The sequence below is a fragment of the Syngnathus typhle genome, linkage group LG17 (genome assembly GCF_033458585.1).
Source record: "Syngnathus typhle isolate RoL2023-S1 ecotype Sweden linkage group LG17, RoL_Styp_1.0, whole genome shotgun sequence".
Taxonomy (NCBI): Eukaryota; Metazoa; Chordata; class Actinopteri; order Syngnathiformes; family Syngnathidae; genus Syngnathus; species Syngnathus typhle.
In genome coordinates this window covers 3385524-3918508 of record NC_083754.1, presented here as the reverse complement: position 1 = coordinate 3918508, position 532985 = coordinate 3385524, and the positions used below count along the sequence as shown (strand labels likewise).

General features: G+C 42.4%; 84 protein-coding genes, 6 long non-coding RNA genes and 4 other non-coding genes across 156 annotated transcripts in view; 53 read left to right on the top strand and 41 right to left on the bottom strand.

The window, feature by feature from the left end:
• LOC133170993 (uncharacterized) overlaps positions 1–3708 on the top strand; it is a 4964-nt gene extending 1256 nt beyond the window's left edge. Inside the window, exons 2-3 of the long non-coding RNA XR_009718649.1 lie at positions 2820–2888; positions 3567–3708. This is a non-coding gene — a long non-coding RNA (uncharacterized LOC133170993). The remainder of the gene's footprint in view (positions 1–2819; positions 2889–3566) is intronic.
• Positions 3709–38302: 34594 nt separating this feature from the next.
• Positions 38303–40276, top strand: ppp1r27a (protein phosphatase 1, regulatory subunit 27a). The gene is made up of 3 exons (XM_061304162.1): positions 38303–38990; positions 39067–39217; positions 39523–40276. The coding sequence occupies exons 1-3, from the start codon at positions 38585–38587 to the stop codon at positions 39641–39643; spliced, it is 678 nt and encodes a 225-aa protein (XP_061160146.1). The 5' UTR covers positions 38303–38584; the 3' UTR covers positions 39644–40276.
• Positions 40277–40767: 491 nt separating this feature from the next.
• mcrip1 (MAPK regulated corepressor interacting protein 1) lies at positions 40768–43156 on the top strand. Of its 2 annotated transcripts, none has more exons than XM_061302816.1 (5): positions 40768–40907; positions 41452–41516; positions 41619–41737; positions 42050–42154; positions 42231–43156. In XM_061302816.1, the coding sequence occupies exons 2-5, from the start codon at positions 41509–41511 to the stop codon at positions 42293–42295; spliced, it is 297 nt and encodes a 98-aa protein (XP_061158800.1). In that variant the 5' UTR covers positions 40768–40907; positions 41452–41508; the 3' UTR covers positions 42296–43156. The 2 variants fall into 2 exon arrangements, with proteins under 2 accessions (XP_061158800.1, XP_061158801.1); XM_061302817.1 differs by having other exon boundaries at positions 40860–40907; positions 41430–41516.
• Positions 43157–43601: 445 nt separating this feature from the next.
• Positions 43602–46450, top strand: alyref (Aly/REF export factor). The gene is made up of 6 exons (XM_061302814.1): positions 43602–43977; positions 45292–45444; positions 45519–45666; positions 45756–45819; positions 45893–46073; positions 46161–46450. Exons 1-6 carry the CDS (start codon positions 43741–43743, stop codon positions 46173–46175), a joined length of 798 nt encoding a protein of 265 aa, XP_061158798.1. The 5' UTR covers positions 43602–43740; the 3' UTR covers positions 46176–46450.
• Positions 46451–46942: 492 nt separating this feature from the next.
• On the top strand, positions 46943–54366 carry arhgdia (Rho GDP dissociation inhibitor (GDI) alpha). Its single transcript, XM_061302815.1, has 6 exons — positions 46943–47101; positions 52291–52486; positions 52562–52645; positions 53004–53080; positions 53147–53210; positions 53280–54366. Exons 2-6 carry the CDS (start codon positions 52297–52299, stop codon positions 53480–53482), a joined length of 618 nt encoding a protein of 205 aa, XP_061158799.1. The 5' UTR covers positions 46943–47101; positions 52291–52296; the 3' UTR covers positions 53483–54366.
• On the bottom strand, positions 53722–58698 carry cdr2l (cerebellar degeneration-related protein 2-like). Its single transcript, XM_061302813.1, has 5 exons — positions 57893–58698; positions 56343–56455; positions 56113–56261; positions 55715–55879; positions 53722–55458 (listed from the first exon to the last, which is right to left on the bottom strand). The coding sequence occupies exons 1-5, from the start codon at positions 57969–57971 to the stop codon at positions 54582–54584; spliced, it is 1383 nt and encodes a 460-aa protein (XP_061158797.1). The 5' UTR covers positions 57972–58698; the 3' UTR covers positions 53722–54581.
• Positions 58699–60406: 1708 nt separating this feature from the next.
• On the top strand, positions 60407–60568 carry LOC133171031 (U1 spliceosomal RNA). Its single transcript, XR_009718657.1, has one exon. It is a non-coding gene; the product is annotated as a U1 spliceosomal RNA (small nuclear RNA).
• A 2491-nt stretch (positions 60569–63059) lies between these two features.
• Positions 63060–70792, bottom strand: recql5 (RecQ helicase-like 5). 2 transcript variants are annotated; one of them, XM_061303467.1, is made up of 19 exons: positions 70630–70792; positions 70353–70474; positions 70201–70267; positions 69749–70128; positions 69046–69142; positions 68866–68977; positions 68620–68782; positions 68427–68509; positions 66161–66373; positions 66001–66094; positions 65620–65656; positions 65487–65545; positions 65104–65174; positions 64943–65030; positions 64708–64854; positions 64083–64646; positions 63835–64020; positions 63670–63742; positions 63060–63546 (listed from the first exon to the last, which is right to left on the bottom strand). In XM_061303467.1, exons 1-19 carry the CDS (start codon positions 70739–70741, stop codon positions 63416–63418), a joined length of 2799 nt encoding a protein of 932 aa, XP_061159451.1. In that variant the 5' UTR covers positions 70742–70792; the 3' UTR covers positions 63060–63415. The 2 variants fall into 2 exon arrangements, with proteins under 2 accessions (XP_061159451.1, XP_061159450.1); XM_061303466.1 differs by having other exon boundaries at positions 69749–70267.
• Positions 66654–68571, top strand: LOC133170490 (uncharacterized). Its single transcript, XR_009718588.1, has 4 exons — positions 66654–67020; positions 67087–67197; positions 67408–67526; positions 67601–68571. It is a non-coding gene; the product is annotated as an uncharacterized LOC133170490 (long non-coding RNA).
• A 277-nt stretch (positions 70793–71069) lies between the features above and the next one.
• On the bottom strand, positions 71070–74513 carry si:ch211-120g10.1 (E3 ubiquitin-protein ligase TRIM21). The gene is made up of 10 exons (XM_061302888.1): positions 74364–74513; positions 73962–74073; positions 73211–73312; positions 72819–72920; positions 72593–72727; positions 72371–72508; positions 72257–72305; positions 72134–72160; positions 72012–72038; positions 71070–71920 (listed from the first exon to the last, which is right to left on the bottom strand). Exons 2-10 carry the CDS (start codon positions 74019–74021, stop codon positions 71361–71363), a joined length of 1200 nt encoding a protein of 399 aa, XP_061158872.1. The 5' UTR covers positions 74022–74073; positions 74364–74513; the 3' UTR covers positions 71070–71360.
• A 642-nt stretch (positions 74514–75155) lies between these two features.
• si:ch73-364h19.1 (uncharacterized) lies at positions 75156–81010 on the bottom strand. The gene is made up of 5 exons (XM_061302915.1): positions 80107–81010; positions 79454–79563; positions 77536–77631; positions 77091–77261; positions 75156–75664 (listed from the first exon to the last, which is right to left on the bottom strand). The coding sequence occupies exons 1-5, from the start codon at positions 80255–80257 to the stop codon at positions 75482–75484; spliced, it is 711 nt and encodes a 236-aa protein (XP_061158899.1). The 5' UTR covers positions 80258–81010; the 3' UTR covers positions 75156–75481.
• Positions 80972–88896, top strand: xylt2 (xylosyltransferase II). Of its 9 annotated transcripts, none has more exons than XR_009718520.1 (14): positions 80972–81129; positions 83128–83647; positions 83733–83908; positions 84579–84781; positions 85088–85168; positions 85398–85614; positions 85795–85971; positions 86051–86307; positions 86414–86609; positions 86692–87025; positions 87309–87798; positions 87912–87944; positions 88406–88472; positions 88786–88896. XR_009718520.1 is itself a non-coding variant. In XM_061302851.1 (13 exons), the coding sequence occupies exons 1-12, from the start codon at positions 80998–81000 to the stop codon at positions 88461–88463; spliced, it is 2505 nt and encodes an 834-aa protein (XP_061158835.1). In that variant the 5' UTR covers positions 80972–80997; the 3' UTR covers positions 88464–88472; positions 88786–88896. The 9 variants fall into 9 exon arrangements, 3 of the variants coding, with proteins under 3 accessions (XP_061158835.1, XP_061158834.1, XP_061158833.1); XR_009718519.1 differs by having other exon boundaries at positions 87909–87944; XR_009718518.1 differs by having other exon boundaries at positions 87309–87944.
• Positions 84329–84678, bottom strand: LOC133170208 (uncharacterized). The gene is made up of 2 exons (XR_009718524.1): positions 84539–84678; positions 84329–84456 (listed from the first exon to the last, which is right to left on the bottom strand). It is a non-coding gene; the product is annotated as an uncharacterized LOC133170208 (long non-coding RNA).
• Positions 88897–91639: 2743 nt separating the features above from the next.
• Positions 91640–99589, top strand: LOC133170189 (ras-related protein Rab-37-like). 3 transcript variants are annotated; one of them, XM_061302918.1, is made up of 9 exons: positions 91640–91680; positions 93563–93673; positions 96063–96104; positions 96731–96797; positions 96932–96984; positions 97257–97322; positions 97951–98007; positions 98399–98475; positions 98577–99589. In XM_061302918.1, exons 2-9 carry the CDS (start codon positions 93566–93568, stop codon positions 98680–98682), a joined length of 576 nt encoding a protein of 191 aa, XP_061158902.1. In that variant the 5' UTR covers positions 91640–91680; positions 93563–93565; the 3' UTR covers positions 98683–99589. The 3 variants fall into 3 exon arrangements, with proteins under 3 accessions (XP_061158902.1, XP_061158903.1, XP_061158901.1); XM_061302919.1 differs by lacking the exon at positions 91640–91680 and adding an exon at positions 92251–92404; XM_061302917.1 differs by lacking the exon at positions 91640–91680 and adding an exon at positions 92411–92869.
• A 247-nt stretch (positions 99590–99836) lies between these two features.
• Positions 99837–114166, top strand: nherf1b (NHERF family PDZ scaffold protein 1b). Its single transcript, XM_061302891.1, has 6 exons — positions 99837–101272; positions 109393–109563; positions 110220–110373; positions 111887–111930; positions 112978–113085; positions 113165–114166. Exons 1-6 carry the CDS (start codon positions 100724–100726, stop codon positions 113300–113302), a joined length of 1164 nt encoding a protein of 387 aa, XP_061158875.1. The 5' UTR covers positions 99837–100723; the 3' UTR covers positions 113303–114166.
• On the bottom strand, positions 100493–102951 carry LOC133170210 (uncharacterized). The gene is made up of 2 exons (XR_009718526.1): positions 101654–102951; positions 100493–101345 (listed from the first exon to the last, which is right to left on the bottom strand). It is a non-coding gene; the product is annotated as an uncharacterized LOC133170210 (long non-coding RNA).
• Positions 114167–116191: 2025 nt separating the features above from the next.
• Positions 116192–119602, top strand: LOC133170209 (uncharacterized). Its single transcript, XR_009718525.1, has 3 exons — positions 116192–116298; positions 117374–117523; positions 119312–119602. It is a non-coding gene; the product is annotated as an uncharacterized LOC133170209 (long non-coding RNA).
• Positions 119603–120215: 613 nt separating this feature from the next.
• atp2a1 (ATPase sarcoplasmic/endoplasmic reticulum Ca2+ transporting 1) lies at positions 120216–128167 on the top strand. Its single transcript, XM_061302848.1, has 25 exons — positions 120216–120377; positions 120466–120602; positions 120838–120855; positions 121110–121192; positions 122206–122310; positions 122870–123008; positions 123096–123176; positions 123241–123326; positions 123397–123552; positions 123629–123770; positions 123843–124009; positions 124093–124181; positions 124246–124348; positions 124414–124545; positions 124616–124741; positions 124819–125037; positions 125224–125335; positions 125414–125637; positions 125727–125947; positions 126016–126218; positions 126288–126373; positions 126487–126620; positions 126764–126881; positions 126962–127079; positions 127899–128167. Exons 2-25 carry the CDS (start codon positions 120485–120487, stop codon positions 127907–127909), a joined length of 2991 nt encoding a protein of 996 aa, XP_061158832.1. The 5' UTR covers positions 120216–120377; positions 120466–120484; the 3' UTR covers positions 127910–128167.
• A 65-nt stretch (positions 128168–128232) lies between these two features.
• On the bottom strand, positions 128233–132781 carry rabep2 (rabaptin, RAB GTPase binding effector protein 2). Of its 5 annotated transcripts, none has more exons than XM_061302875.1 (12): positions 132542–132781; positions 131672–131827; positions 131365–131435; positions 130961–131299; positions 130766–130861; positions 130597–130695; positions 130350–130457; positions 129794–129875; positions 129674–129685; positions 129412–129566; positions 129225–129341; positions 128233–129160 (listed from the first exon to the last, which is right to left on the bottom strand). In XM_061302875.1, the coding sequence occupies exons 1-12, from the start codon at positions 132585–132587 to the stop codon at positions 129056–129058; spliced, it is 1386 nt and encodes a 461-aa protein (XP_061158859.1). In that variant the 5' UTR covers positions 132588–132781; the 3' UTR covers positions 128233–129055. The 5 variants fall into 5 exon arrangements, with proteins under 5 accessions (XP_061158859.1, XP_061158860.1, XP_061158861.1 ...); XM_061302876.1 differs by having other exon boundaries at positions 129794–129872; XM_061302877.1 differs by having other exon boundaries at positions 130383–130457.
• A 372-nt stretch (positions 132782–133153) lies between these two features.
• si:ch211-11k18.4 (uncharacterized) lies at positions 133154–136612 on the bottom strand. Its single transcript, XM_061302880.1, has 12 exons — positions 136371–136612; positions 135779–135890; positions 135582–135675; positions 135451–135505; positions 135247–135387; positions 135017–135177; positions 134752–134850; positions 134522–134667; positions 134248–134419; positions 134045–134157; positions 133813–133897; positions 133154–133725 (listed from the first exon to the last, which is right to left on the bottom strand). Exons 1-12 carry the CDS (start codon positions 136486–136488, stop codon positions 133669–133671), a joined length of 1353 nt encoding a protein of 450 aa, XP_061158864.1. The 5' UTR covers positions 136489–136612; the 3' UTR covers positions 133154–133668.
• Positions 136613–136767: 155 nt separating this feature from the next.
• On the bottom strand, positions 136768–143471 carry nudt9 (nudix (nucleoside diphosphate linked moiety X)-type motif 9). Of its 3 annotated transcripts, none has more exons than XM_061302900.1 (8): positions 143338–143471; positions 138700–138978; positions 138516–138605; positions 138336–138422; positions 138123–138234; positions 137872–138018; positions 137615–137699; positions 136768–137496 (listed from the first exon to the last, which is right to left on the bottom strand). In XM_061302900.1, exons 1-8 carry the CDS (start codon positions 143355–143357, stop codon positions 137351–137353), a joined length of 966 nt encoding a protein of 321 aa, XP_061158884.1. In that variant the 5' UTR covers positions 143358–143471; the 3' UTR covers positions 136768–137350. The 3 variants fall into 3 exon arrangements, with proteins under 3 accessions (XP_061158884.1, XP_061158885.1, XP_061158883.1); XM_061302901.1 differs by lacking the exon at positions 143338–143471 and adding an exon at positions 140487–140632; XM_061302899.1 differs by lacking the exon at positions 143338–143471 and adding an exon at positions 139163–139391.
• On the top strand, positions 139744–146436 carry mapk3 (mitogen-activated protein kinase 3). Its single transcript, XM_061302890.1, has 9 exons — positions 139744–140205; positions 141605–141787; positions 141870–142059; positions 142389–142505; positions 142578–142692; positions 142767–142898; positions 143013–143122; positions 143373–143501; positions 143568–146436. The coding sequence occupies exons 1-8, from the start codon at positions 139988–139990 to the stop codon at positions 143490–143492; spliced, it is 1185 nt and encodes a 394-aa protein (XP_061158874.1). The 5' UTR covers positions 139744–139987; the 3' UTR covers positions 143493–143501; positions 143568–146436.
• A 554-nt stretch (positions 146437–146990) lies between these two features.
• On the top strand, positions 146991–151179 carry gdpd3a (glycerophosphodiester phosphodiesterase domain containing 3a). Of its 3 annotated transcripts, none has more exons than XM_061302907.1 (10): positions 146991–147755; positions 147938–147980; positions 148125–148260; positions 148407–148452; positions 148551–148669; positions 148932–149021; positions 149094–149227; positions 149312–149371; positions 149537–149588; positions 150056–151179. In XM_061302907.1, exons 1-10 carry the CDS (start codon positions 147617–147619, stop codon positions 150182–150184), a joined length of 948 nt encoding a protein of 315 aa, XP_061158891.1. In that variant the 5' UTR covers positions 146991–147616; the 3' UTR covers positions 150185–151179. The 3 variants fall into 3 exon arrangements, with proteins under 3 accessions (XP_061158891.1, XP_061158893.1, XP_061158892.1); XM_061302909.1 differs by having other exon boundaries at positions 147657–147755; positions 148130–148260; XM_061302908.1 differs by lacking the exon at positions 146991–147755 and having other exon boundaries at positions 147774–147980; positions 148130–148260.
• Positions 151180–151633: 454 nt separating this feature from the next.
• On the top strand, positions 151634–155013 carry ypel3 (yippee-like 3). Its single transcript, XM_061302936.1, has 5 exons — positions 151634–151964; positions 152674–152792; positions 153130–153173; positions 153640–153748; positions 153852–155013. Exons 2-5 carry the CDS (start codon positions 152676–152678, stop codon positions 153939–153941), a joined length of 360 nt encoding a protein of 119 aa, XP_061158920.1. The 5' UTR covers positions 151634–151964; positions 152674–152675; the 3' UTR covers positions 153942–155013.
• Positions 155014–155669: 656 nt separating this feature from the next.
• atp6v0ca (ATPase H+ transporting V0 subunit ca) lies at positions 155670–158452 on the top strand. Its single transcript, XM_061302932.1, has 3 exons — positions 155670–155910; positions 156937–157120; positions 157350–158452. The coding sequence occupies exons 1-3, from the start codon at positions 155835–155837 to the stop codon at positions 157552–157554; spliced, it is 465 nt and encodes a 154-aa protein (XP_061158916.1). The 5' UTR covers positions 155670–155834; the 3' UTR covers positions 157555–158452.
• A 360-nt stretch (positions 158453–158812) lies between these two features.
• spsb3a (splA/ryanodine receptor domain and SOCS box containing 3a) lies at positions 158813–162034 on the top strand. Its single transcript, XM_061302897.1, has 7 exons — positions 158813–158984; positions 159402–159596; positions 159705–159879; positions 159943–160130; positions 160218–160320; positions 160430–160555; positions 160639–162034. The coding sequence occupies exons 2-7, from the start codon at positions 159471–159473 to the stop codon at positions 161028–161030; spliced, it is 1110 nt and encodes a 369-aa protein (XP_061158881.1). The 5' UTR covers positions 158813–158984; positions 159402–159470; the 3' UTR covers positions 161031–162034.
• A 193-nt stretch (positions 162035–162227) lies between these two features.
• On the top strand, positions 162228–163634 carry mrps34 (mitochondrial ribosomal protein S34). The gene is made up of 4 exons (XM_061302921.1): positions 162228–162375; positions 162519–162847; positions 162956–162998; positions 163211–163634. Exons 2-4 carry the CDS (start codon positions 162530–162532, stop codon positions 163507–163509), a joined length of 660 nt encoding a protein of 219 aa, XP_061158905.1. The 5' UTR covers positions 162228–162375; positions 162519–162529; the 3' UTR covers positions 163510–163634.
• Positions 163635–166009: 2375 nt separating this feature from the next.
• nme3 (NME/NM23 nucleoside diphosphate kinase 3) lies at positions 166010–167610 on the top strand. The gene is made up of 5 exons (XM_061302927.1): positions 166010–166151; positions 166467–166597; positions 166670–166771; positions 166995–167107; positions 167183–167610. The coding sequence occupies exons 1-5, from the start codon at positions 166106–166108 to the stop codon at positions 167295–167297; spliced, it is 507 nt and encodes a 168-aa protein (XP_061158911.1). The 5' UTR covers positions 166010–166105; the 3' UTR covers positions 167298–167610.
• Positions 167611–167840: 230 nt separating this feature from the next.
• On the bottom strand, positions 167841–179832 carry mapk8ip3 (mitogen-activated protein kinase 8 interacting protein 3). Of its 4 annotated transcripts, XM_061302825.1 has the most exons (34): positions 179250–179832; positions 178794–179063; positions 178253–178373; positions 178046–178116; positions 177893–177975; positions 177483–177506; positions 177163–177310; positions 176131–176365; positions 175969–176068; positions 175770–175888; positions 175402–175413; positions 174621–174678; positions 174360–174512; positions 174197–174254; positions 173967–174118; positions 173669–173725; positions 173416–173586; positions 173038–173164; positions 172844–172894; positions 172611–172700; positions 172284–172439; positions 171962–172127; positions 171685–171882; positions 171398–171581; positions 171205–171324; positions 171051–171131; positions 170909–170976; positions 170683–170831; positions 170438–170609; positions 170253–170366; positions 169888–169926; positions 169187–169351; positions 168794–168940; positions 167841–168723 (listed from the first exon to the last, which is right to left on the bottom strand). In XM_061302825.1, exons 1-34 carry the CDS (start codon positions 179283–179285, stop codon positions 168599–168601), a joined length of 4020 nt encoding a protein of 1339 aa, XP_061158809.1. In that variant the 5' UTR covers positions 179286–179832; the 3' UTR covers positions 167841–168598. The 4 variants fall into 4 exon arrangements, with proteins under 4 accessions (XP_061158809.1, XP_061158808.1, XP_061158810.1 ...); XM_061302824.1 differs by lacking the exons at positions 175402–175413; positions 177483–177506 and adding an exon at positions 174956–174973 and having other exon boundaries at positions 173038–173197; XM_061302826.1 differs by lacking the exons at positions 175402–175413; positions 177483–177506 and adding an exon at positions 174956–174973 and having other exon boundaries at positions 167842–168723; positions 173038–173197; positions 177205–177310.
• A 1120-nt stretch (positions 179833–180952) lies between these two features.
• Positions 180953–184421, bottom strand: jpt2 (Jupiter microtubule associated homolog 2). The gene is made up of 5 exons (XM_061302916.1): positions 184240–184421; positions 183251–183402; positions 182652–182803; positions 182427–182463; positions 180953–182262 (listed from the first exon to the last, which is right to left on the bottom strand). Exons 1-5 carry the CDS (start codon positions 184293–184295, stop codon positions 181952–181954), a joined length of 708 nt encoding a protein of 235 aa, XP_061158900.1. The 5' UTR covers positions 184296–184421; the 3' UTR covers positions 180953–181951.
• A 527-nt stretch (positions 184422–184948) lies between these two features.
• Positions 184949–194887, top strand: cramp1 (cramped chromatin regulator homolog 1). 2 transcript variants are annotated; one of them, XM_061302830.1, is made up of 20 exons: positions 184949–185071; positions 186732–187081; positions 188297–188499; positions 188573–188726; positions 188953–189036; positions 189237–189285; positions 189349–189434; positions 189750–189873; positions 189977–190058; positions 190147–191058; positions 191140–191317; positions 191429–191607; positions 191678–191749; positions 191814–191895; positions 191993–192094; positions 192191–192333; positions 192463–192649; positions 192727–192894; positions 193034–193179; positions 193286–194887. In XM_061302830.1, exons 1-20 carry the CDS (start codon positions 185040–185042, stop codon positions 193397–193399), a joined length of 3447 nt encoding a protein of 1148 aa, XP_061158814.1. In that variant the 5' UTR covers positions 184949–185039; the 3' UTR covers positions 193400–194887. The 2 variants fall into 2 exon arrangements, with proteins under 2 accessions (XP_061158814.1, XP_061158813.1); XM_061302829.1 differs by lacking the exon at positions 184949–185071 and adding an exon at positions 186182–186351.
• Positions 194888–195144: 257 nt separating this feature from the next.
• Positions 195145–197511, bottom strand: dhrs7b (dehydrogenase/reductase (SDR family) member 7B). Its single transcript, XM_061302910.1, has 7 exons — positions 197415–197511; positions 196682–196841; positions 196458–196576; positions 196146–196356; positions 195928–196020; positions 195691–195843; positions 195145–195561 (listed from the first exon to the last, which is right to left on the bottom strand). The coding sequence occupies exons 2-7, from the start codon at positions 196836–196838 to the stop codon at positions 195356–195358; spliced, it is 939 nt and encodes a 312-aa protein (XP_061158894.1). The 5' UTR covers positions 196839–196841; positions 197415–197511; the 3' UTR covers positions 195145–195355.
• A 570-nt stretch (positions 197512–198081) lies between these two features.
• Positions 198082–200492, bottom strand: tmem11 (transmembrane protein 11). The gene is made up of 2 exons (XM_061302926.1): positions 200364–200492; positions 198082–199029 (listed from the first exon to the last, which is right to left on the bottom strand). Exons 1-2 carry the CDS (start codon positions 200408–200410, stop codon positions 198513–198515), a joined length of 564 nt encoding a protein of 187 aa, XP_061158910.1. The 5' UTR covers positions 200411–200492; the 3' UTR covers positions 198082–198512.
• A 226-nt stretch (positions 200493–200718) lies between these two features.
• natd1 (protein NATD1) lies at positions 200719–202768 on the bottom strand. The gene is made up of 3 exons (XM_061302933.1): positions 202567–202768; positions 202007–202125; positions 200719–201937 (listed from the first exon to the last, which is right to left on the bottom strand). Exons 1-3 carry the CDS (start codon positions 202664–202666, stop codon positions 201821–201823), a joined length of 336 nt encoding a protein of 111 aa, XP_061158917.1. The 5' UTR covers positions 202667–202768; the 3' UTR covers positions 200719–201820.
• A 2916-nt stretch (positions 202769–205684) lies between these two features.
• On the top strand, positions 205685–208158 carry LOC133170739 (protein Hook homolog 1). Its single transcript, XM_061303867.1, has 2 exons — positions 205685–207961; positions 208054–208158. The coding sequence occupies exons 1-2, from the start codon at positions 205685–205687 to the stop codon at positions 208156–208158; spliced, it is 2382 nt and encodes a 793-aa protein (XP_061159851.1).
• Positions 208159–210867: 2709 nt separating this feature from the next.
• kcnj12b (potassium inwardly rectifying channel subfamily J member 12b) lies at positions 210868–215591 on the top strand. The gene is made up of 2 exons (XM_061302884.1): positions 210868–211337; positions 213197–215591. Exon 2 carries the CDS (start codon positions 213285–213287, stop codon positions 214563–214565), a length of 1281 nt encoding a protein of 426 aa, XP_061158868.1. The 5' UTR covers positions 210868–211337; positions 213197–213284; the 3' UTR covers positions 214566–215591.
• A 2217-nt stretch (positions 215592–217808) lies between these two features.
• tufm (Tu translation elongation factor, mitochondrial) lies at positions 217809–220881 on the bottom strand. Its single transcript, XM_061302881.1, has 10 exons — positions 220772–220881; positions 220225–220271; positions 219972–220110; positions 219714–219880; positions 219334–219603; positions 219121–219253; positions 218837–218941; positions 218541–218692; positions 218300–218419; positions 217809–218227 (listed from the first exon to the last, which is right to left on the bottom strand). The coding sequence occupies exons 1-10, from the start codon at positions 220806–220808 to the stop codon at positions 218060–218062; spliced, it is 1338 nt and encodes a 445-aa protein (XP_061158865.1). The 5' UTR covers positions 220809–220881; the 3' UTR covers positions 217809–218059.
• Positions 220882–221294: 413 nt separating this feature from the next.
• hspbp1 (HSPA (heat shock 70kDa) binding protein, cytoplasmic cochaperone 1) lies at positions 221295–223553 on the top strand. The gene is made up of 8 exons (XM_061302904.1): positions 221295–221459; positions 221730–221853; positions 221954–222155; positions 222229–222453; positions 222524–222679; positions 222742–222838; positions 222931–223042; positions 223145–223553. Exons 2-8 carry the CDS (start codon positions 221734–221736, stop codon positions 223223–223225), a joined length of 993 nt encoding a protein of 330 aa, XP_061158888.1. The 5' UTR covers positions 221295–221459; positions 221730–221733; the 3' UTR covers positions 223226–223553.
• On the bottom strand, positions 223401–225816 carry tmem86b (transmembrane protein 86B). 2 transcript variants are annotated; one of them, XM_061302914.1, is made up of 6 exons: positions 225659–225816; positions 225501–225580; positions 225362–225413; positions 224411–224495; positions 224091–224334; positions 223401–223994 (listed from the first exon to the last, which is right to left on the bottom strand). In XM_061302914.1, exons 4-6 carry the CDS (start codon positions 224459–224461, stop codon positions 223543–223545), a joined length of 747 nt encoding a protein of 248 aa, XP_061158898.1. In that variant the 5' UTR covers positions 224462–224495; positions 225362–225413; positions 225501–225580; positions 225659–225816; the 3' UTR covers positions 223401–223542. The 2 variants fall into 2 exon arrangements, with proteins under 2 accessions (XP_061158898.1, XP_061158896.1); XM_061302912.1 differs by lacking the exon at positions 225659–225816 and having other exon boundaries at positions 225501–225643.
• Positions 225280–228521, top strand: aspdh (aspartate dehydrogenase domain containing). Its single transcript, XM_061302906.1, has 9 exons — positions 225280–225445; positions 225519–225614; positions 225720–225864; positions 225954–226038; positions 226112–226261; positions 226321–226544; positions 226615–226754; positions 226876–226979; positions 228380–228521. Exons 1-8 carry the CDS (start codon positions 225370–225372, stop codon positions 226911–226913), a joined length of 954 nt encoding a protein of 317 aa, XP_061158890.1. The 5' UTR covers positions 225280–225369; the 3' UTR covers positions 226914–226979; positions 228380–228521.
• Positions 226995–234626, bottom strand: gys1 (glycogen synthase 1 (muscle)). The gene is made up of 16 exons (XM_061302860.1): positions 234465–234626; positions 231396–231514; positions 231149–231330; positions 230447–230638; positions 230187–230372; positions 229935–230079; positions 229723–229840; positions 229516–229636; positions 229333–229439; positions 229160–229219; positions 228885–229077; positions 228680–228806; positions 228516–228611; positions 228292–228455; positions 228145–228225; positions 226995–228065 (listed from the first exon to the last, which is right to left on the bottom strand). The coding sequence occupies exons 2-16, from the start codon at positions 231511–231513 to the stop codon at positions 227817–227819; spliced, it is 2139 nt and encodes a 712-aa protein (XP_061158844.1). The 5' UTR covers position 231514; positions 234465–234626; the 3' UTR covers positions 226995–227816.
• Positions 234627–234915: 289 nt separating this feature from the next.
• znhit1 (zinc finger, HIT-type containing 1) lies at positions 234916–235911 on the bottom strand. The gene is made up of 2 exons (XM_061302930.1): positions 235813–235911; positions 234916–235730 (listed from the first exon to the last, which is right to left on the bottom strand). Exon 2 carries the CDS (start codon positions 235583–235585, stop codon positions 235115–235117), a length of 471 nt encoding a protein of 156 aa, XP_061158914.1. The 5' UTR covers positions 235586–235730; positions 235813–235911; the 3' UTR covers positions 234916–235114.
• Positions 235912–236025: 114 nt separating this feature from the next.
• On the top strand, positions 236026–243231 carry pold1 (polymerase (DNA directed), delta 1, catalytic subunit). Its single transcript, XM_061302836.1, has 27 exons — positions 236026–236438; positions 236598–236792; positions 236872–236985; positions 237050–237190; positions 237279–237404; positions 237508–237676; positions 237782–237896; positions 237954–238083; positions 238190–238356; positions 238436–238540; positions 238607–238747; positions 238832–238942; positions 239016–239207; positions 239274–239362; positions 239440–239556; positions 239638–239751; positions 239827–239974; positions 240315–240410; positions 240499–240636; positions 240767–240942; positions 241795–241947; positions 242164–242266; positions 242346–242478; positions 242564–242677; positions 242758–242810; positions 242875–242972; positions 243042–243231. The coding sequence occupies exons 1-27, from the start codon at positions 236417–236419 to the stop codon at positions 243127–243129; spliced, it is 3348 nt and encodes a 1115-aa protein (XP_061158820.1). The 5' UTR covers positions 236026–236416; the 3' UTR covers positions 243130–243231.
• Positions 243232–243358: 127 nt separating this feature from the next.
• ep300b (E1A binding protein p300 b) lies at positions 243359–262482 on the bottom strand. Of its 4 annotated transcripts, none has more exons than XM_061302818.1 (30): positions 260493–262482; positions 258233–258798; positions 257681–257860; positions 256955–257270; positions 256773–256886; positions 256434–256682; positions 256235–256334; positions 256013–256138; positions 255699–255816; positions 255410–255593; positions 255273–255350; positions 255070–255155; positions 254762–254914; positions 254187–254672; positions 253852–254103; positions 253589–253769; positions 253302–253453; positions 251694–251933; positions 251506–251594; positions 250464–250544; positions 250314–250370; positions 250096–250173; positions 249933–250000; positions 249717–249867; positions 249338–249598; positions 249106–249271; positions 248846–249013; positions 248608–248769; positions 248257–248538; positions 243359–248165 (listed from the first exon to the last, which is right to left on the bottom strand). In XM_061302818.1, the coding sequence occupies exons 1-30, from the start codon at positions 260584–260586 to the stop codon at positions 244773–244775; spliced, it is 8631 nt and encodes a 2876-aa protein (XP_061158802.1). In that variant the 5' UTR covers positions 260587–262482; the 3' UTR covers positions 243359–244772. The 4 variants fall into 4 exon arrangements, with proteins under 4 accessions (XP_061158802.1, XP_061158803.1, XP_061158804.1 ...); XM_061302819.1 differs by having other exon boundaries at positions 253852–254100; XM_061302820.1 differs by having other exon boundaries at positions 253335–253453; positions 260493–262481.
• A 97-nt stretch (positions 262483–262579) lies between these two features.
• Positions 262580–266764, bottom strand: xpnpep3 (X-prolyl aminopeptidase 3, mitochondrial). Of its 2 annotated transcripts, none has more exons than XM_061302869.1 (11): positions 266332–266762; positions 265694–265816; positions 265370–265557; positions 265056–265275; positions 264619–264803; positions 264439–264501; positions 264185–264298; positions 263715–263800; positions 263434–263620; positions 263245–263365; positions 262580–263109 (listed from the first exon to the last, which is right to left on the bottom strand). In XM_061302869.1, exons 1-11 carry the CDS (start codon positions 266402–266404, stop codon positions 262943–262945), a joined length of 1527 nt encoding a protein of 508 aa, XP_061158853.1. In that variant the 5' UTR covers positions 266405–266762; the 3' UTR covers positions 262580–262942. The 2 variants fall into 2 exon arrangements, with proteins under 2 accessions (XP_061158853.1, XP_061158854.1); XM_061302870.1 differs by having other exon boundaries at positions 262970–263109; positions 263468–263620; positions 266332–266764.
• A 28-nt stretch (positions 266765–266792) lies between these two features.
• On the top strand, positions 266793–271110 carry st13 (ST13 Hsp70 interacting protein). 2 transcript variants are annotated; one of them, XM_061302896.1, is made up of 13 exons: positions 266793–266945; positions 267321–267455; positions 268547–268595; positions 268821–268914; positions 268990–269063; positions 269139–269205; positions 269288–269372; positions 269446–269556; positions 269647–269749; positions 269833–269949; positions 270155–270206; positions 270367–270476; positions 270567–271110. In XM_061302896.1, the coding sequence occupies exons 2-13, from the start codon at positions 267346–267348 to the stop codon at positions 270702–270704; spliced, it is 1110 nt and encodes a 369-aa protein (XP_061158880.1). In that variant the 5' UTR covers positions 266793–266945; positions 267321–267345; the 3' UTR covers positions 270705–271110. The 2 variants fall into 2 exon arrangements, with proteins under 2 accessions (XP_061158880.1, XP_061158879.1); XM_061302895.1 differs by having other exon boundaries at positions 270364–270476.
• Positions 271111–271220: 110 nt separating this feature from the next.
• rbx1 (ring-box 1, E3 ubiquitin protein ligase) lies at positions 271221–272563 on the bottom strand. The gene is made up of 5 exons (XM_061302938.1): positions 272403–272563; positions 271880–271958; positions 271633–271703; positions 271431–271516; positions 271221–271348 (listed from the first exon to the last, which is right to left on the bottom strand). Exons 1-5 carry the CDS (start codon positions 272478–272480, stop codon positions 271336–271338), a joined length of 327 nt encoding a protein of 108 aa, XP_061158922.1. The 5' UTR covers positions 272481–272563; the 3' UTR covers positions 271221–271335.
• Positions 272564–272723: 160 nt separating this feature from the next.
• On the bottom strand, positions 272724–272795 carry trnaq-cug (transfer RNA glutamine (anticodon CUG)). Its single transcript has one exon. It is a non-coding gene; the product is annotated as a tRNA-Gln (tRNA).
• Positions 272796–272985: 190 nt separating this feature from the next.
• Positions 272986–276788, bottom strand: chadla (chondroadherin-like a). The gene is made up of 11 exons (XM_061302857.1): positions 276550–276788; positions 276125–276283; positions 275803–275997; positions 275576–275731; positions 275317–275462; positions 274935–275173; positions 274614–274876; positions 274174–274510; positions 273746–274098; positions 273513–273679; positions 272986–273414 (listed from the first exon to the last, which is right to left on the bottom strand). Exons 1-11 carry the CDS (start codon positions 276553–276555, stop codon positions 273114–273116), a joined length of 2322 nt encoding a protein of 773 aa, XP_061158841.1. The 5' UTR covers positions 276556–276788; the 3' UTR covers positions 272986–273113.
• A 123-nt stretch (positions 276789–276911) lies between these two features.
• On the bottom strand, positions 276912–281861 carry rangap1a (RAN GTPase activating protein 1a). Of its 3 annotated transcripts, none has more exons than XM_061302865.1 (16): positions 281725–281861; positions 280756–280875; positions 280523–280650; positions 280339–280398; positions 280078–280257; positions 279826–279960; positions 279579–279737; positions 279260–279373; positions 279054–279153; positions 278894–278978; positions 278653–278818; positions 278414–278530; positions 278149–278254; positions 277942–278024; positions 277731–277852; positions 276912–277435 (listed from the first exon to the last, which is right to left on the bottom strand). In XM_061302865.1, exons 2-16 carry the CDS (start codon positions 280865–280867, stop codon positions 277354–277356), a joined length of 1749 nt encoding a protein of 582 aa, XP_061158849.1. In that variant the 5' UTR covers positions 280868–280875; positions 281725–281861; the 3' UTR covers positions 276912–277353. The 3 variants fall into 3 exon arrangements, with proteins under 3 accessions (XP_061158849.1, XP_061158848.1, XP_061158850.1); XM_061302864.1 differs by lacking the exon at positions 281725–281861 and adding an exon at positions 281380–281533; XM_061302866.1 differs by lacking the exon at positions 281725–281861 and adding an exon at positions 281380–281532 and having other exon boundaries at positions 277688–277852.
• Positions 281608–287326, top strand: LOC133170149 (zinc finger CCCH domain-containing protein 7B-like). Of its 2 annotated transcripts, XM_061302852.1 has the most exons (19): positions 281608–281778; positions 281874–281949; positions 282083–282150; positions 282370–282406; positions 282577–282628; positions 282702–282871; positions 282968–283469; positions 283667–283747; positions 283812–283973; positions 284062–284279; positions 284343–284443; positions 284510–284691; positions 285038–285129; positions 285413–285576; positions 285923–286025; positions 286151–286259; positions 286329–286453; positions 286528–286697; positions 286781–287326. In XM_061302852.1, exons 3-19 carry the CDS (start codon positions 282092–282094, stop codon positions 286959–286961), a joined length of 2508 nt encoding a protein of 835 aa, XP_061158836.1. In that variant the 5' UTR covers positions 281608–281778; positions 281874–281949; positions 282083–282091; the 3' UTR covers positions 286962–287326. The 2 variants fall into 2 exon arrangements, with proteins under 2 accessions (XP_061158836.1, XP_061158837.1); XM_061302853.1 differs by lacking the exon at positions 281608–281778 and having other exon boundaries at positions 281808–281949; positions 285416–285576.
• Positions 287327–287620: 294 nt separating this feature from the next.
• tefb (TEF transcription factor, PAR bZIP family member b) lies at positions 287621–292152 on the top strand. Of its 2 annotated transcripts, none has more exons than XM_061302894.1 (4): positions 287621–287848; positions 290002–290553; positions 290726–290937; positions 291161–292152. In XM_061302894.1, exons 1-4 carry the CDS (start codon positions 287746–287748, stop codon positions 291374–291376), a joined length of 1083 nt encoding a protein of 360 aa, XP_061158878.1. In that variant the 5' UTR covers positions 287621–287745; the 3' UTR covers positions 291377–292152. The 2 variants fall into 2 exon arrangements, with proteins under 2 accessions (XP_061158878.1, XP_061158877.1); XM_061302893.1 differs by lacking the exon at positions 287621–287848 and adding an exon at positions 289332–289635.
• A 2836-nt stretch (positions 292153–294988) lies between these two features.
• Positions 294989–301184, bottom strand: LOC133170171 (protein Tob2). Its single transcript, XM_061302889.1, has 2 exons — positions 300790–301184; positions 294989–298849 (listed from the first exon to the last, which is right to left on the bottom strand). Exon 2 carries the CDS (start codon positions 298662–298664, stop codon positions 297471–297473), a length of 1194 nt encoding a protein of 397 aa, XP_061158873.1. The 5' UTR covers positions 298665–298849; positions 300790–301184; the 3' UTR covers positions 294989–297470.
• An 819-nt stretch (positions 301185–302003) lies between these two features.
• Positions 302004–308105, top strand: LOC133170150 (aconitate hydratase, mitochondrial-like). Its single transcript, XM_061302856.1, has 18 exons — positions 302004–302054; positions 302773–302915; positions 302986–303244; positions 303319–303411; positions 303527–303685; positions 303758–303908; positions 303973–304077; positions 304153–304244; positions 304356–304461; positions 304756–304913; positions 305005–305078; positions 305208–305319; positions 305467–305649; positions 305766–305861; positions 305953–306144; positions 306261–306393; positions 306516–306637; positions 306741–308105. Exons 1-18 carry the CDS (start codon positions 302019–302021, stop codon positions 306870–306872), a joined length of 2346 nt encoding a protein of 781 aa, XP_061158840.1. The 5' UTR covers positions 302004–302018; the 3' UTR covers positions 306873–308105.
• Positions 308106–308369: 264 nt separating this feature from the next.
• On the top strand, positions 308370–310118 carry polr3h (polymerase (RNA) III (DNA directed) polypeptide H). The gene is made up of 6 exons (XM_061302924.1): positions 308370–308645; positions 308721–308817; positions 308947–309033; positions 309124–309187; positions 309285–309513; positions 309654–310118. The coding sequence occupies exons 1-6, from the start codon at positions 308535–308537 to the stop codon at positions 309702–309704; spliced, it is 639 nt and encodes a 212-aa protein (XP_061158908.1). The 5' UTR covers positions 308370–308534; the 3' UTR covers positions 309705–310118.
• A 536-nt stretch (positions 310119–310654) lies between these two features.
• Positions 310655–313565, top strand: csdc2b (cold shock domain containing C2, RNA binding b). The gene is made up of 4 exons (XM_061302931.1): positions 310655–310839; positions 311519–311844; positions 312034–312156; positions 312381–313565. The coding sequence occupies exons 2-4, from the start codon at positions 311663–311665 to the stop codon at positions 312541–312543; spliced, it is 468 nt and encodes a 155-aa protein (XP_061158915.1). The 5' UTR covers positions 310655–310839; positions 311519–311662; the 3' UTR covers positions 312544–313565.
• On the bottom strand, positions 313504–317224 carry LOC133170185 (phosphomannomutase 1). The gene is made up of 8 exons (XM_061302911.1): positions 316825–317224; positions 316577–316694; positions 316336–316412; positions 316118–316209; positions 315933–316032; positions 315445–315520; positions 314475–314590; positions 313504–314117 (listed from the first exon to the last, which is right to left on the bottom strand). The coding sequence occupies exons 1-8, from the start codon at positions 316888–316890 to the stop codon at positions 313995–313997; spliced, it is 768 nt and encodes a 255-aa protein (XP_061158895.1). The 5' UTR covers positions 316891–317224; the 3' UTR covers positions 313504–313994.
• On the top strand, positions 315529–328471 carry gucy2ca (guanylate cyclase 2Ca). 6 transcript variants are annotated; one of them, XM_061302840.1, is made up of 29 exons: positions 315529–316235; positions 318866–318967; positions 319470–319518; positions 320502–320614; positions 320726–320793; positions 320871–321092; positions 321176–321294; positions 321463–321562; positions 321639–321750; positions 321813–321966; positions 322032–322117; positions 322189–322306; positions 323816–323897; positions 323974–324067; positions 324176–324238; positions 324312–324383; positions 324456–324560; positions 324765–324851; positions 324930–325062; positions 325127–325264; positions 325330–325418; positions 325505–325596; positions 325677–325835; positions 325906–326098; positions 326165–326339; positions 326584–326682; positions 326753–326847; positions 326934–327010; positions 327071–328471. In XM_061302840.1, exons 4-29 carry the CDS (start codon positions 320606–320608, stop codon positions 327270–327272), a joined length of 2943 nt encoding a protein of 980 aa, XP_061158824.1. In that variant the 5' UTR covers positions 315529–316235; positions 318866–318967; positions 319470–319518; positions 320502–320605; the 3' UTR covers positions 327273–328471. The 6 variants fall into 6 exon arrangements, 4 of the variants coding, with proteins under 4 accessions (XP_061158824.1, XP_061158822.1, XP_061158823.1 ...); XM_061302838.1 differs by lacking the exon at positions 315529–316235 and adding an exon at positions 317645–317931; XM_061302839.1 differs by lacking the exon at positions 315529–316235 and adding an exon at positions 317645–317931 and having other exon boundaries at positions 318765–318967.
• LOC133170194 (uncharacterized) lies at positions 327489–330286 on the bottom strand. Its single transcript, XM_061302925.1, has 3 exons — positions 330077–330286; positions 329766–329924; positions 327489–328440 (listed from the first exon to the last, which is right to left on the bottom strand). The coding sequence occupies exons 1-3, from the start codon at positions 330234–330236 to the stop codon at positions 328121–328123; spliced, it is 639 nt and encodes a 212-aa protein (XP_061158909.1). The 5' UTR covers positions 330237–330286; the 3' UTR covers positions 327489–328120.
• Positions 330287–330616: 330 nt separating this feature from the next.
• Positions 330617–334729, bottom strand: plbd1a (phospholipase B domain containing 1a). Its single transcript, XM_061302867.1, has 11 exons — positions 334552–334729; positions 334070–334292; positions 333816–333899; positions 333546–333687; positions 333195–333332; positions 332892–333036; positions 332587–332787; positions 332340–332480; positions 332077–332262; positions 331432–331538; positions 330617–331365 (listed from the first exon to the last, which is right to left on the bottom strand). The coding sequence occupies exons 1-11, from the start codon at positions 334619–334621 to the stop codon at positions 331189–331191; spliced, it is 1614 nt and encodes a 537-aa protein (XP_061158851.1). The 5' UTR covers positions 334622–334729; the 3' UTR covers positions 330617–331188.
• A 169-nt stretch (positions 334730–334898) lies between these two features.
• Positions 334899–334971, bottom strand: trnar-ccu (transfer RNA arginine (anticodon CCU)). Its single transcript has one exon. It is a non-coding gene; the product is annotated as a tRNA-Arg (tRNA).
• A 50-nt stretch (positions 334972–335021) lies between these two features.
• pick1 (protein interacting with prkca 1) lies at positions 335022–339069 on the bottom strand. 2 transcript variants are annotated; one of them, XM_061302887.1, is made up of 13 exons: positions 339039–339069; positions 338503–338571; positions 338215–338326; positions 337976–338104; positions 337425–337491; positions 337260–337349; positions 337125–337178; positions 336999–337061; positions 336791–336924; positions 336628–336720; positions 336514–336564; positions 336301–336445; positions 335022–335978 (listed from the first exon to the last, which is right to left on the bottom strand). In XM_061302887.1, exons 2-13 carry the CDS (start codon positions 338541–338543, stop codon positions 335728–335730), a joined length of 1230 nt encoding a protein of 409 aa, XP_061158871.1. In that variant the 5' UTR covers positions 338544–338571; positions 339039–339069; the 3' UTR covers positions 335022–335727. The 2 variants fall into 2 exon arrangements, with proteins under 2 accessions (XP_061158871.1, XP_061158870.1); XM_061302886.1 differs by having other exon boundaries at positions 338908–339048.
• Positions 337995–340536, top strand: LOC133170202 (galectin-1-like). The gene is made up of 5 exons (XM_061302934.1): positions 337995–338135; positions 339532–339587; positions 339673–339752; positions 339856–340027; positions 340134–340536. The coding sequence occupies exons 2-5, from the start codon at positions 339579–339581 to the stop codon at positions 340278–340280; spliced, it is 408 nt and encodes a 135-aa protein (XP_061158918.1). The 5' UTR covers positions 337995–338135; positions 339532–339578; the 3' UTR covers positions 340281–340536.
• A 251-nt stretch (positions 340537–340787) lies between these two features.
• Positions 340788–345294, bottom strand: cdc42ep1b (CDC42 effector protein (Rho GTPase binding) 1b). 2 transcript variants are annotated; one of them, XM_061302903.1, is made up of 5 exons: positions 345156–345267; positions 343494–343590; positions 342995–343178; positions 342333–342857; positions 340788–341706 (listed from the first exon to the last, which is right to left on the bottom strand). In XM_061302903.1, exons 4-5 carry the CDS (start codon positions 342775–342777, stop codon positions 341129–341131), a joined length of 1023 nt encoding a protein of 340 aa, XP_061158887.1. In that variant the 5' UTR covers positions 342778–342857; positions 342995–343178; positions 343494–343590; positions 345156–345267; the 3' UTR covers positions 340788–341128. The 2 variants fall into 2 exon arrangements, with proteins under 2 accessions (XP_061158887.1, XP_061158886.1); XM_061302902.1 differs by lacking the exon at positions 343494–343590 and having other exon boundaries at positions 345156–345294.
• On the top strand, positions 341460–348045 carry LOC133170207 (uncharacterized). Its single transcript, XR_009718523.1, has 4 exons — positions 341460–341579; positions 342265–342783; positions 346405–346514; positions 347053–348045. It is a non-coding gene; the product is annotated as an uncharacterized LOC133170207 (long non-coding RNA).
• Positions 348046–348117: 72 nt separating this feature from the next.
• On the top strand, positions 348118–356085 carry zmp:0000000896 (caspase recruitment domain-containing protein 11). 3 transcript variants are annotated; one of them, XM_061302845.1, is made up of 24 exons: positions 348123–348374; positions 349647–349889; positions 349970–350107; positions 350188–350374; positions 350454–350592; positions 350702–350914; positions 350988–351107; positions 351194–351319; positions 351391–351570; positions 351904–352008; positions 352424–352460; positions 352549–352586; positions 352667–352752; positions 352834–352880; positions 352958–353078; positions 353182–353359; positions 353555–353678; positions 353764–354004; positions 354097–354163; positions 354245–354347; positions 354423–354581; positions 354722–354834; positions 354988–355103; positions 355182–356085. In XM_061302845.1, the coding sequence occupies exons 1-24, from the start codon at positions 348368–348370 to the stop codon at positions 355387–355389; spliced, it is 3096 nt and encodes a 1031-aa protein (XP_061158829.1). In that variant the 5' UTR covers positions 348123–348367; the 3' UTR covers positions 355390–356085. The 3 variants fall into 3 exon arrangements, with proteins under 3 accessions (XP_061158831.1, XP_061158829.1, XP_061158830.1); XM_061302846.1 differs by having other exon boundaries at positions 348124–348374; positions 352840–352880; XM_061302847.1 differs by lacking the exons at positions 354722–354834; positions 354988–355103; positions 355182–356085 and having other exon boundaries at positions 348118–348374; positions 354245–354325; positions 354423–354575.
• Positions 356086–356260: 175 nt separating this feature from the next.
• LOC133170136 (trinucleotide repeat-containing gene 6B protein-like) lies at positions 356261–367121 on the top strand. Of its 2 annotated transcripts, none has more exons than XM_061302823.1 (21): positions 356261–356570; positions 357239–357326; positions 357397–357418; positions 357783–358217; positions 358328–360907; positions 360976–361122; positions 361216–361400; positions 361522–361584; positions 361699–361857; positions 362022–362159; positions 362267–362452; positions 362531–362647; positions 362733–362910; positions 363006–363161; positions 363408–363482; positions 363557–363703; positions 363947–364039; positions 364141–364359; positions 364449–364519; positions 364758–364897; positions 365144–367121. In XM_061302823.1, exons 2-21 carry the CDS (start codon positions 357270–357272, stop codon positions 365712–365714), a joined length of 5739 nt encoding a protein of 1912 aa, XP_061158807.1. In that variant the 5' UTR covers positions 356261–356570; positions 357239–357269; the 3' UTR covers positions 365715–367121. The 2 variants fall into 2 exon arrangements, with proteins under 2 accessions (XP_061158807.1, XP_061158806.1); XM_061302822.1 differs by having other exon boundaries at positions 362715–362910.
• Positions 367122–367415: 294 nt separating this feature from the next.
• Positions 367416–374222, top strand: LOC133170167 (casein kinase I). Its single transcript, XM_061302885.1, has 11 exons — positions 367416–367679; positions 369979–370069; positions 370200–370310; positions 370788–370936; positions 371033–371261; positions 371441–371611; positions 371708–371856; positions 371942–372137; positions 372211–372350; positions 372447–372515; positions 372595–374222. Exons 2-10 carry the CDS (start codon positions 369994–369996, stop codon positions 372477–372479), a joined length of 1254 nt encoding a protein of 417 aa, XP_061158869.1. The 5' UTR covers positions 367416–367679; positions 369979–369993; the 3' UTR covers positions 372480–372515; positions 372595–374222.
• A 136-nt stretch (positions 374223–374358) lies between these two features.
• LOC133170165 (transmembrane protein 184B-like) lies at positions 374359–379920 on the top strand. Of its 2 annotated transcripts, XM_061302882.1 has the most exons (10): positions 374359–374738; positions 375323–375556; positions 376034–376199; positions 376696–376786; positions 376867–376942; positions 377018–377109; positions 377209–377378; positions 377440–377634; positions 377778–377804; positions 378077–379920. In XM_061302882.1, exons 2-10 carry the CDS (start codon positions 375323–375325, stop codon positions 378304–378306), a joined length of 1281 nt encoding a protein of 426 aa, XP_061158866.1. In that variant the 5' UTR covers positions 374359–374738; the 3' UTR covers positions 378307–379920. The 2 variants fall into 2 exon arrangements, with proteins under 2 accessions (XP_061158866.1, XP_061158867.1); XM_061302883.1 differs by lacking the exon at positions 377778–377804.
• A 131-nt stretch (positions 379921–380051) lies between these two features.
• Positions 380052–385446, top strand: LOC133170155 (probable ATP-dependent RNA helicase DDX17). Of its 2 annotated transcripts, XM_061302863.1 has the most exons (14): positions 380052–380282; positions 380372–380432; positions 380591–380750; positions 380848–380944; positions 381011–381144; positions 381211–381276; positions 381403–381544; positions 381672–381832; positions 381911–382083; positions 382153–382263; positions 382336–382397; positions 382465–382524; positions 383950–384189; positions 384435–385446. In XM_061302863.1, exons 2-14 carry the CDS (start codon positions 380389–380391, stop codon positions 384944–384946), a joined length of 1962 nt encoding a protein of 653 aa, XP_061158847.1. In that variant the 5' UTR covers positions 380052–380282; positions 380372–380388; the 3' UTR covers positions 384947–385446. The 2 variants fall into 2 exon arrangements, with proteins under 2 accessions (XP_061158847.1, XP_061158846.1); XM_061302862.1 differs by having other exon boundaries at positions 380053–380432.
• An 867-nt stretch (positions 385447–386313) lies between these two features.
• On the top strand, positions 386314–387284 carry lect2.1 (leukocyte cell derived chemotaxin 2, tandem duplicate 1). The gene is made up of 4 exons (XM_061302928.1): positions 386314–386472; positions 386540–386651; positions 386727–386878; positions 386956–387284. The coding sequence occupies exons 1-4, from the start codon at positions 386430–386432 to the stop codon at positions 387120–387122; spliced, it is 474 nt and encodes a 157-aa protein (XP_061158912.1). The 5' UTR covers positions 386314–386429; the 3' UTR covers positions 387123–387284.
• Positions 387285–388421: 1137 nt separating this feature from the next.
• Positions 388422–394726, bottom strand: gga1 (golgi-associated, gamma adaptin ear containing, ARF binding protein 1). The gene is made up of 17 exons (XM_061302861.1): positions 394568–394726; positions 393493–393577; positions 393305–393380; positions 392788–392886; positions 392574–392697; positions 392272–392372; positions 392123–392203; positions 391887–392024; positions 391724–391805; positions 391051–391164; positions 390829–390978; positions 390675–390748; positions 390419–390606; positions 390050–390267; positions 389800–389969; positions 389619–389729; positions 388422–389407 (listed from the first exon to the last, which is right to left on the bottom strand). Exons 1-17 carry the CDS (start codon positions 394710–394712, stop codon positions 389297–389299), a joined length of 2067 nt encoding a protein of 688 aa, XP_061158845.1. The 5' UTR covers positions 394713–394726; the 3' UTR covers positions 388422–389296.
• A 503-nt stretch (positions 394727–395229) lies between these two features.
• Positions 395230–400037, top strand: LOC133170152 (MICAL-like protein 1). Of its 2 annotated transcripts, XM_061302859.1 has the most exons (16): positions 395230–395787; positions 396083–396131; positions 396273–396414; positions 396618–396667; positions 396742–396884; positions 396953–397055; positions 397161–397440; positions 397609–397771; positions 397849–398242; positions 398346–398468; positions 398560–398686; positions 398765–398855; positions 398956–399029; positions 399111–399225; positions 399296–399339; positions 399437–400037. In XM_061302859.1, exons 1-16 carry the CDS (start codon positions 395618–395620, stop codon positions 399556–399558), a joined length of 2190 nt encoding a protein of 729 aa, XP_061158843.1. In that variant the 5' UTR covers positions 395230–395617; the 3' UTR covers positions 399559–400037. The 2 variants fall into 2 exon arrangements, with proteins under 2 accessions (XP_061158843.1, XP_061158842.1); XM_061302858.1 differs by having other exon boundaries at positions 396953–397440.
• Positions 400038–400356: 319 nt separating this feature from the next.
• Positions 400357–401961, top strand: polr2f (RNA polymerase II, I and III subunit F). Its single transcript, XM_061302935.1, has 5 exons — positions 400357–400517; positions 400688–400757; positions 400876–401006; positions 401249–401320; positions 401571–401961. Exons 1-5 carry the CDS (start codon positions 400498–400500, stop codon positions 401659–401661), a joined length of 384 nt encoding a protein of 127 aa, XP_061158919.1. The 5' UTR covers positions 400357–400497; the 3' UTR covers positions 401662–401961.
• A 1929-nt stretch (positions 401962–403890) lies between these two features.
• On the bottom strand, positions 403891–408894 carry LOC133170160 (transcription factor Sox-10-like). Of its 4 annotated transcripts, XM_061302873.1 has the most exons (5): positions 408701–408894; positions 406580–407363; positions 406185–406486; positions 405900–406085; positions 403891–405812 (listed from the first exon to the last, which is right to left on the bottom strand). In XM_061302873.1, exons 2-5 carry the CDS (start codon positions 407002–407004, stop codon positions 405328–405330), a joined length of 1398 nt encoding a protein of 465 aa, XP_061158857.1. In that variant the 5' UTR covers positions 407005–407363; positions 408701–408894; the 3' UTR covers positions 403891–405327. The 4 variants fall into 4 exon arrangements, with proteins under 4 accessions (XP_061158857.1, XP_061158855.1, XP_061158856.1 ...); XM_061302871.1 differs by having other exon boundaries at positions 403891–406085; positions 408701–408893; XM_061302872.1 differs by having other exon boundaries at positions 403891–406085; positions 406218–406486; positions 408701–408893.
• A 4081-nt stretch (positions 408895–412975) lies between these two features.
• On the bottom strand, positions 412976–415004 carry LOC133170737 (ATP-sensitive inward rectifier potassium channel 12-like). Its single transcript, XM_061303865.1, has 2 exons — positions 414994–415004; positions 412976–414879 (listed from the first exon to the last, which is right to left on the bottom strand). The coding sequence occupies exons 1-2, from the start codon at positions 415002–415004 to the stop codon at positions 413286–413288; spliced, it is 1605 nt and encodes a 534-aa protein (XP_061159849.1). The 3' UTR covers positions 412976–413285.
• Positions 415005–418415: 3411 nt separating this feature from the next.
• kdelr3 (KDEL endoplasmic reticulum protein retention receptor 3) lies at positions 418416–421128 on the top strand. Its single transcript, XM_061302923.1, has 5 exons — positions 418416–418760; positions 419315–419415; positions 419506–419664; positions 419735–419987; positions 420361–421128. The coding sequence occupies exons 1-5, from the start codon at positions 418670–418672 to the stop codon at positions 420402–420404; spliced, it is 648 nt and encodes a 215-aa protein (XP_061158907.1). The 5' UTR covers positions 418416–418669; the 3' UTR covers positions 420405–421128.
• LOC133170177 (GTPase IMAP family member 7-like) lies at positions 420712–422775 on the bottom strand. The gene is made up of 2 exons (XM_061302898.1): positions 422556–422775; positions 420712–422257 (listed from the first exon to the last, which is right to left on the bottom strand). Exons 1-2 carry the CDS (start codon positions 422581–422583, stop codon positions 421236–421238), a joined length of 1050 nt encoding a protein of 349 aa, XP_061158882.1. The 5' UTR covers positions 422584–422775; the 3' UTR covers positions 420712–421235.
• A 222-nt stretch (positions 422776–422997) lies between these two features.
• On the bottom strand, positions 422998–432366 carry LOC133170144 (ankyrin repeat and fibronectin type-III domain-containing protein 1-like). 3 transcript variants are annotated; one of them, XM_061302842.1, is made up of 19 exons: positions 432054–432366; positions 430581–430725; positions 430210–430501; positions 429917–430117; positions 429298–429411; positions 429137–429234; positions 428981–429071; positions 428483–428590; positions 428311–428410; positions 427920–428049; positions 427187–427306; positions 426879–426985; positions 426577–426691; positions 425535–425701; positions 425125–425302; positions 424827–424989; positions 424576–424742; positions 424144–424348; positions 422998–424076 (listed from the first exon to the last, which is right to left on the bottom strand). In XM_061302842.1, exons 1-19 carry the CDS (start codon positions 432062–432064, stop codon positions 423403–423405), a joined length of 3186 nt encoding a protein of 1061 aa, XP_061158826.1. In that variant the 5' UTR covers positions 432065–432366; the 3' UTR covers positions 422998–423402. The 3 variants fall into 3 exon arrangements, with proteins under 3 accessions (XP_061158826.1, XP_061158825.1, XP_061158827.1); XM_061302841.1 differs by having other exon boundaries at positions 430581–430896; positions 432054–432364; XM_061302843.1 differs by lacking the exon at positions 427187–427306 and having other exon boundaries at positions 430581–430896; positions 432054–432365.
• On the top strand, positions 430383–448258 carry LOC133170138 (meiosis inhibitor protein 1). Of its 2 annotated transcripts, XM_061302828.1 has the most exons (33): positions 430383–430519; positions 432850–433010; positions 433244–433367; positions 433427–433477; positions 433754–433827; positions 434215–434320; positions 435512–435721; positions 436499–436662; positions 437117–437231; positions 437682–437801; positions 437935–438034; positions 438626–438760; positions 439055–439169; positions 439274–439389; positions 439491–439638; positions 439742–439853; positions 440072–440132; positions 440406–440503; positions 440958–441138; positions 441335–441485; positions 441618–441803; positions 441890–441973; positions 442222–442405; positions 442581–442691; positions 442825–442935; positions 443340–443512; positions 443753–443837; positions 444376–444560; positions 445030–445111; positions 445619–445725; positions 445830–445961; positions 447413–447528; positions 447986–448258. In XM_061302828.1, exons 2-33 carry the CDS (start codon positions 432867–432869, stop codon positions 448053–448055), a joined length of 3951 nt encoding a protein of 1316 aa, XP_061158812.1. In that variant the 5' UTR covers positions 430383–430519; positions 432850–432866; the 3' UTR covers positions 448056–448258. The 2 variants fall into 2 exon arrangements, 1 of the variants encoding a protein (XP_061158812.1); XR_009718512.1 differs by lacking the exons at positions 445830–445961; positions 447413–447528; positions 447986–448258 and having other exon boundaries at positions 444376–444602; positions 445619–445676.
• A 430-nt stretch (positions 448259–448688) lies between these two features.
• On the top strand, positions 448689–454136 carry LOC133170190 (coiled-coil domain-containing protein 134-like). Its single transcript, XM_061302920.1, has 8 exons — positions 448689–448983; positions 449610–449708; positions 451233–451359; positions 451450–451571; positions 451882–451966; positions 452289–452470; positions 452708–452779; positions 452974–454136. The coding sequence occupies exons 3-8, from the start codon at positions 451257–451259 to the stop codon at positions 453097–453099; spliced, it is 690 nt and encodes a 229-aa protein (XP_061158904.1). The 5' UTR covers positions 448689–448983; positions 449610–449708; positions 451233–451256; the 3' UTR covers positions 453100–454136.
• A 57-nt stretch (positions 454137–454193) lies between these two features.
• Positions 454194–464928, top strand: LOC133170736 (uncharacterized). The gene is made up of 5 exons (XM_061303864.1): positions 454194–454345; positions 454749–454821; positions 455080–456477; positions 458877–459956; positions 462676–464928. The coding sequence occupies exons 3-5, from the start codon at positions 455121–455123 to the stop codon at positions 464085–464087; spliced, it is 3849 nt and encodes a 1282-aa protein (XP_061159848.1). The 5' UTR covers positions 454194–454345; positions 454749–454821; positions 455080–455120; the 3' UTR covers positions 464088–464928.
• On the top strand, positions 461394–475936 carry srebf2 (sterol regulatory element binding transcription factor 2). Of its 5 annotated transcripts, none has more exons than XM_061302832.1 (20): positions 461394–461453; positions 467060–467162; positions 469095–469411; positions 469584–469737; positions 469850–469998; positions 470075–470194; positions 470329–470595; positions 470732–470846; positions 470914–471065; positions 471164–471362; positions 471447–471622; positions 471745–471994; positions 472077–472484; positions 472574–472691; positions 472785–472891; positions 473074–473206; positions 473350–473521; positions 473859–474035; positions 474127–474238; positions 474366–475936. In XM_061302832.1, exons 2-20 carry the CDS (start codon positions 467084–467086, stop codon positions 474566–474568), a joined length of 3408 nt encoding a protein of 1135 aa, XP_061158816.1. In that variant the 5' UTR covers positions 461394–461453; positions 467060–467083; the 3' UTR covers positions 474569–475936. The 5 variants fall into 5 exon arrangements, with proteins under 5 accessions (XP_061158816.1, XP_061158819.1, XP_061158818.1 ...); XM_061302835.1 differs by lacking the exon at positions 461394–461453 and having other exon boundaries at positions 466852–467162; positions 472077–472246; positions 472313–472484; positions 474369–475936; XM_061302834.1 differs by lacking the exon at positions 461394–461453 and having other exon boundaries at positions 466852–467162; positions 472077–472246; positions 472313–472484.
• A 416-nt stretch (positions 475937–476352) lies between these two features.
• Positions 476353–477880, top strand: nol12 (nucleolar protein 12). Its single transcript, XM_061302348.1, has 6 exons — positions 476353–476544; positions 476916–477021; positions 477095–477143; positions 477204–477349; positions 477428–477522; positions 477607–477880. The coding sequence occupies exons 1-6, from the start codon at positions 476435–476437 to the stop codon at positions 477800–477802; spliced, it is 702 nt and encodes a 233-aa protein (XP_061158332.1). The 5' UTR covers positions 476353–476434; the 3' UTR covers positions 477803–477880.
• Positions 477881–478740: 860 nt separating this feature from the next.
• On the top strand, positions 478741–489890 carry LOC133169860 (TRIO and F-actin-binding protein-like). 4 transcript variants are annotated; one of them, XM_061302341.1, is made up of 18 exons: positions 478741–478980; positions 479695–479840; positions 480226–480389; positions 480692–482660; positions 482787–482916; positions 483334–483405; positions 485917–485973; positions 486060–486128; positions 486227–486316; positions 486399–486508; positions 486607–487021; positions 487459–487696; positions 487901–488012; positions 488081–488240; positions 488311–488412; positions 488783–488869; positions 489095–489285; positions 489382–489890. In XM_061302341.1, exons 1-17 carry the CDS (start codon positions 478741–478743, stop codon positions 489254–489256), a joined length of 4323 nt encoding a protein of 1440 aa, XP_061158325.1. In that variant the 3' UTR covers positions 489257–489285; positions 489382–489890. The 4 variants fall into 4 exon arrangements, with proteins under 4 accessions (XP_061158325.1, XP_061158326.1, XP_061158324.1 ...); XM_061302342.1 differs by having other exon boundaries at positions 480223–480389; positions 482787–482904; XM_061302340.1 differs by having other exon boundaries at positions 480223–480389.
• Positions 489891–490231: 341 nt separating this feature from the next.
• Positions 490232–491163, top strand: ndufa6 (NADH:ubiquinone oxidoreductase subunit A6). The gene is made up of 3 exons (XM_061302350.1): positions 490232–490400; positions 490758–490873; positions 490957–491163. Exons 1-3 carry the CDS (start codon positions 490262–490264, stop codon positions 491086–491088), a joined length of 387 nt encoding a protein of 128 aa, XP_061158334.1. The 5' UTR covers positions 490232–490261; the 3' UTR covers positions 491089–491163.
• Positions 491164–492269: 1106 nt separating this feature from the next.
• fam234b (family with sequence similarity 234 member B) lies at positions 492270–497007 on the bottom strand. Its single transcript, XM_061302344.1, has 13 exons — positions 496956–497007; positions 495580–496089; positions 495392–495505; positions 495141–495308; positions 494891–495006; positions 494529–494679; positions 494301–494445; positions 493989–494183; positions 493836–493914; positions 493598–493765; positions 493304–493424; positions 492975–493201; positions 492270–492826 (listed from the first exon to the last, which is right to left on the bottom strand). Exons 1-12 carry the CDS (start codon positions 496990–496992, stop codon positions 492975–492977), a joined length of 2031 nt encoding a protein of 676 aa, XP_061158328.1. The 5' UTR covers positions 496993–497007; the 3' UTR covers positions 492270–492826.
• poldip3 (polymerase (DNA-directed), delta interacting protein 3) lies at positions 495910–501912 on the top strand. 3 transcript variants are annotated; one of them, XM_061302347.1, is made up of 13 exons: positions 495910–496049; positions 496963–497151; positions 497910–497954; positions 498160–498236; positions 498900–499000; positions 499181–499608; positions 499692–499736; positions 499825–499902; positions 499990–500208; positions 500321–500398; positions 500511–500640; positions 500798–500864; positions 500986–501912. In XM_061302347.1, the coding sequence occupies exons 4-13, from the start codon at positions 498169–498171 to the stop codon at positions 501197–501199; spliced, it is 1428 nt and encodes a 475-aa protein (XP_061158331.1). In that variant the 5' UTR covers positions 495910–496049; positions 496963–497151; positions 497910–497954; positions 498160–498168; the 3' UTR covers positions 501200–501912. The 3 variants fall into 3 exon arrangements, with proteins under 3 accessions (XP_061158331.1, XP_061158330.1, XP_061158329.1); XM_061302346.1 differs by having other exon boundaries at positions 497910–497958; XM_061302345.1 differs by having other exon boundaries at positions 496963–497958.
• LOC133171035 (U12 minor spliceosomal RNA) lies at positions 497519–497672 on the bottom strand. The gene has a single exon (XR_009718660.1). It is a non-coding gene; the product is annotated as a U12 minor spliceosomal RNA (small nuclear RNA).
• A 1720-nt stretch (positions 501913–503632) lies between the features above and the next one.
• rrp7a (ribosomal RNA processing 7 homolog A) lies at positions 503633–505346 on the top strand. The gene is made up of 7 exons (XM_061303485.1): positions 503633–503793; positions 504001–504143; positions 504261–504386; positions 504462–504585; positions 504672–504769; positions 504842–505049; positions 505132–505346. The coding sequence occupies exons 1-7, from the start codon at positions 503685–503687 to the stop codon at positions 505215–505217; spliced, it is 894 nt and encodes a 297-aa protein (XP_061159469.1). The 5' UTR covers positions 503633–503684; the 3' UTR covers positions 505218–505346.
• Positions 505341–508081, bottom strand: LOC133170504 (zona pellucida sperm-binding protein 4-like). Its single transcript, XM_061303482.1, has 12 exons — positions 507662–508081; positions 507463–507584; positions 507285–507405; positions 507088–507222; positions 506844–507016; positions 506675–506754; positions 506481–506614; positions 506235–506418; positions 506035–506173; positions 505892–505961; positions 505660–505794; positions 505341–505565 (listed from the first exon to the last, which is right to left on the bottom strand). The coding sequence occupies exons 1-12, from the start codon at positions 507852–507854 to the stop codon at positions 505408–505410; spliced, it is 1644 nt and encodes a 547-aa protein (XP_061159466.1). The 5' UTR covers positions 507855–508081; the 3' UTR covers positions 505341–505407.
• A 704-nt stretch (positions 508082–508785) lies between these two features.
• wbp2nl (WBP2 N-terminal like) lies at positions 508786–512454 on the top strand. The gene is made up of 8 exons (XM_061303484.1): positions 508786–508946; positions 509884–509992; positions 510106–510244; positions 510338–510430; positions 510518–510730; positions 510907–511020; positions 511303–511385; positions 511473–512454. Exons 1-8 carry the CDS (start codon positions 508816–508818, stop codon positions 511527–511529), a joined length of 939 nt encoding a protein of 312 aa, XP_061159468.1. The 5' UTR covers positions 508786–508815; the 3' UTR covers positions 511530–512454.
• Positions 512455–512535: 81 nt separating this feature from the next.
• LOC133170507 (heme-binding protein 1-like) lies at positions 512536–515553 on the bottom strand. Its single transcript, XM_061303486.1, has 4 exons — positions 515293–515553; positions 513667–513805; positions 513429–513609; positions 512536–513354 (listed from the first exon to the last, which is right to left on the bottom strand). Exons 1-4 carry the CDS (start codon positions 515368–515370, stop codon positions 513177–513179), a joined length of 576 nt encoding a protein of 191 aa, XP_061159470.1. The 5' UTR covers positions 515371–515553; the 3' UTR covers positions 512536–513176.
• Positions 515554–516302: 749 nt separating this feature from the next.
• On the bottom strand, positions 516303–517797 carry fmc1 (formation of mitochondrial complex V assembly factor 1 homolog). Its single transcript, XM_061304126.1, has 2 exons — positions 517606–517797; positions 516303–516747 (listed from the first exon to the last, which is right to left on the bottom strand). Exons 1-2 carry the CDS (start codon positions 517732–517734, stop codon positions 516544–516546), a joined length of 333 nt encoding a protein of 110 aa, XP_061160110.1. The 5' UTR covers positions 517735–517797; the 3' UTR covers positions 516303–516543.
• Positions 517798–532985: the final 15188 nt, after the last annotated feature.

The following is a 532985-nucleotide window of genomic DNA, read 5'->3' as shown; positions in this document are numbered from 1 at the left end:
CAATAATCAAACCTCAAACTGGCGTGCTATTAGCTGTGACCCCAATTTGAAAAATTAATAAATGAAATATCATGACATTCATTATCCAGGAAGCACACATTTGTGACTCTCCTTTGTCCATTCGGCACACATCATTCAACTCATGCCGAATCATAAAATCGGAACATTCAATTAGCAATGAAAATCTATTGGGTCGGTCGGATTAGAATGGATGTATTAGGAGAGGAGGAATAGGATGATTAACAAATGTGTTTGAGGGAGGGAGGTGCTTGGATGGAGTTTAATGTGTCATGGATGGCTTCCATCATTCACACATAAATGGGTCGTATATTGTAGCTGTCCATGTACATAATGACTTCATTGCAACGGGAGCATCTGTTAAGATGGGAGTCGAAGGCGTCGCTCTTTATATGGCAAATAACCGCCATCAATTTTCGATGTTTATTTCAGATGCCTTCAACCTAGACTGGTCATCATGGCATTTGATTTTTTTGTCAAACTGCATCTCCTCGATAAATACATTAGTTAGTGTCCTTTTAAAATGATGCTGAAGGTTGTTCAAAAGTTTTGAAAACTTGAGTACAACCTTAATTTGACAGCTCTCAAAATCAAATCATTGACTATATTGTAGCTTGACAATCTCACAAATTGACAATTTTCATCAAATAACCCCATAATTGTGATTTTTAAATCATTTGGTGATCTAAGGCCCCATTCCAACCCCTTACACTGAGTGCCCAGCAGGGAAGAAATGAGTCCCATTTTTATAGTCTTTGGTATGACCCGGTTTGAACCCACGACCTCCCAGTCTCAGGGGGGGGACGCTCAACCCCAAGACCACTGAGCTGGTCAATTTGGATGTGACAAAAACTGCTACAAGAGTTTTGCAGCACAGGGTCATTAGTATGCAAGTGGGAAACAACAACAATAAGTGCTTTTGAAACAAGCCATCTGCTAAATTATGCTCTTTCAATTCAAACTCTGAAACATAAGGTGTATGGTCCTGTAAAAGAAAAATCTTTGAAACCTCCAATTGTCCGCCAGCAGACGACACCTTTTTTTCTTTTTCTAAAACCCAAATCACTAACATATCCAAAATCTTCCTCATTGTAAAATCATTATTTAGTACCTCCCACACACTAACAAGTGTTCATGCCAGATGCTTTAAGTAGGCAGAACTTCATTTGCCTGGACAAACTGTTTGTGGTTTCCTTTTTTTTTTTTTTGGAGTAAATATTTTCTACTAACAGCTGCTGAACACACAGCCTAATGTTGTTCAACTCTATGTGCATGAATTAATAATGGACTTTGGAATAAGTTTTTATTTTACAGTGTAGGTGACAACAAAACAATATGTGACATAAGGCGATACTAATCTGGTACACACAGCTGTTTGTTGCACAATTATACACCCTGCATCGATTATTTTAATATGGTTTTGCAGCCAGGTCAGCGTCCACCTGTCTTCTCCATATGGATGGAAGAATTCCACAACACTGATAGGCTAATCAATAGTTGCACATGTTGAGTTCATTGCTCTGACTTGTGGCGCTGATGTGAGAATGTCATCAAGGGGGACAAACTGCCCACTACGCTAGTAGGAGTAAACATAGATGTTCCTCGCCAAAGATAAATCCTATTACTCCAAGTGAGTGGAGTGCAAGCGGACGTTATGAAGTTCTGCTACACAGTATTGGAAAAATCAATGGTGCTGTCTAGGGCTGTGCACCAATTGGTGGTGGATTAAAGTGAGCATGGAAATGTGAACTATGAATCAAAAATTAAAGATTTGGATCAGTTAGTAATTTTGTTGATGTGCTGCCACTTAGATAGATAGATAGATAGATAGATAGATAGATAGATAGATAGATAGATAGATAGATAGATAGATAGATAGATAGATAGATAGATAGATAGATAGATAGATAGATAGATAGATAGATAGATAGATAGATAGATAGATAGATAGATAGATAGATAGATAGATAGATAGATAGATAGATAGATAGATAGATAGATAGATAGATAGATAGATAGATAGATAGATAGATAGATAGATAGATAGATAGATAGATAGATAGATAGATAGATAGATAGATAGATAGATAGATAGATAGATAGATAGATAGATAGATAGATAGATAGATAGATAGATAGATAGATAGATAGATAGATAGATAGATAGATAGATAGATAGATAGATAGATAGATAGATAGATAGATAGATAGATAGATAGATAGATAGTAAACTGCCATTTTGTGGCACCTGGAACTATATGAAGTAGTTGCAATTAATGCCAATCAATTGTACACAAATATCTCAGAGAAGCTAAATTAGACGAAGAAACAGTGTGTTACAGCAGTATTTATTTTTATTTCTAATTTCCTTCATGGTGTAGTTTGAGGTTTAATTACTTTTTTCTTCTGCATGAGCCGCTATATCTTCGGAAATTGATGCAATGCATGGGGATCATCCTGCCTCATTAAGTGACTGTGTTCTCGTTCCAGAAGAAGAGCAACGACTGTTTACAAACAAGTGCATGGCAGACTTTCTCATGGCCAAGACTGTGAAGAATTCTAAATATATCCCCGTTGGGATTTTCCACGACTTGCTTATTCCTGATTTAATTCCTCACATTTAATCTGAAATGCATGCAAAGATTCAGGCACTGAAAATAGTCGTGGAGAGCCAATGCAGTATTTGTAATCTGCCAGGAAGTAATCTGCTTTCTGTAGTTTGTGCATGTTTGGTTTTATGCACTTGCCCTTTTCTGCTTCTATCTGTTTACACTGTCCATGTTGACTTTTTCCTTTGGCAGTTTGCAACCTTTTGAGGAAACGCTGAGGAGAAGGCGAAGAACCTCACACTGAAGATTGCATTCATTAATGTGAGATTTATCGCCATTTTATATATCAATGAAAAGAAGGCTTACATGTGCACATTTCTGATGTGATATACTCACCAAATTATTATTGTGGTTTTATGCGGCAAGCCTCTGGTAATAGCAGGACACTGATTTTGTGTCTTTTTTTGTTTTTTTAAAGTACTTACCGTATTTTCCGGACTATAAAGCGCACCGGACTATAAGGCGCACCTTCAATGCATCATGTCAGATTTTTAATCCAAATCAAATCATTCTCCATTTTAGCTTTTTTATTTCAATTTCAGATGCAACAAATTACTTTATAATCACAAAATAATGATTCATAGTCTTTTTGATTCATGATTCATAGTCTTCAGCGGGCCACTCATGATTGATTTCATGACACAATGCTTCGGGCCAGTTTAAATTTAGGAATTTGGTCCATATATAAGGCGCACCGGACTATAAGGCGCACTGTCGGCTTTTGAGAAAATTTTAGGTTTTTAGGTGCGCCTTATAGTCCGGAAAATACGGTATTTATAAAGGCCATGCTAAAGTCGAAGTTCTTTACACTTTGCACTATTCTAAACACAGCATTATTTTATTTATTTATTTATTTATAGGTTCATTCATTTATTTTGATTTATATATATTTTTAAATTTATTTAATGAACGGTTCGATGCTTTGTGTTTGTGCCACAGTTTCCATTGTAGCGTTCATTCGGTGAAGCATGCAGTGTGCTGTCAGAGAAGCTGTGGAAGCATGAACGGCTTGTCAAGGGTTGCAGTCTAATGAAGGCATGTGCTCTTGCTTAGCAACACAAAAGAAAAGTGAGTGACTTGCTCAAGGTTTCTGTCTGGCACCTTCTCTGCAGAAGAGAATCCAAACTGAAGTAATCACGCTGTGCTCGCGCTTGGCATGTTAGAAAAGTAGACAGGCGAGGGGGAGAAAAAAAAGTTACGCTTTGACCCAACTTATTAAGATTCAAACACTCCCACACAGTTAGTAGATGACAGATTCTAGCAAATTATATTCAATTAAAACTCAAGAGGAAAAGTGACTTGAAAAAGTGATTTGACTTTTTTTCATTTGCAGCTCATCCGTATTTGGGTTGCATGCAAAGTCTGAGATGGAACAGCTCAGTCAGGCCCATTTTATATACTTCACTTGTCAAAGATGGGCTTTATCCAAAGCTACCCGATCGTCTTTACGCACGTAGCTCGGGTCATATCCGGTCTCAGCTGCCTCTTCATCGACCCTTTATCCGAAAGTATTTTGAGCATTAACGTCATCACGTAAGTACATCAAGTCATACACTTTAGTTTTAGGATTTATATGGATGATGATGGATTATGTAAGCTTCGATATGATGAAAAGCGAATGTCTGGCAAACCTCTTTTAATTCTTCTGACCTCTTCAGACTTGCTGGAAAAATTATATTTTGCAGCTAAGAACTATTTTGGCCCAATGTTGTCTCGCTAATGCAACAAGAGCTCCTCGCAGAACACCACAAAGTTCTCCTCAGCTGTTCTCTCGGGCGAGAAACCAGAAAGACCCCCCCCCTCCCCTACTCACAGAGACACATCAATAATACAACGAAACCACGCCCCCCCCCCCAGCCACCTCCACTTGCGTCTAATAATAGACCTCCTTTTCTCTTCAATATTTCATTTGCACTTTCAATCCTTCTATCACTTTTGATGTTCTTTAAGATCTATGTTAAATTTAAGATGGCTTTTACCCTCGCCCACGTTTGGACAGTAAATCCAACATTGTCAGTGTAGGAAAATTGCATTCTGTTGGATGTAGACTAACATGTACAGTAATTGGAATAACTCAGCAATAATTGCATTCATACTGTGTGCTGCTTATAGAGGGAATGTGTAGTTTGCAAAAAACTTTTGTTGGCTGCATGGATTGGTATTAACTTGAGTCAAAATATTTTTGGGCATGTTTGATCCCACATTATTCCCGTAAGGAGCCATCCTGTAGCTTCCCCCCTTGTTGTCATGGTAACGAAAACTGTATTCATTATTGGTTCAGGTGTTGGGTGTGCAGTTTGGCTTATTTCAGCAATACTTTCAGCTACTGGTAGAGCTAGGATTGTTTTCGGTGGCCAAGGACTTCTCAAGCCCGTCCCAAAAAAAATATGAAAATATTAGAGAATAGCAAACGGCTCTATAATTCTTGATCCATGAGGTATTTTATTAAAAAGTATTATTTGGATATTTTTATTTGGACAAATTAGAAATGTTTTATTTAGTAGGGGTGGTGCATATGTAATTTAAATGAGTATTATATAACTAATTATCAGAATGAATTGAATCTGGCAATAGTGGCAATTTTTGTATGCGTTCCGGCCACCTCTTTATGAATTGTTCCCACTTTTTTATTTGCATAATTTGGAGTGATTTATTTCGGAGCAACTGCTACATGCAGCAAGCTCTTGATAAATTTACTCAGAGCCTTTCTTTGCTTGTTTCTTCCCAATTAATCCCAACTCCGATTTGTCTTAAGTAATGCACACTCAAGCAGAGAAGAAGCGCTTACTGCGAGCCCATTTGTTCACAGCATGATCAGTCGTGTGTCTCACCACCTCTGAGCAAATGTGATTTCTCTGGCGTTCGAGTACACCTCATACACTATGTGCCTTTCCCTCGATGGCTCTTCGTTAGACTTCTTTAGCTGATATTGCACAAAATGCTCTCCTGACCTTCCCGACTGACTGGAAGGAAGGAAGAAAGGAGAATATTCCGCAGAGAGCCACCTTGCTGTTTATTATATAATGTGTGCTTATGAGGTTGCTGATAATGCTCGCGTTGGTGTCGGCTTTGCTTCCTCTTATAGTTCATTCTGCTCACTGCTCACGCACAAGAGTTTTTTTTAACTTCGTTTTCAGATTAGGATCTCGCACCTGAATATAAATCGCACCAGGTAAAATTCAGGGAAAAACGGTATTTTTCATATATAAGCCGCAGGTGTTTTAATGTTTAATTTCCATATGTAAGAAGATATATAGATATAAATATCATCAAAATCATAAAATAATTATAGATAAAACGCACTGGACTAGAAGCTTGTGCAAAAAGTAGCATCTTATAGTCTGGAAAATACGGTAGTCATTGAAAGTCATTTTTGGAAAAAATTCAGCACTTTTTAATACGGCATTAAGTTCATCACATCTATCATGCCAATCCTAAAACTGGGCCCCGTGCAACTCTGAGCAGCATGAGGATTACATGAGCACAATCTGTGATATCGTCTATGAGCTCGCAAAAAAACGTCCAATATTTCAGAGCAAACGAGCATTCGACAAAGAAAAGTAATAGCTCACTTATCCTGAATGAGCCGCACGTTATGTTCTTTTATCGAGCGTGTCCAACCTTATCGGCTCACTGCAGTGTCCCAGTAGAGCTTAAGAATAAGTTATGGTGTAAAAGTACACAGCAGCCAATGGAGCAGATGTCAAAGCTGCAGTCTGTTTTTGTCCTTGGCAGATTTTGCCAGAAGTTAAATTACTCTTGAGTTTACTCGAAATAATGGTGGTGAAGCAAATTGGTAGAATTCTTTAGGGCAGTGTGTCTCTAACACCAACAATTCATCTTCTGCTAATTGTACTTTTAGTGATTGTTCTTACGAGGCAACTTTTCTATCATGCACCTTTTTGAGAATTCTATTAGTAAGTGGAAAGTTTGTGAAAAAAAAAAATCTGCAGTAACCCTGTTGTTGCAGATGGCGAAATGAAAAGGGGGGGGAAACCTGCATACGCTGTATTCCGTCCGGATCATGACAGCAGGGAAAACCCAATTATCCCATTACATGAGGAAATTCTCCATGTTTTGCTTCAATGGTTTATTGTAAGTCACTGATGAATACACCCAGGCATTTGCCGAGATGCTTTCTGGCTTGTGGGAAGAAAAGCCACCCAAGTGTCAGGCGAGTTTACTTATGTGCGGTTCATTGAATGGACTCATCGCTCTGTTAGGGCTGGATGGCAAATAATGGATGCAGCTAAAAGGATACATTCTGCAGATCATCTAAAATTTAGAAATAATAATAATACAATTTAGATTCTAAATTGTATTATTATTATTTTATTTTTTATTTTCAGAAATTAACGTCTGTCTCATTTGAAGTATTTCTGACTGTAGAACATTTTTATTAATATTTTCATTGTTGTTGAATTGTAGTAGCAGAATAATGGAAAGTACTGTTTCTAAGCGGTCAACTACTAAAAGCTTGTTTTGACTTTTCCCGTGCCATATTTACCAGCTGTACATCTTCACAACTGCCCTACGGGTACTTTGCATGCACATCACACTCTGCCTCTATATTTACTCTCTAAAAGCCTTGTTGCTTCCGTATTCAGATTGCTTCCGGAATATCTGAAGATGACTGAGTGGTGACTTTGTTTTAAAGGCATACCAAAAGGAGTTTGACGTTTGGATGTTCTTAATGGCCACTCACTAGACTGTACAGATATACCAATAGGTTTATATAATCCTAGCTCAGATAAGAATATATCTTCTTTTTTATTTTGCAAGCTCATCTCGGAAGCTAAGCAGGTTTTTGTTCGACTCATTGCTGAGCTCAAATCCAGATAAATAGGGAAGATTGATGTCAGGAAAGGCATCACACCTCAATTTCATCCAGAAATCAATATGAAAAAAAAGATGGGGAGAATACAATTCATTTGCGAGCTATCACACTGCTGCAATTTCACGCTTTTCACACAGAGGAAGGAGCTCTCACGATTGCATGTAAAAAAAAAAAAAAAAAATGCTTGATTAGAAAGATACCATTGGCAATTGTGTTGCTTTGTGGTTTGTAGCTATTTAACGAGAGTACAACAAAGTGCAGGGAGAGGTCTCTGAGGCTCAGCCACCTGCCTACACGCAGAAACACCTCAGAACTCAGCAACTGTCAATTGAAACTCAATGCGGCTCACAGGTGCCAGCTCTTCTTCGCTTCTTCTAAGCCTCTGTGCATCGATCAAGGCAGGCTTGCCTGGCAGGGATTCAAAGTGCTATACAGAATTTTTGCAAAGTCAAACTGACCACTCTCTCAACTTATTGAAGGTGCAATATCGTCAGTGGGGAGAAATGTGGCCAGGGAAACCCCGGCGGGGTGTGTGGGGATACAATAATGGAAGTTAAATGTGGTGCGGCTAAATTTGACATGATCACACCAAAAAAGGAAAATCTATGGTGCGAACAAACCTTGATATGGGCAACATGCATGAAAAAAAAAATGTCCAGGTTTGCCCCACCATGCCCACCTCATCAGTCCAAATCAGCCGAGTCGGCGGGTTGCTGTCATCCCCCGCCGTCAGCAGCTGCGAAGTAACTAAAAAGGCTCAATTTGATGTTATCTCAATAAATAGACCTTTGCCTTCAAGAAAAAAAAAAGATCTGTGGCCCTTTGAGATTCGTATATGAGTGTTCCGCTTTAGAGTATTGATGGAATGCATTGATTCTGTAAGTCACTAAGGAAGAGAGGATAAAGAGTGAAGAATCTGATGGCAGCGTTACAAAGAGGCATGTAGGAGCCAGAAAAAGAAAATAAAACATGAGTCACGGTGTGATATGCTGGAAGGCTCCGACTAACTAATATTCAAACAGTATCTACGGCCAATGACATTTTTAATATGACACGTTTAAAGTTCATTGAAGAATAGAACATGTGACATTCTTACCCTACTTGAGCTCCATTGATTTTGTTTCGATCAATGACGTGAGTTGGAGTAATCACACGTATTGATGATGATTGTCGATATAGTAGAAGTACAAACATACAAAAATCCAACACCGTATTTCGCTCCTTCAGGTTGACCTTGAGATTGATCTTCAATGTTGTGAAGTTTAATAAGTTTAATTAATAGAGTGCATTTTTGCATACGCTAAAAGCAGATTTATTTATTTATTTATTTATTTATTTATTTATATATTTTTTTTTTACTAAATGAGGCCTTGAATGCGTTTGCCCAAAATGTCATAGATGGCCATGTTTCATGATGTAAACCTAATATGTGTGACTTTTTATCTTTCCTTGTTAATTTAAAAGTATTTTTTTTTTTCTGATAGGGCATTTGTTTATTTTGGAGAGTGTATCTGTGACTTTTGCATCACGTGTAGAATTTTAGCTCATTGTGTAATGTCCTTAAAACCTGTTGATCTTTCTAATTAGAAGAAAAAGTTCTTGAAAGGCAGCTAAGTTATTTTGAATTCCAATTTATTTTGAATTCCAACATCCTTTACTTGGTTGTTAATGACAATTCTGGCCAACCAAGTCTCATTAGGGGTTTCCCCACGCTTATGTCGTTTGCCATTTTTTTCAGCCTCCTTTTCTTCTCTCTTCAATGCACAAAACTCAATCGCAACATTTCAGCTCGCCGTCGCCATGACAACAACCTGAGGAAGATTCACACTGATGATGCCGCAGCTCCGCGTGGCGAGCCCAAAAATCAGTCAGACTTGTATCGCACAGTGTGAACAATCAGGTAATTACTGATAAATCCATTTTTTGATTCTATGCTTTTATCTTAAGACTGCATACTATGTAGAACTGGGCTAAGACTCTTCATGGCTTCGCTGCACCTTTTTAGAATGACCCTTTATCATGAGTCAAGAGCCCGCAGCTCTCTACGTTGCGGCCTTTTAATAATCCCCCGCGGAGATTTCATTGTATCCATGTTCTATTTTTACAACGAATCATGATTTCCTTTTTCTGATCCGTGCTCTGTTAGTTTTTTTTCATCAGTGCCGTTTTATAGCAGTTTTAGCATCATCTGTCATTTTATTTGCGTCACAAAGCTAGTTCAAAGTCTTAATATTGGAGAAACTATTGGATCAAATGCCCAGGAAATGTTATTAGTGCTCTAACTTCTTTTTAAAGGGGCTTATTTTGTGACGCTGTGGTGTTCTGATGAGATCAAATAGACCATTGAAGGATTATTATGCAGTGGCTCCAAGTTTGGGTGAGTTCTGATGAGGACTTAAGAGTGCTTGTTTTGAGAGGTTGAGAATCTTCAGACTTTATAGGCTGCTCTCTAAAACCAATTAAACTGGCCTCTGCAAGACGGGATTTTCTATGCCTAGGTTGTAAATTCAACATTTTCTCACCCATACCTTCATCAACACCTTGAGCTGTCCAACACCAACGGCGGCATACCAAGAATGGAGTTCATGGAACTTAATATGTTTCTTTCTCAGGATCACCAACTGCTTTGTAGTGCACAGTTTCTATACTGAGCTATAGGTAGGATAGCCTTGAAGGTGCAATCCATCAATACAACCTCGAGAAAGCGGATCCAACATGACACCGCGCTCATGCTGAGCATAGTCTGATACAGTGAAATCCATTCAAAATTGACTCAACTTTATCATTAAACCCGCAGAGGATCCTGGCAGCAATCCTCCGATCAAATCTCCCACAGATTAAATCAATTGGTGGAGTTCATGAGCTGAAGTAAAAATAAATTAGGATGTCCAAGCCTGTGTCAGTTGGAAGGGCTAGTGTGGGTTGTTAGGGAAAAAAAAATGTCCTTCACGAGGAAAGCTATAATTGTGTTGTGTTACCATGACAACACGCCTGGAGACAATGAGCATCTGATAGTTCCTAGCTGAGGATAGCATCGACATGCTGGGGCAACCTCCCTTTTCACCTAATTTGGCTCTATTTTTTTCTTATTTTCCAAACATGAGGTCACAAGGGGGCAGTTTTGAAGAAATGGATAACATCAAGATGGCTGCCACAACAGAGATTCTGATAGAATCCTTCCAGGGGCGCATTAAGGCTGAGAAAGTGTGTTGCAATCCGGGGGGGATTACTTAGATGTGAAAACTTGTAGTTTGGATTCGTGACACTAGTCCTGGAACTTTTCTGACACACCTTAGATTCTCTTTGGTTGCTAAGTTGTACTTGGTTACAGCAGCTTAAGCATTTGTGCTCTTTGTCGTTAGGGAAAATCAAAGCCTGCAAAGACAAAAAATGAGCGCACAAATAATAAATGTTGAGTTCGGGTTACAGAGTTGAGGTCTGCCTTCAACCCCATTACCTGACAAAAGGTTTTTGACAAAATGTCATAATTAAGCCAATTACCAACCCCAATTAATTAGTGTATATGTTTAAGGTGAGAGTCAGATGCCACAAGGTCTTTGACTACAACATAACAGATGCTTGGGTCATTTGGCAGCGCCCAGCTGGCAGGATCAATGGCCGACAAAGCAGCTGGTCCGCTGCGGAGGCTCAGCAGCCTCTGTAATTAACCTGCAAATGTAGCTGGAATCAGCAGGGACCACGAGGATCAAAATGTTCTGTAGCTGTTCTTATTTTATTTGATGGTGATATTTTTATTTTCTTTTTTTTTTGTGAGCGACAGTGACAAAAAAGGATAGGGATTATTAGGTGCACAGTTCTATGTTACGCTATGTTACGCTATGTTACGCTATGTTACGTTATGTTACGCTATGTTACGCTATGTTACGCTATGTTACGCTATGTTACGCTATGTTACGCTATGTTACGCTATGTTACGCTATGTTACGCTATGTTGCGTTATGTTACGCTATGTTACGCTAGTTACGATTTCTTGAGAAAGTGGGTCTCTCGATTTGCAAACATCTCGTTCAGAAAGCTGCAGCTCGGGTTCTGACTAGTCCGAAAGGCTTTACTCCCAGTGAAGAAGGAGAGGAAAAGAAGTATATAAACATTCCACCCGTGTATTAACAGTATATGCAAGTCTTTCAATTCTCTCAGTCACAAGTTAGTTGCCATAACAACATAATCGAGCACAGGGAAAAAAATTGGACTTGCACTCTGGATGGATTGTAGGATAGCAAAGAAGGTAGCCCTACCAAGTGACATTTTATGCATGTCATGGATAGGTGACTTTTTCGCTTTACTAGTGCTGAAAAGCTATTTTGAAAATATAGATATAATCAAAACAAATTATTATTATTATTATCGGCCAGTGAAACGCCTCTGCCTTCAAACTGAGCGCATTTGACATTTTCTATCATCATACATTGTCATAAATCCCTCTGACTCAGCTGCAAACAACAGTTTACGTCAATGAATCACAATTGTTTTTTAAAAAGGTCAAAATAGGGGAAGAAGTATTTTGGAGGCAGCACAACTTTATATAATTCAAAAACCCGAACAAAGATTGCGAGCTCGGCTTGGGATACGTTTTACCGTATTGGTAGATGGTCTCTGAAACCTATTCTGAGTTTCAAAAGAGATGTCGATGTCTGCCATAGAGAGCAGGCGGCCCACAGCAGGTCTTCATGTTGAATATGTGGGTGTCGCAGTGTAATGCGCACACTCGCCTACCAACGATGAATCAACTTGACTCATTCGTCACACCGCCCTCTTCTCTTTCTGCATTGTTGAGCAAATGCTCTCTTGACTCTGTCTGACTCAGAAGATGAGTTTTATTCCTCAAGCCTCATCTCGTTGTGGTGTCTGCGTGTCTGCCATTAGAATTTCAATGATAGCCAACCTCGTGTGCCTGGGGGGGCTGCACCTGGGTCCGTTTGTAGAAGCGGCGTATGCAAAACTAATGTCGGCTCATTATCAGTCAATTAAAAAAAAAGTGTTTATTCTGAAGGAGTGTAAATTGGCACAAGAAAGTATAGAGTGATAATGGAGAGGGAGAGAAGAGGCACTCACTGGCGGAAAGGGTGGGGGGGAAAAAAGATTAAATAGAGGAATTGATGGGAGTGACGTCTGCTGTCTCACTTGGAGAGAAGGTCAAGAGGATGAAGGTCCGCTCCTCCACAAATTACCATTCAGATAGTCGTTGGCATTAGCCAATAATTTGCAGCCCAAGGAGAGAAGGAGATTGTTAGCGATGGTAGTGAGAGGGGGAAATATATTGCCGCCGGCGGCAAAGCTATTAAGAAAACGCTCATGGGAGAAAGGGCCAGGGTCAAAGTCATCATGTGACCGTGGTTGATAACTGAAACGACGGGTCACCTCACACATTGCGATGTTGTTATCGGCTAATGAGCAATGCTAGCCGTGATTGTTTCTGCCGTTCTGATATGCAGCAATGCGGGCATCTTGGTTGCAGTTCATCTCGGAGGTGATTGATGGAGGTTGGCATCAAGTTCATCCACACCGTACCCATCCAAGCACGCCTTCGACCTCGCTTTTGTGCATTGGGATTAGGAAATAAATTCCCAGATGTATTCAAAGTTGGAAGCCTGTAGTTGCACCCTGCTGATCTCCCAAGGTCAGCTGGGATAGGCGCCAACCCACCTGTGACCTTAATGAGGACAAGTGCCAAAAGATGGATGGATCAATGGGAACATTTCTTGGGGTTCGGCCCAATCCTTGGCGGATTTCTTCAATAAGAGATGCATTTGTGTTTTGCAATCTTCTAAAGATTGAAACATCACTGTAGAAAATGAAAGCCACTTACCAATTTAATTAAGTAATTCTGTGGTTTTAACATAATTATCCTGAGTAATTGAGCTCTGAGCCTTTTCAGAGATTCTTTTTTTTTTTAGAAGTGCTTAAATATGTAAATGGTAATTGGATAATTGGCTGCCTGTCAATCTAGCAATATCCACTACTATTGTTTTCCACCTAAAAAAAATAGCTTATGCAAAGGTTTTGTATATGTGCATTGATTCTTTGTTTTTCCACAAAAGTAAACTGTAGAGAAGTCATTTGAGTGTCATTGACAGGTAGGGTACAGGAAGATGGAGTGGCTATGTTCTGAACTCTATTGAACATACAAATCATTTTTCTACTGTCCACGTGCTGCTGGTTTGGAAAGGACACATGCCGACAGTCTACAAAAAAAAAAAAAAGACTTTGCGGTCATCTGCGAAGTCTTACCACTGGTGATGTACCGTATTTTCCGGACTATAAGGCGCACCTTTAATAAATGGCCCATTTTAAAACTTTGTCCTTATATAAGGCGCACCAGACTATAAGGCGCACCATCAATGCATCATGTCAGATTTTTAATCCAAATCAAATCATTCTCCATTTTATCTTTTATATTTCAACTTCAGATGCAACAAATTACAATTTCGTCACATGCCAAGACACACAAAGAAATCAAAATTACGTTCCCACTATCCCACGGTGACAAGATCAATCAAAATCAATCACTTGTGATTGATTTCATGACACAATGCTTCAGGCCAGTTTAAACTTAGGAATTTGGTCCATATATAAGGCGCACCGGACTATAAGTCTTTTGAGAAAATTTTAGGTTTTTAGGTGCGCCTTATAGTCCGGAAAATACGGTATCCTTTTTTTTTTTTTTCGGTCACATTCACTCCTATTGATTTCAATATCTTCCGTTAGCCTAGCAAGCATGTTTTGGGAATGTGAGCCGGATTAGCCTGTAAAATCAAAAATAAATTTGTAAGATTTTTAGATGCAGTCGCCTCACAGCCACAAAAACACATGCAGCACAAGCAAAGAAAAAAAATCATGTTGAGACCAGATATTGGTGGAGCTGACTTCAGCACGTTGCCACACATCGCTGCTTTCTCACGGGTCCTCTCATGCACTGTCATCATGGGCCTGACTCAGCCAGCCTTGGGCCCAGAATTCACTCTACCTCACCTGAACACAGCTCACAAGAGTATTGCAAGTTATCTCTCCGACATGAACGTTATTATTTTTGCCTTATTGAGTTACCCGCCGCTGGGAATTCATTTTACGTCGTGATTGCGGCTTTTGATGGATAGTTAGCACGCTGCAGCGTAGTTTGTTGCAATCTGTGAGGGTTAGGGTTTGTGTTTCTTGCAATGTTGTCTTGGCACACGCTTGTTGTGCTGCTCCCTTCATTGGCAGACTGAAATGCTCCGGAAGCAGATGGTGTTGACAGCGAGCACGAACAACTCCATCGCCCTTGGCGAGGAATACTTGTCACTTTATTCCCTCTTTTCTTTGGCTTACTTGTCATTTTTGTCAGTGAGACACTAAACGAAATTGAATGTCAACATTGTTCAAAAGTACATGTCAATGTATTTATTTATTTATTTTTTTTTTTTACTTTTTTTTTTTTTTTTTTTTTTTCTTTTTTTAAATCCTTGTTAGCATGCCATTTCCTTTATTTGGTCAGCATCCTGAAGCAACCCACCGGGAGAAGCTATAAGTTAAGCTTAAGCCTTAGTTAAGCCTGTCTTTTCCATCCAAGCCGATAATCACCGCTAGTATTTAACCCGCCGATGCACATGTGGCCCAACAACATCCAAATGTCTCCGAAGCCCTTTCCCTTAACTGACCTGCTTGTTCAGCCAACTTCCTTCTGTTTGTTTTACATGTCTGTGTGTGTGCATGTGTTTGTTTGTTAATCCCGTTTTGGTTGGGGACATCTTGCATTACAGGGACACAAAAAAAAATCAAGCCATTTTAAATTCAATATTCCGGACACACCAATAAAGTATCTTATCTTTTCTTATATATTCAAATATTACAATTGCAAACTTGAATGGGAGCAAAACTTACCAGGGTCACACAATCCTCCATAAACTGAGTGTTTTATTTGCCTGAATGTGTTTATAGATATGTGAGTAATCAGAGACACAAATAATCTTTGTGGAGCTATAAAGAAGATTAAAGAGCTACAGAAGGACAGAAATCAAGAGGGAAAGAAGTGATGCTCTTTGGGTATCATAAATTTCACAGAACAGCACTTCACTTGAGACTGATTAACTTTCCACAGCAATATTAATTTCTACCAATGAATCATCGTGCTTTACAGCACAGACACCCACTTATGGCAGGCGCTGCAATATGAAGTGCCAAAGTAAGTTATCATCGATGAGACACTTGCCATGGCCTCTGGAGCTGTCAAGGGTCAAAAAAGGAAAACAATCACCACCATGGCATTGGGTTCCTAGATACTCATGATAATGCATCATGGATGATTTTTTTTCAGCCAGCATGAAATAAAACCTAGAATTCTCAACTTTTACTTTTGGAGGATACTGCATGTCCATTTAATTGACTTTTATTTGACCCCCTCATTATTGCACTGCAATGCCATTTCTTCTACTATGCAGCAAGTTCAGCTCTGCACAAGCATGCTGTTCTGTTAGGCACCATAATGGACATTACTGCAGAGAACTACTTGCATCACACTATAGTGTTGCCATATAATACACTGCAGTATTGCTGTATTTTGCTGACTACTACAGTATCACACATCATATTCTGTACTTGCTGGACATCAATACCGTAATTTTCGGACTATAAGTCGCACCGGAGTATAAGTCGCACCAGCCATAAAATGCCCAAAAAAGTGAAAATAAACATATATATGTATACAAGTCGCTCCTGAGTATAAGTCGCCCCCCCACCTAAACTATGAAAAAAAAACGCGACTTATAGTCCTAAAATTACGGTATATATTTTGTATGAGGATGTCTATGGTGGTCTGTAAGTGATGTCACCACGTTTGCATGCTTGTGCAACTTTGGCACGTCCTGTTGTATGCAGCGTGCGCCGCCATGACAGCGGCCACGCCCACTTTGGTGATTTGTTTGGAGTGTTCAGCTCACTTTACATTTATTGTAGCATATTTGGGTCGTTACGTTCAGCCAATGTTGTGTGATGTCGATTATTTTAATTATCGTGCTGTATTGTTCCACCTCCATGCATTATTTGCCAGTTTGCACAAATGATAATCAGTGTTTGTTCCTTATTAGTGCCCGAAACTCATTCAAGCTGCAGATCCACATCTTCCATCTCCTGTATGGTACAGTAATGTTTTCTTATTTTACGATACTATGATGCAATATGCTATGACGTACAACATAAAAAGTGGACCAAACGAATCACGTGAATGACTCAAGCCAAAAGTTGCTCCAAGAATTTAATGTACTGAAATATAATGTTCTCCATCATCTACTGTATTGTAATGTGTTCGAAGAGAAGAGCGCATGAATTTTTGCTGACACAGGCATCATCATGAATACAAAATGCACGTCCTCCTGGTAAATAGTGTATGGACTTCGAGTGGCAAGGTTTCAGTGTGATTTATGCATTTTATTTAACGACCAGAGCGTGCGCCTTGAGCCATTCGTAGAGTGATCAAAAGAGTGGAGGGGTGCGATTCGACAGCAGGGTTCTGGCTTTTATCTTTAATTTTATGACTGCATGTGTCACATGGGAAATATTCTCACCTGTGTGATGTGGCACATTGTGAGATGGAGTCTAAGTACAAGTCTGCTTACACAACAAGCCAATTTCTCCACTGTGGGATCATTAAGGTCTTCTTCACAAGATGGCAATTTATTTATTTATGCTCCTGCTGTGTTCAATTTGTTGGCCAAAACTGTATTACAAGCCAGGGGGATTTTTTTGTGGATCACACCTTTGTAGTTAGGCAGCGGTGTACAGAAATGCAGGGGTGTCAAACTCGGTTTTATTGTGGACTTCTTTGTAGTTGTGGGTTACCCTTAGGACAGTGACACCAAATAAATGTTTAATCGTGTCGTATTAATTCAGATGCACGACTAATTACCGGTTTAGAAAGCAGACATATTATTTTATTCAAATATTGTTCAAATTACTGTAAAAAGAGTAACAGAATTTTTTTTTGCAAAAATTCTACATTATTTATTATACATGCAAATTGTAAATTTTGCAGATTTTGTTTTTTGCGGGCCATATAAAATGATTAAGTGGGCCAAATCTGGGCCCCGGGCCTTAAATTTGATACCAGTGCACTAAGTGGTGTATTTTTATTTAGCTTTTTTCAATTTTATTTAACACAGAAAATACAATACAATCTATTTTTCAAGAGCTGTCAAGTTACAATCTGTCATGTTCATCAAAAATTTACTAAAATTAGAAAGCGTCATTGTCAGTCACGAATTCTATTATTTTTTTTACTTTTCAATGAAGGAAGAATCTGCTTTTACATTTGTGATTTCAGATACAGTTATTTTGAAACGTTCTTGCCTGGGCCTGCAAGTTACATAAGCATCCTTGTGAATCAACACTCACAAAGTCAACCACGTCTCCTTAATGCCCAATCACATCAATGCACTTTGAAGATAATGACAGCTCACACAATTCACTGAATCTGAGCTCATCTCCCTTTTTTGTTTGGTAAGAAGATAAAACAGTGCGGATGCAAGCACGTTGGCATTTTTTTTTGATGCAGTAAACAGGGATAAAACTACGCACGAGTGTTTAGCGGGGAAAGGTCGACAGCTGCGGAGAACAAAGGAAGCTGAGGTCGAAACACAAAGTGCAAACTGAGGTTTTCTCCTACTTTCTTTTTTGTTTTTCTTTCGACCCAAAGGCATCACACTCTTAGATAAAAAAAAAAAAAAAGATTTATACAGGATAGACTTCACTGCAACAAATGCTTACATATTACAAAGACGGAGCAAGCGTAGGACATCAAGCGTGTCCAGTGATTCATTTGATCTACTTTTCATCCTCAACTCGTTTTCTGTACTTTTTGTCCGGTGAAGCACAGATTTATTACCTCTTTATCATTTTGGCTTTTTAAAGGAAAGATTTGACTATAAATAACCTTTTGCATGAAATAGAACTTGTCATCAGAAGTTGTAAAATGCCTGGACGGAAGTGAAAGACTACAAATTCTCTTTATAACAAAACGCCATCTCACAGATATTTAGTAAGTGTGCCGAAATGATTTCCTGTCTGTTCCAAAAATACACCTGAGATATCTCAATGTGTGCATGTGTGTGCTTGCGAGTACACACACACATTCATGACCATTGAATTAGTTTCGCTAAAACCTTGGATGAAGTCTTCGGAGTGCTGTTCTAGTATTTATTTGTTGGATGGAAAAAAAATAAAAATAAACGACTAATGGGTTCGATGTTACAGACAGAATAGTACCGCTTACCTTGAAGTAAGTGGCCTCTGATTCTTCAGGGACGTTTGTACGTTTGCACGTTGAACAGAAGCCCGCAGCTGCCTTCATGACGTCTTTTTTTTTATGCACTTATATAGCGATGGGTGGTTTTCGTCCTGAAAGCAAATTACATTGTGACTAAAAAAAAAAAATATTCTGAAGGTCATGTGGATATGGAAGCATTCAAGTTAAGTCACTTGATAGTGGTGCCAATTCTTTTGGCCCCCGTGACTGACAGGGGCTGAAGAAACCAGATTTTCAATTTGCAGAAATGACATAGAGGAGCTTGCAGTGGGAGATTTCTTTTTTTTTTTTGACAGGGTGGCAAACCCTGGACGTGTGTATGACGCAAGAAGTGTTTGTCCTAAACAAGTACAGTGATGTAATGTTTGGGAAGGTGTTTATCCAGATTTGTGGCAGTTGTAATCCTTCTTGTAAAGCTTGTGCACATCTACCGTGGTTTGTAAAATGAATAGAGTATCATTGTTTTGCGCTCACCATAAGATACTTTTTGAAATAGTCACTCTTAAAAATAAAAATATTTTCCTATATTTTTAAAATGTTTTGAAATAGTCATTTTTCGAAATAAGAATATTTTCCTTTTTTTTTAATGTCAATATTGTGCGATTTTTGTTTGCCAATGTTTTTGAACAAAATTAGCACTCCTTGCATCGCGTTCCTTAAACTGTTTTTTTTTTATGACTGTTTTGATAGAGGCATCAGTCATGATTTATCTAAAGAATGTCAAAAATCATTTGACACCCGATTTGTCGTCAAAGGCCAAATCTTTTTGATGGATTCACAGAACTGCAAAAGCTCTACCTCCTTCCGTCACATGTATTAGTCACTTTTTTTTGGAAGCGTTGCACAATTCTTAGCAGTTCTCTGGCAGTCAATTTGGAGCTTTACATAATCTTTGCTTCCTGAGCCATGTTGCCGCCGCGTCATCTGCCATGGCAACCTGACTGACCAGCTCCTGCTGGGCCTGCGAACAGTCCAAACCTCGACAGCATATGAAACGGGAAGACTAAATGCGGGTAGAGTTAGAGAGAAAAAGATCCTGGGTGATAAAGAGGTCGCATTCTGCAAAGATGATCAAAGATTACCTTGGAGCTTTAGACCAAAATAAAAACATGAAAAAGAACTGACAATATGCATGCATCTATTTTCTACACTTCTTTATTCTCTTTTAGTTCACTGGGGGCTTGGGATGTTTCCCAGAATCCCCCGAACTTTTTATAGATCAATGTAAATCAACATTTTAGCTCCCCAATTACCTTGGACTTGCTAGAAAACAAGAAAAACAATCAACTCTCCTCTGAAAACATTTGAAACAATTTGTCGAGCAGAATAAACACGATAATTGTAAGCGTTTCAACAAATGAATCGAAATCCTTTTGTCTATTTGCTACTGCTTATGTTTTTATATTAATATATTTTATATTCTGTTCGACTGCATGTCCTGTATTACTTATGCTAGTATTTCCCCCTGAGCTGACCTTAATGACCTCTGAGCTGGCTCATCTGTGTGATTACAAGAAAGCGTGTCGACTGATTAGATCGTTTCGTTGCACGCGTGTGTATATCGAAATGAAAATAAATACATAACATCTGTAGGAATTTTACAAATGCATCGGGGGACCGATGCTCACACACTCACACAGTTTGTGATGCTTCAGACTCAGCAGAGATAAACTGTGGATTAAAATAACATCAAAATGTAGCTGATGTTGGTAACAGACAGTTACGTAACACGGGCGAGAAAAGCTTATAGATTCAATTCCGTTCTATAGTCTATTCACTATTTACATTTTATAATGCACTATAAGTCGTCATTTTACCAAGTCCTGCTTTGTTTTAGAAAAAAATGGTGACTCAATCAAGGCCCAGCAAGAGTGGATTAGTCTTTGTAGCCTATTCAGGATAATCGAAATGACAATTGTTGGCGGTAGAGTGAAAGAAAGACGATGAAATGACTCACAGTGACGCGGGATGTGATTTATTTGACGATTAATTATTCAGTTTATGGATTTGATGTAAATATATTATTTAAGCTACATACTGACATATGTTCTCTCCTCGCTCGTAAATCTAACAGTCACGCAAACTCTTGCTATTTCAATCCGAGTCGAAGTGAGACAGCGACTCCACCGTCTTTTCTTTACAGTCAAAGGAATTCCTGAGCCGCACACATGCTCGACTCCATCTCGACACCCACGCGGACCTCTGCCTCCGAGTTCTTTGCCACTTTTGAAAATACTTTCCATCTATTTGTTTTGCAAAGACAAAATTGAGACACGAAAACAAGGAAGCAATCTAAACTCAAATCTAATGCTATCGAAACAGTTGAATCATATCAAGCGGAGACTAATTTGAAAAGTGCTCCCCTATGGAGACCTTATGAATTTAGAAGCGAATCCAAAGTAACTGAATAAAACAAATCTGAAAAAGCGCCCACCTGTGACACAAAATGAAGTTTCAAAACCACCAATTTACCAGAAATGTACTGAACTCGCAATCACGACTCGCATTGTTTACCCTCCATTTTGCATTACTAATTCATTTTCTCAAAATTGTCCACAATTCCATCTCCAGGGTTTGCGTGTCACCATCTGGAACAATGCAGATGCCTTGGCCCACTCTCTCCCCTGTCGGAGTTAATAATTAATCTGGAACATATGGGTGTTCCGGACCGTCAAGGAAACCTGGACTCCCAAATAGACTCTTGGCATCTGTAATATTCTGGAAACATGTCATCCTTATGTGCCAGAAATGATTACCTGCAAATATGGAACAAGGGGATTCCTACCACACAATCTGCCTGGTCAGTCTAAACATTATTGGAATCACAAACTCTATCTGTTCCAACATGTTGAGATTTCCACAAATGAGTCTAATTCCGGTGCTGGTATTTTTTTTATTAACTCCAAAACACAAATACTCAGTACTCTTAACAAACAAGTACTGCCTGATATAATATACCCGACAACAAACACGGAATATAGCAGTACAATAATAATGTGCATGGCAAATTGAGGAATCTTTTATTTCCCTCTAGATAAGCGTCTCATAAAAAAAAGAAGAAATGTATCATGGGAATGAAAACAATTCCATAAAAACAATCCTTAAAAAAATAATAGAGGTAGGATCTTCTTCTTGAGTCCCTCTGTTCCCGAGATACGTCAGCCTTGTCTGATGAAGGTGCAGTCTTTTTCTCTCGCATCACTGCCATAAAGATAATACATAACAAAATATGCTTTAACCCAATTCCCTTTTGGAAATCACAATTTGAAGTGTTTGTCGATGTAAACAAATCGAAAGTATGTTTCTTCTTTGACTCGTTTCCACAGTACATTTTAGCATGTGCTCATGTAGCACGTTCCCACCTGCATGCATAATCCACGATACTCATTGTCTGCTGACCTTGCCCTGATTTCACACAATGGCCTCACAGGCTCATCGACAAGCTGATCTTTAATCATGCATTATTAAGCAAGTCATTTTAATCCATTTTTTTTCGCGCTTTTATTGATGTCACCTACAGACCTACAACTTGAGCTATTTCGTTATATATTACATTTTAGAAGTATCAGAACCATATATCATCGGAAACGTCTCGTTTTGTCATCCAACTTAAACCGCTGTCACTTTTGATTTGTGTTTCTGTACTGAGGTTTTTTTCTTTTGCTTTCTTTATTTCCTTGACTATTAACTTTGGTTGAGTTTCTTGAGATTCCTGCAGCTGAGGGAAATTATTAGTCAAGTGATGAAGCACATAAAAAGACTGACAAGCAGCACGTAGGATACTGAGATTGTATTGATCGCACTCAGCGGCATGCACGGAGTAAACATTTTAATATACCCTGTGCTCGGTCGGTATGGTTTACGATAATGGCGGCCATCATGCAAGCGGTGTGAAGTCTCAGCAGATTTGCTTCATGGCAAGCACGGGTTTATTTTTGACAGTCCCGCATATTTGTTGTAGTCTCATAAAATTGTGTTTGCAAATAAAGCACTGTTGACATTGAACTAAATTTGCTTCTCAGATCTCAAGACACAATTCGTCAACAAATCAATAGGCAGAGCTGTTGAGGCGAATTAGTCGATTGATTAATAATAGCAGATTGTTGAATTGAGGAACACGACAAGCTGATAAGTAAATGTGGTTGTAAGATATAAAAAAAAAAAAAAAAAGTTGAGGAATGTAACCTTGAGAAAGTAAGGTTAAGCTCATTCCAAAGATTAGTTTTTGTGTTTTGAAAGAACTCTTGTCAAGGCTGACTCACATATTCAAGCGAGGGAAGCCGCACTCACACGTGAGAAAGCCTCAAAGCTCAGAGCTGTGTTGAACTGCAAAGAACCTTCAAATGCTGTATTTTCAAACCGTGTGCCTTGAATACGATGTTGGAGAGAGAGAAGAACTAGAAGTAAATACGCAAGCAGTCGACATGCTTTATATAATGTGACCATTAAGTAGCACATGAATTTTTAATATTAAGATAAATAATATTGTTGGCTTTGGAGAGGTGATTGTGTCTAATTTAGAAAAGGGCTTTTGTTGCTTTAGTAGGCTATTCAATAATTCAAGAGACATCATAAACCATATTATAAAAAGTTTGAGAAGACTAATACCTTCGAGTTAAACTGTGTTTCCATTACGTTTTCTCTACAGAGAGGTGCAAAGATAGACGTTGTAATATAAATATATTTTTTATATCATACATACAACCACACATATATTTCCAATATCTTGCAATTGCAAGCCAAATATGATATGGTTCTGATTTCAACAAGACAAGTGTGTAAAGTGTGTCATAATTTCACGAATGCAAGACAAATTCTTAAGAGAACTGTATTTAAAGGATCACCCTGCATGGACACTGCTAAGTGGGGACCTCAGCACTCGGAAGGCCAGCACCTAAATAAATGATATCAAACTCCCAAAACATTAACGAAGGTAGTGCTCTTAAAGTCCATTATCGTCCTACAAAAAGTATCTTCTAACATTTACGTAATAAATTAGAAGTTGGAGGATATTCTGACCACCATTTTGAACATGTTGCCAGCTACTATCAAATTAATTAATTTTGTCACTTTTAAGGAAATCTTAACGCACATTTTTCTCAGTCTTTGAATCTGTCATATGAACATTTACCCAAAGGGTACGCTTGACCCATAATCTATTTTAATTCCAAACCAGAACAAGCCGCTGCCAACTGCTGAACTCTGCAGTAGAAAAAAGGAAAACAGATTCCAACACTCCGCATGGATAACCTATTCAGAGATTAATCCCTGTTTCATAAAACCCCATTAATGTGTCACTAGTGGTCTAAATCGTTCTGGCTGTCTAGACTTTACATCATATTAACCCGACTTGTGCTTGTTTCCTACATTTACCTGTTCTCTCTCTCCGTGTAATTTAACTTATCTGATTAAAATATACCGCCGACATGTTTGTCACGTCCTCTTACCTTCCTAAACAAACGCACGTGCGTTTTCAATCCATTAATGCCACTGAAGCGGACAATTGTTGTGTGCCGTTTTCAGAAATAAAATGGAATTGGTATTCAGCTACACGATTATGTGATTAGATTTATTCGGGCGACAGCGGTTACGCTTGCTTATTGTTACTTCCTTCCTTTGAAGTTTAATTTATTCAACACTTTCCTCCTCAGAAAGTTTTTTTTTTAGGCTCCAACAGTTTTATTACTGTCAGTGGAGCGCATTAGTATCACAACATGGCCTACATTCCGTCTTCGGGCTTCATCGACCTCACAAATTATGAAGCAAAAGCAAAACGCCTGTTGGGTTTATTACCAAAATCTAATATGTTCTCGTATCCATCAACTCGCTAATAAGCCTCCAGAAATTATTTACATTTTGTACTTATTGAAGACATGCATCTGTCAACGTTCTCATTTGTTGTTCTGTTTGTTGAAACTAATTTCAACGCGGCGAAATGGGTTCGGTAGTCCTGCGGGAGGTCTCCGAGCGGCCGTTTTTCCTGATTGCACTCTGTAATAAGAAATTGATTTATAATTAAAGATTTGTGGCTGGTTGGCAACTCCAACTTGCCGTGATGAAAGGTTTGACAGTCTTGACTGGAAGGGATATTGTTTTCTCGCCGGCTGGAGACTTTCATCTGGTTCAATTTTGAGGGCATTCATCGAAAGACACAACTGAGACTTGTAAGGGAACAAGAGTAGTATATCCACGACAGTTTTATTTGCTCTTTTTCCAACTCAATTTTGATTGAGTGAAGGGGGGAACTGGTATAAATAATTGATACTGTCAAATTGCTTTTGTTTTTTTACATTAACTTCATTAGTCAACTTTTATGCCACAGATTCCGAAAACTAAAGATATCCCTCTAAATTTGAATTTATAATTTGTTATGATTTTTTATTAATTGATGTATACTGTACAGTGTAGTTTTATGAATATGGGAAGCAGTGGGAGATCAACATCTGGCAGCTGTTCCCAGCCAATAATATAATCCATTTTTAATGAGAGGGATCATTTCAAAGGAATGATTAAAAAGATAGAAAAAAAAATTATAAGCAGGCTAAAGCCGGAAAATGAGACAAGAGAGAGCACTTGGAATATTTATTTTAAAACGAAACTGTAACGTAAATTTGTCTTCTTCCCCTTCCTCAGCTTCCTATGAATCATAAATCAGTCAGACTCTTAACGATATATTCCTGTTTGCATGAGTGTTTATTATGCGCTGTCACATATCGGCGCCATCTATAATTAGTCAGTGCAATGCCATCTGGGTCCTAATTACAGGCGGGGTTCACCTCCATCTACCCGTCACATGTAAATCGAAGCAGGGGCACAGTCTTCATATTGTAGTGACACAGTTCAAATGTACGCTTTCGTCGAGTTGTACTGCAGATCGAAAATAACAACCAATTAAAAGTAAAGGCTGGCTGCGGAGATAAATAATAGATGATGACAAAATGAGCTTAACAAAAGATGTCAGATTATATTATGTGACTTTCACTGCCTTGTGTTTGGCTGTATTGCATTCAAGTGTTTTTTATTTGAATTGACAACTAAATGCGGTCATTACAATTTGTGTTGGTCAAAAGTGGGCCATTTTGATATTAACAATATGCCGCCAACTTAAATTATGCAACACGAAGCATTTTTTGGATAAGTTAGCGGGGTGATGTTTGGCCATAAAACAGCCTCGATGATGTCCTGCTGAGCATATAATCATCAGCTGGTCCCTGACTTTTATGGCTTGTCTAAACCCTTGGCGGTACCCTGAGTCATTGCTGTTTTATGGCGTCTCTTCCCACATACAAGGCGGGAGAAACATGGACGGGAGTGGAAGGAAGCAGTAGAGAGTCGTAAACTGCTTGGTTGTGCGTGGGAGAAAAAAAAATCACAACACTCTTCACTGGGAATATTATCACGGGAGGAAGGATGGGATTGTGTGCTTTCCGCAAACGTGCCGTGAATTACAAAAAAATGGGACCTTTTATTTGACTTGGGTATGAATCAAAAGCAAAATTATACTAGTAAAGACATTGCTTCTTATTGGGCAAAAAAAAAAACAGCTTTTCAAATTCTCAGTATTTTAAACGTATTGTTTGTTTATTCATTGCTGGAAATTCAGATAGTCTGACCCAGATAGAATGCAGACTGATTAAATATTTTTTTTCTCTGATCTAGGGCTATTTCTGGCGTTAATTCAGAGCAGTGCTTTCGCAATGATGCTTTTATAATTTCTTACACTCGCTACTGCGTATGGCCTGAAAACTTTTTTTTTTTTTAGGAGGGAAATGGTGCTGCATCATGTTCCCATTGGCAGGTTACGACTTGCGGGATTACAGGATCATCAGAAATTAGAACGCAGCAGCTGTCTGGATTTTTGAGTGCCATTAGATGGTAAATATTTGCTAAGTATGTCAGGTCAACATGGCCGCACGTCATTGTCATCATTAGGGAAATTCTCATTATATAATGTCACATCGAAGAAAATATGAATAATATCAAAACAATATCAGAAAAACTTTCATTCCCCCAACATTAAAGTCAATGTCAGAATCTGGTGCTATCCTCCCGTGTCAATTGAAGTCACGCAGAGTAATTTTGAGCTGTAACCTTTATCTGGGCTCTCTCCTAACCCCATCATAAATCACACATGACGCCTGTCACATGGCGTAGAGGGGATGCTGACAGGTCAGGTGACACCAGAGCATGGATTACTGCTGCAGCAGGTCCACTTCTCATCAAATAGCGTTCAGGATGATAATCCCATCAAGGGGAAAGAGGAATGTGTGCTCGGTGATTTGTGTGAGTGTGTGTGTCGCACTGGGTCATCATGTCATCTCTGTCTACAGAGCTCAATATATTGTAGATGTTGAGAAGTAAACTTTATTTATCCTTTGCTCAATGACCATAGACCCAATTTCAAAAGTGACTCTCTACTTTTTTAAGAACAGTTGTCATGTTTGGTTACCGTATTTTCCGCACTATAAGGCGCACCTAAAAACCTCCAATTTTCTCAAAAGCCGCCTTTTTATCAGGTTCGCCTTATATATGGACTGATATTGAGCCACTACAGCAGGCGTGTCCAAAATCCAGCCCGCGGGCCAAATGTATATATCTTATATATGGACAAAGTTTTAAAATGGGCCATTCATTGAAGGTGCGCCTTATAATCCAGTGCGCCTTATAAATGGACAAAGTTTTCAAATGGGCCATTCATTGAAGGTGCGCCTTATAATCCGATGCGCCTTATAGTGCGGAAAATACGGTATATTTATGTTGACCAAAACAAAAAGTCGAACCTCTGATTTGCTTCAACAGTGTGACCCAAGAGTTGCACGTGTGTAGCAGGATGACCATCTATAATCCATTGAGGAAAAAGGATCTCGGGATTGAAAAGGAACAAATCAGAGCAGGCAGAGGGGGAGCACGTGTGTCACGCAGCTGTGACTTTCTGACGCAACATCTGGATGGAACAGAGGACACGACTGCGTCATCCTTTCCGCCCCGCGCCGTGGCGCTCTGTTTCATGTGAATTATTTTAGACACAGCGTAGCCGTCCGTGCGTGTCGGACGTCACTAGAGCAGCTCACAGTATGAATTGGGATCAATTTGTCTGGAAAGGATGAATAGAACCTATTCAAAGTGTTTAATCACCACAATAAACTTACATGGTGTTTTTGTGACAGCTAAAATATTAGTGCAAGTCTTCAGCCTAAAACTTTATTTTGTTGAGCCTCTTGGCTATGCAGAAAGTTTTGCAAAGCGTGGAGAATATAAATACATGCTTGTATAACAGCTCAGTGGGTTCATTCCGACAGCACACAGATAATGCAAACATTTTTAGATACAGGCATTATGTTGCAACCTTCAGCCCTTGCATAGAGTTTACCAAGGTGCGCTGCTTTATATTGTGCTCCAACAGCAGAAAAAAAAATGGAATGCCAAAACTTCTATTTAGAAAACATTTAATAGCTCCCCGAGTGATTGTCAGGATGCACTGAAAATGTTTCCATTTTAAAATATGACTTTAAAAGTATCTAGAGATTTTTTATTTAAAATATAATATACATAATTATAGCAAATTGGCATTTTTTAATGGAAATGTGGCATGTGGAAATTAAAAAAAATAGTGCTTTTACCCAAAAAAAAAAAGGAATACTATATTTAGAAACTATAAATACAGTACAGTAATTAGAATATAACAAAGAAGCAGCTCAGATGCACTCCACCAAATTGTGGACAATCACCTTAGTAGCGTAAAGCCGCTCAACCTGCAGAAGACAACAGAAGGAACACACTTGCTTTGTCGTAGCGCTAGTAAATGTCAAGCCTTCCCAGAGAAGTGCTGAAGGGGCTGCCATGAACGTAGATCATTAGTGCCCATGTAGGTTGTCATTAAATGTGAACTGCATATATCACAATGGCCTTAATGAAGGTCGGGCAAAAAGTTTGTCATACGTGTAACCTGTCATCAATCCTGCTTCTCGTACTGCTAATTTGACACTCCCAAGACAAATGATAGACATGTTCTTTTTTTTTTTTTTTTTAAACTACCCATTACTTTTCATTAAGTGTCTGTCAGCCATCCATCCATCCATCCATTTTGTGGCTACCAAGAAAACCATTTATGGTCATGTTCGATCCAAGAGTAGCCTGATGCTCTTCGGGGAACCCTCGGCGTGAATATAACGAAAACCCTGAAGCTCAATCCTCACTGCTTTGAATTCATGAATAATCACAATTTGAAGGCTCTCCTGCAGACAAAATGCAATCTGATCATTGCTGGTATTCTTGACCTTCACCAGCATGTGAGAAGAAAGATGCAAAAGATATGGATGGATCGTACAATAGATGTATAGTGCGTCATTTTGAATGGAAAGAAATCCCAATGATATAAAATGAATTAAAATTGGCTTCTATCATGAAACCTTTAATAAATCTATAGGTGGCAATTAAAGAAATAGTTCAACATGCTATCTAAGTGTATGATAAGATGAATAAAATGTAAACAAAAGAAGACGACACCTGACAGACATTTCATGAGAATTTATGGAGAGTAGGAAAAAAAAAAATCATCTGTCTTGCAAGTGTCACATTTTTCAGTAAGCTAAAAAAAAAAAAAAAAGTAAGTTGATGACAGATGCCAGAGACAGATTGAGTTCGTTATTGTGTCAACACCCTGAGGTCACATATAGCAAAGGGAACTGAATTGTTGTTTTCCTTTGATGCCGTGACATGTTGTCATGTTAACGGGCAAAACATTCCTGCTTGCAATGTTTAAAGATATATTTGTAGTGTGAGCAAAAGAGGACAAAATATTTCACCTGAGGAATGTTCACGATTGAAAGGAGTTTTTAACCTGCTCAAGTTAATTACTTAAAAGAAATGATAATAAAACGCCACCAGAAAATCACTTCCATTATTTTATATTCATCAGCTGGATGGAATTTCATATTCGTCACATCGCATAATAAACTTCATAATTATACATCAAGGTTGACAACATGGCTGCCATTTGTGGTCTACCAAAACTAAAACGTGTAAAACAATATTGCAACATGGCAGGTAATTAATCTGAACATTGAATGTGGCTGCAGTGAGTCAGCCAAGAAGAAAAAAAAAACATCCTTGCATCCAAGGCTCAAAAAAAAAAAATTGAATCAATCTCTTTAATCAAAAAGGCGAGTCTTAATTGAGCACTAATCACTGCTTGCTGTAATATTGATTCTGGTCCAAGATGCTGAGAGCATGAGAAACAGAGTACTAAATTAAACCAACAAAAGAAGTCTTGGAAATAATGTGCTCACATTGATCAAATGAATCATCTTTGACGTCTATAACCGTCAATGGCACTGAATGAGTTAATTATTTTGGGCAGTTGATTGGGGAAAGGAATTAAAATTATCTGTAAAAAAAAATGACTGATAATAAATGCTGGGTGTATTCACCACCTTGTAAATCGGATCCTGTAATTGCCTCAGGAATCCATTGAGAGAATTCCGATTGGTACGTTGGAAGCTTCCTCTAGGTTCAAGGTCCAGGTCCACCCACTCACTTGCATTTTTTTCCTCATCGTTAGAATTCGCTGCTCCCCATCTATCAGACGCGAACATTCCGTTCAAGAGTTCTCGTGTTACGCCTCACATTTGACTGTGATGTCGCTTCTAAAGGTAATAAGAGAGAAACAGAAACTCTCGAGTTTCATCATTCCAGTCATTTGAGAAAATCCAATTAATTTCACACAATTGTTGTGGATAATAGAAGTAAAAAAAAAAAAAAATTGTGCAAACATGATGATAGTTGTAATTATAAAAATGTCTTCCCATCGAGATTTTCTTTCCGTTACACAACATAAGAAGGCGTAGGTTTGGTCTATCTCAGACAGTCAGACGCTGGCTGCCTCATGTTCTGTCACTTGGGTCCCACCTGCGCAGTTTTTGAAATGCTCCGAGCCCTAACATCATTTTAGAATTCAGATCAGTTCCTCAGATGCCACTGTTCCATATCTTGGCTGTCTCTTGCATTTGATCCTTCTGGCTGCTTTTCACGGAGCACAACTGAAATATAATATGCTTCTCTGCCTTTAAGATACAACTTAACTTCATCTGGAAATTTCCACTGTTTTAAATCTGATTAATTGGTCTTTATTTTTTTTTAATCAGAAAAAAATGGCTAGCCTTCATGGTACATAGCACAGTTAGCATATATAGTTTTTATATAACACATATTTTCATTTTTGCTCATACATCCATATACATTTGACCGTAGATTGATCATCAGGCTTAAGTGAACTTGGATTCTGCAAGAACCCGGCAACCCGGAGAACTTTCTCCAAGGGGCTGATCCCTGTTCTTTAGAAAAAGAGCACTTGACTATGAATAATTCAAAGCAGAAGCCACATTTCTGTGTGCTTGTTTTAAAAAATGGAGGCCGTGTACAGCACATACATTGCTCCAGAAATTGTGTCTTATATGATTTATGGGTTTTGGAACGTTCTAGTCTCCCGAGTATTGCCCGAGTACTGCCACAAAAACGTGTACCATTGTTTTTTTGTTTTGTTTTTAAACGGTCTCATGTAAATGCCACCAAAAACTTCTCCATGGCACTATTTTGTGTTGACAAAAAAAAAATCCTTACATCACAGAATGCCCTCTATAGTGCAACAAAATGCAAGTTGCCAACAGAATCATCAGTCCCACGGGTAAAAACAATTTGAAAAAGCATGACACTGAAGTATTCAGCAACAACAGGCTTTCAGCCTTGCAGAACTTTGCATATGCTCCAAGATTTTCCCCTGAGTCATTTTATATACAAGTACCACAAAGCTGATATGAATAATGTGTGCTTAGCTTTTGCCATAATTAAATTCTATAATTGAAACCTGTGGGATTATGATTTGGTTCAAGACTCTAATCACCATTTGCTGCTATACATCACCTGCGTGACTAAGATTATCATCATGCGTGTTTCATTCTGCTGAGTGCGGTTCCCCGATGTCTTTATTTGTCCCCCGTCTGCAGTCTCCTGACTCGGAGGGACAGACCATCCACCTTTATTGTAATGTAAAATATGTTTTTTTTTCTCAGTTTTCAAACAATTGACAGACATCCAGTCATCAAAGCCTTGTTCGATATTGCCTTTGTGTTTTTCTTGCAGGTGTGCTTTTGTAACGTGCACGTCGGTGTGTATTTGTTTGCAGCTGTCAGGTCAGATGGCAGCTATGAAAATAAGAGCAAGGTGATGCTGTGTCCTTCTCAAATTGTGTTGTGTAACAGATGCAGTTGTAAATTATGATCTGTCAAGATGGCAGTCACTTTGGAAACAGGAACAAAATTAATTACCTTAGTGATGTACTGGGAAAAAAAATTAAAATGTAGCATTTTGGACTTTGATGCACTCTTGACACTTATTGCTTTGTAATAATGTGCCTCTGTGGAAAAATAAATATTTTTTAAATATTATATTTATATCATAAGATATTTATATAGTATATTTATAATATTCATATTTTTTAAATATATATAAAAATGTTTTTTTATTTAATTAAAAAACGCGAACGGCCATATTTGATAACTATACTTCAATATCATTGTGCCCTAAGTTTGATTTTGAATTTAGAGTCTATTTGTTTGACACTTTTTATAACTTGAATGTAAATAATATATGTTATACATTTAAATTCAAACTTAGATGGCACACATACAGTATGCAGTGCTTCGACACGAAAGGACATTTTCACCATGGCAACACAGAACAACACGACTCCCTTTCAAAAGGAACATTGCAGCTCATCTTCACTTTGCCTAAGACTAAACCACAACGCTGATGTATTATTTCTCTAATAATAATTAATATGAAAAATCTACCCACCTTATTGTCAAGCGTAATAGGCGGCTTTGTTGTATAAAATACTCGCATAAATTGGTTTTTATATTTCATTATGGGTCGGCTTGCGTAAGGAGTGAATCCAAAAGAATGTGCCTTCTCTTTAGTTTGTTGTTTTACTATTGCTATAGAAACAGTTTTGTTATATTCCAGTCAAATGTCTCTCAAAAGTCACAGTTGTTTATAAAATAGTTGTACTGTGCTTTGGAAACGACAAAAAGCAGCAGTGACATTATCTTTTCATCTCAGTGTGTGCGTTTGCTTGTTTGGTTGCTGGGCTGTAGTTATTGTTTTCTTTATTGCAGAGCAAAAAATGGCTTTAAAATAAATTGAATTATGATTGAACTCCAAATTGTCTGCAGGTGTAAATGTGAGTGGGAATGGTTTGTCTTTTGTGCCCTGCAATTTGGCTGGCGACCATTTTGTCTCTTACCCAAAGACAGCTGGGATAATGAATACGTAAATGACCTTTAATGAGGAAAAGGCGATTCAAAAGTAATTGTTGGCAGCAAACCGAGCCAACTTTTTATTCTGAGTTATTGTACAGGGAGAAAAAGAGTGAGGGCAGAAAGAAAATATCTCTCATTTTACTTTTGTCTGTCTCCTCCTGTGTCTTGCGCCTTATTTCAATGTTGCCGCTCACATCCACTTAGCGTTGTAATCTGTCTGCCCGGGGTGACAGTCAAATCCTGCAGTTCATGTGTTCTCTTCCTCTTCTAAATCACATTTTTTCCTTCCAGTGGCTCCTATTCATATTAACCTTGGAGTTAAAGTTTCCTTAAATAAGATATTTATATTTTTTTTCATTATATATATTTATATTTATTTTATTGTCATTTTGGAATATAAGAAATATCTTTTATACAATACAAAGTCAAAGTTTCCTTTAATAAAATATTTATATATTTTTATTATATTTATATTTATTTTTTTATTGTCATTTAGGAATATAAGAAATATTTTTTTTGTATCACAGCATAGGAAAAAAGTTGTTCCTCCGCCTGCTGATCCTGCTCCAGATGCTCCATCGCCTCCTGCCTGAAGGGAAAGGATAGATGGTGTATGTGGAGTGGCTTTCTATATCTTTCATTCAAGAGAATTATTTATGTTTAGTTTGACAGTAACCTTTAGTTGAGAGTGTCAATACAGAGCTTGAAGACGTTTTGCTGCCTTGTATCTGCAAGTCAAAGCAGAATTCCAATCAACTGCTCAAAAATCACATCAATTGGGTCACTCCGTACCTCAATGCTGCCATTTTATTTGTTAAAAACACACCAAAAAATGTTTCCTCGAATCTCCTCAGATCTTTCCCCCCTGATGAGAGAGCGGCGTGACAGTCCACGTCAACACCAGCAGGGGACAAGTGAAGGTTTGTGCTTTGACACACACATCCGGCAATACTCACTTTCATGTTCTGCATTACGGAACAATGACCATGTCCCCTTTCAGTTTGCGGCCTTACGGCAATGCCGTGATGATTCTAACCTACAGAGAGAGTGCTTGCAGAGATTGGTCAGCCTCTTGACATATTCAATATTTATACGTATGGCGTGGCAAAGAATTATAAGACGAGTGATAAAAATGTCCTTGAAGCATTTTCAACTAAGTGCAATAAATAGAATACTTGCAACTTGTTCCCTGCATCCTGAGTTAATTATAAAAGTAGTCATTAGGTGACCATTTGATCACTTTTTTTTTTTATGTCACATGTAATGCACAATGCATGTCTGTGTGCAGCTGACTATGATTCCTGTTTGGGTGGACAAGAGTGCTGACAGCAAAGAGCTCTGAACAAGAAACATCAATCACAGCCCCCCCATTGGACCATCCAAATTTGACAGTGTCAATGTTACCGCCACGGTCACCATCCATCACTCTGTGCCGTGTTACACAGTTCTTAAAAAATAGATGAGAAATATATTTTTTACTAAAGTTGACCTGTTACAGCTGTTCTGTGGAGGAAGGAGCTGGACATAGAGCACAAGTATGACCGTGCATGCAGAGAGAAAAAAAAGGAGGATCAAACCACATATGCAACAATTGCAATACAGCTTCCAGTTTTTCTTCATATCTATTTTATCATGTACCTCTATTCTATTCTGATAGAATGTGCCTACAAGCGTCCTACCCCCCCCCCCCCCCTCATTTTTTGTTAATCTGTAGCACCCCTCAGTGGAAATCGATGCATCTTGCAGGTTTTTACATTAGAATTTAATGAGGATTTTTTTTATCTCATCTTTTATTTAGAATTTAACAAATGTAGTATGTCCCTTGTAGCAATTTCAAACTATTAGTCGATATATTAATTTGATGGCGGTGGCTCCTCAATGAAATTCCAAGACAAACGCATCTTCTTAATTTTTTTCATGAAAATGTGTTGCTTAAAAAATCTATTATTATTGTTATTATTATTATTATGGGCTTGCAATTAATGAAAAATCTCCACAAATCTTTGCGGAATAGTGTGATGTGACCATGAAGGAACCCATAAATAAGAATAATAAAAAAATAAAATAATAATTTGAAATTATGAATCTAAATTCAATAGTAAGAGTATTAATCTGAACCATGATGTTCTCATAGGGAAGTAGACACTGAGTTTGGTGCCATCGGTCATTTTATTTTTGGGAAATCACAAGACCTCATAGCAAAAAAAATAAAAAATGGAGACGGGGGCGTCGGTGTGTCACAAGAAAAGATGCTCGATGATGACGTAAGAGTTCATGTGGCCTCGGAGGCTTAATAGCCTATGGTCCAATAGACCAATGGTACTAAATAAGGCAAGCGACTTGACTCTGCACACACCATAGTATGAATGATACACCAGTCTTCTGACCCCTCTTTATTTCATCCCATATGCTGTTCATGTCTTCACCGTGAAACCCAACCCAGACGTCACCTCTTTCTGGCCCACCACTCCTAAATTGCCTCTGGCTGATGGGATAATATTAGCGTATTGACCCCTGTGAAATGCACTCGGGGAATATCTTCTTTTGACTTGGCTTTATGGGGACGAATCTGTTGTCTTAAGCTACTGCACAGTAATGGGGTCATCATTTGGACTTAGCCATTAACACAATGAAAAAGTGATTCATTATTTTTTATTATTATCTATTTATTTATTTTTAATATTTTTTTTATTTTATTTTTTTATTTTATTTATTTTTATTTTTTTATTTTAGTTATTACTAGCTATAGCTTGTAATCCAGTTTGGAGCTTTGAAAGGTGCATTAGTACATAACTATTGATTTTATTTAAAAAATAAAAAAAAAATTGTGACCACACCTGATTAAGGTCAAGCATATTTCATTGCATAAGCTCTAATTCAATAACCTTGTCTACACTTTGTTGCCCGACTGTTTAAGGTGACTGTTGAGCCGGGTTATAATTGACATTTGCGCCGTGAAACACACACGCTATTGTGTAATCAGGCATCATGAGGCATAACCTTTCCCCCCCCCGCCCCTTTGGCATCTTTTTCCACGGATGCAGTTTTGGGCCTGTGTAACCTCATCCTCACACGAGCAGTGAACCAGAGCTGCGATACTCCCGTTCAACTGCGTGCTAATTCTCAGTCCTCCCGTTCTGGACAGCTGATGTATCCGTTCCTGCCTTTACTTATTTGCAGGGAAGCTTGATTCAAAGTTGGATAACATTTGATTGATTACCTCCATCGCGAGACACCTTGCAATGACTCCTAACTCCTGACATCCTTCTTATGGGATATATGTAGAAAAAAAATTATTAGACGCTTTAATTTCAAAACTTTGGCAAGTATGCCAACCTGGCATTAAGAGATTTATTTCTCTCTCTCTCTCTCTCTCTCTTACTGGTGCTTACAGGCCACCATAGATGATGCTGGAAATGGTGGTTAATTTGTTTTATTTTTTAAATGTTATGCACAGATGATGTTAAATAAAAAATAAAAAAATGACGCTCCAGGTTTATTGTCATCTGAAAACATCCTTACGTTAAAATAGGCAGTACAATACAAAGGAATTGACTTTGCCGTTCCAATTCTTTTGGAGCGGACTGTGCCTTACACATGGTCTTCATTCTCTTTATACTTAGCATCATTTTTAGAGCCTCCATAAAAAAAAGGAGGTCTTGTGTTACACCCGAAGACTGTTTTGAATTTGATCACTACTTGTATTGGTAACATGCTATGAACGAGCATGCTTCTTTATTTTTAGGGAATGAAGTCACCAAACTATTCACCTTGGGTCATGAGAGTCACTAGTGAAATGCATCACTACATATACTCATTTTGGTAAGCGAGGTGACTTTTTTTTTTTTTTTGTGGCTACTTGTATTTTACGTTCCGGTCTAAAATATTACTATAGTACCTGCATGACTGAAATATAATTTAATCTTGAAAATAGCAATTCTCATATATATATAGTTCAATTAGTAGCGGGGCACTAGCAATTACGCAACACTTCCTCATTCTGCATAACTGATAATAATTGAATTAGGATTTGCAAAGAAATACTACTGACATATTTCCATGAGACTAAAAATAATTTAACTGGTAACTGAATCATAATCTCCTGAAGTGGAGCAGGTATCCCTGGCATGGAATACTGAGAAGTGGCCAGTGCTACTTAAATCCATGGCCTTGACACTAATGTGTCTCTTTTAATGTGTCAAGCCGCAAAAGAAAGATTAAAATTCACAAAACAGAGCCAACGGTCACAAAGGTAAACATCAAAATGATTGGAGATGGAGGGCGGCTGGAGGTGTGTTAGGTGCATCCGAATGTCAACTGTGACTTCTTGGTAATTTGCACCCCCAAACAGCAGGTGGGAGGTAGGGCACCCTGAACCTATGTATAGAAAGCCGATGGAACGTGTGAGACCTCCATTTGGCACACGACCAGGAGGAGGTTTAACACCGGGATGTAGCAAACAAACATTTTCCAGGTTTCTTCTTGCATTCAAGGTAGTGTTTTGGGAAGTCAGTGAGAATCAGGGACACCCTTGGACTCCTGCAGACCCATATAAGAGGTGCTGAAATCTGAGAAGGCCTCCTTCTGAAGCTGTGGAAATTCCAATTGTTGAAGCTTCTGTTCAGTCTGCACGGAATTAGTCCTCCACATTTATCACCTCGCCGCAAAACATTTATGGAAATCTTCTGAGTAGTTTTAATAGCCCAAGCATCTAAAGATTGCCTTCTGAGATTTTTGGTGGCGGCGCGAGATCATTTCCTGCTGTGAAGAGAGCAGATAAGTTACAGTGGTTGTCAACACCATTTTGAAGTAGAGTTCCAAATGGTTCTTCTTCCTTTAAACCAGTTATGACCAGCTGATCAGTCTCAGGACAGCTGGGTGGCACCATCTCCATGTTGCAACACGTTCAGTATGTGTTTGTTGACCAAATGTTAGCCCAATCATTTTTGTAATATTTAATTATGTAAGGAAATGAATATTTTGGGAGAACCTGAGAAAATTTAAAAAGATCAACCCCATTTTGATCCGTTTGTTAGACGTCTTTTGCAAGACTTCCAAGGAGCATCACGGCAGTAAACATTTTTATGAGCAAGACGTGTGTGCAATTTCATTGGTCAAGTGACTTCACGTTGGGTGGAGTTGGGCAAGGGCTTCTCATTTTCACGTTGGAGTCATTGGATATTAGACCCAGAAATAGCTCAACAGAAGCTATATAGCTGACCTTGCACGGCTCGCGCCATCTTTCCGCTTTCAAAACTTCCAGTGGAACGAGCACAGAATTACAACGAGAAAAAAAGAACATCACACGACCTAACCGGGGAATACGGACTAAAGACGATGATGATAAAACAACTTTTATCATACTGAGCAAGCTGGACCCAGTGGAAGCGAAAAGGATCCAAGACGAACAAGGACGAAGGAACAAAAAGGATATTTTTTCCGATTTTTTTGTTGTCGTTTGAGCTCTTATATTCTCTCTGCTGTGCTGACAGCATAAAAGAAGACTACAGGAATGAAGTACAACTACCACGTGCCAGTGTCAACGTACACACGGCAATCTCAGTACATCCCAACTTACCACACACCTTCACATTATGCATCCAGTCACTACACACCATCGTACACATCGACATCAAAATACACCCCAACCCAGTATAGTAGTACACATTACACCCCGTCATACTACACACCCTCCTACAATTCGACATCAACATACATCCCCACCCGCTACAGCTCAACGCAGAGTACCCAAAGGCGAGAAGATCCTGCTCCTGTGCGACCTATCATACCTGTTAAGAGGACTGTGCACTTTCCTCATGACATCATCTTCCAGGATGTTGTTAGACGAGGGGAATTGGCGCAAATTGGTCGCTTCATCAGATCGAGGAAGGTTCGTGTGGATACGCTCTTCCCATCAGGTGAGCGTGAAAAAAGACATTGGTTGATGAGGGTGATGTAATGCTGAGATGGTTTCATGGAGTGTGTGTGGTGCAGGTATGGCAGCGATACATGAAGCGGTGCTGACGGGGAATCTGGAAGTGGTGACGCTGCTGGTCAAGTTTGGTGCTGATGTCAATCAGAGGGATGAGGAAGGCTGGACACCTCTTCACATGGCCTGCAGTGACGGCTATCCCGAGATTGCCAGGTAAAACATGTTTTCCTTTTTTATCCAGTGAATTAGCAATTGAAAAGTGATGAATCATGAAAATTAAAAAATAATGAAAAAAAGGTAATGGATAGATGGACAGATTCTTATTTTAATATTGAAAATAAAAAAATATATATATATATTATTATACGATAGGTATATTTTGTATGTGTACAAATAAAAAGAACGAAATAATTAACATCACATATGAAATGAAAAGTAAAAAAATAGATAAATAAATAAAAGTGCTACGGAATTGTTTCCTACAGTGTCTAAAATTGTAAACCCCATGCTCCACACAGCTATCTCCTTGCGCTGGGAGCCAACAAAGAGGCAGAAAATGAGAACGGAGAGAAACCCGCCGACCTCATTGACCCCGACTGCACAGCGTTGTCGAAACTTTTCGAGGCTGGCTGCGTGTAATTAGTCATAGGAGTGAAGCTTGGAAGATAGCTTATTTTTTTCCAAAGGGGTTTTACACAGAACTTGCTACTGACGACAATGGGAATTTGTCATGTTTTTTTAAATATATCATTTGGGAGCTGCAGCTGTTCTCTAATGAGTCACTTTTTTATTTCTATTTCTGTGTTTCTGTTCTGCTGTTAGTAGGTGGCTGACAGTAACTCCCTTTTCCGTTTAACCTTACCAGTATAACGCAATGTCCAAAATGTATCACTGAATGGAAATATTAGGAGTTATGTCATGGTGTAAGCACTTTTTGTGAATTACTTCCAGTATTCTTGAAATTAATTTAAAATGGGGGATTTGAGATGTTTGTCTTCCATTCAGTTGAGGTTTATTTCTGTAAATTCTAGCTGCTGGGCAGAAAGAGGAGCATCAAAATGATAAATTATTACTTCAGTCAGGAAAATCTTGATGCTCTTCATCTACTGCTGTACAATTTGCCCATTCTATATATAAGTATATTTTTGTCGTAAAGACTATGCTGAATAAAACAATGTCAGCAAGGAAAGTCTTTTCATTTTCTCCTCAATAATTATTTTTGTACGTTTTCATAAACAAAGATTTTTTTTAATAAACATATAAATGTCAGAATTTGTGTTTGTTTCAAATATTTTGTGTGTGGGGGTGTATATATGTATGTATATATATATATGAATATATATACTGTGTGTATGGTATGCCTAAATCTGTCAGTTTATTTCATTCACCGCTAGAGGGAGCCAAGATACTAGTGTTACTGGTAATACCCTTTGAGTATTCTTGCAAGAGATTCCAGGACATTATGTGTGGACCTACCTATTTTGCATCGGCATATTGGAGGATGATACAGTATATTTGTGTTTGGTAAACATTTTTAAGAATAAAGTAAATCAACTCAAAATTAGAAAACAGTACAAAATACAAATTATGTCGGCAGATAGATAGAACAAAATATGGAGATAGATGAAGAATATGCCATTTTTCCCTTTTGCTGTAAAATCGTAGTTTAAGTGGCCTATTTTACTTTAGGGTCACAGTGATTAATCGCTAAAATTATTTTTCCTATATATTGCAATCCCGCGCCGATACAGTAAGTGGCAGTACGCAGCGCGTACCCCAAAGAGAGGCCGAAGAAGAGCACTTCCGTGTTTTTTACCGGAAATGATTGGTTGGCATTGGCAACGTTTTAGCTAAATCTAGCGTCGTATACAGCATAAAGAAACCTAAAGAAATATTTTTAAAGGTTTGTATTTGAGATTTTCTTTGTTTCATACAAACATACATGCAATATTGTGATAATTAAATATAGTGCTCATGTTGATAAACAATTTGGCTTTCGAAGATAACGTTACGACAAGACAATTAACAGCTAGCAATGCGGGCTAATGTTAGCTGAATTTATTGTGTCAGCAAATCTGCAGCGGTTGTTGTCCCCGAGTAACTTAAGGGCGACATACTTAAATAATTGCTACGAATATTTAACAGCCAGTCCACAGTGTGAACTACGTTCTAGTGTAGTTTTGGTTACGTTGGCTGATAGTAAAACTGAATCGTGGAAAGTCCAAATGTAAACAAAGCTCCTTTGTTTACTCAATTTTGCTGACGTATGTCGTGTCTTTGCCACAACATCAACTCAGCATCAACAGTTTTTATATGATTTTAAACATGATCGTTTCTGTTAAATGGCACAGATGGTACGGTTTTGTTTTGTTGTTACCATTGTGTTTTGACGTTTTACTAATATTCTCACTGATTTTCATTGCTGATTGGGGACTTGGAAACTGCAGAATTCCTCAAGGATACTCGCCACAGAGCAGTGAGGGGAGAGCAGTATTGTAAACAGGATGACAAGGTAAATTGTGCATTATTCTAATTTATATAAATACTTCAGATTAGCACATCAGTACTAACGTGCAATTTGTTGTTCTGATGTGGTTGTTTCAAATTTCTACAGCTCATCTGCTCCCAGAATGGTGAATAGTTACAAGCGGACTACAAGCCCCAGATCACCTACCAACTGCGGGGAGCTCTTCACCCCAGCACATGAGGAAAATGTGTGTTTTATTCATGATAGTAAGTATCAGTTCACACAGACCAAGTCCTGTTATGATTCCATACTTATTCAATATTATTTCCATCCTAACTGTTATTTGCTTTTATTATTACCTCTTTGTATTTCCTAGCCATATTATTTTTTATTATTTTATCTTACAAGAGCCTTTTTATTGTAAGAAAGCAGGGTGGGGTTGAGTGTGAACAGAGGGTCTTATTTCTTTATCTTGAACAACAAGCCAAGCAAGCTTGCAACAACATAAGCATAAGGGTGTAACAGATTCTACCCCAAGGGTTTAAATTAATCAAGCTGTGTTTTTAATTGTTTCACAGCATGGCAGTTTGTGCTCAGAGAAATCAGATCAGCACAGAACGCAGAGCGTAATGACCGTGGACCACAGGAATATGTTGAGAAGAATCCAAATCCTAACCTACACTGTAAGCATATGTCAAATCAAATGTCAGTCATCAATAAAAGATTCATACTGACATTTTTCCTTTTGGTGATCATCAGCTTTCACGCCAGTGGACTTGACTGACCTCAAGAAACGTAACACACAGGACTCAAAGAAGTCCTAGTCCTCGAGATGGTCCGAGCACTTTTATCCTCCCCAAGCGTCATCATCGAGAACTTTTCCCCTGACATCCAAAGTCAGCCCTATTTGCCAGTCTGAGGCGGAATGCCAAACAATGTCCCGTGAACTTTGAACTACAGCAAGCCCTCATCTTTACACCCTAGAAGTGACGAAGAGTTCCACTCGTTAAAAATCTGTTGCGAATCATATTGAAGGCCACACAACTCCGCTAATCTATGAAAAAGGACGGATAACCCTTTCTCACATGTTGTTGGCGTCTGATGCGGAGGTACAAACTGTTCCATCGGACACAAAAGACTGCAGTCTTTACTACTACGTACATGATTCTAGGGGAAGATGATAAAGGGCTTTTCTGTTTTGTTTTATTGTTTTTGTAAAAAGGTAGTCGGCTAAGGTGTAGCATGAAAGATGCGACGCATCGGATGCACACTTGAGCCAAATGCGATGCCAATGATCTTAATCCAAAATTGTGTTTTTCCTGAAACAGGCTTCATTAAGAAAACTCCCAAATTATTCTCAATTGACTAACCCCTCTTCCAAAAGCCTTGCAACAAAATGTTGAATAAAAATAATTTTACACTAAACCTTCTTGTATTCATCTACCATGGATATTGACAACATGTACTCTTTAGTGTACTAAATATCCCAGGTCAGATTGCAACAAAATTGAAACCTTTCAAAAACAATCTGTAAATGTCATCTTTCCACATTGTATTTTCTGTTACCTAAATACAAACAAAATGAACTGAGGACACTGTTTAGAACATCTCAGCATTCCATAGCAATGCCCAGATACCATACAAATATCGCCCCTGGGACAATAAACAGAAAAAGAATGAAACTACACCTGTTTGCTTTGCAAATTATTTAAGGCACCAAAGCTGTTTATTGTTTTTATGTCCCTGAGGTAGCCAATGATTTGGGAGAGAAATCTCTGATAATAAAGTTTAAATTTACCCTGTTGAAAATTGTTGCTTATTCCTAATGGGTTTTTTTTTATCTCCAAGTCTTTACCCTTTTAAATACCCTCGCGAATTTTGTGTTGTGTTTTTTTGTTTTACTGCATATTTCCAACATCCGAATTTTTCATTAGTATGAAATATTTTTAATGCAAAATTGTAATTTGACGCAATACGCAGATTGGAAGCAAAAAAGATATTCAAAACGTATTAAAAACAAGGGTTATTACAAAAGAAAATATTTTAGAAAACAGCAGCGCTCAAGGTCTGTGACGTAAGTACGTAGTTACGTATATTGCGTGATGACGTAGTGGCAGCCGAACGTTTTTTTACACCCTTTGTGTTTCACTGAACCAGTTGGGTTCGGGCGCGAGAGAAGACAGACGACCAAGATTAGCAAGTTTAGGCCAGTGTACTTTTTTTAAAAAAACAATTACTTTGTCAATTTAAGCTTTTTGAAGTCAGCATTATGACCGACAAAATGGATATGTCTTTAGACGACATTATCAAACAGAACAGGCAGCAGAGAGGTGGCGGCAGGGGTGGAAGAGGCCGAGGCCGTGGAGGTTTTGGCGTCGGCCGAGGAGGCGTTGGGCGCCTTGGAATGAGCGGCGGAGGATTTGGAACCCGAGGCGGAGGATCCGGCCCCATGAGGAGCCGTCAAAACACGAATCGCGCTCGAGGCAGACCGACGCCGTACAACAGGGTATGAGAATGGGCAGGAAAGGGGGAAAACCTTGGGCAAACTTCGGAATGCCTGGGTAACATCCTTCTATACTCCAGCCAGCTTGCTAATCAACGAATAAAAGTGATTGCTAGCCGCCAAATTTCTCTTGACGGAGAGCTCTAAACACGAGCGGTTGAGCATTAAAGGAAATTGTATGCTTTATATGTCTGTCCTTTCCCGAACCAACCTTATGTTGCATTCCCCCACCCGCCCCAAGAAGAAGCACCTCTTTGAAACGGCTAATGTGCTAGCCAACTTGGCCCATGAGCTGCAGTTGGATCGTGGAAGGTCTTGGCGGCGCCATTTTGAATCTACTACCGCAGATTACATTTTTTCGGCCACCGCCTATATCTTTGCTTTTCACCGAGCGTCTTTGTGGCGGTGAAAGGAGACCCCCCCAAGAGAGAGCATCCAGTATTTTTTTTTCATCTCAGAAGAAAAAGCAGTTTGTGAGAGATCACGATGTCCTTTGTCCGAGAATGGCATACCGGCTCCATATGAAGGCCTTTTTTTTTTTTCAAGCGGTGTGGTGGATGGATCCGAGGACTTCACCCCACCTTTTCATAAAAGTGTCCTCCTGGTAGTTAAATAATCACCGGCCCATGTTTGCGTGCGTCTCTGAACGTACCAGACGAAGCCCAAGTCAAAATGGCGTGGTCTCAAAATGGACGCTCGGCTAAAGCTACGCTTCTGTAAACGCCGTAGCTACGCTAGTTTTCTATTCCATCTACATTCATCATGGACATTTGCCCCCGCTTCAATTAAAGCCACTTCCTTTGGCTCAAATGAACTTTTGATCGGCCAAGATTGCTTGTTCATCGCGGGAGGCAAGGCTGTTTCAGCAGGAGACAAAGAAGATCAGGATCATTTCTGGAGAGCCTGTGGTGGAGGAAGCAGCGGGCTGCATTTGCTGTTAGTCTGGGTGGGCCAGTTGACCACCACTAAAAAAAAGGAAAAGAAAAGAGAAAAAAAGATTGTGGTGGTTTGGAGAAATGTATTAAAAAAAAAAAAAAAAGCACCAAACATCAGACTGAGCTAAATAATGCATGCATGACGGGCAGTGCCACCCACATATACTTATTGATTACATCCTCCTGTAAGGATTGGCATGCATTTCGTAATTGGGTGGGCAAGCGCATAATGGGCACCCTTTTTGGGGAAGCGGAGCACCCTGGCCGTGTTGGAAGTGGAGCCTCTGCTCGCCCCAACGCCCAGCCATGTGGACTCTGTGATTGACAGAGAGGCAAGCGGATTCCTCAAGTCAGCAGGTGCGTTCTCTTTCGTCTGTTGCAGCCCAAACAACTTCCGGATAAATGGCAACACGACATGTTCGACAACGGCTACAGTGGATTCAACGGCGCGGCAGGTGGCGGCGCTGGTGTCGAAACCGGAGGGAAACTTCTGGTCTCCAATCTCGATTTTGGGGTTTCTGATGCCGATATTCAGGTGCAATTTCATGTTATCTTTGTCGGCAAATGAGGGATTATGGCGTTTTTGCTCACGTTTTCTTTGCTCTGCAGGAACTTTTTGCTGAATTTGGCACACTGAAAAAGGCTGCAGTCCATTATGATCGTTCGGGCAGAAGCTTAGGAACTGCAGATGTTCACTTTGAAAGAAGGGCAGATGCGCTCAAGGCCATGAAACAGTACAATGGCATCCCGCTAGATGGTAAGTACTGCTCAAAGACTTTGTTTTGCATTCAATGTTTATTTGCATGCCTATTTTACAAGTCTCCTGATGATTGGTTATCCTTTCAGGGAGGCCCATGAACATTCAACTAGTCACATCACAGATTGATACTCAAAGGCGGCCAATGCAGGGGTAGGTATCAACAAACTGAGTCCCTAAAAGTTCCCGATGTTCATTAATTTTTTTATTTTTTTACCCCCCTAAGTATGAACAGAGGCGGTGGCATGAACAGGGGGCGCGGGGGCAACTTCGGCGGCATGCAGAGAGGAGGCCGCATTGGAGGTCGTGGCAACTTCAGAGGACGAGGTCGAGGAGGCCGAGGCGGTAGCAAGCAGCCGATATCAGCAGAAGAACTTGACGCCCAGTTAGACGCCTACAATGCAAGAGTGAGTCCGACTTTCCTACTAATGTGTATTAAAGGGTTGCTTTTGTTTTTCAGCTGTCTAATGGTTACTCTGGTTCTGTATTCTCAGATGGACACCAGCTAAGAAGTGTTGCAGTTCTCCTTGGTCATCCTTTCTTGTTCTGCACAGAAGGATGCTTGTTACGATAGTGCGAATTGTTTTACACATGGTTGTCCTGATGTGTTTGGTCGTCGCTCCAGCTTCTTAACTGCTCTGAAGTGTTTTTTACCATTCTTTTTCTTTTCTTTTTGACAAAAGTGATTTTTGTCTGTAGGTTAAAAGTTGGAATTTCCAAGTTCATTCCTTAAAACTTGTAGTAAATGAAACTTATAATAAAACCTGCGGTGTATATTAATCAACCAATGTTTTGTATTGTTTTCTACTTCTGCAGTGAATACAACAGGTGTTCAATTTGTTCTTATTATTATTATTTTAGGGAGTCTGATCTGAGATGGAGGAAGATTGCCTTCCAAATGAATGCTTGGAAGAGGCAAATGTTAGGGAGTGAAGTTAGAAAGCAAACGCTGTTCTTCAGTTGTACCGCTAGGTGTCACTGCGCAGCAAATAAGTACTAGAAGGTGACTAGATTTCAATGTAAAGCAAACTACTTCCGGTTAAACCCAGACTCCTCATTGCGAGTCTGATTGTACGTCAAATGTCCGCCATCTTGCCACAGTCACCTGCTCTTTCACAGTGTAAATGTGTTATGTAATAAGTGACTAACGGCTCTGGGGGCAGTGTGATTGAAGTGCATGCTTTTAGAACAAATTAGTCGTGTATTTTAACAATATTTCATGATACTAACTTTGCATACAAATAAAATGTCAAGGGAGTCAGTTTTTTTTTTAAACCAAATTCAGTTGTGCTTTTATTTTGATAGCATTTCCCGGATGTTATGCTTGTGAACGACAATTCCTTTTTTTCCCGTGTGTCACTTATCTTGCTCACTTCAGTCGAGTTCCTTTCGCCATCCTGCGCAAGAGCTCGTTCAGTCCGTTAGAGGTTAAACGGTAAGAATCTATTCGACATTTGACAAACTAGTTACTAAGTCTCTTTGTTTTCCTATTATGCGGTGTTTGGTACAATCTGAAAGAAGAAGTATGTTGCAATGCAACCCGAAAAAAACCGAACTAGGACGAGTATTTAGTTAAGCAAATAGCAACTTCCTCTTGCAGGAGCGTTTAAAGAAAAATTGTTTTTTTTTAACATTATAGTCTATGTTTTTATCTGCTTCATTTTTTGTTAAGTCTTGGGTTCGCGCTTCTGTGGCGTGGCTTGAAAATGGAAAAAAAACTTTTTTCATTGCATTTCCGGGTGTAAAATCTGTTCCGACCGACGCTTGCGCGATATCGCCCACATGTTGTCGATTATTCATATTTATCAGGGGCGTACTTAGTGTAACAAGAGGTTGGTATAGTTCGTCCACGAATCTTAAAAAGCTGACTACTTTTAATCAAAGTCCCATGTGGCCTTTTTGGAAGATTCCGTGCAACTTCCTGGATCTCAACTTTTTTTTCTCTCTCTCTCTCTCTCCACCCTCCCTCTCGTCCGAATGTATGAATTTCCATGCATGCAACATCAACACTTGAATCGTTTTTTTTGGCTGTGTGAAATCTCTCGTAAGCTAGTGTGAAAACATCACGCCTGCTTGGATCAATTGTGCTCCAAGTGATTGTGGCTGATAGGTGATTATTCCCAATCCTCCCTTCCGTTTCTATCTTGCTTCAGCTTTTAAGTGTTACCTTCACGTCACGCAATATATTTTAGTTAGGTGTGCAGTATGCATGTTGTCAAACTCAGCACAAGTTGTCATGTCTCGCTCAAACTCAACACAAATATCGACTTTGCTTCTTATGACTAAATGGGTCTGTATGATTTTAAAATGCCTTTAAAGGCCTGCTTATTTTCCAATAAGGTGCATCACCTGACAATATTTAAATTATTCAGCAAACTATTGTAACCTACACTGTTGTCTCTCACGTAGCACGGATGTCAGCAGAGGTCCAAGTGCCCAATTCCAAAATAGATATCCAATTTTAGAATGTGCACTTTTCAAGTGACAAATACCTCCCAATGCCTGCATGCTCAAATTGTTATTACCAAAGTAATAAATACAAATAAGTAAATATTGCATACTGTTTTGTTGTTCTGGGCTTTCTCTTCCACCAGTTTTTTAAATTAGGTTAATGCATTCCTGCATTGGCCAGTTGTTGTCATTCAATAATGCGGAATCTCATTATGAAGAAATGCCTTGCAGTACTTGGCTGCAACCAGTAGAGGCGCTGTTGATCATATGTTAACTGGTTTGCAGATTTAAAAGAAGAACAAGATGATAACTTTGGAATGTTTAAAATCACAAAGAGCGAGTGGGGGGGCTTTCGGGGTTGGTGGTGGATCACTTTATGGGGGGATTAATCCGTGACCTTTCAGCTGGGCATCTCGCTATCCCATTCTGTCACAACTTCCTGCCACTGCCTGTAGGGATTTCTCCGTGGCTATTTTTAACATTTCTATTTGTTCTGGTCCTTCCTGTCATAATCATGTCCGTAAGTTAACTATGTCTGATGTCCATATATGTCTGTTGGTAGACTGCATGACTTTTTCTTTGGCGTTAACCGGACATCCGTTGCATTGCATCAGTTCTTGCTGCAGCACTTCCTCATCGTTTCATTTGTGTGCCAGTGCTAACTGTTTTTGTCCACATACGATAACATGAGCCTTTATTGTCTACTTTATGTCACAGTCATTCAAGTTGTGTTATGCGCATCGGTTGCAAGTTAAAGTAAGTTTTGCAAATGTGGTTGAGCAGTAAGGAGGATGTGAATCATCGAGCTCCTGCCAGTTGCAGGTTTATGTAACTTGAAGTGGGGCGGGGGTCCAATAGTGTTGTGACATGGCAGAAGTGTTAGCATGCTTGCTAGCCCTCGTTTTCAACGGCACTCACTGGAGCTGAACGATCATTGAAATTCAAATGAACACTCTGGTGGCATGGAATCAACATTTTCAAATGAATCCAACGGTTTTGGCTGTAGTGTAACACGCCATCAGGATGAAAACAACCACAGATGTCTGAAAGGGCAGCTTCAGAGGTGACGTGATGCTTCGGGCAGCTAAATGTCACCTCAGAATTGCTCTAACTATCACTTTGAGCCAAGTGCAGATCCGTCCCTATAAATGCTCGCTTTATTATGTGCTTGAAGATGTTTACAGTCTATTGCTATGTTGGCTGGGCTGATAATGCACGGATGTCCATAATGACACACATGTTTGTTTATTGGAGATGTTATGAAACTAAGCACAAGTCATCCAACCTGTAAAATCAAACCCACGAAAACAAATCAAGTTTTTTGTGTACAAGCTCATTTTCATGACAACGTGGCAAAGACAGTTATTGTCAAGAGCGGAAAATGTTGCGCAACGTGCGCATTACCAACAGCTTGACGTTCATCCAAAAGTGAAGTGACGCAAATACTGATCAGGGAGGCTCACAAAAAGTTGCAGGAATTTATGGCATGTTCCGCCTGTTAAATACTGAAAATGTGCAATGAACTGAACTTTTTTGGCTGCAATTCTGAACACAGCCTCATCCCTGGTTAGGAGAGGGTGTGCACACTTGTGCAACCAGATGGTCTCATTTAATGTTGTAAGAAACCCAAAAATACATTTGTTTTTTTAATCGTACAATCAATCGGTTACTGATCTTGTATTCTGCCCAATATTGGCAATCGTTTATCAATATGGGTCAGGGTGATTGTACGCAGTGATCTCTGACACTAATAATTCCCATCAAGAGAATCCTCTTTAGCCTGGGAACTTCCCAATCACGTCGCTCAACGCTTCATTGGGCGTAATCCCATTTGCTGTAATCTCACTCTCTACGGTGCCATTGCAAATTTAACCTCCGCCCGAGAGTCATCGTGCGTGGAGCGTGGCACAACACCATCCAGCGTTTGTTTGGAACATCTCATGACCTCTGAATCGTGTCAGACGACGGAAAAATGAGCACGACACGTAGCCAGTTAGACAAAATGTGTTGTCTGTGCGGAGTCAACCTGCAAGAATGTGGAGAATAATGACTGCCATGATGATATTGTTATTTATTTCAATTCTATGTTGACCTCAATTTACTGAGTCATATTTTAGGAGTAACATAACATTTATGTAACGTATACATGGTCATTTTCTTAAATGGGAAAATAGGCCAATATCAGCTAAATGCAGTTCTTTTTGTTTTTTAACAGCAAGCATGTCTCGCTATGTAATTATCTCCGTTTTTAATCTTTCCCACCAAGCGCCGAGATAAGAGCTGGACTTGGCACCTCGAAGTAAGAATCAAGGCAGCCGCAAGCATACTTTTGTCTGTTTTTCTGCAAGGAGCGAAAGAGCTCCATAAAATCCGTTTGAGTATTATTCTGGGTCCCGCTTAAACAATTTCACGAGAAGCTATTTGAAACTGGAGTCGGATGATAAATAGTCTCGGCTGCAGGGAGAAAAACGTTTGTGGCAGTCGGTCATCATTCCCAAACTTCACTTTTGGGAAGATGTTAGATTTGTATTGTTCAGATTTAATAGTGTTCGCAATGTGATTAATCGAACCGGCCAATGTTGGCGTCACAAAAAAAAAACAACAACCATAATCCTATTGGAGGTCGTTATAGTCTGGTATGTGGCACGTTGCTGCGGTGTTGCAAGTGTTGCGGAAGTGCGAGAAGTCACCTCCTTACCAAATAATACGACAGGCACTGTATTTTCCGGCCTGATTTTCCTGTCCCTTTGTCTCGCTCTACTTCAACAATAAACAATCAAGCAGCCATTGCAGGCTCTTTTTTTTTCTTTTCTTCAGAGGGCCCCATTAGGAAACGCTGGTCCCACTTGGCTAATACCCGACTGGGCATATTGCGCAACAGCCTTTCCCGTTTGCCGCAACGTGATTTACAACCGTCAGCTCAGTGTTAAAATCTCAGGTGCTCTTCTGGCTGAGATTGGGCCGAATTCTGGGAGGCTGCAATGCAATGATGGAGGAATAGCAGCTAACAAGTGGCGACTTTGTGTTTGTAATGAGAAGTCTGGCGTCCAGCTGCCTCCTGCTTGCTGCAGGTGTTGAGATGTTGTAATGGTTTCACCCCACAGCATACGTGAGCACATGAGGCGTCATGTCATCACCAGACGCCTATGTTATCTCCATTCCAATTTTATGAGCAGGCTTTTCAGAGTTTGTTTAGTTTCATCGTGAGAAAAGAAACGGACCAAGCTCGCAAAGCCGTCAACTGATTGGAACATATACTATATGCCACAGGTGTCAAACTCGGGGAACCAGATGTGGCCCGCAAAGACAAATTTTGTGCATCAAATTTGTGTGTCATTACTAGAATTGCAAATTGTTTTCACTTTTAATATCTTTTTTTTTTTTATATTTGTTTTGTAGCTTTTACTGTATATAATATGAGGTGCTCATACATTTATTTGGGCTATGACTACAATGCGGCCCGTGGGAAAAAAAAAAGTTTGACACCCCTGCTTATATGCCGATATGTGTAAAGCCATTTGAAAGGAGTATTTTAAAAATCAGCCAGTCATTTTGAGGAGTCATTAATCAAGGCGAGTAGTTGTGTGGCATCCCCCAGCCAAGCACTTCTTTGTTCTGCTGTGGTGGGCTCTGCTCAGAGTCTCAGTGTGCTTGCTTCTAATGAGCGGTGACTGGTGTGAGCGTGCAGCTGGGCAATGATGCCCCCCCCCCCAAATGTGTGTTTGTGTGAGCAAGAGAAGGAAAATAGCAGCTCAACCGCCTGAGATAACATTGCACTTGACAGCCGAGCTGCTTTCTCAGAACCCTTTTTAAACTTGAGGTCATGACAAATAGTTTTCCTGTGATTTTGTTTGAAAACACTGACTGATTGAGTCAAGCAGAATGTTCACACTCGCCATTTTGTTCTCTCTATGAACGGCCGGATCCAAACACGAAGAAAGTTCCAGTTTCTTTATTATACTCAGTTTATAACATAGCTTATTGCAAATTAATTGAAGGACCCTCAAGATTCTGCACGCGGTCCTCCATGGGGTCCGGGAACCTCAGTTTGAGAACCTCTGTTGTCTCTGCAATACGCCATGTGGTGTTCAGACCAAAAATGGCATTGTTTGTTTATCACTTCATTCCATTATGGACCCACCTAACCTCCCTCCCGCCTTTCCCTGGGACCAGCACAGCATGGCGGAGTCGGAACCTACTCCCGAACAGCTGGCCGCACTCGCTGCAGCCAACGAGGAGACGGAGGCCACCGTCAACTACAGACCTCCGGCGCCCAAGAGCTTACAGGAGATCCAAGAATTGGATAAACATGACGAGAGCTTGCGCAAGTACAAGGAGGCGTTACTGGGCAGCACTTCTGTGAGCGCAGGTGAGGAATCAGAACAGGCACTTTTGTCTATTTCTACGTGTCCATCTATTTTATTGCTTTATTCGTCTGTCTTAGATCCCAGCGCACCAAACATCCAGGTGACTCGAATGACTCTGGTATGTGATGCCGCGCCAAACAATTTGGTGCTTGATCTGCAGGGTGAGTTTTATGAAACAAATATTCTTAAGTGGAAATTTGGCTGGAGCAAAAAGATATTCTGGTCTTAAATGTATTTTGAAGTTTTCCTAGAACCACATCGTCCCAAAAATGATTCATGGACTGACTCTGCTGAAGTGCTAGTTTCACTATACAGTGTGATGAAGAAGGCCATCTAGTGGTCAACATTTTTACTACAACGTCACTGATAATGATAATAGAAAATAATAATAATGATGATGATAATAATACAAAATGACAGAGTAAATCTTAAATAATGCTTTACCAGGCTAACTTCAATCCAGAATAGTCAATTGGCTTTCGCACCCTGACTTATTATACAACTGTGTGTCCCTGCCAGGAGATCTGGAGAATTTCAAGAAGAACCCGTTTGTGTTGAAGGAGGGCGTGGAGTACAAAATAAAGGTCAACTTCAAGGTGAGAGCGAGACGCCGTGAAACGCCCGGCGTACGTTCGGTGCACTGATGTGCGACGCCTTTGCAGGTTAACAAGGAGATCGTGTCGGGTTTGAAGTACACTCAGCAGTCGTTCAGGAAAGGAGTTAAGGGTGAGCACACCGACTTGAATACAGTTCGATTGTACGGCGGCCCTAATCTGTTAACCACTCTCTGACCAGTTGACAAGTCGGACTACATGGTGGGAAGCTACGGGCCAAGACCTGACAAGGAGTACGAGTTCCTCACCACCTTGGAGGAGGCGCCTAAAGGCTTGATGGCCCGCGGAACGTACACTATCAAGTCCAAGTTCACCGACGACGACAAGCACGACCATCTGTCCTGGGAGTGGAGCCTCGCCATCAAGAAGGACTGGAAAGATTGACTCCATTAGGACCACCTGAGAAGTAGTCGCCCTCCTCCGCTTTCTTTCCTCTCTTGCTGTCATTCCATTGTTTCCGATTGAGGTCCTCTCCGTCCACCCTCGCTCTTACTTGAATTCGGTTTTCTGGGAAATGTTCAATTCTGGAAATGGAGATGAAAACATGCGTGATATTTCGGGTAGGAATCAGTCGTTCCAAATTTTTTTTCTATGATTATTTTCTTTCTCTACCTTCAACCCTGTTTTTTTTTTTAAATGTATTTTTTTTTAATGATCACCATATCTGCCTTGGGAAACTACAGGAGCATTGCTGTACGTATGTGTTGAGTGTGTGGGGCCTCTGGACGGTCATTTTGCATCATTGCTGGACACAGTTCTTGGACACAGCCCGACTAAAGCTTTTGAGCAGATTTGTCGTCTTGGGAAATTTTTGGGAATTTAGGTCACCGTTTTTTTTTTTCCCTGGTATGCTGTGGCAAAATGTCTGGTCCATCTCATGATGGTTTTTTTTTTTGTTTTTTTTGCAACTTTTATTTACCTTGTGGCCTCTTAACATGAACCCTCAGGACAAGTAGAAAAAATTTGAAACTATTTTTTTTAGCATGCTTAAGCATGTTCACAGGAGGCAAATATGCTTCCTGCTACTACTATTAATTATTCCCATCTCTGATCGGCCCCCTCATATTCTAAATGCGTACACTCAATTTATGTTAAGAAAAATCTCCCACCTAACATTGGTAATGGCGAGTGGACCTGTATACATTGATGGAGACTTGGAGCTTCATTCAGATCTTTCTGGTGTTTGGTTGCGGTTTGAATCAGTCAATTGCTGCGTGCTGCCTGATGTAATGAGCTCCTGTGATGACATTAAAATGTTGAATTTCAAACATGTCCTCTTTACAGAAAACAAAAACTTGGTAAATGCTTTTATTTTTAAGGAACAGAAAATTGGATCATATTCACCACATCCATAGAATCTGCATTGTTTCCAAGTCACACAAATGAGAAACCGTCAGAACTTAGTAGAAGCAAGAAAAAGTCAAGCGTATTAGAAATGATCCATCTTATCCTCATTTGTAGTGGCGAGTGAGCTGAAACATTTTCATTTGCCGCTTTTCCTACCCTTGGTGGCGGTCACGTCGCTTTTGGTCTTCTGCAAGCGGGAGAAGATCTCCTTGAAGAGCGCTTTGTACTCGGGCGTGTTCTGACTCAGACGTTTATCCACTTGCTCCACCTGCCTGCTGATGCCCTCCAAGGCTTCTGGCGTTGACGGCGCGTCGGGGAGAGAGGGCGGGGAGGCGGCCGCCCCCGCCCCCAAGGAGGCCATACTGTACTCTCTCAAGGAAGGGTCCCTGGAGACGGGCCGTGACGTCTGGACCTCGGCGTGGCACAGGCTCTCCTCGTCGCGCCGACACTTTCCCAGCAGCTCTTCGTACTTCTCCAGCAAGGCGTGGTACTGCTCGTCTACCTCGCTCAGGATGGACATGCCTCGTTTTCGACCCGACTGGCGCCTCCCCGGTGGATCTCGGACCGTGACGACGTTCAAGGCTGTGTCGCTGCAGCTTTTCCTCACGGGACCTCCCGGTTCGCCGGTGCCGCCTTCGCCTCCCGCGTTCGGAATGGAGGTTTCATCCGGCGTGTCAGTCTCGGGGCCGTTGCCGAGCATCGACTCGATGCCGTCCTCCATCAGGCAGGCCCTGGACTTCCTCAGCTGCTGCATCTCTTGGAGCTCCGCCTCAAGCTCGCGAACTCTGAGCTGGCAGCCCTCGGCTCCGAGCAGACGCTGCTCGAGGCGGTCGAACTCTTGCAGCACGGCGGCGCACTCCCGCTCTGCCCCCTCCCTCTTGGAGCGCTCTGCGGCCATGGCCGCACGCAGAGACGTCACAACGTCCCTCAGGCGCTCGTTCTCCTCCTCTGCCGGTTCCCTCTCGGCGAGGTCCACGCTGCCGGGGTTTGCCAACAGGAAGCCATCCTCATACCTTCAAAAATGAGGAATTGACAGATACAAATTTTACATTTAAAAATATTTGTAGATTGAAATTTGAGTAATGTAGAGTAAACCTCCTTTCGGGTTTGCGGTCGAGTCATGTGACTTTGCTGATTTATTTTGTACAGTTTGAATGTTTGAATATTTTGTTCTCTTTAATTTTATGTGTAATTTTACTGTTGGCCACTAGACGGCGGCACACTTATGCTTAGAACATGACTGTCAAGACTTCTGAAAGAAAATGTAACCTTGGCGCAGTGCAGAGTTCTTTGAGGCAAGGAAACGAGTGGACCGTCTTGCGGCGCTCCTTCTTCTCGCGAAGGACCCTCAGCTCCTCCAAGGTGCGTAGCTCCTCTACCCGACCTGTCAGACTATCCACCTGACCCTGCAAGGTCTCCATTGTGCCAGTCAACCTGCACACACAAACATGCAGAGAGCTTGTTATGTCATCAGTATGGGAGATTTTACTTCTCAGCATACCATGCTCGCAGCTATACAAGGATTTATTGTTACCCACTCAAGTAGCAGATTTAGAAAGGCTCTATTTGCAAGCTTGAGCACAAGATTTCTCAGGAAGGTTCAGCTGGCTTATCGAGAATTCATGAAGTGATATTTTCAAAAGGCCAGGCTGGCGTGAGGTGCTCACCTGTCTATTTTCTGCTGTGATGCTTTGCTTTCCAGCACCAGCTTCTCATTGGTGATCTCCAACTCTCGGGCGGTCACATCCAGCTGCTCGTAAACCTTCGCGTGCTGCTCGTTCATCTCCCGTAGCATCTCCAGCTGCTTGGACAGGTACTGTGAAAATACATATTGAAAATCAGATCAGACATCTGAAATGTGACCAGCAATATTTTTGGGTGATAGTCTTTTGTGTACCTCTATTTCATGCACTTGCTCTTCATTGTTGATGTACATCTGCTGAAGGGAATCCTCCAACTCCTTGTTCCGCTCCAACAGGGTTTTGCCGAGCTCCGCTGCCAAGTGTAAGTCTGATGGGAGGTGAGGAACCGGGCCAACGATAAACAGTGGGGAAATGGCGGATCCAGGAGAATGCAATTACAAGAAGATCAAATACACAAAGCTCCAGAGCACCAATAAGTTTGTTTATTTAACTTATCCTGTGCAGGATCATGATGACACTGGTCGCTCTACTTACTGTCAAGATGGATAATTGAAGCAAGCTCAATTGTAATTAAATTGTCATCAAGACACTTGCTGAAGGACAAACAATTCATCCATCTGTTTTCTAGCACTTATCCTGATCTAGGTCACGGATGAATCCCATCTGATTTACAGTGAAGAGGCTGGACTGGTCGCCAGCCAATCACATGGCACATATAACAAAAAAAAATACTCACACCTCCAAACCCTTTGTAGAGTATAAATAAAATGCATGTTTTTCAAATTTCATACTCAAAAAGGCCTTATTATCAAAAGTGTGAAGAGAGCTTCTCACACTGGGAGGTGTAAGCGAGAGAGTTGTTAGTACATGAGCGCACATCATATCGTGCAAATTATATTAGGCTGGAAAATATGATGAAAACATTAACAGTAACAGCTGAGGTCCCAAGTGGCTGAAGCACTAATGAGCTTATGAATTATGGACCTTCCACTCATCAGCTCTATTTCTCATGGCTGCATGTTATGTCATTTCACACCGATGTGAAAATATAAGCCGAGCATGACTTGTCATCGTTGTGATGTTTTTAACGCTAGATTGGGCACAGCTCTCCTCCTACCGCATTTTCTTGTTGTCCAGTTCAGATTTCTGCCATTGTTGTCTTAAGCATAAGAATTAGCGCATATTGTTTGCATTTATTTATATACTACAAATAGTAAGAGAATTTCAAATGTTCAAAATGACCTCATAGGTCAGCAGATAGCACAAAACATTATATAAGAGCTGAGATCCTGGAGCAAATGCTTGCATGACTACAGAATGGAGGTTGTGCAAGCAACAGCAAAGATACCAACGTCTGGTCTGGACTGGTCTGGGGCTGCCTAGTGCCTAATCAGATCAAGCAAAAAAAGGGGGGGGGCTTAATGATCTCAGACTTTAGTGGAGAAAAATACTGGTGGGATGTTCCTGGGTTGCAATGATGAGCCATAAAGCTGCTTTGACGCTTTGGGTCAGCAGGTAATCAGGAGCTGGGGGTGATGCTGAGGCCAGCAGATCCAATGAAAGCCATCCATGGATTCATTAATCTCACATTTTGCATGCAATAATATTTAATTCGGAAATATATGAGCTAACGAGCCTGTTTTTTGAGCTCATAAAGATGGTTGATTTATTTGGGGTGGAATTGCACAGAAATGCTTCAAATAATTGGCAGCATTGGAAGAGAAGGCGGCTGCACACACTCGCATCCAATATGATATATTTCCACCCCCGTCGTGAATCAATAACCACCTAGATCAAGGCTTACCTTGCTCCAAGTCATGCTGGTCGTACCACGGCTCCTCTTCCTCCGTGACAAACTCCTCCATCCTACCCGCACGGAGCATCGAGGCTAATTCACCCCGAGGCACCCCCGGAAGTGAGAAACTTTAACCCTCCGCAAGGGCGTAAAAGCCTTTTGGGGGGGGGATAGAAAAAAAGAAAAAAAAGAGCGGTGCAATGATGGAGGAAGGCTTGGTCAATGAGTTGACAACAGTGGGCCTCGGTGATTCGAGAGAACAGTGGTGCTTCTCATGTGTTGGTACCACCGGGCTTTGATGAGCATCATGCACGTCCGCTCTTACTGTGCGGCTGAGACGTTCAAGGCGCTTGGGAAATGCGATACGCCAAGGCCTCCTTTTGGAGACATTTTTATTTACATTCACAGTCATGAAACATGCAAGCTAGTGAATGACCGTGTTTTGTTTATTTAACGCGGTTAAGTATTTGTATCTGTTTATTGTAAGCGAGCTTGTCATACAATGGAAAACGTAGGAAGGTCTAACGAGTGTCCGCTGTAATTATTTTACATATTACTTGCGTTAAGAATTTTAGTAATGAAATTGTCCAACAAGATGTCTGCTCGTTTGATCACATCCAACAAATTGCGAATTGCATTTTATGGCTTTTACGAGGAGTCGTGAATGTAGCACAATTGGGGGTGACGTCACCGTCAACATGACAGCGCAAACAGCAACCTGCCCCATATAAATTATTTTAAATCATTTACGATCACTGTCAAACTTGATCAAAGGTACAACACAAATTTGTATGAAAGTCAAACAATAGGACAGAATATTATTTTTTGACATGGCCGGTCTTTTTAACTAGTTTTTGAGCTTTTTTTTATGCGTGTTTACTATATTATCCGAACTAGTGTTGTATGCATGATGTGGGAGTGTCTTTTCTGCGGGCTGCCAAAGACGCGCTTTTTGGTGATTCGAATTGAGCTTTCTGCTCCGTCCACTCCACGCATCGACCTGGTATTGCAGTACCTCCAGGAACGGTGCACCCCCTTCTACCGGTCAAAACAGCAATAGTTTACTTAGGAGCCCATCTTGCTCCGTTTGTTTAACTTTCACAGGATAAAGCAGTCATGTCTTGATGAATGTGATTCAAGTTCATGACGGCTCGACTTGAGCGGCAGCAAGAATTTACGTAACCGTTCTAAAATATGATTAAAATGTCTTTCATTGCTTGAGATTTTCCTATCATTGTTCAAGGAATTTTTAGTACAAACTCTTGTTCTCAAAATTTTAAGGAAATGTCATTTTCAAAACTTGTTCAGAAAAAGGTAATATATATATTTTTCTGGGGTAATGTTGGAGATTTTCAATAAATACAAATTCATACCGTTTTAGGGTTCTCAGGTGAAAAGAGGCAATGCATGATGGGCATGTTTTGACTTCATTTATTATGGTTCATTATGGTTGCCGGCATCCCCACTAGATGGCGACTCTAAGAAAAAGGAGGTGAACAAAGGCGTGGAGGCAGTAGAAAAAGAAGCAAAGCATGATGGTAATGTTTTTCCAATCTGGTCCACCAACACCGCATCACTGGCAAAGAAAGCCCACGCGAGCGCTCCTCCGGCCGTCATGACTGCATTTTACCGCGGCACCATTGAGAGCGTCCTCTCCAGCTGTATTGCTGTTTGGGGTGGCGGCTGCACTGACTACAACTTGAAGGCCCTGCAGCGCATAGTGAACACGGCTGGTAAGATTGCTGGTGCTTCGCTCCCCTCCTTGAAGGACATTTACACCTCCCATCTCACCCGCAAGGCGACCACGATTGTGAGTGATGTGAGTCACCCCGCTCACTCTTTGTTCGAGCTTCTGCCCTCTGGGAAGAGGTACAGAAGCCTGCGCTCCCGCACCACCAGACTCTCAAACAGCTTCATACTCCAGGCTGTTAGGATCCTGAACTCGCTCCCCCGTTCTGCGTAGCGTCTTGTACTTTTACTGTCTGTACTGTCTGTATGCACACTGGCTCTTATTTGTTGTGTTATCTGTTTATTTATTATTTATTATTACTCTTATTATTTATTGTTTGTGCTTTTTTTTGTTTATGATGTTTTTTACTTTTGCGCTATGCTTGCTGGCTCCGTTTTGCTCCTCTTATTTATTGTGTTATCTGTTTATTTATTATTTATTCATCACTCTTACTATTGATTGTTTGAATTTCTGCCTTCTTGTTTTTATATTGTGTCGCGTACTTGTATGTCTATCGTGTTATGTGTCTCGTCACCGTGGGATAGAGAAAAACGTAATTTCGGTCTCTTTGTGTGTTGTGACATGTGGAGAGATTGACAATAAAGCTGACTTTGACTTTGACTTTAATTTAAAATGTTTTGGTTATGAAATGACGAAAGGTGTACTATGTTAACAGTTTCACGAATGCTGTCTCATCCACTGAATTTGTGTGCTCAGAGTTTTGTACGAATTTAACTTCTGACTGAAGATGGTGTGCGCGGTGAAGACCTCGGCCCCGGCGACTTGTACAACTCATACTTACCTGGCGGGAGATACCATGATCAAGAAGGTGGTTCACCCAGGGTGAGGCTCAACCTTTGCACTCCGGTTGTGCTGACCCCTGCGAATTCCCCAAATGTGGGAATCTCGACTGCATAATTTCTGGTAGTGGGGGACTGCGTTCGCGCTCTCCCCTGATCAAGCTGTCTAAATAGAAATAATTGTTATATAATGGCTGGAAGCCCCATCTCCAACCCTTCTGCTGAGTGCCAAGCAGAGTAGGAAATGAGTTCCGTTTTTAAGGTCTTAGGCTTGACCCGGCCGAGGTTTCTCCCAGTCTCAGGGCGGACACTCTACCACTAGGCCACTGAGTTGGTCTTTGTAAGACAAAAAGACTGACGCACATCACTACCATCTAACTGAAAACCGCAAATCCCTCCCCCCCCCAACTCTTCCGATCTTTGCTCGATTAGTTTGGACTGAGGGCGACGTGCCGAGTCCAGAAAGAGCGAGCACCGTAACGTCTCTTGTAGCCCTTTTTGTTTCGTTTACTGATTCATCAAGTACAATTCTTAAAGAAAAAGTCACATGGACCACCTTTCTTCTTTCGGGAGTAAGTTCTATTGTTATCCGAGGCATGTTGAGCCGCTGTGCAATCGTTACGTTGGACAATTGCGTTTGTGGTAAAATATTTACATGGGAACTAAGATAGGGGATTTCCCTGCATTTGGTGAAATTATAAATGTCATATTTTATATTTGAAATTACCCAATACCCTGCAGGTGTCTAGCTCCGTTTAAAAAAAAAAAGAAATTCATCTAATTTACTGCTGTTGATGTCTCCCTTTCGATCTTGCCTGCACTTCATCCTTATCGCCGTGGCAGCCCTGCACAAACACATGGCATCTTGGCACTCCAGATTGATGCTTGAGCTGGAGTTAACCCCCCCCCCCCCCCTTTTTTTTTTTTTTGTCAGTGGCCATCTTTTTCTATCGCATAAATAACATTCTTGTCACTGTTTGTATGCGTCAACTGTTCTGTAACTACAGTGGTACCTCAAACGTAATCTTTTATTTGTAACACTTACAAATTTTATAATTTATCCGTGAAGAAATATTTTAATATAATAAATGATTTAAAGACCCAAACGGAATTTGATTTGTGCTTGGCTGAGGTCAAAGTGCTCAATTTTGAACGCGGGTGTGGCACTTTTCACTTTCCGTGAAGCTTTGACCATGATATTTCCCTAATGAAGTGGCCTGTGATTAGGTACACCTGAAAATGGCAGTGTACCTAATGGAGTGTCCGAATGACGTCACAGATCAAACAGCATTTTAGGAGGTGAGGGCGGGTGTGGCACTTTTGTCTTTCACTTAAGCTTTATCCCTAATAAAGTGGCCTGTGGTTAGGTGACTGATTCACAATTTGGTTTTGTCTGATATCAGAGATTAAATAAAGAAAACCAACTGGCTGATTGATTTGTTTTAATTGAGAGAAAAAAAAACATCAGCAAAAGCATTTCACTAACTGACCAGGAGATGGCGACAGCGCGGCATCTGAAGACCATGGATCGTTCTGCTATGCCGGTTTAAAAAAAAAAAAAAAAACGTAATTAGCTAGGGGTCAAAGGTCAAAGTTTACGGTTCAAAGTTCACCCAGGGGTCAAAGGTCGGTTCAAAGTTCACGGGGTCATGTGCACATTTTCGATTTTTAAAGTTCAGTTTTCAAAGGTCACCCAGGGGTCACCACGGGGTCACCACGGGGTCACCACGGGGTCACCGCGGGTCACCGCGGGTCACCACGGGTTCAAAGTTCAGGGTTCACTTTTTTTTTTTTTTTTTTTTTAGGTTAACCTTTATTTAACCCAGTGCTTCTCAATTATTTTCTGTTACGCCCCCCCCAGCAAGAAGAAAACTATTCGCGCCCCCCCTCCCCACCGTGACTATCCTAACTTGTCTTGTAAGTCGTAAAATGTTGCACTGTCGCAAACGTGACAGAAGTAACAATGAGAGCGCCACTGCCCCCTGCTGTAGTAAACGCGCAATTACACTTTATTCTAGTACTGCCAAAAAAAAAGCCTGTTCCCCAGGGTCACACGCGCCCCCCCAGGAATAGCACGCGCCCCCCAAGGGGGGCGCGCCCCACTATTTGAGAAGCACTGGCCTAGGTGACTGATTCACAATTTGGTTTTGTCTGATATCAGAGATTAAATAAAGAAAACCAACTGGCTGATTGATTTGTTTTAATTGAGAGAAAAAAAAACATCAGCAAAAGCATTTCACTAACTGACCAGGAGATGGCGACAGCGCGGCATCTGAAGACCATGGATCGTTCTGCTATGGCTCATACTGGGATTTGAACGTGAGTCGCTGGGGGGGTGGGGGGACATCCAGAACATTAACCACTACACTATGGAACCCTCGCTCATATTGTATGGAAAATACATGGTTTTAGAGGGTTAGGGTTAGCAACTCTGCTGCAAATTTTTCCATAATAAAATACTTGAGGTTCAGCAGTCCATGTGAAAAATGGTCCCAAGTCACCCACGGACCGGTACCGGTCCGCGGCCCAGTAGTTGGGGACCTCCGGGTTAGTGGATCGCTAGTTAGTGGTTAGTGCATGGTGAACCTAACATTATTTTAGCATCCATGTGGACAGCAAAATAGGAAACACACAGAGGGCTCCACTGTTCATATAACAACCACTTTTATACCCGAATTGTCAATGTGGACATTAACATGAACAATTAAGCACTGAGGGGTGGCAATGCTCTTTGGCTTATCGCCACGTACAAAATATACAAAATATTTACAAATAAAAAATGGTACAAGAATGAATCAGTAATCAACAGAAAATAATTTTGAGCCAAAACAATAGCATTGTGTATAATTCACATCCATTTCTCCATTGGAGATTTAAGAGCAGAGCATTATGGCTCAAACATTTGAAGCTGAACCTAGTCGTTCTGTGCGTTGAAACATGAGGTCAAGTGAAGAAAAACCCCAAGGCACAAACAGAGAGAAATTCCATAAATCATTCTTTTCTTCATAGTCGTTGCTGATTAGCTGAGTTTTTACAGTAGTCCGGTCTTTTAAGATGTTTCCAGTCCGCTTCACTCTCGCAGCGTTTCACCTTGCAGAAGAAGTGCTTGATGAGAGACTTCGCTTCTGTTTTCACTGTGGGCCAACGGAGACAGATGAGAAAAAGCAAACGTTCATAAGTGGGATATTCATAAAGTTGCAAAAAGGCACAGGGTTATGACAAAAAAACAGTACAGTGATCATTAATAATCGTTTTACCTTGTCCCTTTTTAAGAGTCCCCCCCTCTGCAAGAAGGTGGGACAAATAGCGAGCGAAGGACTTGAAGAGGTCCTACCGACAAAAAAAGGAGGACATGGTTGAGTTAGCGCAAGGTTCCTTAAAGGAATCGTAGACTTGCTGAAGAACTTGCTCATCTGGCACACCTTGCTGGCAAACTTCCCCCGAGTGTAAAAAGGGTCCAAGTAGCGGACCACCACGTCAGCCGCCTCTTTCAGCGTCACAGTCTCCGTTGGCTCCTTCACGGTTCTCTTCCGCACGTCGCTCTTGTCCACCAGACGGCTTCGTTTTGCCGGAGGAGGCTGCTCTGGTATTGCTTCTTCAGCGTGGGCCTGTTTGGCAAAGTTAGATAATCAGAGTGGGACAAGCGTTTTAAAACCTGACGGAGACGTACCTCTTGTGTCGCGGCTGCGTTGTGCTCTTCTGTTGTGTTATGTCCGAGTGGATTCAGTTGCAACGTTTGTTCATCACTGAATTCATCTATGACTATGACTCCAAGTCTGCTCTGTGCTGGCATCACATCCCCAATAACTGGCTCAATAGCACCACCTTCAGGAGAGTTCTGCTGTGGGTCAAGGTCTTCATCTGAAATCACGATACTGGTCTCCACCTCTTGGCTTTCCTTAATTGTTTGAGACTTGGCAAAATAGTGAGAAATGCTGTGAGAATGTTTTGCAGCTTCCTCCAGTTTCTGCTGCTTCTTGCTCCAGGTTCTCTTTGTGGGGCTGCTCAAGGAGGCAGAGTCGGCGGAGTTTGTCCTCGCTCGGATGGATGACGTCACAGGCGATGGTTTGTCACACCGATTGCTGAGCAGACTCCGTTGAATCCCTCCAACTGAGCCACCGTTTGGTGTTTCCTGGACAGACGCGTTGTCCGCCGCCGAGCCTCTCGGCTGTTGTTTTTCAGCTAGTGGGTTGGATGAGCCAGTATAACCTGCTCCAACTCTCTTTCGCTTCATCTGGAAGAATGGCAAGAAAGGGATTACAGGTGAATTTAGTGTGTGAGATGCTCCAACTCACTGAGTAGACTTCCGATGCAGATTTGAACCCATGCAGGTCTCCGGAAAAGGAAGTAGAAGCTTTGTCTTCCTGTTTTAGCGTGGTCTCGCTACCAACGATGGTCTTCTCCACGTCTCTTACGGCTGGTGCTTTCTTCAACTCGGACACCTCGATTGCAAAGTGATAGTTGTCAAGTCTCGTCCAAACCTTCTTTTATAAATATAAAGCAACGTAAGGATGTAGGTGTGCATGAAACCTTCTTTAGTATTGCCGCTTTGTACAAGTTAGACGACTTGCTTCTCTTGAACACCTCATGTTCAATATCCACAGCTAAAGACAGACCACTGCAGTGAAAAGAGATAGAGGACAATTCATTATAATGAATACATTTATAATATTGCTTTTTGCTTTTTATACCCAAAAGAGTCGTCTGCCCCCTGGTGGTCATACAGTGCCTCTTGCAAGAGTGTCAGGCAGTGCTCTCTAGCCTGAAATACAATTTTCATGACTGAATATTGTCCTTGAACAGAAGACTGAACAATAAAAAAAAAAATACATATAATAATGTCCCGCCAACCTAAATATTAGCTTTAACATTACAGCTCCAGCAATTATATGATTTAAAAGTCAGTTACATGCCCCCAAAAGCAGTGGAAGACTAAAACACAGTTGTATTTTTATTTGGCTACATTTGTTTGCAATCAACATCTCAATCTCACAACTTCCGACACATGAGTCAGTGAATTCCAGCAACGATGCTAATTAATGCCATAGCTGTGCGGAATGTGTTTGTGGTGTACCTTTACGGGGAGCTTGGGGATCCGCTGACTGTTTGCCTCTTTCAGTGGGCAGTCGGCATCTACAGCAGGATTACCAGAACGTGACAAATGAGCCTGAGGGGTCCTCTTAATAACAATAATAATAATAATTTACCTGGAGGAATAAAGTCATCGTTCCCTTTGCCATGTCCCTAAAAATAAAACAAACTATGAGATGAATGCAGATAATTAAATGCAAAAACGGCCGACTCACATATCCACTGTCAAATATTGTCTAATATTATTAGTAATTAATTAATATCGCTGTCCGATGTATCATGAATCAAGTGCCCACAAGTTGCAAACTGTCCGAGCCAGCTTCAGTTGTTAATATTTTTTTTTTCTCCGTTTACCACAGCTGGCTTCAGTTAAGGGGCCCTAAAATGCCAACAGCCGCTGAACACGTGTTGAGAAGCAAAACACATACACTCCACACACAGACAATTCCAGGATGGGATCCTGCAAACATGTTTGTACGTAGCTGCTTCTCCATTACCTTCCTTATGCTCATCTGCTTCCTGAAGAGATCAGAGAATTCCTTTTTCCTCTTGTCGTCGTCGTCATTAACGGTTTCAGCGATTTCGTCATACCTAAGAGGTGCACACAATGTCACCAAATCAAATGCATAAAAATCAATATCACCCAAGTCCACCTACCTCTCAAAGCCATATCCCTTCCTTCCTCCTCCGTAAAGCTCTTGATCGAACCCGAACGGTTTCTTTGGTTCTTTGCTCGGAGCGGCGATGCTGGTGCTGTAAGCCGCTTCCAGCTGAGCTCGCACGCCTTTCGGGTTGGAGCAATAGTCGCAAGCACCCGCGCAGTCCGGCGGCTGGTCCCCGAAAAATTTGGAAATGGTAGCATGGCGGCAACTAATGGGAAGACAGGAAACATATTGAAGAGTTAATACAATTCGGACCTGCTTTGAGAGTTTGTTTACATTGGTCAATCTGAAACACAAAGAGCGTAATGAATTCTTTTTTTTATTTTTTTTTTTTATAAATGCCGTCTTTGTTTTCTTCCCATTCCACTCAACATTCCATTGTAACGTGGGACTGACTTTGGGACAATTGACAACAGGCAGTTTAGCTCCGCCTCCATACTGCTTTGGAGTGACGTTGCGCTACCAAGTGGGGAGAAAAACCAAAACAAAAAAACACTTCAATCAAAATTGAAAGACAGCTCAAGTACATTTCTTGGAGCAATAACTAATATTTATTCGTAAAAAGTCTTACTACAAGTTTTCCCAAAATTCCCTGAACTTTGAATTAAGGAAAAACAGGCAGCACGTGTTGTGTAACAGGCGCTCTTCACACAGCGCACACGCACACATAAACAAAGGCGGTGCTGGGAGCCACTTCAACATGCAGACTACCTTGCGAGAAAGCGGGACGCTGTTAACAAAGCCATGAAAAAAACGAGAAAACGCTGAGGAGGTGGGGAAAGAGAGACGCAGACAAAAAGACTCCGCTTCTCCCTGCTTGGACTGAAAAACAGCTTCGGAAGAAAACAAACTACAGTGAGTCGTATTCTACTCACAATTAAAACTAAAGTAGGTGAAGCTTCTGTGAATTTCTCCTTGCAGATATAATTGCTCTCTCCTGAGATCAGTATGAGGGCTAATTTTACGCAGCACCTGAGGAATTCTGGATGATGAGGTTCTTGTGCCAGCGGGAAAAAAATAAATAACACTCAGGTAAGAATGTCTGGGAGAATTGTCATGTCGTCAACTTGTCTGCTCACGACTGATTTGGGGCTTTTGAAGAATGTTTTGCTCTCTCACAACGAGAATCTCACTCCCCCCCCCCCCTTTTTTTTTTTTATATCTACGATGACAGAGAAGGAAAGTAAACAACCTGGATTTGAAGCAAACTATTTGTAAGCATTCCTTTGTTTCTCTCATTAGGATGGACCCCAAAGAGCAAGCAGTGAGTCTTCTGAGCAAGATTTGGGCCAAGCTGCAGAATTTGCCCGATGCCGACCCCGTCGATCTGGGAGCTTTCTTCATCCTCTTAACGTTCATCTGTGAGTCTCCGCTCTCAGGTGTGAATAAGAATTTGGATTGTAGTCAAGCTGATTGTTTATTTGCTCTCCTGCAGTGGTGGTTGTTGCCATGGCCGTCCTGATCTGCACGACATATTGTTGCTGTTGTCGCAAGGCTAAAAAGGAGGGGACTAACCTTTGACTATCTAAACGACACCCAGCTATTATGTGCACTACTTATCCTCATTAAGTTACTTTCAATCGCTCGTAAAACTTAAAAACTGGTTGCCTATCACGCCTCAGCAAGACGACCTGTTTGCAAATGTGGCCAGGCTGGGTGTGTCCGAGGAGCGAGAAGAAGCCCAGCCCTCTTTAACAACTCAACTGACAGCGATGTCCTAACTTAGTGCCAAGCCACTTGATGGAGCTGACTGTCAGGACAATCGACATTCCTTGAATTAAATGTCTCCAACAACATCGGTCCTGGTTGGAGGACAGGACACATCCAAACCATTATTTAACATGTTTACTCTATGTCTTTTCTAAGATGGGCCAATAGACATGGCGATTGAAATGAACATGCCTTTTTTATATTTCAAAACCCAATTTATATTTTACTGTCTGCTTTTACCTCATTTGTAAATAATGCTGATAATTGTACTGAGCTGCTGTTAGAGGACAGCCTCAAACTAAAATTTTTGCTCATTGAGTGGTCAAGTCTGCTCTCTGCTGTACATAAAAGGGAATGAAACCAATTTCGGACTAAATCTTCTGCAGCATTAATGAGGAAGTTAACCCAAGATATTCTTTGTAAAGATTGTCGGAGACTGTCCTGAGCCGTAATTGGCAGACAACATATTATCCGAAAGAAAATGTGGGGGTGTGGACATTTACTGGAATAAAAGGGTATGAGCCAGTAGACAATGTGACATCATCACTTACCTTTCCTGCTCACAAAAACGAACCATGGCGTCGAAGTCTGCTATGGCCGTGTTGTCGGATTCCTTTGCATAACCTCGTTTGTTCTGCAGGTTTTAAATGATGGTGAAAATATGGTGTCATGAATAAAAGTTCAGCTTCTCTCTTTTTTTTTTTGTTTTTTTTTAACTGCAATATTAATCACTGCTATACTGACCCTTTTCCGTGTCACCTCCTGATTGATGAGGAACAGAATTTGATCCTTATCTTTCCGGGAGTAGTAAATGCGACAAAGGGACGGCAGTCCATCTCTGCCTGCTCGTCCAGATTCTTGGTAGTAGCTGGCCATGGATTTTGCCAGGTTCCAATGGGCGACAAACCTGTGATAATAATGGACAGGGAAACGAAGCTATAGCTAACAAACCAAAAACAAAATACTCAACCTACAGATTTACTGCTTTACCTTACATTGGCCTTGTCAACACCCATACCAAAACTGATGGTGGCTACAATAACCACCACTTTTCCAGCCATCCAGTCAGCCTGGGCCTCTGTACGATCTCCTGGCTTCAGACCTGAAAATAAAAAAAAATAATAACTCACAACTTAAGTCTCTGCATGCCACCCACAGTGGAAGACTTACCAGCATGATAAGGCTTTGCCAGGACACCGAGTTTGGTAAGCTGGTAGGCTACAGTTTCACAACCTTCTCTTGTCCGACAGTAGACAATACCACAACCCTGTCCGAAAACATAAGTCAGGTTTCTGCAGGACCAAATGCATTAATTTCCTAAATCATGCCCTCTTATTATTTGGACCATTATTATTATGTAAGGGAAATATAGTTTCAACGTAAGCTCATGTGCAGCATGGGTGATGAAGAGTACAGCTATACTGGAAATGTCTATGTGTGTGTATTGACTGATTGATTGAATATTTATTGATCCCCAAGGGTGGGGAACTTCGGGCCCCAGCAGTATCCATACCACAGAGTGGGTATACAAAAGACACACAGATGGCATGAGCGGAAAAGGAAAATAAGTAACAGCAGCCAACCAGCACCCCCAATACAAGAGAACACCCCAAAACACACAAAATTGCCTCCACGGAGTCCATCGACAGGTGTAAGGGCAGTCCAGTTCAACGGCGCCCAATGGCCCGTGGTCGTGAATCGGTGAAAACACCACAAAGCAGGCAAACGTGTGAGCAGCGTCCCGGGCACCCAGCCGGGCGGGGCACGTGCAGATGGTCACCACGGGGCTAGCATGGTGAAAGTCGTTGGTACCGACGAGCACGAGGGAGCGGACTCCCCACAGGGGTTGCGAATGAATGAATTAACTACCAACCTGTGCTTTTGAGACACCACCACCAAGTGCCTTTTTAATGAAAGCATGGAGATGATCATAGGGTTTCGGAAGAATCTCACTGAAGATGACGTCATAGTGCAAATTACTGCGAAAAACTGGCGTTGTAAAAGACAGCGGCTGATGCAGCTTCAGGGACTGAGCAATGTCCTCTTGGACCTTTTTAGGAGCTGTTGCTGTAAGCGCTATGCAGGGAATGCCTGGCAAGCGAGCACGCAGTTCGCCCAGTTTGAGGTAGTCTGGTCTGAAATCATGACCCCATTGGGAGACGCAGTGAGCCTCATCCACTGCCAGGTAGGACAGCAAGCCCCGGGAGCACAGGTCAGTCAGGTAAGGCTGGAATGATGGAGAAGCTACCATCTCTGGTGTAATGTAGAGTAGCTTGAGCTTTGGGTTTGCACTTTGCAAATCGGTAAGAATCAACCGACGCTCACCTACTGCGAGCTTAGAGTTGATGGAGCAAGCAGGGATGTTTAGAGCTCTCAAGTGATCCACTTGATCCTGGAAAGAAAATATGAAAACAGTGGTGAGTGGGAAAATAATTCTAGCAGATTTATTGAAATGTGGATGATGAAACCAAACTGACCTGAATAAGAGCAATTAAAGGTGAGATAACCAGAGTGATGCCTGGAGCCAATACAGCAGGTAACTGGAAACACAGGGACTTTCCTGCCCCAGTCGGCATGCACACAAACACATCCCTGTCGCCTACAGGAAGAGGCACATTTAATCATTCTAAGAACAACTTGACACAAATATTTCATACCCATCGTTATGCTTTGAGAAACGATGCAATTCCCCCCTTTGTATTGCAAGGGCTAATATCGAGCAGAGATTACTTCACAACTTGAGTTTTAACTTACCTCGAATAACTGCATTGATAACATTTTCCTGCACTTTAGACCTGAAGCCGTCGAACCCAAAATGGGTATTTAAAGCTTGTTTTAATGTTATTGTCGTGGCTCGCGTCTCCATTAGCACAACACGGTGGCAGCGTCGCACATTGATGACATCATAGCTGATCTATGTTTAACCTATTATTTTTTTAAGGGTATTTTTCCGAATCGGTGAAGGATTTAAATTAAATCATTCTAGTAATTAAAAAAATAATCACGGGACTTTATAATGAATAAAAAAAAATTGTGGCAACAAAAAATAATCAAGCGTTTTGATTACACTGGTCAACAGGTATTTTCAACGCTGATTTAAAATGTCTTTACTTATCCCCACTCTGACTTTTAGATATGCTTTTTGACAGCATGGTGAAACAACTGCAATCTGTTTACGTAAACAAGAGACGGTATCATCATCATTAACTTTTTTTTTTATTCAGTGTATGATGACAATTACAGTACATGACAATGTAGATAGTACAGTTCTCCTTCCAAACACCAAGTATGTGAGCACACCTTTTAATTTGGAGGAAAGAGAGTAGCAGCAGCACAGAGAGTGGTCACGCCTTGAAACTATTTGAAAGCACAAGAATGTCAGGATCGCTGATCCCTCCCAGTGATTTGAATAACCTTGTCACCTTTTTATTCCTTAATATGATACCTGCTGGAGATGTTGAAGGAAAAGTTGTCCAGGTACGAAATCAACCCCACAGGCAGGATGTGGCGCAGAGACATTGGGGATTGGCGTCAAGGGTCCTTATCACCAGATCATTAATGATCTCCACTGTGCCAAACAGTGGGAAGAGCTTCTCATGGAAGCGCTCATTATAAGTATAGATGTGGGCACGCCGGTCCACGTCATAGAAGGACAGCTGGCCGCCTTCGTAGTCGAGGTAGATACCCACTTTTCGAGGGATGAGGCCCGCCGGCAGTGCAGTGAAGGGCACGGTGAGTGCCTTAAGCTCAGTGCCTCTCTCCAAACGCAGGGTCAGATAACCCGTGTCGGTGTTGAGGGACTTGAAGCCTTTCCTAAGAGCGGACTCCTTGGCCACGCCCAGCCGCCAGTCTCGCTCACCCACCTCCGCCTCCCAGTAATGGCGGCCCGATTCATAGCCTACCAAACCAACAGCGCACCACCAGCCATCAAAGCGCTGGTGGTAGTTGGGAATATCTTTCCTCTCAAATCCACAACGCATCCTCTTATCATCACCAGAGATGAGAAGATCAGGATTGGCTGTATCTTGGTTCAGAGTCACTTCGACTGACACAAGACATACAATTCTTATATTAACAGCAAGATAGGCTGGGTAAGGTTTACAGTGATAGAAACACTGATAGAATTAACACTCTACCTGCAGCGTTTGTGATCCAATCCCACACTGCCCAAAAAAACAAAAAAAAGAGAATTTTATGCATGTGAATTGATGCAGTTTGAGCATTTGAGGTGGTGTTCTAATAATAAAAGGCCACTGACCTGGCTGAGGAACGTAAGACAGAGCACCTGAAACAAAATAAATGCAACAAATTAAAAGCTGGGATAATAATCATTCAATATATATTTCTTACTCAAATATTAAATATAATATTTTGGTTTTACCAATTTCTGTTTTCTGCTTCCAGATCAACCACTTCTGCGGTATGATATCCTGAAGTTACAAAATATAAGCTCAGTCCTTGCTGGGGATGCTTATCCATTTAAAGATATACAGACCTTTTCTGAATCCTGCAGCATCACAGTCCACATGAGTAGCTCCATGGCACTCAGAAGGTTTGGCACACGGCCCCAACGCCAGGCTGATCTTAAGTCCTCTAGGATGTTTGCCACTGTTTCTCCAGGCTGAATGCTTTGCTACATAGCAATCAATAATAATGGTTAATTTCTGTGAAGGGGGGGGGGGGGGGTATCTAACTATGGGAGGATCCCACTGCTTGCCTCAGGCTGAGCTCTCAGTACTTTCATCCATTCAAGGAGGCCTAACTTGGCCTTCTGCATGTCCTGCTGCTCAGAGAGATCACACTTTTTGTCACAATCAGTTTCTGGCCAGCCATCGGTCTGCAAGGCCCTCTCCTGTGGATAAAAAAAAGTAGCCCAGAAGCAATCCACCAATCCTGATGGACACGTTCTCATATTGCAATGTACATTTTACCCAGACAAGTACCTTTTTTTCAAACATAGAAGCCCACTCAAGAATAAAGAACCAGCAGAGAGGAGTTGGCCAGATCTCATGCTGGTTCCAGATGAGCTCCAGGACTGATGAATCCTTCATTGAGCACAACAGAGAAACAAATCAGTGGTGGCTTTGGTGAAGATCTATTTGCCAAAAATAGTATTTTGATTTAATATGTGATTTTATGAATGAACACGTAGTAATTAATAATAGTTATCATAGTAATCATAGAAAATATAACACAAAAAATATAGCTGTGAATGATTGATATAGCCAAAGCGATAAAACTACACAATGATTTATTGTTTTTGCACCTTTGAAATATGTTGTCACACATTGCCTGTAATTACTATGTTCGGTACATACAGTACGCTTAATTGCACCTGGCATACTCGACCAAGATCTCTCGCCAGTTGAATAATCAATAGCTGGTCTTCATCCAAGTTGTCCGTCATCTTCTTTTTCTTAGATTTCACATTTGATGCCTAAGAAAAAGCTCAGGATTAATTGAGACTTATCTAACACACACTAGCACCAGTATGTTTTTACAGTTACTAGTGTTTGTGTTTTATCAAGGTGCAAGTTAGTGGGAAAAAAATCAAGTTAAGCAGCCTTATCGTGTCAATAAGAAGTGTTTTGCTTGACTGTGTTGTCATTGCTGCCTTACATTCAAGTCAAACTGGAAAGGAAGCATTAAGGATTCTGATTGTAATGATACTTGTCAGCAGAGAACAAAACTAGGATTTGTGCCATGTTACACCTTGTCACTTCATTTCACTACCTTGTCACTTGAGATGCAAAAACGCCTTCTCTTTTTTTTTTTTTTTTTTTTTAAAAGTCAACTGGCATGCAATGCATTGAACTTAAACTGCAATGAAAGCACCATTTTGCAGTTTTAAATCGAAATCCAAAACTAACACTTGCTTGATTGGATGTATGTTTAGTTTTGAATTGTCATAAAAATATTTTAGTAGTATGCAATTGTGTTGTCATGGTTCTATCGGAGTGTGGGTTTTAGTTTGTGAAATCCAATTATAAGTTACCAAACAGGGTTAAGCATCAAGGTGACCCATGAGCCCAAAACAAATCCAGTTTACATATTAAACACTGGTGCACCTTGTGAACTTGCCTTACCTTTACTTGAACGGCGATGTTTTTGATAGGTTCCACCATGAAGTGAAAGCATTGCAACATCTTGGTTCTCAGTGATGGGAGACGCACACCAAAGATTCGTAATGTGACGATGCTGAAAGAAAATACAGAAATATATATTGGCATATATATTTTTTTGAGAAATCAATCAAATTCGGAAATGCTCGGATTAAAAACACATAATTCTTGTTAATGTGGTAGGAATTACGGTGCATCTTTGTTTTCCGTGCCCGAGCGAAGATTGCAACGTCAACGCACTTCACTATTTCACTGCACCAAATGCGCAGTTTAAAAAAAATGCAATTCCTGCAATGCAATGCAATATAAGACTTGCACAAATGACATTTACGATGCAAATTAGGTAGTAAAACACAAATAACTTACCTGTCTTGACGCACAGCAAGTGAAGCAGCTTCCTAACCTCGCCCGAAAGATGAGGAGTTGCACGATTTTAAAGTCCGTCGACTGTGCTGCAGCGAATATCCTTGTTTACACTTACTGACACTGCTCTTCGGAGAACTTCGGCTTTTTCCGTCGATTTCCGACCCGACTGTGGGCGCAGACGGCAGCCATTTTTGTGAGGTCGCCACCGGGACTGTGCCAGTATTGTACTAATTTAAAAGTATATGTGAATATGTATTATATTTTCTCATCCCCCTAATTATCCCTGTTCCAAATGGGACAGAAAATGTTTTGGAATGACCAATTCATCTTGTTGTCCCAATAAGACCAGCTTTTATGACCATATTTTTTTTATTAAAAGAGTTAAATTTAATTTGGTACATTTGTATTTAAAAAAAAAAACGATGAATAATGAAAGGGAAAAAAAGAGGGCTAACCAAAGTGTCTGTAAACTAATGTAACAATGGCAGGTCTAAATAGAGAATTATGGGTTTTTTTAAATTAACTTTTCACTGACACTTGTTTTAAACCTATTTGTCATGCAGTGTAAAATGTAGCTGAAATCAATGTCAAAAATACAACGTCAAAAAACCCAGTTGTCATTGTTTTTGTTGGAAATTAATTGTATGATGTAAACAGTAGAATCCCTAGTTTATCAACATCTAGCATGTGCCCTATTTGTTTTAGGAGCAGTTATAAGTTGAGCCCACTCAAAAATACTCATAGACTTGGAAATAAGAAAAAGTGTTTCCTGCCCTGTACAAACCGCAAATCTTTCACTGATAACAATATTTTTATGACCCCTTCCAAGAAAAAAGAAAAAAACTTTTTGGCATTTCAAATCCTTCTGTTCACAGTTTTCATGCAGTCTCTATTTCACCATCTCATTCAAGTTGTACCAGCATCATTAAGTCTTTTGTGTGTGTGTGTGTGTGTGTGTGTGTGTTGCACAAAAATGTGTGCAGCTCTTCTTTGGTTACGCAGCTCCTGACAACCAGATGTCAGTCTTGAGGTATTTCAATCAACACAATAGTTCCAAACCATTTCATGGTTTTAAAATCCACATTTGTCCAGTTGTTGACATTCATCAAGCGTGGGTGTCATACAGGAAGAACATTGTCGCTGCTCTCACAGCTGACCGGAGGAGGTGGCGGCTCACTTTGAACATCAGCTGCAGAGTTGGTGTGCTCACCCAGCGTGGGAGAAGCGTCCAAACTTGATGAGAGGATATTGTACGGCAGCACCACGGACTGACGAACGCTCTCCTCATATGATGGAGGTGGCTGTGAAGAGTGTTGGGAAATAGAATAGCACAATTTGTACAAAGTAATTGCTTGAAATTGAAAATAAGATTTTCTCGGGATCGTTGTTACTTTCCCTAACTGCTTTCAAATTACACTATTGATTGCGTAACTAGTTTGTATTGGCCTTATCATCGTGGGAGGGATGCATTTATCGACGACACGGCTTTATCGCCCTTGTTGTCAGCAGCAAGTAATTTATAACAAGGCTCTAGTGAATAGATGAATCTGTGAATGGGGAATAGGAAAAATGAATTATTTATTTCTGCTTTGTTGGGTTTGGCTTGTAAAGTGGTTAATTATTGCTTTGGGGAGAAAACAATCCAAACTGTTGTAATGATTGTACATTGTTGCACAAAATATTTTGTAAATAAACAATTAAGGAGATTATAGTGACGTGAACAGTGCTATTTACTTAAAAGTTCAAGATAAAGTGATCTGGCATCAGTAGAGTGAGTCTGATTTTTTTTTTCTGTTATGAGGTGACAGCAATTTAGCACAATTAATTCACTCGCTACCATTAACTACTTATTGATTTGCTGTCTCATTAGAACTGAACCTCGTTTTGGAGGATTTCTTGATTTCTAAGGTGTTGAACGTGATAATAAATGACATTATTACATTTGGTGGCAAATGTATTTACATTAACAGTTCATCTATTTCAAGTTAACCACCTGGAACATGATTGTTTTTATCTCTCTGAAGTCTGAACACATCTGGGATAGTGAGTCTGGCTTATCTTTTAATTGCTCAGGGACCCTGGAGTCACTCTACAACATCACTCTTTATCATCACACACATCGAAGGCTGCAAAGTTTACTGCATCATACCTCGGGCCAAAGGACAAACAGGGGAAATTACGGAACCAATTGAAAGTCTAACCAAGTCTGAAAATAGGGGGCGGAGGGGGGGGGGGGGCTATTTTGGATGACCAAAGACAAGATCACTACGTGGGTGTGCATGCTGGTCAATCGTATCGAAAAAAATATATAAGCGGTCACGCTTGGGATTGTTTAATTACGAAAAAGGAGAAAAGGTCAAAGCGGTAAAAACTGACACGAGTACAAAGCAGTTTTTCCTCGGACATTGTTTGCGTTCAGGGTGCTGCCTTTAATTATGTTTGATGTGCCTTTCTCTCATTACTTTGTTTGTTGAAGCGAGTCAAAAGCTCAGCCAAAGATCAACACCGTAAAACCTTGAAATGTGGTCGCTAGCAGTGAGCGCTAGATGACTTCATTGTATGTTTTGTGTATGCAATATGGCTTCAAATGAGCTCTGAATATAATATGTTATGATATTATTATCAACCCTTTTAATAGCATTACCGAGGACCTGTCAGATAAGCTTGATGGAGTTAACATCATTGTCATCTAGCATACGTGCCTATTCCAACTTTAATGTTTCCTACCTCCGTCTCAATAGGCCCATTGAGGCCAAAGCGGTCTGCAATCATCATGTGGATCTGCCTCTGGCGATCCTTTTTTCGGACACTCTCGTAGGAGGGAAGCCTTGGCAGGGGGGCCTCCAGAGAGGGCAGACTGTAGCTGGAGGGTAGGCCGACATAGAACAGCTGACTTCCCTGCGCATGGTACCACACAGGCCATAAAACACAGAGGGGTCATTATTAGGGTCAATCTATAATTGCATACAGCGTTTGAAAAGAATGATCAAATGTTTTGGTTTTTTATATGTTGCTATGGCAGCACGAGCAATGCTGAAAAATAAAAAATAATCCAATTGTTCAATAAGTTGCACAATGTTGAATAAGATTCAATACTAGAGGTGGACTTAAACTCAAACACAAAGTAAATTCTCACGTGCTTACGTGCAGATTTTCATCACGGCTCACTTACATCATCGGCATTGTTGCCATCTAGAAAATGTGTCGGCTCTAAACATGATGATCCCATCAGTGTTTGTCTGCTGCTGTAGTACTGAGGAGGAGCGTCCTGTAAAACAAGAAACTATAAAATCATGCCTGAAGCTGAAAAAGCATTTGTCAGTCAATAAGCTTGGCTCAATTAGTCACATTTGTGTTTCTTTTGCTCCGATTTTCATGCCTTGTTTAATCACTGTGGATACTAGCTGGTTAGCAATACCATAAATTATCTAATCAATAAGCTCCTCTCACCCCCTTTTTACAACACAACCTGTCAACGTCTCACTGTATGAGGTGTTGGCATCTCGGAGGAGGGGGGGGGGGGGGGGGGGGCCTGCGAGGAAGACAAGGTAATTGTCTTGGGTCTAAATGAGTCGCCTTTGTTTGGGGAACAATATGGCGTCCTACTGTGTCATCAGAGTCCCTAGGCAACAAACCACACAGTTTGGCCTTTTCAGCATCTCTTCATTCCCCTTTTTAAGCGCTTAACGAGCACACTCCACTACACATTATGACCTCGTTTGTCATTTAGGGCGGCGTTACAACAAAGTCAATTTGTTACCCGACTAAATTTAGCAGGAGAATAAAAGAGGTACTAAAATTTGAACACGCACAGGTTGTATTAAATTACAAAACTTTTCCCAGGCCACAATGCACAATGACATCACTTATATTTTAAGCGACGCACACAAACGACCTTTGCCATAACCGTCACAGCATTTCAGGGCGACACTAAAAACGTGATGTCAGGGGTCATTTTGCCCTCACTGGCTGGTAGTTTGAAGAAGCAAAAAAAAAAAGGAAGGAGGAAAAAAAAGGAGCGTTGTCCTTTTGTCCCAGCCATTGACTCAGCTTGTGTGAAAAAGCACAACCGTGTAAAATCAGCACTGAAGTCGGGGGAGGATCCCAAGGGCAGCGTGCCTTTTTCACCAGCGCAAACTAAAAAGGAGACCCATTGTCTCGTTGCGTCCCCAACACCCACCGGAGAGTCTGTCCGCTATTCATGGTGCAAAGTGAAGCAGGGAAAGGTATGTGACGATGAAGTTGAAGACATGCAAATGTCCCGAAGCAACACAATGAACAAGTGCGTCTGTTCTTAAACTTCACTCTTCTTCTAAACAAAACAACGCTGACAGTGAAACTCTTTTGTCGAATTTGAAAAAACTCTTGACCAGCCCCTTATCATCTTATCAACCACATACGGCCCAAGCTTCAGTTCAACTCAGTTTGTTCTTGGTGAAACGCTCCGTTAAGTTCTTTGGTGGCGTCTCCGTTAAAACTGAACTGAGTTTCCTGTCAGATGTGGTGAGAGAGCTATGAGTCATGCCCCTGCAATAAGAAGATAACAGTGAAACATCACCCCATGGGACTCACGGAGGTGAGGAAGAAGTCAGGAAGAGGAAGCAGAAAGAATGAAAATGTTACCTCTTTGGTGTGTTTACATTTCACTATCTCCCAGCAGCTTTACAAATTCATTATCTTTAGTTGATAGTCCATATTTGGCTGAGATTATGCCCCTCACATTGTTGAAACAAAAATAAATCTGAATACATCCCACTGCTTGGTGAACTTTTGAACTCCAGATTGAGTTTTGGAATTATATCGAGGAAAAATGACATCGCTGTGAGTGCCACATTTATGATTGTCAAAGCAATTGACTGTGGCAAATCCATTAGGAGACGATGATCATATCAGGTTTAATATAGAACTTCTCACACCGCTGTGCAAATTGAATGTGACACTTGCTAATTGCGACACAGTCGTATCACATGGTGTGGTCTTTTCTCATTTTCTCAGTCTCATCTCAAAAGAGAACATGGAGACCATGGCATAAGACCACTCAGCACAAAAGTTATTTATTTAGCTTTTTTCTTGTTGTTGCAAGGACTTACCATATCAGCATGTGGGCCTTGATAGGAGCGCAATCTGCAGCACTGAGGATCTTTGCGATAAATGATGGACAGGAGCACCAAAATAACAACAAAAAACACCAGGGAGGAAACTGTGAAAGAGAAAAAGAAAAAGGTTTCATCTCAGATAAGCAGGCTTTTAGTTTGTTGTTGGAACAATTTGAAAGACCAATGCTTAAAATACTGAATATAGTTGACTCAATTGGAATTGAACCGATTGAAAGTCTGTTTATAGACAACACTTGTTGAACGTGGTATCTTCTGTGATGTATCTTGCCAGCCAAGAAATCATTTTGTGTGGCCCCAGAAAGTAAATCTGAAGCGCCCACTTCCTGTTTCTTGTTAAATGTTGATAGAAAATTTCATTTTTCCCTCACTTAAATTAGCTGGCCAAGCATTTAAACTGGTTTTAGAAGCATTTAATTTCATTAAGCATTTACTTTCGCACATAACATCCCATTTTCCATGATTTCCGATTTAAAAATAAATAAAATTTAAAATGAATGCTAATTCATCTAAGAAAAAAAGTCCTCCTGCCACACAGTGAAATATAATATGAAATAATCTAAACTTTCTCATAATGCAATAAACGCACAAATATTTGAAAATAAAATATATTTTACAAATATACTCACAACAAGCAGCGACCACGGTGAGTTGATCCGATGTCATCTGAGAAGAGGGAATGGTTGGACTTGCAGTTGCAGACATTTCTGATGTATAAACAGTTAATGTTGCTTTCAGAGATGTCCCCGAACTCATCAGATTTAACACCAAAGCTGTCATCTTCTTAAATATGAGCGTCTATACTGGAAACAAGCTTGGTAGGTCTTCCACATGGTGTAATCCAACAAGCTGACAGTCCACATGCGCTCTGTAAGCCGGATCTTCAAGTGTCCGGCGCTCTGTAAACACACCGCCGCGTTTACGAGCCGGTGAAAGCGCACTGACGTCACCGGGAAGCGGTCAGACTACGGACAGCTTACTGGTTGGGTAACTCCCCCTAAAAAAAAAAGAAAAAAAAAAGTACATTTGCATATGTTTTACATGCTCAACACAAGACAACAGTCATTAGTTTTGACGTAGCACATGTAATAGTAAGATTAATGTCATTCCTGTTTCCTCCACGGAGGCACCCCAGCATGGAGGTCTGAATGCGTGGAGCAGTTTGCTGTTACCCTGGAAACGGGGGTCCCGTATTGAGATGATTTGTATTCAAACAAGTAACCAAAGTAGAGAATTGGTCATCATGGTTCTACTTTCACACTTAAAAGACAATTTCATGAGATGCTACACTAGTAATTGTGACTTGGTGTACAAAAATAGTGTTTCTTCATTTCTTTATTTCTGTATCCCCGGCGTAGTTTGACTGGTTCAATCAATACTTTGAGTTCTAATGTTTAAAAGCGTTCACGTAAAAGTCGTCAACCTTATAAGAGATGCGCGCAACACAGGCGCGTACGAGTGCGCGCATCTCCGAATCTTGCATCCGCGCGCGACTTCGAAGTTATCGAACTGAAGAAAAAATGGCGGCCAGCGCGAGGGTGCAGAAGCTCCTCCGACGATATAAACTAGCTATCGCCGCTGCCTTAACCATCCTCCTCATCCAAAGTCTCGTGGTGTGGAGCCTGAAAAGTCTGGAAGATGATGAGGCGGAGGTGAGCAACGGCCCGCTTGTCATTAAGCAGGATGACACGAATTCCTTTTGGGTTTATTTGTAGCGGCTAACCTAGCTTAGCTCAATGTCACTCTAAGGCAGACCGCTAGCAGAGGCTGTTTATCTTAGAAGAAGCTTTGATGGTACTTAATAGAACCAGACCTGTGTACTTTAGGATTAACATACTACAGATAACTCTTACAACAACAAAAAACAAATTATATGTAGGCTGGCCGAGGCGGGGATGAGTAGCATCATTTTGAGTACTCGAGCAGTCCCTCTTGAAGTCTTCTAACTGTATCACAGTTAAGATAGCGTTGCACATAATAGAAAAATGTCCACGTTCCTAAACATGCAAAGTTCTTTGTTTTGAAGATTCCAAAATCACGTATCCAATTTCATAGAAATAGTCCAAAACGTATTTAATTCAAAAAATATGGTTCAATTTCTTGACTTAGTTGTTGTTTTGCACCCTGGTGCATATTAAAACATATATCCTGCAGATCGAGAAAACATTCAACCAACATTTGAATTCAATTGTATGAGATCTCCAAAGAACACCTGGAACTCAATTACTTTTTGAGGCAGTGCCACCGTGGCAGGTTAACTTTTGGATCTCTGCTGGCAAGTCCGGACACAATCGCTATGTATCTCTCATTCTGACACTGGAATGTGACCTGAAATGTGAGATAAAAACTATATTTCTGCAACTTATAAAAAGTCTGGCATGTTATTCATTCTAGCCCTGTTGGGTGTGTGTTTACCAGACAAGATGAAGGTGGAGTTGAACCTCCAAAACATTTTAGGTTTCAGGACGTGGATTTTATTTTTCTCAGCTCAAAAACATGCCCCAGCTTCACATATTACATGCGGCAGAATTATGGTCAGCAAAGCATTTTCGAACTCTCAAATTTCACTTGCCCCCTCTTTAAAGTCCTAATGTGGGTTGTGTTTGAGTAGTGTTCCAGCTTTTTGGATTTTGCATTAACGTGCTTTCTTTCATAATCTAATTACGCTGCGACGCGACTGTCAATTTTGAGCGCACCCTAATAACACCAAATCATCACAATGTGTTATATTAAAAGCTTTCACATAAGAAGGGAAGGCCTGAAAAGACTGAAAAGTCGTTATCAGCGGTGGCTGGAACTTAACGCTCGCTTCTGCTGCTTCACAGAATGGCGACGCTGATATGTTTTTTCTCCTTGTTAATTGGAAGCAAGGAGGCTGGCTAACTTGGCTTTGAATCAATATGTTTTTGACAGGACGGTGTTAATTAAAAGCTGTGCAAACGCCTGATAAGGAAAATTGGAACGTTAGCTACAAATTTAGGATGTTCGTCTTTTGCGTGAAAGCCTTTGCTCAGGAGAGTGTGTTGTACATTTTAGGCAAACAGTCTCTCAGGCTTTTCGAACAATTTCCAAATAATGAAAAATTCCAGGGTCAAACTGTCAAAAGTCATTAAATGAATGAGTCGAAACAGAATAAGCAAAACCATTCTAGGGACATTTTAGGGAAGTAGGAATTCCTTTTGGTTACGTTAAGTGGCAGCTGTCTCGTGCACACACATAAATGTAGTAATTCATCCTCAAGGCTAAATGTATTCTAATTGTGGACGTCTTTGAATGCGGAGCTCCCTGATTATTATTTTTAAGCCGTTAAAAGTTTTGAGGTTTGCATGCCGTTTTCATGCGTGTGTGGAATGTGTGCAAACACATCACCAGCGTATAGTTTTCCCCCTCCAATCTTTGCCACAGGGGCCTGCCTCAGTTTTCTGCAGTGATCCATTGGGCTTATGTCTTTCACTGCTTGTGCAGATTAGCTGATTTAAAAAAAAAAAAAAAAAAATCTGACAGGTTAAAAATAACTCTGGTGATGCCTAATGTTGACTTTTTAGTTACTGGCGTCATCGAAATCTGTTATCAGTTCTTTTCTGTTATGCTTGCAAGATTAAATTTCAAAGGTCATGGTCTTTTCACTCACTCTTAGCTTTTCTCCCTAGAAAAAAGCAAGACGATCTAAACTGCCCGACAACAGCCAGGACCAAAGGAGGGATGCCACGGTTTTAGAAAGACACATAGCGTTGTCTGGAAGTAACAAGGGCAGGCTGGAAAGAACCGGAGGCACGCCAACCAGCACGCTTAAAAGAGGGGCCAGTCAAAAACAAGGAAAGCCCGGAGTCAGGCTGAAGAAGCCCCCCGAGCAGGGGTACACCGGCACCGAAACGGACGGTGTAGCACCCCACGACCCATCCAGTAACCTGAGTGAGATGCGAGGCGCCGCTGATGTGGTGGCCAAGTTAACCGGCGCCTTGCCAGGGGAGCCAGGCAGCGTGGACGGGGCACGCCAATCCCCCAGCAGTGATTTTGAGCCCAAATGTGACATCATAAGTAAGGACGCGTGGTCTGCTCTGCATCGTGCTAGCTCACAGCAGTGTCGCCAGGAGATCGGCAACGTTGTGTGCATGCATCAGGCCGGGCAGCTCATGCCGGATGACCTTCCGCAATTCTGCCCTCAGCCAGGTCACACGATGCACACATTGTTGTTATTGTAAATATGTCAAAGTCACAAGCCCCAAAAGACTTTTTTCTTATCCTCCTTCATTAGGCCGATTGAGTGCTGCTCAGTCAGTTGGCGAGCTGGACAACAGCCTGGCCAACGTGGAGAACCCTGTCCGTGTGGTTTTCGTCCTGATGGTCCACGGCCGCTCTGTACGGCAGCTCAAGCGTCTCATTAAAGCCATCTACCACTCTGATCACTACTACTACATCCATGTAGACGAGGTAAGACGACGAGGACTTCTCTTGGCGTTGGCTGCACTGAGCTGGAAAAAATGTCTACCTTTCCTCTGGCGTTATATAGGTTACATTTTATCCTACGGGTCTAACAGCATGGTTGAGGGGATTAGAATAAGGCAATGTTATTCTTAGCAGCTGGATTTAGTGAACGCCACCCTCACGTGCTGCCGAAGTTCAAAAGGTCAAGCGACAGCATTAAACGTTGCACTCCACCTTTAGAAAGACTGCAGTGCTTAGTTTTAAATTGACAGAGGGGGAGGAGGAAATCTGCAGCGCTTTTGTCTGGTGCATTCAGACTGTCGAGCTTGACGAATCAAGTCGTGTCCTCAAATGATTAATTTCTTTGAACCGCTTATCTCGCCGCAAACTTTAATTAGGTGTGTTGGTCTGGAAACAAGCCGCTGCTAATTCAGCAAATGTAGCTCTTTATTTTTAGTTGTGAGTCATACAGTTCGAAGACAGTGGTTACACGTGGAGGGTTGTTCCCCTCTTATGCGTCACCCTTGTTGAGCAGTTTCTCCTAAGATTTGACACTGTAATATAATTAGAGATACATGACTTATTTATAGCATTATGATTTGCGCTGGATGTTGTAATGTTCCGTGTGCTCATTACCAAAACGTGCCCTCGTTTACACTTTTGAACCCGTGTTCAGCGGTCGGGCTACATGCACCGGGAAGTCCTCCAAATAGCCCAGCAGTACCCAAATATACGTGCCACGCCCTGGAGAATGGTGACCATCTGGGGTGGTGCCAGTCTGCTGAAGGCGTACCTGCGCAGCATGCAGGACCTCCTGGCCCTGCTGGATTGGAAGTGGGATTTCTTCATTAATCTCAGTGGCACAGACTTCCCCACCAGGTTGGTCAAGTTTTTCAAAACAATGTGGACCAAATACACAGTGATTTATACATGACAACCACTGCATGATGCATTGCATTGTTTCTTCATGGATGAATGAACATTTCGATCGTGATGCAACTTCTCATTTTGGAGTCCGAAATTAGCCGAGATGCACGTTTAACAGATTTCGGGGGGAAATTAGTTACACTCGTGTTGCGGTTTCCATGTAAAGTTGTTCCTTTCATGATGTGTGGTCACATTCCAAATCTGAGATTGTTTTGAAGAAGTCTAAACTTAATACTTGCTCTTTCTGTTACCCTGCAGGACTAATGATGAGCTGGTGGCCTTTTTATCACAACACAGAGACAAGAACTTCCTCAAGTCCCATGGCAGAGAGAACACCCGGTGAGACTTCTTGTCATGTGATGCATAAAAAATGTAGTTAAAAAGTTGCGTCAATTGTGCAACCATGCTGGCACACTAACTTGGCTTGGAATTCAAGAGTGCAGAGAAACTAGCATAACATGCTAATGGTATACAATTGGTAGCACGCTGATTCGATAAAAGCCTCACCCTCACAAATCTTGGTGAAATTTCTAAACGCTTCATCCGTGCCATTTGTTTTGTGTCGAAGGTTTATTAGAAAGCAGGGCCTCGATCGTCTCTTTCACGAGTGTGACAACCACATGTGGCGTTTGGGAGAGCGCAAAATCCCCGATGGCCTGGAAGTGTCGGGTGGCTCCGATTGGTTTGCGCTCACCCGCCGCTTTGTGGAGTATGTCATCAATTCCCAAGACGACCTGGTGTCGGGACTGAAGCAGTTCTATTCCTATACTCTGCTCCCTGCTGAGGTGAGTCGGCCCGAGGTGGACCCTCACAGGAGATAAGGTGACATGGCGCTGTGCATTGTGCTCAGGATAAAAGGAAGCTTCACCCGTGACATCAAACTGCCTGCTTTTGTTCCCAGAAGTGTCAGGATACGTTTCTACTCATAACATGAATCAGACTGTAACTTTCTTCTCTGTTCTCAGTCCTTCTTCCACACCGTGCTCGGAAACAGTCACATGTGCGACAGCCTGGTGGACAACAACCTCCGTGTGACCAACTGGAATCGTAAACTGGGCTGTAAATGCCAGTACAAGCACATTGTGGATTGGTGTGGTTGCTCTCCCAATGACTTCAAACCCCAAGACCTCATCCGCATCCAGGTGTGTGACTCGAAACAAGACATTAAATTAGTACCACTAATTGTGTACCTTTTTTTTTTTTCTTTCTTTCTTACCACAGCAATTATCCCGGCCCACATTCTTTGCACGCAAGTTTGAGTCGTCAATAAACCAGGAAGCCGTTGAAATCCTGGACACGCACTTGTATGGCCAGTACACACCAGGAACTGTTGCCATTAAGGCGTACTGGGAGAACCAGTTTGAGCAGATGGATGGCATAGGCTCGCTGAGTGATGTGATGCTCACTGCTCACGCTTCCTTGTTTCGCCTGGGCTTGAACAGCCTTGCGACATCCCAGGGCAAAAAAGACGCCTGCAGGTTTGGAAACTTTTTCAATGATAGTGATTCAAGTTGAACTTTTCTACGCCACCATGTAGTTTACACAATTGGGGTTTTTTTTGCCCCCCATCCACATCGGTGACAGGTTTGAACCTATCGGCTACCCTTTGTCAGTGCACTTGTACTTCTACGATGACCGCTTTCAAGGGTACTTGATACGTCAGGAAGTTCAGGCAGTGGGATCAAAGGTCAAGGAGGCAATAGAGATGTGGGCTGTGCCCCAGACGGCATTGGTCCTTGAGAAGAGTCTTAAAGAGTTTGAAAGGCTCAAACACCTTGAGGTGAGCACACTCTGGAGATAATTGGTTAAGAAAATACAGAAACAATAAGGTCATTTAAACCCACCATCCTTTTCCTTAACAGATCGGTACGGAATGGGATCCAAAGGAAAGAGTATTTCGTAATTTCGGCGGGATCATCGGCCCTTTGGATGAACCGCTTGCGGTTCAGAAATGGGTTCCCGGGCCCAACCTCACCGCCACCATCGTGTGGATTGACCCGGCCCAGGTGGTGGCAATTTCGTATGACATCACAGTGGATGCAGATACAGAATACACCCATTACAAGCCACCCCTGCAGCACCCCCTACGGCCTGGCATTTGGACGCTGCGTGTATTGAAACGGTGGCAGCGTGTGGCCCAACTTCAGTTCCTTATCGTACCTTTGAGCTTCAAAGATCAGAAGCCACTGCGCAAAGGTGAGAATTAAATTTTAGGTTGTTATGCCAACACTAACTCTTGCATACATGCACAATATTTTGAGAGCTAAGCTTTGCCTGTCAAAAAAGCTGCCAAACATGTTTTGGTGTAAAGACTGAAGTTCAGAAAAGAACCACAAGGTGGCAGAATGCTCTTTACAATAGCAGCTTGTTTTTCCTGCAGGGCCATATACTCCTCCCTTGGATTTGACTGCAATTCATCATCTTAGTACATTTTGATCACGAGCAAAAAAAAAAAAAAAGTGTCTGTCATTCCCTACAGATAAGGACAGTTGGCTGCATGCAGGCCCACCCGGAAATTTGTACCTGGATCAGAGCTTCCAGCACTTGAGTTCCATACTGAAGTTGCCGCCTCAAGAGCCTGCCATGCTGGAAGCGCAACGAAGCGCCCAGATTGTGGGCCCGCCCCTTGACGTGTGGGTTGACAGGAGTGTGTCAAATTTTTGGGTTACAGGAAACCTGTGCACAGCGCAGACTTCACCTTGCACCGCTTTGGTGCCATGCTCCAAAACTACCTGGAGCTCCCTGTCCCCGGACCCAAAGTCTGAACTGGGCGCGGTGAAAAGTGACGGGAGAATCCGGTAGCCCCAGTGGTGGGGAGGACATAAAGGAAGTCTGTGCCGGAGGCTGCAAGCAGCCATGACAGCTCCAGGAGAACTTTGTGTGTGGGAGGTTTGGCTCAAAGCTAAAGGCCACAAAAACAATGACATCTTGCACTGAAAAGTCACAACGTTCTCGATAGAAATGACTTGGTAAATGCTGGAAATTTGCACATTGACATCTGCGAGCCAAAAAGCTTTTCCTTGGCTTGCAGGATGATATGAATGCCTGATACATTTTATTTGTATTTTTTTGCTGACAGCAGATGAGTGAGTGAAGCACCAATCTTCACTAAATAGTGAGTTTCTCTCTACTTGGGATCAAGATACAGTTCGAACTCGGCAAAGTCTCTCACCGCGTTTTGTTCACATCTGAAGATAGAACAAAGCATAACAAGTATGCTTATTTTGAAGCATTTTATGTCGGACATGGAACAAGTGCACTATACTGTTGCGTAACGTTAAGCAAAATTCAGTTGATTACGTTGCAATGAGGAGGAGCTGAAAAAAGGTCAGTTGTTTATCTGCTATTGTGGGTCACATAATAACAGGCATTCCTGTTTTTTGGCAAAGCATTAGTTTTACACATGTTGAAAATGTTCACAAGGCTAAAAGCTTCTTGCTCCCAGAAAGTGTCTGGAAAGTGCGAATAGCTTCAGTCAATGTCCACGTGCTCTTAAAATTTGTGTTAAGTCTTTTTTAGCCACTGCTTGAGAGAGGAATTTCAAATTACAGTTACATTTCATGTATGTTTGTGTAGGTGCGGTTTCCCCCACATGGGTCTGCACTCCCACTCAAGGGAGAAACACTTCAAGTGACCACAAATGGTAAACACTGTATAATTTCTTTTTGGGTTTATTTTAAGAATATTACGATAACTCAAAGCTGCCTTTACGAAGCTGAGATGACTTGTTTACTGCAGGATTAAAGGTTCCCAAGATGTGCAATTATTTTAACACGTTTAATAGGGTCTTTTATGTTCTTCAAAATTGTGGTTTTCAAGTGACCTTGTTTACCTTGCACAGAACAGTTGCTTCAATGAAGCCCATGTCTGCAACAAACAAAAAAATAACTGCAGATGTTATTTTTATACTGTGTACTGTTTGAATGTGGTATACCTACATTTTATTTCCTGATCAGTGATGGAGAGGTTGAGCTTTCTGTCCTTGCTGCTGTGGAGAGCTAACGAGGTCTTAGGTCAACAAGAAACATGGACATCAATAAAAATAAAATAAAGGACACGGATATCAAGGTTTGGGTGTGTTTGTTATGTAAACGTATGCCGGATGTTTTGCCCTTAAGGTTGCTGCAGACTTTCTTGTCACTTCCTTGTTGAAATTGTCAACATGGTTTCTACATATAAATATTTAGTCAGGTGTGTTCCTTCCTATCCACAGGGTAGCCAAGCATGCAAATCAGGAGTGAAAGAGGAATTGAGGTGAGCACAGTGAGGAAAAGGATGGGCGAGACGAAATAGAGGAAAGATGAGGTGAAGATGGTTTCCCTTGACAGTGTGCACAACTCTTGCAGTGTTGGGCCTGACACCTACATTCAACATCTCACTTATAATGAGCCCCGGATACATGAGGTGATATTATATTCAAAAAAAAATTTTGGGCTGGTTTTAAATATAGACTATTTACCAGCAAAATTGAATTGTTCCACCAAAAACAGCGTGTACTGCATTTTCCAGTTAGATGAGTCACCAGTGCTAAAATAATGCTGCAGTTTATAATTGACTATAAATTAAGATCGTTCTTAACAATTAATATAACCGAGTGAATGTGTTTCTCGGCTGCATTCATTATGTGTGTCATTATGTTGCTCTTAAATGGCCCAAACAATTCAGAATAGATGGCAAGCTCTTGAGGAATCTTATGTTGCCATGGAAACATCCGGCATCTTAGGTGCTGAGAATACACAATGAACCCAAACTCTACATGAAAGATTTTTTTCCGCCCCAGAGGCTTCTTTGGGATAAAAAACTGCTACCTGATTTCCAAGTTGACGTTTTACTGCAAGAAAAGAGGAAGCAATTATGTTTAAATATTAAAGGAAGCATAAAATAGAGTTGCCTGAACTGGTCACGTGACATTCCCAGGGCGGGTTCACTGACTAAGTGAAGCTATTATTGCTAAAACCGGAATTAAGTACTTTATACAATACAAATTTCAAACAGTTTCAACTCAAGTGTTGCGGGAAACATAATTGGGAGATCTAATCATCTTGTGAGGAACTTTATTTTAAGGTTAGCTTCTTTTTATGGTTGAATGACCATTAAGTATGTTAAAATCTTATTTTAACATGACACAAATATATTGACAGTTCTGCCCAAGGCCTTCAGAATCACTACTAGTATGATTTATTTTATTCATTAGAAAAATGGCATGTTAATAGATAGTTATTGATTTGGACTGCTCCAGATGATTGCACAATTGTGCGTATTTTTTGGGGCTGTGTTTTTATTTCTTTGAACTGCAGGAGAAGGCCAAAGGAGGAGGTGCTAATAAATGTCATCTAAAGACGTGAGCATCTGCCGCCAATGAGCTCCGGGCGCAATGAAACCATAACCATGGCGACCGTACTGATCGTTTCCTGCATTCTGCAATGTTGTGTCATAACACTTCATTACACTTGCACAATCCAATAAGAAAAGAGGTAAAAAAGAAGTCACACCACTCATTTTTTTTAAATAGCTTTATTATTGTGGCGCTGTTGAGAACTGTTTGAATATAATATTTTAATGATGTTTCTGCAAATCATTGTAATTTCATCCTTAGGTCCTGCATGGGTTAGTTTGACAGTGAATGCACTTTCTGCCATGCACCCACTCACCAAGAGTTTGTTTTGCAAGATAAATCCCCCTCCCAACCTTCCCACAAGCTGCTGCCTTCATCTGAGTGATGAGAAGGGCACAGACATCACAGTGAGCTGTTTGTACTCAAGTTGTGACATAACGAGGCCTTCTGTTTTTTTTCTCCCAATTCACTGTGCAATGCTAGTGGAAGAAGCTTCTTCTCGCTGGCATTCAACATCCTGTGGGGGCTTTTCTTGATAAGGATAATTATGCTCCTGTCATGATTGTAGCTTCTGGGTGTTGGCTCCATTAGTGTTTTAAAGAAGGATAATATTACGCTTTGTGACGTGGGGGAGGAGGAGCAGACGGAAGTGCATGATGTGGCACTTGGCTTTATGTCGCTGCGTTTTATGAAGCGGCATGGTGGAGTCTGGGAGAATGTAAAGAGATTGCCTTTGCCATTTTGATTAGATTGAAGGTGCTCCATGTGCATCAGCATGCATTCAAGGGCATGATTGGACCTATAAAACTGTCTTCGGAATATTTGTTGATTGTATTGCCGTGTTTGCATGGCAGGATGAATTATGTAAATAATGGATGCCAACCAAACACTGCTCAGTAAGCATACACAATCTAATAGGATCCAAATGGAGACCTGCAATGAACATGCAGTCCCGTATAAAGATAAAACCTTCCACAAGTGTACCTAATGTTGTGACCGGTGACCATCTGCTGCTGGCATTTTCCTGCATAAATATTTGTCAGTGTTGACATTTAAAGATCAAGGTCTTCTCTTCATCCCGACTTACATTTGGTGGCTTATCTCACAAATTATTTGCAGTCTGGTTTAAGGAAGCCCTTCCTGGTGTTTGATTTTTGTGATAAAACATATCAGCATTTAAATGTGACAGTAAAATAAGTTTTTTTTTAGTCTACTCTTCTTTTGGATAAAATATATCAGCTTTATCACCTGCTGCAACTAAAATTGCAGAGTCTGGAAAAAAATATTTCACTGACATAAGGAGCAGTGCGGTGCGTCAATTTGAATGTGGCATCAAATGTTTACGTTTAAATGAATAAAACCTAATAAGTGATTTTATTATTGCATTTCTAATGCTGTCAACATGTTCCATTCTAAATAAAGCAAGCGTCTCTGACCTTCTCTTTAAAGGAGACTGATATGGTTCAATGAATCAGTGGTGGCTTCGCACAAGCGTGAAACAAGACCACACATCAAGGTAAGCAGAGCTGCACTGAAGTTAGTTGGATGCACAGAATAGTAGTAGCTCACTGTGTTTGATTCTGATAACTATGTTGGCCCTCCAAAGTGATTGTCTCAACTTGTCATTCAAAGAGTTGTAAGGCGATGCAATATATAAATGTATATTTGGTCGATTTTGGAATATATTATTGTGGTTTGAGGTGCGGCTGGATTTTCAGTGGGATGCTAGGAAAGAAAAATAGGCATCAATATGGACCGTGAAGACAAAATGCAGTTACTTATTATGAACGCTAGGGAGCACCAAATGCTTTGGAAAAACGCTTGCATATTTAATAGTTAAATTGCCTCGCGGTGAAACGATTTGACACGCGTGACATGTTAATTAAGCAAACGAGTCTTCTCTTTAGATAGAATCATCTGTTCTCGATAAAAGCAAATGTTGGTGATCGATTATCTGTTAAGAAGGAGAAAATTACATAGAGCAGAAATGAGCGACGCGAGATTATAACAGTGCCAGCGGTAGTCCTGAATGAAACGTTCTAACACATGGGGGCGTTCAAATGAATCAAGTAAAAACAAAAACCGGTGATTGTGTGCTGTTTATAAGGTATAGACAACACCTGTGGCACAGATGAGTCAACTACGTCACGTCTGACCCCTATGGCTGTTTAGGGTACAATTAGGGGGGCCGGACTAAATGAGGTTTCACTCATGAAATCACGCGCGCGCACACACACACAGTAAGTAGACGCTGCGTCTGCCCACGCCAGGATGCAAAGCAGAGAAATGTTTCCGCCCGTGTGTCATTTTCTGCTTTCATGACTGCTGGATGGTTCTAAATTGGCTCTTTCATGTTTTCTTTTGTTTCTCTTTACTTTTTTTTTTCTGTATCTAAACGCTGAAGGGTGAGCTTTTTCCATTTTTCTCCCTGGTGATTATTTTTTTGTGAGCGCACAGCATGCGAGCAAAAGGGCTCGAGACTGTCGGAGACAGAGCCTGAGATACACACAACACGTATTGTGTGTGTGTCCCTACTGGACTACATCTCGGACGAGAGTGGCTTTGGCGCCGTGAACGCATCATTTGCCATCGCGATGTCCATCAGGAAGACATCGTTGACGCAAAAGCAGTCTAAAAACGGGACTTCTAAATATGTGTTGGAGCGGTGCGCTTCTATTAACGAGTATTATGATATTGCCTTCAAGGTGGGTATTTTTGCTCTGTCTTTCAGATTAATTGATCGCTTTTGTGGATTTATAGCCATCACAACGTGCCTACGTATAGTGGCGTTGACGTGGTGTGTTTTTGTGTCTTGTTTCAATACAAACTCAAAGTTTGAATTGTGATTTCCAACAAGTGAATAATGTGCGACTGTAAATCTTCCTTTTGTCCACATGTGCCGATGTAAAATATTTGTTGAGGGTGTACTTGTTGCACTCCTTTCATTTCCTAAAAGCAGAAAAGACACACCTCTTACTGTCGTGAAGCTTAAGTTAAATTGCACCAAGCAATTACCGCCGGTTGGCTGCAAGGGATTTGATCGGAAGTTAACAAAAAAATGTGTTTTGTTATACCTGCAACTGCAGTTTACATTGTTTTGCCCCTCTGGCAAATTTAATGCAGTTCTACACAAACTGCAAGCACATTTGCACAATTTGAAACCATCTAATCCACCTGACCGTGCCACATGTCTTATATTCATCACATTCCCAAAGAATCTCATTTTAGAGTTGTGCAACAGCGTGTGGCAATCAAAATGATTCATGCAACCCGCAGCGTTCGTTTCCTCCCCAGAATAATTGCACTTGTTATCAAAAGCATCGTTGCGTTTAATTGTAACCTCACCTTTTGTGCCTTCGCTCCCTCCCTCGGCTGACTCTTTTTGTTCTAATCGATAGGTGATGCTGTTGGGAGACTCATCCGTGGGAAAGACATGCATCTTGCTGCGATTTAAAGACGGGGCATTTGTGGGAGGCAACTTTATTGCCACCGTTGGAATAGACTTTAGGGTGAGTGAGATTCATTCCCATCTTTTCCTCTCATTTGTCTCCTATTCCTGTTACTCTGACAACTGTAAAGCAAATAGCGAGCCATTTCGGAGTGTGCCAATTATCACCTCGCTTCCATCAGAGTGATGATCGCACCCAGTGTACAAATCCTGTCAGTGGAGTTCACAGCCCACTTGGGCTGCTAGGAGCCGCCGGCTGCGCCTTACATGGATGCACGCCCACATCCTCGTCTCCTTCGCTCGGCGCTGTTGAAATTCCTAACTCATCCAACACCTGACCTCTGAGAATTCTCTACTGTAGTCTTTTCTAGTACTGAGCCAAGACACCCAATCGTACACGCAGTAGAGGTGTCAAAAGTAATCCATTAATCGACAACAAACCGATCAAATATTATCGTACTTTGATAATTGAATAATCGCTTAGACATTTTTTAAATGACAATTGTAGAAATCTTATTTCAGCCTCTCATGATCAATAATCCAAAATATATGATGATCCAATCCACCCATCAGTAAAGTCTATCATAGGCCTATACATTGAAATAATAATCTCCTTCTCATTAGGTGCAAAATTCGGGCACGTGTTGTTAGACACAAATCTCTGAATCGCAACAAATGGACAAATTGTATCCCCTCCTATATGGTGGAACAGAATTCAATTATTCTAAACATCGCTGGCATAGATAGAGCAACAAAGATACATTATTTGGAATAACTAGCTCATTTCCTCTCCCACAAACCTCATGATGAGCTGCACAGTGTTTTGGAATCCCAAGCACCACTGTGATAAACACAAAAGTGGTCTTTTAATAGTGAACCCGCTTAACCTTTTTGTGCCCCTCCAATCGACACAAAACACTCCAGCTAATGCTCGAGACAACTCTGGGTGGTCTTGGACGGAAATTGTTGCATTAGCCAGAGTGATGCATTGTCTTGACGAGAGAGACATTACAGAGTGTAATGGCAAGAGCTGTTCGGAGCATCTCCACTGAGAATTTGTTTTTCCCCAGCACTCAAGGAAAAAGCAACAGGTCTCGTGGTCGGGAGCCGCAGATAAAAAGGACAGAAGAAAACGATGCAGTCACTGCCGCGCCGTTTATTCCCCGTCATGCTTTGGGCTTCTTGTGGCGGGCGAAAGAAAGGTTAAAGCTGCTGGAAAATGGAGTCAGCTAAGCGAAACAGTTGGATGCTGAGGTTATTTGTGCATGAAAAGGCAAGGCAGTGCTGTTGTGTCAGTTTATAACGTAGCAGGGCTATTTTCGGCACGCTTTCTTGTAGCGGTTACTCAGCATGCAGGCTCTCTCACATCATAATTGGGGGGGGGGGGGGAATGGAAAGCCATGGCAACTAATGCAGGGGTTGAACCATGTCCATTCTGTTATGGCAAAAGATTCAGCAGGTGGCTTTTGCTGCACATCTTCAGTTCTCTCCTAACCGTGTTGTTTTTCACACGCGCAATTGGGATGCGTATTCATATTCACACTTGCCTTATCTGTGAATTGCTTTCTCGTGGGGAGGTTATTTTTGTGAAAGGTTAACAATGTCCTGATTCTATGTGGTCATAGGACCTTAAGACTTTCACATTATAAATGTTTTTGTTTACATTGTGCGCTAAATAAGACTGAAGTCAAATGCCACTTTAATGTCGTTTATGATGCTACACTGTCCCTTTAAGAATTCTACAGAATATTGTATGTACCGTATTTTCCGCACTATAAGGCGCACCTAAAACCCTCCAATTTTCTCAAAAGCCGACAGTGCGCCTTATAATTAGGTGCGCCTTATATATGGACCAATATTGAGCCACTGCAGCAGGCGTGTGCAAAGTCCGGCCCGCGGGCCAAATGTATATATCTTATGTATGGACAAAGTTTTAAAATGGGCCATTCATTGAAGGTGCGCCTTATATATCAACAGTTTTAAAATGGGCCGTTAATTGAAGGTGCGCGTTATAGTGCGGAAAATACGGTAGGTCAAAGTTTGATTCCTAAACAAATTCTGCTCAAAATTTGGATATTCACTCCAGCAATATTCTGTGTTTTAATTTGGCTCTCAGATGGAATTGTTTTCGTCCCAACTTTGGCTCGAGAAATCAGATTGCCGCCCTGTGAGTTAGCAGGAAATGAACAGTGGGAGTCAGTTGATATTCTGCCCATTGTCCTACTTACTCACCGACGTTGCCGTGAGCGTTTTGCAATTAACTTTGTCTGGCAGCGGTTACGAGCCACTTGTACTCGTCTCTTTTCGTCGGCCACATGCTGAGCCTCTCTGCTTATTTAGTTCCCTCAAATGTACGTCATTCATTTCCGTGCCATTTCCTCACAGCATTCTGCTCTGTGTGCATGTCTCATGGTTCTTCTTGCTTCCCCCCCCCCCCCCTCCCTCCCCAGAATAAAGTGGTAGATGTCGACAACCTGAAAGTCAAACTCCAGGTGAGCGAGTGCACCTTTTTTTCCTCTCATCTATTCCGCACCAGACATGTTCACCCATACATCCGACGGATTATGTCAAACTCGTCTGTTAGGGTTTACAAATTGGAGGGACTTTACCGGATTTCATCACACAAAGGCGCCGAGTCGTCTTTCCTCATAACCTGTTTGTTGAACAGGAATGGGAGTTGACAAAATTAGATACCTCTGCGGGTCGCTTTGGCGGAGCTTCAACCTTTTATCTCCAACACGGCAAGTCTTGCGTCATATGTTGGCGTCGATGCAAAATTAGACGCCTACGAAGAGTTTAAATCATTAGTGAAGCAGTTGTATGACCCACATTTTTTTTAAATTGGCTACCATCTGTCACTGGAACCATGTGTTGGTCTTCACAGTAGAACAAATAGAACAGTTAAAATATTCTTATTTTAGCACAGACTGTTTCAAGTGGTGCGAAATTAATCCATGATGACGCTAAAAATGATGAACAATTCAGTGGACTGATCTACGTCAACAAGTTAGTCTGTACTAGAACATTTTGTGGCTTATTTTTCTGTTGGTTGTTTGACTTGTTCAGTACGGGAACATTTCGGATTGCGACATTGTGTAATTATCTTTTTGTTTTCTAGATCTGGGATACAGCCGGTCAGGAAAGATTCCGAAGCGTGACACACGCCTATTACAGAGATGCCCAAGGTAACCTTTACTCGTTAAGATTACTTCCTCATACTGTTTATGTGGGTGTGACCTTTCTAAAAAATGCAACAGTGTTTAAGCATGTGTGTGTTATCCAAGTTGCAACACAGATGTCTCTCTTTCCTTTTTTACAGCATTACTTCTGCTTTATGATATCACCAATAAGCCATCATTTGACAACATCAGGGTAAGATTTTTAAAAACCATTTGTACGTGGAGCTTCCTGCTTTTAAAACGCCCTTTACAATTATGGTCCCGACTAGCCTACCGGAAGCAACACAATGTTGTCAGAGCAGCCCAGTTTGGATAATGAAAAGACGTAAAAGTGTTCCTCGGTGGCTGGTTCTCACGGCGTTTGATTGACGGACTCGTCCCCGGGGGCGAGCACAATGCAGTCCTGAGATATTTGTTACTCAATCCCACATCACTACTGTGTCTATCTGCTCGTTCCTTTTAAAGGCTTGGCTGAATGAAATACACGAGTATGCCCAGAAGGATGTGGTCATCATGTTGCTCGGCAACAAGGTGAGCAAACCTTCCTTTTACTTTTGTGTTCCATAAAAAGATCAGGGGTGATAAGGGCACCATCGCGTCCTCCTCAATTGTTTTCTCTGAAAAATGCACTGTTATCAACACATCCCAGTTAAACATGACGCTTATTTTATTTATTTTTTGGGGGGTGTATTAAAATCAGACAGAGATATGACACTCAAAACGACCCCACCATAAATTCAGAATCTCTCGCTTCAAGCGTTTCCTTGCTTGAAACCATTTTCTGCATAATGAGTCTCCTTGCTGCCAGCAACAGTCATAACTAATACGTCAAAGCGCTCCCTCTAGTGGTTGAGAGAGGACTCGCTGCTCAGGGGGGACTTCATGTTATGTCAATGAGGCTTATTTGTGCTGAGAGCAGCTGGGATGGCGGTGTCGGTTCTCCACCGGAGGTGAAGTTTGTGACACCCATTCACTCAGCAAGAGCTTTGCCTCGGGAATATCCTCTTATCTGGCTGCCAGTCTTGCATGGCTACTGGATAAGAGGATGAGTCATGTGCATGAGCTGACACTGTGGGCCTGAGTGAATTTGACCTCTGACCTCCAACCTTGGAACTCATGTCTTGTTTTGAAACTAGATTTTTACTGTGCTGCTTTACAGGCAGACATGGCCGCCGAGAGGGTGGTGAAAAAGGAGGATGGGGAGAAGTTGGCTAAGGTATGGTTTTAAATCTCTTATCTGGGCAAAGGTTTAGGGACAGAACTCTTAATCAATTAATTTGTCAATTAAAGATGTGTTTCCCAATCTGTAGTGAGTTAAGGAACCTATAAGGAAAAAAGTCACTGCACACCACGAAACGAAAAATGTACGTGCCTTCTGCCATCTGGTGAAAGTAACTAACCTAGATAGCTGACTAATCAAGCAAAAAATGGAAAACAAAAAATTCCACAGCACACTTTAGGATTCTTCATCTAACGTGGTAATGCATACTTGTGGCAATCATTTGTATGTAACCACTAACCTCACTTCCCTTTGTTGAAAGAATGGACAAAAATCCCCACAGACGCACATTATAATTTATAGTCTGCATCGTTTGTTTTTGTTTTAGGAATATGGGGTGCCATTTATGGAGACCAGCGCAAAGACAGGCATCAACGTGGAGCTAGCCTTTCTAGCTATCGCAAAGTAAGTGTAAAAATTGCGTAAGAGTGTTTTGGCATAAGGAATAGGATAGGGTTTTTTTTTTTTTTAACCTTCATGATCTAACTTTTTATCTTTTCTATCAGGGAGCTGAAGCACAGAACCACCCAACAGCCAAACGAGCCCAAGTTCCAAATACACGACTACATCGAATCTCAGAAGCACAAGACTGCTTGCTGCAGCCTTGTGTAGCTAAACCCAACACTGGGCCAGGAGACACACACGCACACGCGCATTCATGCACACACACTTAAAAAAAGGGGATCAAGACAGAGGGAGGTGGGGTAGGATAAGTAAAGCCAATCCCGGCACTAATCCTAAAAAGCGAGCATCAAGCTCTTCTCCGCTCAATTGAACGACAGTGAATCCGATTGCCGTCCCTTGTCGAAAATGTGAATATCATTCTGTAGAAAATGTGTTGTGGTCTTTGTGGTGACAGTTGTGATCAAACGGGGGGAAAAAAAAAAAAGCCAGGATTTATAAAACTAAGTTATCTGCCGTCTGCAAGGACAATGAGGAGCATGTTTGCAGTGCGCTTGGTTTAGTTTTATAAGAACAATCAATATGAGCGTTGCTAGGGAATATAACAACTTTGTTTTCACGTCACTTTTTAGAGGCTGTGAACTGAATCTCTTTTGGACTTTCAGTCTTTCTCTTTACTGAGTGTACATAAACAGCCACAAAGTCGGACATATTCACGTGTGGATAGCTGTTAGAATAAAATCAATGTTGGAGGCCTCCTGCCCGTTTTGTGTTTGTGTCTGTACGTCAACTTGAGGGCCATTTCTTGAATTCCATTCAAGAATCTTTTCACTGTTGCACCAGAGATTACTCGTATTTCCTGCCCTGCTTCGAAAATCTTCAAAACATGTACATTCTCATTTCATACGCACTCTGAAACGTAAACGTGTCTCTTTGAATAATGTTGTTGTGGAGACTGTGCAAAATCTGTAATGGTTCCATGCACTGAGTTATTCAATGTCCATTTTCAATGTTTTTGGTCACATTTGTTCCTTCTCGGAGGTGTCACGGTGATCACAAAGTGCCATGAAAAAGTGCTTGGTTATCATATTATATATAAAGTATTTTTTGTAATGTATTGTGCTGAAGTTGTGCTGAAGTCATTAAGCAGCACTGAGTCTGTTTATTATTTGTGCAAACCCCCAAAGTGTATAAATGTTTACTATTTATAGGCCACAGTGGTCATGTTACATTTTCTCAATAGCTTCACATGATGCCAGATATCTTTGTTGCGATGTTGACATAGAGTTTATACTCTGAAGTGAAGGATGTGCTTGAGTTTATAAACACGGCGCACATCTGTGATTCACTGTACCAGCCTTCACACCTCCTCCTCCTCCTACTCTCTGAGTCAGTCAGTGTACATCAGCTTGCATGGACTTTCTCAATCCTTTACCTCAAGCTGAGCCAGAAGCTGCACAGCTTAAGACACGTACTTAGCAATGCTGATACTCAACAGCTTTACATTTCCTCGTTGGGGGTTAGTGCGCTTGTCTTCCTCCACTTATTAGCTCTTTGAATGACAAATATATATTTCTAGGATTTTTGCAATGACCCAAAACTTTATTCTGCAAGGAGGCGTGAGAGTTCTAAGTATTTATCCATCTATATTTCTATATAATGTCAAAAAGTAACATTTAAAAAAAAAAGTCAGTGAAGTACTAACAAGTATGATTTAATGAAATCCAAAATAAGTCCGTGAGCAAAGATAATACTACTGTTAGTGGTGTGTTTATATCAAATGATTTTGGTTACACCACGTGACGCCAAAATGCTTATAAAAACAAAACAAAGCGGAATTGAACATTTTTCCGCACCGTTAGTGTGCCTATTGAAATATCCGTTGACCCGTTTCCCATAGCTTTGCGACTGCTTTGCATGAAGAGGCCAGCTGGGCTGGTCCGTGAACGCACCTCCCTCTTCCTGAGTGGACTTTCTACTTGTGTCGTGGAGAGTGCTGACGGAGTTTTTGGATCGGGACCTTCGCCCCACGCTGCAAGCGGGTCACGCAGAGGACCACAGCCCCCAGTCAGACTTTGAACCCGTTACTCGGTAAAAAGTGCGCTCGAGTATTTGTTGGCAGCGCTCGCACTTTTTCGTTTGACACTCCCCACTCAGGAGAAGCAGCAGCATCACTCCGGCTCCGCTCTTCGAGTCTTTTCCACGGGTATTGAGCAACAGGTTGAGCCTCGGTCGAGAGAAGCAACCGACCATGCCGAGTAAAAGCCAATACTTACGGCCCCGGCTCTGTACGCTGGATAAAGGCGACAACGGCTACGGCTTCCACCTCCACGGGGAGAAGGGCAAAACTGGCCAGTTCATACGCCTGGTGGAGCCTGACAGCCCGGCTGAATCGGCGGGGCTCCGCGCCGGGGACCGCCTGGTGTTCGTCAACGGGGACGACGTGGAGAACGAGAGCCACCAGCAAGTCGTGGGCCGGATAAGATCCACTCCGGGTCGGCTGGAGCTCATCGTGGTGGACCCGGACACGGAGCAGCTCCTGAAGAAGCACAACATCAAGTGTCTGAAGGAGTACGTCAATGACGGGATCCCGTTACCTTTCGAAGATGAAGAGGAAGCTGAGACGCACCGACAAGACGACGAGGACAAGAGGTCAGAAAATGGAGATGAGCGGCGGGACCATAGCGTCGAGGCAGAGGAGGAGCGAGGTGGGGGGTCCAGAGGGAGCACACCCGTACCGGACAGAAACGGAGAGATTCACGGGATCGTCCAGAGGAAGCTGAGCGTCAATTCAGACCAGGTGAGTCGCTTCAGGAACTTCAGGTACACCTGCACTCTCATTCCAATGACATCATTGCCAGAGTCCAAAAGTACTGACAGATGAAAAAAAAAAAATAGGAAAGTATGCACTCGAAAGTAAAATGCATCCAAAAAATAGCTGTGATTTTCTAGGAAATGTTATAGAATTAATTATTTGAAAATGTAAACATTTATAGACATTTATAGAAATAAAGTGTAGGAAATTTGAAGAAAAAAAAGAACAAACAAGAGTCTGGTTATCTCGATTCAACCATATTGTATCCAATCCAATACAACACATCTTTATTTATACAGCGCTTTCAAAACAGCGTAACAAAGATAAAAACACAAAATTGTTATCTGAATTTCTTATTTGTCATACCATGCAGGTGTTGCCACTGGTGTGTGTACATTAAACACCCAAGCTGACAAAGTCGATCTAGAAAAGTCCTCAGGTGACATTTTCGAGTGAACCCTGCAAATGAGATTAAACGCTGAGAGCGACGCGAAGAATAGCTCCTCTGTGTCACTCAACGTAGTGAGTGAGCTGCACCCACATGCTCTTGGCCGTGGGCAAGCTGGCTGGACATTTGCCGTGGGTGCCCAGATAGGACAAACAGAGAGGTTCAGATCACAAAAACAGAACAAGGGCCCACCAACTTCCTCCTCGCAAATATTTCATGATTGTGCCCTGCCAACGACTGGCAACCAGTCCAGGCTGCTCCACTTACCCATGACCCGAATGACCAAACGCGATAGACAAAAAAAAATACAATAAAAAACAAACTAAAAGAGGACAAGACACTCTTATTGCCTTCCTGATCTCCTTAAATCACACTAAATTAAATTTCTGAGACTTTGTTTGGGCTTATTCTCCCACCGCAGTGTGTGTGAGGCTCCCAACGCAAAATCGGGGGTTCATTTAAAAGACACTTGACGAGAAGCTTCTGGATCCACATCTGCGTTCCACTGAATTGTCAATGTTTACCCCCCAGGCTGTTTGTGTTTGTCTGTCTGTGAGACCCCCCGCTTGCTTACATTAATGAGGGGCCAATATGTCTACAGCCAGAGGCCAAACGTGTCCTTTCCTCTTTTGACAAAGTGTCACAAACCAGCGTAAAACAAGTTTGATGAAGGCCGCAAAACTAACAAACTACAGATTGAGACAATATTGAAGTGTTTGAAATATATTTAACATATATTAAAATACTGCTTTGCTACTTTTTTTGCACTCGCCCGCGCAGAGCGCTAATCGCTTTAGTACCTGATAAGCAAGTAACAAAACGACCTTTGGAACTAACTGTGTATATTTTTGCTTTGTTTGATGATGACGACACATCCTCTTTTATTTTTCGGGGGGGGCGGGTCAGCTCTCCACGCGGCGACCTCCATTCATCACGCATGCATTTGTGCGCAGTCACCTATAGTACGTTGTCATCGCATGGACGTAACCACGGCGACCCCGTCAGATATCTCCACGGCTTCCGAAGAGGGCCTTGCTCTTCGAACCCTCTTTTGTGTCGTTTCAGAGATCAGGCCCGTCAGGCGTGCTTGGTTGTCAGCGTGGCCGCTACACAAGAACCCGGACTAGAGCGTAGGGTTCGAGGAATGCCAAACAGGATGTTAGGGGTAAAAAATCCCGGGCTGTAGAAACACACTGAGATGAAGACACGCCACTGTTTAAACCTTATACAGCACATGGCAAGAATGCAGAGCCAAAGTCAATTAATTGTAGCATGAGGTCATCTGCACAGTGCGTCAAGATTAAACATGGCAACAAGCAGTGTGTACACAAGCAACATCACCCAGCAGAGTCTTAAATTTTCAAGTATTATAACACCTGCACATTTTAGTTATTTATTATGATTACGCAACGGTAATGCGGAGAAGAATGTTTTAGCTTTAGGCTAGCATTTGTGTTTAGGGAAATACACAACATGTGATTCCTTTTATTTTTGTGTAGTTTACTGTAAACCTCAACTGGGAGTGTCCATAAACAGGTAAAGTGTTTGTGTAATAGTCTCGGTTAAAGTACTTGAAGGTCCCATGATGCGATGCAAATTTTGACCTTTAAGTTTGTCGTGCATCGCATGACCTTTCTGTCCGAATCTCCACGAGCTCCTTATCTGAACTTACCTTTTTCCACGACTCACTTTGCCGGAATGCCTCCGGGAAGAGTTAGATAAGATACGCAAATAATAAAGGGCAGATTTTAGTGTTCATTCATCAGTTAGTGGAGATTAGCCGCAGCTTCAATACAGATTTGAATCTGGATGTTTTCAGTCTGTTACTGTCTGGGAGTTTCGGGTCTCCAAGGAGTACAGAGAACATTTGCGCTGGTTTCCTGTCATTGTTTTGGCTGGAAGGTTACCCCACCTTGTCTTCTTGATTGTCCTCCTACACGCCCTCATCACAGAGATTCTTTGCTGCCGATTCTGATGTTTCATATCCCGTCTCAAGAGTTTCAATACGTACATTATATGATAATACCGTAATTTTGGGACTATAAGTCGCACCGGAGTATAAGTCGCACCAGCAATAAAATGCTCAAAAAAGTGAAAAAAAAAATATATATGTATATAAGTCGCCCCCCCCCACCCAAACTATGAAAAAAAACGCGACTTATAGTCCGAAAATTACGGTAATAATAATAATTGCCCGGTGACTACGAATGTTTTGCTGATTTTGTGCCTGAGATAATGCAATGTCACAAAACAATAAAAGGCAATGGACGCAGATATCGACAGGTTAAATATTACTCAGGGTCCAAAGTAAACAGAAATTCCAGCTAATGGCGTATTTGTTAGTTTGTGTATTTCTCAAGCAGGTATTTTCCACGTTGCATGGCGAGTGCGTGTCCTTTTTGTGACTTCACGTACGCGTGATAACATTTAAGAGTCACCCTTTCCGCCTCCAACCTTGGATGGCTTTGAGAGGAAACGGTCCACGGGAGGATGTTGTAGCATTGAAAATGAAGCCAGCCCCTTTTATAAATTTCCTCACGCTGCATTATTCATCGGGAAGTGCAAGCATGTAATAAAACACTTTGCATCATAGGAGAGACGTTGTTATGGTTCTCTCTCGCCACCTTAGAATTTGATTCGATTGCGACTCAGGCGCTTCGATTCTGATTACCCCTGCGTCTTTTTGACCTATACGTAAACACGCTAGGAACACGCGTCACTAATCTGCCCAGCAGCAGATTAATAAAAAAAGAAGCCAAGCAAATAAATTCCACCAAACGTGATCCAGCTATTGCTACCTCACCCACACACAAGCTAAATCAAGAGATCGCCTTTTAATAGACCAAGGAACCATATTTGGTTGCTTGTGTGGGTTTTCAAAATGGACTCCATGTACTGGTATGGATTGAATTGTCATTTTTTGCCAAACAGAAGACAACCAGCAAAACTGTGCACAGCATCACACCAATCCGAGTAAACGACGAGGCTACAATTAGCTGACCAAAGTCACGTTCACTTGCAGTATTTAATATTTCATTGTCAAAGCCAGGTTCTCTCTGTGAAGTCGCTACGAGATGCGAACTGTGAAAACTCTTTCGGGCTTCTTATTATGAAATGATTAAAAAATAATCTAGCGATAATACGTCAAGACATCTTTTCAAATGCCACAGATTAGTCATGAATTATACAAAACATTTGTTCTCAAAGCAAACAGTTGCTCGCAATTTGTCACGTATGCAAATCACGATGCTCCGTATCACTAATAAGTCTTAGTGACGCCAGTCGAAACAACAGCTCCACTGTACCGTCATGAGTCCAAGGCCAATGCTTGTTTGAAACCTCGGCCTTGTGTCCATGTGTGTGTAAAAAGTGGGCGGGTGTGCCCTCTGCATGGTGATAGTGATTTTGTCGCAACCGGAGCGAGAGTCCACAATGCCACATTCCATTCTGGTAAAGGTTCACCACCCCGGCCGGACAATAAGCGGGAGGGCCGCGCCCTGCCGGGGGGGTGGAGGGGGAAATGACTTGCTGCTCACCCTGAAATAGAATCAACCCCTACTTGTCCTTCTCCGTTCCCACCAAGCAATTTTTTGGGGGGCACCTGACATACAGCAGTATCTATAATCCAAATTAAATTCCTGCTGTCAGTGTGAGTTTGTGAGGTGAGAGCAGCGGGAGTTTCTGCAAACAGACTGGCTTGGAAGATTAAACTTGTTGTTTGATAAGGCTCAGCGTCAGGTCATCTAGATGTTTAAAAAAAGCAAGACGTGCTTTTGACTCTGGCCAGGATCTGCAAGAGGATTTTCAAGATAGCTCAGACTGTTAATCAGTATTACCCCATTTTGTCTTATCTTAGTGCGCCCCCCCCTGCTGCGTTGACGGACATTGTTTGTCAGTTGTCACCCCCCCCACCGCCCCATTGCAATGGAAACCTCCTTGAGAATGTAGCTTTGGTGTCTTTTGTGGAGTTTGTCCCATCCTGGGATGGAAGTCTGGGACAGGGCCTTTCTTTGTTTCCCCTCCTCTGCCTGCCTCCCAGCTGGTCCAATGGTCCTGCTTGAAATCCAACACCCCCGTCCTGCCTGGGAGAGTGGTGCGCTCCGTGCACTCTGGATCACAAAACTTGCAGTGTGGTTGGGTAAAAGGGGACCCGCTTCACAATAGCCAGGCCATCAAACATTTATCGCCTTCGTCGTTAATCTGTGCCCAAAAAAAAAAAAAAAACGACACATGACAATCACAAGGCCCACAGGGCCGCTTGATTTGTCACGTCACCGAGTCACTATGGTGCCCGGCGAAGTGTCACCGCGGGGTTATTCTTTACGCTTGATCAAAGGAGGCAAATTTGTGGGAGCGCTGCCCCCCCTTCTCAGTGAGAGGGTGGGAATGAGAGGAGAATAAGCCAGAGACTTGAAGGAGTGACCGGCTGAGCGTGACAGCACAGAAGGAGGCCAATTTATATTATTAAAAAAAAAAAATCGAGTTGGACATGGACGTGGAAAAGTTGTGTGATTGTGTGAGACGTGCAGGATCCAAAAGAGCCGGCAGCCAGAAGTGCTTCACATTGTGGGCATGGCAGACTCGCGGTTGCACATGCAAGTAGAACGAGTGGCAGTGACACACACACACACACACACACACACACTCCTTGACACTCACAAAAACCACAGACTGTCTCCTTGACATGAGCCTTGCAGTTGAAACACAACACAATGTGTTCTGTCATCAGCCGACAGAGGATCAGTAAAACCTTTTGGGGGCAATATTTGTTATATAGAATAATATTAATGCTCAAATTTTATTGAATTGGAAGACTCATAATACAAATAATTTGTGATTGTTCGTCAATGTGTTCTTTAGTTGGAAAGTTAATTTGTGATTCATGGGGTGATTCATGATTTATGATTCGACAGACGGGAGTTACCATTTTTCTCATGGGGTGTGGACCGTTCCATTGATGCCATATTCCCGACAAGTGGGCATTTTAACGACTCGTGTAATTATTTCTCACATATTTGTGCGCACTCAGAGATGACAATATGAACTTTCGCTTCCAAGTAAGGAAACACTAAGAGCAATTCAATGGAGCCTTCGATTCAAAGAGGCAATCTTGTGACTCGCGTGTTTGGAGAATATAAAACGAGGCCTGACATTGTTTCGGAATAATTGGTATTCAACGCTACTTCTCTGATTTTTTTTTTGCCAAAGCCTTGCAGAAGCAGAGATTAAAAGTACACACTCTGCTTGAGTTGCCTAGGCTGCACTTGTGCGCTCGCCGGTCACTTCATTAGGTACACCTTCACATTCTGGTGCACTGTTTTGAGTGTGATTCTCCACATTGCTCCATTTTGCTTCCTGCTGACAAAACAACTAGCAAAGGACGGTGAAAATGTGACCTCCTCGATAGTGAGTGACGGATTAGAAGCGGATTAGGAAAATAATCAGTCAGTTGCAGCCTTAATTGGATTACTTGTCCACCCAGATGTTGTCTGGTGCCAGTCAGGACATGTTGTGGGTGTTAGTTTTTAAATGAGTTTAGAGGATTTGTGTTTAGATTTCGCTTTGATGTCAGGAAGTTGGTCAAAGCGGAGGGAAGCATATTGAGAGAAGATGTGTCGACAGTTCCTGTGTTACACCCTCCTTAGAAGGGGAGGTTTGTGTCACTGGGAGGTTGTTCTTCTTGAAACAATGCTCTACTGCACAATGGACACTTTCAATACATGGCATTGAACTTAAAGAGGAAGCCAACTTTTTCTTGGAAATATGTTCTGTGCAGCCCAACTAGTCGAATTAATGTTTCGTCGGTGGAATATGAAATAACCAGGGAAAAGCAACCTGTTTTAATCCATTTCAGGGGCGGCCATTTTGCCACTTGCTGTCGACTGAAAATGACATCATGGTGGCCGGGTCACAACCAATCACAATGCACCGGTTTTCCGAAGCTGAGCTGTGATTGGTTGTAACCTGAGAGCTAACAACTGTGATGTCATTTTCAGTCGACGGCTGGTGCCAAAATGTGGGTGAATTTCACAAATGTAAAATTAATCAGAAGTAGGGGCACAAATTATTGTGAGAAAACTTTGGGGTTGACTTCCTCTTTAAGGCAGTAGATACTTTGTTGGTCACATAGTTGCTATTGAAACAAACTTTCATAGAAGGCTCTTTGGTTGTCCCTGTCATTTTATTGAATGTGACCTATTTACACTCCCTCAGTCTTTTGTAATTGTAGCTTTAACACATCCGGTACATCCGAAAAAGTTTTTTTTTTATGAGATTGTTGCTGTGCAATGAGCAACTCAATAAAGATAACAAGAAAGGTAATGAGCGGCAGAAACACGTCAACATGTCACTTTTATGGCTTTTGAGTGTTCAGCAAATTCCACTTATTGCAGTCTTGCTGAGGTGATCTTTTAAAATTTCACTCACAAGAAGAGCACTATTTACCACATCTTAAGTTTTATATGTTTTTTTTTTCCCCCAGCATCTTTTTCTACTAGCAATGTACTGACTGACACTGGAAAAAAAATGGCTGAAAGTATCACAAGCATTTGAGGCTTCGGTGTTGAGAGAAAAAAAAAACTCGAAGTGACACAGAGTAACTTGCGGTGAAGTGAACTGCTTGACTTACCAACTGACAGGATGTGCTGTCTTACTGTATGTCGTAGATACAATTCCTGAGACGAGAAAGCGAACAAACATGGTGACTCAGGTAAGTTCAACTGAACATTAACTCGATGAAGATAGGAAAAAGGCGAGCTTTGTCACTTTGTGCTTGTACTTTGGATTCAGTAAACATCCCTGCTTGGCTCTTAAGGTGGAAGGCTAGCAAATCATAGAGAATCGCTTTTGTGTAATGATTGATTGGGCCTGTTGAAAGTCCAAAGTTCTTATCAGGTTTCCATCTGATCAGCACAAAACATATCGCGCTCAGTTAATAGACCAAAAAAAAGCGACTCGTGGCTCCTCATGCCGGCTTTTCTATAAAAGAGTTATGAGTCAGTTTGATATAATTAGAGGTTATGAATCTTTCTCTCCGGCAGTAGCTCGGTCCGGTCACAGTGACAAAAGGTCAACCTGACTTTACTCTCCAATGCGTTTAGAACTCATCTTGTGTTCTGATTGCTTCAATTCAAAATCGATTCACTTGTTCCCAGCTAAATAAAGAACCAGCTTCATCTCTGGAACGGAAGGGAGGTCCAGGGATTTTTTTTTTTTTTTTCCTGGATGACAATAACCCGTCCCGCCATCCCGGAGGGGGGGGACTGGACGAGACAAGGTGGTTAGAGGTCAACGCCCAGTAGCCATTGTCCTCCTTAGCGCTCGAAACACGCCGGAAGCGGTCCCTTCCTCAAGTGCCCCCTCCTCAAAACTTCCCTCCAATCCCCCCCCCCCCCATTCAAGAACCGCTTCCTTCCTGGCGAGCAGCCGGTATCACGCGGACTCAAAGTTCACTTTTGGTTGATTTGAGACTTTTACAAACACATCTCTGAGCACATCAGTATGCAGCAAGCACCTGCATGTTTGACCCGGGAATCACAATCATGCATCTTTGTGCCTCTTATTGTTCACCAGCACACCCCCGTGGCTGCAGAATTTACATTTCATCAGGGCCTGGCGTGCACAAGAAGATTAGAATATCTGCTGTGTCCTCTTGCAGGAGGTGAGCCCCGAGCTGCGGCCACGTCTCTGCGTGATTCGGAGAGAAGCAAACGGATATGGCTTCAACCTACACAGTGAGCGGGCGCGGCCTGGCCAGTACATCCGAGCTGTGGATGAAGACTCCCCCGCAGAGAGGGCAGGCCTGCAGCCTAAAGACAGGATAGTCCAGGTACTTATTTCCACCCACGCTTCCAAAAAATCTAAAGCTGCCAATGAGTGTGAATGCAAGTGTGAAAGCACAGTTTTATTTTGAAGTCAACAAAATGCTCTGAATTAAAGAGGCTGTATAAAATGCAGACAGAGAGGTTTGCAGGGATTTAATGTGAGGGGCTTCCAGTCCCCCTCCCAAGGGCCCCCAGACAGTCTTCACCACCCACTGAGGAGTGGGCTTTGAGGGGAGCGGGCCGCCATTGTTGCTGCTATTACTGGCCGAGCTGCTATTGTCCGGCTTCCTCTGTGGGACTGGCTTAGACAAGCAGGTCCACCCTATGACGTAATTACAAGGGCACATTCACACACTCAGACATTTCTCACACGTTCGGGTTTGATCCCAGAAAAACAACCGAGTAGAAAGTTTTTGTCAATAGTCACATGAGAGACTGGAAATTGGACCGGTTTTATTGAATGGATATCAGCAACATATGTATTTTTGGTTCCTCCACGTTGCTGTTTACGAGAATGCGTGTACATGCATTTGTGCTCAGACTCCGGATTTCCTGACCTCGAGGAGACAAAGTGATAATATTAACAAAGAAATCCTGTGTGGGAAACAAAGAAAACCTTGGCGGCATGTTTATTTTCTGCGTTTCTCTGCACGTTCCTCAGGTGAACGGCGTGTCGGTGGAGGGCAAAACACACTCCGAGGTGGTGGCGACCATTAAAGCCGGCGGGGACGTGGTCCGCCTGCTCGTGGTCGACCCCGAAACGGATGCATTCTTCAAGAAGTGCCGAGTGATCCCCACCTTGGACCACCTGACTGGTGAGAGGGCCGCGCCCCTTTTTTGCAAAATTGCACCATCACTTTTTTTACTCCGCAAGCAAATGACTGCTTTTATCTTTGAATGTTCCATCTCAGCTTTATTATCAGGCATGTTGTCAACAGGTTGAAGGCACACAAAAAAAAAAAAAAAACTTTGCCTCCTGCTGGCTCCTAAAAGCTGCTGTCACACTCTCGCTTTCTTCCTCTCTCTTCATCCGGCTCGTGTTTCTGTCTTCATCTTCTTCTGCCAAGAATCACAGGCAGCACAGTGATTTTCTCAGCGCTTGCAAAAGTGCTTTTTAATTAAGTAGTCTTCGTCGAAAAACAGAAGTACTGATTAAACACTCCACTCAAGTAAACATTAAAAAATACACACTTCGAAACGTCCTTAAGTGCAAAAGTGAAAACCTTTTATTTCAATTAAAAAATCTGTGAAAGCATTTTTTTTATTTCAATTAAAAATCCATTTTGTAAACATAAATAAGATTGTGAATTGGGGATAATTGACCTCCCTATTTCAAGATTTTTTAAGACTTGGGTGACTAACTTTAATTCAAATCTAATTTAGCTGAGTAGTTCCTGCCAAACCCCCTAGGGAGAGCCCTTGCACGGTCAGGCATACGTGCGCTGGTAATCTCGCACGTCCAAATCGTGCCACTCTGTTCCAAGACACTCCTCGTGTATCCACAGTGCTGCCAGCTGTTGACATGGCAACCCATGAGAAAAAATAAAAAATGCTCTCGATTAAGCAAACATTTATTCAAGAGATTTTGGACATTGTATCATCACGGCAGAAGCAGCTGCATTACAGGCTGAGTGAGAACCGCAAGGGCCTTTACTGAGCCATCGTGCCAATGTTTCATAAACTTCTGGAGTGTTTCCATGACGCTCACTCGCTCCGTCTTTCATTAAAACTACAAGTGCACTGCAGGGGAAGATATTCCAGCGAGGCGTTTCCCAGGTAACCGGCTGTTTTTCGCACGCCGCCTACTCGGGAGGGCACCTGCCTACGCTGACTCTTAGCTCCGCTGCCCTCACACGCAGGCTTGTTGGCCAGTCAGCCCCATTGTTTGGTTTCCAAGGAGCTCACTCCGAGTGGCCTCTCAGGCTGGAGCTGTGCTAGGGCATGGAGAGGCTCCTTTCTAAGACAACACATAGACATAATAATCCAGCACGCACATACACAACTACCAAGGAGAACAGATTAATACTGAAGGACTAGTTATTATCTCCTCAAATAGGCCATCATAAAGGAACCTGAGGGATGCAAGGTAAGGGATGGCTGTATGAAAAAAAAAAAAGGTCCTACATAAAATAAGTCCCTTGGCCGGAAAAGCTGTTGTGTAGCATTTCGGTCGCCATTAGGAATAAAGGAGCTAAGCAGTGAACATGAAGATGTGAATAATAGATGATGTGGTCATACCTGTGCAATGTAATAGAGTCGCTGTTGGTGGGGTTAAAGGCAAGCGGAGCAGCAAAGCTCACGGAGATAATGCTATTTTTCTGCCTACAGGTCCATTACCTGAGCCTGGCGTCAATGGAGGAATGGAGGAGAAGGTGAGACTTTGCTAGCATGATGGGAGCGTAACATTCCTTCGGGAGGAGGTCAATGTTGCTTTTACATGTGCTTTGCTACTACGGAGAAGTGACGTTCTGATGAGTTATTAATCACCAATTTCCACTCGGACTGAACGTACTTTCCTGTGATTGTCTTCGATGTGGACTCCACAGCAGAGAAGGCCCCACCCTAATTGCTGTCGAGTAAAAACGAGCGGAACGTTAGAGAGGAAGCATATTTGGTAACATTCAAAAAGGTTTCCCAGGCAATCAGCATTTTTTTTTTTAACTTTGGTGTTAAATAATAATGGAACATAGTTTGCATTCTTCAACAAACCAGTGGAAAATTAAATGAGCTAGTGAGCAACTAAGCAGATAGGCAAAATGGAGCTTTCCTCAGTATGTGCAGAATTAAAAATCCTCCATTGTTACATGACTCAAAGTGATTACATAGCATAGCGGTGTTGCACAAGGTCAGGTGGACCTTGTAGACTTTAGACGGGTGGTGGTTTGGGTTAAAAATTCTTGGGTTTTACAAGCTGATGTTTAGTGGCTTGTATACGCGGCAATGCAAAGTCCTCCCAAAGTCATCACATCAGCTCATTTAGAGTAATGAGTACCGTAAAAGAACGGAAACATGTGACGTTTTGAACATTAAATCCTCAGGGAAACACGTGTCGTGGTGGTTTTCCACTTTCATGAATTTTAGTGACATTTTCCCCCCTAAGGAATTCCAATTCAAGCACACAGATGGTTTAAATTTCAAAAGCACAATAATTAGTAAGCCCCACACACTTCTCCATCCTGTCATTTCCACAGTCGTTCTAATGCTTGTGTATTCTTAGTGTCTTCTTTTCTTATGAATGTATAATGGAGTCATTATTTGGAGAGAAAAAAAACGTTGACAGCCGCTAAAGCTGTTACAAACGCAATGATGCCCTCTTGTGGTGGTATCTGGTACTTCAACGCAATCATTGAATAGAATAGATGAGTTGTGAATCGTTTTTAGCCAATCAGGTGAAGTAATGTTCTTCTTTGTGTTGCCAGGTGAACGGCAGAGGGACGGAGAGGGACTCCAAGCTCTCCGTCAGCCCTTCTTCATCCAACGCCTCATCCAACGCCTCACTCACGCCAACCACAAGCACTCCTCCTGAGGTGCGTCATTTCTAAACAGCGTTGTGTTTCTTTTTGGATTAATATCTGATGCATGACAAGCACTGTGTCTTTCTTCCAGGGCGTAACAACGGAGGCCATCCCAGCTCTGAACATGAGCCTGCAGCAGGTGAAAGAGCTGGCCCATCAGAAACGCTCCAATAAGAGAGCCCCGGCCATGGACTGGACCAAGAAAAATGAACTCTTCAGCAACCTATAGGGCCTTCAGCTCACTTGACACACACAAAAACAACACAATTTGTGTTGCAGTGATTCTTACAGAAAGACCCTTTTTTAAAAAAAAAAAAAGTTATATTAGTCACTTCATTACTATTCATGAAAAGATATTCCACAAATTATCTACTAACCATGAACGATGACTGGACTGTTGAAAATGTGTGTGCGTGTGTGTGTGTGTGTGTGTGTGTGCGCGTGCCTGCTGCTACACTCACTCACCTGACAATCAGTTTATCGTGTATCGTTTAGTTTATCAGGTAATCAGTCAGAGTGAATCAAAAGTCTTAAAATTTTATTTCTGAACTCTTGTTAACAATATTTTTGTGTAGATATTTACGTCTAATAGCAGCACATCTAATTTTGTCTTAGCCCAATTTTGACAGAAAAAAAAAGGGTTGATGTCATTGCTGTCCTTCAAGAATGGATTTTTAACTGGGAAAAATAAGAGCACTGATGGCTTTAAACAGGAATGATTTTAAAAGGAGTTTCTCTTATAATGTATATATCATATATCATGTATATTTTTACATTTTTGATAGAATCAAGTCCAGAATGAAGCTCACATCTTTTTATCTGTGATTGACATGACTCAACTTAGACAAGTTTTAAACGTGTCTTATTTGCTCGGGTTTAAAAATTGTCACATTTTTATTCCGTTCTAGTGATTTGTAGTTTGGGATTGTTGACGTCTTAAAGAATGTTTGCGCTTCTCTAGATTGTGCGCTTTTGTCAAGTGTTGCGATTGTTTTCCAAATGAATGATGGACTTGTGATAAGTTGTAGTACAAGCCAGCTTGTGTAAACAAAGTGAAGAGTCTCTATTGTAATAAAATATATTATAAATGTCATGTTTCTTTACATGGCTGAATATATATTTTCTCCTGCAGTAATATCAAATAGCGGTCATCATGAAAGGTCTCAGTGGCGCTAGTGTGCAGAGCGCTGCGCACCAAGGTTGTCTTGAATCGGTGGGCGTGACGTCAGTCTGCCAGTGCTGCAAGATGGCGACCGCGTGGCCTTTTTCAGCACATATGTTGCTTTGTCAGAGTCAGAGTTGTTCACACTTTAGAGATACAAGATCACAATTAAAAAAAATTGTTGTGTTTTATTTAAGCACTTTATTTGTGATCATCAATAAAGAAAAGTAACAAGCTACACAAATATTTGTCACGTGTGCGTCTTCAATTTCAAGTTGACAAACATTCCTCTGGTGACATCATGAAGTTAAAGGCAGTGTACAATATTTACAGTACTTTCTGAAAAAAAAAATATATATATATGTTACAAAGGTTCCTATGTTGAAAATCAATGTATATTTTTGTGGTGAATGTTGAAAATTACGTCACCACGCCTTAAGTCTCGCGTGAGTTACTGTATATTTTTGTGTTGAATGGTGAGGCAGAAAGTTACGTCACCACGCCTTAAGTCTCGCGTGAGTTACATCAGCTTATCGCGATTGTTGCAGTCGGCGCGCGCAGTGGTAAATTGCAGACGGCGAGAGTTAAAATGGCTAGTATCGTGTGCGTATTTGCCAAAAAGTGAGTATATATATTTAATTGTTACTCCTGTTTACTGTTGTGTCGTTTGTCTGATATTGTTTCGTGTGTGCGCTGTTTGGTTGGTAGCTTCGGCGCGCCCCTTTAAGTTTTCCTCGTATTATACGAGTAGCCGTTACGTAGCTCCACGGCGGCTAACGGTCGCTAGCAAGTGTGTTTTCTTGTCTCAATGATATATATATATATTTATATTTATTTATATATAAAATATATGTATATTTATATATATATATATGTATATATAATATATATAAATATATATATATATATATATATATATATATATATTTGTTTTTTTAATTCTAAATACTATTTTTAAGAAGTTGTCACGCTTTTGTTCATTTGAATTGAGCTTTTTCGGTTACCATACACTTCCGGTTAAATGGCCGCTCATTTAACCGGAAGTGAATGGTAAGCGAGAAAGCTCAATTCAAATGAACAAAAGCGTGACAACTTTTTAAAAATTGTTTTAGAATTAAAAAAACAAAACAAATCAAACTGTCCCACTCTTTCTAAACAACAAATCAAAAATATTCCTGTATTTAATTCTTTTCAATTTTGGTATTTTAATATTAAAATGAAATATAAAAATATTAAATATTATAATAACTTTTTAAAATCACTGCTCATAGCGTAGTTTCTAATGATCAAAAGAGACACAAACCCATAAAGATCACCTTTCACTCAGCAAACAAGAAAATGCGTCACAGGATCTGATGTTTTCACATCTTTGTCCACTTGAGCGTCCGTCTGCGGCCCTCGTGTGTCCTCCAACGGGTCAAGTGTGTCTCCAGCAGCTGTCTTGTATTAATCGCCACGACCTTGCTGCTACTTAGCTCTCCTTGGAGCTGCCGTCATTACCAGGATAGCTCATCGCACAGCCTTCATTAGCAATCACTGTGAATCTTTACATTTCATGCTTATGTATCTTCTTAGGCAATTCTCGGTATGAGAGGGAATAATCACAATTATCATTTTACTGAAGGGAATATTTGTATCATTTCATCTCAACCTAGCTTAGCAGTGTAATGAAATGTAACTGGAAAAATGAAAAAAATAACTCTCCATCTGTGTGCTTTCTAAGCTCCAACACATGATATGAGGACCAAATGGAGGAGGATGGATGGTGAAGATGATGGAAGGGCAGGTGCAGGTCATGTGCTGGACATCCACAGCTGAGTCGCAAACACGGCAGGTCACCTAGCAACCGTGTCCACCCTGGGGGACCTTGTAAGGGCCGAAGCGCGGGTGAATCGAAGGGTCAACCCGGATCTACCTTCAAACATCACAGTGTGCTAAAAATAGCCCAACGTGCGTGTGCACGCATGCGTGTGTATGTGTGAGTCCGCAGTGGAGAAAATGGCCGCCTGAAGCAGTTTCATGGAAGAAGTGACATGGAGAATACGTCGAAGGATGAAGGAGAGGTGAGACGTAGGCCGACGGGTGAAGTGTGACGTACTATCCGCATGCAGTGTGACGCTACTGGAACACAACCTTTTTTTTTTTTTTCCTGCCTTCTAGAAATCCCTCATCCCTTTCTGTCTTACTCCACAGTACACACCACATCTCCTTTTATAAAAATACTCAAGGACAGTCGTTCCTATTAATAGGAAGTCTTGTCAACTGGACCTTCTATTTTTCTGCGGCTCATTAAAGACCTGACTCCCTTTACGGGTTCAATATCAGCATTTCTTCTTATTTTAAGACTTTTTCCTGCAGACATAGTGTTTTATTTCCTGAAAGTCCACCGTCATTGTTTGTCATGACTTCCATAAGCCACTGCTGAGGATGCTTTCCAAACAACACTGACAGACTAAGTGTTTCTTGGCTCTTCTGTCACCACTTTGGCTCCTGCCCTGGAGCTTCACGAATGCCCCCGATAATTCATAAGCCATCAAATGTCTGTTTGAGGCCTTGGAGCTCAAACCCAAATCAGTGTTTCTTATGTTCATGCAGTATGTCATGAATACAGTCAAACTCGTAAACGCTCGTACTTCAAGATAATCATTAGTAACCATTGCACAATTCAGTTCAAAGCATCATCGTCATGTGTGTGTATGTCCCAGGAATAGGGCTTGGTGGGACAGTACTTAAAGATTAGCACCATTCCAACTATACACCTGTTGCATGCAAACACTCTTAAATGTGCACTCACACTTTGTCATCGGCACACACAAACACACACACACCTGTTTGATGCATGCGATACACTCAGTCAGTCTGACTGTCTGAATGATTGCCTGTCTGTTTCTTTTTGTTCTGTTTTACGCTAACATTTCTACAAAACTCAGTATTTACAAATACGCATTTTAAAAGGCACTTAACCAAGACAGTTTGAAAAGTTAACAGCAATGTATACGACACTTTGTGGCTGCTTGAGTGTGTAAACAACACAACAGTGCCCCCAGTTGGACAATAAAAAAAGGTGACAGGTGATAATCACTGGTCATAAAGTGTTGTCCGCCGCTCACCTCCGTGTCTCTTTTAACTTCTTCACAGTGGTGTTCTTCAGTTTCACCCAACGCTCATCAATCATCCTGTCATCACGCCCTGTTTCTTGTGCCCCGTGCATCGTGTCATTCCCAACCCTGCCTCTGCGATCCGGCCATTAATGGGACTGGGAAGCCATTTGGGTAAAGCCCCGCATCGGTGAGTACAGCCAGTCATAATACGGTATTGCGATTCTGCTCCCAAAAAGGTATCAAATATTTATTCCACTCTTTTCTCTCTGGCCACTGAGGAGAATTTCGGACTTGACTGTATGTCCATTCCTTCTATGAAAAAAATTAATTAGTTAAAGATAATGAGATATTTAATAGACAATTAAAAAAAAAAAGGGATAGCTTCTAAGACTACTCTTGTAAATGCTTACATGAGGAGCAACTTGAGAGTAAAAAAAAAAAAAATAGCAGCCAATAAGAATTAAGCCAGTGTGTGGATTTACAGAGTGCATGGCAAATAAATAGAGAGGGCACAAGCTGCTAATGAGACATTCACTGATGTCAGAAGCTCATAAAAGGCGGAACAGGTTCCTGTAAACAAAACCACAACACTTGGAAGAGACACCCTGGACTACCAACGTGCACTGTATATGAGCGTGTATATTTAGATGTGTTGTGTGTTTTAACTTCGGACCTTCTGGATCAGTTTCATCACAAAGCCCAAACACATCTTCTGTAGAGGAATTGGCACTTCATCAGTTTACAATTTTCCCACCCATGAAAGGAGGGTCCAAGTGTGTCCTTGCTACCACTTCTGAGGGACACTCACGCTTAGGAGCGCATCCATACCCGGGGGTCACATTCCAAGGGCACGCGGTGGAAAAGTAGTGTGCAGAGGACAACTATCATAAGCCAGAAAAATTCTTAGATTACTATTAGCATGTACTGGGATTTAACCTGTCACTATTATAGTAATTGTATCTTAAAATGATGACCATGAAGAATTTTGTTTCCGATATTCAATATCGGGTCATCTTATGTGTGTTTATTTTATGTCGACTGTAATTGCGGCAAAGACTTTTTCGTAAGTCACTTAGAAGAAAAGCAGAGCCTGAAATAACCACCTGAAGGTGTGAGCACCAAGATGGCCGCTCTGTGCGAGACTTTGTTGTGACCTTTTGCCTGCACATTCAACATTTCATATCATCATATGATAAAATGCCTCAGCACACTTTTCACTCTGCACCTTAGATCAAATAAATTCAATTGCCCACTGTCATGACATCACTCATAAATGCAATGCCCACCTTGAAGTAACCTTCAAGACTCAGTAAAGCACCTGGGGGAGGGGCTGAGCGGTTCGGGGGGTGTCCTTGCTGGCAGGGTGTCACATTCTCCAAGCTCCCTGAAAGAACAGTGAAATTCTGCCATTGTGTCATAACTGCCTGCCCACATGCCCACGCCACTATATTTATACCAAAGGAACACAACTGCTGTTCTCGGTTCAGTTACAGTGGAGTACTTCAAACCGCAGCTGCCCGCCCGCCCTCCCTCCGTTCATGATACCACACAGACTAAACACATTGTTGCTATTCTCCTGCTAAGGACTTCCCGGATCCATCGCGATGATTAGCCGCCGACACGGGTGTGACTTACATACCCGCCTCCGCCCTGCCTGGTTACATCACATCCAGTTCAAGCTCCTATTTATTATGCACATAATCATTCAATGCAGAAGCAAAATGTGGAATGCAAATGAGAATTTGACGAAGCAATCAAATGAGTCAGCCAACAAGTTTCTGACTTGCAATTTTTTTTTTTAATCGACGATCAATTAATTCAGGTCAAGACGCTCGTCCCAGTTACGTGAGATGTTTCCCCAGTCAAGCCTGCAAAGCTAGCAAAAATGAGTAAATATTTATTTTGAAAAATGTTTTAAAAAATGGGGCGTGTCTCTCCCAATTACATCCGTCGGTGCACCTGTGTCTCTTGACAGGTTAATTCCGGTTAAGACGCTCGTTCCGGTCGCGTGACATGTCACGCCAGTCGAGCCCACGAAGCAAACCAAAATGAACAAGAAACTGAGATGTGCAAGAAACTGCATATGTGGCGGCGACAGGCTAGCTAACGAGTCAATGAAGTCTTCAAAACTGCTTCGGCAAATGGAGACCAAGCATCCTGCTTTCGAAGACAAACCACTTCGGGCGTCATTGTCTTCAATTACGCCTAGATGGGACCGGCTCGTTTCTGACAAACAAGCTCAGTGCTCCCACTAATTCAACGTCATGGTGAGTTTGACTTTTATGTGGTTTATACTTGTTTTTATGCCATTTTTTTTTCATCGTATTCATATATTTATTAGAAATGAATCCATATAAATGTAATATTTATATTAAGGCCGGTCCTCGAAAACCGGTGCAAAAAAAGTTGGGAACCACTGCATTAGAACACACAAGATGCAGCTGGAGTTCAACACCCCAAATAATAACCATTGTTATATTAAAACGTCCATGACCGCAGCAATCAAAATGACTTAGTCCCTCTCCAAAATGCATCTTACCAAATCTTGCAAGATTCAAGTCACAGGTCAATTGCAAGGCACATTAAATCAAATAATTCACACTTGTATGTATTTCTCTTCATCCCCAGCTAAGTGAACGAGTGCGAACACGTGCACGCGCGCACACAAAGTAATTGCACGTGTCCATCAGTTGTCCCCTAGCTCTCATTCAGAAAGTGTCACCCCTCCTGGATGTCTCTCTTTTACACATCTTATTTCCAGCGGACCCCCTCTGCAGTTGTTACCCTCAACCCCCTCCCCCATTGCGGTGTTATCATCCAATGACGAGCGAGCGCATGGTGAACAGGCACCAATGAGAGAACTTTTTCACACGTATAAAACTTTGGAGAGCAGTTTGCCAAGTTGCACTTTCTGTCAGTCCGGGGCTTCTGGAGGAGAGCGACATCCCATAGAGAGCGTGAGAGAGAGCGAGGGGGTCGAGTCAGTGTGAGCGCAGAGGGGGGGTTGCCACTTTTTTACTCCCAAACACTGGAAGAAAGTGGTGGGTGCATTTCATTCAACTTTGCAACATCAGATCAGCTGATGTGAGTATGGCTAAAGCGTGTCTAACGTCTCCGTGTGTTCCGAAGCCTCTCCGCTTCAGCCGGGATGGAGAACGCACACGCCAAAGAGTCGCAGGAGGTTCTGGCCAACTTTGGAGTCACTGAGGACAAAGGCCTAACGCCTGAGCAGTTCAAGAAGAACCTGGACAAGTATGGCTACAACGGTGAGGAAAGTGGTCAGGATTTTAATATCCAGGAGGAAACAAATGCATTTTTATGCTAAAATGACCAAGCACAAATGGATCAAAAGGTCATTTAGTAAAGCCACTATACAATCGGTGGTGCATTGAGTGACTCGTGTCACTTAATGCAAGCAAAAAAATCAAACGGTGCAGTAAATGTAGTAAAGTCGTCATTTGGGCTCGCTAATCTCTCGAATTTCTCATTCCTCACCCACAGAGCTGCCAGCGGAGGAGGGTGAGTCTGGCTTTCTGTCATCCATCTTGAAGCATCAGTGCCATACGCTGACAAGCGAGACGTACATTTAACACCTACCATCAGCTTCTGCTGTGGCGTTGCATGGGAAATCTATCGCGCTTGCATGCTCAAAAACAACTCAACAATATAGGAACCATTAATCCGAATGTAGCTGAAATTAGTACCATGTTCCACACAACCCTCAATATGCATGTGTAATTTCATTCTTTTGAATTTTAATGCATTTCTTCCAGGTAAGAGTATCTGGGAGTTAGTAGCGGAACAATTCGAGGACCTGTTAGTCCGAATCTTACTGCTGGCCGCCTGCATCTCTTTTGTGAGTTGGATGCCTTTTCATTTTGTAAAAGATCACATTTGTACTTGCTAGACAGGCTGAAATAAATTTAAATGTTAAATTTAACCAACTGTATTGTCTCAATTAGCATCAACAACAAGTTTACATCAAACCCTGGTAAACCCTTCCTGAGTTCTTCAATTACATTACAACTGGTGGCCTCACTCCCACCCCTGTTGTTCTCTCCAAAACAGTTTAGCAGAGGGAGGCGGCACACATTGTCTTAATCTCCCATCTCTGGCCTGCCTACACAGCTGTCACGATGGCCTTAGAAGGCCCGATGGTGCCGGTGTGTATGCATGCGTGCGAGAAAGAGAAAGGCGGGCTGTAAAAGAGTGCGCCCCACTATGTGCGTGTGTGTACATACACATGGCCGGAGCTTTATTTTAAGAAATTCTCAAGCCAGGAAGAGAAACTGTATCCTTGGACAAAGGTCAGGGATGGAAGGAACGAGGGGCGGCTTGCGGCAGCGGGAGATTGAGACCCAGAAGGGTGCTGGGGATTGGGTTGCACAACACCATTGTTTGTTACGATGACAAACGGGAGCAGTAAATTCGGAGTCATGTATGCTTTCTAAAAGAGAGAACAGTAAATACTGGGACTACACGGCTCCCCTAATCATACGCACAGGAATATCCCGCCGCTGCCATGTGCTGACAGGCTTGAAATTTTCTGGAAGTCGATTGTCTTTGATTGGAAGCAAGGTGAAAGAGCAATATGGTACAAAAAAAAAAAGACAAGTTCAATCCTACCAAAGAGAGATGTCAGGATTTTTTTTTTTATGGCTGTGAATTTGCGCCACCGGCCTGAACTAATCTGTGTCAATGTCAACATGACATTAGCCTATTCCAAAACAGACCCCCATGTGTAGTCGCACGGAGCTGTCACGCACAGAAGCACACATCAGTGGAGAGGAGCAATCATGATCCAAATTTGACAAAATCACAAAACTATTTTCACATTATATGTCATACTGGTTACTTTTTCCCTCTCAGGTATTGGCTTGGTTCGAGGAAGGTGAGGAAACAGTCACAGCCTTCGTTGAGCCTTTTGTCATCCTCCTCATCCTCATTGCCAACGCCATCGTTGGTGTGTGGCAGGTCAGTGACTCCTCATAAACACACAGGAACAATCGCAGGCAGTCTCAAGGACACATACCTGGCCCCCCGAAGCCCGTCTTTTACACTCACCTAAATAGACTCGTATTCTTAGAACCAGTCACACATAATAAATTATCAGGTCGCCGTTCTTTTGTCCTTTGCGGCGTGCTCCTTCCAGAGCCGCGGCGAGAGCTTAAAGTTCACGTCGAGCCAGAATAAGCGGCATGACATCAGGAAAACGGGAAGGGGGGTGAAAGGTTAAGCCAGGCTTGCGGAGGTGCAGAGGGGTATGGAAGAATTACAACCGACCTGCCTTGAAGACTCGACACGTAAAAATACTTAGAATGATCACGTTACCATCCGTGTTTGACGGTGGAGTGGAGGGCATCAGTACTCTGGCAGTCATTTGGAAACTATGCACGAGGATTCACACTCCATGAGAATGGAGAGGGCTTTACACGTCGAGGCAATGAGAGGAACGGGGTGTCAACTTCTGTTTGGACTGATGTAGTGTTCACCTGAAAGATCCCTAAAGTTTTTTTGTATGTATTTTCCATAGGAGCGTAACGCAGAGAGCGCCATTGAGGCTCTGAAAGAATATGAGCCTGAGATGGGGAAAGTTTACCGGGCGGACAGGAAGAGTGTGCAGAGAATCAAGGCCAGGGAGATTGTTCCTGGTGACGTGGTGGAGGTCTCTGGTAAGTTTATTATTTATTTCATAATCTTCCCTAGTGAGTTAAAATCCATTAGCATACTTGATCTATTTTTTATATATTTTTTTGTAGTTGGTGACAAAGTACCAGCAGATATCAGACTCATTTCCATCAAGTCCACCACTCTACGTGTGGACCAGTCCATTCTCACTGGTAAGTGTTGTCATACATGCACAACACTTTGCAAAGAAGTGTTACTGATATTTCGGTTAACCAGGTGAGTCAGTCAGCGTGATCAAGCACACCGATGCCGTCCCGGACCAACGAGCGGTCAACCAGGACAAGAAGAACATGTTGTTCTCTGTGAGTGTCTTACAGTTTTACTTGAAAATAAAAAACAAGAAAAGGTCATGGCTTAAATCTCTACACTAAGGGCACCAACATTGCTGCTGGAAAAGCTACTGGCATCGCCGTAGCAACTGGCGTCACCACTGAGATCGGGAAGATCCGTGACCAGATGGCTGCCACTGAGCAGGAGAAGACTCCTCTGCAGCAGAAACTTGATGAGTTTGGAGAGCAGCTCTCCAAGGTGGGAGCCCCAAACAAGACATTAAATACAATCAAAACAATAAAGCCAATAACTATTTCAAAATTGCCCTCTCCAGGTCATCTCCCTCATCTGCGTGGCAGTGTGGATGATCAACATCGGGCATTTTAATGACCCAGTCCATGGTGGCTCATGGTTCCGGGGTGCAATCTACTATTTCAAGATTGCTGTGGCTTTAGCTGTGGCTGCCATCCCTGAAGGTAAACTCCAACATAAGCGCCAATATCCGTGACCTCAGGCCAAACTAATATATATGATTAAAACCATCCCAGGTCTGCCCGCCGTCATCACTACCTGTCTGGCTCTGGGAACGCGCCGCATGGCCAAGAAGAATGCCATCGTCAGAAGTTTGCCCTCTGTAGAGACCCTGGGGTGCACCTCGGTCATCTGCTCTGACAAAACCGGTACCCTGACAACCAACCAGATGTGCGTGACTAAGGTACATTCTCATTCTCAGTATATATTTCCAGAGGAAGAACATTCATTTCTGGAGAGTTGAAGCAAAAATTGTCTTCCTCACAGATGTTCGTTATCGATAAAGTGGATGATGACAATGTGACTCTCGGTCAATTTGACATCTCTGGTTCCAAATACACACCCGAGGGAGAAGTGTAAGTGGGTTTGTGTACGTGTAGTGTATAAAATGAACAAATTCAAATAGTTTTGTTTCTGTAGGACAAGGAGGGGCATGAGCGTAAAATGTGGCCAGTTTGATGGACTGGTTGAGTTGGCCACCATTTGTGCTCTTTGCAACGACTCGTCGCTTGACTACAACGAGGTCGGTCGAGCGCTAAAGAGATCACAACCGTCGAATCATGTAAAATCCTTTTTCTCCTTTTGCAGTCGAAGGGAATTTATGAAAAAGTGGGTGAGGCCACTGAGACGGCTCTGTGTTGTTTGGTGGAGAAGATGAACGTGTTCAACACTGAAGTGCGGAGCCTGTCCAAGGTGGAACGAGCCAACGCCTGCTGCAGTGTAAGTCCGGCAAAATCCGGTTCACTGAGACAAATCGATTTTCATTCATTTTCGACTTTTTTTCTGACAGGTGATTAAGCAGCTGATGAAGAAGGAGTTCACACTAGAGTTCTCCAGAGATAGAAAGTCCATGTCAGTCTATTGTTCTCCAGCAAAGTCTGGAAAAGCCCCAGTAGGAAACAAGATGTTTGTCAAAGTGAGTGAATACAAACTGAGCAAGTCACCTCGGAAGAGAGCCAACAAAATGATGCCACATTGTAAATGTGTTACCAGGGTGCCCCTGAGGGCGTGATTGAGCGGTGTTCCTACATTCGCGTGGGCACCACTCGACTTCCCCTGACTGGGCCAGTCAAAGATCACATCATGGCAGTAATCAAGGAATGGGGGACAGGGCGAGACACTCTCCGTTGTTTGGCACTGGCCACCTGCGATTCCCCTATGAGGAAGGAGGAGATGAACCTGGAGGACTCCACCAAGTTTGCAGAGTATGAGGTGAATGACTATGATATAATCTTGGATTGAAAATAGGGGTAGCCCAGTTAAAATGGGTCTTGGCAGTGACTGAGTTAATGGAACTTCATTTGAAATCTTGATTCTTGACTGTACACACTAATTGATTTCAAGTTTTTGGCCGTGATGATCAATCTCTTTTTTTTTTTAATCTTTTTTTCTCATCAGACCAACTTGACCTTTGTGGGCTGCGTTGGTATGCTTGACCCTCCACGTAAGGAAGTTAAGAGTTCCATCGAGCTGTGCAGAGCCGCTGGCATTCGTGTCATCATGATCACCGGTCAGTGGTTCACAAGATCGCCCTCAACTTGAGTCTTGGAAAAAGGCAAGGTCAGTGATTCCGCTTTGGTCTCCTCAGGTGACAACAAAGGCACGGCAGTGGCAATCTGTCGCCGAATCGGCATCTTCTCTGAGGAGGAGGACGTCACCGGCAAGGCCTACACCGGTCGTGAGTTTGATGACCTGTCTTCTTATGACCAGAAGAACGCAGTCCGTAAGGCTTGTTGCTTTGCCAGGGTGGAACCGTCCCACAAATCGAAAATTGTTGAGTTCCTCCAAGGCTTTGATGAGATCACTGCCATGGTGAGGAGACGAACGTTCCCTGAACTTGGAATAAGCTTTCCAATTGGTCCGTGGAGGCCGGCTAATATATCTTTCCATAATTAACACAGACCGGTGATGGCGTGAATGATGCTCCTGCCTTGAAGAAGGCGGAGATTGGTATCGCCATGGGCTCTGGCACTGCAGTTGCCAAGTCAGCCTCTGAGATGGTCCTGGCTGATGACAACTTTTCTTCCATCGTATCTGCTGTCGAGGAGGGCAGAGCTATTTACAACAACATGAAGCAGTTCATCCGCTACCTCATTTCTTCTAATGTAGGCGAGGTCGTCTGGTAAGTACTTGATGAGGATTTGACGAGGTCGAGAATGCTCAAGCTAACCCTTGTCCATATTTCTTCAGTATCTTTCTGACGGCAGCTTTGGGCCTGCCTGAGGCTCTGATCCCAGTTCAGTTGCTTTGGGTCAACCTTGTGACTGACGGGCTTCCTGCCACTGCTTTAGGCTTCAACCCTCCAGACCTGGACATCATGGGCAAAGCCCCTCGATCACCCAAGGAGCCCCTGATTTCTGGTTGGCTCTTTTTCAGATATCTGGCCATCGGAGGTAGGAAACGGTTTCACCTGCTTCCTTTTGCTTGCCAAATCAACTTCAACACGTCAAATGTTTTGCCAGGTTATGTTGGTGCTGCAACTGTCGCTGCAGCTGCTTGGTGGTTCCTGTATTGCGAGGATGGACCGTTGGTCTCCTTCCATCAACTGGTTAGTATTTAAATGACAGGATGATTCGATCATAGACAATTCCACCCAATCCATTTGTATAGACGTCTACGGATCTACCAAATAACAATTTTGAATGTTTTCTTGGACTTTAGTCACACTTCATGCAGTGCAGTGATGACAATGAGGACTTTGCTGGAATCCACTGTCATGTGTTTGAGGCATCTCCTCCAATGACCATGGCTCTGTCCGTGCTGGTCACGATTGAGATGTGCAATGCTCTCAATAGGTAGGACTAATGAAACAGCGGAACACAACACAGTGCTCCCATAAATCTTAGGGATTTGCATAGAAGAAGAAAATTGCAGAATGTTTCGAAAGTGCTCAAACACCAAAGAACCTTAAGTAAAACTTCATCTTTTCTTCCACCAGCTTGTCGGAGAACCAGTCCCTGATGCGCATGCCCCCTTGGAGCAACCTCTGGCTAGTGGCTGCCATGACCCTCTCCATGTCTCTTCACTTCATGATCATCTATGTGGACCCCCTGCCCGTGAGTCTCACCTCCTCTTCTACTGCCTCTCTCATCTATCGCCTCCTAATTGGGAAAAAATGTTTTTGGGCTCCCTGTAGATGATCTTCAAGCTCACTCACTTGAAAGTAGACCAGTGGCTTGTGGTGTTGAAGCTTTCCTTTCCAGTCATTCTAATTGATGAGGTCCTCAAGTTTGTGGCTCGCACATATCTGGAGGGTAGGTTTATATTTTCTTAAGAGTATTTGTAATATTTTTTCTATTTATTTATCTATTATGTATATATATATATATATATATATATATATATGTATGTATTTTGGAAATATTTTCAATAGAATGCAGAAAAAGAATTACCCTGAATTATTTATAACATATTAAAAAAAAAAAAACTAATCTCTTTTTCCCTTCTTCCAAATGACACTTTCATATGATATCTAATGTTCCTCCCTTTGAATGCTTTATTTTTTTTAACTGTTCCCCTCTTACAATCCAGTTTAAACCTGCCCCCCCCCCTCCTCCAAACTCTGTAACAAGACAAGGTATTGCTGGACCCAAGGTTTTAGCATCTTGAGCATTATGCATGTCTAACATGAAGTTTCATGTTAGTCTATGTTTCTCCAATGCTTTCTGCATAGCAAAGTGCAGCTCGTGCTTTTTTTCATTGCGATATTGAAACGTCACTGAATTGCATTTAATTGATGCTTGCTGCAATCGCTGGGTAATAAATCAAGTCGTATTGAGTTAACAAGTATTTAAATATTTAATAGTATAACGTAAGCTGGAAGAGTTGATATTCTTCGTAAGTACTGAGAATGGGGGGGGGGAAAAACCATCTCAAAATGCATGTTGGGATTCACTACAGCATTAAGGCCTGAGTGCAAATGTAAAGCTTCGGAAAGCCGTTACAATGACAAATGCTTTTTTCATAAATAGTCAGCCGAGTGTCGCATGACAATCCCAAACTGCTCGTTTCAACACGCAAAGCAATAGTGAGCCAAACTATTTTAATTATTTTTCTTTTGTTTTCCGACGCAGGGAAAGTCTAAAGACAAAGTGCACCAACATTGAGCTGCCACAAAGCGAGGACGAACGAAAAAGCGACTGAGCGCTCCGAATGAAAGAGAGCTAAAGAGCGCGCTAACAGTCACTTGACGTGATCTGATAGAAGAGAACATAAATAAGCCATCTGAAAATACACCAAGCTGCAAAATATTTTTTTTTCTGTGTATGTACTGAAATTAATACATAGGTCAGAGTTAATAATTATAGCGTTCTATTCTTAAAGAATAAAGATATTTAAAGAATGTTGGATAGCTGTTTAGTTTGTGGGGTTTTTCTTTTTCTTCAATGACATACAAGGTAGACTATATAAAAGTTCGTAAGTAAAGTTTATTGCTGCTCACTGACAATATCCAGCTCTTATGCATTCATTATGTATTGTATTTTAATGTAGAATTAAAAGTGACATTTGAAGATATTTCTTCAAATAGTGTTTTTGACAAACAAAAATGCTAAGTGTCATACATGGTGTCCATGTGTTTTCTGCACAAACACAAAATGTTCAATATTGAAAGTACAACAATCATTTGCTGGAAATAACATTTTGGTTGATAAGACAAAAGTTAACAAAGTTAAGACAAATTAAGAATATTTTAGAAAAACACATGACTAACACTTCAAAAACTTGGATCACTTCATGAACCGTTATTGCATTGCGTCCGCTTTCCAAAAGATGGTTACAAAATGTTCATACATAAGAAAACAATTTGAAAACCATGTTAAACTCTATGAAATCTAATAAAAATAATTAGATAGCCATCACTGGATCTGTGGATATGTAGTGGGTGCATTGTCAAAATATAGACTTTGGATGTTTAAATAATGAGCTAGTGTGTTTTGTTGGTTATGCATCATTTACAAAGTTCAAACATTGATTAGCTTTCGAGCACTGCTGAGCTGCCTCGGGCTTTAATGAAGTGGAACAAGGAGAAAGAATCACTAACTTTCTAAATATTTCATGTTAAACCCCTTTGAGGTTTTATTGTTAAAATATATTATCTGTCCTAAGAACATGGTTTAGTGTAAGACTGCGTTTATGTGCGAACACTGTCATTCTCTTCAAAATTGCACATTGCTGTTCTTACTCGAGCATCATTGGTCCATCTTTTGGCTTGGTCAGTGTAATAGCAGACTCATGAGGCGTCTGCAGGCGAGGAATCGGCATCACTCATTCCCTCCTCCAGGATCTCCCTGACTTGATCAAGAGATTCCGCCTGTCGTATTAACTCCAGTTTCACCTTAGGGAGAAAGCAGAGTCAAATACAGGACAGATTTTAAAATCATTTCAGATTAATTTCATACCTGCAGTGATTGAGAGAGCTGAACAAAATCTCTCTGGACAGTCTGGCTGGTGTCAACCTGAGAGCGCAGGCTGATCACTTGACTGCGGAGCTCCAGGCACTGCTCATGTAAGGCCTCCTGCCAGACACAAACACAAAACTCATTATTATGAGTTCCGTTGCTTCTATTGATCGAGAAGTCGACTCACATTATCACTATTGAGCACTTTGTTGTTGCTCTGCACATGAGAAAGCGCCACCCGCAGGGCCGCCAGTTCATTGCGGCAAGCTATTAGCTCTTCCTGAATCAGGTCCTTCTGGGCCTGGATCTTCTCGGTCTCGGTTTTTAAGCTAGAAAACTGAACTGTGGAAGATAAGCACAAATTTGAAAGTGCACTTTATTATGATGTCTTAGGTGAACATATTGGGTTTGTTAATCATTTTAAATAAATCTGTGTTTCATACGTTTACCTTCTAGCATTTCTGAAATGGTTCCGTGTATGAGCAGGTACATAAAAGACAATGAATCCAAAATATGTCAGTCAAGCAGAAAATACTAACCACAAAACCAACTATAATCCTATTACAGACCATTCTCCTCTGCTCGGATGTCAAGCCGCTCCCTCAGGTTGACAATCTCAATACGGAGCCGCTCCTCACAGTGCGCCGCCTGCTGGTTAGATAAGAGCGCAACAGTAAGTATTAGTATTTTTTTCCATCATAATTATATGTACACGAGAGAATAATTATTTTAAAACATTCTCAGAGAACAGCTGACAAATAGAATGGTGAAAAGGAATGTTTACTACAAAAACACACTGCCACCTAGTGGCCATTCTAGTTATTACGTATGGCCATAATTAAGCCTTGCGAATAGAGTTACTGCTCAAACTGAGCAGCTAAAACATTATGCTACATTTCTGCTGCAGACAACTCCTTATTGGAGAGTGGTCATGACATCACAGACATTTGGTCAAATTCCAAACACTGCCACTTATGGAGAACTTTGAGGCAACTTTTGAGGTTCCTCTGTACTTTAATTGTTATACTTAATTTATTAATTCTCTTCGTGCATTTCAAATTGTTGGTATCAAAATGGTGTCCTGCAGCATTTTTTTTTTTTTTTTTGTAAACAGTAATACGGCACCTGCCGTGATGCTGGGAGCGATGAGCCTGTTACCTCATCCTCAACCGGATCTCCTTTCAGCCTGGACAGCTCACTGCACACCTTTTTCTGGGACAGCGACAACTCGGACTGGGTTTGCACACAAACATCACACACTTTTAAACATATGCACCGTTTCAACACCACATGGAAGACTTGATAAGGTTCAACATTTGTGCATCGAAAAATGGAGAATGTGTGAGACCAAATGACGTTCATCATCACTCACCAGTCGACTCTGGACTGACGTTTGTGACTGGCTGAGGGATTTCTGTAATTCCTGAAGCAAGGCCTCTGATGACTGGACTTGAGACTGGAGCACTGATACCTGAACACACACACGACATCTTCACATAACTCAATTTGACTTCTGCTGTGTATACGTCTCTAAGTTCTACCTGTTTGTGTGTGTGGTTGGTCTGCGTTTCCAGTTCTTTCTCCAACTCCTCCTTCTCTTCTAAGAGTCGAGTCACTTCTCCTCTCAACTCTGACAACTGTCCAACATACGATTGTAGGCATGAATGTGGATGTTAATAGTTGCTAGTTTATTATGTGACCGGTGATTGGCTGGCTGGTCTCCTTCATGTCCTCACCTGAGCATTGAGTGCATCCCAGTCGCTATGAGTAACCAGCCGATGGCCGGCTGGCGGCAGGTAGATGGCTTCGGGGACCAGAGTTCCTGTTGAAACCAGGGAGTCTGTGTCTTCTTGAGCGTGGAGCTTTCTAGGTAGGGAGGGTGTGTCTCCGGAGAACGAGGACAACGAGGCCGAGTCGCAGTTCCGCAGTGAAAAATATCCTTCCGTCACAATCGGTGAGGCTTCTCCCTCCGGTACAAGTTCGGGGTCTACTTGTTGGCCGTGTAACCTGTCTGGTGATGTTTGAGAATCATTGCTGGTGGCCTCTGTGTTCATTTTGCCCTTCTTTCCACTCGCCTATTGGATGAAGAAGAAAATAGTGGCATTGAATCTGATCAACTTGAAAATGAGATAACACACACCTCATTCTGGTTACTTGCTCTCCTCCCTTCAAGTAGAGAGGCTATCCTGGACTCGTATTGTGCTGCTGTTTCTGTGAAAACATTATGGAATTTGTCCACAATGGGTCGGACTTGGTGGTTGTGCTTCTCTTACATCAAAGTCTTTCTATTTTTATTGCCGTTTCTTTCATGGGCCCACTCGGCTCCAGACTGCTAAAAAAATATATTTGTCCATTTTCACCCATGTTTATTTAGTAGATCAATTGTGATACACATACTAGGCTAAAACAAATCACTTAAGCACATAGTGTGTATATTATCCACTGACCCCTGAGAGCCTCTTGAAGAGACTGGATCTCTTGATCACATTGTTTTTGCAGCTCTGCCAGTTCCTCCCGTTTGCTCAGTTCACAGATGGTCGCCACACCCTGCCAGTGTTCGACTTGAGCGCGACACTCCGTCAATTGGGCCTGAAGGATGCCTTCTAAAAAAAAAATACAAATAGATGATCACAACAATATTCATCCAAAATAATTTGTGTTCATTTTATGCAAACCTGTAATGGCCTGCAGGAAACTCGTGCAGAAACAGGGCGAACAAAGCTTTAGTTTCCTGCTGATCTATCAGCTTGACTGATCTATTGTTTATGTTGTGCCTCCGGATGCTATTTCAATAATCAGATCTTTGCTATTCGTCGACAATTTGCATGTTCATGCATTATTCCAATTTGTTACAAACAAGTTGAGTTGTACTATTAGCAGTACTAAAACACATCTTGAGGTGTATGGTTAAGAAAGGAGATAGCCTACAAGATTGTCACGTACAAAGTACAGTACAGGTGTAAGCCCTAACCTTACGATCTGTGACGTCACAATATTAAAGCCAATGTTACATGAGTAGCAGAACGGATGTATGACGTAATTATAATCAATAATTACAGAAATAAAAATTTCAAATTATTATATAAGAAGTGAAATGATCGAACAATCTCAAGCAGAGAGAAATAGTTTTGCAAAAGTATCACTGGGCAACCGGTGAGCTAGTGATGCTAAATGCTAACACGGTCAAGTTAGTTGCAGCTTCAACAGGTTTCATAAAAAGTGAAGTGACAAGTTCGTTTGTACATGAGACGATCGTTTTGCATGCGAGACATGCGAGACATGTCACACATCCCATGCAATATTTTATTTAGTTGTACCTGTGTCTTCTGTCGTTGAGCTCATGCTTTCACCAGACAATTCCATCAGAAGACGAAAAATGTCACAACCAAAACCAGACGGACGATGAACTTGCGCAAGGCATTTTACAATTACTAAGACTAATGTGGAAATGAGCACTAGTACAGCTTCAACTTCAGGAAACAACTTTCCCCGGTTTAAGCCTGCGGAAATCGCGTCAACCTCCTTCCTGTGTCCACCTCGCGCGCTCTCTCAGTCTGGAATTTATTTACGATGGCTGAAGTTGAACAGTTCTTTGCAGAGGGAAGAATAAAATTACAAAAGACTTCCCCTGCCATTACGATCTAAACTGCAATTGCAGAAATGCATGTTGTGCAATTTTTATAAATATAACTGATATATTGCGTCTATTGATCACATTCCACAAATTATTTTGCATAAGCGTTTTTCGTCATCGTCTGACATTAGGTTTTATACTCCAAGAAAAATTACACAGTCTGGAATTTTAAACTATTTTAATCTTTGGGCTTTTGAATTAGTTCACCTTGACATTTTCATGGGTGTAAACTGTAAACAAACAAGCAGCAGAGCTGCAAGAAAGTTTCGAACACAAATTCTGAAGACAAAGGTAATGTTTTATAAGTTGAGCATTTTATTTCCTTTAGTTAAGCTTTTGGGGGAAAAAAGGGAATGTAAAAAGCTGAAATGAATACAGTATTCGATTCCTCCTAGCAAAACACTATATAAAATTCTGGTAAGTGTAAAAAACAAAAGAGCAGTAACTTATACTAAACCAGTGCCATATGATTATTACCCCAAAGTTCAGTACCATTGACAAAGAAATACTATAAATGCTTTGCAAAATTTATTCTATTTACTGTAGAGTGGTATCGATGTGACAATCATGATTCAGTCGACAAATATAAATTGTCCATAGATAATGAATAAAAAGTCATAATGCCTGTTTTCTACGAGGCCTTTCTCTTCTCAGGTAATATTTCACAGAAGTAATGTCTAAATCAAAAAAAGTCTATGGAGGACATTTCCGTGGGTGTACTTCAAACAAAATCTCATCACAGGTTATTGCTGTGTCCAGGTGGCAGTGTTGTTGATTTATGTTTGGTCCGAGTTGTGTCTATTTCAGTCTTTAATTCATGTCATGATCGCTGACACTCTGCCGCAGATAATCTTCGTACAGCTTTTTCTGCAAGGCAAAAGAACAAAACATGTATAACCGCTCTTGTTTATTCTGATACTATTACAAGGAACCGAAACTTTCCACACAAACTACCTTTTTGGTCTTTGCCACCTCCTGAACAAAGTCCAATTTCTCTTGCAACTGTCTTTTCTGCTTTCCTGACATAGTTGGTTGAGTCCTGCAAAGAGTAAAGACTAATAATTAATTCTCCTTCTGCATGTGTAGCAAAAGATTGTGTTTTAATGTTCACTTTGTTTCAATATGAATTTAATATTATATACTATGGGTGATAAATATAACTGGAACGGAGATGTAATTGCGGTACCTGAAAGAGAATCGTGAAATAATGAGTAGGAGGAAAGAGGCCAGGACCATCCCACCGCCGCCGTAAATCTGCTGTTCTCGAGGCATCGCTTCGAATAAACGTACTGCGGGAACCTGGGGAGGTCGCAAAGCGCATACCGCTTCAGAACTGACAGCTCAGTCAACAAAAAGAAAAATGGCACTTAATGCACAGAGGGCACCAACCAAATAAAGAGACAGGGCTTCGATTCCTTTGCTGCCCAAAGCTATCTCCAGAACCTCCTTGGACAGAGTGCCCAGTAGCAATACAGCCAAAAGAGTCATGGGGATGCAGAAGCCCAGTAGCGTCAGGAAACAGCTCTTGCAGCGCGCCCTTCGGTTCTCAATGCTGATCTGCCTTTGAGATGAAAAAAATAACAACGTGAGACTTAATCTATAGTCCAAAATTGTTGTTACAAAATTATATTTTATTATTATGACTGTTTGTTTTGAATAGTACCTGTCATTGGTTATTTTATCAGTGATGGCTTCACTAATGATGTCACAATCCTTTTCCAGAGAGTTGAGTGTATTCTGAACTGTCTGATTGATGGTCTTGTCAATGGTGCGACACACCTCCTCAATCTGGTTGACACAGCGGCTCGGCTACAAACAAAAACAAGCACTTCAGATTGCAGGACAATTTGTTGCATTTAAGGCTACAAAAGGTGGACAGGCATTGAAATGTACCTTGTTTGGATTAGGAACGTAGATGGTGGGCATGTCAAAACCGCATTTGTTCAGTCCTGGTCGTTTGCAGAGCTCCTGGACAATCTGCATCATTACTCTCTGCGAGAATAAACAGAAAGGATCTTTAGTGAGAGTGAGCACAAAGACATAATTTTTTTCAAAATTGTTGAGAGAAAACCATTTGAACTTATTTGATATTAACAATTTGACTTTAAAAAAGTATTTATATTTATCTGACTGCAAGACCCATCGACTTTGCACTTACCTGTCTGTCAGACTCTCCCCCGGCCTCATCCGCCTTACTGAGGTAGAAACGTAGACGATCTCCATGTTTGTCGTTCAGGGCCTCCACAATGTTCAGGGTACGTTTGCAGAGAGCCTGACCCATCGGGTCAAAGAAGACCAGAATCAAGTCACAGAGATCACCTGAGAAGGGACATGGGGAAGGCTATTATTTTACCACACTGCACGGAAAAGAAAGAGGTCTTGACCCACCTAGCCACAGGACAACTTCATCCACGTTAAAGGGATACTTCATATCACCATCTACCAACCCAGGCGAATCCACAAAAGTCACCAGGCTGAAACGTTTCTGCCGTGACGTGCAGATTTCTGTGCTCAGATACTCTGCTACGCCTAGAAAGCAAACAATGGGAATAATAATACAGATACAAATGTCTACATTTTATGAAAGCTCACCTTTAAACTCTTGCAGAGGCTTGAAGTGGGGATATAAATGAAGGGTGGCATTTCCCTAAAAAAAAAACAAATTTTGCATTGTTTGCAAAGTGGGTTTTGTTATTTTGGGCTCATATCAAAAGAGATCTTACTGTGAGGGATTCTCTCTTTCGCCCACTTGTAACAAAACTAAATCCCTGTGTCTCGATAGCAACACCAGTGCGCTGAATATGCTCTTCGACATACCTGAAAGCCAAAAAATTGACTTAATGACAAAAGGTTATGGAATCAAATTTAGTTTGAAAGACCAGGGTGAAATATGTGAACATACAAAAATAATATGATTTACCAGTTGATGAATGAGCTTTTCCCAGCAGAGTGATTGCCCATCAGCATGACAGTAATTTTCTTCCTGGGGGGCAGCAACTTTACACCCACAGATTCAGCTACAGCAATCAAACCTGAATACATCCATTAATGTGTTAAGAGTCATTGAAATTATTCCCTGCATAGTTGTTGTTCAGCATAGGAGCATTTGCACAGTTTTGAAGTTCATTTTTATTGTAATTATTGAATATCTAATATGTGATAGTTGTGAAAGCACCTGTTACCCAGATGCAAGTAAGCTTGGACACACTGCAGCAGATTTTAATCGAATAAATAGCACTAAAGTGTTATTTTTACAATCATAATTGGATTTACGGCAAATCAAAATCAGCTATGTTTAAGGCAAGCAGTGAAAAGCTCGCCAGCCTAAAGGGTTAACTCGAGATAAAACAGAGAGCACACGAGCAAATGTTTGCTTTCACCAAACTCGAGCAATTTTGATAACGATTCCCAAAGTCAGCTTAAATTAGCTAACTACCGGTTAGCTATCACCAGAGCCGACCCCAGCTTGCTAGCATGTCCGCCAGCTAACTTTGGATGCTCAGCCAACTCACCACTGTCGGGTTCGGTGTACAGTTGATGACAATCCCGCAAAATGCGCTCATCGCATGATACACCGCTAGATTTTAAGTCCGCATTTGCTGCGCTCCTACTTTTGCTTTTTCCAGACATTGTTCCGTTCACCGATATTCTGATAAAGCATCTGCAGCCGCAGTTTTGAGTTACAATGAGCGAAGGCTCCTTGTCTAGTTTGAATCGCCCCGGTACATCGAAACGCAGGAAAATGACGTCATAATCAGGCCACGTCGGCGACTTGGGCAGCTTTTTGTCGCAGTCACTTGTGGGTAATGTAGTTTATTTTTAAAGCACAACCTGACCAATCGTGTCGCTTATAATGAAGTCAGTTCATTTAATAATATAAACATTACTTAAAATATAACGGAAACGTGATTTCAGTGCGCACTTCATAAACATTTTTATTATTTTTCTGCATTACAATTCAGGCACAGCTCGAAAAATAGCAACAGGAGTATAAGATTGATTACTCATATTAATACAATGAACCATTTGATTACACTACATTAACAATAGTGAATGATGAATCATCAAGACAGATATAATGTACATAAATCCTTGTCATTTATTGCGTGAGAAAAAATAAAAACATGTTCAGTCATTTATATTCACATGTAAAGATCAATCTATGAAAATTCATTGTGATTGTACTCTTCTCATCTTTAAATTAATTAAGCTAATTGTGTTCTCGCATGACCACATTGGGTTAATGTGATCCTTGTACACAATGAATATATTAGCATAATTTTCTCTCCAACAGAAATAATATTCTCCTTGTCCTGTCGCATGTTGAGCTTCCCCCGGATCAGATGTTACTGCACAGTGTGCGCGTGTAATACACACACACACAGGAGAGACACTGACAAATCTGATTTTGTTTCTTACCAAAAAGAAATCGATACATTTGTCTTTCATTTTGAAAATACACTTCAAGATGCACAAATGTTTCCCACACTGACTACCAGTGGGATTTCCTCTCTTTGGCAACAAGCTCCAGTAAATGAGAATGGCTCGCATAGAGTGGGAAGGACGTGTCCACATCAACCCACTGTACTTGGCCTGCGTCATCGCCAGCTTGCAACGGCAGCTCGCTCACACTGTTGCCTGCGTATAAACAAAGAGAGAAAAAAAAAAATGGATTCACTAAACATGGCAATTGCGTCAGTGTCCAGCAAATTGTTGATGAAATAAAAAAACACTGCATTCTTCAAATCATGCATACCATTTTCATCATGGAAGTTGACCGCAACAGTCTCCATCCAAGCATTATCAGTGTTTCTTGGGTCATCTACATATCCCTTAAAGACCTGCAGAACAAAAAAAAAGTTTTTTTCTTACGCTCAACAGAATGGGGAAACTTACAATCACGTTTAGCTTATATTCTACGTTTATCATTATGTTCACTTGTAACCCACGTCAGCATTTTTCTTTTGACAAACATGCTGGTAAGAATGTTTTCATCATTTGTCCGTTGCAAACCTCAAAACCGGATGATTTGAAGAGTTGGGTGATGCGCTCATGAATTTTTGATTTTTCTAATGGCGGTACTCCCAGCGAATTCAAAGCCTCTTCAGAAAACTCCCGCTGAAGTGCGAGAGAAACCTGCTCCCCTGGATCTACCATCCCCTAAAAAATAAAGACAGAAAATGTGAGTTTCGTCCTCGAGAATCGTGGCAGAAGTAACATGAACAGGAAAGTGAAGAACACAAAATGTGAAAGAAGCCACCCACGCCTGGAATGGCCCACTCCCCGCAATCTTTTCTCTTGATGGATACAAATTGCAGGATGGGCTTTTTGGAGACATGGTGAAGAATCTTTTCTCCTTTGGCATCTACTTTCCATCTGTCAGACAATGACATCCAAGTTGCATCAGGCAGAAGGTTATATCTAATCTGAAAATTTGATATTGTAATAGGTAGCAGAGCAATGAGAAAAAAATATACCTTGTGACAATAGGATCTGCAGCATGATTGGGTCCCCATCGGCCTAGCAAACCTCTACCGATCATCCCCGTGCGTCCATGAGGATTTCTAGAGAAGAATGGAAAAAAACAAATGACATCATTAGTCGACTTGACGACCAGTCCAAACAGTATAATAACATCTCTCGCTCTAAGTACACACAGTGGCTTTCCATCTTCCACTTTGTAGCAGCCCTCAAAGCTTCTTCTGTCCACGGACCCATCCAAAGCATTGAACTGTGGAGAGAATAAACTGCAAGAGAAGGAAACGGGGTGGGTTAAGTCATGTAAGTCCCCATTGAAGGCCGATGTGTGAAATGCATGCAAATGTCAATACTGATGCTCACCCAATTTCAGGATCTGCCCATATTGGCTTTTTCGCCACAGAAGGATGAGTATAGTTGATTGGCTCATATCCTGGGAAGTTCTGACTCCAGTCCACCTGAGAATCACTCACTGGGAAGCGCTTGATTTGGGAGGCTGGGTACTCGGGGCATCTGGACTTTATGTGTGCAGAAGCTCTCATTGTGCAGACACTCTTGGAGCAGTTGGAACAACTTGAACTGATGAGAGCGAGTGATGGATTGAGTCTGAAAGGATGGCCAACTGAGCAGGGGATGACAGCCCTGCAGGAAAGGAAACTTACTGAATATAGATAACGAAATCAATGGTAATGGGAACTGTAGCAAAAATAAAAGCAACAATTGCAACAATTATATCCATGATTTACGACTCAAAAGTCACATAATGTATCTCCAACGGTTTCCATTACTCAAGGCAGCTTTAAGTATTTATGACTAGAATCCAAACCTGAGTCCGTAAGTGTTGACTGTATACGGGAAGTCCAAAATGGTGAGCGCTAAACGAATCGGGATAATCCAGTTTTTTCGCAGTACAAAACGTATCATTCCTAGACGAAAGTATTCAATCAATTCGTGCTTTTGCTATAAACAACTTGTCGCGTACCATTTGCGACGTAACCAGGAAGTACACTCACTGACTTCGTCATGACGCAACCAGGGGGCGCGGTCACAGTTGCACTCGTTTCCATAGAGATCAATTTATTTTATTCATTTGGAGAAAATATTTCTTTGTCTGTTTCTTTTATCTATCTATCTATCTATCTATCTATCTATCTATCTATCTACCTATCTTTATACATATACATATATTGAAAATAACAATAAAATCTGAACTAATGTATCTGTCTATTTTCGTGGAATAAATCAGCAACAGAACTGGACACGCCCACCCAAGGTTGCGCTATTCAATGCAACACGTTCGGTTTGGTGTAGTACACAGAGAAACTAGACAGGCGGTGCTTGTTTCAAGAGATGGGAATTGGACATAACCCCGCCCGGCTAAGTAGACATGATTAGCAAATCTAACGCAACTGCATTACCGTAGCTCAGCACGCGCATTTACGCTCTGTACTCGGACCAAATCCCAGCTCGCGCACGCAATCCGTTTACGCTCGAAGAGAGGCCCCCCGCTTCCCTTTGCTCCGGCTATCAAACATTCTAGTCCGTCAAAGCCTTAACTTAAGACGTCCAACCTTGCCGAGAGCGACCCAGGTCCCTCGGTGAAAACTCCCTGACAGAGAAGGCACAGGCAGGCGCGGCTTGGAGAGGAAGAATGGCGGATTCGAGCAGCACCGCAGCGGTCGGGGCCGCAGCGTCAGCCTCCAACAGCGCTACTGCTGCTGGGGCGGCTGGCACTGTTGCGCATGATGGAGCGCCGGGTGCTACGGGGCAGAAACCCGCGTCAGAGTCTGTGAAGGGCCAGATCTTCGACGTGGGGCCCCGCTACACCAACCTGTCTTACATCGGGGAGGGGGCATACGGAATGGTGTGGTGAGTAGTACTTCTTCAATCAGTTGTTTCCCCCCCCCCCCCCCCAACATCGGATAGTTGGTTGTTGCTACGATCAGCGAGTGTTACCCTCCGAACTTCAGCCATGTTTTCCTGTACACGTCGCCTTGTGTCAAGCTTCAGAGCGTCGCTTGATCGAAATCAGAATGTTTTGTGGCTAGCAGGTTAGCAAACGAGCTACAGGCGTGGCTATGAGCTTTACAGGAAATGCTCTCTTCAGCATTGGCGCAGGACGCAGTTTTCCGTTGTTTCAAGTTGCTTACCGATTGTATGCAACCATAGTCCCACGGTATAAAGAGCGATCGCTAAAGATAATCGGTTGTGCAGAAAAGGGTTTTGCAGAGGACGCAATGGGGATTTGCACCGAGGCCTCCCCTCTTGTGTTATCGCTGCTGGTGATCTGCAGCCTTGTGTGGGCACGTTGAGGAAACCTGTTGCGCACAATGCGATATCACTGCCAACTCACTGCTGTGATTGCAGTGGCAAGTCATTGCTGAGCTGCGAACATGACCACAAGTTACGTGGGGAGCATTTGGCCTCACGCCAGTCAGTATACAATCATCTCCGAGAAGTACTGACGACATTGAGGTCTGTTTTGGTTTGTGTCATCGAGATCATACGATTCTGCTGTTGATATTTTAGGCACACTTGACTGGCTAGCCTGGTGGAGAAAGTACTCACACAAAAATACTTGTGTAAAAAACATTCTGGTTGAAGAAGTGAAACTAAAAAAAAAAGGGCTGGTTTTGAAAAGAGAACAAATCGTTCATGGAGCGGTTAATGTTCATGTTCCTTTGTTAATAATAAACTATTTACATGTACCTCATTACATCCTTCACTAACACGTCTCCACTTAAGAGTGTTATTTTTGAAAACAAACGCTCACCCTCTTCTGCTTCACTTACATCTCTGCCCTCATGCGAGATGATGTGTGAGAATTTGTTCTGCGTGTTCTCAGAATTCTCATGCTCCTACTGGTACTCGAGTCTGGTCCAGAGATTGTGCTTTTTTTTTTTATGTTAGCACATACTTGGGGAAAAAATGTCAAGAATTCTTTTTCCATATCAGCTACATGGAGCAAAGAAGACTTAAGTTATGGTTAGTTGATGCTAAAACAGTGGAATGAATCCATTTTGTGTCCCATTTAATGCACGATCCAGTACTTCTGAGCTCTACCTGGTCACGTCTTCACTTCTACACCTACTCTAAACGGTGTAGGTGTAGCATACACCTCCAGTTGTCCACAGCAAAGCGATGTGTCACATGCTCCACTCTGCAGCTCCGACTTCTCCGACGCCCCATCATCAGCCTCGCTCCTGCTATCGAATCCCGCAGTGTGTAACATGAGCCCTGTGTTGTGCCCGCTCTTCTCCACATCCAGCTCTGCCCTGGACCACGTGACCAACCAGCGCGTGGCCATCAAGAAAATCAGCCCTTTTGAACACCAGACCTACTGCCAGCGCACACTGAGGGAGATCAAGATCCTGCTGCGTTTCAACCATGAGAATATCATCGGCATCAATGACATTCTAAGAGCTCGCCACATCGACAACATGAGAGACGTGTATCCTTTATCTTACCATGCTGTTACGTAATATAGATCGGCCGCTCTCCGACTCTGCTCCTTGACTCGAGTGTACTTCCAGTTACATTGTGCAGACGCTGATGGAGACAGACCTGTACAAGCTGCTGAAGAGCCAGAAGCTGAGCAACGACCACGTCTGCTATTTCCTCTACCAGATCCTGCGAGGACTCAAGTACATCCACTCTGCCAACGTGTTGCACCGGGACCTCAAGCCCTCCAACTTGCTTATCAACACCACTTGCGACCTCAAGGTCAGCCCTCACAAATGCATGGTTGTAGCTGTTTACAATCAGGTCTCCAGTATATCAACAGAGAAGGAAACACGTACTGTATAGTACGGCCTCACATCACACTCGTGAGCTCTCATTAGGCAGACTCGAAGCCTCGGATTAGCCGATCATGTGGGAAGCGGAGAACAAAAGCGCCACCTGTTGCTGTGTGGCTTTCAGATGCATTTTACTCACGCACAAAAATAGCTATGATCACATTTGCATGATGTCCATTTACAGAATGGATTCACAATAGTCACCATCCAGTGAATGCAGGGAAAAAAAGTGTTGACGATTCATTTTGTCCTAAGATTTGCGATTTTGGACTGGCACGGATCGCTGACCCTGAGCACGACCACACAGGATTCTTGACCGAGTACGTGGCTACGCGTTGGTATAGGGCTCCAGAAATCATGCTGAACTCAAAGGTGAGCTGTGGTTGTGCCTGTGCATGTCTTAGGCTGACTGAATAGATTGTTAACCGGTTGCGTATGCCTCAGGGCTACTCTAAGTCCATTGACATTTGGTCAGTGGGCTGCATCCTGGCTGAGATGTTATCAAACAAGCCCATCTTCCCTGGGAAGCATTACTTGGATCAGCTCAACCACATTCTGGGTGAGTTCTCATCCTTGTGAACACCCGAGTAGACATTTTAAAAAAATAATGTTGCTAATACCTCCTCTATGTAGGTGTCCTTGGCTCTCCATCCCAAGAAGATCTGAACTGCATCATTAACATGAAAGCCCGAAACTATCTGCAGTCCCTGCCTGAAAAACCCAAAATCCCCTGGGAGAAGCTTTTCTGCAGGGGCGACCCAAAAGGTCCAATTTTTTTTTTTTTGCATACATTTAAATGATGTTTAACAGACCTGATTATTATTATTGGTTTATTTTTTTTCTGCTGGTCAATCAAATGCAAATGTTTAACTCGTACAGCTTTGGACCTGCTGGGCCGCATGTTGACCTTTAACCCCAACAAGCGTATCAGTGTTGAGGAGGCACTGGCTCATCCTTATCTGGAGCAGTACTACGACCCCACGGATGAGGTATACTCACTGAGTAATACAAATATTCTTTTCAAATTCAATTAAAAATTGACTTTGATTGCATGAATTTAGCTGTAACGTTGAGCGGCTAACGTATTGCTAATGGCGTCTCAGCAAGTTATGTAAAAAAAAAAAAAAAAATGTCAGCAGTCCACTACACCGATTTTAAAACTGCAAGCCTGTCAAAAGAAATGAAAGACTATGGCCAACCTCACCAAATAATAACACATCTCATTGTGTTTGTTTGTAGCCAGTGGCAGAAGAGCCCTTCACTTTCACCATGGAGTTGGATGACCTTCCCAAGGAGAAGCTGAAGGAACTCATATTTGAAGAGACGGCTCGCTTCCAGGAGACCTATCAGGGCTCCTGAGACACACAGGTAAAAAAAAAAAAAAAATACTTTTTGGGTTAAGATCTTGAAAGTAGCCCTGTTTTCTTTCTTTAGTCTAAAAGGGTCTCTACGCCAACCACAGGATTGGAACCTGAAGCCCCCCCCCCCCCCCCCCCTCAGATGACATGCTTAAATACAAGAAAATGCATCCTCAGAAATCCAAGGAAAAGATAAAAACTCAAAACATTGGCTGCTTTTCTTTCCATTTCCACCGCAAGAAAGCTAAGTGTTTGAATTTGATTTGCGTGTTTAGGTGGGGCCGTTGCGGCTCTTCGCTCTTTACTCTCCTCTGCACTCTTCAGTTTCTTCTGTCCTGTTTTTTTTCCAGCCCCCTCTCCATCATGATCACCTTTCATTACCCGATCAATCTCTTCTTTGTTGTTGTTGGTTTTTCCCCCAGCTCTCTTGCACACAAATATAAACGACTATTCCTTATTAATCGACACCATTACTCTGTCTTGCTACATACGTGTATGTACAGTAGAACTTGCAAACGAGGGCTAAAAGAATGGGGGAGGGGTGCTTGTTGTGTGGGTTTATGTACATTACATACAAAAACTTTAAAACAAAAAAAAAAAGCTTTTTAAGGAGGCTCGTCATAGCTTTCATTCATACGCAATTGTTTGCTTTAAAAAAAAAAAAAAAAATCAGCTTCCTTGTATTTATGTTTGATTGATCTGTGCAAGTCATTTTAAACGTTTGACATTCAGGCAAATGTTTTCACTGGCATGTTTACAGGTTTTTCTTCTTTTCTAAATGATGTTCATATGAATGCATGCATTCCTGAAATTAACCAAAGTGGATGAGAGATGCAAGAAACTCAAAAGTGGGCAGCGACCGGATTGACCAACGTGTTTTTGAAATGTTTCTCGAGCTGCTACAGCTCAGACAAAGGGCAAGATAGATTGAACTCACCCTCTATTTGTTAGTCACACTAAGGTGCGGTTCAAAGCAAGTCAGTCATGTTGCCAAGTCGCACAAAGCTCCAGAATACGCTCGGATGCTTTCTGCAATGTGCACCTACTCGGTTATTATTCTGCATTTGAGGTTGTATGAGCAGTAAAAGCACAAGTACAGTACGACTGCACAGGCATAAAAGACAGTCGGCCAGTGAGATGCACTCGTTTCCCCTCCTCCGCTCAATATTAACACCAAGGAAGCCACCACGGCATCCTGTTACTGCTATCTCATTTAGCTCGCTTGTCTCCATCATTCACTCAACTGCATGACAAGGAAGCATACGCTGCTTAACCTGCGGAATGTTTCGAGTCAAATTTCAGGACGGACCTCAAAAATGGAAGTCGAAACGTTTGCACCATGTAACTTTGTGAGGGGAGGGATTGTGCCATCTTACACCAAACTGTCAGTTGAAGTCAGGAAGTCTTTTCAGGTTGGAATCATTTTTGCCTCAGTAAACGTGTGAGTGTGTATGTTGAGTAGGTGTAGTTGGACAGTTATTTTTATTCCTCCGCCCCCCCCCCCCCCCCCCCCAAGAACGGCTCCCTCCTTTTACTACTGGCGAAACTGCATGTGACTTGAAGCTCCCAAAACGTCACGTTCAACTCAATCTTTTGTAGTTGTGTTGCTTTTGTGCGCCCATCTTCTCTGACGTTGTTTATCCAGTTGCCATAGTGACCCGCCTCACTGCGCAAAATAGTGGCATTGTTTCTCATTGTTTTCTAGTGTGTGTGTGTGTGTGTGTGTCTTTACGTACTGCTACTTGGGGGGAGCGCCACCCCATGCGATCAACTCAGCAACTGCACGTGTGCTTAGGTGGTCCCGACGCCGGAACGCTTTTTCAAATGTCGTCCAAAGCTGTCGCTGTTCTTTCAGAAGCCATAGCCAGCACTATGACTGTCCCAACAATGGGTGTGAGGCTTTTGTTGTGCTCGTGGTGAAAAATCCATCGATGATATTCGCCTTCCCAACACTTGCCACGCTTTACTCAAAAGGGCTGCCTCCGTCCCTGCCTCCCTTTTCCTGTGTGCACTTCTTTCCAGCCACGACTTTGCCAATCGCCAACACTTTTTTTCCAACCCAATCAGCACGTCTGCACTTTTTTTGGGGGTCCTCAGTCTTTTCCATCTGCTCACTCAGCTTTAATTGTCATGCTTTGTGTATGTGTGATTTCAGTCAGGTCTATGTGTATCTATAGTAATCATCATCCAAGATTTTTTTTTTTCGTTCTCCTAATTTTGCGTGTTGGCTTGGACGGCATCTCTATTTGTGCGTTTTCATAGGTGAGATTTTTAAGGTCTTGCAAAAAAAATAACGTGTTTGTTTCATTTGAGTATCCATCAGCCATCAGTACGCCAACCCTGCTTGCTTTTTTTTTTCCCCCCCTCCTCTGACGTGACATTAGATTAGGTCGCCATGGTTCCCAACCAAGAGGACAAGGTTTCGCAATCGCACACACGTACACACTCTTTAACTGAGAAGTGTATCTGTGTGAGTCTGTGAAATGTTGCACTTGAACATGTCATACACATTCACACAGTATTGATGATTCTAGTGGCCTGTCTGTCATGCGGCCTGGTTCCAGATATCGTTGTTTTTAAATGGTTGTTCTTATTATTACCGTTGTTATACTGGTGAGGTTTTTTTTTTATTTATTTAAAAGGGAGTATCATTTTTTTTTTGTTAAATAATCAGTATCATTTATTTGTATTTTTTTTTCTTATTAATTTGTCTTATGGGCGTGATAATTGATAGTCTTTTCTGTGTTTCGGATTTTTTTTTCTCTTCTTGGATTTTTCCCTCCAAGTTCTTTTTAAGGAATTATTTTTAAGGAGTTATTTGTCGATTGTCAAAGAGATATGAGTTAAGGGTTGTAGTGTGTATATTGTATGGATATTAATTAAATGATTAACAAAGCAACAAAATTATATTGCATATAATTGAATAAAAAATTCCTGATACTGTTGCAGTTATGGTTAATTCTTTTTCTCTTTTTATCCTTTATCATTTTCTGTATTTATGAAATAAGTGTGATTCAGATCTGGGATAATTACTTGTTTTATGCAATATAATAATCAATATTAAAAAAAAATCTATTTAAATCAGAGCTGGGCAAACTTTAGTAATATTTAGTATTTATGTAAACTAGTTTAAGTAAAATACAAAGCCCATTTTGATTATATTTAACATTTTAATAATACAACAATAGTTTGTGAGGATTTATAAAGCGACAAAATCTGCCAGTTTCTCAAACCAGTATGTTCTTACAATTACGGTGTGTTTGACAGTCCGCCTCTCACTTTAATCCAACCTGTTTATCCAGCCGCGCCACTTTCACATCCCCCTTTACAACACGTCTCGGCACGCTCCCGCCCTTCCTCTCGGACGTTATTTTGCCTGGAAACAGAATGACATCACCATCATAGCAATTAAAATGATTCGTACTGTACTTTTATTGTTTGGTTAATTATAGCCACATAACCGGAATCATGTCGCCAAAGAGTCCAAACTGCTAATGTGGGAAAATACTTATTTTGCATTTTACTTCTTGGTTTGCTCTATGCTTGTAAAAAACAGGCTTGATTCGCTTCATAGTGGCTTAAATATGTCACACTATTGTTCGTCACATTCCAGTTTTCTAGTTGATAGTCTCATTAACATTCCTGTACTGCACTCTGAGACTGAGACATTTGCACACTGTTAATCAAAATGCATTCAAGTTCATTAACCTGCCACTTGTTTTTTTAGTATCTGTTATAATGCACATCCTGTTAATCGCGGAGAGCAAACAATTTTCAAATAGTCAACCTCCAGTGTGTTTCATACAAATAGCTGCCCAGTGCTGTCTCAGGGAGAGGCCGGCCGTGAAGGTAAAGGTGAGCTGTGGGTCAGCTGTGGTGCTTCATTAACTCATTTTTACAGCTCTGCTGCTTCCAGATCTCTTTCCAGCAAGACAAGGAAAGCTTGTGCGCCGACATTGTCGAACATTCGAATACCTGTCTGTCGAGATTTTCTTTTAGGTGGCTAAAGACAATAGGTCGTCTCCTACGGAGATAGATATCGCTCTGTTAAAACTCGCATTTTTTCCAGCAACTTAGCACTTTGTTCAATCCGACGAGAGAGCTTGCGGAGATTTTTAAAAGGAGATGAGCTGTTTTTGGTGTGTCGTTCTCCCGGCGTTGGGTGGGTACACCCTTACCTCGCTCTACCTGCTGAAGAACCCTCAAATTCTTCATAAGAGAAAATGCACAAGCTTCTATTGTACACACATTTCCCACAGAGGAGGTAAGCGAGTGAATAATTTGTAGGAATGTTTATGGAGTGTCACTTTAGCCTCGTGTCTTTCATAGCAGCAAAAATGAATGTGATTTTTAAAAGTAGCTGATAAAGCAGTAGCAGTTAAAACGTACGCAAGAGCTCAAACGAAATAAAATTCTTGGTAAGATAACTACTTACTATCTTACCAGGATGCGGTGAGCGGATAGAAAGCACCATGGAGGCCTTCAGTCAGTGAGTAATATTTTTGTGTGTGTCTATATATCACATATTTATTTCAAAACCATTGTAGTAATGTGTAAAAGCCTAATTATCAGAATACTTTTGGAACTAAGTCATAATGAATTGACTCAATTTTTGGGTTGCCTTAATTTTTAGCGCAGTGGCTCAAGGAACGCAGATGTTGGAACTAGATTGTCACTTGACGCGGGACGGATATGTGGTTGTGTCACATGATGAGAATCTTTTGAGGCAGACGGGTCATGATGTCAGCATGTCTTCAGTCAACATTCAGGTAGGGGGGGGGAAGAGAGAGAGAGAACCACATATACTTTTGACCCTCCCCACTTTTAATATAATCAACATTTACAAGCTCCATTAAAAAAAAAAAATTGTGCGGGATTAATATGGATAAATATGTTCTTCCTTTGGCTTTTCTAGGATTTACCCTTGTACAAGGAAAAGCTCGAGTTGACATTTTATCGAGGTGAGACACTCCCGTGTAGTAGATTATTCACTAGTGGCAAACAAAAACAATTCAAAATAAATGATGTCACTTTTGTTATCATAACTTGTATCCACCAGGTCACTACAGCAGTGGTTCCGACAGGGAATTTACTTTGCTGGAGGATGTGTTTACAAAGTTCCCAGAGATGCCAATCAGCATTGAGATTAAAGAGGACAACAGCCAGTTGATAGAAAAGGCAATGATGACACACAAAAAAAAACTTTTATATAACTTTTATAACCATTTGTTCATTGTATGGCAGCATAACCTTTTGTGTCCCTTGGCAACTAGCTAAATTCCATCCATGATAAGATTTACAGATTGTCTTCTCCCAGTTGAACAATTGCACTTTTTTACAAGTAACATGCTCGCACGTAACTCACACGTGTCGCTTTAATTAAGGCAATAATATGTGCTTGATATTTGCCTTACTTTGACTGTAAACATTTGTGTGTTAGGTATCTGAGCTGGTCAAACGCTATCATAGAGAAAAGATCACCGTCTGGGCATCTGTGAATTCAAGAATTTTGAGCAAATGCCGCAAAACGGTAAATGAAAGAAAACTGGTTTTATGTTTGCAATGTGTAAATCTCAATATCTTTCGGTGTCTCTCACTCTAGAATGGAGCCATGCCGTATAGCTTTTCTTTATATCGAGGTGTGCTCCTGCTGTTTCTCTTCTATACTGGCCTACTGCCCTTTGTTCCACTGGGAGAGAGTTTACTCCAGTTCTACTTGCCACGCATATTCAACAGGTGTCCAAGTCAAGATGAAACTGGCCTGGGTTTTTTTTTGTCCGTCTGGAGTGTAATGTTTGCTCCATGTTTTATGTGTTGCAGAACGTTTATTCCTGAGAAAAACATTTTGAGGAGCAGATTGATCGTCACTTTATTAGAAAAGTGAGAGAATGTTTTTCTTAAATCTTGTTTTACATGCTGAGATTGACTAACAGTCTCGGGTGTAGCAATATAGAAAATATTTTTTCATATTTATTTTGAAAATGTAAAGAAAGTTTGTAAATGAGCTTTTTTCACAATCTGTTTCAACATTTTTCATGATTGTAGAGTTACTATGAGGAAGAGTCTCTTTAAACATCTTGCAGCCCGTGGAATTCAGGTATGAAGCTATTGTCCATTTTATCCTCTATTGGATAAACTGAAATCGTACTTATTCTCAAATAACAAGGAATGCATGACCTTGTAACTTCCCCTCCCGCATTTTAATGGGTGAGTTCATCCAAACTATATAAAGCACACACCACCACGGTGAATGTTTTTGCTCCATCCTGATGTCATTTCTGCTGGGATGAGCTCACCCCCGTAGTTGGACCATGAGTGGACTCCCTAATTGTTTTAGTGTGAAAACAATGGATAGCAAAACGCCATCATCGTATTACATCTACACATTGGAATGAAATGGTTTCAAAAGAGGACAAAAGTCCAAAGCTTGCTAATCGGAAGGATTTGATAACTTGTGATTGAATAACCGATTGTTATTGGTAATCAGCAATGTCGTTATGAAATTGTTAATGAAAATGTCAAAATTTGAGATTTTTTTGTTTGTTTCACTTTGCAACTTTGCAGGTGCATTTGTTTGTGTGCAACACAGATGAAGACATAAGAGCGGCATTCGAAGTGGGGGCAACAGGGGTGATGAGTGACTATCCCTCCCGTCTGTCGGGCTACCTCCTCAGAAACACTCAGAGTAATTGATGTCTCCACATTTGAACACAGTAACTCATAAATGGCAGCTTTTTGGTGTGCGAAGATTGAAATAGACCAAAAGCAAGAAACTCATGTTAAGTGTCAGATCAGTCGGACAAATCTTTCAGGATTACACATTTAGAGTATGTCTGATTCATTTCCATGGTCTCCACCAATCATCCTGACACAGCTCAGTATTACATTAATTTTCCCGAGTATCATGACCTCACAGCTCATTCCTTACGATAAAGACTGTGATTACTTTGTCATTAGAATGCACTGAATGCACGATTACCAATTGTATGTTTTGATGTGATAACATAACAAGAATGAACAAAGAAGCGAATATAGAAAGAAAACAGGGTGTTCACTTTGTCAAGGCATGGTCAAAGTCTGACCACATTATTGTGGTACTAATCAAACAGTCTAGAGAGAGAGAGAGAGAGAGGGAGAACAAAGGCTGTATTTTTCTGACCCGATTAGCTATGCTTTGCATTGGGACAAGTGGGTAATGGAATATGAATGGGTCATTGACGTCAACACTTTCAAGGAGAAAAGGTACTCACTCATCCAGCAAGCAAATTCAGCTTTCTTGTGGACAAAGATTTTAAAATATAGAATGGTGCTTTATACATTGCCAAGAAATATACATGTGTATTGGTTTGTAGGTTCTGATCAAGAGCCAAATAATTTTAGAAAATGTGGCGTGAAATGTAAACTGCAATGAGTCGCTTATGTAATGTGGCAAATAACAACAAATCACATTTGTTGAGCAGGTTTCACCTCACGAGTAAGTTCTAAAAATAACCCACTCAGTTATGGAACATTGGGATTTCTTTGTAATGTTGTAAAATTGATCATTTAAAAATATAAATACTTGGGAGAGATTTGTAGAAATGAAGTGTAGCATATTGAAATGACTACCTTGATAAATCATTAAGATTGGTGTATTCACAAACATGGATATTATTAATAATAGCATAATTAAATGTAATTTGACCATATTTGTTGTTTCAGAAGTGTGTGTGTTCCCAATTGCTACCCAAGAAGTAGCACTCGTTTTTAAAAAGCTTGGTGACCCCTGGTTACGTAAATTAAACTTTGAAGAAGAAAAAAACATTTGATTATGCACTTATTTTGGTTATGTTTATAGAACATAATGCCTGACACAACAACGATACTTTCTGATCACATCTTACAGCAAAATATTTTTAAATATAATACTAGGCATTTTTTTATGTTTTAAAATAGTATAGGACAGTAAATTCCTGTATGTTGGACCAGAATTCACAAACAAAAAAGCAGGAAATGACTAGCCACTGCTTTGGGAACAGTGCGAACGAGTTCACGTGACGTTCAATCTGATTGGTTGACCCACATTCTAAAGATTATTCCGAGGTTCCTATTGGTTGACATCTTTTGTTTTGCCCTCCCATGTGCTTCAGACTCCCCCCCCCCAAGTATGTTTTCATAAACAAACCACATTTTTCATCCGTCTGCTGCGCGATTAGTCACGAATGTGTCAAATTGCTCCCTTTGTCGACGCTCTCTTTTTTTCGTAACAAAAAATATATTCTTTGGATTCGATTACGTTTTGCAAAGAAACGCGGTACCGCATGTCATAAACAGAAGCCGTTTGTATTGTCTTTATTGTCCAAGACGTCAACGCGTGGTGGGCTTCCTGCTGTGAGCCCAATTTACGTTTCGTACCGTTTTAGTCTTCTTTTTTTCACCTGATAATCACATTGATCGACAGTGTGTTGGCAGAAAAGAGACTTGACATCGGGAGGTAAGTGGCTAAACGCGGGAAGAAACTGCAGTGCGCATTTGAGCTGCTGCAATGTTGTGACAGTGCGGAGATAGCCAACATGCTAACTTAAACCAAGCTAGGTCCGAGATAATCGATCAGATCAAGCTGCTCCACTTTATTTTAGATGCAGAGTTGTTGTGTATAATACTACATTGGAAGTGGTGGTGCTTTTTATTTCTATGTTGAAGCAGGATGCCACAATAGACATGTCCGAACATAACTCTTGCTCTACGTGCTCTGCCTGAGCCGATAAATGTGACAAAGAAAGCTAATTATTATGAACATTTCAAATCAGTGTTTTTTTTTCCCCCGTAGTATTGATTCTATTAGCAGATCAAATTGCTCATTGATTTATGGTTTGCAAATGTTGAACTAGCATAGGTCAATTTTTTTATGTTCTTGTAAAATAAAACCAAGTTATCAAACAAAACAAAGGACAACTCGTATGTCATTGGCATGGATAAATGAATCAAGACATGTAATTAAGTGTAATAATGAAATAATATTTTGAGAAATAAAGTAGAATTGTATCATTTCCAACGGCACCCATGGTGACTTATGGGCACCCCAGTTGGAATGGTTTATTCAATAAAATATTACCTTGTCTAAGATCATCAGTGCATATACATGATAAGTTCTTTGCAAAAACCTGATGAGCAAGAATAATGTGTCATCTCTCCTTGCTCAGATATGGTGAAGCTGACAAAAGCCAAGACGTTCCAGGCTTACCTGGACTCTTGTCACCGCCGCTACAGCTGTGTGCACTGCCGCGCCCATCTAGCCAACCATGATGATCTAATCTCGAAGGTCAGCTACCACCTTTTTGTTGTATTTATCCCGTCACATGACGTGAGCATTTTCAAACGCCAACTACTGTTGCACTATCCCCGAAATTCTGAGATTTCTTCACAGTTCAAGTGTTTGTAGTATTGTTTGACCTTATAATGCCCTATTTTTGTTTTTGGGGCAGTTAGATTGGGAACATAAGAGAGTAGGACATCCCTTACTATAACAATTATTAATAGTGTGGTGAAACTGGTAAAACTGCACTGACATAAAACCTCAACAATCTGGGCTAGGCTCCAGGATAGTCTTGGGAGGGTTTATTGGTGGTTGATTTGTCTCATTTGTGTTTCCATAATAGTCGTTCCAAGGAAGTCAAGGCAGAGCATACCTCTTCAACTCTGTGTGAGTATTTTGATTTCAGTTTTACTTTGTCCTGACAATATGTCAAACTGGTTCATCTCCATTTAAAAGTGTTCTCATTGGACTAATTCTATATGTAGGTTAAGGATGGAATTGTTATCCCTCTTCATGTAATGTTTGAATGTGTCCAGTTATAGCTTCCAACAGTTTCCCAGTATCAGTATTGACACAAACCTGATACCGCACAGATAATTTGATTTACTCGAGTGGACCTTGAAGTTGGGTGTTAGCTATGCTACTGTTGGGTTAGTAGGTCAGTAAAACACAGGCTGTGACTTTAAGATTGGATGTAATCACTGGGAATAACAGTATTTAGTTTCAGGCTAAATTTGTTGAGCCCTGAAAAGTGTCATTGTTTTAGAGACACCCCCCTTCCCCATACACACACACACAAAATCACATTGTTTCAGCAACATGTGACGTCTATCTGCCGTTTGATGATTCTCAGGGTGAACATCGGCTGCGGTCCTGCAGAGGAGAGGCTGCTGCTCACGGGACTTCACGCAGTGGCTGATATCTACTGTGAAAACTGTCACACTACCCTGGGCTGGAAATATGTAAGTGTCCACACAAGTCAGAAGAGTAAGTTACTGTTAGGCCGGATGAGTTTGAAATTGCAAAACATTTCCTGTCCTTACAACCGACGTCTCCTTTTCGCAGGAACAAGCCTTTGAATTGAGTCAGAAGTACAAGGAAGGAAAGTACATCATCGAGCTGTCCCACATGATAAAAGACAACGGCTGGGACTGAGCAGGAAGTCTTCATTGTTCTCCATGACTTTTGTTTTCCAAGTTGCATCCCCTCGTCTTAGCAGGGCTCCTGTGTAGCTTCCCTCATCCCGCGTTGGACCCGTCGCTGTGCCACACTTTCACTCTCCATGGCTTGGCCATGAATAGCATGTGATGCCTTATCTTCCTCCTTTCTTTGTGTGTTTTCCAGCAGCCACAGCAAGGTTTCTGATAATGCAATCCTAATTGCTAGTTGTGCTTGGTGTAGGTGAGAATGACTGCAGGGTTGGTTGGTTGGTTGGTTGGTTGGTTGGTTATTGGATTTTTAGGCGTGTGTTTGAGTGATGAACCTCTTACCAGTGATCTATAATCAAAGTAGGGTAAAAGCCGGTGCAAGTCATGCAAAAGTGACCCCCCCCCCTAAGTTTACAATGCCATTTTAGATACATCTGGCCAAGGTGCAGATTCTACAAATGAAAAGATGAAGCAGCATTTATTTTTTTAACAATTATGGTCATTTTTGTTTTTACATGAAGATAGTAACTTCAGAGTGTCACAAATACAAGTTGGTGAATAGTAATGGTAATCATGCCCATGCACATTCCCTGCAGGCAATTTTAAACCTGAACTATCTTCTGCTTTTAGGTATGCGAGTCTGTGCGTACATGTGAACTTGTTTATTCAGCTCTGTGGGAAATTCGGGAGGCCAAAGAGCACATATTCAGTCAAGTGTGGGCGTGTCAATAGCAAAACTGGCTCTCTGGTAGGTGTCAGATGCTTGAATTTGATCATTTGATTTTGAGTCAATGTGTCTCACAGGGATTGGATTTCAAGTTTGTTTGCAGTGTATGCCTGGAGTTTTACCTGCACAATTAGGATATCCACTGCTTGCTGACATTTTTAGAGATCAAGCCTCTTGTGTTTGTGTGCAGTGTAACACTTGAGAGGCCTTTGCAGCTCCATTTACTCAATCATGTTTGAGCAATGCGTGATTAGAATTCTAGCATATTTATGGTGATTTTTTTATTGTCTGCTTCTTTTCATTAAAGCATAATTTTAATCTGATCTTTCATTAAAATACAGTCCATCTGTAATGTGTGGTGCTGATTTCCTCATCGATTTGCATGTATGGAATTCGAACCTATGTCAAATACACGGCTACAAATTATACACAGTTAGTCACAGTTTGGCTGGCACATTTTGGAAAAAAGGCTGATCCAAACACATCACTGAAAGGCAAAATTGCTGACTAGAACCCAGAACCTGCTCGGTGAGTCTACACTAGGCTGCCAAACAAGCTTTTTATTGAGTTGTATAAAAAAAATTGTGTAGCATGTTAATAGACCTCAACTAAGCAGAAAGGTATAATGCATAATGAACTCTGACCAATCTATTTCAACAGTAATATAAATAAGTAAAAAAAATTACCACTAGGCTCACGCTCTCTATAAAGTTGATTAAAAGTAGTATTTAAAATAAATGTTAACACTACTGGCCAAACTGCAGGTATGCACTTGCAGCAGAATATACCACTATATAAACACTGTTCATTGTACTCACAGCATTTAATGTCGTACATCAAACTTATCTAACTACAGGTATCAATTCAAATCACTAAAATTTTTATTATTCTCTATTATGGTTTACGCGGCGTCTATTACTGCCATTAAAATAGTGCATTTCCACAATTATAGCATCTAGCACCCCCGAATCCATACAAATGGTTCCTTCCAATTCAGGTGGTCATGTGACTTTTTCCGTTTCGCCATTTTCCCCTTCTGCACCGGTCCTCTTAGCACTCTGTAGCCTATAGCAACACTCCGTTTTAAAACCTGTCCGAGGCTGACGGTGGGATAGAGGTTAACGGTAAGAGAACCTTCTCCCGTCGCTTCTTGGGCCCGTAAATACTGCGAGAATGTCATCCGAGGAGAGCCCCGAGTATTCGCCTTTCTTCGCTGTGATGGGAGCCTCTGCGGCCATGGTCTTCAGTGGTAACTACAGCTGCTTCTTCATTTGACATTTGATGAACGTCCGTAGCTTTGCCTGTCGTGCAGCGCGGATCGATGACCTCCAAAACTTAGCTCCGCGTTTAGTTCAACACGATTGAATTCACTTGGTGGCTACGCTTGCTATACTCGCCGGGGATACGTGCCATTAGGCGGGGGGCGGGTTGCTGCCACCCGGCCTTCATCGAATATGCGAGCGACCACCAACTGATGCTAGCTCGGCTGTCATCGGATGATCACGCAGAATCAATCGGCATTCTGTGATAATGACGATATAGTTTTAAATAATGCAATTGTATATTTCTATACCAACAGATCGGAATCTCCCAGTTTTGAATGAAATCGCACGCTCTAGAGAGGAGGCTCTTTGAGGCCTGATATCATTCGGTGTATGACAGTGAAGGAGAAAACCACACATCCATCCACTCATTCATTCCTGAGGGCCTCATGCTTTACATGCATTGGGCGAGGAACATAGGGTGCACCCAGTGTGCTTCATCCAACTGGATGGAAAGTGGAGGACGCCTTGGTTTTTAATTCATATTTTGACCAAGGGGTGTCAAACTCGTTAGGGCTTAACTCGCTCTACTAAATGCATCCAACCATCCATGCATTCTCTGTTAATCCCACCTGACTTTGGGCAATAGATGGATGGGGTCCAACCTAGAGTAGTCATCAGTCAGTCTTAGAACTGAGATCATAAAAATGTGCAGTGAATTCACTAATATAACGTTGTTGGGCCAAATTGGAGTTTACTGTCTTGTTTTCTGCCGCAAGCAATAAAAACAGATGACGAGGGGATGCAATGCCCATTAATTAACAAGTGCTCAGAACTGAAATTATATAATTCCTCGTCCCACTGCCGCAACTGAGAAGGTGTTGTTTGGTTTCAGTGTGTCTAAACTATAATTTCACTTTTCACACTTTATGATCACAATCTGTTACATTGTGATTTTTTTTTTTTTTTTTTTAAAGACTGTATTAACAGTTCGCCACATCTTTCTCCTTAAGCTCTAGGCGCGGCTTATGGAACAGCAAAGAGCGGCACTGGCATCGCTGCCATGTCGGTGATGAGGCCAGAGCTCATCATGAAGTCCATCATTCCTGTGGTCATGGCGGGTATCATCGCCATCTACGGGCTGGTGGTGGCGGTGCTGATAGCAAACAACATCTCGGAGAACGTCACTCTCTACAAGTAAGATTCATCACGTACATCTGCTGCTGTCTGTAGACAAGTCGTTATGTTCACTTTTGTAGAGAAACATGCATGACTCATCTCTACCCTCCTCCTAACGACAAGAGTGAAGATACCGCTGCACTTCTCAATCAAAATTTATGATCATTGCTTGCTCTTTAAGCACACTGCCATGGTCTTTCCTGGTTTATGCCATGTTGTCACCTGTCATTTCTGTTTCCTTCAACAGAAGCTTCCTTCATCTCGGCGCCGGTCTGAGCGTAGGCCTGAGCGGTCTGGCGGCCGGCTTCGCCATCGGGATTGTAGGCGACGCCGGCGTGAGAGGTACGGCCCAGCAGCCACGCCTCTTCGTGGGCATGATCTTGATCCTGATCTTCGCCGAGGTGCTGGGGCTTTACGGCCTGATCGTGGCTCTTATCCTATCTACAAAATAAGCGTCCGCACCAGCGTCATTTCATTCATTCCACATCGAAGCAGCGAGAACAAATAGATTTTCACCAACTTCCATAACACCAAGAGAGCCTGACAAGATGGGATGGCAAGTGAAGGCGTGTTGCCGTTGGACCTGGCAGTTGTGTCATCGATTATTGTGATCTATCCAAATTGTATTTTCCGAGCCATCCGGTTGTGTCAGGTGCGGTGTACAGAGTGGGCATGAAGATGAAGTGTTGGTTGTTGTGGGATGATGTGTGGACAGTCTGCCTGATGTGTTGTCTGATCTTATCCTGTACAGTGGTCACCCCTTGTAAATGTAGTAATCGGTCTGTGCTGTGCTGAGTATCAACGTTCACCACCACCCCCCAACCCCCACCCTACTTTAATTTCTGCTTATGTCACTCTTATCCGACACTACAGCGGAATTGTGCACATCAGTATTTTTTTTGTTTAATGTTCTTTTTGGGGACCATTTTTGAATCACAGCAGTGAAGAGCTGTCAACTATTTTTTTTTTGTGCTATTTATGGAACGCTATGAAGATTTAATGAAACTGTCTAAATGGAGTACTGTTTATTAAATACCCTATATACATGAAAAGATATAAATTATCTGTGTATAGTTGGAGTAACTGCACTGTCGGTAATTGTTCTAAGTGCTTGAAATTCCTCTGGATGTAGTGTGATTTATTCATGGAGGATGTCCACATGTTAATATGAAATTGAAAGTGTGTGATCTGACTGCATCATGTGTGCAAGTGTATTTATGTTTACTATGGCATCTTCAAACTCTATTACTGTCAACCTGTAGTGCTGCTGTCTTGATTTTGTTTGGTTCAAGGTCACTGTTCAACTGTGCTATAGTCAGATTTCCAAATAAAACTCATCCTCCTCTAGAACATTGTGGTCAAGATATTTCCTTAAAAAAAATGAGTCGCATCAAGCCTTTGGATATTTAAAAGGATTTTTTAGAAAGAACACAAGTAAATGATTTTTTTTTTTACCAGTTAAAATTTACCAAAATTTGTTTTGCTCAAATTGTGACGTTAACGATCACTTCAGAGCCCTGGAATACGATATTAATATATTCAATATCACACTGATTTCCCTTTACAATTTAGATCAATTATAATACATTATATTTTAGGATGTACGACCAATTTATGAAGACATATTTGTATAAAAATATATAATAGTGCACATCTGAATGACTATTACGTTTATATTTATTTACGTTCCGTTTCCATTGAAAACATCCGGAAAGGGAAGACGCAAAGTGATGACTGAGCTCCATATCCGCTTGCATGTTATTGTTTGCGATCACGCTGTAAGAAAATTGGGTCACGCCAAAATAAAAAGCATATAAATTCCTTCGTCGTCTCTGGATATGCTCTTTTAATGAAGATTCTTACTTCACTTGCCAACAACCAGGTAATGTTGATGCTACGATGCTAGTAGCCCACCAAAGCTAACTAGCGTGTATGTTTGCTCTGCACGTATATGGAAAACGAATAACATTTCGCCGCTAGTTTAGTTCGAATAACGGCCAAAATAACTCAAATGTGTCCATGTTACATTTTAAAAAGCTTCTATATCTCATCGAAATGATTGCGAGTAAGCGATAGCTGCTCACTCGGTTCGATGGTTGTAAAAATAGAATAAATTGGGCAAAAAAACACATCACGTCAAATCGTCGTTGTTCGGAGTCACAATGTGTCAATCATCCAGAACATTTGTGTCGTGAAATAGTTTTAAATCTAAAATTGCAATCCCGCAAATGCAGACGATTAATACCAGCACGATCAGATGATTAACATCACGATTAAAAATCATCTGCTCTTGCGACAGCTGGACAGATGCAGTTTGACACCATTGCATCTCCATTCAACGTGACCGTCGAGTGAAAGTCAAGCTGCCATGTCCAGACGAGGCAGAAACAGCCGCGCTTGGCGATACGTTTGGGGTGGAATACGTCGAGATGCTGATGCAAGAGCGCTTGTCTTGGCCTCGGAAAGTGATGGATGGGGCTATGAACGCCTGGAGGTTAGCAACTTAGCACTCATCTGTTGTTTTTTGCAGCAGCGACTGAAAGTCCGAAGCAATGTATGGCATTTATCATCTCTGCGTTCCTGTCTCTCCTACGCTCTCCAGTACAGCGATTCGGATTCGGAGGCCGACTACTCGGCGGTGATGGTCCCTCCAGTGCCCAGCGCTGTGCCCGTGACGGGAGAGTCTTACTGTGGCTGCGACTACCAAGCTGAGACCATCCATCATCGGCGAGGTTTTTACCAAGTCAAAGACTGTCACTGTGGAGAGGATGATCAAGGTATAGTGTCATGTGAGATGTTTTATTGCATCATTTAAATTTGGACTGATTTGACCATTTTAGATTTTGACTGGGTTTGGGATGCCGGCGGCCGATCAACAGCGACGTTACTGAGCTGCGACAATCGCGAAGTCAACTTTCACTCCGAGTACAGCTGCGGCACGGCTGCAATTCGGGGTTCCAAGGAGCTCGCGGAAGGGCAGCACTTTTGGGAAATCAAGATGACGTCCCCCGTTTATGGAACAGACATGGTATGCACACATGCTGGAATAATGGAAACTATTTTTTCTTTATTATGAAGCTCAAATGGGTTTGTTTTCTACACTGTCGCTGCCCAGATGGTTGGAATCGGTACTTCTGATGTCAACCTCGATAAATACAGGCATTCGTTCTGCAGCCTTTTGGGGAAGGATGTGGACAGCTGGGGTTTGTCTTACACTGGTAAAAACCTCCATTCTGAACAAAACTAATATAAGCATCCATGTTGATTTAGCACAAAATCCAAACTATCAATAGTTCTTGATACAGGTCTAATGTCCTATTTTGACAGGCTTGTTGCATCATAAAGGAGACAAGATGAACTTCTCCTCTCGGTTTGGCCAGGGCTCCATTATTGGGTTTCATCTGGACACGTGGCACGGGACGCTTACGTTCTTTAAAAATCGCAAGTGCGTAGGTAAGTTGACAAGATCAAAGTGGGATATTTTGTGTGTGACATCATTCAATAAAAGTCAGTAAATGTCTTTATTGTCCAACTAGGTGTTGCTGCCACAGATCTCCACAACAAAAGGTTTTACCCGATGGCGTGCTCCACAGCAGCCAAAAGCAGTATGAAGGTGATCCGATCCTGCTCTGCGCCCACCTCCCTTTTATACCTGTGCTGCGCTCGCCTTCGCCAGCTCCTGCCGGACTGTACAGACGCCCTGGACGTCTTACCCCTTCCCCCGGGGCTTCGTCACCTGCTGCACAACAAGCTGGGTTGGCTGCTCAATATCCACGGCGGCAGCGCAGACGAAACCGCAGATACCCCCGAACGTTCCCCGTGCTTGCCCGTCCCTCCCTCGGCCGGCCCGTCGTCCTCTGAGAGCGACTCGGAAGGTTGTACGTCCGACCCCGAGGCCTGCCAGAGGAAGAGGTGCCGCTGGACTTGACAAGCGGCGTGAAACGTAACCAGAGGGGAACGGTCTTCTCATGCCATCACTCACACGGTATCCAAAACAGGACTACTGTAGCAAAAGACGTCAACTGTAGATATCTCTTGCCATTTGTGAACAGGGATTTGTATTTAATATGAGGACGTACTGACAAGTGTAACACTGAAGTCTCAAACATGGCAATATTTTGGTGGCCATTTTGAGTGCTTTCCTCAAACGTGTGTCGCTCGGAATAAGCCATGCAGCTATCTTTTTTGTGTGGTATGCATATAGTGCATATTCTTAAACTCAATGCAATCATTTTATCAAAATAATCATCTATCTTGCCGTCTGGAAATTTGGTTATATTATTGGTCAAATTAAGAATAACTTTTGAGTGCACTTTGTTTATATGTTCCAAATGAAGGACCAACATATTTATCACTTTGGTCATAAGTGTTACAATCCTTTATTAACTGTTGCATCTTGTTGAAACTTTTTTTCTTAGTCACCCTTTTAACACTTAGGTCATTTTTTCTACAAACCTCTAAAAGGTAGAATATTCTGTCACTTAAGGTTCACACGTTTATGAACTAGAAACACTCATTTTTTTTAAATTGTGAAATAGTTTGCAAAAAACTTTTAAAACCGAAAACTTATGCACATGCCTCAAGACCATCATGACAATGTTTTTGTCCTTTTTGAATAAAGTTGAATTGTCTGTTACAATGCAACAAGAGTTGGCAATAGTACCGGAACGCCTGTTTCCACTGTTTACTAAATGATTATTTCCCCCTGCAGATCTGATAGGTGTAACATGCTGTTATTTTTGTGGTCTTTAACTCTAATTGTCTTTTATTGATGCATCCATGCACTTACTATTGTGTAATTTGATAATTAAAAACAAGGAAGAAACGTACCATTCTTACTTAACTATTAAGATATTTGAAGGTCTTTCACTTGCCTTTTTTCATCAGCATGATTTTCAGATGAAAATAAAGTGAATGCTGAATATGCACAAACGTGTTTTCTTTTGTGTACAGTAATTATCACAGCCACCTACTTTCCATCGTTTGTATGTGTTTTATGTATGTTCCTAAGAGTTAAAAATGTATAATTGTTGAATTACGAGGATATATTATGGTAAACGGGAGGGGGGGACACACGCAGTACCACAAGTATCAGGAGGGTGGCAGTAATGCGCAGCAAGACAGTTGCTCGCTGCACCGGAATGTAAAGAAGAAGTATCGGAACCAATGTTCGTTTCATGCGGAGCATTTTACTGACGGACCAAGATTCCGGAAGTCACGCGTTATGTTTGCGGAGGTCAATTGAATTGGTTTTACCTATCACAAACATTCAGGTAATTCGCTTTGACTATATAGTTGATTAAAAGCGCATCATGACTCCATAACTAACAAACGAGTTTAGATGGAGATTGCTGCAAAGTTAATATTATTGGTTTTGCAATTAATAACAGACTGCTGTGTGGCATCTCTTCCACAGGTCACATAACCATGGTGAAGAAAAAGCGTGTTCGTCTCATAGCAGAGATGGCTCGGAAGATCCGCGCCTACCGCGAGCTGAAGAACCGACCGCGGGACTCGCAAAAGTACGCCCTCGATTACGACACCATGAAGCGGCCTCACACGGGGAAGATGCTCCCCGTGCTGGCTTGGCAGGATGTCCGCCGCGAGAGTCGCTTATTCTCTCTGCTGGCGGGTATGCGGATGTTCGGAGTGGGCCGTGTGTTCACTCGCAAGTCGTGGCTGGAGGACCACACGGAGCCCAGTTACTGGCAGATCACCAAAGTCAAGGTGGACTACACGGCTGAGGTACGAGCATTCATCTCATTTTGTTTTGTGAGAATATTGTGATGGACTTAACACTGTCCGAAGTGCTGACCCACTTTTTTTTTTTCCAATTCAACTTTTATCATCTAGGACATGGATCACGGGAAAGCCTGGGGCATCCTCACTTATAAAGGTAAGTCATCCAAGTATTGTAAATTCAAGCTATTAGCTAACACAATTAGCTACTTCTATTTATTGCACATCCTTTCAAGCACCTTTTCAAGTGAAGTGGTGCTTTACTGATTATGTTGTTTACATACTCCATACATTTATGGCCAAACACTCGTATCACAAATCATCCACAAATCAACAATAATTCATCTTAATAAAATGTTTATTTGACAGGAAAAGAGGAGAAAGAGGTCAAGGAAATCGACAAAGTGATGTACCACGACTGGCGCCTCGTCCCCAAGCACACGGAGCAACAATTTAAGGAGTTTGTGCCCCTTCCTGAGCCGCCCGTGCGCTATGTCCCTTACCCTCCGCTGCTGCGCGCCATGAAGCTGGCGCGGCACAAGCAAACGGAAGGCACCATCCTGGCGGAGGAGCCTCTAATGCCTTTAGAAAGGGAAGTGGTGCTCACCAAAGACTTTTTCCGGAGTCAAGACCAAGGAAAAAAGGAGAGACTGGAGACAGCTGTGTGATGTCTACGATTGTCAAAGTGAAGGACAAGAACCGATTGCTAATTCTACCATCAGAAACAAATGGTAGCGCTGTTTCATGTGTAAAATGACTTGTTAAATATCTTAATAAAATGTGATTAAACGTAGTGTGTAGTAAACTGTGTGACTTTCAAAATCATGTCCAAACAGATTTGATCAATTTACTAGTGTGGAAAGAGGATGGGAATGCATCTCAAATTGGAATAGATGGAGCACGTGATCTCTTAAAAAAGAAAAAGTCTTATGTGATAAATAAAATTGAAATTCTGGGGGGGAAAAGTTATGTAAAATAATTGCGAAAAGTACCGCCGCTTGTTTACCCTGCCTGTTGATCGTTTGGCTTATTCGCTTGAGCTGCTCCATAAAACCATACCTTCCATGCAAGTGAGGGTTCCATTGTATTATACCAGCTCAGTGGCCTAGTGGTAGAGTGTCCTCCCTCAGACTGGAAGGTTGTGAATTCAAACCCTGACTGGGTCACGCCGAATATACAGATTATGGCGCGTGTGACCCTGGGGAACAGGCTTTTTTTTTGGCAGTACTAGAATAAAGTGTAATTGCGCGTTTACTACAGCAGGGGGCAGTGGCGCTCTCATTGTTACTTCTGTCACGTTTGCGACAGTGCAACATTTTACGACTTACAAGACAAGTTAGGATAGTCACGGTGGGGAGGGGGGGCGCGAATAGTTTTCTTCTTGCTAGGGGGGGGCGTAACAGAAAATAATTGAGAAGCACTGGGTTAAATAAAGGTTAACCTAAAAAAAAAAAAAAAAAAAAAAAAAAAGTGAACTTTGAACCCGCGGTGACCCCGCGGTGACCCCGTGGTGACCGCGGTGACCCCGCGGTGACCCCGTGGTGACCCCGTGGTGACCCCTGGGTGACCTTTGAAGCCTGAACTTTCAACTCTAGTTAAAGATCGAAAATGTGCACATGACCCCGTGAACTTTGAACCGACCTTTGACCCCTGGGTGAACTTTGAACCGACCTTTGACCCCTGGGTGAACTTTGAACCGTAAACTTTGACCTTTGACCCCTAGCTAATTACGTTTTTTTTTTTTTTTTTAAACTGGCATAGCAGAACGATCCACGGTCTTCAGATGCCGCGCTGTCGCCATCTCCTGGTCAGTTAGTGAAATGCTTTTGCTGATGTTTTTTTTTCTCTCAATTAAAACAAATCAATTAGCCAGTTGGTTTTCTTTATTTAATATCTATTATCAGACAAAACCAAATTGTGAATCAGTCACCTAGGCTATAGCAGAACAAACAATCCATGGTCTTCAGATGCCACGCTGTCGCCATCTCCTGGTCAGCTAGTGAAATGCTTTTGCTGTTTTTTTTCCCTCTCAATTAAAACAAATCAATCAGCCAGTTGGCTTTCTTTATTTAATATCTGATGTCAGACAAAACCAAATTGTGAATCAGTCACCTAGGCTATAGCAGAACAAACAATCCATGGTCTTCAGATGCCACGCTGTCGCCATCTCCTGGTCAGCTAGTGAAATGCTTTTGCTGTTTTTTTTTCCTCTCAATTAAAACAAATCAATCAGCCAGTTGGTTTTCTTTATTTAATCTCTGATATCAGACAAAACCAAATTGTGAATCAGTCACCGGTTATGCCAACATTGATGTTTTAATTTTCTATTTGTCTGATTGTAATTGATGGTGTTATTATATGTATGCATACGTACATACATACATACATACATACATGCATACATACATGTTTTAATTGGCGAATATAAAAACAAGGAATAAAACACCAGACAAGTTTTAACATAAATGTTTATTAAAATAATAATAATAGTAAATTTCAAAACAGCAATCTAATGTGAAATTGCAGTAGATATATTGGATAACAATATTTGGGCGTGCATTGGTTATATCGGGCAGCACACGACAACTGTTTTTCCATGATAAAATATAAATCCTACTGGGGTTTGAACCGGGTCAAATCCAGAGCACTAACCACTACACTAAGAAACCCTCGTTCTTATGGCGTCGAACATATATGGTTTTATTGAGCATCTCACAAGCGAATAGTGTGTCCGCTGTCAGACTGAAAGGTTGTGGGTTCAAACTCCGGCCGGGTCATACCAAACACTATAAAAATGGGACCCATTGCCTACTTGCTTGGCACTCAGCATCAATTGGAGTGTTAGAGATGATTCCAGGGCGCGGCACCGCTGCTGCTCACTGCTCCCCTCTACCCCAAAATCACACGGGGAAGGGTTAAATGCTGAGAACAAATTTCACCACACCCAGATGTGTATGTTTGACGATCATTGGGACTTTTTTAGAGAATAAGGTCCCGGAAGATCAGAAAAATCTAATGTCGAGTTACGGGAATGTTATTATACACACTAAAGGTACTTCTATTTTTTTCATCATTTGATTCATATTCATTATGATTAACATATTAGGTATGGGGGAAAAGTCGACAAATTCTAAGAAATAGGCCACGTACACTTATCTGGCTGCAAGGACTCCGAACACACGTCAACCAGTGTCTGCAAAGAAAAGCATGCGTGCGCCGAACTCTGGTCTTGCTTGCTCAAAGTGAACACCGTCCACAGCCACCATGATTGGCTTTTTTCTTTCTTTGTTTTCGCAAATCTTCCAGTCAGGTCAGTGTTATATCAGCTTCGACTCTCCAGTTCGTCACAGCGTGCTTGTTTGCAGCTGGTGAGATGCTCACAATCGCATTTGTGCCGAATGCTAACGAGCGTCATAGGTGAAGTTAGTTGCAAATCGCGTGGCATTGTGGGATGTGGCAGCCATTTTGAGCTAGCGGTTTCCATGGTGAATGTAAACAAAGCTTTGCTGACGCTGCATGACGCTGATTCGTTGTTTTTGTATTGGTGCACTGCCCTCTGCTGGCTAAATTATCGAACTTCCAAATCCAACGCATTTCGCATTAATAAATGTTTTATTTTCTCCAGGCTGGATAGGTGTGAACGAGCGCACCTTTATTGCTATCAAACCAGATGCCGTGCAGCGGAAACTGGTGGGTGAAATTGTGCAGCGTTTTGAGAGAAAAGGGTTCAAACTGGTGGCACTGAAACTTGTGCAGGTATAAAAGCGCACCACCTACACTACGTTCTTTCTTTCTTATTTTCATACATTAATTGTGTGCATGTCTCAGGCATCAGAGGATCTTCTTATGGACCATTATTGGGATCTGCGTAGCAAGCCTTTTTTCAGTGAACTGATTCACTACATGAGATCTGGTCCAGTGGTTGCCATGGTGAGATGTTCTTGTGTTAAAATGGTACTTATATTAAACCAAGTTAATGGCTCCATTAAGTTTTTCTATTCACTGAAGTGGAAGCCTATTAGAAACTCATTCCTTATTTGCATTTTTGCTTGCGACACACAGGTGTATTTTTATGAATTTGTTGCATACAATAATAAAAAATAACATGAACCTCTCTTTGAACACACATAATAATGGCTGTGTGTTGATTCAGGTATGGCAGGGTCTCGATGTTGTCAAGACAGCACGCAAAATGTTGGGCGAGACCAATCCGGCTGAGTCTCTCCCTGGGACAATTCGTGGAGACTACTGCGTGGATGTAGGAAGGTGAGAAAAACTGAGGCAATAAAAAAACTATTTAAAAAAAAAAAAAAAAAAAAAAACTATGTTTGCATGCTGCAGGAATGTGATCCACGGCAGCGACTCTGTTCAGAGCGCCCAAAAGGAAATCTCTCTGTGGTTCAAAAAGCAGGAGCTTCAAATGTGGGAGCGCAACAGCACGCCCTGGATCTACTGATGACGACAACACGGATCCTGCATTTCAGTTTTGTCATCAGGATGCTCACTTGTTCCAGTGTGAGTGGAGGTGTACTTAATTCAATTACAATCTTGAGGGTGAAAAAGATGCGAGGTATGACTATAATTGAACACCAGCTTTGTTATTAATAAATAAAAGGCTGCGAGAAATGACACACACAGTACCAAACACTAGCTGGCTAATATTGCGTTTAAATAATGAAAATGCACTTTGCTTCTATAGCTCATGCATTCGTGCTGTGAGCATCGTGACCAAATTAGGAATGAATAAATGTGTCCATTGTTTACTTGAATCATAGTTTCAGTATTACTGTTTTGCCATCTTTTGTCCACTAGATAGGTAAGAAAAGGAAAAGTCAAAATGTCAAAAAGCAAATTGTACATTTAAACATCCATCTTATCGATTCGTTTTGTGACGTTAGATTACGGGTTTGTTTTGTAGTTGCTCACATAAAATATTCCTCAAGTCATCTTGTATTATGATATATTGCATATACACACAAAGACCTCAACTTTGCTGTTGATCAGCACACGTATGTTTAATATAACCCACGCTGAGCTCAATGCATGAATTTCCCATCTTGACCAAAGAGGGATGGGCTTTGTAGACATTTACAGCGACCTGTACACACAGTAACAAGAAATCCCCCTGCTTTTTTTGTCACCTGAAGCACCGCATGGACATCAGATCTTTAATTTACATCAGGCAGCTGCAGGTCCTCTCAACTGTTTCTATTGACAAATCTCTCGTTAGGTTTGAGGTGAACATGCCTTCACCATCTAATCCATCCATTATTAATCAAGTAGTATTCAATTGTTAATATTCCCACAAGGGTATTGGATGAAAGATTACTATTGTCTACTTGAAATGTATTTGTCAGTCATAGCATCTTTTAAAATATTTTTGGTACATACAATAGATTTTGGGGAGGGGGGCGGGGCTTTGAGCTGGATAATTCTGGGTTCACTGGGTGGCGAACTAAAGGAAGAGAAGGAACCATGGGGCTGATGCAGGACTAGAGAGTGCTTGAAGGGTGAATACACGACAGAGAAAAAGGGATATTTATGAAGCTGAGTTACAAGGCCCACAATGACATTTGGAATGCCCTGACGGGGACGGTAAAAGCAGGGCAGGTAGATTAGGAACGTACAAGGCATTAAAGGTTAGTAGTTGATGGGGCACGATGCACAGCGTGTACAGTAATGGATTTAGAAGGGAGAACTTATACGTGACCAGGGATTTATATTACAGAGTTTGGAAGGAGATAGTGAGGGGAGAAGTCACTCGGGTATGTACGACACCTGCCACACGATGATGTGGCTCCGCTCTGCTTTGCACAAAGCGGGTTTGACCTGTGTGGTGTCGTCGCTTTCACCTTCCTCTGTCTCATCATCCTCACCATCACCTGAGGGGAAAAAACAATGTTTTTAAAATGAAGAATGATCAAATGACTTTCCTGCTGAGTGAACGCTCACCTATGCGGAAGTCAATGTAACCCTCTCCACCACTGAGTACCAAAACATTTTGAACACTTTGGGCCTCCGTCTCCGGGGGGGCCGTGGAGCCTGGACCTTCTGTCGGGCTATCTAGCACACTGCCGTTCAGTGTGGCTAGAACATTGCCTTGTAGAAACAATAAAAAAGGCATAAGAGTAGGACTAAATGTGGTCATGAGAGATTCAAGAAATGTCTTGTACTTTAAAAAAAAAAAAAAAAAACTTAATTGGTACAGAATTAATGATGTAATGTCTGTTTAAAATATCAAAACCCAATTTTTAAATGCATCATAAATATATTTGAACAAACAAGATGTTAAGAAAATACTAAAAAAAAAAAAATACTCCTAAAAAAAGCAGCAACAAGGCCTACCGGGGACTGTGACGAAGAACTTAACAGCATCACGGTGTCCGTGGAAACAGAGCTGCGCCTGCGCCATGGAGCAATAAGGGATGAAGCTTCCGTTGCTTTTCTCCGAGCCGTCGTCACCGTACACGTGGATCACGCCCCCAGAAGATGTCGGAGATACTTTATTAGCTGAGGGGAATCACAGAAAAACTTGCCAATGTGAATATGGATATTTCATTGCAATATCCAAGCAGCACGTGTGTTTAAGAACAGGCCCAAAAAAAAAAAAAGAACTTAAAAATACCAGGAATCGCAAATTAGAGTGATGGGATTCCCGCACACCTGCATGCAGTAAGCCACACCAACAATATCCCACTGAAGTCATCAATACAGTGTAGCAAAGATGAACAACATGCAAAGCAACCAAGGGAATGTCATGAAGTTCAGCTCGAAAACAAATCAACCACTATTAAGACAATCGGACTTGTTGAACCTGAATGCTAACATGCAACATAGTCAATGCTGCCATGTTGCAGCCAATAGCATTGACCGTTGCTACTATTTGAGTTAGCATGTTAGAAAGCTGATGCGGAATTAAGCATCAGAATCAATATTTTAGACAATCACCTCCTTTTTAAAATATTTTCATTTTAGTCTTATTAAAGGGACACATAGGCAGGTGAAGAGGAGGGCCAGTAGCGGGAGGAAGGAGCACTCCCACTTACCCCTCAAACCCAGGAGTTGTCCCCGGTGAAGGACCACGGCTACAGGAAGAGGAGGAAAGGGAGAAGGAAGAGGATGATGAGGAGGAAGGAGAGCAGAAGAGAAAGTAGAGAAACAGTCGGAGAAACCCACTCGGGGGACAATACTTCCACTGTTCGAGTGAATGAGAATTATCCCTGAATTTACAAAAGCAACCCAAAATGTTCTCAACTTCGACAGATTAAGGAGCTAAATGATGGTGCTGCAATGTAAACACACTAAACTCACAACAAACGGATGACAAAATAAAGATTGCTGTAAACAACTGTTGAGATGCTATTTGTCATCACTCGGGTCATTCTGCACAGCTGATGCAAAACACACTCACTCTCTGTTAGTGGGATGGAGATGATCACGCCATTTCCAGTCCCCACCCACAGGCGATTTCCACCAATCAGGAGAGCCGTGATGCGTACGAATGAGAAGCCCAGCTTGCCGGTGCCTGTGGAGGAAAAGATGAGATTCAGGCAGAATGTCCTATCTATCCATCTATCCGTCTGACTGTCCTCTGACCGAGCATCTTGCTGACGTAGGGCTCGATGTCTACATCTTGAAGATGTTGGTGCGTATGGGCGTGGTAGAGACGCAACGTGGAATCCAGCCGGATGGACACCCACACGCCGTCGCCGATCCAAGCTAGCTGGCGCACCTGGCTCTCCCTCCGAGGGTGGGCGTCAAAGGACTTCTGTGGGAGGTGAAGTGAGCACGTGACTAACAGTTTCACGGCGGACACATAAGGGAAAAAAAACGAAACTCGCCTCGATCTGCATGCTTTTGGGCTGAATGACGTGGATCTTGTTCTTGTAGCCGCACCACACTTTGTCGTGCACGACGGCCATGCAGCGGATGGAATGATGAGGTCGGCCCAGGTCCATGAGGTGGTAGTTGGACAAATCCCATTGGCCGTCTGCGTGAATGAAAAAGTTCAGGGCGAGCAGCCAAAGATGATCTGAATCACTGACCTACATTTAAAACATGCATTACCCTCTGATCTGTGGAATATGGCGAGGGTCCCGTCAGCCAGAGCCACCAGCACACGACCCTTCACGTGCCTGCAGTGGAGAGAAAGCACAACTTGGTCTCACTGGACAACAGCGACCCAAAAAAATCACGGAAAGGTTCTTACACCAGGCTGAGCACAGAGTCTTTGAGTTTGATGGAGTGGAGACAATTTTTCCAGTTGCCAACTGCTGAGTGGACATAAAGCCTGGAGGGTGACAGAGAAGAGTCTTATCATGTTTGACGCGTGACTAATCTGAAATGCCATTGCGCATACTTACCAGCCGTTCTGAGCCCCGAGCCACATGGTGGGTGCCATACTGGTGTAATTCTTCACCTCTTCACCAGCATCTTCTATTTCTGGCGGCACTGACGTTTCCTCTTTGGACTGCCCGGCGGCCCTGTGTGGACAGAGAGCATGCAGAGCTCCGTCTCCTCTTCACCGTCTCCGCACGTTCACGCTTTTGATTCCACCTGTCAGTGGCATCCGCTGAACGAGGCGGCGGGTCGGTGAACACGTGCTCCATGAACGGCCCGGAAGGAGCCGATCTGAGTTCTGTTTGACTGGACGTTGACTCTGGAACTTCGGTGGCCTCTGTGGCCTCCTCGGCCGACTGGGTCGGGAGAATCTTGCTGCTTGCGGGGGGAGCGACGGGGGCTAAAGCGCATGATTTGGAATTAACGTGACATCTGACAGAGTGGACATTGTCTCACCTCCCTTGCGGTTAATATAAAAAAAAATGTATTCGCTATGCGCCCACCTTGTCCTTTGTCCATTATGGGAGTGTCAGTGCGTGAGGAGCAGTTGCTACGGGCAACACTGCAGTTAGTGGCGCAACCCACTAGCGTGATACCAGCCAACATACCCTCCACGCTGCCGGCATCTTCGCCACCCCCTGCACCACCATCACCTGGATCCAACACAATCTCACCAGCCGGATAGTCGCTCTCACTAGCAGCTGGATACGCACGTAATCAAAACATTTAAAGGAAACGTCAAGTCCAAGAGCGCCGTAAAAGTGGGTGAGAGAACCTAACCTGGCACACTGGAGATGCAAAGCACGTGAGCATTGCAAACGTTGAACTGGTCCACGAGCGAGCCCGGCTGGTTGGCGTCGATGATCACCACCTTGCTGGCTGAGTGTGTGCTGGTGAGAATCCAAACACGGCTGCTCATGGTGTCTGCTTCCTGCAGCTCCTTGGACTGGAGGAGGAGAGGAAGGTTAGAGGAGCAATAATACTCATCTTAAATTTAAACTTTTTTTTTTTTTTAAATGTGGCTACTAGCAGAGTTTTACTATTTTTAATTTCCACCAATGGGAGCAACTGAGAGGCCATGATCACTGTGAGACAGTCTGACCTTCCTCTTCTCAGGAGAGTTGTGGTTGCTCATCTTGCCTCCTTCATTCTCTTCTGCTTGCAGAGGGTCGCTTCCACTGGAGATGGCTTTTAGTGCTTCAGACTCCTGGCTGCAGGCTTTCCATCCTGCCAGGTCCACTCCGGCAGCACACCAGAGCTGAGGCAAGCACAAATAGGAGCGTTCAGACGTGTAGGTGGACCGTTTTAGATTATTCTCCATGAGCCAGCAACAAAAATGCTTTACATTTTAACACTTCAGCTCTATTGCGTGATAAAATTCAACCCAGAAAATGTTTGATTGATTATCAAAGAAAAAAAAAATCCTCACCTTTCTATTGGGGTCTTTCTCAACCAAGGGCCGACAGTAGACGGGGACGGGAACGTTCTTCATGCGGTTGTCTTCTTTCTCACCGGTGGTCTAAAAGCAAAATGTAAGCCAAGCAAAGTATTTCATTGCTGTGTTGCTGGCCACGACATAAAAATAAACTCGTCTCGTGACTCGGATTCTGAGAGGATGCACATAATGGGTGTTAAAAGGACATTCAAGCTGCCATCACTTGCCTGTTGTCTTTTCAACTGGCTGTCCTGAGCGCTGTCCGTCTGACCACCAGTCTGGATAAGAATCATGAATCGGATTTTTTGTTCAAAGGATAACTTATTTGACTTTAAGACCTTATCATGCGGCTAAAGGATCTGGAACCATGAGGCCAATGAGGGGACACAGCAGAATATGGGACCCTGCATGCTGGCTATACCTGTTTGAAACGTGGCGGCACGCTCCAGCCACAGGCTTGCATGATGCCGTCATCGCGGCGCATGTGCTCGCGCACCTGCCGGTACTGTTCCCGCCGTTGCTCTCGGCGGGCCAACAGTGCCGAGTCACTGAGGAGAGACGCAACACCGTTACTGGCCAGTCTGGAAGCAACGGCCAGGCGGCGGGAGCGAGGAGAGAGAGAGCCAAGCGTTAGCGAGCAGCCACCAGCCAGTCACACAAAACACAAAGAAATTGTGTTGATGATCACTCTAAATATTTTTTTCACTTTATCGTGCGTAAGGAGATTCAAATTAGCAAAAAGCCAGCAAAGCGGCGAGGCGTTGACGCGGAGCAAAAGGCAGCTAGGGTGCGTGCTCACTCTTCTGGGAAGAACTCCAAAGTGCGGTTGGAGGTAGAGATCTGACACATGGTGTGGCTGCGCCGTTGAGGGAAGCCCGCCGGTGAGGGCGACTTGTAGTGAATGTTGACGCTGTAGTACGGACGCTTGACAGGCGGCGGACTGGACGATGAGCTGAAGAGACGTGCAAAGCTGGAGGGATGCAGAAATATGACCGTTTATTCCATCTTGGGTAGCACGAGATTGTAAACACATTTTCAAAGCGCAAACTTACAATTGCCAGATGGTAGACTTCTTTTTCTCTTGGATTCCAGGATTCTCACGGGAAGCCCTGGAGGAAAGAAAACAATATATATTGACATTATTATAAAGTACGGCTGAACACAATCACTCATTTGGATTTTTAAATCATTTCATTCATTGGCATACTTAAATGATCTCTCATAAAACCAAGATTTACATCTTGACAAGTCTCGCTTTGGCGCCATCTTGTGGCATCTTGTTGCAGATAAATGAGGTAACAAACTGAGTGTTCCATCATAACAGTCCAAATTTATTTTTGCTCTCCATACCTTATCATCTCTGTCCACCGCACAGCCTCCTGCAACTCCATCAGCCTCTCCTTGTACTGGTTCCTCTCCATCAGCACCCTCGCCATCTCTACCCTGGTAAACCGCCGCCTCTGAGTCATGGTCATATCGCCATCTTGTATGGGAGATGAAAACTGGACGGAGAGAAGCAAATGTTGAAATACACTCCAGAGCTGTTTTACAATGCGTGTTGAGAATTGAGGAAGACTCACGTCATCGTTTCCTTCATCCTTGGAGTCCCGAGATGCTCCAAGAGCCTCTGCCCTTAACCTGCATATATATGAAGTGCTTATATTACCAAACTAGGCAAGAAATTGGATCTTTGATATAAAATATTTTTTCTCAGGATCCCTTTTAGTTCACAATCATTTTCACCTCCGTAGTTCTTCTTCCAGCTCCTTGACTCTGGCGTCCATTTTGTTTTTGGACTGCCGCAGGGCCTCCAGTTCCTCCCGAAGCACCTCGTGCTCGCTGGACAGCTCATCCACTTTGGCGATAAGATCGTCTTTAACGATGTTGAGAGCATTTCTGTGAAGGACGAATGAGAGTTAGAGTTTTATGGGAACACATTCCAGGCTAAAAAAATATGATTCTAAAATGGGATGCCCGGAAGTCTAACGATTCTACGTTTCTCACTTGGTCTCTAGAAGCTGTTTGTTCTCCGTCAGCAGGTTCTCCACCTCCTTGCCCATCCCTGAAGCACAAATGTGTTCTTAAGATAGGCCGAGATTTTTTTTGTCAAAAGAAAACAAGCGAGTGACTTCACTAAATATCTGACGAAATCCTAACAGTATATATATATATATATATTTACTTTTTTAAGATGAAGACTTATACAATAGCCCCACGTGTCATTTTATTCAATAGAATATGTTTAACTCTGTTTTATGAAATGCAAAGAAGGCAAAATATGTAAAAAAGCCACACAAGTGGGCTATTAAGCAAATATGAGCGGAAGCAAAGCGCCTTACCAAAGAAATCGTCTCGGACTGCAGGCAAAAGAAGAAGGGAGGGAACGGAGAGGAAGGACAGATGATGGATAGAGAAGGAAAAGGGAGGTTAAGGTTGGAGACGGAAAACGCTGTTAAAAATTCATCAAGTTTAGAGAAGGACGGTTAAAAAAAAAAGACTTGGCCAATTTTTAAAACCAATATCATTAGTAAGATTGCTATAAAAAAAAAAGGAGTGTAATATTTATGCAATATATTTTATTGAACAAAAAAATATTACAATGTTATAATGCAATATTAAAAAATCTTTACTGCTACACTTAATGATGATCAAGCAATTGTTCCGAACCTCCGATGTTAATTTTCTATTAGAATTAGAAATAAATAACTACTCATTAAGAGTTTTGCCGAGCAGCAAGAGGTGAGAGGTGAGCGACGGGAAGAAAAGAACATGTTCCAATACACACCTGAGAACTCGCCTAAAGGTGTCACCCGTGGAAGCACGATAAGAGAAAAAAAAGTGCCACATTAACAGAATATAATAAGCACTTCTTTCAATGTCAGCATTCCGAATGGAAAAAATATATATTTTTCACGTTCCTTTTTCTGTTTGTTGTCTTAGCACAACAGAAGCATAAATAAAAAATTTAAAAAATAAGGCGAATGAATGAAGCATTGTGGGTAACAAAAGCTGCCAGTCAGGATCCCGGCAAGACTGCAGTGACGCATGAATTGCCGAGCTGCAGCAGCATATTTTATATTTCAGCCCACTGACTCTTTTCTGAGCGCTGACGTTAGCATATGAGCATTTACGTGATCATTGCGATTCCCATACCAAGAAGCTCTGCCCCGGCATCGACGTCTCCGATGATGTCCGACTTGGCGTCTTTGATTTCGTGGTACAAAGAATCCGTGTTGATTCCAAAGGCTTCGTTGACTATTCCCTGCGAGGGACTGCGAAAGCGACACCACAAACCGTATTGGTCATTTGTGCACCTCAAAATTGAAGACACCCTGTCTAAATCTTTGCTAACCTGTTTCCTCCATACACTCGAGGATCCACACACATGTCCAACTCGGGAGTAGAATCGATGATCTCCTGAAACTCTGACCACTCATCACTGCTTCCCATACCTGCCAAACAGAAAATGTCAGCTGCATAATGCTTGGCGGAGGCTAGTTTCCGTTAGCCTTACCGATGCTCACGTTCCTGGTTTCCTGGGAAACCTGGACTTCCATATTCCGGCTGAGCCGCTTAGCGTTTTTTCTGCCCCGGTTGCCGGCCCGCATCGTATCAAACTCGGAGGCGGGAAGGAAGCCTTCGTTGATGGGGGTGACAGTGGCGGAGGGGACGGAGGAGGTGGGCGTGTTGGACTTGCTTCCAGTGCTGCTGGGGGTGGCCGCCACAGAGTCAGACTCCGATCCGTCCTCCTTTTGTGGATGTGGCATGAGAGAAGCGAGAGACAAAAATATTAAATATGAGCATTGCGCAGTGATGAAACAGCTAAAACATTGGCATGACCCATTTTATCTTAAGAATTGCAGTTTTAACAAATAGCAACTTTTGGACATTATTTCATTTTGTTTGTATCATTCTTAAATAACAGAAAGAAGGGGTCACGCCAAGACAGCTATAAATGTTTAAAATTAACAAAAATTGCAGAACAGTATTACATAAACATATATAACAAAAAAAATCCAAAAGCCTTGACAAAACAAAAACACGAGTACACGAGGTAGACTCTTTATGATCACAAAAAAACGATCACAAAGCTAAAAAGAAAAGCCATCAAAAAGGACCCCGGCTTGCTTGAGTCAGCAGAGAAACAAACAAATTGTGGTTTTAGAATTAAATGAGAATGACACCGTTGCATCACAAGTGACACAAGCAGGCATGAAGGGTGGTCCTTGGAGGCGGTAAGGCTGGCCGCGCCCCGCAACAGCCAGCAGTTGCCAGAGGTGGGAGCAAGTCACTTCATCTAAGTGCAAGTCCTAAGTTTCCAGTCTTAACCTTGCAGTCTTAACTTTGCATAATAGCCATTTTGCACTTTGAGTATCTCTACTCGTCAAGTCCTGCAGTTCAAGTCAAAGTCAAGTCTTGCCTACGTTTTAGCGAGTCCCAAGGTCCTAAAACTGGCGACTCCGGTTTGACTCGAGTCAAGCCGTGTGACTCAAGTCCCCCACCTCTGGCGGTTGTGGAGAAAAAAGATGGCCGCTGTCTGTCCCACCTGATAGGCCGAACTGAGGGTGGACTGGCCGAGCTCGCTGACCTGCCAGATGTCTTTCCCGGGCATCATCCTAGCCCCCCCGAGACCCCCACGTACCATGCCCTCGCCGCTGGGGTACAGGCTCAACGATGGCGGCCGCTCTGCTTTGCTGTTGGCGGGGGAACACACAAAGACCAAACGTGAGTTGTGCTTTCAGAATATCGACCCTTTTTTTTTATTACTATTCTCAAGATGACTTTTGACAGAGACTGAAATGCAAGCAGGCAGATTTAGGGAATTGAGAGAAAAGGTGGGTGAGGGCACTTGCATGTTGGATTTACCTTTTCCTCCATGTGTGACGGTGACTGTGCACACAGCAGCACAGACAGCAAGCCAGCAAGACACACAGTCTCAGATTAGCGAGAGACACACGATCGGAAAATGACAAGACACATGAAAGCACACTCTTAAATGTCAGATTACGAGGAGCCAGTCGATTCTTCTTTCTCTAGCTTTTTAAAGCTGGAGTTATTTTATATATATTGGGTCTTTTTATTGTTTTGCTAAATGCCCTATCCCTTGTTTTTGGTCATCTCAGTTTGTACGTGTGATGGACCCTGACAAACAAATGGCAGCGGCAGTGCGGTGAAGATATGAGAGGCCTGATACATATAAGATGAAACATAAAATATCACATTTGAAATCTTCACACAAATACTCCCACGGCAACATGTGCACACACACAACTCACGTTCGTCCACTGCCGTCTGATTGGCCGCTTCCCGTCTGCTGTAATTTGGAACGCTCGATATGCTCCACATACGTCTGGATCATCTTAAATAATAGAGTGAGAAATCAAAAAGATGAGTAAGTAAATATTGTCACCCTTTTTATTGGCAGTTACCTCAGTGTGGCGTTGGTGCAGAGCGTTGTATTCTTTTTTCATGTCAGACTCTCTTTCCTCCAACCGTGTGACTAAAAAAAACAAATCATTTACATTGTATTGGATGCATTAGATATTTATGTAAACAGAATTTCACAATGGATTTTTTTTTTTAATTTGAAAAATTACAAGTGACTGAGCTTGGAGTGAGATTTTTACTCTACTCACTTTGGTCAGCATAGTTCTTGGACTTCAGCTCCAGTTGTTTCCCCTGCAGCTCTAAAAACTCAACTTGCACCTGGAGTGCCTTCTTATCTTCTTCTAGCTCATCCTCAAACTCAATGAATTTCTAGAGGAGATGATAAGTGAGCACACAATCCAAAATGATGAACATGAAAAAAATCATTTTACAACAATCACCCTGACAAACTCAAAATAATTGCATATCTTGGTAAGATTGTCAGGTAAGACATTGAGGTCTTTCTTTAGCATTAGCATTAGCGTGCGTCTATTAACCTTTTTGTCTTCAAAGTAGATGTTCTTGTTGCACTATTTTTACTTCTTGCAAGCACAAATCAAGTTACGGTGCCAGACCCATTCATGATATTGATTTCTCATGATGATGTCCTCCCCTCCCCCATTGTGGCCTTATGATTATCGCCTACTGTTTTTGACTTGCATTTGCGATGCAGGATCCCGGGAAATGGAGTTCTCAAATGTCACAACAAACAGCGGTTGATCAACGTGACGTTGGAAAAGAGTGACTCACTTCCTCGGCCTGCTTGCGCAGCGCCTTCTCCCTCTCGTACTGTGTGATCAGCTGCTCGTTGTCCTCCTTCAGGAGCTCCAGCTCCACCTCGTGTTCCTGGTTCTCCAACAGCACCGCATCCAAGTTCTCCAAGACGTTCACCACCAGCGGCATCAGCTCCTTTACTACCTCCTCGTCGTAGCTGCGGATCAGCCTCTCAAACTCCCGATAGATGCTGTTGGCCAGGCCCGACACTCGCTCCGACATGACGGTGCAGGAGCCATAGTCGTCCTGGTAATAGGGTTGGAAAAATCCAGGAATTGTTAAAATATTGTAGGGACGTTTGTGTGTGATCAAACAAAATGGCGGCGAGATAAACAGCAGCAAATTGGACCAACTAAGACTCTTATCCAACATATTAAAATGATGTTGTGAAAGGAGAGGTTCCCAAAACTCTCATGGAGATTCCAATCCTACCTGGTAGACCACCTCGTCTATCTGTAGCTCCATCATCGTGGTTGCTGCAGCTGGCTGCGGTGAGCCAGATGAGGACTTTCAAAGGCCTTGTCGATCGTCGAGATGTTTTTGGATCAACTCAACGCAGAAGAAACGTGTAAATCCGCATAACAGTCAACTCGGGGAAGGGCACGAAAAATATACAGAGGGCCACTCCTCCTCCACCAGCACGTCGTGTCACAGCCCAGCTAGTTGGCTCCTTCCGAATAACACAATGGACCGAATTCAGCGACGGTGGAACCGTGCTGCTGTTTCTCCAATGGATGTGGTATCACCGGCGCCATGGCGAGCGATAAGCGAGAGATTTCTTCGTCGATAATGCCGCACCTGCCTCTCATCAGCCGCAGCCACCGAGCACAGCCATTGCTGACTCGGGAAATAAATACATAAATTAATAAATACAATAATAAATAAGAGCAATAACGACGACCTACGTCAATGTGAAGACATTGGTGCCATTTTTTTCGGGGTCGGGAGGTGATCGTGATGTCTCCCAATGGGAGAGGTTCTCGCTACCGTTCGGATGGAGGAGACAGCTGACACGGTGGGGATGATGTCACAGTGGCTGCATCAAGTTAGCACAAGGCACCGGAAACCTGGGTGAATGCTGAAAGTTTAAAATCAAGACGCGTTAAACAAAAACGACATCTGTAACTACTACAAAAGTAAAAATATGTATTAATTCAATACATACACGTAAACTGTGCACATAAGCGACGTATTGTTCACGTATAAACTTCTTTTGAAGCACAAGTTCTGTGAGATCAAATCCCATGAAGCCAGTGTTTTAATTTTGCAGGGTAAAACCGGAAGTTGACTATTTTCCAAAGCACTTGGCCTGAAAAGTGGTTGGTGATATATTACAATAATAATGACGATGCACTCTGAAACTGATGCTTCTCTGTTCAGACAAAGACAGTCGCTAAAAAGGCTCGGTGATAACCCAGCAAGCCATATTTATCAGAAAAGTGATTACGAGTATGCTAGAGTTTAATGTTGAAAAAGAAATGTGGCAATGCAACAGAGAAAACATTGAAGATATGGTGGAACATCAATTTCACGCAAGATGATTTGAAATTGATTTGAGTCACAAGGCCTTGCACTGGAGCACAGTCTTCAGTCATATGGAGAAAATATGCAATACACACAAAGAAAGCACTGAGGAAGGAAACGTGAAAAAAAATAAAACTCATCAGTAATTGATGAAATCTTTACCTGACTACTGATGTGCTCATTAATCACTTAACTGTGACGTACCGTACCTAAGATGTAAACAATTTGCTTTGGTAACAACCTAAAATGAATATTTGTGTTATGGAATGGTTGTGACAAATTTAATAATCGTGACATTACAGAAATCATACTGTATTATTTTCGTCCACTACAAGAAATGGCCACAAGGTGGCAGTATCTATTGGTAAAAAAATCATAGGTAATGATAATTTAAGTGCTGCAACCAGTGCAGTTGAACAAGATGGATTTTGGGTGATAATACTGAGAGTAAAAATTGTCAAGAACGTTGGAAAACAAGACCTGCTCTGTGTGCTGAATTCACACTGCTATAAACATTCAGGGCATGCGCACTATTTGTTTTGCAAGTGTCTCACCATTTTCATAGTTACCAGTAAAGCTCAAGTATTTACAGAATGACGTCCAGTCGGGTATTCAACTGCAAAAAAATTTATTGCAATACACAGGATTGAATTCTGCTGGACTCATTGCTGCCACTGCCAGGCACGTCAACACACAGGGGGACTGGCCGGTGCCGGAACACCTTCAATGTGGATTATGAAATGGGTGAAGAGGTGATAACTAATCAGCTCACCTTAACTCAGGCGCCACAATTTGTTCAGAGTTTCCCTGTCACCAACTGTTTTAATTTAAAACATAAACAGAGGCCAACCCCGAGGCGGCGGGGAAAGGAAAAAAAAAAAAACTACCGGCAAGTTCTCAGATAGCAAGCAATGAAGGCAAAGCAGAAAATACACATTGGTATAAAAATCAACATGGAATTTCTTAAGGGGACACAGAAACGTTTTGGAGTAAACAATCGCTTTCGTCTTTGATTCAATATAATTTTTTGGTATTTTTTTTTTCCCCACTGAAAAATCAATTCTGACCCAGGATCATTTGTATCAGGCACATGTTTGGATGACAGGAAGAGGAATACGAACGAGACCATAAATGAGAGAACTGCTCTCATTGGTGGTTTGAACTAAGCCAATGACAAAAACAAAGGTCATTTTAAAGGCCACCCTGTTACTTGAAAAAAAAAAGGCAACACATGAGGGGCTTGTGCACCATGCAATTTGAGTAAGGGTCTGGTGTAGGGAAAACAAAAAACAGTATCGCGATGGAACCATTTCACAGTGGTAGTGATTGTGGATTGAAAAGGCTAGTGATTGTATTATGCAAGTTAATGGGGGTGAAAGAGGAATAGGGAGGGGAGACAAGGCGCTGGAAGTTAGACTGAAACTGCAACAAGATGACGACAACAGATCAGTCCGCGTTTGCTTACAAGACCAAAAGATCTTGATCTTCTCATGTCAGACTACCATGTGGGACGGTTAGTGGTGGAATGAAAGGAGATGCATAGGGGAGCAGACAAAACATGGAGAGAGCGAGAGGAGACCCGCAGAAGGAGCAGGGGTGGGGTCGGGAAATCAGAAGAACACAACACTGGACTTTCCTCCCGGGGGGTTAAGGACCCTGTTGTGAGAGCGAGGCTTGGGTCCCAGGTGAGGCTCGTGGTTCTTCTTGTCATCAGTGGGTGGGGTGGATGAGGAGCCTGAGGAGTCGGGGCCAGGCTCTGGGGTAGCTGGAGCAGCAATAGGCTCCTCCTGAGCTGGCACAGCGACTGGTGAGGCAATTTGCTCTTTAACCTCGGGCTGGCTTACGTCGACTTCGGGCTGGCTGACTTTGACCTCTGGCTGGCTGACTTTGACCTCGGGCTGGCTGACTTTGACCTCAGTTGCTATGAGATGAAATAAATTAATTATGAAAATGCCAAGGAGGGAGTCTAAAGCTGTGCTTGTGGAAGGGTTAGTTAAAAAGGTTCAAACAGAGTATAGTTGCTTGCTGTTTTTTTAATGTTACAAAACTTCAAAATATTTCAATAGCTTTGTGTAAGACGCTCACCTGGTGATTCGGGTTCAGGTACTACACTTAGATTGTCCTGCAAAAAACAAACAAAAAAAACCAATTGTGGCCAATTTCCAACAATCTATTGACTCCAAGTAAGCCTGCAGCACTGCACTAGCACACTCAGCATATTCCGAATTCAGTCACGTTGCAATGCTTCATTCCACAAGCTGGTCATGGTTAGTCAGCAGAGAAAGGCGAAATAAATCGAGTAGACTTCACCTTTGGCTTATTTGGGTGACTTCGGCTTGGGCTGTGAACACCTGCACTCTCCCCTGAGCCAAATATGTTGCTGGATGGTCCACCTGGAGGAATGGGTCTCTGTGGTTGAACTGGAGGTTCAGGTTCCCCAAATATTCCACTGCTCTTACCACCTACAGGACACCAGAGATGTGTTATGAGTAATAGCGTTGTTTGTTGTCCATTGTACACAATCATGTCAACATTCTTCAATAAGACGTTTGACTTGATAAGCACGTTAGTTACAGACCATGGCCCATTTCAACAAAACTAAATTTAAATAAAATTATGTAAAGTAAAATACAATTTTTTTTCTTCTTAAAAGCTAGCCTTTGTTTACCTTTGGTTTGATACGATTAATATGGCTGCGTATTCGTCATATTAGGTCACACTTTGCACAAAGTCTTATATTGATGAGTCACAACTCAAAGATGGCATGCTTGACTTTGGAAAGGCTCAGCAGAGACGCAGATTACATTCAAAGGAGGGAACAGTGAAGATGTCTATGCAGAGTTCATCACATGACAGTAACAGTTTTCACACGCTAGCCCTTTCCCACAACCATCACACGCTTATCTTACCCGGCGGGTTGGAGCGCCTGGGTGCAGCCTGGGGCTCCTCTGGAGAGCCAAAGAGGTTAGAGGCCATTTTATTTGGTCTTCTAGATTGGGGGGCTTCCTCTTCATAGCCACCAAACAGATTACTGGAGGCACCGCCGGGGGGTCGCAGCACCCTGCAGAGGAAAGGCTCTTAGCACAACTTGAATGAGAATTAAGTTTGCAATCCAATTATATGAAGTCTGTCTTTAGTGCAGAATCCATAAAGAACTTAAAACGATCTGAAACGACGTGCACCATTTTGTTTGCTTGACACGAGGATTATATGACCTACATTGGAATATTTTCATACACAGTGAACCCCACACAATAATTAAATGCTCTTCCACTGCCAACAAATAGATTCAATCCAAACTGTGCACTTTTTTGTTTGACAGTGTGCAATGAGTTTTTTGGTGCAAAATATGGGCGTTATGTATGCTACACCGCAATACTAAAGCGGAATGGACAGTCAACGCAGCACACAGTCCACGCTGACAGACAACATGATCATATGGTCGCAAAGGGCGCCATATCGTTGCAAAAACTGCGAGACTTTCACAAGTTACCAGAAACAATCGCACGATTTAAATCGTGCTATTCTACAGCAGACAACAAAAGTGAGCAACATAAATGGATCTTATGAATCGCACATTATTAAAGGGAACAATCATGTAGCCGAGTAGCGGATGAGCTAGCACAAAGACGAGACAAGAGCTTCACACTTCCGCAGGCGCAGAAGACAACGCCTGCTCGCTTAGCGTCAAAGCTAATTCTCAATATGTATTCGTCTGGGCAATTTATAACACGCCAGTTTAAGATTATTCAAACTGATGATGACTTGAAAGGCTCCTGCTGACATATTTGACGGGAAAATAACTGACGCCAAGAGCTATAACGTATGTTTAATTCACATGACATACGCTAGTCGAGCAGTTACCCAAGCTTAAAATAATCAAGAAACTCATAATTACCTTGAGCTTGGTTTTGACCCAGTGTCCAACCCTTGAAACATGTTCGTGGAAGTCATCGTGGGTTTTGTTGAAAGTCTTCAAATTTCCAACAACTTCTTCACTCTGCCAACTGGACGACTTGGAGGTTCCTCCTTCGTCTCGTCTGATCCCACCCAAACTCCTTTGCAAAGAGTGTCAGTCGGAGCGAGAGCGACACCGCGGGATATATCCGGTCCGTTGCAGTGTTGGGGTGCGCTTGTTTTACGTCGCAGGATAGCCCGCTGGAAGGATCGGTAAATCAGTTTTTTGACTAAAAGTAAGCAGGAAAAGTACATTTATTTTCAAATGTTGTAAGTTAAAGTCGTCAGAAAATGCATACTCAAATAGAGTAGACTCCTGAAAAAGACGGAAACGTATCATTTTATGCCAACGCTGTGAGGCAGTACTTGGGCGTAATTCTTCAATGTAGCTGCAAATGTAATTGCAACCAAAATTGTGGTCAAATAAAATTATGTAAACAAATTAATTTACCGTTAGTGCCTTTTGGGACCTAAATCATTAGGAGTAGAAAACGTTCAAATACGTGACAGGAAAAGAAATACAATTGGTCCTTCACCTGGCGTTTCAGATTACCGATTGGTAGAACGCCACGTCAATCAAGCTTTATCCGCGCTCCTCGTGGATTTCCAAGCCAATCACTGGATTTGTTTTCGAGTTGTAGTGGGCGTGCCAACGCGCGTGGATGAGCGAGCCACATGAACTGTCATATGCAGCCAAATCGGAGGCAAGCTACTAACGTGCATGGTTAGCTTGGACCTCGAATGGAATCGTCACTTTTGGGCCTTTACTGCAGGTAATTCCCAACTATTCATGTTGTTTTATATGTATACACATCTCCAAACAAATGCTTCAAGGGATAATAAACAGCATGACTTCAAATAGTTATGGAGTGTGCAAACGCTAGCTGGTGATGTTAGCGGTTTTTGCTAGAAATCACTTTATGAATGGAAATGACTGTTTTGTTTACTCTTATTTATAACAGTGTTATAAATCAACTGATCGTCTGTCTTCCTCAAAACATTGTCTCGGTTGTAAAATACAGAATTGGTGGATGGATGTTTATTCTCCTCACGATCAGTTACTACGTGGCAATTTGCATTCACTAGTTTGTATTTCTTTATTGCTGTGACTACAATAGGTTAGAGTAACAATGCTAGATTGGATTAAAGTCAACTGAAGTCACAAAGAGCATGTTAAAAATTGGATGTTATGGCACGCTTTTCATCTTGATTCCACAAATACCCAAGTTGTTGTTGTTGTTTTTGTAAAATGAAGGCTGGACCTGCAGTTTGCGTTCGTAATAATAAGAGATATTCTGAGTTATTACTCACTTATGACACAACAAGGTTTTAATGGTTGTAATGCTGTAATTTCTTAGCATTCTCAACCCCAAATCCTCATCACAATCTCCATTTATTATATCTGTTAATACGTTCTTGTCACCACTATAATGTAATACTTCATTCTCAAAATATCCAGATATCCATATCTCAGCTAAATAACATAGTGAGTTTATCAAGCTGTACTTTAGGAATCAGTACCACTGTAACTATACCAATGTAATACATGATGCTCACACACTTTGATTTCGAAACAGGAATATAACTGTGTCAACATTACGACTAGAAATGACATTGCAATCACAGAAGCAAAAAATAAAATACATGATATGTATGAAATAAATGTGATTTATATACTGCACGTGTAGACGGTGACGTAGAAACGTGTGAAGTGCACTAAGATTTATTAAAGTATTATCGTGGGAAATAAGAACAAATAACCGCATGAGTGAGTAATATTGTTGGCGGCATGGGTCAAATATGACGTTCTAGTGTTAGGTCGAAAACTTTGATGAGTTGTATTATCGAAGCATTGAGTATATTACCGATAGAGAACAGTGGAACTGCGCTGAGTTCGTTTCAGTTGAAGCTGGACAACGACAGAGCAGCAGGGAGCGACGACACCGTGGTGGATTTATTATGCCCAATTTGATCAGTTATTGCCAGTCGAACCGGTCATACCCATGGTGAAGAGAAAGAAGACGTCGCCTACTTCCGAAGATCATGAAATTGGGTAAAATTGTGTTTGAAAGAAACACTTTAAATAGAGGTCGAATGCACCGACGGGTTCTCGTTGTCGTTTCTGCAGGGCGCTAAACTGAAAAGCGCTTGCATTTGAATTTAGTTCATATTCCACCTTAATATTGGCCAAATCAAACGCTGGCGAGGCTAGTAAACACCCCGAGCCGTTCGCGGGATGTGTCGGTGGTTAAGTTAAATTTATTTGATTGCTGTAAATTGATATATTTTGTGTTGTTTTGTCGGGACTGGAGAGGGGATTTGAAACAAACAGCGGCGGCCATGTTGAGAGACAGCAAACGTCGTGTTTAGAAGTTCATTTTGCTCATCGCCTTAGTCCTCATGTGTCTTTTTGGACTCTGTGTGTTGTGGCAGCATGACACCGGGCTCCAGGGAGGGGATCGGTGTCGATGGGACGGCGAATCCGTCCAGAAAAGCCGACGGTTGCGACGAGGAGGAGAGCGGAGAGCAGGCGACCGAGGAGCGCAGTACAAAGGGAGACGAGCGAGTGGAAATTCTTAATCCAGCACCCGCTACTCTCAGCCCCGGTTCGGTTCAACCCGGATCGGGTTCCAGCCAACAGACCCATCCCTCGGTGGAGCCCAGTACCCCGTGTCACGACCAACATCATTTTCTCCGATCCAGCGTTCGACCTCCAAGCAAAAGGATCCGGAAGGATTCCATCGGCTCGACCATCAACGGCCATGGCGTGGCCAAATCGAAAGGTAACAGCAAACGGAAATTTGTTTTAAGTGTTTAGTTTTTTTCTCTCTCTTTTTAAATCCCGTCCATTTGGACTGGTTCAGAACATGCTCTCTGCTTTGACAATATCCATGACTAGTCACAGTGACCCAAAACTTGCATTGTCACCCCACTAGTTTGAGACTACATGTTAGAGGGGGGCCATAAGAAAATTCATTTAAAATATTTTACTCTTATTATTTCCACTCAAACAAAAGGTGTCTGACTGTAGAATGATAGTCATATAAAGAAAATAGGCAGTGGCTTTATCTGGCAACATAAACTATCTTGGGAAGAAAAAAAAGATACGTGACTGCTGGATTTTCATGCGGCACATTTGCAGATTCTAAAGATAATTTTACAGCCACATTTTTTATGTGTATCGTAAAACCAAAATATACACAGTGCAACTGCGACATTCTGACCCCGCAGGTCAAGTGAAAAAGCCAATAAAAAAATGTCTGCGATGAAAATGCAGTTTTGATTGTCAGATGTAACTACAATGTAACTATTTTCGCAATGATGGTTGTAGTCCTGTAGAAATCCCTCAAACTAAGATTTGAGTTTCCTATCATGTTACTAAATAAGGCAACAGAAATATTAGACAAAACTCTCTTCCATAAATAACAATACATAAGTTAAAAGCCTCTCTGACAGTGCCAATTGAAGCAAAGCTTTGTTTTCTGTGTATAGCTAGTTAGTGTACCTTTACGTTTTCACAATAATAATGAATTTGTATTGACAGTGAAGTAGTCAAAGCTTCCTCATATTGTCTTATATCTTGAGTTGCTCAAAGAAGAAATTATTTTCCAGGACTTTACGGATATTATTAATTGACCAAGCTATGTACATTGATGCTATTTTTGAGCTCATCTATTTTGAGAGAGAGAGAGAGCGAGGCGCATCAAGGTTAGTGTTTCTGAGATGCGCAGGAACCTAACAACTCCCTCTCCGTCTGTTTTGATACCTTCTGGCACAATTGTGCTTTTACGTCTGGCCATCGGAGCCCACCCGGAGTTGATTTTGGATCTGCGTGCCAGAGAATTGGCCAAAGAAAAACTGGTTTACTTTTCTTGGTTCTCGGCCAAAACTAAACGCCAGTTTGAAAATCTCTGCAGGTTCTGTGCTTTGACAACCTCACACAAATACACCATTTTGTTAGAAGCTTGGGTGATGTGTAACTGACCTGTGTATTCCAGGTGCAGAGAATGGCTCATCTTCCCAGGGTGCTTTGGGACAATCTGGACCTGCGGCTGGATCTTCTGGGGGAGTCTCCAAGACCACAAAGGGCCAAGGATCCACCGAGAAGGAGGAGCAAGCTGGTAACCAAAAGCGAGCTCGTCGGCAGTGGGAGTCTTGGAGCGCGGAGGATAAAAACAGTTTCTTCGAAGGGCTTTATGAGGTAGGAGGCGGAACTGTTGTTTTTTTTTTATTAAATGGGGCCTTCTCATCTATACATCGGTAACGTTCTACAGCATGGCAAGGATTTCGAGGCCATCCAGAATAACATCGCCATGAAGTACAAGAAGAGAGGCAAGCCAGCTAACATGGTGAAAAACAAGGAGCAAGTCCGCCATTTCTACTACCGCACATGGCACAAGATCTCCAAGCACATTGACTTTGCTAACGGTACGTTTTCTTGTCTTTTCTAAAAAAAAAAGAAAAAAAAGGGGCAAATATTATCCCAAACAGATTTTGTTGAGTTGACGCTTGAATTGTCTTAAATGTATGGGATTACAGCACCACCTGCTGCTTAAGAAAGTGTTTCGGCCATGACACTCACGTGCCTCACTGCACGTCCTCCATGATTACTGTCGTACGTCTCATCTGATTCTCCCTTTCCTCTCGTCCTCAGTGTATACTCGAGTGCTGAAAAAATCCTCTCAGGAGCTGTACGGTCTCATCTGCTACGCTGAGCTCCGCAAAAAAGTTGGAGGGCGTAAGTCAAAGTTCTGCACACTTTTCCTAAAACATGTTTTGAGCCTGTGGGGGTCACGAGGGATGCAATTAAACACGGCATGTAAACAACCTGCTCCCCCCCCCCCTCCCTTCCTCCTTGCAAACACACCTTTTGGTCTTTTGGGAAAGCTGCTCTGCAGGAACAACCAATTGTTTGACTTTGCATTTTGTCTCGTACAGTCATGGATGACAAGAATGTGGCAAAGCTGAATGAACTCATCCAACAAGGGTGAGTTGCGTGATCACGTAAAATACCTCCGATCAATTCTCACTATTCCATGTGTTTGAGCAGGGCCACCACTGTGCGCTCCAAAGGGAGGAACTTGCGAATTAAAGCACCCATGTGTCGTGCGCTGAAGAAACTTTGTGACCCGGATGGTGAGCACGCACGCACGCACGCACGCACACACAAACACACAAACACACAGCTGCAATGGGCAAAATGCTTTGTAAACAAACAAAGCTGGTGAAAATGCAAAGTGTGTCAATCATGAGGCGCCGGGTTTTGATTGGCAGGTTTTTAGCAATAACAATAGCAATGAGGGGGCTGTTGGTGTTGCCATAGTAACACCACAGGAGAAAAAGGCTATACAGGGAGACGTTGTAGGTGATTGTACTGATGAATATAAATTGTCAGATTATCAACGATATTCATAATTCTTTCGTCACACTCTGCTCTTCGCGACCCTGCAGGAGTAAGTGACGAGGAGGACCAGAAGCCGGTGCGGTTACCCCTGAAGGTGGCGGTGGAGCTTCAGCCACGCAGCAACTATTCCTGGGCCCGCGTTCAGAGTCTTGCGCACAACCCTCGCCTCAGGTCAGTAACGTACACCTTATTTGGATTTCATTTTCTATAAATTCCCATGAAGCAAATAAAGCATCTGGCCATAAATTAATAACTGTGTTTTTGTGCATACCAGGATGGTGGTGGAACTTCACAGAAAAGTTTCCAGCCTCATCGAGTACCTGAAGCAGAAGTGGGCCTATAACGACCAGAGAATTGTATCCGTCAATACGATACCAGATCTTGTTTTAGGAATCTGCTAGAAATTTCACAGTCTAGTCACTTTCCTTGACTCTGCTCTTTTAGATAAGAAGTCTAATGGAAAGGGAAGCTTTAGAGGTGTCCGACGCCACTTCTCCAACCAAAGCCCCGCCCGAGGAGCTCTTCCTTTTCCCGGCCGAGAGCACCTCCCTCACCACGCTACCCGGGGTGGCTCGTGTGGTACACTCCAAGGCCTCGTGCACGGTACACTGGCAAGAAAGTGGCAAAGCCCGGCCCAATGCCAAAGAGCTACCCGCCGCCCAGATTTTGGGTATTCACACAGCTCCAACTTCACGAACAAACAACAAATCTGGGCGAGGAAGCACGGCGTCAACCGCTTTGGTGACCCCGCAGATTGACACTGGTCAAACAGAGCCTCCCAGTCTTGAGACATCACCTGATGCTTCTGCCAAGGTAGAGGAGAAGAGGCCATCTCCATCTGCACTTCCTCAGCAAGTGGGAATTCTTAGAGAGGAGGCAAGTGAGGGAGGACTTGTTGAGGGGAGCAAAACCTGCACTGCTAGCTTGGAGTCCTGTGGAGGCCTAGCAGGGACCAAAACGACAGATGCATCATGTGGTGCCGCAGAGAACTCGCAAGAACCGTGCAAGGAGGAGCTGAGCGCAAACTCCTCCTCGGACACCATCCAGACCGCTCCAGCCAAGCTCTCCGTGGTCAGCCCAGAGGAAGGAGCGCCGCAGAGCTCGCCCCCCGCAACCAAAGAACGAACCGTCGAGCAGATCCGAGAGGAAGGCTGGAACATCCGCGACGCCGAGAACGTCACGCTGGCAGAGTTGTACTTAATGTTCGGGAAGCCCGGCAAGCTGCAGCTGGAGTACGAGTGGCAGGCCAGCTCGGACCTTCACGAAAAAGGGCAAGCGTCGGTGCAGCAAAGGAAACAACGAGTGCTACGCTGTCTGCTAAGACTGGTCACCACAGAGGTCAACCCAAAACCTTTGGTAGGCATTTGGCGGTTCTTTACGCACTGGCGGCAAAACTTGCAGCATGTCTGATGCTTCTCGCCATGCATTCACCTCCAGGCTCCAGAGCTTTGTTCCACAGCCACGTCACCCCTCAAGACTCCTCAGGAGGATCAAAACCAGGCCCTCACACCTCCGGGAAAAGGTCCCATTGCAGGGGTCCGTAGCCCCAGTTTTGGCCGGCAGCCCGCCTCTGTCCGAGGGGCCAAGTTGCACCTGCCAAACGTTGGAGGCTCAGGTATCAGTAGATCAAATCTTCAGTGGCTTGGATTTGAAGTCACTCCCTTTTCGACTGCATTGCCGTTCTCCATGTCAAATACCGCATAACATAAAATGGCGTCCTCCTCAGGTGCACGCAACCTTCCCCGCTCTCTGCTGGGCTCATCGGGGGCAGCGGGCAGTGACGCCGAGGGCAACGTGTTTGCAGTACCCACCACCCTCCCCCCGAACAGTTCTCGCCACAATCGAATGTTCTCCCCCAACAAAGAGGCTGAGCTGGCCCTGAGGCAGCAGCTCGACTCCATCAGTGTAAGACGTGTGCATTCCCAGCCGGGGGTTCTATGCAGTCCTATTGATTGTAACTCTCTCCTATTCACAGATGCAGTCCGATCTTTTCCTCTCGCGTGCAAGAAAACCTCGAAACAAACTCCGGAAGCCGCTCGTCGTTCAGGTGAGTTTGTCTTCTCGATCCGAACGCCCGAGAATCAGCTGAGCCGCTCGGTTCTCGTCCATAGCGAACTCTCCTACCGCGAACTACAGGGGACACGTCACAGCACGTCTGCTCCCTCTCCATCCTCTCCAACTCTTCTGCCACAGGTTGGAAATGACTCTCACTGTGGATGTATCAAACGGAACCGGGTCACAAGTGTCCAACTATTGTTTGTCCCGCTCACTTCCTGTTTTTCTACCTCAGGAACTGGATCTTTCCGGCCAATTCAAACCCGGCTTGCCCCTGGCTCTCTCCCGCTACCGTCCAAATCTGCTTCTTCAGCTGCAGTAGCCAGCCAACTCTCCAGTATGTCATTTGCGATTTTTAACTATGTGCATACATGTCAAATAATTCCGGAACATAGAAAGGAAAGACTCACCTATTTTCACGTTACCTCCCCAGGTGCAATTGACCTCGCGGCAAAATCTGCAGGCATCATTCCAGGAAGTCCTCGTCGGGAGCCAGATTCTCCTGCGCTGGTGGCCCCTGCTCCGATTGTTGACGCTGAACCGGACCCTCAGCTCCTCCAGCACAATATCTCTGAGGTCAGAAAAACACACCTTGACAGATTAGATTGACACGACTGGATCCTAATTGGACATTGGAAATTTCATTGATTAAAAATATTAAAAATGAGGTCACTGCAAATAACAATAACGGTGTTTCTTCAACAGAACGGTCTGCCGCCGCCATCTCCCGGAGTAACAGGGGGTGGAGACTCGCTCCTTTCCCCGCCCAGCGTCGCCTCATTACTGGACATCTCTCTACCGGGCCTACCTGAGGAAGCTATGACCCCAGGAGAGAATCAAACACACATCAGTGACTCCATCATTGAGCTGGCCATCAATTCTGCCCACTATGGTGCGTTAATGAGAATTACATTTAAATAGCAATAATTGAAGCATTGCATCAATGATTTGTCGGTTGTCGTGACACAGGTGAGGAGGCGGCGCTCTCCTCAGCTAAACTGAGTAGCAGCGACGGCTCCAAACTGCTGACTTCGTCTCCTTCCGTCAGCCCGTCCCGAGGATGGATTCCGTCGCCCAGCCACGACCCGCAATGGTATCCCAGTGACTCCTCAGACTCCACTCTGGGATGCCTCCTCTGTGAGTCTGTCGATCTTCTAAAGTACTTATTCTTAAACGATGGGTTCGGATATTCGTTAAAGTAGATATTTGTATTGGCGCAAGACACATGGGATGACATCCTCTTGTAATGTTGTGCCCTGATGTCATGTCCTTCCAGCTAGCATGGTGTCTTCTGATAAGGGCAGGCGGAGCACCCTCACCCCCACCGGCCCCTCCAGTGGCACAGCTTTGCTGGGTCCGAGCCTGCTTGACTGCAACTCCCATGATTCCTTTCAGTCACGTGGGCTCCCTGATGTGGCAGAGGTATGTTTTTCAACTTTTTTTTTTTTTTTTTTTTTTTCTTCCCCTCAACTCACAATAAACATCTCTCGAGGCTATATTGTGCATTTCAAATGTTATGTGCCCGCAGATGGACTCTCAGCTTGCCTGCATGATGAGCGAGAGCAGCGTGGACTACATTGCACGCTTCAACGACCTGGCTCAGGAACTCGCCGTGGCCGAGCCTTCGATTCCACCACCCTGAGGGGGGAGGCGGGGCAAGCTTGGCCGACGCCGTCTGGACAAAACAAGTGAGCGCATTCTACCTGCTATCAAAAGACAACTGCGGCGATAGACCACAAACCGAAAGCCATCCCTGCCCCGTTTGTTAAAGTGCAATAATTCATGTTGTGAGAGCCACATTGTTCAAAGACACGTTGGCTTCACTGAACTTTTTTTGCAATGAGATGGGAAAAAAAAGTCCCTTTAAAAGACTCTTACGTTAACAAAACACAACCTCATGTACAGGAAATTACTTTGCCATATCTGAACAAAAATGTCACTGAACCGTTTTTGTCTTTTCCTGCTTTTTTACGTTTGTCCCCTAAAATGTGCATATCTGCCAAAATGCCTAGTTATACTGCTCATAAAAAAAGATGTTTGGCCGTTGAATCGAGGTGACTGTTAAAAACAAAACAAAAAAAATCCCGGTCATGCTACTGTTGAAGTTGCCTTTCACTTCACATTTATTTCTTCTCCATCCGTTTGATCAGTTTAGTGAATATTTGCAGCATGAATTCCGTTTTTATTTTTTGTATTAATTAAAGGCAGTATGCAATACGGCAGCTTTGGTCAGTAGAAAGTTTAACTTTGTTTCAATTTGGTGCTGAAATGATATTTGAAATCATTGTAAATATCCGGCTGCTTGATGACCTAATTGTATCTGATGAAAAAAATATTTCGGGTTGCATTCACCGATTGAAAGAAGAGCTGTACATTTTATAGCTTCACATTTGCAACCTTTTAATTTAACCAATGCACAATCATTTTTACTCTATGGACGTATTTTCGTTTTTAAATTAGCACTCCAATTAACTTGACAGTGGTGAGTGTAATCAACATATTTACCTTTCATCACATAACATTGGGTTGGTTGTGTTGAACAAAGTTGAAAAATTGACTGATAGTGGAAGTGAACACTTGTGCCAAAGTCACTATAAAGAGCAACCGCAGTTTTCATCTCAGGCTGCTCTTTGTATGTTGATTTTATGAAATGGACCGACCGACCGACCGACACTTTCCCCCCATTTTGGTGCTCGGTCATTTCCTGCAAATACATCTCAAAAGTCCGTCGTCATTGCAACGAGTGGTTTAGCAAACCGTTGTGTGAATTTGTTGTTTCACTTGATTGGATTTGAAATATCCTGTTTGCAGGAATGTGGGGAAATAGGAAAAGGAGAAAGCACTATGCTATCATTAACATTTAAAAGTGAGATTTTTATTGTTAAAGAAAATTCTGATATGTTTTGTTGAAGGACTTCTTTGTACAAATGGTGATTCCAGTATTCGCTGCGCTTTTGTAACATAATGTAAATTGTTATTTGGAATATTTATTGTTAACATTTCTAAAAAGTGCTTCTCTTTAACTTAAGACTACGTTTAAGAATGGAACAACCTGTTAAAAATTTTCATTGGTTAAAGCTGTTTTTATTCTGTGCTTAAAAGTTCGCTATAAAAAAAGCTTTCTTTTGTATTTGTGTCTTTTCTTACCACAGCAAAGTGAGTTCATTTTTATTTATAAACTACAACATTCAAGTTGGAAATGTGAATAATACATTTTATTTTTCTTAGGTTCATGTCTGAAGTTGATGGGGGGGGGGGGGGGGGGGGGGGTTGTCTGCAAAAACGAAGCTCCAAAATGTTTAGGTGCACAAATGCAGAATCACTATAAATGTATTACATACACATAAATTAATACATAACTATGGTTTGAAATAAGTAAAAGGAAAATAGTCAACAATTGCTCATTTTAATACAAAATAAATAAAGGGGTTTTGTGATAAAATAATCAGAAATGTATCATTGTTTTCAGTGCCCATAATGTAGAGTTCCGAAATAAACGTGAATGAGGAAAGACTATACAAACAGAAAAATGTTATTTACTCACCGTTTTCCTGGCGTATTTCTTAGACAAGCAACACCATATTTGTCCTTTAACGGTTCAAGTATTTTTGGCTTTGTGCTCTTTACGAGCACGAGAGGACATGAGTTTAAAGAAGAGGGCGGGCCACAACGTGCGGAGATAAATGGCCACCGTGGGCAAAGGTCCCGCCAAAACAACATCTTTGCTCTTGTGTCGCACAGCTTTCAGAACTGCCTGAGCGACATCTCCTGGATCCCGACCTGTCGCCGTGGTCGTGTCCACAACTAAAAAATTGCAACAAGAAATAAAACTTGTCAAGACTACTAAAATATGGCCCCTGATAACGGACTTTTTTTTTCCTTTCTCTAGATCCAATTACATATGTTTAGAAATGCCAAATTAAGAAACCTTACCACCATACTTTGAGCCGTCTCCCGTGACGGCATTGACGGAGAGATTTGTCCTGATGTATCCCGGACTAATGACAGTCACTGGAATCCCGTAACGTTCCACCTCAGCCCGTAAACAATCAAAGTAGGCCTGGGTGGCGTGTTTGGATGCTGCATCTAAATACAAAGAAAAACATTGAGTTTGTTTCCAAATAGGGAGAAAACATTTCAAATAAATAAATTAGAATAAAAAAACCTTACAGGCTGATCGGTATGGAATAGCGATCTTGCCCTGAACGCTGCTTATGACAACAATATGGCCACTGCGCTGGCGAACCATGGAAGGCAGAAGAGCTGATGAAAGGAGAAAAAAGTTTAACTCGTGGCAACTTTTGTCCAGCTTAACAAATAAATGGAACAACAGTAGACGTGCTAACCAACCACAAGCCCACCGAGCTAACTTCCTCCTCCTCACTGACCTTGCGTAAGACCCACTGGTCCGAAGTAATTTGTTTCCATAACATGCCTCTGAACCGATAGGTGAGTGTCCAGTATGTTGCCGCGGTAACTGATTCCAGCATTATTGATGAGGACGTCCACTCGTCCGTAGCATTTCAAGATGTCCTGCGCCACTATGTCCATCGAGTGTGTGTCGCTCAGGTCGAAGATAACGGTGCTGGGAACGTACGTCTGCACGTTGAACAGCCGTGTTAATCCACGAGTTTTTAATTGAATGTTTGATGCACAAGTAAATTGAATTGCAGATGTCCCGAATGACTGTGTTTGAATACCTGCTGCTTCCCATCCTTTGCATTTGCGTTCAGCTCCTCAACCACCTGCTGCAGTCGACTTGCATCTCGACCGCACAGTACCAATCGAGCCCCTGCACTGTGGAACACGCGTGCGCATTCTAGAAGACGGGGGGAAAAAAAACACAATTCAGCAAACAAATATAAATTCAAGTGTCATTATGTCAGCTGAAGTTGAGAAGATATGACCAGAAAGCTCAGCTGACCTTTGCCCAATCCGGAGCTGGCGCCCGTGATGACCACCACTGCATCCTGGAGAGAAGCTCCGCCTCGTCGTCGGCCAAGTAGACGATAGAGAAGTAAAACTCCCACACTTGCGAGGAGCAATGCCGGTAGCGCTCCTCCTCCGGTGACACGCTCCATCACCTACACACAGTAATATCATTGTTTAGATTTGTGCAAGTCCATGGGTGAATGGCTGTAAAATTGTCACACACAAATATGGCCTAGTTTTAATAACAAAAAAATCAACTATACAAAGAGTCCAATAATACACCTGACACCTTATTTATTCCTTATGATGTTAATTAACAACTTAAAGTGTTTGTTCATTCGTGACTCTTCTTTACTATTTTAAACATGGTGTCTCTTATTAGAAAAACCCAAATCAAAACTTGAATTGTCTTTTAAAAGGCCTGTCTGATGACGCTGGTTGCGTAGAAGTCAATTAATAGTGCTGAAGGAAATTCTCCAATTTACTGAATTGGTTCTATGTGATGTCCGCTAGAGGGCAGACCGTGCAATTAAATTGCACCTACTTGCCATATTGTACCTCGGTCTACTTTATTCCGTCGTAATTTTTAGTATCGTCGTATGACGAACGTGACTACCGTGCCACAGTATCGCTATGACGGAAAACGTTCAATATGGACATAGAATTGCAGAACCTGCAAAATTGCTCCGCTATGGAGAAAAGATTAATAACAATGCAGTACTCACTTTGGTTTGCAACGCTTTTCTTGATTTCAGAGTTATACTGTTCTCAAACAATCACTTCCTTTATAACACACCCACGCATTTTACTTCCGGGTTGTTTCTCGCAAAGGCTCATGGGAATTGAAGTGTTAGTTTTACGTGTACGCACGATTAAAAAACGTTGCCTCTTGTTTTATATTTTATTGGTTTTGAAAGATGTGCTTGAAAAAACGAATTATACATTCAGAGTATTACACTGCTCCAAGAGTTTGCATTATTTTCAAATACAATTGCGATTGAAAGGTGAACATAATTTATTTGCAGCCGAGTAGGTCCTGCTCTTTGAAATTGCACCTTTAATAGAAAACTAAAAACAAAAGAAAAAGTCCAAAACGATTGCTTAAAGCACAATTTAAATGTTTACATTTCCATTAAATCAGCTGCTGTTTTCGTCAGATATTTCTTTGATGTCTTGTGTCATTTTTGACGAAAAACATTTTTATGAGAATCCAAAAATTCAGGCAAAGCTGATTTGTTTTGACTTGAATTTGGTGTGCGTGTGCAAGGTCAGAAGTAGGATTTGATCAGAATTGTACATCTGGACATGGAAAACATATTTTAGCATGGATTAAGTTGATCTCTGTACAGCAGTCTGTTTGCTTGGGGAAAAAAAGTCAGATAGAGAGAAGGACGCTTTTCAAATAGCCTAATGTTTAATGAAAGGTGAAGTACTGATCAGCAAGTAAGGGAGTACAGTAAAACTACGAGGGGAAAAGGTCAAGCTCAAATCACACGTGTCCATCTCAACCACGCAGCTTCAGCCTTTACACAAAGGTCAAGTGTCAGAATGCAGGGAAGGAGGCGCAAAGGTAATACAGAGAACATGTGTGCTGCGGTTGTCACTAGGAGAAAACAAATGCTGGAAGGAAAAAACTAAACAAAAACAACTTCCTTCTAGTTTTAACTATATCCCTCTGATCAAAGTTCAAAGCAGCCACCACAAGTGTTGTGGGCCCCATTGCGACCTTCCACTTTTCACACACCAGACGGTGGATAGGTTTGCTGTTATTCTTCTTTTTTGTAGGTTTATCTCATTTTCCTGTCGGTTCTTAAATGGCGCACTCATACAGCATAGAGTTCGTAGATCTTCTTGACGCAGTACGCCAGCGCGGCCATCGCTATCGTGTTATGGAGTCTCTTTCTGTGGATGTCATCCCTGCGCACCAAGACCACGGGCGTGGAGGAGGTGAGTGTGTGCAGGGGTAGCCGCGACAGTTTTTGGCTGTCATATTCCACCTGGTACTTGCAGCAGGGGTCAAACTGCCATGAAATCCCATAGAGGGCGGCGCAGGCCACGCTGAGGGCGCCGGCTGGCAACACCACGTAACGCGTGTATTCTGGAGGCAGTGAAAGCGGCGTCAGGAGGCAAACGGCCCCCGACAACACGGCCGTCTTGTGCAGGCAGTTGCCCACTGTAATCCACCGTGCCGTCTCGTCGCCGATGCGCGTGGGTTCGATAACAATGTATTTGTACTGGGCCTCCAGTGCTTGCTCCAACTCATACTCAAACTGGTCCTGCGCGTTCTCCCCGTTGTAGATCTCGTGAACTATGTAGCAGTCGGTCGCCGCCATCACTCCCCTGCAGAAAGGGTGACAATGACGACCGAAGAATTAAACACCACTCAATGTAAACACTGGAATGTCTGATGGCTTCACACTGCTCCAGCTTGTCCCGAGTGTTGCCAAGCCTATATTAGGACACTTGTATTGCCTTCAGTTTTTAGTAGAAGCTTGAATTGTGGAATATAAATATCGCTTTGCTTTTCGGATGATTCGGTTTCACTGAGTCCCCTGGTATGGCTTCGTCACGAGTACAATTCTCATACTTTAGCGGGAGAAAAAAAAATGTCTAAACTATCATACTTCAAAAAAGCACAATAGATTAAGAAATCATGTCGCGATTTTACAATAGGGAGTTAATGAAGCATTCCTTTTCTGTGTCTCATCATCAAATCTACGCAGTTTGTAAGGCACATTATGTTGCCCTCTGGTGGCCGAGGCACATACATCAAAATGAGCAGCACAATGCCATCTGAATTATCATGTCCAAAATGTTTCATGCTTTAATTCCTTTAAATTATGTATTTACAGTGCGCTATTCAAAGCACAATACAGGTGCCCAGTGCCATTTTTGAATAACTCAAAAACAATTAGTTGGCGTTCTGGGCCACTGGAAATGACGATAGGCATTTCCATTCGTTTAAATTCAGAAAGGTGATTGGAGAGACGAGTGTTTCAAGTTAGAATCGTGGTCACGGTATAAAATAAGTTTGCAGCGCTGAATACCAGTGACATGATTGCTGCAAATCAATATTTACATTTGCCTCATTATTCATGGCAGTACTTCTGCGCAGATAAACAGTACATGGTCAACATGGAAGTATTTCTAAATCAACTTAAACGACACTAGAATGCTCAAGGTTGTTACGATAAAATAGGCAACAGGTAGCTTGTCGTAACACACAGGACACAGTGTACCCATGCGAGGCTAACTGACTTCTAGCATGGAATAAAACTTATGGTGATTGGCCAGCTAAGTTAGGAAGAAGGATCCATGTCATCAGTGGGAAAACGTAGCATATTCGAGGCAAAACACACCAAGTAAAGTCTATTGCGAACCTCCCCCGCAAACGCAAAATTCATGACAACTTTCCCAGTCGCTGATCGGCTGATGTGAAATAACCAAAACATCACATGAGCCACTAGATGGTTTCCTTGTTAACACTGGCTAGCAGACACGTTAGCAAGTTAGCATGCTAATGTTAGCTAAGGATTAGATAAAATTCTTCGTGAGGTTCTCGTTGCATATTTGAAAAATAAACACGTTATTTGTCTGACGTTAGGTGACACGGACAAACGTTTCATTATGAGCGAAACATTTTGGTAGAACGTGAAAGATGTGAAGTAACTGACCTCTCCCTGCTTACTGGGACACCGCGCCTCCTTCCCAGCGACGCCATGATGGAGATAGAGCCGTTGTGGCAAGTGACGTATGCGCCATTAGGCGTCCTGGGTAATGTAGTGTTCGAAAAGTGACTTACAGGAACCCCTAGCGGAATTAAACTACATTTCCCACAATGCATTAACATGCGTCATTCCTACGTATTTTTCATGATCACGTTGACGTATCGCGAGGTCAGAAGAAAAGACTAATGACGCATTCAATGTAGCGTATTTGAGCGGAAATATGATTATTCGAATTCAAGATGTTATGCATTGTACATCTACCATAATCTATCATGTAAAATAGTGACCTTATTCATGTTAGTATATTTTATTACTTTATTCATACAATAAAGTGTCAAGCACAAAACATTTTCACAGTGAAGTGAATGTTAGAAATGGTTTAGTCATTTAGCTTTCAAGAAAATGTACACATACTGTTCATACATATATATAAACAAGAAATGAAATATTGCCTATTAATAGGTGATTTCCACCCAGTAAACTAGTGTTTTCTGCATTTAAAGCAGTCAGTCAGCCCAACATAGTTCTGACAGAGTGTAAGGAATTTCCTGAGGTTTGCTTCTCCTCAACACGGATTGTCAACAGCAAAGGAGCCAAACTAGGGGAAAACCACAGTGAAACATTTCAGGGATTTTTATTTATTTTTTTCCCCTAACACAATGATATCTATCATTGTGAAATCCTAAAGCACGATTGTTTGCGGTGCCAAAGAAAGAAAGTGCCACACGATAGGAACGTAGTGAGTAAACTTCAGCCATCCAGTTTCAAGCTCTAGAATAAACAAAGGATGTGGTTGAACTTGAATAAAAATGCCCTCAATGCAGCTGTTGTTTTTTTTTTTTTTTAAATACTGGTTTGTCCATTTGCACACGTGACATTTGCACAGATTTCTGATCTCTTTGAATTCAAATAGTGGAAGGTTGTCTTGCACCATTTACTTTGTATGCTGCCAATTTTCATTATTACTCATTGTGAGTAATTATTGAAATATTACCACATCAACACAAAATGGCAGTAGGGGGGAGTTCAAACAAACGTCAAATGTCATGAAAAGGTGAATTCTGTCAAACAATTAGGAATAAAAACAAAGTGGCAGACCCCTTACAAGCTCTGACTTCTACCTGAGCGCAAATCAAATGACATTTGTTTACATACAGGTGAAGAAGTCATTCACATCCTGAATCTTTTCTGATAAGAGACATTGGACTCAGCTGATTGGTGATCAGTTGAAGGAGATTCCCCTTGTTGTGAATAGATGTGACCAAGTCATGTCAACATCAAAGTTCCATTCAAGGAGATCAGCTGGCTCCTTTAAACAATGCCTGGAGGAAGGTCCTTTGTTACATTTCAGTCTTTAATTTCAAAGAATACCTCACTTTTGAGTCTCTCGGTCCCATGTGAGGTCATTGGTAAATATGTTCAAAGTAATGAGGTTGCGGATTCTCTTTGACGTATTTCTGAATGTACCAACAGGTCAGATGAGCTTTCAGATCTTCTTCCACCACAAAGTCCATGGCCGCCTGTGTTCACAGAAGCATACTTGTGGGAAATTGCAACAATGAATGACAAGTGACAAAATGCAATGTTACCTTGGCCAGGTGTTTGGCAATTCCTCTCCCTCTGTAAGCATCTGGAACTTCAGTATGTTGCAGGTCCACCGTCTTTTTTCCAACGTATTCATAAAGAAGGACGGCACGATCATGAGACCCTGAAGGACATCAAAGTCGACAGAGTTACTAGCTCCAATTCATCCATCATGCTCGTTGACATAAGTTGTCCTTCTTCACATCACTGACAAAACACCAATGAGGATAAGGACTAACATTAAATGTACCGGACATAATACAGAGAAAAACTCAAGTGACAATAACAACAATGCAATTTGACATTTGAATCTATGAGAACCAATCCAGAGAAATTAATACCAAAATATTACAAAGTAGGGCTGCACAAAATATTGAAAAATATAGATGATATGCAATATGCATATCGCAAAGACATGCAATAATCATATGCGTGTTTTCCCATACTGCAACACAACATGCGTCCAATGATTTCTGGTTGATGAAGTCTACGCTAACTAACAACAAGCTCTGCGCTAGCATTAGCCAAGAGCTACCAACCACCAGCAACATCTCGTTGATCATACCGTTCAATCGAATGACAAATTGTCGACGCTTTTTGTCGTGTTCCACTTGGATTTGAGGGTTGTTGGCGTCGAAGGAATTTGCTTGTGCCGTATGAGCCATAGTGGTGTGATTTAAAAAAAAAAAAAAAAAAACGACGACGATTGATGTGAACAGGACTGAGAAGCGATTCCGAGCAGAAATGGCTCCAGAGAAGACTACACGGGAAGCAAAACACTTCATGCAAGGAAATCAGCTGGAGGGTCACGTGACGCCTGCCCAATCCGCATTTGGCTTCTGGGTGGGAGCTAAAAAGGGTGATAAAATATTTTCTTTTCTTTCTTTCTCTCTTAGAAATGACTTCATGATGAGATGATGCCGCATTGCCAGTTATTACCTCATAACATTCAAAATACTGCACTCAATGGATGACGTCAGAAGCACTGAGTGAACGCCTTGTCAATGCTGTCAATGTGTACTGCCGCCATCTGGTGGCCTTTTGGTGCATTAATAATCTAAATCATCTAATTGCCGTATTGAGATTGCCATTTAATATGCAATTTATTTTTTTTCAAGGGTCTCATGTATTTTAAAACAAACATAAGCAATACATGAACCTGCATTGTAACAAACGATATAATTTTTAATGTATATTACATAAATGTTTTGGTTTTATGGGATGGGTTTAGCAAACACACAAAAAAAAAAAGGCAAATTAACCATGACTCAAAATCAAAGACACTTTATCTAAGACACAACACACAACATGATGAACCTTGTTGATTTCAAAGAAGAAGAAGTGTTTGTGTAGTAATCCTGTTAAACTTTTGACCTCATTCTTCAAAACTAATGGAGTTTGTCAACTCGGTCGAGGATTACGGATGTCTAACACTTCTCCAAACAGCTATTTGTGATTTGTCCCTTCATTCGGTGGACTGTTTTTTGCAGTCGGATAAATACTTTCACCGCGTCTCCTTTTTGCCTTAACATATTTTTAATTAATTTTAAGGATTGTCTGATGGTTCTGTTTTTTTCCGGCTCTGATGTGAAAAAAGTTGGATTTTTATTCAGTACATTCTCTGAAAATGATGTCCAAGGCACAGAGGTAAGAAAAAAATTGGCAACACATTTTCAGTAAATAAATAAGTCAATAAAAAATGGGGATAAAAAAAATAATGTAAATTGTGGAAGATTTTATTTGTGCTTCTGAAAGTGGTATGTGGTCTTACTTTTTTTTTTCAATGTGTTCATTTCTTGTGGTTGAAATTCCTTTCATATTTTATCAATTTGTAAGAAAAAAACAATTTATCGTGGGACTTACCTGATGCGAAACTGTGATTCAATGCATTGAACACTGTCCGACTGCCTTTACATGTACTTTAAAAGGTTGGCAACTTTAATTAACATGATCCACATTGTTTGAATATTAGATGGCCTGAAGTCCTGGTTAACACCAAGATTCCCAAACCTACACCAAAAAAAGGAGGAAAGGTAGGTTAGCATTATTCAACCATTTTTTTGCACATACATTTGGGTCACTTCAATTTCATTTCAAATATGATTTTTAGTTTGTAGGTCATGTGACGTTCACAGCCTCTTTGTGTAATCGATATATTACTATTGCATCTTTGTGTGTCTAAATATGTGTGTCTGTGATCACCGAGTGAGTCAGATGGCGCTTAAGCGAATTAAAAGCTCTGATTTGGATTTAACAGTTTGCAACGGTGTTTATTGGATTGAACAAATCAAAGAGTCCAAGTTGGAATGGAGACAGATGCTGCACTATAGATTGTTTTAAAACTTTCCCTCATCAAATGAAAAAAGTACCAATAAAATATTTGATTTGTCTTTCCGTCTCTCTCAAAGGAGGCGTCATTATTATCAGCGGCCGTATCTACTGGAGGTAAACAAGCTAACGGCGATGCATCCAAAGGTCGTGGGGGTCACCGGGTTTCCAGGGCATCATCTCGTCCGTCCAGACCCGCTCTGCAGCTTTGTAGCAGCCGAAGCTTTTCATCCCTCCACACCAGCTCCCTCACTACCACTCCATTCATGAGAAGCAGTCGTTCTCTCAATAGACTTGACCAGAGAGCTGCCGGGTGTGATGTGGACGCAAATGCTCCTCACAGCAACAAATCGAAACTTAATATGAAGAATGACAACAAAGTGGAGTATCAAGACAACGGCTCGCAAACAAACACATGCTGTGAAGGTGCAAAAGAAGAGATCAAGCTGCAGCAAAAGATGGAGGAAACATCTGCTGACATAAGCTCTGTGTCGTCTCCCAGCTTGTCGCCCACCTCCTCACCCTGCACTGACTCGCCATTATCTCATTTCAGTCCGACACAGCAAGCGGAAGAAGGTACGGGAATATTACAAGATTTGGATATAGTATTTATAACTCCTTGAATTTGTATTTAGGACATTCAGTGGGCTCTCCATATTCATCATCATGCGTGATCCAATCAAATGAAGACAGTTCTGATCAAGAGCGTCGTCCTTCTGAGGAAGACAGAGAGCGACTTGTCAAAGAGGTGAGACAGATGTAAATATTTTGGGGAGGGGAGAAAAAAAAAAATCTACATTTAAATTAATTTGTGTGGTTTTCATCTACAGTTGGAAAAAACACAGATGGAACTGTCTCGGGTTCAGCAGCTAAACAGAAAACTGCAAGATGAAATCAAGATGCAAGATGAGATTCATTTAAGCGAAAAGGTTATTAAAAAAATACATATATTTAATTTAATTTAATTTAATTTAATTTAATTTAATTTAATTTAATTTAATTTAATTTAATTTAATTTAATTTAATTTAATTTAATTTAATTTAATTTAATTTAATTTAATTTAATTTAATTTAATTTAATTTAATTTAATTTTGCATTGCAGAATGATCTTCTGCTCAATTCTAACGCATCATCAGATCCAGCTTTGGCGTTGCACCGACTGCAGAAGATGAACCGCGAACTCCGTGTTGATTTGGAGGCGCAAAAGAGAATACAGGAGGAAGCCAGGGAAGCCGATCTACGTCAACGAGTAGAGCTCTTAGCTCAACAAGCGCAGGTGCTTCTGACAGGAGATGCCACGGCGCTCGCTCAGGTCCATCTAGAGCAAGAACGTAGATGGTTCCATGAGCAAAAGATGGAGTGGGAACATTCCCTCACCTCTTTGAAGAACCAGCTGAGCTTCAGTGAAGACAAGAGGAAAGAGTCAGAGTTGCGCATGACGCGGTTACAAGAGGAGTCGTACAGTCACCAGGTTCTCCAGGATGAGGCTCGGGAGCTGAGGAAGGCTCTCCAAGAGGCTACAACGCAACTCCGCACCAACGAGGATGCCCAAGCTCAAAAAGAGACACTCCTGCAGAAACATCTCATGCTCCTTCAAGCAAGCCAGGACAGAGAACGGAAGAGTTTGGCAGCCAGCTTGGCGAGGGCGGAGCAACACTCTCAAGAACTTCAGAAGAGATTGGATCAAGCTGAGGAGCAAGTGGACAGCTTGACTAAGGTGTGGAGTAGGGACATTGAGGACACCCGAGAACAACTCCGAGAGGAGTTAGCTTCTTCAGCGGCTGCTGTGCAAAAGTATCGAGATGAAAAAGAACAGATGGAGCAACAATGCCAAGAGCTGCAGAATCTTCTAATGGAGGAACGTCAGGAAAAAAGCAGGTTGCAGGATTGTTTGGAAACAGAAGAGACATACTATCAGGATCTTAAACATTCATATGAGAAGATCACAGAGGAACTGCTGACGGTTCTGGAGAAGGCGCAACAAAGGGAAACTGAAGTTCAGGAAATACGAAACGGCTTTGAGAGGCTCCTGGATGAAAAGGAGCAAGAGCTGAATGAGGTGTTGCTGAAGATGGAAGTCTTAGGTAACAGTTTGGAGGAGACGGAAGCACAACTCAATGAAAAGCTCAAGGTTTGTGGTTCTTCTCATGTGGAGGAGGAATCTTTGGAGGCCGTCCCGCACGAGGAGGAGGAGATGGTGGAGCCCGCAAGTGACAACACGTCAGAGGAACGAGACCAGAACCACCATCATCACGCAAGAATCCGATCCTACTCACTTGGCCCATCGCACCAGTACATCATCACCGCAGGAGACGACCCGGAACGCTTTACATCGGCCATCCAGCTACTTGAAACAAAACTTTTCGTAACAGAGGAGAAATTACGGGAAATCACCGAGCGACTGGAGGAGCACCAGGATCACGAGACCAACCCGGACCCCCGTCTTAACTCCCAGCTCACTCACAGCCGAGCCTCGGCCCAGCATCTCGCCCTGCTGCTTCACAGCCGGACCAGTCAGAACCAGCGCTTCGCTCAGGAGACGGAAAATCTTTGCAAGCTTTTGGCCGGCCGCTTTCAACTTGCCCTTAATATTCTCCAAAGTTGCAGAGAGAAACTTCAAACCAGCCAGGCGATTGAATTGACTGACTTTGAGGGGAGGCTAGCAGCTATCGAGACGTGTCTTCAGCGAGGACGGAATGACGCTGAAAAACAGCAACATGCATCTTTCGACGCCTACAAAATGGAGGACAAAATCCCATGTGATGTCCTGGCTGGAGTTGAGAGCAGCGTTGATGAAGACCTTGAACTCCCTCACGCAGAGGACATCATAAGTGTTGGGAAATTTTTAAAGAGACAATTAGTCCTAGTCGAAAAAATGTTGGCAGCCCTGAAGAGTCCAAATGTGCAACTCATATTTTTAGTGCCAAAAGAAGAAAGTATGACCATGGCCTACAGGTACAAACTCATCATCTCACAAATTTTGACATTAAAACAAACTCAATTCGAGGAAGACGGAGCTCGGGAGGACCACGAAATCATCATGAGAGCCTGCATTGAAGCAGAGTTCATCTATGCTGCCTCTAAAATCCAGCAAGAATATCAGAAAGACAATCCTGCAGACTCCATCCATCCAATATTTGTTTTTAATGAACAGCAGGAGAATGAAAAAGATCAATCTGAGGGCATCAAAAATCCGCCGTGGTTAGAGCGACTTATAACGAGGCTGCAAAGAAGAGTTAAAGTCATGTGGCAGCTCTATCAGGAGGTGACGATTGAGGAGGAGGACATTTGTGAAACGGCCCCTGGAGTGGACCTGAAGTGGATGCAGGAGCAAGTAAAGCTCCTTTATTTGTCAGACAGGCTTCATTTAGATTTGGAGCAAGAGCAGCAGCGATGTGTGATGTTGCAGGACAAATTATGCAAACAGCAGGAGGCCTCATTAACGGATGAGCGGGAGGTTTTTAATCACATCTTAAGTGAACTCCAGGAGGACAACAAAGCACTGAGAGAGGAACTAGAACATGCCGAAGACGCCTTGATATCGATGAAGTCCGGAAACCAAAACAAATGGCAAATTGAGGAATATCAAAAGGAAAAAATACAAAGATTAGAAGCAGAGTTTCAAATGAAGGTAAACAAAGCTAGCTAGTAAACATTAAAAGATATGGTGGAAAAAATAATTTTGACATTGTTTGGTAACACTAAACTGATGAACACTTTCAGGATGTCAAGTTACGAACTGACGATGTCAAGTTTGCCACTCTGCCTTCCAGTAGAGTCACACCTCGAGCAAATTCTGGTAAGAGAATGCTAAAGTTGTTTGGCTAACCCCCTCGTGAACTGTTCAATATTTGATGAAGTGATGAACATTTATTTTTATAGCTCACATGAACACTTGATATTTAATTGTCTTGCCAGATGTCAACGCGGCCAATACTAGCAACACCACGCCAGTGAAGAAAAATAACAAACCGTCTCTTCTACGTCGGCTTCGAGCGGTCAGGTCAAAGGTAAAATCTGATGTTGCAGTACACAGTGTACCTCTATTAAAATTCAGATTTTTTTTTCAATATTCTGTTTGCCTTGCAGAGTTTGAAAGAAGGTCTTTCTGGCCAAGAAAGAATGAAACTATTTGATTGACTCTGATCTCAAGATGATTACCGACGCTTCAACAGGGGTGACAAACATACGGCTCGTGGGTCCAATTCAACTGGCATAGAGAACACATTAAATGCATTTTCTTTAATAAAAGTAACTTTTATTTCTAATTCTGTCGCCTGGAGTTCACAATGACACCTACATAAATGAAATTCTGAATCTTCCTATTTAGTAAATACATATTGGCAAACAAATAATAAAAAAAAATACCTGCGATGAACATATTTTGCCACTAGGTGTAGCATGACACAAAATTTTGTGATTAACTTGTAATACAGATTTGACACCACAGCAGGTCAGTATCACCCAAACATAAATCTAATGGACTCAGATCACCCTCAGTTGCTCCGTATGCAATTTTGGATTGACCTGATTCTTAACTGGAATGATCAAGGTTTCATAGTTATAATCATTTGATTTATATTCAATAACAATTACAAGTGCAAAGCTGTCATTAATTTGTACCTTATAAATCAGCATGGCCCTTGCAAAAGGTCTTGTTTTTGATTGCTGTTCACTTCCATGGAGTCGCATTTCTCTTGAGGAACATCGCACCTCATTAAACCTGCGCTCCCTTCCTGTGATTCCAACGTGAGAAGCTCTAGTCATGTGAGGCAACATTTTCAAAAGAGCAACGCTCCTTGTTAATGCTACACATCATTCATACGACTGCACGGTGAACTTTTCGTGCTCCTTCACAGAATCATATTTCATTTTTTTTTTGTAACTAAATTACTTGTGCAGCATTACTTCAATCAAAATAACAACTAAAACGTGTTGGATATCTTGCTAACCTGACTTAAGCAGACATGGAGGAGGGCGGTGAAATGTTAAATAAAGAGCAGGAGGAGGCATCTCAACCTACACGAGATGAGGAAGACAAATCTGCTTTGGTGTTTTTATTTAGTTGCAACAACTCTTATATGAGAGGAAAGGGAATCAAGGAATCTGTTTGTTAGCTCATAAGGTTAGCAAAAAAGAGTTTAAAATAAAAAATAATAATATTAAATTAAATCAAATTAACATGCTGTAGATGTACCTCAAAATTATATTTTATACAATAATAATAACAATCATATTTTATTTGCAGTTATCTTGACATTTATACTTGAAAATGTCATAACTGTCTCTATTGGCAAAAGTGGCGGGCAACTCAAATCTGTTTTTCTGCATTCCAAATGTGTGTACGAGGTCACTTACTTAATTCTGTGTTTGGGCGCCCGTGGGATTCCTTCGGAGCTGAGCTGGCCCACAAACGCTCCCGGGCTTCATGACTGATCATGGGTTGATACACAACCACCAGCATCCAGGCGCACCTGCACGGGATACAAAAATAAATGTCCTATTTAGTCATGCAAAGACCAATGAGTGCAAAATGCAACAACACACTACGCTTTGCGTGGTCGCGGAAAAGACGACAAGTCGTAAGGAGTTCACTGACGTGGCGGGTGACCCACCTGCATCCTCGGTGCTCTGAGCAACATTTTGTTCCCATGGCAATGGAAGGCAAAAGTACATTTTGCAGGCGCCAACATTTAACACCTCCAACCTCAGCAGGAAAAAGTATATATATTATATTTCGATTTATTATATATATTTTATATATAAATTTCAAGCATAATAGAAAGCAATGTTTTCAGAGTTAAACGAAATCTTTTTATGCTTTGAAGTTCAGTAGATGTTGCAAGTGAGAATTTAATGAAGTGCCTAGAGATTGTATTAATTAGAACAATAACAAACACAAAGTCCGGAGACACCCGACAACAAAACATGACCAGCATGAGATCTGCTCAGATGGGCCTCACCAGATGGTTCCACTCTTGCGTAATACTTGTCTACCTGCCACATGAATCCAAACACAGACAATCCTCCTCACCATTAAAACATGATTGACAGCTCCCCTCACAAACTACCCCAAAATGTGGATCCGAGTTGGGTCCAGGCTGGCCCACTTTGCAGACTTTAAATAACTTGCAGTGCGTTCCATTGGCTGTAACCCTCACGTCAAGTCTGCCATATATTGGCAGCATTTGTAACCCATTTCCAATTGAGACCACAAGCTCACAACTTTACTTTAATTATAGATGGCCCATATGAAGCTTGACATTATCAATTTCTTTTTAAGTAAAAAAAAAAAACACCAATGCAAATATCACTGATATATAAAACTGACAGTTTGGATGAAGGTAGAAGTGATCATGTGACACCAACCAAGTATTGGGAAATATCCAAATCTGATTATTTTTTCAGTGCACATATAATTTTACGTATTTCTAACGCGTGCCACACTTGGTAAGACAAGACTGCTCAGCCTCTAAATGCCAAGTACGTACCATGGCATAGTGGAAGGGAGGGAAGGGGAGGGCTAAGCGATACGCACTATTTGCGTGGATGTGAGATACAGAGTAGGATCCTCAGCAAAAACCGTCAGACAGCACACATGGAAGAAGATGACAGACTATGCCAAAATGATCTGCACTGGATTGATTTTTACTTCTCTTTGCATCGCTGAGCCCACGCAAGTCCAAATACATCAACTTTGGGAGAAGAGAGAAGTGGCGTGGTAATCATTCAAGGTGGAAAAATCCAAAGCCGAGTAGCACCTTGGTTCAAAATTTGTGGTTGTAATGCTTTCCTCGGTGAGCAGAGGAAGAGGAACAGGTGCATTCAAACTAGCGGGGATGAACGTGTTGAGTGGCGATGCACTTTTTTGCCTCACGAGGATAAAGTGGTTCTACCCTTAAAAGAAGAAAAAAAAAAAGAAAGCCTTCAGAGAACTATGCAGTAGTGCGGCCAAAAGACGCAAAGTTCTGATCGTGACATTTTGCAACATTTAACCAGCAAACAAGGTAAGTCATTTTATATTTCAATGACTGCAGAATTCAATGAATTTCTACTCCAGTATTAAAATCACAGCAGCAGGCGGACAGTTATTCTTGCATATATTAGATAATAGCGCGCCTCGGACACTCATCATCATCCTGACGCCTAGCAACTAGAGCAGTGTGAGGCATCAAGTGTGAAGTATACACAAATTCATAGACAAACACAATATTCAAAAGTGTATTCATCGAGGTTGTAGAGAAACAATTAAATAGGGCCCGGCAGCTAACTGATGACATAACCGATTGAGGGCCAAAGAGGAAGAAAATAACTGTACTGGTAAGATGCCAAAAGCAAAAGTAATACGCTTGCAGCTAAGTGCCAAGTATCGTGTCATTTTGCACTGACCCACTTAAAGTCATGTCCTTAGGGTTCCTGCAGCTTAATGGAGTAAAGTTTTTATGACGTCAAGTGAATTGAGTTTCCATGGAAGGGCAAGTTAGGCTGGTGTGTGTGACTTAATCTTTAGAACACTACATTAGCATAAATGAATTTTGGATTTGTGTCCCAAACGTTCAATTTCATGCATCCCTGACTTTTAATCTTGTGGCTGGCCAATTATGACTAAACAGCAGACAAGAAATAATATTAGTCTAAATCCTTTATCGGAAACCAAGGGGGGGGGGGGCATAACTGTCTGATTTTCCCCAGGCAATCAGCAGAAAAATAAAGACACAAAAAAATTGAGAAAATTAAAGTCACAAAATAAAATGCAATTTCATATGCAATAAAAAAAAAGACACAAAATAAAATGCAATTTTATCACTAAGTAATATGAAAATTATTTAAAAATTGAAAAGAAAAAAAATACATTTGAGTAGATATTTTTTTCTCGTTTTCTTGATTTTATGCTGGACTTATCTTTGCATTTTTTTTTTTTAAGCCACAGTGTTTTCCAGCACATTCTCACAAGGGAATCACACTTGGTTGCGGCCTAATAGTTATGCCAGCTGTGAGAAACAGATGATATGTCACATAAAGTGGCAGCGCATTCGATTAGTTGGCTATTTCTGTACCTTGTCCGACAGAAAAACTGATTTTCTATCACTGAAGTGAAGGTAACTTTATTTTCCATTTCTATCGCACTTTCCCATCTCGACTGCAACTCCGGTATGCATTTATCTTGTTAAATGATTTATCAATTGTCCAAACACAAATGTTGTTACTGGGGAAACCATTCGGGAGCTGAGATCATTAAATCACCATCAACCACTACATGTGTACAGTATTGACCGGAACAGAGGGGGGGGGTTATAAAAAAAATATATAGGGAAAAAAATATACATCAAATAAAATATATATATATATAATATATATAAAAATATGTGTAATACATATATATAGTACACATTTTTATCTTTCATATATATTAAATATGCACCTTTGCTTTGACCCATTTAAAAGTGATGATATGATTATGACTGAGCACATAAATCTGACATCCTAATTCGCCTTACAGTATTAAATCTCTCCTGCTATTTTGTTATGTAAAGCTGCACAGGTGAACTCTTGGAAGCACATCTCTCAGATTAAAAATTCAAATTCGCTATTTTAAAGTATTAACGGGGAGCGTATCTTTGGCGACGCAAGAATTAAAGTCACTTTTTGAAAAACATGTGGCGAGAGGGGTCGGAAAAGTTTCTAAATATAGCCTCCGTATTGCTAAGCTGTCAACAGTGAGAGCGCTTGTGCAAACCAGCTCCTGGCTGTTCGCAGCCATGTCGTTAGGGAAAAGAGAGCCCGTCGGGTCCGCGATGATGGATGAATTGGACTTCCATCGGCATCTGATATGATTCTCAACGTATCCTGATGGGTTTCTTTTCAGAGAACTATCTATCAGTCAACGTTGGACGGAGCCGGGCCTGCCTGTCAGCCTTGATCACGTGAATCCGCGTGGCCGTCGTCGCTGAGGCATGAACGTGGGAAGAGCCCACCAGCACAATTTCCTATCGTGTGAAGAAGAAGGTTTGAGACTGACCAATATGCCTGCCGTGGGGAGCTTCGGCAACGGCAAGATCCACACCAGACGTCAAAGGCACGGCCGCTTTGTCAGCAAGACGGGCCAGTGCAACATTCACTTCTCCAACATGGACGACAAGTCCAGTCGGTACATATCGGACATGTTCACCACTTGCGTGGACATACGTTGGCGCTACATGTTCCTGGTCTTCAGCTTGGTGTTTGTGGTGTCCTGGTTGATGTTCGGCTTGGGCTTCTACGTCATCGGCCTCCTGCACGGCGACATGGACCGTCCCGCCGACGATGACACTTTTGTACCGTGCGTCACACAGGTGAACACCTTCGTGGCCGCTTTCCTGTTCTCCATCGAGACCCAGACCACCATCGGATACGGAGCTCGATGCGTGACGGAGGAATGTCCCGCCGCCGTCTTCATGGTGGTCTTTCAGTCAATCGTAGGTTGCGTCATCGACGCCTTCATGATTGGCGCCATCATGGCGAAGATGGCCAGGCCTAAAAAGCGAGCGGAGACTCTCCTGTTCAGCCGAAACGCCGTCATCTCCATGCGTGACGGAAAGTTGTGTCTCATGTTTAGGGTAGCCAATCTCAGAAAAAGCCACATAGTGGAGGCTCACGTCCGAGCCCAGATGGTCAAGCCTCGTTACACGGAGGAAGGCGAGTACATCCCGCTGGATCAGATCGACATGAACGTCGGGTACGACAGAGGCACCGATCGTCTTTTTCTGGTGGCGCCCATCACCGTCATCCACGAGATCGACGAAGACAGCCCCCTGTTCGGTATCAGCAAACAAGATCTGGAGACATCCGACTTTGAGATTGTGATCATACTAGAAGGTTTGGTGGAAGCCACCGCCATGACCACCCAGGCGCGCAGTTCTTACCTGTCGTCGGAGGTCCTTTGGGGTCACCGCTTTGAGCCGCTCATCTTCGAGGAGAAGAGCCAGTACAGGATCGATTACGCCTATTTTCATAAGACCTTCGAGGTACCGTCTACCCCGAGGTGCAGCGCCAGGGACATGGAAGGCAGGAAGTTCCCCACGTCAGGCGCTAACTCCTTCTGCTACGAGAACGAGCTAGCTTTCATAAGCAGGGATGAGGAGGAGGAGGCGGACTTTGACAAAGAGGACGACAGACAATGTTCTACGGCCCTCCTGGATGATCACGCCACTTCTGAACGTGATCAAAAATCATCTAGCGCAGAATCCGAGATTTGAACTTGACCTTTACAAAAGTTCACCACACAAACTATTTATAGCACCATTGCATGCATGACTGCAAAGTTGATAGGGTTGCAACAACTTCAAATGCGAGTAAATAAACTGTAGATCGGAACGTTGATAATTTACATGATACATTAACTCCATAAGTTTTTCCTATCATTTATGAATAGTAACTGAGGAAATAATCCTAATCATTACCGTCAATACATTGTAGCAGATTGTGGCCGAGGGAGAAGCAAATAAATGTTTACACCTCATTTCTATGACGGCCATTACGTCCCCTGGCAAATGTAACAATAACAATAGTAGCAGTGTGTTATATAATATTCCGACATTTGTGTCAGCAGCCCTGAACCAAAAGTGTAAACGTGTGGCGAGAATGAATTGTTTTAGTTGTGTGGCTCACCTAAAGACATTGGCTGCATGTTGTGGAGCTAGAAATCCATATTTGAGGCACAATGGACTCATTTGAATGACAAATGTTGCTCCTCTTTGCAGCCAACACAAAAGACTGAAAGAGCATAACGAACACGGCTGTAATGAGAGTGGGGGGGGGGCAAAAAAACTCGACATCCCTTTTGAAGCAATGACCTTTTCGTTTTGTAATTTGCTTGAAAAAAAAAACACGGTGGACACAACTTTGATATACTGTACGGCAAAGTAACGACTGGAATTTTCAAAGTCTAATGGGAACGTACATGTTAAAAAAACCTTTTAGCGGGAAGAGGAGAGAATACAAAGACCTAACCAAAATAGCGCATAAATAAATGGCCAAAGGTCATTTTTGTTCTTTCGTGCGAGTTGTTGCAGCGTGAGTGCACCTGAATGACATTTCAGCACAGCTTTACATATTTACATTTGGGAACTTGCTGACTCGTGCTGAAAATAGTCAAGGTTTTTGTCTGAAAAATGAATGCTTTTTTTGTTGACATTTGTACGGAAAAAGCACCATGCAAAGACGACAATGTGCGCTAACATGGGTCAGGTCTGTATTGTAAATAAACCTGCTTTTTTTTTTTTTCCGCTGTTTGTTTTTGGTCATTGTTTCTATTGCACAGACTGAAGCAACTTGCAATTAAGTTGAAGCCACGTTAGGCTAAAATAAGAATATAGCAAGTGAAGTCATTTGTTTTCCCCTCGGAGGAATCGGACAATCCGAAGAAGGAATGGCGACGTGAGAATTTTTGGATGCCAGTATCCCTACAGGGGCCAAAGGTTTCTTCTTTCACTCTTACGCAAGCCTTCAGAAACATCTTCGCTATGGCTACACTACACTCCAAAATTCACCATAACCTGTGACCTTCATAGCAGCCCTCAAATCAATTGCAAATATTTGACAACTGTAACATAATGACTGATGAGTATTCACAAAAGTTTGAGGTCACTGCTAATAATTCCTTCTTCCCATGAGAATGTTGACTGTACTGTCAGATGATGTAAGCATAATGTGGAGAAGATCACGAGATGCATCCCACCCACTCCACAAGGCCGGAGGAGGAGAACCAGTGGAAAGTCGGTATTGCAACATGAAGAGTGGGATGCAGCCTTAATTATCACAACCCTTCCTTCTTCTTCACTGCCTGCCTGTGTCAGATGGAGGTGGAGGCTGAGGAAAAAGTAGCAATACTCGACTGAAATACTACTTCAAGCTATTAACTCATTCGGTACCAATGACGGTTATAGACGTCAAAGATATGAGTTAAACGTCTATTTAGGAACATCTATTTATTTGCTTTTGTGCTTGATCATTTTTGCATGATGGCAGCATTTTCAGAGCATTTGGACTAAGCGAGGCCGTTACGTAATAATGTTATCACCCTGCAGCATGATTTTTCTTTGTTGTGGCTACTGGAGTACAATTAGCACTTTTCCAGCGAGTGATAACAAGGACATGGCAAAGTCTCTCTTGAGTTGAACAATAAAAGACACTGATGACATTTTGTTTTGGTTTTTGCACAGCAAAAAAAGTTCCAATGGGAATGAGCTGACAAAATATCAACCAATGTTTTGGGAAATGATTGCCCTCGTTGAAAATGTCAGGGGAAAGTCATCTTTGGCCTGTAGTTGTGAGACGTCAAGCAATCAATCTTCACATCTTTTCCCATGTGAGAGACTATTTCTTGATATAATAATCACTTTTCTTTTCCATTCACGTCGGATAGCTTGTTGTTGTTTTTTTCAAGGGTTGCAGACAGTTTAACGTTTTGAAAAACGGGAACATGGGAATGGAAGAGATCAGCGGGACAGGGGGAGACGCTGAGAAAGCAAATTAGGCAAAATTTCTCTCCGCTCATTTGCTTTCAAATAATCCCTGTTGTCCAAACATGACTCTGCAAATATGACAAGAGCCAAACATTTGGACTCAGCAAAAAGATTCAAGATCACTGAAACATAAGCGTGTTTACTGTCCGGTTATATCGTTTTACATTGTAGGTCATGCTGATGTGCAGCTGAGCACATCACTCAACGACACTGGCAGATATGCGGCGTCAAATCCAGTCCACACGTATGTGATTACGGCAACAAGATGATTGGATTACAGGACGAGGTACTGATTCAAATACCGCCTGTAAACACTGTTGATGAACTTCCTGTGCGGAAGGCCGAGTACACCAGGGGTGACAGAAATCAACTCGCACTTACTTGAAATAATGGATGTTGTATTTTTTGCTTCTTCCTATCTGTTGGGAAAAAGTAGAAAAGGTGTTGAGCGTTCAATCAGATGGTGTCATTCGTATTAATAGCTCCTAAGTGGCTTATAATATTTTGCATGATATCAGGGGACGGTTATGGTATGCTGTGCTGTGGTGATGACATTAGGGGAAGGAGGTCGGGACTCACGAGATGATGTTTTTCCATTCTTGTTCTGCTGCTTGTCGTCAGCGGGGTCACGGCGAGCAGATGAAGGCTATCTCAAATGACTTGGCGCGAGAAGTCCAGCTGACCATATATTGAAGTCTACAAATCAGTTCTACTATCTTGCAACTGTAGCAACTATTTTTTGAAAGCAGATTTTTTTTCAACATTCAAATGCAAACTATCTAAAATGAACTTGGGTTTCTGATTTTGAAATAACCAACCTGCATTTAAACAAATCTACACTGAGATAGCAGTATTGAAACACTTGTATACTATTCTCAAAGCCTTTATGCTGCCCTCTGCTGTTAGCTTAGTGCAATAACACTGCTATTTGAGCCCATAGGTGGGAGGTAAAAAAAAAAAAAAAAAACATAAAAATTGAAGTTGTTATTAAATACATTTTATTACATAAAGATCATGAAGTAGTCTGGTGCTTTACCATAACCACAGTTGCTTAACTTTACAAATATTTTGGTTGACTGGAATATCATCGCAACATATTGGATGATGCTGTGTGTAATCTATCCTGTGTATTTGCAACTTTGTAAGGTTAAGGTATTTTATGCGACCACCTGCCCTTACAACCCTGCCATACTCCCCCAACCCACCCCGGTTCCCCACACACTTTCTTATAAGCCCAACTGATCGTCCTCTGTCACCGTCAGGATGTCTGTCACCAGGCCGGTGCCGATGGTTTTGTTGCCATCTCTGAGCGTGAACCTCTGACCTTTCTCCAGGACCATTGGTTGCCTAAGCGTAAGCGTCAAGGTGGTGTCCTCGCCTGGCATCACCATTTCCTTGAAAATAACCAGGTCAGATGGCGTGGTTACTAACTAGCAACGTAAATCAATCAAAACACAAGCGCACACCTTGTCAGTGGGCAGAGTGACCCTGCAGGCCATGTCCCACGTCAGGGAGAACATGACAGGCATGAAGTTGGTGACAAAGGGTTTGTGTCGACCTCCCTCCTCTTTACTCAGAATGTAAACCTGCAACACACATGTGACTCATGAAATAATAAAATCTGATGGTGAGGGCGCACCCTTGTGGTGAAGAATGAGAACGGTTGAACAAACATTACGGGTCTATCTATGTGATTATTTTCCAAACCTGAGCCTGGATTTTCTGGTGAGGCTTTATGGATCCCGGCTTGCACATCACCATCCCTCTCCTCACATCCTCCCTCTTCAGGCCTCGGACAAGAGCACCCAGATTGTCTCCGGCCTCGGCCCGATCCAGAGATTTATGGAACATCTCAATACCTGATCCCAGCGGAGAGGACATCACAGTTACACTCAAATCTATCATTATTACCTTAATTATTTTTGGTTCACTCTTGTATTATATTGAAGTCTCAAATAAATTGATTGATTGATAAATTGATCTATTTTGTTTCTTACTCTCACCTGTAACCACAGATTTGGCGCTGCGATTGTGACCCACAAACTCACAGTCGTCCCCTTTCTTGATAATGCCCCTCTCCATGGTGCCGCTCACCACTGTCCCCCTGCCTGAACACAAACACAAAAACTATAATAATGTAATAGGGTGCAATGTCTAATTACGATAGCAGAGGCCATTGTTCTGCACCTTACAAGAGACTGCAGGGAGAGCCTCTCAATCTAAAATCTAACAACCAAACACACCATGTGATCAATGTTTGTATAATCGACCAGTCCATGGTTCATACCTGGGATTGAATAAATTCCTTCAATAGGGAGAAGGAAGGGCTTTTCCAGTTCTCTTTTGGGCAACGGAACATATGAATCCACAATGTCCAGCAGTTTCAGGATTGCACTGATGCCAAGCTCCGGCTCACGACCCTGACATGAACCATCACAAACATTCAGTCAAGACTCAAAAACATATTGGTGTGATCAATTACTGGAATTACTTTGCTTACCTCCAGAGCACAGAGAGCAGAGCCAATCACAACAGGCGTGTTGTCGCCGTCATAGCCAAATTCGGTGAGAAGCTCACGGATCTCAATCTCCACCAGCTCCAACATTTCTTTATCATCCACCGCGTCCGCCTTGTTGATGAACACTACCACGTGCTCAACGCCGATCTGCCTCGCCAGTAGCAGGTGCTCCCGCGTTTGAGGCATCTGGCCATCGGTGGCCGCCACCACCAAGATGCAGCCGTCCAGTTGAGCAGTACCTGTGATCATATTCTGAAGAAGAAAAAAAAAAACTCCAATTAGTTTTGATTTGGACAAAACCCTGCAAGTTGTAGCACTCGTGCAGCAGGGAACTTTTGCCTTGATCTCAGAGAAGACTTTACCTTGACATAGTCAGCATGACCAGGGCAGTCTGTATGGGCATAATGTCTGTTGGCTGTTGCATATTCAACATGAGAGGCATTGATGGTGATTCCTCGGGCCTTCTCCTCAGGGGCGTTGTCAATCTCCTCATACTTTTTAAAGTTTGCACCGCCGGCATCAGCAAGTACTGAAGATTTAAAAGAAAGAAACAGAATACATTTAATCTGGAGCCTGTCCCAGCATTGTGTGGCATCCCAGAAAAGCTGTTGCACGCTTACCCTTTGTGATAGCTGCAGTCAAGGTGGTCTTGCCATGATCAACATGCCCGATGGTCCCTACATTGACGTGAGGCTTTTCTCTAGTGTAAGACTTCTTAGCCTCTGCAGCGAAGGTCCGCCGACTTAGAGGCACAGCATACTACAATATAATATACCATAATATAATATAAAGCGGTAAATATAGAGAAATATATAGACCGTTTGTAATTCTGATTAATGTATTATCTTCAGGCTAGTTTGTGTGCATACTCACGAGCTTAAAGCTGCTTTGCACCAGCCTTGGTGTGGTCAGATGAAGAGCTGGAGACAAGAAAAGCAATAGAACAGGATAAGATCAAAATCATTTAAAATAGATAGGCAATTTCGTTTTAATCAGTGCATGCGCAAAATCACGTCTTCAGCCAACTCATCTGAACGAGAGGATGTGATAAAATCGCTAAGCAGGCCTTAGAAAAACTATTAGCTTACCAAACACACAGGAACAGGAAGTTTACTTAAAATATGACTCCAAGTTGTATTACTAGTTATTGGAGTATTGCCTGTCTCAATTCAAGAAGAAATTCCAATTCCAGTCAATAATAATGTCTCACTTTTTCATTGTGATTAGTTGGATTGTTAGCTTGCGACCATCGGTAACGTGACCTTGCACTGCTATGCACTGCATGGACAGCATCATTTTGTTTAAATTGCAATCACACACAACAGCATGTTCACAACTAGACGAAGCGATGCAAATGAACAGTGAGAACCACAAATACAGCATCACGCGATTAAAGAATTAGAATATTAGACGATTTTACCGGAGACACACGCACGCAGTCCCAAAAGCGCGGCCATCTTGAACACTCAGAAAACCAAAGACAAACAAGTTGCCAAGAGAGTAATATCAAGTGCAGCGCATTTAGTGGCATATTGTCTACTATTCCTTGTTCCTTCTCCCAAGTCCCAGTATGGTTATTTGTTTCACCCTGAATCAAATCAATATTATATTTCATCTTTTGACATCAAAAATATTTTAATTAAACCATGACAAACGTTGCGTAACGTTGAACAGTGAACACTACAAATCCTCTCGCTCCCACTAGTACTCTCTGAACGCTGATCAACTCTTACGTCATTGACTCACTTTAAATCCACTAATAGACGGGCAAACATTTTTCTTAATTAGATTGTAAAATACATATTATAAAGTACAATATTTATATCACTGTGTGGATTATTCTATAGTTAAAAATAAATAAAAAACTTGACTTGACTATAGACAGACTGGGCAGACAGCTGTTAGTACCAAATGATATTTGCGGCCATAGTTTTACAATTACGGTAAAACATGGCAGCTTACGCAAACGCTTGCTTAAGCTACTAGCTAGCTAGAATGTTCTAGCGCTTACATGTGTCTTCGGGTTTAAAGAGGCGTCAACCTTAAGCGTTATTAAAAAGGATCAGTGATCACATTATTTTTCAGTATCACACCACGATCCTTTGAAGGTAAAGTGGATTGAAACATTTTTATGTAGCCTAAGGTTAAAGGTAGATCTAGGAGGGCTGTTGCTGCCTTGTTTTAAGTTGCACTGAGCATGACAGTTTGGGGTTGTATTTAAATCAGTAATCCTAAACTGGTGGTTCTAACCATTAAGGCCCATGGACCACTTGGCGTGTCCAAACTTGCGTTCAAAATCTTATGTCAGTCAAATACAATATATACTGTATATATGCATTTTACTTGTTCTTATATCAAATTGTGTTGCCCCCTTTAAGCGACATGACTGAAGACAGACAAGATCGAAGATATCCCCAGAACCTTCAGGGGGTCCTGCAGATGGCAATCGATGCTGGCACCGGTGCAGAGGGGCCCGCCCCTGTCGAACCCATTTCAGAGGAGGTTGGTGTTGTGAAAAGTGCATATTAGAAGACTTTGACGATTAACCGATGAACTGTTGAAATCAGTCTGGGTCTTTTTTTTCCTGCTTTTTGTTATTCAGAGGAGCACATGGCTAAGGGACGCTCTCGCAGATGTCTGCAAAGGGCAGATGAATGAAGTGGAGCAGATGAAGCAGTGCCTGGCTGTCTTGAACAAGGAGGACGTGAACGGCGAGGCGGATAGGGATGATGACGATGAAGATGAGCGAGAATCAGCCTTTGAGTTGCTGTCAGATTTGTGTGAGAACCTTGACAATGCCAGAGGTTGGTATTATCATTACATATTATATGAAATGATATTCCATAGACAGTAATTGTGTATCCGCACCTCTTACAGACTTGATGGTTCTGGGAGGCCTGGATCTGTGTGTCTCCAAATATTTGTGTCATGCCCAAAGTAGTTTGAAGTGGAACGCTGCTCAGTTGATCGGTACCTGTGCCCAAAACATGCCTCAAGTGCAGGATCATTTACTAAAGCTAAACGTTCTGCCAAAGCTTCTGCAGCTGACAGACTCGGACCCCCACCCCACAGTCAGAGTCAAAGCCCTGTATGCCGTCTCATGTGAGTATGTGATAATAAAACTCTTCAAATGGATTATTTTATCGTCATCCGTCTCTTGTTGTAACTTCAGGTCTGGTTCGAGAGCAAGATGGGGGACTGGAGGCCTTTCTGTCACATGATGGCTTCTCCGTGCTGATGAGAGGCATGCAGTCAGAACATGAGAAGCTTCAGACTAAGTCGGCGTTCCTTCTGCTCAACCTGCTGACGTCACACCCTGAACAGAAAGGTATGGATGAGGATGGACGTCCTTAGATGAGTATCACAGTGTGTCTTTTATTCTTCTTGCAGATGCAGTGGTTTCCATGGGGATGGTGGAGCAGCTGGTCTCGGTCCTGCGAGCTCCACACTCGCCTTTTCATGAACATGTGCTCGGCGCTCTTTGTTGGTAAGACAATTTGTGTCTTCAACTGATGATTGGGTCAGTGACAATGGAGACTAAGTTAACCTGGTTATGATGACTCATTGCTTCTCCTCCAGCCTGGTGGAGGACTGTGTGGAGGGGCTCAAAGATTGTAAGGACCCGTCTCTCGGCCTTGAAGAGTTGCTACGACTGCGAACCAAAGAGCTCCGAGGGAAAGAGGAAAGTCTGGTGAGTCACCTACTGTTTTCAAATTTAAACTAGAATGCTGCACAGCAATTTCCTTTTCACCAAATATTGGTTTGAGAGCAACGGGTTTTCCTCTTTCAACAGGAAGAACTGGAATTCTGTGAGCGCCTAAAGACGGCTTGTTTTTGTGGACACCAGTCAGACGACCACGGAATGGACCGCTGACCTCAGATGAATTCTGTTTGTTTCTTGCATGTCATTTAACATGTTATAAATAATAGCAGTTTTGGGGTCATGCATTTCAAATAGAATGTAAAAAAAAAAACTTTCAAATTGTCATCAATGTCAGTACATGTGTAAGAACTTTTAAATTCATTGAGGAAGACTCAGACACTGTATATTAAAATGTCAAAATGGGTATTTTTATACATGTTCATCTTGACAACTTTCACTTAAATATGGATATTACATTGTCATATTAAATATGGCAGTAAAATTATTTCAAAGCCATTTGCTCATTTATAATAATGCTAATAAACTAGCTAGGACCTCTTCCATTTTGCAAAGTCATTTTTGATCTCCACTGCCTTCATATCCCCAACACTAATTAGTAGCTGTGCTAAGTAATATGTCACCATAACAACAGTGTTACCATGTTGCGCGGGCGCCGTCACCTTAAACTGTTGCATCGCCAACAAAAGGTCAGACACAATAAAAATCAAACTTCCCAACAGTGTAAATCCGCGACGGGTTCTGGTGGCTAATATTCCCATCAGTGTGATTACGACAACGTATCCCCCCACAGCGGGAACTAAAAGGTCTGAGTTGGGGTCCTTTCGTAAAAACGGAAACAAATATGTGTAGAAACCTCCTGCGATCACAACCAGGATCAGATATAGTAGGCCGGTCCACGAGGAGGAAGAAGACGCCTCGTAACGAGATGAAAGGAAGGCGAACGAGTAGAGAAGATGGGCCAAAGCAAAGGCAGCCATTCCTAAAACACATCACATATTTTATCCTATGTTCCCGTGACGTTATTAATTCTGTCAATAAAATTTAACATGCAAAAAATCCCTGACGTGTTTCTTACCATGAAGGAAAAGCTCCGGCCATACCAGGCAGCAGTCGCCCACAGCTGAGAAGACAAGTCCTCCCACCACACCCAGTACACTCTGACCTCCATTCCAGCTCAGCACTGCCGCAGCCAGCAGGAGCGTCGGCGCCGATTTGACAGCCGCCAGCGTGATGGACGCTGGGAAGTGTGGAGTCCACAGATAGAAGTACATGGCTGAGGCCAAAAAGAAAGGCATCAAAGACAGGAGCAGAGCACAGGACTGAAAGAAAGAGGAACAAAGATTAGATATATCACAATATTAAGAATGATTCAAATTGATGTAAATTAGACAATACCGTGTTTCTTTTCTGCCGTCTGTCATAGGCATGCGTCTCAAGGATGTCCATGTTGTCCACTGAGCTCCAACTCCTGTTCCGCTGCCTGACAAAAATAAATAAATGAAAGGATATATATTAAAAATAAAAAGCTCCTACTTGTTCTGCTGTTCCCTGTGAAAATGAAATCTGCTGCTGTCTACTGAGCCATGAACTTTAGACTGATCCTTGCTTTGTGATTACACCACATTATCAACCTTCTCCTTGTTTTGAGTCATTGTGACAGGGAACTTGACCTTTGACCTATCCAAGAGGAACGCATCAAAACATAATGCAAAGTTGGTGAGGCTGGTTCGGTAAAATTGTCAGTTTTTTTAGTTATTATGCCAAGCACTACTGATGTTCTTGCTTCTCATACAGACTCACCTTGAATGTTTTTTGTTTTCCTGCATTCATTTGCATTGCTTACTTTATACGCTAGGTGGCGATGCAGAGAAAGAAAGAATTGACTGATTTTAATCTCTCCTTTGTTTTTCACCAATCACACGTCATTAAAATACAGCACTTCCGTGAGAGTGCGAAATTGTTGTTGCTTAGTTGGGTTTACGTTCAAATTAGTGCATTGCTCTAGTTTTGATTTGAAAAGTTGAGAAGTGATTGTGTTGCTCTGAATATTGGGGCAATTAATTGCATCGAGGGAATTGCTATTAATTTACGATGCAACATCTTTGTGTTCAACATAACAGACCCATATTTTAATTATCATAATTTAATTAATTATTAATTTAATTATTAATTATCATATTATTTTCAGTATTTTGCATTTTTGTAGCAAACTTTTGACAATGTCTGAAAATCTGAGAATCAAAAATAAGTTGGTCATACTTTACAATACAATAGTTTCAAGAGTGATTATACCAATCCAATTGCTGAAGAACTAATAATGATTAACTTTGGCTTCTGTGGTCAAACCTTGTACTATGCGCTCTCCCATGATTCCATTGTCAGAGTTGCTTGATTCGGACTGGGAGACACAAGAAAGGTGTGGGATTATCGGTAAGTGGAGCCATAACACTGATTGTGGGAGTTCTGATATGAAGTTAATACTTACACGTGTTTATACGTGCAGGTGAATTTTCCGAAGCTATTTGTGTCCACTGCGTGGAAAAAATGGCAACGCATTCCTCTCCCCTGCGAATTGGAATTGTAGGATTTGGACATCTCGGTGTGAAATTCCTTTTTACGGCATGAAAACTCACTACCAGATACCTTCATGAAGCTCCTTGAACACAAATCTGAGAAAACGACTATTGCTTGTTTCACTTTGTAGGAGAGTACTTGCTGGAGAGAATCATCAAAGATGGCGCCGCTGTAGGCTTAACTTTGGCTTTTGTTTGGAACCGAAATCCTGAAAAACTGGAACGTTTAGTCCCGGATGAACTTGTATTGGATAATCTGTCATCCTTCGCAGAAAGGTGCCAACATGAATATTTGATTAGAACGTCAATGTCATTGTCAGACACTCGATGCGTCATCTAACTTTCGTTTCATAAATGTTCTTCAGGGAATGTGATGTCATTGTGGAGGTGTGCCATCCTCAGGTCGTGAAAGAATTCGGTGTCCGCTTCCTGTCCCACTCACATTTTATGGTGAGATCGTTCAGTTAACTAAAAGTAGGTCAAATTAGGCGATTTAACTTAAGTGTGTTCCTACTTCCTGTAGGTTGGTTCCCCCTCGGCCCTCGCTGATCATGACCTGAATACAAAACTTCGTCAGGCGGCCCAAAAATATGGACGAACCCTCTACGTCCCAAGTGGCGCCTTATGGGGAGGTCAAGACATCCAGAAGTTGAACGATAGCGGGACCTTGCAGGTAAAATTCATACAGGAGTTTACAGTTAACTAAATGAGCTCATCATTCTCTGCTTGCAGGCTTTATTCATAAGGATGTCCAAGCATCCATCCTGCTTCCGTCTGACTGGAGATGTGCTCTCAGAGTGGGCAGAGGAACAGGGGAGGCGGGTTTTATTCACAGGCTCTGTGGCGGAGCTATGTCCGCTCGCTCCCAACAATGTCAACACCATGGCGGCAGCGGCAGTGGCTGCAGGGACGCTCGGTTTTAACGGTGTTCAGGGGGAAATTGTGGCCGACACGGCGTGAGTTATTTTTATGACAAAGGTAACCAGGCATGTCGATTAATGTGATCACGCTTTTTCCTCGGGCCAGGTTGAGTGATTATCATCTAGTGGAGGTGCACGTGACAGGGCCTGACGGTTTCTCAGTGCACACAGTGAGAAGGAATCCCGCCCAACTTGGCGCCGTAACCGGTAGTGCAACATACAACTCGTTTTGGAATAGTCTAATTGGTGAGTTTCAAACTTTTCCTTTTGGATCAATTCCACACTTTGCGGATTTGGATGACTGAGAATTTGCGGAGACAAAAGTGATTATTTAAAAACGGACTTTTTTTTAATCTTTTCTTTGCAGTCTGCAAAGGTCACGGGGGTCGAGTTTATTTATGCTGAAGTATCTGATGGAAGATTATTCTAGAAGGTGAACGGTGGACATGCTTGTGGCCCAATAAATCACATGTAAGCAGAAAGCAGTTGTCATTTGTAAACCTTAGACAGGTCGTCTTTATTATAAGTTGAATTGTGCAAGATGGGAAGAAATGATAAAACTCTCACAGGGACATACATCTTCCATTTTCTAGCTCCTATTCAAGGCTCATCTCACACGTGCAAACAGTTGCAATCACCAAGACACGTTCACATATATTTTTTTCCCTACCGCTGTCATAAATACTCGTCAATTACACAAGCTGATACATGTGCAGTGTGCATGTGAGGTGGTTCACAGTAATAAGAAAAGAAAAAACCTGTTAAGGCTTGGGAGTAAAATTAAAACGCAAAAACAAGAGGAATATTTTGGCAGCATTGAGTGTGTAATGTACTGGTGTTTTTTTTAACGGTTTCTTTTTTAAAGAAATAAGGCATTTGAAAGACAAAAAAAAATGCTACTATTGACTGCGAAACAGTGGAATTGGGATACTTACAGCAAATGATGCTATTTTTCTTCCTATACGGAAAGTAGAAAATGATAAAACGGTAAAAAGGAGGATTTGATTGTTTATTTTCCTGCTCTATAAAAAAAAAAAAAATGTTTTATCCTAATTCAGTGTTAGTAAATACAGCAGTTTTGACTTTTCCCTTTGTGATGCGCTGGTTATACTTCAAAACAAAACCACTTGTAGCACTGCTGGTGTGACTGAAAGGATTTAAATGGACTTGGTACGTTTTTATATATTTGGCTGGGAAGACAGATCCATTTCAATTGTTTATATGATTAGCTCGCTAAATATGTGGCCATCATCCGTTATCCAAAATCTCACAAGCGTCATTCAACATGTTCGGGCGTGTTTCCGTGTGTCAGTTTTTCTCACTTGCGACTCCGTTGCCGTTCCCGTTGGGCTTGTTAGCAGCAGAAATCTTGTTTTTGAACGGCATGGTGAAGGGCTGGCGAATGTTCACTCGGTCCTTTTCCGCCTCCAGATCTTCGTCGTAGCGTTCGTCGTCATCCTCCTCGTCCTCCGCGTCGCTGTGGTGGGGGGAGGAATGGCGGGAGAGGGAAGGAGAAGGTGGCACGGAGGCGGGCCGGGGATAACGGAAACCTGACGTCTGGGGGGGTAGAAGTTTGATCAAAGGATTTAGGATGAGCTTTTCTTCAGAGATCAATTAAACATAGGGGTTAACTTACTGAGGTGGGGTCGTGAGGTTCGTACAGGAAGGTGTCAGGGAAGGCTTTCGCCAGGGCCATGTGACGTGCGGCTACATAATACTGATGCAATCGAAAAATATCGCATTGGTTTCCAAAAGAAGAAAAGGAATCAAACGAAAGTCATACCCTGCCGAGGTATCTCCAGTCCAGGAGGTCACTGAGACGCTCCGTGCGGTTCCTCTGGATGATCCTTTGGCGTCGGCTCTGCTTGCAGAACTGGAACAGGAAGGAGGTGAGCTGATTGCACGACTCGTCCACCCCTCGGAACCGCCGGTCCAGGATGTAGATCCCTGCAAAAGGTCAAAGGTGTCAGAAGGAGTATTTTGATTTTAGGCCAAATAGAAAGCCACCGTATGCTGAAGGATCCGCTATGTGTTCCTCCATGAAACAACCAAAGCCAGACAGGTTTGTTGAAATGGACGGGATTCCCATGACGGTGCACTCGGCTGGAAACGACACACACTTCAGTCCGCGTTGACTTTTTCATTTCCATTCCAGCACGCACGGATCAAACCTGGCGTGTAGCCCCACGGTTCATAATAAGAGGGGAAGACGCCCAGGTGGCAACCTCTTACGAATTCCTCATAATCCATCGGAAGCAGAGGAGAAGTGCACGACAGGAACTCGGGATGGAAGATAATCTGGATGGAAAGAAATTTGACTGAGCGACTCAATGAAAACAGAATATTGCCTTTGAGATTGTGGTCATCTAAACGCACCTTAACACGGTCAACGGAGCTGTTAAAAAGGCCGATACGGCGCACAGAGTTCAGAATGGGGTCGCCGTTGTCCTCCAGCATGTTATGAGTGCACACCGGAGGCTGGCATTGTCTTTGAGTAGCAAAGATGGCTCGCTTCATCATGGTGAAGTCTTCTTTGTCCAACATCTTTGACACATCAGGCAGCTGTCCACTAATAACAATGGGAGAAATGACTTTTGTCTCATTCAATATGGAACATTTATTACAAGACGGGAAGATATGAAAGAACTTACACTAGGAGAGACTCGTAAAGTTTCTTTCCGAAGCGCTCCTTCACTGTGTGAGCAGTATCCCTGTCAGTCATTAAAAATAAAAGTAGGATTATTGTAAAAAGTACATCCAGAATTATGGCCCGGTGTCCCAATACTTATGTCCATACACTCCATGTAAAAAAGTGCAGCCTCACCAAAGTTGCTTCCTGACCGCTTGACCCTTTAAGGTCTCCACATTGAAGTTGTTTGTCCGAGCCGGCATGATGAAAAATGCAATGACGGTCACATCGCTGTGATTGACCTGCAAAAAAATAAAAAATAATAATAGAAAAAAAAAATGCACATTTACATATTTACAATACACCAAATGCACTTACTCTAAGCAGATAGTTGAGTCTGGCCAAGGCCTCTAAGAATATGTCAGCTCCTTTGTTGGAGAATTCATATCTTCCAGCGATGAAGAGGAACAAACACTTATCCAGGTTGAAGTCAAGGTGCCTGATGGTCATGACAAATATCGGCAATATAAAACCCAGAAAAATAACTTACTGCCGAGAATTTTTGAGATAGGTTAAGTTTCCGACCCATAAAAGTGTCCCCTGACAAACTCCTGAATCCGATTCTTGCTCTGCGCGTGGAGGTTCTGAAACTCATGGACTGCTGAGAACTTCTTCACGTTGAGTCCATTGGGAGTGACGATATCTGTGAGGAAACCGTTCCATAAAGCAATTAATGCTGCATTTAGGACCGCTGGGAAATTACAACGTCAAAGAACTGTGCTAGGTTTTTGCCACACCTGGTTTCCTTTTGAGCAGGTTTTCCGCCTCGATGGCCGTGATCTGGGACACGGTGGTGAAAACGTGTGCACAGTGGGCGGCCGCTCGCTCCAAACAATAGCGATGGTAGATTTGTCTGTCGCCTGCTTCCTTATCCACGTTGAACTGAGAAACACACACAAATATTAGTCCATTTTTCTTAACCTCTTTTTATTTCATATTGGTGATTAGCAACTGCTTCAAACACAAGTGAACTCACTCAAAACACAAACCTCGGAAAGTTTGTTGTAGAAGTCGACATTTCCGGCGCACAGGTAGCGTCCCAGGAGCGTGGCGTGAGTGGTGAAGATGGTCGCTATGGACAACTGCCTATGTCGACACAACACCAAGCCCAAGCCGGCCAGCCACTCGTGGAAATGGGCCACCACGTGAGGAGTCTCTTCGCACTGGGCCGTGTACTGTAGATGAAGGTCAGATAGAACGACGTTGAGATGATACAGATTGTACCATTTTAAAATGTGGACGTTCTGACCTCTCCTAGGAGCCAAGCGGTCAGGAAGCCAAATAGCACGGCGTCGTTGGCCTCGCGGTCGAACCACGGAACCCCGATGTCGCAGAGCTCCCACAGTTCACTCTTCCACGTGTCCAGAGACCAAGCGGTGAAGGCCACATCGATGAGAACCACATAGGGGCTCCCCTCGATGAGCCAGCGACCAAAGTACACCTGCCGAAAAGAACGTTTTTTTTTTTTTCTTTTCCTCCCCTTGACTGGACAAAATATTTTGTTGTTATAATTGTTTGTTATAATTGTTCTACCTCAAACTAATGAAGACAAATTCCTTGTCGGTTTTTCCATACTTGGCCAACAGAGATGATTGTGATTCAAATTTCGATTCTCAAACAGCATTTAGAATATAACCGGACTCTTATTTTGTCCTGGGAGTCAATTTCAACTGCCAAGTGCTACAACATGGGCTCGTTTAAAAATATCCCTTTAAAATGAAGCCGCCGCCTACAGCTGCACAGTGTGAAAAAAAAAAAAAGTTTATGATCTTTGCATGTCTTCTGCACGTGTGTTCCAGTCAAAGGTATTTCATATAGCCTCTAACCTTTACGAGGAAATGTCACGGGATTTTAGAAGCATGATCTGGTACCGAAGGCTTGAATAGTAACAGTGAGCGGGCCTAGTGGGACATTTAGTTCTAACTTTGGCATGTGTTTGGCTGTACTTCACCTTACACCCGCTGGAGTTCATCTTGTCAATGGTTCTCTTGAGCGCAGGATTTGTGGGCTCGATGAGCTCCACCTGTGTGCGCACGTTGCTCTCCACGTAAGGACCCACCAGGAAATAGTTCTCCCCCCATTCCTCTGACGTCAGACGGGCTTTGGTTTGGATGACTGTGTAGATTCCTCCGACTGCACAAAATGTCACCCAGATTGTGAGTGGAGTGAGTTTAGCGACAATCATGCCACACACGTACCTTTGTTTGCAACCTCCCAAGCTATTTCAAAAAGTACAGCGTTCTCCAAATCAAAATCCTCATCCCACTCCTCCAGCCCGGGAAGGGACGTGACGGACAAGCTGCGAGCCAGCGGCATACTGTGAAGACATAAAGGTCACAGATAATTTGATTTTTTTTTTTTTTTGTGCCAGTCTAGCGGCACTCAATAGAAGAATTAAAATCGCAAGAGTCCAGATTAAAAATTTGTTGAGTATTTATTTTTCTGATGACATTTAACTTTTTCTCCTTCCATTTGAATTCAGATGTTTGCATTATCAAAATAGGCTAAAAAAATTCCTTGTCTGTGTGACTTTTTTTCCCCTGCTCAGTATGAGCCTTATGCAACATTTTTATTTTTAAGATTTTTTTTCAGTTGGCCTATGTTATCAAAATAGGTATTAAATTGACATATTTATACTTGAGTATATTTTAGAGTCTGTATTTTTTTTTCATTTCTCTTAATGACAGATGAATCAATATTTCTCCTTTTAGGGTTTTTTCTAAACACAAGTATCTGTATTTCTCCATAAGTACAATACTCCACTGGGCTGCTTCATTTAATGATGTAAATATGATCAATATTGAACACCTAACTACTCATAGTTTCTTTCTCTACACCTTTAGACAAACTGTAACGCCCATCGATAACTACCAGTATCTTCTTGCACCAGCTCACCCTGGCAAGCAAATAGGGATTGCTCAAATCAAGATTGACTAAGTTTGTTATGAAAGTATTTGTCAAGAGATAATGACTCCTTCAACAAAAAGTCTTGTTGCCCTCGAGGGTTTAAATCAACTGTCACTGATGATTTTACTTCAGTACTTGCGAGAAACAATTTAAGTTCTCCACTCAGTGAATAATTGGCAGTGTGTATAGGACATTGTGTATCCATTCAAAGCTATTGATCTTATCACAGAGTCTCATTAAAAAAAATATGAAATTTTCTCGACATAAGCTGATAGACACACTATTCTATTTTCTGTTCATTTATCTATCGTGAGACACTACTGTGCCATTATTAGTAAATGCTTAGTCGACGTTCAGCCAGCCATTCCTAGATCTTCTGTACCCTCCCAGGGGTCATGGGTAAGCTGGAATCTACCCTCTGCTGAATTTGGGCGAGAGGCCCGGGTACCCCCCTCTGAAAAGGATGCCAGCCAATCACGGGACAGATATAAACAAATAACCATTCACGGTAACTGAATGGCACGAAAAATACAATTGGGATTGCCAGTTCATTTGAAGTGAATTATTCATGAGTTAGTAAATGTGGGTAGAGCCATAATAGTATTGCAAAGGGGTATAGTGGCTTAACTGGACTAGTGGCTGTTGTGACACATGGCTGCTGAACTTGACTTCCCTTTACTGCAGCGTTACACAGGTGAAAGAGTCCGATGGAAATCTTTGCAAATGCGATCTTGGGGTTAATGTTGGTTTGCTCTTCTTCGGCAGTTTTGCGCTTGGGTCACACGACGTGGTTATTTTTGTTTGCTACAAAGCCTTTGAAGTAATGGATATTTCATTTGTGGATTCAAAATATAAAGACTCTTCTGTTAGTTAGGTTTATAAAATAAATAAAAATAAAGGTAAAAGCTCAACTACATTCTGCCCCCCTCCCCCCCTAGTTAATTGCGCAATTTTGGGCCACTATTCTCTGTGCATGTTTGGGCGTGAGGCTTTTATACAGCCACTTGGGAAGGCAGCCAGAAGAAGCCCTTTGACCAGCTTAGATTGTATATAGAGCAAAACTGCAAAAACAAACACACAGTGTGCTCCAACCCCCCCACCTCAATAGAGTTTTAACAACCATAGAAAAGCTATCAATCACCGAGTTCGACACTCCAAATATAAAAATAGCAAAATAAAATGATGCATTAGCTGCATTGTTGTTGTCTTATCATGAAGGAATCTCATTTAGGGGAGGTTGAATTCATGCCACTAAGAGTTAGAACAGCTTTGTGTTTAGTTCCTGCTTGCACAAATGGTGCAACCTGAGGAACAAACGGTAAAAAAAAAAAAAAAAGCCGCAGATGTCAAACAAGTCCCACAAAATACTGGCTCAAGTATTAACATAATTTACTTTTAATGACACAACATCAAATGTGAAATACCTGACATGTTTGTCATAAACCATTGGGTATGGTTAACTTTTGGAGCTGATAACAGACCGCCATGGAGTTGGCTGACAGCACTAAACAAAGGTGACACTGAGCAAACAGGCTCTATGTTGTCTAGTTGTTGCACATGATCCGTTACAACCTTAAATAGATTTTGCCACTCTTTTTAGAGTCACATTAGAAGGGGGCATGTTGAGATATTTAAAAGGTGATGGGGCTTTGTTGACGCCAACATATAGGGCAACATTTGATTGGAACCTTTCCAAGGACAAAATTGTTTCTAGAGGTGCATTGATTAATTTGATTATCAAATTGATCTTTTTTATGAAAATAGCACAAATGCAAGGATTTTAGCTTCTTAACGGTGAATATCTATTTTTTGTATTTCTGTAGTCCTCCATGAAAGTTTTTTTTTAAGGGGGGGGGGGGGGGGTGTCATCGGATTGCTCTATTAATCAATGATCAAAATTGCTAGTTGCAGCATTAGTATGGTTTTCTGTCAGGTTGAAAGTACTACCCGAGTGACAATTTAGTAAATCAGCAAAACTAGAGTGCATAGGATATAGCGCCTCTGAGACGTTCAACGGAACCCCTGCCAAAGCACCATTATCATCATCTTCATCGTCGTCATCATCATGCCCTTGTCCACTTGTTGTCCACTAGTTTCATTCCAGGAAACATCAGGCCTCAAGCAAGAAAAAAATGAAATCTAGCAACGCTTGCACAGAACACGAACTCCATCATCAACCATGTCAGCGTTGACATGCACGTATGCACGTTTATGAGCGTCTTTGAAGGAGTTCAACGTCACCACCATCGCTTTTTTCAACCCACGCAAAGGACACTGCGATTTTGAAGCACACCGGCGTCAGATGAGGAAGCATTTCACTCTTGCACATTTGTAAATAAGAAAGAGCTTTGCAGACTCACCCTTCGGCTTGAACTTCAAGTGGTCAGGCCACACATTGCCAGCTGTCGCAGTCAATCTGAAGGGGAAAACAGTGGGAAAAGGGGGCGGTAGCGTTTGCTAAATGTCATCCACGCACATTGGCTACGTGCATTTGGAGGCTCACGTCAGGGATGGTGCGTGCGTTACGTGCGTACTGTGTGATACGACCGTAAAAAAGGTCCGTGAATGCCTCTTGTTCTTATACATTATTCATGAACTTGATTTGACTCCGCCTCCGTATGTGACGTAAAGGAAAGTAGGCGGTACCCTTAAAGCTGCACAGTAGTTAAAGAGACTCGCATAACATTGACAGCACATTTTCACTGAGCATTGAGAAATAAAATTGACAATACAAATATAGATTTTCCATTATGATTATTGGCCATGATTTTTTTCTGGGAACTCAGGAAGAAATAATCACTCAACACACGATTATGGCTCAAGATAATTTTTTACAGTAATTGGAAATAACACAAAGCATATCAGCTGAGCTGCATTGAAATGTACTTCCTTGAGTCCAGCCTCCCCAAAAAAGTGAGGGAAGATATGAATTAGCAAGTAAGTGGGGAATTGTTGCTTTCCTCTTGACAACGTGAATGACTGTGTTGCCACGGCAACCAGGTAGCGTCCGTCACAGCGTCCACTTGAGACATCTGGTTTCACGGTGTGTCGTCAAGCACTTGACGCAGCAATAGCGCCCCCCGCAGGTCGTGCAAGTGTAGTTTGACGGGAAGCCGCACACACAGCAGAAATGGCGTGGTGGAAGCGACGAGGGAGGAGCCAGCGCCGAGAGGTAATTGGGCTCAGGTTTATCCGCCAAATTCTCCTCCTCGAGAAGCGCCGTGAAGTTTTTCCTGAAGCGCATCTTGAAGTGGTCGCCTCGCGTCTTCCTCTTCTTCTTCTCGGGTTCCTCTGTTTCACTGAAGGCGGGTAGCCGAGCGGTCAAACCTGCCGGGGGTAGCGAACTCAGGGGATCGTCCTGGAAGTTGTCTTTCTCCAAAGCCTCGAGTTGCCGACTCAGCCTCCTTAGTCGGGTGGCATCATCAAGAACCCTCCGCTGGCCTGCCTCCACGCGAGCCGAGCTCTTCTTTTCCAGCACCATGTTGCCTCTTTGTTTGCGGATGTTGGCTCGACAGAGCCTATATTGACTTCCGGTTTAGCAGAGACGATTGAGAAAGTGCTGCTAGGCGGCGCTGTCGGCTGTGGTTTGCGTTTGAGAGTTCGACAGCAAGAGGGAAGAAGATTACCTAACCACGTTAAACACATTTAAAAAATTGAAAATATTTAATCGGAATTTACAAGTGGGTTAGAGTTTTAGGGGGTACTTACTGTACTGTGCTGTGTGCTTCACAGAAATTATATTGTCGAACTCGAGACCCCGCCTACTTATGACGCAATTTCCTTTTCGTTCGCTGAATGGGACGGGCCAGTAACCGGAAGTGGTCTTGCGCGCTTTCTGCGCGAAATTAAAGAGTGGCGGGAGTCGTTGTCAGATCAGGCCGTCTTTGGGGAAAAAAAAGTAAGCTAACTTTCATCATTTCTACTACATTCTGTCAGAAACACGGCCGATCTCTTCATTACCACCGAAACGTTTGTAAATGTAAATCAAATCAGCGATCGAGCAATACTGATGCGATTGTCACTTAGCTTATCACTGTAGCACACTGTTGTAATTTCGAACTGAAACATGCAACGCACGAATAGCTTCCGTTGATCAACATTTTATGGTAACATCAATTGAACTATTGATTAGAAGAATGTAACAGCAATAAACTGACAAATGATTTAACCACGGGTTCTGTACTGCTCGTCCATTGAGGAGCTTATGAATCAACAGATCATGTGTTAGTGGTCTTTCATTACATTTTGATTTTTGCCAGATTATGTGGCAAATTAATACCTTGATAATAAACAACCCTTAAACTCTTCATCAATGTTTGGAAGAATACACATAGGTATGCATAATGTTTGAAATGCACTGCCATGTAATCAATAACTCTGATGTTTTTAAAGTCTGCTATGAATAAAATAACTATTCATATTTCATTGGAATAGCATTTTGTTAACCTTGACGACCAAGCCAGTGTTGAGATAAGTGTGTTTTTGTTTCTCAGTTGTAGTCATGGAATATAAAAAGCGCAATGGTGGACCTTTCACGGGTGGCATTTCCCAAGCCAAACGCAACAAGATGGCCAGCGAACAGGAGGACAGTCCCTCGCACTTTGAGGAGGAATTAGCCATGTTTGATGATGTGGACATGGATTCAGAGGAGTTGGAGGGGGATGCCGGGCATGACGTTATCCCCGTTGGTATGTAGGAAGCGTCGGAATTGAAAGTTTAATTCGGTATGTTGTTGAATTAACCGCCCTAACCGTTTTTGTGTGGCAGGTGACCTTTTTTCGACAGACCTTAATCCTCGCTGGCATAGACCTCATGCTCCTTCGCTCGACCCATCCTCTGATTCTTTGGTGTTTCAACAGATTGATCTGGACCATTATTTAGGTACACTTAACCATTTTATTCCGTGAGGGTGCGCTGTAAATCTAAGAGTGTTTTTTGTTTTCAGGAACGACCATAAAAGGCATGCCCGGTCAGTCATTTGGAAGAGTCCCCATCATTCGAATGTTTGGAGTGACGGACAGTGGAAACAGCGTGTGTTGTCACGTTCACGGGTTTGCACCTTACTTCTACGTCCCGGCCCCGAATGGTGAATCCCTTTTTTTTTTTTTTTTTACCGTGTGCATGTCGGTGAATGCAAGCCATTCTAAAATGTCCCCTCTGCTCCTTATGCAAAGGGTTCACACCAAATTACTTGGGCGACTTCAAACGAGAACTCAACAGCGCCGTGTTGAAGGACATGCGCTCCAACAAAGACAACATCTCGGTCACCGTGCTGGCTGTGGACATCACCCGCAAAGAAAGTGAGGATGTGAAGAGCAAGCAGATTAATTTGATCATGGCGAACCCAAATAGATGAATTTTGTAACGACCGTCAGCCTTCATTCTTGTGATCGCTCTCGCCAGATATGTACGGTTACCACGGCAGCAAAAGCGTGGATTTCTTGCGGATAACCATGGCCATGCCTCGTCTCATCGCCCCCGCCAAGCGATTGCTGGAACAGGGCTTGAAGTTTGGACCTTTCCCCATCCAGTGTTTCCAATCCTTTGAGGCCAACATCGATTTTGAAATAAGGTGTGGTTTTACGTTACGTTTGTTTACATTGGGACAGCACAGTGCCCCGGTGTAAACAATGATTTATTCGAATGCATAATCCTCATGAGTATTTTGTGTTGCCAGATTCATGGTGGACTGCGATGTGGTCGGATGCTGCTGGATCGAACTTCCCAAAGGCCGATACAGAGTCCGCGAGGAAAAAAGTGCAGTGGACATGGATTCCAAGCAGCCGGGCAAGGTAGGGGCTTTTTGAGATGGCTGTGATCGGCTAATTTAATTTTGGGCTTTATTTTAGGAATCCTTGTGTCAGTACGAGGTGGATGTGGCGTGGACTGACCTGATAAGTCACCCAGCAGAAGGGGAGTGGCAAAGGATCGCGCCGCTCCGAGTCCTCAGCTTCGACATTGAATGCGCTGGAAGAAAAGGCACGTGTAATTATTTGTAAAAAAAAAAATAAAAAATTATCTGTCAGTTATATAGGCTATTTGTTTCAATAATTTTGCATAATTCTTTTTCCGTTCATTCCCACAGGGATCTTCCCAGAAGCTGACAAAGACCCGGTGATTCAGATTGCGTCCATGGTGCAGCGTCAGGGCGAGACGGAGCCCTTCATCCGTACGGTCTTCACGCTGCAGTCCTGCTCCAGCATTGTGGGCTCTCAGATTTTGTGCTTCACTCAAGAGAAGCAGCTTCTGCAGGTAAACACCGGCATCGTTACGCAACATTTCATTTTTTTTCTTTCGATTGTCTCGATGTGATATTTTTGTGTCCGAGCAGAGCTGGGCTGAATTCCTCCGAACAGTCGACGCAGACATCGTCACCGGCTACAACATCCAAAACTTTGATTTCCCTTACTTGTTGAACAGAGCTGCTACTTTAAAGGTTTGACGCATCATTTAGTCTTCATGAATACTTCAGCGTTTTCTAATGGCCTCTTTGGTTGAGCAGGTCGATCTGTTTCCATATTTGGGCCGTGTGAGAAGGAGCAAGTCGGTGTTGCGAGACCTCAACTTCCAGAGCAAACAGATGGGCCGCAGAGAGAACAAGATCATCAACATGGAGGGCCGAGTTCAGTTTGATCTGCTGCAGGTCAGCACGGAGCGTTCTCTGCTGTCAGTCCATTAATTAAAAAAATAAATAAATTGGACTCTCACTGTTCCGTTTGTTTGTCAGGTTCTTCTCAGGGACTACAAACTGCGCTCCTACACACTGAACGCTGTGAGTTTCCACTTTCTGCAAGAACAGAAGGAGGATGTGCAGCACTCCATCATCACCGATCTCCAGGTAACACACACTTTTAATCTGTCAACCACGTCGAACAATTATGCTCACTCGAAATGTTTCCAACCCGCCTCAGAACGGCAACGAACAGACCCGGCGACGTTTGGCCGTGTATTGCCTGAAAGACGCCTATCTGCCGCTGCGGTTACTTCAGAAGCTGATGTGCGTGATCAATTACATGGAAATGGCCAGAGTGACCGGAGTGCCTCTGACCTACCTGCTGTCCAGAGGCCAGCAGATCAAAGTTGTCTCGCAGCTACTGCGACATGTGAGAGATGCATTTATCTGCAGAATCATGAAGTCATCCCCGTCTAATCGGTATATTTGTGTTTAGGCCGCCAAGCAGAACCTGGTGATGCCCGTGGTGAAGCCACAGGGAGGAGAAGATTACACTGGAGCAACTGTTATTGAGCCAGAGAAAGGGTACGTCGCTCGCCACTACTGGTGTCGTTTCAAGCGCACTCGTTTGATTCTGTATTTGCCGGCCGGCTGTTATTCAGCTATTACAGCGTTCCCATCGCCACCTTGGATTTTTCCTCCTTGTATCCGTCCATCATGATGGCTCACAATCTGTGCTACACCACCTTGCTGCAGAAAGGTGCCGCTGATAAATTGGGGTGGGTTTGTTAAAAAAAAAAAAGTCCTCCAGAAATAGTATGATGCAGATGAAGACTCATTGGCGGTTTTGGAAATTTTAGGTTGTCACCAGCAGACTTCATCAAGACACCCACTGGTGATCACTTTGTGAAGAGTTCTGTGAGGAAAGGCCTACTGCCCGAGATTCTGGAGCACTTGCTGTCAGCCAGAAAGAGGTTTGATTTTGGACTCTTGGGGCATAAATGTAAAACAAAACCTGCCATCCTGATTCCTGCTCTGTCTGTCCATAGGGCTAAAGCAGAGCTGAAGAAAGAAACGGACCCTTTTAAGAAGCAGGTGCTGGATGGTCGGCAGCTGGCCCTCAAAATCAGTGCAAACTCGGTCTATGGATTCACGGGGGCTCAGGTGGGCAAGCTGCCCTGCCTGGAGATCTCCCAGGTAAGTGTGGAAAGTAGTCCCTGAGCGTTAGTCACAATTATATTCTTCAAATGTTGTCGAAGCATGTGGTCACAATGAGCAAAGATTAAGTGGAGGCAAGGAATGGGAAAATAATAATAACAATATGTCTGTTTTAGCAAAGCAATGAGTAGGGACAAAAGAAAACTTCACTGGAATGGCTTTTGAAAATTAAATATGGAACTTATTAGCTAGTAACATTAATATCCTGTTTTGGATTCTGACTAAACCAGCGCTTAGAAAGTCACTTTACTGCCTCACGCCAAACTTTAATGTTGACTAAAAGAGGAAATGAAAGTTGTTGTTTTTTTTCCACATGTAGAGTGTGACAGGGTTTGGAAGACAGATGATTGAGGAAACCAAACAGTTGGTGGAGTCCAAGTACACCATTTCCAATGGTTACCAAGGCGATGCCAAGGTGAGGAACATTTGGATCCGCTAATTTCCTACACTTTGATTTCCACTGTCAGATGATCTTGTCGAATTTGACATTTTCTACTTCAAAGGTCATCTATGGAGATACGGACTCTGTCATGGTGAAGCTCGGTGTCGCCACGGTGCAGGAGGCCATGAACGTCGGGAGAGAGGCTGCAGAATGGGTGTCTTCCCATTTCGTTGCCCCCATCAAATTGGAATTTGAGAAGGTAAACTATCAATGATTTTGCTCCCTCGTGTGCTGGAATAGATTCTTGAGGCCCATCTTTTCATTCCATTCCAAGTTTGGACCAAAACAGTTGTGGTCTTGAAATGAAGTGTTATTGATAATCTCTCCAGGTGTACTTCCCCTACTTGCTGATCAACAAGAAGCGCTACGCCGGCCTCTATTTCTCCTCCAAAGCAGATGTTCACGACAAGATGGATTGCAAAGGCATTGAAACAGTCCGTAGAGACAACTGCCCCCTTGTGGCCAACCTTATTAACACTTGCCTGCAGAAAATCCTCATAGACAGGTGTGCTCCCTAACAGTGGTCCCCAACTTTTTTGCGCCACGGACTATTTTAATAAATAATACATTTATAATAAATATATATCAATACGATGAAATAAAATGCCATAGTATAAACCACATAAAAGTCAAACTCACCATGACGTTGAATTAGTGGGAGCACTGAGCTTGTTTGTCAGAAACGAGCCGGTCCCATCTAGGCGTAATTGAAGACAATGACACCCGAAGTGGTTTGTCTTCGAATGCAGGATGCTTGGTCTCCATGTGCCGAAGCAGTTTGGAAGGCTTCAATGCCTCGTTAGCTAGCTTGTCCCCGCCACATTTGCAGAGTGGGCTTGGCTCGTCAGTCACCTATAAATCCATATTTTAAGTAGGACTCCAGAAAATGCAGCTTTTCTTAGAAGTCGTAGCTTCTTCTTCTTGGGCTTTTTTCCACCTTTCCGAAGAAGCTTTCCAAACATCTCTGCTCTTGCTCATTTTTGCTTGCTTCGCGGGCTCGACCGGCGTGACGTCACGTGACCGTGACGAGCGTCTCGACCGGAATTAACCTGTCAAGAGACACAGGTGCACCGACGGATGTAATTGGGAGAGAAACGCCCATTTGTTTAAAACATTTTTCAAAATAATTTTTTACTCATTTTTGCTAGCTTTGCAGGCTTGACTGGGGTACCATCTCACGTGAATTAGTTGATCGTCAATAAAATAAAAAATTCTGTGCAGCTTAGCGGCCCGGTACCGGTCCGCGGCCCAGTGGTTGGGGACCACTGCCCTAAAACACTGACACCTCCTGAGGAAATAATAATTTTTTTGTTTGTAAATGAATAGGCAAGTGTTAACAGTGGTGTTATGTCTTTAGGGATCCCCAGGGTGCAGTGACGCATGCCAAAGAGGTGATCTCTGACCTGCTGTGCAACCGCATCGACATAAGCCAGCTGGTCATCACCAAGGAGCTGACCCGAACGGCGCAGGAGTACGCTGGCAAGCAGGCGCATGTGGAGCTAGCTGAGAGGTGTGTTTTGCTTTTTTTTTCCCCCCCAATATGCTTTCCTTAAAATGCAAAGGGCTCCAGGGACACCAATTATTATTATATTATATAGTGAATAATATACTCCTTGTAAAATATAGACACATCATCTCTGATTCAAATTTGCTATTGACTAGCGTTTTGCTCCTAACTATTTACATCCAATCAATAAAAAAAAGTCAATTTGTGCATAATTGTCAGAATGAAGAAGCGAGACGCAGGAAGCGCCCCTAACCTGGGAGACCGAGTTCCTTACGTCATCATCAAGGCTGCCAAAGGAGCCGCAGCATACATGAAGTCAGAGGTTTGTCCCCCCCAGTAAAAAATGTTCCCTCATACTTGCTCTGTATTTACGCTGGTGACATTTTCTTTTTTTATGCTAGGACCCCATCTATGTACTGGAAAACAACATCCCCATTGACACACAACACTACCTGGACCAACAACTATCCAAGCCCTTGCTGAGAATATTTGAGCCCATTTTGGGAGAGACCAAAGCAGAGAGCGTCCTCCTCAGTCAGTGATTTTTCTCGCCTTTTTTTTTGTGTACTATTTAGATGCTGCTCAGTTGAATGAAAAAGATCACTTACGTTTATTCCAGAGGGCGACCACACGCGCTGTAAGACAGTGTTGACGTCGAAGGTGGGCGGCCTGATGGCGTTCGCGCAGAAGAGGAGCACTTGCATTGGCTGCAAGGCTGTCCTGAAAACTGACAGTGCGTGCATTAGACTTATCTCGAGGAGCTTTATATGGCACAATGGTGTAGCGCTTAGTTACCTCTTGTCTCTTTTGCAGCTGCTGTGTGCGATTTTTGTAAGAGGAAGGAGTCGGAACTGTACCAGAAAGAGGTTGGTCAGCACAGCCCAACTCACTCATGTGTTCAGTTTTCATGAATTGGGTTCAAACTTGCAGATTTTCCATTTAAACACCCTGGAGGAGCGTTTTTCCAGACTGTGGACTCAGTGTCAGCGCTGCCAAGGCTCCCTTCATGAAGAAGTCCTCTGCACCAGGTGCGTTGTGGTACGCGCGAGCGCCGCTTGGGTCGTTTGTTAACTCAAGCGTCACGTTGTGCTCCTCAGCCGTGACTGCCCCATCTTCTACATGAGGAAGAAAGTTCAGAAAGATCTGGATGATCAGAGCAAGCTGGTGTCTCGTTTTGGATGGTGAGACAAACAGTTCTGGATATGTTACATCACTGTTTTGGGGATGATTGTAAAAATGCACAATTCTTTGTATTTTCTTATATGAATAAACTGATATCCTTTTCAACCTAAGTCTTTTTTGTCATTTTTATGTAATATATTATGAATTAAATGAATAAAGTGACATGAGAAAAACAAATACTAAAGCTGATGACCTATATTTTGATGAAATAAGTATACACAAATTACATCACTAATGTTCATTTTCATTTTATTATAAAAACAGTATTTGAGTCCACAGTTTTTCCTTTGTACAGTAAAAAATATTAAATAAACTCCCAAAGTTCTTAGCAGAAAGATAGAGGATGGACTTTGGGAAAGAGCAACTCTCCCCCTGGCAGAGGCAATTGGGGAAGGGGAGGGGGGAGGAGGAGGAGGAGGAGGGGGGGGGGGGGGAGTCCAAGGGAAGCAGCAACTGGGACGAGGCAGAAAGATGGAGAATGACTGTTCATATCTCCTGCATTCTCCTCTTTTCTGTGCAACGCAGTTCATTTGGATCGATATTCTCCTTTTGACTCCAACTGGAGAATTGTAAGAAACAACAACAAAAAAAAAAGAAAAATACAAAGAGCCCATCACGCTCACGTTTCGCATCCCAGCCGATGTACTCGATAGATTACAGGCACACAGGTATGCAGCCCCCCTCCCCAAGTCTCCCACGCTGAGTGTCTTTTAAGGAGGGAGCGCGCACACATTCGAGGGAGAGGGCCTGCATGTTTGCGAGGGAACGTTCCCTTCCAGCATGGCGGATGTCCGTTACAACGTGTCCTCTCGACTTGTCAAACTCACAGCAGCAGACTGTTGACAAACTGCAAGAAAACACTGACATCTGAATTTTTTTCGCACATACAACTAAATACATGAAAAGTGAAAAGAAAAAAAAAAGATCCGTTAACCCCCTTCAATAACAAAAATAGATTTCTATAGGAAATGCGGCGCAGTCTCAAGGTACATCACGCCCCCACCACAAAAGAAGACAATAAATAAAGCAAAGCCAAACATTAAAAAAAAAGAAGATATGCATCATGTTTGGATTGACATGAATAATAATAATAAAAATAATACAAATTTCACTCTGCAAAATAAACAGACTGAATGGTGGTAAACAATCGAATAATTAAAAAAAGGAAAAAAAAAAGATTATTTGCATTATATCACTTCCTCTAATTCTTGAATACTTAAAAACATTTCTTAAAAAGGCATTTCCCCCTTAACCCTCCAAAAATATTACCTTTCACGCACTGTATTCTGCAAGACGCGGGGGTGCGGCACATCCGCCCCCCCCTTTATCCACAATTGGCAAAAAATATATTAAACAGCAATAACTTACAATTCATTTACTCTAATTTATTTAATGACTGCTTGATTTATTGTTCATCTCCCATAGGAAGTTCAGCTCAATGCATCTGTATTGAAAACGTTTTAAATAACATTTAATTATACGTGTATATAAAAAAAAAAAAAAGAAAAGAAAGGCTAAGTTAAAAAAAAAAGAAAAAAAAAAAGAGATAGATAGATAACACTGTCCTGGATGAGTGCAGTTTGTGCGAAGGATCAGAGCTTTGTTTTTCTTTTCCAAAGCTCGACATGACACATGAAGTAGAATTCCTACATGATGTCTAAAGGGTTGTGATTGATGTTCTGGCCCAGTGGGTCCTGACTGTTGCCCCCCTGCCCATGTAGAGCCGCCATCCCACTCAGCTGAGATAACATGGCACTCTGCTCCGAGCCAAATTGTTCCATAGAGTTCTGTTGCTGCTGCTGCTGCTGCTGCTGGGACGAAGGCTGCTGCTGGGGGACCACCATGCCTGGGTGGTGCTGGTTCAGGTGGGCCGGGTGAGGGGAGCCCGTCTGCATCTGGGGTGATATGTGATGAGGGGACGGCTGCGGCTGCATGCGCGGCGATGGGCTGGAGTGCGGTGGCTGCGACTGGGGTCTGGGTGACGGCTGGGGAGAGCGCACCTGGTTGGCCAGCGTCTGACCCTGCAGGTGAGGGTGGGGGGACTGGGCCATCTGGGGGGGCTGCTGGGGGCTCATGGGATTGCTGTGCTGCGCCGGCGAGCCCCCGGTGCCGAGATGTTGCTGCTGTTGTTGCAGCAGCCTCTGGTGGAGGGCCTGCTGAAGGAGGGCCTGAGAGGACGAGGGGCCGTTTTGAGCCGTCTGAGGACCCTGGGGCGGCTGCGGGGGTCCCACGCCGCCACCGGGCCCCGAATCGCCACCGGGCAAGCCCGTCACGGCGTTCTGCTGCTGTATCTGGAGGTGGTGGTGCTGTAGCCGCTGCTGCAGTGCAGCTGCGACTTGTTGCTGGGCCGAGCTGGGGTACCCCGGACTCTGCTGGCTAGGGGGACCTCCGGGCTGCTGAGGACCTCCCGAGGGGCCCTGTCCCACTGGGGGCTGCATCCCAGGCTGGCCCATGTAACCCTGGCCCGGTGGGGGCTGGGGCTGCTGAAACTGAGCGTGATTGAGCCCCATCTGCTGTTGATGTTGATGCGGTTGCTGCTGCTGCTGTTGTTGTTGTTGCTGCTGTTGTTGTTGTTGTTGCTGCTGCTGCTGTTGTTGTTGTTGCTGCAGTTGTTGTTGTTGTTGAAGATGTCTCCTCATGAGCAGCTCTCGAAATTGGGGATTGTTCAGATTGGCCATTTGTGGCCCCTGGCCCTGCAGACCTCTTCCGGCAGCTTGTTGCTGCTGGAGAGCTGCAATTTGCTGCTGCTGCTGCAGACCACCAAGGACTGGTCTCTGCTGCTGCTGCTGCTGCTGCTGTTGAATTTGCTGTTGTTGTTGGATTTGCTGTTGTTGTTGAATTTGCTGTTGTTGTTGTTGAATTTGCTGCTGTTGTTGTTGAATTTGCTGCTGTTGTTGAATTTGCTGCTGTTGTTGAATTTGCTGCTGTTGTTGAATTTGCTGTTGCTGCTGCTGCTGCTGTAGCTGAGCCATAGTAGCCATATTGGCCCCTCCTTGGCCCCCCATATGCATCGCCGATTGGCCCGTCGCATTCATGTTCGCCTGCGGCCCCCCTCCCGCCATCACATTAGCGACAGGACCCCCGGTAGGTCCGGGACCTCCCGGGCCCCCTTTGTACTTCGAGGCCCTCTGTTTGATAAAAGCAGCCATGAGTTGAGGGTTGGAGCGCAGGATGTTGAGGACTTGTTGCTGCTGGAGTGGCGAGCTGGGCGAGCGGAGAGTGCGTAAAAGATCCTGCAGGGCGGCCTGGGTGATGTTGCCACCCGCGCCAGCTCCTGGCCCAGCTCCTGCGAGCATCGCTCCAGCGGCACCTTGCTGCTGCTGCTGCTGCGCCTGCTGCTGTTGTTGTTGTTGCGTCATATTCATCATGGCAGTAGAGCTCTGAGCTTGCTGCTGTTGTTGTTGTTGTTGTTGCTGTTGTTGTTGTTGCTGTTGTTGCTGCTGCTGCTGCTGCTGCTGCTGTAGTTGCTGCTGCTGCAATTGTTGCTGCTGCTGTTGTTGTTGCTGCTGCTGTTGCTGCTGCTGCGCTACCATCAAAACCTGATGCCCCATCTGGTTCATCAGAGCCTGCCTCTGCTGGGGTGGCATCCCCTGGCCTGTCCATTGTTGTTGCTGCTGCTGTGGGTTTTGAAGTGGAGTGCCCATCCTCTGCTGCTGAAGTTGAACCTGAGCTGGGATCTGGCCCTGCGGAACGTTGCCTTGCTGTTGCTGCTGATGTTGTAGCATGGGCCCACCGGTGCCAACCATCATCCCAGCCGAAGCGCTCTGCTGCTGCTGCTGCTGCTGCTCCATGTGGGCTCGAGCTGACTGCATTGCGGCTTGGCTTTGAGGTGGCATGACCTGGGGTCCTCCTGCCCCTCCAGGCCCTGGGTGTCCCACAGCCATCTGTTGCCCTTGGTGGGGGTGAGGAGGCAGCAGGCCCGCGGCCACTTGTCTCTGCAGAGCCATCTTCCTCTGGGCGTCGGCGACCCTCTGGATCTTCAATGCGATCTCGACCGCGGCCGGCGGAGGGCCGGAAGGCTGCTGCTGCTGTGGAAGAGCGGGCTGGCCTTGGAGCTGATTGAGAGGTTGAGCCCCGACATTCCCGACCATGACGGGGCAACCGGGTTGTTGCCGAGGCGGTGTCGCAGATCCCAGAACCGGTTTCCCTTGGGAATGGTGGAGGGGAGAAGAACCTGGGGCCCTGCTAGCAAACACAGGCATGTTGTTGGAGTGCTGGTGGAGTTCCTGATGGTTGCTTCCTCCTCCACCTTGCTGCTGCTGCTGCTGCTGGACCTGCGAGAGCATCTGGTGCTGATGTTGAGGGGAGCTCATTATGCCCCCATTGCCTCCACCTGGCATCTGCTGAAACTGGTGGTGAAGCTGTTGCTGCTGCAGAGGCATGCCACTCGGTTGAGGAACTTGCTGACCTCCGGGGCCTGGACCCAATCCTTGTTGCGGAGCGGTGGGCATGGTCTGAGTCGGCGTCTGAGGAGTTGGAGGTTGAGTCCCCACAGATGTCGGCGTGCTGGGCGCAGTGATGCCATTCGTGCCCGGTGACGGCAGTCCCATAACGGGCCCTCCTGGTTGAGCCCCAGCGGCTTGTCCCACCCTCTGCATGCTGGCCATCCTCCGTCTTAACATCTGCGCCTGTTGCAGCCGGTGCTGGAGTTGCTGCTGACGGAGCTTTTGCTTTATGTTGAGGCAGAAGGGAACGGGACATTTGTTCTCCTGGCAGTGTTTGGCATGGTAGCAGCACAAAGCGATGAGCTGCTTGCAAATGGGACAGCCGCCGTTGGTCTTGCGCTTGCAGCTTTTGGTGTGCTGAACAACACGCTTCATCTTCTGGCACGACGGCAGCGAGCAGTTGGCGTTGCGGCACTGGCACGCGTGGACCAGCGACTGGATGCACCGCTGGATGCTCAGACGCCGAGAGTCTCCTGGACTCTGGGTGGACGCCGCCGCTTGGTTGTTGCTGTCGTCATCCAGCCCAAGTCCCAACTTGTCCATTTTGTGCTCGTGGCCTTTAGCGTTATAGCAGGTGATGCACAAGTCGTAGTCCTGAAGAAGACATGGAGAAGAGTATGGTGATGAGCAGAATTTCAGAAGGATCGAATAAAGAATACAAATCATGAATGATGACAATTCTTACCTCGCAAACAGTGCAATGGAAGCGCGTCTCCACGTGGTGCTTACACTCATTGCAAGTGTAGACAAACCGGTCCTGGCTCTGGTTATGGAGCTCCACCAACATACACATGGAACTCCACATGGAGCGCCTGAGAGAGCTGAACTCCAGATGCTTGTCCCTGGCCAACGTTAGGAAAGCGTCACGGCCATCCATTAGGTCACAGGCCATCAGGGAGTCAGGGTCACTGATGGGGGGCAGTGAGTTGGCAGTAGGGCCAGCGATGAGCCGGATGACAAAGAAGACCTAAAGAATTAAAAGAGGAAAAATGATCGAAAGGGATTCAAGACGAAAAAATTATTCAGTAGCGCAAACCTCTTTATGTTTCTCCATGGTGGCATAGAGTTTTTGGGACAAGTCATTGGACACGTTGGGCATTCCCGGCTTCTTCTTGTTGGCTCGGCTCATGCTGCTCTTGTTCTTGCTGGTCTTTTTATTGTTCTTCTTTTTGGCATTTTTGCTGTCTCCTTTCGTGGCCTAGGGAACATTCGAGTCCATCATTGCCATTCGTCGGAAACAAACGTGTTGGCTGCGTCACGTGACCTACGCTTACATCAGTACTCTCGTTGCAGGTACTGTTTTCCTCCCTCTTCCTCTCCTCCTCTTCCTGCTCCAGCTCCTTGATGCTCTCCTCCAGGACGTTGGGCCAGAAGTCTCCCTCAAAGTACGGAAGCTCCTTCGCGCTGGTCAGGCGGTCCTCTGTGGCCTGTTTGAAGATATCCTGGGGGAGGGGGGGGGGGGGGGGGGAATTGTCATATTTAATCTTTTCATTTGGGCTCATCGTAACTGAGATTGATAGATAAAAAGTCTTACCTTGTAATCATGGACTATGCGCTCAGACACCGCCTTGTCCAGCATTCTCTTGTACCACTCTTGTAGCCTTTTGGGCTTGGGGATCTTCTGATCCGGCGGGTGGCAATGGAAAATGTAATCGTCGCCCTCACTTGGAGGACACGCCCAGATATGACCTGTTGTGTACCTAAAGCAAGACATGAGAACATTTACTCATTGAGAATATGCTTGAATGAATCCAGTTTGGACTTACCCGAGCCTTTTCGCATACTCCAGGTAACCAAGTAAGATTTCATGATAGACATGGGTCCTGAGATGTCGAGGTTTGAAGAAGTGAACGCTGTCCAGGTACGAGATATACACCCGTCTCTGGTTGGGGGGCGGGCAGTCAGAGCCGTACTCTTGAACGTGCATTCCAAAAAAACACACATCTGCTCCGTCAATGTCCTCAAATGCAAATAAGGCTTTCATCCGGTATGGGAAGGACTCGGACATTTCTCCACTGTCCACAAACCTGGGAAATGAAAATAAAATGGGACCAAGATGAGCAAAACATTATTTTTTTTCTCTACATTGGCTTTCTCTCACACAACTCTCAACGGGACTAGCTGGGTTCATTTGTGCAATCCTACCTGGACTTCATGCCCGGTTTGACCTCAACCACCTTGTCGGAGACATGGACCACTCGAATGGTGACCTCGCCAGCCTCGATGTAATTCTGTCGTTTGATGTAATCGTTCACTCGCGACTCCAGAAAGCTCCCCAGCTTGGTCTGAGGAAGCCCTGGAAAACAACGGCACTTTCATTTAGATCAAATTCTCTCCAACTAGAAATTCTCTCAACCTTACTTTTAGCTGCATATTTGTTCTCTTTCCGTGTCTTATTGGCCATCTTCAGACAGTTGTTACAGACAAAGCTGTATTGAAGGAGGTAAAAAAAAAAAATGTTTTACAAATGCAAAATCCAAGAATCGGGGTTATTTAATTATTCACGTAAATAAGATTTGCTCACCCTGAGGGCCAAATGGTTTCATGATGCAGAACACAGATCTGGTGCATTTTACGACCGCAGTCGCCACATTCCACAAGCCTGAGCAAAGATGGAGGACAATATAGCATCAGTTAGGAGCGCCATGAAAATTCATCCTTTTTTACCACTAGCTATGAAATATTTATTATGAATAGAATGAAAAATCTGCAGAAATTCTAAAAGGTTACACAGGGACTTACAACTCAGGATCAAGAGTGTCGTTCTTTTTTCGCTGGAATTGGTCTTTGTTGATGGACCTGCCGGAGAGACCAGAAAACCCGACGGTGAGAATCATCTTGAGCAAATATTCAAAGTTCCTCACAAAAAAACAATTGAGGAGAGAAACTCACGTTTGAGGCTGCGAAGGGTCATCGCCCAGGGAGACGCTCTCGCCCTGGATTTCGTTGAAACACTTCTCACAGAAGTGGTACCTGTCAGCAAGAAGCCCATATTTTGGTGAACTACACCGTTCGCCATCAGCACAGCCAATCACAGAGAGGGCGCGGAGAAGCAGCCGCCAATCAGGGCAGGGCGGGGCAGGCCGGGGGGCGTACACACAGGAGGAGGCAGAGGGCAAGGAAGGTCGTCGCCAGCAGCCAATCGTGATGCAGAAGGGTTGTGTGGGCAGGGGTTTTGAGTTTGAGCGTAAATTTTGGAGTGGATGATTGGTCACACCAAAGCAGGCCAATGCAGACATCACAAGCGTTAAAAAAAGGGAGGGAGAGAGAGAAGGGGAGGAGGGGGTCAAAATGAATATTTAAAAAAAAAAAAAGACGTGGAATAAATCGTTACAGAAAGGGACAATGACGTTTTGGGGAGGAGGAGGAGGGGGGGTGAAGGAACAGTGTGGACAACAACCAACAGAGGACAGAGAGCCAAGGCAAAGCAAAGATTAGCGTCAGACGTTCAGTGATAAACAACAACTTTACAGCAACATGAGGGCTCAGTCTCCAAAACATGAGGGTGGATGAGAAGAAATATTCCGCTTGAGCAACAAAAAGACCCATCATCCTTTGTTTATTTATAAAGTGGGAACCCTCTCTCGGGCAGGTGAGCAAAATTACCGCCCCCGCTGCTTCATTCAAGTGGTCAACTATTGACAAATGCTAAGCCAAATTAGTAACCAACCAATCAGGAGCCCCACTTTATGAATGACAACACAATGAAAATCTAAATGGTTAACGATGAAGATGGAGGCAAGGGTGAGGCCAAATTAAAACTCGTTTGTTATTGTACCACCACGTCAATAATACTAAAGGGCAGAAAGTATTATTAGTGTGCAAAATACAAAAACAAGTTGAGCTGATTTGACTAGTAGTGTGGAAAGCCGTTTTAAAATTCCATTGTTAAAATATTATTTGGAGGTGTGTCCGATGAGCAGACAGCCCTTACCTGTTCTGGTAGCTAAAATAAGCAGCATCACGCTGGATGGTGCATAATTGTTTTCCATAGCAGCAAAGAGTTTGGGGGGAAAACTCAAACTAGAGCAAGAAAGACAAAAAAAAAAAAATTGGCACCCATATTTATCAGTGCATAAACATTTTTGGGGTGATTTTTTTTTTTTAATTGTGTCTGCTCACCTTCCTTCCACAGCAATATCCGAGACCCTGCATGACAGGATCGATCTCAGTCTCAAAGACCTCGGCCAGCTTGGAGCAGTACTTGTACACTCGGGATGTCTTGCGGTTGTACAACCAGGCGTTGTTGAACATCAGCCAGATATCTTCCACATACTGCCACGGCTCTTGGTACTGCCCCGTGTCCAGTTTCCGCTTGACTGTAGACAGGTCCATGGGGTTCTTCACGATGTCAAAGTAGTCCTGGGTCGGAAAAGGCGTCGTCCGGATTCAAAAATCAGGGAGGGGGGGTAGAAATTGAGGGTGAGAAGAGAGAGCATGTCCAAGAGGCCGAGATGAGGGGAGATGGGGATCGAGAACGCCATCATCAGCGACGTCGGGCATTGAAGTTGGACCAGAGTAGGGAGAGAAGAGGGTGCAGGGGGGACAATGTTGTTGAGCACTGCAGAAAAGAAGGTTTGTGTGCAAACAGAGAGACATGACAACTTCGGCCCTCGAGATCTTCGCTTTGCACCTTGGACTATACATCTATGCCTATGTCGGGAACTGGGACCAGCTGAGAGCCATGAGTCTGCTCATTCGGACTTGATAGCAAAAGTTGGTTGCAGAAGAAGGATTTTTTTTTTTTTTTTTTTCCATGCATCCTTCTGTTCAAAAAGTAGCTGGCTCAGAGCCCCAGCTGCTTAAAGTTAACGGGGTGCAAAACTCAGAACCGACCGATCGGAGCAAACGGCAAAAAGCTTTACGTTTTTTAAGCAACATGGCGGACGGGATTAAAAGCGCCAGCAGCGTGAAATCAAGGGGGGTAAGTCAAGCCAACTGCGCCGAGGTGAGGCAAATATAGACGTTTGGAAATTTTGTTCCTGTTGGACAATTGATATGCATTCCTAATTTTACTATTAGACTAATTTGAAAAGAAATACTGAAATGGAACTCGAGAGGCAGTTTCAAGTCATCCAGTCGTGCCTGCTAATGAATATTTCTCAATTTCACATGAAACAATTTCCGACAGGTTCAGGCACACACACAATGTCAATATGATCAATTAGTGCCCCGCCTCTACACACTGCCTACTAACGCACTGCTACTGGTGAGGAACTGAACTAGAAAGCAAGCGATGGAACACACAAATGATTGACGAAAGGCTACTTTGGAAATGGGAAATGAATCAAATGTGATAAACAAAAGCAATTGGCTTATGAACGTTAAAAAAAGACTTTCATATCAACCAATGTGTTATGAAAGCTGACTGTCTTTAAACCATTTCTTCAGTGGAGGCTCGGAACATGTTAAATTGTATCAACTAAAAACTACTAGTTTCCGACGTAACTGTAGTCATCACGTAATTTTTGCTTGGATTAATCAAATGTTCATAAGAGTAATTGCTTTGATTTACAGAGGCGTAGATATTTGTCACAGCCAAATCTCGTTTTCTTGACCTTTGACATGCAACAGAAATGAAAGCGTGAAGGCATTGTGGTCAAATTATGCCAATAAAACACACTCGATAGCAATGGGGGGGAATGATAGAAGATGAAAATTATGACCAAAAAAAAAAAACTACATTTTTAGAGGAGTTGAAGCAAAATGGCAGCCAGTGCAGTCCCTTACCAGGTTAGTTTTGTTACTAGTTCGAATACGTACGGGTATTCCCAGTAACTGGGGGTCCACCGGCTGACGGAAAGGGAGGGACTCGGGGTCCTGCCGGTACAAAGCCTCCAGGGTGGGCATCAGAGCCTGACGGAGCTCCTCTGGCTTAAAGACTGGAAGGAGAACAAAGAGCAGCGGCTATATCCACAATGCATTTAAGAATCAATTATTTCTCTTTTTTTTATGGAATTAATTGTTGCTGTCTGTCAGCAGAGTGGGGGGAAGAAAAGAAGAACTGTGAAATTTACTTTTCTTCTTGCTCTGAGTGTTGGCTGGGGAGCCTGCAGATGCCTCGTCTTGCTCTTTGGGCTCTTTTTTCACTTCTGGCTTTTTGTCTTCCCCAGTTTTCACTGAGGAAGACGCAGAGGACGAAGATGTATCCATGGCCTCCGCTTCACACCCATTTTCTGATAAATTCTCCTTCTTTATCTGGGATAGAGATATGATTTATTCTTCTCTGTAAGAAACCGATGGCTAAAAAAATATATATATATATATTCGACAGTTTTACCTCATGCTTCTCCTCCGCTTTCTCGTCAGGCTCAACTTTGCCCGTCTTGCCCAGAGACTTGCCCTCTCCTTGGGTTTCATCTGATTCTTCCTCTTCTTCCTCCTGTTTCTTCACTTCCATTTTGATATGCTCTTGGATGGGAGTGGAACCGTCCTGGTGGGCAAGCTGGGAACTTGGATCAGCGCTGCTGCTGACCGAGGCTGGTGAAGACACCTGACCGTCCGTTGTTACGGGGAGCTTAGGGGACAGCTGCTGAAAAGAAAATGACCAAAAAGAAAAAGGGTGAGATGGTCTAATGATGACAAATAATGGAGGGGGGGCAGAAATGTACTCACTGGCGTTGGCGGCAGCTGTAGTGGCACATGCGCATTCTGGGTAGGCACCAAAGAAGCCTGAGCTGCCTGGGGGCCTGAGGTAGTAGACCCCCCAAGCGTCTGCTGTGGAAGCTGATGAACCTTCTCAGAGCCCCCCACCTGCCCTTGCTGAGTCGCTTGCTGTTGATTCTGAGGGGGCAGCTGGGGCGTACTCGGGGTCTGCGGCTGCGGCGTCTGAGAACGAGGTAACGTGGGCGTCGTCTGATGAGGTTGAGGCGTTAAGCTGCGCGCTGGTGATGGGGAGTTTGTACGGATGGGTGGGCAGTGAGGAAATGCGTTGGGCTGATTTGACGTGGAGGACGGAGGCATGTTGGGCAGAGGTCCTGCACCACAGACATTGGCGGCCCCCCCCATAGAGCCACCAGAGGGTGCAGAGACCGGGGCAGGGGTAGCAGACTGAGCTGAAGGGCTGCCGGCTGGTAGCGACGGCGGGGTTGACATCTGGTTCTGCAAAGATGATGAAGAGGGTCAGGATGATTTCAGGACTTTGATTCTCTTGTTTACTATCTCATGATCTCGGGGCCAGGAATGTTTACCAGCGGCACAGCAGTTTGTGATCCTGGCTGGTTCACACCAACAGGACCAGAACCAAGACTAGGACTGGAGCCGGGAAATTGGCCTGATGGGAGGTACTGGTTCTGTAACTGCGTGGCATTTGGTTGACCCATCCTTGTGGATCCCATACCCATCTAAAAACAACACCAAGAAAATTTTAGTTAAATATAAAATGTCATCTTATGTTTTTGCCTTATGGAACAGGTCGAATTTGTCACTCTACTTCTTTTTGTGTATTTTATAATTTACTTAAAATGTGACATTGAAATTCTAGATGCAGGATACCGACCTGGTTCATCGGAGAACTGAGTGTGTGCGGCGGTGTCGACCTTTGACCCACTGACTGCATCCCCAGCTGGCCAAATTGGTTCATTCCTAAATAAATAAAAGCAGATATGCTGGCATGTTAGAGTCAGATCATCTTTTGATCATCTATACATCAACGTCCATAGATGCTTTGAAATGTTTCAACAGGAAGTTGAAGAGACACACCTGCTGGGTTCTGCATCCTGTTTGCCATCTGATTCGGTCCTCCTGGTCGAATCATGGATGGATCGGCGTGAGGACCATCTGACACGATGAAAACATCAGTAACAACATTGGATTGTAAAAATGCTATGTATCCTTACTTGGAGGTTGCCCAGGGGGCATGGGAGGCTGGCCCAGGCTGAGAGGCCCCTGTGGGAAGCCTGAGGAGGCCAAGCTAGGTTGCCCCGGGACCATTGCCTGCTTTTGGAGACGTGTCCTCCTCTTTTCCTCAAGCTCCTTTTGGATCTTGTAGATCTTCTCTGCCAGGAGGTGGTAGTACTCCGCCTTGAGAAAAGTCGTGAGAATGTTACAACCCAGTGATGCATCAATAATAATTGATGACGATTTTTTTTTGTTTTGCTCATTGGACACAAGTTTGTTGGTATTTACCCGACTGTTAGCCGACTCGTACATGTCCCCCTCTACTTTCCGAGCATACGCCACCAAATTTTCCATCCGCCGGTCCTTCAGAGCAGCTGGGTCAGGAGTAGGAAAGATGGCTTGTACGCTGTTCATAAAAAAAAAAAATGAAGTCAAATTGAAAGAAAATAAAACTAAAAGTGACACCAGGCAGATAGTGTCGAAAATATTTTGATCATCTAATATGAAATGAAAATGTGTGGGTTTCCAAAGAAAAGTACAACCCAGTGAGAGGTGGGGAAAATGAATGGACAACAAATGGATTAAATGGTCTGAAGACTCACAGTTTGTGTACGAGGTGGTTACGCAGGTCTTGCGTGATGTCTTCATGCCAAGACTTCCTCATGGCTGCAGAAGGAGGAGCCGCAGTAGGCATGGATCCAAGGTTCCCCACACCATCATTCATTAAACTATGGTGAAGTCCCGAGGGGAATCGAACAAAGACAACATTTGGTATATTAAGCAAAAGCGGTTTGATTTAAGATGCCGATGTCAAGTCGCCTTACCTCTGTGCATTTAAACTGTTTTGCAACATGGCGTCTGGCAGCAGGGGCGCTTGGTGGTTCGGGCTCTGCACTCCGCCATTCACTCCCATTGAGTTTCCTCCTGGGTAGAAATTTTGAAAGAATTTGCCTTTGAGTTAACTCAATTTACTCGCAAGTCAAGGTCGCACAATATGTGAAAAATGTTATAAACAGAACTAACCCATGACATTCAGATTGCGCAATCCGGCTTGCCCTTGTATCCCCTGGTTTGGCAAGTTGCTCTGGGGTTGGGATGACTGTGGTTGCATCTGGTTGCCCTGATAGGTAAGACCAAGCGCAGCGTAGGCCCTCTCTATAGAGCTGGGGTCGATCTGATTGGGCGGGGTCAAGTTTGGGCTATTGGACTGCCCACCCGGTACTCCTGAACCTAAAGAGTTCACCAAACCGAGTCCTGCACTACTGACAAGAGCTGTGGCGAAGGGGGGGAAAAAAATGAAAAGGGGACAAAAGGTGAGATTGGAGAAACAAAAATATACACGTGTGCTGTCCGTCTACTCACACTGCTGGTTTCTCTTGTCTCCAGCGTTTTTCAAAGGCAGGCACACGGGACAGTCCTGCCGCGTGCAATTCTTCCAATGAGAGATGATCTGTCTTGATGAGGCACAGTGCGCCACTAGGACAAAAAAAAAAAAAAAAGTTTAAGGTTGACAATTCAGGATCAACTGGCTCCAATCAACTCACCCTGGCAGGACTTGCCAGCCTGGCAATGAGTCATGTGGTTAAGTACGTTCTTCATGGTGCGACAATGAGGCAGGTTGCACTGCCTCACTTCCCCGTTTGCTTGCTCCCTTCGCTGGCACTTGTGCGCATGGAGCAAGAGGACTAGCTGCTGTTGAATAAGCTTACGCTTCTCCGGGTCTGCTGTAGGGGGCGCTGTGCAGGGACCAGCCCCTACAGCACCCAGTCCAACCTGAGCCGCTCCCACCGCCGCTGCTGCTGCTGCTGCTCCACTGACTGATACGCTGGCGATGCCTGGAGGTTGCTGCTGCTGAGGCATCTTGAAATAAGAGATAGAACAAGCAGGTCATTTCTTCACTTTGATGAAAAGCAACCTCTCCTCCCCAACACCTCACACACTACAAATGATTTAATCAAAGCATATCCTCCATGGATGAAGACGTGCATATAATCCATCACCGAATCCTGACAGTGTAATTAAATTCACCCTTTTTTTTTTCTGACCCGACAGGATCATGATACACTTTTCAGCTTTAATCGAATTGTCTGAGCGTTTGAGTAGTGTGCATCTTTTCTCGAGGTGAGGTAACACACTCGACTGTCAATCTCAGGGTTGACACATCGGGGCAAACAACTGTTCATATTTAGAGACAATTCAAAAGGGCCCGCCAGATCAATCAAGCATGCACGTCTTGGACCAGGATATCAATTTAAAAAAATACTTCTTACCATTCCAGGCATGCCTTGACCCGATGTCACCTTCTTTTCCATGTTAAACTGGCCGGCCATGTTGTTGGCCATTCCGGCTTTATTCTGGAGTTGTGGGCTCAGCCCTGCTCCAGACAGCCCTTGGCCAGCAGACGGACCATAGGGACCACCATAGGGGCCCGCATTGGCAATCATATTCATCTGTGGGAGGCGAGGAGACAACTCAGATATCGGAAAGATGGGAAAACTAATCCATGAAGGATTCGAGTAATAGGGGAATCATTCTCGTTTTAAATCAAAGGTCAGAAAGTTTCTTCGGCATTTAAACATATTGAAATTGCAGAAAAAAAAAATGGAGCTGACTGTTGTCACACCTAAAGTTCTTCTGATAACTTTCATTTCCAGATTTATGTTCCAACCCGTGGGAAATTGAGATGCACAGTGGTCAACGGGCCAATGGGAGTCAAACTAAACCACATCCCCGACATACCACAGACTTGCGACCAACATCTTGAAATGTGAACATTTTCCCAAGAACTAAAGTACGTGGCATTCATGTTTCGGTTCCCTTACCTTGTTCAGTGCTCCTGGTTGCTGCGGTCGTATCCCTGGTTGACCCCCGGACCCCATTTGCTGACCTTGCTGCTGCTGTAGTGTTTCGGCTAGAAGATTACTGCTGTTACCCATGCCAGCACCGCCAGGGTAAGCCATCCTCGACGAGCCGTTCATCACGTGACCCGCCATCAAGCCTTGCTGTTGCTGTCCATTGGTGCTTCTCTGGGCACCCATCCAGCCTCCAACCATCCCAACCTGCTGCATTAGTCCGGTTTGTTGCTGCTGGCCTTGAGGGGGCATGCCTTGAGGTGCACCGGGGGAGATGCTGACACCTCCCAGTATGCCCATGGAAGCCCCTGGTCCGGCACTGTTGGAAGTGGGGCCACCCTGCTGCGATGGTCCACCAGTACGCAAAAGTTCGGACAACTGTTTGTGTTTCGCAGCAGCATCCTGGCTTCCCAAACCAATGCCTCCGAGACTTGTATGGAGTTGGTTGATGTCTCCTCCATTGGTCAGACCCAGGTCCGAGGAGCTGATGAGCTCGTCCGGGAGGTCGTGCTCGAGGTCAAAAAGTGAACCAAAATCTACAAGTAACAAAGTCACAAATTACAAGCCGGTAAAATAAAGACAGACTGATTAAACGGAAAACCAATCAAATAAATATTTCATATTCCATGTGGCATAGAGGTGACTCACATTTGGGAAAACATGTTTATATTCATTACTAATTATTTTCAAATTCTGGACCGTCTCTGCCTCATCGCTTATTGAATTAGGAGAATTTTTACTTATATATTTTATTTTATGAATGGTGGCTCAAAACTAATGAATGAATGTGAGAGTCCACAGGAAAAAGTTTATACAAATTGGTTCTCCTCTTACACAAAAGTAGAGCAGGCGAGAAACTGAAATCATTTAAAGTATTTAAAAACAAAATCATTATTTGAGTAATTATATCACCAAATCAATTCAGTTCAATTTTCACGATGCAAATCAAACCGCGGTTGATTTTAAAGTACAGATTATTTAGAGATGTAATTTATAGGAGACTAGAGGAAAGTTTGTGGCAAAAGTGACTTTATTTTGTAAGAGTAAGAAAAGTTGTAGAAATGATCCCAATCAATTGAAATTGCGAAAAACTTGTGTTTTAGTATCGATGCATTATTATAGCTAATATGGTCCACAAGTCCAAAAAGTATAGTTATTCCGTAGTAAGTCTAAACAGACGTAAAGTTGATTACGTCTACGTGTCAAATAGTGGAATAATTTGATTTCAAAATATTTCAAAGCACAATTAAATTGAGAGGATTGCAAATGGCTTAGAAAAGTGTCGATCGATTATTTGGGGAAGGAGTGGAGCATTGTCGCTGCGCTGGCAGACAATGGAGGGAGAAGCAGAAGGGGCATTGTCGCTAAAACAAAAGTGAAAACCACTTGGCCTTACGACTTACATGGGACAATTTGGAAATGCTCGACAATTCCTTTAGAACGCGGCGCCATATTTAAAAAAAAAGACGACATTTTGTGATTGATTTGAACGCTTCGCATAACTTCAATCAAGTATTGAACAATGGTTAGCTGCGTTACAATTGTTCACTTAAGCCCGAGTGTAATGGCAGCTAAAATACACGTCGAGGACATTTAAGGGATCCCAAATTTACTCTAGCTTTGACCAACAGTAGTGATTGCTACAACGGAAAAGCGTGGTTCTGCTGATCGATCAATTCTACGCCAATGTTTTTAGCTAGCCGGCCGGTGGCTCTAGTAGTTCTTTTTTAAAACAAGCTCGTCGGCTAGCCCATTCTTGTAGCGTCACTTTCTCCAAAAACCAGTTTCATAAACTGCGTTTTGTATGTTCACGGTTTTTTTTTTCGATTGTGATATTTTTCATATCCCCGCCTGGTCACGTCCGTCGTTTTTGTTCACTTTTAAAGCAAAAAGTGAACTTTGACGGCAATTTGGAGTGCTTCTACTCTCCCATTGTTTGGAGGTGGATCTCGCACTCGCTAGCTTAGTTAGCGCACCGATGCTAACGCTTCAAAACATCACTCGGAGAAAGTTGATCGTGCCGCCAGCTGCACTTTGCCTTTGCTCTCTAGCAACACACTTTCCCCTAAAATCGACTAAGAAACACACTCACACCCTGAACAAGTTGTTTATATCTGTGTCCGATCAATTCGTGCAACTCTGCAAGGTTTGCAAGATGAGAAAGTAATAAACGCACACTTTCAAGTTATTGTCTCCTCGCAAACAAAATGGATACGAAATCTCTACATACCGTTTCCATCACTTGCAGACACGGAGAGCGCTGGAGAGGACAGCTTTGGCCTCTTGGCTGAAGGCGGGCCGGACTCCAGGACATTATCGGCCATATTTTTGACAAATTCAAAAAAGGAAAAAAAGTTCGAGATCCACAAAGGGCAATCGTGTTCCCCTTATTTGTGCTTTCTAATCCGAATTGCTTCCGATCGTCCCCCCACCGCTTGGGGGACGGGAGGGGAGAAGACGGCTATGTTGAATTGTTCCACCGCTCTCCTTCTCGGTTTATTCCTGTGTACAGAGATCAGCCCCCCTCCCCTGGCGGATAGTTTGTTTCTTCGCAGATTTGAACAGAAGGAGGTGGGAAGGTGGAGTCGGCGTGCGGTCCGCTGACAAGCGCACGTAGCCTGGGCTGCGCACAATTGTCCCAGGATCCTTCCTCCGTCGCTTGCTAAGTCTTATCCGCCATGGTGGCGGAGCAATCCGGTAGTTCTGCTTGAAACGCTCCGGTGAGGAGTCCAACGGGAATCCCGATAAGCACTTTTGCCAGCGAGGTTTTTCCTCATGCAACACTGGGTGAATCCTCAGTTGCGTTTCCAATTTCACTCAGCTGGACATACATCGCGGCAAGATTTCCCAATTCTCAAAAGGCAATCAACTGGTGCGTTGCGAAATGGTTTGGAGTGCTGCTCCCGAAGAAGGGGAACAATGCTGCACAAGGACGTATAAGAATAGTGTCCGCTCAGAGAAAACTAAAATGGTCATGCGTGAGATTGATCTGTGCACTTGAGTGTTTGAATCATGCAAGGCACTGGGTTCCACAAGAACGGGCTCATATTGCACATCTGCTGGTTTGCAACCCCTCGGCGCGATCGTGCCTATTGCAGCATGCAGGCGAAGGGCAACGACACCAAAAAGAAACTTGGCAAAAATCACAAACGGTGCAAGCGATTCTGAACCAGACTTTATTCGTGGCTAGCACAGTTCGGAGGGTAACTAAGGTGCTAATTGGCGATGAGCGACCAGTCAGATTGATCCAATTAGCCTCGTTTGATTTTTACAGACGATCATTTATCTGTGCGCGAGGTGAGCATCTCCCATCGTTTAACTCTCGTTAGAAACGCTTAAAAGCAAAACCGGAGAAATCTATATTGCCACTCACTGCACTCGGTGATGTTTTTGCCTGTCCACTACAAGATCCTGGGGGGGGAACTGAAGCCGGAGGAGAGCTGCGGAGATGTCACAAACATTGATTCGCTCAAGTAAATGATCGCTATTTCTGAAGCAAAAAGGTCCTCGTCGCTATCACGATCATGAAATACTTGGGGCTTAAAAAAACTCATTGACTCTTTGTGATGGAGAATGCTCCGCTTTTGCGTTGCTCCTAACAATTTCTCCTCTTTTTAAATTTGTCTCTCTTTCCACCTCTCCCTTCTGCCCGGCACCAATTTATTTATATAATTGTCTATGTGGGCTCTTTCCTTCCTCCGCGACGCAGGCATTATTATTTTTCATGTTTTCCTGCAGCCGTTTTTTTTTGTTTTTTTCGCAAATTCCCCCGTGCGTTATGATATGTAGCCCTCTTCCGCGTCTTCGCTCCACGAAACACCCCCTTCCTTGGATTTTTTCAGAGTATTTCCTTCTCATATATAAATATATATATCACCGACTCCCGCTTCCTCGCCACGGCCGCCTTCTCTTTCCCGGGGACGTCTTTTTCTCCCTGTGTAACACGGACGGGATTTGGCCAGGTTGTTTTCCAGCCGGCGGTTGTCAGAGCGGCTGTCACCGGTCGCCAGAGTCACTCCTTCCCTCGGTTATCTCCTCCGCTCGGACGGTCAGTCCGCACAAACAAAATGGCGGCTTGTTGTTTCTACTCCTCTGATGCGGGGGGAGGGATGGAGGTACGGCAACATTAGGCGTGAAGGGGAGGATGGTGGGAGGAAGTCTTCGAATGTGTTCGGGATTCTCCGGAAACGCTCGGTCGACGCTCAAACATAAAGCGCCATTAGTCAAGTTAAAAGTGTAAAAAAAAAAGAAGAAAATGTTCAAAAGTGTCAACACAACATCCATTTTGATACTTTGACACAACGGGGAAAAACAAAAAACATAACTACTTTTTTTATTTGAGACACCAGAGCATTTTTAAACACACATGTAGATCATTTTCTTAAAAAAATAGATCTGGCAAAACACTTATTACCCTTGCAGGCCTTTGATTTTGATTACCTAGCAGCACCTAACACGTTCACGTTACACATTTCATGTGAATCACTGTAGATTAGAATGAGTTATGAAATTATAGCAACCATGCAGTTTTCTGACAAGTGTGTGCAACAATGCAGGATTCATGGGAAGACATGACAAAACAATGCAGTAGATTTCACATGGTTAAAAGCTTGAATATCTTGTATATAAATATAGTCTCCCTGTCCAAAAATTCAATGCCTACCATCATCTCCTCCTGCCCTACCTTTGGGCACAGGCCCGCTCTACATCACCAATGGTCTTTGGAGCATCAGCAGATAGAATTAAGGGCCCACCCTTGTCCCGGATCAGTACGTCATCCTCGATCCTGATCCCCATGCCGCGGAAACACTTTGGGGCCTGCTCATTTTCCTCGCCAATATACAACCCTGTGATAAGAGAGAACATGAAAGCAGATACTTCAAGAGCTTTAATAGAAGCGTGACTTTAAATCATAGAACTAACACAAAGTAGGTTAAATTGTTAGGTATCTCAAAGAAAATCTAGGAAGTTCCTATTGTCACCTGGTTCTATGGTGATGGTCATTCCAGACTGTAAAGGTTGTGAGCGGGACAGTTCTGGAGTGTCATGGACGTCCATGCCCAAGTAATGTCCAACATGATGAGGGCAGTACCGCCTTGCAGCCTGGGAAGAGGATAACAAAGAATATTTTAAAATGGAAAATTAGTTTTAACAAGTGACATCTTCCTGACCTTTAATAGATCAGCATCGCTGGTACCGACGTACTTGACGATGCCAAGACGCTTGAGCTGTCTTGCCAACATGGCCAGCATGGTGCTGTAAATATGGTCGAGACTGACACCTGGCGAACACAGAGATAAACAGGAGAGCTGGACCTCCAGGACGGCTTCGTAAAGTTCTGCCTGCGGAGCGCTAAATCTGGCACAAGGGAGTTGGGGGGGGGGAGGCAGAATGCAATGTCACCGACGGCAAAATGTTTATTTTTATTTTTTATTTGGGATGATCAACTTACTTTCCATTTACTGGCCACGTTCGGGTCACATCACTGACATAACCGAAATATTCACAGCCGCCATCAAGGAGCACCATTTCACCATCCTGAGGAAGAGTAACAAAGTTGACTCATACAATTTGCAATCTTTTTAAGCGGCGAGGGAACAGCGCCATGCAAGGAATTATACATGCACACATAATGAAACATAATAAAGTGCATAATGAATACGAATCACTCTAACACAAACGCAGTCTTGTCTTGATTTTTCTCTTCATTTGGTCTCATCATTTCATTTTGCTAACAGTATATTAGAGTCATCTGCTTGTCTTTTTTGCAAAGAAGCTTTTCCGAGGTTTCTTTTTTTTTACTCATTTTCGCTGGCATTAGCTTGGGGGCCTCATTTATAATGCATCAAGACACACCGAGTGAATGAAAGCCACATCAGACATTTTTCAACCATCTCTGCATGGCAAGTTTCCACTGTTTACCTTAATGATTTGGTTGTTGTTGATGTAGTGCAGAGTATTGGCACGATTCCCTCCGGCAACCACAGGCGGATAGGCCAGGAAATTTGCACCATGGACCCGGTTCTCAAAATCAAACTGCAATTTAAATGAGAAATGATAACCTTGAATTTTTTCAACATTGCGAGGAACTCTTTTCCAATCAACTTGTTTATCGCTACATTACTGACTTAACAGCTCATAGCGTTAAACGAAAATGCTTTTGTTTACCGAGCTACCTTAGCGAAGAGTACGGATTCATCCACTTCCCCGTGAGATAGAGCCATGGTCCGCCTAAAAGCCTGAAAGGCAAATTGCATTGAAGTGAAACTGAATAAAAAGTGGGACACCATAAGAAATGACTAATTATGACACGTCCCACAACTACAATTCATATTTGCATTTAATTAGACACCAACCTGCGCTGTGATGCGACCTGCTTCTTGCATGAGGGCCACCTCCGCTGAACTCTTAAAAGCCCTGAGTGAATGAATGAGTGGACTTAGGGGGCGTGGCATTGGCCCGGCCTGCAAGACGGGATGGACATGTGCTTGGTGGAGTCGAGAGTTGGCTGGATGAGAATGATCGTACCACAGGGTGGAGCCTGGCAGTAGAAAGGAGTTTTCCAGGATCATTAAAAATCAGCACCTTCACTTCATTTAGTTGATAATACGGTAGATTTATCATTTTGGTTCAGAGCTCCCCCTACAGTTGGCAAGTGCACTTTCAGCCTACAGTGGTAAACAAAATATTTTAGTATTATTTTACTACTGCAATTCCATCGATCATTCTCTTGAAAGAAAACTCGAGACGATGGAAATGTGTAAGTGTAACAACATCTTCACACTCGACTTACCTTTAAGGGCTTTGAGCACCAGACCGAGTTCTTCTGTGCTATGAACCCTCTCTATGCCAGTCAAAGCAGCAGCTCCATCCAACCCTGATCGCGGGCCATCCCACAGCTCCCTGCCTGGGTCTCTGCGAGGAACAAACAAAATGGCCTGGTCTGGTCGTCCTTTCCCGTGGAGGACCAAAGCACTGTCAGGCTCCAAGATGCCACACAGGTAGAGGAAATCCTGGGCAAAGTTTTGCAAGGGGTTGAATGTCAAAAGGATGACAAACTTTGGACTTTATAGGTTCTACTGTACATTACTGAGAATGCGAGCCCACCTGGTTCTGGTGGAAAGGATACGGTATGTCATTAGTCATGTAGCGGGTCGGATGGGACAAAATAACGAGCACGTGAGTGCCGGACGATGCAGACGGTCCGAGTTTATCCGAGTGGGCCTCGATGAGTGAGGCCAGCCTGTGGCGACGGAGTTCATATTCGGTTTGGCTCAGGCCAGGTGTCACTTCACCTGAGAATCAAATAGCACAACCGACAAACTGAACGGAAATAAAACCACATATTTGTTGCTAGATTGCAGTATTGCTGATTTCCATAATACCACTTAGTATGTATGAGTTTACTACGAGTGGTTGTGTGATTGTCACCATGTTTGATGAGGTGCGGATGAGTGAAAGGACTTGGCTGGCCGAGGTAGCGAGCGGGAACCGTCTTTGGTTTCAGGTCTCCTGGTTTCACAGAAATGTTCCTGCATGGACACCACAAACATCCTAAAAGGAGGGACAGAACACCTTATAGTTATTTTATATTGATTAAAGTCAATCGGAATCAGAATTTAAATGTTCCATCACTGGTGTGCTATAGAAGAGGCCCGTCAGCTACTCATGGGGTCCTTGGGCCCGGGATAATGGATAGATATAAATAACAGAGATAGATTTAATTTAAGTCCAACACTAATGTATTTACTTACTGTTGTGTAGATAGACAATGACAGCAATGTCAAATTATTGCATCATGTTCACAAGAATCTTGCTAAGCATATTAAACTGCATCACATGTGCTGGGAATTGAATTGAATTATTTGTTAGTATTCCACTTGAATTAAAAAAGCTGTTGCAAATTTTATTTCTTGAAAATCTGCGTTTATCTCCGTCGTGTGTCCAGACTTGAGGGACACTCTTATACTACTTATGGACTGTTGTTTACAGACTGAAGTTGAAAAGAATGTAAGGGTTTCCTTTCAGATTTGTTTGTTAAACTTTTAGGGGGAAATAATTAAGTTCACCTCGGCTCCAACTGGGTTTGGGTAGTAGTGTGACAGCAGCTCTGAGGAGCACACTGCCTCCGGAGGACATCATCGTCGCTGCCTCTCGACGACACAGGTCACGGACACATGGCCATTTATACAGTGTTGAGAAACACAAAAGTTGTTAAAGCAAACAATTCACAAAGTTGAATTGTTCTACACAATGCAAATTACAGAGTCATCTGATAGCAACCTTACTAGCCGGGTTGCTAACACATATAATGAAAGTTAAACCCTGCGTTTTATCTTACGGTTGCTCGAGCCAGAATGCCTGACTTGTGGCTGATTCAAAGCGGCATCCACTGTTCTCGATAAAACTAACGTGTTCTACCAGGACACATTTATCGTGGCTGTGCTTTCTCAATCCGATAAAATGAATTAGGTGAATTATGATTCTGTTTTAGTTGCTTGGGTCGTCACTCCCGCAAGACAAAAATCAGGACAAGCAGAAATTATTGTGGGGTGTCTGATTTAGTGCCTGAATGAAAAGACAGAAAACGCCTGCGCCAAGGAAGCAGATTTGCAACGATAAATATCGACAACTGCTCTCCGCTTTCTCATCTTCTGTGTTCATTCTGCGAGTCCTTGCACAGGTACGACTATTTCCTTTTCTATTACCCTCATTGCATTGATATTAATTGTGTTTGTCTTTAAATTAATAAGTGGTCAATATTGCAGCAAGCTAACAGAACAGCATACAGGATCTTGCGTCAAATATGGTTCTTGTCTCTCGAAACTTCTGTCTTGCCTTATTGCCATTATTATTTGCGATCCGGGGTTAAAACTGCTTCGTTCTGTTTGTTTGGTGATCGTGTTCATTTCGATACATTTCTCACAAAAGGTATGCGGACATAAATAAATAAACGTTCACGTTAGCATGTTGTAACAGCTAAGCTACGTAACGGTAAAGGGACATTGTTATTAAACCTTAAACATCTTGAGTGGTTTGTTTTTATGATGCCACGCAGTGCGTGTTGGACGTGACAGAGAAGCATGGAGTCTCAAAAAGTGGCAGAGTTGAAGGGCTTCGTGCAACTATGCGAGTCCAATCCCGCCATCCTGCAACTTCCCGAGATGGCTTTCTTCCGGACCTGGTTGCAGAGGTGACTGCAAACTGCAGTTCGCTTTATGGGTTGCGGTCTTATTTTATTCTGTCTTATGTGTTACTAAAATCCAAAGAAAACAATGGTACAAATAAAAAAATAAAATCACCACGTGCCCACTAGATCGAGGCAACTTGAAAAACTTGATAGACCTGCATGAGTTTGTTGAAAAGATAGTTTCAGCCTGCAAGTATGCAGTTTTATGGAGGGAACTAGCCCTTTTGCCATTCAGGTTCTAGCAGGCCAGTTGTGGAAAAAAATACTGATGCAATTATTTTAGCAGTTGGCACTAGGGGTGTAAATCGCGGGTTTTGTCACGATACGATATAATATCGATATAAAGAACTACGATACGATATTTGCCGATATCTTAAAGCCTGCTGCGATTCATTCACGATATATCGCGATATAGTGCTCTACGATCGATTTTTTTTTTTTTTTTTTAATAAAAAATATAGAACAATATCCTGATTTATAACAATTCATACGCAAAATCAACAAAGTACTGCAAACTCTTTATTTAGGAAATTACAAGAGTATTGTAGTATACAAATTGCTTACTTTAACACTGAACTTTGATGTGGTGTTTTTTCTTTAAATGTGCGGCGAGATTTGTGCTCCCTGAATATTTGATCACCGCATGGCAGGATTTACAAACTGCACGTGTCTTGTCCGTTGAGCCATCTTTTCTTTGGAATCCAAAGTGCTTCCAAAGAATGACTTGAAGCCTAAAGGGGAGCCAATTTCCTCGTCTTTTTGGACACGAGCCATAGCACCAGCCCAGGAGCCGCGTACTAGTTGTCGACTCCCCTTTCATGTGCAGCAACGCCGCGCACTGCTCCCTGCTCCCTGCTCCCGGAAAGAGGAAGCAAGCAACAATGAACTGGATTTCAAAATAAAGTCGCGTCTAATGTCCGAGGTCAAACACGGCGATATAAATCGATGTTTACCTTTAGCATCGATGCCAATAAATCGTAGAGCATTATATCGATTAATCGATGTGTATCGATGTATCGTTACACCCCTAGTTGGCACTGATGTGTTTTGAAACGAATTTAATATGGCTCACAAGAATGTTGTCCACTCTGCAGCATGGGTGCAAAGATACCTTCTCAAGCCTCCCCCAAGAGTCACTGCCAGGTAATGCATGAATTCCTTTCAGTTTTCATTTCCCCTAATGTTCTTAGTCAGTTTTGTTACTTTTGTTTTTTTTCAACTGGATACATGGCAGGCATTCAGATCTGCAAAGGGGTTCAGTAGATAAGAGCAGCTATTTGTTTTGAATACTGAAGGTTTTACTAAAAAATAAAAATGAGAACATTGATTGGAGTTCATAGTTGTGGTCTAATAGTTTGTGGCTTTTAGGGTGAGTGTCCCTGTGGTCCTCCTCAAACATCTAAAGCGCCTCCAACTCAGCCTGAGCCTGCTGTTCCATCTGAGAGCGAGGAGAGTGAAATAGGTACCGGTTATCTTGCTGTTCGTTTTTCTGGGTTAGTTTCGGTTCACAGTAAGCAATGTCCCTTGCTTTTTCCAGAAATAGATCTTGAGGGCGTCATTGAACCAGACATGGATGAACCACAGGAAATGGGAGATCCGGATAATATTGAGGTCCTTGACAGATATTCTCACAAACTAATTTATTTCATTCATTAAAATTAACTATGCGTGTGGGCATTCACTCAGGTGACGGAAGAGATGATGGAAAAGGCCAATGACAAGAAGATGGAAGCCATTGATGCTCTTGGAGGAGGTGAGGGTTATCACCTGTGCTTTGCATAACTTACTGACATCTATACTGAGATCTCTGCTTTGGTTGTTCTCGTTTCTTGTAGGAGATCTTCCGAAAGCGTTGGAGCTTTTCACCGAGGCCATCCAACTGAATCCTTGTTTGGCCATCTTGTATGCAAAGAGGGCAAGGTGATCTTACCAACATGCCAAAGTTGGGAGTCATTCCCCAGGGATGGTATTTATGGCCTGTCCTTTGTTTTAGTGTTTACGTTAAGATGCAGAAACCCAACGCGGCCATCAGAGACTGTGACCGAGCCATCGAGATCAACCCAGACTCAGCGCAGCCGTACAAGTGGAGGGGGAAAGCTCACAAGTACTTTTTCCCTCCGTCACACTTTTTTTTTTTTTTTTCTCTTCTAAATGATTTTTACAGTCTACAATGAGATTGTGATGTCTCCCACAGGATGCTGGGCCACTGGGAGGACGCCGCCCGCGATCTGGCCACAGCATGTAAACTGGATTATGACGAGGATGCCGATGCACTGCTTAAGGAAGTCCAACCAAAGGTTCGGTAGAATTTTTAAACCCGGAAAGTAAGTATTCGATTCCCATTTTGACAACTTCCGCCTTTCCCAATATTACTTTTCAGGCTAACCGAATCATCGAGCACAGGCGCAAATATGAACGCAAGAGGGAGGAGAGAGAGATAAAGGAGAAGCAAGAGCGGATAAAGAAAGCAAGGGAGGAGCACGCTAAGGCCCAGAAGGTGAGTTATTTGCTAAAATATAAAATAGAAGCAAATCTATAGATTTGTTCCTCATAATTTCAAATGGTTCATAGGTGTCAAAATGTTTTAACATGATCTGAATCAATTTTATGTGATGAGTTTGCGAATGGACTGTTGGCAGACAAATCATTAACGAAACGATCTAGTGCCAAAAGAAAAGCAATATATTTCACCGCCCCTACAGGAAGAGGACGCCAGAGGAGGGGCAGGTGGAGCAGGAGCAGGATTCTTCCCAGGTGGGAAAAAATCTTCGATTTTAATTTGTGCATTCAGATTAGTTTAGAAATTGTATTCAAGTTAATGCATGCTTTATAGTACAGTAACGATTTAACTCAACATATGTCGCTCTTGGTGAATCCTATAGTGTACATACTTACTGGGTGTGATTTGAAGCAGGTGGTGCAGGATTCCCTGGTGGATTCCCTGGCGGATTCCCAGGCGGAGCCGGCGGCATGCCCGGCCTGAACGACCTCCTGCAAGATCCCGAGTTGCTCACCGCCATGCAGGTGACTCACTGCTCCCTTCAATCAAAGATGTTGACTTTTGGCCAGTAGCCATGTTGAGAAGATGTGACAAAGTTGTGACCATGTTTTCAGGACCCAGAGGTGATGGCTGCCTTCCAGGATGTGGCACAGAACCCAGCTAACATCGCAAAGTACCAAAACAACCCCAAGGTCATGGCGCTCGTCACCAAGCTGAGCTCCAAGTTTGGGGGCGCCGCACCTCAGCCATAGATGAGAGCGGAACAGAGATGAAATGAAGATTTTGTTTGCCGCTGCAATCTTTTGAGGGCTTTTCAGTAAATCTATGGTGCGCATATCAAGTGTTCCCAGGCGGTAACCTAATCGGAGTGTTTATTTAGAGGAGCCGAGGGTGAATTTAAATCAAAGCTATTTAATCAGTACTAAGAGCAACCAGAGTGCTGTCTGGAGTGTATTGACTTAAATGATCTGGCTCTTAAACACAAAGTTGATGTTTCTCGCATTTGCATTCTGGGATCTCCCCCGCCCTCATTAACCCATTTCTACAGTTCTACATTTTGGAACCTAATCAGTTTCTTTTGTTCTGTTCTGTTCTGTTAAAAAAAGGTGTCTGAGCCATTTGGGGAAATTGATTAATAAAGCTTGTTTGTAAAAGGCACTAGACTTGACTTTATACTTTATCATTTAATTAGATTAAAGGCTATTTGATGCTTAAATGATCACAGATTTACCCATCCCCCCCAAAAATAGTTTGACTGAAATCTGCTCCGCCATTAATATTACTGTTTATTTGAAACAAAACAAAAAATGTACACAAACAACTTTGCTTACAACAAGTTGGATGGGAAAAGAAGCACTGTGGGCAAAAGCTAAAGTTCTCCAACTAGTGTCCATACCTAGAAAAAAAAAAGAGGACATCATGACCAACTCACCAACAATTTAAGCAATGAGAAAACTTAAAATCACGAATTCACTCACTTCTGGAACTCCCACTCTCTGTTGTCCAGAGGACACACCTGTCTTGTTTTGAGCCAGCGGGAAATACAGTGAAAGTGGAAGGCGTGCTATGGATGACAATAACAAATGAAAACATTTATCGACATTAAAGCGTAGCTTTTCATAAGACACAACTTGCACTGCATTCGCCTCAAGATTCTTCCGTTCCAATAACCCAACTCACATTGCAGACACCCCAGGCTACTGTACACTCCTCAGACGTGGCAGAAGCTTGGTTGGCCTGGCACTCTATACCTAATGGAGAAACAAATCACACATGCTTTACAAATTTAAACTCCTACAATGACAATAGGGGCAGCTTTACCCCCTTTAAGCAAATCACTTGAGATTTTTGAATGGCCACTAGTTCAAAATGTTACATGGGTTCAATCTGTTGTAATAAACATCTTTTAGACAGCACGTAAACTTACAAAGATCCATGATGTGGTTTCGACAAATTGCACAGTTATCCACAACAATGTCCCAAGCCCATAGAGCCACGGCATTCCACTAGAAAGGGAAACAAAACTATATTTAACATCGGTCGACATAAGGATTATAAAAGACTGCTGCATGATTGTTCACACGTCACAGACTGGTTTTGTTTAGGAAGGAATGACGTTTTTATTAGGTTTTCATTTCTATTGTTATAATTATGCACTTTGCTTCAATTGATTGCTTTAATGGACGCTGAATTGAATTGTCACGTTCAGCTCGATAAGGTACTTAAAATCTCCCTATAGTTGCACATGACCAAACAGCAAGTATATATATATATAAGAAAAATAAGTTTCCACCGCTTTAGGGAAGCTAATATCAAGCTAACTAAGCCGCAGTGCTACAACGTTAGCAATTTAGCACGCTAATTGATGCTAACTAGCTGGCGTGTTGATCTTGGAAAAAGCTGTCGCGTTTATTCCCACGCAAGGAGCTCAATTATCTAGAAAGCCATACCTTCTTAACTTCAAATCGCTTCTTACTTGCTCCGCTACTGGAACAGCTAGGTGCATCAACATCCATCGCCGCTGCCATGTTGAATTTCACAAGTTAAGGGTGAACGTGAATCAGCGAGAAGCTACTTCCGGTGTAGGATCAACCGTAAAGCAGAGAAAGTCACGTTTTCAAACGTCATTCATTGTTACAAAGCAACGATTTTCAATAGTACGTGTATATTGTTGCGGACTTGTTATGTAAGAATAACTTTTTGAACAAAAAAAATATATTTTGGAGAAGAAATTTCAAAATCAAAGTGACTAGCGTGGAGAAAGAAAATTTAGGTTCCACCGAGATTTGAACTCGGATCGCTGGATTCAGAGTCCAGAGTGCTAACCATTACACCATGGAACCATATGAATGGCCGGCGGTGTTATTAGCAATAAGACTGTTATTTTACTGGGCCAAAGCAAATTTTCCCGTCATTTTTGTTTTTGATGTTCAAGGAAATGTTAAAATTGGGGAATTTTAAGCTTTCATTTAGGTACACGTACTGCTTTGCCCCATACTTGTGACATCCATAAGGAACAAAAAAACTTCAACATCCCTGTGTTTTGTGTTTATTTCTTCCACAAGCAAACACTGCATTCCATAGCAGCACAGCACATTTATTTTTACAATAATAAATGATTTTTACACATTGTCACTAATTCGGCCATTGCAGAAAAGATTTTATGTTTTTGTCACTTTCTTCTTTTTGGTCACTGCTGCCACAACAGGCTTCATTTGAGGCTTTTTCTTTGTTAGCTTTGGTGGTTTTGTCTTGTCCCTTCCGAGTTTAGTCTTGACTCCAGAAACTTTCACAAGGTTTAGTTTGGGTTTCTTGCTTTTTGCATAAGCAGGCGCCACAACAACATGCTTTCTGTCTGACTTGGATCTGTTTTCCGGACAGGACTTGAATAGCTCCAGATCCTTGACCTTTTGCCCTTTTAGCTTGGGAGGGAAGCCACAAGTAGCTGCCACCTCCATCCACCTGGTGCAGACACAAAGAAACAATTCAAGTAAATTGTGTTTGACTGTCTTCTGTTTGTATTACATGAATTAAAAGAGAAATTGCATGTATTCACTGACTTGCGCAGCGGCAGCAAAGTACAATCACACATCAGAGGGTTATCTTGAAGATCAACCACCTCCAGGCCAGTGAGATAGACTAAGTCAGGAATCTCCTTGAGCTTGTTTCCTCTCAACGTGAGAGCCTTCAGTCTTGGGCCAAGCCCAGCCAGAGCCTCCCGAGACATCTGCACATCAGACAGGGATGTGCATCACTAGATTGGTCCAACGTACAAATTGGTACCGTTTCATACCTTCTCAGTGCTCATCTGATCCATGTATAGCCTCTTCAGACTTTGTGATATGGGCCGAAATGCATTTGGTCCCACTGAGAGAATCCGATTTTGAGATAGGTTGAGTTCCTCCAGACTAACGGCTTTGGATAGAGCATCAGTTGGAACGGTGGTCAGCTTATTTGAATCCAGGTGAAGTTTTCCAAGAAAGGCAGAGTCCAAAGCACTTTTGGCAATAGTGCGTATGGTGTTATTGGTTAAGTAAAGCTCCCTCAGTTTTGGAGTTACTGAGGTCAGCAGACCTTTGGGTTCCAGTTTTGAAATGGCATTGCGTTCCAGGTGTAATGCAAATAGATTTGGTAAGAGTCGCAAAGCTGTAGGAGGAAAAAAACAAAAACAAATAGAGTTTTACTTTTATTAATTCCAGTCAGTCTTTCTTGTCCACTCACCTGAACCAGGAAACTTTGCCAAACGATTCCCCTCCAGGTAAAGATAACTGAGCGCCGGGGCTCCAGTGAAAGTTTCAGGCCCCAACGATGTGAGGTCATTGTCAGAAAGATACAAATAAAACAATTGTTTCATTCCTCGGAACGCTCCACCTTCGATTTCGCGAATTTTACAGAATTCCAGGTGAAGGGAAAGAACTTGGCTGGTGGCTGGGAAACTGTTGGCGGGAATATTGTGGAAGTGGTTACTGCGAAGGTCCAGTAGTTGAGTTTTTGCAGGGAAGCCTCGAGGTACTTTGTGGTGACCTCGGTTCTCACATGTAGCATGTTGTGCTTCAATCTAGAAGAGGTTGAAAAATTTTTTTATAGCCTTAAATGGCAAAATTAAAATTACTGCAGTACAGTAGACAACTCTCATTGTCCACAAAAGGATCCGAACTCACGTGACAGTCACAGTTAAGCGGACACTTGACGTTCTGTTTGGGTTTGACTGTTGGTGGGATGCTAATGGTGACCACTTCCTCCTCAAATTCATCCTTCAGTGGGTCTCCCCTGCTGCGGCAACGCATGTCCGCCGCCGCCACGGCTCGGAGAGGCTCGTCGGACAGGTGAGGTGGTCCTGCACAAGTTCCCAGCAGCTTGACACCCCCAACACTCGCCCAGTTTTTTAGAGGCCTCATGTAGCAGCTACAGTAGATGGGGTTGGCTTAAAAAAAAAAAAGTGTAAACACTCAGCAGGCTTCGAGTGTAATTATGCTACGTACCAGTGAGGTTGAGACTTGCAAGGTTCTTGGGGCCCACGAGAGGCTCCAAGTAACGAAGCTGGTTGTGACTCAGGTCCAAGTAGGAGAGCACAGGAGCCTGGGACAAGGCCTGCTCGGAGAGGTCTTGGAGGGACATGTGGTTGAGGTACAAGTGTGTGAGCTTGGCCATGGAAACAGACTCTTCGCCGAGGTAGATCATGCGGTTGTGGCTCATGTCCAGGTGTGTGACCTCCTTGAGTCTACAGAAGATAGTCAACACGTTTTTACCAGCAAGTCTTATACATTAAGATTTTTTGGGGGCTCTTTTAGGAGTATTTCTGAGGAGTCACTAAGTACTAATATATTATGGCTTTATATTAAAAAAAAAAAAAAAAATCGGTACCTGGTCATAGCCTGAGTGGGGAAGAACTGAAGCTCATTATGGTCCAGATTGAGGCGGGTCAGAATGAACAAGCTGGCAAATGCCTCGGGAGCCAAGTTGTTGATGGCGTTATGGCTGAGACGAAGCCACTTGATGTGTTGCAGGCCCTGTGAGACACAGATGAAAATTGACTCCTTTATTTTTGATGCTCGAGTCATAATAGCATCATTTTAAATAAATCAAAATGCATTCATCGTCATCTTCTTGGGCTTCCGAGTACCTGAAAAGCCATATTGGGGATGTACACCAGCTGGTTATGAGTGAGAGCCAACATGTTTAATGAGCCAAGCTGCAAGAAAGCTCCAGGTTGGATCTCCTCAACTTGGTTGTGGTCCAGATGAAGCTCCTTCAAAGACGAGAGGCCGTCAAAAGATTCCTACAGAGGCCAGTGTGGAGGGAAGATTTATTAGAAATAGCACAACCCTTTTGGATGTATTGGTTTCTAACCTGATATAGGATGTCAATTTTGTTGTAGGCCAGGTTAAGGAAGACCACACGGCCCAGCATGCGGAAAGCTCCCTCCTTCACTTTGACAATGTTGCATCGCTGTAGGTTGAGGTGGGTGAGGTAAGGTGTGCGAACAAATCCTCCCCTTTGGAGCATTTGGAGGTTGTTATTCCTCAGGTCCAGTTTGACTGTGATCTATAATCATAGATGTGTACATTTTTCTTTTTTACCAGACCATAGATGCAAACTGTGTGCAAAAGCTTCCTTGGCAGAAGAGTAGAAGTGTGAGGTTGAAGAAAGGTGGTAGACATTCATTTCTCACCTCGTCAATAGTCGGGGGAACCTCAGTAAGGTTCTTGCCGACGCAAGCCACCGTGAGCTTGGCGCTGTCGCAATTGCACACCCGAGGACACTTCCCAGCCTCCACATTTGATATGATTGCAAAAGTCCCCAATAAAACGGCAGCAGGGAGGACAAGCATCTGTGCAAGGAAAATCAAATTGTCAAATGAGGATTTCGGTTACAATGTTGGCTGTAAGATAAGGTAGTTTCAAAAATATTAAATTGTATACTGATTATCAAAACTATCATGCTGACAGAGTAGTGTTGGTTAACTGCTACCATCCACCTAACTAAATAAAAGCAATACTTTTTAAATTGATAAGCTAAAAAAAAAAAAAAAAAAGACTTCTTTACACGTGTCACACCTCTAAATATTCAAGAACTTGAAACAACAAAATATCTTACCTTCATAAAGAAGTTGACATAAAATGAAAAGAAAAAGAAAAACGAGAAAATCTCAATGAATCTGCCAGCGACTTCAAAATCCCACGTCCAGCGTGTTCACCGGAGTCTGTGGAGTCCAATGGATGAACGAGTCTTTGGTAAATTCTTCCTCTTGTGACCCCTGATCCCTGCACCCCCAACTGCAAATTAACACCTTGGTTTTACATTTTCTGACTAGTTAAAAGGCTGAGACGCTGCAACCAAGCATGACTAGTCAAATGGATTGAGGATCCTTAACTTAACAAAATACTCTAAAATTTAATTCCAGCTCATGTGTGTGTACCCTATAAATGGAAACTGACCTAAATAAAGCACAAAACAAGTTAAAATCAACACAATTTATTTTAACAACGCAAAGCCATAACAGCTTGTGACTCTAGTCAAAAAAAGACATCCCTTTCGTAGTTTACCTTGACTTTACAATACATTTAATACGTCATTCACAGCACATTACAGCTGCAAAATAGAAAAAAAAAAAAAGCAAATACATACAAAACCAAAAACTACTATTTGCATTTACATACATAGTACAATATAATGTGTTGTGTAGCCAGTGGACGAGTGTCACCTGCCTGGCAGTCCCAATTTGTATTTTTAAACACACCAGCGGTTACAAAGATGTCATGTAACAAAACACTGCATGCTCAAGCAAACAGATCTTCCCCAAAAATGAGAATGAGAATTATTTAAATGAGAATGATGCCCCTTTGATTAAAATGTGAGCAAATGTGTTGTTTGTGCGTTATTTGTGTTCACCCAGGTTCCTCAGCTCTCTGTGCGTGTCGTCTGCAAGGTGGACTGAAGCTTGTATCGAGAAGAGCCGCAGGACTCCAAAGCCTTGTTGTTTCTGGCGACGAGAAAAATTGTCATCTGGATGCACTGATATAGTCAGGCAACTCTTAAAATGGCCAATCATGCATGATGGGCTTCAAAACATTATCTTAATGGTACCGTAGTTGTCATTTCACCAAATTAGGTGAAATCACAGTGACCTACCTTCCTTTGTCCTAGTTGCAGGAAATTCATTGATCAAGAATAAGAATACATCAATGTGAAGTGTCACCATTGTTCCTGGTGAGTATTGAGCGATGGTTTATACCTGGAAGCTGCCTGCTGATTGGCTCATTCTGTCACGCCCTTACCGGGACATGAAGGCCTCCAGCACAGCCACACTCTCTTTGGGGAAGTAATCCTGACGAACAGCGTGCTCCAAGGCCTGCAGGTGACCGCCGACCACCAGCACAGGCTTCACCTTGTCTTCACTCTGAGATGACCACAGGAGCGGACGGAGAGAAAAGGATTTGGTATAGAAACTGAAAAGGACACAGGTCGATGGAATCCGATTCGGCTCACCTTAATAAGCCCCAGCAACACTAGCAAAGAGGATACAAAGTTGTAGCCTTGGATAGAAGAAAAGGCTTTCCTCAAAAGGGCATCTGTAAAAAGAAAAAGAGGGATTAGCTTTTATGGATACAGTACAAAAAAAAAAAAAAGAGCCCGGAAGGTTACACGGGGGAGACAGGCGATCTTTGTATTCCACAAAAAAAAAAGAAATCTCACCAACACTTTCCAAGACTGCACTCTTGACTTCACTATTGTCCTCCTTGTACACAGATGCAATTTTGAGAAAGGCTTCGGCTGTTTTTCTTGCGTCGGACACATCCACCTGGCCGCAAAGACAGGAAAAAGGAATCAGGGTCATCCTTCTTTCTAAAAACACCATATAGTTCATTTCCACTATGAACTTTGTAAAGTGTCAAAGAAAGAAAAATGTTGACAATAGATAATATAGGTAAGCCTTCTCTTGTATTATCAACTAGTGTACCTGCTGTTCAATCAGTGCTGCTCTTTTGGACCCCAGTCTGAGCAGTTTATCCGGCGACGGAAAACTGAGAAAGGACGAGACATTGGGCGGTCGTTGTGCTGATGGGGGTGTGGAAAACTGGAAAGGCCAAGACGGTTAAAAACAAAAACAAAAAAACGTTAGGCTAATATTTATTTAAGCGGGGAAAAATAAAAAAGATTAAGCCTATCTGTATTATTCAACTTGCTGATCCGACTTACCTTGCTGCCAACGTTTGAATCTTGATCCTCTTCTTCCTCCTCTTCCTCCTCATCTTCCTCATCCTCTTCTTCCTCCTCTTCATCCACCTCCTCGTCATCCTCGTCGTCGTCATCGCCATCATCATCATCCTCGTCATCATCGTCTCCGGGTTCACCCTCGTCATCACTAAAAAAAAAAAACAATTTTGATAATCAACAAAATTCTGTTATAAACACAAATATAAATGAACTTGAACGTTACCTGAGCGACGCCAGAAGCTCGGCCATGTTGCTGTCTTCCATGAAATCTCTCAGAACTTTGCAGCCTTCCTCTCCCAGACAGTTTCCTGCCAAACACGAGGTTGAGCGTGTTATATGTAGTCACAGCAGAGGCATAGACTTTTTCTTTTTTTTTTTTTTACCATTTAAATCCAGTTTTTCCATCTGATTCTTGTTCTTGACAGCATGGGCCACAGCCAGTGCAGCATCTTCGGTTATCTCTCCGAATGACAGATTAAGTTCCTGTTTATTGTAACCGAGTATTTGGTTGGTGAGAGAGGAGATGAAGTTTATTGGATCATGCCAGCCTAATAAATTGTAATATACAACAGACACAATGAACACTCACCTTCAAGATGGGGAGTCCTTCTGAAACCGTTCCAGCGATTGCTGCGGCTCCAACTGGGCGCACCAAACAGTCTCCAAAATTGATCACCTGGATGCTTCTTAAATGTTTCAAGGCCTGTGAATGACAGAAAAAAGTATTAAGACAGAAACAAAATAATCTTAGTCAACACTATCATGTCCGATGCATATTTTTTCTTAATTTATGTTCTTAAATTGGATATTGCTGTTGACTACATTTAAAGCTTGCAAGCTGCTGTCATATAATAAAAGTATATCTTGGTTAATGATTCCAGCAAGCCCTGCAATATTACTAATCATACCTGAGCCATGGCAATGGCGCCTTTCTCAGTGAAGGTGTTGTCATTGAGATTGAGGGTGCGCAGGTTTGGATTGTGCTGAACAGCCGTCGCCAGGGCTTTTACACCGGGGTGATTGATGCCATTTTGGGGCATGTGGATCTCCTCCAGGCTGCCCATTAACTGAAAACACATATTAGACGCTTATACAACAGGGAAGAACAAATGGACGGAATCGTAAATCGTCCAATTGGTTGTTTGACTTCTCTACCTGGAACGCTTGAGCGAGGGCAGTGGCGCCGTCATTCTCCAGACGATTCCTCCCGGCGATGAACACTTTCAGGCTGAGCGGCGGACCTTCTGCACTGGACTTTTTATGGCACTCAATCAGCGAAGCAGCTAATATCTGACAAGTGCACAACAACTTTTTATCGTCTAGACTGGAGCACTATCCAAGTATACCACAATCAACCTACGGGAAATGCAATACATTTAAAATATGCCTCGATTGAGGAGGATTTACCTTTCCCCCTCCAATACCCATGCCGCAGTTGTTGAGTCGTAGTTCCTGAAGAGTGTAGCAGGAAGAGCTTTTGAGCAACCGCTCAATCCCCTTCACCCCGTCTGGGCCGAAGGCGTTGTCACTTAGATCTAAAACGGTCAGCTTGGCACCTGCTAGCATTAGAGCGTCACCCAGCGAATTCTTTGAGAGAAAAAGATTAAGATCCTATAAGTGATGTGAAGAGAACATTTAAAGAACAACCAGTTAGGATAATGTTGTTACCAGAGCAGGTGGGATCTCAGAGCGGAGACGGCCAGTAAACATGTCACTCCAGTAACAGCACTGAAAGAAACAAGTTTTGTTTTTAACTTATTGCTTTTTTTTTTTCTTGCATCACCCTCAGTGAGATATAAAAGAAATCCAAATGACATGAAAATGAAAGAAATCAAAAGTATATTGCTGAAACCTTGAACAGGCTCTTTGTCTCAAGGGCCTTGGCGATGGCTTTTGCTGCCTCAACACCCACAGTGTTTCCTTCCAATCGTAGAGCTTGGAGACCTTCAAAGTTCTCGATCTCCTTCACAATCTCTTCAACTAGAATTTAAAAAACGGTTTAGACGGGGGAAAAGAAAGTAGGACAAAATGTGTTTCTATCATTCTTTCCTTGGCTGAATGAATGGAAACTGCACCATCTCGCACCTGATTTCGAATCATCCAGCTTTCTTCCCTGGCCTTTGTAACTCAGCTCCCCTTCTTCAACTTTAGCTTTGGCCAGGGAGTCGGCCAACTGGGAAACAATGTCTGTCGCCATTAAGGTACCTGGGAAAAAACAAAAACTCCATGACACTCTGATCAATAACATCGATCAGCAAATTATGACATTCAACTGATCATTGGCCTAAAATATCCGCTGATCCAATTCAGCATATCAGATCTGTGTAATTCTTATCGTTATGTACAGTATTGATTATTCATGATGTTATTTGCAACAGGCTCGCTAGGTCTAGCATTAGCCACCTGATGCTAACTTCGACTACAAACCTTATCAAGGAGATATACAGTTGCTATCAAATTGCACCAATCGGTGGAAATTCCGAAAGAAAGCATTTGACTCAATATTTAAAAAATATATTTTTGTGCGAAGTGTACGATAACAGTGAAGTTAATTATTGACAGTTGTAACGTGGTAAGTGTGTTTCGGCCCCTCGTGTCGTTCAACAGCACGCCGCAGACAACCTACAGTTATGTACTACAGCGACTTAAGAATAGTCAAACACAAAACCGAATATGTTATTATGATAATTATATGAATAAAAACAATACCCGGGCACTGCAGATGTCAATGAATGCTGTCTAATTCAAGCTCCCGCTCGTTCCTGACGTTCAAACGACAATTCAGCACCACAACAAACTGCTTTACGACTCATTTGGTGGACAAGGGAGTTGTAGTTCCATTAGCCTACACTGACGCGTTCACGTTCCATTCTTAAGCTCCAAAAAACAATTATTCTCAGTACAGACCAGCAAAATTCAGACTCAAACCACATAATCTCCTCTGAAAATTCTGGAATCATCATTTGACAGCGTAAATTGTTCTACGATTGACTGACGACCGGTCCAGATTAAATCAGAGTGAGCCATACGACGTTTGTTCCAATAGCGATTTACCTTGCTGGGGAGTTAGCTGACGTCATGTGATTTGGACTTCAAGAGAAATCGAAAGTAAGCGATCAGAAACCTAACAGTCTGGATTATCATATTTGCGAGGAGTAGTCGTGATAAATCGTGCACTAATTTAATATATTTGCCTCTGGAAGTCATTCCCCTTGCTCCCCCTGCTCGTCGATCACACCATTTTGTTTGCTCATCAATGAACTTCCTCACTTAAAGAAGGTAGGTGCTTTCTAAGTTCCGCTAGGCGGTGGCGCCATGTTTCATCACAAAATTGCCCCAAATATCGCTTAAAACGTTAATATTGAAAAACTAGGAACGCCTACATTTTTAATTTTCTCCCCCATTCTCACAGGGAGTAAGAATGGACTCGCAAAGGCAGAAACGCAAGAAAGAAATACAAGAAGCTCTGAATTTCATACAGTAAGATTTTACTTTTAGTTTTTTAAATACATATCTTCATTAGGAATGTTCATACACAAAATCAATATAACCTATCAGTTAGTGTGTCTCTAAATTCAGATTTAATACAAAAAGAATGATCTTGTGTGTTTTTGTCAATAAACTACCAGTGTGCTCAGACTGCAAACTTTATTTTCAGGCTATTTTTTTTTTTTTCAAATTTCTTTGCATTGTTTTCAGGTCTTCAGTCCCATATCCAGATCCTGAAAGCTACAAGGTACAACCTCAATCTTTTGTCGGTTTCCTCTCTGCTAATAGGTTAATTTGCAAATGTAAAATACACATTAGGGAACAGGAGTGACAAGACCAAAAACATTTTTTTTGAAGGTTTTTTCATTGTGTCTTAGATATTTCTCAATATCATTTTAATGTGTTTCTCATGCCTAGGTGTCTTATAATGTCGGAAATGTTCAAAACCCTTTGAGTAGAATTGCACCAGGTGAGTAGCAGCAACGGCTATTTTCACCAACATGGAGATCCTGAATGCAATTTTTGTACCCGTGTCTCCTTAGTCAGTTTTCCTAGCGTGGCTCAATGCGTTGCCCTTCGCAACGCAAATGACATGCAACAGTCTGCCATCTCAGACTTGGACAGGCAAGACGCTTTGGAGGACTGTGAGCTGTTAGGAGATGACCTGGACAACCTCCTTGATTGTGTCCCCAATGAACATTTACCTGCTGAGGTAATTGCTAGGATTGTGAGAAGCACACGATGAATCAATTTAGCAGCCCTGCAACTAGTGTAGATCATGCAGAATTTGTTTTCTTTCCTCTTCTAGGTCCACAATCCGAAAGTAGCCTCACCTCCCAGCGGGCAAAGAACTTTTTTGCTTCCTGCCTCAAGGCCTCAGCTCCCCCCAGCCTTCTTTTGCTCTTCCATGACTCAATTTAACCCCAAGAGCTCCCTTTCCTTCGGTGGTCACAACTCACTAGATGCCCTTGATGACCTATCAGCTCCACAGGGTCCGCATTCCTCTGATAACCTCCCTGGAGGTGGAGATGATATGCGTTTGAAGTCACTAGATTCCCTAGATGACCTCTTGATGGCAACGGCTTGCGGCGTAGCGCCAAAAGCCACTCAACCCAAAACAAACCTGAAAGAATTAGATAACTCTTTTGATGACTTGCTTGATAAATATCAACCTGCGAGGCTCACCTGTGACCCATCCGCTCAACTGGACTCGCTCGATTCCTTGGACTCGTTTCCCGCAAGAAATTCTGTGCCCGTACGCCCGCCCAAGGGAACAAACCTGGACTCACTCAGCAATTTCAGCTCTTCTGGTAATTATAACCCATTCAAAAATTATTATTGGCTAAGGTGCAGATGGAATCATTTATTCTTCAAGATGGAGATATTTAGAGGGCGCATTTTGTTTTGACTTCAATAAATGAGAGGTCAAATGTTTATCACAGGAAACTTTATCACGATGATATGTGAAAATATTTTGCGTTCTCCATGTTCTTTCTCTCCCCTTTAGCGACACAAACTTCAGTCTCAAACCCTCTGTGGGCCACTCACGACTTCACGCAGGCCTGTCGGAATTGCATTCCTCACGAAGGTAGTTTAATACTTTCTATGTTGTCCAAAATATTAATTATAATTTAAAAAAAAAATGTTTTCAGGTCAAGGGGTTCACTCCTTCATTTACAAGCCCGAGCCAGGCCACAACTGTAAGCGAGACATTCTCCTGTGTAGACGAAAGACGGCTTTACCTTCGGAATGGACCAGAGTGCGACAGCCACCGACATGGACGTTCATCACGGGGCCTTTTCTCCTCTGCAAACGTAAAAATACATTTTGTCCTTTTGACTTTATCGAAAACCAACGACTAAATTTGAGTTGTAAAGTAGACAGAGTTTCTTTTCTATATAGACCAGCCAAAGTATGGAGATCTTGGTATCTGTAAGTTTGGGGAAAAATGCAACTATGCCTACAACCAGCTGGAAATTGACGTTTGGACCGAGGAAAGGAAAGGAACCCTGGACAGAAACCTGCTTTTCGGACCATCGGCTGTTACCGACATAGACCCCGTGAACAGCATCATACGCCTTCGACAGGAACACAAGGGCAATTTCAGCTTCCTCTGTCAGGTCAGGATGGCGATCAGAATCTAGAATTTTTGTAGTTGTTAATTTGGATCTTCCGGTTTGCAGGAGTGCTATGACAGCAAACCTCGGATTATCAGTAGGCGCTGCCGAGACAATCACACAGTGTGCTCAAACGTGCACGTCCACCACTCCTTCGATGCTAACAAGTGAGTACACAACAGACACTTAAATATTGATTCAAATTTTCATTTGATCGACTTTGTGCCCGTCAGGTGTTTAGCGTTTGAAGTGAGGACCACTCAGTGCAACTACAGAAAAGTGCGTCCATTTAATATACTGGCCCACTTTAAACTGTGCAGCCAAAAGTCACATGACGGATGCCTCGGGGAGGACAAGTGTCATAACGCTCATTCCGTCATCGAGCTGCAAACCTGGAAGGTGCAGAGGGACACAGGTGAGGAAATGTGCTGTTGGATATTCTATCCGGACATTTATCATTTCTTCATCAACATCGCATTAATGTTTTCCATGTTTTCATCAGTGCCATTAATGAAGTTAGCGGCACTGGAACAGATTTGATGACATGCTTGTGAAGAATGGCACATTTATTTTAGCCCTTTTTTTAAAAAGATCATTTTGTTTCCCAAGTGGAAGAATATAAGCCAATGGGTAATAAGATTCAAACATCCACTAAAGAAATTAAAATATTGTATCAATCATTTGTATTATCTTTGGGGGACATTTCCATTTAGTTTCTTTCAATTAGTGAATTAGTCTTTTTGACGTGTGCTTGTTTCTAGGTATCACTGCTGATGAGATTGTTAAAGTCTCGGCAAAATATGATAAAGAGGAGCAGAATGCCGGAAACGAAAGATCATTGAGATCAAGTCGAGTAAGGCCGTTTATTTTTATTTTGCACATAATATCATCAATATTGGCAAACTTTTTTTTTTTTAAATGTGACCATGGATGAGGAAGATTTTTGTTTTCATAGTCGGTTGCAGTTTGCTCATGCGCCATCCTCCATTTTGCTATTGCCACTGTTTCCCCCCTCATATTTCATCAATTTATTTCCCGTGAATATTGCATAAATAAACTACTTAACTACACTAACAACTAAACACTGTTTAGATAGAAAACTAGCTACAATTATATTTTTATCCCTTATTTTTAAGCAGGCTACTGCTGCTGCTGCTGCTGCTACAAACGGTGTGGAAATACTAAAAGGCAAAAGTTTGAACATGAAGATGAAGTTTATCTGTGCAAGCTGCTTCCAAGACGGCCACATAAGTACGCCAGACGTACATCTCAAGTATTGCTCCAACAAGGCCAAGCACCCGTAAGTAAAAAGATGGGCTTGGGTCTTCAGCGAGAACTTAAATTGACCTAAATAATCTCTTAGAACAACCACCGTCATGGTACAATTCTAGAAAAAGTCAAATCTGTACATTACATAATAAAAATATTTATTTTAATGTCATCCAATTTTGTGGAACAAAAATGATCATTTAGGTTCTGATTGGTAAATGAAGCTTACGATATCATTTTCACCAACAGAAAAGGAAAGCCTCGCTTGTTCTGACGTCTCACCGCTATTTTTAGTCCTTTTGTTTTCGACAGTATTTCAACATTCAATTGCTCACACTCCCTTTTCTTTTCACGTACAAACCAATGAACACTCCCAGGTGGATGAGAGAGCAAAACACGCTCATGGTGAAGTCCTTGGATCAAAATAAATGGGTCCCTGCCAGACCGCTTCCAACCAAATACTTTCCTGCACAATATCAAGTGAGTTTAGAAGTTGTTCACTCCGATTTGTTTCAGTGATTTATTCACTTTTTTTAAATTATTTGCAGTTGTGCGCCCAAACGTTGTTTACTCCGATTTGTTCCCTTTTTTGTATGTATTTGCAGTTGTGCAAACAAATCTTGGCAAAGAAGAAATGTGACTACGCTGACAAGTGCTCCTTTGCCCACAGCCCAGAAGAAAAAGAGATGTGGATGTATATGAAGACTCAAAATGGCGAGTTATTGAAACAAACAAAAACTTTGGAACTGTTTCCTAATCGATGAGTGGTCTGTCCCTTTGCAGTCATCGACATGCTGCAGATATACAAAATGTGGCTGACATTAAGCGCACAAAATTGCCAAGCAGACAAAACCGTGCCCGCCCAAGAAAAAGACATTGTCATGCCGACAGATAATCCGGAAGCAATGGTGGGTCCGCTTTATTATTACATACTTGCGATTTGATGATGAACTACATCCAGAACTTGCTGTCTACATTTCAGTGCGGCATCTACTGTCCTCTGTGTGGCAAGCACAGTAACGGCGAGCGACAATGGCAGCAACACATCTCCTCCGCCAAGCACAAGGAGCGCCTGTTCAGTTGTGAAGGAGAAGACGAGGCTTTGAAATGGACCCACCGCTTCCCCGGTGTGTCCTTCCAGCTCTGCACCAAGTAAGTCGTGTCTTCACCCGGCCAACATCTTTAATATGAAAACACGGTGGATATTTTGGTTTGTGTTTTCTGCGGCGTGTTAGGTCCGAAGCTGACTGCCCTGAAGGTGCCAGTTGTGACTTTGCCCACAGTCGTGAGGAGTTGCAGGAGTGGATTGAGAGACGGAATTTCCTGCGGCGCAAATTGGACAAAGCCAGGGAAGACCTTCTCATCATGCCTGATGATTATGACTACGGCCAGTACAACTTTCTACTTCAACACTAAGAATTACAAAAGAACAGAAATGTACTTTTTTTTTTGTCCTGACTGCTTTGTTTTGTGTTGTTGTTTTTTCCTCTATTGCTCGTGAAATTGCCCCAATAAAAATTAATGACAAAATCCTGCACAGCATAGTCATACAACTCTACACAAAAGAAAATAATTCTATGCAGACAATGTCATCTTGTAATTTGATAAGTGGCATGATGAAGTTTATTTCCACTTTTGTTTACATCTGCTAAGATTTTCTGAATAATAGGGTTGTGTTGTTTTAAAACCTGTAGTTCACTGTTTCATCTTATTGTGGATGAATTAAAGTTTGTATCCTGTGCATTCCGATTTTTGTTAAATAAAACCAAAGCTACTGAAAAGCTCTTTAACTTTGGATAAACTATGCATCACATACAATATCCTAATTTGTCACGTAGTGATAATAGTGGCCGGTAGGTGGCGCATGTGTACCTCCCACCCACGCAGCAACCTCTTCCACGTGCAGCGGTGCGTGTTGCAAATGTGCCCGAGTGTGAAACATGTGCTGAAGCAGTGTTGTTGTTCTCGTTTTGCCCCACCCCCTTGCTTCATGATTGGCTAAAAATTCAGACTGGCGGGTATTTCCCTCAATTGTTTCGCGCCATCCGCAAAAAAGGGCGGGATTATTCCGAAGCAAGTTGTTTGGGCACATGCAGGCGTCCCCGTGATGTGAGTGACTTGAGCTGCTTGAAAGTTATTCCAAAGTCTTGTTCGAGAGCACCGACCAAGAGACTCGCCGTTTTTCTCGTCATCCTTCAAGATGTCAACCTTAAATCACATCCTTGGAGAAAGGGGGGAAGTTCCTGATCTCATCAGATCCTTGGCTGACTATCCCTTCTCTTTCCCAGATTTTGATGATGTTGGTAAGAATATTTGACTCATTTTTCATCACGTCTTCTTCAACGTAGTTTGTTGTACCTGATATTTGGCTGCATTCGGAGCTTGGCCCAAAAAAGAATTGCTTTGTGCGTATGTCATATGGTCAATGAACTCATGCGATTGTGTTGATAACTTCGGCCTCGAAATATTCCAAATTACTATATGTGGATTTTAAGGGTGTTTTGTGCATGCTACCACCATATTGTCCATTTCTAGTCAGTCTTGGTTTCATGACTACAGTCTTTTCAAACAGTCAGGCTGGTCCCCCTGGGGATGCGCGGTGGGATGCCGGCGAGGGGGCGTGTGACCCCCAAGGAACGTGTTAATTAGGATAGAATTCCAATTTTATAGACAAATTATACTATTTATAGTAACTGAGGAGAGTTGGAGTGGCGTCAAGCATTTTCCTCTTCCTGGAAATGATTTGAAACGGTTTGAAACTGTTTGAAAACGAGATTATTGAGATTAGCTTTACTAATAAATAATAATCATGCTGATTAAAATGTTTTCTTTGAAGTGGAAAATCAGAATACGCTGTAGTTCATGGATTTAAAAAAAATATTTGTAATATATTAGTTCGTTATAAGAATGCCCACTAGAGGGCAGTATTGACAGCGCAATTACCTTGTTTTCACATTACCCACAATTAAATTTTATGTACCTAATAAAAAATCATTAGCCATAATAATAAAATGTTTAAAAAAATATAGTGGTCACCAAAACGTGATATAGTGAAACGCTGAGCTGTTAAATAAATAAAAAATCGATTTAAAATAAAAAACTCGGTCACCCGAATCATAGGCGTCATAACCGCGCAGTACAAAACCTTTACTTGTGGACCTATACGTATTATAGTAAAAATGGGTTAGTCTATTATATTGATCATTTTTATTCATTTATTTCAATTTTGTAAATAAATTCCACTTAAAAAAAAAAAAAAATGCGTATCTTCCACTGACACGAACGTCAGTTTGCCGCACGTGTGGAGCAGCACGCGGGGAACAGCACGCGGCCACGCCCCCTCCACAGTGTACTCGCACGTTCGCGGGCGAGGGCGGGGGCACGTGTTTTGCCACGAGTGTTCTCGCGACTCGTTTGCAGGCGAGTCTGCAACCCACGAACGGTGCTTTTCAACCTTTTTATGTCTGGTTAGCAACATTGTGCAAATGAGAAGTTGTCATATAGCCGCGGGTTGGTTTTGTGGCCATATTGCAAAAATATCCGACGTGTTATTTCAGCGTTGTGACGATTTGCGTTTGATATGAATAACTTACTGTTTTTTTTTCAAACACATTTGCGGTTGAAGTCGTGTTTAAAAGAAACGAAATTTGTCTCTATAAATAAAAAAAAACTAAAATGAAAAAAAAGAACTGCGTGTCCCACATAGAGAGTACTATCACATGGTAAAATAAACGACCAATCAGCTTCTACTATGCCTCAAATGGGCGCGGCTTTCGCCTCATGAATATCCAACACGCGCTCTGCATGGGTACGGACAACACAAAGGGGAGCAGTCTAGGTTCCGCACATCGGTGTTCTTTTGTCGACGGGTGGATTTAAACGTCGCAGAATTTGGACGGTGATCCAGTGTCCTTTTAATATCTAATTTTTCAAATACGGTGGCGAACAATGCGCGGTAAAGCAGAGGTGGATGTCGCGCTTCAGCCCGACTCAACCGTCGGTCCAGAAGCTAAGCAGAAGTCTTTCCCGTTTGTTATAAAGAAGATTATGGACATCCCTCCTCCAAACATTCTGGAGGAAGGCGACGATGGTAAGACCGCAGTATCAAAATGTGTTGGGGAATGTGGATTGGTCGTTCGGTGCTACTCGAAAATCGAAAAGAACACAAAGTTCCAAGTGCAGTATTCTGCGTTCCCACACTGTTATTGCGCCCTAAACGCAACCCGATTATGGTGGCTCGCATGTTGCTCATTTCTTGTTCTGAATTTTAATTTTGGTGCATGTGTAGACCGTACAAGATCCTGTCATTGTATTGTATTATTTACTGAACCCCCCCACCCCACCCACTTGTCACTGTCATTGACACCCTTTATCCCCATCACAATTAGGAAGTGTGCTCATCCACGCCCTATTTGACGATGAAATGAACTTCTGTTTCCTCTTGTGTTCAATTCAGAGCTGGAGAAGGAGAAACTGAGCTCAGCTGACAATGTGCAGGGAGGCGGGGTTGCTGCAGCCAGCGTTGGTGGGGCTTCAAGGGGAAGCAGTGGGGGCAGCGCCGGAGGCGTGTCAGCCTCCTTGACCCCAGCCATTTGGGAGAAGACCATTCCTTACGATGGAGAGACCTTTCATCTGGAGTACATGGACCTGGATGAGTTCCTATTGGAGAACGGGATCCCTGCAAGTCTGGAGGATGAGGAGCTGCAGAAAACGCTGACTCCGGCTGAAGGCAAAGGCAAAAGCGCCCTCAAGGTTACGGGGGCTCCCAGCGCCACGACAATGTCTGCATCCACGTCTCCTCCGCCTGCTCCCGACACCACGACGGTCGCCTCAGAGCCGGAGGAAGCGCTAACTGTCACCACGCTACTGCCCGCCAAATTGGAAGAGGATGATGAGGAGGAGGATGATGATGATGACGAAGATGAGGATCAGGATCAGGAAGAGGAATCTTTGCCTCTGGAAGCAAAAGAAGAGGAAAAAGCTGTGGAAGTCAGCAAAAAGAATCCTGGTAAGAAACTAGCATTCATATAGTCCAAGTGTGTCATTTTTTTTTCCACAATTTTCAGAGTTCTGGTTTCCCTCAGACGGACATTATATATAATTTGAAACCTATCGTTATATTCCAATCGACCAGCTAGTACAGGCAAAGTATTTCAATGATCTTCTCTGATCTATGACAGGGAGTGGACAGCGTAACACGCCGTCTCCCGTCAACCCGGACGACATCGAGGTGGATGTCAACTTTCAGCCCGATCCGACCGACCTGGTCCTTTCCAGTGTACCGGGGGGAGAGCTGTTCAACCCACGCAAACACAAGTTCTCTGACGAGGAGCTCAAGCCGCAGCCCATGATCAAGAAAGCCAAGAAAGTGTTTGTTCCCAACGAACAGAAGGTATGCTGACTCACTCGCGAGCATGTTTGGTCCAAAATCGAGCTCTATAATACTGAAATGAATTGCATTCCAATCGACATGTAGTCGATTAATAATTAAATAATTGAATTATTTATTATTCTAATCGCGATTAAAAAAAAAAAAAAAAAATTTTTTCAGCCCTTTGCTAAATGGATTAAATGTGAGCCAGAAAATATAACTCTTCATTCTTATTTTTGCTCAGGATGACAAATATTGGTCCAGGAGGAAGAAGAACAACCTGGCCGCCAAACGATCCCGCGATGCCCGGCGCCTCAAAGAGAACCAGATTACGGTGCGTGCCTCCTTCCTGGAGCGGGAAAACGCAGCCCTTCGACAGCAAGTGGCCGAAATGCGGAAAGACTGCGGTCGCTGCAAGAACATAGTTGCCCGCTATGAGGCCAAGTATGGTCTGCTGTAAAGACCTGGTAAAAAATATATATATATCGAATCATCAATCCGACAAAAGCAGAACTTCCTAACCCGCAGAATTCAACACAGACACAAACACACAAGGGAAATCCAAATTTGCACTCTTGCTGACCTCCGGTCACTGTGTCGAGCTCCAGTCGCGGGTCCGATCCTGGCGCCGGAGTGTCTGATGCACACTTGGGGGGGCTAGACTGGCAGCGGTGGTCATGGGAAGGAAGGTCTGTGGAGAGCGCCTGGCTCCTTCACCCAGAGGAAGGCGGCAACACTCCCATAGAGAGAGACACACAGAAAATACGGTTGGTCTCGAGATGCTTTCGAGGAAGTCAGGAAATATGAAAATGGCAAGCAGATGATACAGAGTCAAAAAAATATCGATATTTTTTTTTTCCTTAAATCACTGCATAGTACTTCCTTTAGCGGACCAAAGCATGAGTGCCATCAGTTGTGAATTTACAACGGCGCCCCCTCGCCTTTCCTTGTGTCGCACGTAGATTTTTGTCTCTTTATTCCTTCCTAGATGCTAAGACAGAAAAAGAATAGAGTCCAAATCAGGATCTGGAAGGAAAGAAAGCGGATAACCTCAGGTGGTGGAGGAATGGCCGCGGAGAATCTGTTTAGTTCTTTTGTCAAGTAACATACACACACAACATGTATAGTCTTCTCCAATGTGTAATCCCTTGTTGCACTTTTTCTAAGAAGGCCCTTGTGGTTGAAGGTACCTTATAATCACTGTGGGAGAGACGGTAGCTTAATTTTAAAGAAAAAAAAAAAAAAAAAAAAGAAAAGAAAATGCATGACGTCCCCGTAGTCATTTCAAATCCCGAGGCTCAAAAGGTTTGATTAAAAATCTGACCTTTACACAAATAAAGTGTTGGGTTTTTTTTAGTATCGGTTTAAAGGTATCAGTGGCCCTCCCTTTTGTGGAGGGGTATGTACGCAAGGATGTTTATTTTACTACACTCTGCAGGTAGAGGGCGCTAGTAGCCCTCAACTGCATTTAGGTAGTGTGGTGATGGCGAGGGGTTCTTAAAAAAAAATGAATTGCGACTTCCCGACAGGCTCTTAAACTCTGTAAATAAAATAAAAAAAAAAAATAGCCTGGAGGTCTTTGTATCCTAAAACAGGGATTTTGACTGGTGTCTTTATAATCCAATGCTATTCCTTATATTTGCCAAATAGTCAATGAGTGCTGTATTTATTCTAATGGTAATAATGCATCCGTTGATTGTGATGTCAAATTCTTTATATCTCTTTGAGGGAAAATCAAACCAATGGCTAAGCAGGGACTCCAATGGGTTAACTGTGTTTGTTTTTAAAAACAAATTTATATCATGGGATTCTCGATCTCAATTCAAGATATAAATACAGTATGTGCAGGGTTCTGTACCTCATCGACCGCTTCACGGTTTTGAAATGGTTGAAGTAGGGAGTACACGGTAAATGCAGCATGTAGGTCTATTTGGCAAAATGTCCATTTTTTTATGGCTTGCTAGACTGGCTGCCTGTTTTAATTAGTAAGTACCTCACAGACTGTTACAAGACTCGGGCGTGTGTTCTTTTTTATTTTTGGTAATAGGTCGGCTTGTGCGCCAATAAATGTGGCAATAATACCCTGTTATATATTGCTTGTTTGATTTCCGTGATGTGTAAAATTACCATGATGTTATTTGGAAAAGGAACCCCCCCCCCCCCCAAAAGTCTTTTTGTGCTTCCACTTTGATCCTTTGTATTCTAGGATCGTAAATGCATGAAACCCAGTGTAATTTGTCTTCTATCAACGTCTTGACGATTTTACACCAAGTGTACTTATGTCGGTAAACCTTCACTAAAGAGCAGACGTGCTTCATGATGGGCATATTAATGCAGAGCATCTGGAGTCTGATGTTATGACCCGCATAATAATGCCAACCATCCGAGTATGGTTCGCTTGAGTTTCCTATTGGGGCAAAACATCAGCTAAAAAAAAAAAAAAAAGGCATCTTTTGATCACTGTGTGGATTATTTCCTATGAACTGCAAATTAATCTATATGTAGATTTATTTACCGGATCAGTTGGTGCTTACGTGTTTTCTTGATCGTTTCAATTTCAAAAGGGATGTAGAAAGAGATTTTTTTTTTCTAATTTCAATCTTAATTTCCATTGACATTCAATAAAAATATGCACTGTATTGTACTGTATTTATTATTAAATTCAAAGTGTCCGGTTTAATTTTGACCAAAATAATCTATTAGATTCATTAATGGTGTTGCTCAGTGTGTATTGTAGCAGTTTTATGCGAAGTAAGAAATTGAAAATATACAGAAGATAACAGATATATGCTCAAATATTTTCCAGATTCTATTCTATTCATCTGCTCCAATAATGCTAAAAAAGAGAGAGAGCAAATTGCATGTGTGGTCGAATAATGCTGCACTGGCACCATTTAGTATAAATTAAATCCGTGCAAGCTCTCGTTTTATTTGTGTCTACTGTATTTTTATTTGCTGCACAACACAAAGTAAAACATTGTTTTACATGCATGCATGCATACAATATATGCTCCCTGGTGTAAAACATATTTCCAAGCACAAATGATATGAAAAGTTTTCTTTGTTGGTAACAGTAATGTATATTTGAAAGTAAAAAACGCCCTGTTTTACTTCTTGCCATCATTTATCAGCTATTTGAAGCAGCTACAATTATAATATAAAAAAATATCTAATAATATCAGGATTTTCTTTGGGGTGTTTTGCAAAACTTTCTATTAAAAAAAAAAAATTCTGTTGGGTGTTTTTGTATTGTCCTAATCATGTATGGATACATAATTCTGTATCGTGCATCATGCATTCAGAAAAAAACAAATAAATCAACATTATAAAGACAAATTGGCTCAGTTTGACCTTGACTTGTCATCATCAGACAGCACCAGGCTGCTTGTGTGTTGTCACACCGTGATCTCACGTTTATTACCATCCGCACGTGAACACACACGCACGGTGTTTTTGTTTGGATGCTGCACGCCTTTTCCCTCCCTCCCTTCTGCTCATCACTATTCCAGAAGAGTAGGAGCTATTGCGTAATGATCACATCCACGCACAGGGGAGCAGTGTTGCGTAACAGCAACAGCCCTCAAAGAGAATGAAAGGAAAGATGCAAAGGAGGAGCTGGCTACTAAAGAGGGCGAGGCTTAAGGACGGAAAAGGAAATGCTGAGGTGGAGCAAAAAGATGGATGAAGGAAGACAAGAGGGAGATGTTGAGGAGAGTCAAGGATGAGGCCAGTCACGCATGATGAATGTCTCAACACGTTACTATAGAAAGGGCGAGGCAACATTACAGCTGGTTGACGCCCCCCCTCGACCCCCCCCCCTCCCAACACGCGTACAAACGATGATGAAATCTGCAGCAATATCTACTGGGATGTCTCCTGCTGTGAGGTGGGTGGTGCGCAATCTGGTTCCTCGCCATCGGAGAATTTCATCTTTGCTTTGAATTATTGATCAAACATCACTGAAGTTTGTTTACTGCAATACTTGGATGCGTCACTCGAGTATTTTGGTGCTAGGAAAGACGAGTGGGGGGGGGGCTTCATTTGTTATTTCAAAACAATACCAATGAGACGGTTATTTTCCATGCTTACTGGTCTTTTTATTACAAACTTAAAAAAGAAATCTGATACAATAAGAAACTGTAGTAGTAATGCCCCATTCCAAGAAAACAGGTCATTGCATTTCATTCGTGAAAGATTTGTTAAACATCTACAAGGTCGGATACAAAATAGGAGAGGGGGGGGGGGGGAAGAAAAATCATAAAAATACAGCCAGAAAAAGAAAAAAACTATACATCTTTTCAATTATATACTTTAATGTTAAATGTCACATAGAAAATAAACTCTTCTAACAATGAAATATTACAAAGTGCAAAATAAAACACATTATAAGCAAAGAACATCAGAATACAAAATTCTTATTTCACTTCAACCCCGATTGTAGCCTGCACTTAAAAGTTTGGGGTGCATGTCAAATAGCTCAATTCCTGCACACGCTTTGCAGTTGTTCTAAATTTTATACGCACACCCTATTTGGAGTTCTTTTAAGCGCCATAAAATATGCAGGAATCCAAGTTGGGCTTCTGCAGGCCATCTCAACCGGGGCTGACTAAGAGTACAACATTCATTTCCTTCATCCTTCCTATTCAGGGGAGATGAGAGGTAGAAACCCACATCAGGGTCTTTTCACTTGACAAGGGTGAGGAAGGGTCTAAGTAATGACTAACTGGGATATGGCTATATCATGGAGACCATAGGGTCACACAAAAGGGGAGAAGAATGTCAATTTTAATCACATGAATTTTAATCATTCACTACCAGCCCAGTTCAAATGGATATCTGACGTCTATATCCGTCAATGGTAGTTAAGGTGTTCAAAGTTTTCAGATTGGAGTTATGGTGGTGATATGAACCATCTTTTGTCAACATTCAGATCTTCAAACCCCCCGGCTTTAATACATTTACCCGTCTTTTGACTTTTGGTACAATCCACATTCGATATTGGACTCTGTACATAATTGTAATACCTGTATTTATTTAATTTATTTAATCAGTTTGCATATATCCAGGTTGATTTCTGCAAAAATAAATTCAGCATGTAAGAAACTAAACAAATCTGAACATAAGAATTTTATATTTACATTTTTCTTGGACTGTCACTTGATAGTTAATTTTGCAAAAAACAAAAATATACTATCGGGTCTTTTTTTTTTTTTTAATTACAGGAAGAAGAAAAAAATCCATATTTCCCTTCACATAATCCAAAAGGGTGGTGAAAGGGAAAAAAAACAGTTAAGGGTCCTTAGGTACAAAACACGAATACATATCTCGGTCAAGAAAAACATTAAATGGACATTTCCAATCAATTTTTGAAGTACTTGCATCTTTTTCGAATGACAGTGGAATGCTTTTTAAAAAAAAAAAAATGGATGAGAGTAGAGCTCCGCTTAATAAAGTGCTCAAATTGCCCATTTTGTCATAACAAACATTAGACTGGAAAAAGTGCCACCATCTTAAAATAGCAACAGATGCCAGCCATCAATTTCCAACATTCACGGATGTCCGCTTGACAACCTGGAGACAAAAAGCAGCCTCACCTTTTCCCTGCTCTCCCTCCGCACTGAAGCATTTCAAGGAGGGGCACAACAGTGTTAGCCTTTCGCTTCAATCCCATTTAAGCTCACCAGCAACGTGTTTTGGGTTTTAAAAAAAATGTCAACACACACCGGACGCCACCGAGACAAAGCGACCCTCTCGCTGGAGGAAAAACATGGCTACATCCCCAAAGTCACTCCGAGCCATTTATCAAAATATCTTCTTTTTTTTTACAGCTGGATAACAAACCCCCCCCCCCCCCCCTTCAAGCTTGTTCACCTTCACACACGGATGACAGTGAATGCGTGTGCAAATCTACATGTATGCTTGCACACGCACGACTGCAGGCATGTGCACGTGAGCGGCGTCCTTTTTAAGATGCGACGCTTCCTTTCCCTCACAGAGGTTTCGGCGACCTTCCCCGCTGCAATTTCCCCCCCGACAGATGAATTACATCATCCTTCTATTATGCTCGTTCCATCGCCAAAACATTCCACGGACGTGTTCTCTCGCTGATGATAAAGCCGTTTCTGTATTTACTGCTGTGATGTCAGCGTGCAAAGGCGGCCGTCACGTGATATTTTTTTTTTCCAGATCACAACACATGCGAGCACCTCACCTTCTTCCTCCCCCCCGAATTGTCAGCACTGAACAGATTGCGGAGCAAAGTGCAATACTTGGCTAGATCCTTTTTTTTTTTTTCTCCACAGTGTGACGTGCAAACTGGAGCTTTACAGTAGTAGTTCATGTCCAGTAGGAATAACAATGGGAATGATGAATTCGAAGCAGACCATGTGATGACCACCAAAAAAAATTACCATGAGATAATGAGTACCTTGAAATCTCTGTAGGAAAGCTACGTGATTAAATCTGTAGGAAAACTAAGTGTTAGCTTGCATTAGTATTAGGTGTTAGAAAAAAAGAAAAAAATATACCTGGGCCAGTTCTTGCCAAAGAAAGACTTAGTTGGCCAACACGACAGGCTGGAAGGACTGGCTTGGATATTGCAGGTTGTAGCTCCCTAAACCCTCAACAAATTGAGGTTTCTCCATGTAGGAGATCTCGCCGTTGGTGCCCAAGATGCCCACGCTCTGAGATGGGGGAGGGCTGGAGAAAGGGTCAAAGGTCGGGTGGGTGCCCATGCTGTGGGGGGGTTGGAATCGGCTAGCTTGCATGGGCTGGGGGTCCGCGTCGAAGTAAAGGGGGCTCTGGGATCCCGGGTAGACAAACTCTTTGGCGTTGGGGGACAGCTGACTGGGGATGGGAGCCACAAGCGAGTGCATGGAGAGCGAGAGCGACTTGTGCTTCAGCATCTCCGGAGCCAGCATGGCGGTGGGCGAGTGGGAGAGCATCCTCTGGACAGGCGGGACCCCGACGACGACGTTGGAGGCGCCCGCCGACCCGGCCACGCTGCACTTTTTCATTTTGGTGGAGCCGAATTTCGTGGCGGCGAAAGCGGCGGTGGTGAAGGTGATCGGTTGAGGGCGGGCGGCGGGGAGCGAGGGGGCGGCTTGCTGAGCGGCGAGGTAGGGGGGAGGGGTGGACGTGTTGGACGAGTGGCCGGCCGGGTCGGCGGGCGAGCTGCAGGTGGGGTAGTTGAAGAGGGCGGGGCCGGGATGGACAGACGGCGGCGTGGGAGAACTGGAGAGCGGCGCCATAAGGGAAGGAGATAATTGGCTTCCGATCGGAACAAACACCTGAGCGTCTGGATTGAAGCCCAAACTCTTGGCTTCATCCAACTCAGAGTCTCCTTTGACTTCTCTCATGACCCCTTCGGGTCGCTCGCCATCGCAGCTGAGGCCCGGTGGGTCCTCCAGGTACAACACTTTAACCGTCCCCTTCTCCCCAATCTGGTAGGACACCTCGTAGGGGTCGATCCACACGCTGAGCTCGGCGGGGACGTTTGCTCGCACCTCCTCCGTATCCAAGCCGCTTCTCTTGGCGGCCAGCTCCACAACCGGGTCTCTCGGGGCTCCCAGGTGCAAACAGCGGAACGCAGAACCCCGAAGAGGAGCCTCGGGATACCAGTGGCCCTCGAAGCGAGACACCAGGATACGCTCCAGCTCCTCTCCGAAGAGGTCGGCCCGACGCCGAGGTAGCTTATTGTACAAATAGGACACGATGAAGTTAAGGGCGACCTTCACCTCGAGATGCATGACTGTACTCTTAGCGTGTGAGATGAAGCGTTCTTTCTAACGGTGATGCAAAAGCCGAATGTCCTTGACTCTTCCTCTGTCTTACTGTACACTGTGTGACTTTAGAGTCACCATTTTGAAACGGCACCTCGGAGGCAGGGACAGCAGGTTGTTTGTCGACGTCTCAAGTGAAGGGAACTTCAGTGCTGCAGGGATGAAAAGGAGAACAAACGTTGGTACTTCACAAGGATCGGATCGAGGGAGATTTTGTCATTTGTAAATATTGCTGCTAATTCGTGTTGCCATTTTGTGCTATTTCGCAACCTATCATTCTTAATGGACCTTATTTACCTTCTTTATATTTATCATATCTTTTCAGAAGCTCTCCGATTTTAGATGATTCAGAACCACATCACATTAGTAAAGTAACAACATCTGTCGGAGTCAACGTACATAAATAGGAATTCACCGTTTTATAATTTGGATTTAGACGAGCACAGGATGTACTGATGGATGCGACAGATGCGATGTTGGCCTCATAAATCCTTCATAATCCGAATCTGATCCCATGGAGCTCCTCCTGCTTAATGCTCCAGCCCATTCATCCCTGCGCTAAGTCACTGTCATATTAAAAATGAAAAAGCAGCATCACAAGACGCCCGTTCGAGGAAGGATTGTAAAATGGCAGCTTGTCCATTATAGAACATCATTTCCCATCATGCAATGCACACAACCCTCTCCTCCCCTCCCTCCCTTCCTTCCATGGACAAAACAATCCTCTCACATCAACTTCCCTGACCAGATGGGAATTCTTTATCTTTGAAAGATGAATCTTGATTAAAAGACAATTCCAGATTTGCAACGGATAAAAGCCGCACATGGCGGATTGCGGCGTTTGAGGAGGTGAACAGGAGATTTACATTTTTAGTTCTACGTGGGGGGGGGGGGAAAAAGGTGACATTGAGAGGATAAGATGGGGGTTGGTTGGAGCGGGGCTATAAATAGGGACCTATTTTGTACTATGCATTGTTTTCAGTATGAATCAACTACCTAAATAAGATACATTAACAATAAGTCAAATCAGAAAAAATAGATTGGCACCAAATAAATCTCATAGATTGCCCCTTATTTATTTTCAGTTTATTTTTCACCAGTGATGCTTTTAAGATTTTTTTTTTTTTTTTTTTTTAACAGCACGATTACTGCAGGCTGAGCGAGCAATCAGGATGCACTGTATTGTTTACATGGAGCTTCAAACATGTGCTACTGAGCTGTGAAATCTCAGCTACGTGACTGCTGGTCTTCTCAGTGCCTAATGTGATTTCAAAGAGACAAACCACCATATTTTAAAAGGAGAGCCCGATATAATTAACACAATCCGATGAGATCAATGCAACATTCAGCCTTAAGAAAGGGTTAGTTCAAACTAACATTGTTTGAGAGGTATTGATTGAACATGTTTATTATTATGGGTGTAGTTTGCAGTGGTGTCCAACTGCACTGCATCATAAGGAGGGCCGTGATTAATTTTTTTTTTTTTTTAACTCATGTACTAAACAGAAGCACCCCTCAGTATAATGTTAGTGCAGAGCTGCAAAAAGAAAAACACTGACGCACTGACAGCCAATAAAAATAACCATTAATACCTTAAGTCTAAAGACGTCACATTTTAAAATGGCATTATATTGTAGAGCGTAAATTCCTGTTTGGACATTATTTCACATGATTGTTTACCGTTTTAAAGCCTCGAGCCAATTTAACTGAATCGGAGAGACTGGGATTGGAGAATCTAGCGTCATTGACATGCGACAGGACTGAGCGGAGCAAAAGCAAAATATCATAAGCAAATAATGAGACTAATTGTAATTGAGATGCGAACAGCCAGTTGATTAAATTTCATATCCATCAAGCAATGAAGATGAGAGTAAATAATTGTTTAACCCCGGCAGGCATGATTAATACACATGACAGTTGCAGCTTTAAGAGGCGAAGCTAACATAAACAGAGACATTGAGAAAATAAAAACCTGTCATTCTTGTAAAAGCATAAATTGTAGGCGGATCGGAGCCAAAGCATTTGGATGGAGCGACAAAATGACCAAGCATATATAGAGACAAATTCAAATGAACCTTTTGCTAGAACTTACCGGCCTTTCCTTGGCTTCGAATTTGAATGCAATCTTCGTGATCTTTTTGGGAGATCACAGCGTTGAGTCCATATTTCACCTTGCAACAGTTATTCGTTTTGCATCGCTTGCCAGACTGCAGTTGACAGTTGAATGGAGGGTCCGGGGAAACTTTACGCTCGGACAAGCCGACGTATTTATACAGTGACTCGCCTACACCCCCGTGACGACAGGAACTATTTTCTCTCGGATGTAATGGCCTCTTTTCTGTTCTTTTTAAATTCCTATTTTTTTAAGCGTTGTCTGCATCAATGATACATGCAGCGCTTGAATATTATATAATAATAATAATAGGTAAAAGAGGAAAATAGAAGAAATAAATCACGTTTTCACGATGTAGTATCATTTAACGATCTTTAAAACATGACTCAGTATAAAAATAAATTTAAAAAAGATGTCTTTTTATACTATAGTTCACAAAGTGAACCCAGCAAATAGCGCGGAGGGATATTTGTAGTTTCTCGGAGCGCTGAGCGTTTGCTAAAAATATAAGCGGTGATGGCAACAGAGTGTCTATTGGTTGAAAGAGGGGCGGGCCCACAAATTATTGGGCTGCCTTATCCATTCAAAACAGCAAACGCGACATTTCTTTTAAACAAGGGCTTGTGGGAAATGACGTTCTTTAGAAATAAATAATGATGTCGTCGTTGGAAGTGACAAGCTACACTTTGCTTTGAATATTTTACTCGAATGGGACAAGCTACCATGACATCTTGCTTTGTACGAAATGAATCATAAAACAAAAACATGTCTTTTATCCTCCATGTTCAATTGGAATGATTCACAAATTGTATTTTGCTTTCTAGGTCCTAGCATGCAAACTAAATCTAATTCCTTCAAAACATTTTTAAAAATGTGTTTGACTGCAAATTTACATTTGTGAATATTGAAATTTGCAAGAAACATTCTAAGGTTATTAAAATTGCTTTTCATATGAGATGTTATAATCAACAACAACAGACTGCCATTGTTTTTATGACAACATGAGTGGAAGCATAATTTAGCAATTTGGGATTCAGTAACATTATTATCAGGAGAATCCAACAGAATATTATACAATGTAAACCACAAAAAAATAGATAAATAAAAGATACATGTTTTGGCGTCATGGCTTGTCATTGTGAACGTAAATAACGGGGCTAAAGTTGAATGACGTCACAACAGTGCGACACTCATACGTACAAAACAAAATGGCGTCCTACTGTTTCACTGTCACTCGGTTGCGGGTAAAAACATTATTTTTTTGTCTTCTCACAGATATGAGCTGTCTTTCTAAATACGATATATATAGAAAAACAGATTGGTTGATGGATTGGAGTCCACTAATATTTGTTTACGGTTCATTTATAGCAAGTAAAATGCATATTAGAGTGCACATTATTGAATCGTTGCTAGGCAGGTCACAGTGTCCCTGGATGACTCGAAGGTGTGACGCATGTCATCGTGTTGCGGGTATACACAGCCTGCGGTTTGACGTGAACTAATATTAAACCACGTCATGTTATCCAAATGAGTAAAGTAAATTGTACATTCACCCGAAATCCGACTTTAGTTTTGCAAGGTGACAGCAAGGTTAAACAATCTATAGAGCTGCTGGTGCTGCAGCTTTTTGGGCCGTGTGTCACATAAGTCTATAGAAGTGACTAACGTCATTGTTTCACTTGTTTTACAAGCAAAATGGAAAAAAACGGGACAATGTTTAACACATTTATTTATTTTAGGTCTTGGTTGCACTCAAAAAGGTTCTGTGACTAAACTGTTAGATTTGAACCATGGGGCATCTTTTTATTAATCTACCCCTTAATTTCAGACAGTGCTCTCACTGTTTAATCATTTCATTGCCTTCCATTCTTTTATTGAGTTACTGTGTAATTGTCTATTCCTAAACTGTATAATAAAAGTCACGTCATATCCTGGAATCTTATTTTGTTCATCTTGGTGCAGCTGGCCCTTGGAAGCGGTGCAAGGCGATTGCATGTGTCTGCTGCCCTCAGCGCCGAGGCCAAAGTGGCAATGAGCCGCTTTGAGCCGGGTTCCAGCATTAACTATGAGCAGCTGCATCAGAACATCAACATTGTGAGAAAGAGGTCAGCTCCTTTCTAGCTCCATTTTTCTGCACCTATGATGCATTCGTAATCCGTCCACCCCTTCCATTAGACTCAACAGACCTCTGACGCTGTCTGAGAAGATTGTGTACGGTCATTTGGATGATCCGGCAGGGCAGGAGATTGAGCGCGGTCGCACTTACCTGCGCTTGCGTCCGGACCGTGTGGCTATGCAGGATGCTACAGCTCAAATGGCCATGCTCCAGTTCATCAGCAGTGGTCTTCCCAAGGTAGCGGTGCCGTCCACTATCCACTGTGATCATCTGATTGAGGCTCAGATCGGAGGGGCTCAGGACCTACAGAGGGCTAAGGTGGGGTAACCCAAACCCCAACGTCCAGCAAGTTTAACATTACCATTCTATAATACCTCACTATTCTGACACAGGATATAAACCAGGAAGTTTATAACTTCCTGGCAACTGCTGGTGCCAAATACGGAGTAGGCTTCTGGAAACCAGGTTCAGGAATCATTCATCAGGTACATGACATAGGTTTTCCTTGGCTCATTGAGCTCACAAAGCAAAAGCCCAAAGTGCTTTGGATACCACCAGGGAAAGGGAATGTAGAAATTAAATGTCTCTTGTTTTGTGCAGATCATTTTGGAGAACTATGCATATCCTGGGGTGATGCTGATCGGTACAGACTCACATACTCCCAATGGTGGTGGTCTGGGTTGTGTCTGCATCGGCGTCGGTGGAGCTGATGCTGTGGATGTCATGGCTGGAATCCCTTGGGAGCTCAAGTGCCCCAAAGTGAGTTCTTGCCATCATTTTGGACCCAATGTCTACTTTTATCGTCTCAACCTGGTCCTGTTTTGGTTGAAGGTGATTGGAGTGAAGCTAACGGGCTCCCTGTCAGGGTGGACATCTCCAAAGGATGTCATCTTGAAGGTGGCTGGCATACTGACTGTAAAGGGCGGCACTGGTGCCATTGTAGAGTATCATGGGCCAGGAGTTGACTCCATTTCTTGTACAGGTAAGATGTATGTTTACAGATTAGTGCTTTCTTGTAAGATTGAGGTGATCCTTTTACTTACCAGGTATGGCCACCATCTGCAACATGGGTGCTGAGATTGGCGCGACCACCTCGCTTTTCCCCTACAACCATCGCATGAAGACTTACCTTGAGAAAACTGGTCGTGCAGGTTCGCTATTTTGACAGCCTTGTGATGTTTCGTCAGTATTCAATCAGTCATGATTCTTCTGTGTCCCTTCCATAGAGATTGCCTCTCTGTCTGAAAAGTTCAAAGATGACTTGGTTCCAGATAACGGTTGCGAATACGACCAGACCGTCGAGATTAACCTGAGTGAGGTGCCGTATATTGTTAAAGTCTCTCAGATTTTACGATGTCACGTGACTGTTGCAAAAATACCTGTGTCATGATTGTCTTGTCTTTAATTCATTGTTTAACTCTCCTAACAGTTGAAGCCTCACATCAACGGGCCTTTCACCCCGGACTTGGCCCACCCTGTGTCTGACATCGGCGCCACTGCTCAGAAGAACGGCTGGCCCCTCGAGGTTAAAGTTGGTAAGCTTTTTTTTTTTTTTTTGGTAATGCTTTGTTTCGTGAAGTGGGATATTGCTTTCTTTTTTTGCCGCTGTTATTGACCTGCAATGATCACATTACTGCTGAATCAGGAAGCTCAGGGTTCTCCTTTCAACTCCTTTCACTAGCGTTGCAATGATGTATAGCTAATAGTTACATCATAAGCGTAAAAACAGTCAGTGTCATTTCGGTTCTGCCCCCACTGCATTCTGAATGAGTAACTTTTCTATTGGATCGGATGTGGACCTAATGTGGGCTGTGATTTTAAAACTACAGGTCTGATTGGTAGCTGCACAAACTCCAGCTATGAGGACATGGGCAGAGCCGCCTCGCTTGCCAAGCAGGCCTTGGATAAAGGGATGAAGTGCAAGGCTCAGTTCACAGTCACCCCTGGTTCTGAACAGATTCGGGCTACCATTGAGAGGGACGGATATGTGAGTCAGAACCTTACAAAAAGAAATGGGGTTTGTGTGAAGAAAAACCAGGAAGCGTTTACAAATTTCCAATTCATGTTCTTTCATCCAGGCCAAGATCTTGAGTGATGTTGGGGGGATTGTACTCGCCAATGCATGTGGACCTTGCATCGGTCAATGGGACAGGTACAAGCGATATACTGATGTAAATGAATCGAATATCTTTTTTTGGGATCGGTTTGATTCCAACAACCTGAAAGAACTACTGAATGTCAAATAGTCCTCGATGCTAACATGTATGTTTCCTGTCAACAGGCAGGATGTGAAAAAAGGCGAGAAGAACACTATTGTCACTTCCTACAACAGAAATTTCACTGGTCGAAATGATGCTAATCCCGCCACACATGCTTTTGTCACCTCCCCTGAGGTAAGCATTGCTGCAGGTAAATATATGGCGGAGTAGCTCGTATTAGCATGAGCAAATAAAACATTTAAGAACTTTTGGCACTAGTGCATCCTGATCACTTTTAATTGAAAAAATGCTTAGCATTAAAACTAGCTCTCTTCATTATAGATTGTCACCGCGATGGCTCTGGCCGGAACCCTTAACTTCAACCCAGAGACGGACTATTTGACCGCTCCTAACGGCGAGAAATTTAAGTTGGAGCCCCCGTGTGGTGACGAGCTCCCCTCCAGAGACTTTGACCCTGGCCAAGACACCTACCAGCATCCTCCGGCTGAAGGCGGCTCTGTTAAGGTCAGTTCATTAGCTTTGAGTATGTACATAAAGTAGTTGGCACATAATAATACAATTACCTAGTTTGTATTTTGAAAGAAAAGCTGGAAAACAATAAGGAAGGTCTCATTTTGTAGGTGGATGTAAACCCTTCCAGCAATCGCCTGCAGCTACTGGAGCCCTTTGATAAGTGGCATGGAGGAGACCTGGAAGACATGAAGGTCCTTATCAAGGTGAAATGAAAATCTTTTCTTCACCTCTTTCGAATTCATGAGCTGCTTCCACTTCCTTAATACGACTGTCTTCTCATCTGAATCTTTTTAGGTGAAGGGGAAGTGTACCACGGATCACATCAGCGCCGCCGGGCCCTGGCTAAAATTCCGCGGTCACCTCGACAACATCTCTAACAACATGCTCATTGGTGCCGTTAACACAGAGAACGACGCGGTCAACAAAGTCAAGAACTATCTCACCGGAGAGTATGACGGAGTACCGGATGTGGCTCGCCACTACAAGGTAAGTTTCCAATGTCGCCATTTCACGCCGTGAATTGAAATTCACTCTTTATATCTCAGGTTTTATTTGCTGTTTCAATTGAGTGTTTAACTTCAGTCTTTAACTGTGTAATCCAGGCCAATGGAGTCAACTGGGTGGTCGTTGGAGATGAAAACTACGGCGAAGGATCCAGCAGAGAACATGCTGCCCTGGAGCCTCGACACTTGGGGGGACGGGCTATCATCGTCAAAAGCTTTGCGAGGATCCACGGTAAGATTCCAGACGACTTAATCTGTCGTGAGAGTAAATGCCGAATTGATTCTTTTTCAAGGTCCTTCACTTGTATCTCCTTCTCTGCAAGTTTTATTGTTGTTGTTTTTTTTTTATGACAGAGACCAACCTGAAGAAGCAAGGTTTGCTGCCACTAACATTCGCCAACGCGAGCGACTATGACAAAATTCGCCCCGACGACCACATTTCGATCACCGGCCTGAAATCCTTTGCTCCCGGCAAGGTAAGCCACCCATCAAACAGCCATGTCATTCCTGTCAATATGTTTAGAATTGCGTTTGCCGCATATCCGCACGAGTCATTAATGATCTGTTTTCCTCCTCTAGCCGCTGACAGCGGTGATCAAACATGGCGACGGCAGCCAGGAGTCCATCTCCCTAAACCACACTTTCAATGAGACGCAAATCGAGTGGTTCAAAGCTGGTTCCGCTCTCAACAGGATGAAGACGCTCCAGTAATTGGTTGAGGATGAAAGGCGAGGCTTAGCGTGGCCACCGAAGGGCTTTAGTATGGGTGAAGAAGGGAAGAGGTGAAGGTAGATATGGTGTGAACACTTTATGATAACCACATCTGTGGTCCATTTTAGTAAGAGCACATTCACACAAACACAAAGTCGCTGGACAGATGAAAAGCGCACACAGCCACTGATTGGATTGCACAATACAGAGTCAAATAAAATGAGCACAGCTGACTTTAGTGTGAGAAGCTTAGCAAAATCATCTATTTCATGGCTGCACTCCATATTTGAGTCACGCACACAGTTTGCTTTAGTGCATGTGAACCTTGATTATTATTATTTTTTTGAACATCACAAATCATTATTATGATGTGGCCGTTTTTCCTATTTCCTATAAACATGCTGCTACTATTCTTAGCATTAACTCTTTATTCTTTTCCCCCCTGTGTTTATTTGTTCATTTTGCATGTCTGAAACATGACATATTGTCATTGATTTGTCATTGAAAGAATTTGGAAGTTGATCCTCCAGAAAGATTTGTTACACTAGCCAACACTCTAGCTACTCCAATATTTCCCAAATGCCTGTATACCATCTAGCCCTTAATAATGCATCTATGTTGTGTAATTATTTTGCACCTGATAGATCGTGACTTAATTCACTCATCATACATGAATTCTTCAACAATGTAATCATTAGCTATCCCATATTTACAGTGCAGAACCTGTGAGGTTATTTTTGTATTTGTCTTCTTCTTGTACTTTTGCAGAGATCATGTTTTTTTTAATACAATGATGAGAGCTCCATAAATGTGCTTAAATGTCACAGTTTGGTGTAAATGATGTGCTATCTTGCTGCACTATGTATAGAAGTGTGTACATAAATAACAGAATAAATATATATTAAGTGAAAGTTAGTTAATGTAGGCTACTAGTCTATTAAATATCTTGAGAATGTATTATTTCTCCTATTGTAAAGCAACTTGTCACAATATTGTTTATCAATGAACCTGTGCTCAAATGCCCATTGATCCTCTTGTTTTGGTCTGCTTAACAAAAATAATCAAATGACAACTTCCATACAATGTGATGCAATTTCAATATGATTGTTTTCCACAGCTCTTCATTTGATAATTGAGCCTGATCTAACTCGTGAAAAATGTGTGCCATCTCCATTGTATAATTATTTTATGTAGCCAATGCTAATAATTACTGTGATAAAATAATCAATTTAATTTGGCTGTTGGAGTCTTTGTTGTAAAACACATACAAAATTGCGGCAACTCCCAACTTAAATTCACCTGATTGTGCATGAAAGTATTTCAAAAATGGGTTTATTACGATTATTTTACGAAGTATTAGTGTTATTTTAAAATGTTTACATCTGTAAATGCTATAATAGACAAATATCAATACTAGTGTACATAAGGCTTAGAAAAAAAAAACATCTCTGTCCCTTTAAATCGCATTACGACAGGCCGTAACCCTTTTAACACTGTCGTAAAAAAAAGCCACACGGTACGGTAGCAGCATGTCGCCGATGCATCCAACGGCAACTTTACGTTTTAGACATGCTTTTATTAGATGTGTTTGATAGATGAGACGAAAACGTTCTTCCTGTACACCGCGTTATATTTTGAGTTGCATGTGCTCGAGCCTGCACCATGTTCGTGTTGGTGGAGATGATGGACACAGTCAGGATCCCTCCGTGGAACTTTCACAGACAGGTCAACGAGGCTGTGTCCGAGGAGTTGAATAAAAAGCTGGCTAACAAGGTGAGTCGTTAATATTTATCTGACATAATATAACGAGAGGCTCATCTGCTCTTTTTTTTTCTTTTTCAACTTTAGGTGGTCTACAATGTCGGCCTCTGCATCTGCTTGTATGATATCACCAAACTGGAAGATTCATACATATTGCCAGGGGATGGTGCATCACACACTAAAGGTATAATGGGATAGTCTAAAATAAATTACATTTCATTACGAAGACACCGTCACGCCTTGCAACATAAGATGTATAAAGGTACAAAAATTCCTCGAAACGATTTGACCTCCATTCCCTTTTTGCTGTCAGTTCATTTCAGGTATGTTGTTTTTCACCCCTTTCTGGACGAGATACTGGTCGGCAAAATCAAGTATTGCAGTCAGGAGGGCGTTCATGGTAATCTCACTTCTTCATTTGAAGTCCTCGTGTCCTGCTTCCATTATTGAATGCAAAATAGATCTTCTCACCTCCGTTTCCATTTCGCAGTGACCATGGGCTTCTTTGATGACATTCTCATCCCGCCAGAGTCTCTTCAGCAACCCACTAAATTGTATCCTCTCAAATATTGCATAAAATTGACTTTTGTGACATTTTCATATGAAGTGATTCTACTTTATAGCGTTGGCTTCCTTAGCTACAACCTCAAGCGACGAAGCCGAGCAAGTCTGGCTTTGGGAATATGAGACAGATGAAGGAGCGCACGACCTCTACATGGACAAGGGAGAGGAAATCCGTTTTCGAGTGGCCGATGAGATTTTTGTGGATACGTCACCGACGGGCCCGACGACTGATGACGCACCCGCCCAACCTGGCCAGCCGACGCCACCACCTCCACAAGAAACCAGCGAGAAGAAAGAGGCGCCATATACCATAATAGTAAGCTCTGCTACTGCTGCATGTATACAAACCACCAACATATTTAAATGCGCTTAATGTGGGTAATTAGTGTGTGTTAAACTATTTCGAATAGCATACCATGAGAAAAAAGACTGACCTACTCTCGTTTCTTGTCTTAGGGGACCATTTGTGAGCCAGGCCTGGGGCTGCTGTCATGGTGGAACAATTAGCAGGGAGAGGAAATTATTTGGACCATCATCACTGCTCTGCAAGACTTTTGGTTGGATCTAAACATGATTTTTGACTTTGACTGAGTCCTTCTGCTGCACTTGCATACTTGAAATATGGACATTGGTGAAAAGACTCACCTTAAAGACCATCATGGCATATATTTAATGCAGAATGATTCCTAAGTATCATCTTTTACTTATTTTATTTCACATTGGGAAGCACTTCCCTAATCAATGAAAAAAGTGGATTAATTCAATCAAGTCAAATAAGTATAATGATTTCTTCACCATAACTAAAAGGATGATGTAAAGATGATTTTTTTGCGATGAAAATGTCATCTGTGGGCTGTTTACTTTAAGATGTCAAAAAGAGGAACAACTCAAGTGGTGAATTAAACATCCTTTAATATTTTATTTCTATGATGTTTTATTAAATACACAGACATATCAACATAATATCAAATAATGTGAAGGGCTTGTCATCAGTGCGATTGTGATTTGTTACATTGTGTGGTGACAGGAGCCCACAAGGGATTAGAGACAAGCTTTTAAAGGACATAAATATATGTAATATGTTTCATGTGACCCCTGTGAGACCATTGGGTGGGTGGGTGGCAAAACTAGGTCATGGTGCATCCAAAAAAAAAATCAGATAAAGAGGATGACTTTCATATGACTCCATTCTCCCTGGTATTTGTATTTTGTTTATTTGTATGCATTGATGGCCTCTGTCATCATTGAAGCTCCAAATCCCATCGCACCACACGCCACTGCAATTTATTATAAAACATCAACTCCCGAAATTGTGCCGATTAATATCCAAAATTTCTCTCCACTTATCATCGCGTGGTTCCGTCACGGAAAAGCTGTGCAAAAGTGAACTTTCCGCTCCAGCGAAGCCCACTTTCAACGCATCTCATCCGCTTGCAGGGTGGAGCGCGACGCGCATGCGCACTCTGGCATCACGGCATCGGAAACCACCGTCAGCTGCGCACGCCCGCCCGCCCGCCGTCACGTTAGGTTTTCCCCATTATTTATTTGATTTGCTCCTTATATAATGCTACGCATCAATTCAACTCACACGTTTGACACAGTGAGCCAGCCGACCGTCCAACTAGCTGGTTGGAACCGCGCTGTAAGTAACATTCATCTTCATGGTGCATGGTGGCGACCGTCCGCTTTGTTTTGGGATGGGGACAGATTGTTTTGGGAAATCGCTTTCAAATATTGTCTTTTAATTGAGCAACGTGGCTTCTGATAATCTTAAATTGATCATCAGCAGTGGTTCTTTTTATTCCATCCATACTTGACTGCTCGAGTTTTATAGAAGCGAGATTATGCAAATATTTTATATTGTGGATTTGATGCATTTTAGTGCATTCGTTGGCTTGTTATTCATCTTTCCGGTTCGCTCTCGTGCCATTGTGCCTCTGATTATTTGTACTATTTTTGGTACTTCTAAAAAAAAAAAAAAAAAAGATGCGATTTCTATAGTCATTTGGGAATTAGGGTACCTACGTCATTCGGTGGTCGCCTCCTGCAGCTGTTGTGACGTCACCTGCCAGTATCACACACACGAGTGGGCGTGACACGAGAGCGATGCAATGAATCATCTTAAATCACATTAATCATTATAGCACAATGCAGTTGCAATTTTAATTCCTATTCTACATCCAAATGTTTGAACCAGTTATATCTCTATTTCCAAATATGTGGTTTCAATATTGTGTATCACTACAACGACTGCTTCTCTCAGCTCGCCTCTCCATCGTCACTAAATGTGCTTCACTTCCTCGTGTTGTTCTTCCACACAGCATGTGTGATAGACACGAAGTGACAGTGCTGACCCGGATAACTTGCTGAGCTCGTGTTCCATACTGAAGGAGGCCTCACAGGAGACAGCTGTGTTCAGCAGCAGACTGCAGCATCCCCCTCGTCTTCCTCCGATCGAACTCAGCATGACTGACCCCAACCTCACGTCACCCTCGGCGACCCCGCTTCGATCCCCCGACGCCCCGCTCAGCGTCTCCTTCCCGTTCCTTAGGGAGGGGAGTCGAGTTTGGGAGGAAAGGGGAGAGCAGGCGCTACCCAGGGAACTTCCCAGCCCGCTGCCGACCAAACGTACTCGCACATACTCGGCGTAAGTTCTTTTTCTGCGTGGAATATTGTTATTGAGTCATCTCCCCTTCTGTTGTGTTGTTTCGACACAATGAGGAAGAGCTGACATTCTCTGGTTTCGCTTTCATTTCTCTTTCTGCCTTTGAATCAGTCGTAGCCGCCACTACACAAAATTTGAATTCCCCCGCCTCCGCTTCTTTGTTTCACGCAGCACGGTCCGAGCTCACTCAGGTCCGGTGTTCAAGGGCGTTTGTAAGAACTTCTCAAGATCCCAAGGACACGGATTCATCCGGCCGAGCCGTGGCGGCGAAGACGTCTTTGTTCACATCTCCGAGTGAGTGACGGTTGAGATGTGATGAAATGAAAGTTGTTGAATGTTTATCCAGTTTAAGCTCCATCAATCTTCTGCACTGAAGAAAATTGCTATGTTGGATTTACTCAAATATATTTTGTCAAGCTGGTGCACCAAAAAAAATCATTTGGATCCAGATATGCATGTAAAGTCTATTAAAGTACTTCTGATAATATTTGTCGACCCGTATCTGTTTTCCGTTTCAGCATCGACGGGGAATATGTTCCCGTTGAAGGCGACGAGGTCACCTACAAAGTGTGCAGAGTCCCCCCCAAGAACCTGAAGGTGCAGGCGGTGGAGGTGAGGATAATTCATCTGAACCCAGGCACCAAACACGAGACCTGGTCCGGGCAGATCATCAGTTCTTAGGTTCGGATCGTGGATGTACAGGGTTGTAGATGGACGGACTGAAAAAACGTATATCAAGCGCATGTTCCCTTTGCCGTTTGACTTAATAGCTACCGCTCTTCCGCTAACTATGACGGGTTCAAACATTTGATTTGGGTTGATCGCGCAAGACCCGCAAACAAAGGTAGCGAATGATAAAAGACTTAAGGTGCCAAAAAACAATCCTTTAGTTCGGTACTCCATTTTCTGATCGTTACGGTGCAAAATAGGGCACTAAATATTCTTCCTGGTTCTTACGTAAAGCGAAGGTCATTGGAAGAGGAACGTGAATGTTTAGTTTTGCTTGAGGGGAAGAAAAAAAATTCGAGCACAGGAAAAAGTAGATTAATGTGGTAGTTTTGGTCAGGAGTCGTTCTGGAGGACTGAAGCATGCATATCAAATGTTATTTTACTGTCTTGTTTACTCTTTTTGATGATTTAACTGTTAAATCTTTGGTTGCGGGAAATACCAAAATATCCCAAATGGTGAAACTTCACGCCGAGTTAAGTGAGAAATAAGGCTCCGCTTGTTTTGCTGTTGTGTTTGAAATCATTTTGTGTACGGAGCCGTGAACTCATTCAAATAGTCCGTGTGTGTTTTGTGTATGCTTAGTTTGTATGATAGTCGACTCCTTGACTTTCTAGTCACAGAACTGTTTGTTGTACTGTAGAATTTCAGGTTGTGATCAGTTCAACTGTATTGTGGTACTACGACCTCTTTAGCATTTCTGTGTGTCTCACTGTCAACATAGAATTTGGATTATTTATTCGGCACCTCCAAGTTATGTTTCCTTTGGTGGGGGCTTCTACTGAGCCATGGAATTACAAGAAACCATTTGACGATTCAGTTTGTGTCTGTTTTTCCACTTGAGAAGTCTTGCTGAGCAATACATATTTTCCCATGTCAATAATCCAATAGTAAAATCTACTCAGCAATGTCAATTTCTGTCAAAATGATTTATTAGCGATACATTGAATGAATAAAACCAGATTCATGATTTACAGTGTAGGCTACATACACCTTGTCATCACTTTCAAGTTTAATATGTTTAAAACAGGGCTGATGCAGACATCGGATTTAACATGGACATTCGTGAAATTAGCATGGTCACGTTATCACAGAAGCTTCATTCACTGTAAAAGTTCAAATTCACTAATACCTAATATAAACTTGATAAAAGCAGATAAAATCTAGAAATGATATGCACCTCGGAGACATGAATAAACCTGGAACGTTTTGACAATGGCGGAGAAAAAAAAAGACATTGTCTTTTACACCCTATTTAGGGTTATACTGTAGATATTTTAAAAAACAACTTGGAGAAAATCATTTTTAGTAGTTTACAACCAACCCGTTGCGATCCACTGGTTGATTTTCAGCAGGCATAAAAAATACTCTGCAGAGTAGGCCATGAAAAAAAAAATATATAACATCAGGATTCACACGACGGCTCATCGAAGAAAAGCTGCCGACATCGGATGGCAGTGTCTCTCGGCGAGTCGACCGTGTAGCCGATGGTACGCGGGTCGTTAAAAATTTCATAATCGTTTCCTCCCTGAGGAAAAGAGACACAAAAAGCAATGAGGGATGATTAGTGCAGCCTGATTAGGTCTTGTTGAGACACAGCCACTTTTCATCTGACCTTTAACCTTTCACTGCATGACATCGGCATCTCAACAGATTATTTACTCTCACTTTTTTCTTTTTCTTCAATCCAATATTTACGACCTGGCCTGCCTCCAAAACAACTATTAACTATTTGGCATGACCTCAAATAATTAGCACTTAGCACTCGACATATATTGAAGGAACAAAAGGTCCTCGGATGGATTACAGGTTATTTGAGGACGACATTGCTTTACACTTGACTTGTCTAAAGTGAAAATAGAGGATACAAATTTGACAAACGTACATCTGACGTCTCATTGCCGAAGAAGTAGATGGCATCCAGGCCTTCGCTCGCTAGCAAATCCAGACATAACCTCTTGTCCCAGCCTTCGGGAAACACGTCAAAACTGATGAGACCACCTAAGAGCACAAAGCAAAGGTCAATATTTGGGTACTCGCTTGCATAATCTTCGATTGTACAAAAGAATGAAGAAATAATCCTGCAAATAAAGAACAAAGGAGGATGGAGTAAATCCAGTTTTTTTTTTTTTTTACACAAACGTGTCAAAACAAAACCATTAGCCATATGCTGCCAAATGACTCTTGCCCTTGATGGAGGCTTTTTCAATCAGCGGACAAACCTGTTTTTTTCCTCACAGTTCAGTGACTTTGTTAGCAGACCAGCAAACGCTGCGGCCATCAAGTCAACGTGGTGTCCAAACACCACCAGAGTGTTTTGGGAACCAGGTCACCGATGAAAGCAATAATATCCAAAATGAATTTAACTCATATAAACTCATTCCATTTATTTTTCCATAACCTTTGTTGACCTATATAATTAGGCCCCACCCCCCCATCTTCCCTTCTAACCTAAATACGCCTTTTCTTTCAGCCGCATTGAAAGTGATAAAGGCAGCAACTGTACGGCAAGCAGCCAATCAGAAGGCTGTTTTCCCTCACACGCCTCCTCACATGTCCATCATCTGCCATACTATTTACGGCAGTTGGCGCTAATGCTTTTTGCTTTCAGCCTCTAATGCAGGGGAGAGTGAAAATTCATTCTGACTATAGCTTGAGGCAAACATTTTAGCAAGACCCTATAGAAGTGTTTTTTTTTTTTTTTTTTTAAACTCCACTGCACCATACTTTAAAGACAACCAGAACGATCTGGATGAATGAGAATACATAAAGATTTTTTTTAATACTAATATAATCATAAATCATTGCTATAATAACTTACACATTATGTTCTCATACAAACCAACATTTCTCACCTCGAGTGAACCGCAGTCCCTTTCCGGCAAATTCCTCCTTCAGGGCAGCAACAAATTTCTCCTGAATTCTTTCTTTCTGTGAAAGGGAAAAACATTGTTGCTGCACAGAAAATGTAATGGAATTAATGGAACTCCTCAAATATGTTCATCACAACTGCTAAAGAATACTAGTGTGAATTTTAGAAAGAAGCTGAGGGGGTTAATTTTCGGTCAGCTTGAGCGACCCGTCAATGTGCAGCCAAGACAACTGTCCCGAAAGTGCAACAATGTTCAAACTCCCCTTACGTGATTAAACACGTTTACTGAATCACAAACCAGTTTGTTTAGCTACTAAATATTAACGGACTAGTTTTGTCTCCGTAAAGTTTCATACTTCACAAACAGCAGTCACAAAGGATCACTATCAGGTTTTCATAGAACCAACAGAAATGTATGACTCGCTCCCCAGTCTCATGAATAACAATAACCGTTTTTTTTTTTTTTTTTACCTTATCAATTTCAGAGAATTCAATTCGTTCCTCGAATGTGCAGTTCCGACCGATGGGGGAAATGTTGAGCATTCCATTCCTGAACTCAATGAACGTTCCCCTGTCGATAGAGAGGCATTGGAAATTGTTCAGAACCTTCCACAGAAGCGCCAAAAAAACAATAACCCAATTTTTGGATGATTAACCTTTTCTTTGGCAGTTTGATGAGCCCCAGGTAGCCTAAGCAGAAGTTAATGAGGTCCTGCAGCAGCTCTTCCCCGATATGATTCTGGATTGCCTGTGAAGCAGCACGCTCATTTTAAGGTAAGAAGTAAATATCTGTTTTTAAATAAAAGTACAGCACAGGTATGTAAAAAAAGAAGTGCATAATTGTCATGAATTACTTCCCACCATTGTCACTTACCTGCTTTGAGTGGAGTTTGCCATTTTTGTACTGCACGGTGCCATTTTCAACAAACACGTAGTCAAATTTGTGTATGACTGCAAAAGAGGAGAAAAAGGTGGATAAATATGATTTACTTGGTAGATTTATGATAAGCAGTAATTGCAGCGTTGCACACTTAGTTGTCATTTGCATATCAATCATGGCGTACATTGAAAAAAATATATATATCCTAATTCCTTAATTGGATCAATTGACTCACCGTCATCTCCTTCGCCGAGTTGTTCCGCAATTTTGGAATAATCTGACGCACTGATAATGCCAATTTTGACTTTCCTTCTTAATTTTTGGAAGAACTCATCCAGCTCTGGGTCTATTTTCTGCAAATTAAAATGCATTACTCAGTGCAAAGATGGAAAAAAAAAATCACTCAATCGATGGATGAATGGAAATACTTTATATAAGATGTTAGCTTTTGCTTATATGAGAGTATTTGTCTAAGACGCTCACCTCTCTCGGTGGCGTCAGAGTACCATCCACATCAAACAGGCATAGGATAGTTCTGTCTGCAGACATGCCGACCTGCTGGTTTTCTTGTCTTCTCTTTAAATTCCAGCTGTTTTGCTTCCACTCTTGCTCGAGAACACGTGCACCAACATTAATAAAAAGATTCCGAGATAGATCTGCAGTCTTGAAAATGAATGCATCAGTCAATCAGTCACCCCATGAACTGGACTCCTCCGTTTTAAAAAGGTTTCGTTTGTTCATCAAACTGCCGCATATTCTTGTCTTTCCTTTTAGGTCCACGGTGCTGATACGTTTTTAGATCTCACACCTTCCAAAACATATCTTGACAAACGGGTCGGGTTTCTTTTCCCAATGTCAAGCTCCGTTGGCAGCCAATCATGGTCACGATGGCCGGTTAGTGACGTCAGCGAGTAGGCGGGGTTTGGAGGGTGACTTGCTTGTCAATCAAACGGATCTAGTGTAATAAAAAATAATGTGATTATATAGTATGTTTAATATACATATTATACAGGTAACATAATAATATAAATATTACATAGATAACATAATAATGAAAAGATTAAATACATTGGCCAGTATTAGCTGGGATTAATTTAATTGCTAAAATAATCACTTAATCTGCTTTATTTTAATCTGGATTTCTGTAATTATAATAACAGTCCAAAATGACGGTGGCAGCGCAGACCTTTAATCCATGAAACTCGTTTTATCTTGTTTTCAGTGAGTCACATTTTCCACCAGAGAGCGACATTGGAGAGAGAAAGAATCTCTTAAAACGCTCTGGAAAACGGACATTCTAATAAAAAAAAGACAAATTAATATCATTAACGTTATTTCTACACTAATAACATTCAATGGTTTGTCCAGATTTGTAACAAACAGTGATTATATTTCTCTGTAAGGAATCTTAACAGAAACCAAGACATAATTGACGCTTCGTGTAATGAATTACGCATGCGCGATGCATCAAATCTCAACCCATCAGTGGCAAGGCGGAGGTGGTAGTTGTTTCCTTCCAACTCAGAGCTTGTTGGTTTGAGGTGGCCCATTAAGCAATATACTGAAGCCCCAGTTGAAGCCCCTGATGCTGTAAGTATTGCAAACCATTTAACTATTGAGTACAATTTAAAATTAGTCGCAAAATAGGTCAATTAACCAATCAGGAACAGTTCGACCACTCCAATCGTAAACAGATAAATGAATGATTGTCTCACACAAAACTAAGCTATTATCTTTGTAAACATTGATTTATCTAGAACAGCTAGATTGTGCAAGTGTCTGGTAAATATGAATCACTTGGGCGTTTTATCAGCAATCATAAATCAGAAGTAAACGTGTGGTTCAAAAGAAGAGATAGTGCCACGGTGTTAATAAGTGTGACCTCATTTGGGTGCAAAATTGGCCACGTGACGTCACTGACATGTGAATTCATGCTGCGCATCCGTGTGAACTTAATTTCACCAAGTCATTTCATACAAGTGAGTGAGTTTGTCGTCATGGAGGTCAACAATTTGCCTGATTTATTAATGGCCTGCGAATTGATGCCTTTAATTGCATGAGGTGCCATAAAGAAACTAATCATTAGCTTCTGAAGCCATCACATCAAAGTCTGACCTCAATGTCGTCTCATTTAGCTTCGTACGTGCACAACTTAAAACGATAAGACATACATTGCATTGCTTTCCGGTTGTGACCCTTGTTAATGAATCCATCAACATATTATGCACACTAATAAATATAAGTAAACGATGAAGAGCATGTAAATATTATTAATGTGGTCGATTTGTTTTGCAAGAACCTCCGGAAAAAAAAAAATATTCTAGCATGTTTTCATTTCATGTGGTTACCATGAAACACAACTGTGAGGACACAATATGTTCCTTTTAATATGTCAATGTTTCCTCTCCTTGATAATATGCCAGGGGCGGCTTGGAGGTGGAAGACCTCCTCACATGAAATGGGTCTAAATGGCTGTTTGGTCCCCGCCAACCTAAATATTACAACGTCATATATGTTTGCTCAGGAGCTTTACGACCAGCAAGGTGGCACTTCAACAGGAAGCTGAGTTATGATGCTGGAGAGCAAGAAGCTTTCAATGGAAATATTGACGATGGACTCAACTGTGGTATGTTGTTTTTGTGCTGTTTGGTATTGGTAACGGATGTAATAAAGCCAGAAGTGGGAATAAATATTCATATTATGTACTTAAGATGGAAAAGTACAGAAAAAAAAAATCCTAAAATTAGAAGCACTGATTTGACACATTTACTGTAAAAGTAAAAAATGACAACCAAATTTTACTGTCCATTATATGCAACACCAAATTTGATAAAAACAAAACAACATAGAAAATAGAACTTGAGAGCATGTTTTTATTTAGATTAGACAAAGAATAAAAAAAATTGAACCTGCTGATAAAAAACAAACTGAATTTTCAAAAAACAAAATGAACTAAAACCCCCCAAAAATGTCTCTCAGGTCTTTTAACTGTGGTTACAGCGGTTCATAAGTGGTTTGGTCTTTTACAGGCTTAATCTGCCCTACTTTTATAGCATACACTGTTTATCAGCTCCACACCAGCCCTGTATTTATAACCTGTCGTTACCTTTGTCCCTTTCACCATACAGTCCCTCTCCCTTGAGTGAAAAAAACAAAACTTCAGAACACTGACAAACAGTAAGTCACCTTTTGTATTCACCATTCACTCCAATAAGAAAAGAATATTTAACCAGTCATGTTAATTAAACCAATCAATTATTAGCGCTCCTCCGTCACATCCATTGTGAAGATTTCCAGGTCGGAAAGGTCAGCGTATAATTAAAATAATACTGGGGTGGTTTAGTGTTGGCCCTAATGGAGTGTGGGAGTCTTCAACGGCCGGCTTGCCTTGGCCTGGATGGTGTTGTGACTATCAGTTGTTCATTAACGCACGGAGGGAGGACTGATAGCGCAAGCACACAGCAAGCAGGAGGATTATTGCTCTCAAGCTTTCACCGGCGAAGCAGCGGCAGGGTGGCGGTCTTCCGCATTGTCTTTACAAAATCTCAGGAAAAAGCTGATTTTTTTTTTTCACGCGCTTGGATGAAGGAGTGTGAATCAACAGATTTTTTTTTCACCTCTTCGCTTTGGATTGAAGCAATCTCAGGAGGTGCTCAACTCTGAAAAGAAGTGATTTTTTTTGAGGGGGGGAGATGTAGGAACTGTGGCAAGACAAAAAAAATGACTAGAATGAGGTATAAGATGAGAGGTTTGAATAGTTTACCTTACCTGGGAATGTTGGTCATGGCGGTGATGGGCAACAAGATGCTGGACGACTGTCTGGCGTCCAAACGTCGATTCGCTATGAACGTTGTGCTGCTGGAAGACAACACGTACGGGTGGAGTCGGCCCTTCGTGGAGGCGGCGGTGGCGCGAGCCATTGAAGAGGACAGGAAGGAGAATATTAAACATAGTAGGGTTTGAATGTTTATATTTTTTTTCTCGCGCTCCTATTGGCTTGCATTGTTGCTATGCAAAGAAAAGCAGAAATCTTTCTGTGCTGATACTGTTGGTAAAATGATAAGGAAAAAAATAATCCCACATAGCAAAATATATGGACATCTAAAAATGATAATAAATAAATGTTATACCTTCGTAAATCTTCTCTTCCATGTGTCCAGATTTAAGCTTCGCTTTGACAGCTAACTACCACGGCTTCAACACGACCCTGTACAACCGGCAAGGCTGTGGCAGCAGCACTTGCGAAGGCGTGGCCATACTCAAGATGCTACACGTGAGTGTGCATCAACATATTTTTTCTTTACATGACTGTATATAATATATACATATTTATATATTTATTTGGTGATGAGTCAGAAAGATCCACTTCACTTTGACTCTACAGAATAATGGTGACGTCGGTTGTGTCATGCTGGGGCCTTCGTGCACGTACGCTACCTTCCAGTTAGTGGAGTGAGTATGACTTTGCTCCTCTATCATCATCACGCTTTCAAGTTGTAACCCACTGATGTGCATCCCTGGCGCTTCAGTGATGAAGTTGGCCTGACCCTAAGCACGCCCGTCATTTCCGCCGGGAGCTTCGGCCTCTCTTGCGACTACAAGCCGAAATTGACTCGGATTTTGCCGCCGGCACGCAAGATCTCGGATATGTTCTACCACTTTCTGAAGGAGGAGTTGCCATTCAAGGATGAATGGCAGCATGTTTACGTATATAAGAAGTCCAGCGATAACGCGACAGAGGATTGCTTCTGGTGAGCCATGATGACATCATCGCTCGGTTCTTTGCCGTTGCTGTTCTCATCTCCTTCTTGTCGTTCCCTTACTTTGTTTGAAGGTATACCAATGGACTGGAAGCTCCTTCCGCCAACTTTGCTACGAAAATCAAAAGAGAAATGCTACGTTCCGAGAACGACTTAAAGGAAGCTCTCATAGATAACCGACGACACAGTAACAGTGGGTGACCCTTTTTTTATTTCATAGTATCGATACTTGGTATCAGTATCACTAACTAACAGCTCTATATTAGACCAAATCAATCAACAAAAGGCAAAAAGTGCTTTGATTCAATTAGAATCGAATTTATTTTTTGCTCTAATGATGCAACCTCTATATTCATTTCAGTTTTCATCATTTGTGGCCGTCCTGATGACATCATTCGAATAAAGTCCAAAGTGGGCCCGATTCAGCCAGATATCATGTTCATTCTCATGGATATTTACAAGTAAGCTTCTCAACACAGCTATAGTCCATTTGATCATTTTAATTAACAGTTAAGGCCCTCTTTTCTTCTCATCCAGTCCTGAGTATTATGTCAACACGACATCCAATCAGGCCATGCGTAACGTCCTGGTCGTCACTCTCCCGCAGAGAAACTACGACTACGGATCGACTTTACCTTTTAACGACACGGTGAGCTGGACTTTAAATGGAATTTAGGAAAACGTTGAACTTTTTCTCTCTTTCAACGGCAGATTAATGACTATGTGGCTGGCTATCACGACGCCGCTTTACTGTTTGGTAAAGTCCTCAGGGAGAGGATGCTCAGTCAGAAGAATAACACCAGTCGCACAGGAGTTAATGACGTCCCGCTTAGCGATAATCCATTCGGGAATGCTTCCTTTTATGGTATGTCTGGATTTTGGCATTGACACGTTGGTCAGTTTCGTGAAGTGTAAATTTGCTGCATGCAGGTATGGCAGGCCATTATGTCTTGGACAAGTACGGTGACAGAGACGTTAACTTCACCATGATTTACACATCCACTCTAACCGGCAAGGTGAGATGACCCGCAGCATCTTTCATCGTTTTCGGAGAGTCCGAATGTCACAAATGTTATTTCTTCCGCAGTATGAGACTCTGCTAGTGTTTGACACGTCGAGGAATGAAACTATCGATGTGGCCCATCATCCTGCTCTGGCTTGGAAAGGAAATCGTTTGCCTCAAGATATACCGGAAAATTCCGACGGTAGATATACACACACAAATTGAAAATTGACGCATTCGAGGAAATATAAGGGGACTAAAGTTGACCCTTGGGGTACACCTTTTTTAATAATCTTGAAATCTGACTCACTTCAGAAACACATGGAGTTCTCTGACAAAGAAAAGAGTTGAAAAATAATCGATTGAAACATCAATAGAAATAAAATATCATTTATCTTCCGTATTGTAACCAATTGACCATTATTCTTATGAATTCCTGTTCATTTCCACAGTTAACACATTTTATTTATTTATCTATCTATCTATCTATCTATCTATCTATCTATCTATCTATCTATCTATCTATCTATCTATCTATCTATCTATCTATCTATCTATCTATCTATCTATCTATCTATCTATCTATCTATCTATCTATCTATCTATCTATCTATCTATCTATCTATCTATCTATCTATCTATCTATCTATCTATCTATCTATCTATCTATCTATCTATCTATCTATCTATCTATCTATCTATCTATCTATCTATCTATCTATCTATCTATCTATCTATCTATCTATCTATCTATCTATCTATCTATCTATCTATCTATCTATCTATCTATCTATCTATCTATCTATCTATCTATCTATCTATCTATCTATCTATCTATCTATCTATCTATCTATCTATCTATCTATCTATCTATCTATCTATCTATCTATCTATCTATCTATCTATCTATCTATCTATCTATCTATCTATCTATCTATCTATCTATCTATCTATCTATCTATCTATCTATCTATCTATCTATCTATCTATCTATCTATCTATCTATCTATCTATCTATCTATCTATCTATCTATCTATCTATCTATCTATCTATCTATCTATCTATCTATCTATCTATCTATCTATCTATCTATCTATCTATCTATCTATCTATCTATCTATCTATCTATCTATCTATCTATCTATCTATCTATCTATCTATCTATCTATCTATCTATCTATCTATCTATCTATCTATCTATCTATCTATCTATCTATCTATCTATCTATCTATCTATCTATCTATCTATCTATCTATCTATCTATCTATCTATCTATCTATCTATCTATCTATCTATCTATCTATCTATCTATCTATCTATCTATCTATCTATCTATCTATCTATCTATCTATCTATCTATCTATCTATCTATCTATCTATCTATCTATCTATCTATCTATCTATCTATCTATCTATCTATCTATCTATCTATCTATCTATCTATCTATCTATCTATCTATCTATCTATCTATCTATCTATCTATCTATCTATCTATCTATCTATCTATCTATCTATCTATCTATCTATCTATCTATCTATCTATCTATCTATCTATCTATCTATCTATCTATCTATCTATCTATCTATCTATCTATCTATCTATCTATCTATCTATCTATCTATCTATCTATCTATCTATTTATTTATTTATTTTTGGGGGATTTATTTGCCTACTTCGGACATGAGCTTTTTGTACGTTTGTTTGTAGTCTTGACCACGCAGACTGTGATTGTGATCGTTCTGAGCCTGAGTGTCGTCGTGGTGACCGTCGTCGCGCTCATCTTCTACAGGTAGGAAGTGTTTACGTGTGTGTGTGTGTGTGCAAACACACATGATCCAACTTAATTTGATTCCAATTCACGCTAGGCAGAACAGAAAACAACGTCCAATGCAAAAAAGGTGGTCTCACATCAACCCTCACCTGATTGGTCCACTGGATGAGAAGGAGGTCTCCCTAAAGGTAAAAGTCCGCAGAATTTGAGATTAGAAATGCATAGAAGAAACAAGTCGGTATTTATTACCGTAATGGCACCAAGCTGCTGTAATCATCTCTACCTGTTTGGAACAGATTGATGAAGATAAGAGGAAGGATAGCACGTTCTACTCACGTCGTGGCCGCTATGATAAAAAGGTTTAAAAAAAAAAAACATCCATAAAGAATGGGAAGCGAAAATATTAACAGCTTTTGACTCTTGCATTTTTAGCCCGTCATCTTAAAAGAGCTCAAACAAACCGATGGAGACTTCACAGACGAGCAGAAGATTGAGCTTAACACTGTAAGACATTCCACACAATGTAATAATAAGATACAGAATTTTTACCTTCCCTTTTATATGTTTTGATTCAAGCTGCTGCGTATCGATTACTACAACTTGACCAAGTTCTACGGCACGGTGAAGTTTGAGTATGCCGTGTTTGGGATGTTTGAGCTGTGCTCCAGGGGATCCCTCAGGGTGAGGAAATGATTCCAAATAAAACACACACACACATCCCAAATAGCAGCCAAACCGAATTGGACACGTTTGTGCAATACCTGTGATTTATTACTTTTATTATGACATATGATGGCGTCTATCTTTTTCCATAGTACACAATCATTTTATTGTCGATTACTATGGCTGACACACTTTTAATTATTATTTTTTTTATCCTTCCAGTACATTCTGAATGACAGAATTTCCTACCCAGATGAAACGTTCATGGATATGGAGTTTAAAATATCAGTCATGTATGATATCGCAAAGGTAATGAATTGAATGTGTTTTTTGAATTCTTTTTTTTTTAAACATATTTAAAATGGACCTCTCACCTACCTGCACCAGGGCATGTCTTATCTCCACTCCAGTAACATTGCAGTCCACGGGCGCCTCAAATCCACCAACTGTGTGGTTGACAACCGCATGGTGGTGAAAATCACCGATTTTGGCTGTCATACACTTTTGAGGCCAGGCAGAGGTAAGCGGGAGAATTTTTTTTTTTCATTGTAATATTGTGCTGTCATTAATTCCTCCCCCTTCAGATGTATGGACAGCGCCGGAACATCTCCGTAAAGATGGTGTATCTCAAAAAGGAGATGTCTACAGCTATGGCATCATCGCACATGAAATCATTCTGAGGCAGCCTCCGTTTTATACTCAATACTATTTGAGTCGTGCAGGTATTGATTAGTGATTAGTTAATGAATAGATATGTGTGTAAATTCAATGTTATCTCATCCATCAGAGAAGATTTACAGGGTGCAGTATCCTAACGGGATGCGTGTGTTCAGACCAGAACTCAACTTTGATGGAGTGTCAGAGAAAGAAACTGAGGTGAGAGAAATAAATTGAGAATGAGGAAAGGCGTATCGATCAAGCTGATAAGATCTCATCTCGTCTGCTTCCGTGTGTTACGCAAGTTGTACATGTTGATGAACAACTGCTGGGATGAAGATCCTGAACGGAGGCCAGATTTTAAGAAAATCGAGTTAACGCTGGGTAAGATTTTCAGGTATGTCGCAAAATCTTCTCGACCTTCAGATGAGATGTTTGCAAACCGAATATTGCTAAGATGTTTTTTTGTTGTCGCAGCAATTTGCACAATCAAGCCACCGAGACATACATGGACAACCTGATCCGCCGTCTCCAGATGTACTCGAGGACTTTGGAGAATCTGGTGGAGGAGAGGACAGCTTTATACAAGGCTGAGAGGGACAGAGCGGACCGTCTTAACTTCATGCTACTTCCCGGGTGGGTTTAGTACCTGAAATGTTGGAGTGGAAGAGCATTTTTGATGAGTCTCCATATTTTTTCTTCTCAGCCCAGTGGTGAGGTCACTGAAGGAGACAGGCATAGTGGAGCCGGAGCTCTACGAAGAAGTGACGGTGTATTTTAGCGACATTGTCGGATTCACCACACTTTGCCACTACAGCACACCCATGGAGGTGGTGGACATGCTCAATGAGATCTACAAGAACTTTGACAGCGTCCTCGACCACCATGACGTCTACAAGGTGGCATCTCCACTCTTTCATCTCGATTTCGTCTTCAACCAGGACGCTGATGATATTTGTTTTCAGGTCGAGACAATTGGCGATGCGTACATGGTCGCATCGGGTCTGCCAAAACGCAACGGCGACAGGCATGCCGTGGACATTGCACACATGGCACTGGACATCTTGTCATTTGTTGGGACGTTTGAGCTGCAGCACTTGCCGGGCATTCCTTTGTGGATACGGATTGGCGTGCATTCAGGTAAAAGAGGGCACCAGAAAAAATATTTGGACATTAAAAATATAATATAATATAATATAATATAATATAATATAATATAATATAATATAATATAATATAATATAATATAATATAATATAATATAATATAATATAATATAATATAATATAATATAATGTATTAAAAATATTAAAAGCAAATATCAAAAAAATGAATAAAAATAATATAATAACCTACTTAAAATAAGTTCATTGTGTTTGTGGAGGTCCCTGTGCTGCTGGAGTGGTGGGGAACAAAATGCCCCGCTATTGTCTATTTGGAGATACAGTCAACACGGCATCACGAATGGAGTCCACGGGCCTGCGTAAGAAACTGCGCACAAACATCTACCCTGCAGTAAGCACTTGGTTTAATGTGTAATCCCCATGTTCCAGCGCTGAGAATCCATGTAAGTCAGTCCACCATCAACATTCTGCAGAGGACTGATTGTCAATTTCAGTATGAGCAAAGAGGAGAGACGTATCTGAAGGTGAGCTGGATGCACTTTGACCTGCTTCTTCATCCAAACCTGAATTGCAAAATAGCAACTGTTGGGTGTCCATTACTGACCCACAGGGGAAAGGCAAGGAGATGACTTACTGGTTAACTGGAGTGACCGGAGGCAAATACAATCTACCTACACCACCAACAGCGTAAGTCAACCAATCTTCCCGACAAAAAAAGAAATCTGCAGCAATCCATGTTGGTCTCAGGGAGAACATCCAGCGACTGCAGCAGGACCTGGCCGACATGATCGTATCCAGCCTGGAAAAGCGTGGAAAAGGCAGAGAGAGTTTCGAAAAGAGGAAAACCTTGGTCACCAGACGGAGAGAAACTAGCGGCAGTCTGCCCGGGGAAAGTTCCCCGGAATATTTCCACCTAGCTGTCACTGATAACCCCAGTACTTATCTGTGATTATAGATTACTACCAGCCATAATCTGCAGCAATTTCAATGAACACTCCTGGACAGGAGAGAGTAGCAGTGACTCACCCAGGTATGTGGAAACTGAGACTCGCACTATGCTGTTGCATTGACAAGTCGTTATTTTCGCATCATGTTTGTTCTTCTCTTCCAACTGCCGCCTAGCAGCAACCTTCTAAAAAGAGCAAGGATGGAATTTGACCTGACATGATATGAACACTGCCTTTATTTAAAGAACACAACATGGGGATGCTAATCTAATAAGTGATGCGCTAATATGTTTTGTATTTGCACCACATTGTCTGCACGGATTGAGCATTCGACAAAGGGATGGAATAATCACTTGTGTGCAAAATACTTGACTTTAGTATTTCCTAGTATTCATTAACAGGTTCTGAAAGATGCAAGTGTTGTATATTTAAATATTCACAGCCACATGAGTCAAAAGCAAAACTTCTTCCTAAAACTCCAAACACACAAAGAAGGGTTAAGTGCACTTTTGTTATGCGGTAGTGACCTCTTATCGGTGATATTCTTCTATCACAGATATTGATAAGGCACCAAACATTCTATGTGATCTATTTGCAATGTTATAAATTGCAGAAAGGATGAAAATCCGTTGGGTTTTATTTTTAAATGTCGCAAATTAAACTGAATTCATCAACCGGGTTAAGCAGCGTATCCACGCTGTTGCTAGGCAGAATTGTCGGGCACTTAAACATAATGTCATGTTTAAAGATGCCACTAACAGAATCGGTCAATTTCTGGATGCCTACTGTGGCAGTTAATGTGATTGCAACAGAATCCCAGCGAGAAAGATGTATGAAGTTGAAATAGAATCTACATAGTTTTGGTTGTAACCAATGCCGTGCCACCAAGTTCTGTGGCAGGAAGTGGAAGTCTGTGCTCTCTCATGGCATTGCATAGTAGCAGCACTCCAATCTCCTCAGCATGGTCTGTTTCCTCTCCGCGAGTTCCCTTCTGACATTTTGAGGTCCCCCTGCAATTGACAAAGTCGTCGTCCCATTTTGAGGTGTTGTGGGGTCCCTGGTGGTATAGGTGGGCACAGGCTGAAAAGGCTGGTGATGCTGAAGGGGACAAGTGACTTTCAACGGGCGGCTCTATTTTTTGGGGATGCTCAGGTTCAGACTCCACTTCTTCTGCAATGAAATAAATGAGAACAACAAATAAGCTTGAGTGAATATGCTTGGAGTAATTTCATATACATATTGTGGACAATATAAATTTTAATTGCTTTATAGGTTTCTGGTGGGTCTACAAACCCATCAAGCGCAAAATGAAAAAAAGTCAACTAATTTACATAATAACTAACACTTCACCGAGTTTCTCTGTCATGACATAAGAATGGGGCCAACCCATGGGTTGCCCGAGAGAAGAACAGAAACCACAGTTTCTCGCAACGAGCATAAGCGTCACACCTTACACCCGCTCGCCCACTTCCTTCATAATACCCCTGAGACGACTGTACCCTGATCATACAAATTTGCAAGCTCAACATAATAGAAAACATATGCAATGAAGTACTAAAGTACTCAATTCTTGAGTAGTAAGTACTGACACTACTAGTATAAAATTTTGCCCAAACAATAATGATAGGTATTTTTTAAAGAAAGGCCTATACATCCCAATATAGTATTTTTTTTTTTCAATTTTACAAAGTTAATGGCAAATTTCTTCCCTAGAAAAAACATTTGATATGTATGTAACCCATTAAAAAAATTGGTTACTTTTTTATAGTTTAATTAAATGATAAAAATACTGCCGATATTATAGTTGTGTATTTTATTTTAATTTTATTTGGCTTTCACAGACATTTAAAAGACACTAGAAGTGCACTTAAGTAGAAATGAGACTTACCTATTAGCCCGATCTCTTATATCGAGAGAAATTGACAAGATTAGTAAGAAATGAGACCACACCCTTCAAAAAGACTTGATTGAAAGCCGCTACACCAAAAACCCGCCGAACGCATTAAACCGAAATTAAATGATTAAAACGCATTAAAATATTAAAATACGTGTCAGGAAAGACTCGTACATCAGCGGGAACATTGTTGGAGACTGTGTGCCGAAGTTCTGACTACTTTTCAACACATCGTGGTGAGTTAGCCTCATGTGCTAATCAGGAGCTAATTGATAGCATTAGCTGGCCGTCGCATGGCCGTTAATGCTAACTAGCTCTAGCTTTTATCCTTCTGTGTGCTAACGGTATTTTTTATTACTGTGATGAATAGATAATCGAGTGGAACTGGATTTGAGAGTCAATGAAGACTTTTGGCAGGTGAGTTTACTGACCTGTCTACAAGTCAAGTAAGTGTCAAATGTTAAATCTTAAGCTTAAATGTTAAGACCTTGTCTCTGATACCATCGATGTGTGATTACTGAATAGCAAATTTAAAGTCAGTCAACAGAATGAAAAATCTGGAAGTTTCTACCGTATCACAACAATCGAGTTCCGCATGTACCTGAGGTTCTACTGGGTCTCCTCTGACGTCTGTATATGATGAACCAGAGAGCCAAAGCCATAATGGACCCCAGAGTGATCAGAACCAGCACAATCCACAGTATTGGAATCAGAGAAATTGGTGGGGCTGATGTGCTTTGAACAAAAACTGGCATCACCTCTATGGGGAATACAGAACAGAATGAAAGGACATGTTAGTCAATGCTAAAAAGCAAAAATCACAGTTCAATATCATTTTTGTGTTGTTTTAGGACGAATATTAGAGGCAACGGTATGATAACAACGTAAGAGGCACATAACTGTGTTTCTCACCTGTTGGAGGTTCAGGTCCGGTTTCCAACACCTTTAAACTTATACAATCATTGACAACGTTGTCCCATTTTTTGCCAAGAGGACAATTCTTGGTCATAGCTGCAATAGGAGTATTTTTTTTTTTTTTACTAATGGGAAGAGAAAAACTGTGAGACCTCATAGAAGGCAGCCACTTTTATATGAAAATAAAACAGAGTGCCTTGCAGACGTTTCAGTTCCTCCTTTTCACAGGAAGGGGTAAATTACGTACACGGGTCCCTAGGGCCAAACAGCTCACTATTTTACTTGAACACACCTTACATTGTAGATTAAATGAAGACAGTAGATCTGGCACAGCATAGACGTCGCACGAAGTCAAGGAGCGATCAAAACATTCATACAAAGAATTTATAAAACTTTTCCACTTCAACATGACTCGCTATCCTGTCAATCTCTCACATTAATACAGCAACGGTAGTGCATTAATACATTCAATTAAAAGTAGAAATTGTTGCGGTACAGTAAGTCATTTATGTAGTAGAAATAAGACAGGACAGCAAACAACTTTAAAACTTTATTCATCAAATGCCATAAATGTGCATCACTGCTTCATAGCTAAAGCTGACAGTGGTATTTTAAATTTCACAACCCTGAAACATGCTTAGAAATTGATCCAGCAAAGCCCTGAGAGTTGATCGTGGGATCACGGATGGTATCATCCATTATGAAAACAACAATGATTGAGCACACGCAAGGCTTAGACTGAGTCTTAGTGCATTGTCATTACAGATGCAAAAAGTGAAAGGCATAAAATATCCAGACTTAACTTCACCCTGAGACATGTTTGCATTGTGTGAGACACATTGAAGTAAAGGAGCAAAACTCAAATCACTCAAAAAAAAAACCTCACTGTACGTGTTAGGAAACAGAAACAAGGTACAGGTGGTGTCTCCGAAAGAAAAGTTAAATCCGAACAAGTATTGTACAATCTTTCATAGTATAATTTTATTTAATAACAATCATTGCATTAAGTTGTATCCTCTCTTAAAAAAAAATCATAGTCATAATTGCTATTCGGCGCATTCATTTGAAATGCCTTTTAAAAGCACCAGGTTTCCTTACTTGTATAATAGTTAAGGCTGGAAGAGGCGGGGCTTCATAGTGACAAAGGTGAAATTGTAGTACTGTGGCAGACCCTGGTGGCTGATGTTGCTGAAATTATCCCACACGAACGGCGGGAGTCCATCTTGTGTCGTCGGCCCGTTCACTGCTTCTGCACTGAACTCTCCCGCCATTTGGAAATCTGTGACCTAAATAAACCACAATACGGAAAAATTAGCTGATGAGGTGGATTTGATCATCTATAAGCATTCTACCTTGGTGTCATAGCATCCGCTCGGTGAAGGCTCTTTGGTCTTCAGGTCGTTACGACAACATATGGACTTGCAAGGGTCACCTTTAGAATATGGGTCATTCTTGTAGTCTGAAAAAAAAAAAGACAATTTCAGTCAAATACTTGCATCGAGGAAGACAGAGGAGGCAAAATACCGGTTTAGAAGAAAGGTGAGAAATGCTAAGCTTGTGTATTCAGAGAGACTCTTCAAACAGCTCTGCGGCTGCTGGAGAGGATTTTGGCAAATCACCAACTACAAAACATTAAGTTTTAGTGCGAACAAACCGGTCCTTGTGCAGACCTTCACTGGAGACATGTCTGCTTCAAGACCCCCACTACGTTTCCTGTTCCCAAGAAGCCACACATTACGGGACTTAAAGACTACAATCCTACGGTGCTGACATCTGTAGTCAAGTTCTTTGACATCTGGACTCCCGGGACGCTAAACAAGATCACGTTTGTGAACTTGTTCTGCCTTCATCCTCTCAGAGATCCTAATGGACCAGAAGCAACATGTGTAGCTGGGCATGACTGTAGGACACAAGAGCCATCAGGTCTGCATATTTTCTTCCTGGCTCTTCTACCTATAAATCAACTGCTGCGCCGTCAGTGTGAGACAAAAACCCACCATTGAATCTCATGATGTACTTTAAAGAGTCCAGGTCCTTGACATTAGCTTGGTCTCGGCGGAAGATCTTCGCTCTTGAGCAGAGGTCATAAGAGAAGTCTTCTCCAAATTCCTGCTGCATCAGCTCATACCCACTCAAGTTGTAGATGTTCTGGTGGAAGGGCACGTTGTAGGACGGCCAGTAACCTGCCGTGGTAAACAAAAGCCGATCAAGACTACAAATGCCAAACTGAGAATAAAGAGTCAAGCTGGACTGTTCTTACCTCTGCGCAGTGCTTGTGTCTGGTCAGAATGCTCCACCAGCCCAGGAATCTGCTCCACCACAGTCAGAGCACCATCACTAATACTGTGGCCCAGTTTCACTTTGCTTCGGTCTAACACCATGTACTGGTTGTTATATGTACCTGCAACAATGTGACGACAGTGTTATGTCCAGGTATACCCATCTGGTTTCTCGACCTGTTGTCCCGTTAAAGTTTGGTTTCCATATGTCATGCTTTGTCCACTCACCGGAGTTGTACTGAGAGAAGATGTTGGCCCACTCCTCTCCTGTATGAGCCAAACTGTGAGCAAGTCGAACCCTCTGCCAGGCCAGCAGGCTTTTGGGGGTGACGAATTTAAAGAGGGATGTGTTGAAGACATTGTTGGTGGTCTGGGTCATCATGAGACCACTTCCCAAGAGGTAGAAGTCATCCAGGGACACCAGAAATCCTGAGAAAGGCATTCAGACCTGTCATGGTGAATGATAAGCAACTACATCTTGGCTGTTTTGACAGTGATTCTCTCAAGAGTACTTGAGGATTCCTCATGCCTACCAGGGTAGCTGCTGAAGGATAGTTTGCCAGTGGCTGTGTTGGGGTCAGCAATGTGGAAATCCCAATGTTTGTAGATCCGCATGGTGGCTGCGTATGTGTACCAGCTGGAGTGAGCAAAGAAGAGGTTCTCAAAGCCTGGGAGCATCTGATAAGAGGGATTGAAGATTTCAAAACTCAAGTTTCTGTGTGGAGTAGGCATGCCCTATACCTGATTTTTCTCCCAGAACAATGGCTTCTTTTTGGATCCCCCCCCAAAAAACATTTTCGAAAGATTTAGATGCTTCATCCCAATTGATTCCAGACCTTTATGAGTGCCGAGCAGTGTCCCATCCCCGGAAGTTTCAAGTGTGCCGGTTTAGTAGGGGTGGGACCCAAGGCCGGGATCAGATCCAGCAGGTCTCCGACAGCGTTCAGGAACTGAACAGCAAACAGGGACAATGGCTGTGGGAATGACAGCAGATAGTCAGCTTTAGAAAACAGAGTTCAACAAAGTAAAGGACACGCAAAGGCTAAACTTCCCCAAAACTGTAAGCAAGGACTTGTCCATTTTTATTCAGATCAGCGTTTCTACTTCCTTTATAGTTGGCAAGGAAGTCGCTAATAATTCCCACTTCGATTTGAATGCGTGATCATCCACTGCAAAAAACAGAACACCTTTTTCCCTTGTCTCTTGGCCCATTCTGCAACTCCAGCTTGCAGACCGTCCACCTGGGCCACAACGAAGCCTGCATGTCTCCACAGAGGATCAGAATCCTTGTTCGTTTTCACTTGTAGTCTGGTCCAAGAGTCCTGCTGCCTTGAAGACCAAACAGAGTCACATGTTGCTCACAGCTTTAAGACAACACCCAAATTACTCTAAAGTCACATGACTAACAGTACATCTGAAAGGATATTGTGGTTCAGTAGTTATAACTGCAGACTCACTTCATGAAGTTCTGGACCTGACCCAAGATATCAGGATCATGGATGAGCCGAGGGTATATGTTAGTGTAGTGATCTATCATCTGTCTGGACAAGAAATGAGTCAAAGTCTGACGAGTGATTTTAGTTCATTTCAAAATATCCGACTCGAAAGTGATCTTTATAAAGCTTCTGATCTCACAAAGGACAGAGATGATCAACAAGTTGGATTTCAAGGAACGATAATATGTAGGAACGCGGGGTCATTCCGTACTTACTGCGCAGTGAGAAAGCCCTCTAGGTACCCCGCCAGGAAAAAGGTGACCTCGTCAGCCTCTGACGTTTCTCCGTAACCAGCTCGGATCTCAAGAACACTCCAGCCTGTACTGGACAAGGTGTCATTCAAGAAGCCATATGCGTCCCCATTTATATCTAGGACCCCGTCTTTCAGCAAGACCGTCTTTTGTTGGTCGTCCCAGTACACTGTAGCTTTTGTGAAATCTGGATGAGACACCAAAAAAAAGGTCAAGTCATGAGAGCTGAAACTAACAAACTAAAGGGCTTCAATAATAGGAACACAAACAATCTTCATTTAAACTTACAATTTGTATGTGTGTATTTTTAAGTAGCCTCTTTGTAGGTAGTTTTAAAAGCCTGCAACTAACTGGTTACAACACGTACACATACTGGTTACTCAAATACCTGTACATGAGTTATTTGACGCACAAAGTTCAAAGCATGATTTGTATGACCTACTTACCCCCGGCTGCAGAGTAGGCAGTCAACGCCGCATCGAGTAACAGAAAAACACACAAACTATTTAAAAACATAGTTCCACAAAGTCAAGCGGTGAGCATTACAGAAAACAGCCAGCTGCCACTGAGAAGGAGCGAGGGAGAAGTGCAAACTGTTAAGTAAGGCAGGACTGGTAGACCGAAATGTGGATAGCAAGGAGACACCTAGTGGTAAAGGAAAGGATTACATGTGGACTCGTGATTGAAGGATGAGTCACATTAGCATCTTGTTCAAGGAAGTACTGCTATGTATGATGGCAGTGAAACATTTACTTGTACCAGACAATATTGCTTATTTGAAAATATTGACGTTCACCCCAGATGGGACTCGAACCCACAATCCCTGGCTTAGGAGGCCAGTGCCTTATCCATTAGGCCACTGGGGCAACTGATAGCGCTTTCTATATGTCATCGGATAAAAGGCCACTCACCAAAATGAAAATTCCAGAAAACTAGTTTATTCCAAAGCACTATAGCTAATACAAAAACAAAAAAAACATTAATGCTAATCATGTTTCTGGTTCACATGAGATGACCCAAGCAATATATTATTTCCATAGAATTAGTATATTTGGCAGCAGGTTCAAAAGAATAAATATAACAGCCAAAGTTAAAATGTAGCAATATTTCCCTTTAACGTTCATATTTACAAATAGTGTTTCGAGTTTTATCACGGTAACAGACAGACCTTGGCTATGAAGCTTTGTAAGAAAGGATCCCTTGTCGAGCAGTTTATAACGGGCCAAGAAAATGTTACAAAACAAAAACGGAGAGGTAAAACAGCTATGGCACCACATCTGTTGGTCCAACTTGGTAGGAAATAAAAAGGTAACAATCACGAGGAAACATCACTGACCCAGAGTACAGACCCGCCACATTGACACATAATTAAATAAGAAGGCACAACTCAAATTAAAGAAATCCTACACTTGCATAACATTCAAATTGTGTCAAACTAATTCAGCAACAAAGTGATGGGCAGAGAACAAAGTATTTTAAAAAAAACACAATAACATTAAAAGAAAATAGAAAGTACTAGAACAGTAGCTAGTCTTGACCCGCTCCTATTCTCCCTTCTGCAAATAACTATGTCAATAGCATGGACTGACTTCTTCATGTCCACCATAACACCAAACAGTCATTCATTCATCATCAATGAGTTTCTCGCTTCCATTCTCTGCCTGGATGCCCTCCTCCGCTCCTCCCGCACAATCCACCTCCTCCTCCTCCTCATCAGTGTAGGCCAATGACTGGCTGCTGTAGTTGATGGTTGTACGGGAGAGGTCCACCTCAATGGGGAACACGTCGGCCTCCTTCAGCACGGCGTAGCACTCGTCGTAGTAGCGCGACATACCTGACACGAAGCGCTGGAGCTGGAAAACTATGTCTTGCACTAAACGAGACAAAGACGGGAGAGACGATTCAATTAATCTTTGGTCGGGGGCATAGTTTCTGTTTGACTAAATGACGAGGTCAGACAAAACCATTGTCCTAAAATAGGCCAAACCAACGGTAATGTGATCAAGTGGAGCACAATAGATGTTCAGTGAAGGCAGTCAATGGGTCACTAGCATTCCTACACATTTTGTAAAAGAGATGAGCAGACACTCTGTAAGCTGCCTTGCTTTCGGATCATTGTGACTTGTAAGAATATTAAATCATCGTTAAGATGGAAATTAATATGGGGGTGTATGAGATGAAAAACTGCAACAAACCATGTTTCTGATCCAAAAGTTCTATCTTCTCCAGGACATCTTTTCTCATCTTGGCAAAGCGTGCACGAGCCTCCTGCCGGCAACGCAGCACCAAACGATACTCGTAGTTCCCGGTGCATACACGATACAGTGGTTCTCCCATTGCCTGTTGGAAGGAACGTTTATGGAATGACCAAAGAATTTCTCTGTTTCTCAACTGAAACCGCAACTTACAATGCTGGTGTATTCTTCATCGTCCATTTCCTTCACCTTTAAGCAGTACGACTGCAAGACAAAAATATTTGTCAATTGACCGCGAGCCGCTTTGGCTAGCATAGCAGTCCTTACCAAATATTCAAACTTGACATCCAGGTACTTGCGGATCGTGAGCTTTGTGTCTGGTATGGCCTTGTGAAGGTAGGTGTTCAAATCGTGAAGCATCTGTACCGCACATACATAACTCGTTGTTACAGCAATGAATAGGACTTAAAGACCAGATGCAAAAACTCACAGGCTTGATAGTCTTCAGCAACTGAATGCCGTACTTCTCGATGCTGCGGTGAGCGTCGGCAAATTTAACAAACGCTTCGCTGGCCGCGGCTTGGGGCTCTCGCACGCCGATGACGGAAAAAACATCTCCGAACGCTGCGAGTCGAAGCAATCGATGCGTTAGACGATGTAAATGCTCAAGTGGATCATTTTCCATTGCGTTTTTTTACCTCTGTGAGTTTGTGAAAGCTCAAAAAAGGCTCTGAGGAGTCGCTTGGTGTGCTCCATCAGACCTGCAGGAAACCAAAAAGGATTTAAAACACTATTGGACCAAATGTAACTTCAAACTTCTTTACCTTTGTAAAGCTCTGCTGTTTTCTCGAGTTCTTCCAGTCTTTTAACAAGTCCATCTGCAAATTGAATATATAAGCAATGTTTAATCGATTAATTGTTTAAAACATCAGCATTTAGATTTGAGTTTAAAGTCCTACCGTTGCATAAAATAGCTCGACTCAGGCCAAGAGCATCTGCAGTGCCGGAGCTCATGTTCTCCACCAGCCGATGTTTGACTTTTTTCAAAACTGAAATAATGAAACGTGTGCTTTTAGGTAAGATATGGAATCAGATTTCTAAATGAAACAAAGTGTGTCACAAACCTATGTCCAGAGATTTTCCCTGTTTTGGGTCTGCTTGCAACTTGTTATAGTGGATTATTGCCTCACCCTGACAAATCAGATAACAACCAAATAAACGAGTTATATAAATCGTTTGTGGCATCAGCATGATGAATATGATTGAAAAGAAATCGTTGCGATTAGAAAAAAAAATGTCTACCACCGGGCTCTCCTGCAATTGTTTATGATTCTAAAAATAAGCAGAAATATTTGCATTGAACGGGCCACAACTGGGATATGGTAATCCTTTATTTCACCCACTAAAGCCATCTTTATCCCAGTTTGCAGGAAGTCATGAAATTCCCCGCGCACTAACAATGGACGGAAAAAACAACACAGCAACTCTGCACATATTGGGATGAGGCACACTGCATAGCAAAACAGTCAAGTCCATCTTCTCTGAAGTCACACCGAGTGAAAGCTGGACTCAAAATTGTAAGTAATCTCTTCTACCTCATTTGACATATAATAATTGTACTGTATGTAATCTATTGTGACATATATGTCAATGGCAGTGCTGTCGTATAATGTACCTCCACAGCTTGAATCATCTTGGCCACTTCCACCTTTGTCTTTCCCTTCACCGGTTTGCCATTGACGCCAGTGATTTCATCGCCTGCTGCAAGCATCCCTTCCAGAGCTGCCGGTGTGTTGTCAAACACCTGAGAAGCCAGAGGAAACATTTCGGAGAAGGTACCAGTACACGCAAATGTTTTTGTATTTAAAAAAAAAAGAATCACATGAATTATGAGTCTTATTGAACTGCACCTACCTGAACGATGTAGAGACAAGGACAATATTGTGCCCCACCACCGATGCTGATCCCAATAAGATTATTTGCATCTTTTTTCAGACACACAGTCCCTGGTACTGTTGGTATCCCTCTGTGGCAGAGAGAATTTAATGCTGTTAAAGTGCAGCATGCAAAATAATTAGTTTGAAAGCCTGGGAAGTTCACACAAAACCTTGGAACAAAGATTGTGCATTAATGTGTACAACTGGGCTTTGTGATACTTATTTCCAAATACAATGAATATAACAGAAAAGATGGTGAACTCACAATTTATCCTCCTCTAATTCAAAGTCCATGTCTGAGAACATAGCAGTCTCACAGCTGTCCTTGAAAAAACTGTTGATGAAAAGAAATTGTTGAAAAAGTATTAAAAACTACTATAAGCACATTTTAAAACACAAATATCCTTTTGCAGCTTGTTCATTATTAATTGTAATTAAATCCCGGTTATAAAAGAGATGACACTGCAGCAAGTCGATCGCCACAGCTGACAAGTGGTTGTATAAAAAATTAAGAGCATGAATATGCATGCAGTATTTAATAACCATCAAGAAATCTGATTTCCCTTCGGATGACGTAGCCAAGTCCATGAAAATGGCTAACCGTGGCTAATAAGCTGCTAGCGAGTAGTCGCGCGACAGATCATTTCGTTTTCTCAGTAAAACGACAAACCTTCAGCGGAATCTACGTCAGTTCCTGGACCATGCCTTGCTATGCAAAGATGTCAAAGCGGCGTTTATTAAATTGTTCCGTTTGGTTGGTAATATTTTTATGTCCCAATGACAGCACCGCTGTTTACTTACTGACGTCATTTCCAGCGTGTAGAGGAAGTCAGTCATAAAATTCCTGTTTCTTCCGCGTCATAATTTATCAATGAATTAAGACATATTAATCAACAATAGTGGATTATTTTTTTATATATAATTACTATTTGAACGTATCATGCAAAAATGTCAGGGCAAATTATTAAAACGTCAAAAAGCTTACGACTTTTAGTTTTACATTTTTGTAACCACTAGAGGGCGGTAAAGTATTGAAAGAATAACATGACTGGTTATAGCTGATGGAGACGACTAATTTTGGCCCAACTGGAACTGTAGAACATTTAGTGGGCTGGTTAAGTTCACGAGTATTGAGTGATTTTTGGTGTTTGTTTGACCTTTTCTAATCTCGAGTAATGATATACTATGTTTCCTTTGAGAAACCTGACTGATTAGAATAACTTAATCATTGCTAGGTCTCGTTGCGCATGTGCATAAACAGAAGTGAGACCTCAGCTACATTTTTGTTTTGCAGGGGAGTCATCAGTTCTCAGTACCTAAGAGGCTTAACCAACACCCAGAATGAGCATGGTAAGGTTTTTTCATCCTGCATTCTTTTACTTTCAATATAATTATATTTTGTCTTGTTGAAACTATCTCACTCTTGTTTTTTTAGAAACTTGAAGTAAACGATGCTAACCTAGAAGTTGGTGCTGAGCTGAAGATAAAGGGAGAAATTTTGCATGATGCTCAAAGGTAAAAGCCACAATAATGTGTGTACTCGACTAAGTTGCTAGCATGACAAACGTTGTCTAATCAACATCGCTCAGAAGTTATTTGTCATTTCAAATCCACTCAGATTCCAGATTGACCTCGGTCATGATTCAGAAGACCTGGCTTTGCATTTCAACCCGCGATTCCATGATGACACAGATGGAGCAGTTATTGTGTGCAACTCAAAGATTGCTGGTTGCTGGGGCGATGAGAAAAGGGAAATACACAACCCCCTGCAAAGAGGCACACATGTTAAGGTGGGCTCTGATGTCATGGCAGGAACGTTTCAGCAAATTTGCCAGGATGTATTTGAAAAAGTTTTCATGCAATTGGTTAACTTGTTCAGAATCTTTTCATTTACAGATTGTGTTGAAGATCACTGGTGAGATGTTTGAACTAGATCTTCCCGACGGACATCAAATCCAGTTTCCTAACCGTGTTGACATGGCGGTCATCAACTATGTCAGGATCACAGGAGACTTCAAAATCTCTTGCATCAAATTCTGTTAAGATGTAAGAAATCTCACTTTTTGTTGTCATGGAAATGAATGTATGAAAATTCAACTTGTATTCATCCACGCATTGTGAAATATTTTCCCCACATTACTAACTCAACAGCAGATGGCAGGCTAGCTCCAAACTACAAAAATGTCCCTTAATTTCAATGAATTCAGACTAGATTGGTTTGGACAAAACCATTTATGCAAAGCTCTAATGAAAGCACCAGTCTATTCGTTTTATTGACATTAAAATATGAGATGCACTACTTCTCTTGTTTTTCTGTCTTTGTTTTTTGAAGTGTTGATTTACATTACAAACACTCAGAATTGAGCAAGATCAACTACCAATATTCTCAAATGTTCCTCACAAATATTCAGCAGACAGTTGCTGTGCTGGCTATAAATGTAAATGATTTATTCACATTAGAAAATATTACCGTCCACATAACCCGGGGATTAATACAGTTTACTATTGGATAAAAGGGAAGCAGTCATTTACTAAACCAGTAAGCAGATATTTCGTAAGAAACTTTATTAACAACAAATTGCTTTTTTACTTGCATTATAACAGTAAATGACAACACAATTCAAATAATGTGGTTAGACATCTGGGGAATAAATTGCTCACATTTAACCATTTACTACTAAAAAAGTGAATCGTGTAAATCCCTTTTCATTCCTTTCACTATCATCATCATCATCATCATCATCATCGGTTTAAAGTCCGCTTTCCAGGCGCCGCTGGGTTGGACTATGAAAGCTAAATCTCTAAACCAGATGTGCTATTACAATAACTTAAATAAATTGTATAAAATGGTGGCAGCAAGATTACTACAGAGTGGTATTCCTCATCCTGATCTACACTTTGATTTCTTCTTCCTCTTCAGAAAACGCATATGGTGTTTTGGAGAGAGGAGGACTCAGCCTTGTGACGGGTCCTCCTCCATAATGTCGAGACAGCACATCAGCTGCCCTCTGGAATTGCTCTGACTCCATGGCAGCTTCTTTTATGGGGGGAGACCTTGGAGGAGATTTGGAGGATGACGCAACTGATCTCCTGTCCTCCTCTGTCCAGCTGCTGCTAGAAGAATTCTCCTTACTGTTCACGTTCCTTCTCGATGATCCGCCGCGCACTGACGAGTTGCTCGAACTCACAAATGTCTCTGTTAGAGATCTATCATCCTCCTCGTCATTTTTCTCTTCCTCCTCCGCTGCGACAACCTTGCTGACCTCCTGGAGGTAGCTGGGGTTGTCAAACAAGCCCAGAACCTCGGACATCAGGGAGGGGCCGAGATCCAACGTGAAGGAGGTGAGGGAGTCCGAACGGGTCACGGGTTTACCGTTTCGTTCTCGCATAGACACTCTGTGCTCTCCGTCTAGAAACGGTCTGTCGTGGCGAGAGAAGCGAGGCAGAGTGACAAATCCAGATTGAATACCTGCGCACACACAAAAAAAAACATTTAAAGATCTCAACATTTCATAACACAACTATATTATATTTAAAATATATTTAAAATAACAAAAATGATGTCACAAATATTAATAGATATACTGCTAAAGTTGTAAACAACACGTCATCATCATCATCCCTCGGTCGAAACCACACAAGTAAGCTGGAAAAAAATTCTCTTGAAGTGGTTCATGATTAATCTTGGAAAAGAACGGGGATTTCCAGTCGACTATCGGCGTCCAGCTGCATGCACATCTCCCATTGGTTAGCATTCCAAATGAATAGCAGGGTCATGTTGTGAACGCAGAATTCCACAGTCCCACTTAGACATAGATTATAACGCACTGGTTTTAAAGCATGCGGTTTTTCCGCATGGTTGTGTAACAAGGCTAAAACTGTCCAGGTGTTGCCTCGGTGATGAGTCAGGAGGACAAGGCCACCTGTTTTCTGGTTGTCCCGGAGGATTGTGGGAATGACATTGAAAGGAAGCCAATTTGAGTGCCTTTCTGGATCTGTGCTGACACTTATTGTCCTGTTTTTGTAGGCAGCGCTTCACGTTGTTTGCTCTGCTGGAGACTGAGCAGCAAGAGGCGCACCACAACATGATCTCACCATATGTGCAGATGGCGCTATCTGTCGCGCTGATGGAATTCGGGAGCCTCGGCAGGCGACCATTGGGAGGATCAATGTTGAGTTGGGGCAGCGAAACGGCGTTCTTGATGATGGGTGAGATGTCAGGCGGCGGGGATGAAGAGTTCCGAGGTTCCCCCCGTGGCCCAGAATTCTTCCGGATGTGCCTGAAGGTACGTGTGAAGAAGCCCGTAGACTTGGAGCTGTTTGCCGAGTCGGGGCTCCCCGGCTCTTTGACGCCTCCGTAGTTGCTGAGGAAAGAAGTGTCACCAAACACGTCTCCGCCGCGGCCCACGTGCATGGTGTGTCGGAAGTCGCCCAGCGGCGGGCTGATCATGTCCACCGAGAGGTCGCTCTTGAAACGACGTCTCTCCTGAGAGCCTGCAGACACGAGGCCTTTAATCCCTGGAAGTTTTCCGAGACTCATGACGGAGTAAGTTTCTTTTTAATTTTGTATCCAAAAGTCTTATTAAAGAAGAGTTAGTTCGGAATTCCAGGTTTGCGCCACTGTGGAAAGAGAGAGAGAGAAAAATCAAATGAATATTGTGAGAATTACATTTGACTTGGTTCAGAATCTTCTAAAATAACAGTACAAGGCTGTTTTCAAGAAAGTCATTCTTTTCGCCCGAGGTCTTGTAGCTTACTGGCAGAGGGTCCTTTGTGTTGGAAAGATCTTCACTTCCTGAGAGAATCTTGTGTAAGGCAGGGTGGATCCCAGCGTCATGCATCATCTGCTGCTGAAGAGGTTTATCCGTGTGTGGCACCGTCCTGTCACCAAGTCTCTTTGTCTGCTCTTTCCTGGAACTCCTTCACCCAAGAACGCCAGGCCTTTTGAGAAGAAGAAAAAAAGTCAGCAGGGGGGTCATTTAAAAAAAGCGACAATCTGGTAACTGTTCTGTTTGAGTCTCCCTAGCGGGAAAAAAAAGAAAGATAAGGCTTCTTCGGGATTGTCCGTGCGTTGGATTAGTTTCTAATCCCTTCTGTCTACCCCCGACTGTGACTCCCTCACTTGCTCTCTGGCGTCTTCAATCCACTTACTTCTCTGATAGCTTCCAGGTACTACAAGGTTTCTGTTTTCAGTCAGCCGAGCAAAGGGAACATAAACAGAGGGAGCAGATTTACAAACTAATCGAAAACACGCACCGCCTGTCAAGCAGATGGTCGAAATCAATGCTGGGAACATTTTCATCCTGTTGTCCGAGGATGCAACATGTGTCAAGAATTTAGAATTTTCCTGCTCCTGTGATGAAAAAAAAAAAAAGAACGTTTCCATGCTGAAGTATTTGTTGAAATTAGGGCCCGCTTTTAGAGTGTTTATACGTGTGGGCGTGTTTTCGTTCGAGTACACCAGAGTTGTAAGCCGTGATCACGTGACTGCTCGAGGTCACAGTATTGGATTAATTCAGTCGAGATGAAGGTGCTGCCACTTCCAAATCGTGATGTAACACCTTGAGCAAGATGCCACTCTTGCTTGATCCTTGGATTACTATTTTTAAATCGACAACTAATCTCTCGTTTTGGGCCAAATTTCCAAATGGATAATAGAGAAGATGTTACAAACGTGACAGCATGGTTAGAAGGATGTGGACAATTCTACAGATGAGAAGTTAAATGGATTGCCTACGTCTGATCCACGTGCGATTAAGGCCATGCAGATAAACAAGATAGACAAACAAATTCATCGTTAATTTATAATTGCGGACTTCCATCGACAATCTTGTTTCGCGTAAACGCCGTGATTGATTACGCAAAAAAATAAGCAGGCCCGGATGTCATCTATCGAGGCCATCAGATAAAAGCATCCGGAGATGTTGAGGAAAAAAAAGTTTTGGAACAGTCCAAAGAGGACATTTCAGATTGTGTAGCGGCTAACCGATCTTTCGGTCTCTTGTCACTCCGCCTACCACATGCACATGTACTGTTTAAATCTTACATGTGGTATCATTGTGCTCAATAGTGGAGCAGGAAATGACTTCACAGCAAAGTTTAGTCTCGGTGGCTCAGACATCAAATGTGTGTCCTGAGACTGGCTTGTCCTTTTTTGCAGGGCAGCACTAGCTAAATATGGTTGAGGTCAGAATAACCCTGATCATTACGCGTGGTGGATCCAAAATATGACCGGCACAAGAATCAACGTGGCAAAAGCATTTCCTGGCCGACTAGATTTTATTCTCTAAGGTTACTGCAGACGTGAATTCTTCATGAACTGAGAAAGGTCACTGAAACCTGACATATGATGATGTCATTGTGTCAAGTTGACTTTTTGAAGGGGGGAAAAAAATATGCAATGCATAACAAGAGGAAGTTAAGTACCCTTATCAATCTTCATGATTAGTTTAATCCTTGCCATCAATCAGTCATTCAAAGTTTTTTTTTTTTTTTTTTAACAGGGGCCTTTTGTCAACAGAACTGAAATCCCAGTGAAGTGCAAACACATACAGCGTTTGAACAAAGCACATTTAAGCGAATGCTTCTCTAGACGCCCACCAAGCAAACATCCACAGCGAGGTGTAGTTCATGAAACCTCAAAGTGGTTGTGTCGTGGAATGCGACTGTCAAATTAGTCTGGGTAATTGATGCCCATGCATTCACTCAACCTTTACTGACCCAATTAAGTCACTCGAGCTTGATTTGGAAGTGTGGTATTAAATTCGTTTTGCCCTTTTAGCACTTGCATGTAAAATTGCTTTGCAGAACAGACTTGTTGCGCAATAATCTACCAATCAATCTTGCATTGCCAACAGGAGTTGAAACTAAATCATTTTGAAAACATCTTGCATGCATTAATTTCCAGCATTGTCTTACCGTTAAACAAAAGGTTTCACTGTCCTCTCCACAATTTCGTCTTTATTTCCGTCCGGCCATGAAAGTTTGCATCAGTGCAGGGCAGCTGCACGCTGGCAATGCTGGTGGCAAGTGGAAAGAGAGCGATGGAGAGGAAGAGGGGGCGGAGCAAGAGTAGTAAGGGGTGGGGAGGAAGATGATTGTGAAAGTTGATTTCACTTTTTAACATTTTTGTGAGCACAACATCCACTCTGACAAACTAGTGCATTTTTGCACGTTTTATAAAATGATTTCTTTGATGGACACAGCGGCCTGTACTCGTTTGGAATGTTGTCACCCTTGACCTTCATTCAGTCGCGTGACATTGATCTCTTTGAAAACTCCCATCAGTGTCATCGCTCTTTTTTTTTTCTCCAGCTATCAACACTCATGGGATTTATACGCTCTTTTATGTGCGTGCTACAATGGTGTGTGTGTGTTTCATGCAGATTTGACCGGTGCTTGGAAAAAAAGCAGTCTTCCAACATTGCTATCGTTTCCAAAGAGGCTAAAAGACGAAGCTAAAGAGACAGGCAGAGACTTAAAGCGTCTGAGATAGAAAGTTTTCACAGGAAATGTCTCTCACAAATCATACAGGATGCCAAGAAGCGAGAACTCCTGACATACACTGAACCTCGCTTCTGAAATTCAGGAGGGAGGGGGGGGGAGGCGTTTTACTAATGACAGCATCACTCTTCATCACTTTTATTTGTTTCCACTTCGGGAATCCAGATGCAAGTCTGGCGACAATCACATAATGAGACAGAATAATTGGATGATGATGACTGTTTGTGGTAAGATTGATTTTAGGAGTACATTATTTGAAAGATGGGGACCCCTCCCATATTTAGTTTGGATAGCTTTGGATGTTATGTGTGGACGCCGGAAGCTTAGACTTGGCTCAGAAACAATAGAGCATTGTCATTTTTTTGGACCGGAGCGTTTTCTGGGTCACAACAAAACGATTCAAAAAGACAATTACACCCAAAGCTTTGTTTTCGTCAACTCAATGCTGCTGCTTGTTTGTTTGTTTTGAAACATTTGGTGTCAGGTCACAAATGGCATCTTCTCATTACATTGATGGAATAGTTATTGATTTAGTAGCTTCCAATCAATCCAATCTATGTCTTTCCCACCGTACTGTTTATTTTATGTCATTTTTTGGAGGTAACCATGGTGGGGAAAAAAATGCATTTTTAAACTGTTTGTGTGTCTGGAAATTTATCTGCAGCGGTTGGTGTCCTGTTCAAAATTGTGGTGGAGTTCACTTTTAGACGGCTGCACCCTGTAATTCCAACTTCGCCTCAGATCTCACACGGAAAGTAAAGGCAGCGTGGCAACGTGAGTTCATACGTGTGTATGAATGAATCTGGTTAACGACATTTCTAAATGTAGTTTTTAGATTATGATCTTTTATTTATACCAAATAATTTGCGTCCCTCCAGTTGGTTCTACGATGAATGTCTCACTGCTACACTGACCCATGAAAAAAAAAAAAAGAAATCACTCGCCTCATGTCACCATGCTTCTGTTTTCTGAAAGCAAAAAAGACACACAAAGCACACACTATGTGCTTGAGTCATAGAAGAAGCTGTGGAAGGGTCGGCTGGATTCAAATGGAACATACTCAAAAAGAAAAAAAAAGAACATTCTGTCGTGGCTTTTGAATTGTGCATAGTCATATGTGACGGCATTTAGAAATCAAATAGGTCATTTGCATCTCATCTGTGCTTAAGTAAAAAAAAAATACAAAGAAATATACACGGGTTGTGCCAAGATCTATTTCGGTGTGAGCAAGCTTGTAATGACATTCCAGTGTGAAAAGACTGCGAGGTCCAGGGCTGCTGTCAATAGTGCCTCTGTCTTGCTGTCACCTTAGAGACAACAGGAATGCTCGACCAATGCGGCCAGCCGGCCGGCAAGCAGCCCATCTTCACGTCAAGCCGTCAAAGGAAGAAAACAAAGGCCGACTCAATCCAGGAGAAAAGCTTATAGGTGAGAATTTTGATTTATTTCAGGGATTCATTCAAGCAGGCAGACCGATATTATTTCCAAATCTTCTTCAACTTGAAAACGTCAGCTTTATTTATTTATTCCTCCTCATGGAGCCATCTTCTGGGTGATCGGGTGTCCAATGCGGGTTCCTAAGTATGGTGTCTTGTTTTAATCGTGCAGCATCAGCATCAGCACTGAGACCGCAAACACACTCACAGACAGTTGGGGGGGAGAAAAAAAAAATGAAAAAATCAGGGTGGCCTGCCAGCTTTGTCACTCTGCCAAGAACGAGACACATTCTTCTCCCAAGAAGCTCGTAATTCTCGGCTCCTCTTGAACACTTTTCCTAGACATTTCAAACCTACCCTCAAGCCCAGGCCATTCTACACTCTGAAAATTCCACCCACTCAAAATGACAGCCAATATCCAAACAGCTTTGGTTTTTCCACAGTGGCTCATGTTCACCCTGTTTCATGACATTTTGGGATGAGACACATTTCTTCAATTGCTGCATTTTGGAGTACCGTACAACCTCCACAAGTCTATAAACTGAAACTGTGTGTCATCGTGTTTTGATGATTACATTGAGAAAAGGGTTTGGAGAAACTTACCTGCGAAGTGGGGCAGCTCCAAGGGTGAGTCACAATGTTATGACTCGATTTGTTGAAGATATTCCCACCTTGCTATGGCAAAACTTTATTTCCTTCTACAGATTAATTCAATTTTGTACATTGGTAACATTCAGTGGTGGAAAATAGAAATACTTAATTACTGGCATTCAGAACTGTTTTGTCTAATCCTGAAAAAATGAGATCAACATTAAATTTTTTAGGGTATTTTAGTTGATTTTTTTTTACATTTAGTATTTTTACCAATATGAATAGTTATTGTAAAATTTATATTGGGAATAACTCCTGTCATTTTTGCTGACCTGATTTAAAAAAAGAAAACATGTTTGTTGTGTTTTGTTTGTACAAACGTTGGTAAACAGCGCCGTCTAGCGGCACAATATTGACACAGCAAGCCAGACACGATTAAGATAAGAACCTCCGGCTTGCTCATGACTCATTCGGGACACACTCTTAACACTCACAGACTTACTGTCATGTGTTTTGTGTCTCCCCTGACTCACCTCCGGTTATGAATGGGAGGTCTTGAATGCAGTCTGGATTCTGGACGTCAACAAGACGCTTGGCAACATGAGCGGTAAGTCCACAAACTAAAACTTTTAGTTTATATTTATTATGATAAGTTTGTTTATTGTAATTAACAAACTAGTTTGTCATGCAGTTCAATTCGTAGCATATTTGCTTTTATGGAAATTTATTTACAAACCAATGATTTGTTTTTTATAACACAAACGACTGAAATCACAGTATGTTGCAATTACTTTTTGAGAAATGAACATAACAAGAGGGTTGAAGTCGTTTTTGTTATGACACTTCTCTGTTTTGCTTAATACTACACATAGTTTCCTTTCACATATTTATACATTAAAACGAGTGTTAAATGAAAAATATGATGAAACATATGACATCCTCCCCTAGAAACTGATCAAACTAAATTCTGGAGGTTAAATTAAAAGGCACGTGTCTATGACAAAATGAGATTTCAGTCTAGTACAACACAGTGCCATATAAAAACGAATGAGGTTGTGAGCTTGAACATTGGACTGAGACGAGGCAAAATAAAAGTCCCTTCCGTATGATTTTACAACTCTACGTCTAACTGACCTCATTTGTCATTTTAACAGTCAGTGATTCATGTCGCCACACATTTTTGTTTTTCGTGTTGATTCTCACATCCCCACACATGTTTTTATTTATACACCACTCAAGCCATCGAACACGTTATGGTTCCAATTTGCAATTACGTTGCAATAATACAATCGTGAACTCTTTCTGCAGCCACTAAGTCACTGTAATGTGAATATTTGATTTGCAGTAAGTACTCATTTGAGGTGTTTGGTGCAAATTACACAAGGACAATATTTCACTAGACTGTTTATTAGTGGCTGAGATTCCGGAGCAAGTAGGCGAGTCTCAGCCTGCCTGTTGGCTCACATTGTAGTTGTCAGATCTGAAACACGCATCTTAATTCTCCCAACTCCCCACGATGAGTCACAACAGGGCTCCCAATAGACTTATTTTTAACATTTAACTCACTAATGGACATAGTTCTGCATTCCATAGTCATTTATTCAATACAACAGAGAAAGAAAACAATTTGTACGACATGTATAAACTGTAAAGTATGTTATATATTTGGAAACAAGATAGTGAAGACCAGTGTAAGTGTAATCAGACAAAACATCCTATATATGTATCGTTCTCACAATAAGAAGCCAAAATTTCAAAGAAAGGAGAAGTGAAACCACCAAGATAAAGTCTGTATGTAATTTGGAATGAGACTAATGCTTTTCCAAATGATGTTCCTCAAAAATGTCATCGTTCGGATTTATTTTACGATTTGACGCAGGCATCACAGGTTGGGCGGAGGAAGGGCAAATTACTCAGGAAGAAAACAGACCTTTGCCTTCATGGTCAGAGGAGCACTGCGAGGAGCTGTGGGATCGTGTGGAAGGAGTGCGACACAAGCTGACCCGCATCCTCAACCCGGCCAAACTCACCCCATATCTGCGCCAGTGTAAAGTTATTGATGAACAGGATGAAGATGAGGTGCTCAACTCCATTCAGTACCCTCTGCGTATCTCCAAGGCCGGTGAGTTGAACCTCAAGTCGTAAACATAACATGAAATTAAATAGCTCACACGATTTTTTTTTTTTCATGAATTGGCACAGGTCGTTTGCTGGACATTCTACGTGGCCAAGGTCCGCGAGGTCTTCAGGCCTTTATGGAGTCACTGGAGTTTTACCATCCAGAGCAATACACACAGCTGACTGGAGAGCAGCCAACACAGCGCTGCTCTCTTATTTTGGGTAAAAAAAAAAAAAAAATCCATATCTAAAGTCTGCATCCCATTTTTAATGTCACATAATACAAACAAATGCTCTCACAGATGAGGAAGGTCCGGAGGGTTTGACTCAGTTCCTTCTGCTGGAAGTTCGGAAACTGAGAGTGCAGCTTCGAAACAGTCGCATGTGCGAACGCCGCTTATCCCAACGTTGTCGGGTAGCCGAAGATGACCGTAGCCGCGCTGAACGTAAAACTCAGGAGTTACGCCACGACAGACTCCAGCTCGAGAGGTTCTTCCATCATATTTTTTTTTTCTCGGTGACTGTGCGCATGCTTCTCAGTCAAAATGTAATACTTGACTTCATCCAGGTTACGTCAAGACTGGGAGTCGGCCAGTCGAGAGCTGGGCAAGCTAAAGGACAGACACCTGGAACAGTCTGTGAAGTACTCCAGGGCCCTAGAAGAGCAAGGCAAAGCCTCCATACGAGAGAAAGAACTGCTCAAGCAAGTGAGACAGTGGGAACAGCAAAATACTGTGGAATTTTCCATTCTACTACTCAAAAGCGGAAACCACTCAATGTGGTCATTGTTCGTTTCTGCGTTGTGTCACCGTACAGGTTGAAGAGTTGAAGTCCAGGTTAACGGAAACAGAGCATCAAATCGCAAATCCAGAAGGAAATCCAATTCAACCAAAGAAGAGCTTGTTGTCTAAAGGAGGACCTGGTTGCCCACCAGCGTTACCAGAAAAGCCGTCCTACCGTATTGACGTTCCGAAACCACAAAACGCAGGAAGTCAGATGAAGGATCCAGTTTCTGATACTGGAGTCATCGTATGTTTGCCGTGCATCTCACAGACATTTCAGATTTTTTTTTTTTTTCATTTCTAATGTTCATTCCCTTCAGGCTTTGGTGGATATCCTGCGGCAAGATCGCAGGGAGGCTGCGGAGAAGAGACAGGAGCTCTGCAACTTCATCACGAGACTACAGGGGGAGATACAAAGCACCGAGGAGCACAGGGACAAGGTGAATATTTTCTTTCGGATCTTTATAAATGAACAAGTTGATGGTGGGAGCTCTTGAATAGATGTGCTTTCGAACGATATTTGCAGCTGGAATCGCAATGTGAGCAACTCCAGCTGAAGGTGAGGACTCTTCAGCTGGACTGGGAGACGGAGCAGAAGAGGAGTATGTCCTACTTTAACCAGATCATGGAACTTGAAAAGGAGAGGGACCAGGTTAGGAATTATTAGTCTCGACATCCCAACACTAGTATTGCAATTCACACCGTCTTCCATTTTTCCATCAGGCCTTGCGGAGTCGCGACAGCCTACAGTTAGAGTACACCGACTGCCTATTGGACAAGAATCGTTTGCGAAAACGCATCGCAGAGCTGCAGGCCAACATGGAGCAGCAGCAGCGGGAGTTGGAGCGAGAGAGTGAAAAGAGAAGGGAACAAACGGAGCAGAGCGGCTCCTGTCTGCACTGTGTAAGTCAACGCTTCATGAACCCAAATGATGAAAGCGAAGCCTGTCAAAATTGTGTCGGAAATTAAAGGTACCTGTCGCTGCGAAGGTTGTCAAAATACTTAACTGAGTCGTAACTGGACTAGACTATATGGTTACTGGAGAGATTATTGTTATTATTGAACCTGTATGGTCTGTTTGTGCCAGCGTGTTTGCTTTGTTCTTTGTGGCATGTCCCCAAGGGCACAGACAAAGTAAAAAAAAAAAAAAAATTCTAAAGCAAGTAAAAAAGATAGGAATGCTTGAAGCGCTGCCAAGTATTATATAACACATGATTTCTTTGTACTGTTCTCCAGTCCCATCTGTCTCTGTGCAGCGAAGACCAGTGCTACGGACCCTGTTGCTCCGTCGACCTGGACCTGAGCCTTCCTGTTAATGGCACCCATCTTCAGTTACGAAAGGTCATCAAATGTTTGTTTTTTTTCTTTCTGTTTGTTACTGACAAACTGGGGCCAGTTTGTGTTTTTCTTGTTTTTTATCTGCCATGTAGCACTTTGAGATTCCCCCAAATGTAAAGTGCGTTATAAATATAATTTATTATTATTATTATTATTATTATTATTACTGTGAAAATATATTTTGAGATACGAGCGTTGAACGATAAAATGCCCCTTTAACACGTGACGGAAAGGTTTTAGTAGCAAACACGTTAGGTTTGTTATGAACTATAATAAGGACGGCATTCTTTTAGGAGAACATGAAAACATTGCGGGCTCGTCCTCCTTAGCAATGTTTGACGTGTTAGTACAGGCAAGAGAGCTGCTCGCTTAGTTTGAGGTCATAATTGGGCTACTTCTTTTTTCTTATCTACAACAGGCGCCGTCCAGAGGGCAAGCCAATGACAATTCAGAGGGTAGGTTATTTTTATTTATTTTTTACTCACAAGCTCAAGTTTCTCCCAATGGTTTACTTACTTGAATATCGTTTGTGCTCATTTCTAGATTCTCATTCCAACTCTGAAGAGAATCCACTGTCACCGGTACGTATGACATGGCTCACAGATTATAGGGATAGACAGAAGGGCAATGCAAATATAGTGATCAACATCTGCATCCTCAGACAGAAGATGAGAAGGAGATAAATCGCCTCTCAACATTCCCATTTCCTCCTTGTAAGAACTCCATCAACCGAAGATTCAATACAGAGTCAGTTTTTTTTCTTAGTCTGCATCATTCAACAAGCGCAACAGGTGTTCAGTCAATTCTCTTTATTTGCCTTTTGAAAAGGTTCGACTTGGATTCCTGGGGCAGTGATGAGAATGACAATATTGCAGGTATTGTTAATTAGACATCATTTGAATGAGCACTCATATCTTCAGCAAGCTTTGAGTGGATGGAAATTGTGTTTCAGGTGAAAATGATGAACCCTCTCTTTGGGATTCCTGGAACTCCCTCCATTCTCATTTGTTCCCACCCGACCTGGTCAATCTACCTGCTGTTAACGCTCATCGACACAATCCCAGCGGTCCAAGGTAGTTGTCATTCTCCATAATAACAAACTTGATAAAACTGCTCCCTTTTTGGTCAAAATGATTATGATGCGAGCCTGTGACTTTTTTTTTTTTTTTTTTTTAGGATACCACCCATCTCTCCATCTTCAAGCCCTCCTATGAAGCCAAAGCATGGGAAAGCCAGTCTGGCTGAAGACATTACAATAATTGGTGGAAACCAAACAGGAATCTTTGTCAGCCATGTTCAAGCTGGTTCAGTAGCGGAACAATGTGGGCTGAAGGAGGGAAGTGAGCTCCTGGAGGTACGAATGTGTCAGTATGTTGCCGCTCTGGAAAATGTTCCATGATCATTGCAAGGATTTTCCAACATGATAAAGTTGGAGAAAATGTTCAGGGTCATTAAACACCAACTCATGGTTCCCAAGAATATTAAAGTGTACTAAAAAAAGTAATATGACTTGAGCGTGATATTCAGTAATACGTTTTTCCTTATTCAGCTTGAGAATGTTCTTTTCGGTGGAGGAAATGTTCAGCTCAGCCAGTGCACAGCCGAAGTAGCACACTTTTCTCTGCAATGGTGGACTGAACCGACCTCACTCAAACACCAGAGCAACCCAGAGGGTGAGTCAGTTTGCACACAGAAAGAAAACCCATTGATGCAATAAATCTGCTGAGACTGAGCTTTCCCATTGCTTCTTGTCCTCAGCGTATGCCAAGCTGTGCTCTCAGATTTCTTTGCCAACTTTCAAGGGCGCCGACTCGTTTTATGTGCGGGTCAATCTCGATATCGGGCCTCTCGGAGACCCATCGTCCCTAGGTGTGTCCTGTGATGACATCATACATGTGACAGACACAAGGTACAATGGCAAATATCATTGGCGCTGTTCCCTGGTGGATCCTCGCACAGCCAACACTCTGCAGGCAGGAAACATGCCCAACTATAATAGGTGGGCCATGTACATATTTCATCAAGCTAATAATTGCATAAAAGCATAATTACATTGCATGCTAAATTATTTGACACTATTTTTCATTTAAGGGCACAACAGCTGTTACTTGTCAAGTTACGCAAAATGTCCGTGGGGCAGAAAGACTTCAAAAAGAAGGTGAGGATTAGTTATTTGCATATTTATATTGCAAGGTGGATTTCTAATATTTATTCATTTATCGCCACATTCTGTATGTAGTTCATGAAGAAATCCTTCGGTCGAGTTCGTCTGGTAAAGGCAGCGGACCCCAAATTCCGCGGGATAGGAGCAACACAGCAGGTTCTTTACACACTGAACAAACGTAAGGGTCCAAAATGACAAATCCAAATCTCTTTTTTTCTATGCATTTTCTCAAAACATATGTGTGTTGAGTCAGGCCAAGAGGAGCATTTGATCCCTTACAGCCTAGTGCAGCCAGTAAAGGTTGAACCCAAGCGGCCCGTCATCTTCTCACCATCCATCCTGTCCCGTGGCCTCATAGAGAGAATGCTGCAGCCTGTTGAATCTGTATTACAATACAACACCTGTGCACCAGGTATGGGCAAAATATTAGAATTTTAAGCACTGGCACTCAAGTGCACCTTATCTCCAAACTGCATTGTACTCTTCTACACACTAGTTTGCTTTATTTTTAAACTGCAGTATGGTCACCTATTTCTATCCTGTAATTTGTAGAGATGATCCTGGACTCTGAAAGAAGGGACAAGAAAATATTTTTGCTGGATTCCCAGGCTCCAGAGGCAGCTTTGGGCGTACGGCTAAAGTCCATACAGGAGGTCATCACCCAGGTGATGCAAAACATTCTTTCTCGGATTGCCAACAACAATATTTATTGCATCACAGCTCCCAGCTACTTTTACTACTATGTCTGTTGTAAAGTAAAAAAAAAAACACGAAATGCCAGAGTTGATTCAAATTCACATCTTTTATGCCCGTTTTAGGACAAACACTGTTTGTTGGAGCTCGGGCTGTCATGTGTTGAGGGTTTGCTGAGACAAGGCATATATCCGATTGTCATCCACATCCTGCCAAAGAGCAAAAAACACAAGAAGCTCAGGTGAGAGTCCATTCACTCGTTTGAATGTGTGGTTATTTGAAATGTTATGCATGATCCACTAATATGCTTTGCCAACAGAAAGTTTTTTCCACGGTGTGGGGACGACAGTGCGATGGAGGAGATGTGCCAGGCGGAACTGTTGCAGTTGGAGACTCTGCCCCTGCTCTACTGCACATTGGAGCCCAGCACATGGAGCTGCACAGAAGAGCTGCTCTCAGCTATACGCAATGCCATCATCAGTCAGCAGATGTCAGTAGCTTGGGTTGAGCTCGATAGGCTTCAGTAATGGAGACCAGTGTTTCCCAACTTTTAATGAGCCAAGGAGGCACATAATTCAATTTAGAAAAAAAACATCTCTGCAAATCACCTAACAGAAATGAAAACAAAAACATTTTAGGAGCCTGCTGTTAGACACTTGCAGAATGTTTTTACCTAGGATGTGTCAACTTGAGCAGGGATGGATTATGTACATAGCGGTACTTGCTCTCATAGTACCATGTTTTATTTACTTTACAGCTACTAACAAAAGGTACATAGTTGCACAAATAGAGTTTGTGTTTTATTTGTATTGGACTCTGGATGGCAACTCTTGACAGGAGAAGCCCAAAAAGTTACACACATAATTGATCTTATTGTTTGTGCGATGCTCAATTGCAATATTTTCTCAAAATTTTCAGTTTTTTTCAGAACTTTTTAGAGGTTCAGCAGTGCTGCCTTTTTATGTATCTGTGCACATCACATCTCTGTTCACCCCAAAAAGGTACTTGAGAATTTAAAAACCTTCATTCTAACTAGGTACAGAAACATAAAACTGGTTATTTATTGACTAACATGTAATTTTCGTCCAGAAGCAAATTATCAGTCGGACTGTACTGAAATAAAAATAAAAACAGACGTACTCTTATTTATAGGGTATTATTCTTGTAATAATTTGTGCATTGCTTTGCTATTTTTTATGTAATTAAAAATGTACACTCTTGGATTTTGGAGTCCCTTGACCTAAAATATAATTTAAAAAAAAATCTAAATTGTTTTGTTTTTTTCTCCCAAAGAGTTGCCGTGGTTGTTTACCTCAATTTTACCATCTCCCTCTAGTGGACGCTATCAGCACGACAATCTCTCCTCCCCTCGGTGATCAACAACCAGCCAGTGAAATGTTATGCTGCTTGGCTAAACCGTCACAGTCCACACAGAAGCAAAATGGCCGATAGTAAACTAACAGATCTTACAGCGTCTGTCACTCACCTGGTGGTTCTTATGTGTGTTCTGTTTACAGCCTGAAAACTACAGTCGTACAAAAAGGATACCTGCCTTCCTACAATTCACGTTTTGGTGATGTCATTTCTTATTCAACTTAGCCTTGAAAGCCTCGAAGAACTAGCTTGCTAAACTAGCTTACCTAGCTAGCCCGTAGGTCTGCGAGCATATTTTGCACGGGACTCACTTTATTCCCATGTGATTCCCGAGGTAAGTCATTTTTTTTACCTAATCTAAATATATTTCTGCATCTTTTGTCGTTTGTGTGGTCGTTGTTACCTCTGCGGTTACGCAGGTCAAAGGCATTTTGGAGTCTGCTTCGACTGCGTTGTAACGCGGTACCCAAGTGTATCATAAACAGTTATTAATAAGTGCCATGTTGTAATATTGGCGATCAAATCCTCTGGATAGTCATCTTTAAATGGATTTTTTTGGCTTGTATTTTGTGGCCGAATTTATTCTGTGTGTAAGTGAGGTCAAAATGGGTGCACAGTTTGAGTAACGGGTTTATTGACGTGCTGACTGGATCTGTCGGGCGTCGATGACGGTCATGACCCCCTCATTGCCCCCAGGGCTCTTCCTGTCAATGCGTGCAGGCAGCGGGCAGTGGTGGCCCCGAGTATCCAACGTTACATTGGACAAGAACGTGTGGACGTGTTTAGATATTTGTGTTTGTTCTAATATATTGGTCGTAAGGACCATACATGATCTGGACGTTGCTGGTTTGAATTTCTATCGCAGGATTCTTCATTGCATGTGTGGTTCTCAAGGATTGCATTTTCAAGTTGAGAACAAAAATGTTTTCATTGCAAGACTTAATCATTCGTAGATATTCAATGATTTATTTTGTGGCTATGTGTACTATGTTCTCTTCACAGACAGGAGCATCTGGAAAGGGAAGCGCAGTTAATGGAAGACAAGAAAAAGAAGAAAGACGACAAAAAGAAAAAGGAAACCTCTCCGAAGGTCAATCGTTTTTCATTGCTCATCTTTTTGTGTTTCTTTACCTTAAACCATTTCCTTTTTTTTTTTGTAGGTCCCAGAACTGAACGTCAAAGGTAAATCGAATTCTAAAAGTTTATTCACTCTATCATAATACCTCCAAAGGGTTTAATATTTATTTTCTACAAATATGCTATTCATTCATTCACGAGGCCTGGCAATTTGTCAGGATGATTTTGTGATTGTTGTATTACAAACACAGTTTAGCCATCTACATAAGAAACCAATTTTCCAATCTAGCGTCTGTAATCCAAACAACAACTTTGCAAGTTTATGACCTGCTGCGGAAAAGACAACAATAGAACAAGTTAGTCCGGTGGAAAGCAATCACAAAAGAGATCACGGTGAACATTGCCAAAGGCATTGTGCCCATTTATACTTTGACACTGACTTGAGCCAAAGTACTCTTTATTGTTCCAGTGCCAGAATCAACCAAGCCCTCCTGTTCCCAGCAACCCACCAGCCCTGCCTCAGTCTCCCCCAGCCCTGGCCCTGTTGACCCCTCCCCACAAAGTTCTAGTGCCCCTGTGCTTTCTGCACCAGTTCCTCCTGGTGGCGGGAACAATGCAAAACAGCGGACTGCTTTGGCCAACGGACAGCCCTCCTCCTCCTCCTCACTTTCTGCAAACCAAACTTCCCAGCAGCAGCGATACATGTCCCGAGAGGTTCCGCCGCGATTTCGCTGCCAGCAGGACCACAAAGTGCTACTGAAGAGAGGGCAGCCTCCTCTGTCCTCCATGCTGCTCGGGGGAGGTGGAGGAGATGAAAGCACTGGTGGGGTTGGGAGTGCCTGGGGTGCCACGTCACCTCTTTCCTCAAAAGAAGCAGACAACTCCAATGCAAATACAGATACAGGTAATTTAAAAAAAAAAAAAAATATCCCCAAAATAAACAGTCTCCATAAAATAATTGATGTGATGCTTAACCAACCAAAGATGAACTTCCGCAAAATGTTTTTCTTCTAGATTTGGGTTCATCCTCTCCTTCACCACCCGACGCGACATCCTCACCATGTGTCACTGCTCTCTCGCCATCTTCATCTTCTACCAATGCAATTTATGCAAATTCCACATGGGGGGCAGGATCCTTCAGCCTGCCCTCCTCTCAGGGTTGTGACAAGATCATCGTGGATGGGACTGATCTGGACAGCTGGCCTAGCATCCAGGGCACAGCTAAATTAAGTTCGGAAGGATCTGGAGCAGGGGGGCAGGAGCAAGACGGTAACCCTGGTAACAAAAACAGTAGTGCCTCGTGTCATGAGAAGAACCTCCAGCAGATAGGAGGAGCAGTTGAAGGAAGTGCAGGGAAAGTTGACAATCCCTCCCCACCTTTTTCTTCTCCTCTTTCCTCTTTTGCGTCACAAAATGAATGTGTTCAGACTGGCGGCGTCACGTGGAGCTCCTCCACTTCCGGCCGGGCGGAGGCAGGATTGGGATCAGCAGCATTTTATAATTCCAAAGTCGCCCATCTGCTTCCTGGACCTCAAGAGAGTCCCGCAGATGGCAACAGCAATCTCCCAGGTGCCATTTTAAACCCCAACGTGAACCCTTCTGCCTGGCCAACCCTCGTGGAGGGGAAGACTTCATCGACTTCAGCTTCTTCTCCACATTTGTCTCCACTTCCTGTCAGCGTCTCCTCTCTCCCTCACGAGCACACAGAGACGGCAGAATTAGACACGAGTTCAGAACAACAACATCCCTCGGGAAACCCAGGTGAAGGAGCACCGCGAGTTGGACCGGGGCCAAATGGAGAAGATGATGACAAAAGAGAGTCTGATGCAGAAGAAGGGAGCGTGAATAAGTCTGGTCCGTTGTCTTCCTCTTTAAAATCTTTGACTGCACTGACCTCTGCTCCAAGAACAGGTGCTTCACAGGAAGATCAATGGGGTGGTGGAGAAAGCGGGATCCATGAACAGGACCCAAATTTAGGGGGATTGGGTAACCAGGGTGACAATACAGGGTGGGCAAGGAGCGACGTCGGCGCAAATATCGAAACGGTATCTCAGGGAGTGTGGAAAGAAGGGAGCTCAGAAGTGGAGCGTGGAAACAAGGAGGAATGTTTAGGTTCAAATGACTTAGCGATCGCAACGGGAGCTTGTGGGAGCAGCAAGGCTGGAGCTTTGCCAGAATCGGCCTCACCAAAGTTTGCAACAATGGAAAATGCTTGGGACAATCAAAAAGGGAGAGAAAGTGCGGCACAACCGGTCGCAAGGCCGCAAGGCACTGGTAGTGAAGCTCCAGCTTCCTCGAGCGCAGGTGGGACAGAAACTGTCGGAGAAGGGAGCGGTAATGAGCCGAAAACGGATGGAGGACGTGCGCCGTCCAACCAGACCTCCGATACGGAAGTGGCCTTACTCGGCATGCTCAACCGATCTGACCTGGATCCCAGGGTTCTGTCCAACACGGGTTGGGGCCAGACTCAGATTCGTCAGAATGTGGCCTGGGATCTCAACACCACTCATGCGGTTGCAAATCAAACGGAAAAAATGCTCTCATCTTCCACATTGTCATCTGGAGCCATGCACAGCAATAGTCGCAGTTCCGGGAACCTCTCCAGGGTAAATCCTGACAACGAGTCGGTCAGCGGCCACGCCGATAGTGTCAGCTGTGACCTTGCTCCTGCGAGGGACTCATGGGATGGTGGCGCTTCACAAGTTAACTGTGGTTCTCGCATGTCTGATGAGATTATACAGAAGCCGAGAATATCAGATATGGACGGCGGTCAAGGAAACGCCGCGGTAAGTTGGGGTGATCCTCCACCTGAGAACCAGGGCAAAGGATGGGGTGAAGAGCACCACTGGGGGGACCATCGAGGCGGAAATTGGAGGGATAAAGGAGAACAGAGCAGCAGGTGGCCTGTAGGCTCAGAAGATAAAGGGCCAGGGGGGTGGAAGGGAACTGAAAGAGGTAAAGGAGCTGGTTGGGGTGACTGGGGCCAGAGTGAGTCCAAACCTGGAGGTGGCTGGGGAGATGGACGCAACAGAGGTGTGAGCAGCTCTGATGATGGATCCTCTTGGGGTAACCAGGATGAAAATGCATCTCAGCGGGGAGGATGGGGAGGGGGAGATGCGGTTAAAGCCTCGCACGACTGGGGGGGTTCCAAGCACCACACGGCGGCACCGTCACCAAGCAACCAAGTCGCCGCAATGAAAAGCCCAAATCAGCAGCACCAGTCACAGGGACACCACGCACCAGGAGGAAGTCTACAAGGAGGTTGGGACAACCGACAGAACGTGGGAAGTGTGGGTGGGGGTCCACCACCCAAGAATCAGAACCAAAGTTCGGGCTGGGTATCCGGCCCGATTCCCCAGATTTCTGGGGATGACGCTGTGGAACCCAGCGGCTGGGAGGAGCCCTCGCCTCAGTCCGTGAGTCACAAAATGGAAATTGATGACGGGACTTCAGCCTGGGGAAATCCCACCAAGTACAGTGGCAAAAATGTGAACTTGTGGGACAGAAATCGAGGCTCGTCCGGCGAAAGCCACGGTCAGCAGGCGCCCAGACGACAGCAGGGCTTGCAAAACAACTCCGCAAATGTCGCAGTTGGTAAGCATTATAACTTGACTTGTTATATTGTCCATCAAATTTCAATATTCATTTTCATCCATCTGCAGGTCCAGGAATGTGGGGAGGGGGCACACAATCTGTCGCGAATGGGTCAGGGCCTTGGAACCAGACTTCAGATTCGTCGACAAGATGGGGTGACTCCGATGATCCTAAAATCTCCAGCTGGGGCAACCTGTCGCCTAACCCCGGTAAAGGTAAGCAAAAGATGATCACGTATTATCATTAGGAGTTGTCAGTCTTTTATCGCTAAATTGAATGTATTAACTGTTCATTTGGTTTGATTGAAGGTACCAAGCCGATGGAGACCTGGGGTGCAAAGGCAGAAGGCTCCGTAGCGGCCTCCCGTCATCCGAGCTGGGAAGAGGAAGATGACAGCGGCGTAGGGATCTGGAATAGCGCCAGCTCCCAAGGAAGTAGTTCCTCCTATAACGCTGGAGGCTGGAGTCATGGCGGAAGGAGAGGGAACGTGAAGGTTAGTCAAATTTGAGCTTGCAAGTAGCTCTTTTCTCTTAATATTCGATTATATTAGAATATTGAGGTATCAGTTATTATTTTGTTATGTTATATGACTGACGATAATGTTCTTCCCAAAGGGTGGAAGTGGAGACAGCTGGCTAAATCCAATGTCACGGCAGTTTTCCAACATGGGTCCTCTGGTAATATTATTTTTTTTCTTTCTTTGCAAATGCAAAAAAAAAAAAAGTGTCGTCAAAGCATTGATCACCATCGTGTCCCTCTCTCAATTTGTTTTCATCATTGTTCATTCTCAGAGTGAAGACCCCGGCGTCGATAAGAAGATGGAAGGAGACAAGAGAGGGATGAGCGACTACAACGGGGACATCCGGAGAGGAGGAAGAAGCGGAGGAGGTTATCGCACGTCCAATTCCAAAGACATGGGTCCTGTTGACGTGGGCGCCTACGGTGAAAAAGTACGAATACTTGTTTCGTAAAGGTCATCGGCAGGGTTTGACATTGACGACATCTTCGGGTCACTACGTCTTGGTCCTTTCATGAGATGTTGAACCTGTAGAGTGATGCGATAATTCTTTGAATCCATCACCGTCGTTATTGATACACTGTTTTGATTCTGCAGATGAGTAGCCATGGAATGTACGTTGGCAGTGGTGGAGCGATGCATCAGGCCCGAGGGATACACCAACCTGGCTTGCATCCTATGAACCCATCTCCAGGGCTTCGAGCTCAAGTGCCTCATCCATTCCTGTCCGCTCAGGTCCATCATGTCTGGTCTTCTTAGTTACGAGTGAAGGAATCACGGAAGATCTTTCGATTCAACTTTGTGTTTTCTCACGCTCTTGTTGCCTTCACCGTGATGTGCAGGTGCCGGGCTCTGTGCTGAAGCAGATGCCGTCTCCTGGTGCCAGTGTGGTTGGAGGAGTAGGAGGTGTCGGTTCTGTCGGTGGAGCCGGCGGGGGTGTTGCTGGAGGAGTGTTCCCTCCTCAGCTTTCCCCACAACAATTAGCTGCGCTTAGCAACATCTACCCCCACGTGCAGCAGTTCCATCTGGTACACGACTACATTTTAAATGTTCTTCTATGAAGCCTCCATATACTATCTCACTTAATCCGCTTGTAAACCCCACAGGCTTGTCAGCTCTTGCTCCAACAACAGCAGCAACAACAACAGCAGCAGCAGCTTCTGCAAAACCAGCGAAAGTTCCCTCAGCCGCAGCCGCTCCGACAGCAGCCGGATCCACAGCAGGTGAATGATTAGACGACATTTACCTCTCGCCTACTAACTGCAGTAACGATCCCTTTTTTTCATTCAGCATTTCTCTGATTCTCAGCTCGCAAGGATCGTGGCAATTCTCCAGCAGCAACGACATCAGCACGGTGGAGTTGCAGCGGGGAGCTCCAAATTATCCCCCTCCCACCTTGGAGGAAGTCTTTCCAAACAGCCGATGGTTGATTCGTATCCGCCTCCCGGATCAGACCCGCATTCCAAAATGCAAGGGATGTACTCTGGTGAGCGCGACATGCAATTGAGTAGATCATTTCTTGCTCGTTTTCTTTTTAGGTAAATATGCCGCTAAATATATATATATTTTTGGGGTTTTCAGGATTTCCACCAAGTGGTAACCTGTCCGGATTGGAACTCGGCAGTCCCATGATGGGGGGGATGAAGGACATTGGAGGGCAGCAGTCTCGCTTCAAATGGATGATGGAGGGACATTCCCCAGCTCCGTCTCCCCCTGACTCGACGCTACTCAAAAATGGTAGGTCAACAGATGGTTTGTCGCTGAATTTTTACCACCTCAATCTGGTTTTAGCTCATCCTCATTGACGGTGTATTTTAATGAACCATATTGAATGAAAAATAGTCTGAATCAAAAATGCTATCAAGCCACAGTATTATTTGCCTGTCTTTATTTCTTGAACACATTTTTAACAATTGCACGAAAGGTGAGTGGAGGCTCACTTTACGTCCAGTAAGAGACTCTTTTTGGGTTTTCTCTCTCAAGGCTCCTCAGAAAACTGGCAGCGTACCCCCGGGAGTAAAATGGGGAACAAGCCTTCCACATCCAGTTGGCCACCAGGTGAGTAAGTTTTACATGGATGAAACGAGTGGCAGCATGAATGAATAAATCTTCTTTTCCTTCTATGATGATAGAGTTCCAGCCGGGTGTCCCCTGGAACGGAATGCAAAACAGCGCCGACTCTGATTCCGACCCCTACATGACCTCCAGTAGTGTCCTCGGCTCTCCGGGACCCCCAACCCTCACCGATTCCGACCATCAGTTATTGCGAGATAACATAGGTACGGCGAGAAACGAGTCGAGCAAAGCTACACGTGCGTACTGAAAGGAGGGAGTAGATTACAAGGTCTTAAAATGACAATCTTTCTCAAGTCTGGTTGGAAGTCTTGATCCCTCCTTAAACGGCCTAATACGACGCTTTACACTAAAATCCACCATTCTCCGGGAGTTGAAGCCTACTGCCTGTTTTCACCGTTCGCCGTCCTAACTGCAACGTATCAATGCTCTCTGATTGATTTGAACAGGGCCAAATCCTGCCCTCAACACCTCACTGCCTTCACATGGTGCCTGGCCCTACAGTGCCTCAGATAACCCGCTCAGTAAAGCACACAGTACAGGTAAATGGAATATTTTCTGTTTTTTGCTTATTGGTGTTGAGGTTATGCAATACAACATCTGACATCCTATTTTCCACGCCACCCCTTCCTTTTCTCCGCAGCAAAGTACTCGGAATACAAGTCCAGTTGGCCCCCCGATCCCATCGGACAAAGTAAGTGGTGGAAGGCCAATCGCAACGGCTCGCAGCTGCCACGCCCCCCTCCCGGCTTAACCAATCAGAAGCAAGGAACGCCCTCTCCTTGGGGAAGTGTAGGCCCACGGATAGCCCGGGGCTGGGGCGGGGGCGGTGGTGTTAAGCAAGACTCAAGATTTGGGCCAGGTACTGTAATTTGAGGCGAGCCTGGAAGCGAAGATAAATTCGTTATTCAGATATGTCGTGTTCACATATTTGCCTTTTTTTTTTTGTAGGCACAGCTTGGAGTGATGGTGTGGCATCGAGAGGCAGTTCCTGGTTGCTGTTGAGCAATCTGACACCGCAAGTAAGGGGGATCAAAAATTCATTCCAAAGACCAAAATGATGAATCCTTGTTGAGTCAGAACATGTTAAACCCCCGTCTTTCATTCATCTCCATTTCCAAACAAGACCAGACAGCTGCTTGGATTGTGACGTCGGACATATTGTTATGATTATGATCATCTTTGCGCACATATTTCTCTCTTTGTGCATACCTCAATCAGGTTTACAGACTTCACTCGTATTCTTTTTTCCCCCCGTAGATCGATGGCTCCACGCTTAAGACGATCTGCATGCAGCATGGTCCCCTTCTGACCTTTCACCTTGGCCTTACCCAGGGCAATGCTCTCATTCGCTACAGCAGCCGTCATGAGGCAGCCAAGGCCCAGGGTGCATTACACATGTAGGTTGAGCCAACGCTAATGCAATCTGTCATCCCCAAAATATTTTTGTCTCGAACATAACGTAAATATTGAAAATGTTGCTGGTCGCAGTAGCCAACAGCAGAATGTTTAAAAAAAGAAGAAATCCCGTTAGAAGCATTACTGTGACAAATGAGTCATAATTGTGTATAATGGGGAATCATTTAAAGGTCATTCAGAAAAGGATTCTGATGGTTAAATGACTCGTATCTCCTTTCTTTCTATAGGTGTGTACTGGGCAACACCACAATCCTGGCAGAGTTCCTGAGTGAGGAAGAAGTTGCTCACTATTTTGCACATTGCCAGGCCGCGGGCGCCGATGCGACCGGCACGGGAGGGGCGGCATCTGCCGGTACGCAGGCTTCACCCGGAACCAGCGCCGCCGTGACCCAAAGCGAGGCCAGCTCTCCAAGAAGCGACGGGGCAGTAGCGAGCAGCATCTCGGGTGGAGACGGAAGCGGCGGCGGGGCGGAAAGCGGCGCCGTAGGTCCGAGCGGCGTGTTGTCCCCGAGTTCTGGTTGGCAGGGCCTCGACGGTACAAGTAGCTGTTCCGAAACCTCAGCCCAAGGACCCGGGTTGGGGATTTTTTCCCAGTGGAGCGCCAATGGAGCAGGAGGGGTGGGCAGTGTCGGTGGAGCAGAATGTGGGAGGTCCGGACTTTGGGGCGGCATGGCTGCGGGATACCACGGCGGCAGTCTGTGGGGGGCACCGCAAATGGAGGAGAGGCACCAAATGGACAGTCCTGCTGCTTTGCTGCCAGACGATTTGCTGGGCGGCGGTGGAGCCGATTCGATCTGAAGAGCCTTCTTCCCCCTGTCGTAGGTTTGGACACACTGATTCTGCATACACTGGGATAACGTGATGTATTTACGATAGCACATCAACACATTTACAGATATGCATATATTAATGTTCCACACACACACACACATGTGCATATGCATATACATTGTTTGCATATCAACGTGCTCACGCATAAAGAAGAAATGTGAGACATGCTTACACACATTCTCGTGGCCAGACTTAAGCTATTATATATATATCTCTATATATATATATATATAAATAAACGCAGGGACTGTTAGTTGTATACAGCCTTTTTTTCCACAGATGAAGATTTCAACTGCTTAGACTTGAAAACTGAATACGAATGGTAAGTCTGAAAGACTCGACTGTATTTGTGCTTAGTAAAAATGGAAGACTTTACATTCATACACCAAAATTCAGATGCACCTTTTGAGAGAAGGGCGCCGTACACAGCATTACCTTTTCGTCGTATAAGAAAACTTCAAACTCATGTGAGAAGTGCAATTTGTTTTCACACACAAAACAAAAACAAAATGACACGAATTCAAACCCATGCAATCAGCAGAACTGCATCTTACTGCGTATGTCAAGTTTGTTGATATTTTTCCAGTTTATAGTAAGGCTTTAATTTTTTGGAATTGTGAAAATATTGTTTTTGTTTTCAAAATGCGGACCTCCTACTGTTTTACCTTGCGCACTCTTGTTATTATCTCTTGAATATGTTGGTTACTGTTGCAGTGATAAATGTTCAATTGAGGCTTTGTTGCATTTCTCCACGTGTGGATACAGTATTTGCCGCACGATGGACACGTGTGAGTGGGACTGAGACCAAGTACGTGGATTAAACCACCACTGTTAATTTGTGTGTGAGTGTGTGTGTGTGTGTGTGTGCATGTTACTGCCTGTCCGAAATGCAGGCAAGGCTGCTTACTATACAGAAGGTCTATACAAATTGTTTTGTGTTCGTTGTACTGCTGACTGTGTTAAGAATATTGGCACTAATGCTTTTTTTTTTTTTCACTTATTAGAAGTGGTTGTTAGTGGAGTTAGATTTTTCTTGTCCAAACTGCAATAATTCAAGATAAAACGTTTTAATGAGACAAACAGGTCAAGGCATATGCGTAGGGGGGGGGGGGGATAACATAAAATAAAATGGAAATGCCAAATCTTATCAAACTGTGCGGAGGGGGTGGGACGGGTGGTTTGGTTTGTTTACAAATGCAGAGTTACCATATGTTTGTAATGTTCTGATGACGTGTATTTGTTTTAAATTAAGACAGGCTTTAACACTCCTGTTCAGTGGTTTTTTTTTTTGTTTTGTTTCGAGATTTTACAAAGGAAAACATATTTAAACTAATGAGAACAATATTAATAAAGTATTGGCTTGTTTTAAACGTGCATTGGAGGTTCAATTCTTCTTCTTTTTTTAAATTCCTTTTATATATTATATATTTATTTATATATATTTTCTATATTGACCTTGCAAATTACACCTCAGTGACTGACGTTAATTCATTGATTAAGCACGGGGGGGGGGGGGCGGTCCATCTGTCCCCTTCTACGTGTACTATGATCCTTCCAAAAGCAAATCCTATTTAACAACCTACGTCACCCGACTGTAAACTACTTAATCGAGTGAAAAACTAGTAGTTGTGCATCCATTCGTGTATAAAGAGGTCAAACGTGTGCGTTGTTCCTTAAAAACCCGTGCCTTGACGTCGGGAGGATGACATCATCAACGCTTAAGTAACGGGGAGGCGGGAGGACGGCCGCGAGTGCCACTGGAGCTTCTCGGGGACTATCAACAGGGAGTGCAACCGACGACAGAGCCGTGAGCTGGGGGAATGAGAGCCGTTAGAATCCGCTCCAATCCTCCTCGACCAAGGCCCCTACCCGCCTGACAGCTACCTGGACACCATCTTTAGAAAACCACCTTTCAGACGAATCTAATATCGGGTAAGTGGAGGCTTCCAGAACCGGAGAAACCAGGGGGGAAAAGGGGCCCGCTTTTGGCCGAATCAGAGTCCACTCTTCACGGCTTAGCAGCATAGGGGGGAGGGGGCACGTAGATGGCCATGTCTATCAACCTAGACCAGTCTGGTGGAGGAATGGGTGCGGTTTAGATGTCAAATATAAAACGTTGAAATAATCACTTGACGTTTAATGTGTAACGCTAATGTTGACGAGATGGTGCAATTGTTACGTATCAAGGTTTTGGCTAACCCACCACTAAGTAACGCTAGCTTACTTCTCATAGCTAACGGTGGATTGACACCTATTGTTCGTTATTAAAAGTCATTTTCAACCATTTATATACATTTTTCTACATGTCTCTTGACACCTGGAGCAAGCTGTTGACGTTTGTCACCAAAACGTTATGATTCGTAAAATCGGTTGTAAAATCGCTAACATAGTAACTAACTCTTAGCTAGCGTTTAGCAATTGACATGTATTTTCTATGACAAGAATTGGTTGTCGAGTTTGTAATCTAAGTTGTGATTGGAATGACAGCTGAGTGAGAGGCGTTGCAGTACAGGTTTTCGTTCATGATTGTGAAATCCTTTGGCTTTAGGGCTGTGACACTTGATTTTTTTTTTCTCCCCCCCTTTCTTTTTTTGGTAAAGCTTTTCTACTTAAAGATCACCAGACAAACCACTAGAACCTCTTGTTGATTTCGCATTTGAGAATTTGTTTGCAGGATCTCCCTCAACTAGAGTGGCCTGTTAATAGGAACTAAAATGTAACTTGGCTATTGTCCTGTTGAGGTTTACCACAATAGCTGACCCCCCCTTTAAAAAAAGATTAATACAGAGAAATCTGAAATTAAAATAAAAAAGTTCCGTCTGGTGCAACTAAGTAAACCTCGCATATCACTAATCCAGGGGTGGGAGGACTATAACTCACCATACAATTTAATTTTTTTTTTAAAGTATCCATTTAGCCACACAACTTTTATCAATTGAATGTTCTTATGTAATGTTAAAAGTTTGGTCGATCATTTTTGTAAACAAATATTAAATTTAATAATAGCCACAATGGACCCTGTCAAGAAACCTGTTCCACGACTTGTCAAATGACATCTGCAGTGTCAATTGTCCTTGAAAATAGAAATATCAATCTTGCATTACCGGAGTTATTAATGCCCTATTTTGTTTTTATAATTAAGTATAATTAAATAATAAACTAGAGCTGATCTCAAGCGAGCTATGCCAAAGTGTGTGTCACTGATCCTCTACCATGTAACTAAATGATGGCACTTACTGTTTCACTTTGCGAAAAATGTTCCTCGCTAAATCAGATAACACGAGACGCTCTTGCAACGTATTGAAACCGAACCCTTTATGAACCGAAATCCATCACCTCAACAAAGCCAGGTTGGCTTTCTTTAGCAAGGGGGGGGGGGGGGGTCTTTTTGTGGCCTCCATTTTTAAATGTCTCATCATCTGGTGTTGATGATCAGTTGTGATGGTCGTCATAATTGAGACTCAAAACGATACCTCCGCCGGTTACAAGCCGCCAAAACACAATTGTTAATCTTGAAGATTATCTGTCTATAGATGGTGACTCCAAATCAATTTCCCGGCCTTGCTCGTTTGTCAATAGGTCGTTGTAAAGTCCAGAGGCTGACTGGAAGTGTATTTTTGAATGTGCTGCAGTGGCAAATTTGGAACAAGTCAACACACTCTACCACTTTCTATATACGGCACGGGTTTGTTGTTTCCGTCACGTCGCCAAGGTGCGTTGTGCAGAAGCGGATCACAGTGGCTGCAGAATGCGGCCTGGTTCTGAAAAAGTTCTGCAAAAATGATGATCTTGCTCGAGCGTCGCATGCAGGGCCACGTTTTTTTCTTCCGTGCCAAGTTTTCATTCTGTTGCCCCCCCCCTCCAAACTTCTCTTCCAATTGGCAACTGCAAATTCTGCCGAGCCCACGTTTTGTTGTTTCTTTTTCCCCCCGCCCTTGTTTTTGCTGATCTCACTGCACCCCCCCCCCCCCCCAACCCCGCCCAGCTTCCCTACAAATCTATTCGTGCAGGACTGGAGGGCAGACAGCTGTTTGCTGATCTACTCATCCGGCTCAGTTCTCATACTAATTCTGCTCGTATTGATGCGTTCCACTCGTTCACTTGTTTGTTTCCACTACTTTGTTGCGTAGCGCCACTCGTGTTCCTTTTTCAAATTTGGATAACCGAGGTCAAAGTTCTCTTGCTTGTTCTTTTTCTTCTCATCAGCTCTAATTTTTTTTTTTAATCACAGTGACTGCTTGCAATCATGGAGCTCAGAGTGGGGAACAAATATCGGCTCGGGCGGAAAATAGGTAGCGGTTCCTTTGGCGACATTTACCTTGGTAAGTAGAAAAGGATGCTTTTTTTTTTTTTTTTTTTTTTTTCCATACATTCCATGCCTTGATTCAGGTTCAGCGATAGTTTGTTTTCCTACTTGGTTGTAGCTAACGTTGCTTCTTTGGATCCCTTCAGGTGCCAACATTGCCACTGGTGAGGAGGTAGCCATCAAACTTGAATGTGTGAAGACCAAACATCCACAGTTGCACATTGAGAGCAAGTTCTACAAGATGATGCAAGGAGGAGGTACAAACAAAACCCACCTTTTTTTCTTTTTTCTTTTTCCCCCTAGCTGTCACCAGATTCCCATTTATGAGCTTACGTTGGCCAAAAAAACAGTTGAAAAGTAATTTGCATCCTTATGATTTGACTTGAGCGTGCGGCCGAGGTGACTCTTTTTGCTTTTCACTATTATAGTAAAGCTATATTAAGAAAGATGATCACGTATGAAGAACAGCGTTTTATTTTTGACAGACGGGAATTGTTTCCACTCTGCAACTGAGCTCTGAGCGACCACAAATAGAGTTCCATGAAATCTCTTGTTTACTCGACAATAGCATCAAGTTGTTTTGAAATTTTTAGGGACGGTTACTACTAAATGTGGCCAGAAGTATGGTTTTAAGCGACCACTGTTGGTAAATGTCTTTCCGAAAAAAATAAAAGATTCTAAAAACATTGCGTTGGAACCAATTTATGCTAACAATGCGTATTTGTTCATTCTAGTGGGAATTCCATCGATAAAGTGGTGTGGTGCAGAGGGAGACTACAATGTGATGGTGATGGAGCTTCTTGGTCCCAGTCTTGAAGATCTTTTCAACTTCTGCTCCCGAAAGTTCAGCCTAAAGACCGTCCTGCTTTTGGCAGACCAAATGGTAGGACTAAAAAAAAAAAAAGAAGTTGTTATGTGTTGTTTGTTTGTTTTTTTGCATTTGACAATTTGTCCCTTTCCTTCTCTCGCCCATCTTTAGATAAGCCGCATCGAGTACATCCACTCCAAGAATTTCATTCACCGAGATGTCAAACCAGACAACTTCTTGATGGGGCTTGGCAAGAAGGGCAATCTTGTGTACATCATTGACTTCGGTCTGGCCAAAAAGTACCGAGATGCCCGCACACACCAGCACATCCCCTACAGGGAGAACAAGAACCTGACGGGCACAGCACGCTATGCGTCTATCAACACGCATCTCGGAATTGGTAAGCAGCACATCAACTCGATTGAATGCTCCTTCAGTCTTGTTGTTGACATGCATTCTTCTCAATTTATTAAAGATTGCGTGACATCTGGCTCTTAACACAATTTAGCGCCGAAGTTGCTAATGGACAAAAACATTTCTTAGTGCAGCTCTTAAGTCTTTGAAACTTTTTTTCCCCAGAGCAATCCAGACGCGATGACTTGGAGTCCCTCGGTTACGTCCTCATGTATTTCAACCTGGGGTCTTTGCCCTGGCAAGGCCTGAAGGCTGCTACCAAGAGACAGAAGTATGAACGGATCAGTGAGAAGAAAATGTCAACGCCCATCGAAGTCCTTTGCAGAGGATACCCTTGTAAGTGATGATTTTTTTTTTCCTTCTATCGTTTTACATTGAACCAAAAGAACCTCAAAGCATACTACGTCCGTTTTATTTTTGTTCTCTCGACAGCGGAGTTCTCCACATACCTGAATTTTTGCCGATCGCTCCGATTTGATGACAAGCCAGATTACTCCTACCTGCGACAGCTCTTCAGAAATCTCTTCCACCGGCAGGGCTTCTCCTATGATTATGTCTTTGACTGGAATATGCTCAAATTTGTAAGTTGAGCTCGTGGATGTTTTTAGTTTATAAAAAAAAAAAAAAAAAAAATTCTTCAAAACATGCTCTGGTCTTGGCTTTCAGGGGGCCACCCGGACGACCGAAGACGGAGACCGGGAGAGGAGGACCGGCGATGAGAGGGACGATCGGATCGGTGTTGCTCCCAGGGGCTCTGCAGCACGAGGTCTCCCCCCCGGTCCCAACCCAGGACCCGCTAACCGGGTCAGAAACGGACCAGACCAGGCCATCTCCAACCCTGCATCACGTGTCCAACAGTCCGGTGAGTCGGACCTTGAATTCCCAACGTCTCCAACTGATGTTTCCAGCTTGCATTAAACAATCCTTTATTTCAGGAAACACATCACCTCGTGCCATTTCTCGCGCAGAGAGGGAAAGGAAGGTGAGCATGCGGCTCCACCGGGGGGCTCCGGCTAATGTGTCGTCCTCTGACCTTACAGCCCGTCACGACCAATCCAGGATTTCCACGTCACAGGTGAGAAGATGCAGTACTCGAACCACACTCTCGCAATTCTCCCTTCACCGGAAGCGACTGTATTTCTCTTGAGTCAAATGTTTACTCTCTGCGCAGGTGAGCGTGCCATTTGAGCACATGGGCAAATAAAATCTCCTTGGCTCTGCATGAACATGAAAGTGACAGGTCAGTTCTTCATGATGATTTGTGTGATGATTGGAGAAGCGCACGATTTGATACACGTGATGAATTCTTTTTGTTGCAGGGCTACTTTGTGTTGCTCTGCTCCTTTCCTGCATTTCTACTCCAACAAAAGATTGATGCCAATGGACACATGGATCTTTGGAAAGGTACAGCAAATTCCAACAGGGTCCAGGGAAGTACTTTTTATAGTAGCCAGCATCCAGTCTTTTATGAAACCTTGGCGGAACCCTGGCTCTTCATCATGCCGATGCAAAAAGTGACAGTGCTACATCATGGTTGCTTGTGATTTCCCCCAACAAGCTTTCTGTCTGTCGAATGAGAAGAACTTTTGAAAACAGAAGTAAAAGGATGACGGGCGTTAGCATGTTTTGTTGCAAAAGTCAACTCCCTGTTTTTTTTTATTTTTATTTAGTCTTAGTGGAGATTTAAGCCCTTCTTCAGGGGATAGTTGAAAAGGGAAGTCAGGGATGGTAAGCGTAAGAATGATAGAAGAGGTTTTAAAAGTCTCGTTTCAGCTCCGATTTCCGTTTCCTGCGAGTTGCTTGCTCGTCCTAGATCTCATCTTCCGTAAGTTATTGGCCGCCGAATAGCAAACCATTCAGATGATCCCGTATCGATTTCTTTCTTGTCACTTGTGTACTCTATTCTCTTAAATGCAAGTTATCTGTCACAATAGTTGTTGGGGGGGAAAAAAAAAAAGTAACACTCCAAAGGCATCCTCAAGAAATGACCAGACACCGTTGCATTCTGTTGTAACCAACAAATATGGCTGCAATTTTTATGATCATTCTTACTGTTAAATGTTTTTTTTTTAATTATTATTTCTACCTGTAGACAAAATAGGGGAGTTGGCAGACCCCATTAGGTATGATTTGGGTAGGGACGGGCATCCATTTCTCTTTTATGTTTACATCACTGTAAATATTTTTTTTTTTTTTAAATTTTGACGTAAAAGCCAAAATGTGTTTTCTGTTTTAAGATGTAAAGTAGAGAAACACAAATTAATGGGATGAGTTAAAACGTTTTAGTATTTAAAGTACTACATTTTGGACATCAATGTTGCTCTGCCAGCTGGGTCACGGTGCGTGTTTCAACGTTTTTGCTAGTGAGAGTTCGACTGATCCCCCCCCCCCCTCCCCCCAAAAGAGTTCAAAGGTCATTTTGAGTCTTTTGGATTGTTTTTCTTTTACCTATTTATGTTCAACTGTTATTTTTAAAAATGTATCTTTCAGTTTGTGACCGGAAGTCACTTGTGCCATGTTTGTCTTGGTTTCTCTTTTTCTTCCCTTCAAATGCTGTCAGATCACCTTTTAAAATACAGGGCTTTGTATAATTCCCCCTGCAGATTAAATCCAGTGCTTGATGTCACTTTTTTTTTTTTTTTTTTTTTTAGTTTTTAAACCTCTGCAATTTTGATGATGTCATTAAGATGAAACTAACTGACATCATTGCAGGGATATGTAAATAGCTTGGTACTGTGTGTAATTTACTTTTGTACAGGGCGCCATGACCCAGTGGCAGTGTAACTGTTGTATATGTGTGCGTGTGTTGGGGGGGATTAAGAAATTGGTTAAAGTGACAGAATTTCACTTTATGTATTGTGTACTGATATCTTGTACAGTTCTTTAACACTTTATTTACAACAGTATTTGTGTATATTTTATGAAGTAATAAAACTGAATCTCACAATCTTGTGGAATTTATCATCTGTAATGAGTAGATTTAATGTCTTCCACTAGAATAAAGTTAATATATACATTTTTAAAAAATAATTGCAATAATTACGTGGCACGGTGGCAAAAATAAAACACTGCGCATGCGCCAGAACTGATGTTTGCTTGGCAGCATCCGGTGGTGATAAACGAACGGCACAGGCATATTTGACTTCGAAAAGAAATTACAAGATAGTTGTCGTTATATGTTGGTGTTCTCAGTATAGGATTTGTCAAAACCTCGTGGTGTTTCTCTTCCTCTGAATTTACATGTAAAACAAGCTAATACACGACTCGGAAGGCAAGCTAACGCGAGCTAACAATTGTTTTAGCTAATTGGTTTAGAGCAGCAGTGCAAAGGTTAAATTCACAGGTCGACGGAATGCCACCGTTTCGCTGGTTATGCCCAAGAAGTGCGTAATCGACTCGAGACATGAGCTAATTTGTTGTTCGGACACAAAGTGGTTCCGCTGACCAGACAACTGCAGAGGAGGTAAGTACCCAACGCATCTCATAATAAAAATGTATACTTGATCACGTTTATTGGGCTGAAGGTGACCACATGCAGACAGGAACCACATCAGCATTTAATGGGGAAAAAAATAAATGAATGTGTGAGTTTGCTAACTGTCATTCGTGAATTCACGACTGCAATAACAGATTTTGCTCTAGTAATATTGCAAGAGCTTAACAATGGACACAAAACAAATATTCAAATACTCCTTAGGTCCAACATGACTCATTTGTAACGCAATTAGAAATAGCAAGTATGAATTGGAGGTGTTCCATATGCAATGTGAGTCATTGTTATTCATGTTGTATGCCAACCTGGTACCGAGAGGACGGGGAAACAGCATTTTTCTCCGTCACTGATTAGATCATTGTTTTCCTGAAATGAAACTGACGTAGATGAAGGTGGAGCAATTTGTGTGTCTACAATTCAGCATAAGTGAAAGCGATAACATCAGTCAGAACTAACATTGTCCATCATTACTGTCCCACGTGGAAATATTTCTGAAGATGTCATCTTGATTGTCTTGCCTAAAATATCCCTTTCTACTTCCTTCTTTCAAACAGATGAGTCAGCTTTGGAGACGGGACATACCTTTGTCAGAGAGGCTGGCGAATGATTCTCCAGCAGGCCTTGCACCCAGGGCTCCTGCCACCATGCCCCCACAGAGCTCCAACTCCTCCTGGGTACCAGAAACCCCAGTGGTCACCCCGGAGCAGCCCTTTTTCCTCATGACTTCTACCGCCCAAACAATTTCAGGTTTTTTTGTTTGGACAGCGCTCCTGATCACCTGTCACCAGGTAAAAAAAAACACTCCAAGTATAGTATTGATCGGACAAACAATCACGATGATTTCATCTGATAAAAGTTGGCTAGCTTAATGCTAACAAATGATGTGACGTCATCAATAGATGAATACAAAGCAGCCAGCAAGCGTCCCATTGTCGTTGAGTAGGTCCATCTGCAGGCCCAAAGAAGGCTCCGTGAGAGCAGTGTAGTGTTACTGTGGTCAATTGTCAGTTTGTCTGTTTTTTGTAACCAAAGGTCTGTTTACCGTCTCGGAAAGTCGATAGCTGCTTCCGCTCATTTGAATGGAAGCGACGAAAGCGCACACAGAGCGCACAACTTTCACATCAACACGGCGCCATTATTCAACTTCAGCAAATATTTGCCGTTGGCATTTCGCAGTGACCCCTGTTCTAAAGGCAATTGGCGTTACTGTAGCTTGGATGCAATTAAAAAGTGTGTGACTTCAATGTATTTGTTTGCCCCTGCAGATTTACATGCACCTACGTTACTACAGCTCTCCAAACGAGCAGAGGCACATCGTGAGGATTCTCTTCATTGTCCCCATCTACGCCTTTGACTCCTGGCTCAGCCTTCTGTTCTTCACCAACGAGGAGTACTACGTCTACTTTGACACGGTTAGAGACTGCTACGAAGGTGAGCCGGCGGAACACTGTGCCTTGAGCTGATAAACGGATTCATTCTGCTATCCGGCCGGATAATATGATGTCGTACTCGCCGATAGTCGCCACGGAGATAAGTGAATGGTGTCCATCCGAGAAAGTGTAAGGGTTAGGGTTAGTGCTTTCCCAGTGATAAATGGCGTTTACTGCACAGTCCATTTGCAAAAGGCTTCATGGTTGTGGCCTGTTGAAGATTACAGGAAAGGGCTAACCTGTTTCCTAGCAACTGCACAAAACTCAGTATATCCAATGTAGGACAGTGAAGCGAGAAAAAAAAAAAAGTAAGCTAATCTAGTCTATCGACTTTCTCAGGAGTTTGTATGCATACTTGCAGAATTTGGGTTCTTACGCAACTTGGCGGTTATGTCATGCCTCGTTGTTTTCAGCTCCAATTAACTGCGGTCATGGTGTGGAATCTCTGCCTGTGAAGTCGTAAAAAATGTTCTGCGTTTTTGTTTTCTTGTTTTCAGCCTTCGTCATCTATAACTTCCTCAGTCTGTGTTATGAGTATCTGGGAGGCGAGAGTGCTATCATGGCTGAAATCAGAGGGAAAGCCATCGAGTAAGTCTCATGAACAACGTGCAGTTGCGTGTCCGTCCGCCAATGTTTGATCCGTGCAACCTTGACCTTTCACGTCACAGGTCAAGTTGTGTGTATGGGACCTGCTGCCTGTGGGGTAAGACCTACTCCATCGGCTTCCTCAGGTTCTGCAAACAGGTACAAATTGGTCTCACTCGCCATTCTTTCCAATGACTCTGCATAGACTTTGACTTTCTCTCGCTCCCCCCTCAGGCCACTCTGCAGTTCTGCGTGGTCAAACCACTAATGGCCATCATCACTGTCATTCTTCAGGCCTTTGGAAAATACAAAGATGGCGATTTCAAGTATGTTTACCATTCACAGCTAACTGGGCTCATTTGATCAGCTTTACCGTGCAGCCAAATGATTTCTTTTTTTTCTTTTTGGTGTGCTTTTTCTTCCAGTGTGGCAAGTGGCTACTTGTACGTGACCATCATCTACAACATCTCAGTCAGCCTCTCCCTCTATGCACTCTTCCTCTTCTACTTTGCCACAAGAGAGCTCCTTGTCCCCTACAGCCCCGTGCTCAAGTTCTTCATGGTCAAGTCTGTCATCTTTCTGTCCTTCTGGCAAGGTAAGACGGCAACTGGACCAGCTCGTGCGTCGGAATCCTGAACCGTCTCCGTTCGATTCAGGAATGCTGCTGGCCATCCTTGAGAAGTGCGGCGCCATTCCTCAGATAAATTCCGCTGACTTTTCTGTGGGGGAGGGAACCGTAGCTGCTGGTTACCAGAACTTCATCATCTGCATTGAAATGTTCTTCGCTGCCGTCGCACTTCGTCACGCCTTCACTTACAAGGTCTATATGGACAAAAGACTGGATTCTTATGGTAAGTTGGTTTTGTGTGTAAAAGTTCATCGTTCCTTCAAACTGTGAGTCTACTTTACGTCTCCTCTTCTGTCTCTCCTTGCTGTTTCTGACTTCAATATTTCACCTTTGTCCTTTTTCTTCCTTGCTCTGCTGCATTTCAAGGCTCATTTCCAAACTATGGACAATACGGTAGGTGTGACCTTGGCTTTGTTTCCATCGCCTATGTTTGTCAGGCCACATGGTGCCAACTGGTTGTTCGGCAGCGCACAAATAAAGGGATCTCTGTCCTGCTAACAGCTTTTTGCATGCATGTGAGACATTCATTTTTGTCACACACACACGCGCGCTTTAATCGTCGCTCGCCACAATGTGATCGGCGAAATACCATAAACCAAAACAATGTGAGCGCCTCCATTTTGGTTTGACTTCATTTCATTCATTTCATCTTTCCTCCCCTCCAGGCCGCTGCGCACCAATGAAGAGTATCTCCAGCAGCCTGAAGGAGACCATGAACCCGGGCGACATGGTGCAAGACGCCATCCATAACTTCTCGCCGGCTTATCAGCAGTACACCCAGCAGTCCACACTGGAGCGAGGCGGAGGCCCAGCTCTCTCTCGCAGCCACAGTAACGTCAGCACCAGAGGGGACAATGAGAAGACCCTGCTGCTCAGCTCCGACGACGAGTTCTGAGACTCCATCAAGGTCCTCTGGAGTTTCCCTTTACTCTTGTAGCTCTTATTTCAAAAGCCATGGCAGACAACTCAAAGGTTAGCATTGTTTTGCTGAGCTATATGTGTGGCTTATGAGAGAGCATGGAGAGGATTGAGAATATTATATATAGAGTTGGAGTTCTATCTATATGTTTGTTAGATGGTACAATTGTGACTTTTATTCTTGATGCCAATGTCATAGAGGCCATTAGAGCCCGTAATTTGGATTTGCAAATTGTGTTTGATTTGCTATATGGCTTCTCTGATAACTGCACTTTAAATAACAGCTACTGAGCTGGAGCTACAAAAGTGCCATCATTTTCTGACTTGTGGTTTTGCCATATTGAATCTCGATTTGAATTTGTGCCGGAAACCTTGCCAAATAGTGAGATGAGGAAAATGTGCTCCAAATAATAATTAACACTGACCGATTTCTTTTTTTTTTTTTCAAGTGGGTCAAGGCTTTATGTTTATTTATAAAAATGATCCCACATAAGCCATTAGTTATTTCTTTTTCCAGAAATGGCATTATAACAATCTCATGACGTGACTGAACCTGACGGCCTGCTAATATTTGTGACTCACCAAGGGATGTGATTTAGGAGAGATTTTAGTGAGCCAGGAAGACTGACAGAAGGACAACGCCCACGCAGATTACTGAATATGCAGCACGGCCCAGATGTGGTGTGCACTGGATTGTAATCCCACAATTAAGGTCATTGCATGTATTGCAGCTCCAACCAGCCTTGGCCCCAACCTTTTAAGGTAACATTGAGTCAATAGGTCCGTCATAACACACAGATAGACGAAGATATTGAAAATTGTAATCACTTGTTTCTATAATGGAATTCTTGCTTTTAGGATGCAGCGATAGTGTGCGGGGGGAAAAAAAGGGAAATGGATGAGCCTCATGTTAAGAGGCAGTCGGAACTAACCCATATTAGCACGGTTATTATTTCAAGACAGAAACATTGAGTATATTTTCATCAATAAGATGCTTTTAAATTTGTGTCTTTGCAGCAGCCAGTACACGTTTGTGGTTGTGATGGTAAATGTTTGATGGTGGAGTAAACCCCCAATGTTGCCTCGAAGTAAGGGTTGTGCGTTGTGGCAAATGCAAAACAGTGCATTGAATTTAGGGACCGAAATAAGAGCCAAAGTGTGCATCCTAATTCAAAACTAATACTGAGGCCATGATCAGTGGATGCAAAAAGCTGTGACGACTATCCCAGTTGCATTTCAACGCCGTGTCTAAAATGATTAATACATCATTTATCCAGACTTTTAATGAATCTTGGTGCTCTTAAATCATTTTCATACAATGTTAAGATCCCATATTTCAATCGGCTGTATTACATTAGGACACATTCCAGTAAGAAAAGAATGTTGTGAATACGAGTCGACGCACTGACAAAACATTTCATGATGACTTAAATTGCTTTATATAGTGCTATGTTTTGCTATTTTAATTTTTATACATTCCTGTTGTCTTTCTGTTGTATACATTTGATCTGTATATTCTTGGTGATACGTATATACTTTTATGCTGTTGGATTTTGTTAGTGTTGAAAGGGAAATAAAGATTTAGACAGAATCAGTAGTTAATCGTTTTTAGACCAAACTAACATTGTTTTAGGATTAAGGTGTTAAAAATATGACGCAAACAATAACAGCTACGTAGAGAATAAGAAATATGTCAATCAATATTCTGGGGGCGGGGCTGGCCAGCAACCAACCAATCAACGTGGCCTATGTACCCAGCCGAATTGCTAAGCTAACAACATAGCTGTTATCTTCACTTGAACAGCAGTCTAAACGTCTTCACTATCACTAAAGATACGCTACTTCGTTTATTTTTTTGTTTACCAAAACTAAGCTTTTTTTAAACGACGCCATAGTTGAATACAACCAGCGTTACACGTTGCTCATCTTTTGTCCGAACCAGAACTCGCGTTGGTTTGTATTTGTAGCTTCTTTCAGAAACCCCGAAAAAAGCTAACTCGGGAAAAGCCTACGAAATCTAGACAATCTCTTTATTTCCTTAGGGAGCAAAATCTTCAAAATGAGAGGTTCTTACGGAGACCGAGACCGTGGTCGTGACAGGGGGTGAGATTTGACAATAAAACCATGTTAGCCTGCAAGCTAATTGTAGCTCTTGTTTATAGACATCCCATGTTTGAGATTAGCTCTACGAAAGCACTCATTTCGGTTTCATGGCCGAATCTAATACTCATCAATAAAGTGGTTTTGTTATCACGTTACAGAAGCCCTCGTTTCGGCTCCAGCAGAAGCAGCTCATCATCGATCAAAAAATTCGGCAGTCCAGGTGAACGTTTACGGAAGAAAAGATGGGACCTGGATGAACTCCCCAAATTCGAGAAGAACTTTTACACCGAGCATCCGGAAGTACAACGCACGAGTCAGGTATGTTTTCTTTTAATGCATTCTTTTAACTTACAACTTGAGGTTGTGAAATTAATCGAGACTGTTATTCCCCCCCCCCCCCCCCCCCCCCACACAGTATGACGTCGAGGAGTACAGAACTAAGAAAGAAATAACTATTCGAGGTTCAGGCTGCCCAAAGCCTGTCACCGGATTCCATCAAGCAAAGTTTCCTCGTAAGCATCTGCCAACCTGAACCCTAATACACAAAACAAATGCGGTTGATTTCTTTTTCCTTTTAGAATATGTGATGGATGTCTTGACGCAGCAAAATTTCAAGGAGCCCACAGCAATTCAGTCTCAAGGATTCCCTCTAGCCCTCAGTGGGAGGGACATGGTTGGAATCGCACAGACTGGTTCTGGGAAGACTCTGTCGGTAAGTCTTCACGGTCATTAACGTTGATGCTGTTCGTCATCTCATTTCCCCTTTGTCCATCCACAGTATCTGCTGCCAGGTATTGTGCACATCAACCATCAGCCCTATCTGGAGCGTGGAGATGGACCCATTGTACGTAAAGAGAAGCAGAATATTCTTATTGCTGAGTATTCCAACCACAATAATTGGCATGAAAATGATTCTAAGCATGTTTGAATATGGCTTGAGAAACACTGCGATTGTTTTTATCCTCTCCAGTGCTTGGTTCTGGCCCCCACAAGGGAACTGGCACAGCAGGTCCAGCAGGTGGCGCACGACTATGGAAAATCATCCCGCATTAAAACCACTTGTGTGTACGGGGGTGCTCCCAAAGGACCGCAGATCCGAGATCTGGAGAGAGGTACACATTATTGACCCTTGAATATTGTTCTTCGGTATTGTCGGGTATGAATTTATAGACTAGGGCCTTTCTAAATTCACCACACTTTGCAGCTGAAGTATTTTATTTCTCTCTTCTCTCCTCCCAGGAGTTGAAATCTGCATCGCCACTCCGGGTCGCCTGATTGACTTTCTTGAGGCGGGGAAGACCAACCTGCGACGTTGCACGTATTTAGTTCTGGATGAAGCTGATCGGATGCTGGATATGGGATTCGAACCTCAAATTCGCAAAATTGTCGACCAGATCAGGGTAACAGCATAGCATTGTCCAGCCTGATGTTGGAAGTTGACATTCTTATGACCCGTAACCGTATTTGCACACGTCTAGCCGGATCGACAGACGCTGATGTGGAGCGCCACCTGGCCAAAAGAGGTCCGTCAACTGGCCGAAGACTTCCTCAAAGACTACGTGCAGATAAATGTGGGCGCGCTTGAGCTCAGTGCGAACCACAACATCCTTCAAATAGTTGACGTGTGCATGGATAGTGAAAAAGACAACAAGTAAGAAACCCGCTCGCATTTGCAGACCCGCTTGCGTGTTATTTTTAAATCACATTGGTTCCTTTTCAGGTTAATACAGCTGATGGAAGAGATTATGGCTGAGAAAGAGAACAAGACAATCATCTTTGTGGAGACCAAGAAGCGATGTGATGACCTCACACGTAGGATGAGACGTGATGGGTGAGCCCAGGAAGATGTTTTAAGAGTCTGAGGAGCTATCTGTGACATGGCATCACTGTTTCTTTTTCCTAGGTGGCCGGCGATGTGCATTCATGGTGACAAGAGCCAGCCGGAGAGAGACTGGGTGTTGACAGGTACACGAAACACTTTGTTTTATTTATATCACAATAACCCAAATTGATTTTTTCTTTGTGTTTCTAGAGTTCCGCAGTGGCAAAGCTCCAATCCTCATCGCTACCGATGTGGCTTCCCGTGGTTTGGGTATGTCCCGAGTGTTAAAATGTCCCTTGCACTCTCCACAACCGTTTGATTTGTTTAGGTAAGAGTAAGGTGCTAATATACAGAACGCTCCTCTTTGCCAAAGAAACGATGCGTTGCTTCTCAGATCAGTGTGCAGATCTATGAAGCAAATCATGTTTTTAGTGAAGCCAAGCCCTTTAAAGTTGAACGTGAGCTATATCAAAATGTATGTAAGAGGTAAGGCTAGCCATGCAGATCAAGCGTGAACCTAATTCTATGTTCATTTGTTTTCTTTTCATTTTCTTTCCTTTGTTTGTTTCCAAGTCTCTCTTCTGCCAACTAGAAGTACACAGGCCCTCGGGAGCCTGCAGCCGGACCTAGGCATGACTAATCGAAAGCCGACTTGGGAGAGAGACGGCCCGATTAATCAGTCCGGCACAGCCGCCGCCGCCGCCGAGCCCACAAAGCACACGATGCTCTCTCCCGGCCTTGCCAGGACGACCGACCGCCTGGCTGACCGGGGAGGGGGCACGGCAGGAGGGGCGAGCATGGGGGGCTGCTGGGCTGTCAGGGTGGGCTCCCCTCAGCCACGCCATCGTCCAAGTGGCGCACCACACTGATTGGAGGAGCCGCGCGCGTCAACCAAGCGTGTCTGTATCAGAACAATCAGCTCTCAATTGGTGCCACCGACACTAAGAAACACTGTGGTGCGTCACGGGAAGAGCGACTCATCCACCGGGAGCTGAGGGTGGATCGGAGCCAGAGTCGCCCATGGACGGCTGTGCTGCAGGCTGCGCGCCGCCCCCCAACGATTCAGCCTCTGACACCCCCCCAGGCCCCCCCCGCCATCGCCGTCACCACCACCACCACCACCACCACCACCAAACACACCACCACTGGCTGTGGCGGCCGGCCTCTCCCTCTGCGGGCGTCATGTCTGGTCCTGGCTGGCAGGAGTCCTGGCCTGGAGGAGTCACCTCTGTAATTGTTTGTTCCCCTAATTCTCCTTCCACACGTCAGTTCAACCGCTTAAGCATCTTCATCCACTCTTTCAACCTCTTGACTGTTATTTGCTTTCATTGATTTTTAGAGCCCAACTTCAGCCCCCGCCCTTTGCCATTTTAGTGCCGATAGACTTCTAAAGCCATTCTGCGTTGTAGTTGTAGTTGCGGTGACCTACAGGGCCCCTTTATAACCTATTTACAAACTTTAAAAGGGGGTCAAGTGAAACCAAAAAAAGCTTTATTTGTTTGTCATTTTATATAGTTGTCACAGTCTTGACTCATATTAATTGTATGCTGTACAAAAATAGCCGGTAAGTGGATAGAAATAAGTGTGACTTTCTCCAAACTTTGCAATGTTCAACCCGCGTATTAGTTTGTTCTGACTACTATTTTTGTTTTCCCCCTTCTGACCCCATTCAACCCTTTATCACTGCCCCAAAAGATGTGGAGGATGTCAAGTTTGTCATCAACTATGACTACCCCAATTCCTCGGAAGACTACATCCATCGGATCGGACGCACGGCCCGCAGCAACAACAAAGGCACGGCGTACACTTTCTTTACTCCGAGTAACCTCCGCCAGGCTCGTGATCTGATCCGGGTTCTTGAGGAGGCCAGACAGGCTATCAATCCCAAACTGCTGCAGCTGGTCGACACCGGACGTGGCGGCGGAGGAGGCGGAGGTGAGGGATGGTAGAATATTTGATTTAGTTGTGAGTTCACTTTATATTTGTCCATTTCTTTATGTGTTAATTCATATATTTGTTTATTTTCACATCAAATATTTTTTGTTCATTTATATATTTGTTTATCTATTTATTCATATCTATTTATTTATTATGTGTTCTTTTTTTTTTTTTTATTCCTTTGTTTATTTCTTTATTTATTCTCTAACCGTAATAAGAGTCATATCCCTGCCTTCTCCGAGGTGGCCGTTCCCGTTTCCGAGTCGGTTCCTCTTCCGACAATCCCAACTTGATGTACCAAGACGAGTGTGAGCGTCGAATGCGCTCGGTCGGGGGAGGCGGCAGCAGCAGCAGCAGCAGCAGCGCCCGCGGGAGCAGCAGCTACAGCCGTGACGACCGCGACTCCCGTGACGCCCGTGACAGTCGAGGCTCAAGCAGCCGGGACGGCGACTCCTCTTCATCCTCGTCTTACAGAGATCGCAGCAGCAGGAATGGAGGGCGCAGCTATGTCTCCACCAGCAGCAGCAGCTCATACCAGAAAGATAGCATTAACAACAGCAGTAGTAGTACAGGCCAGTATAGCTGTCCCGTGGTGGGCTCCTCAGCAGTGGCAGGCGAAATGGGGCCAGTCCCACCCCCCTTGTCAGTTCCCCAGCCTCTCATGGCCCAGCAATTACTCCTGCCCCAACCTGTGATGGGCCTGATGGGGCACGCTCCCTTTGAGTTTGCTCAGCCTCCACCACCTGGCACATGATCGTCGTCGGCCTGGCCGCTTCACTTGCTGATTAATTAGGTACAAAAAGAGAAATAGGTCTCCGCTGCAAAGGAAGCAAAAATATCGACCAATAGAACAGCGACGTCTGACTAGACAAGATTTATTAAATCAATGATTGGAGAGATTTAATCTTAGATTTAGTTCTTACAGTGTCACATACTATTTGAAATTTTTTTTGGGGTGAGTTTGTCGACAACCCGAACAGAAAGCTTATTTGCCTGTTCAGCACAAATTTATCATTATCTGATGACGGCAAGGTTTCGCAGAATTCTTTTTTTGTAATTGTACCTAATGAATCAGAAAGTATATTTTGTATATACATAATATACTGTTGTCATATGGCTGTATTTTAACTGTAGTAGTGAGTAGTTTTGACCGAAGCTTTTGAACACGTTTGTACCAAAATGGTTTTCTGTGAATACAAGGTAGCTGGGGATTTAGATTGTTAGAAACTTCATGCATTAAAGAAGCATATCTAATTACTTGTCTATTTCCTTCCAAAGGAAATATCCAATGATCAAAATAGACTTCTGGCTGTCTGTGTCTATCCTAAGACAGGAGTGTTTGTATGTGAATTTGCAGAATAATGAAAATATGATTATTTCTCCTAACCAAAGGCGGTTTTAAAAAAAAAAAATATATATATATATCCACTTTCACCCTATCCAAATAACAGCTAAGATGTGTGCCACCACCGCCTAGCTTTGACTTGGCATTTGGTGTGTTTGCTTTCGTCTAAATGAGCAAATAGGTTTCATTTGAAGGTTTGGAAATTTATGGGAGCGAGGCACGTTCTGCCCAACTCGCGTACACCTCCTCTGCAAATACTTTTCTCGCTGTATGACTCATCAGGAAATTCTACTTTTATTTTACCTGTAAATGTAATCGTGTCTTTGCATGTTTACAAAAATATTAACAGTGGTAGACCCTCTAACTCAAATCCCCCTCACTTTTTCCACAACCATTGCCAACAACCTTTTGTAAAATGACATTGCGGGCAATCTCCAAGTATGTATGACCCTCGAAAACATTTAAAAAGGTAAAAAAAAGACAACAAAAACAAATTATGGGCTGTGGTACTCCCGGGCGTCATCTTTATCAAGGATTTTGGGGGTCAACAAAATCAATTTCATACAACTTCCCATGAGTAAACTTGCAAACAAATGAAAAGTTAATTCACACTAAGGTCTTTCATAAATTGAACTTGAATATTTTGTCGACATTTTTTGTGCGTGAATGTGATAACTGATCAGACTTTCCAGTCTTGCTCAACAAGAACTTTGACACTGGGGCAAATGTGCAGAATGCAAAATGGTCAAGATTCACTGTGTGCTTGCATGTGCAATTTATTGACATAACAACTTGTTGCCAGGTGGAATTTACGAAATGTCGTATTTGAGAGGCGGGCTGTCTTTATCCATGTCGATAAAAGCTGTCGTAGAGCCCGGCAGGAGTCATTGCGATGAAGATGATGAAGAACGTGGCTCTGTTGGCAGCTCTGCTGGGTGAGAACATTCTCAAAATCTTCATCCGTCCCATTTCGTTCTAACCTGTATATATATTTGTGTGTAGCTCTGGTGTGTGTGTGTGAAGGAGTGACCTTTGGCCAGCTATGTCAGGGGAATCCCAACAACAACCCGAGGTTATCAGATCCTTTGGGTGCCGGCCACTATGGGGCCCCACGGTAAGGTGGCTGGACACATGTCGGGCAGACGGGAGTTGACTTTTTGACTTGTTGATGTGTGTGCGCGCGTTCCAGGGGAAGCAGGACTCACCAAGGTTTGGACATCATTTGTAATGACGGCTCAGAGATCTACGCTCCATTTGACCTCACTATCACGAGGGGACTCGTTGTCTACAATGATCCCACTAAGGCCGCCATCGACCGCGGCCTCGTAATAAGTGGCGAAGGTCAGTAAAAATGAAGCATTGTCAGAAAATGAACTAGCAACTACTTTGTCACTTCCAACTACTGACAACACTTGCAGGTCTTTGCGTCAAGCTGTTTTACGTGGAGCCTGACAGGACTTCAGGAAGCGTGAGCAAGGGTCAGCGTCTGGGCGTCATGATGCCCATGCAGAGCGTTTACCCGGGAATCACCTCGCATGTGCATGTGGAGCTGTGTAACAAACAAAACCCCACACAGTACTTCTGAGGATGGGGGCAGGACCATTTTGACCTTATCTATTTGATTATCCTATTAGGCATAAGAATTGAAAATAAGTTAAACCGGCCAGCAACGTTTTGTTGTTATTATTTAGATTAACACAATTTGTTATATGCAAATTATGTGTCAAGAATAAAGAGGTCAACAGAGGTGTGATATTGTATTTTTTATTTTTTTTATTTTTTTGGGCGTGTTCGCTTCTCGAGTTCAATATGGTATTTTCGTCAAACGCGCATGCGCATGAGGTGAAATTCCACAATGCAGGAGGGGCAAATCCATTCGAGGAAACAATTAGTACTAATTGTAATTTCGCTTTCAAAATGGCGGCCGGGGGTGGGGGGTGGGGGGGTAATGCACAGTTAAACGGAAATATGAAGATGACCACAGGACTCAACTCACTCCACGCTAACATCGATAAGGACTTTCCTAAAGGGACTGACTTTTGCAAGCGCAAGTTGGACACTTTGAAATTTCAGGCAGAAAAACACACAAAAAAAACGACAAACTCAAACGAATGGTATCAGACATCCAATAAAAAGAAATTGCTTCAAGTTGCAACAACGGAATACAAGCCAGATTTGAAGAGGATCGTTCAAGGCAAGGAATGCCAGAAGTTGCACTAAGCAACATGCATAGTAAGTGGAAAAAACGCTATTGTAAATTATTTTGTTTGTGGACTTTGTATTTTATTATCATGTTGGTGCATGACCCATTTTAATTAAGAATTTGAAAATGGGTGTGGTTGAACACTTGATCTTGGGGAAGAGGGAAAGAAAAATGTGTCTGTTCATTTTGAGAATTTTGTTGGATTTATGTGAAGCTTAAAGCTACTCAAAAACAGCTTGTTTAATTGTCACACAATTTTGCACAACTTCTCGCTTTATATTATATATATATATATATATATATATATATATATATATATATATATATATATATATAAAACTCCACAGACTAGCCATTGCAAAGAATCCATAGTCGTAATTACTGCAAAAAACAACTCATTAAGTTGTCAAAAGTCGTCTGGTGTCTTTATGTATGTTGTATACTGCCCTCTAGTGGCCAATCTGTATATTGTGTATTCGCAATCATGACACTCATTTTGGAGACTACTTGCATCCAATTTAAAAGTAGATTTTTATGTCCTTAAATGAGAGCACAAAATTGACAACCAAGATCATAATGTTAACTATAATGTAATACGGTTGATAATTGAGCTTCTGTAAGCATGCCAAGCCTGCAAAGTATGAATTCAAATGACAAGAACACAACCCTACTGCACCAGTGTTTAAATTAACCCCCACCTCCACCAAAACCTTTATTACTCCTTCATATCTTAGCACTGTTTATGCTTTTGCACAGGTCAAATGTACATTGGTATTTACAAAGCAGTCGCTCTAAGGAGGAGGGAGCAGAACGTGAGGGAAGGACTCAAGACTGCAGAGCTCAAATGAACAAGATGGACAACAAGCTCTAGGTTGCAATTTGTCTAGCAATCCATTTCATGCATTTTCAATTTTACTTTACTCATGTATTGGTGATATAGGAAGAGCCATGATCACGATTTAACAAAGATCCTATTTAAAAAAAAAAAAAAAAGTATTAAAATATGATACACTGCAACTTGTTGAAACAAATGATGTATTACAGAACAAATGTGCTAAAAGTTAAACAGAACTGAGAAAGAGGCACATATGGCAGAATACACAATGTCACAGTACTTTTTTTTTTCTTTCATGACACAAACAAGGAAAAGTCCCCATTGATGAGAGACATAAGTGATGATTCAGCAGTTTTTGGTTTGACAAACTAAGAGGTAACGCATATGTCCTTTCCGTCTTGGCACGCGTCATGACAGCAGAGCATGCACAAGTGAGGACCAAATCTACAAAGTCAAACGTTGTGCTCAAGGCCAACGACCCGAAGCACATATGCGCATGCAGTAGTGAATGTCGGTTCTTCATTTGTAGCAGTCTTTAAAAGATTTGGGGGAAGAGAGAGAAGAAGGGGGGGAAAAAAGAGGCGGTATTAACAAGTCAGTTAAAGCAAAGCACACAGAGAGCATGAGCAGAAGTGGGAGGGGCAAACAAAAATTTCGAATAGGTACGGAGTGTAGCTGAGTTTGGCGGACAAGAGTCTGTCAGGTTGGACTTTGCCGGCCGCTATAGGTTCCCCCAAGTGTCTGAAGCAGGCCAGTTTTCAAGACTGCCACTCTTGTTGTGCACCTGGTCGCCCAAGGTGAAGCTCAATGTGTACTGCAGTTGAACTTTCTCCTAAAGCGCACAAACGGGAAGAAGATGTTAAACATAGATTTTGCAAGGCCTGCAGAATTTGTGTTTTGTTGCTATACAAACATGAAGCCTACCAAAAGAAAGTATATTTTTTCCCCATTCTTTTCCATTCTTTAGAAATCAGCATTTAAAAGCATTTTTAAGACATATTCATATCTCTTAAGAGTTTGAAGGAGTTAAAACTTGGGTGTACCTTGCTTGGGTTTGCCAGTAGCATGATCTGTGTGACAGCAGCAGTAGGAAGGATGGGATTGAACGGTGGCAAATCGCTTCCAGATGGTGGCTGCAACTTTACTCCCATTGACTGCACAAGTAGAACAACAATGTGACATCACGTTGACAATAATGGGGAAAATGAAAACATCCTCTCCGACCTTCTGAGCAGAGATGTTTATGTTTATGTTGGTGACAGGCACGGGAGCGGAGGACAGCATGGAGATGATGGCCACCTGCACGTCGGGGCGAGATGGCGGCGAATCACGGGCAAAGTGGCAAAGGACCCGCAGGCTGTGTCCATCGAAGACAGTCACAGGCAGCAGACTACCTGGTAGGCGAATCCATCCATGATTATATCAGCAATTGAATTGTTGTTGGGGGGAAAAAAAAAAAAGCAAGTCTACTTACTAGGTTTAATGGATTCGAGAGGCACAAAGACATCAGCCAGGGAAAGCTCAGCAGATGCAGTCTCTGGGCATGCGGGGGACATGTCAAACGTGGTGGCCTCGGAGGGGAGGGGCAGCGCGGGGCGGTCTGAGCTGAAGAGCGGGATGCGGTTGGGGGGAATAGTAGACCCCGACTTGCTCTGTAGATCTCTCAGAGTTGGTTTGACCTGCTGTTTGTCCCTACATGCAGACACAGACTGGTTACCGTCACATTCACTGGTGTCAATACGGAATTATTGAAGAAAACCTCAAAGGTCAGTATTGCAGCACAGTACCAAAAGATCTGACAAAAAAGACAATTATTTATTTACCCCAAATGTATTTCTTTTACCATTTGAACTGTAGGCCTTCGGGAGGAAGAGATTGCTGCAGCAGGGTCTTTCCTAATAAATCGAGTTCATCCAGGACTGAGCCTTTGGGAGCAGAGGCGGGAGAGACTGGGTGCGAGTGGGAGGAAGGTTCCGGACTCAGGAGAAGACTAGGTGCCGCTGGGGTGTCTGCATCGATACTGTCGGATGACTTGAAGGAGAAATGGACATCAATACAAGGAAAGATCAACATATTTAAAGTTCTTTTGTGCCACGTACCTGGAAGGAGTCCCAAGCTGTGGAGTCCTCGGGCTGGGAGGGAGGGTTGGAGGTGTGTGTTCCTTCACTTAAACCTGAGTGGGACAATACCAACATGACAAAATGTTTGACTACTTTATAGCCAGATTAAAAAAATAGGAATAATTAGGGTTACCAAGCGACATGAGCTCATCATCAAGTAGGGAGATGCCGGTTTCCTGCGAGGTTGCATTGAGGCTGTCGGTTGGAGTAGGGACTTCTGGGAAGGATGGGGGCGACTGGGGCGATGTGTCCAAGCCAGACAGATCCAGCAGTGCTGTCCCCACTATGAAGTAGAAAGAAAAAAAAAAAAATCTGAATGTGTTCATGGCCAATCACCTAGCAGTGCTTCACCAACCTGTCTGCTTTTGTGCGTTTAATGCATTGTTGCTGTTCACAATCTCCCCTTTCACCTGCTGCTTGTACAAATTGATGACATGGGTCAGGCTGTCGTTGGCCTGCAAGATCTCCGCTGCGGAAAGCCCAGAAAAGACGCCCTTTAAATGTCATCACTGTGCTGATAGGGAGCACAAAAGATCCCGACTGCAATTGAGAAACGGCTTTGTGGCTTATGTTGTTAGGGCCACAATAGGCTTTGGACTAGAGGACGCCGCGTTGCTTTAGATCAATTACTGCTAATTGCTAGTACTGCTTTCCAGGCTCTGATCTGAAAGCCCATTTACGCAAATGTAGTATCGCCGTGCCTTTGGACATGCAGACAATGTCAATCAATAACCAGATGATGGAGTTGAGATTCAAGTCCTATTAATAAATGACTGATCTACTTAAGATGTCTTTTTTTTTTTTTCTTAAAGTTAATGTGCAATCATTGAGTTTATTTTAGGATTCTAGTGGAAGAATAAATGTCCAAGGTAGGCGAAACAACTTCGAGTCGACTGTTTGTAATAGCTGAAGACGCAACCTGTGGAACCTTGGAAAAGGTCGCGCAAGACGACAATCGGCGCAACATTTTGAGACGGGTTACACAAAACAAAATGTGGTTTACTGGTTTTGATGATGGTAGTGCTCACCTAAAGCTTCATCGTTATCCTCCGTATCGCTTGCCAATCTGAATAGTGTGGGTCGCATTTTTTCGCAGCGCTGGTAAAGGTCCTGTAAGAATAATACAAACGTGATCAAAATTGGTTTTCATCTTTCCAATCAAAATGAGAAGAGACGCTCTTTGGCCCTCACCTGTATGAGCTCAGCGTTACTCTGATTTGTAGTGTTGGCATCGTAGTCCTGCAGAAGCTGAGTCAGCAAAGTGATGCTCTCCTTGACCTCCTGGATGGCCCCCACCCGCTTGGTCACCTTCTCTGTTCGTCTCTGATCCTACGATAAGTTCAAAAGGACTGAATGTATCTTTTGTGTGCACAGGTTGATTGTAAAGACCGAATGGATTTTCATTGCTGCTTTGGCCTTGGGGTTACCTCTTGGACCATTTCCTTGATGAGCTTATTGGCGGCCTTCAAGTCTTCGGGATGCGAGCTGTTCAGCAGGCGAGACAACATCTGTCAAAGTACGAGGACCGTTAAAAGGAAGCAAGTGGGTGAGAAGTCTTGATGTGTATATTTCTTACTTTAGACTTTTCTTCATCTTCAAATACAGCATTTTTTGGTCTGGGTGGTGGATGATTGGGTAGTTTATCAGGAGGCAGTTGTGGATCTTGTTTGATAATACCTTTAAATGAAGAAGGAAAAAAATCTGAATTATTTTCCCCCCCAATGCTGTTGAATTCGTATTTAATTGTAGCTAGCCTCTTTGTTAAAAAAAAAAAAAAACATTACTGATAAGACAATTATTCAACTTGCTGCACTGTTCAACTAGGTAGGACAAAGATCATATGAGTTAATGCCAAATGGCTTTCCATGCACTTCCAACCTTGTTTCTTTAGCATCTGATAGGCGTCTATGATTTTGGACTCATCGGGCAAGCCTAACGTCCAGCTGTAGATCAACTCCAAGACTTTCTTCTTCACTGGCTCCGGTGAGCGCGAACCCAGGTACTGTGTGAGGACAACAACATATCTCATGTCACATGGACTGCAGGGGGGGAAAGAAAACGATGCAGGAATGTGCACATGAGAATATCCTACCTTTGGCGAAACCACTTTGATGAGCTCATTGAGAAAGCGGAACTTGCCTACTTCACTGTGAAAGCGTTTCCCACAGTTTTTCATACACGACTCCAGAACCTGGTGAAGAAGGATTGATGTATTGCATTGGAATAAGCGCTAACAGAGATGGAGTGAAATCGTTAAAAAAAAGCCTGACAGACTGATCAATGGTGCAGATTCACTGATAAAACGCTAATTTAATCAGTGCTCTCATTTACATGCGTTGCAAAAAAAAAAAAAAGATTTGGGCTACAATGCAGTGTAGCCTTAGATGATAAGCAGAGTAAGTTGGAAAAACAAGCATATCAAGTTGCCACATCAGTAATAGGCAGCTAGATAAACCGGATCCACTATATGGGAAAGACTAGGATGCCGTGATAAAAGCGCAACACCCAAAACTCTTGTCACCCTCTTGCAGAAAGTTCCAAAAGAGGCCAATGTAAACAAAAAGCATCAATACCATTTCAGCCAATTGTGACCTAAACGGTTTGTTTACCACAAGAGCCTGCATGGCCTCCCACTCCTGTGGAGATTGGATCTTGTGGGCCAACAACCTGGTAGCCAGCTGAGGCCTGCAACACAACACCAATTTCACTCATTCAGGGTTTATAATGGATCTTTTCAGACTAACTAAAAAAGTGGAATTGGTAAAAATGATCTAATTTGCATATATCTGGCTCTTACCCCTCCAAATCATTATTGAGCTGTTCACAGAAGGCATTGATGCTGCTCCAGTCGGTCTCCCTATTCAGTGGATTGGTTGCTCTGTCTGAAATATTCAACAGTCAGGAAAGAAGATGTGGATGAAAAGCTTCATTTTCCACATTATTACTATTACATTAAGTTGCAGAGCAAAAGATGCCAACTCGGTAAAATAGTTGCGATCATGAGATAGTTAGGGAATGCTTTGCAAGACGTGGACAATCGGATTATTTGTGATGAGATCTGGCGTGCTGCTACAAAAAAACAAAAAAAATCAATGACATTTAATTGGTATTGAAGTTATTTACTGTAAATAATGTGTCTTTGCTCGCCAACTGTTCCAGAGTCGTTTAGGGGTGCTCTATGAAGCAGCTCGCAGTCATCTCCTACAGGACACATCTTGGGTCCTTACATGCACTTTCTTACGAGGCTCCTCTAGATGATCTTTTATACAATATCTGCTCTGTGCGTTAATTCAAAATTCCACAAATCCAGCACCCCTCAATCAACCTCCGCACAATTAAATGTGTGTATAAAGTGTATAAATAACCTGTGCCAATTTTGTTTAGTGGTGTGTCGTGAGATTTCTTTTCCTAATGCAAAAATATCGGCGTAGCTAAACAAAGACTGCAAAGCATTGATTTCGGTATTTGCTTCGAAAAGCAAACGGCCAACCTCAAGATACATTGGACGTCAATGTTAGCTAGCCTGCACGGTGTGGTCTCGACGATATTTCGGTCAATTCCAGAACTTTCTTCCGGGTGAACAGCAATAATACTCAAGGGAAGACGCAATACTGAAAACGAGAGTCCCTGACGTTCACTACTAAAAAAAAAAATCAATCCTTGAAGCTGACAGTACGTTAGTTTGTGCTGTGTTGACAGCTGCCAAGTACAGGTAGCTGTCGAGCTAGGTTAGCTTCCTGTGTGGCACGGAACCGCCTTCGCTAGCCACTTAAACAACATTGACACCTCACACTTAGCACGCCGATATTCTATTATGTATGTTCGGTAACCATCTGACAATAAAGCGCGCCTATTTAAGAACAAAAACTCACTGATGCGAGACTCCAAACTCTCCGAATCGGGAGGAGCAGCCATCACAGCAAGCTTTAAGTCGTCTGGTCTGCCTTGTGACGAGCTACGTAAAGGCACGTACAATGCGCGGATAGGCGGAGCTAATATGAAACAACAATAAAGCATTCGTTTTATTTTTGACAGATTATGATGTTTTGGGGGTTTACGCGAGTTTACTATTTAGGATACAATGCGTTAATCATAATTGGGGTGGCCATCACTCCATGTTGAACATGCGCTGTCAAAATGACGTCACTGTACCAGAAATTTGACACAGTCGTGATTCTAAAAATCTTATTTAATTACATTATTTTCAGTCAGATATTTTGTGGCTGCAAGTGTGTCAAGCTTTTATTTTACGGTTTGACTTTTTCCATTATTTCAAAGATATTTATTAGGTCTTTAATTACAACGAGCTGTACTGATTCCGGAATATTGCATTACATTTAAACTGTACATATCTTCAACTACGTCCGAGCATGAATCAGTTAAAAATATACATAAATATTTTAAGTAGTCTGGAGATGAGCAGGGAAGAGGAGGAGCTATACATGTTCGAAATAAACACTTAAAAGAAAACAAACGCGAAAAAGTTGTGCAAAGTGGGTTTAGGAAAATCTCGCGACAGCGTTTTGTCTCCCCCTAGTGGCAGCTATTGATTACCTTGTGTCGTGCACAGCAAGATGGATGGACATGCAGCGAGGGGATTTTTTTTTTTAAATAACATTTGAGGACCTCTGCGATCAAATAGACCTGCGATTTCGCCACAATTCAACGATTTATTTTGGTTTGGGATGCGAAGTGACTTCTATGACTGAATCCTCGCCGACTAGATCGACTTTTGTCAACTTCCGTGCAGTTTTTTTCTCATGCGGAAAATTATTATTAACCGAACTTCACCTAATCTTGTTTTAAAATGTAGACGCAATATTGACATTTGACACGGCGTGCTAAATGTAGCCTTCGAACTCGCTTGCCTTTCGCCTCCACGTTGCTGTGTTGATGGATGTCACGCTGACCCAACCCTCGTGATGAAGTCCAGTGCCACCCATGACACGATGGCACCGAGGAAAGCCTTGCTCAAATGGTGTGTTCAAACCTGCACCACCTACCCACAAGTGGAGATCACCAATTTATCCACCTCGTTCCGAGATGGACTTGCGTTTTGTGCAATCATCCACAAACACCGCCCGGATCTCATGTAAGTAGTTTTGTTTTCTTTATTTGTGCAGGGCTGAAGTTGGCTGCATGGTGTGCACAAAAAAAACCCCTACATTTGTTGTAGCATGCTGTTTAATCTACATCTGACAGTGGGCCTAATCTCTTCAGAACAACTTAATCTCACTCGTAGCCATCTTCCTTTTAAAGTAAAGTGGATTACTGTAGTCAAAATAAAGTCAGCTCATTTGTTATGTTATTTTAACAGGCATGTTTTTTGTGTTGACATTTCCTACTCTAAATAATGTTATTGTCTTGTTTCATTCATCTTGATCCAGAGATTTCAGCTTCCTCTCCAGAGTTAATATTTACGAAAACAACCAACTGGTGAGTCGGTTGCACACAATAGAAACGTGTCCCTTTGAACAAACGTGTAATCTTGCACAGCAGGGATTTACAAGCAGTTGCACATTATTATGCAAAAAAACATGTCATTTGGTTTGGTGTCTTTCCATGCACTGGTTTCAGGCCTTTGAGGTTGCAGAGACAAAACTGGGCATCCCCGCTTTCCTGGTCCCCAAAGATATGCTTGCCACCGAGGTGCCTGACTATTTGAGCGTCATCACTTACCTTTCCCAATTTTACAACTATTTCAGCGGGCTATCTCACGGTAAGTATAGAAGCATCTCCTTCTCTGTTTGACACTTTTTATTTTGATTTGAAGTCGTCTTCAGATTTCAAATCAACAACTGTGACCTTCATTTGCAATTTCCTCTTCACTCATTCCATTTACATGCAGTCGGGTTGCGCTCAACAAGTTTTTCCTCCTGTGATCTTTATTCATCATTTCCATTTTCTATCTTGACTTTGCAGCAGGTCCTTCCAGTTTGAAGTCATCATCACACATCACTTCATCAAACAAGGTGATAAAAGAGTCAATCATCCAACATATGAAAGAAAGAGCCAATTTTGTATTTCCAATTTCTTTTTCCACCAGCATTCGGGTTCTTCGCCCTCCAGCAAAGACGATGGTTATTCGAACAAAAGTCTCCACAATGCATGTCGCTTTTGTACGAAACCCGTTCATCTCATTCAGAGACGAGTGATCCGAGGCGAGATCTGGCATCGCAGTTGTTTCAGGTACTCCTACTCAAATATCACTAACATTTCTGAAAATGTGTCACATGACCAAGTTGTATTTCTTTCAGATGCAAAGTGTGCCATGGCACCCTTGCAGCAGGCTTTTACGTTCCAGAAAAGAAGACTGGTTGTTTCATCTGCTCTGATCACATAACAGATAACAACTTTGAGGTACAGGAAGAGTGCCTGTCTCTTGACGGATTGACGCTCATCAACGTTCCTCAGTATTCTGAGACAACAAGGTCACATGACAGACTGCTTTATAAACCACCGCAGATCGAGCAAACAGTACAATATGAGTCATCGGAAAGGCAGAGTAGCATGTCAAGGGAAACGTCTCCTCAACCTGCTCCGGGATACGTCGACGAGGGAAGCGATGGCAACGATGGTTCGCTATCGCTTTTGGCAAGAACGGAAGAGACAAAAACTGACGAGCCCTCGGAATTCTCGTCACTGCAAGTGACCGGAGAAAGTAAACAGCTGGCTTCCAAAGAGGAGTCGGTTTCTGTCCTTGCAGCCGGGACTCAACTTTCCCAAACAGCGAGCAGCACCTCAGGTAAAGACGTTTATTCGACTATTTTTATTTTATTTTTTTTAGGGCTGATAAATGTGAACACAATTTCCACTTATTGAAATGAATGCAACAACAAAAAAAACACCTGAAACAAACTCAGCAAATGTAATGTTGGTTGAATTCTTGCTTCAATCATGACGCAATTCCCAGAAAACGTCGAGGAGACAACCAATAGTGCTGAGCGGAAGGACGAGAAAAAAATTGAAGCGACGCCAAAGTCGTCCTCGCCTTATGCACAAGTACCTGCAGAGAGTAAACAGGTGGCACCTCAACAGATCGCCCAAAGTCACTCTTCTCCTTTTTCATCACAAATGTAAGTCAGCTGACATTTCTTTCTTTGTACTTAAATAAATCTCAAACACTCATCATCGCTTTCTTAATCGTACTTAGGATGAGTTCGAAAAATCCAGTGAAAACCAACCATCCATGGTTGGGCATCATCCATCCCGGACCTTGGACACAACTACCTCCTGTTCAGTCCCCGGGACCCCCCACGCATGCCAAACGTGGTCCAAACGGACAGGTGTACTGGTACAGACCGAGAGTCCCTCCTCCCAATCCTTTCGGTGAGGACCTGGATGAGGAAGATGCCGTCAAAACGGAGTTACAGCCTAAAGACGCTCATGGTGGACACACCGCTCAACTTGGTTGCTTCGATTTAACGAGCGCTAATGTCACACAAAAAAAAAATCCTAGTCCTGTTTTGACAAGAAGTCTTTCTGTGCCAGCTGTTAAATCTACTAAATTGCCTTTTGGGGTGACGGAGGACAATAAATCAAATAAGGTATGGAAATGAATCTTTTTCTTAAAGATGTGGGTTCATATTTAAGTCATTTGTATGCAATAGTTGTAAGTGTATGTACAATTATTTTTTTTTTTTTACGTAGGTTTTCGTAGAGAAGGACCATTATGATGCAAAAGCAGAAATACCCAAATCCAAAACATGCCAGGCCCTCACATCTGGACGAGCCGCTGCCCCCGGACACGGCTTCCCGCTTGTTAAAAGGAAGGTATGATGCTGATTGATAACTAATTTGGATTACACGTCAATTAAGTGGTTTATTATGAAAAGAACGCTGGCTATTATTTGTCGTTCGGCAGGTGCAGCCAGACCAGTACGCTTCTGCTGCAGATCTGCAGGTGGAAAAAAGCCAAGTGACAAAACAGCTGGAGGCATTGGAGGAAAAAGGCGTAGAATTGGAGAGAAGTATCAGAGAGTGCCAGAATGGTTCACCAAGCATTTTATTTTCAACCAAAAATTAACATAAAACATCAACAAAACACTTATATTTCCATTTCATTTTAGATGAAGAGGAAGAACGTCTCGTGACCGAATGGCTTTCTCTTACCCATGAAAGGCAAATTCTGATGCGACGAGATACTGAGCTGGTTTATTTGTAAGGAGCTAAAGTATTGTAGGAATGCAAGTGTTTGCACTGCTGTGTGTATTTCAAATAAATAAATCCAGATAATCACATTGAACTGATTCTGTGGTAGGACTAAGCAGCAAAGTTTGGAAGAAAGGCAAGCAGATGTTGAGTATGAGCTTAGACGTCTCCTCAATAAACCGGGTGAGTTTGTGCAACCATTTGTTGAGATTCAATTTGGATGTGTATGTTACACGCAATGGTTCTTTTATACTGGATGTTCAGAGAGCGTGTGGAGTCGAGAAGATCGAAGTCAAGAGCAAAGCCTGATGGCCGAGCTGCTTGGCATCATCGAGCAGAGGAACCAGATCGTCAGCATTTTAGATCAAGATAGGAAGAGGTGCATTGAGAATAAATGATTCCAGAATCGATTTTGATGTCGTAGTAATGCAGCTTCGTTTTCCAATTAGGGAGCGAGAAGAAGATGTACTTTCGGAAGTAAACAAGAACCAAGGTGAGGATATACAATGATCTCGATTTATTCAGATGTTTGCATAGTGTGTTGGAAATGATGACTTGTGTGGATTCTTTTTTTTCTTGGGTCTCGTCAGAGCTCCAGAAAGAAGATTTGAAAGAGCTGAAGAAGTCAAAAGGAAAATTCAAGCCCTCAAAGGTTTTTAAGATGAACCGGAAAAGCGAGCGCAGCACAAACTCTGTGGACAAAAACAGCTGAAGTTCTGTCCAGACTGTAGAAGAATAAAACTGAGGACAACTTCAGACACCAAATTGAGTTATGCTTGTACACATTGACGCTCCATTGTACTGTACTGTTGTCATTTACCCTTGATGTAAGAAATTATGCCATTAGGCTAACGATATGTATATGCTGTATATGTATTTATTTTTTTGAAATGCAGTCACAGTACGCATGTTTTACTGCAGATACAGATGGAGGCTTGCACCTCAATACATTTGAATGTTTAATTTTAAAAAAAATATATTTCAGTTCATAGAAGGAAATTCTGAGCAACTACAACGATGTTGTATGTTACAATTTGGGTAATAGTATATGGATAACAAAAGACAAAAAATTGTTTTTAGTGTCGAAATTAGAGAGGAGTTTATATTCTGAAAAGTGTGTTTCTGTATACTGTGTCAATGTTTAGATTGAATCCACTTCTGACATTAATAAATTTTCCACGATGTTCAGAATTTCTTAAATATGTTTTTGTGTAAGAAAATGATTTAATATGTACGTTAAAATTCGCAAGTTTCATATACGATATTAATTTGCAAAAAAAACCCACTATATTATTGTGGTGACACAAAAGATCCGCTAGACGTCGCTGTTTACAAACCACAGAATTATACTGTGCTGTAATATAACAACTTAAATGCACATTTTACCGTTTAAAACAATATTTGTCGGCTCTTATAAGAATACTGGCAATGTTGATGATAACATTGTTGCTCTGGTTGTCGAATGAAACAAACTAAACAAATGGAACCATTATTTTATACTCTGTTAGTCCGGATCTATTTTGTGATACACACAAGAACCGGAAGTGAATCGTTTATCATACTCGTGCATGAGCTTGTATACAACAAACATAGCAGGGGGATAAAATCATTGAAATAATTCATTTAGTGCATTTAGACTTCTCAGCAGGATATGTCGGACAACGAAGATAAGTAAGTAACTTAAAAAGTTGCATTCAGTGCTTCACTTATGGGATATATTTGAAGGAAATGTGTGCTAGTCGTCCAGCTGCCTTGTAACCTAACCACAAAACATGTCTGACTGCAATAGTTAAGTCTTTTTCCCCCCCTGTTAAGATTAATAACTTCTCACAATTTTACAGTTTCGATGACGGAGATTTTGATGATGCCGAAGAGGATGAAGAATTAGATGACTTGGAAAACCCGGAAGATGTGAGTTAAGGCTTTATCATAACATTACTTAAAGTGTCCATCTTCTTTTTGACGTTCTGCCAAGATACCATTTTCAGCCATAAATCTGAAACTTTCTTTTCTTGTCTCTTTTTAACAGGAAGATCAAGAGAATGTACAAATCGTACCAGCCGGCGAGGGCCAGCAGGCCAACCAGAAGAGGATAACGACATCATACATGACAAAATATGAGCGAGCCAGAGTTTTGGGAACAAGAGCTCTCCAGATAGCGTAAGTGTTTTGGCTTGAATGCGCACAATACACAATTGCAATTTTCTCAAATGTTATAAAATGCTTTTAAATGTCAGTACTACATGCACTACCAATCAAAAGTTTGAACCTGTCTTCATTGACGTATCTATTCAAAAGGGGTTAGCATGTCCGCTCTGAGTTGAAATCTTGCCTCAAGGCATCTTATGTGGAGTTTGCATGTTCTCCGGATACTCGCGGGAACCTAATAGGGCTCTTAACAGGATGTGCGCACCCGTCATGGTGGAACTGGAAGGAGAAACGGACCCCTTACAAATTGCCATGAAAGAGCTCAAGTAAGTATTGCTTGTATTTGTGCTCCTTTGTAGTTTAAAAAAAAGCAGCAGTACGCTATGTTGGTAATAATAGATAAATATATGTAAAATTTATATTCCAACATAAATCTACCATAATAGTAAAACCCTAAGTGACAGATAATCTGCATGATATTAGTTGGCAGTTTATAACTAATACTAATAATCTGAGCAATGGATTAAACGTGCCCCAAATTGATGACATTCACAACCACCTCGTCTCCTTCACTAGGTGCGGAAAGATCCCCCTCATCATCCGCCGATACCTTCCAGATGGGAGTTATGAAGACTGGGGCTGCGATGAGCTCATCATTAATGATTAAGTCATTTGCAAGCCAGCCTTCCTTCTACCAGCAAATGCCCACTGGAGGTGCTGTTGTCTTTGTTCATTCTAACTCTCGAGCAACTCTGTGTAAATGTATCAAAGAAGCGTCCTCTCTCGCCACTTATATTGAATTGAATCCATTGTATCGTCTGTTAAAATCACATTTGGAGGATGTTCTTCAAATTGGGGAAAGTACCGTACTGTTTCTTTTAGAGAATAAAGCCTGTATTTTTTAAATGTTATTTTGCCCAAATGTGAAATTGCAGTTTTATGTTTTGAATAAACCTGTTTTCAAGTACTTGTACTTGTTGTACTGTACTAACAACACAGACTTCCAAACAGCTTTTTAAGAAACAAGTGTTCTTCTTCACGTCAATCAAATGAATTCCGTCACACATCAAGAAAGATGCTGACATTCTAACAAAACGATGCTTTTCGATCGTTAGTGTTAGTACAATTCCATGTTGTGCTGCCCAAATACGCCTTGAGCTGTTGACATGGTCATGAGGAGTTACGGACAACTTTTTACAAGACCTCCACGACCTAATTTGTCATCTGAAATTTCCAAATGGAATATTTTCACAATCCATGTTGTGCATTATTTAAATGTCAATTTTGGGGAAATGAGGGTTGAATCTTCACGCCTCCAAACTTTTCTTTCCCGTGAAAACACACGCACAAAGCAGTCTCTGTATTGTTTTGGGGGGGAAAATAGGTTGTCAGCAGTAACTAGGTCAGTGGATGTTGCTTTGTTTTGGAGGAAAAGTCTGCACCCCCCCGTTGAAACATCCACTGTAACTATTTGCGTGTCAGTACAATTCTAAAGAAAATTAGCGATCAAACGACACCAATGGGGAACTTTTGCTCTGATCTTATTTGCAATGATTTCCACAATGAATCTTTTTTTATGCTACTTGTGATGATTTCATATGTAAGTCTTTTGATAAGAGAAGGTGCCTAAGGGGAACTGTGGGCTGCTTTCATGGCCATGTGACAATCAGCTGCACCAACCACAGTAAGGACACCATCAGGTCGCCCGCAGCTGAGGATCTTGCTAATATCTTTTAATCTCTCAACTGCACGCCATTGGCTGCCGAGCCACATTTGTCATTAGTCTTCTTTCCATTTGCTCATTCGGTGGTCACGCGTTTCTTTCCTTGTGGGACGGTGATTTTAGAACAAGCCGTAGCACTGTGCTTTTTCGTTTTGATGTCTTGTTTTTGTGCTTTTAAAATATGACAAGTTTTGAAGTTTTCTGCTCTTTGATCGACAAAGGTGGAGTTGTGAGGCATTTTGAAAAGTATTTGTATCTGGTGAAAACTGGATTGGCTTCTTTTATAAGTCGTTACAATCTGTCCCCTTGTCCAGCAGCCAGTTATAAATATTTGTCAACTTGTCTTTGCTCAAAATCGTTTGTTTTTCATCTAAGTGTCACCAGGTTGGACTTTTTTTTCAACCACATAAACAAGAACAAAATCCCCTGTGCATTTAAAGCAACTGAACTTTCTTTTCAACTCCGGGCATTGCAACTTGTTCTCTCTTGACAGCCATTTATTGATCATCATTTTACTGATGCAAGAATAGATAGCTCACCTCAAAAGGATGACTTGTGATTTCCAAAGCTAACTTCAGGCGGAAGGAAAATAGAAAAGAGCTTCCACGATAAGTAGCACCATAACTTAGAATATAGTCTTATATAGCAGCCGCAAATTGTCCTGCCACTTTAAATACTGCTCCTTTCCCTGGTAAACATTCTTTATTTGGGAATGCTTTTAATCCCATTAGGGTGCTTGCATTTTTTTAATGGGGAAGGGGGTGCAAATGCTCTAGATGAGGACGGCACAAGTGGGGTCTGGTAAAAGGGGTCTACGCCAGGGCAGTATGAGAGTCTCTTTGTATCCTGGTGAAGCGACTGGCCTTGCAGCTATGGGCACGCCCCCCACCCCCCCTCACCAGTTCCCCTTCAATAGCCTGCTTTGTTTTTACCCAGCCGATTAAATACTGGGAATTAGGAGTCAAGCTGCTACTCACACAAAAATTCACATTCAAACGCAATATATAAAAAAAAAATGCAAATGTTGTGTAATGAGGCTGATAAAGTGATTAATTAAAAGATTATCCACCATTTAGATCCATCATTGGCCTTCAGATGAAGCCACTTTAAATATATATATGTTCTATCTGGAGCCTTGAGTGTGTTCAATTGAAGGGGAAAAAAATAACAAGCTTCTTGTAAGGCAAAGTTTTATTTTAAATGAGTGCAAATAATCATCCTCGCATGTTTAAGCTTCTGCTGTTGGTGTGCAATTGTCACACACAACTGGAAGAAACATCAAGTAACAGCAAAAGTAAATAAAACAGGAAAAAAAAGAAGATTACAGCATTACCGTAAACACAAAATTATGGTGATGTACATTAAATTTAAAGGAGAGCAAAGCTGCATGCAATTGGATTAAAATAGTAAAAGTGATTTTAAAATGTCATTTCATGTTTTCCAGCTTTTTATATGTAGGATAAGTGAAGATAAAAGTACATTTGAGATGAATAACATAATAAGGAATAATAATTGTGACAAAATATAATGTGTTACATTTGAATTTCATGAGTAAAAAGCAAGAATGAAAGATAAGGCATGGTAGCAATTAAATGTTATGAAAATACAACTTTGTGAAAGCCGATCTCTGCATGAGGCAATTTTCGTCAAAATTGCCGTTGATCGGAACTCATGCACAATCATGTGACAATTCACAGTGGAACAGACTTTCAGTGGCAATAATAAAGGCAGAAGAGTATAATGTTGAAACAAATTATAAAGTATAAAGTATAAATATTCTTTGTTGTTTTTACATGACTGAAATTAAATGTAAATTTGACATGATCTTTTACGTACCAATTTGCAAGATCAGATTTTACGATATTTAGGTATCTTATTGGGCGATACCTTGATGATGTTAGTTTCCTTGTTACATTTTGGTTTCAAAACTTTGGTGATTTTACAATTTGCTCATGTGTGGAAATGTTGACAAAAACGTGAGAAGTTGACTTCATAAAAAAAAATAAAAAATGATATGATACTTCATGGCAACCCCTCTCCTCCCATATGCAGATTCGTTTTTAAAAATATATATATAAAGAAACAGAGTGATAGGAACAAATGTGCCTAATAAAAAGTCAGTGTTAGCATATTGTTTTGCTGAATCAAGACAAATTGCGATATATCTCAATCGTGCCTGAGATGTGAACGGACCAGCAAAAATCTTGAGCTCTCCTCAATAAAACAAATAAAAAAATACATTGAATGATTGCTCAGGGTTTAATACGTTCTTTCTTGGAATGAGCTGTGATTCTGCTCGCTCACATCCACGCAGAAAGCCATCGTTCGTGATCTAAATGTGTCGTTTGGAGCGCTGGAGATTTTAAATTTCAAACCTCATTGCATCAAATGGTCAAAACACCACGCTCCAAACTCAGCCTTCACCTCTGACTGCATTTCCGCAACCGGGCGAGAACAGTATGGGCTTTCTCCCCTCCTGTCTCCCCAGCCGGCTCCCCCGGTGCCAGCCCACTCCCCTCCGCCCAGACCGCATTCACCAAAACGGCTGCAGCTCGTCGGGTCGGGCGTGGGGGCCGGGCCGGCACCGGCGCCCTCTGGTTTGGTTATCTGTCATGGTCGCGACAGTGTAGTGTAGGCGGGCTGCTCCCAGTGTGTGGGGCTGTGTGACTGTGACACACCGGATGGGTCGCTGATCGTAGTGTACAGGGGCCGTTGGGTGGGCCCCATGTAAGAAAAGGCCGAGTATAAGCTCGGCGCCTGGCCAGAGTGAGCGTAGTACGACCCTGAGGCCTGCTGGTCGGCGTACTCGGCAAACTGAGCCCTGGCTGCCAGCGAGGGGAAGGCAGTGCTATAGTGAGGGAGGCTTAGAGAGGTGTAGGTGACGTGAGAACCGGCTCCTGCCGCCTCTGAAAAGGCCTCGCTCTTGATCTGGGTCTTGGACGGGTCTGAGCTCAGAGGGGAGCCGTGATGTTGTTGCGGCTGCCAGGCGGCGGAGTGTCCACTGGCCGCCGCCAGAGCGGAGGAGATCCCGTAGGTGTAATGAGACGCCGTGGTTATGGGCGTCGCTGTTCCTGAACCAGCACTCTGCCCGATTCCTGGATGGCCATTGGGGGGAAGGTACTGGTCAAACTCCTTGACATCAAAAGGCTCCATGGTGGCCATCACGTCGTTGCTTATCTCACCGATGTCCACATTGCCAAAGTCGATGTTAGGCTTTCCGGACCCTGCGGCACCTGAACTACCCTCGGCTCCCGTTGGGCCACGGAGAACCCCATTTCCCAAAGCCTCCCTTTTTCCATCCCCTGCCCTCCCAGACTGAAATTCTGTCTTGGGTGTGGTTGGTGGTGTAGGAGGACTGTGGCTGTGACCTGAACACACAGGACAGACCACGTTAAAACTTTGTGAAGTCACAAAGCCACGTTACAAGAAGATATTCATCCGAACCGCTAATAATATCAAGGGCATACTCGTGAGGTGGGTCAAGGGAGCCGGCAGCCCACCTGCAGCATGAGGGGGATGCCCATCTGCCAGAGGGGACCCAGCCCCCCCTGTGTAGACCACATCCAGATGAAGGCCCTTGTAGATGGATTGTCTATGCTTGATCTCACCCTCCATATGGCCTTCTGCGTCACTCCCTGATCCGGAACCAGTCTTTCCGTTCTTGCGGCGTCGAGGCTGATATTTGTAGTCGGGGTAGTCCTTCTTGTGCTGCTTTCTCAACCTCTCCGCTTCCTCGATGAACGGTCGCTTATCGCTCTCATTGAGAAGCCTTGGGTGAAAAGGAACAGATGTGGACGATGCTTTCGATCGAAGGCCACGTCAACCTACAACAACCTGAGCAGCGACGACGACACCATCTCACCTCCAAAGCTTCCCCAGGGTCTTGCTGAGCTCGGCGTTATGCAGATGCGGGTGTTGGTCTGCCAGTTTCCTCCGCGCCGCCTGCGCCCACACCATGAAGGCGTTCATGGGTCTCTTGACGTGCGGCTTGCCCTTGTTGCCGTTGTTCACCCGCACGGGCATGGGCACCAATGTCCAGTCGTAGCAGTTGAGCACCTGACTGACCGCCTTACGGATCCCCGCCGGGAATCGCTCATCCTCATCGTCGGATTTACCCGGGGGGTGTCCCCTCGTGCCGTCATCCAGAACCTCTAGCAGCTGCTGCCCGTGGAGGGGCGACTCATCCCCGCCGGCGCCGGACGAATGACCGGGTGATCGGCTGTCGTCCGACCTGCCGGGGCTGAGCTCGACATCTGACAAGCTCTGCTCCTCTCTGGACATCTTCATGAAGATGCTCGCTTGACTCTTTTTTTTTTTTCCCTAAAACTGTTGGCTGCCTACTGTTTGGTCCCTACTCTTCTGCACTGATGTTGATGTGTCTGATCTTCACTTCTGACCTCTGTTGAATTATAATATAAACTGCCAATCTGTCTCTACTCTCAGCCTCCGTTGTAAAACTCGATGAGGGTTGAACATCAAAGTTCTTTCCATCCGTGTGGTTGGTATCATAGGCGGCTCAGCGCGCACCTTAGACCCCAGTTTACCTGCTAAAGAACAGCAATCAGCACCAAACTCGCCCACCTATCCGATGACGCCCCCGTGTCTCTCTCCTCTGCGACTCAGGCGATGGAATTCCAACGGCGGACCTGAAACGGCACAACTTCAGAATGTTGCTTACAATTCTTACAGTTCAACAATTCATTTTTTTAATTGCAATTAATTGAAAAATTGCCCCACGTTGGTTTCCGTCTGCGGGCATCAGCCACCCCGCCAAAATAAACTACCGCCCGTTAAATATTTGGCAGTTCATCTAAGCTCCCAGGAGAGAAAGCGTTGGAAGGATTTGAGGCGGCAATAGCACAGACCTGGGATTTACATTGCACTTCTTGGATAAACATGGCCTGGTTGCGGAAATATAAACCTCATGGTGTGATTTGACACAGAGTGCTTGTTGCACAGGATCGCGTTTATTAGAGGTAGCAAAAATGTGGCCTTGTTTTGTCCGTCAAGTCAACACCCTGTCTCAATTTTACACCCACATCAGCTAATGGGCCGTGAATCGGCAACATACAACTCGATGGTTTGTTTGCCAAGGTAAATTGCAGTGAATATTGAATTCCAGCCCGCATTATAAAAGAAGTCGTCAACTTAACATGCCATTGGGAGACCACCAAAATATTCAATTTACTTTTTCCCCCAAAAATAAAAATGATTTTTTCCAAATAAGGTCTCCTTGAGGATATCTTTTGCAGGTAGCTTATTTGCTTGACCTATTTTACCCGAGCCACTCAAATGGTTGGTGCTTGCAAGGTGTAAAAATAATCTAAAAAAAAAAAACCTAAATAGATGAATAAATAAATAAATTAAACATTGGCCCAAAATTCCAAATAGGTTTTGTGCCCTATTGCTATCTGAATTGATATTACTAAACCATATTTAGGCTATTTCTTATGAAACATGAGAATAAAACAGTTTACAATGCACTCTTGTACTTTATTTACTTTTTATCCAGTGCACACAGTAAATTACATAATTATGAATTCTGGAAATTTGCCAATACTTTGCCCATAATTTGCCACTTCTCCAATTAGACAAACTCACCTTTGATCAATCTTACTATCGGTATCAACAAGTAACAACTTTATCGAAACACATTCAAATCACAAAGAATTCCTCAAAACTCTAACATCAAATCCAATTTAACCAAAAAGTGCTGCCATTTTTTTTGTTTTTGTACTTCAACACATTTCTGACATCAGCAGCCTTAAATAAAAGTTTTTGCTCTAGGGCAAAAAAAGAAAATGAATATAATAACCTAACCTCTTAAATGATTTTTAAATTGTCAAGCAGGTTGACATTAGAATTGTAATTATCCAAATGTCAGCTAGTGTGACCTGTTCAAATTCAGACTCGTGTCTTTTTGATCAAATTGGCAAAAGACAGATTGAGAGCAGGGATATCAGGAATATAGAGAACGTCTTACTTCAGTACTAAGGAAAAGTTGCCGGTGGCTTGTGCAGGAGAATCCTCCAGTTCCTTTCCACCACGGTGACACTGCAGGCTTCCCCAGCCCCCTCGCTCGCTCGCTCGCTGTGCCAGGCTATGAATGCAAGCTCTGTGTGACTGCGACCCGTCTTAAACGGCTCCTTGTATGAGGCCAGACAAGAAAAAAATAGTAGAATAAAACAAGGGCGGATAGGTCTTAAAGTAACAGCAACTCGCTGGGATAGAACTGCCATATGATTGGTTGAAACTTTTTCCCCTCTCCCTCTTCAATTGAGGTAAAGTTCTTGAAACAAATTGGACTCTTGCGTGAAATGGACAATGCACGTTACGTATTGTAGAGTTCAGGAATTTGCTCACACTTTTGTTTACATCAGGGATGGACAACTTAAATGCTGGAGGGGAGAGGGGGAGCACCTTTTTTAATCAGTACTACTGAAGGCCACATATATAAATAAATATGGATATATAAATGTGCTCCACTGATAAATATGTAAAAAAAAAATTTGAGAGTATATTTCAAAATGCATGAGGAAGAAAATTTTGTTTTTTTATTTCTGACCAGAAAGCCAATATAAATGCCATAATTAAATGTTTACACTTTAAAAAAAAAAAATCAACTGACTCAAAGATCAAGGTTTAACGTTCCTGTATTCAACAAACCAAGACAGAAAAAGTGTGACCGTTTTAGTTTGGGGCAAAAAGTGTCGCATGCCGGGTACAGCGGGAGTCTTTGTTCGGAAAGAACAGCGCCAGTGTTTGCAACCAAATGTCCTCATCTTCTCCTTCCTCCTTTATTCACATGGCGAGACTGTTTGCTTAAAACGCGTGCTGTCCAGCTCCCAACCAAAAAACAAACACACACCAAAGAGACACATTGTGCAACGTTTCATAGCCTCGTTGTTATAACACAAAACATTTCATGCATTTAAATCCGCGATACGGGCGGCGCGCTGGTTAGTACGTCCGCCTTGCAGTTCAGAAGTGGAAGGTTAGAGTCTGGCCTTTGGAGGGAGGGAGGGAGGGATGGATGGAGAGATATTGACTGATGTCACTCCTAGTAGAAGTACGTCAAAGGAATAACAAATTATGTACAGTCCATTATTAAGTATTTATTTACAACAAAGGCTTTGTTGTACAGTACATGATTCCATTTGGGCCACACTCTCTGGCCAAAATGCAACCCGAAGCTCTTAAAGCTCCCTGAATGCCCCCGTGGCGCTTCACCGATGTTCTTCTTCACGCCGTATTAAAGTGTGTAAAAGGGATTTGCGTTGACCCTAGTTAAATTCGAATTGCGGCCTAAATCATCTTTAAACGAACGCTTATTTTCAGAACACGGCTGCGGGGCTACTGACGTGATCGTGTTGCTCTCCTAAGCAATGTGTAATTAATTAAATTTTTTAGAGTGTGATCAGGATTACATTCGTCCTGCTTTCGTCCGCCATTTTGAATTTGCAAAGGCTTAATATCTTTTACATCTAAACTCATATGCATTAAACATGGAGTGGATGGCATCTCTGTAGGATGATGTGACTGAATATTGTGAATCTAGCGGAGAGTCGATTTGAGTCATTAGCAAGAAAATTCTGAAAATGTTGTGCAAGAATTTGGCTGCAAACAATGGGATGCTTTGTTGGAGATGTTTCTGCATTTTGTCCTTTTGGACAGGCAAGGCATGATGTGCCTTGTAAAAAATGTTCCATTTTCAGAAACTGCTTAAGTATTCAACCCTTGGCTTGCGATAATGTGACAAAAGGTTCTTTGAAACAAAAGTTTGGTCTTGACCACACTAATAATTAAATATCTTTACTTCATGAGATGGAACCATGTTTTGATTTGTTAAGTTAAATATTTGATCCAGAAGAGGAAGTCAAAAGATGCATCTTGGCATAAGATATGGAAAAGAATCTGTATGAAGAAAAAAAGGTCACTTTCTAATCATGAGTTTTTCACGGATCATTGAATTAACCAGCGTGAATGGGTAGGGGACCTCGAGGGTCTGCGGGTGGCTGGCTGCAAAGATGCCTGAATGAAAGAGTTTGTTGTTGGATACTGAGAGAGGGGCATGAAAGAGGAGAAGGAGACGGTGAATTTGTCGGGTGACTCTCCCCCTCTCCCAGATCCTTCTCACCCTGCGGCTCTGCCTCGCTTTGCCCATGTGAGCCAGAGTTCAAATGCAAGGCCCACAGCTGCTTCTTCAGGCTGACACACACACACATGCTTGCATAAATATCGTAAAGAATTTTGTTGTCCTGGTCTAAATCCCAAATCTTTTACTTGGAATTGTAAATAAACCACTAAAATGGTCTGACCCACAAAACATTTGGAGAACATGAAGAAAATCTTTTATTAGGTCTCCATATTTGTTGACACACAAATAAACATGGATGTTTCAAAACTGAACAATTTCAAGACAGTCAGTCCATTATTAGCAGTTCTGAAACAAACATCAGTGACAAATGCAAGCATCAGGCGGAAACGTCCTATGTCCAAATTTGGTCATTTTCATATTTTTTTTTCTTTCATAGATCTTCTCAGTCCCCACGTGGGTCTGTTTTTTTTCTTCTTAACAAATGATTGACTAATCTAAGTCCTAAAAATGGCTTCCGCTCTGTGGAAATGCAATTTGAATGGTTTCTGATGTTTTATGTTGGGTTTCCTGAAAATGGAAGAAACAGGGAATGTATAGTGGATGGACGGACGGACGGACAGAAGCAGTCTTTTCTGTGGTGTTTTCTTTCCCTAAATGTCAGCACAATGCCGACATTGACTGTGACCGAGGTTGTGAATTCCCCTCTGGTTGGATCTATCATCAGAATTAAAGCAAAAGAATTAAAGCATGGAAGGATGGCAAAGCAGCTGATTTCTAAACTAGACCGATCAAGATTTTCAATCAAGACAAGAAAAGTGAAAATAAAAAGGAAACGACAAGCTTGAAAATATAAAACAGTAGAGCCAATTCTTTCCTTATTTTTTTATTTGATACCAAAACATGAATATACGACAAAAGTGTTGAGTTCCAGGGGTGTTTTGGACACACAAGTTAAAAGATAACATCGGAACGGGGTAGATTTAAAAGAAATAAAAGTGAATTGAGTTGCAATTTGGATGCTTGCAATAACTGCAGTGTGACTTATTCACATCACATGTTTTGCAAAAAAATAAGTTTGAATGTTAGAGTGCAAAAATAGAAGACAAAGATCCCATAATTAGCATACTTAAAAATGTCTGGCACAAAGACTCACTGTTGCTCCCTTGAAGGACAATACACAATATGGACCCGCCCCCGGATCACCCCAATAACCATCGATGTGACCCGGGCCAGCTTCTCCTATTTGACCATTCCACCCATGACTTTCATTCACTCAGTGACCCGTTAATGAAAAGCTGATAGCCTCCAGGGCTGTTCCTGCGCAACTGGCCCCTTCCTCCCTTGTTCTCGCCTTTCATGTTTGACACCGGCAGATATGCACTTCCTCTACTCATGAGACTCAAATGTCCAATTTGGCGCTGGTGCATGGGAACCTCATCGCTTTGACACGTAGCATGGTGGAGATAAAACAGGTTGATGTTTTTTTTTATATTCTGATTGAGAAAAAAATAATGCAGTCATAGGAAGTAAGGAAGAGTGACCGGTTTCAAAACATCTGATTTTGAGAGAAAAAAAATTCACAAAGGAACAAATTTCCTCCAGGGTCAAACTGTCTCTATCATATGACCTCTCTCTCGCTCATTCATTCCTTCCATAAGTGGACATCTTCTGGTCACTCTCTTTCTTTCCAAGCCTTCCTCTTCTTAAACTTTTCCACAGCTGCTATTTATTTTCAATGTGCTCAATATTTAATACTGCTGCAACTCTGTTGAGCCAGGATTCATGTTGGGCCTCCAGCCTTTACCCTGACCTGCTTTTGGTTCTGTTCTACAAATGTGAAAGTACTTTGCACAATCCTCATCCAACAGCTACTTAATGTCGTATTTGGTAGATCCCGTTAAATGAACAAAGAAAAAAATCTAAACTCGTATAAACACACACATTAAGTAAATATTGGTTGTTTTCTTTCAAAGCACCTTTTAGTAATTCACGTTTATGTTCGTTTTAATTGGGCTCTGTACTTTAAATAACTGCACTGACATCTAGTGGCAAAGAAAGCAACAGCAAGGACAATTGAAAGATTTATTTACGACATGACATGAAATGAAAACATCATTTTTTTATTTTTATAAAGTGCTTGGGTTTCTTAGTAATCTTATTTTATGTGCGATTGGAACATGTACAAAGCAGGAACGTGTTAGAGCAACAACAACAAAATACTTCTTGAAGAAACATTACATTGTACATATTAACTTGACTTCATCCCTTTTGTTACAATGACTTTACATCATGGCTGACATCATTCCAAAGTGTGACCACGGGAGTCTATTTTGGTGTATATATTTGAGTACACGATTTCGCTAAACTGCTAAACAGTAGAACTCATTCAGTACCATTGACGATTCTAGACGTCAAAGATATTACCTGGGTTGGCAGTGAATGAGTTCAATGCGCATCTTCTCTGAGCTCTTCAAATGTCTGGCTCGTTCTTATAGGTGACTGGATCGAGTGGAATGGTTTTCTGGAGGATGTCAAACTCCATCTGATTATTGTCCATGTCCAGAACACACATGAGATTGTGACTGCCGGATGTCACGGTGCTTGTGTCTTTAAAAATATTCTGGAAGTCCACAGAAGTCCTTCTCTCCTCTACTCTTTCTTTCCCTCCAATCTGACAGGAGTCAAAGATGTCTTCTTCTTCTTCCCCGCAGCTCAGCGCTACCTCGTTCTCATAGCAGAAGGTACTGACCGAACAAGGGATCAAACTTTTTGAAGACATACACGCCGAGATAGGAGAAACATTGCGACTCGCGGTCTCGTCCAGCTCTTTGGCGCTGAAGTTGGGTGTCGACGACACCTCGTACGTGGAGTCGAAGCGTGCGTAATCCACCTTGTAGCAGTTGCGGTCCTCATAAATGACAGGCTCGAACCTGTGGCCCCAGAAGATCTCCTTGGATATGTAAGAACTACGAAACTGGGTGGTCATGGCTGTGGCTTCCACCATTCCTTCCAAGATCACGACAATTTCAAAATCATCAGTCTCCAGATCGACTCGGCTGATCGTATACAAGGGACTGTCTTTGTCTATCTCGTGGACGATAACCAGCGGGGACACCAGAAACAACCTGTCCGTGCCTTCATCGTAACCCACGTTGAGGTCCATCTGCTCCATCGGGATGAATTCTCCTTCCGCCGTAACGTAGGAACGAATAAGCTGCGCCCGGACGTGAGCTTCCACGATGTGGCTCTTACGTAGGTTCCCCACTCTCCACATGAGGCACAGCTTACCATCACGAAGAGCAACGACAGCATTTTTGGAGAACACAAGCGTTTGGTTTCTCTTCTTGGGCCGTGCCATCTTCGCCATGATGGTGCCAATCATGAAGGAGTCAATGATGCAACCCAGGATGGATTGAACGACGACCGTTATGACAGCCAAGGGACATTCCTCGGTGACGCAGCGCCAACCGTAGCCGATGGTGGTCTGCGTTTCCATGGAAAACAAAAGAGCGCCGACAAATCCCTGGACATGAAGGATGCAAGGCATTCTTCTTGTCTGACCTGCTGTAGTTTGTCCGGAATTGGGCGTACTGTACGACCCACTCACCTCTATCCCCTCCCCTTTCACCATAAGATGCTCCTCAAAGTCCCCGTGGGAGAAGGAGACGCTGTAAAAAATGATGCCGAAGAAAAGCCAGGAGATCAAAAAACTGGTGCAGAATACAAACATCAGGTATCTCCAGCGGATGTCCACACAGGTGGTGAAAATATCCGCTAGGTAACGCTGCCGCTTTTCCTCCATGTTCGTGAAGACAACATTACATTGTCCGTTTTTTTTTACAAAGCGGCTCCGTGCTTGGCCGGAGCCTCTTGTCAGAACTTTCCCGTTGTAGTTGTTCATCCCTGGTGGTCCCCCAGCGGAGGCTTCCGAACGCCTCCTCCCGCTGTCTATTTTCTTGTCACAGGCCGAGTGCGAGTGGACGTCGGAGGAAGTGTGATTGTTCTTGAGGTCCAAGTTGCAGATCTTTCCACACTCTTCTATGTTGTTTGATACAACGCTGTACCTGCGAGGCAAAGGATGGCAAGATTAATGTTATTTATAAATATATAAACAATTTAGTCGCATAGTTTGGCTTTATAATTGGCACTGATTGTTTTTTAGGAACTTTTATTGCTACGTCACTGGCATTTTGTAGATAGGTGAACATTAAGTGGATTATAATTTGGGAAGGTGAGTTGAGTTTATGGGAGGGATTACTGTCATGTCCGTTTATGGGATTATATGTATGTGTCTGAGTCATAGTCCATTTGGAGTTGAATCAATAGAAGCACGCTTTGATGAGTTTGGTGTGGAAGGATGTGGGAGACTTGACATTTATGCCAGCAACTAGTTTTGGGGGATTCAATACAACAGTGGTTGCGTGGCAACATAAATAATATTTGACCTCAATGAATAGTCATAAATGAGTTCTTATTTTGTTCGATACAATTTGTCATGTGCCCCAATGTTCACAACACTTTTGTCAATGCCAGTAGCTGTTTAATATTTTTTATTTATTTTAATTAAATTATTTTTTTATTTATTTTAATTAAAAAAACGTTTTAATTTAATTATTTTTACATTTTAATTTAATTAATTTTATTTTATTTATCAAATATCACACACTCCATTTAATCATTCCAAAGCCCTCTGGATTCATTGATTTTAATTGAGAGTAATATCTACCGATATATAATAATCAATTTTCTTGCCAGGAATTGAATCAGGAACCAAATTTAAAAAAAAAAAAAAAAAAAAGAGAGAGAGAGAGATACAGTAAACTCATATTGAGGCATACATAGAAATTTTTTTCATGATCAGAAAATGAGGTGCCATTAATCTCATAACATGCTGTGTGGCTGCAGGATGGGGAGGAGAACTCTGTGTAGGACAGGACAGAATGGCCTTAACCTTTGTGACGATCCGCTTGCTCTAAATATTCCTGAGCTGCTCCTGACTCACGCTGTATCCGTGTCCAATTACTTTGGCAACAGAATAGATGCCTGCCTGATACGGCATCATCGCTCTTGTCTGGATTCATCTACGTCCAAACTGAACCAATCCAGGAGTCCCACACAGAAGACTGCCTCCATCACCTTGTGGGACCTACTTGTTCCCATGGCAACAATAATCCCTCATTTGAGGTTTTTGGGTGGGAGGCCAGAGTCTGATGACTCCCACAGATCAGGCGTCCAACATGCAGGCAATACTTGGGCCTTTAAGAAAAACACTGGAGAAGAACAGAAGCCAATGAGCACAAACAATAGTCACGAAGAAAAAAAAAAAAAGAATGACATCAATCAAGGCATATTTGTTACTTCCGGGATACTTGTTGATTTTCTAATCTGATTTTTTCCCACGCCATTCTTATATCATTGCCGATTAAAAAGAAAAAAAAAAAAGTGGATTTAGACTTAATCCTCGTTCGACCCTGGCCGTGTTTTACAGACATCTGAGACAAGATTATCTTGTCACAAGGAGCATTGTGGACCCAATAAAATGAGATATACCATAACACTGCACTGGAAAGAAGAAAAAAAAAAACTTTACCTTGATCAACACAAAAATTTATGATCAAAAATGATTATAGACTTGACTCACAGCAATTAGTGAGCGACTGCTAGCCACTTCCTAGATGTGTTATCATTCCACCCTCCATCATATCCTTTGTCATCTCAGATGCATTTAATTCGATTACCAGAGTCATCTATAAGGATGACTGTACATGCATTGATAATTAAATGATAAATGCTTTACAAAAAAAAAATGTCGAAATCAACACTGGCATTTTTACTTATTTCTTAGTAGTTGAGTCACGCTGTAATAGATTTATTTTTATGTATACTATATATTTGAAGAAGAAAACGAGACTCTATCATTTTTATTTTACTACTTTCCTATGATGTCACCTCCCTAATGCCAAAGCGAGATTGACCAAGTCATACTTGCTGAGGACTTTTCATGACAAGCTAGTTTTCTTTCTTTTATTTTTCTTTTATTATAATACAAAACTACAACTTCAGGTTTAAGTGCCAACAAACATTCCTGAATTAAACAGATAAATGATCTAATTGCAATTTCCAAAGTGTGACTATGATGAAAAACATACTCACCCTACTATTGTCGTAATTGAAATTCCCTGAAAGTTTTCTTCTCAAAGTGCTGTCAATGCTTCTATTCCTCCTTCCTCTCTTTCACTTTCTTTTGCTGACTTCCTCTTGAATAATTCTTCATCATTCTTTCCTTTTAATCCCTTATTGTCCTCCTTTATGACTTGTGTAACCCTGCCACTGAGCACTCTCCCGTAACTGCTGTGTCAATCTACCTTCGACACAGCATGGACGATACGTGATGGGAGGGGGGTGAGGAAGAGAGATGATGATGATGATGTGAACTAAAAATGGTGATGGGGGCTCCAAATGTGTTGATGTAAAAACACAAGTATGCATCATGTTTTGTGTACGTGCAATGTGGAAAAAGATATTATACACTATAAAATCTGTAAACACCAAATCATATTAAATAACCTCCTTCACAGAAACTGTCTGCTTTTAAAATGTGCAGCTTTAATTCTCTGCTGCCTTTGTGCTTTCGCTGCAATGGGCTCCCACTCACTCACTCACTCACTCACTCATACTCGTGATTATTCTACAATGAGCACGATGATTTTGAACCGCACATCATAGGTGGATTTTGAGTGATACTTTGGTTGATGTGGGAATAAAAAAAAAAAAAAAACTGGTTTAGAAATGCAAGTGTTGGATTACATATATTTATTATGAGTGCATTCATACAGATCAAATGAATACATTTTGCAATTTTATTTCCAGATGCATATATACAATCCTCAACCTGCTTGACTCCAACCACAACTTAATCCCATCAAGCGTTGATTGGAATATTTTTTTTTTTTTAACACCATCACCTCCGAGTGAGGATGTGGGAGTGATATTTTCATATTTCAAAAGGAGGAACAAGTGGGTGGCAGGAGATATGTGAACTGTAAATAGCTTCAACATCGTGGTGAACTCAAAACATGAAGATAGAGGAGAACCTGGAAAGGGATTTCCAAGGATGCTCGGAGATCAACACATTGTGCCGATATCAACAATATGAGATGGATGAGAAGGATGATGGGGAGACCTGACTCTGTATGTATAAATAGAAGTTAATCAGGCCTGGGTGACAGATTACTTGCCATGTCTTAGTCCTGGCGTCAGATTTGTCCACTGTCTGTCCTGTCTAAAGTACATTTGATGCCCCCTGTCTTCTTTGGTTATCAATTTGTTTTATTATGGATCACTGAGGTAGAAGAACATAACTGCGTCATGTTCAAGTTCTGATCATAGTTAAAATAGGTTTAGATTTTTAATTATATAAAATTTCATTTTGATTGAAAATAAATTGGTATTTATAAAAGGAAAAACCGAACTAAAATATTTTTATACTACATTATAATAACGGATTTGATTACGACCAACTATCGATTTACGGTAAGTTGACTACACTTTTAGTTTGAAAATACAGACCGGAAGCGCTTTATTATACCAACGCAATTAATAAAAATGACGCGTAAATGCTGCGTGAACTGTCAGCCACGTCACCTCCTCTTGCAACTACTTTTAGTGGGAGCACTTTGTAATCTTTGTATGTTTTGATTTTGTTTATGAAACAACCGGTTGGGTTAACAACGAGCAGCGCGTTTGGCATGCTTTTGTAGCATTTTTTTCCCCCTCAAGCTCGCCTTCAAATTGCATTTGATCAAAGTTATTTAATTTAATTCGAGGTGTCACTGAAAAGGAAACGTGAACAAAATGAACGCGTTTCGTCTGGCTGGTGATGTATCTCATCTGTTGGCCATCATCATCCTGTTAATAAAGATTTATAAATCCAGATCATGTGCAGGTAGGTGGGATTTTTTGTGTCGTGCAACTTTGCGCTTTATTACATTGTGCAGCCTTTGGTGTATTGATTTAAAGTGAGTTCGTATATTAACATTAAATGTACGAACATCGTGCAATATCGCTGATATAAATTTTAATCGGGGTATTTTAATACTATGGCTAAGAGTGGAAGCTACGTGGCAGGTAGCAAAAGTGTTCTCCTTTTTTTTTTATTACGCTGCTCTTTATAAATGGCCACACTAATAATACGATTTCCGCTGAAATATCTCAATAAACCTAAAAACTAATTTTTAGAATGCACGTGCTCATTGATCCAGTACTCATTAGATCATTAGATCTCAACCAGGATGCTCTCTGTGGAATTTATCTTTTCATTGTCTCAGTGGCTGCAGCAGAAGTTAAACAAAATATCCTTTTGTGAATTTTATCCACTATGTAAGTTGTGCATTTAATAGTTTCAAGAAATCCCCTGGAAATGTTTCATTGCATTTTTGATTTTTCTAAAACATCCTTTATGTGCAATAATTTAACCACTCTTATTATTTTTGTTTATAGGCATCTCCGGGAAGTCTCAGGTGCTGTTTGCGCTTGTCTTCACCACCAGATACCTCGACTTATTCACCATGTTCATTTCTCCTTACAACACAGTTATGAAGGTAACTTAAAAACAATTAAAAAAAAATTCCATTGCAAGAACTACTTGGCACCTGACCTCATCATTCCATTGCCATTATTGTCATGAAAAGGTGGTGTTTCTGGCGCTGTCCTACGCCACCGTCTACATGATCTACATGCGCTTCAGAAACACTTACGACTCTGAGAATGACTCGTTCCGCGTGGAGTTCCTGTTGGTGCCGGTTATTGGTCTTTCCTTACTGGAGAACTACGCCTTCACACCCTTGGAGGTAAACAAGCTTTTATTGTATTGTGAGATTCCTTTGAGTCTGAGTGACGTTTCTTTTTTTTCCTACCCAGGTCCTTTGGACCTTCTCGATCTTCTTGGAATCTGTGGCCATAATGCCGCAGCTCTTCATGATCTCCAAGACGGGCGAGGCTGAGTCCATCACCACCCATTATTTGTTCTTCCTCGGCCTGTACAGAGCCCTTTACATCGGCAATTGGGTTTGGCGCTACCACACCGAGGGCTTCTTTGATCATATCGCCGTGGTGGCTGGAGTGGTGCAGACCATTTTCTACTGTGACTTCTTCTACCTTTATGTCACAAAAGGTAAGCTAAAACTTTCTGAGCAATTACATGATTTTTTTTTCCGACAGCATGATCGCAACTTTTATTTAATACAGCTGTTTTGAAATTCTAAAAATATGGATCACCTCAGCTAGTTACTGAAACGGTACCGATTATGTGGTATCAGTACTTACCCATCCCTGAGTATAATGTTTCACTCAGCACAAGTGGTTGTAGCAGCCACTAATTAGTACAGGTTGAACTAGTTTGCAGTCACAGAGATAAAAACAAAAATGCACTGTGAAATACTTTGCATAACAAACCTAATAATGCTTGCATTTTGAAATTAGACCAAATCATTGGTCTCTTTCTTTTTTTTTTTAAATTAAATCTTTGTTTTGAATTTTCTCTGCAGTACTAAGAGGGAGAGGGAAAATGACCCTGCCAATGCCTGTCTAGTCACCAGATGAAGCACAGAGGACCCCCCCCCCCCCCCAAAAAAAAATTACATCATAACTCTGGGATAGATGAGACGACATTCCGTCAAGCAAACAAGTGCTTTTCTTGAAATGTAATTCCTACCTGGCTGGTACTTCTTATCTTACTTGATATGTATGTATACATAAGGTAGGATGTAAACATGACAGTGAAAATGTATGTTTTTACACACAGCCCAAATTTGGGCAACTTTACAACACTATTTGAATAGATTTTATTTAATAATTGAGTCCGCAAAGACAAATGAATACAGTTTTTGGAATATGAACCGGGCTCTCAAAGTTGTCTAAAATCTACACGAGCGCTCATAGTTTGAAATGGTTACTGTTTTAAAATCTTTTAGTCAGCAATATTATATTTGATGTAAAAATGTACTCAGTATGGAGCTCAAAGTGCCTTGGGATTTTTAGACACTCCCTCTTTACCTTTTTAATATTTTACCTTTCCCTTTATTTCTAATGATGTGACATTTTTGTATTTTTCCTCTTTTACTTTTTTTCAGGTTAATGTATTTTTTAAGTAGGGTGTAAAAGGGCTAACCATTTTTTTTTTTTTGCATGAAGCCAAAAATGAAACGCATTTATAAATGGAAATTCAATCCAATGCAAGTTATCATTTTAGCCATTTTTTTTGGTGTCACTTTAAATGTTTTTCTCCCTAAATTAAATCGCACATCATTTATTAACATGGCCTTTATTGTGATCTGTCAACACTCCAGTTGTTTTGATATTACGTAATCATTTCTTTCATGACCTTGATGTGTTTTAGTTCCCGAGCCTGATCTGGAATTCTTCAGCGTAGAAACGTTTTGCGATGCTTGTAGAGCACCTTACTTCCTTCTCTCACAGCACCTCCCACCACTTTTGCAGCTGAACTAATGGAGAACGGCGAGGTGACCAGAGCCGCCGCCGCCTTCTCCACCACCTTGACCTTCTTGAGAGCTTTGCCTTTGTCCCCCTCTGTCTCGACAATCCCGGCCCCTTCTGCTGCACCCGTTCCAATCGCAGTCAACAGCTCGCACCAGAAGAGCCTCTCTGCTCTCCGCCTGACCTCCTCATCCTCCTTCCTCCTCCTCTTTTCTATCTCCGGCTCTTGCTGCTCTGTTGGGTCATCCTCAATATTCATCCACCTTTGTCGTCTTTGTTGCAGCATCTTCTCCCGGGTGTCTCGGATGGCATTCTCGGCCTCCTTGAACATGTCGTTGCTATAGCAACAGCCTCCGTTGCCGTCCACAAGCTTGTCGATCTTCCTCAAGAGTTGCTCCACTTGTTGTGAGCGCGAGGTCGTATTCTGCTCGCTGTTGTCAAACACGTGAAAGCCTCCATGGCAGCTGCTGACAAACGCAGACAGCTCATCATTCTGCTCCAGGAAGTCTTCAACACGTTTTCCATGCAACTGGTCTCCCCACGTGAATAGCACCAAAGTAAACCTTGTGACTCCAGGTCCAAATGTCGCCTTGATCCACTCCAGGACATCTCTTTCTTCTTGGGTGAACCTGCCAGGTTGAAGGGTCACCAAGAATACATGGGGACCATGAGAAGACAGGACCACACACCGTCCCACTTCTCGAATAACCTCCTGAGTGGACAGATGTGTGTGGAAGAACCCCGGCGTGTCAATCACAGAGATGCTCCTTCCGTCTACTGTCCCAGTCTCCTTCATGCAACGCGTGGTGACGGAACAGGAGGAGACATCAACACTGAAGGCCGGCCTACACAGGATGGTGTTGCCTGAGGAGCTCCTTCCTGATCCTGTCTTTCCTAGAAGAGCAATCCTTAGCTCACCATCTGATGTGGACCGAGATGCTTCACAGGCTGCAGCAAAAAGTAACATCATATATCACTAGCCACAGAATCACTCGCAAAATAGAGTTGGAGCCAATACAAGAACCAAAACAATAATATAATAAATCCCACTTGCCCATGTTAAATTGAAATGAATATTTTTTTCAAGGGCAACATTTAATGTCAAGTGCTGGCGTCTGACTTGGCAGGTAGTAAAACTTACAATATTATATTATTAATACAATATATTTTTTCATAATTTAGAGAAACATTAAGATCAGTTGCTCGCGTGATGATAATAAGATCGTGCAATTCGCACGCGACATACCTCCAGATGACGCAGCAGTTTCTGACATGCTAACAGATAAACTCCAAATAGATTACTAGTATAACCAACAGACTGGATTACTAGAATGGTACACACAAAACAAAAATATCGCCTGCGTCCTAATGATTTTTGGCTTCACTATACTGCAGTGCATCCGTCGCATCCAAGTTTGATTTCATGGCTGTAGTGTCTTACTAAGGCCACAAGGGGGCAGTCTAATACTGTAAATGGCTCAATCTTGACATAAAGTTGCTACCACACTTTGCTCTGCACCGCCGCAATGATCACCAATGAAATAAATATAATTAAACTATTAATTTATTCCACAACCTCTGAAAGGAGCGGCTGTAAGGAAAAATAACATAGCAAACAATCATTGAAGCTCAATAATGTGCAAAAAAAAAAAGATGGTTTGCAACACGTTACAAATATCAAACTCACATTTCAAAACATTTCCAAAAATGTTTATGCAGTATGAGTAAATACATTTTAGAAAACATAATTGGTTTTTAATGTCATCATTTGACAGTAAATGGTTGCATCACTCAAGTTTTGAGTGTCAAGTAAGTCAAGATTTGGATTTGCTTCCTTCTATTATTTTGTTTTTTTCATTTTAGACGAAACAGCAAAATGGTATAATTAGGAGAAAATGTGCATGAAGGCAACATAACTTATTTTTCTAATGTGTACCCTAGAAGAGGTTTTATTGCCTATGAAATTTTCACTCTAGTTAATATTAATATGTGCTGTGATAGATCCAAAATGTTGATGTGATAAATCAGCTGACCTGCAGCTGCATAAATGATTCCAGTCCTTGCAGCCTTTTTTTTTTTTTTTTTTTTTTTTATCAGGAGGAGCTGTTAAATGGTCTATCCCATTCTACCTGGTTCCTCGCTGGAAATTTCAGTCCCATACTGGGAACCTGCAGAGATATGCTATCTTCTGGGAGACTTTCTAAATTACATCCTGTTGTGTGTGAGCTGGGCACGTTTGTGTCTTTCACACTGGAGCTTCTATTTGGACCCAGGATTTGCTCAGCATCCATCAAATGTGAATTTCCTGACTCAAAACAGCTCCCCTTATCATCCATCCCCAGTCCGAAGCTTTGAATCATATCCATCACCGATGATGCAGAAGGACAACTTGGGGTCTCCTCTTCAATAAGACTCAGTGTGGGCAAAATATCCACCAACTCCGCCATCTCCATTGGATGGATGACCTCGGAGATGCTGGAGGGAAAGATCTCTGTCGCATTGAAGGGATCGGGCGAATCCAAAGCTGCAAACCCGACTTCCAATGGTCCAACAACTGGAGACTCCAGTCCGGATCCAATTAAAGTGCTTGCACATCCCAATTCTGACTGGCCGATGTTTGTCATATCCTGACTGATGTCTACTGGGTACCCTCCCTTTGCAACGCCTTCCGTTAAAACCGGCGTGACCTCAACGGCAACCAGATTTCCTGCTGCAGAGGAGACTTCGGCCGTGACAACATTTGGTGGAGCCATGCTGGCTAAAGGTTCTGGAAATAAATACAAAGAAATTTGAGAAATCTGTTCTTTTAGTTACACATCCACTTTTGTTTTTACCTGTGGTGGCCTTTTTTGATTGTAACCGAAAGGGCCATGTCAGTCTGGCGGTCAATCTTTCATCTTCTTCTTCAGCGTCGGGGCATGGCGGCGGGTCTCCGCCCATCACCAACCCAAGTGGCACCGCTCCCACCCATTGCTTGGACCGAACGCACTGCAGACAGTCCATGATCCAGCGGGCATCTCGCCATACCACTTCCAGACGCTGATAAGAAAAAGGTAAGAAATGCTGATTATTATTATGATTATTATTGGCAATTCTTTAACATTGGATATTTCTCTGTTATTATTATTATTATTATTATTATTATATTATTATTATTATTATTATTATTATTATTATTATTATTATTATTATTATTATTATTATTATTATTATTATTGACAATTCTTTAACATTAGATATTTTTCCTGAATAAGAAAAAATCTTACACGGGAAAGCTCAGTAACATGGTTCAGACGTTCACGAGCCACTTGCACTTCCTTCGTGTCAAGCGCCTCTCGCAGAGCCTGCTGAGCCAGGTGAGTGTCCAGCTCCAGCTTCACCCAGGCCTGGCAATACTGGGACACAAAGTCCCGCTCGTAGGTCCAGAAGTGAACTAGATATAGGGAGAGATGGAAAAAAGCCACAAGATAATTCTCTTTAGTTCTCAAGGATCCGTCAAGTTGGCTTTTGAACCCACCCAGCTCAAAAATCTGGAGAGGCATGGTCAGGCCGGGCTCTTTGGTTCCTAATAGAGGCCAGTAGCTGGAGCTAAAGTCTTCACTTGGAGGGAGAAGGAGCAGCATGGACACTTTGTCACCTAACTGCAGCAACTCTCTGGTATATATGCCGTACTGATAAGCCTGTCAGACACATAAAGCCATACTCGTATCTACAAAAAAAACACTCCAAACTACATTCTAATAATCACTTGTGAGTTCTATGGGTCTATCAATCTCATGTTAAAGGTCAAAGGTTAAAATGGATGGATTGTTTACCCTGTAGAGGGGGATGTTGAGCTTTGTCAGAAGATGTGAGACTGCTGCTCTCAGGGCTCTGATAAACTCCACCAGACTGTTATTTTCCACCAAAGTGTCATCCATGGTACCCAGAAGGTTCTGAACACCATCACTGGTCGTTTCATAAACATTACTCTGGAGCCACGCCCACTCTTCTCTATTACAAACACAAAAAGTTATTATGAAATGAATGAAAAGTTGCAGAGGCCCTTAAGTCGATAACAAATTATGTATCAACAAAATTAGTGATAATGAATTACCAGAGCATATTTAGCAGGATCTTTTTACAAACACCTGACTCTCCAATAACACCAGCTTGGTCTATTATAATCTTGAGAGCATTTGATTATAAAATGATGAATTCACAATCATAATTTAATGAGTTTTACCTGGTGACGTGGGCATTGTGTCTGACCCTTGAGTAACAAAGTAAATTGGGCAGTCTTTGAGGAACCAGAACTCTGATTTGCTCCACTGAGCTCCATAGTTTCAGTATGCCCACATACAGACCCGATTTGGCCCACTGATTGCTGTGCCTGTGGTAGTTTAACTTCTCCTGGGAACAAAATGGAGATAAATTATTGGGTGAATTCAAGAGTTTTGGAGCTGGCGTCAAAGGCAACTCTCATTTAATTGCTGCATTAATTTTAAGTTTTGATTTGGTTGGAAAGAACAATAAAGAAAAACATTATATGGTGTTAAATAAGTTATATTTTTATTTTCAGTAGGTTAAAACATGATTGAAGTTATTTTTGTTCCGCATGTATATGTTGTCAAGGGACACAGTTAATTGACGCACCGAAAGAACGTGTTGAGATTTGTGTGCACTTTTTATTCAAAGGTAAATATTGTGCTCTTCTGTGAATTCTCTTGATTTCTTTTAGCTAAGTGAGTTTTATAGCCTCTTTTCCAGTGTTAATCTTTTTTTTTTAGCTTATCTATAAAACTGGAGCTAGGCGAACAGCGTTTTAGTGGACAAAAATGGCCGTCGTTGGAGAGGCGCTAATCTGCTTGCTAAGTGCCCTTGAGCAAGGCACCGTCACCACACCGCATCTTAAAAAGTGTAGAACCTTCTTTTTTGACTTAGAGGGCCCAATTTTGTAAACAAAACACATAATCATTATATTAAGATTACACTAACAATTTCAGTAGTGTGTGAGTTGAATTTCCCCCTTGAGGGATCATGCCGAATCAGTTTGTGAAAAACATTGCTCAATTCTACAAGTTGGAATATTTCTGTTCACCTGACAAATGGGATGAAAAGAAAATGCTGTTTAAAAAATTAAATATAGCTCTTTTTTTTTTTTTTTTTTTTTAACTTGGAATAGCCAAAGGCTGAATATGAATATTTACAGGATGAATTGTTAGTCTGTCTCTGTCACATTCTTCATTTCTTTCTTTCTTTTTTTTTTTTAGCCAAACAAGCCTCACCCTCAGGTCTGCATACAGCATATCCATAGCGGTGGGTTCAGGCAGCAGAGGAGCTCTGCTCCGGTTTTTCTCCAGGCGAGCCAGGGGCATCCATTGCAGTGGAGGCTCAGGAGGGCTTGAATGAACGAAAACCAAAAACTTCATTGTATTAAAGGTAACCGCACCCTGATTGCGTAACTCTACTCAAAGTATAATATCTGAGCATTACTACGATACGCAGCTTTATAGTCTTCGACGTATTTCATATTACAGCTCAACAAAAGTGCCTCAACATTTATGCTATCTCCAAATGCTGTTCTCACCTGCTAGCATTTGGGAATTCCTTTAATGTCACAAGTAAAATGTTGCCTTGTCGGTCTTTGAGTGGTTCATAATACACTTGGCCAAGGTCCATCGTCCCCAATGAAGACTGCGAAAGCAAAGAGGAGCGCCGAAGATGAGCGTGAAAATATCGTACGTTACTATTGGGAATTAATTAGCACGAAAGAGAGAATAGCCAAGGGTAGTGAAGTGAGGCTGTGATCAGAAGATGGGCTCATAAGCAATTAAAATAGCAATCAACCTATTTGAATTCTTCTTATTCTACAGCGTTAGCCATTAAACTTCCCACCTGCAGTTGCGAGACGGCTTTTAAAATATTGTGCCTGCTCTGTAGGAGGGACGAGGGAGACGAATGAGCCGAGGAGAGCGCTTGCTGGAGCCGAGGCACTTGCTGCCACGCACAGGATAACTGTAGAAAATAGATGGCATTCCGAGATTGCAGTTTGTGCACGGCGTTGAATAACGTACATATTGAATAATTGATGAGAAAGAATGTATATTGACGAGCCCACAACATTAGCGTGAGGCAGTTAAAAGAGCAACGGTTGGTTTTGCATGACACAGAGTCATATATTTAAGAATACATCTTGCGGTTGCAATCTGCAGTCTTTAATTACTTAATCTAAACAGCTCTCGATTAAACCGTTTCACAGCACTGCACTTGCAACGCAAAATTAAACACATGTTTAAATGAATCCCTCTCTGAAAGTGCAATCAAAACTGAACTTTATTTCACACTCTTAAGGTGAGTTGGCTTTGTTTGTTAATTAGTCAGAATGCTTGCACAAAACACACACACATCAATTCCCATGGAACTTTGTGAGTGGGTGGTGAAAATAAACCTAAAAATGTGGATGCAGGAGTTTTCCATCTCCGAACACACAGATAAAATAACAAAATATGATTTACAATTTTTTTTTTGTCAGAAAACTGACTGAATATTTTTGATAGTGCTAGCTAATTTATATTTCTCATCAAGTTGTGTCTGTGGTCGTAATATTGTGAGTGATGGGTGAGTTCACCTTGGAAAACCAAACAAAGTTGTGAGCGAGAGTGGTTGAGCAGCACTGGAACTCCACCAGTGGGAGTTGATCTTCAGCTGTCACCAAGATGTTCTCCTTGTGGTAAAACACAGTTGCCAAGTACGCGCCCCTAAAATTAGAGAATAATCTAGAAAGTGACGGCTATATCGGAAATTCTGCAGGCTGATCAAGCATTGATGAACCTCATGAGGTCCCCAATTGTGGTTTAGTGAGTCTGTCGTCATGACAACCGCCAGTCTTGATGAATGTACCCAAAGTGACTCAGCAAAAAAATCTCAATGCAATATTTGATTCAACTCTCTCAGTATTACCAGAACAGTTTTTTTTTTTTTTTCTTCATCTCTGCATTATTGATCAATTCTTGGGTTACCTCTGTAAGAGACGAACAAACTTGGTTGCAGAATGGAACAGTTGTTTGATGCCTCGAGACATCGAGAGACGCTTGCTGGGACTTTGGGATATCGGGTTCTCTGTAAAATAGCACAGATGGGAGTGACTGGCACAATTTCTAAAAAGTACCCGCAAATATGTGTTAAGCTTACCTTTGTAGTATCCTCTGTTCTGAGGTTCTCCGGCATCTTCCAGAAGCTTCCTTACTAGGGCTTCATGGTTTCTGTATTGGGACTTCACACCATCGCACTCTCTCCAACCTATAAGCAACAAAAAAGTACAACATGATTTAAATGTTTAAAAAAGAAAAAATGAGAGAGGAAGTAAAAATGAAAATGCTGCATTTGGACAGGGGTGTGAAGACTTTTTATATCCACTGTAACTTTTTGCTAGATGAGGATTTAACCAAATTATTTATCACTTTGTGTCATATATTCTCAGTAGGAGGGGAAAATGATTGCCAAGGATGAATTCAATCTCCCAGCAGCAATGCCACAAAGCTCACAGCAACATCTTTTAAGCCTCTGCATTTTAAATAATTCACTCATCTACCCGCTATGAATTGATCTGTTAAATCAAGACTGATAGCGAATCGAGCCTTTTTTTATTTTTATTTTTTTTAAATGTTCATCAAGGTTAAACATACTTACTGGAGGGAGCGCCACTGACTGGAGTGGAACACTGAGTCGGGCCCCATCCTTTCACATTGTAGGCGCTCGCTCTGACAAAATAATGCACTCCCTGCATTGGAATAAACTCCAAATTATTACACGCAATTATTACCAATTAGAGATTTGATATCTTACAGTATTGAGTCCCCGGATCGTGTAGGAGGGATTTTTGGTCTCTGTAACTTGGGCTGAGCCAAGGATGCGCTTGAAGCTTGCTGAAGTGCTCCATTCCACTGCCAAGCCAAAACAGATTATTCTTATTATTCTAATTATTTTTCTTTTTTCAAATACCTTACCCTTGTAGCAGGTGATGAGCCCCACGTTGTCACCTTCGACCTCTTTGATTGCCACAAACAGAGAAGATGTGCTGGTCACCACAATGGAAACTTGAGAAGGAGGATGTGGCAGTTCTGGATCAAATATTTGAAACAAGACAATTTCAAGTTTTAAATGGGCAGTATTAAAATTCTTTTCGGGGTGTTCTTATTAAAATAGTGCTTGTTAAATTGTTGACCCTGTTGTTCAAATGTCTACTCAACAAAATAGGACGTATTGTTCAAGCTTAAAAAACAACAACACACCACTGGGAGCTTCATGGACTCCGGCCAAGTAGACTCAGCACCTCGAGCCAAAAATAAGGTCCTGAATATTAATTGGCACTGCATAAGATGGTCTATTGGGGGATTGCTATGATTAAACAACCCACAATATTATTACGGTAACGTCAGCAATAGCCTCCAGGAAAATTCTGCAGTTGGATCAGGTTTCACTATCTTGAATATTTTTTTAACGAGAGTCAGGGGGGGAAAAAAAAATATTTTGAATTTTAGAAATTGTTATTCTGGCCAAGGAATTTCATAATATGAAAGAGAAAAATATATAATGCCTAAAATGCTCAGCGGACCACTAACTGACCTGTGTGGTGGAAATTCTCCTTCATGCGGCAGTAAAGTTGCAATCTGAGGCTCCAGAGTCTGACTTGTCTGTGGACATCAGCCTGTGCATGAGCACCTGCTCCGGCCTTCTTCAACAACTCCTCCTTCCTCTCATCCACCTTCTCTTTCGCCAACGTCACGAGATCATCAAGCTTAAGTGCCCATTCTTCCGGTCTGCATACTAGCAAGGAGAACATCAAGTACAGATTCTTTTTCATTTGAATTTATGCTAGTTTGGGATTTCGCCATGAAGATATTGAATCATGTACTTACAAGTGGGATTCTGCCTAGCTCCAGCCTTTACCAGAACGTGGAGCAGAGGTGAATTATGGGTCAGGGCGGCCACATCCAGAGGAACAAGACCCTGTTCGCTCACTCTGTTCACCCCCCTCTCCCGTTCTTTCACCCAGTCTCTGTCTTTCTTTTCTCCTCTCTCCCACAGGATTCCTCCCCCTCCTCCTCCACCACCACCTCCTCCGCCTCCATAGCTATTGTGGATTCGGGACAGAAGACTTTGTACTGCCAATGTGTCTTCGTTCTCCACCGCATCCCACAAGGTCGTGTACTAATGGAAGATGGTGAGGTATGTAGGTGACGAGGTAAGGTGAAAAGTTTTTGAACGATGGCCATAGAATAAATCCTACCACATCAGCAGATTTTCCAAAGTTCTTGGGTGCGTCAGGTCTCTCGTCGACAGATGACTCTCCTCCCCTTAACCGGACCGACAGGTTTCTATAGATCCGCTTGGGTGAGACGGGACTAAAAGAGCGCCGGCGATGGGGTGGGTTCCTCATGGATACAGACATGACAAAAGAGGAGGAGAAGGGGAACAGAAAGATAGAGTGTGGGAAGATGGCTGAGTGACAGATCAATTTTTAGTTCATAGTTGAGAATGGTGTTGTCAGGACCCCCATTAAAGGACGTGAGGGTGAAGAAGTGAGTACAAGTGAGAAAAAGAATCTTGGGGAGAACAACAAAAGTGCAAGTGCGTGGAAAAGGGGTAAGAAATAAAAAGAGGAAGAATACAAATGAGAATATGCAGTCAGCCTCGGAATCATCAATCACAAAATCAATTTCGCCCAAAATCACATTAGCTCACAAAGTAAACGAGCGCATCGCGCTCAAGTCAACCGTATTGCGTATGAAGAAGTCCTCAATCAAATAATGTCAGGTACATATTGTAGCAATATTCCAATCGAAAAAGTATTTGGAGAGATAATATACATCATGAATAGAAAAGAATACATTGTTTTGAATCATTACACTTTTTTTTAGTCATTAATAGTCACACTTGTCATTCATATGATTTTAATCATTTGAATTAATTCATTTGAGTTTGTTTCTCTTGTGTAAAATCTCATCTGGGTTAGTGTAATCCGAGGACAGAATATGAAGGTTCTCGCCCCCGTGAAGCCCCCACGGTAGACAGTACCAGCAACTGCCAGTATGTGGGCATGTGACAGCAAAGGGCGATAACAACAACCAGTGTTATTGGTATAATTACCTCCGTTTATTTATTATGCATGACATCAGCTCGAAAGTGCTGATGAGGCAAGTGAGAGCGGGGGAATAGCTTTGAGGCATTACAGATAAGTGAAGGCAAAAGCATCTGGGAAAAAAAGATGGAAGCATATTGTGCTTCAGTATCGCAGCCTGTCTACTTCGAAAAAAAAAAAAAAAAGAGCAATGACTCTTGACAAATATGTATCATGAGGCTTTTGTGGTTTTGCATGTGAAGGACCGTTGTGTCTCAGCATGTGGTGACAGACGTTTGTATCTTTTCCGTCTTCGCTGTGGCTTACATGTTAGATGGGCTGTTTTTCATCTTTATAATTCATTCCCGCATGCATTATTTGATGTTATGTAAGAAAGAATATATGAATGAAATTTGAGGAGATTAATCATGTAAAGTGAACTTGATGATTTATCATATTGGATGTCATTAGATTATTTCCCGTTCACACATAGCAGAAGCAGGGTGTTTTTCATTGCGTTCCTTTTTTTTTTTTGAAATAAATATAATATAAATAAATAATATAAACTTTGAAAAGAGAGAGAGAAAAAAAGAAAACAAGTAATAATTGAAAATGCACAAAAGATTGAATTGCCACACTTACCTTCTCATCATTTATATTCCAAATTGCTCTCTCGGTGTGATCCTTTTTTTAGTAATAACCATCTTTAGATCAGATATAATCCACTGACGCGAATTCAGTACTTTCCCGCTCTGTGGGTGAGATGCACCTGATGCATTTCAGTGGTGAGAGCACACTCCTATGACCCTCCTCTCCGATGGGCCGGCTGGCCCTCCTCCGACCCACTTGATGTCAGCTACTCTGTGTTAAACGTCAGATTGTGTAATTATTGTTTATTTATCGTTCGCAATTTGAATCGGAAATATCGACGTTAAACAAAAAAATACAATCAATCGTCGGTGGAAACAATGCAGCCAAAAAAATGCGGGGTTTGCGTGACAAGATGTATTGAGGGTGGCTGGAAAGAGATGAAAGACGTGTTGCGCAACAGGAAGTGGCTCACATCGATTCCACGTAACTTTGCACGTTTGTTTGCATGATAGCTGCAGGCTTTGTTGGCCTCATAACTTATTTCTATCACCATAGCCACAGGCTGATGCATCTACTCTGTTCAAGCACAATAAATATAGTCTCATATAGAGTTTTGAAATAGTCCCACATTATCTGCTGACACTTCCCGCACAATAACAATGCATTCAGAGAGGTTGCATATTTTTCTTGTGATGGAAAGAAGCTTTCACAACAACAACAAAAATGATACTTTATTTTCAAGAACCTAATTTACATGTACGAGCAGTTTTTGTCACTTATATCCCTGCTGAAATTGCAACAATTATTTTCAAGCTCATGTTGTGTTTTGTTTCTGTATGTGATTTAGAATGTGATAGCACCAAAATGGCAAGCAAGGAGATAATATATGACAAGATTCACTTCAGGCATGACCCAAGATGGAGTGGGCGCCTGGGGCCTGCAGATGGAGGGGGCCTGCTTCTCTGCATGGCTTGCGTGATTGAAATGCTGGAAAGTGATGAGATTTCCGTGAGTCGTATTACATTTTGTTGTTTTTGAAAAATAGCATTGTGACAAGATTTAGCAACAATCTGTTGAAATGCTATAAACTTCAATAAAACTCACCATAAATTTTGAAAATAAATGTTCCTCTCCTGGTTATCAAACAAATCTTTTTCTGACTAATATTTTTATCGGTAATAATTGATCCCAACCGCTTTGTGATATTTGACTTCTCCATTCCTTGCTCTGTTTTTCCACAGTCGGTCAGAAAGGCTTATGCTTTGTCCGCTGTCAGTGGGTTGTTGAAGTGTTCTCCTGGGGCTCTGAGACAATTGCTCCAGCAAGACCACCAAGTCACCATACATTTTATCGACTCTCTTCTGGGTAAGCAATATCACTGCACAGAGGTTAAATCAAACCTAGCATCATTGTTCTATCCGCAGGGATGCTTCACTCGATGGTGGACTCAGCCACTCTGGAAAAAGTGGATCAAGGTAAAGACCAAATATGATCAAACTTTTTTACATCGCTGTTTAATTGGTGCTACGTTTTCTTCATGATCATCATTGTCTCAATCAGCGTTTATTAGTATGTTAGAGTACCGTATCTTCCAGACTATAAGGCGCACCTAAAAACCTAAAATTTTCTCAAAAGCCGACAGCGCGCCTCATAATCCGGTGCGCCTTATATATGGACCAAATAAGGGACACATTATTTACGTAAATGACTTGTTATGCTAGCATAAGTGATTGTGTGTACATCTTGTTCAGTTCTAGTTCTGTTGCTAGTGGAGCTGCAGAGTGAGCTGCCGCTACATTACATTTTGGATCAAATAAACAAACAGGTAAGAAAGCCACTTTTAGATTTCGAGTGGGTAAAATCTCCTTATGTACACATGCCACTTTTGCAACCAACTCGCACAATTGTTTAGTAAACACGACTCATGCATGTCTCGCCGTTCTATGTAACCTTTTGGGGGAGGGAAGAATTATATCTGACACTACTGGTGGAAAAGTTGATGACAGAAATACAAAACTCATCTCATCAGAAATTTGCATGATTAGAAACAGACAGAATGCAGGTTCCTGGAAAATGAGGCAGTATTATTTTCCGATGACACACCGATAAGTCGTTCAAAACTCGGTATTGATTTGAATACTCAGACCATGTCTATCTTTATATCGATTTCTTGCCGCGTTATGTGGTTTTATGGTTTCTATTGCCGCTCTAGGTGATCGACCAACTGAACGTGAAGAGCTTCTTGCCAGTGTTCAACTTCTTAGGGAGCTTAATAGAAACACTTCCCAGTGTGGCCCTCATCCTGGTGACTCAATATGGTGAGCTCGCTAACATAAGATCAGAAAAGACAAATATTTGACTTCTTCCCTTCTATCTGTGCAATGTTTTCACCCTGATGGAGCATCTTGGCGGGTTCTACAAGCTTCACTTGGAAGCAAATAGTAGCGAGGCGCCCGATGCTGATGCGAGATGCGGGCTACCCTTATTGACTCCTTCTCTCTCCGTGGCCTGTCACTCAACGCACCTCAGTGGGGTTGTTATCACTAACGACAACAACCCCGCACTGACAACACGAACACAGAAGAAGTCACACTATCACTCTTGCCGTCCGCCTTTCCACCTATCCAATTCATATCTTACTCTGATTTGTAAACACAGTTCAAATCATTTAATACAGAGCAAGGGGGAAGGTCATTCCACAAAATGATTGCCTCCAAACCAGTTTTGGAATTATAGTATCTCTTGGCAAACAGCAGCGCAACCTTTGGCACCTCTGTCTATTTTCTCCTAATGTTCTTTGCGCTTCCAAATCTTCCCTCTGAATCTCATTTTGGCTGCCGCATATTGGTTGGTTTAATCAAACATGTCCGGAAGCCCTCGCTTGGCTCTCGATCTGCTTCGCAGAGCAGCCTGGCTTTCGCTCGACTCGCCTACTTAGTCGACGCTTCCCTCGGTCGAGTTTCTCCTCCAATTTTCCGCCGCAATCGCTGCCACGGAGTTAAACACTTGATCCTCCTGCATTTCCTTCTACCAGCTGCTCTATCTACAACTTATTGCTATGATTTATGTGGTATTACTTGAGCTTTATGGACGTACAAACCTCTTTTTTTTTCCTGCTCAAGTCAACCCCAGCCTTGTTTATTTGAACTCAGGCTTTTACTAGCTGACTGTTAGCAAAGTACATTCTATAAATCAGGGATATGGCTAATCGTTAAATCGCTTTAACAAGACAACCTTCGTTTTCCTGTAAAGAAGTTCAAAGTTATGTTGTTAGTGTTAATGCTATGTCGCAAAAAAAAGAATGTATGTGGTGCTTGAACCGAACTAAACCTTATTGATTTGAGAGGGTAGACAGCACAGGCCGACTTTTCCTTTCATTGTTTTCCCAATTTATATGAGCGATTACAGTATTCCCCCGAACGATTCGAGCCACTGTTGCAATTCTTTGGTTATTTATGTGTGCAATTTATCGCCCAAGATATATTTACTCACATCTATGTCCCATCCAGTGGCCTTACTTGAGCGACTCTGCTCGATTTTGCTGTATCCGGATGAAGAGGTGAAGGCTTCAGTTGTGTATGTTTGGCTCAAGTTGTTGGGGAGCTCCGGAGGCTCAACAGCTCAGTCACTACCGGTCACCATTCGGGATCGAATCTGTATCCTGTTGCGACAGACCTTTGTCAATGCCACTTGCCCTCAGCTCATCAACAATTGCATTGGTGAGCAAAAACATTGAGATCGCATTCATTTGATGGATAAGAAAGCGTGTTAAAGACGGTCATTATAATTTCAGCTAGTTGTAAGTTATAGGGACTTAAATTGATAAAAAAGTAAAATAAATCCAAATGACTAGTATCCTCATAAAGATTTATTCTATTATATCTTCGAGCTTAGAATATGCTAGCCACAGTCTACGGTCATGGCCAGTTTGACAATGGCATCATTCAGGAGTTAGAAAAGGATGATTTTCATGATTGTATGTTTGAGACCGTTCCAGAACATTTTCTCCTTCTTATTCTATTCACACGTCAAAACAGAATTTCATTTGTTACATTTTTATAAGATGACAGACTGTGATTCCATTTAAATAATCTAATACTTAATGAGTTTTCAGGGTTTTTGTGGAAATGTACTATGAGTATTACACCTTGACATTTATTTAAATGAAGATTAGCCTATATTATATACACCCTACAGCACTCATCCACTCAGTTGCTAGTATTTAACCCTCCACATGAGACTTGTGGGATTTATATAAACTTTTAATGTGCTCTATTTTTATGATGACCTCAACACTACACTGTATATTAAACCACTATATTTTATTCATATATGAGCATATTGCATTTGTTCAATATTTTATCATCCTCAGCCAGGGATTGTTAGGCTAACATGTTGCTGTACAGAGACTGTTTTTTTTTTTTATAATAGATCAACTTGTATAATATTTCATCGATGTCATGAAGTGTTTTCACACCATATTTTCTATTTCATAGCTCTACTGTGGATTTTAGTTCAGTGGGGAGAGGCCGTTTCGGTTCTTATGAGCAACGCCGGTGATCAGTTCATGTGCAGCCAGAATGGCAACATCATTTCCAGCAGTCAAAACCAAGAGCAACAGATTCCGGACCACTGCCATCTCCCTCTCATCCTGAAAAAGGTCGCTGTCCAAACATCCTGCCTGCATGACCTCAACTTGTATTTGGATTTTGAGAATGGCTAATCCTGGATTAATGTGTTTTTGCAAAGGGAATCAAGGGGTTCAGCTCTGGATAAATATTTTTGCTTCATGTCTGGGAAATCAATGTTGGTTTAGCATATCTTGTGTTGAATCACATAGCAGAACACACTTGTATTATTCGTACAACAAATTTAATAATCTACCTGTAAATCCAATCAATCATTCAAACAAATATTCGGAAACCTACTTGCTAACATTGACGTGAGAGATTAAAAAATGAAAAGTTTTATGATCTAATTTGATACTTTTCCATGCTCATGATCCTAATAGCTAACTTTGACACAGTTAGTCATTTCTACCTCATCTCATGCAAACCTTTTCTGTGTCTTGATGTGCTTGTTGATTTCTAACAGAGCCTATTCTCTATTTGCAGTTGCTGTTGAGTGGTGATAATATATTGCGGGCGACCAGTGCAAAGTGTATCGCATCTATTCTTGTTCATTCTCCCACTCAGTACAGTGGTCCTTTTATCGAAGCTGACATACCAGGTAAGGTACATACACCAGATACACTTGGGGCTTTGTTTTTGTTTCCAGTGTGAGTCTAGTGTATGTGGGCTGGACCAGGTTTTGCTGTATTTGTGGACCTGTGAAAGCTTGTGCATTTTAAAAGAAGGCAGTTTGCGCCGTCGTGGGCATGAACACATCCAAGTGGTTCATCTCTGTTGTTATTGGTTCCTATTTTTGTGCCCAGCGGAAGTGTCCTGGAAAGCAAAGTCTAATTTGATGAGTTTTCTTTCTTTTGGTATTTTAGTACTTAGAAAAGGGGCGTTTGCGTCGTTTTGGGAGTGAACACACCCAACTGGCCATTGAAAGCGTCTCTACTCATTCTCTTTAAATTCAAACCCCCTAGTGTTGACTTAATAGTTCTCTGTGTCAGAGATTGGTATTTATTTTGTCCCTCAGAATTGTTTGTCTGAACCTTCCTCCCTCCTACAGAGTTTCTCTTTGACCGCCTGGCGGATACAAATAGTGAGGTGCTGCTGTGGTCTTCCTACAACTGTTTGGCGTTACTAATTGAAGACCCACAATTCTTCTCCCAGTGCCACTCAGTTTATGGTGAGGACGCTTCAAGTTATAATACTGCTATTGTTTGGTAGCTGTGATATATTCAAATTTTTTTTTTTTTTATTTTATTCTGCATTTCATTAGATGCTGTGCCCTGGCATTGAACAGATTTTTTTGATTTTAGGTATTGAATCCCTGGTACGCAGTCTGAAGCAGGCAATGCAGCTGACCAATGTGGATGTGCTGAAGCAAGGACTTTTCCTCCTCACCAAAATACTGGAAAGGTGGGACTGCTCAGTCACAAAAATAGTTTGGAAATGACTGCACTACACCCGTGATGGATAAAAAGATCAGGTTTGAAAGTATTTCGAGCACCCTATCATTTGCACGCGGAAGTTTAATTCGATTAAAATGAAGCTGGCTGTATATCAGCACACAGTCACATTTTTGCAAGACTGATAGAATTTGAATTGGATGATTCCAATTTCTCGCTCACAAATTACAAAACGATCTCTTAAAGAAAGTTGTCCTTTACGTTGTGTGACATAGTGTAAAGCAGAAAATGCCGAACAAGCAAAATGTCCCAGTCACAGTTTTAAAAGCAAAGCTTAAGTCGTTAAAGTCGTTTTAAGTGACGGCTAGGTTAGGGCAGGGATGACTATACAGTTTGTGTGACTGTGTGTTTGTGTACGCAAAGTTGAAAGGCAGACCACTATTGCGGCATCAGTGAGACAATAGTTTTTGTTGCTGCATAATGTAACAGTGAAAAAAAACGTCAATATTTGGAATGTCAATAGTGGCCCTATTTATTACGTAATACCCACCTCTGTGTTTTGCGTATTGTTGAGAATTTACAAATTTTAAATTGTGTGCAGGCAGCCCACAAATGTGCGCCTCTTCCTCAGTCCTCCGGCATTTGTGGCAGTTTCAGAAGCTGTGCTTTGTGGACTCTCTTCTCCGTGCTTGAGAGTGGCCATACAAGCTGCCAGCGCCTCCTCCGCCCTTTTTAGGTACAGGCAAGAATGACAGGCACACAAATGATAACCTCAAGGACGCTTGCAAAAAGCTCTTCACAATAACCTTCAGGATTGGTACACGTAAAATTGGATCCATTATAGTTTGTAAAACAGTCTGCTAAAAATAATGGTTAGTCCAACAAACTCTCAGCTCATCCTTGATAGAACTTGTTTATAGACACAATATGAGCCAGCTCGCGTTAAAAAAAAAAAAAAAATGGAAGAATGGAGCCCTCAATCACTTTGTATTTAATATTTATATTCAACCCTTGATTAAAACCTTTCCAGATTGAACCACCAGTCCATCCCAGTCCAATACGAGGCGTTACAAGGAATACTGAGGGCCATCACAAACAGATTCGCGGAGCTTCCCATACCTGCCTCGAGTGATCAGCGAAGTCGAGTGAGTATAGTCAAATGCAATATCCTTAAAATCAAATATAGAAAACACGCATGAGTCATATTTCACCCTTCTGATAAATTGTCATGTCTCCATTGATCCTTTAGTTTTTCAGTCATTATCATGATCAGGTGAGTCTGAAGAAGCCAGAGCACAACAGCCTGGAGTCTTGGTCGGAAAAATATCTACTCCAGTCCCTGCTCTGTTTTCAGACTGCTTGCAGGTCAGCCATGAGGTTTCAATATACGTACATTAAGTTCTATATCGAGGTAGAATCATCAAAACTGATGGAGTAGGTTTTGTATGTTTATCTATCCACGCTAGATTGGCTGAGGAGTGTGCATCAGATCCCGTTTTAAAGGAGAACTCTTTCACAGCTCCGTTGAAGGAGAGCCATGGACCTGACTCGGTAGTGTCTCTATGCCAATGCTTGCTGCAGTATTGTGACTCCGTCTGGATCCCCACCGTCATTGTGAGTGTCAGCACCAAGTTGCAAACATCTGTTCCATCACTTCTCTTCCCAACTGCATCACAATCAAGTACTTTCATTTTGATTTGTGTGTTTGTGTGTGTAGAGGGTGTGTGAATGTGCACCCAATCCTCAGATATTAGAGATTTTCTACTCAGTCTTGTCTTGGCAATTCACCCTTCTTCCATCTGTCATGCCAGCCTTTGCAAATAAGTTGGGTAAGTAACATTTTTGCGCTTTTTTTTTTTTTTTTTCAGACTTGCCTACAAAAATCATAATTTTAATTAAGAATTTTAATTCGAACATTGTCCATGTAAACATAGCTAAATTGTAAAACAGCCCAAAAGAAATTGTTATTCTTCCGCTGTTTGCTTTCTCTAATTCTGCTTGTCTGTCTTCACCCTACTTACTGTTTCCTCCTTTTTCCTCCTTTCAGCATCCTCTGGTTTCTACAAGCTGGCTTTGGAGCACAAAGGGATTTTCTGTGCGGCAAACAGGTACACTGTAACTGGATCACCTAAGAGGATACACTCAAACAGCAAGATGGATTTGTGTGTGAATGTGTGTCTTTGTGAGCTAAACAACCGTGTCTCAGAAAGTTGATCCTTTGTATTTCTCTCTGTTGGAAAACATTGACTACATCCCTGTTTTTGATTCTATACACCTTTTTATGTCTGTTTGTCAAAATCCAGTCAACTGAACAATGTTTTCTTCTGAATCGTATTTACTGCACTCTCCAACATTTCCATACTTGCCTATTTTTTTTCCAGAAACACACATTTGAACGCAGCTTGCTGTGATTTCCTGCAGAAACTCAGTGTGTGTTTGCTCTCCCAGTCGGTCTCTGCTTCTGGCGCCTCCCAGCAGGGTAAGCAGATCCAAAAATGCAGAGCGCAAGCCACCTCGCTGTTCCCTGATTTAGTTTGTGAGCCTTTACTTCTCTGTCGATATCTTGCTCAAACACCTTTCCATAATTTGTTTTTATCGATTATCTGTTTTTATTATTCTAAGTGACTTTTCGTTTCTCATTTTAGAGGCCTGATACATTTTTTAGACATTTATACAAATGCCCCTATAGTTGTTTTCTGCAATTTCATCATAACTTTTTTTTAATTCCCAACTCTTAAATTCCAGCCTCTGCTATTCTCTTTTAGATTCCATATTGCAGTGGCCAGCCCCTTTTTTACATAACATGTTTTTATTGCCTTTATTAATTTTTCAACGAAGTAAAAAAAAAATTTTTAACTTTATGAGGAACATAAAGTTTGCGAATACTTCTCGCCTTGATTCCAATGCATTTCTATTCTCACCCCCCCTCCCAGATGCAGACGAAATAGAAACACTCCTGCAATACAATCTTTCCTCTCTGTGCTGCCGGCTCTCAGACTGGCCCACTCTGCTGCGCGAGTCCCCGGGGCTCCAGCTGTGTGATTATAAAGGCCCGAGAGCCACTCAATACTGTCTGGTGATTATACTCCACCTCGCTCTTCGCCAAGGCGACAGGTACACACAGATTAGAAACAAAGATCCGGCACCAGACACTCTCGTAGAATTGTAATGTTGAAAAGCTAATTGTGTGGGTTTCTTTCCTCTTTTTCTTTTGGGTCAGTCCTGAATCAGCGTTCTGCTGCCCTAAGGTTGACCTTTATGTATCTAGAAGCGCTTGTCTCTTCTGCTTTGTGTTGCACGTATGAACTAGGCTCCTCCCGGACCAGATTGTGTTTTCCAGTGTCTTGTGGCTCTTGCATTCAGTGCAAGAGGAAGGCAGCGGCACCCTGCCTACCTTGGTCCTGCAGTCTTCGCTTTACCTGCTAGCGATGACACAGGATGGAAGCGCCACACTTGATGGGGTAGCTAACTTTACATAATATCACATTATAGATTCGTTTTATTTATTTACTTTTTTATTTTAGTATTTTTTCTTTATTTCTTTATTTTTGTACTTTTTTTATTCATACAGAGGTCTTTTTTTCTCATTCTAGGCTCCTTTGGTGTGTATCGACAAGGCCCTCTCCTCCTGTCAAAATTTCTCATCCCTTTACATCCACCATCCTGCCGTCCTCCACTTCATTTGTGGCCATCCGCTGCTTAAAGACAAATACGGGGCCCTGGTCTTGGAATTTTGGTTGACCAGACAAACACAGTCCACAGATTCAGACTTGGCTGTGGTGAAGAGCATTTGGTTTATTCCCTCAGAATTAGATCCATTCTAGCTTCTTAGACTCATCTAAGTGTTTTTTTTTTTTTTGTGCAGACAGAAGAACAGCAACCTGCCGCAGAGATTGTGGAGCTACTGTCTGTGTTAAAGAAATACCCATCTGTCATCCTGCTCCTCCTGGTGAGATAAAGATACACACGGACCAGAAATATTTTGGGGATAGAAGTTCGGTATAAAACTGAGAGAGGATTGATGACTTTTGGAAATAGTAAACTATTGTGTTGTGGAGTGTCATTTTGTAACAACGATGCCATCGTGCTCTAAAAGTTGAGATGCTATTCAATCATTGGAGCTGATTGGTCAAGGTCAAACAACATTGTCAAGATCAAGGAAAGATGAAGTTGCATATTCTGTTTTTTTTTGTCCAGAACATAGTTTGCACCAGGGAGGTCTCACTTGCAGAGCGAGCTATGTCAGTTCTGATGGCTCTCTTGGATGGTCAAAGTGACTTTGAAGCAGACTTGTGTACCAGTCTGAAGCCTGCTCTGCTTCAGGCGTTGCAGAAACTCAGTGTGGAGAGCCATGTACAAGGACAGAAACATGTTGAAGAAGGTAGGCAACGTGTATTTTTTAAATCATCGCACATAAATAACCACAACGTAAAGATAAAAAAAACATGATTTCTCTATCAATTAAAATCTCTTTGCTTTCAAATGTACAAGCCTGAAAATACAGCAACCAGCATGAAAAGTGTTTTTTTCTTTTTCTCCCCCTGTTCCTCTCGCAGTTAACTCGCTCCCACTGTTGCTCAGGCTGCTTTGCGTAACTCGCGCCAGCACCCCGCCTTCCCTACACTGCAGCAAGACGGACGAAGTTCACTTCAAGCTGTTCTACCACGGTGAGGTTAAAACAGCTCTGCTGGCAGGTCGGACTATTTTCTTATCGCACATCATCCAACTTGTCATTTTTGAATGAACTTCTTTGACCATTGGCAGAACCAGCAGACCTGATTTAGCATGTGTGTGTGTAAGTGAGTAATATTGCAGGTAGACTGCATCAGTCCAACATGGAGAGTCTTCTGCCTGCCTTGAGCTACCTGTACTGCTGCTTGAGTCTCTCTCCTCCACACTGCACTAGCAAAGGTTTGACACGCTGTCTTTCTCAAATTTATTCTCCCCCCCCCCCCCCTCAAAAAAAAACATCAACCAAAATCTACAATTCAATAGGATTCATTCATGAATTAATTCAGCAATTTTTTTCAAAACTCAGGGGTATAAATAGTATAAAAAAGTTCCAAACCCCACTAGGACAAAAAATGGGATTGATTAGGCCAAAATAAAGTATTAAAAAAATGTAATTAAATAAAAAATCTAGGTCTATGTTGGTCACAAGTCGTGTGTTGGTTTTACCAGCTTTGTGTGGGTGGGTTTTTTTTTTTTTTTTTTTGAGGGGGGGATGATTAAAGTCACACAAAAAGTGACAGGCCTGTGACGGGCAACCACACACGCACATGCTGACACACGATGCGGCACCTTCTCCTCCCCAGCTGTCTCCATGCTCCTCTCCAACTGTGGCGTGATAGAGCAGCTTCAGATAATCCTCTCCTCATCCTCTGCGCCATCCGTCTTCTCTTCAGCTGCTCCTTCCTCAGGCCTGCTGTGCTGCAGTCATCTCCTCCTATCCTCCCTCATCACTTTGCAGCACGAGCACTCCATCCAGGTACACGTTGTTGCTCCTCATCACTATGTCTGGCCGCCAATTCACCGAATCAAGGGCAAGACACATTGTTAACGCGCACAGCTTCAATTCCAAAGACAAAACTGGACGGCTGCCGCGTTCAACGCATTTTGCTGTCACCTCACAGCTTCCTTGGAGCCGAGGATAAAACGGACTCTTATTGCAAACCGAGCCAGTTACTCTACACTTTTTTTTTTTTCTGTCTCTCTCCATTTATATAAGGTTCACAAAAGCCTCAGTTGGAGCCTGGGCACTGCAGTGCAGCGAATACTCATTCAGAAAAGGAATACAGACACTCTCTTGCTAGGTAACAAATTCAAAATCTAAAAAAAAAAAGTATGAGAGCAAAATGGCCATTTTTAAAGACTGCATCTTTCAGATTCGTGGTAATGCCCTCTTTGCTGCTTCGAATTTTGTTGTTTCCCGTTGTGTTATTTCGACCTGTTACAAAACAATTAGCCAAAGAAACTGCAACTATATTATTTTCTTTCAAAATGGCCTCACATCAAAATCAATTACTGCTCAGAATATGCTGTATTGTCTGAAAGAACCTCAGTGAATTTTACTCTCCAATTTTATCTTTTCAATATTCCCTGCCTGTCTGTCGGTCGAGTGAAAAGAATCAAGCAATTACAGTTTGAAAGAAACAGAAGGCATTAAAATAAGAATTAAAACCCAAATCATGGGAATGAAAATAATTGTTGAAGATGTTATGGAACAACGTCAACAAAGACACAAAAGAGTCACAACTGATTCATCGATTTTAAAAGCTCCTTGTAATCTTTTCTTCCCCCCAGCCATTCACCTTTTTTCCCCCCTTTTCCTCCTTTTTTTTTCTTTTCCAGTCAGCTACTTGAGATTGCTGCAGGCCTTACTCGATGTTGACTTGACCTCCGCATTGGTGCGTGTGACCACTTCCCCAGGCTTAGTTGGCCACGCCCCCCTGGAACCTGAAGATGCCGCATTATTCCCTCTTGGCTCCCGAGGGGCTGAGTGCCTCTTAATTGCTCTCAGCGGACTTATTTTACAGGTTGTATGACCTCAGCGGGAGATTGGGTAGAGCGTATCATTTGTATGCCTGTCTGAATACTTTACTGTTTATTTTTGTTGCGTATCACAGGTTGTAAATCTTTCAGTCTTGCTGGAAATGCTTGCCCTAGTTTGGTAGAAGGACAAAAAAAAAAAAAACTTCTTCTATTCACCTTCTTGTCCTCTACTTTACCTCTATCCTCATTCCCTTTTGCATTGTCATCCCTTCCTACTCTTCTTGCTCCTGAGTACTTTGATTATATCTGCCTGGCCTACTTGAGTACTTTAGAAGAAAACATTCATCTCGGTGCTCTGTTTAGGCTTCCATTATGTCATATAGCCATATTTAAATATAGTATTCATGTTTTTGTCAGGCATCAAGATGTTTCTTTTGTTTTGTTTTTTAAATAGCGTAACATAATTCTTCTTCTCCCGAGAGGCATAACGACTTCTCTCCTTGCCCACTTCAGAAAAATGAGCTGCTGCTGAGAGCCTCAGTCAACTGCCTAAGTTCCGTGCTTGGCTTCCTTCAGAGGAAGAGCCCTCAGACTGGTATCATTTGTATTCATAAAATAATATCTCGTGTCAGCTCTGCCCTTTCACTATATTGTACTCGTCCCTATTTAGTCTACCCCCAGACAGTTGACTTCCATTTTTGCAGTCAGAGAGAGAGAGAGAGACCGCATAGAAATATTTTTCTGACCATTGGGAAAGAAAAGACAGCCTTAATGTAAGCTGGAAGTATTCTTCCTGCTCGTAAATCAAAGCTGACAAAAGCAGGTATGTTGCAATAAACACAAAATAGGCCAGGAACGTTTTGCCAAACATCAATATTTAACGATTTCCACCCACCACTACAACAAAATATTTTGTAAATTCATTAAGGTGTGATTTCAATATTCGGGAGATGCTGTTGCGTAATAAAAAGTTAAAGGCTCTGTCACCCCTTCATAATATTTAAAAGCAAACTAAACATATTTACACATTATTGTATTTACTATTAAATGATCAAAAAATGCTCAACTTTTATTCTAGAGTTATTCATGTGTTGTGTTTTAGCCAATTATGAGGTTTGTCAGCCATGGAGTGGATTTCTCCTTCACTGCCTGCATAGCTCGGATGAGAGCTTCCTCCTGCACCCAGCCGTTCTCAGGGTCATCGCACTTGTGAGATGTTGCACACAGCCCACACCTTCATTTATTCTAATTTTTATTATTTTTTCCTTCATGTTGAAATATGTGGAGTATGTGTGTGTTTTTTTTCCGTCTAGTTTATTCGGCACGGCAATCTGGTGGTACAGTGGGAGCCTGACCTGCTCAAGGTGATGGATGCAGTGGAGAAGACAGGGGTTAAGAAGCTCGGCCAGGAAGCAGCACAAGCCCTCAGGCTACTCCTCACACAGGTATCCATATCCATGTAGTGAGCGCAAACTATACAAATACACATTGATGGACTCAAAACTAAGACCCAAGTCACCCTCATTGTTTTCTACATAACATTCCATTTGGAGGTGGAGTGAGGGCCTTCATTTAAATCAAGTTGAAGGTCAAAAACAGACCAATTCTGGCACTGCCTGCACTAATGAAACATTCATTATTACACTTTAAAAACAAGGCTCTGTAATGTTTGAATAAAATTACCATAACTTTTTTGACCGTCCGTTATTCACATCCACATTATTTTGCTCGCCACACCTTCTATCATGGTTCTTTCCCAATATGCTGAATTATTGAACAATGAACATGACTGCAATGAAGATGCTTCCAAGCACAACCAGAAATGTTTTAAAATTGTCGCTAAATAATTCAGCAAACCACGATGATAGTCAAACTAAAAGTCAATGGAGTGCAAGCTCCTTGTTGGAATTGTTTTAGTCATCTACAGAGGAAACATTTTATTATTAAGGTCTCAGATGTGCATCGTACGGAACACAAATGGGTCAGAACAGGTGGAGCGACAGAATGACAGCTTCTGCCAGAGCGTGTGTGTCTGCAAATCAGGGACTAGGTGAACTCATTTGCACGACGAGACAGCTTTCAGCGCGACACGCTCTCCTCTTGATATAAGTTTGGCTCTGTCGTCACCTCTGCTCCCACCCAATCTCACGCACAGTTGTCTGCCAGTATTTTCGAGTGAAATCTCATTTCGCGAGGAACTTACCTGCACTTGTCAGATAACTGGTGCAATAGTCATATTTTACCTCCTGTCCTTGAGTCCATAAGCATACCTGAGTGTGTGCGTGCATGCTTGCAAGTACATGATTTCTACTTTATGCATAGGCACCAAAGTGTGAATACCTTATTTCAGAAGTGTCCAAACTTTTCTTTTCAATGGCAATATATATTTTTTTACTTCAATGTTATTTATATAATGGGGTTTATTATGTTTATATAATGCTAATAATATGTGTCAACTACGACACACTAAGAGTCACTCTTTATTTCCATCTGCTGCCGCCGTCTTATGAGAACACAGTGATCGGATAGTGGCACTTAATGCGTAATTAAAACACTCATCGGAAATATCTCAACACGCCTTTGAAAATTAGCCGACTCAAGCTCCTTGAGACAGCCCATGTGCTTGTCAAGCCACTTGTTCTGGTCCTACTCAATCCATTCGTTTTATAAACCCCTTATCCTCTTTTTTTTTTTTTTTTTACAATTAAAAAAAAAAATGCAATTAACTTTTGTAATCTTCCTTTGCGTGACTTTTGTCATGCTGGTCAAATAATTTCACATCCCACTCCTCTCTGTTCTTTGCCATCACTACATATCTTGTTATACTGTAATTGTTCTCTCTAAGCGCTTGTCATTTACTTTCAATCAAATTGCTTATCTCCATTCTCTGATTCAGATAGAGAGTGGTGTCTTTCTGCCTCCACTCGCAGAGGAACACAAGCAGAGAGTAAGGAGTGTGATCGAGGCCCTGGACTCACTGCCGACCTTTGAGAGTTTGCCCTGCAACATCCTGTATCCTTAATTATGCACACACACACTATATGTGAATTACAAGTCACATCCAGCAAATATTGTGATGCTGTGGGCACTTTTATTAATTTTATTCAACAAAGTGCTACCGTAGTTTGAACTCTTCAGTTCTTTGAAAGTGTGTGGGCAGCGTTATTATTGTTTTTCCAATAACTGTCAGTATTGTACTTGTAGACTCACGTAATCTTTTGTGTAGACTCTGTCTTTATCACACACAGACCAGATGGAAAATGTTCCATAATTTAGTCTAGTATGTCTGCTGAAAGGAACATTTGATTCAAGACTCCTCACTGGAACATTTTCAGACGATGGAGCTTGTGCCGTAATTTTGGGTCTACAATACTATAAAAGGCGAGACTTCAAAACAAGCTCCCATCTGTCAAAGCTACATGACAGTACTCTACCACTTTATTCTCCCTTAACACTTTTTTCTTTTCAGACGTTTTGGTAGCGTGTCCATCTGTTTGTCTGACTTCACAGTGAACAGTGAAAGCACTTTAGAAAAGTGACACATTTGGAAAGGATTTGTCCATCATTATTTTTCTATGGCGAGGTGAATTGCAAATTCAGTTCTCAAGTCACATGCTCCAATAGCGTTTGGACAAAAAAAAAAATAACTAGGGTGTCTATTTGTTTATTACAAAGTACATTTTGGAGATTGTTAAAAAAAAGTTGAATTAAACAGACACGTTAGTCATCACCCGAAATGAAAGTAAGAGCTGTTTATTACCTGCATTTCACTGGCATTCTCTGAAACTGTTATGAATTAAATGTCTGTTTTTATTGTTGCGAAGAGAAAAAGACAATTACTTTACAGAAGCGCCAATCTCTTAAATGAAACCCATCAGGCAAGCTGTTTGCAACGCTATTATAGTTAATTATGTGTTTAATTATTTTACCATGTACTATAAATGAAATGGGAACCAATGGGGGACTGTCAGACCAAAATCTAATTGTAATTTGTAAAATAACCTCTTCTCAAATTATAGATTTCGAAAAGCCAACGTTCCACTACTAAAGCAGTGTCATTTCTTTTAGAAAAAAATACGAGTAATTTCAGCAATAGTATACCAAAATACAGGCTTTTATTTTGGTATAATGTTTTCAATAATTCAGCGGAAGTAGCCGGAAAAGGAACGTATCCTTGGCGGTGTCTCCTTATAACCACTCCGGAACGAAACCATCACCTGAGCTGAGTGTCCGTTTGCTGTCATTCTCCGGAGGGAAGCCTGCTGGTGCGATCGTGGCATCAGTCGAGTGGAGCAGCGGCAAGCGCTGTCCGTATGTAAATGAACCACTGCAGCCAAGTGTGTGCGTGTGTTTTTTTTCCACTTGAGGATCTTCGTGGATGAAGTGACTGTCCAGCCAAGCACTTCGGCGTGCTGAAATTCAAGATTAGTGCGGATAGAGATTCAAAAAAAGAAGCAGTTCAACGCGGTGAGTGATCAGCGAGTTTCATTTATCGGTCTGATCATCTGTACTGGTTAAGAGGTCCGATCATTTGTAAACTATTCCATTCGTTTTGACATGAATACATTTGTGCAGATACTTAGGACAGCTTGAAATAAGTAAGAAGTGGATGTCATAATTGCATTATTTACACTCATCGGTCCATATGATTGAATGGCTGTAGTACTGCGGATGCATGGAAAGAGGATGTCACTGATGTCATTTCTTGAAGATGAAACTTGCTCACAGAGGCATTAAAGACCTTATGGGGATTCGAGCTTGTCCAGCCGTCTGATCAACATTGGCGCCTATCCCACATTGAGAAGCTCACTCACTCACAAACACCTCCAGGCTCACTTACGTGTCTTTAAATGGATGTGGAGCGTTTGGCTGCCTCCCACACTTAATTATTTTTCTAGTTTTAAACCACTGCGAGGAAGCAGTAGCAGGGTGGCATTGCATCTTTAGATACTGGATGGATGTTTTGAAATCACAGGGATTTCACACATTATATTTGAGCAGTGTGTAACCCGCCTACCTTTTTTTTTTTATAAGAAAATTTCCATTTCTGAATTCCACTTAATAGATATTTAACCTAAGCTTCTGCACCTCAGGAGATTGTCATCGCCTGGACTTGAGCACACTCCACTGGCCTTGAAGGTACACACACTGAGTTGGAGCAGCAGCAGCAGCTGAAGCATAAGTTCAACAAGGTGAGAAGAGAATCTAGCACAATGAACACCTATTTTTCGGATGTGATTCAATTCAGTTGCAATTCTGTTTACTTGTAATCTGTCAAAATTAGTATGTGAAGGCATAATTGTAATCAACCCACCAATTTGCACTTGCTCTGGCAGGGCAACTTAAAAAACTCATTTATTTCCATTCAAATGTTGTGTTACGCTGAAATAATTGATTCCCTCTGATTAGTAGACGTAAAATGTTCTGATCCAAATCTGATCATTCCATTGACATTGACTAAAGCCCCAGCTCAGTGATCAATAGGTGGTGTTATTTGTGTGTTTTAAAATAGGGGTTGATTTAATTTTCAACTTGAGTTTTACATGTTGATGTTAGGTGATTTTTATACCATTGGAAATTTTAATATTCCTTATATTGAGTTATATGATGAGTAAGGGAGACTATAGAGATAAAAACAGCTGACTGCCAACGATCCAATCTCAAATACTTGCTTCGGGTAATTGCGTTACTAAACTTTGCTAGCAAAAAACTACTTTATGGCTGTTTTGAGTGCCATCGGCGATAACAATCTGGCCTGTAACCATCTGTCGTACAACTACACAAACCTTCTGCCCGAGTCGCTCAGGAATCTCAAATAATGCAGCCAGCTGCTGAACATCTAAAAAAAGAGGCAGGTCTTTCTCTTCCTGGCGATTATTTGGTCATGTTCAAGTTCACAAGCACCACTTTGGGATATTTAAAAAATGTCGTCACCAGCTCTTCGGTATCATTGAAACCAACTCCTTCCTAACGCACTTGAAATGAAATATTTCTCATTATTATTTTTTTTCCATTCTCTTCTATTTATGCTAATTTTATACACTAAAAAAAAGTCATTACATTTCATGATAAATATTTCATTCCTATCATCGTTATTCAATGAGTATGAAATACGGGTCCATTTTAAACTCCTTGTTAGCCGAGTCTTCTCTGTATACTTTCCCGTTCGTACAATGGCCTGGTGCTCTTGTTACTTCTCAGCTATCTCGCTCTTGCTTTCTATAATTTCCACATCTTATTTTCACTCCGTCCCTGCAAAGAAATATTACCTTAATCCCCTTCACAAGGTGGTGCTCTCGGCCCACCCCAGTCACCTCCATCTGACCTTCTCACCGTGCATCAATTGCGCCCTTGCTAAATTATTCACGTGCAATGTGAATTATAATCCAGCCAGCCTCTTCCTCTTCAGCTTCTTTTTTCTGCTCTTGTTTTCGTCAGGATTTTGCCCTCATAAAATCTTGATTTGATGAGGCTCTATTTTTAGTTATTTATCTTCTTGCCCTCCCTTCCAAAAAGCCTCTGAGGGAGGGAAAACGTACCAGCCGAACATCAAAATCGACTGCCGTGGACGGCGAAACAATTGGACTGGCGGAGAGGGAGAAGCGAGGGCAATATAAGAAGCAAAAAGTTCAAAATGTTTTGGGGGATTATAAAGAAGTACCCCCTGGTGTTCCATATTGACTTGATCCGGTTTCTGCTTTGACATGTCCACGCAGGTTTTTGCCGCCTCCTTACTGACCATGTGGAGTGTGTGTGTGACGTTCCTGGCGGCGGCGCTCGCCTCCCTCACCTCGGGAGACACTGACGCCCACAGAGCGAAACACGACAGCAACTTTGAGCTCTGTATCCTTCTTTGCATGTTTTGCCTGTTTTCCAAAGGTCGCAAAGTATTTGATTTGACCCCAGGTGTTCTTCCTGAACTTCCCTCACTAGATAAGCGCTTGTTTGAGACAAAAAGAAAAGATCAGCTCAACGCACTGAAGAATCTGGTGGAACTGAACGATATTAACCAGCAATATAAGATAATCGACATCATGCTGAAAGGCCTTTTTAAGGTAATGCGTGACAGCGACGGACATATTGGAAGTACTCGCACTAACTCGCATTAACTGAACTTGAGTCAGAAAACGTTACCATATAAAGGAAACTATGACCTTCTATCTTCATGACATGTTTTCTCTTTCCGAATTAATTAGTTGTTCCTCAGCATTTGCTACTTTCAATTGGACACTGACCCAACCACTCGGACATGTGAAAAACTGATACCTTGCTAACCTTGTCCAAACGGAATCAAAGACCGCTAATCCCAATATTACATTCTTCAGCAATGTCAACAAAAAATGTCATGGAAATATTCTTTCTCAGGTTTTGGAAGACTCCAGAGAAATCCTGGTCTCAGCCAACATGCAGCCCAATGACCCGTTCCCTCTGGATGATAAAATCAAAGAAGGTTTGACGCTTTGTTTTTTGATCATTTATCCCATTTATTCATATTTATTGATTTCACCGTTTCAAGCAGCAGTTAATTCGAAGGACATATGGTTTCTCGCCTCTGTCAGTCTTGCCCTTTTTGCTCCTCCATCAGAGCGAGCGACCGCCAACAGCTCAAATATCACCAATCCCGTTTGATTTATGCTGGCCATCACGGTGTTAGCGTCTTACCGTGCAAAAGTCTGCATTTCACACCCTTTCATCGATCACTTTACTCTGAGCGTTTTGTCAGCGGCTCGATTATTTCTTCCGATTAACCCGCTTGCAATGACTCTCTCCAGCTTATTCCCACATCGTGGAAAACACAGCATTTTTTGGCGACGTGGCGCTGCGCTTTCCTCGCATTGTTCACCATTATTTTGATCGGAACGCTGACTGGAGTGGACTGCTTCGCTGGGGGCTTAATTTTTGTAACCAGACTGGAGTTTTCACAGGAGGAGCCCATCAACATGTCCTTTCACTGGTAAGATGACCAAATTATTATTAGATATTTATTTTTAATTGCAGCATGAAGTGAGGTTTTGTTTTGAATTTGGCAGAGTTGTCGGTACCCACCCACGACCTTGAAATGAATTAGCTGTATAGAAAATGAATGAATGAATGAATGAATGAGTCTGATAACGCTAATATATCTTTCTTTTTATTTCTTTTATTTGAACTATGCTTTCCTCTGTACTTTCTTGCTCCTCCCATCTCATAGATGTCGCAGGAACTGGGAATAATCGAAAAATCTCCAGACTTTATCAACCCTTACCGGACAGAAAGAGATGATGTAAGTAAAACGTCAACTACTAATTCTTATTCATACAGTGCGTTTAGATAAGAGCGCCCTCTGCTGGAGAGGCCGGCAAATTGCTGTTAAAAAAATAAAATAAAACAAGAGACCGTCCAATATATACAAATATGTTTTTACTTGACTGCTATACGCTGGAATTTATCTGAGGCGTCTCATTCTTCCGGCCTCAGGTCCTTCACACTGCGGAGGCCTTCCAGAAGATCCTGAGGGAGGAAGAGAAGAGGAGGAGGAAGGAGGAGAAGAGGAAAGAAATCCGAAAAGGCCCTCGCATATCTCGCTCCCGCGGCGAGCTATAGCAACGTACCTCAACAAGGCTTAGTGAAGAGGGAGAAACAAGAAGGGAACAAGCAATTCAAGAAGGTTTACCTCGCAGACTCTGATTACAGAGTAAGAAAAGTGGCCGTCACGAAAGACGTGTATCGAGGAAGATCATACAAAACATCGACGTGATGTTTAAAAAAAAAAAAGGTATTTTTGGGTGGGGGGGTTCAGAATCGCTGTACTCTTTGACTGATTTATTATGAGATTATCATCAAGCATTTAAGGTTACAATAAGGTTTAAATATGTGTTTTGGAATTAGGTTCGTGTATGTTATTGACTTCAAAGCTTTCCACCAGATTGTGCTGTTTTGTCTAGATTGACTGTCTATTTTAAATCCGTATGACACTTTCAGTTTTGTTTTACAAGAAACCAATGAAGATACTTTCACTTTTGTTTTACAAGAAACCAATGGCCAAACAATGCCACACCTTTTCTCTGAGTATGCTGTCTGCACAGTATTAATTTTCCATTTTGGATTTATATCATTCTGACTGTTAAAATATGCACACCAGCCACAACATTACTTTCCTGCTAAAAAGAAAAAAAATATGAAAGGGGGAAAAAAAAAACAGCTGAGTGATCAAATGTTCAGGTGTTTGGTTGTGCACTTGCTGCTGGACTTGCTGGCGAGAGCACAAAAACACAACAAAAACATGCTGATTATTGATGTATTTATATTCTCAGCAGGGTGAGATCCAATGTAGACTGTGAAAGGCTAGAACAAGCCTGTGTTTGCAAAAATGTCCCCCCACCCCCACCCATTATCTAGCTGAATTAGGTAACCAAAACTACTTTTGTGATCAAATGCACATCTGAATAACTGTAATCTACATTACCTGTACCTTTCCTACAATACTAATGTAAACATTCAAACTCATGCATTAGATTCGAATCTCCTTAGAATGTGTATCTCTGTTTTGCCCGATGAAGGCATATTGTCACCACAGAATGAACAAGCCATTTATTTAGGATGAAATGGAATTAAAAAAAAAGTGACAGTTCTAAGTCTAAGCTTGTTTGGGTGGGGAAGGGTCAATGTGCCTGTTTGTCAGCCAATGTGTGTCGAGGTGTGGACCACCCATTTTTATTTTTATTTTTTATTTTTTTTTTACCACGACTACGCATTAAAAGAAGTGGGTGATGCAAACAAGGTCAGTCTCACCTCAAACGACCTGCAAGCAGTGTTAACTACTGGCATATGTCGACGTGGCAAGACCTGGGTAAAGTACGATTGAAACGATTTGTGATTATGTATCTTGATTTTGATAGCTTGTTGCGTCTTTCCACATAATGCTAGTTGCTACGTCCTATGGTGGCTCGTTTCCCTTTCGGTATTTCTATTTCTCGCTTCACCTTTCACGAATCTTCTACTTTGCGGATTATAACGTTTGATCTTTGAAGAATGGGGTTCACAAAGGACAAGGCGTGGTGCTTGGCTGGTGCACATAGGAAAAAAAACACTAAACTCCAACTCCACAGAGTAGAGAAAAGATTATATATAAAAAGTTTGGGGTTATTTATATGTGCTCTGTTTTACTACTACAATTAATTACCTATATGCTAATTTATTCCCAACCTGTACAATGTTTAATTCTCATTTGTTTAATTGTGTGAATATTGTAGTCGACTTCAACCGGGGTCCGGAAGTGCCACGCCTGGAGGAAGCTCGCTAAACATTTTTTCCGTGACGACTTGTGTGAGCGAGACTTTTTTTTATTTCCCTCAAAGTGCAGTAATCTCCTATTTCCTGAAATGTATTAAGAAATACTTGAAGAAATCAATTTATAATGTCTAACATGGGATGGTTAAAACTTTAATTGTAATTATATGATATCTGTACACTATACTGCTGGATCCAAATTTGTGACACAAATTGTGCATGTTGTCGCATGCTAACATTTACAATGAGCAGGTTCATTCCAGATATTAATGACTTTTAACACGTTTTGTGCAGCTTTGCCATCACAGAGTGCAGAACAGCACGAGCCAGTTGACATGATGGGCATCACAGAGCTGGAAGAAATCAGGCTGGTTCTGGTTGGGAACACAGGATCTGGCAAGAGCTCATCAGGGAACACCATTTTGGGCCAAAAAGAGTTCCTGGCAAAGTTGAGTGCCAGCTCAGTGACCAAGAAATGCCAGGCTGGGAGCATTGATCGTGCTTTTGATGATGACCAGATGAGAATGAGGAAGATTACGGTGGTTGACATGCCAGGCTTTGGGGACACTCACCTCAGTGAGAAGGAGATTCATACAGAAATTGCCAGTTGTCTGTACCATATCGCTCCTGGGCCCCATGCTTTTCTCTTGGTGGTGCCCATTGGACGTTACACAGATTACGAGGCCCAGGCTGTCAACCATCTGGCCAAAATATTTGGAGATGACGCTGTCAAATACCACACAATAGTTCTCTTTACCAAGGGAGATGATCTTCAAGGCTCGGAGTTTGATGAATACCTAAAAGAGAGTCCTGAGGGTCTTAGAGAGCTCATTGACAAATGCGGGGGCAGGTACCACGTGTTTAACAATAAGGAAAACTACGGTAATGCGACGCAGGTTCAAGAACTCATGTTGAAGGTCGACAAGATGGTGAAGGAGAGCCAAACAGAGTTTTACACTAACGCTATGTTTAAAGCGGCAGAGGCGATAAGGGAAGCGCAGAAAACGAACCGCATAGTGGCTGCCGGCACTGTAGGCCTGGCAGTCGGGGTCGCCTTTGGCGTCGCTGTCCCCTTGACAGCTGCCTTCTCGGCACATCTTGCGGGGAGTGCCGTTGGCCTCGCTGCTGCTAAGCTTACCGGAGCGTCTGCCGCCGGAGCTGTGAGCGCCGTAGTTGCCGCAGCCAAGGGAAGTACCGCTTTGGCTATCGGGGCAACTGCTGGGGGACTTGTCGGCGGTGGAATGGGAATCATTGCTGGCTCCGAAGCTGAGAGTGTGAAAGAGGGAGTTTCGGATACTCTTGTGCAGGTTGGTAGTGTCGGAGTTGTTGCTCTCGCGGCTTCCGTAGTTGTGGGGGCTTCCTTGGGCACAGGGGTGGCTCTGAGTGCTGGGACTGGTGCAGGTGCAGCCAACATTGGTTTAGCTCCGTTGGCAGCGCAAAATCGCCCAACCTCAGCTGGAACTTTGGCTGCAGGAACAGGCACAACTTCTTATGCTGCAACAGGGGCACATGTAGTTCAGGACACTGTGCAAGTTGCCCCTGCTGCTGCTGCAGCCGGAAATACTGTTGCAGATGCAGTGGTTGCGATTGCGAAGGTTGCAGGAGCGTTCTTACCTGCCACTGTTGTCGTGAAAGTAGTTGTAGATAAAACCAAAGACTCACAAAAGTCTACTTATGAGGTGTCATGCAAAAGATGAACACTAAAGCGTTAACACTAAAATATTGTCAAACTATTGCACAAAAGATGCAGCCAAATTATTTTAAGTCTAGTTTCTTCACAGTACTCTGATAACCAATGATTAAATATGGGGGCATTTATGTTTTTCTCATTGTGCCAGATTGGTTAGGGTTTAAAATAATACACTTTATATTTTTCTACATTGCTTTTTTGAAATATGAAAATTGCCTTGGTTTTAGAAAATGGTGTGTTATAAATGTGGCCAAAAAAAATCTGGAAGATGATAAAATAATCTGTTATCAAATGATTCATTTTGTTTGTAAAGTAACTAATGAAATTTCTGCATTTTTGTTCTTATTTTCAAGTAGGTTTTGCTTATTACTGTAATCCATCTATTTTCTGTACCGCTTTATCCCCACTTGTTTAATAAAAATATTCATCCCTTATTTGTGATGGACTGTATGATGCCAAACAAACAAATAAATGCACTTTTCAAGATGTCTGATCCTCTAGTATTCTGTCTATACAAGGGAATCCAAGCTACAACATCTAAGGTTCATGTTTTAAATGATGAAACTTATTGAACTCATCATGTCATCGGTAGGCGGGTGACGGAAATTATTCAGGTGTCCCGCATCTATTTTTAATTTCTATTTAGGGGACATAAGCATTTTATCAATGTGATACATTTGCCAAGTGCGGTTCCCAATCCTCCTCGGGGGGACGTGTTAGAGGCGGGGTTTGCAGGGCTCGAAGCTTATTTTTTGCCCAAGTTGCCCTCGGGCAAGTTGGAGAAAATTTTACTTGCCCGAAACAAAATTTTACTTGCCCGAATTTTTTTGGAGTGGATTTTCACTTGCCCGACACGGAAACAAGCTCTGCTGGTGCGCAGGCGCAGAAGAGCCAGGGACGGGTGAGGGAGCATGCATTTAATTACGAAGCGCTTTGCCGTTATCAATGTATTGCAGACTTACACGAGAAACTAACCGCTCCCTAGAAAACAAAATGTCGGACCAGAAGCGGCAGAAGTTGCGAGAAATTATGCACAAAATCGTCTTTTTACAGCTTGAAAACATGGTATTATGGCAGGGCAAGTTCGGGCAAGTGAGGAAAAATTCTACTTGCCCGTCTGCCATCGCTACTTGCCCCGGGCAATCGGGCAATCGTTAGTTTCGAGCCCTGATAACGCATGAGTATCTGATGACGTAGTATCAGGCCATGAAGAATGCGGTCTTGTCATTGGTCAATCCTGTCTGGTCTATACAATAATACAATAACTAATTACGAGAGGCCTGCGTACTTAGACCTTTGCACCCGACAGTCCTGTTTTATCCGATGTTATCATGCGTTCTCTTTTTCTTTCTTTATTTCAATATTACGACGAATGCTTTACCGCGTTATTACTACGAATGTGTGCTTGCTGCTCTGCTTTGCTGTTCTTATGTTTTACCCCAGAAAAGGTGCGAGGTTACATCTGGGTCGGCGGAATGCAGCTGCAGAGAAAACAATGCCCTGTAACGGCATTGTGTCTATCAATCATCTATCAATGGTCGAGTGGCTGTCACCGCCCCTCACAATCTCTTCCTATATAAGTAGATCACCTGCCATTTTTGCAGCACTTCAAACGACCTGCAAGCAGTGTCGACGTAGCAAGACCTGGGTAAAATATTTGAAACGATTTGTGATGATGTACCTTGATTTTGATAGCTTGCTGAGTCTTTCGACATAATGCTAGTTGCTACGTCCTAAGGTGGCTCGTTTCCCTTTCGGTATTTCTATTTCTCGCCACTTTGCGCTTCACCTTTCACGAATCTGCTACTTTGCGGATTTATTTATAACGTTTGATCTTTGAAGAATGGGGTTCACGAAGGACAAGGCGTGGTGCTTGGCTGGTGCACATAGGAAAAAAAACACTAAACTCCAATCATTGTTTCCACAGAGTAGAGAAAAGATTATATATAAAAAGTTTGGGGTTATTTATATGTGCTCTGTTTTACTACTCCAATTAATTACCTATATGCTAATTTATTCCCAACCTGTACAATGTTTAATTCTCATTTGTTTAATTGTGTGAATATTGTAGTAAACTTCAACCGGGGTCCGGAAGTGACAAGCTTGGAGGAAGCTCGCTAAACCTTTTTTACGTGACCACTTGTGTAAGCGAGACTTTTTTTACTTCCCTCAAAGTGCAGTAATCTCCTATTTCCTGAAATGTATTAAGAAATACTTGAAGAAATCAATTTATAATGTCTAACATGGGATGGTTAAAACTTTAATTGTAATTATATGATATCTGTACACTATACTGCTGGATCCAAATTTGTGACACAAATTGTGCATGTTGTCGCATGCTAACATTTACAATGAGCAAGTTCATTCCGGATATTAATGACTTTTAACACGTTTTGTGCAGCTTTGCCATCACAGAGTGCAGAACAGCACGAGCCAGTTGACATGATGGGCATCACAGAGCTGGAAGAAATCAGGCTGGTTCTCGTTGGGAACACAGGATCTGGAAAGAGCTCATCAGGGAACACCATTTTGGGCCAAAAAAAGTTCCTGGCAAAGGCGAGTGCCAGCTCAGTGACCAAGAAATGCCAGTCTGTGAGCATTGATCATGCTTTTGATGATGACCAGAAGAGAATGAGGAAGATTACGGTGGTTGACATGCCAGGCTTTGGGGACACTCACCTCAGTGAGGAGGAGATTTATACAGAAATGGCCAAGTGTCTGGACCATACCACTCCTGGGCTCCATGCTTTTCTCTTGGTGGTGCCCATTGGACGTAAAATGGATCACGAGGCCCAGGCTGTCAAACATCTGGCCAACATATTTGGAGATGACGCTGTCAAATACCACACAATAGTTCTCTTTACCAAGGGAGATGATGTTAAAGGCTTGGAGTTTGATGAATTCCTAAAAGAGAGTCCTGATGGTCTTAGAGAGGTCATTGACAAATGCGGGGGCAGGTACCACGTGTTTAACAATAAGGAAAACTACGGTAATGCGACGCAGGTTCAAGAACTCATGTTGAAGGTCGACAAGATGGTGAAGGAGAGCAAAACAGAGTTATACACTAACGCTATGTTTAAAGCGGCAGAGGCGATAAGGGAAGCGCAGAAAAGGAAGCGCATAGCAGTTGCCGCCGCTGTAGGCCTGGGACTCGGGGTCGCCCTTGGCGTCACTGTCCCCTTTACAGTTGGGGTGGGTGCCGTTGGCATCGCTGTCGGGGCAGCTGCTGGGGGATTTGTCGGCGGTGGAATAGGAGGCTTTGCTGGCTACAAAGCAAAGAGTGTGAACGAGGGAGTTTTGAATACTCTTGTGCAGGTTGGTAGTGTCGTAGATGTTGCTCTCGCGGTTGCATCTGCAGCCGGACATATTGTTGCAGATGCAATGCGTGGGATTTTGAAGGTTGGAAAAGCGTTATTACACCTCATAAGAAGACACAAAAAAACTCCTCTTAAGAGGTGTAACACAAACTATTACAGAATAGATTAAAGGGAAATGTACTTTCGGCAGTTTGCAAACACATTTGATTAGACACATTAGCTGCGTTAGACACATATAATCATATCAATATAATTTTTAGTAGTAGTGTGGTCGCTTAATAAGTGGAAAGGAATGTGCAGGCTACATGAATTTGTTCTCTTCAAAGTATTGTGGAACAGGAGGTCCAGGAAGGGAGCATATAACAAGGCCGATGGGAACGCGAAAAACAACTCGTCTTTGTGGTCCAGACACCTGTGCTGAGCAGGGGAAAACCCAAACGAGGAGGAGATGACCATCGACCAGCGACCAATCACCACACAATCTTCTGCATATTTGAATATTCATATTGTGTTTCTTTAAAACTGGGCAACCCGGAAGAATGTGTCGTCTTTTCTGGTCACGAAGGCACACGGGTTTTTGTGTTAAGGACCCAAGACCCAGGCGCCTGTATTAGCTTGCTTTGTCAGGATTAAACAATTGGTAAATTCGGTCTGATTGATCTACTGGTCTTCTCTTTGACAGAACGAACTCGCAAAATTGTTAGGTGCGCCAGTGTGTGGATTAGAACATAGTAATTCTTGTGTTAAGTGTTGATCACAATTTGGAGTCAGATCAATAGCTAAAATCCGTATCCTAACAAGATGCAGCCAAATTATTTTAAGTCTAGTTTCTTCACTACTCTGATAACCAATGATTAAATATGGGGGCATTTATGTTTTTCTCATTGTGCCAGATTGGTTAGGGTTTAAAATAATACACTTTATATTTTTCTACATTGCTTTTTTGAAATATGAAAATTGCCTTGATTTTAGAAAATGGCGTGTTATAAATGTGGCCAAAAAAAATCTGGAAGATGATAAATACTTTTGGGCTTTATAAAATAATCTGTTATCAAATGATTCATTTTGTTTGTAAAGTAACTAATGAAATGTCTGCAATTTTGTTCTTATTTTCAAGAAGGTTTTGCTTATTACTGTAATCCATCTATTTTCTGTACCGCTTTATCCCCACTTGTTTAATGAAAATATTCATCCCTTATTTGAAATTGACTTTATGATCCCAAACAAACAAACAAATAAATGCACTTTTCAAGACGTCTGATCCTCTAGTATTCTGTCTATACAAGGGAATCCAAGCTACAACATCTAAGGTTCATGTTTTAACTGATGAAACTTATTGAACTCATCATGTCATCGGTAGGTGGGAGACGGAAATTATTCAGGTGTCCCGCTTCTATTTTTAATTTCTATTTATGGGACATAAGCATTTTATCAATGTGTTACATTTGCCAAGTGCGGTTCCCTACTCCTCCTCGGGAGGGCGTGTTAGAGGCGGGGTTTGTTGAAATAACGCATGAGTATCTGATGACGTAGTATCAGGCCATGAAGAATGCGGTCTTGTCATTGGTCAATCCTGTCTGGTCTATACAATAATACAATAACTAATTACGAGAGGCCTGCGTACTTAGACATTTGCACCCGACAGTCCTGTTTTATCCGAGGCGACTCGGTGAAGGCGGTCAAGGATGGACATTGTCACCACAGAATGAACAAGCCATTTATTTAGGATGAAATGGAATTAAAAAGTGACAGTTCTAAGTCTAAGCTTGTTTGGGTGGGGAAGGGTCAATGTGCCTGTTTGTCAGCCAATGTGTGTCGAGGGGTGGACCACGTACTTTTTATTTTTTTTATTTTTTTTTACTGTTGGAAAAATGTATATATATGTTATCATGCGTTCTCTTTTTCTTTCTTTATTTCAATATTACGACGAATGCTTTACCACGTTATTACTACGAATATGTGCTTGCTGCTCTGCTTTGCTGTTCTTATGTTTTCTGGTTTCCTACCCAAGTGGTTGCTGAACTTCCTGAACTCTTAATGCTTCTTCCTATATCGCCATATAAGTAGATCACCTGCCATTTTTGCAGCACTTCAAACGATCTGCAAGCACTGTTAACTACTGGCATAGGTCGACGTAGCAAGACCTGGGTAAAGTATTTGAAACGATTTGTGATGATGTACCTTGATTTTGATAGCTTGCTGAGTCTTTCGACAGATTGCTAGTTGCTACGTCCTTTCGGTATTTCTATTTCTCGCCACTTTGCGCTTCACCTTTCACGAATCTGCTACTTTGCGGATTTATTTGTAACGTTTGACCTTTGAAGAATGGGGTTCACGAAGGACAAGGCGTGGTGCTTGGCTGGTGCACATAGGAAAAAAAACACTAAACTCCAATCATTGTTTCCACAGAGTAGAGAAAAGATTATATATAAAAAGTTTGGGGTTATTTATATGTGCTCTGTTTTACTACTCCAATTAATTACCTATATGCTAATTCATTCCCAACCTGTACAATGTTTAATTCTCATTTGTTTAATTGTGTGAATATTGTAGTAAACTTCAACCGGGGTCCGGAAGTGACAAGCTGGGAGGAAGCTCGCTAAACCTTTTTTACGTGACCACTTGTGTAAGCGCGACTTTTTTTACTTCCCTCAAAGTGCAGTAATCTCCTATTTCCTGAAATGTATTAAGAAATACTTGAAGAAATCAATTTATAATGTCTAACATGGGATGGTTAAAACTTTAATTGTAATTATACGATATCTGTACACTATACTGCTGGATCCAAATTTGTGACACAAATTGTGCATGTTGTCGCATGCTAACATTTACAATGAGCAAGTTCATTCTGGATATTAATGACTTTTAACACGTTTTGTGCAGCTTTGCCATCACGGAGTGCAGAACGGCACGAGCCAGTTGACATGATGGGCATCGCAGAACTTGAAGAAATCAGGCTGGTTCTGGTTGGGAACACAGGATCTGGCAAGAGCTCATCAGGGAACACCGTTTTTGGCGAAGTAGAGTTCGAGGCAAAGTTGAGTGCCAGCTCAGTGACCCGGAAATGCCAGTCTGGGAGCATTGATCGTGCTTTTGATGATGACCAGAAGAGAATGAGGAAGATTACGGTGGTTGACATGCCAGGCTTTGGGGACACTCACCTCAGTGAGGAGGAGATTTATACAGAAATGGCCAAGTGTCTGTACTATACCTCTCCTGGGCTCCATGCTTTTCTCTTGGTGGTGCCCATTGGACGTTACACAGATCACGAGGCCCAGGCTGTCAACCATCTGGCCAACATATTTGGAGATGACGCTGTCAAATACCACACAATAGTTCTCTTTACCAAGGGAGATGATCTTCAAGGCTTGGAGTTTGATGAATACCTGAAAGAGAGTCCTGATTGTCTTAGAGAGCTCATTGACAAATGCGGGGGCAGGTACCACGTGTTTAACAATAAGGAAAACTACGGTAATGCGACGCAGGTTCAAGAACTCATGTTGAAGGTCGACAAGATGGTGAAGGAGAGCAAAACAGAGTTTTACACGAACGCTATGTTTAAAGAGGCAGAGGCAGCGATAAGGGAAGAGCAGAAAAGGAACCAGGAAATGGAATTGGAGACTAACAATGAAGAAAGTCAGCCTGCTCCTCAAAGCATCAGGAAGCTGAGGCAAGATCAGAAACCCGAGGGTAAATTGACTCGCGCCTTGAGGAAAATCCTGCGAAAGGTTGCTCCCTCTCCAAAGTTGATGGTTATATTGAAGCGCATAGTGGCTGCCGGCGCTGTAGGCCTGGCAGTCGGGGTCGCCTTTGGCGTCGCTGTCCCCTTGATAGCTGGCTTCTCGGCATGTGTTGTGGGGGGTGCCGTTGGCCTCGCTGCTGCTGAGCTTACCGGAGCGTGTGCCGCCGGAGCTGTGAGCGGCATAGTTGCCGCAGCCTCGGGAAATACCGCTTTGGCTATCGGGGCAGCTGCTGGGGGACTTGTCGGCGGTGGAATGGGAATCATTGCTGGCTACGAAGCAGAGAGTGTGAAAGAGGGAGTTGTGGATACTCTTGTGCAGGTTGGTCGTGTCGGAGGTGTTGCTCTCGCGGCTTCCGCAGGTTTGGGGGCTTCCTTGGGCACAGGGGCGGCTCTGAGTGCTGGGACTGGTGCTGCTGCAGCCGGAAATACTGTTGCAGATGCAGTGGTTGGGATTACGAAGGTTGCAGGAGTGTTATCTCCCGCTGTGAAAGCGGTTGTAGATAAAACCAAAGACTCAAAAAAGTCATGCACCCAATATAAAAAGAGGAGATGACGGTAGGGCAGGTCAGAATTGGTGGAGGTGTGTGAACTGGGCCCTCTACCTAATTCTCCTCGCGAGCAAAAGAATACTGGTTGTCTTCTCCTCTTTTTATATTGGGTTGCCCTGGTTACAAGAGGCGTTGCTACACTAAAGGGAGGGGAGAGTGTGAATGTAGCAACGCTGTTCAACTAGCTAATAATGTTGTGTGCCGCATGGCCTTGGCCGATCCGTGACCCCAGGAATGCAGAGTCTGTTCTTAAGATGGTTGGCAACCTCGTCTATGACGTACTAGCAAAAAAGGGAGACCAACAACACTATTCCCACTGAAAATGAACGGGAGGCTCTCAAGTTTATTGTAAAAAAATGCATTTTGAATATGATTTGTACACATAGCAGGGATTGAAACTAGCGACCATTCTCATTTTCAAACAATGCAGGATGCTCAAGGACATTGATGCACCACCTATTTGCGACTAATCTTAACCTGTAAAGTTCTTAAGGCTTACTTTGAGGAAGTGTTTCCCGTTTCCTCACCTCTGTTACCAGGTGTTTGTGAGTTAAAACTCTGCTCTGATTTTCAGATACCCCTCACCGTGTTGCTGTTTTGATTACTTTATTTGGATGTATGCTTTCACCGATTCTTCAAGAATTCAAGAATATTTGGTCAGAATGTTTGCCGTTTGATGTGAAGATAAACATCTTTCATTAATCTGACCTGCAGGCACTGAAGTGATGGAGACTGTTATTCATAATAACAGTGTCGTATTTTATGAGAATCACTGATAGCAGTTTTTTTGTGAATTTTTTTTTTTTTTTTTTAATGCTGTTAATAAATGTGTTTGTTTTCAAAAAACTTGTTTGGAATATCCATGCTTTACTACCTACTAAAGGCCAAAATCTTTTATGCAATGACCTTTGCAGGTCGCTTATATGACTTCACACAAAGCCTACGTCCATCTGCTCCTGGTTCGGCCCTCCGGTCCAAATTTAGAACCCAGTTCGGCCCGCGAGTCAAAAAGTTTGCCCACCCCTGCTCTAGACTTTCTTGCTACATTTCATACAATAATAATAATGAGTAAATAATCAGATACCTCTCGTGCATACACTCCAACAAACGTTAAATAGATGTTAAATAAATAACTTGCATGAAGTCCACGTAAACAAACATTGAGTAAATATGGGATAACTAAAAACTGTCTCGGACAAAAGCAATTAACAGAGAAAGGACTTCTCTTGAACTAACAAAGAACAAAGATGTTCTGTTTCTAACTAGTGAGGGCCTCTCACAGATAAGACAAGGAAGGGAGTATAAGGACTCCCCAAATGACTCCGGCACATATGCTGACTTGAGCGAAGATATGTGACCTTCGGTTTCAGGCCGACCAGCGCTTCAGCAAAACTAATTATTCTAACACAAACTATTGCAGAAAAGATGGAGCCAAATTATTTTAAGTCTAGTTTCTTCACTGTACTCTGATAACCAATGATTAGCTATGGGGGAATTTATGATTTTGTCATTGTGCCAGATTGGTTAGGGTTTAAAATACAATACAATACAAAATACAATACATATTTTTCTACATTGCTTTTTTGAAATATGAAAATTGCCTTGATTTTAGAAAATGGTGTGTTAAAAATGTGGAAGATGATAAATACTTTTGGGCTTCATAAAATAATCTGTTATCAAATTATTCATTTTGTTTGTGAAGTAACTAATGAAATGTCTGCATTTTTGTTCTTATTTTCAAGTAGGTTTAGGTTATTACTGTAATCCATCCATTTTCTGTACCGCTTTATCCCCACTTGTTTAGTAAAAATATTCATCCCTTATTTGTGATGGACTGTATGATGACAAACAAACAAATACCGTTTTTTTCCATGTATAATGCGCAAAATTTAACTAATTTATTGTCCTAAAATCTGGGGTGCGCATTATACATGGGTACAAAAAAAAAAAAAAAAAAAAAAAAAAAAAAAGTTTTTTTTTTTTTTTTAAATCCTGATATGATACGGAGGCCGCCATTACAGATGCGCTTTCTTCTCTGCTGTTCACTTCAAACACGCTCCATACGAACACAATGCTCTCGTATCAGACGCCTGCTCGATCACCTGCTTGTTTGCTGTCACACTGTACCCTACACAAATCCGAAACATTTCTTCGCTATTGAGGTTGCTAGCGCATGCACAGTGATACTGACCGACAGAATAACATCCGGTTGTTCCCAAAGATGATCTTTTTTCTGAAATAATTTTACGTTCACGGACTTAAGTAGGAGTCAGAATTTGGGTGCGTATTATACATGGGTACAGGCTTTTTTCCAGCATCATGACATTTTTAGGGTGCGTATTATACATGGGGGCGCATTATACATGGAAAAAAACGGTAAATGCACTTTTCAAGACGTCTGATCCTCTGGTATTCTGTCTATACAAGGGAATCCAAGCTACACCATCTAAGGTTCATGTTTTAAATGATGAAACTTATTGAACTCATCATGTCATCGGTAGGCGGGAGACGGAAATTATTCAGGTGTCCCGCTTCTATTTTTAATTTCTATTTATGGGACATAAGCATTTTATCAATGTGTTACATTTGCCAAGTGCGGTTCCCTACTCCTCCTCGGGAGGGCGTGTTAGAGGCGGGGTTTGTTGAAATAACGCATGAGTATCTGATGACGTACTATCAGGCCATGAAGAATACGGTCTTGTCATTGGTCAATCCTGTCTGGTCTGCTGACAACAACACGTTGTTTTGGACCAATCTGAGCCCGTTTTAAACCACCGCGTCTATTTGTGAATGACGTAACGCCAAAACAACATGGCGTCGTCTTCAGGAAATATCATTTTAAATGAGTATAGCCGGGTAGACCGCTGCCTCTTTTGAGGCACTGGTGTTGTCCAACTTTCACTTGTGAGTACAATAACTAATTACGAGAGCCCTGCGTACTTAGACATTTGTACCCGACAGTCCTGTTTTATCCGAGGCGACTCGGTGACGGCGGTCAAGGATGGACTGTGGAGAGTACATGCCACCAATGGAGCCTTTAGCGGAATTTGGAAATGGATTAACAGTAGGGGACATTTATGGTGAGTTGTCATGTCACTGAAAACCGTGTTTGTGTTTATTTGGCTTTATTCTTCCAGTTTCCCCTCAGTCTGGTAAGCATTTGCGAGTCTGGAGCAGCGTAAGAAGCGCGTCTGTCATTTATTGCAGTCTAATAAATAGAGAAAACGGGCTTAGTTTTATTGTCATTTCTAGCAAGGTAATCAATGAGCTGCCATTCAGTATTAGGCATGTTGTCATTCAAATGTATTGATGATTGAAGATACTTGACCACTTCAATGGATGTCAGTGAACCCCCATTTATCATGGCATTAATTCCAGTTCCACGTGCAGTTTTACACCCTCCACACACACGCTTTTAACGCATTTAAACGTAATATAAATGTAAACTTAATAAAACACATTTTACGTTATTCCGAGAAATAAAACACTATCCCATAAGATCACTTTGAAGAAAAGACTCACTTTGCACACTTCTGCAAATAAGTCAAGTTAACTGTAAAACGAATCAAACAAAAAGTAAACATTTTATAATTAAACATCATTATGTTCAAACAACTTTTTTTTTTTTTTAATCTCATCAGTGTAATTCAGGGTTAGATAGCCGAACTGAAATGAGCATAGATGCACTGAAGTTCAACATATCTTTAAGAGCATAAAATGATCAAAATCTGGTTTTTCAATCAAGTTTGAGACTTGTTTCGTTGAACCATTTTACACGCATGTATGCGCTTGTCCCGCTCCCTTATTACTCTCTCTGGGACTACAGTTGCATAACCTTCTTTCTTTTCACTAAGAAGGCCACAACACCCATCCTCATTGTCTGCGGCATCTGGGGGCTACTGCCCAACAATTTCCCCCCTATTGAGGTGCACTCATGCCTGGCTTTGTGTATCTGTCAGCATAAATGTGTTCATCTGCAATAACATGAAAATCTTTTGCTTGAGTGTCCAAGTTGAATAAATGGTGGCAAACGCTGAATTGTTGGTATGAACGGTTCAATTCTGCTCGGTCGCCATAAAGGCTGTACCCCTTTTCCACTCTGACAAAATACTCTATGCTTATTTATGACAATGACTCGATGTAGTTTTTGGCAGGATTTCAACCATGAGGTCATGTTTGATCCTAAAAGTTACCGTGTGTTCGCACCCCAGACTGCTATGCTTTTTTTTCTGTTGTTGTTCCGGGTGGTTTATTTTGGCAGGTTGGACTGCCCGTGATTATTTCCTCATAAGATTTCGTCAGCTGGAGAAAAATAAAACAGTTATTGACAGTATTGACATTCATACGAATGGTTATTTTTCTCAGTGCACAAGGATGGACAATAATTTCATTTCCTTGTAGCTGCATTAGAAATAGGGTTACGCAATCGGGCCCACAAGTCGTATCCTGGTATATTTCGGGGGAGTCAACGGAAACAGTTGTTGCGCATCCCAATATTTCCTATATAATATATTAAAATTCCATTTAAAGCTTCACGAAGCAATTGAGTTTCAACGACATCAGCACCACAACAAGACTGAGATTTCACTTTTACAGCTCTGCTTGTCTTTGTGGGCCATCAGCACATCATTTTTTTCAAGGCCAAAAGCAGAAGCTGCGTCTGCATGTACGTGTGCCTCCCTCAAGGTCGATCTGCAACATTGGCTGCTATTTCTTCTCTTATCTTTCTGCCATAAAAAGAGCTTTGACACGCTTCAGGTGTACCGACAGAGACCCTTCACGATTGAGTAATGCTTTTCACTTTTACTCAAGGACATACAAAGTCCTTACCAGTGTTACTGTCACAATAGGTAGAGTACTTGCAAAGTTTCCTTATGCTAATAGTTTATGGTCAAATAAATTTACATTTTTATGCATTGATCATTTGGGTCATTAATTTATGCTAACATCCTGTACATCTTCTATATATGCAATAAATTATCTTGATGTATCCTCAAAATGTTTCTCTTCAGAGATGCTCCAGCTTGATCCCGACTTATTTGAGGAGCTGGACACTCTAAGCACCACCCCTCGACCAGCCAATCAAAACCCGGGCTCTGCATCAAACCCGGTTGCCTACCACAACTCCGGCGTTGGTCCCTCTGCCCCCCCGACATTGTCGCCCAGGTCTGGCTCCCTCCCCCCAAATATCTCCCCTGCTCAGTCGCCCTCCACAGCCACACCATCTACAGTACAGCATCAGGTGACCCGTACTCCACCGCCCCTTCAGCCGCGGCCTCAGGTGGTCCACCCCATCCAACCCCATCTGGTGGCCCAACCCACCATTCAGGTTTGACACATTTTCTTACACTCATGCCAAGTGAAGAATGTCTGCTAGCACATTTTGTTGTTGATAAAATGTAATATTACTTTTTTTTTTTTTACAGAAAACTAGTTTATTGATAAACACCTTAAAGAAATGACATCGTTTCATCATTTGTTTCTCACCTTATACATTGCAGATGCAAACCCAGCGATTCCCGGTTCACACTTTGGTCCCAACACCCATCCAGACACCTGCGGCCCAAACGGTGATGATTGCCACCACTGGTGGGCAGTCACGTTTCATCCAAAACCCGGTCATCTACCACCAGAGCCCGACTCCTGGTTTCCCAGGTGACGAAGACAATCCTGTCATCATGTTGTTGCAATCTTCTCATTGAGTCAGTTCCAATCTGGCTCTTGACCAATCACCGGTACTCATTAGTCATGTCTCATGTTCTTCCAGTACTTCAACCACAAGTGCAGAGCATTGTGACAACACCTCAACTCCAACCGGTGACAATTCAACAGCGCCTTCTGACAAATGGTCAGACCATTCAGACTCTCTCTACAGCGCCCACTACAGTCCACGCTGTGCCGCAGCAAGTGCAACAGGTACCGACTTTGCTATTCATGTCATCAGTTGATGATTGAGACGCGTCAACTCTTCAAATTCTGTACTTTTCAACAGGTTCTGGTTCAACAGCCTCAAATTTTGAAGACCGATTCCCTGGTACTATCCACCATGGCAAACCCAGGAGGGATCACCACATTGACCACGCCCCTCCAGAACACAACGCTGCAAGTGCCGGTAATACACCCCAAAGATGAATTTGTGCTTTTACAACACAACCAGAATATCTAAATTAGAACCACCTTAGTCGTCAGAATTCGAGTGACTATTAGTACTTGCAATGCCATGAGCAATCGCTTTTGTGTCTGTAGACGCTGATGGGCAGCAGCCTCCTGACTTCTGTTCTGGGAGGAGGAGAGAAGCTGACAATCAAACACCTGGGCTCCTCTCACTGCACAAACGGCACCATCTCGGGCATAGACCAAAGCGCTTTGACTGCAGCGGGGCTGTGCCAAGGAGGGGTGGTGAAGGAGGGTGAGAGAAGGACCACCCACAACATCATTGAAAAGAGGTACCGCTCGTCCATCAATGACAAGATTGTGGAGCTGAGAGACTTGGTTGTCGGCAATGACGTCAAGGTCAGTGATTTGAGATTTGAATTATTATTATTTTTTTTAACAAATGGGAATTATTAGAGTGTATCGCAAGTGGTCCAGATTGCAAATGTTGCAAATCAAATATGAATTTGTTTTCCCCTTCCATTTTTCCTTTCAGATGCATAAGTCGGGAGTGTTGAGTAAAGCCATTGACTACATTAAGTACCTGAAACAGGTCAACCATAAACTCCGACAGGAGAATCTGACTCTCAAGATGGCAAACCAGAAGAACAGTAAGCGTAACACATGGGTAACTGCACATAGCAAATTCATTCTGATTAACATCTTTGTTTATCGCAGGGCCAGTGACAATGTCTGAGGATATGGAGCCTAAAGAGGAAATTGCAATTATGTCACCTCCAGCCTCCGACTTGGGCTCAATTTCCCCTCAACAGTTTTCTCCTTACAATGTGGACTCTGAGCCCAGCAGCCCCTTAATGGATCACGATCAGGTGATGTACACGGCGTTTGGCGCCATCGTTTTTTTTTTTTTTTTTTCTATCATCTATTGTCTATTTAACATTATGTCAATCTTTTATTTTGATCCCAGATGAAGTGTGAGCCAGACTCTCCTAACTTTGTCGGAGTGATGGATGGCTCTCGTCTGCTTCTCTGTGCCCTGACCTTCTTCTGTCTCTCCCTGAACCCGCTGCCCTCTTTGTTGGATTCGGAGATCTCGGAGAGTCTTTCTACTGGCCACGGACCTTCTCGATCTCTATCCTGGTTCCCGGGCCCCACTCAAGATTTGGGTAATAAAAGCTAGCTTTTGTGATGAAGATGGAATCTGATTGACATTTATCTCCCTGTGTGGGCTCTCTCTTTCTGAATCCTAGCCTCTTGGCTGCGTTGTCTGTTGCCATGGGTGACGGTTTGGATGCTGAGTGGGCTGGGAGCAATTTGGGGTTGCGTACGGGTGCTCTACCTCTGGGAACCCGTCACGCCTCTTCACTCCCCCAAGTCGGTGTCCTTCTGGAGACACCGAAAGCAAGCTGATGTTCACCTCAAGAGAGTGAGTACATTTCCAACGAAGTCCCGTTTTTGTTTTTTACGGTTGTTCTAAGCAGTTGGTACTTTTATGATCTGTTCCAACCTATTTTGCTCTTGCAGTCATCTCATTCCCATCTCTCATAGGGAGATTATGCTGCAGCATTGACAAGTTTAGAGACTTCCTTGTCCATCTTGACCAGAGCGTTGCCTTCCACCAAACTGGATCTGGTCTGCTCGTTGACCTGGAACGTGATTCGCTATTGTTTACATCGCCCAACCCCTCTCGGGTGGCTGGTTCACCAAATCCGAGGCAAACACGAGGGGGACGAGGCGAGGACAAGCGCGAAGGATGCCGCCTTGGTATACCATCGTCTGAGCCAGCTGCAACTCACGGGTAAGTGTTGGGATGATCGTTCAAAGAATTGATGATCTCGATAAAAATGAACAATTAATTGAGCACGTTTTGTGATTTGTAGGAAAGCTACCTCAGCGAAGCAGCTGGTGGGCCCTGTCGCTATCTCTGAGTGCTGTCAACCTCAGCGAGAGCGCCCAAGGAAAGATGGCCCCCGCTCAACTCGCCGAGATCTACGTGACGGCAGCCGCAGCCATGCGCACTCTACCTGCTCTCTACCTCACCTGTTTGCCCGTACGTAACCTTATTATTCTCGTATCGATTTTAACTTACACAACTTTTTTTTTTTCTTCTTCTCAGGGCTACTTACTGAGCTGTGCCGAGAGCCTTGCAAACCAATGCGAAGCAAAGCACATTCCTGACGGCCTGCGCTGGCTTTTCAACCCATTGGCCAGGAAGTTCTTTTTAACCTGCGATTGGTCATTGAAGTCAGAGAGCAGCGATGGGGTGTTCACGTCGAAGAGAGACCCAGGTCCAAATGACCTTCAAACTTGATTGTTGGGAAAAGCGAAACATGCCGACATACTTGAAACGGCCCAACTGTAAATGTTTGCCTTCCAGGAGACCCAGTGGCCCAGTTGCACCGTTGTTTCTGCAGGAAGTTGTTGGAGAGAGCCGTTCACACCCTCATCCAGCCTCAAAATGACTTTGAAGCATGCAAACACAAACAAAGCTCTGGGTATGACAGGAGCCCTGCCAGCACTCATTCAACTGGAGTGTGAAACAATGACATTACGTTTCAGCTATGTCCTCGTCTGCTTCCTTTTTGCAGAGAGTTTTCCAGTGCCCTTGACTTTTTGCAACAGTTGAATAAATGCACAGAGGACTCGCCGTCTGCTCCTCCCTTCTCAACTCCTCCCAGTCACACCATCACATCAGGTGTGGTTATGTTTGACTTAGCGCACTTCCTTGTTGGGGATAGTTTTGAACTGAATTGAACTTCCTTCATGGAATTCTTAGAGTTTTTTTTTTTTTGGGCTATAAAAATTGTGCAATTAATTTAATATTGACATCTAAAATCTTAAGATGGAATCAAAAGAAATCTTTGTTTTGTCTGGCAGTGAGAGATCCAGTGAGTCGTTGGTGGGCGTTGGTCCTAAAGGCTACCATCTATTGGCTTCAAGGCGATGATGTCACTGTGAGGTCTCTGTTGGTGGAAGCAGAGCGGATGCCAAGGACACGGCACACTCTTGAGTAAGTGCCGTGTCATCAAGTGCTCCCAGAATGTTCAGATTGCAACCAACTACTTTTGCCCTCTTTTTTTTTTTTTTTTTGGGGCAAATTGCTGTGTCTGACAGATTAACTTGAACTGTTTCTCTTTCTCCTGTCTGTTCCAGCCACCCTCTGCCCAAAGCTGTGCAGTCACTCTGCAAGTCAGTTCAGATGAGTCTGTCACCTGTAAAGGGAGAAGGAACATCAGCCTGTCTGTCCCGTTGTGACCAAGCTAGCAGCTACCTGCGCTCCAGCATCTCCGTACCGCTTGGGCAGCCCGGCGATGGCTTAAACAAGGTAAAGAACAAATAAATAGTTTTTTTTTCTTTGGGGTTTCTAGTTAAATTGCTTGAGGTGGACGTTATAGCGCGATAGAGATGGCAGGAGGTGGCTGTGGTGCATTGTAGTTGCATTGCATGATCTTCAAGCCAAGTGCAATGGACCTGCAGTGCATTACAGAGACCTCCAAGCTCCGCACGCTGCTCCTGAACCGCCCACAAAATAAATATATAAAACAGTTGCATCATAAATGGTGAAACAGTGAACATGCATTTTGTCATTTTTTTTTATTGATTTAAAATAATAGGGAGTGGAGGACGTTAAATAATGTTCTGAATTGTCTTTATCATCTAAGGCGATGGAGCTCTTGGTATGCGACCTTCTACTGACCTTGAGGACCAGTTTATGGCAGCGAGGAAGCAGCACGAATGGGGAACCGGGTCCAGCATCTGCTTCGCAGTTGGCTGGTTTTCAAAACGACCTCAGTGCGCTCCGAAAGCTCACGCAGTGCTCCAGACAGGCCCAGCATAAGGTGACAAGACCTTCAGAATAATGACATCAATATTGTTTCATGACTTTTTTCGGCTCCAGGTGTATTTAAGCCCCGACTCTTTTGCTTGTAGATGTTCCTCCACGAGACCACGGTGAGGCTGATGGCCGGAGCCAGTCCCACAAGGACGCACCAGCTGCTGGATCACAATCTGCGACGCAGGACCAACGGCCTCCCCAATGCAGGTGAAGAATATCTTTGCCTTTTCCTCTTGTTTAGCTAAAAAAAAAAAAGGAATGCGATTTATTTTACAAACAACAAAACAAAAGCAATTAACAAAATGCTGATGTCTCTTTTGTATTTTAACGTCAGAAGGTGAGAGGGAGCGGGCTCACGCCATTCTGCTGGCCTGCGGCCACCTGCCCATGCCTCTGTTAACCCCGCCCGGGCATCGTGCCCACCTGCTGGCCGAGGCCAAACGCACGCTGGAGCGGGTAGGAGATCGGCGCTCCCTGCAAGACTGTCAACAGATTCTGATGCGCCTGAGCGGTGGCACGACCGTGGTTACATCCTGAACACACACTTCTGTTGATTAACTTACAGTCCTACATTTTTAAGCCTGTATCATCATCTCTCCAGTGCTCAGCTTTAGAACAATCTCGCCACCTTTTGGTCATTCACAAAGTTGGCTCACTGCCTCGTATTTAAAATTGCGCAACAGGAATATCAGGTGTAATGGGGCTTCCAAAGAAAAAGGGACCTGTTTATAAATAACTTCAAATTGGTGCACTCGCAGAGGTGCAATGCCACTTTGCAATTTCTAAATCTGTTTGCCAGCTTCCATTCTAAGGGCTGTCAAATGCATACACATGAAGACAGACTGGTTTATGCTGAATTTTAAGTCGAGTCGCTTTATATATCTACCTCAATCGCAGTCCGTTTATACTGTGGGGGGAAAAAAAGAAAATACCCCAGCACAAGGTCGGTTATTCTGAATTGGAAGTAAGAGTGTGCAAGCTTTCAGTACATCACGCAAAGGTGTCGCGACTCCGGGAATGCAGGATGTTGATACATGCATATTGTAGTGCATGTATGATTATTAAATATGAACAGTTTGTGTTTCGGTTGTAAATACAAATAGACTAACTTTTAAAAGTAGATTTAAACGTCAAACCCTCGTTGAAGAAGACATTATTGACAATCGCTACTGTCTGGTTGGTTTTAATGGCTGGATCAGAGGAGCAGTTATGGCTGCCTTGCTCCAAATGTCAAACTATTTTACCGAGTTAAGTTCAGAAGGTAATTACGTTGGAGAAAAAAAAAAAAATGCAAATCTTTGTTTAATGTAAATTATGTGCTTGTGGAACAATGCGACGGTGGAAATGTTTTATCTTGACTGATGTCTCTTTTATTTTTTTTTTAGGCAAAACATTATTTTAAACAGAACTATTTTGCTATATCACGTACATTTTAAAATCATGTTAGAAATTGTTTAAAGCTGTTTGCGTTTTAATTTGTAGTTTTTGCCTTGCACAAGGTGCTTCTGTCATTCCTGCTTTTGTGTCTTATTTAATTATATCCTTTTTAAAAATAATCCTTTGCTGGAGGGGAGGAAAGACACAATTTGTGTGTATTATATTTTAATGTGAGGAATTTAAAACATAGAACAAGCATTTTAGATTCGTGTAAAAGCTTACTGTTTGTTTTTGATTTATAGAGTAGAGAAGCAAACTTCCAGAAAATTCTCTTACAGGTCAAACTGAGCAGATCATTCTCTTTCTTGGCTGCACAAAGAACAGCAATGCCATGGATAGGGTAGGTTTATTACAGCTTTTCTGATGTTATGTTACATATTTTTTTGTCAATATCCTTTCTACTTTCCAAATTTCAGTCTTGTTCACTATTTTGATCTTGGTGTTTTGATAATAAAAAATGTGATGGAGGTGGAAGTTCTTGTTTGTTCCTACCCTGCAAGATATATATAGCCGGCTTAAAACAGAAGATTAATGACACTATTTTGGTCGCCATTAGTAGTCGACATTTGATTCCCTCTTACTTATCTGTGTTGCATATATGGAGGAATATAGCATTGTTATATTTCTTCCTATTATGTAATTGGAGAACTTTTTCCACAATTAGCTGTTCCATCACAATTCAGATATAATAATAAAAATAATAATAGATATCTGATCAATGAATTAGACCAATAAATATCCTGGTTCAATTGGAATTAGAATGCATTGCATTTTGTTGTACGTATTTACTATTTACATTTTATTTCTTTTTTTTTAATTGGTACGTACTATTTACAGTTGCAGGAACAAATCTTTCTTCGCATGTTTTCAGTCGGAACTAATTAGCGACCTCGCAGTCACGCCGTCAGCACCGGAAGTCGTCAGACAGCCCACATACATGCGCATGGAAAGTAAGCATACACAACAATGAAAAACAGAAAAAAGAACAGTAATGTCCCCAACAAGGCGAAATTCAAGCCTGGATCTAAGAAGAGGGAAAATAAATGCGTCGTAACGTTTGACGACAAAGAGAGGGCGTAAGTGTACCCTATTATTTATTCTTTTGCTAGTGCCACAGCATCACTAGTTGTGTGTTAGCATGCACTAGTAGCATGTACACGCTATAAATTCTGAACCTTTATGAATGTTTTATATTATTTCCTTATTATTTGAAAACGTAAAACAACTCGAGTATGGTGAATGTACATCACTCTAAATTGTGACAACAAAACAAACATTTTCTAAGAACGTATCTCTTAGTGTCAAATTAAAGCGAGCATTATTAATTATTATTATTATAATACACTTTATTCGAAACGCACTTTACCTTACATAGAAATCTCAAAGTACTCTTATATTGGATTTGTAAATTGTACTCATTGTATTGATACATCTTCCTTCCTGTCAGGGAATATCTCACTGGTTTCCATAAGCGGAAGGTGGAAAGGAGGAAAGTAGCTATAGCAGAAATACGCAAGAAGATCAAGGATGAACAAAACCGAGTCAGACAAGAGGTAGGTGGCAAGCAAGAGGCCATATTATTATTGACTCAGACAAAATGGTGTTACTTTGATAACTATCTTTCAGAGGCATAAGGAATATATCAAAATGCTGAAGGAGCGACAAGAAGCGCTGGGTGAGTCAGAAGCGCACATGCATTTTTCACAATTTGTTGAACGTGATGTTTATTGTGCAGAGGAAAGCGAAGATGATCTGGAAGATGTGATCACCAATACAACAGAGTCTGTTCAGTTTGATCATCCGAACCACACAGTCACCGTGACTACCATCAGTGATCTGGACCTCACCAACAATCACCTGCTTGAACGAGTAACAAATAAGGTCAACACACCGACTTGCATCAAGTCAGTTTGACTGGCAGCCATAACATTTAAATTAAGTCTTTTGTTTTCTTCTTAGGTCAATGGGGAACCTAAAGAAAATGATCATGGGGAGCAAGAGGAGAAACTGATGACAATGCCAAAAAAGGCTGGCAATCCAATCTTGAACAAAAAGTAGACTTCTACTCATTATATACTCTAATCTATATATTTAAATCATTCTAAGCACTTTTGTCCATCCGTCCTCCTACGATGCAGGATCCGCTCGCTGACATCCTCACTCAACGCCTTCACCTGCAAAAAGAGAAAACGAAAGCAGGGAGGACGAGGAGGACGAGGCCAGCAGACGGACAAGACTGACAAGAGAGTCACAGAAAGCAAAATCAGTGCCAAGAAGACCAGCAAGTGGCAGAGACGACGCATGACTGGAAAGAAGCACGGTCAACGGGATTGAAAGATCAGATATTGACATGGTGTTATTTTTATACACTTAATGTAATGTAGTTTGATTAAAGCTTAATATTTCCGCTAACCCCAAACATTGTCACACTTCTTATCTTGGCTCAGTGAGTTTAATGTATATATTCAGCCCCCCTCCTTTCTCGTGTTTATTTATTTACGCTAACCCGAGCCTACGCGTGGCACCTGCCACCAGCACAGACGTTTCACTTTGCTTTCTAAAGCCGTGATATTTAATACAAGGGGCTTTTGCAGGCTGCCGGGTCCGACCCCTGAGTCTCTTAACCTCGCTACTGAAGAGGCGCCAGCTCTTGTCGTGGATGCTTCTGTTTCACTCATTGTCTCCTCAGCCAATAGGAAGGATGTGCTGTTGGGGACTATAGAGACCATGAGGATGAGCCATGTGCTTGCTGGGGGGTCAATGGGCACTTGTGGTCAGGCAACAAGACGCTACTCTTGTTAGGTAAGGCTCATTGTTTTCTTGTAAATGCTTTTGCAAATGTTCTTTGCTGTTTCTTATATCTGGATTTTATATCTGCAATTTAGTGACCTTGCAGCTACTTGGTGGCAGTGCTGCTTTGAGAGCGGCCCTAGCTGGATTGTGTTTCACTTTTACTCTCGGTGGTTGGTTATCACCAAACGGTTAAATAACTAGGCAATTAACCTGTTTCCTGATTGTCGTTATTTCGGTGTACAAATAACCATTTTAACATTTTTGTCTGGTGGTGTGCTGTGTGTTTTTCTATTGTTAAATACACTGACTATAGAAAGTCTACACACCCCTGTTTAAATGTCAGTGGTTTGTGCTATTGAGAAAATGACACCAAGATGAATCATTTAATCATAACCTGGACAAATCAAACAACGGAATACTGTTTGTAATATCACGTTTTTCTCAACACAGGATGCGATGACATTTCACATTCCAAAATCATGCCTCTCGCCGATGACGAGCCCGTATGCCCCAAGTTTCAACCCAACATCTTCGACCCCTCCCGCTGCCACGACTGCCTGCGTCAAAGGCGCCTTCATCACGACGCTGGGGACATCACCGAAGCGGCTCCGTCCACTCTCGACGCCGTCACCGGAGCCAAACTTCTGACTAGACGGGGCAATGGAATGCTCTTAACGCCGATCTCTTCTCAGGCTGAGGAAAAAGACACCAGCAGCAAGGTGAGAAAGATGAGATAGGACAGGAAGAAGGTGCAGTATGTTGCTCGGCAGAATCTTTGATGACTGATGGGATTAGTCGGACCTGATGAGAGAGAATCGAAGTAGGGGTCAAAATAGAAGGTTAAAAGTCATCCTGAGTGTTGAGACAAACTACTCATACAAGAAAAGAATCAAACAATGTGATACTTGAAAAGAAAATAAATTATATTTCATAATGTCTCACTTAACTCACGAGCCACATAATTCTAGAATCTAAATAATATATATAAATATAATAAATAATATAAATATCCATCCATCCATTTTCAATAATATAGCCAAAAGTAATATATCATATTTTGGTTACCTTATTTATAGTCTTATCATATGCTGCTATTCTCCATTTAATATGTACAGCAGTATATCATGTCTGCTATTCTACAAGAGAGTATCTAAGTCAGGATAAAATTAAAACGGGAGTTTGCGCTAAGAAAAAAATGTAAATAATGAATGATCAAGGCCTTAAGCTGAGTCAAGTTACAGAGGTGTAACCCTAATCGAACAACAGACTGCCCATGTGAGTGTGTCGGAGGTGAGGGAGTGTTGAAAGAGACAAGAACCTGTCGGACGGATTTCAGTATTATTTGAATACCAAATTAAGTGATCGTAAATTTATTTGAAGAAAAAGTGGTCTCCTCTAAAGTTGCGATTGGTCCATGTCGATCATCCTATCAGGAGGATTCGGACCGTTTGTCGCCGGTGAGCAGCTATTGTGATGTCACTCGAGGTTGTCCAGGTCATGTCGAGAGCTCTTTGCGTATTCTGAGCCCGGAGTGTGAGCTGAATATCTGGGACGGAGATGACGACGACAGCGCCGACAGGTAAGAATTCAAACTGGATTACATATTTCGAAGTTCACCGTGTCACTTGTGATTTTATTTTATTTCTTTTTTATTCTCAGTAGAAGTTCAAGTTGTTCTTTTGGCGTTATGATCATCTAGAATAGTTAGGTACGATAAGGTCAATAAATAACGTATACTTTAGGTACTTTAAGGTAAATAAATAATGTACTTCCGGTGTTATGATCATCTAGAATAGTTAAATGGATAATGTCCTTTTTGTTTAAATTAAATAAAATGAATTTACTGTGACTATTTTGAAATCCTGTAGTTTTTTTTATCTTATCATTTCCCATCAACATGTTTTCTTTGCTCATCTTTCCTTTTAATGTCCACCTCCATCCATTCTATAACATCTTCCAAGCAGCCATCTTGACCCGAGTGACTACCAGGAGCTGAGTGGCTCCGGCAGTGCCGAGGATGAATACCCATCATTGAGAATGCCTCGACTTGAGCCGCCACCTCATGGAAGGACCTCTCGGGCCTGGATGGATGAAGCTCACATCGGGGATAGCTTCAACAGGCGTGCAGGTCAGTGATGTCCTGTCAGGGTCACCAGGGTCAAGTAGCAAGCACTGACCTACAATTACAACCCAAATTCTCAAATACAAAATTCATGAGGCCAGAGTTGTTGTTTTTTTTCTTTTTGGAGAATATCCATGTGACTTACTGCCTCTGACTGTATCCTGTTACAGCCAAAGGTGTTCTTTACCTAGCAATACTTGTGACGCCACTACCTGAGGTGTCCCTGAGCAATCATCAGTAACCTAATATATGTCACCACTCCTTGATTCTACTTTTGTCACATTGTTTTAACTTCACCTTCCCACCAGGGTTTAAAGAAGAACGAGAGAAGCGGGAAAGCGGCTACTTCTCTCTGGGGAGGGCGGCGGGTGCCCGTGCCCCCCGTGATAACAGCCCTCAATTCCGTCATTTTGAGAGAGGCCATCCTGTCTTTAACAGTAAAGACGTTGAGCCCAAAGATATCATCCCCTTCAGAAACCCCAATCTTGGTCTGGCCTCTGAAAGGCAGGTACCCCCGATTTTGGATGAAGAGCTTCCTGTGGAATTCCCTCCACCTGACCCCTACGACATTGCCGTTGAGGTTGAAGCGCAGGTCGGCGCTCGTTCGCCCAGTCCCACTCCGTTTAAAATAGCCGAGTCTCTGGCTTCTGTGGAACGAAAAGGTTTCAGCGGTTCTTACGGTAGAGGAAACGCTTCTTATAATTCTTCCTACCAACAATCTGGCCGCTTTGAATATTCGAGGACAAGCTCAGCTCTGCACTCTCGCTCTTCCTCCCTGGCACGTGGAAACGCTCGATTGAGGGTTAATGACTTTCCTTCCGCTAACAGAGGGCATACCGTTGATGATGGAGGGCGGTCTCAAGGTAGAGAGCCACGATCGAGAGGCTCCTTGCAAGGATCACAAGGAGGACGTGGAGACTCTGGAACTTTGCCGAGAAACTTTAAAACTTTTGCTGGTTCGGTCAAATCCCAATCGAGTACAGTTTCTGATTTTCGGAGTGCCTTACGGAAAACAGAAGTGAGTGGTCGAGGTCTTGAGAGCAGGAGCTCATCTTCTGGCAAAATATCACTCCACAAAACTGAAAATATTGTCAGTTCATTACACAGATTCAACAATCATACAAACGCTCCATCTCGTAGACTTTCGGAGACTCGCCATGAAAGTCGTGGGTCTTCACCCTCAAGAAGAACTTATAGTTCAATGGAACAATCTGGACTTCGTAAATCAGAATCAATGGCATCGCTGAACGGAAGAAGTCATCATGGACGCTGCGGGTCTCCCATAAGAGAAGGCTACGATATTGAAAGTCAGGCTCTCCTGCGGAATGGACTTCATGGGCAAGATCTTGAAAACTCAAGCAGCTCCCCAACCCGATATACTTATGACACAATGAGTCAACCCAAATTTAACAAGACAGGCAATAGTAGCCAAATCTTTGATAGCCATTCTGAAAAAAGATCCTACAAAACAACTGGTCAGTATCCACTTCGAAAAACAGCTAGCAGTACTTCGATTAATCGCGAAAGTCGACATTCCTCTCCTTCAAGGAGAAGTTATGAAAGCCGAACCCAGTCTGGATTGCGCAAGTCTGACGTTAAAGGTTATGGCAGTCATAACTCTTTGCCGTCGAAGCAAATTCACGGTACCCCTCACCAAACCTCCTTTCGTAACAATAAACTTAGCAGTTCTCCAAAGAGAAATAATAACAATAGCCGCAACTCTTCCCCGTCTAGAAATACCACCAATGACCCTCCAGGCTTTTCTCTCCTCAGAAATGCCATCGCTGGAGAACATTCATATCAGGCACAAAACAATTACAGTGATTCCAAATCTACCGCCGATCGCTCTCCACGATCATGGCGGGGATCGACACACTCCCTCCGCAGCTCCTCGCTATCCCGTGCCGCTTCTCCCACCGTGCAGAATGCAAAAATCAACAGAAACGCTTCTGTCACCTTGCAAACTCCGAGAAGTCCAGGCGGTGCTCGGTCTAGGACAGAAAGACACGGTCTCGAAAATCACCACGCCTCCCCTAATGACAGAAGACCTCATTATGCTCGAAGAAGTCCTTCCCCTGTACCTCGGGTGAAAATGCAAAGTCAGACCTTATCGCAGAGCTCCATAGATTCTTCCGAGTCTGTGGCATCTGCTGGAAGAAACCAGGAGGAATATGCCACCCTGGCTGATCTACCCAAGGTCAAAATGATCCATCCGACAGATGATCACATAGAGCAACCTCAGCGCTCGAGAAGACAGGAACTCTTCAAACCAGCCAGGTTAGATTTAACTGAACCCAATGATACCAATTCACCATGAGATGTTCTTCGGATGTTCTAATGGACTCTTGCAGCTTCTTCTCTACATTTTATTGATTCATCTGAACTCTATTGTACTGTTTTCAGCCACTCCCTGAGCAAGCATCCCTCCAGAGAGTGGGAAGACAAAGAGGTTACAACCAGAGATGGGTATTATGGTGGCAGTGGGTATTTATCTCGAGCTCACTCCTCCTTCTCGTTGCAGGTAGGTTCACAGGTATGTCCTCTAGTTTTGGGAAGCATTTGTACTTTGTGCAAATGCGGAGCACAGTCATGCTTTTGTTACCGTGATGATTGGTGAATCACAAACTGTGTTAATGCTAATCTATGCTAGCAGCGTTGTTTACGATACGGCTTCGTGTAGTGCGGACTCTGGTTGTCACGTGAAAATGGCAGAACTGGGAGTGCCTCCATGGGCGGAGAAACTTGCTGCAGGTAGTAGTTATGAAATTAGCTCCGCTGTTGCCTGACTGGAGGAAAGAGCTCATAGCTTTTGGAGAAGGTCAAATAAAGTTCATCTGTAAAAGTTGTAGTGCTTTTTGAATGAACCTAATCGTTTGTGAATAGTGTATTGTATTTGGATAAATATTTATCGAATGGTACTTTTCCTTACTATGACTTACTACTTTTTTAGAGGTCTTGCAGTCCTACACCAGATGAGGGCAGTTCTTGGAAAGATTCTTATCACAGATCAGCACCGATGCAGGTATGTGATACAGATAGTATAAACAACAATCATCCCCTTTTTTTCTGTTGATAATCAGATCATATTCCCCAGTGTTCACAGATCATGTTTATTTTTGTGTCGATGCGCCTTGCTTCTGCACCCTCTTGTTGTTGCCGGCCGCGCAGTTGTTTTGGAGACTCTCGTATTGCCTACGGGCATTTCTTCAGATTGAGCTTTGTCACTTGTGGTGTGCTGGCTGGGGCATGTGTTGAAATTCCTGGGCTGCATTAAGTGAAACCAACAGCGACAAAGCTGGGTGACCCGGATTTAGGTGGTGTGGACCTTAGATATGTATACTTAGATACCACCTTGGTGCTAATTGCATGTCTATGTTGAGACCATATTGGATGTGCAATCATGGAGGGGTTAGTGAAGATGGCTTATTTATTTGCTGCTTAAAGCTGCTTATTTTTCTCTTCTCAAATATCAACTAAAATGCTGGCAAGGCCTATATGGAACGTTGATCATTTTGTTCGGCACATTTGATGAGTCCTCATATCACACTTTTGTCACAGCACAATGATTTCAAATTGCTGTCCTAAAATATTAAAACCATGACATTCATTTAGTTTAATTAAAACCGTTATCCTTGACCAATTGGGTTTAAAGTGTGACAGAATAAGAAGCACTGAGAGAAATTTCACCCAGGGCAAAGAAGATTAAAAGTTACGTTTGCCAAAAATGCATTTATTCTGTGCAATCTGTAGATTGTCCCTCTATGGCTGGTTTAGCTGACATTTGCAGATATGCCACATCAAAGATGGCCGACGTGAGGACGTATTTACAGCAACAGGCTAACCAGAGATGTCTAGGCGCTAGCAGTGACTCTCCGGTGCTGCGTTTTCTCCTTCAAAGAGTCGAGCGGAGCCGCCCAGGAAGTGAACATCAAGTCCAAAATACTAGTGGGGTCGCTGCAGTCCAACTGCGCGCCGCATATTTTCTCCTCTTTCGTCACATTTCCTTCAAAAGTAACTGTTTACCGGAGTTCGCGTCTTGCTTGAGATTGTCGTTGGATGGGACCGTGAATGGAGCGTTGGTCCCGTAAAAGAAAGTTGTGCTACTTTATTCACTCGTTAATTAAGTCAAATGGAGAGTTCTGATAGAAGAGAAGTATAAGTTTTTACTTTTCATGAGTTAACGGTACTTTGTTGTTGTTCAACCCCGTCCTAACCGGATCCTGTTATCATGACGGTAAGTTGGTCTTTTTTTTTCTTCTCTTCAAAACTACGTGTTTCCTTTCTTCCTTCCTCAAAGATCGACACTTTTGCAAGTGAAGCCGTTCAAATGGCAATGACTTGGTTCTGAAATGCTTGTTTTGCGTTTCCCGTACACATGTTATTACATGCCATCTTTAATGAGCCATAATGGGCAACGTGTTTGTCACGGTCCAAGGGTGTGTTTTAAGTTGGTAGCTTTATGCTATTTACGCTTTCAAAACGGTTCAAACACGATCATGCTTTCCAACTCCGATTTTCTGTATTTCGAATGCCAGTCCAGTGTCTAAAAAACGTGCCGATCGCTTTATTTATGTTATGTGATTGTTTACAGCAAAATATGTCAACCGCTGCGTGCTTTCGTGTACGCTAGCAACTGCATTGGCGCGTTGTCAATAATAAAGTAATTATACATTGTACAATATGCAAGGTAAAGTAGAAACCATCATGTACAACACCTATTGTTTTGTCTTAACTGTAATTTGTTATAAAGCACTTAAAAAGAAAAAAAACGCAGTAAATTTGTACGTCCATGGGCGTTGATCTGGGGGTTAGGGGCGGGGGCACTCCCCCCCCCCCCCTCTCCTCTTTAATACGACACATTAGTTGTTTAAAATATTAGTTGGACAAAATGCTTGTAAACATTAAACATCAGCTCAGTTAGACCCCTGTTCAACAATCTGATACAATCCAAAATATATTACCGATACATTGGAACCTCAAAGGTCAAACACAATCTGGTCTGGGATTCTGATGGAATGCCTGTTTTTGTTTGACTTTCGGCTTGGTTCCTATTTGCTTTCAACTTTTCCTTTCCCTAAACATTTGGTCTAATCTAAAGCAAAGCCTCACCAAAACCTCACGATGAACTTCTGCATGTTTTTTTTTTGTAGTTTAAAAAAAAAAAAGCAGAAACAGGATGACTATTGGAACTAGGTTAGGGGTTAGTTTGAAAACAATCTGTCACTGGGTTACGACAAGAGTGACTGACACTCTTGCACTGATAGTGATTTCCTTGTCTGGAGAACTACGCTGTGACTTTTCGCCCCTGTGACTAATGTTGCAACTTTGTCGTGCAGCACTAGAACGTGAACATTTTACATACAGTGGATATAAAAGGTCTTCAGGTCACATTCATGGGGAAAAATATGAATTATTTTCTCATTTTTCGACATTTGAGCAAGAGTGTGTTGACTGTATATTCAGTGGAAGTTACATTCATCAAGCACAAATGCAATAACTGCCTGACATTGTTTTGGTATTTTCTGCCCCACAGCCCGACCTCCTAAACTTCAAGAAGGGATGGATGTCTAAACTGGATGATTGTGGAGAGGTACAAATAAAAGCAAGTCTTTTCCATGACATTGAGTAGTGAGGAAAAAAAAAAAAAGATGTTAAAATGTAGATTTCTATATTCAGTGGAAGAAGCACTGGTTTGTTTTGACTGATGCTGGGCTGAAGTACTACAGAGACTCCAGTGCAGAAGAGGTACGTTTAGTAGAGTTGAAGCCGAAATAAACTTCATTTAAAAAGTAAAACCCGCGTTGAAAAATGAACTGAAAAGGGATCTTTGGTGTTCTTGACAGAAAGATGACTTAGATGGCGAAATTGATCTGAAATCTTGCGTCAAGGTGTCTGAGTTTGATGTGGAGAAGAACTATGGCTTTCAGATACAGGTGATTGTTGTTGTTGTTTTTTTTTGTTCATGTTATCAAAATGTGGCAACATCTTAGAGCGTTTACATCTGTCATTCCACAGACACGAGAGGCAATGATCACTCTTTCTGCCATGACAGCGGGAATCAGGAGGAACTGGATTGAGGTTTTAAAGAAATGCATCAGGCCCAGCACCTCACCAGACATCACACAGTAATTTCTGCATTGTTATTAATAGAAAATATATATATATATATTTTGTTACCTTCAATATGTGGCTTTTTTTTCTTTTTTCAAATATTCTCCACCAGGTTGCCTGATAGCAATAGTGACAAAGAAAACTCCCACTCACGCCTACAGCTGCCTCCCCGGAGACCGTCATCGCGGCACGCCGACGTTTCCTCTGAGGTTCCTCCCTCTCAGCGCAGGTTCGACTACGTCGAGCTGTCTCCTGTTCCTGCGTCGTCCAGCCACGCGCAGGCCAATCAGAGAGCCGTCGGGGAGGGCCAGCAACGGCAGGAGGACAAGACTCGAGACGCCACGAGCTGTCAGTGGGAAGCTGTCCTGTCTCGGAAGAGCGCCAGCGGAGGTGTCAATCAAAAGCTACGCACGGAGGACGAGATCGAGAAAAAATGGGCCGAGTTTGAACGGATGCCTTTGAAGGAGAAACCGACAGTGGGGTCACGACCTTCCAGCCAGTCAGCCAATGAGGCGCTGCAGAGGGAGGTAGTGTGTGGACAGGTTTTTTGTTTTGTTTAATTTGCTCACAAAAGAAACATGCAAATTAATCTTCATCTATTTCGATGAAGTATTTCCCACTTTCCTCCTTTTAATACTTCAAGTATTCTTTCATTTGCTTTTGCGGTTTTCCCCCATAAGTTCAAAATTTGGAGATGGAATTACAAACGATGGGGCGGAAAAAAGAATAAGTGGACTTGGGAATGCTGCAACTGCATCTTTTGCTTGCTGTGCGTTTGCGTGGTCTCTTTGGCATGATCTTTCTTATTCGCACTGCACACACAGACCATGCTGCTCTTTTTCAAAAATGGCAGCCTAACAAACATGCGAAAGTTAAAAAATTGAGGTTGTTGCTTCTTAAACACAGAGCAGCGTATTGTTCGGACCGAGTGTCGCTTTACCTCTGTCGTCGTTTCTCTCTCCAGGTGGCGTCACTGAGGCTTCAGCTTGAACAACTACAGGGTGGAGGAAGGGGAGGGGACGGAAGAGGGGTGGCGGGCGGCTGCGGTCCCGACGGTCCGTGCGGCCGCAGCCTGACCGCCATGGACCACGCTCATCGGCAGGCGATGGCGGAGCTGCAGAAGCAGCACGACCGCCAGATGGCGGAGTTAGGAACGGAGAAAAGCAGGCTGCTGCTGGAGGAGATTCAAGATATGTCACGAGGTCAGCTTAAATACATTTTAGGAGGCTATAATTTTAAAAAGGGATGACTCGCACTGAAACGTTGAAAGTGGCGGATTGCGTAATGGTTCTTTGCGACTCTTGTTTCCGCAACCAAACCATCCATTTTTCTCATTTGTGAAATGTTTAATCGAATATAACTTAATTGGTTGAGGGAAGATCATGTTTGTTTGGTTTTCTCCCCAGTAATGGAGGCAATCAAGAAGAAACACAAAGAGGAGCTCCAGAGAGAGGTGGAGAAGGTCAGTCGTCTAAGCAGCGGATTGCTCGATCCGTCGACCTTGCGCAGCCAACAACAGTAAGATGGATTTTGTCAGCATCGCCGCTCTCCAAATGAAAGCGATGCTCATGATGACGCGTCTGCAGGGAAGAGAGTCAGGCCTTGCAGAGAGAACTCGGCGGACTGTCGGAGCGCTACTCTCAGAAGTGTCTGGAGCTGAACCGAGCTCAACAGAACAATGCTGAAAGGGAGCGGGAACTCAGTCGAAAGGAGAGAGACCTTGAGCAACTCCGCAAGGAGAACCAAGTAAGTCACACAAAAAACATCATGTCGATGCTTTTCATGCCAATTCATTTTGGAGAAATATTCTTTCCAGAACTTAAAGGACCGTTTGGCAGAGGAGCTCATCCGCGTACGATGCAACAACTCCGATCGTGGTCCAAAGGACAACAAAAAAGACACATCTTGTGAACTAGAGGTGAGATCCGGTATTTTGACGGCAACGCTGAAAGAAAATAAACACGGCGACGTGCCCCTCGTATGCAAAGGAAGTATTTGTGCGTTTGCATCGCGAGTTGTGGCAATGAGGTGACGACACCGCCTCGCTCTTTTGTAAGCGGATTGTTGTAAACCGCAAGAAAGCTGCTGAAAGTTCAACTTAGAAACCTTCCTCATGCTCCTCCCTCATTCACTGCAATAACATATTTTTAATAATCCCTTTTAAATGCCTCGAGCCTGTATTGGCTGACTAACCTAACATTTAATCTGTCGTTTGTGTTCATCATGTTACTTGTGCGGCATGACTTTTGGAGCAGGAAATGGAAACCACCGTGTTGTTCCTTTTCCAGGTACTTCTCAGGGTAAAAGAAAAGGAGATCGAGTACTTACATAAGGAGATCAGCTGTCTAAGGAATGAACTGCAGTTCCTTAACACGGTACGGTACTGCGTGTGTGTGCGTGTTATGACATACTTGAACTTCCAAGTAGTTACTTGACACCAAGATGCCACAAGATGGCAGCATCTCCTCGTTCAGCAAAGGCCCATGATACCAAGACGTCACCAAACTTTTACTGCTCTGTGTAGACTGAGCATAAAAAAAGTTGTGCAAATTTGCAAAAGAAAATCCACCGATAATTGAGTGTCCGTCGTTCACAACCAGGAGAAACGTCTGGCCAGCGAGCGATACGCCGAGGTCAATGAGGAGCTGAGTGGAATTAAAGGTCGGAGTGAGCGGGAGATCCAGAGTCTCAAGGAGCACTTGAGGCTGGCCATGGCTGCACTGCAGGAGGGTCAAAGGCTGGGGAACAGCATGGACCACTGAGAGTTCGCTGACAATCCCTGTTGTGAAAGGTTTGACTTCTTCTCAGATGCTAGCAAACGATACCCGTTGTGTTTTTGCAGCGGTTGGACCATTTAAGAATTAAAACTACGTTTGCTGTTTTGCAGGCGCGTCTTCTTGGATGTGACTGAATGAACACGTGAGAGAATATAGTCAAAGTTTGGGAGCGGACTGTGATCGTGCCTTTTTGTTTCAAGCATTCCGCCAATCAGCAGCACAGATGAGCTGTCAACTGGCTTCATTACACTGGACCACGTATGACCAACTGCACTTTGCCATTTTTCCTAAAGCTTCTGCCTCTAGTGAGTGAAAGCATGTATGAGTGCATTTTGTATTAAAACTGGAATAGTTGTCGGTATAGTTTCAGGTATTTTAGGTAATTTGATGTCAGCTTTTAACTATGGATGAGCCAATAGATCCTGATGTGTCTGTTAGTGACTTGAGGCGGTTGAATGACGTGATACAGAGCTACTGTCATCTCACTTTTTTTTTATGCTGTACAGCTTTTTAAAAATATGCTTTGAAATGAAAGCTTAGTTTTTTTTGTATGTTATGAACAGGAAACATGTGCTTGGTTATGTGACATCTTAAACTTTATTATATTTTATTCCTTGCACTTTTTTTGTCCTGCTACTTCTTCCTCATTTTTCAACCAGTTCAAGCCAACTTCAACATGTTCCAGAAATTCTTGCCTTCCGGGCGTTCATTTTTCCCCCCTTCAAAAATGCAATATTCCTAATGTTTAAGGTTTTTCAAAATCCCCAATTCATTCCCTTGACACATTTAATTTACACATTTACATTGCAAATTAATATTGAGCTCATTCAAGTGTGAATTTAAAATTTCACGGTTCCAGTGGCACTTTCAGCTTATCACTATTGTTAACGTTTTGAAGTGTAAATTGGCTCCTGTCCGCTAGACGGCGCAACTCTTTCTTACTACACCACCGTCGAGTAAGTAACACCGGAAATCTCAACAGCAGCAGTCATGGCGTCCACTGCTGCGACCCGGACTGCGGCTGGTGCAGCCAAAGTTGTTAAGCCCATTTTTAGCAGAGATTTGGACGAAGCGAAACGCAGAGTCCGGGAGCTGTACCGAGCCTGGTACCGAGAAGTCCCTAACACAGGTATGTCGTTTCTGGACTGTCCCGTTTTAAAGGGTTTAGGTGTCAAGGTCGTGTCTGTCAGCTAGCATTTCGCCGCTAAAGCAGCAAATAAACAATTCTCGTTGAAGGCATATATAATTAGGTTGTTTTAAAAATGTTATCACTACATTGTCTGCGTATCAACACGCTTTCTACGTCGGTTTTTCTAAAATGGAGACTGGAAGAGTCACAAGCATCCACAGTACTGTAACATTTCAGTTAGACTTGGGCCATGTTGGCACTGCATTCAATGCATAATAACGATCATATTAATATTTAATATGTGCAAAGTGCGGATGAAGATGCTGCTGTATCATAGTTTTGCATTTGTTTCAACAGTGACGACGTTTCAGCTGGATATCAACACGCAACAGGGCCGAGACAAAGTGAGGGAGATGTTCGACAAAAACAAGCATGTCACTGACCCCCGTCTGATTGACATGTTGGTCATTAAGGTAACTTATAGAGGTTTATTTCATTCCATGCTGGATAGGCCACACTTTAGTTGTTCCCTTTCTGCATTTAATGTCACTTGCAGGGAAAAATGGAACTCCAGGAGACTATCCACGTATGGAAACAGAAGACACATATAATGCGTTATTTCCACGAGTCTGAGGAACCACGCGCCACTGATTTCTTGTCCAAATTTTACCGTGCTAACGAACCCTGAACTCATCCTCACCTTAGACCCCCTTGTCTACTGTGACAGGAGATCCATTTACTGTAAATACAAATGTAACATTCACACGTGCGTGTTTGTGTCTGTTAATAATGATCAAGGTTTTCCGAATTAGCTATCAAAGGGGCCATTAAAGAGAAATATTCTAATTTTAAATTCTTATCCCAAAAGCTAAGAGCGGTCACCCATTTGTTTTGTAATATTGTTTGTCATGTGTACTTTATAATAGAAATTGTTTTTTATGAAAATGCAAATACTGAAGAGTCACACTTGTACTGTTACTTAAAACAAAAATAGAGCACATTATCAAAAACTTTACTACTGCATGCAAAGACAAAAACCACAAGGACATTTTCAGGCTCAATGACAGTTAAAAAACAAAACAAAAAATCCTGACAGGGGGAGTGGAATTCTCAGGTAACTGGTCCCCAGTAGATGTGTCAAAATGAAATCTGAGAGAAAAAGGAAAAAACATTACAGTGAATTATGTGGAAATATTTTATATGTATTCAGTCACTTCAGAAAGGTTGGGAAACATTGTTTCGGTTATGCTATTTACGGGTTGTAATTGAACGCAGCATTTACCTGGCTCCAATGTGTTGTTCTTGATTGGCTCGTCGACACGCTCAGTCGTCGTCATCATCGTCCTCAGGGACGAAGATGTCGTGTTCCTCCAGAAGCTCAGCGAAGTTCTTGCTGATTCGAGTCCCCACATACAAGAAGGGAACCACTACCGCCGCAATCCGCCAAAGTCCGAAGGGGGTCTGCTTCCCGGTGTCCCACACCCCGCCATAGAAATGAATTGGTTATTTAACGTTAGTCGACATGGAAGGGGAGAAATGTTTCCCCATTCAATGGTGAAACATCCAGTACCAGAAGTGAGGCTACACGCGGTATAAACACTCACCTTCTTCGGCTTGGGTAAAATGGCTCCGGAAGAGGAGCACACGGCCGTTCGACACGCTGTCACAGTCTTTGCCGGCGAGGCGAAGACGTTTCTGACAGCCGAGACCCGGCCAAGTCGACAAAGAGCCGACGCCATGATAAGCAGCGTTTGGATGCGACACGGCAGCAATGCGGAACCACGTTGAGGAGCTGGTGAGGGAACAGCGCCACCCAGTGGTAATTTATAGGCACAACAAACACCCGTATTTTGACTTTTAAAAAACCCATCCCAGTTGCACAAAGAATTTATTTTCTCATTTTTAATACAGGAAGTTGCAGCTTACAATAAGATATTGTACTCATGAGCAGCCAAGTGAGAACAAAAAAATAGAAACAGTATAAGACAATACATCAACTTAATAAATACTGTACAGCAATCAATTTTTTACACATAGCAACGTGAAAATTACCACATGATCATTTGAGGAGATTGTAAAGATTCGATCTGAGATCATGTAACACTGACCATTAAAAAGATTTAAAAACGAATTACTGCATTTACACTTCCTTTCATTAAAACAAAGCGCCGTGATCAAGTCAGCAATTAGGCATTCAACAAAACATTTGTAAAATTCCATTCAAATAAATACACAAGTATTTAAGGAAACAAATTATAAATAACATGACTAAAAATGAGAAATACTTCACATTCAATTAACAGAAGAGAAATGAAGTTCCAATTAATTAGCCAAGCTGTAAATAGCTTCAAATGAATCCCTTCTTAGTGCAGTTAACCAGTTGTACCCTTTCTTGTGTCCCAGCATGGTAGAAAAGCAGCATGTTACTAAAAACAATAATATTCATGAGCACTGGTGCATATTGTATAAACTACCATCATTACATTATTTGCACGGTGATACTGTACATACTCATCATAAAACAGGTCAAATAAAACAGTTAATGACTTGTGATAATAAACAACTTTCCCTTACCTAATATTTGAAGAACAGGTGTCTGTAAAACTTGTCAAGCTCAGATGTGTCAAGTTTACCAGTGACCCCAGTCTCCAAGCTCTCGCCTAATGTGACCACCCGTCCTTTGGCGATGGCCGCACGGAGTCGAATGCTCTTCACTATCCGAGCGGCGGGCTCCGAGTCGGGCGCCGGCCGTGGGGATACGGTGATGTAGGATGCATCTTTCTGCCGCTTTTCGTAGCTCACTGGCAGAAAAAAATGAAAGGTAAATAAATCATACCATGTACACCATTTTGAGAAGCTTTAGTATGACAGCAAAGACTGAGTCGACTACTTTGGACTTCTACCTGCGGCAGCCACTGCAGTATCGGTGGTCGTCGCCAACTGCATCAGGATTGTGGGATAGGCGGGGTGCAACAGGAAGAGCTTTCGGATGACTGGTTCTGCTGCCGTAACACCCGGGGCCACCTGTGTGCAAAGTTATAAACACTAAATATCCCATTTATGATCATTATATCAAAGATAACATTATTATTATTGGATTGCGCCGGTGTGCCCGATGTTGACATTGTGTTTATAGTAGTTATTTAAATCTACTTGGATTGTTGCCATCTCAAAGCTTGTTCTCTTGGCAGACTCACAGTTGCCTTGGTGATATTCTTCTGTGCAGTGATTGGCTCGCTGGCCCAGAAGACAAAAGCTGATAGGCCAGTGGAAGTGGAGACCGCTGCCGTTTCCAAAACAAGACGGGGGCACACGAACTGTGCCGTCCAGAGAGGACGGCCATTTGCCCCGTCAATCACCTGCGCCTGTCATTCAAGAAATCAGGTAAACAAACATGCAGGATTAAATCATTAAAAAAAATAATAATTACATTACCTTCATTATGCCATTTGCCGAGTGCTGAAAGAAAAGATCGAGGATTCCGTCATCATTAAAGTGTCCAGGAGTTGGTTGGCTGTAACGCACAAAGACATAATTTAAGGTGACGTCACAAATTTGAGACTACAAATAAATTATTTTCCATTGTACCTGTGTATGGGGGCGGAATTAAAGGTCCACTGTTTGCGCGCATCCCTCTGTCTCAGCACCGAGATCTTGCTAAAGCCATACACCAACACCCAGTCGCTCTTACTGGAATTCAAGTTGGAAAGCGTGTCCAGGTTGTTGTGGTAAGTGCCAAAACCGGCCACCAGGGGCAGCAAGAACTCCACACGCTCAGATCCTCTACAAAGAAAAACACAAATGAATTTTTATTTAAATGTGTGGCTTCTGAGATTGTCCCCTAAATCTCTTATGGAGGCTTTCTGCTATGTCAAGCTGTGTGTTGTTGCTAAGGCCAACCTGAAGATGTGTATGAAGGAGGAGGAGGAATTTGTTTTCTTCAATCCCTCCCAGCCAGGATCCTTCTGTCTTAGTGTGGGAGTCAGCGGTAACTTGCTGGTTGCACGGATGTAAATATCCCGCAGTGAGATGGCCACGACATTACCTAGGAAAACAGATGCAGATGTTCTGGTACATCTACAACTTCTGTCAAGTTCTATTCTTGTTGCACAAGTATTCTTTATTTACCTAGGCCAAACAAGATGTAAGGTGCCCCTTGTTGAGTCTCATGCAGAAGAGGGCCAATCAGTTTCCCTTGTCCGGTGAGGTTGAATGACACAGACTGTCCGAGTGTCGCTCCAGTCAGCCCAGAAATTAAAGTCAGGGAGAGATCCAGAGCCTGAAAGTGAAAAGAGCAAAATTATTCATGCGTTTCCAAATAACTGGAGGAATTCACTGTGCATGCAACAACAGTTATTATTTATTATTATTATATATTATATAATTATATTATATATTTTTGCTCTGTAGATATCATTGGCCACCCCCCCAAGGAAAAAAAAATCCTAGCTCCAGTGTGGAAAGGAAGTCAAGTGGAAAATGGCTGCCACCTCGTTGGCAGGCAGGGTGGCTATCAGTAGATCCGGAACGGAATCTCCTTGGACATCTGGGAGTAACACAGCTTGGGATTCAATGTTCCTCAGCAGCGTGGACCACAAGTTCTTCCCTGTGAAGTCAAAGGAATCTCTTACATTGGCCTTTATACATAACGGCTTTGAGATGCTGAGATAAGTAAGCAAAGAAGAACGTGGAGTTATCGTTCTTTGTATCTACAATAACTCTTCAGGCAAGGTCTCTCACCTGTGGTTCCATTCACAGCCATGATGATAGACTTCCCAATGAGGAGACATACAGGTAATGGTTTCGTGTTGAGCTGCAGACCACACTGAATATACATGACTGGCTCCCACATGACTTTCCTCCACAGGAGCTGTCCATTAGCACCGGACAGGACCACGGCGCTGTAAACTGGTAGCACGACAGGACGAGTCATTCCAGTTGAGGGGACAAGTACACCATAAGAGGTCAAAGCCTTTCAGGGTTCAACCTACTTTTGTTCCCTTGTGTGGGATGCGTGTCATTGGTCCACTCGGTGACACTGAGCAGCACGTCATCCACGGAATCGCCGTCGACATCCCATACGGCCAGCGCAGGTGGAGTTACACCTAAATGGAAGAAAAGATCATACATAAGTTGTCAATTTGTTTTTTCTCCTGGACAGTAACTATTGTTCCGTTACCTCCAGCATCTCCAAGTGCTCGCTCCCATTGTGGCCTCTTTGCTAATGCTCCTTTCTGACAAGGAATCAGGAATGCACAAAGAAGCACGAGAAGCATGGCGCAAACTAGAGGCACCAGAAAAAAGGAGGCCCGCACAGCATTCTTCCTCTTCAGCCTCTTGGCTTCCTCATCCGTCCCGTGAATCCTCAGTCCAGATCCCCCAAGCTGCTCCCTGTCCTCCCTTGACGGGCTCCAGTACTGCCCTCCTTTCACATCGTCCCTGCCCTGCTGGGATTTGTTGGGGAGTCGCTCTCTCCAGTCGTCCCCATCCTCCTGCGGCGAATCTCCGGCCACCACAAGTCGCCCGGATCGACTTCCCCGCAGCTTTGTGGAGCCGCCGGCGCCATGGAATGAGTCTCGGCCCAGACCGTTGCGGGGATAGTTGAGTACCAGGTCATCATCTTCGCTCTCGTCCTCGCTGTCTGCTTGGGTGAGTGGGTCGTACTCTCCCAGCTCCGAGCCCTTTTTTCCTTCACACGCACACAAAATTATATTGTCCAAAATAAAACTCGTCAACTCGTGTCAAAGGTTACCACACTTGAAACGATCCTTGCACCATTAAATATGTAACTTTGTCAAAAGGCCGCCAAATACTCTTAAACGTTACAAATCGCAATGTGAAGTGTTAAACATTACACACAAATAAAGTGCAGTGAATTCAATTGCGGTTTTAATTTACTGTGAAAAATAAACATCAACATTTTAACATGCAAATTTAATTCATTGTAAAAAAAAAGAAGGAACAAACATGAATCACTTTTAAACATACAATGTTAATTATCAAAATAACAATTGCCTCAAATTGTATTTAAGCTCCTAATAGTAAATTAGCATGACGTATTTTAGCATGTTATCCTTTGCACATTGTTGCACAATACATTCGTTTTTATTTTGTTTCTTTGTTTATGTAGCGCTATAAATCAGAAGAAAAATCTGCAGGGATAAACTGTTACTCTGTAATAACGTCAGTAATTTTTCTTTTTTAAAATATATCTGTTATAGGAACCTTGACGGTAACTGATCAATAGGACAATGGGGTCTTGGGGGGGTTACTAGCTAGCGGACTGCTAGCAGGTAGCAGAAATGCTTACAAAGCAAAATTAGCGAGCACTTCCATAAATCTATACATGCGTACGATGTATGACATTTAAAAAAGAAAAAGAAAAACACGTCCGGATACGTTCAAGAGGCGACAGGAGAATGCAAATTAAGTGACACGTCAAAAAAACGGATTTGCATGCGACAGATTCCCCGGTGTTTTGGGCAATGATGTAGATCATATATAACAATATACGTCACTACTTTGTATGTTGATATCATGCTATTTGCATCTTACCGGGTAGTTTTAGGGCACGGGACAAGGCTGCTGCCATTTCTCTTGGAGCGGATCTGCAGCACGGCGGTGATGAGCTGCTGGAGCCTGGAGCAAGGGACCGCACCACCCCCGCTGCGTTTGGAGCTGTGCATGCCGAGTTGCATCATGGGAGTTGGAGTTCATCGTCGACATGATTTTTCAAGACATTGGAAGTGAGGTGTGTTTATAATGGACAAACGCTACACTCCGTTGATGTTATTTTATAACAACACTCTCCTTAAGTAATGGCCTAAAAGACTAGTTAGTCATGATCCAGATTCTTATTCAATTATATTCGTAAATAATTTAAATTTAGGGGTAGAAATGAACAATCTTTCTGACTAAAGATGTAGCCAATTTCAGCGGAGGTAGTCATCAGCAGAGTAATAAATAGTGTGTCGTAGATTTATTACATTATTATATATCGTTTTTATCATTATCATAGTTTAGGAGTACAGAATGGTATATTGATTGTATGCTTTAAATTTGAGTTTCCAGGGTATGTTTTATATGTTAGAAGATTTTCTTTAACCGTGTGGGGGAGCAGGGAAGATCCATGTCCTGCGAGGCATCAAGCAAAGTAGGCAAGTCACCTCAACGGGCGGACCTTTCCCCTTTCAAAAATTCATCTCGCAAATTGTACGAGGACACGGGCGTCACCCCGCGTCGTTATTTTCCTTACTCATCAGTTTAAGGCATAACCAATAGATGGTCGTCAGCTTGTGTATATACACAGTGACTATATATGTACAGTCAAAGTTGTAAGAATGGCAACATAGCTTACTGAATTAAACTGTTCAGAAAATATTTTTTAATATGTAATGTTAAATATAACAGTCGATATCATTATTGGTTTTAATCACAGCATCTTTACAGTTATTTATGTTATTAGTGTCGCCAGTTTATGCGAAATTAATGCTTGTGATATGCGCAAAGGCTCATGGGGAACAGGACTGACCCACGATTCAAGAACAACCGATTGTAGGTATGGTTTTTGTATTACTTAATTTTGTGAACTAGTTTTTACTACTTGTATCTATTCAAAATGGGTGTTGGTTTTTATTTGGCCTATATTCGATAGACGTTTTACTACAAGAATATACTAGAGTTCATTTAACATAAAAACCTTTAAGAACCAACAAGCTTTCCGTAACGTTGTTAATCGCGCATGCGCGGTTGATTGCAGATTGGCAAAATGGCGGACGTGTCTTTGGATGAAGTGATACGACAACGCGGAATAAACGTTAAGGTGCCGGTTAAACGGTAAAGGACTGCTAATTTACTTTATGTGTGGTTGATGTTTGGTAGTTTTTGATACTTTTCTGGCACTAAAACCGTTATCAGGGAACCGAGGCTTATTCAGGAACTTGCTGGCTAATCGTGAACTAGTGATAGCTTGCTCATGCTCTTACAGCGAGCGCTTGTCGAGTGCTAATATACGTGCATTAGCATTAGCTTGATGTTAGGCCATTCACGTTGGAATCATTTAGTTTGGAATGCAATTCGTTTACTTATCACCCAATTCACAATAAATGTTTGTAATGGTGTCCGTTAAAATGTGTCAAGTATATACATTGTTTTGATGGCGTGTATAGTAACGTTTTGTCGTGCGCCTGTTATTTTTGCACACTGGCTAATTTTAGCAGCTACGTACTTTTTAGATAGTAGCATGTGGTCTAGCCGTGACAATTCAGATTTACTTAATCGATTCAAGGTATTACTTATGATAATATACCAATGGATTCGTTACATTAAGTAATGATTACTCAATACGGAGCTACACTAGTAGTAACGCCACTGACCGACTACCAAGGGTTGACCACCGAGCTTAGTCTTACTAGTTACCCTTGTTCTGTGTGATTTGAGTAATAATCCAAAGGCAATTTGCAGCATTGCTAACCTATTGTATCGCATCATCTATCCCAGAACAATGTTTGGACGGGGTGCAGGAGGGGTTGGCCGGACTTTTGATGCCCGTCAAAGGATTGGCGTGACTGATGCTCGGCAACGACTAGGAGGAGGACCGGGTAAGAGTGTTACAGTAGCATTCATTCATTCATTCATTCATTCATTCATTCATTCATTCATTCATTTTCCAAATTGCTCACCCTCATTACATAAAGATGGTACAGTCCTGTATGTGTGTGTGTGAATCCTCTTCTACACGCGATTTATTAACGTCACGTGTTTTGTCCATATTTTGTCAGGATTTCCATTGAAAGATGCCAGAGAAAAGCTGGTTCAGAAAGATGCTCGCTTTAAAATCCGTGGCAGAGGTGGAGCGACAGCAGGAGTGCAGGATGCCCGTCAGATGATCAACTCGCGCAAACAGCAGCAGAATGTGTTCACTGTGCCTGTACAGGCCATCCAAAAGACAGCGGCGACACACCAACTGCAGAGCCACACACTCGTGCCACAGATGAAGATCCAAGCCAACAACCACTTTGCAGGTGTGAACACAAGGCTGTTTGGCCCAAACGTGCACGGACTGAGTGGGAGGGATGGCGCCATCGGCCATCTTAACAAGGGAATGACAGATGCTCGTGATAGGTTGAGCCTTAAGAGGAGCATGAGTAGTGGGCCGCAAACCCTGGCATCTGCTCTACTGCCTCTAAAAATAACCAAGACCATCCAGGTGAGCGGAAAGCCTTTCTGTATTGCGGATTTTCTTTTTTTAAACCAGTAAACTAAAATTCATTGTCCAATCTCATTTTACAGCAGCGCCCAGTTGGAGTTCTTGGTGGAATGCGTCTTCACTCACAGGTATTACAAAAATTACATTTTCAGTTTCCAATGGTCTCATTTTTACCACGTTAGTGTAAAAAAAATAACTTTAATTTGTGTCCTGCAGCCGGACTCAAATGATCACGATGGCCCTCCAAATAAACAAATCAAAATTACTACTTCCAACAATTTGCTACAGTCACGGGTAAGAGTATGTCTTGCGTCAATACAGACGTATTTCCTTATTACATCTCGCACCTATTTCAACTTTTTCATTGTGATCATTTCACAGGATGGCCCAGTTGGCTCCCCATTTTCCATGTCAGCCCCAATAACCAAGGTGGTTAAAAATGATGCTTACTCAGCCCCTCGCCCTCCTGTCCCCATTGCCCCCACCCGGCCCACCGCTAGTACAACAACCCCTCGGCCTCCCGCTGCAGCCTTGAAGCCTGTTTCGAGGACTCTCCAGCACAGCCCGGCTCAACACAGCTCAGCGCCTCCACCCCCTCAGGTAAACACTTGTAACCAGTTAATAGACAATATGTCGGGTTACAGAATTTTTATACAGGAAAGCAAGACTTCCTGCCATAGTTGTGACCGGTTTAATGACATCTTTTTTTCAGCCTATTTTCAGCCCTTTGGAAGGAACCAAAATAACAGTGAATAACTTACATCCCCGAGTCAGTGAGGAAGACATCGTGGTAAGTAAATCCAAGGCTACATTTAGACACATGGTTCAAAAGAGACTTTCCACCCTTCGTATCGAAATCATAGCTACCGACCCCTAAACAAAACACATTGATTTGTTTACAGGAGCTGTTCTGCGTGTGCGGTGCCTTGAAGCGAGCACGCCTGGTGAAGGTAGGCGTCGCTGAAGTAGTGTTTGTCCGCAAAGAGGATGCTGTTAGCGCGTATAGAAAGTACAACAACCGCTGCCTGGACGGTGAGTGCTCCGAACAAACAACGCCATCAATGCGTGAAGATTTTCTGAATGAATTAAACGTGATGATATTTAGGGACTGTGTGGTTTACATTTGCTGTATTCAGGAAAGCAAGCATTTCCATTCACGCCTTTCTTTGTCCTCCTTGTTCACACACAGGTCAGCCCATGAAGTGTAATATTCACATTCAGGGAAATGTCATCACTTCTGATCAGCCCATTCTCTTGTAAGCGAGCTTTATGAAATTCTTTAACAGTGGTGAATGTTACTATGACTAACTCGAATTTTACTATTGCTGGGTAAGTTAGGAAAGTTGACATGAAATTATTCGCCTGTTTTTTCCCCAGGCGACTGAGTGACACCCCGGGCGCTGGCAGTGTGGCCAAGAAAGATGGTCTCCCTCCCGCCTTGTCTCGTTCTGCAAGCCAGAGAACGTCCCAGCCAACTCCTGAGGTGGACCCCCAGACAATCCTGAAAGCTCTCTTTAAGTCCACTGCGCAGTCCTCCTCAACCACCGAGCCCCCCAGCTCACAGGCCACTGCCTTCCGCATCAAAATATAGGTTGTCGCCCAAACCTGTTTCTGAACATATTGATGCATTCTCAGTGGGGTTCATCTGGACAGCAAGACACACACCACATGTAGAAAAGCAATTTGACACATTCAACACTCAGAACTACTCAGTTGTATTCAGCATCCTGTATTTTATCGGTCTGCTGGTAGTCCCTGTTCTGCTAAGATGGAATAGTTGGACAAGTGAATTTTCCCCAAAGCCAACTAATTTGGTGTGTGGTGTAATATTAAAAATTAGCACCAATTTGCTTACTTCACCCATACCCATTCATGATTCCTATAACAGTATTGTTTTTGAGCTGTACCTGTGTGCTCAGTTCATTCAGTTTCAGTTCACAAGAGAAAATAGACAATAATCCAAACTCATGTTATTACACGGGACGCATAGGTTGCCTTCCTTGCTGTATGTATACCTGATAAAAGGAGTCTTTTACACGGTTAAATAAAAAATAACCAGCGTGGTGGTCCAATTCCAAAGTTTACTTTGTACGTAAACTAGTTTCACCCAGTCAGATTTTGTTGTTGTTGTTGATTGTGTGACATTCATCATTTTGATGATTGGCTTTAATTTTTTGTTCCCTCCCGTAGTACACATATTTTGTACTGTAAATCACTTTGAATTTTTTGATTTGCCAGTTAGAAAAATATTAGAGAACTCATAAACTGTCCTATAATGTCATTAAAGAGCTAGCTTTGTAAAAAGGTTGTCCAAGACTTGTTTTTCTTTCCTGAGAAATTATTTGCCTATTTGAGCTGGTCACGTTAGATCAGTGCTTCTCAATTATTTTCTGTTACGCCCCCCCCTAGCAAGAAGAAAACTATTCGCGCCCCCCCTCCCCACCGTGACTATCCTAACTTGTCTTGTAAGTCGTAAAACGTTGCACTGTCGCAAACGTGACAGAAGTAACAATGAGAGCGCCACTGCCCCCTGCTGTAGTAAACGCGCAATTACACTTTATTCTAGTACTGCCAAAAAAAAAGCCTGTTCCCCAGGGTCACACGCGCCCCCCCAGGAATAGCACCGCGCCCCCCAAGGGGGGCGCGCCCCACTATTTGAGAAGCACTGGCCTAGGTGACTGATTCACAATTTGGTTTTGTCTGATATCAGAGATTAAATAAAGAAAACCAACTGGCTGATTGATTTGTTTTAATTGAGAGGGAAAAAAAACAGCAAAAGCATTTCACTAGCTGACCAGGAGATGGCGACAGCGTGGCATCTGAAGACCATGGATTGTTTGTTCTGCTATAGCCTAGGTGACTGATTCAAAATCTGGTTTTGTCTGATATCAGATATTAAATAAAGAAAGCTGGCTGATTGATTTGTTTTAATTGAGAGGGAAAAGAAAACAGCAAAAGCATTTCACTAGCTGACCAGGAGATGGCGACAGCGTGGCATCTGAAGACCATGGATTGTTTGTTCTGCTATAGCCTAGGTGACTGATTCACAATTTGGTTTTATCTGATAATAGATATTAAATAAAGAAAACCAACTGGCTAATTGATTTGTTTTAATTGAGAGAAAAAAAAACATCAGCAAAAGCATTTCACTAACTGACCAGGAGATGGCGACAGCGCGGCATCTGAAGACCATGGATCGTTCTGCTATGCCGGTTTAAAAAAAAAAAAAAAAAAAAAAAACGTAATTAGCTAGGGGTCAAAGGTCAAAGTTTACGGTTCAAAGTTCACCCAGGGGTCAAAGGTCGGTTCAAAGTTCACGGGGTCATGTGCACATTTTCAATTTTTAACTAGAGTTGAAAGTTCAGGGTTCAAAGGTCACCCAGGGGTCACCACGGGGTCACCACGGGGTCACCGCGGGGCCACGGGGTCACCACGGGGTCACCGCGGGGTCACCGCGGGTTCAAAGTTCAGGGTTCACTTTTTTTTTTTTTTTTTTTTTAGGTTAACCTTTATTTAAACCAGTGCTTCTCAATTATTTTCTGTTACGCCCCCCCCCTGGCAAGAAGAAAACTATTCGCGCCCCCCCTCCCCACCGTGACTATCCTAACTTGTCTTGTAAGTCGTAAAATGTTGCTTGTCGCAAACGTGACAGAAGTAACAATGAGAGCGCCACTGCCCCCTGCTGTAGTAAACGCGCAATTACACTTTATTCTAGTACTGCCAAAAAAAAAGCCTGTTCCCCAGGGTCACACGCGCCCCCCCAGGAATAGCACCGCGCGCCCCACTATTTGAGAAGCACTGCGTTAGATTATGTTGATTGTATTTCATAATAAAATTGAGTGAGGAAACGCATTTCCCCTTCAAATTAAAATACACGACGGACGTCATTGTGACATGTTGGTTTTACTTCCGGTTTGAAGGGTCACAATAGTGATGTGCATTCCAGTTATTTTACGTGAACTGACTCTTTAGAACCAGTTTGTTCAAAAGATTCGTTCAAACGAATTGTAATATGAACTGAAAAAAGAACTAAACACTGCAGGAAGTGAGTCGTTCACTGAGAAGAGTCGTTCTTTATGAACAAATCGTTCACTCACGAGCAAATACTAGGTCACAACAAGATGGCACCCTCCGGACGCAGCCATGCCAACGGCAAGGCTTGTGTTATTCCTGGAGGATTTGCAGGTATTTAAACAGTACTTGTGTTGTATAACTTGTAGATTTCCTTAAATTGCCAACGGAAGAACGCATATTTGTCATTTCATTAATACATTTATAGCTCAATAAAGTTATTTTTACTCAAACCTGGCGGGCCTATCCGCGGCTAGGGGTAACGCTGTAGATTTACGTTTAGTCGCTTATAATATGCCTTTCTCTTTTTTTTTTTTGCAGTGTTGCCCTTGAAGTTTAAAGCAGACATGAAATCTGAACACAAATTGTACGTGAAGGAGCACAAAGTTCGGTCAGAGACAGGTTCCCACCGACCACTCGACAGGACGTTGTTTGTCCTCAACATACCGCCATATTGCTCCGAGGTACAATAACAACCATTATTCAATGAGAACTCCTTGAGTTTAAAAGTAGATATGTGTGTGCGCAATTTAAATGACCTAAAAACATTGGTGTTGTGTTTTTTTTTTTTGGTCACTCAGAAAGTCGTCAATGAATTGTTCTCACAATTTGGCTCTGTTAAATCCGTGGAGTTGGGTGATCACCCGGGCGCATTCCGCCAATCTGAACCGAAACTGTCCAAATTCTTCAAACCGGCTGAAAAACAGGTAGAGTAACAGTTTTTTTTTGTCATTTCTGTTCTGCAATGCCATTCTTCTCATGCCTTTCCTCTCTGCATTCAGAGTTTCAAAGTTGGTTACATCGTGTTCAAAAGTCCCTCCAGTATTGCAGCAGCTAAGTCGCATCCCTACAATGTGCCTTTGGTGGTCTGCTCAACAGGGCGTACAGTTAAGACTGGTATACAAAGTGAGTCAAGTTTCCACATTAATAACACCACAATGAGTGTTTTGTTGTGCTTTAAATTCAGTTTGACTTGTGTATGGCTTTCCCAGAATGGATCCAACAGTGCAAAGATTCCATCGTTCCGCCGCACATCCTTCAAAATGTAGTCGATGAGTTCATGAAGAATTTTGACAAGACGAAAGAAGAGGTACGTTGGATTAGCTTTGAATGTTTCAAGCGCATTGCATGGTCTTGATGTATTTGTTTTCATTTGGACCAGGAAGCGGAGCGCCTGAAGGAGGAGGAGGAGAAACAAAAAGAGGATGAGGAGGGCTGGGTGAAAGTCAGCAGGGGGCAAAAGGGTAGTAAAGCGCGTCCCCACAGTGAGGCGGCCAACAAAAGGACCTTGCAGAAGGAAATGAGGAAGAAGAAGAGGAAGGAGCTCTTGAACTTCTACTCTTGGCAGCATAAAAACACACAGAAAGAACGTAAGTGTCCATTATTCCTCAGTCTGGGAGAATTTTTTTTGTCTGTTCTGAAAATAAGGCATGTTGATGTTTTTGGTTTCAGATATTGCTGAACTCAGGAAAAAGTTCGAAGAGGACAAACAAAGAATAGCGCTCTTCAGGGCTCAAAGAAAGTTCAGACCATATTAAAGCATCTGACTTGTATATAATTTACTTGAGCTTCGTCATGTATAACTTGTCATAGGTTCATGCCATAAAGGAAAGTTTTGATTTGTAATGTAGCTACTAATTTCTCCAAATAAACTGATACTAAATGCTGATGGGTGTAATGTAACCGTAGAAAACGGGACTATTTCCTGAGGGCTACGTGAAATGTTTATTATGAGATCACATCTTCAACCTGAGCATCAGAAACTTGTGTTGCCCTTTGTTTGGGACACTTCCTGTTGCTTAGACACGATATCACCACCACCGCCAGCAGCAGCAGCGTTGTCATCGCCCCCATGCCAGCAAGAACATATACCGTGTCAGTACACACTGAGGAAGAGACAGCATCGTAAACCATCAACGATTCAAATCTTCTTGACCAGTTGAAATCTTCTTGACCAGTTGAGACATGAGCTGGACTTACCACTGTTCTGCTGAACACACGGACCGCTCGTAATTTTTGTGCTATTTTGACGCAGTAGCAAAGGGCCCAAAGAGACCAGCTGGGTGGGATGCATTTCAGATGAAGCCTCTCTTCTGAGTCTCTCACCTTCAGATGCTGTGAGGGGGGGGGGGGTAAGAACATTTTAGTTTGACCCTTAAGCCCTTCTCGCTCCCCCAGTCTTTGAACCCCAACAATAATATACAGTACTCACAAACGATGGCACAGCGTTGTGTACAGTCCACATCCTGTGTGCAAATTTCCACCCAACAATAGAAGTATATCTGAGGAGAAAAAAAAAAGACCCAAAAGGGAGTCAGGAAGCTGTTAGGTCCCCCCCCCCGCACCCCAACTTACTTCTTCAACACTCAGCTGGCCTTTTTTAAAGAAGGCAAAAGTCTTGACGTCAAATCTTCGGACTTGGGAACGAGAATGCGTTTTACCCTGGTTGTCCACAGGGACTGAACCTCTGGACTCATCCAGGTGGTTAGGACATCTATCCAGGCGGAGAAGATTAGGCTAGCAGCTCCAATTTGCCAATTCTGTTCATTCCTTACCCATCATAAAGAAGCGTCCACACAGAGTGTCGAGATGACGGGTAGGCGAAGCAATCCCTTACGTGCAGGGAAAGTGTGCTGTCTGGCGTCGGTTGCGCAATAGAGATTTCCACGTAGACAGCTTCACGGAGTGGCAACGCCAGTGGAAGCTGGTCCTCGGGAATGAAACATGTGAAGGACGCATCTAGATGAACAAAAGGCTTTGTTGAGTTTCAACGCTAAAAGGGAGTCTTTGCGTTTTATTACCTGTGGCAATTCTCATCTGCACGTTGATGGTTCCCAGACCAACCACAGGTGGCGGGTTGGTCACCTTGTTGAAGGAATGCAGATACACTGCACTCTTTGCCACCGATGCTTCATATTCACAATCAACTTGGAGACTTGGAAAAAAATAAATGGGTCAGGCTTGAGTAAAAACGCAATTGTGTGATATGAATTACTTGAATGATGATTGGTTTGTCCTCCTAGGCTCGGGCAGCTCCTCCACCTCTAACTCATAGACGACAACATCTCCGTTGACCTAAAGGCAGGTGGAGTAGCAGAATAATTACAGTAAGTTATGTCATTGAGTTTTGATTGACAGGTTTAGTATCAAGGAATCCGTACGACCTTTGCTTTAACCCCGCAATCCATGACGTGAATCTTAAAGACGGAAGCGTGTGGGGTGGCGATCACTGGGATGCATTGTGGCTGATTCTTAACTCGGAGTCTTCTTGGGCGCATGGGCAGATCCATCGCGGTGGCTTCCACAGCAAACACAAAATGTCCATCCAGAGAGCAGGCTGGAAGAATTGCCCAAATAAAAAAAAAAAACATTTGGTTCTTTATACACACACAATTTGTAAAAACTCACAATTGAGTCTATAGTAGCACGTTGCATCTGCAGAATTGTAGCAGCATCCATAATCGGCGCAGGAATCTGGAGACACTCTTTGGTGTCCACATTTCACTTGGAGGTCTTTGTGGATCGCACACTCTCCATGGAATTCTGGAACAGATGGTTTTTAAGACACCTGTTGTTTGGAACAGTTATCTCTCAAGGTAACGCACTTTTTGGGGGGAGTGGGGGACTCCCCTTGGGTCTCCTTGTCAGAGGGCAGCTGATGTTTACATTGAACAGTCGATCATCTCCTCTCAGCTGCACTTGCAGCGGGATGACCACTTTGTTATCCTGAGGGTTCACGTTGAATATCATTTTGTGAATTGAACTATTCAAATGTTCTTTTACCTTCAGTTGAGCGTAGCAGCTGTCGTACGTGCTGATGAAAATGAGGCTCTGGTTGTGTCTGGCCATTTTGACCCCACACAAGCTTTCAGACTTGGGCACTGTGAATGTTGCCCCCGTCTTGTCTGACATAAGAGCAAAGCGATCAGAACTTTTAAGTGAGTATATCGTAATAGTTCTCAATTTGACGGTGCAGTCTCACCTTTTACGCGAATATTATCGATGACCTGCGAGCCAAATACAGCTTTAATTCCCCTCTGAGAACAGCTGACTCTGGGCAAGGCAAGACTTTGCCTCCGAGTTGGCGTTGAGCCCTTTTCGATACACAGATGGAGTTGAATGTTGAAGGTCAAAACAATGGAAATCAAATAAAATGTTACAAAATGACTATTCATCTCTGTGTAGTGTTAATACTTAGTCTTTCATTAGCATTGCCCACATCTAACTAGGTGGATCGCTAGTTGAAGTAGACAGGTAGGTATCATGTGACTATCCAATTAGGTCTAATTGGTTAGAAGCTGGAACCCGAGCAACCCTTCGTCAAAGGATTAATGACTCAAATCGGAGGCAATATTAAAATTATTGTTAAAAACGACCATGTATTTGATGAATATTTTGTCAGGAAAATATTTCATGAAAATAAAACATTTACAAACACATCTACATTCTTTTGAATTTGATCAATTAGTTATATATATATATATAAGGGGAAGGGGGAAGTCATGGCCAGTGTGTATAGATCAGCTGACATTTCTTTATAAATAAATATATATATATATATATATATATATATATATATATATATATATATATATATATATATATATATATATATATATATATATATATATATATATATATATATATATATATATATATATATATATATATATATATATATATATATATATATTCTAATTTTTCTAATATTTCATGAAAATAAAACATTTACAAACACATCTACATTCTTTTGAATTTGACCAATTAGTTATATATATACATATATATATAGATATAGATATATATAAAGTATATAGAATTAATAATTTACATTTAAAAAATAAACAATTATTCAAACTATTAATCTAATCTTAAATTGTTATTTACAATAATGTAACAATTTAGAGTTAATTTCAATAAACTATTTTTAAATAACTACATTTAAAACATCATTGCACAAAAACTACTGTACGTATTTGCACAATCTTCTGTTCATTTTATAATCAAAATGAAATTTTTATTGCAGCCTTCAGGTTTAAGCAAGAACGTTTCAGAGACTCAGAAGCGCTTACCTTTATTTTGATTTTACAGGAAGTGACGTATGCCCAGGTGGTGTCGTGGCGTAACTCGTGACGTATGTGGCGTTTCTTGTCAGTGGAGCGCAAACAAACTCCACCAAACACCAGCGAGCGCAACAGCTACACGACCATGGCGTTAAATAGGAATCACTCCCAAAATGGCGGAGTGATGATCAACAATGGAGAAAGGTATGATAAACTTCCTTTTTTCATTTTTTTGCCATTGCGATTTGACGGAAAAATTAGCCTTGTTGGCTTGTTTAGTTTGTAATCAACATCAGCATCGTGGCCTAGTTTAGCTTTAGCACAACTAAGCTGACGCAGCTGTGCCGCTGGCTGTTTTCCACGTGATGTTTTAAAAATGTTTTTAAAAACAGATTTGCCAAATTCGCGTACTATAGTGACGGTTCCGCTGTAGTTTAGCTCATTAAAGAATGGCGCGCTATAAGCTAACTTTCAAAACAGGAAGCCAGTATGTTGACATTATCGTGTCTTGTCGGCCACTCTACTGGCTATAATCGAATATATCATAATTTTTAGATATTAATTTCGGAATGTGAGTAATATTTGTAGTCTTAAATGACGTAGAATTTAATTCCATCATACTTAGAGTTGTCTTTGAAAAGCTTTGGCTAAACAGTGGCAAATATTATAATATGAAGATAAATAAGTAAGTTACGATACATATCGAGTTCTAACATGACCTACAAGTTTAAATTGTTTCATAATTAAGCTATGTTAATAAATCTAGACAGAAATTATTTGAACAGCCATTAATCTGTTCCAGCCCCTCCCCAAAACACAGTTGTTTTGTAACACGTTTTCACTAACAACAAATGGCCCCACATTAAAATATAAATAGAAAGACATAATCTGGTTTTATAAAGTGAAGTTACAATATATCTGCCTTTAAGGGGCGTGGCCTAGTGAGTGGCATTAGGAGCAGGAGTCAAGTTGTGTTTCATTATATATAAAAAACGTTTTTGGACGTCTTCGGAAAAGTAGAAAAATACACCAGATTCAAAACAGGAATTGTCTGGTTCAGAATTTGTGCGTCTGACTGGCATTTGAAAGCACAAGAGTTGAAAAAAAACTCTGATTTTAATCTTTTTTCCTTCCTCGCCAGTGTATTAAGGGAATGTAAAAATGTGGAGCTGTCGTTCAGCGATGTCAGCAGTAAATCAGACCTTCTTAAGGGGACCAAGAAGGGCACTGTGTACCTCACACCATACAGGGTAATACCGACATTACATGCTATGAGTCATTTGCTGGTACTTTAGCTGTTCTTTCCATTATGTAGTTGACCTTACTCTTATGTTTTTTTTTTTTTAACCGCCCGCTGGCTTAGATGGTGTTTGTGTCCAGTAACACAAAAGATTGCCTGGGTTCTGCCATGTTCCCCTATTATCTGATGAAGGGATGCAGCATCGAGCAGCCCGTGTTTGCTGCCAACTACATTAAAGGGACAGTGTCAGCTGAGCCGGGCGGTAGGTATCCTGTTTTAATTTTAGCGCTTTTTAGAAATAAAAAAAAAAATGCAATTTCTATATCTAAAATATGTTTGACTGTGTAATTACCAGGTGGCTGGGAGGGTCAGGCTCATTTCAAGATGTCATTTCCCAGCGGAGGAGCCATCGAGCTCGGCCAGCATCTCTTCAAACTGGCCACAAATGGTTTCTCCATGACTTTCCGTTCTTGCAGTTACCACAGCTTACGGGTAAAAGCCGTTACAAAACACGTGTTACCACACTGTCTTCCAGCTTCCCGTGGAGCCCCGGCCCAGAATGGTGCTGCGTCATATCATGGCTACCCTTCTCCTGGAATGATGAACGGCTACGGCCCGCCTCCACCTGCCGCTCAAGGCTATCCTTTTGCGCCTGCTCCGCAGCAGAACGGCTTCTACCCGCAGCCGCCGCCGCCTCCTCCCGCTGCTCCTGGCAACATGGGCTACCCTTACCCAGCAGCTGCTCCAGGTGCTGTTTTTTTTTTTTCTCCCAAAATATGACCGATTACAAAAGCAAAAATGTCCTTGGATTCCTTACATTCACTTTTTTGGGGTTGAGGTTTTTGCCTTTGCTGGATTTACAACAGCTGTTTTGCCTCAAGGCATCTCAAGGTCTGTGACCTTATGTGTTGACATGCATTCCAGGAATGTACCCATACCCAACCGGGTCTGACTACATGGCCCCACCTCCCCCGTATCCAGGGCCACCTCCAAACTGGGCTGCGCCCCCGCAAAACTGGACAGCTCCACCACCTCCAGGTTTGAACCCCCACCCCCTCTCTTGAGTTTTCCTCTTCTGCTTCATTGCACCCGTCAGATGTGATCCATCTGGCCCAAAGTGAATCACTTTAAATCAGTCCACCTCGGAAAAAAAAGCAACTCATGATCTCTCATGTGCTGTTATTTCATTCCCCCCCCCTCATTCATCTGCTGAGATATCATGTGTTGGCCATCTGATCTTGCATGAAAGACTAAATCCTCGGGGACTTCACGCTGTGTTTTGGTTCTTTGTCTTCCCTTTATGATTCATGTTTATTTCAGGCCCAGGTAACGCCAAAGCCGCAGAAGCAGCAGGCAATGCGTACTACAATCCCAGCGATCCACACAATGTCTACATGCCCACGGTAACATACTTTTCATCTAGTAATGTGGAAGTAGTCATGTCACTTTATTTTGTTTTAATAGCATTTTATTTTATTTTATTGATAAAGGAGATGCCTCCTCCATATGCACCTTACCCAAACTCTCCTGAAAAGAAAAACAACTGAGGCTCGGGTACGGACACTTCCTCCTTGTCTTCTGGTGGATCCCTGACCACGGTATATGGCATATTACAAAAGACCACATTTAATCGCTTACAATTCCCCCCCTCCCCTCAGTCAAAAAGCCCTCTGTGGCTATTTTGCTTAATATAATAATTGTTGTCATGTTCTAAACAGTAGTGTCTGAAGCTGAAAGGAGGCAGCGGGATGATGAATGTATTTTATTTATTTTTTTAAACGACCGAGCTGTACCACCACACACTTTCTGGGAGTTCCTTCGTGTCGCTTTTAACAACCGAACTTATTATCAGTGTATTTCAGTGGTGTCATTTACAGTGTGTATTTCCTATACTGTTTTTGAATGGAGTGTTTATTCATATACAATAGCAGAAGTGGGTTGAATAGACTTTAGTCATGCGTTGATGGCCGTCAATACTTCCTGATTCATCTTTTGCTAATAGCTTACGTACGATCAGCAACAATTGCATTTTCTAGATAACCTAAATTGCTCCTTTTTTTTTTTGTATCCTTTGAAATGTACATTTTCATACACTAAGTGTGCAATATTCCCGGTTGACAACGGCCGTAGTGGAAAATCAGGGCTCACTCGAGTGACGTTGTTCTCTTGGCCTCTCTTGCATTCATGTATGCAAAGGCAAGCTGAAACCTTCTTTGTAATTAGGCCAGTATGCGGTTACCAGGTTTCATCATTTGGAGAACAGCAGCGTTTTGCCTCCCGTCAAATCTCCTGAGGGCTAACCATTTTTTTTTTGTTGTTGCTGATATTAACAGGTTTTTGCACACCCTTAACAAATATTCTTAGTGTGGATTTGAAATTTGCTTTACTCATATAATGTCTATAAATGAATAATGCTTGGCTGAAAGTTCTTTAACTGAAATCTATTAAATTTGTCATTTATTGATTCTAATATTTCCTTGAGCCTCGGCAGTTATTTTTTCAAGAGAATCACTTTAAAGCAAATCTGTTAAAAAAAAAAAAAAGCCTTGTAAATACGACTATTTCAACAGTTTTTATTATTTTCCGACAGACAAGTTGAACCCTTACAGTTTTAACCGCACGACAGATGTATCACAGTAATATTTTTAGGGATGTAAATAAATATGAATAATGCACAACAACATGAAAAATGGTTTGCAGTTTTAACTTCAAATTGCCATTGCGAATGATCACAAAACAAACGGCGAAAAATTTACGGCACCATTATAAACACAACTTTATGGCTTAACATCCACTTCATTTCCAGTTCCCAATTAAAGAATGGGAAATCGCTTGCGACGATAAACTGCATTTCTGTGTTGCTCTTACTACAACCTGAAAAAATACACAGAGCGTCATACAGCGCTCCCAATAGTCATCTCTAATTATACAACAAAAAAAAGTAGCTAATAATCTAATTTGGAACTAACAAATAATGCTACATTACTGCTAAGCAGAAGTAAGGTATGCATTTTTTTTTTTGACATTAGTCTTCCCTTTTACTATGCACACAAATACACAAGTCACAGTACATTTTTTGATTCACAAACATACTACACTTGTTTTCTTTCGAAGAACAATACTGAAGTGACATCGTCTGTTTTCCTCAGTTGAATGGAGTGTCAGTGAAGCGGTCGGAATGGCCGAGCGAGTTTCTACGGCTCCTCCTGTATAAACCACACCTCATTGCGCCGTCCGTAGGGCTTGATCGGCGAGTCGTAACTGCAACAGAAGTATTGCTTGCGCTGGAATGGCGCCGTCTCGCCAAGGGTGCGTGTCAAACGCAAAGCCTCTGCTCGGAACTCGCTCTCACCTGCAAAGCCACCAAATTGCCTGTGGCCAGAAAAAAAAAAAGATTTTACCGTAGTGGAATTCTGTGGCTTGTTCTGACTAAAAATATAACTCACAGTGTATAGACGGTCATGCCGGGCCGCTCCTCAACCTTAATGGTCGTGTCCGTAGGTGTTGGGGGGCATTGCTGGTAGACGGTAGGAATGCGGATGGCAACCACCAGACGACGGGACAGAACGCCGTCGTTGCGAGGGTAGACGGTGATGATGGTCGGGGCTGCTGTACCCATGGCTTCACCTTGTCGAGAAAAGAATAATAGTATATCGAAATTGAAAAGTAAAACGTCCTTCCTACCTTGTTCGTTGCTTCCACCGATATACATGAGGAGCTTCCTCACCAGCTCGCCTGTCACCTGGTCATAAGTGCGTCCCTCCGAGGAAACAACGGCGTATTTTGCGGCGTCGTAACGCCGTACCTCAAAGCTTACGCCATCCTGGAAGTGGGGAAGGATTTCGACATTAGTGACTCAACCAAATCAATGTGCAAAAAAATTTTTCTCAACCCAAAACCCAAGTTTAATGAATAACATTTAGGTCTGAGTGCAGCCATGAGGGTGACAGGGCCGTTGCCCTTCAAAGCTTTTAGCGTGTGTACATATTGTATGTTTGTGTCTGCACAATTGCACATACGCGGTTGTGCCAAACAAGTGCGGCCCAGATAAAACCATCCGGAGGACAACACGTTTTCCTCTGATGTGATTTAATGTCTCCTGCTGCCGCAGTGGCTTCAGTCAGGCTACACATTATAATAGGCCAGAGATACACAATGTTACATAACGCAGGCAAAACACAACTTGCCCCCCCCCCCCAGCCTCCAGCGCACTGTTACCATGTTGCCAGCGTCTTTTCATGTGATTTCCAGGGGTTAATGCGAAGCGTGGCCACGCTGCTCCACCGCTATGCAATTGTGACCTTAATACGTTTTGAGGGGCTTCATTGCATAATTATACATGCAGGAAATTTCTTTTTGTCCAAGGTTGCAAGTGTAGGAATGTAAAGGTCATTCTAATGCGATTTATTCAGCAGCTAATGTTTAAATGTAAAACTGACGGCGGCGAAAGAGTAAATTGCGGGCCGTGTTGTGTTATTTATCTCGAGTCTTTTAATTACATCACGTCTACATCGTATCTGGACCAGGTTGCTCCTCTGTACATCTCAGTTTTAATTAAGTATGTAAGGTGTCAGATGGGTGTCCGAGGGTTTCGGTAACAAGCTCTGATTTCCGTATCAGTTGTTTCAACTTGAGTCCAGTTTAGAGATTTGATGGAAGATTGTAAAATCAATTTTTTGAGATTTGCTCGTTCAATTTAACAACTTTTGTCATAGCCCCACCAAATGTTCGTAAACAACAACAGAACGTCAGACGCTCTTACCAATAGCCGTAGCGCTGCTGTCAGTGTCAACCAAGGATGTAGGTGGACGACCCCATGAGTGAGTTATTAAAATAAGCCTTGCATCCCCCAAAGCCTAAATCTGGCCTCAGAACTCCCAACAGATGATCACCAAAGCATGCATGCCTCCTTGCACTCGTAGCGATGCATAGTGAGTCAAAAGAGCCACATGGACAACAAGTAGCTGCCGGGCATTGCCAGCGTTAACACACCAACGCTCGCTTTCCATGGCATTCTCTTCAATGTATGGAGATGATAAAGCCAAGGATGACAGAGATAAGAAAAGGTCGCGGACCTTCCTTGTGATGTCATCGCAGTGGCCGTGTGAGCTCAGTACATGTGAATAATGTGAGCCAGGAGGTTGACCACAAACGGGCTCAGGTAGCTCACGTGCATACGTCTAGCTTGCATAAGAAATACAATCGAATAATTTAAATCTATATTTTTTAACCAAACATGGCAGATGGGAATCTATATTTACTTCTAGTCTCATAGTTTACATGATGAAAATGTGCAGATTCCTTTCTTACCTTGGTCTCTGTGCTCAGTAGTTTATATTCCGTCTCCTCAGTGTTTCCAAAAAGCGAATTTTTCAGCATTCCAAACATGTCGCACCTCACTCTTTGACGCTCCCTTTCTTCTTGTCACCCTAATGTCTCTCGACCTCAAATGTTTTACGTATCCAATTGGTTCTTCAACGTGCACGCCACTTCTTGGCTTACTGCCTCCTCATCAACTCATCCTTCTGTGCGCCTTCCGCCGCCACAAGTTAGAGATGCTCGCTGCCTCGCTGTGTTTTTTTTCTTTTTGAGTGAGGGAGGGAGAGAGAGAGAGAGAGAGAGACTCCACTCTCGGTGCCTCCGCCTTTCTCACACTTGTCTTTTCGCTCTACATTTACACACAGACACAAACTGGAAAAAGCATTCACACTCTGTGTCGAAATGCAGAATAAGCAAAGCAGAGAAAACAAGGCAATGGATGGGGCAATATTAACTATATTTGTTATTTCTATGCTCTACTTTATATATACAGTTTTTTTTACAACTGTGCTGAGTCACAAACAGAACCCCATCTTCGTCTCCGTTTATTTGTGCATGATTAATTGGGACACAAGCCTTTGGTTTGTCACAATGCATCGAAAGGTTTTGAATGTGGCCAATGCACGGGTTGCTTGCCTTACTCCCGGTGTCGCAGTGACTTGCTGGGCTTTGGGGGCATTCTTTTTAAATTGACTTTGAAAGCAGTGTTAGTCATCAGCGGGATGCAGGGGTGGGGGGGGGGGGGCAGCAGAGAAAGGGAGATTAATGGAAAAACAGTGCAATGGAAAACAGTGACTGGTGTCACTGTGGGCAAAGTGAGAAAGCAATGAATGGACCGGCCTCAGTTAGCTGCGAGGGACAACGTTACTGATGACATGTTTGTAGCGTTGTGACTTGAATTCTCAAATAGAAAGTTTCCATTTTGAAACGGAATGTTATAATGGTGGTTGAAATAATAACCATTAATCATGCCTTGGAATCGAAAGAAAGGTAACCAAATATTAAGCAATGAATAGTTTAATAGAGAAAGTAGAATAGTTGCCTGCCACTGCTTTTGAATATTTAAAAACATTTGCAGGACTAAAGCAGATACATTGTTGGGTACATCTATTGAGAACACTTTCTCCACATGTTTCCACACAGGCAGAGTCCACAGCTTTTACTCTTCTCGAATAACACATAGTCCGTTTGAAGGTTGCTGTTCACGAGGCATCAATTCTTCCATCGCTCCCCGTGCAGCCTTCACTTCTCCCAGCCTTTGCCTCCTGGCTGAGTCGGCAACCTGAGCCCCACCAGACCCGCCGCCTCTTCAGTGCTGCACTCTCCCTTTCCATGGTAGAGGTTATGCAGGATTTGGTGGTTCCTGGAGGCTGCCAGCAGACACAGGTAGGTTTGGGAGGCATGGAGCGCCTCCTGCTGGGCACGGCAAAGCCTCTCACCTGTCACCTACACTAGAGGAGAATTCATTTAAACCCCCGGCACTTTTTATTCATTACAACTGACACGAAAAGGACATTAGGATGTGGCAAATTAAGTGACATTAACAACAGATACGCTTTTCTGAGTCGACAATATTCTGCTTCATCTGCTAAAGCAAGTGATGCTGACATTAGGCATTTGCTCCAGTCCCGATGATCTTGCGTATACATTATAATGTCCGTGGGCCATTTTTGGAGTTTTAACAAATACACACTGACAGGCTCGAGTCTTCCCCCCCAGCCGTTGTGCATCACTGCACATGCATTCATCCACCGTGGTGAGCCTTGTTCGTTCAAGCATTCATAATTTAAGCTTTAAGCCTATATGCTTAACTATCTAAATGCTTCATTTCAACGGGCAGCGTCATTGTGTTTGAATGTACCATTAATCCTTCCACTTGTACATTTTCCCCCTTTAGGGTCAAAGGTGAGCAGGAGGCTGGCACTAGTCTCAAGTCAATTACAAGACACTAAATAAAAAGACAATTTGGGGGTTTTAATTCACCTAACGTGAATGTAATAAGTGCAGTTATCCTAGTAACGATTAAATTGAGATGTCTCTGCTAAACTGGATGCCAATGTGTGCTAAAGTGTCCAGTCAAGAATCCACAGTACTGCGCTGCCATGTTAGCTGTTAGCAGTTAGCATGCCCTTGGGTTGCGCTGCAGTCATATGCTTTGAATATGGTCATACACACACATGGCGTTTTAAATATTATTAAAATAGCAAAACGCATTTAACAAATAGAGGAAAAAACCCACTAAACGTGTACTAATTATGAAAAGTTAGCTGGGCAAAGTAGAACCGCAGGAAAGAGAAAACTTGCCTGATTTTTGCGAAATTGATCTGTTACGTAGTTATACGCCAGCGACTGCTTATAATTTTGCCCTTGCATGGCCCGCAACTCTTTGAGAATTCCCCTGTAGACGCGCAAGGAAGACGGAGACGCTGCCATCTTTAGAGAAATGTTTTGATCGGGGAGCGATGTCTGCGCTCTCCAACCAGACCAACTTAATCAAACGTCGCACAATCGAGCACTCATGTGCGGCACAGAAACACCTGGCTTGCTGTCAGACCTCTACGTTTCCTCGACGGAGAAAGGTAATGCATTTTTCCAGAATACGTGCTTTTTGTTGCTTATTGTCACAAAAGTTACACTATTTGTTTTTTTGTTGTATGTTGAAATTGCGTTTTCGCCGCAACAAACTCTTGGACACTATCGAAGTCGGGCTGTGCGAATTCACATTGCATTTAAGCGACGAACAAAACCACTGAAAGTCTTCAATGTTTCCTATAGCTTACTAGTTCTAAAAAAAAAATGAAAGAAAACAATACAAAACCATGTTGGTCTATGTTTATGCGTTTTTTTTTAAATATTCGTAATTTTATTAATGTTTATATTGTAAAGAGGGGGGGGGGTATAATCTCTGTCAAAGATAAATATATTATCAGTCCTGGCAAAATCAAAATAACTCGCAACTAACCTGCGAATCTTGTTTACTGTTAGAATGTCGTTTTTGTCATTTCTTTTTAAATATAAAGTTGTTGGTCTTTCCACTTATACTGTCTGTTGTAATCAGTGGAAAACAATTTTTTAATCACTTCACTTTATGCTGTGAGAAAGCCCCATTTTTTAAAATTTGATTTATGACCCAAATGACTGGACTTGACTTGCTTGCCAAATTAAAGTTCAACCCTTGGATCTTACTTTTAACTTGCATCTATCTCCCAACTCTGCAAAGTAGTGGTCCATTCGCTTGCCACCCTATTCGAGCATATGTACTGACAAAGGCCACTAGAGGGAGCCATTCTCCTGTCCGTTTCAAACACCAGTTGGGTTCCTCGACATTTGCAGGCTCCCCTCTGCTCGCTTTCTCGCACACTCTTTCAATGAATACTAATGCAGAGAGCGAGTGAGCGAGCGAGCAAGCGAGCGAACCTCCCTTCCTCCCATCTTTTCGCAGGGATGGGCGGGAGAAGGGAGACAGAGCAATTCCAGCTTCACATCTTTCCCTCAGTGCTTGACTAGCAGCAGCCCCCCCTGCACGCCTTTTTTCCCCTCCTCACACTGTGTGTTGCTGCTGCAACAATGTCTTACCTGTGCGAGTGGCAGCCCACGTCCAAGCAGAGTTGAGGGACAGAGGACACCTGTGCCTGCTTTTTCCTCATCTGGATGGGAAGCTTTTTTGGGGGAGAGCGAGAGAAGAGAGCAGAAGGCAGGAGGGGAAGGGGAACAACTCGCCAAGCCCCCCTTCCACCCATAAACTGGAGACGACGGAGGCCACTGGAGTATTTGCTTTTGTCTTTCGCTTTCTCTTCTTTTTTTTCCTCATCGCGCTGCTGGGAGGTGCTTTGTCTGTTCATTTGCTGGCTCTCTCACTTCTCTGTCTGCTCATCTATTTTGCCATTTACCTGGTCAACAATTTTTTCTATTTATGAGCCAGACAAGGAGGGTGAGAGAGACGGGAAAGAAGAAGGAGGAAGGGGATTGTCCCCCCCCCCTATTATTTTTTTTATCCTTTCTTTTACCCCCTCATCATTAATTCTTCCTCCTCTCTCAATTGCTTTCACCTCCAGCCCTTTCTTTCCCTGTGCAGCCCACGCTCCCTCCTCCCCTCGCTGCCTCCTCCTCCTCCTCCTCCTCTCGACGCCGCTCATTGTCCACTCATAACTTTGGCTACTTTTCGAAGCCGCCAAATGTGCTAATTCCCTTCCCCACCATGAAGACATTTTAATCGGCTCCCCTCTTTTTTCTACTTTGTTACTTTTATACCTTTCTCTACCCCTTCTCCTATCCCCCCCCACCCTCCTTCCATCCTATGCATCCTTTTTTGGGCGGTTCTTAAATCTAACCATAGGTAGGTCTATTTGGTGTTTAGTGTCTGTCACCAAGTCTCGTTTTCTTGTGCTAGCAATGTTTCCGAAGGTCTGTCGCGTGCATTTGCTATGCACACTTTGACATATTATTGCCTCCATATCATTCTGTTATATATATATATTATTTTTTTTGTTCTGTTTGACTACAACCCCAAGCAAGGACCGCTTTCCTCTTGCCCATCGTCATCAAACCACATTCCGGCAGCATTGTCATTTCTATGTTACTGCACAAAAAAAAAAAAAAAAAGTCTGCTCTTGTGCCTTCATTAAACATGGAAAATGTCTCCCAGCTTCCTCCCTCCCATGTGCCGCCCGCCATGCCCAATAAGAGACATCTGTTCAGTGGAGGACGTTTCCATCATTGACTGATCATCATTTTTGGAAATAAAATGAGCTTTGCAGACTAGTTAGTCATGTGAAGGTCAAACTGTGTGCATGGATACTTTGAGACAAGCTCTGTAGGTTCACTTTGGCTGTCATCTGTGTTTCAACACTTTCCTGCCCCCCCCCCTCACACACACCCACGTTCCATCTCATATCGCTCTCAACTGACTTGTTCCCGCAGACAGACTGACACAAGCTTTGAAAGACAATGGACTAGAAGGAAAAAAAAAAGCCTTGATCTTGCCGAGGAATTTTTTTTCTCCTCTTTTCCTTTTAATTATTATTATTTTTAGTCCCTTGACATTCATTTTTCTTTCTATCCATCATCTCACAATATGATCTACATATTGATTCATTTCAATTTCAGTTGCTCATCCAGCATCTTAAAAAAATGTCACGTCCAACCATGCATACGTTGTCTTTTATCACTTGGCAGAATTGTGATGCAATTTAGTTATATTTATTTAGGGGTATTTCTGCTATACAGCGAACAGATGGTTAATGAAATTGTTTGATTTTTTTGGGGCGGGGGGTTAGTCAATGTGGTGAATTGAAAACCAAGATTATTTTCTTTGAGTGTGTCGTGAGAGAGAGAGAGAGAGAGAGTCTGAGTTATGCGTTCGAGTCAAAACAACCAACAGATGCATAGCAAAGTGACGACAGTCACACAACTCCTTTTTTTTTTTTGTTCACTTCATTTTTTTGTATTCCCATTTCTCTAGGGGAGCTTTAATGTTTTCTCTGCCCACTACATGAAGATAATGACAAGTGGGAAACTGTTACCCCCATAAGGGTATTCTGGATGGAGCTCTTTTTCTTTCTTTCTGTGGAATTACCTTTCTAAATCCTGGATATCTAATTCCAAATGTTAAAAAAAAAAATCTGACACAAGGGATTTTCTTTCCTTAATGGGCTGAAGCTGCTTTGACATATTCTGTCTTTTTTTCCCTTTGTGGGATTTTACTAATGGACTGAAGACCCCAAGCAGCATATTTTGTTTAATTGATAATGTAATACTGATTCTTTTAATTGCTCCAACCAACTATTTTTTTATTAGTTATATTATTTTTATCCAATAGGTGAGTACATTGCTTGAAATTCACTCATGTTGATTTTACCTTGCAGTCTTTTGGATAATGACTATCATAAAAATATTTAGATTATTCATATAAATTGCGTGTGTGTGAGAGATGCCTGTTTAATGTTAGGCAATTGAATCACATTCTATTTTCGATTTGTTTCCGTCTGCAGTATAGCAAGAGTAACGGGCAGCAAGGGATGTAAACATTCAGTTTGTTTCCTGCCATCCGCCTGATTAGCACTTATCCTCACTCATACAAGCAAAAGCATTTTTTTTTTGCGTGCTGGTGATCCCGCTTTCCCAATTGGCCGCAATGCCTAATAAAATGACATCCATAAATAGTCATGCATGGGCATGAGCTCAACGCAATCATTTTATCGGCTTGCAAAATGGGAGAGCAACTCGGCATCCCGTTGAATGAGATGTTCAGTGTGTCGGATGCAAAATGTGCTTTCACACCCACTCTTACTTTTGACAGACACACACACACACACACCCACACAGAGAGTCACAAACATCCATCAAAGGTTCAGCCGTGATTGACCCCTTTTCTCTGATTAACTCTCCTGTCGTTGACATCGGTTTGGATTTATACTGCGTGCGTGCGTGCGTGTTTGTCTGCAGTCAAGGTTATGACCGCCGTACCTGGGACCTGCTCTCATAACGTTGGGATCATTATCCATTGTCCTGGGTTCTGTAGGTGCACATGTGACTGAACCGACTGCGGTATCGAGAAGCAAATTGTTTGTCACAGCTGCTGCGATGCAAAATGGACGTTTGGAGCGCAAACTCCGCTGCGCCTCTGTGGCACACGGCTCAACAAGCCTTTCAAGGCTATGAGCGAGAATAGAGACTTGGATGGCGGTTCAAGCTATTTTGCTGACATTTTCACTGGCATGTGAATCTTATGTCCCTCTTATAAAAGAGAAAATGTTATTATGGATGATGATTTAATCGACAATGCCCTTTTGAAGTTTGTTTGAATAAGGTTTCTGTGGAAACAGAAAAACAAAATGGCCGACATTCATGTTGAAATTCTCCAACACATGGAAAAGATTCAGTGACACACTGCCATCTACTGGCCTGGCATGCATCTGTAATAATGTGACGCTATGGCCAAATATATCTTTTTTTCTTACAACTTAGATTTGGGCTGTTATACTGTGTAGTACGAATGCTAAACTTGTTTTCCCTTTCACAAACATAGTTCGAGATGATGCTAGTATTTGTCAATAGAACACTTTCAGCTTTGTTGTTGTAGAAATAAAAAGCATTTCATGATTAATACCCCCGGCAGTGTTGAGAGTTTAAAAAGCGCTCAAGAAGGTTATGTGGAAAACAAGTGTGCCTGAAGAGCTTTCATAGACATGATCTTCATTGATAAACAGGCCAAGAAGGGAGACAGCAGGAGAATACTAATCTCATGCTGCTTCCTTTTCCTCCCCGTGTTCTTCCTATGAGACGTATCACACGTCGAGGTCTGAGTACTAGATCAGCCTTAATTAAACCGGCACAAATTGAGCACTTGGCTATGCGGGGCAGCGTGGAAAAAAGAAGAAAACCCTGAGAAGAACTTGCCGTCTTAAATGAATGATTACATCTGCAGAGCGACATGGATGTGTCTTGCTCAGTGATTAAAGCTTATGTGGGACAAGAAGCCAACTTCAAAACTAAATCTGGACTTTATTGGCACGATCTGTTCAAGCAGACAGAATATAGGTCATAATCTAATATATATATATAAAAAAAAAGGGGCTGCTCAATAATTCATCAGAGCTGATTAAAAGACTTGTATTGACGTAGACGCTGTTGGTGAGAAAAGACGAGTGAGCGTAATCGTAACATTTAAGATCATTCGCGGCATTTGTACGAGACAAAAAGAGTCTGGGTGTTTTAAATGAGTTGCGTTGCTCTTTTCATAGCTTGTGTTGTGTACGTGTGTTTCGTTTAACTGTTGCGCGACTTTTTGTGTGGCCCATCGATCTATTAAATATGAAAAGGACAATCTGTTACCCCGCAGACATGTTTAATATTCACTGACATATGTAAATGAATAATTTCTTCAAGTATGGACTGCATTCTTGCGGGTTTTGGCAAAATAAAGATGAGTTTCAAGATTGCTCGGTTGGATTTGCTTTGTTAGTTTGCATTCATCAGGACAAACATGTCATCATTTTGATTTGAATCCTGAATGGATTTTTCTCAACAATTGCTCGTATTTATTGGCGTGCCTTTTCATAGATGCGCCTTTTGTATTTGTGCAGTACCATTGATGTTCTTCTACCGCCTGGCTACTTTCAATTCAAGCTAATCATGTGTAATTTCCGACCACAATGTGGCGGATCAAAGAAGAGAGAACTTTCTCGGTGATAAGAAAATGAAGCTGTGCAGTCTGCACAAGAAAATGCTGACTGTCATGCACTCAAATTCCAGATAACCGATAGGATGACAGCGTCAACTTTCGGAGATGTAGACAAAGTCAAAAACGATGGAGACTTCAGCCGCCTTTTGTTCGGAACTTAAATCAATACTGTTGGCATGGATGGAGAGTTAAAAAAAAAAAAAACAAAAAAAAAAAAACTCTGAGGTTCAGAATTAATTTTACAAAATGACTAAAAATAAACAATATGCAAGAATAGCGTCATAATGTATATAAATTCAATTGTATCCAATTAATGCTGGGTCATGCTCTTTTTTTTTTTTTTTTTTTTTTTTTTTTTAGACTTTTTTTATTGAGATCGTCCATCCACCCACTGACTTTGCAGGTGATGAATTAAAGCCTTGGTGGAGGCAGTCATTTGAGTAGTCGGCATGAAAAATAGCTTCAGATGTCTGGCCAAAACCGAAGACTACCTGTATACCAAATTCAGGGACTGCAGCCTGTGTAGGTGAGCGCCAGCCAGGTCCAGTTGTCTCATCTGAAAACGGCGTCAATCCACATTAACGTTGTCCTTCCATTTGTCGGTCATGCATAAGCAGATTTGATAAGCGCCTCTTATTTGTCGTTGGCAATGAAAGCGGAGACAATTTAATGCGACTGAACATCTGGAGCAAAAAAATGTCGAATTTACCCAATTGGACTGGTTTTGCTTTTTTGAGTCCACTCAGCAGTTTTTTGCCAGTTTCCACACACAGCTTACTACAGGGAGACGCAGTTAAACAGATGAATTTTTTTTCTTGTCTAGAAGTGGCCTTATTTTATTTTAAAGCAAATAACACAAGGGGGAACTGTTTTCAAATTGACGTATGTTTTCTTAAGTCATACTAAGTGAAAGGCGGCAGGTCAAATGTCGCAGCGGGCACTAAAGGCTCTTGAAAAGTGTTTGTGACCCTCCGGTAACCTCCTGTCCTTCTTGTTCCCCCCCCCCCCCCTTTTTTTTTTTTAAAAGAGCAGACTGGCAGACGTCAGCCCGACGCTGCCGCAGCGAGGAGGAGAAGAGAAGCTGCTCCCGTGGAGTACATTTTCCTTGAAATTGCTGCTTTTCCCCCCTTAAATTGCTGTGAGTTCTCCGAGCTAAACCAATCACGTCATTCCAAATGTACTCTGATTTCTTTTTCACTTGGAAATGTATATTTAGCCTGCATACTAATAAGATGAAGTGTCATTTAATTAATCATGAATGAAAGTGCACATAAAGCCCTGTTGCGAAAAACAACTTAATTTTCTATTCTAAATGTTATCTTTGATCCTTTTCGGAGTTAATTAAAGTCATCTTTCTATTAATTGGATGATGATGTTGACAGATGGTATCATTCAAATTTATGAGACGTGTCCCTGATTCCATCTTCGCAGAGTAATTCACAATTGCGGTGACATGACATAACAAATTGTCCCGAGCTCAGTTAATTGCCTCTTAATGATGAAAACAAATATATTCACCGGTCATAATGTTACGTCATGTTTTCATGTTGTTGAGTTGCTCTAGTTCATTTAGTAAAAATAACTTTTTTGATACATCCGATTTATTACACTTGAATATTTTAGTCTAGCTCTAAAATAAAGGGAAACGAACCACAAATTAATATGAAAATCAGTTCATTGACTTCAATTAGAATTTGTAAACAAAGTAAATGCTTTGACTTGCAGTCTTTCAAAATTCACGACGACAATTTCGCAAAATTTTGCCAAACAACTCAAATGAAGCACAAAAATACCTTAGCGATCAAAAAATGTCATTCTACGACATTGAAATGAATCCAGATAATTGTTCCGCCTTAATTCGAATACATTTTTCCAATCCATTATGGATGCCATCTTTCTTTCTATTCCATCTGTGTTCCATTGAGCTTTTAATATACTTGCCAGTGATCAATAATCCTGTCTTGTGTGCATTGTAGTGCAGCCTCCCTCAGTCTGAGGCTATGAGAGGGAGAGAGGAGGCCCAGCCTGCACCATCATGCTACTTCTGAGACGAGGGGATGAGAGTTTGGCCCACAAAACGCAAGGTAAGACCAAACCCAAGCATCTTGATGTCGCGGCCTCGTCCCGCGACCTTGTCGCTTCTCGCTGTGTGCTTAAGATTCCAGCTCAAGGTTCAAGGTGGAGTGCTTTCATCCCGGCTTTTTAGCCCAGCGTGCACTTTGATCAATGCCACTTCACCTTCGCCAGCACCTATCGACCCTCGTTTGCGTGACGCTTCAGCCACCGGTTAAAGGATTTGTCGAGCGGCGATGTGTTGTTGTCTTTCGCCGTCTGTTTGTTCTTTCATTCACGAAAGAGAGAAACGGCCGTTACACACTTTGTCCTGTTACTTACTTAATCGTCCGCCTTGGCCGACCGAAGAAGGAAGGAAGGGGGGGGGTTAACTAAGTGCCTCCGCCTCGGCCTCCTGTCATTAGCTGAAAGTCACACAGCTCCATCGGCTAATGCTGACGTTGCACCTCGCCTACAACCGGCTTACATCATGAAACATTACCATATAGATGAATTAACTGCGTCGTTGCATCGCATCAAGGAGGCGTTCCCGTTCCTCGGAGGGAGGAAAGAAAAGTGGCACTAATGGCGGGATTTTAGAGCTATGGGCCTATTTAGTGGCGTCTGTGTCCAAATAGCGTCACCCTGTGGAGTTACCTTATTGTAGCTTGGACCTTTTGCCTGAAACAATTCTATCATCAGAACTTTGTAATTAGTACATTAATACAGCGTACAAGCCTCAATTGTGAATATACTTTTGATAAAGTAGTCGAGTTCAGAATGAGTACGATTTTAAGACGGCCACTTTAGTTCAGGGATTTTCAAACTGTGGTTCGGGGGCACCCCAAGGGTACATTGGCTGGTGGTCTTCAAATATATTTTCAAACATTATTTTGTTTAATCTAAAGTTGGGAGCTTTTTAATCGCTATCTTATTTGAGGCTACACATTATATGCCTTGAAGGTGCTTTGGTTATTATTACAAATTGTTTCTGCTGAAATGCAGGTTGCGGCTCTCGACTTATCAACATGGAGCGCTTGATCCAAAAAGATTTTGCTCGCCTAAAGGCCACCATTATTCTTAGCTGACTCACATGCAATAAGGGAAAATCAGATTTGGACCCCGTGCAAGCTAGTCCCGAACTAGCCTAACTTTGTAACACATCTTGTGTTATTAATTCAAGCCTAACATGATTCATACCCCAGTCAAATTTTCAAATCCAAACTTGAATAAACGATTGTAGAAGATATGACACAGCTACGAAGAAACGGTTCAAATGTCGTCTTGTGACCCCTGATGTTTAAAAATGTTTCTGTTCTGAAACAGTAATAGGATTTCGACTCTTTATCATGTCACTGCTTTCATTAACCGAGCGCGCGACTCATTTTTCCACCGAATCCACTTAACAGTAAATTATGCGTCGCCATTCATATCCAGTTTGAATAATATACCTTTAATGCTCAATTTTTATACGGAATGACAACCATGGGCTAAGTATTTATTGTACGTATTTGTCATCCTTTGATGAACTGTCTTCAGTCCAGTGCGGATTTCTAATGTTGAATGCGCCGATATGGAGGGAATTTTTTTGAAAATCAGCTTGTTTTCCTCTCTTTTTCCGCCACGTCCTTGTAAATTGAATGTAATTCAAGGGCTGTTGTTTTTTGGTAGTACAAGAGGTCCCAGCGATTGAGTGTGCTTGTCCCTTTGTTAGAACATCTGATGTGCATGAGCTGCTGAAAAAAAAAAAAGTATAGCGAGCACAGCAGCGTGGGCATATCTCATTGAATCTAAAAAGTATTCAAAGAAAGTTTTGGGGGAGAGCAAATTCATTTTGTTCAATCCGGGCTGTTCAATTATCTTGTAATTGAATAAGCAGCGGCGACTAAATATCTGCTGATTGTTTATCATCAAGTGTCACTATCACTCCATAGTAATTAAATCCGGACAGTAAGATTACATGCTTGAGCTGGACCTTCAAGCAGGGGAGGGATTTTTTTTTTGCTTTTTCCGTGCGTGGTATCGATCGGGCCACAAAACGGCAGATCAATAGGGCGTCACTCATCCTTGTCTCCAGTAGATGAGCAGGAACATAAGTCAGATGGAAAAGAGCCCGCAGAGTCAATCTTTAGCTGAGCGTAGCACTTTCAACATGGTGGCGTCTGCGCTTTCCTGCCATGTCTTCCAACGCTGCAGGGAGGAAGGAAGGAAGCATCAGGTCCCGTCATGTTTGTCTGCTCCTACTGTATTTGATTGATCAGAGGCACTTCTTAATTTTGATCAAATTCAATTGTGTCATAGCCAGGGATTTCAGATGCACTGTTTGATAAATGCCTGTGCCTGCTAAGTACTCTTCAAATGCATTTCTCTTCATCTAAGCTCCACTAAGCAGTATGTTCTTTACTATTATAAAAGCCGTACTAGACAAATAAATCAGTGTATTCTCCATCATACGCTGTTTGGTAACGTGCCGAAGATGAAAACGTGATTGAACCCTCAGCCATCCCCGAATGCTCGCCGAGACGAGGTGGACGCCAGAAAGCCACCGCTGCTGTTCAAATGTCACGGCTAATGCTCACTTTGCTAAGGCGGCCTCAACCAAGCAGAGCAAACTCCGCAGCCTCTTCCGCTCGGAGGGCTCTCGGCCTCTCGGCCTCTCGGCCTCTCTTCCCGAGACCTAGCTGGGATTCGGCCAGGAACGTAATGCAAAAGTTATTGATTGGAATGCGTTAAGGAAAACGTACCCATCAGGAGTTGAAGGGAAGAATTCCCCAGTGGGAAGCTAATGCTTCCCTGCGGGGTTCGGTCCACCAACTGTCAAAAGCTACGATTTGTAGTTCCCGCCGCTGCGACATAATTAAACCAGGACGGAAATAAATAGTATCGCTTCATTTTGCGGCGTACATAGTAAAGCGGTAAAATGTTGTGTAGCTGCAAAAAAGCAGGAGGGAGATCCAACGTCAATAGATTTTGTCAGTCTGATTGATGAAAGAGTGCAGCGCAGCTGAGGGGAGAGGATGCAGCGCTCGTGTAATTGTTCAACCTTGTCTTGGCATCCAATCCACTCGTCTTCTTTGCATCCTCTATTGATTCTTGAAAAATCACACGTTTTCAGAACTTTGAAATATTCCAAGCGCCCGATTGTTCAGCTGTGAAAGCAGTTCCGAAATATACCCGTGCAATTATTTGCTGACGTTCAGTGCCATTGACGGGTATAGACGTCAAAGAGTTGAACCGGGTTGGCGGTGAATGAGTTGATCTCAGTTGGCCCACGACTGTTTTCCCGTACAGCCTGTATATTATTGGCTCAGGTTGTGTTCCTTTTTTTGTCAGCGAGCTCAATTATGCAAGCGCTTTTAAATTCTTCCACTATAAAATGACGAACAACGACGCTCCCCCGAGCACGTCGTAATAATGAAGTTGATTTAACCAAAACAGTGCGGGATAATTATGCTTTTTATCATTATACGACTACATTGTTAAAACATGAGCATTTTCTAATTGGATTGTGTGATAGCAAACAAAGCAATGAGTCCGTGAGAGGCTCCATTGAGCACATTTTAATAGACTCATAATAGTCAATGGTGGGGAGGGCGGCAGTCAACCTTCAAACATGAGCGCTACATGCTTTGTGGTATGACACATACAGCACAGAATTCAATTTGTGGGACGGTGATTCATATTTTTGAAAGTGGCTGGCGGGAATTGACAAATCCTGATCCAAGATAAGAATGAAGCAGGATGTTGATAGGGAATATTTTGGCATAAAAGGTGTTGTAATATTTCTCTGGATTGACGTGATGGACTCATTCCTATACTGTACATTATCCGCCAATATGGTTGTGAGATTGTGAGACAAATTTTAGTTACTCAGCAGACTCATCAGGCAAGGCAAAGCTTAATTTCTATATTTATTTATGAATTATTGATTTCATTTTTATGGATTTAATTTTTATTGATTTATATTTCAGCATAGTTTCTGTTGCGGATTTCATGCACAAGCTAACTCAATCTACTTTGAACATTAAAAACCTAAAAAAAAAATAATATTTTTTTATTATTATATTATCTTTTAGAGATTGTAAAATGTTTCAACACTCCGCCTTCAATGTGTTCCTTTTTAAGGTAGCTTGAATTGTACAAGAATAGCCGTCGGCACAAGTTGACCTCTGACAACATCGGGATTTGCTGCTCAAACGGCTGATTTGGTTTTTGCTGTAGGCAAACCTTGAGGGGCACATTAAGACACGAACGACGGTGTCCTTCTGCTACTCGAGAGGTGTTAGTTCTTGCAAAGTGTGCACAGCATACGACCATATCAAGTCTCCCATGCTTTTTCTCACTTCTGAGAGTTAGTCATGTGTTAGCTACACACAACTTAGTGCTGCTCCTCAATTTATTTATTTTTTTGGGCTTGTTCTTTCAATATTTTCTTCCCTCGCTCTGACCACGCACGCACGCACGCACGCACTAAATCACTTGTTTTTAATTAAGATATTTCTGTATCAAGGGATTCTCTAATGGCAGTGGCAGACACGAACTTAACATTACTGTCAGACCAAAGTAAATTCCATCAGTCCAGGAAAAAAAACAAATTGCAGCGCTGGCCTTTTTTTTTTTTTGCAAGTCATAATATTTTAAAGCCAATATAGATGCTGTACTCCTTTCCTTCCTTTTTTTTCCCCTCTCAAGTCACAGGTCAAAGTGACGCATCATAAAATGTTCATGCAGGATTGGACTATTTCTGGAGCTAATCGCTCAGTATTTAAACTCACTGGCCAAAAAACGAAAATAAATGCTCAATTGTCAAAGGGGAAGTCAATTTCATTCTTTATTTTTATAGTTGTATTTTATTGCTGTATAAACTTTTTAAATTTTACAACCACACTGGTCATACTCAGTAGTTTAATAGTTTGACCATTGCATTAGATGCATACAATTCTTCAAAATGTTCTGATAAACATTCCAAACATTGTTGACATTAAAATGAAGCCATAAGTGGATTTAGTCAGCATCAAATGGAGACCCCCCCCCCCCCCCCCCCCACATATGCTTAGGTGCACACTCTGACACACTCACACTGAGTTACGTGCCAACTCCCGCAACCACCTCGCTGTGAGAAACGAGACATTTCCCCCTCCACGCAAAAGCTACATGTTCTTTCTGCTCCCGTCCTCGCCCCCTTTCCCCCCCCTGTTGACTCGCTCTGTGGCGGATAGGAGCTCGTGGCGGGGTCTTCATAAATCAAGACCGGCACTACGAGGCTTCTTTTTAATTAAAACTGTGAATCAGCCCGCGTTGATTATGAATTGTACTCGGCTGCCGCTGAATAAAATATACAGGCCTCGCTTCTCCTGCCCCCCCCCCCCCCCTCTCTGACTCGCTCTGTCTGCTTCTCCCTCGCCTTCACTGTTCAATTTTCAGAAATGGAATATGTTCACAGCAGGCTTTGGCCATGCACAGCTGCTGAAGGTTGACAGTATTGTGAAATCGCCAGAGAGCTTAGCGGTTGCATAAATATAATAACTCCGAAAAACCAGAGTGCGGCGCCATTGGGGTCAACACCATTATTTTGCGCAAAACAGCCAGGAGGAGCCAAACGTACCGCTACATGCTGCCACTTTGTTAATTATCACTGCTGATACGTGTTGTTAGCGGTCGAAACTGTGAGAAAGAGCTTTGCAGTAGCAAGTTCCAATGTGTGTTGTGGAAAGGACGAACCGGAATGCAAATTGACGGCTCCGCACAATCAACCCCATGAATGATAACGCCCCGCTAATTGAAGCTAGCAGAATGATTCACTCCGACGACCGCGGCGCTGTAAATGGAGTCCTCCGCGTCGTCATGGTGACGGGCATAGAGCGAGCTCCGGTGGAGTCATGACCTCAGTTAGTCAGATTATCTTTTGCACATCACCCTCGCTCCCCCCATCCACAATCAATGCCGTCATTGAGTTGTATTTGCATGCTCATGATTATTCATAAGCAAATCATATTTACTTGTTGTGAGCAGTTTGATTTTCCATTGAAATAGCACTGATGAGCGTTCAGTATGTCGTCATGGCTTCAAATGGTGGCGGAATTGAAGCGCTAATTGCGTACGAGGTGTTCTGTTATTTCTCCAAGCTAGGAAGACATTTGTTGCAATTTTTAATTCAAGGAATATCAAGACGTATGTAGACAGCTGTTTATAGCAAAGCATTTTATTTTATTTATAACCGCCACATTTGACAAAATGTACCCGAACACGTTTTATAATAAGCAGCCGGAATAGCAACAAATGTACTCTGTTGTTCTTGTTTGTTCACCAAGCGTGTTGCCTTTTTTTTTTTTTTTTTTGTCGAATTTATCGGCAGGTTACGTTATTATGTAAGTCTTGATGTGGCAAATCGACTTTCACTCCAAACTGTGCTTTGGCAGCCTTTATGTACGATGACAATTCCAAATATCCCCGATGAGGGGGCCGTTTTAACTAAGCTTGACACGTTTGATATTGAATTCCCCACCAACTGAGTAACAAGCGGGCACAGAATTCATTTTTTCTCTGCTTCCCGGTGAGCCCGTATGCTGTCCAACGTTTCTCCCGAAGGACAGTTAGCTCATTAGCTTAGCTCATTGACTGAGCACATCATTTGGAGCCTTTTTGACGTGACAGCTGCGGAACAGATGAAAACGCCCGTAGCCGTTTGGCAACACGCTGGTTCTGCGTCTGAGGGACTAAGACGAGAGAGTGTTATGCGTGATCAACAACCTGGTCGGCACACCTCAGTCGAGCCTGAGGTCATAACAGAATCAAAACAGTTTGTTCTTGTCTCACTGGGTGTGTACTCCCCCTACTCCAAACGCTTCCTTTTTGCATATCACGTCTCTGGCAGACATAAATATATTCAAGCCTTCAGATTGAGAAATGTTTTGACGCCGCTGAGGAAGATAAGTTTGGTCTCTCTCCCAGGGACATGTTTCTATTTACACCACCTCCTGAAGAGGCCCTTAATCTTGTCAATGATTTGTGGCTTTAGCACCCAAATCCATCTCTCTCTCTCTCCTCGCCCTCTTCCTTCTCACCCGTGCTTTTTATTTATTTTCTCTTTGCTCGCCCCCACCTCGCTCAGATCACACATATGACGGATAGCGTGTACTTTGCGTGTTCACAGGTAAGGCTCAGGGCAGGAAGACCCTTGTGACAATCAATCCGTAATCACTCGAAAAGTGTTTTATCGTCCGCTTTTCACAGATTAGAACCACGATAATCTATCCTCAATCTCATTCCGAGATGTTATTTTTGGCACCGGGATCCCGGCCGTCTTTTTTGGATTAGTCGCTTTGGAAGTGTTTCGGAGCGAGGAACAACAACTATTGTGTGATGTTCTGCGGAAGAGTTGAATGCCGTCGCTTCGCGGCCGAGTCGGCGTCTTTTGGGGATGCGGCGCAACTCCAGCCAGAACACGGCC

Bases quoted from the DNA above. Each gene is read 5' to 3' on its own strand.
- ppp1r27a (XM_061304162.1), top strand. From the start codon at position 38,585: ATGAAGTACAACTACCACGTGCCAGTGTCAACGTACACACGGCAATCT. The intron at 38,991-39,066 runs GTGAGCGTGAAA...TGTGTGGTGCAG, and splicing joins GGATACGCTCTTCCCATCAG to GTATGGCAGCGATACATGAA. The intron at 39,218-39,522 runs GTAAAACATGTT...TGCTCCACACAG, and splicing joins GGCTATCCCGAGATTGCCAG to CTATCTCCTTGCGCTGGGAG.
- mcrip1 (XM_061302816.1), top strand. The intron at 41,738-42,049 runs GTAAGTATCAGT...ATTGTTTCACAG, and splicing joins TGTGTGTTTTATTCATGATA to CATGGCAGTTTGTGCTCAGA. The intron at 42,155-42,230 runs GTAAGCATATGT...GGTGATCATCAG, and splicing joins TCCAAATCCTAACCTACACT to CTTTCACGCCAGTGGACTTG.
- alyref (XM_061302814.1), top strand. From the start codon at position 43,741: ATGACCGACAAAATGGATATGTCTTTAGACGACATTATCAAACAGAAC. The intron at 43,978-45,291 runs GTATGAGAATGG...CGTCTGTTGCAG, and splicing joins GACCGACGCCGTACAACAGG to CCCAAACAACTTCCGGATAA. The intron at 45,667-45,755 runs GTAAGTACTGCT...TTATCCTTTCAG, and splicing joins CAATGGCATCCCGCTAGATG to GGAGGCCCATGAACATTCAA.
- arhgdia (XM_061302815.1), top strand. From the start codon at position 52,297: ATGGCGGAGTCGGAACCTACTCCCGAACAGCTGGCCGCACTCGCTGCA. The intron at 52,487-52,561 runs GTGAGGAATCAG...CGTCTGTCTTAG, and splicing joins CAGCACTTCTGTGAGCGCAG to ATCCCAGCGCACCAAACATC. The intron at 53,081-53,146 runs GTGAGAGCGAGA...ACGCCTTTGCAG, and splicing joins AAATAAAGGTCAACTTCAAG to GTTAACAAGGAGATCGTGTC.
- cdr2l (XM_061302813.1), bottom strand. From the start codon at position 57,971: ATGCTCCGTGCGGGTAGGATGGAGGAGTTTGTCACGGAGGAAGAGGAG. The intron at 56,262-56,342 runs GTACACAAAAGA...GTATTTTCACAG, and splicing joins AGCAAGTGCATGAAATAGAG to TACCTGTCCAAGCAGCTGGA. The intron at 55,880-56,112 runs GTGAGCACCTCA...TTGTGTGTGCAG, and splicing joins TCACAGCAGAAAATAGACAG to GTTGACTGGCACAATGGAGA.
- recql5 (XM_061303466.1), bottom strand. From the start codon at position 70,741: ATGGAGACGCGAGCCACGACAATAACATTAAAACAAGCTTTAAATACC. The intron at 70,268-70,352 runs GTCAGTTTGGTT...TTTTCTTTCCAG, and splicing joins CTTTAATTGCTCTTATTCAG to GATCAAGTGGATCACTTGAG. The intron at 68,510-68,619 runs GTCAGTATAGCA...TAAAACCTGCAG, and splicing joins AGGAGGTGACACGGAAAAGG to AACAAACGAGGTTATGCAAA.
- si:ch211-120g10.1 (XM_061302888.1), bottom strand. From the start codon at position 74,021: ATGTTGCAATGCTTTCACTTCATGGTGGAACCTATCAAAAACATCGCC. The intron at 72,921-73,210 runs GTGCAATTAAGC...TGCTCAATGAAG, and splicing joins ATCTTGGTCGAGTATGCCAG to GATTCATCAGTCCTGGAGCT. The intron at 71,921-72,011 runs GTAGAGTGTTAA...GTCTTGTGTCAG, and splicing joins TTGGATCACAAACGCTGCAG to TCGAAGTGACTCTGAACCAA.
- si:ch73-364h19.1 (XM_061302915.1), bottom strand. From the start codon at position 80,257: ATGACAGCTTTGGTGTTAAATCTGATGAGTTCGGGGACATCTCTGAAA. The intron at 79,564-80,106 runs GTGAGTATATTT...TCTCTTTCACAG, and splicing joins CACCGTGGTCGCTGCTTGTT to TTTCCTCCCTGGTGTTTTTT. The intron at 77,632-79,453 runs GTAAGTCCTTGC...CTTGTTTTACAG, and splicing joins AAGGCCCACATGCTGATATG to GACGCTCCTCCTCAGTACTA.
- xylt2 (XM_061302849.1), top strand. From the start codon at position 80,998: ATGGCGGCCAGCGCGAGGGTGCAGAAGCTCCTCCGACGATATAAACTA. The intron at 85,169-85,397 runs GTGAGACTTCTT...TTTGTGTCGAAG, and splicing joins CATGGCAGAGAGAACACCCG to GTTTATTAGAAAGCAGGGCC. The intron at 86,308-86,413 runs GTTTGGAAACTT...CATCGGTGACAG, and splicing joins GGCAAAAAAGACGCCTGCAG to GTTTGAACCTATCGGCTACC.
- LOC133170189 (XM_061302917.1), top strand. From the start codon at position 92,759: ATGTCCATCAGGAAGACATCGTTGACGCAAAAGCAGTCTAAAAACGGG. The intron at 93,674-96,062 runs GTGAGTGAGATT...CTCCCTCCCCAG, and splicing joins CCGTTGGAATAGACTTTAGG to AATAAAGTGGTAGATGTCGA. The intron at 96,105-96,730 runs GTGAGCGAGTGC...TTTGTTTTCTAG, and splicing joins ACCTGAAAGTCAAACTCCAG to ATCTGGGATACAGCCGGTCA.
- nherf1b (XM_061302891.1), top strand. From the start codon at position 100,724: ATGCCGAGTAAAAGCCAATACTTACGGCCCCGGCTCTGTACGCTGGAT. The intron at 109,564-110,219 runs GTACTTATTTCC...CACGTTCCTCAG, and splicing joins CTAAAGACAGGATAGTCCAG to GTGAACGGCGTGTCGGTGGA. The intron at 110,374-111,886 runs GTGAGAGGGCCG...TTCTGCCTACAG, and splicing joins CACCTTGGACCACCTGACTG to GTCCATTACCTGAGCCTGGC.
- atp2a1 (XM_061302848.1), top strand. From the start codon at position 120,485: ATGGAGAACGCACACGCCAAAGAGTCGCAGGAGGTTCTGGCCAACTTT. The intron at 124,349-124,413 runs GTCGGTCGAGCG...CTCCTTTTGCAG, and splicing joins CGTCGCTTGACTACAACGAG to TCGAAGGGAATTTATGAAAA. The intron at 124,546-124,615 runs GTAAGTCCGGCA...TTTTTCTGACAG, and splicing joins GAGCCAACGCCTGCTGCAGT to GTGATTAAGCAGCTGATGAA.
- rabep2 (XM_061302875.1), bottom strand. From the start codon at position 132,587: ATGGAATTGTCTGGTGAAAGCATGAGCTCAACGACAGAAGACACAG. The intron at 130,458-130,596 runs GTGAGTGATGAT...GTGCAAACCCAG, and splicing joins CGTCAGTCCAGAGTCGACTG to TCCGAGTTGTCGCTGTCCCA. The intron at 129,342-129,411 runs GTGAGTCGACTT...TGTGTCTGGCAG, and splicing joins AAGTGCTCAATAGTGATAAT to GAGGCCTTACATGAGCAGTG.
- si:ch211-11k18.4 (XM_061302880.1), bottom strand. From the start codon at position 136,488: ATGTCTGGAAAAAGCAAAAGTAGGAGCGCAGCAAATGCGGACTTAAAA. The intron at 135,676-135,778 runs GTAAATCATATT...TTTGGCTTTCAG, and splicing joins AAAAGCTCATTCATCAACTG to GTATGTCGAAGAGCATATTC. The intron at 134,420-134,521 runs GTACTATTCAAA...TTCATCTCAAAG, and splicing joins GATAAAATAACCAATGACAG to GCAGATCAGCATTGAGAACC.
- nudt9 (XM_061302899.1), bottom strand. From the start codon at position 139,260: ATGATACGTTTTGTACTGCGAAAAAACTGGATTATCCCGATTCGTTTA. The intron at 138,423-138,515 runs GTGTGTACTTAG...ATTCTTCTCTAG, and splicing joins GTGGAAGATGGAAAGCCACT to AAATCCTCATGGACGCACGG. The intron at 138,235-138,335 runs GTATATTTTTTT...ATTGTCTGACAG, and splicing joins GCAGATCCTATTGTCACAAG to ATGGAAAGTAGATGCCAAAG.
- mapk3 (XM_061302890.1), top strand. From the start codon at position 139,988: ATGGCGGATTCGAGCAGCACCGCAGCGGTCGGGGCCGCAGCGTCAGCC. The intron at 142,506-142,577 runs GTGAGCTGTGGT...CGTATGCCTCAG, and splicing joins AAATCATGCTGAACTCAAAG to GGCTACTCTAAGTCCATTGA. The intron at 142,693-142,766 runs GTGAGTTCTCAT...TCCTCTATGTAG, and splicing joins TCAGCTCAACCACATTCTGG to GTGTCCTTGGCTCTCCATCC.
- gdpd3a (XM_061302907.1), top strand. From the start codon at position 147,617: ATGAGCTGTTTTTGGTGTGTCGTTCTCCCGGCGTTGGGTGGGTACACC. The intron at 148,670-148,931 runs GCAATGATGACA...TTTGTGTGTTAG, and splicing joins ACAGCCAGTTGATAGAAAAG to GTATCTGAGCTGGTCAAACG. The intron at 149,589-150,055 runs GTATGAAGCTAT...GCAACTTTGCAG, and splicing joins TTGCAGCCCGTGGAATTCAG to GTGCATTTGTTTGTGTGCAA.
- ypel3 (XM_061302936.1), top strand. From the start codon at position 152,676: ATGGTGAAGCTGACAAAAGCCAAGACGTTCCAGGCTTACCTGGACTCT. The intron at 152,793-153,129 runs GTCAGCTACCAC...TTTCCATAATAG, and splicing joins ATGATGATCTAATCTCGAAG to TCGTTCCAAGGAAGTCAAGG. The intron at 153,749-153,851 runs GTAAGTGTCCAC...TCCTTTTCGCAG, and splicing joins CTACCCTGGGCTGGAAATAT to GAACAAGCCTTTGAATTGAG.
- atp6v0ca (XM_061302932.1), top strand. From the start codon at position 155,835: ATGTCATCCGAGGAGAGCCCCGAGTATTCGCCTTTCTTCGCTGTGATG. The intron at 155,911-156,936 runs GTAACTACAGCT...TTTCTCCTTAAG, and splicing joins TGCGGCCATGGTCTTCAGTG to CTCTAGGCGCGGCTTATGGA. The intron at 157,121-157,349 runs GTAAGATTCATC...TTCCTTCAACAG, and splicing joins GAGAACGTCACTCTCTACAA to AAGCTTCCTTCATCTCGGCG.
- spsb3a (XM_061302897.1), top strand. From the start codon at position 159,471: ATGTCCAGACGAGGCAGAAACAGCCGCGCTTGGCGATACGTTTGGGGT. The intron at 160,131-160,217 runs GTATGCACACAT...GTCGCTGCCCAG, and splicing joins CCGTTTATGGAACAGACATG to ATGGTTGGAATCGGTACTTC. The intron at 160,556-160,638 runs GTAAGTTGACAA...TTGTCCAACTAG, and splicing joins TAAAAATCGCAAGTGCGTAG to GTGTTGCTGCCACAGATCTC.
- mrps34 (XM_061302921.1), top strand. From the start codon at position 162,530: ATGGTGAAGAAAAAGCGTGTTCGTCTCATAGCAGAGATGGCTCGGAAG. The intron at 162,848-162,955 runs GTACGAGCATTC...TTTATCATCTAG, and splicing joins AGGTGGACTACACGGCTGAG to GACATGGATCACGGGAAAGC. The intron at 162,999-163,210 runs GTAAGTCATCCA...TTTATTTGACAG, and splicing joins GGGCATCCTCACTTATAAAG to GAAAAGAGGAGAAAGAGGTC.
- nme3 (XM_061302927.1), top strand. From the start codon at position 166,106: ATGATTGGCTTTTTTCTTTCTTTGTTTTCGCAAATCTTCCAGTCAG. The intron at 166,152-166,466 runs GTCAGTGTTATA...TATTTTCTCCAG, and splicing joins TTCGCAAATCTTCCAGTCAG to GCTGGATAGGTGTGAACGAG. The intron at 166,598-166,669 runs GTATAAAAGCGC...TGCATGTCTCAG, and splicing joins TGGCACTGAAACTTGTGCAG to GCATCAGAGGATCTTCTTAT.
- mapk8ip3 (XM_061302824.1), bottom strand. From the start codon at position 179,285: ATGATGGAGCTACAGATAGACGAGGTGGTCTACCAG. The intron at 172,440-172,610 runs GTGAGGATTTTT...TGCTTGCCTCAG, and splicing joins AGAAAGACCCCAATAGAAAG to CTCTGGTGTGCTGCCGGAGT. The intron at 171,132-171,204 runs GTAAGTATGCGC...GTCACCCTCCAG, and splicing joins CTCGGGGCTCAGAACGGCTG to GCTTTATGTCCACTCAGCAG.
- jpt2 (XM_061302916.1), bottom strand. From the start codon at position 184,295: ATGACTTCCACGAACATGTTTCAAGGGTTGGACACTGGGTCAAAACCA. The intron at 183,403-184,239 runs GTAATTATGAGT...TTTCCTCTGCAG, and splicing joins GGGTCAAAACCAAGCTCAAG to GGTGCTGCGACCCCCCGGCG. The intron at 182,464-182,651 runs GTGAAGTCTACT...TGTTTTTTGCAG, and splicing joins GTCACCCAAATAAGCCAAAG to GACAATCTAAGTGTAGTACC.
- cramp1 (XM_061302829.1), top strand. From the start codon at position 186,302: ATGGTGAAGAGAAAGAAGACGTCGCCTACTTCCGAAGATCATGAAATT. The intron at 188,727-188,952 runs GTACGTTTTCTT...TCTCGTCCTCAG, and splicing joins GCACATTGACTTTGCTAACG to TGTATACTCGAGTGCTGAAA. The intron at 192,095-192,190 runs GTATGTCATTTG...TTACCTCCCCAG, and splicing joins AGTAGCCAGCCAACTCTCCA to GTGCAATTGACCTCGCGGCA.
- dhrs7b (XM_061302910.1), bottom strand. From the start codon at position 196,838: ATGGAGCGTGTCACCGGAGGAGGAGCGCTACCGGCATTGCTCCTCGCA. The intron at 196,357-196,457 runs GTATTCAAACAC...TTCAACGTGCAG, and splicing joins CAAAGGATGGGAAGCAGCAG to ACGTACGTTCCCAGCACCGT. The intron at 196,021-196,145 runs GTCAGTGAGGAG...TCCTTTCATCAG, and splicing joins ACCAGTGGGTCTTACGCAAG to CTCTTCTGCCTTCCATGGTT.
- tmem11 (XM_061302926.1), bottom strand. From the start codon at position 200,410: ATGGCGTCGCTGGGAAGGAGGCGCGGTGTCCCAGTAAGCAGGGAGAG. The intron at 199,030-200,363 runs GTCAGTTACTTC...CCCTTTCTGCAG, and splicing joins GTCCCAGTAAGCAGGGAGAG to GGGAGTGATGGCGGCGACCG.
- natd1 (XM_061302933.1), bottom strand. From the start codon at position 202,666: ATGGCTCATACGGCACAAGCAAATTCCTTCGACGCCAACAACCCTCAA. The intron at 202,126-202,566 runs GTATGATCAACG...GATGTCCTTCAG, and splicing joins ATTTGTCATTCGATTGAACG to GGTCTCATGATCGTGCCGTC. The intron at 201,938-202,006 runs GTAACATTGCAT...CTGTGAACACAG, and splicing joins TTGCCAAACACCTGGCCAAG to GCGGCCATGGACTTTGTGGT.
- LOC133170739 (XM_061303867.1), top strand. From the start codon at position 205,685: ATGGAGTGGGAACATTCCCTCACCTCTTTGAAGAACCAGCTGAGCTTC. The intron at 207,962-208,053 runs GTAAACAAAGCT...GAACACTTTCAG, and splicing joins AAGCAGAGTTTCAAATGAAG to GATGTCAAGTTACGAACTGA.
- kcnj12b (XM_061302884.1), top strand. From the start codon at position 213,285: ATGAACGTGGGAAGAGCCCACCAGCACAATTTCCTATCGTGTGAAGAA.
- tufm (XM_061302881.1), bottom strand. From the start codon at position 220,808: ATGGCCGCGCTTTTGGGACTGCGTGCGTGTGTCTCCG. The intron at 220,111-220,224 runs GTGAGTATGCAC...ATTATATTGTAG, and splicing joins TGCAAAGCAGCTTTAAGCTC to TATGCTGTGCCTCTAAGTCG. The intron at 218,942-219,120 runs GTATGAACCATG...GTTTGTGTTCAG, and splicing joins AGGAATTTATTCAATCCCAG to GCAGGGGGACAGTGGTGAGC.
- hspbp1 (XM_061302904.1), top strand. From the start codon at position 221,734: ATGACTGAAGACAGACAAGATCGAAGATATCCCCAGAACCTTCAGGGG. The intron at 221,854-221,953 runs GTTGGTGTTGTG...TTTGTTATTCAG, and splicing joins TCGAACCCATTTCAGAGGAG to AGGAGCACATGGCTAAGGGA. The intron at 222,156-222,228 runs GTTGGTATTATC...CACCTCTTACAG, and splicing joins GAACCTTGACAATGCCAGAG to ACTTGATGGTTCTGGGAGGC.
- tmem86b (XM_061302914.1), bottom strand. From the start codon at position 224,461: ATGGACATCCTTGAGACGCATGCCTATGACAGACGGCAGAAAAGAAAC. The intron at 224,335-224,410 runs GTATTGTCTAAT...TCTTTCTTTCAG, and splicing joins GACGGCAGAAAAGAAACACG to TCCTGTGCTCTGCTCCTGTC. The intron at 223,995-224,090 runs GTAAGAAACACG...GATGTGTTTTAG, and splicing joins GCCGGAGCTTTTCCTTCATG to GAATGGCTGCCTTTGCTTTG.
- aspdh (XM_061302906.1), top strand. From the start codon at position 225,370: ATGCGCTCTCCCATGATTCCATTGTCAGAGTTGCTTGATTCGGACTGG. The intron at 225,615-225,719 runs GTGTGAAATTCC...TTCACTTTGTAG, and splicing joins TGTAGGATTTGGACATCTCG to GAGAGTACTTGCTGGAGAGA. The intron at 226,262-226,320 runs GTAAAATTCATA...CTCTGCTTGCAG, and splicing joins ACGATAGCGGGACCTTGCAG to GCTTTATTCATAAGGATGTC.
- gys1 (XM_061302860.1), bottom strand. From the start codon at position 231,513: ATGCCGCTGGCTCGCAGCTTGTCCGTCACGTCCCTTCCCGGGCTGGAG. The intron at 229,220-229,332 runs GTGAGGCTGCAC...AATGACTGACAG, and splicing joins GCGGTCAGGAAGCAACTTTG to GGATACTGCTCACACAGTGA. The intron at 228,226-228,291 runs GTATGACTTTCG...CGATTGCATCAG, and splicing joins ACTGGAGATACCTCGGCAGG to TATTATGTAGCCGCACGTCA.
- znhit1 (XM_061302930.1), bottom strand. From the start codon at position 235,585: ATGGTGCTGGAAAAGAAGAGCTCGGCTCGCGTGGAGGCAGGCCAGCGG.
- pold1 (XM_061302836.1), top strand. From the start codon at position 236,417: ATGTTTGGAAGAATACACATAG. The intron at 240,637-240,766 runs GTAAACTATCAA...TAATCTCTCCAG, and splicing joins TCAAATTGGAATTTGAGAAG to GTGTACTTCCCCTACTTGCT. The intron at 241,948-242,163 runs GTGTGTTTTGCT...CATAATTGTCAG, and splicing joins CATGTGGAGCTAGCTGAGAG to AATGAAGAAGCGAGACGCAG.
- ep300b (XM_061302818.1), bottom strand. From the start codon at position 260,586: ATGGCCGATAATGTCCTGGAGTCCGGCCCGCCTTCAGCCAAGAGGCCA. The intron at 257,861-258,232 runs GTAAGGGAACCG...CGCCTCCCACAG, and splicing joins AACCAGGAGCACTGAACAAG to ATGAATATGATTGCCAATGC. The intron at 249,868-249,932 runs GTAAGGTTGAGA...GTTGTTTTCCAG, and splicing joins GAACAAATATGCAGCTAAAA to GGCTTCCTCAGACCAAGCTG.
- xpnpep3 (XM_061302869.1), bottom strand. From the start codon at position 266,404: ATGATGTCCTCCGGAGGCAGTGTGCTCCTCAGAGCTGCTGTCACACTA. The intron at 265,276-265,369 runs GTGGGCTCGCAT...AACTTTGCCCAG, and splicing joins ATCCTTTCCACCAGAACCAG to GATTTCCTCTACCTGTGTGG. The intron at 263,366-263,433 runs GTCAGGAAGATG...TCCTCTTCCCAG, and splicing joins GCGATGCTGATCTATTAAAG to GCTGCAAGGCGGTACTGCCC.
- st13 (XM_061302895.1), top strand. From the start codon at position 267,346: ATGGAGTCTCAAAAAGTGGCAGAGTTGAAGGGCTTCGTGCAACTATGC. The intron at 269,373-269,445 runs GTGATCTTACCA...CCTTTGTTTTAG, and splicing joins TTGTATGCAAAGAGGGCAAG to TGTTTACGTTAAGATGCAGA. The intron at 270,477-270,566 runs GTGACTCACTGC...CCATGTTTTCAG, and splicing joins AGTTGCTCACCGCCATGCAG to GACCCAGAGGTGATGGCTGC.
- rbx1 (XM_061302938.1), bottom strand. From the start codon at position 272,480: ATGGCAGCGGCGATGGATGTTGATGCACCTAGCTGTTCCAGTAGCGGA. The intron at 271,959-272,402 runs GTATGGCTTTCT...TTCCCTTTCTAG, and splicing joins AGCGATTTGAAGTTAAGAAG to TGGAATGCCGTGGCTCTATG. The intron at 271,704-271,879 runs GTAAGTTTACGT...TTTCTCCATTAG, and splicing joins AAACCACATCATGGATCTTT to GTATAGAGTGCCAGGCCAAC.
- chadla (XM_061302857.1), bottom strand. The intron at 275,732-275,802 runs GTTAGAAACCAA...TGGCCTCTGTAG, and splicing joins AAATTGACATCCTATATCAG to GAATCTTTTGACGGCCTCTC. The intron at 275,463-275,575 runs GTACTCGGAAGC...TGTGTCTCACAG, and splicing joins TCCCCAATATGGCTTTTCAG to GGCCTGCAACACATCAAGTG.
- rangap1a (XM_061302865.1), bottom strand. From the start codon at position 280,867: ATGGCGACAGACATTGTTTCCCAGTTGGCCGACTCCCTGGCCAAAGCT. The intron at 279,961-280,077 runs GTAAATCCTCCT...TGCACTTGTCAG, and splicing joins TGGGTATTGGAGGGGGAAAG to ATATTAGCTGCTTCGCTGAT. The intron at 279,374-279,578 runs GTATGATTAGTA...TGTCATTCACAG, and splicing joins GCGCCATTGCCATGGCTCAG to GCCTTGAAACATTTAAGAAG.
- LOC133170149 (XM_061302852.1), top strand. From the start codon at position 282,092: ATGGACTCGCAAAGGCAGAAACGCAAGAAAGAAATACAAGAAGCTCTG. The intron at 285,577-285,922 runs GTAAGTAAAAAG...GAACACTCCCAG, and splicing joins TCCAACAAGGCCAAGCACCC to GTGGATGAGAGAGCAAAACA. The intron at 286,454-286,527 runs GTGGGTCCGCTT...TCTACATTTCAG, and splicing joins CAGATAATCCGGAAGCAATG to TGCGGCATCTACTGTCCTCT.
- tefb (XM_061302893.1), top strand. From the start codon at position 289,494: ATGCGCGGTAAAGCAGAGGTGGATGTCGCGCTTCAGCCCGACTCAACC. The intron at 289,636-290,001 runs GTAAGACCGCAG...TGTTCAATTCAG, and splicing joins TCTGGAGGAAGGCGACGATG to AGCTGGAGAAGGAGAAACTG. The intron at 290,938-291,160 runs GTATGCTGACTC...ATTTTTGCTCAG, and splicing joins TTGTTCCCAACGAACAGAAG to GATGACAAATATTGGTCCAG.
- LOC133170171 (XM_061302889.1), bottom strand. From the start codon at position 298,664: ATGCATCTCGAGGTGAAGGTCGCCCTTAACTTCATCGTGTCCTATTTG.
- LOC133170150 (XM_061302856.1), top strand. From the start codon at position 302,019: ATGGCGTCCTACTGTTTCACTGTCACTCGGTTGCGG. The intron at 305,650-305,765 runs GTCAGTTCATTA...CTCATTTTGTAG, and splicing joins CTGAAGGCGGCTCTGTTAAG to GTGGATGTAAACCCTTCCAG. The intron at 306,145-306,260 runs GTAAGTTTCCAA...TGTGTAATCCAG, and splicing joins ATGTGGCTCGCCACTACAAG to GCCAATGGAGTCAACTGGGT.
- polr3h (XM_061302924.1), top strand. From the start codon at position 308,535: ATGTTCGTGTTGGTGGAGATGATGGACACAGTCAGGATCCCTCCGTGG. The intron at 308,818-308,946 runs GTATAATGGGAT...TTTTGCTGTCAG, and splicing joins TGGTGCATCACACACTAAAG to TTCATTTCAGGTATGTTGTT. The intron at 309,188-309,284 runs GTATCCTCTCAA...TACAACCTCAAG, and splicing joins CTTCAGCAACCCACTAAATT to CGACGAAGCCGAGCAAGTCT.
- csdc2b (XM_061302931.1), top strand. From the start codon at position 311,663: ATGACTGACCCCAACCTCACGTCACCCTCGGCGACCCCGCTTCGATCC. The intron at 311,845-312,033 runs GTAAGTTCTTTT...TGTTTCACGCAG, and splicing joins CGTACTCGCACATACTCGGC to CACGGTCCGAGCTCACTCAG. The intron at 312,157-312,380 runs GTGAGTGACGGT...TTTCCGTTTCAG, and splicing joins GTCTTTGTTCACATCTCCGA to CATCGACGGGGAATATGTTC.
- LOC133170185 (XM_061302911.1), bottom strand. From the start codon at position 316,890: ATGTCTGCAGACAGAACTATCCTATGCCTGTTTGATGTGGATGGTACT. The intron at 316,210-316,335 runs GTAAGTGACAAT...GCTGCTTCACAG, and splicing joins GCAAACTCCACTCAAAGCAG to GCAATCCAGAATCATATCGG. The intron at 314,591-315,444 runs GTGAGAAATGTT...TTGTGCTCTTAG, and splicing joins GGGACTGCGGTTCACTCGAG to GTGGTCTCATCAGTTTTGAC.
- gucy2ca (XM_061302837.1), top strand. From the start codon at position 320,062: ATGACTAGAATGAGGTATAAGATGAGAGGTTTGAATAGTTTACCTTAC. The intron at 325,836-325,905 runs GTGGGTTTAGTA...TTTTCTTCTCAG, and splicing joins AACTTCATGCTACTTCCCGG to CCCAGTGGTGAGGTCACTGA. The intron at 326,099-326,164 runs GTGGCATCTCCA...ATTTGTTTTCAG, and splicing joins ACCACCATGACGTCTACAAG to GTCGAGACAATTGGCGATGC.
- LOC133170194 (XM_061302925.1), bottom strand. From the start codon at position 330,236: ATGAGGTCTCACAGTTTTTCTCTTCCCATTAGTAAAAAAAAAAAAAAT. The intron at 329,925-330,076 runs GTGAGAAACACA...TATTCCCCATAG, and splicing joins CGGACCTGAACCTCCAACAG to AGGTGATGCCAGTTTTTGTT. The intron at 328,441-329,765 runs GTACATGCGGAA...ATTTCATTGCAG, and splicing joins GAGACCCAGTAGAACCTCAG to AAGAAGTGGAGTCTGAACCT.
- plbd1a (XM_061302867.1), bottom strand. From the start codon at position 334,621: ATGTTTTTAAATAGTTTGTGTGTTTTTCTGTTACTCGATGCGGCGTTG. The intron at 331,539-332,076 runs GTGGGTTTTTGT...TTTTTTTTTCAG, and splicing joins GTACATCATGAGATTCAATG to ACTACAAGAATGACCCATAT. The intron at 331,366-331,431 runs GTAGAATGCTTA...TGGTTTATTTAG, and splicing joins GCGGATGCTATGACACCAAG to GTCACAGATTTCCAAATGGC.
- pick1 (XM_061302887.1), bottom strand. From the start codon at position 338,543: ATGTTCTCAGACATGGACTTTGAATTAGAGGAGGATAAATT. The intron at 336,925-336,998 runs GTAAAAAAACGC...TTCGACTCGCAG, and splicing joins GCTTTCACAAACTCACAGAG to CGTTCGGAGATGTTTTTTCC. The intron at 335,979-336,300 runs GTTTGTTGCAGT...TGTCTCGTTTAG, and splicing joins ACTTTTGGATCAGAAACATG to TGCAAGACATAGTTTTCCAG.
- LOC133170202 (XM_061302934.1), top strand. The intron at 339,753-339,855 runs GTAAAAGCCACA...AAATCCACTCAG, and splicing joins ATTTTGCATGATGCTCAAAG to ATTCCAGATTGACCTCGGTC. The intron at 340,028-340,133 runs GTGGGCTCTGAT...TTTCATTTACAG, and splicing joins AAAGAGGCACACATGTTAAG to ATTGTGTTGAAGATCACTGG.
- cdc42ep1b (XM_061302902.1), bottom strand. From the start codon at position 342,777: ATGAGTCTCGGAAAACTTCCAGGGATTAAAGGCCTCGTGTCTGCAGGC. The intron at 341,707-342,332 runs GTGAGATCATGT...GTGTGTGCGCAG, and splicing joins TAGCGCCATCTGCACATATG to GTATTCAATCTGGATTTGTC.
- zmp:0000000896 (XM_061302845.1), top strand. The intron at 352,587-352,666 runs GTACGTATGACA...CTGCATCCTCAG, and splicing joins AAGAGAATCCACTGTCACCG to ACAGAAGATGAGAAGGAGAT. The intron at 353,079-353,181 runs GTAGTTGTCATT...TTTTTTTTTTAG, and splicing joins CACAATCCCAGCGGTCCAAG to GATACCACCCATCTCTCCAT.
- LOC133170136 (XM_061302822.1), top strand. From the start codon at position 357,270: ATGGAAGACAAGAAAAAGAAGAAAGACGACAAAAAGAAAAAGGAAACC. The intron at 361,585-361,698 runs GTAATATTATTT...GTTCATTCTCAG, and splicing joins TTTCCAACATGGGTCCTCTG to AGTGAAGACCCCGGCGTCGA. The intron at 362,911-363,005 runs GTGAGCGCGACA...TGGGGTTTTCAG, and splicing joins AATGCAAGGGATGTACTCTG to GATTTCCACCAAGTGGTAAC.
- LOC133170167 (XM_061302885.1), top strand. From the start codon at position 369,994: ATGGAGCTCAGAGTGGGGAACAAATATCGGCTCGGGCGGAAAATAGGT. The intron at 371,262-371,440 runs GTAAGCAGCACA...TTTTTTCCCCAG, and splicing joins CAACACGCATCTCGGAATTG to AGCAATCCAGACGCGATGAC. The intron at 371,857-371,941 runs GTAAGTTGAGCT...CTTGGCTTTCAG, and splicing joins ACTGGAATATGCTCAAATTT to GGGGCCACCCGGACGACCGA.
- LOC133170165 (XM_061302882.1), top strand. From the start codon at position 375,323: ATGAGTCAGCTTTGGAGACGGGACATACCTTTGTCAGAGAGGCTGGCG. The intron at 375,557-376,033 runs GTAAAAAAAAAC...TTGCCCCTGCAG, and splicing joins TCCTGATCACCTGTCACCAG to ATTTACATGCACCTACGTTA. The intron at 376,787-376,866 runs GTAAGTCTCATG...TTCACGTCACAG, and splicing joins ATCAGAGGGAAAGCCATCGA to GTCAAGTTGTGTGTATGGGA.
- LOC133170155 (XM_061302863.1), top strand. From the start codon at position 380,389: ATGAGAGGTTCTTACGGAGACCGAGACCGTGGTCGTGACAGGGG. The intron at 381,833-381,910 runs GTAACAGCATAG...GCACACGTCTAG, and splicing joins AAATTGTCGACCAGATCAGG to CCGGATCGACAGACGCTGAT. The intron at 382,084-382,152 runs GTAAGAAACCCG...GTTCCTTTTCAG, and splicing joins GATAGTGAAAAAGACAACAA to GTTAATACAGCTGATGGAAG.
- lect2.1 (XM_061302928.1), top strand. From the start codon at position 386,430: ATGAAGATGATGAAGAACGTGGCTCTGTTGGCAGCTCTGCTGG. The intron at 386,652-386,726 runs GTAAGGTGGCTG...CGCGCGTTCCAG, and splicing joins GGCCACTATGGGGCCCCACG to GGGAAGCAGGACTCACCAAG. The intron at 386,879-386,955 runs GTCAGTAAAAAT...CAACACTTGCAG, and splicing joins CCTCGTAATAAGTGGCGAAG to GTCTTTGCGTCAAGCTGTTT.
- gga1 (XM_061302861.1), bottom strand. From the start codon at position 394,712: ATGCTTTATTGTTGTTTCATATTAGCTCCGCCTATCCGCGCATTGTAC. The intron at 392,204-392,271 runs GTAAGAAATATA...GTACTTTGACAG, and splicing joins AAGATGAAGAAAAGTCTAAA to ATGTTGTCTCGCCTGCTGAA. The intron at 390,268-390,418 runs GTAAAAGAAATA...GTCTGCATGTAG, and splicing joins GAAGGCCTACAGTTCAAATG to GGACAAACAGCAGGTCAAAC.
- LOC133170152 (XM_061302858.1), top strand. From the start codon at position 395,618: ATGAAGTCCAGTGCCACCCATGACACGATGGCACCGAGGAAAGCCTTG. The intron at 396,668-396,741 runs GTGATAAAAGAG...TTTTTCCACCAG, and splicing joins ACATCACTTCATCAAACAAG to CATTCGGGTTCTTCGCCCTC. The intron at 399,226-399,295 runs GTGCATTGAGAA...TTTTCCAATTAG, and splicing joins TTAGATCAAGATAGGAAGAG to GGAGCGAGAAGAAGATGTAC.
- polr2f (XM_061302935.1), top strand. From the start codon at position 400,498: ATGTCGGACAACGAAGATAA. The intron at 400,518-400,687 runs GTAAGTAACTTA...ACAATTTTACAG, and splicing joins ATGTCGGACAACGAAGATAA to TTTCGATGACGGAGATTTTG. The intron at 400,758-400,875 runs GTGAGTTAAGGC...TCTTTTTAACAG, and splicing joins ACTTGGAAAACCCGGAAGAT to GAAGATCAAGAGAATGTACA.
- LOC133170160 (XM_061302871.1), bottom strand. From the start codon at position 407,004: ATGAAGATGTCCAGAGAGGAGCAGAGCTTGTCAGATGTCGAGCTCAGC. The intron at 406,487-406,579 runs GTGAGATGGTGT...TTTTCACCCAAG, and splicing joins ACCCTGGGGAAGCTTTGGAG to GCTTCTCAATGAGAGCGATA. The intron at 406,086-406,184 runs GTATGCCCTTGA...CTGTGTGTTCAG, and splicing joins TCCCTTGACCCACCTCACGA to GTCACAGCCACAGTCCTCCT.
- kdelr3 (XM_061302923.1), top strand. From the start codon at position 418,670: ATGAACGCGTTTCGTCTGGCTGGTGATGTATCTCATCTGTTGGCCATC. The intron at 418,761-419,314 runs GTAGGTGGGATT...TTTTGTTTATAG, and splicing joins TAAATCCAGATCATGTGCAG to GCATCTCCGGGAAGTCTCAG. The intron at 419,665-419,734 runs GTAAACAAGCTT...TTTCCTACCCAG, and splicing joins ACGCCTTCACACCCTTGGAG to GTCCTTTGGACCTTCTCGAT.
- LOC133170177 (XM_061302898.1), bottom strand. From the start codon at position 422,583: ATGTCAGAAACTGCTGCGTCATCTGGAG. The intron at 422,258-422,555 runs GTATGTCGCGTG...TTTTTGCTGCAG, and splicing joins AACTGCTGCGTCATCTGGAG to CCTGTGAAGCATCTCGGTCC.
- LOC133170144 (XM_061302841.1), bottom strand. From the start codon at position 430,742: ATGTCTGTATCCATGAGGAACCCACCCCATCGCCGGCGCTCTTTTAGT. The intron at 430,502-430,580 runs GTAGGATTTATT...ATCTTCCATTAG, and splicing joins TTGGAAAATCTGCTGATGTG to TACACGACCTTGTGGGATGC. The intron at 424,743-424,826 runs GTGGGTTCAAAA...CCCTATATCTAG, and splicing joins TCTCCAGATTTTTGAGCTGG to TTCACTTCTGGACCTACGAG.
- LOC133170138 (XM_061302828.1), top strand. From the start codon at position 432,867: ATGGCAAGCAAGGAGATAATATATGACAAGATTCACTTCAGGCATGAC. The intron at 439,639-439,741 runs GTGAGTGTCAGC...TTGTGTGTGTAG, and splicing joins TCTGGATCCCCACCGTCATT to AGGGTGTGTGAATGTGCACC. The intron at 441,139-441,334 runs GTACACACAGAT...CGTATGAACTAG, and splicing joins GCTCTTCGCCAAGGCGACAG to GCTCCTCCCGGACCAGATTG.
- LOC133170190 (XM_061302920.1), top strand. From the start codon at position 451,257: ATGTGGAGTGTGTGTGTGACGTTCCTGGCGGCGGCGCTCGCCTCCCTC. The intron at 451,360-451,449 runs GTATCCTTCTTT...TTCCCTCACTAG, and splicing joins CGACAGCAACTTTGAGCTCT to ATAAGCGCTTGTTTGAGACA. The intron at 452,471-452,707 runs GTAAGATGACCA...CCCATCTCATAG, and splicing joins ATCAACATGTCCTTTCACTG to ATGTCGCAGGAACTGGGAAT.
- LOC133170736 (XM_061303864.1), top strand. From the start codon at position 455,121: ATGATGGGCATCACAGAGCTGGAAGAAATCAGGCTGGTTCTGGTTGGG. The intron at 456,478-458,876 runs GATGAACACTAA...CGTTTTGTGCAG, and splicing joins TTATGAGGTGTCATGCAAAA to CTTTGCCATCACAGAGTGCA. The intron at 459,957-462,675 runs ATTAAAGGGAAA...CGTTTTGTGCAG, and splicing joins CACAAACTATTACAGAATAG to CTTTGCCATCACGGAGTGCA.
- srebf2 (XM_061302832.1), top strand. From the start codon at position 467,084: ATGGACTGTGGAGAGTACATGCCACCAATGGAGCCTTTAGCGGAATTT. The intron at 469,412-469,583 runs GTTTGACACATT...TATACATTGCAG, and splicing joins TGGCCCAACCCACCATTCAG to ATGCAAACCCAGCGATTCCC. The intron at 471,995-472,076 runs GTAAGTGTTGGG...TGTGATTTGTAG, and splicing joins GAGCCAGCTGCAACTCACGG to GAAAGCTACCTCAGCGAAGC.
- nol12 (XM_061302348.1), top strand. From the start codon at position 476,435: ATGAAAAACAGAAAAAAGAACAGTAATGTCCCCAACAAGGCGAAATTC. The intron at 477,022-477,094 runs GTAGGTGGCAAG...ACTATCTTTCAG, and splicing joins AAAACCGAGTCAGACAAGAG to AGGCATAAGGAATATATCAA. The intron at 477,350-477,427 runs GTCAACACACCG...TTTTCTTCTTAG, and splicing joins TTGAACGAGTAACAAATAAG to GTCAATGGGGAACCTAAAGA.
- LOC133169860 (XM_061302340.1), top strand. From the start codon at position 478,741: ATGCCTCTCGCCGATGACGAGCCCGTATGCCCCAAGTTTCAACCCAAC. The intron at 478,981-479,694 runs GTGAGAAAGATG...TCATCCTATCAG, and splicing joins AAAAAGACACCAGCAGCAAG to GAGGATTCGGACCGTTTGTC. The intron at 486,317-486,398 runs GTGATTGTTGTT...GTCATTCCACAG, and splicing joins ACTATGGCTTTCAGATACAG to ACACGAGAGGCAATGATCAC.
- ndufa6 (XM_061302350.1), top strand. From the start codon at position 490,262: ATGGCGTCCACTGCTGCGACCCGGACTGCGGCTGGTGCAGCCAAAGTT. The intron at 490,401-490,757 runs GTATGTCGTTTC...TTGTTTCAACAG, and splicing joins CCGAGAAGTCCCTAACACAG to TGACGACGTTTCAGCTGGAT. The intron at 490,874-490,956 runs GTAACTTATAGA...TGTCACTTGCAG, and splicing joins TTGACATGTTGGTCATTAAG to GGAAAAATGGAACTCCAGGA.
- fam234b (XM_061302344.1), bottom strand. From the start codon at position 496,992: ATGGCAGCAGCCTTGTCCCGTGCCCTAAAACTACCCG. The intron at 493,915-493,988 runs GTACAATGGAAA...TGTGCGTTACAG, and splicing joins AATTCCGCCCCCATACACAG to CCAACCAACTCCTGGACACT. The intron at 493,202-493,303 runs GTAGAAGTCCAA...TTTTTCTGCCAG, and splicing joins TACTGCAGTGGCTGCCGCAG to TGAGCTACGAAAAGCGGCAG.
- poldip3 (XM_061302347.1), top strand. From the start codon at position 498,169: ATGGCGGACGTGTCTTTGGATGAAGTGATACGACAACGCGGAATAAAC. The intron at 498,237-498,899 runs GTAAAGGACTGC...CATCTATCCCAG, and splicing joins GTTAAGGTGCCGGTTAAACG to AACAATGTTTGGACGGGGTG. The intron at 500,865-500,985 runs GTAAGCGAGCTT...TTTTTTCCCCAG, and splicing joins TCTGATCAGCCCATTCTCTT to GCGACTGAGTGACACCCCGG.
- rrp7a (XM_061303485.1), top strand. From the start codon at position 503,685: ATGAACAAATCGTTCACTCACGAGCAAATACTAGGTCACAACAAGATG. The intron at 503,794-504,000 runs GTATTTAAACAG...TTTTTTTTGCAG, and splicing joins TATTCCTGGAGGATTTGCAG to TGTTGCCCTTGAAGTTTAAA. The intron at 504,770-504,841 runs GTACGTTGGATT...CATTTGGACCAG, and splicing joins TTGACAAGACGAAAGAAGAG to GAAGCGGAGCGCCTGAAGGA.
- LOC133170504 (XM_061303482.1), bottom strand. From the start codon at position 507,854: ATGAATAGTCATTTTGTAACATTTTATTTGATTTCCATTGTTTTGACC. The intron at 507,585-507,661 runs GTGAGACTGCAC...CTCTTATGTCAG, and splicing joins CGATAATATTCGCGTAAAAG to ACAAGACGGGGGCAACATTC. The intron at 506,174-506,234 runs GTAAGGAATGAA...CCGCCTGGATAG, and splicing joins TGGACGCTTCTTTATGATGG to ATGTCCTAACCACCTGGATG.
- wbp2nl (XM_061303484.1), top strand. From the start codon at position 508,816: ATGTGGCGTTTCTTGTCAGTGGAGCGCAAACAAACTCCACCAAACACC. The intron at 509,993-510,105 runs GTAATACCGACA...CCGCTGGCTTAG, and splicing joins TGTACCTCACACCATACAGG to ATGGTGTTTGTGTCCAGTAA. The intron at 510,731-510,906 runs GTGCTGTTTTTT...CATGCATTCCAG, and splicing joins TTACCCAGCAGCTGCTCCAG to GAATGTACCCATACCCAACC.
- LOC133170507 (XM_061303486.1), bottom strand. From the start codon at position 515,370: ATGTTTGGAATGCTGAAAAATTCGCTTTTTGGAAACACTGAGGAGACG. The intron at 513,610-513,666 runs GTAGGAAGGACG...TTTCTCGACAAG, and splicing joins CGGTGGAAGCAACGAACAAG to GTGAAGCCATGGGTACAGCA. The intron at 513,355-513,428 runs GTGAGTTATATT...TTCTGGCCACAG, and splicing joins GGCATGACCGTCTATACACT to GCAATTTGGTGGCTTTGCAG.
- fmc1 (XM_061304126.1), bottom strand. From the start codon at position 517,734: ATGGCAGCGTCTCCGTCTTCCTTGCGCGTCTACAGGGGAATTCTCAAA. The intron at 516,748-517,605 runs GCAAGTTTTCTC...CCTCTAGTGTAG, and splicing joins ATCAATTTCGCAAAAATCAG to GTGACAGGTGAGAGGCTTTG.